This window comes from Macrotis lagotis, chromosome 7, assembly GCF_037893015.1.
Source record: "Macrotis lagotis isolate mMagLag1 chromosome 7, bilby.v1.9.chrom.fasta, whole genome shotgun sequence".
Lineage (NCBI taxonomy): Eukaryota > Metazoa > Chordata > Mammalia > Peramelemorphia > Peramelidae > Macrotis > Macrotis lagotis.
Window position 1 is genome coordinate 216,002,354 of NC_133664.1, and position 576,716 is coordinate 216,579,069.

The following is a 576,716-nucleotide window of genomic DNA, read 5'->3' on the forward strand; positions in this document are numbered from 1 at the left end:
GCCCCTCCTCCTGGGCCCGGCCCGGCCCCTCCTCCTGGGCCCGGCCCGCCCCCTCCTCCTGGGCCCGGCCCGCGGCCTCCCGGCGGGCGTGCCGCAGGCTCCGCCTGCTCCCAGGTTCCCGGCGCCGCAGTGCGTCAGTGGCTGCGGCCGCCCCGGCCCGCCTTTCTTTCCCACGCCCTGCTATGCGGGCTCCCAGAGAGCGGCGGGGAACCTTCAAATGGACGCGCTCGCCTCTTCCCACGCCTGCAGCAAGGGCTTGAAACTAGGCAGCCGGCGCCCGCGCAGTCCGGCCTTTGTTTTCATCCCTAGCTTGTACACTGGTCTCCCCATACTAGGCTTTATCAAAACAAGCCACCTCCTGGGCTCTCCAACACCGCCCCCCTGCTCATTTCTCCACACCCAGCATCCTCCTGGCCACAACTCTCTCCTGGCAGGCCGGCGTTTTCAGGTACCTTAGCACTATGCTCCCCGACTTTACCAATCAGTTACAGTGTGTAGCAGTGGAGGTAAAAAGGGAAATCATCTATTCTGAGAAACTTTATTAGATTACACTTTCAAATCCCTGCATCTTTGGATATCTGGAATTCTCAGAACTCTAATATGAATTAATGAAGTAAATTCTTCATCGAGTAATAGTAACTCCAGGGATCTGTCAATCACCCAATCTCTTTGCCTTTTGTGATAATACTATTATTTTGCTTCCATGAACCGTTTTTTGTTCTTCAGTTGTATTAGACGCTTCCCGACCCTTTTTGAGGGTTTTCTTGGCAAAGATGTTGGACTGGCTTCCCATTTCTTTCTCCAGCTCATTTTACAGATGAGGAAACTGAAGCAAATCAGGTTAAGTGGTCTTGTCTAAGGTCACATAGCTAATCCCAGGGCAAATTTGAACTCAGGAAGATGAGTCTTTCTGACTCCAGGCCTGGTTGTCCACCCACTGGAAATCTTCAATTTCTTTATCTTTAGCTATATCACAGTCTATTTTTTCTGAAACACCTTATACATCACTACAAATAAACGAATTTATATAACAAAGTCTAGCAGCATTAATTGCACTGGCAATATTCAAATAAATGCAGTATTCAAAGTCCAGACTGTAATAATAAAAAAAGTATAAAACAACAGATAGACTAGGTAAATAGAAAAAACAGTAACACCCTATAGCCTTTCTGCCCATCTATCTGCTCTTTTTTTAGTTTTGCTTTTCTAATTTATGAAATAAAGCATTTCCATAACATAATTTTTAAAAAGATGATTGCACATGTTACTCTGTTACATACAACCTGCTATTCTTTTAAATATATAATAAAGTTATATAAATTTCTTTTTTTCTTTTTCTCTTCTCTCCCCCAAATGGCTACCATTAGACTCAAATAGCTATATATATGTAAAATCATTCTATATACACATTTATTTATCTATTAACAATACTTTCACATTCACCCTCCTAAGCACATTCTGATGTCACTGATCTGCTCAAGAGTCTTCAGTGAATGACTATTCTCCTCAACCTGAAATATAAGTAGTTCAAAATATAACCCAAACTCTCTGTTCAGTCATTTTGATGAAGAGAATTAGGAATCCAGGAAATTTGTAATTATAAATAAATTTTGTAATCTTTTATACTATTAAACTTTGTTAAGGTATGGAATGCTGCCTGCTCCTGAGATGTAAATCGACTTTTATTGTTCCATTGTTAAATGTTAAATTTGTACCCTGTCTCCTCATTCCCAAAATGTCATCCATGAGATTTAGGATGGAAGATTGAGAGTTTCTTTGAATAGTAAATGAATTCATGTGCCCCTGGGATTTTAAAAACTGCTCAGTATTTATTATAAAATATTACAAAATATACAGGCTAAAACTTTTTTCCTCCTGGAGAAGGGACATCTTGAGAACAGACTGAATAGCAAAAGGATAGGCAAGGTTGCTTGGGAGACAGAGGGGAGAGAGAGAGAGACAGAGAGAGACAGACAGACAGACAGACAGAGGGGACCAGGCCCAAGCAAGCGTCCAGCTCAAGTTTTTATAGCCATGGTCATTATCTGGGCACTGAGGGCAAAGGGGAAATCCCTCCCCCTTACATGATTGAAACCAAGTAGAAGGTTGGAAGCTAGGGGTAGGGAATGAGGAGAAGGTACAAATTTTACATTTTACAATGGAACAATAGGAGTCGATTTACATCTCAGGAGCAGACGGCATTCTAACCCTTAACAAACTTTAACGGCATAAAAGATTACAAAATTTGTTTCTAATTAAAAATTTCCTACATTCATTATTCTCAGCATCAATTTCAGGGGTTGCCAACGTTTTACGACCCCATTTGGGGTTTTCTTGGAAAAGATACTGGATTGGCATGCCATTTCCTTCTTTACTTAATTAATCAAGCCCCGGTAATAATAACCAAGTACATAAGGGCGCAGCATAGCACAAAGTAATGAACTGGCCTTAAAGCCAGGAACAGATATCTTTGTTCAAATCCCATATTGACTGTGTGGACCTATCAAAATCCTACTTAGAAATCTCAACTTCATAAATTTTATGTTCTGATGGATTCACCAGAATGTGATCTCTTCCTTTACTAGTTATTAATATTATTAATTTTGCCACATTTCCCTTATTTTATAAATAGTCACATACCTTTTCTTCTTCACTAAACTACAGTTTGAGGAATTGTTCCTTTTTGTAACCCCTCCACTACCTCTATATAGTACAGAAAAGAGAGAAAATAAATGAAAGAATGTATAATAAACAATGCAAAATGCAGAAGCTTTCCCATTGAGAGCAAGGTGATTCAGTTCAACCAAGAGACAGAGTCCCAGATTTTACACAAAGAGAAGCTACCCAAAACCTCTACTGCAGCAAACTGAGGTTAGGGACATGACCACCAGTTCTTCTACTGTCAGTTTTTTCCCATTCTTTTCCTTTAGCAGTTGGGGTTGAATGGGGTAGACATTTTCTTCCTTCTTTCTTAAAGCTGGAAGCCAGAAAACATCCAAGCCAACTGCAGTGTCTGAAGAGACTTGAAAAGACTCTTAAGCTCAAGACTCTTAAAGAAGGTCTGAAGTGACTGGTCCTCTCCTTTCTCACTCTCATCAACTTTTCCCCCACGACTCACACAGTCAGAGGACATAAATCTTCACAAAATAGGAAAGAGTCCCAGACAATGAATGGGTTTTGGGAATAGGGTACATAATAATTATACCCAAATTATATATTCACATTTAAATACAGAAACTCTTTCCAGAAATCCTTAGCAAATTTATAGAAATTTGTAGAAAGTAAACATACTACTTGAAGGAAATAGAGAATTATTAAAATTTTAGGAAAACTTACAAACTAAGGATCCTACAGTTTCCATTCATCTTGGAATCTTGTTCCATGGAAATGAATTAGATCATATCTCATGTTTCTTTAACCTCAATTATACAATTCTTTAACTTAAAATTTATCTCACAGTTTAGGATAAACATGTAAATGTCCTATAGCTTAGGATTTGGGGATATGTTAAATTATATAAGAAATCTGCCAAAAAGCAAATCTCAAAAGAAAAAACTTTAGGGGGCAAAGCCAAGGTGACAAAGAAAGGACTTTTTCCTGAGAAAGACACTGAACTGAGTTCTTCCATAAACCTCTCCAAATAACTTTAAATATTGCCTAAAATAGAATTGTCTAAAATAGCTGCTTTAACTGATCACAGTCCTGGGTCTCAGTCCCAGGGCAAGGAGGAGCACAGGGATTCTGGTTACAGTTCCAGGAGAGAAAAGAGTTCTTGTGGTTACTCACAGACCAGAGTTGAGGCCCAGAGAGTAATAAACACTGCTTTTTAGACCATACTTAGACCATCTCTGAAAATAGCTAAACAAAATCCCAAATGTTTGAGAGAGTATATAATATATAAATAATATGTATTAAATTAACTCTGCACTCTCAATAGCAAAGCCCCTTTTAGCAGAGTTCAAAAATCAAGAAACAAGTTGAAAAAATGAGCAAGCAAGAAAAAATATTCTATGGACAGTTACTATGGTGACAAGGAAGATCAAAACATCAACTCAGAAGAAGATACCAGTGACAACCAACATCTCCAAGAAAAATATGATTTGGTCTCAGGCCATGGAAGAGCTCAAAAAGGATTTTGAAAATCAAATAAGAGGGGCGGCTAGGTGGAGCAGTGGATAAGAGCACTGACCTTGGAGTCAGGAGTACCTGAGTTCAACTGCGGCCTCAGACACTTAATAATTACCTAGCCATGTGGCCTTGGACAAGCCACTTAATCCCATTGCCTTGAAAAATCTAAAAAAAAAAAAAATCAAATAAGAGACTTAGAGGGAAAATTGGGAAAATAAATGACAGTGATGCAAGGGAATCATGGGGAAAAAATCAATGGCTTGGTAAAGGAGACACAAAAAATGTTAAAGAAAATAATACCTTAAAAAACAAAATAGGTCAAAGGGTAAAAGAGGTGCAAAAATCTACTGAGGAGAAATTCCTTAAAAAGAAGAATTAGTCAAATAGAACAAAAGGTACAAAAGTCCACTGAAGAAAAGCAGAAAAGACCGATTGGGGGCACCTAGGTGGTATAGTGAATAGAGCACCAGCTCTGGAGCCAGGAGAACCTGAATTCAAAGCCTCAGATACTTAATAATTACCTTGTGAGACCTTGGGCAAGTCTCTTAATGCCATTGCCTTAAATGAAAAAAAAATTGACCAATTGGAAAAGAAGATACAAAAGTTCACTGAAGAAAATAAATTTTTAAAAATTCAAATTGAGCAAATGGAAATTAATGATTCTGTGAGACATCAAAAAAACCAATAAAAGAAAAATCAAAAGAAAAATATAGAAGAAAATGTGAAATATCTCATTGAAAAAACAATGTAAACTAGCTTCAGGAAAGATAATTTAAAAATTATTGGATTGGGGGCAGGTAGGTGGCACAATGGATAGAACACTAGTCCTGGAGTCAAGAGCACCTGACTACAAATCTGGCCTACTAACAGGAATATTATTGCCTAATTTCCAGAACTCCCAATTCAAGGAGTAAAAAATATGCTTTATGCAGTTAAAAAGAAACAATTCAAATATCATGAAATCACAAACAGGATAATGCAAGATCTATAAGTTAAGGATCAGAGGGTTTGAAATATGATATTCTGAAGGACAAAGGCAAAAATTACAACCAACAATTGCCTACCCAATAAAATAATGTAATCCCTAAAGGGAAAAAATAGTAAAATAAAGGACATTTTAGCATTTCTAATACAAAGATTTGAGCTGAATAGAAAATTTGACTTTCAAATATAAGACTCAAGAGAAGGAAAAAAGGTAAATAAAAGACATATAAAGGATTCAAAAAGGTTAAACTGTTTACATTCCTATGTGAAAAAAATGATACTTGTAACTCTGAAAATCTTTCTCAGTATAAGAGCAGCTAGAAGAAGTCTATACAGACAGCGACCATGGGTGTGAGACAAATATGATGGGATAAGTTATCTAGAAAAAAATAAAACTAAAAGATGATAAAAAGGAATGCACTGGGAGCAAGGAAAAGGGAAAGATAGAATGGGACAACTTATCTCAAGTAAAAGTGGGATGAAGGAGCTTCTACAGTGGATGGGGAAATAGTTGGAGAAAACACATGAACCTTACTCTCATCAGAATAGATTCAAAAAGAGAATGGTATATACACTGTAATCTATGTTATTACACAGGAAAGTAAGAAAGTAAGGGGATAAGAGAAGGGGTGAGGAGAAGATAAAAAGGAAGGCATATTAGTAGAGATAAAAGTCAGAAACAAAGCATTTTGAGAGTGAACAAGGTGAAAAGAGAGATATAATAGGATAAACAGAGGGAAAACAGGATGGAGGGAAATACAAAGTTTGTAATCATTACTATGAAAAATTTTTACAGTAAATTTCCCTGGTACAGATCTCATTCCTTAAATTTATAGAAAACTGAGTGAAATTTTAAAAAAAGTCATTCCTCAATTGATAAATGGTCAAAGAATATAAGTAGGCAATGTTTAATTGAAGTATACAAAACTATCTGTAGTTATATGAAAAAAGTATTTTGCATCACTATTGACTAGAGTAATGCAAATTAAAACAAATCTGAGCTACCACCTCATACCTAATAGTTGGGATAATAAGTCATAAAAGGAAAATGACAAATGTTTTAGTGAATGTGGTAAAACTGAGACATTAATGTTACTGAGTGGTCAATTTGTTGGTAAAATGTAATACTGATTCAACAATTTTATAGAACAATTTGGAACTATGTCCAAAGTACTATAAAATCATACATACCTTTTGACCAAGCAATATCACTGCTAGGTCTATATCTCAAAGATACAAAAAAAGCAAAAAGGAAAAGGACTATATTACAAAAATATTTATAAAAAACTTTAGTGGTAGTAAATAAATAGAAAAATTAATTGGAAATATGGAAGAGCTCAAAAAAAGATTTTGAAAATCAAGTGGGAGAGGTAGAGGAAAAATTGGGGAGAGAAATGAGAGTGATGTGGAAGAATCATGAAAACAAAGTCAGCAGCTTGGTGATACTAAAAAATCCTGAAGAAAACAACATCTTGGGGCGACTAGGTGGCATAATGGATAAAGCACTGGCCTTGGAGTTAGGAGTACCTGGGCTCAAATCCAGTCTCAGACACTTAATAATTACCTAGCTGTGTGGCCTTAGGCAAGCCACTTAACCCCATTTGCCTTGCAAAAAACTAAAGAAAAAATCTTAAGAACCAGTTTAGGTCCAATGGAAAAAGCAGTCCAAAGGCCAATGAGGAGAAGAATGCCTTAAAAAGCAGAACTGGTCAGATGAAAAAGGAGATACAAAAGCTCTCAGAAGAAAATAATTCCTTAAAATGTAGATTAGAGCTAAGGTTAGCTGATGACTGTGGGAAATCAAGGAACAATAATTTTAAAAAGTCTGAAAAACTAGAAGAAAATATGAAATATTTCATTGGAAAAATAACTGACTAGGAAAACAGATCCAGGAGAGATAATTTAAAAATTATTGAACTTTCTGAAAGTCATGACCAAAAAAAAAATTCCTAGATTTATTTTTCAAGTAATAATCTAGGAAAATATCCCTGATATCCTAGAAGCAGAAGGCAAAATAGAAATTGAGAGAATCTACCACTGATCACCTACTGAAAGAGATCCCAAAATGAAAACTGCCAAGAATATTATAGCGAAATTCCAGACTCCAAAGTCAAGAAGAAAATATTACAAGCAGTCAGAAAGAAACAATTCAAATATCATGGAAATACAGTCTGGATAACACAAGATTTAGCAGCTTCTACATTAAGGCTTCATAGGTCTTGGAATATGATATTCCAGAAGGCAAAAGAGCTTAGATTACAACTGAGGATCAAATACCCAGCAAAACTGAATATCCTCTTTCAGAAAAAAAAGATGGGAGAAAGGGGAGGTAAGAAGGAAGATTGTGAGAGAAGGTAGTTAGATACAATATACTTATAATGAGGGACAGGGTAAAAGGAGAGAGAATAAAATAAATGGGAATGGGGGAATAGGATGGAGGGAAATACAGCTAGCAATAGCAACTGTGGGAAAAAATATTGAAGCAATTTTTCTGATGAATTTATGATAAAGAATGCTATCCACCCCCCAAAAAAAGAGTTGATAGTGTCTGAATACAGATTGAAGGACACTTTATTTTTCTTAACATTTCTCTCTTTTTTTGGTTGGGGGGAAGGGGAATTATGTTTACTTTTATAACATGACTATTGTAGTAAAAAATGTAACTGGGAAATATTTAACAAAATTAATAAAAATATATTACAAAAACTAGAATTGTATTATTAATTCTTATTCAAGAGAAATAAATAGCAAAATTAAAATCAAATTTTAATGACTGCATTGACCTGAATCAGAACTTAGAATCTTAAAAATATACTGAATATCTTGTCTCTGAGTTCTAGAGCAAGAAGAATGTCAAAAGACAAAATATTTTTTTCTTGGCATATGAAGTTTGAGAGATTTTAGGTTATAGTTGATACATTTGATCTATAGAATTTAATGTTCCCAATAACCCAGTCTACTCCCCTAAGACCTAGACTATTTGATTATTCAAATATAAATTATTCTTAATAAATAATTTTAGTAACTTGAGTCAAGTTAATAATAGGAATGCTTTTTTCTAACTATACAATACTGAAGTTGATAGTTCTGGGGATAGAAGCTAGAAGTCAATCATTAGAACTTCATTTTAATTGTATTCTTATATTTAAATATTATAGGAGCAGCTAGGTGGCATAGTGGATAGAGCACTGGCCCTGGAGTCAGGAGTCCCTGAGTTCAAATCCAGGCTCAGACACTTAATAATTACCTAGCTGTGTGGCCTTGGGCAAGCCACTTAACCCCATTGCCTTGCAAAAAAATAAAATAAACCTAAATATTATAGAATGTTAATTAGCATTCATTCTGAATAGACTTTTCATTCTCTTATTCCTATCTTAGTTTCCTTATTTGTACTGTGAAAAAGCTGGACTAGTTTTCCTCCTGACTCCAGGGCCAGTGCTCTATCCCCTGTGCTACCTAGTTGCCCCTAGACTAGATTTCCAAGTTCCCTTTCTGCTACATAATTTTATAATAACTAAACCTTCCCTTTCTATTTCTACTTTACCTTTTTCCTTACTTTATTCCTCATCTATTGTGTTAAAATCCCTGATCTTTACTCTTGATTCTCATGTAAAGAAGGCATAAGGAAGTGTAAAGAAATTTTTAGTTATTTCTTTAGGAAGTATAAAGAAAATCTTCAATCAGACTTGATAGAATTATAGAGTAGTAATCCATTGTCTATTCATGTTTCTGGTGGCATTTAAAAAGTTAACTTGTAGACTCATGGGTCTTGTAAGCAATACAAAGGGATGACTAGACATTTTCTATGATCCTCAATAATTTCTCAGGCCTTTCCAAAAATAGATATTATGCACCAAAAATAAAGCAACTTCACCTGTCGATGTGGTTTGGATCACCTGAAATACAAATGAAGCTAATTAGAACAAAAAAAAACCTATGGACTCACTGACCCTGAACTCAATACCTGCCAGTCTTCCCTCTCCACAGCAATGAGACTGAATCAGCAAAGATTGACACAGACTTACAAGAAATCCCTGAATCTCCCTCTCTCTAACTATTACAGTGAAGACCCAGCTTCAGGTTACCAGCACAGCATATCAAGGGGGGTTCATTCCATCAAGCCTGAAGAAAAAAGCACAGCAACCAATTGAGGTCAGTTCTGAACACTTAAAAGTCACTTGGGAAAGATGAGATTTAAGCTGGTGAACAGTGAATTGTCCAGTCTTAAAGGAGTCTGACACACTTTTAAGATGCAACACCTAGGAAAATCATACTCAGAAGAGAGGGAGTTAAAAGGAGAGTAATAGAGGAAAATGGGGGGTGGGAGGTTGAAATTAGCAAAAATATCAGGAAGAAGAAAACTCAAAGACCCTATAAGTTGTCAACAGAAAAAGACAGTCTTATAGCAGATGGAAATATGATCTCCCAGATCTAGTCCACAGGCATCTATAAATAAAAACTTCAAAGCAGATGAAAATCATCCAACACTTGAGGCAGAGAATCCTGTAGAATTTGAAAGAGTAGAATCACAAATCTGATTGTTTTAAAAGAAAAATGAGGGGGTAGCTAGGTGGTGCAGTGGATAGAGAACTGGCCCTGGAGTCAGGAGTACCTGAGTTCAAATCCAGTCTCAGACATTTAATAATTACTTAGCTGTGTGGCCTTGGGCAAGCCACTTAACCCCATTGCCTAGCAGAAAAAAAATGAGAATCATGAGACTAGGATTTATGCACTACTCTGCAAAAATAAAAAGTAGAGCAGAAAAACTAGAGTCTGCAATGGAAATTTCTCCAAAGAAACAAAAGAGAATATGATATATTGGGAGTACAAATACAAAGAAGTAAACAATCTAAAAGAAGAAAACCAAAAAAAGAATATTAAAAAAGTAAAACATTTTGATCTCAAAATCAAAATGCATAGAGATAACCTAAAAATCATAAAAGACTACAACAAAACAAAAATCTTTACCAGCATAATGCAGGAAATAATAGAAGGAAACATCTAGAAACTCTGAGAATAGAAAATAAAAGTTCTATCAAAGAATTCACAAATCCCCTCCAGAAAAACACCCAAGGCTACAAACTCCATGAAATATGTGGTTAAGTGTAATAATTCAAATTAGATACAACACTCTAGAAGCCATCAGGAATACCTTCAAAATACAAAGAAAAGGACATTTGAATAATGTAAGATTATTCTGTGCCCACTAGGAAAAAGTAAAAAGAATGGGATAATGTGTTCTAAAGAGCAATAGAGCTCAGGATGCAATCCATTCTATCCTGCAAGTAGAAGTTTAACCACAAAGGACAAAAGATGGGTATTCAATAATAAAGAAGAGTTTGAAACAATTTTTAAACAAAAATCAAAATCAAAGAGATTATTTGCTTCTTAAATGTGTTAAACAACAGAAATTCAGAAGTAAAGAAATACAGCAGATAAAGACAGTCACAGCAAAGAGTAACATAAGAAAGATCAGTAATATTTCTTACTAAAATACCCAAGGAGGGTCCCTCTCTCCCACTATGAGAAAAGTGTGTCATTTTGTTAAGATATCTTAATAGAAACCATTTTAATAAAAAAAAAAATACCCAAGGAGATAGGGGTAGTGATGAAAACCTGGTACAGATAACAATGAAGAATGGATTAGGAATATACCTTGCCTACTAGTAAAATAATGGTTTTTCTGTGGAACTACTTTACAGTATAGGAGAGAACAAAAAGAGAGAGGGGAAGAGGAGGAGAAAATATGTGTGATGTTCCAGGGTCAAACAGGATTAGCAGTGGAGAAAAGGTGACTTTTTGGTCTCAAAAAGAAAAGAGCCTATAGAGGAATGGGTATGGAGAAGAGGGAAAGATTGAAAAACAAGGACGGGCAATAAGTAAGGAGGTGTTACATTGGAGGTAAGAGGAAATTCTACTTAAGAGTGTTCTTATGGGTAAAGAGAAATGGGTGGTGAAAGGAGTTGAAGATTTTACACTAGATTAGATCTGGTGGTTGCTGTTTAAAAAGTTTACTTGTCCCTCATTGGGTGTGAGGGGAATTACTCAGAAGATTTTTAGACAAATGTTAAAAAAAAGTAACTGGGGAAGGTATAGGGGTAGTGTCCAATCTAAATCATATAATTACTAACATTGATAGAAATCTGGAGGCAAACCCTACAAGGTAGTGGCAGAAAGTACCGAGAGGGTAAAACCTAGAATGGATACATGAAGCATATAGAGAAAGTAGAAAGATCAGATAATTATAGAGGTTATTAATCAGACTATGAGAACCTAGTGGAGACAGAAAGAGAAGACAATGAATAGAGTAAAACAAATCTTTTTTGAAAATGAGTACAAAAAAATGAAAAGTTAAACATTAATGAACAGAACTGGTTGAAGGGGAGGACAAGAGAGAATCTACTTGACTAACAGGGAGGAAAAAAGAAGGGGAAGAAATATTTAACAAGATAATAAAAAAAGAGAAAAAAGAATTCATAAACAAAGCCCTGAAGGGGTTTGGTCAACAAATGAAAAATGAGGATCAATAGTAAGAAAAAAGAGAATAGGTGGAAAAAAGATTATCTTCAAAATAAGATTAAAGTGGGGGCAGAGCCAAGATGGCAGAGATAAGCCAGGAAATTGCCTAAACTCTTTCCAGTTTTCCTCCAAATCAACAAAACCCACAAAAAAGAAAGAGTAAAACAACTTTCCAGTTTAAAATATTTTAAGATATTCTAGTTCTGACATTAAAACATCAGAGGGCCTGGACTTCAGGAAAGATTTGTCTCACTTGGGTAAAAAAGGAGCATAGCCAAGCATATGCTGTGTGAGAAAAAACCAGTAGGAGACTCTTAGCTTCAGCCCAGATCAGCAAACAAGGCCCCTTGGTCCTGGCTCAGTAGTCTAGTGGCACAGCAGGCTAACTGTGAGGCCTCAAATCCTAGTGCAGAAGGCAAATTGTGAACTCCATAAACCTCAGCACAAATACAACTAGGCAGTCATCTTAACACACTGAGCAAGCTGCCAGCACCTGAGGTTCCATCATGAAAGCCAGTGACCAGGTACCCAGCCTAAGAAGCTTGGGACAGTGCCCCCAGTATCCCAAGAGCAGGACTAACTTTAAAAAAAAATGAACAAAAAACCCCAAACAGTCTTAACTATAGAAAACTACTATGATGATAGGGAAGATCAAAACACAAACTCAAAAGATGAAAGCAGCAAAATGCCTACGTGTGAAGTCTCAAAAGGGAAGATGAATTGGACTCAAGCCAAAAAAATCCTATTGGGAAAAACTCAAAAAGGATTTTAAAAATCAGGTAAGAAAGGTAGAAGAAAAATTAAGAAAAGAAATGAGAGGGGTGGCTAGATGGCACAGTGGATAGAGTGTGGCTTTGTAGTCAGGAGTGCCTGAGTTCAGATCTGGCCTCAGACACTTAGTGGTTGCCTAGCTGTGTGGCTTTGGGCAAGTCACTTAACCCCATTGCCTTGCAAAAAGCCTAAAGAAAAGAAAAGAAAAGAAAAGAAAAGTAATGAGAACTAGGCAAGAGAATTATGAAAAAAAACAGAGAAAAAAGAAGTGCAAAAATTGACTGGAGATTAGCATTGGCCAAATTGGGGTGGGGGTAGGGAATCCACTGAAGAAAACAATTATTTTAAAAGTAGAATTGACCAAATGGAAAAGGAGATTCAAAAACTAAGTGAAGTAAATAATTCCTTAAAAAATAGTATTGAGAAAGTGGAAGCTAATGACTCCATGAAACATCAAGTTTCAGTCAAACAAAATCAAAAGAATGAAAAAATAGCAAGGAAATGTAAATACTTCATTGGAAAAGCAATTGACTTGGAAAATAGATCCATGAGAAATAATAATCTTTCAAGAAATCATCAAGGAAAAACTGCCTTGATGTCCTAGAACTAGAAGGCAAAATAGTCATTGAAAGAATCCACCAATCACCTCCTGAAAGAGATTACAAAATAAAAACTAATTAGAATATTGCCAAATTCCAAATTGTCACAATACAAGGAGCCAAAAGAAAAACAATTCAAATCCCAAGGCACAACAGTAAGGAGACTTGGCAGCTCTGACATTAAAGAATCAGAGAGTCTGGCATATGATATTCAGGAAGGCAAAGGTGTTTGGATTGAAACCAAATATCATCTACTCAACAAAACTGAGCATAATATTCCAGGAGAAAAGATGAACATTCAATAAAATAGGGGACTTTCAAACTTCCCAGATGAAAAGAGAAGAACTGGATACAAGACTAAAAAAATACATAAAAAAACAAATAAGGAAGATAAATGAACATGTTATTCAATGAGAATAAACTATTTCCATCCCCACACAGGAAGATAATACTTGTAATTCTTGGGTACTGGATCTCAATTAGGGTAGAAAAGTTTACTTAGAGGATGTGGTTATAAGTTGATTTTGATGAGATAATATAAAAAATTTGAGGAATGAAAAAATGATTGTACTGGGAGAAGAGGAAAGGGAGAGACAGGATAGGGTAAATTACATCATATGAAGAGGGCTAAGGGACCTATTACAGTAGTGGGAAAGAAAGGAGGGAGTGAGTATCACTTGAATCTTACTCTAATCAGATTTAACTCAAAGAAACAATATGGGTTTGGAAATTTATCTTGCCCTATATAAAAGTATGAAGAGAAAAAGAAAAAATAGACAGGCAAATTGAGGGAAGTGTCAAAATAGAGAAAGAAAAATATGGAACATTTTTTCTAATGATTATTGATGTCAAATTTAAAAAAGTATTCACAAAGATATTATGGCAATTTTCCATCAGGGAATACATTATGACCAGGTGGGATATATACCAAGAATGCAGGTTGGTTCAATATTAGGAACTCAACCAGAATAATTGACCAATTAAAAATAAAGCTAAATCATGTGACTATCTCAATTGATACTGAAAACGTTTTTTACAAAATACAGCACGCACTCCTGTTAAAAACCATAAGTGACCATTAGAATAAATGAATTTTTCCTTAAAATGATATGCAGTATCTATCTAAAACCATCATCAAGCATAATATATTATGGGGATAAGCTAGTACATTTTGAACAAGATAAGAGGTGAAACAAGAATGCCCGTTATCATCACTAGTATTTAATATTATAGCCATAGTAATAAGGGAAGAAAAGATTGAAGAAATTACAATAGGTAATGAGTAAAAAAACCCTTTTAACTCTTTGCAGATGATATGATGCTATATTTACAGAATCCTAGAGAATTAACATTGCCCATGACAACTCAGGTGTACATCTGGGCATTTACTTGAGAGTCAGGTTGAAGGAGATGTTCTATGAACACTTAGGTGTCAAGAAAGCACCAACACTTAAGGTCATGAAAACAATCTCTCTTAACTTTATTGTTGAATACTCAGCTTTTATAACAAAACTCATCTCAGACATGACAAGTCAGATGAAACCCAGCTGCATAGCTTCCTTGATTAAATTTACGATATTTACCCTTTGAAGTCTGTAGACTTCCTTATCAGAAAGTTTCCCACACACCTCTAGCATCACAGATATTTTAGGTCAGGGTTTACTGATGAGCCAACAAATCCATTTAATGAGCAAGAATACATGCATATCTCTGGTGACAAAAGTCACCAAAAACATGTGCAAATCACTCCTAGAGGCTGGTCCTTGACCCTAACTAAAAACTTACTTGAAACAATTGACAACTTAAGCAAAGTTGCAGGATATAAAATAAACTCACATAAATCATTTAGCATTCTATATATTATCAACAAAGTCTGTCAGCAAGAGGCAGAAAGAGAAATTTTGTTTAAAATAACTATAGAGGGGCAGCTAGGTGGTGCAATAGATAGAGCACAAGCACTTGAGTCAGAGGCCCTGAGTTCAAATCCAGCCTCAGAAACTTAATTACTTAGCTAGGTGACCTTGGCCAAGTATCTTAACCCCATTAACTTGCAATCCCCCCCCCAAAAAAACCAAGAAACTATTTGATACTGGCTAAGAAATAGAGTGGAGGATCAGCAGAATAGATTAGGAACTAACTATAGTAATCTACTGTTTTATAACCCAAATACTCCAGTTTCTGAGATAAGAATTCACTATTTGGCAAAAGCTGCTGAGAAAACTAGAAAAAATATGGCAGAAAGTAGATATGGATCAACATTTCTCACTCTTTACCATGATAAGGTTGAAATGGGTACATGATTTATATGTAAAGGGTAATATCATAAGTCAGTTAGGAGAACAAGGAATAGTTTATCTGTTATATCTATGGAGAGAGGAAGAATTTATAACCTAACAAGAAATAGAAAAAATTATGAAATGCAAAATGGATAATTTTCTTTACATAAAATTAAAAACTATTTGCACAAACAAAACTAATACACACAAAATCTTCCCCAATTGATAAATGGTCAAAGGCTATGAACAGATAATTTTCAAATGAATAATTTCAAACTATATACATATATATATATATATATATAAAATCATGAAAAAATATTCCAAGTCATTATTGATTAGAGAAATGCAAATTAAAACAATAATGAGGTATCACCTCACACCTATTAGATTGACCAAGATGAGAAAAGGGGGAAATGATCAATGTTGGAGAGGTGGGGGAGGATTGGAACATTAATACATTGTTGGTGGAGTTGTGAACAGATCCAACCTTTCTGGAGAGAAATATGGAACTATGCCCAAAGAGCAACAAAACTGTTCATAGCCTTTGACCCACTGATTCCAATTCTAGGTTTATAGCCAGAAGAAATTATAAAAAAAAAAAAGGGAAAAGTCCTACATGTTTCAAAATATTCATTAGCAACTCTTTTTGTAGTGGCAAAGAATTGGAAATTGAGGGGATGCCCATCAATTGGAGGGATGGCTAAACAAGTTATGGTACAATGAATACTATGGAATATTATTGTTCCATAAGAAACTATAAATGGTCAGACTCTAGAGAAGCAAGGAATGACTTACGGGATCTGATGTTCATTGAAGGGAGTAGAACCAAGAGAACCATGTATACATCAACAACAACATTGTGAGATGATCAACCTTGATGGGAGAAGCTTCTCTCAGCAGTTCAGAGAGATAGGACAACTATTAGACTGGCTATGGACTATATTATCCCCATCCAGAGAAAGAAAAAACAGAACAAAATGAAACAAACACACACACACACAAAACAACAACCCTTCTGAATCTGAGGAATACTTTATTAAAATTATTTCTTATGTATCTCTTTCCCTTAATCCTAATTCCTCATATTGAAAATTACTAATTTGTAAACATGTTTATCAAAATATATATGTACAATACTACCCTGACTGTTGCCACTGAGAGGAAGGGAGTGGGAAGGAAGGGTGGAAGGAAATTTTGTAACTTAAAAATATACATGTGCATATGGATGAAAATAAAGAAATAAATTTAATAAAAAATTAAATTAAATTAAAAAGGGAAAAAACTAATACAATCAAGATTAGAAGGAAAAAGAAAGCTCAGAAACAATTTTTAATTGTCAATGTTTCTTTTAATAGCCAGTGATTCTGATAAAGGCCTCATTTATCAAATAGAAAGAAAATTGAGTTAAATTTATAAGAATACAAATCATTCCCCAACTGATAAATGATCAAAGGATATCAATAGGCAGTTTTTCAGATGAAGAAAGTTAAGTCATCTATAGTCATATAAAAATGTTCTAAATCACTATTTATTAGAGATAGTCTATTAGTAAGGCTAATATGATAGAAAAGGAAAATGATAAATGTTGCAGAGGCTATGGAAAAACTAGAACACCAATGTCCTATTGGTGGAGTTGTGAACTCATCCAATCATTCTGGAGAGCAAATGATAATAAAACTGCATACTCTTTGATCCAGTACTATCAGAAAAAAAAGGTCCTAAAGTAAGTCCAAAGAAATCATCAACTGAGGAATGATTGAACAAATCATGGTATATGAATGCAATGGAATACTATTATATTCCATGAGTAGGTGAATTTTAGAAAAACCTGGGAAGACTTATGTGAATTGATGCTGAATGAAGTGAGCAGAGAACCAGGAAAACATTATATACAGTGACAGTGACACTGTGTGATTATCAACTCTGGTAGACTTAGCTCTTCTCAGAAAAACAATAATCAAAGATAATTCTAAAAAGACATGCAATTAAAATACATTCAACAGTGTCAGAGAAAGAATATTATGGAATCTGAATTCATATCAAAGCATATATTATTTTTACTTTTTTAAATTTGTTTTTTGTTTTTTCTTTCTCTTGGTTTTTCCCTTTTATTCTGATTCTTCTTTCACAACATAACTAATATGGAAATAAGGGCAGCTAGGTGGTACAGTGGATAGAGCACTGACCTTGGAGTCAGGAGAATGGGAGTTCAAGTCCAGCCTCAGACACTTTACTCTGAAAAGTCATGTGACCTTGGACAAGTCACTTAATCCTGATTGCCTCCCATCCAGTGCCATCTCCAGCCTTCCTGATTCATATCTGACCAGTAGACCCAGATGACTCTGGAGGAGAAAGTGAGGCTGGTGATTGCTAGCACAGAATTCCCTCACTCAAATACAATTCATGTGCTTATCATGGCACCACCTCCCTAATGTTGTGGTCTTCTTTGAAAATGAAGGACAAACATTACTAATGGGGAAATATGTTTACCATGATTGTGCATATATAGCCTACATCAGGTTGGTTGCTGTCTTGGGGCAGGTGGAAAGAAAGGAAGCAAGGGAGGGAGGGACTGATCAGACTAATATGATCTCAGAAGGTTCTACAACAAGTTGAGCACAGATAGTACATAGGAACATTTTGAGTGAAAATGGCTCTAAATTTGCCTATTTCACATTTATTTGGTTTTTAGCATACCACACCTTTTGATGTGGGCATGATATGCTGACAGTTTGTGAATTCATCCAATCATTCTAGAAAGCAAAGGATAATAAAGCTGCATACTCTTTGATCCAGTACTATCAGCAAAAAAGACAGTGTCTTCCATGTCTCATAATTGATTCCAAAGTTCTTCAAAAAGAGATCTTGAGAATGTCTTTGTATCATTTCCTCTGATCTCCATGTGAATGTTCACTTTAAGTTCTCCATAAAAATAGGTTTTTAGGCAAACATATTGTTGACATTTGAACAACATGGCTAGCTCATTGGAGTTGCACTGTCTGAATAGAGTTTGAATGCTGGACAGTTCAACTTGAGAAAGGATCTCAGTGTTCTGTACCTTATCTTGACAGGTGGTCTTCAGTGTCTTCCTAAGACAATTCAAATGGAAGCAATTCTGTTTCCTGGCATGGTGCTGATAGACTATCCAGGTTTTGTAGGCATACAGCAATGAGGTCAGCACAATGGCTCTGCAGACCTTCAGTTTAGTAGTCAGTCTTTTTTCTCCCATACTTTCCTCTGGAGTTTCCCAAACACTTAATTAGCAATGGCAATGCATTGTATAGAAGTCATCATCATCTCCATTTGCTGTAACAGATGTTTCCAAATATGGATTGTATGGTGCTGGCTCTAGAAGAACCTCTTTTTTTGGTATCAATTATACAGTTAAAATTAGCACAAACAGTAGTCAATTGATCCATACTTTGTTACATCTCAGCCTCAGAAGCTGCATTGAGAACACAATCATTTCCACACAAAGAGTCTCTTACCAACTGTCCTTTCTCTTTAATCTTTTCAAATTAAAAAATTTACCACCATTGCTGTTACTGACCTTGATGCCTTTTTCATCCTCATTGAAAACATCTGACAGCATAACTTAAAGCATAATGCTAAGAGGTATAGGAGCAAACACACACTCCATTGGTAACTGGGAAAGCACAAAAGCATCATTCATTTACAGTACCCATGTAAATATGACATCTTAAAACTGACATATATTAATGAACTTCTCCAGGCAACCAAATTTTGTCATTATCTCTCACAAACCATCATGAATAATGATATCAAAGGCCTTGGTCAGATCAGTGAATATTGTATATAGACTTCTATTAAGCTCCTGGAATTTCTCCTGGAGTTATTGGGGAGCAAACACCCATTGACTATTCCTTGGTCTTTTCTGAAGCCCCACTGACTCTTCAGTAGATGACCATTATCCAACTGAAGGATCAATCTATAAAGGAAGACTATGGGAAGCATCTTACTAGCAATGACTAAGCAAGAGACCCACCAGCAAGTGTCACAGGACAATTTATTTCCCTTTCATTTATAAAAATGGACAGTGGGAGAATATTTGAACTCCTAGGGCACAACTACTGAGGCTAACCCAGAATATTTTAGTCACTTTTGGTATGAGTAGTAGACTCTCTACCTTATTAATCTCAATTGAACTAGAATCAGTACCAGGTGCTTTGCCAGAGAAGAGGAACCTAATGATATTCAAAATATCTTCTTCAGTTGGTATTTTGGCTAGAGAGGAACTGACTTCAACCTGAGGTCAATAGCTATGTCATTGATTGATGACAGTCTGTTGAGAATACTATGGAAGTGTTTAGCCCATCTCTCTTAACCATATCTATTCAATATGGTTGTCCACAATGAATAGTTGAGATGTACACTACATCTTTCACTCACAAATTGCCTTTAAGAATCATAAAAGCAGAGGGGTGGAGCCAAGATGGTGACAAGAAGGGATCCAGTCTTAGGTGCTGTCTGATAAAACTTGAAACTAAGGACTCTAAGTAAACTTTCAAGAGAGGGAACCTACAAAGGGACCCAGTGAAGCAGTTCTCCTACTCAAGGTAACCTGGAAAAGAGCAGAAAGGCTCTGCATCTGGGGTCGGAGGGGCAGCCCACCAGAGGGGTGGCCCACCAGAGCAAAAGAACTTCAGCCTCCTGGAGGCAGCCCCAGGGCGCTGGGAGACGGCTCACAGCAGCGGGGGAGTCTCCTGAGCTGCACCCTGGGGAGCACCAGGCACAAAGTGGGGGAACAGCGGGGGACCTCTGCCAGAGCGAGCACGTGGAGACCAGCCCTCAGGGCACACAGCAAGCAGCTTGGTCTTTCTGCAGCCCAAATCCAGAAACAGAAGCAGGCAGAGCCAGTAAGCAGGAGCCCCCAGGGCATGAGCCCATTGAGCTCAGGGAGGGGAGTGAAGAGAGACTGCTGAGCTCTGTCCTCTGCCTCTGGAACAGGACTCTAGGGCTCTGACCACATTCAGATCCTGATCGCAGTCTAGGCCCCCCAGTAGAACAGCATGGCCCCCCCACCTCAGCCCCGTGGCATTCACAGACCAGGAGGGAGGACAGAGCCTCACACACTGAGACCCTTGTGGGAGTGTCCCAAAAGCTCAGGAAGCACCCCAAAACTGGGCCCAGGCTGGGAAAATGAGCAAGCAGAGAAACAAGAGGAAGACCATTGAGAAATATTTTGCATATGAGCCCAAGAAGGATCAAAACACTCAGTCTGAAGATGAGGAAGCACAAGCTCCTACATCTAAAGACTCCAAGAAAAAACAGAAATTGGGCTCAGGCTATGACAGAGCTCAAAAAAGACTTTGAAAATCAAATGAGGGAGTTGGAAGAAAAACTGGGAAAAGAAAGGAGAGAGATGCAGGAAAAACATGAAAATGAAGTCAGCAGCTTAGTCAAGGAAATCCAAAAAAATGCTGAAGAAAATAGCATGCTAAAAACCAGCTTAGGTCAAATGGATAAAATAGTTCAAAAAGTTATTGAGGAGAAGAATGCTTTAAAAAGCAAAATTGGCCAGATGGACGAAGAGATAAGAAAACTCTCTGAGGAAAACAAATCCTTTAGACAAAGAATAGAATTCAGGGAGATTGAAGAATTGACCAGAAATCAGGAATCAATACTTTAAAACCAAAAAAAAATGAAAAATTAGAAGAAAATGTGAAATATCTCATTGAAAAAACAACTGATATGGAAAACAGACTTAGGAAAGATAATTTAAAAATTGTTGGAATACCTGAAAGTCATGATCAGGAAAAGAACCTTGACATCATTTTCAAAGAATTACTACAGGAAAATTGCCCTGATATTCTAGAAGCAGAGGGCAAAATAGAAATGGAAAGAATCCACCGATCCCCCTGAGAAAGAGATCCCAAAAAACTCACCCCTAGGAATATTATAGCCAACTTCCAGAACTCACAAGTCAAAGAGAAAATATTACAAGCAGCCAGAAGGACACAGTTCAAATATCATGGAGCTGCAGTCAGGATCACACAGGACTTAGAAGCAACTACACTGGAAGCTCGTAGGGCTTTGAATATAATATACCAGAAGGCAAAAGAGCTTAGAATGCAGCCAAGAATCAACTACCCAGCAAGGCTGAATGTCCTCTTCTAGGGAAAAAGATGGACTTTCAATGAACCAGGGGAATTTCAAATGTTCCTTTTGGAATGGCCAGAGCTGAACAGAAGGTTTGATCTTCAGATACAGGATTCAGGTGAAGCATGGAGATTGGAGGAGAGGGGGAAAATATGAGGGACTTAATGATGATGAACTCCATGTATTCCTGCATAGCAAAAATGACACTGATAATACTCATATGAACCTTCTCAGTTAATAGAGCAAGTAGAGGGAGCTTTTATAGTTGAAGCACAGGAGAAAGATGAATTCGAAGATAAATTATGGTGTAAAAATGGAGTCAATAGAAAAAAGGGAAATGTAATGGGAGGAAAAAAAAGGAGAGGGTGAATAGGACAAGATATTTCATATAAGTTTTTTCTTTATTACAATGAGCTATTGCAATGATATGGAAGTGGGGAGGCAAGGGGGAATGAGGGAACCTTTGATCTCATCAGAAGTGACTAGGAGAGGAAACAGTATATATACTCAATGGGATATAGACATCTGGAGTAAGAAGGAGGGTGGAGCAGGGGGAAGGGGGTGGGGATGTGAATAAAGGAAGAGAGGATGGACCATGGCGGGGAGAGTGGTCAGATATAGCACATTTTCTTTTTTACTTCTTGCAAGGGGCTGGGATTGGAAGGCCTGCCCAGGACCATAGGGCCAGGCGGATTCTGGACCTAAGGGGTGGTATGGGGGCTCAGGGCCTCTTGCCCCCAGAGCCGGGGTTCTGTCTGCTGCACCACTCAGCTACCCTACAGCAGAGTCAGAGTGAAAGGAGAGAGAAAATATAGTACACAGTAGTGGAGAAATAAGAAAGGAGGGAGTTGCGATCAGCAATGGCAACGTTGGAAAAATATGGAAGCAACTTTTGCAATGGACTTACCATAAAGAATGCGATCCACCCATGACAGAGTTGTTGGTGTTGGAACAAAGACTGAAGCACATTTTTTATTATTATTATTATTTGGGGGAGGGTGCAGGGCAAATGGGGCTGGGTGGCCTGCCTGGGGCCACATAGCAGGGTGATCTTTGGGTGTCTGAGGCCAGATTTGGACCCGGGTGCTCCTGGTTCAAGGGCCAATGCTCTGTCTGCCACCCAGCCACCCCTACTATCATTACTATTTTATTTTATTTTGGGTCTTTTTTTTCCTTCTTTTTGGCTTTTGCAGGGCAGTGGGGAGCAGGTGTCTTGCATGTCACATGGCAGGGTGATTGTTGGGTCTACCGGGCTGGATGTGAGCTCGGGTGCCCGTGGCTCCAGGGCTGGTGCTTCGTCCATTGTGCCACCTGGCCATACCTACAATTATTGCTATTATTTTTTTTATTTTAATTTTTTTTCTCTCCCCTTTACTTTATCGCCCAAGCAAGTCTATATTCATGGGGGGGGGGAGTATTTTGTTTACTCTTAAACAAGAATATTTTATTAATGTAAAAAAATATTTGTACAAAATGAGAATTAAAAAAATAAAAGAAAAAGAAAAAGAATCATAAATGCACTTTGAATTGTTACTCAGTGTAGAACTGAATTTCCTCTGCCTTCCTCCTGAGCCAGTAAACCTGTGTCTCTCTAAGCTTTATTTACACTTTACTTTTGATGTATTAAATGCTGCCTTCTTAGAGATGGATGAACTATCCTGTTGGTAAACATTGTGAAATTCTTGCTTTTTCTTTAGCAGTTTCTAAATTTCTCCATCATTTTTGTCCTATCAATCATGATGTTTGTGAGGGTGCTGGCCCAGATAAGTAAAAGTTCAAAGGATCAAAATATTCTATAGTGCTAGAAAAAAGTAACAAAGTTCATCTGGAAGAACAAAAAGTCAAGAATATCAAGAAAATCGGGGCGCCTAGGTGGCGTAGTGGATAAAGCACGGGCCCTGGAGTCAGGAGTACCGGGGTTCAAATCCGGTCTCAGACACTTAATAATTACCTAGCTGTGTGGCCTTGGACAAACCACTTAACTCCATTTGCCTTGCAAAAACCTTAAAAAAAAGAATATCAAGAAAATCAATGAAAAAATGTGAAGTAAGGCAATCTACCATTATCAGATTACAAACTATATATAATCACCAAGATAATCTGGTTTTGGCCAAAAAAAAAAAAAATGGTGAAACAGTGGTAGTACACAAGTAAATAACCATAGTAATGTAATATTTGATAAACTCAAAGACCTGAGTTTCTAGATTAAAAAATGGACATAGAAAGGATCCAAAGAAATGAAAACTCCCAAATGAAAATTCCCAGGAAAATTATAGCCAAAATCCAGCATTTTCAGGTCAAAGAAAAAATGCTAAAAGAAGTCAAAAAGATAGAACTCAAATAATAAGGAGCTGCAATCAGGACCATACATCATTTATCAATCATCATTCTAAAGAAATAGAAAACTTAGAATGTAATATTCCAAAATGTAAAGGATAGAAGACAATATCCAAAAATAACTTATCCAGGAACTCTGAATAAGATTTTACAGGGGTGGGGGATGGGGGAGGGACTAGACTTCTAATTTTCATTAATAGATGAATTCCAGTTATTCCTAATGAAAAGGCTAGAACTGTGCAGAAACTTTGAAGTTCAAACATAGGAGTTGACAGAAACATGAAAAAGTTAAATTGAATAAGCATCTTAAGCTAAAAATGGATTAACTATTTACATTTAAATGAGTAGAGGTGATACACATGTCCCCTCTGATCCCTATCTTGGGTCATAGAAATATTCTACTTAGACAAAGCCTCAGAGTAGTTCTGTAATATTTAGATATTCTTAAGAGAAGAATGTAATGAGAAGGAAAAGAAAATGCACTAAATGAGGAGGAAAAAGAAGGTTAGGGAAATTTATTCTACACAATTATGGTTATGCACAGTAGATAGAGCATTGGCCCTGGGATCAGGAGGACCTGAGTTCAAATACAGCCTCAGATACTTAATAATTACCTAGTTATGTGACCTTGGGCAAGTCACTTGACCCCCCATTGCCTTACAAAAACAAACCAAAAACATAATCATGGTTAGCAAGTAGACATCTATACTTATTTGTAGGGAGGAAATGACTGACACTGTCATGATGATGATGAATTTCATTCTCTAAGAAGACCATGCCATTAGGGAGGTAATGCCATGACATGCATACCAGTTGAGTTTGAGTGAGGGGGTACTATGCAAAGTCACCAGTCACACCTTCTTCTCCAGAACCATCTGAGTCCAGTGGCCAGATATAGATCAAGATAACTGAGATGGCATTGGATAAAGTGGGAGACATCAGTCAGGAAAAGCCCATTCAATGATTTAAGGCTAGATAAGAGAGAGCTGAGGCAAAGAGGTCAAGAATGGCCAGAGTAAGATTCTTATAAAGGCTTCACAGTAATTAAGGCAGGTAAATAAGAAATGAAAGAAAGAATAGCCTCTTTTTCATAATTTAAAGAAAAAAAGTCCTGTTTTGGAAGGGAGGTTCTCTGGGTTTCTGGGCAAAACAGAAACAGTTGCTATTTACATTCACTAAGAACCATTCAAGACTCAAACAATGAGCAAGTGAACTTTGCCTGAAATTTTACACTATTCCTGAGACTGAAAGTAGACTCCTCTTTTATTGCTGGAGATGGCCTGGGGCAGCATCATGATTCATAGAAGTTCTAGCAAGTTCAAGAGTCTTGAGAAGTGAGGAGTGATGAAACATTTTTTTTTCTTGGTTATGAAGCCAATGAGTATTGAGGTACTTCTAAATTTGGTTAGTTTATTTATCATTATAACATTTCCTGAAAATAACAACCCCTCCTCATTTTTCTGTTTCTACTAGCTACTTTACCCTTCTCTTTCTTAATTAATCAGCCCTCCCTTCGAAGCCTCCTTTCCTCACTGATCTACACACCCTTTTATCCTATTCCCTTACCCTCTAACTCAATATTCTTCTATATATATAAAACTGATCTGATATATTTACATACACATGACATAGTTTAATTTTTTTTTTCTTGTTCCCCTTTACCTGATGGTTTCAGAATTTGGCTATGATATTCCTGTTAGTTTTTCTCTTAGTATCTCTTTCCTGTAGTGATCAGTGAAATTCTTCTATTTCTTCTTTCCCCTCTTGTTCTAACACTTCAGGACAATTTTCTTTAATTATTTCTTGTATTCTTGTATCAAGATTATATTTTTGATGATAACTTTCAGATAGTCCTATCATTTTTATGTTTTCTCTTCACAATCTATTCTCCAGATATGTTCTTATTAGGAAAGCTATCACCTTCTCTTCTATTTTTTCATTCTTTATATCTTGCTTTATTTTTTCTCTTACAACTTGTTTCCTTTTGCGCAATTCTAATTTTCAAATTGTCCTTTTCTTCCCTAAGATTCTGGATCTCCTTTTCCAGTTGGTTTATTTTCCATTATAATTTCTTGTTTTTTCTTGGGTTCTTATTTTAGTTTTTAGTTTTTCCTCAATCTCATTTTTTGATTTTTAAGGTGTTTTTTAAGTCTTCTATGAATTCTTTTTGGGCAAGTAGCCATTTAACGTTACTCTTTGAGAAATTTTTTTTTTGCTTTTAGTATCTTCCTCTGAAGATATTCCAATCTTCTCTATTTCCATAGTAACTGTCTCCCTACTCATTTAAAAAACTTGATTAAATTTTAGTAGCTTATTATTATATTCACTTCTAGCCCTGGGGTGTGGAGGATGGTATATCTGACCTCAGGAGTTTTGTCCTGGGTGGAACCTCTGCACTACTTCGCCATTCCAAGTCACAGCTGGGATCCTTGGTACATTGTGCTGGAAATGATCTTACTCCCTGAGTGTCTATAGCATTCAGTTTTTCTCTCTGTTCTAGAACCAATACCAAGAACTCAGTTCTCTTGATTGTATCTACAGCCAGCAGCATTCTCACACCACTGCTGTTCTGAGTCCTTCTTGCCCAGGAACATGCCTACCTATTCCTTTATCAGCAAAGATTCACTCACTTTCTCACTCAGACATGACTCCCCACACTGAGGCTACCTCCTAAAGTGGCTGCCCTGAGGGCTCACTTCTTGCTGTTTCAGGGAGCTAGCCTGGAGGTGTTTACATTTCTCTCAGCCTGTCTTTCTTTGGATCTTCTCTGGTGTTCCAGAAGGAACACTGTTCTACTCAATTTTTGTTTGTTTTTGCTGCTCTATTTTGACCTTGAGATGTTTTTTTGACTTGTTAGTGAAAGAAATCTGGAGAACTTGGAATTTTCTGACCTACTCCACTATCTTCTTAGCATCCTTTCTAAGTTATTTTCATTTTAAATGCTCCTAGATAGTTAAGCAATCTTCCATGATTCTTGAAATCATTAAGGTTCTGGAGAGAAACATTTTTTTTCTATTAGAATGAATATGTCTTTCATAATAAAGGCCTTTAAATATTTTCTTAGCCAATATAAGGAAGCAGGGGGCTTAGAATTTAATATTTGGGAAGGCAAAGTAGCTAGGATTACAACCAAGAATAGCCTAACCAGAAAAACTTGAGTCTGAACCTACAGAGGGGAAAATGGACATTTATAAAATGGAGGATTCTTAAGTATTCCTGATGAAAAGACCAGAGTTGAACAGAAAATCTGACATTTGACTAAAAACTCAAGAGGAGCATAAAAAGATAAACATGATTGAGGAATCACAGGGGAATTAATAAGATTAAACTACTTTTATTCCCATTTGGAAAGATGATATGCAACTATATGAACATTATTATCATTAAGACATTTAGGATTCTACTTAGAGGTTACTTGTCTGAGTATATTATATTGAGATAATCCCAAAAGAAGAATGGAAGAAGGAAAAAGAGGGATGCTGTGGGAGAAGGGAGAAGAGAGTGGAAGAATGTAAAAAATTATTTCATATTAAAGAAGCATGTAAAGAGTTTTTACAAGGTGGGAAAATGGGGGAGACAAGACTTGAACCTCATTCTCATTTGAACTGGTTCAAGGAGGAAAGGAGATCACACACACACACACACACACACACACACACACACACACAAACACACAGACACTAAATTTAATTCTATTCCACAAACAGAGTTGAGTGTGAAAATTTATCCTGCCCCAAATGGGAAGGGTTTCTAGAAGGGAAGGGCAATTAAACAGAAGGTAGATTAAGGGAGGCAATGGTCAGAAGCAAAACAGACTTTTGTGTAAGAAAAAAGAATAGAATAGAGAAAATATGCAGTTAGTAATTATATCTATAAATGTGCATGGGATGACCTCACAAAATGGAAGAGTATTTTCAATTTATTTAATAAATATTTATTAAGTATCTTCTATATGCCAGGCACTGTGTGAAGTGCTGGGAATACAAAAAATGATGCTATGAAAGAGCTCAAAATCTAATGCGGAGACAACACCAAAGCTAACATATGCTAAGTGAGATACATATAGGATAAATAAGAAAGAATTAAGAGAGGGAAGGCACTGTAAATTGAAGAGGGATTAGGGAAAACTTCCTGTATAAATTAGAATTTTAGTTGGAATGTAAAGGAAGTCAGGGAGGTCGGAAGTCAGAAAAGAGGAGGGATAGAAGGCATAGAGGATGGACAGAAAAAAATGCCCAGCAATAAGAGATGAAGTATCTTGTATGAGGAATAGCCAGGAGACCAGTGTCACTGGACTGAAGAGTATATGTAAAGAAGTAAGGCATAAGGACACTGGAAAAGTGAAAGGAAGCTAGATTAGGAAGAATATTTTGTATTTGCTTTTGGAGGCCATAAGGAATCACTGAAATTTATTGAGTAGGGAGTGGCAGGCAGTTAAGTGGCATAGTTCATAGAGGACCAGGTCTGATGGCAGAAAGACCTGAGTAACCCCATCAGCACAAGACACTAGGGAAAGGACCCAAAATGAAGAAAGGCCAGCATAAAGGGTGGTCCATTGATTGTCACCTTGAAGACAAGAGGAATCATTACCTTGAAGAGGTTCAGAGAAGAATATGAATTGGTCTCCAGCCGAGAAAGATTGCCTAGAAGACATTAGAAAGGAATTTGAAAATCAAATAGAAAAATTGGGGAAAGAAATGCAAGAGAAAATTAACATCTTACAACAACAAAACAAATCCTTTGAAAATACAATTGTACAAAAAGAAAATAATTCTCGTCATTGTATACCCTAACAGCAACCTGGGGGTGATGATCAACCTTAATGGACTTGCTCATTCCATCAGTGCAATAATCAGGCACATTAGGGTATCTGAGACAGAGGATACCATTTATATCTAGAGAAGAACTGTGAAGTTAAAACAAAAATCAACAACTACTACCTTCGATTTTAAAAAAATGCTGTCTTATGTTCTACATAATTTTGTTATCTCTAATATTTTATTTCTTCCTCAAGGGTATGTTCTTTCTCTCAACACATTCAATTTTGATCAATGTATAGCATAGATACAATGTAAAGATTAACAGATGGCCTTCTGTGTGGGGATGGGGGAGTGAAGAGCAAGTGGGAGGAAAATTGTAAAATTCAAAACCTTACAAAAATTTTAAGTAGAAACTACTATTGTATATAATTGGAAAACAAATAAAATATTTAAAAAAGAAAATAATTCTCACAAAAACACAAATGGGCAAATGGAAAATCCTTTAAAAATGGAACTGACCATTTGGAAAAGGAGATGTAAAAAGTAAATGAAGAAAACTCTTCTCTAAAAAATGATTGGAATCTGTGGAAACTAATGACTTCAGAGATACCAATAATCTTTAAAAAAAAATCCCAAAAATAAAAAATAGAAGAAAATGTAAAATATCTTATTGGCAAAACAACAGACTTGGAAAATATATCCAGGAGAGACAATTTAAGAATCATAGTACTTTTTTTTAGGTTTTTGCAAGGCAAATGGGGTTAAGTGGCTTGCCCAAGACCACACAGCTAGCTAATTATTAAGTGTCTGAGAGCAGATTTGAACCCAGGTACTCCTGACTCCAAGGCCGGTGCTTTATCCACTATGCCACCTAGCCGCCCCAAATCATAGTACTTCTTGAACAACTTGAATAGAAAAAAATCTGTACTCTATTCTTCACAATATAGAGGGCAAAATAGTCATTGAAAGAATACATGAATCCCCTCCTGAATGGGACCCCAAAATGAAAATACTAAAGAATACTGTGACCAAACTCCAGAACTATCAGATCAAAGAGAAAAATCCTGCAAGTGGCCAGAAAAAAATAATTCAAACACCAAGAAACAAAAGTCAGAATTACACAAGACCTGTTTACATCAGCAATAAGGGATCAAAGGGTCTAGAATATAATATTTTTTTAGGTTTTTGCAAGGCAAATGGGGTTAAGTGGCTTGCCCAAGGCCACACAGGTAGGTAATTATTAAGTGTCTGAGACCGGATTTGAACCCAGGTACTCCTGACTCCAGGGCCAGTGCTTTATCCACTGCACCACCTAGCTGCCCCTGGAATATAATATTTTGGAGAACAAGGAAGCTTGGAATTCAGCCAAGAATTCACTATTCCCCTGAACCTTCTTTTCCAGGGGAAAAGATGAACATTTAACAAAATAGAAGACTTTCAAGTTTTCCTGATGAAAAGACCAGAGTTCAACAGAAAATTTAGTCTTGAAACAGGAGACTCAAGAGATACATTAAAAAGGTTAAAAGGGGAAAGGGAGAAAATTGCAATCCAATATGATGAAACTGGCTATGTCCCCACCTGAGAGAAAGTCTCATAACTCTTTTTTTAGGTGTATTTTTTTGCAAGGCAATGGGGTTAAGTGCCTTGCCCAAGGCCACACATAATTATTAAGTGTCTGAGGCCGGATTTGAACTCAGGGACTCCTGATTTCAAGGCCAGTGCTATATCCACCGTGCCACGTCGCCACCCCCAAGTCTCATAATTCTTGAGAACTGTAACTCTATTTGAGGGAATATACTTAGCCAGAAGTAATGGACACTCGTGTGCTGTCCATAACTCTGATGGAATGATTTAAAAATAATATCTCCTTAAAGGAGGGAGAGGAGGACAGTAAAGAGGCGGAAGGAAGGAGGAGATTGAATGGGGCAAATTACATCATATGAAAAGGTACAAAGGACTTATTGCAATAGAGGGGGGAAAGGAAGGAAGGAAGTGAGAACCAACTGAATCATACTCTCATCAGATTTGGCTCAAAAAAGGAATACACACACACACACACACACACACACACACTCAGTTGAGTTTAGAAACTTATCTTACTTCTCAAGTTTTAAGAGGGGAAATGGGAGAGGGGAGGAAAAGGAACTGACAGATGGAAGGAAAGGAAGAAGGGGCAAAGGGAAAGGGGAAAGAATGGGAAGGGGGAACAGAGAAGCCGAGCTCCAGAGCTAGAGGGAGAGGAGGAGTCGCTGCTGCCGGCGCCCAGTCCCCTCCAAGAGTCCGCGGTCACACAGCCGGTCCCGAAAAGCCGGCCGGCCGCCACCCACAGGCCCCGCGGGAGGCGGTGGCAGTCGTGTGCCTGTGTGCTTGCGGCTGGAGTGGCGGGCAGGCGCTGGGAGGACCCTGAGGCGGCGGCGGTGGCATCATGGATGAGAAGGTGTTCACCAAGGAGCTGGACCAGTGGATCGAGCAGCTCAACGAGTGCAAGCAGCTCTCTGAGTCCCAAGTGAACAGTCTCTGTGAGACGGCTAAAGAAATCCTTACAAAGGAGTCCAATGTACAAGAGGTGCGATGTCCAGTCACTGTCTGTGGAGATGTTCATGGGCAATTTCATGATCTCATGGAACTTTTTAGAATTGGTGGCAAATCACCAGACACAAATTACTTGTTTATGGGAGATTATGTTGACAGAGGATATTATTCAGTTGAAACAGTAACACTGCTTGTAGCTCTTAAGGTTCGTTATCGTGAACGTATCACTATTCTTGAGGGAATCATGAGAGTAGACAAATCACACAAGTATATGGTTTCTATGATGAGTGTTTAAGGAAATATAGAAATGCAAATGTTTAGAAATATTTTACAGACCTTTTTGATTATCTTCCTCTAACTGCCTTAGTGGATGGTCAGATTTTCTGTCTGCATGGTGGTCTCTCACCATCTATAGATACACTGGATCATATCAGAGCACTTGACCGCCTACAAAAAGTTCCCCATGAGGGTCCAATGCGCGACTTGCTGTGGTCAGATCCAGATGACCGTGGTGGTTGGGGTATTTCTCATCGAGGTGCTGGATATACATTTGGGCAAGATATTTCAGAGACATTTAATCATGCCAATGGCCTCACATTGGTGTCCAGAGCTCACCAGCTGGTGATGGAAGGATATAACTGGTGCCATGACAGGAATGTAGTAACAATATTCAGTGCTCCAAACTATTGTTACCGTTGTGGTAACCAAGCTGCAATCATGGAACTTGATGATACTCTAAAGTACTCCTTCTTGCAGTTTGACCCAGCACCGCGTAGAGGTGAACCACATGTTACTTGTCGTACCCCAGACTACTTCCTGTAATGAGATTTTAAACTTGTACAGTATTGCCATGAACCACACGTTGACCTAAAGAAAATGAAAAGAGCAACAGTAACTCCAAAGTGTCAGAAAATAGTTAACATTCAAAAAAATTGTTTTCATACGGACCAAAAGATGTGCCATATAAAATACAAAGCCTCTTGTCATCAACAGCCGTGACCACTTTAGAATGAACCAGTTCATTGCATGCTGAAGCAACATTTTTGGTCAAGAAGCCAGTTTCTGGCATAGGCTATCTGTAGTTACTTTTGCTTTCTCTGAGAGACTGCAAATATTAAGATGTAAACATTAACACCCCGTGAATACAATTTAACTTTCCATTTAGCTATAGCTTTACTCAGCATGACTGTAGATAAGGATAGCAGCAAACAATCATTGGAGCTTAATGAACGTTTTGAAAAATAAGTACCAAGGCCTCCCCTCTATTTGTGAGTTTTGAAATTGTTTTGTTTATTTTTCAGGGAATACTGTTTAATTTAATTGTATGATTTGTCTGCACTCAGTTTATTTCCCTTCCCAGCCTCAGCCCTACATTGTTCTTTGTTATTATCAGATACTGGTGAGTTGTTTTGAACTGAACTGTTTTTTTTTTCCTGTAAGATGTTACTACTGCACAAGAGCACTGCAGTGTTTTTCATAATAAACTTGTGAACTAAGTACTGAAAAAAAAAAGAATGGGAAGGGGGGATTGGACAGAAGGGGACAAACTCACTGAAGGAAGTGGTATTCTGAAAGAAAATACTGGGGAATGGGGATAGGAGGAAAAAGGGGGAAAATACAAAGGGAGGGAAGATAGCTTGGAGGGCAATAAAGAGTTACCAATTATAACTTTGAATGTGGATGGGATGAACTCTCCCATAAAACGGAAGAGGTTAGCAGAGTGGATTAAAAACCAGAATCCTATAATATGCTGCTTACAAAAAACACATTTGAAACAGAGAAATACATACAGAGTAAAGGTAGAAGGCTGGAGCAGAATATATTATGCTTTAGCTGAAGTGAAAAAGGAAGAGATAACAATCCTTATCTCAGATAAAGTAGTTGCAAAAATAGATCTCATTAAAAGAGATAAGGAAAGAAACTATATCCTCCTAAAAAGTATCATAGATAATGAAATAATTTAAATAATAAATATGTATGCACCAAGCAGTACAGCATTCAAATTCTTAGAGGAGAAGTTGAATGAGTTACAGGAAGACATAGACAGCAAAACTCCCTCTTTCAGAATTAGATAAATCTGACAAAATAAACAAGACAGAAATTAAAGAATTAAATAGAATGCTAGAAAACTTAGGTATGATAGACTTCTGGAAAAAATTGAATGGGGATAGAAGGGAATATACTTTTTTTTCTTCAGTACATGTTACCTACACAAAAATTGACCATGTACTAGAACATAAAAACTTCATAATCAAAATCAGAAAGGCAGAAATTTCAAATGCATCTTTTCAGACCACGAAGCAATAAAAATCACTTGTAATAATGGGCCATGGAGAGATAAACCTAAAACTAATTGGAAACTAAATAACCTCATTTTAAATAATGAATAGATCAAGCATCAACTTATAGAAAGAATTAGTGATTTTATTCAAGACAATTATAATAATGAGACAGCATAACAAAGCTTAAGTAATACATCCAAAGCAGTTATGAGGGGATATGTTATATCTATAAATAACTTGCATGAATAAAAACAGAGAAAAAGGAAGTCAATGAACTGAGCATGCAACTAGAAAAGTTAGAGAAAGAACAAATTAAAAACCCCTAATTAAATACCAAATTAGTAATTCTAAAAATTAAATGAGAAATTAATAAAATCAAAAGCAAGAAAACTATTGATTGAATAAATAAAATCAAGAATTGGTTTCATGAAAAAACCAATAAAATAGATAAATCTTTGGTTAATTTGATTTTAAAAAAGAAAGAAGAAAACCAAATTGAAAAGGTGAACTTACCACCAATGAGGAAGAAATTAACGTAATAATTCAGAACTATTTTGCCCAACTGTATGCCAATAAATTTGATAATCTAAGTGAAATAGATAAATATTTACATAAAATATAAATTGCTCGTGTTAATTGAAGAGAAAATTAAATACCTAAATAACCCTATCTCAGAAAAACAAATTCAACAAGCCATCAATGAACTCCTTAAGAAAAAATCTCCAGGGCCAGATGGATTCACAAGTGAATTCTATCAAACATTCGAAGAACAATTGATTCCAAATCTATAAACTATTTGGAAAACTAGGGGAAGATTGAACTCTGTCTAATTCCTTCTATGACACCAATATGGTGTTAATACCTAAGCTAGGAAGAGTCAAAACAGAGAAAGAAAATTATAGACCAATTTCCCCAATGAATATGTATACAAAAATCTTAAATACTAGCAAAGTGATTACAGAAAGTTCTCACTAGGATAATACACTACGACCAAGCAGATTTTATTCTAGGAATGCAGGGTTGGTTCAATATTAGCAAAACTGGTAGTATAATTGACTAAATCAATAAAAGACCTAACAGAAATCATATGATTACCTCAATAGATGCTGAAAAAACCTCTGACAAAATACAACCCTCATTCCTACTAAAAACACTAGAGCATAAAGGAATGAATGAATTGTTCCTTAAAATGATAAGCAGTATCTATTTGAAACCATTAACAAGTATTATATGCAAATGGAGATGAACTAGAAGCATTCCCAGTAAGATGAAGGGTGAAACAAGGATGCCTGTTATCACCATTACTATTCATTATTGTACTCGAAATGTTAGTTTTAGCAATAAGAGAAGAAAAGAAATGGAAGGAATTTGAATTGGAAAGAAAGAAACAAAGCTCCCTCTTTTTGCAGATGACATGATGGTCTTCCTAGAGAACCCTAAATAATCATGTAAAGAACTACTGGAAACAATTAACTTTATCAAAGTCACAAGATTTAAAATAAATACACATGAATCCTCAGCATTTCAAGATATTACCAACAAGATACAGCAGCAAGAGTTAGAAAGAGAAGTTCCATTTAAAATAACATCAGACAATATAAAATACTTGGGAGTCTACCTGCCAAGATAAACCAGAAATTCTGTGAAAACAACAATAAGACACTTCACAAAAATAAAATCAGATCTAAATATCTGGGCAAATACCAACTGCTCATAGATAGACTAGGCTAATATAATAAAAGTGACAATTCTACCTAAACTATAATACTTACTTAGTGCCATACCAATCACACTTTCAAAAAATTACTTTAGTGAACAAGAAAAAATTATAGCTAAATTCGTATGGAGAACCAAAAAGTCAAGAAGATCAAGGGATTTAATGAAAAAGATGCAAAAGGAGGAAGCTTAGTCTTATCAGATCTAAAATTATATTATAAAGCATTGGTTATCAAAGCTGTCTGGTACTGGCTAAGAAACAGAATGGTGGATCAGTGGAAAGAAAAAGAAACAAAGGAAACAACAACAAGTGATTATAGTAATCTGCTATTTGATAAATCCAAACAGTTCAGTTTCTGAGATAAGAACTCACTCTGATAAAAAACTGCTGGGAGAACTGGAAGATAGTTTGGCAGAAACTAGGTTTTGACCAGCATCTCAATACTATATCAAGATAAGATCAAAATGGATGCAGGACTTAGACATAAAAGACAATATTATAAGCAAATTAGGAGAACAAGGACCAGTTTACCTGTCAGATATATGGAAAGAGGAGCAGTTTATGAACAAGGAAGAAATAGTTGACAGTATAAAAAACAAATGATAAATTTGAATACATTAAATTAAAAAGCTTTTACACAAACACAACTACTCTAACCAAAATCAAAAGAAATGTAGCAAATTGGGAAACAATTTTTACAGCTAATATTTCTGTCAAAGGATTCACATCTAAAATATATAGAGAACTGAGTCAAATGTGTAAAAAAATAAACCATTTTCCAATTGACAAATGGTCAAGGGATATGCAAAGACAATTTTTCAGATGAGGAACTCAAAGCTATCTATAGTCATATGAAAAATTGCTCTAAATCATTCCTGATTAGAGAAATGCAAATTAAAGCATCTCTGAGGTACCACCTCACACCTCTCAGACTAGTCAATATGAACAGAAAGGACAGTGATCAATGTTGAAAGGGATGTGGGAAATCTGGGACACTAATACATTGCTGGTGGAACTGTGAACTCATCCAGCCTTTCTGGGGAGCAATTTAGAATTATGCCCAAAGGTCAATAAAATATGCATACCCTTTGATCCAGCATTGCCACTGCTGGATCTGTACCTTGAAGAGATCATGGAATTGGGGGAGGGGGGGTGCAGCCAAGATGGCAACAGGAGAAGAGCCTCTCTTAGGTGAGCTCTCCAAAATATTTCAAAAACCTTAAAATTATGACTCTAACTAAATTTTCAAGACACAGAAACCACAGAAAGATCTAGCCCACGGTAACCTGAAAAAATAGTGGGAAAAACTATGTTCCACAGTGTTGGAAGGGTGGCCCCGACCCAGAGCAAAGGAACTTCAGCCTCCCAGGAACAGCACCAGGGCTACTGGGAGCTCTGGCTCCCAGCAGCAGAAGCAGTTTCCTGATCTTCACCTCAGGGAGCATCAAGCACAATTTGGAAAATCTGCCAGAGTGAGTGTGAAGTCCAGGCCCTCAGTGTGACCACAGCACTCAGCACAGCCCAGATCCAGGAAACAGAGGCAGGCCTGTGGGGTAGCAAAGCAGGAGCTTCCAGGCAGCTGCACCTTGAGAGATCTATCCACCAAAAGTATCGGTGTGGAGAGAGACTGCGGAGGTCTGTCCTCTGTCCCTGGAACAAGACTCTGGGGCTTTGACCACATTCAGACTCTGGTCTCAGTCTAGGCCCCCAGTGCAGGAGGGGACCCCCCCCACACACACACAGCTTGTGGTCATTCACAGACAGAAGAGCAATCAGAGCCTCACACACTGAGGTCCTTGTGGGGGTGTCCCAATAATACTGAAAAACTCAGGAAGCACCCCAAAACTAGGAACAGGTTGGGGAAATGAGTAAACAGCTAAAAAAAAGCAACTTGACCATAGACAATTACTTTGATCCCATGGAAGACCAAAATACTCAATCTGAAAATGAGGAAGTCCAAGCTCCTGCATCTAAAGACTCCAAGAAAAACAGAAATTGGGCTCAGGCTATGATAGAGTTCAAAAAAGACTTTGAAAATAAAGTGAGGGAGATAGAAGAAAAATTGGGAAAAGAAATGGGATGCAGGAAAAACATGAAAAAGAAGTCGGCAGCTTAGTCAAGGAGATCCAAAAAAAAAATGCTGAAGAAAATAACATGTAAAAAAACCAGCATAGGTCAAATGGATAAAACAGTTCAAAAAGTTACTGAGGAGAAGAATGCTTTAAAAAGCAGAACTGGCTAGATCAAAAAGGAGATAAGAAAGCTCTCTGAGGTAAACAAATCTTTCAGATGTAGAATGGAACTAAAGGAAGCTGATGACTTTGTAAGAAATCAAGATACAATAGTTCAACACCAAAAGAATGAAAAATTAGAAGAAAATGTTATCTCATTGAAAAAACATCTGATCTGGAAACAGATTCAGAAAAGATAATTCAAAAATTTTTAGAATACCTGAAAGTCATGATCAGTAAAAGAGCCTTGACCTTATTTTTAAAAAATTCCTACAGGAAAATGCCCTGATATCCTAGAAGCAGAGGGTAAAATAGAAATTGAGAGAATCCACCTATCTCCCCCAGAAAGAGATCCAAAAAAAAAACAACTCCCAGGAGAATTATAGCCAAGTTCCAGAACTCCCAAGTCAAAGAGAAAATATTACAAGTAGCCAGGACACAATTCAAATATCATGGAGTTGCAGTTAGGATCACCTAGGATTTAACAGCATCTGCATTAAGTGCTTAAGTAGGGCTTGGATTATAATATTCTGTAAGGCACAAGAGCTTGGAATGCTACCAAGAATCAAATACCCAGCAAAACTGAATGTCCTCTTCCAGGGGAAAAGCTGAACTTTCAGTGAAACAGGGTAATTTCAAATGTTCCTATTGAAATGACCAAAGCTGAACAGAACGTTTGACCTTCAAGTACACAACTCAGGTGAAAATAGCAAAGGAGAAGGGTAAATTATGAGGGAATTAAAGATGTTGAACTGCATGTATTCCTGAAAGGGAAGATGATACTGATAAAACCTTATATGAACCTTCTTATTTAATAGAATAGGTAGAAGGAGTTTTTATAGATGAAGCATGGAAAGAGTTGAATTTGAAGATATAATATATTGTAAAAATGAAGTCTGGGTGAAAGGGAAATGTACTGGGAGTAAGAGAAAAGAGAGGCAGAATAGGCTAAGATATTTCATATAAAAGATATTTCATGTGACTTTTGCAATGGTATGGAAGAGGGGAAGGTGAAGGGGAATGAGAGAACCTTCATTCTCCTCAGAAATGACTCAAAGGGGAAACAGCATGCACATTCAATAGGGTATAGACATCTAAAAGAAAAAAGAGAGAAAGGAGGATAGGGGAAGAGGGGGATGTGGGTGATATAGGAGAGGATAGATCATAGGAGAAGACAGTCAGATATAACGCATTTTCTTTTTTTTTTTTGCAAAGTGCTGGGATTGGGTGGCCTGTCTGGGACCACGGGGCTGGGTGGTTGCTAGGTCTCTGGGGTGGGATGTGGGCATAGGGCTTCCTAGCTCCAGGGCTGGTGCTCTGTCCACTGTGCCACTTGGCTGCCCCACAGCACATTTTTGAAGAGGGAAAGAGTGAAAGGAGAGAGAAAATATAATAGATGGTAGTGGAGCAGAATGGATGGAGGGAATTAAAATCAGCAACAGCAACTGTGGAAAAATACGGAAGTAACTTCGGTGATGGATTTATGATAAAGAAAGTGATCCACCTGAGACAGAGCTGATGGTATCAGGACACAGACTGAAACACATTTTTTTCTTTTTCTTTTACTTTATTTCTCATGAAGTATTATATTGGGGGGGAGGGGGGATTATGTTTACTCTTAAGACTAGTAATGTGTAAATAAAAAATAAATAAAATCTTTCTTGTAAAAAAAAAGATCATGAAAAAGAGTAAAATCATCACTTGTACAAAAATATTCATTGCTGCTGTGTTGGTGGTGGCAAAGAATTGGAAATTGAGTGAATGGCCATCAATTGGGGAATGGCTGAACAAATTGTGGTATATGTATGTCATGGAACACTATTGTTCTATTAGAAACCAGGAGGGATTGGAATTCAGAGAAGTCTGGAAGGATTTACATGAACTGATGCTGAGCAAGATGAGCAGAACCAGAAAAACATTGTACACCCTAACAGCAACATGGGGTTGATAATCAATCTTAATGGACTTGCTCATTTCATCAGTGCAACAATCAGGGACAATTTTAGAGTACCTGCACCAGAGAATACCATCTATATCCAAAGAAAGAATTGTGGAGTTTAAACAATGCTTAAAGACTATTACCTTTAATTTTAAAAAATTATCTTATTATGTAATTTTGCTTTCTCTTATATTTTACTTTTTTCTTTAAGATATGATTTTTCTCACAGCATTCAATTTTGTTCAATGTCTAGCATGGAAACAATGTAAAGACTATTAGACTGCTTTCTGTGGGGGATGGGGAAGAAAGTGAGATTAGGGGAAAAACTGTAAAGTTCAATAAAAATAAAAATAGTTTTAAAAATTAAAAATAAAAAAACATACATGTACAAAAGTATTTATAGCAGCTGTATGTAGTGGAAAAGAATTAGAAATCAAGAGGATGTTCATCAATTGGAAAATGGCTGAAAAATTTGTGATATATATATATATATATATATATATATATATATATACATATATATGATGGAACACTATTGTTCTATTAGAAATCAGGAGGGATAGGATTTCAGAGAAAACTGGAAGAACTTTCATGAATAATGCTGAGTGAGATGAGCAGAACAACATGGTATGATGAGCAAACTTGATGGACTTGCCTACTCCATCACTGCAATAATCAGGGACAATTTTAGGGGACATGTGATGGAGAATACCATGTGTCTAGAAGAACCAAAGATTATTATTTTCAATTTTTAAAAAAAGTTGTCTTAATATTGTATTATATAATTTTGCTATCTCTAATATTTTCTTTCTTCCTTAAGGATATGTTTTTTTCTCTCAACACATTCAATTTTGATATATGCAGATTATGGAAACAAATGAGGGGAGGGGGAGAGAAGGGAGGAAGAGGGAAAATTGTAAAATTCAAAACCTTGCAAAAATGATTGGTAGAAACTACTATTGTTTATAATTGGAAAACAAATAAAATATTTATAATTAAAAAATATATTTATAATCCATTTAGTTTTTACAACAACCCTGGCTTATCCCCATTTTACAGATGAGGAAACCAATGCCAAGAGATACTAAGTGACTTGCCAGTATCTGAAGCAGGATTTGGATTTATGCCTGCCTCAACACTGTAAGGAAGTATTCATCCTCAGTTTCTCCCCATCCCCAACCCCCACAAAGAAAAATATTTAAAGTATATGAAGAGGCAGTTTTCAGGCTATCAACAACTATATGAAAATAATGTTCCAAATCACTAATAATTTTTAAAATGAAGATTAAAACAGCTTTAAAACTTAAAATGTAGAAAGAAGTATATATTTGAGCATAAGACCAATGTAGGAATGTATTTTGTCCAATTATGCACATATATATATATAATTTAATTTTTCATGTTTTAAACAACTTGCATTCAATTAATAAATAAAAGTGGGAACAAGAGATATCAAATAATATGCCCTCTTTTTTCTATAATTGTTTTACATAATTTGGCATTGTTAAGAAATTTTAAAACATGTTTTAATTCTTCATCATCAAGCCACACTTTTCTCTATTGGAAATTAAGAAAAACTTTTGGCTTTTATTAATTTCTCTGTCTTTTTCTAGCTCCTCTTTTAGGGTTTTCTTGCATATATAAACATATTATATATATCCAATAAAATATATATATACATATATATATGTATATAGGAATTCTGATGACTTATGTGGCTTTATTTTATATTCTGTATCTGCTGCTTATAATCTTTTGGAAAAAAGTGAAAATTTTTATTTCTCTTTCCTATACTTAATTCCCTTAATTTCTTTTTTCTTACCTTATGGATGTATTTACCATTTCCATGACTATTTTAAATGGCAATGTTAATAATGGGCATTTTTGCTTTATCCTAGATCTCAATGAAAAGGTCTCTAACTTTTCCCCAATTCATATGTTTGATATTTCATTTAGATGTGTTATTTATTATGTTAAGGAAAAATTCATTTTTCTAACAAATTTTATGTAGACACCAGCCCTGGTGTCAGGAGGACCTGATTCAAATCCAACCTCAGACAGTAATTACCTAGCTATGTGACCTTGGGCAAGTCATCCTTAACGCCATTGCCTTAAATTAAAAAAAAATTAATTTGTATGGAGACATGTGTTACTTGCAGTCAAGGGGAGGGGGGAGGGAAGGAAATAGAAAAAAATGTGTAAAGTATTAAGAAAATGGAAACAGGTGTTAGATTTCATCGAAAGCCCTTTCAATAGGGGCGGCTAGGTGGTGTAGTGGATAAAGCACTGGCCTTGGAGTCAGGAGTACCTGGGTTCAAATCTGGTCTCAGATACTTAATAATTACCTAGCTGTGTGGCCTTGGGCAAGCTACTTAACCCTGTTTGCCTTGCAAACACCCCCCCCCAAAAAAGCCCTTTCAATTGTTATCAACATATTATTTTAAATACTTATGTTAGTATCATGGCATAATCTCCCTTGTAGTAAACTACAGCTGCATTCCTGATATAGAATAATCTTCTTAATATGCTGCTTCAGTTTACTTGCTAATATTTTTTGTAAAATTTTTTGTCAACATTTATTGAGGATATTGTTCTATACTCTTCTTTGTCTGCATTATCCCTCCTTCATTTAGGTTTCAAAAACATATTTGTATTATGAAAAGAAATTGAAAGATTGACATCTTTTTGTATTGCAGTTTGTACAGTTTTGGAACTATTTTTTTTTTAATGTCTGATAGAATTCATTTACATTTCTTTTTGGTCCGGGAAATTTTTTCTTTTGAAAGTTCAATTAAAACTTGTTTAATTTGGTTCTTATTTAAAGAATCTCTCTCTTTTGTCACAGGTTATTGGAGCAACTTTTTTGCAAAAGTTCATGCACAAACTTTTAAATTTTATGTAATCAAAATTGTTCATTTTACTTTTTTTTGAAATCTCTGTGTCTTGTTGGGTCATGAACACTTTTCCCTCTGCAGAGGTCTGATACTTGTTTCTCTAATTTGTTTATGATTACTTTAGATATAACTAAATCATATATCTATTTGGAACTTGTCTTTCTATACAAAAAGATGTTGGTCTATACACACTTTCTACCAGACTTTTCCAGTTTTCTCAACAATGGTTGTTGAATGGTGAGTTCTAATCCTAGAAACTGGAATATTTGGTTATCAACTGTAGCATACAATAGCTGTCCATTACACTCACATATTTTCCTATTTCTTAACCAGCACCATTTTTTTTGATAATTATAGCTTTGTAGCCATAATTTGAAATCGGGTTTGAAAGCAAACTCTGTGTGAAACAATCTGATTCTCCTGAGTTTGGCTTTCCAGTCATGTAAACAATCAGAGTAAAGACCATCCTGAGAATTTAGATTTGAAATCTGGTACTCCTAAGTCTCCATCTTTCCACTTTTTCCCCATCTTAATTTTCTTGATATTCTTGATCTTTTGTTCTTATAGATTATTTTTGTCATTATTATATCCTAATTTTATAAAATAATACTTTGTCATTTTGGTTATTATAGTACTAAATAAGTAAAGTTAAATTAAGTAGCACACATAATTAATATTCTTCCAGTTACTTAGATCTGTATTTGTGTGAAGATTGTCTTCTAATTGTCTTCATATAGTTCCTATATCTATTTTGGCAGGTAGATATCCAAACATTTTATACCACCTGTAGTTATTTTGAATAAAATTTCTCCTTCTATCTCTTCCTGTTGGATTTTCTTGTTGACATACAAAACTTTTGATGATTTTTATGTGTTTATTTTATATCCAACAACTTTTCTGAATTGTTTAGTTAATCTTTGTTAACATTATTTTAGATTAAAAATTAAATAACAAAAAGTTATTTTATCCATGAATTTTTATTCTCCAAGATCTTATCTAAGTGGATGACTTCATATACGATTTCAAACAAGAACTTAATGAGGAAAAAGTATTTATAGAAATCTCACAAAGAATCATAAAATGTTGGCAGACAACCAATCAATGAGTACAAAAAGGTGTCATTGATTATTTTATGATTCTCTAACCCATACATAAGGTCTATCCTATGTCAGAACTGACAAGGATCCAATTAGCAGCAGTTCTATTATCTCCTGGTCTGAGTTGATATTTTATGTTGTTCTCTAATAAGATGCAGACATATAAAACATTGAGATTTCTTCCCTTTCCAAAATGTAATAAAAAATAAGAATTTATTTAGTCATTTATAGAGATAATCAGACCAGTTTCTTGATTTCTCAGGATGGCCTTTACTCTGACTGTTTACATAGCTGGAAAGCATTGTAGATGAAATTAGAGATGAACCAGGTTGCTTCACACAGACAGAGTCTGCTTTCAGATCTATAACTGGAGAGACACAGATCTTGAGGAGGACAGGAGGTTAACATTCAGAATTACAAACCCCAATTTGAGGCTGAGAAACCAATTTTTGATCACAAATATATGATTAAAGACATTAAACTTTTTTTTTAGATTTTTCAAGGTAATGGGGTTAAGTGGCTTGCCCAAGGCCAAACGGCTAGGTAATTATTAAGTGTCTGAGGTCAGATTTGACATTAAACTTTTAAATTTTCTAGGGCTCTATAAATAAATTATTATTCTATTTTCAAAAACTGATCATTATTTTTTCTTTGCTTATTCCCTTCAATTTCTTCCCCCCCCCCTTATTTTTATAGCTAGCATTGGACAGCTAGGTGGTACAGTTGTCTACTGTACTTGGTCTTAGAGTCAGGATAGGAGTTCAAATATGACATTATTACACTTGATACTTGCTAGCTGTGTGAACTTGGGCAAGTCACTTAGCCCCGATGGCTTTGAATCCAAGGCCATCTCCGGGCATCATGATTCAAATATGACCACTGAATTCAGATGGCACTGGAGGAAAGTGAAATTGTTGACTTAGCTCATCACCTCCTCATTCAAATCCACTTTATGTCCTTGTCATGGCATCACCTCCTTGATGTTGTGGTCTTTTTCAAGAATAAAAGACAAACCTTCCTCATTAGTATACAAGTCAGTATCCCTGCCTGTCACACAGGAGGAGGGATTTGATTCTCCAATGGGGAGACATGAAGCTATGGGGCAATTAGGGGGTGCAATGGATAGAGCACTGGCCCTGGATTCAGGAGTACCTGAGTTCAAATCCAGCCTCAGACACTTAATAATTACTTAGTCGTGTGGCCTTGGGCAAGTCACTTAACTCCATTTGCCTTGCAAAAGTCTAAAAAAAAATAAAAGAGTAAAAGACAAAACATTAGCATTTTTAGAAACACATTGAATTGTTATTATTTATCCCTCATCTCATTGGAAAGATCTCTAGTTTTATTCTCAGTGTAGAACATTGAGCTCTTTATTTTCGATAGATACTATTTATTTTATTAATAAAAGTTCCATCTATTCATATGCTTTCTGGTTTTTTAAAATGAATCTGTACGGTATCTCATAAAAAAACTTTTATTGGATTTATGTATATATTCATAAGATCTTTATTTTTTGTTGTTAATATGGTCAATTATGTTAATAGTTTTCCTAATATTGGCTCATTCTCATGCATTTCTGGTGAAGAAATTAATTTTTTTACCTGTATTTTATATTTGATTTTATAACAAAGCCTCTTTTCTGAGGTTTGAGTAGAGAAGCTTAGCAGTGCCAAAGGTCAAATCTCCCCTCCCTCAGATATTAGATACCAAGGAAACAATTGTTGTGAAAGAAAAGCTTTGTTCTCAATACACTCATAAACATTGTCTCAGCATTTCCTGCAGGGTTTGTGAGGCATTTCTGAGAAATCAGGATCTGGTTAGAATAACCTGTCCTTGTCCCATTTTTAACAATTAAGGTAGTCTTATTATATTCCCTAGTTGCCAGCTCTGCCTTTAATAAGGAACTCAGTAAGAAACTCCAACCATAAATTTACAAAAGCATACCTTAGAGATAATGAAAGTTGTCCCTCATGACTATACCCACTTTCATTGATAACAATCAGTCTCTATGATTCTGGCCATTAGTTGCTTTCTGTTCTGTTCTTTGTTCTATTTTTATAAAAATGTGCTCTCAATTCAGTGGTTTCTTGGCCAGAGATAGGGCCATTTGAACAATTCTTTATTATCAGATCACGTTCCACTCATAATAAATGATGCCTTATCCAGAGATTTGCCCCAGATTATCTCTTTGCTAAATTTCAAATGAAATGCTAAAATAGATCTGGTTATAACACATAATCTTTGGGATATTGCAATAATCTTCTTGATAACATTTTATTTGAATTTTTGCTGGATATTCATTAGAGATAGTGGTCTCTGGTTTTCTTTCTCCATTTTGACTAACCTTGTGGATGAAATTATGAACTGATCAAACCATTCTGGAGAGTAATTAGGAATTATGCCCAAAGGACAATCAAACTGTGTATACCCTTTGATGTAGCAATACTACTATTAGGATTGTACCCAAAAAAGATAATAAAAAAAGGAAAAAGGACCTACATTCCTCAAAAATATTTGTAGCAGCACTTTTTGTGGTGTCAAAGAATTGTAAATTGAGTGGATGCTCATCAATTAAGAAATGGTTGAATAAGTTAGGATAAATGAATTGGAAATGGAGTACTATTGTACACTATAGAGAATGACAAGGCAAATTTCAGAAAAACCTAGAAAGATAAACATGAACTGATGCAATGTAAGGTGAAGTGAACCCAAACAAGGGAACTTTGTATATATTATCAGCAACATTGTGCAATGATCAACTTTGATACATTTAATTTTTCTCAGCTATATAATAATCCAAGACAATTACAGAAGATTCATGATGAAAAATGCTAACCACAACAAGAGAAATAACTGCTGGAATCTGAATGCAGATCAAAGTATACTATTTTCACTTTATTTTTTGTGGCTTTTTTTCCTTTTTGCAAACTCTCTCTCATTCTCCCTACACACACACACACACACACACACACACACACACACACACATATATATATATATATATATATACATATATATGCTAACTGTTTCATCTTTCACAACATGACTAATACAGAAATATGATACAGATAATACAGAATAATGAATACATGATTGCTGACATATAACCTGTGTCAAATTCTTTATCATCTAAAGGGAGGGTGTAGGAAAGAAGAGAGAAAATTTATAACTCAAAATTTCATAAAAAAAGATTGTTTAAAATTGTTTTACATGAATGTGTGATAAAATACACTAAAGAAAATTTTCAGAGTTTGGTTCTGAGCAAAAGAAAGTCTTTATTTACTCTCTCTCTTGAGAGGGTGAACTCAAATCAGAAAGCCACCATGAAGCCTGGATTCGGCAAGTTTTTATAGACCCTAACTGCAATCTTCCCTCCCTATCCCCTTCCCTTTCAACCCATTGGCTGGGTTTCAGGGGGTACAGTCTATTCAAGGAAAATCTACCACAGCAACAGATAAAAAGAAAAAAAAATGAAAGATTTTCATAATATTTTTCTCACCAGATGATGAGGTAACTTAAAAGTCCCTCACAACTTTTTGTAATTTTTTATTGTTTTTTATTAAAGATATTATTTGAATTTTACAATATTCCCCCCAATCGTACTTCCCTCCCCCACCCCCCCACAGAAAGCAATATGTCAGTCTTTACTTTGTTTCCATGTTGTACATTGATTCAAACTGAGTATGATGAGAGAGAAATCATATCCTTAAGGCAAAGACAGGAAGTCTAAGAGGTAACAAGTTCAGAAAATAAGATATCTGGTTTTTTTTTCTAAATTAAAGGAAATAGTCCTTGAACTTTGTTCAAACTCCATGGTTCTTTATCTGGATAAAGATGGCACTCTCCTTTGCAGACAGCCCAAAATTGTTCCTGATTGTTGCACTGATGGAATGAGCAAGTCCTTCAAAGTTGAACATCACTCCTATGTTGCTGTTAGGGTGTACAGTGTTTTTCTGGTTCTGCTCATCTCACTCAGCATCAGTTCATGCAAATCCCTCCAGGATTCCCTGAAATCCCAGCCCTCCTTGTTTGTAATATAACAATAGTGTTCCATGACATACATATACCACAGTTTGCTAAGCCATTCCCCAATTGAAGGACATTTACTTGATTTCCAATTCTTTGCCACCACAAGCAAAGCTGCTATAAATATTTTTGCACAAGTGATGTTTTTACCCTTTTTCATCATCTCTTCAGGGTATAGACCCAGTAGTAGTATTGCTGGGTCAAAGGGTATGCAAATTTTTGTTGTCCTTTGTGCATAGTTCCAAATAGCTCTCCAGAAAGGTTGGATGAGTTTACAACTCCACCAACAGTGTAATAGTGTCCCAGATTTCCCACAACCCTTCCAACAATGATCATTATCCTTTCTGGTCCTATTGGCCAGTCTGAGAGGAGTGAGGTGGTACCTCAGAGAAGCTTTAATTTTCACTTCTCTATTAAGTAATGATTTAGAGCAATTTTTCATATGGCTATGGATTGCTTTGATCTCCTCATCTGTAAATTGCCTTTGCATATCCTTTGACCATTTGTCAATTGGGGAATGGCTTTTTGTTTTAAAAATATGACTCAGTTCTCTGTATATTTTAAAAATTAGTCCTTTGTCAGAATCATTAGTTGTAATGATTGTTTCCCAATTTACTGCATTTCTTTTTGATCTTGGTTACAGTGGTTTTATCTGTGCAAATTTTTAATTTAATGTAATCGAAATCATCTAGTTGGTTTTTGGTGATGTTCTCCAACTCTTCCTTAGTCATAAACTGCTTCCCATTCCATAGATCAGACAGATAAACTAGTCCTTGATCTTCTAATTTGCTTATAGTATTGTTTCTTATGTCTAAGTCCTGTAACCATTTGGATCTTATCTTGGTAAAGGGAGTCAGGTGTTGGTTTAATCTAAGTTTCTTCCATAATAACTTCTAATTATCCCAGCAGTTTTTATCAAAGAGGAAGTTTTTATCCCAATAGCTGGACTCTTTGGGTTTATCAAACAGCAGATTACTATAATCGTCTCCGACTTTTGCACCTAGTCTATTCCACTGGTCCACCACTCTATTTCTTAGCCAATAACAAACAGTTTTGATGACTGATGCTTTATAATATAATTTTAGATCAGGTAGGGCTAAGCCACCTTCTTTTGCAATTTTTTTCATTAAATCCCTGGCAATTCTTGACTTTTTATTTATCTATATGAATTTACTTACAATTTTTTCCAACTCATTAAAGTAATTTTTTGGAATTTTGATTGGTAGGGCACTAAACAGATAGTTTAGTTTGGGTAGAATTGTCATTTTTATTATAATAGCTCTAGGTATCCATGAGCAGTTGATATTTGCCCAGTTATTTAAATCTGATTTAATTTATGTGAGTAGTGTTTTATACTTGTTTTCAAGAAGTTTTGGAGTCTGTCTTGGCAAATAGACTCCCAGGTATTTTATATTGTCTGAGGTTATTTTGAATAGGATTTCTCTTTCTAGCTCTTCTTGCTGTATCTTGCTAGACATATATAGAAAAGTTGAGGATTTATGAGGGTTTATTTTATAACCTGCAACTTTGCTAAAATTGCTAATTGTTTCCAGTAGTTTTTTGGATGATTTCTTGGGATTTTCTAGGTAGACCATCATGTCATCTGCAGAGTGAGAGTTTTGTCTCTTCCTTCCCAATTCTAATTCCTTCAATTTCTTTTTCTTCTCTAATTGCTGAAGCTAACATTTTTAATGTGATATTGAATAGTAGTGGTGATATTGAATACTAGTGGTGATAATGGGCACCCTTGTTTCACCCCTGATCTTATTGGGAATGCTTCTAGCCTCTCCCCATTGAATATAATGCTTGTTGATGGTTTCAGATAGATACTGTTAATTATTCTAAGGAGCAATCCATTTATTCCAAAGCTCTGTAGTGTTTTTAGTCGGAATGGATGCTGTATTTTGTCAAAAGCTTTTTCAGCATCTATTGATATGATCATATAATTTCTGATAGGTTTGTTGTTGATATAATTGATTATACTAACTGTTTCCCTAATATTGAACCAACCCTGCATTCCTGGGATAAATCCTACTTGATAATAATATATTATCCTTTTGATAACTTGTTGTAATCATTTTGCTAAGATTTTACTTAAGATTTTTGCATCTATATTCATCAGGGAGATAGGTCTATAATTTTCTTTCTCTGTTGTAACTCTTCCTGTTTTAGGTAACAGCACCATATTGGTTTCATAGAAAGAGTTAGGCAGCGTTCAATCTTTCCCTGTTTTTCCAAAGAATTTATATAGAATTGGAACCCATTTTTTCTTAAATGTTTGGTAGAATTCACTTATGAATCCATCAATCCCTGGAGATTTTTTCTTGGGGAGTTCAATGATGGCTTGTTGAATTTATTTTTCTGATATAGGGTTGTTTAGGTATTTAATCTCCTCTTCATTTAACCTGGGCAACTTATATTTTTGTAAATATTTATACATTTCACTTAGATTATCAAATTTATTGACATAGAGTTGGGCAAAATAATTTCAAACTATTCCTTTAATTTCTTCCTCATTTGTCTTGAGTTCACCTTTTTCATTCATGATACTAGCAATTTGATTTTCTTCTTTCTTTTTTTCTAATCAAATTGACCAGAGGTTTATCAATTTTATTGGTTTTTTCATAATACCAACTTTAGACTTTATTTATTAATTCAATAGTTTTTTTGCTTTCAATTTTATTAATTTCTCCTTTAATTTTTAGAATTTCTAATTTGGTATTTAATTGAGGATTTTTGATTTGTTCTTTCTCTAATTTTTTTAGTTGCATGTTTAGTTCATTGATTTCCTCTTTCTTCAATTTATTCACATAAGCATTTAAAGCTATAATATATCCTCTGAGAGCCACTTTGAGTGAATCCCATAGGTTTTGATATGTTGTTTCATTATTATCATTATCTAGGATAAAATGGTTAATTCTTTCTATAATTTGTTTTTTGGTCCACTCATTTTTTAAAATGAGGTTATTCAGTTTCCAATTGGTTCTGGGTCTATATCTCCTTGGCCCAATATTGCATATGACTTTTATTGTATTGTGATCTCAGAAAGATGTATTCACTATTTCTGTGTTTCTGCAGTTGATCATTAGGTTTTTATGTCCTAGTACATGGTCAATTTTTGTATAAGTTCCAGGTACTCCAGAGAAGATATATTCTTTTGTATTCCTATTCAATTTCCTCCATAAGTCTACCATATCTAGTTTTTCTAACAATTTATTTACCTCCTCAACTTCTTTCTTTTATGATTCAATTTATGTAGATCTGAGAGCAGGAGGTTGAGGTCTCCCACTAGTAGAGTTTTGCAGTCTATGTCTCCCTGTAGTTCTTTCAGCTTCTCCTCTCAGAATTTGGATGCTATCCGATTGGGTGTATATATATTCAGTATTGAAATAGCTTTATTGTCTATGGTACCTTTTAGGAGGATATAGTTTCCTTCCTTATCTCTTTTAATGCTATCTATTTTTGCTGCTGCTTTGTCTGAGATAAGGATTGCTACCCCTGTGTTTTTTACTTGAGCTGAAGCAAAATATATTTTGATCCAACCTTTTACCTTTACTCTATATGTATCTCTCTGCTTCAAATGAGTTTCTTCTAAGCAGAATATTGTAGGATTCTGGTTTTTAATCCACTCTGCTATTCACTTACATTTTAAGGGAGAGTTCATCCCATTCACATTCAAACGTATGATTACTAATTCTTTATTGTCCTCCATGCTTTCTTCCCTCTGTTTGTATTTTTCCCCCTTCCACCCCCCTTTATCCGTATTCCCCAGGATGTTGTTTCTGAATACCACCCCCTTCAGTGTGTTTGCCCTCCTCTATCACCCCTTCCCCTTTCTATCCCCTTTCCCTTTTCCCTTCCCTTGCTTTTGTTAGTTCCCCTTTTTTCCCCACTCCCCCTCCCTTTTTCCCCTTTTAAAACTCGAAAGGCTAGATGTTTTTTAAGTTAACTAAGTATGTGTAAATTGACTTCAAGTCAAGTCTGATGAAAAGAAGATTCAGGTGTTTCTCATCTCTTCCCTTCTTCCCCTCTAATACTGTAGGTATTTTGTACCTCTTAGTTTAATGAGATTTACCCCATTCAATCCCCTCCCTCCTCCCCATCTCCTTCCTGTCCTCCTTTTTAAGGAGGTAGTGTTTTTTAGATCATTCTTACTGAGTCATAGATAATTCTGAGTATCTGTCACTTCTAGCTAAGTACATTCTATCTAATAGAGTTAAAATTCTTGAGAGTTATTAGAGTCTTTCTCCCAAGTGGGGTTAAAGCCAGTTACATATCATTGGAGAGCAGTCTCATGGACAGGTCATGAATGTCCATGACTTCTGGCTAGGTATATTCTCGCTGTTAGAGTTACAATTCTCAATATTTATGAAAATCTTTTCCCATGCTGGAATATAGCCAGTTTCAACTTATTGGATAGCAGGTTTTTTTCTTTTTTCTTTTTTTTTTTTACCTTTTCATGTGGTCTCTTGAACCTCCTGTTTGATGTCCAAAATTTCTATTTAGCTCTGGTCTTTTCATCAGGAATTTTTGGAATTCTTCCATTTCATTAAATGTTCATCTTTTTCCCTGGAATGGAAGGCTCAGCTTTGCAGGATAGTGGATTCTTGGCTGTATTCCAAGCTCCCTTGTTCTTTGAAATATCTCATTCCAGGCACTTTGATCCCTTAATGTTGCTGCAGCCAGGTCCTGCATGATCCTTACTGTGGCTCCTTCATATTTCAATTGTTTCTTTCTGGCTGCTTGCAGGATTTTCTCTTTTATCTGATAGTTCTGGAATTTGGCTGCAACATTCCTTGGTGTTTTCATTTTAGGATCTTTTTCTGGAGGGGATCGATGTATTCTTTGAATAACTACTTTGCCCTCTGGTTCCATGATATCAGGGCAGTTTTCCATCACTAAATCCTGTAATATTAAGTCCAGGCTTTTTTTCTCTTCCATGTTTTCAGGAAGTCCAGTAATTTTCAGGTTGCCCCTCCTCAACCTATTCTAGAGGTCAGTGGTTTTGCTGATAAGGTATTTTAAATTTTCTTCTATTTTTTTTCTATTTTTTTTTTGGTTTTGTTTAACTTGCTCTTGCTGTCTCATGGAGTCATTCGTTTCTGCAGATTCCATTCTTTTTTTTTTTAGAGAGGAGTTTTCTTCGTTAACCTTTTGCAACTCAGGAATTTAGTGTTCTGAGTTTTATGAACAAGCTATATAAACTGGGATTTTCCTATCTCTCTGAATTCCATTTTGTAAAGGCTTGGTTACTCTTTTCTGGTAAATTATGGCAACATTGGTGCAAAACTGTGATTTGCCAAGGACCTAATTTTGATCCTATCCCTATAAATTGGTTTAACACTTTGGAAAAGGAAGTACATTAAATGAATCAAAGAGGTAGGTAGGTAGCCCAAAGATTTGAGAACTGGAACTCCAGTTTGGAAGACCTGTTAAAAAACAGCCTTAAGCAAATTTCTTAACATTTTCAATTTTTTCCCAACTTGATTTTTTTTATTTGACTGTGCAAAAGAGGCCATTCTTTGTTTCATTTCTTTTTTTTAACTATCTATATCACTGAGAAATCCTGATGGTTTTGCCATCCTAGTTCATTTTTTTTTTATTTAGTATAAGTGGTCACTCTTGCCTCTTAGCCTCTCTTACCTAGCCTTAATAACTGAATTGGCATTGTCTCACTCAAATTGTGACCTGGAAAACCTTTAACCTTAAAAGGCATTTTATTGTACTGAATTCCATTTCCTGTCCTCCTGATCAATATCTGGCTTCTGGACCCAGATGGCTCCAGAGGAGCTTTGCACAACCCACACTGAAATCGAATTCACTTGTTTGTCATGGTATCACTTCCCTGATGTCATGGTCTTCTTCAACAATAAAAGATAAACAACAACAACAATAATAATATCTATAAAATGGAGATGATAATAATAATAACAATACCTTTCTCTCAATTATCGTAAGAACAAAATGAATTAATATTTGTGAAACATTTTTCAAACTTTGAAGTGCTATATTAATGTTAGCTTCTACTATTACTATGATTATTATCAAAACTTTGCACAGTGGGGATCTGGCATATGTTCAGACCTTATCAGCTTATCCCACATAGAGGACCTTCCAGTAGAATAATGATGATGTGGGACACACAGAAAAGTTTCTTAGGTCCTCTGTTAGAGCATATGGTCCCTGAGAAGCTGGGTTTCCTTAACTTTTTAGTTCATTCTAGATGTTAGAAACTTAGAGTTTTCAGCCATGGGAAAGTGAAATACAAGAATTCAGAAATCAGAATCCAGGTAGCCAGTCAGCAAAGGACAATCTTTGGGGCCCCAGACCAGTAGAGGGATTCATCTGGTAGTCTTACTGCATCAGAATGTAGATTTGATAGAACAAATGATACATAGGAATTGAGTTAAATTGTGAGTCAAATTTTTCTCCCTGCCCCAAGTGGTATGGGCTAGGCTATGCTCCCAATGTACTAGGGAAAATAAACTAAATAATCTTTTGTAAAGAATAGCTGGAGTTAAGTCATATAAATAGAACTGCTAGTCTCAACCTTCTCATCAAGGACGTGTCTGTGAGGTAGCTATGTTCAACAGTCTGATGGAAGCTAATGTAAAGCATGTTGGAGAGTCAACACTGAAATTCTTTTTTTTTAGGTTTTTTTTTGCAAGGCAAATGGGATTAAGTGGCTTGCCCAAGGGCCACACAGCTAGGTAATTATTAAGTGTCTGAGACTGGATTTGAACCCAGGTACTCCTGACTCCAAGGCCGGTGCTTTATCCACTGCACCACCTAGCCACCCCAACACTGAAGTTCTAACCCAGAAAATGAATATGATCTTAGGCTTCCCCAAGGTCCAAGGATCCTAGTTGGGATCAGCTCCTGATTAATCTAGCCTAGTCACCACCATGAGCTCTTTTGTTGCCTGAAACTCAGTTTCTCCAAGTCTTAGGGGATAGCCACTAGATCCACACTGATCCTATTTTCTTGGCCAGTGTGCAAGGCTTCTGTCCTAACAGTTCTTTTTATTCCTTTCCCAACTCAGAGAACCTAAGAACCAACCTAACCTGAAAGACTAGTCAGTTTTTTTTTCATTTAAAGGCATTGAAACTGTCCTTAAGACCACTGATAAAGATTCCTGGTCACTTGGGTAAAAAAGTAGCCAGATTGTGAGGGAGTAGAGTAGAACTTCTTTCTTAGGCTTCTGTCTACAGACTGGCAAAGTTATATATATATATATATATATATATATATATATATATATATATATATATATATATATATATAGTGGATAAATGATAGATGTCCTTTTGTTGTCAACTATTCAAAGAACTACATTTGTCTTATTTCATTCTAATTTTATGCCTAAATTATTTAGTTAAGCAATCCAAATCAGGTCTGAATACTAAGCTTTTACAAGCTTCCAGGATTTATAATTATCTAAGTGCTATTGATTTATGTAAATTAACACTGAGGTCTTCATTACAGGATGCATATGTGTGTGTGTGTGTGTGTGTGTGTGTGTGTCCTATCTTTCTATAAGAAATCCTAGCTTCCCCCAGTGCTCACTCAGGCTTCCGTTTTCCATGTTGCTTTATGTATTTGCTTAATATGTAATTTCCATAAATAATCAACATGATAGGGCATGCACTGTGCAAACGCCACTGTTTGGCAGTGTGAGAAAAATGTCTAAACATTTCCATGCCTCTGGGCGGAATGTTTTATTTTTAAATTATTCATTAACAAGTAATTTAGGGAAAGAAATGTACATGTACACAGCTATAGGGCTGAAGAATCTAAAAAATTTGCCTTGATCCAGAAGTAAGTTTCTCTGAAAACATCAGTAGGAATTTTGATTGGCCAAGATAATGAGATTTTGTATGATTGGGTGTAGGCTCCAGTTCAGAATATTTTTTTTAATTAAGAACAACAAAAAACACAATTGTCCAACATAATTAATATCTTAGGAAATCAAAACTTTCTTCAACTGGGATCCAAGTAAAGATATCATTATAGGTCATATTTCTGCCAAATCTGAAGTATATCAAAAAGTGTGACACTTATTAGTTGTGTAACTTTGGGAAAGTTACTTAACCTTGATTGTCTCATATCAGGTCCATCTCCAATCATCCTGATTCATATCTGGCAACTGGACCCAGATGACTCTAGAGGCCCTCACTCAAATCCAATTCATGTGTTTGTCATGGCATCACCTCCCTGATATCATGGTCGAAAATAAAGGTGGATAGAGTATTGGCCCTGGAGTCAGGAGGACCTGTCAAATCCAGCCTCAGACACTTAATTACTTAACTGTGTGACCTTGGGCAAGTCACTTGACCTCTTTGCAAAAAAAAAGGCCTTGCAAAAAAAAGTCTTGTGTCTCTAAGTGCAGTTTTCCAATAGTTAAAAAAGAGTTCTAGAAGTTCTGACTTCAGTGTCTCAACCATGGCACAGGCTCTTCAGAAAAATAAAGGTTTATTTTATATCAAACAGTGTACCTTCAGGAATCATGAGTTCACAGATATTTCCAAGTATAATACTTCTCCAAATATTTCTACTGTTATGAAAGAAGAAAGCAGTCAACTTCCTGAAGCTAATGAGAGTCCCCAAAATTTCTATTTATGGCTTTACTTAGTCTATCAGCTCTTTGGAACCAGCTAGGTTCTTGATACTCCTGTCTGTAAAGATGATAGGCAAAGGAAAGGATTTTAACTCTATCCTTCTCTAAAGGATGCCTCTTCATGGGACATCAATGAAGAGTAAACATTCTATCATTTAACCTCTCATTCTATAATCATCTCCTTCCCCTCCTAGACTGGGCTGATTTTGTGTTTTTAAATTTTAAATTAAAATTAGCTATATTTTGAGAATTTTTGCAAACATTATCCTTATGATAACAAAGGAGTTTGGGGTGTCACAGAACTGGGACTGGGAATCATTACCATAACGTGTCTGACCCTCCAGTATTCCTTTAATAGAGCTATGCTTTCATAAATGAAACAATTTGAACAATATAGATTGAAACTCAATCCTGCTAATTTTGATTACATTAAATTAAAAAGCTTTTGCACACACAAAACCACTGTAACCAAGATCAAAAGAAATGTAGTAAATTGTAAAACAATTTTTACAACTAGTATTTCTAACAAAGGACTCATTTCTACAATATACAGAGAACTGAGTCAAATTTTCAAAAAAAAAGCCATTCCCCAATTGACAAGTGGTCAAAGAATATGCAAAGGCAAATTACAGATGAGGAACTCAAAGCAATCCATAGTTATATGAAAAATTGCTCTAAATCATTACTTTTTAGAGAAATGCAAATTAAAGCATCTCTGAGGTATCACCTCATACTTCTCAGACTGGCTAATATGACAAGGAAGGACAATGATCAATGTTGGAAGTGTTGTGGGAAATCTGGGACACTAATATATTGTTGGTAGAACTGTGAACTCATCCAACCTATCTGGAGAGCAATTTGGAATTGCGCCTAAAGGACAACAAAAATGTCCATACCCTTTGATCCAGAAATACCACTACTGGATCTCTACCCTGAAGAGATGATGAAAAAGGGTAAAAACATCACTTGTATAAAATATTCATAGCGGCCCTGTTTGTGGTGGAAGAGAATTGGAAATCAAGTAAATGTCCTTCACTTGGGGAATGGCTTAGCAAACTGTGATATATGTATGTTGTGGAACACTATTGTTCTATTAGAAACCAAGAGGGATGGGAATTCAGAGGAAACCTGAAAGGATTTGCATGAACTGTTGCTGAATGAGCTGAGCAGAACCAGAAAAACATTGTACACCCTAATAGCAGCATGGGGGTGATGATCAACCTTGATGGACTTGCTCATTCCATCAGTGCAACAATCAGGCACAGTTTTGGGCTATCTGCAATAGAGAATACCATCTGTAATAGAGAATACCATCTGTATCTAGAGAAAGAATTGTGGAATTTGAACAAAAACCGAAGACTATTACTTTTAATTTAAAAAAAAACACATTATCTTGTTATGTAATTTTACTATCTCTTATATTTTATTTTTTCCTTAAGGATATGATTTCTCTCTCATCATATTCAACTTAGATCAATGTATACCATGGAACAATGTAAAGACTAACAGACTGCCTTCTGTGGGGGTGGGGGAAGGAAGCAAGATTTGGGGAAAAATTCTAAAATTCAAAATACATAAAATCTTTAAAAAAAGAAACTCAATTCTGCCTTTTCCTGCTTTATTACACCATAAAGTATTGTTCCTTAAATATAATAAAAATATGTTTGCCAAGGTTTTTTCCCCCCATATCTGGCATAAAATAATGCTTACTGATACTGATACTGGATTATCTTTAATATCTACACATATATTAGTTGTATTTTCCTACAATTTATCTCTCATGCCTTTGAGTATTATGCCTATTTAGTGTTTCTAAACAGAAAGGAGATCTTCACCAAAAAAAGGTGAATCCAAACCTCTCAGAAAAAAAAATTACCTGGAATAATTGTCATTGAGTTGCCTGCTATTTATACCACAAACTCAGTTGGTCTAAGATGATTTTAGAAAAGTTTGTGGGAACCAAGAACTTCCCTCATTCCTTTCTGTAGATTTTATCCAAGTTTTTCTTTTTTTTATTTACTTTTTTGTCAGACAAGTGACAACCTAGTTTCCCTTATTCTTGATTCCTCTCCCTGTAAAAGAAGTATACTATTTATATGCAAAAGAATAGTAGGTCAAATGAATTAATAATAACAGCTAATAATTGTTATTTATATAGTGCTTAAAGGTTTGCAAAGATCTTTGCACATATTATCTCATTTTATCCTCACAACAATCCTGGGGGACTACTTTTAGCCTTATTTTACAGATGAGGAAATGGAGGCAGAATGAGGTTAAAGTGGCTTATTCAGGGTTTCACAATTAGTAAGAGTCTAAGACTGGATTTGAACTTAGGTCTTCTTGACTTTAGGTACTATATACTGTGCCATCTACAAAATCTTTTTAGGTAAGAATAGTAAATTTCGATTTTTGTGTCTGTACAAGATGATTGATGTGTCTTTGGATTCTCAATAAAAATTCAGTGATTTATTTTTTGAGTAAAAACATTAAGATATTTAAAAAAACTTTTAGAACCTTAGTCTCTACATTGCAGTAAATACTATGGGTATTACATAATGAGAGTTATGTTAACTCTCATTCAGGCTAGCCCCCTCTGCAACCATTTTGATTAACACTACCATCTCATCTTTGAATAAGGATAATTAAAGTAATATAATAGGTATTTTATATATGTCTTATCTGAGGAACTAAATGCCCCATCTCTCAAGTCAGCTAATATTCAAACAGATTTGACTCATAAGTTCTGTCCTAAACAATAGGGGCAGGGGGCAGTTAATAAGTGGTGTAGAGGATAGAGCACCAGACTTGGAGTCAGGTGGACCTGAGTTCAGAATTAACTTCAGACCTAGCTATGTGACCTTGGACAAGTCACTTAACCCCATTGCCTTGCAAAATATCAAAAAAACATCCAATAGGGGTTGAAAAACTTTAAGATGTGGGTCAATGAATACAGTTATGAAAAGGGAAGAATATTAGTTAAATGATTCTTTCTCTCTATGTCTTCCTTTCCTTTGATTTAATTCCAATATTCCACTAGTAATGAACTAATAAAGAAGCAAAGATCTAGCATAGTATTATAAAACTCAGTCAGTAAGTTAGCCTACCTGAAAAACAATGAGAAGAAAAATAGCCACTAGAGGCAGAACTGTGATGGTAAAAGCAGAAACATTAGGAGTGGACCCTGGTAACTTTTCTAAGTGGACTTGATTTTGACACTTTGGAAGGTCATGAATAGAAAAGTAGATGGGGGGAACACTTTCATTTCCTGGTGAAATTGATTAAGTATGAATACCTAAAGAAAGTCTGGAATTCTAAGTCTGGGGTATGCCTCAGGTTCATATCTAAACTTATGGAACAGGAGAGGTTGAGGACACATAGCCTATACAGTAATTACTTTTTTTTTTACATTTACATTTACACAAAAATAAATACATTTTTATTTCATTTTCTGTGTCTATGGTAATGAGTAAGATATTACCTACAATCAAATCTGTTTATAATAGTATTCTCCATTATGCCAAGTCTACTTTATATAGTATAAAGCATATAAAGTATAAAAGACTTCTTTTATGCTGGACTAAGAGAATACTGGATAAATTCATATAGACTATTCCACTGGACTAACAAGATAAATGTGTCCACCTTCAAATCTGAGATAGGACACAGTGGTTGCCAGCAATACACAAGCAGAGGTAGACTTTTGACTGTAAAAGATATTTGTAATGTATTGTATAGTTTTCTGAAACTATTTCATAGAATCTGACTAATACTACCCAATGAGGTAGATAGTATAAATTTTATAATACCTCTTTTAAGGATGAGGAAACAGAGACTTACAGAGAGATTATACCCAAGAACATACAGTGACTCAATGACAGAGGCAAGATTAAAACATGGGCCTTCTGACTCTAATCTTTCCACTTTAACATATCTGCCTTCCTCAAGTTATGAGAGTCAAGACTGGAGGAAAAGGGAAAGGCGTAAACTCCTGTCATTGTACTGAAAAGAAAATATGAAGCTGGCAGGACACCATAATCACATCATCACAATATCATGAACATCAAATATTAGGAACATTTCCTATATACTGAAAAAGACATGGGGTAAAAAAGGTTGTTCATAAAACCAAAATTATCCACTATATATAGATTATACTTTTAAAATATATGCATATTAATTCAACTTCCTAATTTTGCAGTTATCCTGCTCATCTGTTTCCTCTTTTCTTTATTTATTTTTGTAGTTGTTTTTGAAATTGTAATAACCAGTCTCTTTCAATCAAAAACACAGTGCCTACCAATAACCATACTCCTAACCCCACACAAATCATTAGTCTATGAGTCTCCAATTAAATATATCCATAGGTGAATGAATTGTTAGATATTGTTTCCTGATCATTGATGAACATTTTTATATTGCCTTTTGAAAAATATTATTTGCAGTCTCCAAGACAAAAGCTGTAAAGAATGATATTCAAGCAAGGGTAGAGTGGAACATATCAGGAAATGAACTTGATATAAAAAGAAAACATTTAAATTAAAAATCAAAGAGTTTCAGGTTTAGGGTAGAAGGAAAGAGAAACACCAAAAATTTTTATCTTAATTAAAAATACTCAAATAAAAGTGAATTTATTTCTAGGGGGAAAAAATGACAATTTGCAAGGCAAATGGGTGTTAAGTGGCTTGCCAAAGGCCACATAGCTAGGTAATTATTAAGTGTCTGAGGTCAGATTTGAACTCAGATACTTCTGACTCCAGGGCTGGTGCTCTATCCACTGTGCCACCTAGCCACCCCTAAAAAAAATGGCAATTTTGTTCAAAGTAATTAGTCTATATTGCAGAAAAAAGAATTACAACTTGAATAGAGTTTAACATCAGTCATCAGTCATCCTTTCCCATAGGAACACATTTCCCCATAGTTTCTTCACATTAACAATATCTAGATTACCCATACACCTTTGAAATAATGGCAAGCTCTTCAAACAATGTAATTAGATAGGAGTAGGGCTCTGAATCCACACATTGTGGTACTATAATTTATTTATAGGTATTTATTTAATATTTATAATAATTATATTTATTTATAGATATTCAGTAAATATCTATTTTTCCCACTTAACTCACTACTACAAAAAGTCATTACTATTATTAATAATAAAAATGACTAACAAGGTTTTAGATAATTTTCAAACATTTATTATTGTTTGCTGTGTGCTGGGAAGGGAATGTAAAGCCAAAAGAAATAGAGCTTGCTCTCTAAAAGTTTACTATCTAGTAAAATACATATGTACATATATATATATATATATATTACATATCATCATGCATAAATATACTCATACATTCAAAGCTGATACAACATAATTTGGGGGAAGGAAGGCAACAAATGCTGCAGGATTAAGGGAATCAAGTGAAAAGTGGTTCTTAATCTAAGGCTAAACCCTGAAGAAACCCAGGAATTCCAAGAGATAGACATGAAGAGGAAGTATATTACAGCATGGGGGACATCCATTTCAAAGACACAGTAACAGGAGGTGTCCTGTGTAAAAACTCAATTTGACTCTGTTGTTCAAAGACTATAATTAAGTATATTTTACTCAGTCCTCATTTATATAGACTTTTACTATGTTTGATGTGTTTTGCTAAGCAAGCTAGCCTGCAGAAAAGGACATTTTTTTTATTTGACCCTCTGGGCAGAATATTTATCTCCTTGGAAGTATATATACAGGGCAGTTAGTTGGAGCAATGGATAGAGTACTGGTCCTGGAGTCAAGAGGAACTGAGTTCAAATTTGACCTCAGACACTTAACAATTACCTAGCTGTATGATTTTAGGCAGGTCACTTAATCCCATTGCCTTGCAAAAAAAAAAAAAGGAAGTATATATAAAAATATGCATCTAATACACACTATATTGATATGCATACAAGCAAACAAGTATGCATATAAGTTCCATTATATCGTTTTTTTTTTCTGTGTGAGATGCCTTTCTACTTTTATCTTTCCCATTAGTAAATCTTTTTTCCAATAATAGAACAAGGGTTCTCAAGCTAGCAACTTGGATTAACCAAGTATTTTTGCATTAAGGTCATTCCTACTTCCAATCAATCTGGATATATAAGATTATAGTTCACATGATAATCAAAAAGAAATTACATTTAATATTAAAATTAAAATGTTATGTATTGCTACAGTCTCTTTGTAGAGGTCATTAAATAATATCCGAAATCAGTAAAATAATTAAATAATAAATTAACATGAAAATTCAATAAAGTGTTATTGAAATTTACTACTTACAGATTAGAGAAGAAAAAATAAGCTAATTGTGTATTGTACAATTTGTAAATTGTGTTAAATATATGCAATTTTGGTTATGCACTGGTTAGTTATACATTTGGGGCTTTTCAGAGCATAGTTATTCTTTTATTTCCTTAAAGTTTTATCAATATACATAGTCCTCACTTTAAGTAAATCTGAAGTTACAGAATTGAAAAAGAAGGAAACCAGGTAATTTCATATGATTTGATGTTTTAAACTTAATGAATATTCAGGGAACATCCTGCAAACATAATGTAAAAGTAGATAGAGCACAGGTTCTGTAGTCAGAAAGACCTGAATTCAAGTCATTTAACCTCTGTTGCCTCAGCTTCTTCCACTGTAAAATGGGGTAACAATAGAACCTACCTTGAAGGGTTGTTATGAAGATTAAATGAGATAATATTTGCAAAAACATTAAGCAAAGTACCTGGCACACAGTAGGCACTGTATAAATGTTTATTCTCTTCTCTTCCCTATTAGTACTAGCAATTATTGAAGTATTAGTCTTATCTATTTCAAATTGTAACTATTCTGATCAACAGAATAAGGGAACAAAATTATGGAAGCTATGCAAGCATAGGATTTCTAGTTTTGGGGGAAAATGCTGATAGTTGAATGGTTCCCAGTAGATTATCCTTAAGCAGAGAAAATCTTGCAGAAAAAAAATCATTGTTTATTAGAATTTAAAATCCTAATGGTCAAGTTGATTCTCAATATTTGTACTACACTGTGCAACAAGCCAAAGACATTAACCCACCAGCAATTTTTCATTAAAATAATTTCAACTTTAGGAGAAAAAAAAGAGTTTAATGTTTATCCTTCATTTTTGAAGATCATTACATGCCATGACAAGCATGTGAATTGGATTTGAGTGAGAGGAAGCTGTGCTAAGTCATCAGCTTCACTTTCTCCTCTAGAGTCATCTGGGTCCAGTGGCCAGATATGAATCAGGATGACTTGGAGACAGCCCTGGATGTGAGGCAATCATGGTTAAGTGACTTGTCCAAGGTCACATAGTTAGTGTCAAGTGTCTGAGATTGGATTCAAACTCCCATCCTTCTGATTCTAAGGCCAATGCTCTGTCCACTGTGCCACTTAGCTGCCCTAGGAAAAAAAAGATTAAGAAACATCAAAGGAATTAATGGAAAAAAATGCAAAGGTTGCCTAGTCATACCAGATCTAAAACAATATTATAAAGCAGCAATCCTCGAAACTATTCGGCACTAAGAAATAGAATGGTGGGTCAGTAGAATAGGTTAGTTACACAGTAAATGACTATAGAATTGTAGTATTTGATAAACCTTCAATTTCTGGGATAAGAACTCAATATTTGACAAAAATGCTGGGAAAACTAGAAAATGGTATGACAGAAACTATGCATAGACCAAAATCTCACACCCTATATCAATATAAGGTCAAAATGGGTATAGGATTCAAACATAAGCCAATGAGGAGAGCAAGGAATAGGTTACTGTCAGATCTTTGCAGAGGAGAAAAATTTAAGACCAAAGAAGAGATTGAGAACATTATGAAATACAAATGGATAATTCTGACTACATTAAATTAATAGATTTTGCACAAGCAAAACAAATGCAGTCAAGATTAGAAAGAAAGCAGAAAGCTAAGAAACAATTTTTACAATCAGTATTTTTTTGATGAAGGCTCATTTCTCAAATATATATAGAGAACTCAGTCAAATTTATAAGAATACAAGTCACTCCTCAATAGATAAATGGTCAAAAGATAAAAATTCTTTATTAGAATTGAAATTTCCAATTTTCAAATTTCAGTTTTCATAAGAAATTAAAGCTGCCAATAGTCTAAATCACTATTAATTAGAGAAATGCAATTTGAAACAACTCTGAAGTACCAACTCACATCATCTAATGTGACAAAACAGGAAAATGATAAATGTTGGAGGAGATATGGGAAAACTGGAACACTGACACATTGTTGAGGGAATTGTATATTAAAACAGACATTCTACAGAACAATATATCCAAAGGTCTATAAAACTGTGCATATGCTTTGATCCAGCAATACCACTACTAGATCTGTATCCCAAAGAAACCATAAAAAAAAAAAGGAAAAAGGATCTCTATTTACAAAAATATTTGTGGCAGTTCTTTTTTTGGTTTTCAATGAATTGTAAATTGAGGGGATGTCCAACACTATTGTGTTCTAAGAAATGATAAGCAAGGAAATTTCAGAAAGTGAGCAAAGTCAGGAGAACATTGTATACAGTTTTAGCAACATTGTGTGATTCTCAACTATGATGGACTTAACTCTTCTGAGCAATACAATGATCCAAAACAATTCTAAAGCTTTTTTTTTGGGGGGGGGGTTATGCAAGGAGATGGGGTTAAGTGACTTATCCAAGATAACACAGCTACAGAATTAAGAAATCTGAGGCCAGCTTTGAACTCAAGTCCTCCTGACTCCAGGACTCTACCCAGGGCACCACCTAGCTACTCCAAATCTATAAAATTTTTGATGAGAAAATGTTATTTATATCCAGAGAAAGAACTATGGAGTATAAAAGCATATTTTTAAAAATTTGTTTTGTACTTATCCTTTCTCATGGTTTTTCCCTTTTTTCTGATTTTTCTTTTACAACATGATTATTATAGCAATAAGTTTAACTTGTGTATGTATATCCAATATCAGATTGTTTACTGTCTTGGATGGTACAGAGAAGGAAGAAGGAAGAAAATTTTACAAAAAAAAAATGAATGTATCAGGGAAACCTGGAGGGATTTGCATGAACTGATGCTGAGTGAGATGAGCAGAACCAGAAAAACACTGTACACTCTAACAGCAACATGGGAGTGAGGTTCAACCTTGAAGGACTTGCTCATTCCATCAGTACAACAATGAGAAACAATTTTGGGCTGTCTGTAAAGGAGAGTGCCATCTGTATCCAGCTAAGGAGCTGTGGAGTTTGAACAAAGTGCAAGGACTATTCCCTTTAATTTAGAAAAAAACAGATAGCTTATTGTCTGATCTTGTTACCTCTTAGACTTCTCTTCTCTTTAAGGATATGATTTCTCTCTCATCACACCCAATTTGGATCAAGGTACAACATGGAAACAAAGTAAAGACTGACAGGGTGCTTTCTGTGGGGGGAGGGGGAGGGAAGCAAGATTGGGGGAAAATTGTAAAACTCAATATCTTTAATAAAAACAAATTTAAATTTAAAAAATGAATGTAGAAAATTATCTTTACAAGTAATTGGAAAAAATAAGCTGTTAAGATAAAAATTTCAATTCTAATGAAGAATTTTTCTACATGATCACATCTAAAATTTAAGATACTGGAAAATCAAAAGGAAAGTATACTTTATATAAATATACTTTTCATACATCTTTATCAGAAAGTAATTATTTCATAAAGCAAATATCTGTACATCTGATTTCTTAAAATTTAGTGTCTCTAGTTTAAAAACATGATGAGCAAATAAGTCAGTAAAATTTAGAAGATTTAAAAACGCCTATGAATTAATAATATAAGAAAGACAAGTTAATCAAAGGAAATATGAAGGACCATTTGTTTAGTGTCTGTGAACAGCCTTAGATGTCAATGGTCATGTGTTGTATAATCTGTTAATAAAATTCTGTGTCAGTATAGCTAAACAGTCATATAACTCAACTAGAGAATTTACTATTTTCTGATGACTAAATGCTTAAATTCCAATCAAATATCTTTTATTTATCCTCAAACTACTAAAAAAGTATAGAAAGATGTGAGCTTAAATCACTACATCCACACAGAATCACCATCTAATTTAATGACACAAATGAAATTTATCTCCCATTAATTTTTACTCATATAAGATCAATTTCTATTTCAAGAAATGAGTGACATTTTCCTAGGTTAATGGATCAGAAAAATATTTTAAAATCATATTTAAAAATTGTTTATGTTTCTTTATGGAAGTTTTCTTTACTTAAGAGACATTTGGGTAATGTGAAGGGAGCAGTTTGAGCATTAAAGTATTTACCTGTGTCTTCCTTCATCTGTCCAAAGAAGGTTGTTTGGTTTATTGGTCTTTTTCTCATTTTCCATTGAATATGATAATGGGAACACAAAAATATGATACCTGATCATTCTGGAATCAACTTGAATGTTTTTTGAAAATAAAATTTTTAATGAGACATTCCCACTATTAAGAAACAACTTTGAAAATAATAAGGTATAAAGAATGTTTCTCACAGGAGGTAAAAATTTAAATGACAAATATGGTGACTTTCAAATGGCAACAATGATTTTTAAGTGAACCATGAAAATGTTAATAAAATCTTATCCAACTTTACATGTGGCAAATAATGTATAGAGTTTCATTTTATTATATGGATGCCATATACATGAAATGAGAGATAACATGTATCTCTAAGAGCGGTATCAATGCCACCCTTAGAGTTAAGAAAATGTGGATTCCCATATCTGAAATATTTTGATGAGACATTGGACAAATCACTTAACCTGTCAGTGCTCTAGGAAAAACTATAAAATGCAGAGAAAGTACTGGCTTGCATTGATATAGGAAACTTACTTATCTAGGAGTTCCCATGTCACAAGTCTATTTTTTATCCCCCAGGATAGGCATGATGCTAAACATACATGCTAAGTCATATATATGCAATCTGAATGTTTTATGTCATACAAAGGGCTTAGAAATTACTGGATCTTTTAAAAATCAGAAGATAATGAAGACATAACAATTAGACATCATAGTCCAAATGAAGCCATTTTATTTTCTTTATTTTCCCCAGTGTCTTCCTTTTTCATTCAAGAAACTTGAGTTATAATTTAGCAACAAAGAAGGCAAAGATGGTGTCACTGTGTCATGTGTCATGTGTCACTGGAACCTGAGGGAGCCAAAAGTTAAGAATGATTGCTCTAATTTTTTTCTGGTCTGTTATCATGTTTTCATAATCAACAGAAACCTCAAATACTATTCTTTTAATTTGTGGAGTATCACTGAGCTATAGGAAAAAAAAAATTGAAAGTTTTACTTATATCATTAGAGGAGACATATGTAATATGCTTTGCAAAGCTTAAAGTATGCTTATTCTGTTAGTTATCATTATTTTAATCTATGTCACCTAGATAGTCTATATAGTACAGGATCACTGTGATTAAAAAATATTAAGTTCATTGCATAGGGGTATTTATTCCTATTTGTTAAGGTTCAATAAGACCATTATTACTTTTATGTAATAGTCAACAAGCATTCAAATGCTATTCTGTGCCAATATCTATGTTAAGTATTAGGGATACAAAGAAAAGCACAAAACAATTCCTGCTCTCAAACTGCTCATAGTCTAACGTGGAAGACAATATCCAAATAACTGTGTATAAACAGCCTTCTTGCTGAAGGTGGGATTTATTTGAAGACCAGGAGGTGAAAATGAGGATGAGAATTTTCTTTCCTTGTCCTTCACTGAACAAATTCTGTCACCGCCATTTTTTTATTTTATCATTGCTACTTTGTAATCATAGTAATAACATGTTTGGGGAAAAATAACTTTCTATTTTTTCCATTTCAATGTTTTTGGAATGTCTGTTTTTGTTATAACATAAAAAAATCATTTGGTACTTCTTCCATTAGAAAGCCTTGAGTGGCTAGGTGGTGCAGTGGATAGAGCACTGGCTCTGGTGTCAGGAGTACCTGGGTTCAAATCCGGCCTCAGACACTTAATAATTACCTATCTGTGTGGCCTTAGAAAAGCCACTTAACCCCATTTGCCTTGCCAAAAAAACCCTAAAAAAAAGCCTCATAAATTTTGCATTTCTGGCCTATGATTATATGTAGCAACAAAACAAATAATAAAGTGGAAGCAAACATTTTTTGGATTGTCTTTTTTTTGTTTTGACTATTCGCTATTTGAAATTAAGAGGGTTTACACAGATGTGAAATTCCCAAAAAAGTGAATTGATGCTACATGCCTGCATCATGTTTTTTAAAAAATCTAAAATTATACAGGAATAATTGAAGCCATTTATCATTACTTTGACAATATTTTTTGATTTTCAAGTGGCAGTTTTTAACCACTCATTAATAAACCACTTTCTTTTATTAAACTTCCGCAGCTACTAGGAATAATGAACAAAAATAAAACTTACAATGAAATGTAAATGGACTGGAATACTATATAAACTTATTGTCTTATTTGTATATACAATTCAAACCCTATGTGGTTTCAAGTATGCAATAAATTTCATTTAATACAGTATGAAGAGTCTGGAATCTTGCCTAAATTCACTCTGATAAAGTCTCCTTTTGCTCATGAATTGGACTTTCATTAGGAATTAGAATAAGTCAAATTTTCAAATGCAGTTGTTCATTTTCTTCTCAAAGTTCAAAACATATTCTGTTCCATGCTCCTATCTCATATATCCTTTTTGGTTGATTTTTCCCTCCGTGTTTAAGTTAGCACAATTCATGCACTGGAATAGTGTCTCAGAGCCCATTAAAGTCTTAAATAAGAAAGACAAAAATGTTCAAAACACCTCAGAACAAATTAATATGTTTCATCTTTTTGGGGTGTTTTCAGCACTGAATCTTCTCCTAAAATTTCACAAAGTTCATTGAGTCTCTGCTGCATCTTGGGAATACCAGCTAGTTGAGATTCCAACTTCTGCTTTTCTTCACTCAGTGATAAACGAATAGCTGTATCCAATTGTTTAAAGCACCAACCTCCTTCTCCATCAAACTGTAATAAATGAGTATGATATTTCCTGCATAAACAAAATAAATACCATTAGCAAATTATTGCAATTAAATGCTAAGGCAGATCTTTAAAGAAGATACCCATTTTGGGGCCGGCTAGGTGGCGTAGTGGATAAAGCACAGGCCCTGAAGTCAGGAGTACCTGGGTTCAAATCTGGTCTCAGACACTTAATAATTACCTAGCTGTGTGGCCTTGGGCAAGCCACTTAACCCTGTTTGCCTTGCAAAAACCTAAAAAAAAAGATACCCATTTTGTAGACAAAAGAGACATAGGTAGAGGCTAATCACTTCGGTAATTTAAAATCCTTGTTTCTTTAAAATGCTTAGTATTAAAAATGTTTAGTATTTCTATCCTTTTTTAAAATTATGGAATGTAAAACAAGTCATGCTAATACATTTGATCATGTTCTAAGTTCTCTCAAATAACCCTAGATTTATGCACACCTGAGAGGAATAAAATATACACCCTGTTAAGTAATCTGAGGGTTCCAAATAAGTGTCAAAACATTTTTTTAATTAAGAACTTTTTACAGAAATCTTCCTAAAAGATACTATACATTTTATGGCCACTTTTAAAAAGTATTTTCAAATTATCCCCCCTCAAACTTTTGATTTCATGACTATAAAGAACTAGTATGAAAATATCCTGGACTTGCAACTTATCTATAATTTTGTACAGAGAGTTGTCAGGAACAATGAGGGGTTTAGTAACTTTCTGTTCATCCAACCTGTATGTGTCAGAGCTAAAACTTGAATCCAGGTTTTCCTAAATATAAGGTTGACTTTCTGTCTGCTGTTCCATGATGCCATATTTTGAGGATTTATAGATATTATGAGTAATATCAATTACTGAAATACTAGTAACTGTTCTTTACAAATTGTCATATAAGTATAAAGAACTTTGACACATTTGATCCTTAAAATTCCATGATTTAATTGAAATGTTATCATCATTATCATTACTGTTTTCCCCATTTTACAAATGTTACAATTTAAGCTTAGAGATTAAATAGCTTGAACAAGTTAATATAGCAAATGTCAGGTCAAATGCAAGTTTCTTGACTCCATGTTTATTTCTTCTTTTCATTATACTAGTAATGTATTATTATTATGTTAAATAATCCCATTCTATTGTATTTTACTAATTTTTATATCTTGACCATCAGACTAGCTATGACAAATGTTCATGCTCTGAGTAGCCCTCAACTATGATATGCTGCTTTTAACTTTCTACAAGTTTGTTATAATTTTATCTGAAATAATAGTAAGTGCTCTCTGAATGAAGGTCTGACAGATGCAAGTGCTTAATAATAGTTTTTATTTTTTTATTATGTAGAAATCTGTCTCTAACTTTTAGGTATTTAGTTATTTGAAAAAACATACAAAATGCCAGGCCACTTTCCTCCCTTTTATGTTTAAGTAAATAATAAAAGCTAGTATTTATATAATGCTTTATCTGTTTGCACAATGATGATGGTTTTTGTCCCTCATTCTCGAAGAAGACCATGACATCAGGAAGATGATTTCATGACAAGCACATGAAATGGATTCGAGTGAGGGGGCTATGCTAAGTCACCAGCCTCACTTTCTCCTCCAGAGTCATCTGGGTCCAAAGACCAAATATGAATCAGGATGACTGGAGATGGCCCTGGATGCGAGGCATCAGGATTATGAGACTTGTTCAAGGCCACACAGTTAGTAACTGTCAGGTGTCTGAAGTCAGATTCAAACTCCCATCCTCCTGACTCCAAGGTTAGTGCTCTATCCACTGCACCATCTAGATGCCCTATCTGCTTGCAAAGCACTTTTGGAATGTAGATGCTGTTATTATGTGCACTTTATAAATGACAAAACTGAGACAGAATAACGTGTCCAGAGTCACATATGTCTGAAGTTGAATTTGAACTCATATCTTCTTGACTCCAGCCCAGCAGAATACCCACTGTGGTATCTAGTAGTCACTCATAACTCAATGTGTGCATTATAACACTATTGGAAAGTTGTTTTCTAAAAGTCTAAGGGCACATTGCCTTTGACTGTAGCATAAGCTATCCAGCAGTTTTAAAAAAGTGAAACTGAAATATCCCTTTAAAAAAGGAGGAAAGAAAACAAAATGAGAAAAATAGAAAATGAAATGGAAATGAAAGAATAAAAGAATGAATAGGTTCCCTTTTAGTATTCTGTCTATTGAACTTTCAACTTCTATGCTTACTTAGATGAATATTAGCATCCTACACTGAGTAGCATTTTAAAGACACTTTAGCTAGTAGAATATTGTTTTAAAATGACATACTCCATTCCTGACCAAGCTCTTGCTTTTACTTTCCTATTTAGGTCAGGTCCATCACTCTGTTCCTACAGTATGAATCGATTTTTGAACAGAACAAGAAATATGTGTAGGTATCTCTTGTTCAGAGTTTCAAAAGAATGTTCTAGGGGCAACTAGGTCTGCAGTGGATAGAGAGCACTGGCCCTGGGGTCATGAGGATCTGAGTTCAAATCCAGCCTCAAACACTTAATAATTACCTAGCTGTGTGTCCTTGGGCAAGTCACTTAACTCCATTAACTTGCAAAAAAAGTCTCAAGGCATCCTTTTGTTAGCAGAAAGAAAATACTGCTGTGACTAAGGTTTATTGCAATTAATCTTTTTTGTAATTAACTTCCATCACAAAGAGAAAAAGCATAGCAAAGTGAAATGAAATCTACAATGAAATAATGAAATGAAAACTATAATTTTATTAAGTGATATAATAATTTAACAAACTTATGTGTCTATGACATTCACAGATATTAGCATTGATTTTTACCATGAAATTCATAATTATTCATCTATTACATATTCAACATAATTTGCTCTGTTCTGGTACTCTGAAACCCTATTAATGCAATTTGTAAACCTTTCAGAGACCAAGGAGGCAAAACTTCTGACTTTTTTTTTTTTACAAAATGACCTAATAAATTTCTTTCTAAAACTATTTCAGATGTTAGGGTTTATTCTTACAACTAATGTCGGAGCTAGCATATCTAAAAGGCAATATGTAATTCAAATTTCTTAATAGCAGGATAAAAAATTATTTCACAGTTTAATATTCAATGAAAGATTTTAAGTGAACATGAGAAACAAGTTCCCTCCTTTTCCATTTAACATAACTCAAATTGATTGGGTTTTGCTCTGGATATATAGCTCAATAATAGGCAGGCAGGTAAAACATAAATTGATTATTATTTCCTTGGTCATTATTCAACCCAAGTTCAAAGGACCTCAGAATTCCAGTGTAAAGGCATACTTATCTTAAGGTTTTACTCATTTATCCAATGCCAAACATTCATTAAACTAAACATGTGGAAATACTGTGCTAGATACTGAAAATATTTAGATAAAGGTGTATAATATATATATATATATATATATATATATATATATATATATGCATGGATGTATGTGTGTATGAATGTATATACCTATATACCATAGATTTACTTAAAGGCATTTATAAGATTTAGAATCAGGACATGAGCTCAAAATTTTACTCAGCCAGTCACTATCTGTGTGATCTAAAGCAAGTCAATCTTTCTGGATTTCATATCAATCTTTCAAATGAGGGATGGAAGGTGATTTCTAAGATCTCTTACAAATCAAATGCTATTATGCTATAATGGGAGGGAGGAAGAAAGGAAAAGAATGAAAAAATTACAAAAATAACTATGTCTAATGGATAGATTTATTTCTCCATCCAGTGGCTTTTTCCTGGTCCTTATCTTTCTTGTCTTCTTTTCACCATTTGACACAGTTGACCACCACTTCTTCTTGGGAACTCAATTCTTTCTGATTTTCATGATACTGAACTCTCCTGTTCCCTTTCTTTCCCTCTGATTTTCTTAGTTCATCTTTGTCCCACTCCCACATGTGGGTGCACCCCAGTACACTGTTCTGGAACCACTCCTAATTTCACTCTCTCATGTCTTTTGGCAATCTCATTAGGTCTCACATATACATTTATCTAAATCTACACATTTAGGTCTCACCTCTCCTGCACTCCAATCCCACCTTTCCAAATGCTGACTGGACATTTCTACCTTAATTTACTATAAATATCTCATATGCAAAAAGTTCTTTTCTTTCCTTTCCCCGAATCCAATTTGCTTCCTAATTTCTTTATTTCTGTTGATAATATCATCATTCTTCTATTAACTATGATTCACAACCTTGCAATCATTCTAGATTCTTCTATGTCCCTCATCCCTAATATACAAATATTTGTTCATTCTTAATTTTGCTTCTGATTTATCTTTCATGTCCATATTCAAGCCCCTCATAACTCCTTACTTCAACTATTGCAATTATTCTCCTTGTCTCCATCATTTTCCTTCTCCAATTCATCTTTCCCACTACTGCCAAAGTGATAGTCTTAATGTCTGACCATGTCAATATCCTGTACAAGAAGGTCCACCACAACTGTATTTCCTCTAAGATAAAGTAAAAACTCATCTGTTTGCTTCTTAAAGTCATTCACAATCTGTCTCCAGATTACCCTTCCGGGATAATAAAACATTACTCCCCCCCACCCCCAAACACTCTCAGTTGTAGCTAAAGAGGCCCACTTGTATGTGATATTCTATCACTCTCATCTCTGACCTCTATGATTAGAAAGCTTTCTCTCCTTACCTCCAGCATTTTTAAACTCTTGCTCTGTTCTAGACTCAGAGCTGCTCGCTACCTTTCCTGATTTTTCCTTTTAGTGACACCCATCACTTTGCATTTATCTTGTATATTTATTCTATATTTTCTTATCTGTGATCACGTAATATATCCTCACACCAAGCTGAAAAATGTTAGGTTTTGGCTGGCAGAGACAAGTTTGTTTTTACCTTTATATCTTTAGTATCTAGTAGCCTAGAGGTGGTACTTAACGAATGCTTGTTGACTGATGTGCAGGCAAGGTGTTTGGAAAAGTCTGAACAGGAAGAGATCACTATAACCTGAGGACAGCTTTATGGAAGAGGGTTAAGGAACACTTTCTAGAGGAACATATTGAAGGAGGGGGAAGGAGAAGAAGAGAATAAGCTACAAGGGGGCCAGACGGTATTTCATCTGATCGCCCTAACAAGCCTGGGAGGCAGGTGCTACTATTATTCTCATTTTGGGGGTTGAGGAAATTAAGGTTTATAGAGGTTATGTGACTTCCCACCCCAGTTAGGGGATGTCTAAAGTCAGATTTTAACTCAGGCCCTTTTAACTCCAGGCTCTGCTTTATTCATTGCATCACCTAGCAGTTAAAGGGGAGGCACTTAAACTGATGGGAGATGGGGTAAAATAGGGAGAAGAATCCAGAATGTGATTTGAACAAAAGACATGTGGGTATAATAAGTCAAATTATGACTAGGGGACAGAGACTAGACCAGTCTAGCAATAATATAGAATATGTAAGAAAAAGAAGTGGTATTGGATAATTTTGGAAAGATAGGCTGGAGTCAGATTGTGAAGTACCCTTAATGCCAAGATCAGAAGTTTAATATTATTAAGTTCTCATTTGGGAATAGGAACAATAATTGACTGAGAAATATATTTTGAACCACCTATTTTGCATTCACCAGCAGGGGAATATCACCCAAAGAGGCAAAAACTCTCTGAATGAACAATGCAAAAGGTTCATATAGGTTTCAAAGAATAAGGAACAGAGTGGGGAATGGGGTAAAAGTTGACTGGTCAAGGTTCCTATTTCTGGGACTTGAGGCTGATTTGATGCAATAACCCTTTTATCCAGTTTCAAGGTTAGGGGTTTCTGGATAACAGGATGTCTGAGGCTAGGCTGTATCACAGAACAGGCTGTACAACTTGGCATGTCCTATTTTGTAAGTATTAAGAGAAGAGTATAGACATTTATGTGTGAAAGGAATGATTCTCAAAATCATGTAGCACTGGATCTCTACAGCAGGCAATCTGGAGCCACTGAAGGTTTTCAAATAATGAAGACTTTTTGAGTTATTTTTAAACCTACATCTTCTTATTTCACCCAAAGTGGAAATGCAGGGATCACACATGGACCCAATTCCACTGCTAACTGGCACAGAAGTTTTGATCTCCTTTTCCAGTCCAGCTCATGTTGCCCCTTCTCAAGTAGTATGCTGACTCCCTAGTCTTGAGGCTCAAAATACTGGAACTAGACTTAGGCAGATACTGGTTTACTGCTCCACTGACTGGTTCAAAACCCCAAAGCTCAAGCTCCCTACAGTTCAAAACTCTAAAGCTCAAGCTCCCTGCATTACTCAGTGTCCTCTAATAGCAAGGACATAGGCATGTATAACCACACTGAGTTTAGTGAAGATTTTTAAGTCATGGAGTAATGTGTGAAGATGTAGCAAACAGGGAATACACTAATGGTAGGAATATAAACTAACTATTTAAAAAAAATCTTCCCCAGGGGAGTTTCAGAGAGTCCATGCTGAAACTAAATATTGCTTTATTATGGACTATATCTAAAGCAGTCTCATATGGGATGTGGGATAGCAGGGAGGCATTTTAAAGCAAAGTTGTCAGAACCACTTTATACCAGTCTTCATATAGTAATTTAAACCAAATGGCTACATTTCAAATTCTATAAATATTTTTGCCTTCAGATGGACTCTGAAAGATGGATATTTAGGAAAGATTGCTTGGAAGAGATATGATCTCAACCACAAAAATCTTTAGAGTTTTAACCTCAACTGATGTCCTCTGTATATCCAACACTTTACAAAAGTTAACTTACTTTTTCTATAAGATCCTGGAAGTTTTTCAAACTCAAATGTATCTTATCAAGGCTGTACAATTAATTTTAAGATTGTTCTAGTTGAATGTTTGATCCATGAAATTCAATCACTTGTCATAATTAATTGAAGCTAAATTAGTTATGAGAAGTACAGTATTTCTGGAAAATAGGGGACTCCAGCAAATTATTATTATTAGTATTAGTATTCCTTAGAATTGTGTAAGAAAATAAACACTTTCAAATTATGAACTGAATGAGTAAGCAGAGAAATCATGATCTTCAGCATGTAAATATTAAACAACAAAGTGCTTTCTATAGGCTTTGTCTATGAAATACATTTTAAGCTTTTTATTAGTAAATCTTTCTACTTTATGACAAATGAGTAGAAACAAGCAAAAGAATTATAAGAATACTATCACTATATAATAAAGGAAAAACTAAAAAATTCTGAGAATTCTAGAATGCTTTTTTATAGTTAAACATTTTGAACAAGTTTCTATTTTTCTTATTTTTTTTCAGTTACATGTTTTGGGGAAAGAACATCAGCTGTTTCTTTTGTATATTGCCCTAGAAATTTAGGAGATGATACTAAAACTAATTTTAGGGAATTATTATGCCAATTATACTTTCTTAAAAAAAAGAATATATCACTTTTTACATATTTTTCCAAATCTAATGTATAGCATCTCCAAATTGTATCATATTTTATTTCTTTTCAGATCAATATATGGTAATTTTAAGAACAATACATAGGTATCTCAAAAACTGTTTGACATTGTAATAGGTGAAATTTGAATTACATTTTGGTTATCAGTGTACATCTTAACAGAAACTTTGAAATTAAGTAACAGAAATGCTCTAGTGTACAAGACTATAGCAATACAATTCTTTAATCAACAATTTGTAAATAAAATGAATAATTAAAGATTTCAAATTTGGAACCTTTATAAGAACTCACCAAAGAGAAGGCCTGTGTGTAATTGATAGCAAGGATATTCCAGCACCTTTTGCAGCCTGAAATATCTTCCCTTCAACATCAATGCTGACTGCACTAGTACATTCGTCCAGCAGTGCATATTTTGGTCTTTAAAAACAAACAATAACATGTTAATAATTTTATTTGGATTACAGAATTTTATAGATATAGCATGCATTCAAACTTAAAAGTTTCACTTTTTTTCCTAATAATGGCAGTTTGTAGAGATTATTTCTTTCTCAATTTTTTGAGATTAATTTGTGTAGTAGATATATTTAAAAGTTCTTTGATTGTATTCTCCTGAAAATCCATCCATTTGATATTTATTTTAAAGCCAATTTAATTTTCTTTTTTGAAATTATATTAAGAACCCTTTATGATGTTCTAATAATTCTGGAATTTCTTATTTTACATATCCCATTTCTTTTAAATTTTAAGTTTTTCTGGCATATGACTATATAGTAGGTTCTGATTATTCCTCTTTATTTTTCTCCATTTTCATGATTATTTTTAAAAAATATTTGTTAATTTGCTTTTCCTTCCTTGTTTTAATCAATTTGGTTAAACCTTTATTTTTGATAGCCTTTTTCAAAGAACCAACTTTGGATTTTGTTCAGTTCTATGGTCTTTTTTTTAAATTCTCTAGAGTGGGAAGAACATAGAAGTAATATTTTGCATATCAAGATTTTCAAAGAGAAAAATTCAATCAAAGCCATAGCAAAACTATGAAGGAAATAAAGGCTCTTACCCTTCTTTTATTTTCTGAATTTTTGCTACCATGTTACTACCATAGTTGTGATTTGGGAAGCAAAACAGAGCAAGTGACAACTGTAGCTTCTAAAGAAAGAGTGAGGTGCAGTGAAAAGTCCTGAATTTAGAGTCAAAGGACATAGGTTGAAATCTCAGTTGAGTGACTTTCTGAATTTGAGCACATGAGAATATGTAGCAGACAATACAGAGTATAGGAACTATCTCACTGGAACAAGATAACAGCTAAACTAAAAGAGTACCATATTTCACCCAAATGAAAGTTCCCTAAAGTTTTTTTCTTCAGCAATCTGAAGTGGGTTTAGCTTTGCTATCTTCCTTCTTCAGGCTGGATATAGCTGCTATGAGTAGCAACAGAGTGATAGCAGAGAGACCAGTCGGGAACTTCTTTTTAAATATTCACACAGTGTAAAGCAAGAGTGAACAGGTGGGCCTGAGACCTTATGGACAGAATATGGAAATACCCTTCTACCAGCTTAAATAGTTTTTTATGGGACTACAATACAAAATGGGAGGATGAACAAAAGGGGAGTAGAGAGATAGAGTAGAGCATGTACTATGCATGGGTCAAGTTGAGGGCTAGCAATGAGACAAAGGTAACTGTCATGCTCTCTCATTGAGTAAAGTCTGCAGTGGAGTGGGTGAGGAGTGAACAAAAACTGAAAAAAAGGGGAATGGTAAAGACAGTATGAAACAAACTACATACTTACAAAGTAAGAAAAACATGAGAATGTTAGTAAAATTTTAGAAAAAAGGACCTGGGGACAGATAGGGAGGTATGGGGAGACAGAAAAGACCCATTGCAATAAGTGGTATTTGAGCTGAATTTTGAAGGAGGGAAAGTAAGCTAGAAGCTAGAAATAACAAGGAAAAGCTAGGTAGAGGGGACTTGCAAGTGCAAAAGCACAGAGAGGGGAATTAGTGCAAGAAACAGTAATAAGGGCAATGTAGCTGAATTGTAGAGTATATTAATTATATGTGTTCTATTATGGGGGTATAATTAAAATTTGGGAAAGGTAGTAATAGGTCAGGTTATGAAACACTTTATTTTTTAAAATAAAATTTCAGTGATATCTTTGATTTTTTACAAGATCAAAATTTCTCCTAGTCTTTCTTTTCCCCCTTCAAGAGAGTTTATTTTATATAACAAGTAATATTTTTATAGAAAAAAGTAAGAAAAATCAATCAACTCAATTAATACATTAAAAAGTATGAAAATATATGCATTATAAAACATATATGTGTGTGTTTGGAAATAAGCATTGCTGTATGGCTGTGTGATTCTTTTGTTGCTTTGTAAGATTCCATTTTATGACCTCGTTTCCATCTTGTAACTAACATGATGCAATTTTAATTTGTTGAAGAAATTTGCTATCTGGCTTTCTGGATACCCCCAACTCACCCAGCCACAGAGATATCTTGGTCCTTCATACTGTACATACTGATAAGTGACCATCTTTTGCTGGATTTTTGGAATAAAGTCATCATCATTGAGCTGTCCAAAATCAGAATAGTGGATGAGATTTTGCTTCTCTTACTCTTAAAGACAGACTCCTTCCCCACCAGCTGGAGATAACATCTTTAAAGAACACTAGAAAAAAGTTCACTCTAATCCCTACTCAGCAGTGCAATCACTGCCAGTGGTTATGTCCTACCTCAACTGATTCCTGATGATTAGTTTTTCTTTCCCACACCCTGGACCTATCCCACCCTACTTCAGATAGTCCTTCACTTTCCTCTTTTCTATTCCTTTGATGCTTGTGTTGCTGACCTTGTTTACATCCAACAAAGACCTCAGATAGTGGTAAATGTCAATGTGCCACTAAAAAAATCTGAACCAGATGGAGAGGTAATTAAGCCTAATCTGGATCAGCAGTATTTCCTTTTAGTTCATAAACCACTATTAAAGTTGAAACTAACTTTCCTTGAAGCTGCACTTTCACAAATGGAGTGGGACAGTCAGTTCCTCTATCACTCTGTCTTCTATAGAGAAAGCAAGGTCCAGGTCACTAAACTTCCTGCTTCAGTTGTGGAGCCCTTTCCCTTTAAAGTTTATGAGTCACTTGCAAGGACTAGGACCCTCAGCAACTGTATCTTCATGGCCAATTATCTTCTGTATTTACCAAAGAAATCAAGGGCAAAGAATTTAAACCCCATGCCTCAGTGATTAGAGTTCCCCTCCTATTGCGTTCCTCAGATCCAGGAGTCACTGACCAGGGTTAACAATAAGATTCAGATTTGATACCTGTACCCCAGTAGAAAAGTGTTCCTTCTCTATCATGATTAAGGAGAATATTGAACTCCAATCAATACATACACATTCATACTAGAAATACATATATTTATATGTATATTTATATGTGTAGGGGTATCATTGGTGATGAATATACACATACACGCATACATTATATATATATATATATATATATATATATATATATATTGCAAAGCATATATATGTATATGGATATGACATATTCATATAGGGTCTTCCAAAAGTCTTAGTGTATATATATATATATATATATATATATATATATATATATGTGTGTGTGTGTGTGTGTGTGTGTTTGTGTATATGTATGTAAGTGTGCCAAACCCTTCTTTGAGAAATACAAAGGATTTTTCCCATTCAATTGCTTCCCCTCTCTCTTAGATGCAATATTTTTATTTGTGAAGAAGCTTTTAAGTTTAATATAATCAAAATTATCTTTCATCCTTTCTAATTGCTTTTGTCCCTTATTTGGTTAAGAGTAAATCTCCTACTCATACCTGCTTCTCTTCTATTTAAAAAAAATAGATGTCACTTTTAAAATTAAAGTCATGAATTTGTTGTGAATTGTGGGATATGATTTTGACCTTAGTTTAATTTCTGTCAGATTGCTTTCCAAATTTTTCAGCAGTTTTTTTTGTCTAATAAAGAATTTTTTCCTAAGTAACTTATGTTCTCAGGTTTATCACACTGTACTACTAAGTTCCATTTTTCTTATTCTCCTTTACCTTTCTATTTTAAAATCAAAATTACATGGTTTTGAATTATCTTTCTATTATTTTAACCAAAAAGTTAAGATGACTGTACTTTATAATAAAGTTTGAAGATTAGAAATGCTCCTTTATTCCTTCTTTTTTCCTTATTTCCGTGGATACTCTAAATCTTGTATTTCCAAATGAATTTTGCTGTAGAACTGAGTTCTATAAAGTATCCCCTTGATCATTTGATTTTTTTTAAAATTGCAAATTGAGATTTATCTTTCATTCTCAAAGAAGAGCACAATATCAGGAAGGTGATGACATGACAAGCAAGTGAATTAGATTTGAGTGAGTGGGTGCTGTATCAGTATCACTTTATCCTCCTGAATCATCTGGTTTCAGGGGAGAGATATAAATCACGATGACTACAGATGGTCCTGGATAGAAGGCGATTTAAGTGACATGTCCAAGATCCCATAGCTAGTAAGTGTCAAGTGTCTGAAGTCAGAATAGAATTCAGGTCCAGTTTCCGGCCAAGATGGCAGAGAGAAGACAGGCACAGTTCTAAAGTCTCCTGATCTCTTCCCCATCTATCACATGAAACAAACCTCTTAAAAGAAATCCGACCCACAAAACCCACAAAGAAAAGCCAGGAGAAAGGACATCTACCTCAGGATTTGTCTCTGGCAGCAGCTTTGGCTGAATTTGGGCGGGTGAGTCTGGGCTCAGAGGGAGGATCAGCCCTAGATCAGCCAGATTAACAGCTGAATTGGAACCAGGAGTTGGAGGGCCCGAGAGCCAGACCTGCTGGATCAGCGGTGGGGCTGGATGACAGGGGCTTGGGTCCACGGGGAAGCAGAGGCACTGGTGTTGGTGCTGTCCCCCTGGAGCTTGGGGACCAGGCTGCGGGGTAGAGTTCTGATGCAGGAGAGCTGCAGACACCATCCTGGGCTCCTCTGGTCCCATTGCAGCTCAGACCTCCTCCCAAACAAACAAATGCAAACTACTTCTGCCTCAGGCCCAGGTGTGTGAGCAGAAGAACCAGCCCAGTGAGGAATGACCTTAGGCCAGGGTAAAGCCCACCATTGATTGAAGGCAAAAAATTCAATAGTTCCAACTCCTCCCTTCAAGCAAAGGTAGAAGGCCTCAACCAAGGTCAGACACTCCAGAGAAAGCAACCAACACCTCCTACTGGCCAGCCAGAGAAACTGCACCCAGTGAGTAAAGCCTTTAGCAATCCCAAGCCCAGGTGAACCAGCCCCCCACAACTCAAGGTCTTAGCAAAATGAAGAAGGGTCAGTGGAAAGGTGGAGCCATAGAAAAATTCCTGGAAGGGAAAGACCCTAACTCAGAGAGACCTGGAACCTCTGAGGAGAATACAATCTGGTCTCCAGCACAGAAAGACTTCCTTGAAGAAATAAGGAAGGAGCTTATAAATTTGGGAGAGACAATTAATACCTTGGCAACAAGAAAACAAAACCTTAGAAAGTAAATTGGACAAACACAAAAGGAGAATAAATCTCTCAGATCATCAACTGGACAACTACAAAATGAGAATAAATCTCTCAGATCCTAAAATGAGCAAATGCAGAAAGAAATTAATTCTCTCAAAACCTCAATTGGTCAAATGGAAAGCTCTTTCAAAAGTGGAATTGACCAGTTGGAAAAGGAGTTGCAAAAGGTTAATGAAGAAAACTCCTCCCCCCAAAAAATAATGGAGTCTACAGAAACTAATGACTCCATGAGACAGCAAGAGTCAGTTAAACAAAATCAAAAAATAGAAAAAATAGAAGCAAATGTAAAATACCTCATCAACAAAACCACTGACCTCGAGAACAGATTGAAGAGGGGCAACCTGAAAATTATAGGACTTCCTAAAAACATTGAAGAGAAAAATAGCCTGGACTTAATATTATAGGATCTAGTGACGAAAAACTGCCCTGATATCATGGAATCGGAGGGCACAGTAGTTATTGAAAGAGTACATCAATCCCCACCAGAAAAAGATCCTAAAATGAAAACACCAAGGAATGTTGTGTCCAAACTCCAGAATTATCAGATAAAAGAGAAAATCCTGCAAAGAAACAATTGAAATATCAAGGAGCCACAGTAAGGATCATGTAGGACCTGGCTGCATCAACATTAAGGGATCGAAGGGCCTGGAATGAGATATTTCAAAGAGCAAGGGAGCTTGGAATGCAGCCAAGAATCTACTTTCCTGCAAAGCTGAGCCTTCTCTTCCAGGGAAAAAGATGTATATTTAATGAAATGGAAGAATTTCAAAAATTTCTGATGAAAAGACCAGAGCTAAACAGAAAATTTGGACATCAAACAGGAGGTTCAAGAGACACATGAAAAGGTAAAAAAAAGGGGGGGGAGGCAGTAAAAGGAAAAAAAATGCAATCCAGTAACTTGAAACTGCCTATATCCCAGCATGGGGGGGAAAAAGATCCTCATAAATCTTGAGAATTGTAACTCTAACAGAGAAAATACACCTAGCCAGAAATGATGGACATTCATGACCTAACGATGAGACTGCTATCTAATGGGATGTAACTGGCTTTAACCCCACTTGGGAGAAAGACTCTAATAACTCTCAGGAATTTTGACTCTATTCGATAAAATATACTAAACTAGAAGGGACAGACACTCAGGATTTTCTATGACTTAGATAGAATGATCTAAAAAAACACTACCTCCTTAAAAAGGGGGACAGAAAGAGACGGGAGGAGGGAGGGGATTGAATGGGGTAAATCCCATTACACTAAGAGGCACAAAAAAACCTACGGTAATGGTGGGGAAGAAGGGAGCAGAGGAGAAACACCTGAATCTTCTTATCAGACTTGGCTTAAAGTCAACCTACACATACTCAGTAATCTTATAAAACATCTAACCTTTCAAGTATTAAAAGGGGAAAAGGGGAGGGAGGGGATTGAGAAAGGGAAGGGGAGTGGGGGGATAAAGGGGAAATAACAAAATGAAAGGAAGGGAAAAGGGAAAAAGGGAAAGGGGAAAGAAAGGGAAGGGTGTGATATAGAAGGGCAAACACACTGAAGGGGGTGGTATTCAGAAAAAAAATACTGGGGAATATGAATAAAGGGGGGGAAGGGGGAAAAATACAAACAGAGGGAAGATAGCACAGGGGACAATAAAGAATTAGTAATCATAACCTGGAATGTGAATGGGGTGAACTCTCCCTTAAAACATAAGCAAATAGCAGAGTGGATTAAAAACCAGAATCCTACAATATGCTGCTTAAAAGAAACTCATTTGAAGCAAAGAGATACATAGACATTAAGGTAAAAGGTTGGAGCAAAATATATTTTGCTTCAGCTGAAGTTAAAAAAGCAGGGGTAGCAATCCTTCTCTCAGACAAAGCAGTAGCAAAAATACATAGCGTTAAAAAAAATAAGGAAGGAAAATTTATCCTCCTGAAAGGTACCATAGACAATAAAGTTATTTCAATACTGAATATATATGCACGCAGTGGGACAGCACCCAAATTCTTAGAGGAGAAGCTGAAAGAACTACAGGAAGACATAGACAGCAAAACTTTACTAGTGGGAGACCTCAACCTCCTGCTCTCAGATCTAGATAAATCGAATCACAAAATAAACAAGAAAGAAGTTAAGGAGGTAAACAGATTGCTAGAAAAATTAGATATGGTAGACTTATGGAGGAAACTGAATGGGGATAGAAAGTAATAAACCTTTTTCTCTGCAGTACATGGCACTTATACAAAAATTGACCATGTACTAGGACATAAAAACCTAATGATCAACTGCAGAAAGGCAGAAATAGTGAATACATCTTTCTCAGATCACAATGCAATAAAAGTCATATGCAATACTTGGCCAAGGAGATGTAGACCCAGAACAAATTGGAAACTGAATAACCTCATTTTAAAAAATGAGTGGACCAAAAAACAAATTATAGAAAGAATTAACCATTTTATCCTAGATAATGATAATAATGAAACAACATACCAAAACCTATGGGATTCATTCAAATCAACTGTCAGGGGATATATTACAGCTCTAAATGCTAAATCAAAAGCAAAAAAAAACTATTGAATTAATAAATAAAACCAAAAGTTGGTATTATGGAAAAACCAATAAAATTGATAAACCTCTGGTCAGTTTAATTAAAAAAGAAGAAAGAAGAAAAACAAATTGCTAATATCATAAGTGAAAAAGGTGAACTCACCACCAATGAGGAGGAAATTAAAGTAATAATTTGAAATTATTTTGCCCAACTCTATGCCAATAAATTTGATAATCTAAATGAAATGGATGAATATTCACAAAAATATAACTTGCCCAGGTTAAATGAAGAAGATCTTAAATACCTAAACAACCCGATCTCAGAAAGAGAAATTCAGCAAACCATTACTGAACTCCCTAAAAAAAATATCCAGGGCCTGACGGATTCACAAATGCATTCTAACAAACATTTAAGGAACAATTGGTTCCAATCCTATATAAAGTCTTTGGAAAAATAGGGAAAGATGGAATTCTGCCTAACTCTTTCTATGAAACCAATATGGTAGTGTTACCTAAACCAGGAAGAGTTAAAACAGAGAAAGAAAATTATAGACCTATTTCCCTGTTCCCTGATGAATATAGATGCAAAAATCCTAAATAAAATCTTAGCAAAACAATTACAACAAGTCATCACTAGGATAATACATTATGATCAAGTAGGATTTACTCCAGGAATGCAGGGTTGGTTCAATATTAGGAAAACTGTTAGTATACTCAATTATATAAAGAACAAACCTATCAGAAATCATATAATCATATCAATAGATGCTGAAAAAGCTTTTGACAAAATACAGCATCCATTCCTATTAAAAAGAATAGAGAGTGTAGGAATAAATGGACTGTTCCTTAAAATAATTAGCAGTATCTATTTGAAACCATCAACAAGCATTGTATTCAATGGGGAGAGGCTAGAGGAATTCCCAATAAGATCAGGGGTAAAACAAGGGTGCCCATTATCACCACTAGTTTTCAATATTGTATTAGAAATGTTAACATCAGCAATTAGAGAAGAAAAAGAAATTGAAGGAATTATAACTGGGAAGCAAGAGACAAAACTCTCACTCTTTGCAGATGACATGATGGCCTACCTAGAGAATCCCAAGAAATCATCCAAAAACTACTGGAAACAATTAGCAATTTTAGCAAAGTTGCAGGTTATAAAATAAACCCTCATAAATCTTCAACTTTTCTATATATGCCTAGCAAGAAACAGCAGGAAGAGGTAGAAAGAGAAATCCCATTCAAAGTAACCTCAGACAATATAAAATATTTGGGAGTCTATTTGCCAAGACAGACTCAGAATCTTTTTGAAAACAATTATAAAAGACTTCTCACACAAATTAAATAACTGGGCAAATATCAACTGCTCATGGATAGCTAGAGCTAATATAATAAAAATGACAATTCTACCAAAACTAAACTATCTGTTTAGTGCCCTACCAATCAAAATTCCAAAAAATTACTTTAATGAGCTAGAAAAAATTGCAAGTAAATTCATATGGAGAAATAAAAAGTCAAGAATTGCCAGGAGCTTAATGAAAAAAAGAGCAAAGAAAGGTGGCTTAGCACTACCCGATCTAAAATTATATTATAAAGCATCAGTCATCAAAACTATTTGGTATTGGCTAAGAAATAGAGTGGTGGACCAGTGGAATAGACTAGGTGTAAAAGCAGGAGAGGATTATAGTAATCTGCTGTTTGATAAACCCAAAGAGTCAGGCCACCTGGATAAAAACTCCCTCTTTGATAAAAACTGCTGGGATAATTGGAAGTTAGTATGGAAGAAACTTAGATTAGACCAACACCTCACTCCCTTTACCAAGATAAGATCCAAATGGTTACAGGACATAGACATAAAAAACAATACTATAAGCAAATTAGAAGATCAAGGACTAGTCTACCTGTCAGATCTATGGAAAGGGGAACAGTTTATGACTAAGGAAGAGTTGGAGAACACCACTAAAAACCAATTAGATGATTTCGATTACATTAAATTAAAAATCTTTTGCAAGATAAAACCAATGTAACCAAGATCAAAAGAAATGTAGCAAATTGGGAAACAATCTTTACAACTAATCATTCTGACAAAGGACTCATTTCTAAATTATACAGAGAACTGAGTCATATTTTTAAAACAAAAAGCCATTCCCCAATTGACAAATGGTCAAAGGATATGCAAAGGCAATTTACAGATGAGGAGATCAAAGCAATCCATAGCCATATGAAAAAATGCTCTAAATCATTAATTATTAGAGAAATGCAAATTAAAGCTTCTCAGAGATACCACCTCACACCTCTCAGATTGGCCAATATGACCAGGCAGGATAATGATCATTGTTGGAAGGGTTGTGGGAAATCTGGGACACTATTACACTGTTGCTGGAGCTGTGAACTCATCAAACCCTTCTGGAGAGCTATTTGGAACTATGCCCAAAGGGCAACAAAAATGTGCATACCCTTTGACCCAGCAATACCACTACTGGGTCTATACCCTGAAGAGATGAGGAAAAAGGGTAAAAACGTTACTTGTACAAAAATATTTATAGCAGCCCTGTTTGTGGTGGCAAAGAATTGGAAATCAAGTAAATGTCCTTCAATTGGGGAATGGCTTAGCAAACTGTGGTATATGTATGTCATGGAACACTATTGTTCTATTAGAAACCAGGAGGGATGGGATTTCAGGGAAGCCTGGAGGGATTTGCATGAACTGATGCTGAGTGAGATGAGCAGAACCAGAAAAACACTGTATACCCTAACAGCAACATGGGAGTGATGTTCAACCTTGAAGGACTTGCTCATTCCATCAATGCAACAATCGGAAACAATTTTTGGCAGTCTGTAAAGGAGAGTGCCATCTGTATCCAGCTAAGGAGCTGTGGAGTTTGAGCAAAGTGCAAGGACTATTCCTTTTAATTTAGAAAAAAAACAGATATCTTATTGTCTGATCTTGTTACCTCTTAGACTTCTCTTCTCTTCTTTAAGGATATGATTTTTCTCTCACCACACCCAATTTGGATCAATGCACAACATGGAAACAAAGTAAAAACTGACAGAGTGCTTTCCATGGGGTTGGGGGGAGGGAAGCAAGATTGGGGGGAACACTGTAAAACTCAAATAATATCTTTAATAAAAATAAATTTAAAAATAAAAAATAAAAAATAAAAAAAATAAAAAATAAAAAGAATTTGGGTCCTCCTGACCCAGCATTGGCACCATCTTGCTCCAGGTAAATTTACTTTGTGGGGAGAGAAAAGAGGGATATAGAAATATGTAAGACTCAAAAACTTACAAAAATATGAATGTTGAAAACTATCTTTGCATATAATTGGAAAAAATAAAATAAAATTGCATTCAAATAGAAAAATATCACAATGTTACAAGATGTCTTATGATCAGATAATAATTAACCTTTTGAGCATTTTTTAAAAATTATATTGACATGGTCCAGTCATAAGCATTGACTATTATTCCTGCTATTTAAGTTCTTTGGTTCTTTAAAGAGGATTTTGTGATTGAATCTGTACAAGTATTTTGTCTGTTTTAGTAGACTGATGTTCAAATATTTCATTCATTTCTTTTTATTTTGAATGGGGCTTTCCCTTCTATTAGATTTTGTTTTATGATTGTCTCTTGGATCGTTATTATTATTATTACTATTATTATTATCATTATTCAAACATTTTTTAAAACTTTGGGGCCAAAGTAGATCATTTTGTAATCTCCAAAGATGCTGAAGCTATTTTCTTTGTTAATTACCTAAGGTTTTCTAAGTAAACCATAATCAACAAATAGTGACAGTTTTATCTTCACTCTGTTCATCTTTATAATTTTAATTTCCTTCTCTTATAGCTATTGGTAATATTGCTATAATTATGTCAAATAGATAGTATGATAATTGGACATTCTTACTTTATTTCTATATTTACCAGTTGGGGAGGGGAAGGGAAGGGAAGGAAGTAGAAAAAAGTGGAGTACAAAACCTACAAATAAAGATAAATATTGAAAACTATCTTTGTATGTAATTAGAAAAAATAAAATAAAATAACATTGCATATGATATTTGTATTTCATTTTAGACAGATGTTTGTATAATATTTAAAAAAATGGTTCCTCTATGCTAATACATATGAAGTATTTTTAAAAGCCAAAATTAGTATAATAATTACTGATGGTAATGTACCTATTGATATAATTTTCTCGTTATGGATGTCTTTATTTTTGATATGATTAATTACATGATTGGTTTCCTAATGTTGAGTTAGCCACATCCCTAGTAGACAAGTCAAATAGATGATCTCTTGGTGAATTGCTATAGACTACTTAACAGTAGTTTTATTTTTTTAGGTTTTTTTTTTTGCAAGGATTTTGCAAGGGTTAAGTGGCTTGTCCAAGGCCACACAGTTAGGTAATTATTAACTGTCTGAAGCCGGATTTGAACTCAGGTACTCCTGACTCCAGGGACGGTACTCTATCCACTGGGCCACCTAGCAGCCGCCTAGTAGTTTTATTTTTTAAAAAATTAAAATTTATATTAATTCTACTGGTCTACAATTCTCTCCTTCTGCTTTAACCTTTCCTAGCATTAGAACTATATTTGACAGATAAAAAAGGACTTGGAGAAGGCAGTTCAAATCTGACTTCATTTACTTAATAATTACCTAGCTGTGTGACCTTGGGTAAGTCACTTAACCCTATTACCTTGCAAAAACCAAATAAATAAATTAAATAAATAAATAAAAAGGCTTGGAGAATGCTTTCTTTCTGAGTTTTAAGAATCACTTGCTTAGTATAGTTACTAGTTATGTTTTAAAAATTTAACAGAATTCTCCTGTGAAATCATAAGGACTAGGAGGTTTTTTTTTCTCCTATTGGTATTTTCTTTAAGCTTTTTTTTTTTCTGGGATTGGGTTAGATAAGATCTCTATTTAATCTTCTCTTAGTTTGAGTATTTTATATTTTTGACTGTATTTCTCTCTTTTGAGGTCTCAGTTTTATGTGTATGTAATATATTTTATTAAAAGATAAGAGGCTATAATTATTCTTTTTATTTCTGATTTTGTTATGATTTTACCTTGTTCATTTGCTATTTTGTTAGATTGATTTTTAAAAAATAAATATCAAAAATTGTTTTTACATGTAACTGAGGAAAAATAAATACTAAATAAATTTTAATTAAGTAAATTTTCTGAGTCTTGTAGCTCTCACCCCCACCCTAGTTTTCTTTTGTGCATCACTCTGTTTCCTTGATCATTGCTATTCTTGCCTTCCCCATGACCAATTTTTCCTATTTGCCATAAAAATTTCCTCTTTATGTCCATACCTTAATACTGCTCTGGATGTTAGTTTTCCCCAGGGATTCCACTTTTCCTGAGATGGAATGTTCTTTCACTGAGACATAATATTCTCTTAGAGGGAGATGTCCCTATAATCCCCCTCCCCTAAATCCCTGAAGATTATATCTCAGAAGTACCCTAAGTACTTCCTCACCCAGTGAATTGAAATTTTCACCTTTCCAGAATCCTATAATATGCTGCTTACAAGAAACTCATTTGAAGCAGAGAGATACATTTAGAGTAAAAGATAAAAGGTTGGAGCAAAATATATTTTGCTTCAGCTGAAGTGAAAAAAGCAGGGGTAGCAATCCTTTTCTCAGACAAAGCAGCTGCAAAAATAAATAGCTTTAAAAGAGATAAGGAAGGTAATTATATACTCTTAAAAGGTACCATAGACAATAAAGTGATTTCAATACTGAATAGATATGCATCCAATGGGATGGCATCCAAATTCTTTGAGGAGAGGCTGAAAGAACTACAGGAAGACATAGACAGCAAAATTCTACTAGTGGGAGACCTCAACCTCCTGCTCTCAGATCTAGATATATTGAATCATAAAATAAACAAGAAAGAAGTTAAGGAGGTAAATAGATTGTTAGAAAAATTAGATATGATAGACTTATGGAGGAAACTGAATGGGGATAGAAAGGAATATACCTTTTTCTCTGCAGTACATGGCACTTATACAAAAATTGACCATGTACTAGGGCATAAAAACGTAATGATCAACTGCAGAAAGGCAGAAATAGTGAATGCATCTTTCTCAGATCACAATGCAATAAAAGTCATATGTAATATTGGGCCAGGGAGATATAGACGCTGAACCAATTAGAAACTAAATAACCTCATTTTAAAGAATGAATGTGGAGCCGCTAGGTAGCGTACTGGATAAAGCACCGGCCTTGGAGTCAGGAGTACCTGGGTTCACATCCGGTCTCAGACACTTAATAATTACCTAGCTGTGTGGCCTTGGGCAAGCCACTTAACCCTATTTGCCTTGCAAAAAAAAACCTAAAAAAAAAAAGAATGAATGGACCAAAAAACAAATTATAGAAAGAATTAACCATTTTATCCTAGATAATGACAATAACGAAACGACACACCAAAACCTATGGGATTCACTCAAAGTGGCATCAGGGGATATATTATATCTTTAAATGCATACATGAATAAATTAGAGAAAGAGGAAATCAATGAACTAAATATGCAACTAAAAAATTAGAAATTAGAAATTAGAAAAATCCCCAATTAAATACCAAATTAGAAATTCTAAAAATTAAAGGAGAAATTAATAAAATAGAAAGCAAAAAAATATTGAATTAATAAATAAAACCGAAAGTTGGTTTTATGAAAAAATCAATAAAATTGATAAACTTCTGGTCAATTTGATTTTAAAAAAAAGAAGAAAACCAAATTGCTAGTATAATAAATGAAAAAAGTGAATTCACCACCAATGTGGACAAAATTAAAGTAATAATTTGAAATTAATTTGCCCAACTCTATGCCAATAAATTAGATAATCTAAGTGAAATGGATGAATATTTACAAAAATATAAGTTGCCCAGGTTAAATGAAGAGGAGATTAAATACCTAAACAACTATATCTCAGAAAAAGAAATTCAGAAATCCATCATTGAACAGAGTAAGAAAAAATCTCCAGGGCCTGATGGATTCACAAGTGAATTCTACCAAACATTTAAGGAATGATTGATTCAATTCTATATAAACTCTTTGGGAAAATAAGGGAAGATGGAATTCTGCCTAACTCTTCCTATAAAACCAATATGGTGCTGACACCTAAACCAGGAAGAGTTAAAACAGAGAAAGAAAATTATAGACCTATCTCCCTGATGAATATAGATGCAAAAAATCTTAAATAAAATCTTAACAAAACGATTACAACAAATTATCGCTGGGATAATACATTTTGACTAAGTAGGATTCATCCCAGGAATGCAGGGTTGGTTCAATATTAGGAAAACTGTTAGTATACTCAACTATATCAACAACAAACCTATCAGAAATCATATGATCATATCAATAGATGCTGAAAAAGCTTTTGACAAAATACAGCATTCATTCCTACTAAAAACACTAGAGAGCTTTGGAATAAATGGACTACTCCTTAGAATAATTAACAGTATCTATCTGAAACTATCAACAAGCATTATATTCAATGGGGAGAGGCTAGAGGCATTCCCAGTAAGATCAGAGGTGAAACAAGGGTGCCCATTATCACAACTACTATTCAATATTGTATTAGAAATGTTAGCTTCAGCAATTAGAGAAGAAAAAGAAATCGAAGGAATTATAATTGGGAAGGAAGAGACAAAACTCTCACTCTTTGCAGATGACATGACGGTATACCTAGAGAATCCCAAGAAATTACCCAAAAAACTACTGGAAACAATTAGCAATTTTAGTAAAGTTGCAGGATATAAAATAAACCCTCATAAATCCTCAACTTTTCTATATATGACTAGCAAGATATAGCAGAAAGAACTAGAAAGAGAAATCCCATTCAAAATAACCTCAGACAATATAAAATACCTGGGAGTCTATCTGCCAAGGCAGACTCAAAAACTTTTTGAAAACAATTATAAAACACTTCTCACACAAATTAAATCCGATTTAAATAACTGGGCAAATATCAACTGCTCATGGATAGGTAGAGCTAATATAATAAAAAAGACAATTCTACCAAAACTAAACTACCTGTTTAGTACCCTACCAATCAAAATTCCAAAAAAATTACTTTAATGAGTTAAAAAAAAGTTGTAAGTAAATTCATATGGAGAAACAAAAAAGTCATGAATTTCCATGGATTTAATGAAAAAAAGTGCAAAAGAAGGGGGCTTATCTAAAATGCCCTATCTAAAATTATATTATAAAGTATCAGTCATCAAAACTGTCTGGTATAGGCTAAGAAATAGAGTGGTGGACCAGTGGAATAGACTAGGTACAACAGCAAGAAATGATTGTAGTAATCTGCTGTTTGATTAAACCCAAATAGTCCAGCTATTGAGATAAAAACTCTCTCTTTGATAAAAACTGCTGGGAAAATTGGAAGTTAGTATGGAAGAAACTTAGATTAAACCAACACCTCACACCCTATACCAAGATAAGATGCAAATGGATACAGGATTTAGACATAAAAAAAATACTACAAGCAAATTAGAAGATCAAGGACTGGTTTACCTGTCAGAAAGGGAAGTGTTTATGACTAAGGAAGAGATGGAGAGCTTCACTAAAAACAAAGTAGATGATTTCAATTACATTAAATTAAAAGGTTTTTTGCACAGACAAATCCACTGTAACCAAGATCAAAAGAAATGTAATAAACTGGGAAACAATCTTTACAACTAATGTTTCTGACAAAGGACTCATTTCTAAAATATACAGAGAACTGAGTCTTATTTTTTTTTAAAAAAGCCATTCCCCAATTGACAAATGGTCAAAGGATATGTAAAGGCAATTTATAGATGAGGAGATCAAAGCAATCCATAGTCATATGAAAAATTGCTCTACATCATTGCTTATTAGAGAAATGCAAATTAAAGTTTCTCTGAGGTACCACCTCACTCCTCTCAGACTGGCCAATATGACCAGAAAGGATAATGATCATTGTGGGAAGGGTTGTGGGAAATTTGGGACACTATTACATTGTTGGTGGAACTGTGAACTCATCCAACCTTTCTGAAGAGAAATTTGGACTATGCCCAAAGGGCAACAAAAATGTGCATACCCTTTGACCCAGCAATACCACTACTGGGTCTATACCCTGAAGAGATGATGAAAAAGGGTAAAAACATCACTTGTATAAAAATATTCATAGTAGCCTTGTTTGTGGTGGCAAAGAATTGGAAATCAAGTAAATGTCCTTCAATTGGGGAATGGCTTAGCAAACTGTGGTTGTGTCATGGAATACTATTGTTCTATTAGAAACCAGGAGGGATGGGAATTCAGGGAAGCCTGGAGGGATTTGCATGAACTGATGCTGAGTGAGATGAGCAGAACCAGGAAAACACTGTACACCCTAACAGCAAAATGGGGGCGATGATCAACCTTGATGGACTCACTCATTTCATCAGTGGAACAATCAGGGACAATTTGGGGCTCTCTGCAATGGAGAATACCATCTCTAACCAGATAAAAAATCATTGAGTTTGAACAAAGTGCAAGTACTATTTCCTTTAATTTAGGAAAAAAATCGGATATCTTATTGTCTGATCTTGTTATCTCTTATACTTTATGTTTCTTCCTGAAGTATATGATTTCTCTCTCATCACACTCAATTTGGATCAATGTACAACATGGAAACCATGTAAAGTCTGACAAATTGCTTTCTGTGGGGAGTGGGGGGAGGGCAGTAAGATTAGAGGAAAAATTATAAAACTCAAAATAAAATCTTTTTTTAGGCTTTTTTTTTTTGCAAGGCAAATGGGGTTAAGTGGCTTGACCAAGGCTACACAGTTAGGTAATTATTAAGTGTCTGAGGTCACATTTGAACTCAGGTACTCCTGACTCCACTCTTATCCACTGTATCACCTAGACACCCCCATAAATAAAATCTTTAATAAAAAAGAAAAAAATTTAAAAAAGAAAGCAAAAAAAAAGAAATTTTCCCCTTTCCACCCATTTCAATTTCCATTTTTGCCACTTCACCAATTTACCCATAGCCCCTTTTATTTGTAAGAGGTAATTGTGATTTTTTTCCTTCAGTACTTAACATTGACTTTGTTAAGGTATATCACACCTTCCTCTCTCCCATTCTTCCTTTCTCTCCTTCTATGAGCCATTCTATTCAAGTTTAATTCCAAAAAAAAATTCTTTCATATTGTAGGAAGGGTTTTATGAAATTTAACTTATGGAGTTTCAGGTCTGTTCCTTCACCATCACTGCTATTGAAGTTGTGCTTTCACTTTCTTTATGTACTTTTAGGAAGAAAATCTCTGAATGATCCTTCTGCAGCTCCTGCTACTGCTGCTGTTGCATGTGTTTAAATACTATTAAGAGTATTACTGTTTTTAGGCAATTTTCCCCTCCTGTTTCTGAGATAATTTATTTTATCACTTGTAGTTTCCTTGGATGCAGCATTTTATCTTTCTTGTACTTTTGCTTTCTGAAGTGTTTTCAAAATAAATAATCTGTCTATGTCTGGGATTTTTTTTAAGTGATACCTTAAATCCCAGTCTTTTATTGATGCATCTTTTTTGTTGTTGTTGATTAGGCTCTAAAGGTCTAAAAGGAATTAGGTCTAAAAGGAATAGATTAAGTCTAAAAGGAATACCTCTATGGTTTGCATCTTAAGTTCCTCTGCTCTTCAGACCACATTATTTCATCCCCTTTTACAGTTTATGGTAGGTACAGAATAGTTGAATAATTCAAAATATTTTCCTTTCCATTTTAAGACTTTGTTTTCCCACTCTTGCAGAATTTGCAATTTGTCATCAGAATTATTATATTTAAATACCATATTTTTAGACTTTAAAAAGTGCTTGAAATAATAATTGCTTAGAGACATGATTTAAATGTTTGTTGATACAGTCTTGGAGTTTGGAGTATAGACTTTTTTTTCTTCAGGAAGCAATTTGTGGATTCTTTTGATTTGCATGTTGCTTTTTGTGTTCACAAGTTTTAAGCAGTTTTCTTGGATTAATCACATATTATTTCTTTATATCATATCAATAATATGAAATGTTATTAATATACTTGTATTATTTATATAATATTCAAGTTTCTTGATTTGTCATTGCTTTCTGTGATTCCTATGATCTATGTCATAGCCATATATGCTATCTTAAAGATTAATGTTATACTAACATTGAGATCAAAAGTTCTTTTAACATTATTGCTTTTTCCTATATATTCAAATTCCCAATTATTTGTTGTTTTTTTTCTTTACAGAAACCTACACCATGAATTCAAATTTTTCCCAACTATTTCAGGCTATGAATTCTGCTTTCATGATCCTTATTTCTCTCAAAAAATTCATAAATATAGAATTATAATTTCATATTTTCTGGGATAGCCACAGAATCTTCTTCTTATGAGGTATTAAGTTATTTTCCTTTATCTCAAAATTTTACCAGATTTTTAGATTCATTTAGAGGTAGGTCTTAGATGGGAAAATGAGATGACCTCAGAGAAAAGGGGCTTGTTCTAAATGAAAAACTCACAGATAGACAACCTGACCCCAGAGTTAAAAAAAAAAAAAGTTAAATAATTCACAGGTTACTACAATTTCACATACTTTTACAGAAAGTTCACAAGTTACTACATAAAGTTCAAAGGTAACTACAAACAGCTCACATGTGAAGCTCTCTGGAGAGGTAGCAAGATAGTGAGCTACTTAAAGGACAGGCTTATTAACAAAAGTTGAGACTAAATGGTTTAAAGGAAAGAGGAAAGAAAATGGAAACAGTGACAGAAATTAGTGGGCTTAGACCCATGCAAATCCAGCATGGAGCTGGAGCCATGTTGGTAATAAGCTAGAAAGAAAGTACTCAAGCTAAAAAAGAGAAAAGAGAAGAAAAACTGAGAGAGAGAACAGAGATAAGCTTAGATCAAGAAAGATCCAGTCTCCTGGAGCTGGTGTCATATTGTTCTAGACACATGGGGAGCTGAGAGAAAGAAAGAGCAAGAGAGAGATAGTTTGCTTCTAGTTGAAGGGAAAATCAAAGAAGGAAAAGGAAGAAGGAACTCATGGGAATACCCTTAAACACCTTTTTGGTGGACAAGAAAAGGGTTGTGCTTGAGGAGTGGTTTTACACCTGGTTCAGGATATTCTCCAATGTGTATGCCACAGGGATGATCTCTTTGGAGTGGTTGAGACAGTACTCTTTGCATTTAGGTGGCATACTACATCTATCCTGCCCAAAAGGACATGACCTTTGAGTACAGTGGTTTAGTAAATATAGGGAATGAAGAACATCCTCCACAATAGAGAAAAGCTTCAAAAGATTACACATTGTCTCTGTGTACTGCTTCAATAGAGGCCTCCTGTTTATAATAAGTTTCCTGTTGATTTATTGTTTATCCTAATAGGTTTTAGTTGAGTTGTCTTCATCCTGGTATCTTTGGTATATTCAGTATTTTTTTCCTTATGTTCCTTTATTGTTCACTCTCTGATTTCTTATCATTTGATAGTAGATTCTTAGAGGGCTGAACCTAAAAGTTGTCTCATCATCTTCCATGCTGGAGAGTTCAATCAGTTCCCATCTAAGTGATTTCTGAAGGGACAGAAATGGCTCCATCAGGTTTGGTGCAGCCTTACATATACCAGGTTCCAACTGTTTTTAAGATCTCTGGATTAATAGCACCGGACACTGTCAACCTAGACTGAGCACATTTCTGCTTTTCTATCCTTACATTTCCACACATATTAAATAACCTTTTTAAAATTTCTTCGGGGATGGCTAAGTGGTGCAGTGGATAGAGCACCGGCCCTGGAGTCAGGAGTCCCTGAGTTCAAATCTGGCCTCAGACACTTACTAATAACTTAGCTGTGTGGCCTTGGGCAAGCCACTTAACCCCATTTGCCTTGCAAAAAAAAAACTAAAAAACTAAAAAACTAAAAAAACCCTAAAATTTCTTCAAATGAAGTGTGAATTCAAAAAGTAGATATTATCATATTAAATATTCATAATCTCCAAACTATGAGGGATGAAAAATTTTCAAAATGTAGAGACTTAATAGAGGAGATCAAAATCTTATGTGAAGAGAATGAGTTGCATATCATTCCATTCATCCCACCCACTATTTGAGAGATGCAGGGAGTTATGGATATAGATTTGTACTTGGAAACAGATTTATACTGTTAAACTTTGAAAAATGATATCTGCTCCTATGATGTAAATTGACTTCCACTGTTAAATGTAAAATTTGTAGTGTCTCCTCATTCCTAGTCCATAAGCTTCCAACCTTTTGCCTAGTTTCAGTCATGTAAGGGAAGAGGGAGCTTTACTTTGTCTTCAGTCTTCAGATTCTTCAGTACCCAGAAAATGGGCAAGACTATAAAAACCTGGCCTAAACTCCTATCATGGCATTCAGACTACAAAGTCTCAACCCAGCTGGCTCTTCCTGTCTCTCTCTCTCTCTCTCTCTCTCTCTCTCTCTCTCTCTCTCTCTCTGTCTGTCTGTCTCCCAAACAAACCTCAGTTAGTCTTTTTGTTATTCACTTCTGTCCTCAAAGTGCTTGTTGCTTCTCCAGGAGAGAAAAAGGTTTTAATCTGTGTACTTTGTAGGCTTCTATAACAAATCCTGAGCAGTTTTAAATCCCAGGGACGTGCATGAATTCTTTCACCATTCAAAACTCTTAATCTTAAATTTGGTGACATCAATCATCCAGAAACATTTTGGCAAACCACAAATGGACACTGAATCTCCCTGGAGCTGTTCAGACATCTAAGAGGTGAGAGAAACTCTGAACCAAGTTACCTTTCCTAGATCAGGCCAAATTGGTTTCTTAGGACACATTCTCCTGGCTCCTCTCTTACTCCCAGGAGTTTGTGAGGGAGTACAGCTGATCCAGCCATTTGAGTGAGACTGCAAGCTTGGGTTTGACTAGCCAATAATTGGGACTCCAGTATTGGGGTCACCTTCTGTTAGGCATGGCCTATAAGGGGTCTGTTGTGTTGGATAGGGTCCAGTAAGGTGCCTGCTGTGTATATGGGGCACAGTCAGTGAAGACATGCTCTGAAGATTAAGTTTGTGGCCTTTGAGGCTTTGAGTAGCATAACTAGTCTTGAGAGTTTGGCATTTCTGAGACGTATATTGGCTAGTTCTCTCTCCACTCCTGAAGGACAACCTCTCGTTTATGGCTCAGTCTGTGTTTCGCTTCTCCCTCTCATTCTCTCTCTCTCTCTCTCTCTCTCTCTCTCTCTCTCTCTCTCTCTCTCTCGCTTTCTCACTCTCTGCAATCCTCTCTCGAAATGGCTGCGGGGTCTGGAGAGGGGTGAGTTCTTACTCCAAGGACCCAGCAACTTAATCCATGTCCCAACTGCAATGTAATCTGCACAACTAATCAGGTAAAATTCCCAAATCTTGGTCTAGCCCCATAGCTAGTTTAGGGAACCCCCATACTTTCTCCCTGGGTTGGGGAGGAGGGGGCAGGGATGAACGGCCTCCTCCCTTCATGTGGGTTAATCAATCCCATTCCCTTAAAGCTTTGACTTTAAGAATTTGAGTTGGGGGTGGGGGGAGAAGGGGAAGATTGACCTGGCTGTTCTTACTACTGGAATAAAAAAACACATGTTGGAAATTTAAAGTCACCTAATATTCTAAAGGTTTTAAAAATTCTAAGAGCAATGATATATATGTATCTGTTCTAAACATGGTTAATATCTAAATGAGTTCATTATAAAAAGTTGCTTTTATAAAAATCCAGTTTCACCCTAGGTGGGCAGCAGCGGCTGGCGGCAGGCGGGAGCAGCCAGCCCTGGTCGTGTGGCACTCCCGGACCAGCTCTCTGCGGGAAGGCGGCTCAAGCAGCTCCTGGTGGTGGCAGCGAGCCATGGCCCCAGCCCTGGAGGAGCTACGGAAAGACCTGGAAGAAGTGAAGGAGTTTCTGGGGAAAGGCCAGTAGGAAAAGAATCCGTGATGTCCTAAAGACCAAGTTAGAGACAGAAATCAAGCACAAGACAAAGCAGAAAGGACATGAGAAAGGAGAAACCATTGATAATGAGAAACCAGCTGCTGTGGTTGCCCCCATTTCAACTGGGTACACGGTGAAAATCGACAATTATGGATGGGATCAATCAGATAAATATGTGAAAATCTATATCACTTTAAATGGTGTTCATCAAGTCCCCACTGAAAATGTACAGGTGCAGTTCGAAGAGAGGTCATTTGAAGTGCTTGTAAAGAATCTCAATGGGAAAAATTACTCTATGACAGTCAACAACCTTTTGAAGCCCATCTCTGCAGAAGCTAGTTCAAGAAAGATCAAGACTGATACAGTTCTTGTATTATGCAAAAAGAAGCAGGAACAGAAATGGGATTACCTGACCCAGGTGGAGAAAGTATGCAAAGAAAAGGAAAAATCTTCCTTTGATAATGACACAGATCCTAGTGAGGGGTTGATGAATGTTTTGAAGAAAATTTATGAAGATGGAGATGATGAAATGACGAGAACTATTAATAAAGCCTGGGGAGAGTCAAGGGAGAAACAAGCTAAAGGAGAGAATGAATTTTAAGACAAAAATGTCCTTTCAGCCACCAATATGGAAAAATCCTTTCCAATAAGGAACTATTGCTGAGCTGCACGGATGCATTTCACAAGTATATTGTTTACACAGCATTCTTCCAAGCAAAGACCATGAACTCTTTCCATTTCATGCTGGAGGATTTATTTAAAATAAAATATGCTTATTTTAAAACATTTCTTTCAAGGAAGGTTGCCTTAGTGCCCTGGTTTTTGTGTGCAAGGAGAGAGGGTCATTGTTTCCTCACTTAAATGTCAAAAAAAAAGTCTTGCTAATTAAAAAGTTATATATTCATTATCTCTAGTGTTCATCTGCACAATTAAAGGGTTGAACCTACAATCACAGTAAACTTGCTTTTCCTTCAAGGTTGGCATGGATCTTTAGTCTTTCAACTTGATATTTTAGGAAGAGCAGTTATAAAACTTGAGGTGTGAGCCTGTATAGGTTGTGGTTATAAATTGACCCTTGCTGCTCAAGGAACAGGGAAAGGGGAAATTGAATTTTCAGTTACTGCTATTTTGATTGTTATAAAAGACTTGATTGAAGTTTTAAAAGATGAACTTAATTACTATCTATAAATATTAGGGAATTACTTGAAAAACTAAAACTTCAAACAATTCAAAATTGAGTGAGCAAATAAGCCTCTAGTGGCGAGAACTAATCTCAAATTCTTCCTGAATTAAACAGTTGATAACAATAAAATAAAGAAAAAATAAAAAAAAATTTAAAAAATCCAGTTTCAAATGTGAACTAGGATTATTATATTTTTATATCCCAAGTTTTGCTTAACATATTTTATTTACAGCTCTGTTTTTAGGTACAGGAGCAATGATTGATAAAATTAATTATATTTTTTCTCTGAATCTCTTTGCTGATACCCAATCCTAATCATAGTCTGGCATAGTCTGATTCCTTTAGTGATCAAGTCACCCAAAGCTCTGGTAATTGTTATATCACAATATCAAGTATGTTAAAACAGAATGAGAACAGTATATCAATGAAGCCTAATAAATAGAAGGGGCCTTTGAGAGAATGACTCTCAGCCTCAGCTGAGGTAGGATCCTTACCTGGAACCTGGCTCATTGAAAAAATTTTCTGTATGATGTCAGCCTGTAATGGACATCTAATATATGTTTAAGAGAACATATCCTTGTGTCTCTGTGTGTTCTTTAATAGTAAACTGCCACAATCATGCCAGGGGCTCCATAATTAAGCATAAGAGTGAGCCATTGGAATTCTATACAATTGGCAAATATTTAGTCTCCTATTGGCCTATTTTTAACCACTTTAAAGGAGATATCAATCATTCTTCAGCTACAATTTTTGTTCATTCTAAACAAGGCTAAAGTTAAATAAGAAAATTTTATTTCAAGTAACCACTTTTGGACAAGTGCAATTCTAAAATGATTATTCAATGCATTTGTTTTATACCATTCTTGAAGTTTAGGTTACAACTCAATCTGGCAACCATTAATGAATCTGTGTTATATTGGAACTCATGTTCTTATGAAAAATATTCTGATACTGGCTTAGGATCATAAGTATAATTCTTGTTCTTTGTAGACCTTCTGGGATTTAAAAAAAAATAGTATTCTTGGTGGCTTAGCCCTACCTGATCTAAAATTATATTATAAGGCATCAGTCATCAAAACTGTCTGGTACTGGCTAAGAAATAGAGTGGTGGACCAGTGGAATAGACTAGGTGTAAAAGCAGGAGAGGATTATAGTAATCTGCCGTTTGATAAACCCAAAGAGTCAGGCCACCTGGATAAAAACTCCCTCTTTGATAAAAACTGCTGGGATAATTGGAAGTTAGTATGGAAGAAACTTAGATTAGACCAACACCTCACACCCTATACCAAGATAAGATCCAAATGGATACAGGATTTAGATATAAAAAAAATACTATAAGCAAACTAGAAGATCATTGACTAGTTTACCTGTCAGATCTATGGAAAGGGAAGCAGTTTATGACTAAAGAAGAGATAGAGAATTTCACTAAAAACAAACTAGATGATTTCAATTACATTAAATTAAAAGGTTTTTTCACAGACAAAACCACTGTAACCAAGATCAAAATAAATGTAATAAACTGGAAAACAATCTTTACAACTAATGTTTCTGACAAAAGACTCATTTCTAAAATATATAGAGAACTGAGTCTTATTTTTTTAAAAAAAGCCATTCCCCAATTGACAAATGGTCAAAGGATATGTAAAGGCAATTTATAGATGAGGAGATCAAAGCAATCCATAGTCATATGAAAAACTGCTCTAAATCATTACTTATTAGAGAAATGCAAATTAAAGCTTTTCTGAGGTACCACCTCACTCCTCTCAGACTGGCCAATATGACCAGAAAGGATAATGATCATTGTTGGAAGGGTTGTGGGAAATCTGGGACACTATTACACTGTTGGTGGAACTGTGAACTCATTCAACCTTTCTGGAGAGAAATTTGGACTATGCCCAAAGGGCAACAAAAATATGCATACCCTTTGACCCAGCAATGCCACTACTGGGTCTATACCCTGAAGAGATGATGAAAAAGGGTAAAAACATCACTTGTACAAAAATATTCATAGCAGCCTTGTTTGTGGTGGCAAAGAATTGGAAATCAAGTAAACGCCCTTCAATTGGGGAATGGCTTAGACAAACTGTGGTATATGTATGTGGTAGAACACTATTGTTCTATTAGAAACCAGGAGGGATGGGAATTCAGGAAAACCTGGAGGGATTTGCATGAACTGAAGCTGAGTGAGATAAGCAGAGCCAAAAAAACACTGTATACCCTAACAGCAACATGGGGGCAATGATTAACCTTGATGGACTTACTCATTCCATCAGTGCAACAATCAGGGACAATTTGGGGCTCTCTGCAATGGAGAATACCATCTGTATCCAGAGAAAGAACTGTGGAGTTTGAACAAAGCCCAAGGACTATTACCTTAAATTTAGGGAAAAAAAACTGATATCATTGTCTGATCTTGCTATCTCTTATACTTTATGTTTCTTCCTTAAGGATATGATTTCTCTCTCATCACATTCAATTTGGATCAATGTATACCATGGAAAACAATGTAAAGTCCAAGAAATTGCCTTCTGGGGGGGGGGGGAAGTAAGTGTAGGGGAAAAATTGTAAAACCCCAAATAAATAAAATCTTTAAAAAATAAAAATAAATAAATAAAAATAGCCTTCCCTGATATTGCTTGCTCAATCTTTTTTCCTAAGGTTTGTTTCTCTAGGTTACCAGCTGTACATCTCCAATAGTGGCCTCTTCAGGATGCCAACCAGTTTACCAGTCTGAATAGCCACCATCCTGTGGACTTTACCTCAGTTGAGTTTACAATGCAATGCATTCACCTTCAAATGAACCCTGAAAGGTCCAGGTAAATCTGGGTCTCAATAATTTGAGGAAGAAATGATGCAGGGAGATCTAAATGAAGGAGATTTGTAATTGGAAACAGATTTTGTAATCCTTTATACAGTTAAACTTTGTAAAAATATTATCTGCTCCTGTGATGTAAATTGACTCCTATTGTTCCTTTATTAAATGTAAAACTTGTCTCCTCATTCCCATGCCCCAGCTTCCAACTTTTTGCCTAATTTTGGTCATATAAGAGGGGGGAAGGATTTCCCCTTTGCACACAGTCTCCACACCCTTCAGTACCCAGAAAATGGACAAGACTATAATAAATTGGCCTAAACTCCCCTCATGGCATGTAGTCTCCAAAGTCTCTGCCCAGCTAGTTTTAACTGACTGTTTCTCTTTGTCTTTCTCTGTCTTCCTCTGTCTCTCTCAAACAAACCTCACTTAGCCTTTTGCTATTCACTTCTACTTTCAAAGTGTTTGTTGCTTCTCCAAGAGAGAAAAGAATCTGTACACTTTGCAAGCTTCTATAATAAATCTTGAGAAGTTTTAAATCCCAGGGATGTACGTGAATTCTTTTACCATTCAAAACTCTGAATCTTAAATTTGAAGAATCATTTGGAAACATGAGGATACTTGCAATGATATCATAGAAAATGAGCTTCATTTCACTCCACAGAGATTTTTATCTACCTATGTAATGGTTCTTATTAAATATCAACCAGTTAACTTCAGAATAGTGACTTGTCCCAAGATCATTTCTGTCTGATTCCCATCAAAAAGATAGGAATACAATAATAGCAACAACAATAACAAAATAGTGATTAGGTATTCTTGACAAAGACAATAAGAAACAAAATGTACTCAACAGTCTAAAAGTGGAAAATTCTGTGAATTAATATGGTTAATTAAATTTAATAACCAGGTTCTGCTTTGCATTGTGATTTTAGAATTGACCTAAAGATGACCCATATATTAGCCAATTTGTTGGACAAGAATACAGTACTCTATACACTATAATAAATCAAATAATTCCATCCATTTAGATTGCTTCATAACATTTGTCAAGAAAAATAATAGAATTATTTTGTGATTTAGGAAAAGGGGGGATGGAGTAGGAAACATGGGTATTCTCTACTATAGGAAAAAAAACAGAAGAGGAAATGACAAAGATTATTAAAGGGAAAGTCTATAAATAGATTCAATTAATTCTATTCAGAAAATTCCCAGATATATACATATGTCCCTTCCCTTTCTTCTGAGCTTTGTTTGCTAGATATTTCCATCTGAATGTGTCCTTAGGTATTTTAAATTCAAGTTGTTCAAGTCAGAACCCATTGTCTTTCCCCTCAAACTTACTCATCCTGCTAATTTCCTATGAATTACAGTCTCCTAGGCCCTCAGGTTCAAGCCTTGGAATTATTCTTAACTTTTCTGTCTCACTCATTCACTACATATCCTTTTTCAATTTCCCTAAAAAATCTACATTCAAGGTTCAGCTTAAGAGTCATCTTATTCAGAAAGTATTTTCTTGATTCTTTTCCTAATTGTTAACCTGATGGTAAACCATCTTGTATTTATTCTGAATTTGTTTATTATTCCCCCAATTTATAATTCCCCCCACACTCACAAGAGAATAAAATTTCCTTGAAGACAGGGGTTACTTACTTTTTAAAGTAAGAAATGTATAATGTAATATATAAAATGTATATAGATACATTTTATGTATATATAATGCAATATATTTATAAATATAATATAAATATAACCTCAGTGATAGAATGCTTTATAAAAACAATTTTATAGCATTTAAATATTATTTTAAATAACTACTGTTGCTTGATTAAGGGATGTATATCCTACTAATCTTCCTTCCCCAAAAGTTTTGTTTTTGATTTTTGCAATAATGCTTTAATGAGCAAAATAGTATATGTACTTACTTATGATAGAACATCCGAGCCATGCCCATTCTCTGCTTCTCTCCTCCTGAGAGGACATCCTTCCAATCCATGATAGCATCCCACCCTTTCAAAAACACATGTTAAAAAAATATATTTTATTGATTTTTTAACCTATCATTAGCAATAGTTTCCTTCCTTGAGTTATTTGTAGGGCTTAGTTATTATCAAATTAAATATAAAATAGTTCCATATGGGTTACATGCACAGAATATTATCAATGCAAAATGAAATCTCATTTTTCTTTATGATTTATTTTACTAAGAATTCTAAGCATTAACCCAATTAATTTTATTATTACTTTAAAATTCTTAAAATATTCTTATCAGATAGTAAGTACAAATATTATTCTGGAGGACAGATATAAGAGTGACACTGAAAGGTTAGCTTATTTGAACATTAGATCAAACAATCTTTTTATACTTCTTGAAATTCAAAAATATTCTAATGCTAAGGCCTTAAAATTCATTTAAAATATAACTTAAAAAGAAAAAATATATGTAGAGTACAATGAAAAAAGTGCTGGCCTAAAAATCAGAGGACATGGGTCCTTGTGACCATTACTATATGACTATGTGGTCATAGTTTTGCCTCAAGGAACCTGGGGGTGGAAAGAAAAGAGAAAAAAAGAAACTTAGCAGGTATGTTTATTGACTATCAGAAAAAGGTCTAATTAAAAATAATTTCAAATCTCTAAAATGAGAACATTAAAAAACTGAAGAAGGAAACCAATAGTTTTAAACAAGAAAATAAACATTACAATAGCTAAAATTTCACTGCAAGAAATTTAGACCCTTAGCCCTCTTTTTAATTCCTTGTCTTGTATGCATTTTTGCTATCACTTTCTTTGGTTTCATATTCATACAACTAACATAATTCCTGACAATAGTAGGCACTTAATAAATGATTGTTGCTTGATTATTAGTGATTTAAATTATTTTAATATAGTTGTTTTTACATCACTTATATTTCCCAAAATAACTCTCCCTTCTTAGCAAATCATCCCTTATAACAAAGGATAAAATAGAAAAAAAAAGTTTTACAAAACTAATTAACAAATAAGCCTAGTCCACTATTAAATTCAATATTCCATATACATAGTACATCTCTATAAAGAAAATGCATTTTCATATCTCTTCAATAGGACATCAGTCACTATAATTTTATAGTAGTGTTTTGTTGTTATCATTTTATTATCAGTCTGCCATACTGTATATAGATCTATATTTTTCTATATTAATATTTATCATTTCTTAGAATATAACAGTATTCCATTCCATTAATATACTACAGCTGTCTCAAGAAATAGGTATTTATTTAATTTCCAAAAGAATTCCTATAAATATGTTGATATATGGATTCTTTCTTTTTTACTAATCCTTTTGGGGTATAGGTCTGGAATGTGGGATCTTTGCAATGATGTGCTGGTAAAATGTTTAATAATTGGCATCCCCTTGTCCCCCCCAAAGTTATGCATATATATGTATGCATGTATATATAAGTTTAGTATAAATTTTATTGATATTAAGGATATATAGAACACAGTTTACAAATAGTAATAATAAAATATACAATGCTCTTTACTGTAAATACTATAATAGCTAATTAATTCTCTCAGAATGCTTTTATTGATTTTTGCTGAAAGCTTGTATTCATGAGCAACTTTCAACCTATATAATTTGACCTGTGGAGTTAAAGCCTACTCCATTCTTTTCTCATTATCTAATATAATTCTCATAATCAAATGTCTTTAACTTTAATAATATATGATCAACTGTCAAACTATTTCTCACCCTCATACAAATGCTTCAGGATTAGAGATTGCAATATTATATAACCATCTTTTTAGGTTTTTTTAAAATAATTTCAGGGAATGGAACATTGATTCTATAATATTCTATAAAATCTCAAAAAATCATTCAAAGGAATTTCATGGTTTAAAATTTCAGTCAGTATGATTTTTTTGCACCAGCTATCCATGGGGAAGTTAATTTTTCAAAAGACCAAAGTAGAATCAAGATAAGGGACTGAGAGTCAATACTTTTGTCTAGCTCTTCCATCATATCTCTTCCACAACAACCTAAAAAAAAAGCACCAAACTGAATTCTGATAGGGAATGTCAAGAAAACATCACAGTGAGTCATTTTCTAACCCAGGACAGCTTAAGAAAAATGGACTCTGATTTCTGGGGAGGGACACAGCATAGAGGCAGCAGCAATAGCAGTTGACTGGGAGCATTCTAGAGATCAGTATTGGAAAAGGAACCAACAGTGCTCCAGGACAGAAAGAGATCTCAGGGGATTTGTTCAAGTAGGGACAAATTATTGGTAACTTAGATTTCTCCTCTGAAACTTCCCTACTCATATCCATTATCAATTGAGAACTGGTTATTATAATAAGTTGGAATAAATTTGATGAAACTCTTATCAGAGAAAATTACTACCTTTCTACTATTATCTTCTATTTCTTAAATGCTGCAATAACTATCTTTATTTTTCTTTTTAGCACTCCAACAATATCTTCACTTCAGTCAAGAAGGAAAAAGAACACTCTTACAGAAAGTAAGAAAAGTCAAGTGAAACAAATTACCACATCAGTTATACCATTGGTGTACCTTTATTTCATCACTTCTAAATCAAGAGGCATAGTTTATCACCAGTATTTGGAATCAAGGTTGGTCATTTCATTGAATACAGTTCTTAATTCTCTCAAAGTTGCTATTTCTTTACACTGCTTTTATTGTATAAAATTGTTCACCAGGTTCTACTCAATTCATTCTGCTACAATTCAAAAAAATCTTTCCAGTTTTTTAATGAAATAATCCTTTGCATTTTATTGTGATGTTTTTACATTCTTTTACTTTCACATGCCTCAATGTGATCAAACAACTCTCAGTTTTCCTAACTTTAAGTTAATTTCATTGAATCTAGAGTTTTCTAAAGAGATCATCTCTGGAAAAAAAGTTTTATTTCTGCTTGCCAGTGCTTACTCCATCAATTTCTTTTTTCTTCTTAATTCTAAAAGCTACCTAAAACCTATCAAATATTAGTGCTTCACTTTAATCTTATTGGAAATCTCTATAGCTTTATAGCATATTGGCTATTGGTTTGAAATGAGATACTATTTAACATATGAAGGAAAGTTTCATTTTTTCTTATTTTTTGCAAATAGTTCATACAATATTGAAAATGCACTGTCAGGAGATAGAGTAACAGCAAGGAAACCAGTGTTACAGAATATGTGAAGGAGAGTAAAGTATAAGAAGTCTGAAAAGGAAGAAAAGGGCCAGGTTATGAAGGGCTTAAAAAGAGATGATTTTAGGGTTAATCCTGGATGTAATGGAGAGCCACTGGAATTTATTGAGTGGGAAGTGACAAGGTCAGAGTTGTAATTTAAAAGATCAATTTGATAGCTCAGTGGAGGATGGAATGGAGTTGTGGAAGACCTGAAGCAGAGAGACCAACTAGGAGTTATGGAAGTAATTTAGATATGAAATGATGAGGATCTACTACAGTAGGGTGGTAACTTATGAGAGTTGTTTTGAAGATAAAACCTATAGAAGTTGACTTCATATTGGCTAAGAGGAAGGGTGATAAAAGAGAGTAAGAAGTTGACAATAACACTTAAGTTGTGGTGATGTCTCTAACAGTAATATGGAACTTAGCAAGGGGAAAGGGTTTGGGGAGAAAAGGTAATGGGTTAAGTTTTGAACATGTTGAGTTTATGATGTCTATAGAAACCAGTTCTTGATGTTCAATAAGTAGTTGGAGGTAGAAGACTAGAGGAAGGAGAGAGCTGAATAAATCTGAAAATCAAATGCATAGAGATAATAATTGATTCCATGGGAGCTAATGACATCACCAAGAAAAATAGCATGGAAGGAGAAAAGAAGTCCCACTACAGAACCTTGAGGGACATACAAGTTTGCAGCTAGGGACAAGATAATATACAGAAAAGAGAAAGAGAACAATCAGATAATAAGACAGCAATCAGGAAAGAGTAAAATCAGAAAAACCTAGAGAAAAGAATTTCAAGAAGAATAGCAACAGCAAAAGCTGCAGAGAGGTCAAAAAGGATGAGGTCTGAGAAAAGGTCATCAGATTTGGCACTTAAATCACTGTTAACTTTGGAAATAATAGTTTCAGTTGAATGAAGCAAGATGGCAGAGAATTAAGGAGAAAATATGAGGAAACAAAGTAGAAGATGGTTTTCTTAGATTTGTTTATGAAAATGAAGAGAGATTAGTCAAATGAGGATGGGTTAAGTGGAATTTTTTGAGATATGAGTATGTTTGCAGGGAGCAAGAAAAAAAGCAATAGACAGGGAGAGGTCAAAGATTGATGATGATAGATAGAGCAATATGCTAGTGAACAAGGGATGGAATGGGATCAAAGATACATGCAGGTGTGTTTGCTTTGATGAGGAGATCCAGTTTACATATGACAGGGATCAAAGGAAGATATTCAGGGAGGGAAGACATCTGAGAAAAGAGGAGCTCTCAGTGAACTATGAAGCAATATTTCACCTGATAAAGTGAAAAGATGAAGAGTTGTATATGTTTGAGAAGGAATGGGAAGATTTGGAAAAGTTGCTGTGCTAAGTAGGATAGTGAGTCAATTAGGGAAGTGTAATAGCCCAATTGAGATTATGTAACATAAATTTATAGTGGACCCAATCAGTATGAATTCATGATTTTCTCTAGTAAAGGTTATTTCTTTTTCTGAATTTATAAGGCTTTAATTTCCTAATACAATTTTGTAAAGGTGTCATGACCAAACTGTATAATATATTTACTCCTGTCTGTTGCCATTCAAAATTTGCCAGATTTCTAGCATGTAAGAAACTTTGTAAGACTCTTAACTTCTTGTTTATTTATCTTTTTTAAACTTGTTTAAGTCTGAAAGAAGTACACTGAAGAACTCACTATTTTATTTTTACTGTATATTTCTCCCTGTGATTCACTTAACTTTTATTTCAATGCTTTTCAGTGAAGGAGTCAATGTCAAATATTAACATTGATTCATTACCTATATTTTACACCAGTATTATCTTGATCATACTACATAACTTCAAATGATTGAATAGAATAAAAATTGCAGGTGACTCAAGGAATATTTGAAAGATGTATCATGTCTTTAAGTAGGCTGCAGCAACAATGATGAATTTGACAAAAAGCAATGGGAATTAAGGAAGGAGGAAGTAAGGAAGGAAAGATTTTAAGTTTTCAGTATTTGCCAAATACTGTTCTTATTTGGTTCCATTGCAATTTCCTCCTATATAATAGCTGAGGCTCTAGATAATCTATCAGCTCACTTCTATCTCTAAATCAATGATCTAAAAGTTGACATAATTGACTAAAAATAAACGTATGGGCTTTTTGTGCATTTTAATTGCCTATATTTTCTACTATAGAAGTAGTTTATTTAGTCTCAAAGAATGGATGTTTGATAATCATGAGTTTCACAGAGTGCATTTAAAAAACACATTACATTTGAAAATTCATCATTGTATAAGCACAGAAGTAAACTATCCAAGATGATTCTTTGGTACTTTTCTTAACTATTGATAAAAGGCAAAAAAAAAATAAGACTTTTGTTTGGGCAGGTATAAAAATTTGCCTTGAGTGAAACATTTTGCAAAACTAAAGTGATATATAATGTGAGCTACTTATTTTTGAAGGAAAATTATATACTAATGTTGAAATATAATCTCCACATTTATAAACAGGGGTACAATTCATTCTGAATCCAGATCACTGAGCAACTATACTATATACCGACCTATACTGATGGACTGACTCAGCATAATATACAGTTACAATCTGGGTTATATGCCCTTTTCATTTATTTAGATTTTTTTTTTAGTCCCCTCCCTTGGCAAAATTAGGAAAACCTAAAAAAGAGGACCCTAGCATAGTGTCTAGTACATAGTACATAAATAATACCTGTTTGATGATCTCTTGATTTGTAGAGAGTTAAAAATAACAAAGAAGCGGGGCGGCTAGGTGGCACAGTGGATAAAGCACCAGCCTTGGAGTCAGGAGTACCTGGGTTCAAATCCGGTCTCAGACACTTAATAATTACCTAGCCATGTGGCCTTGGGCAAGCCACTTAACCCTGTTTGCCTTGCAAAAACCTAAAAAAAAAATAAAAATAAAATAAAATAACAAAGAATCTGACTAGTCCACAAAGGCCCAGAAGACTTGTAGTACATCATCTAAATCTTCTCTGAAGGATTTAAAGAGACACATGTATAGTCAGGCATGGTGACAAATGCTTGAAATCCTTGCAACTAGGGAAGTTAAAGTTTATGGATCTCTTGAGTTCAAGAGTTCTTGGTTACAGTGGACTAAAACAGTCAATAAGTAACCAAGGGTCTTACTCCCCTTAGTATTTATAAGGAAAACTGCCATGGTCCAGGACAGAAATGAAGCAGATCAAAGTTTTCATACAGATCAGAGTGGAACTTGGTTTTTGAATAGCCTCTGTACTTTCAACCTTGGCAAGAGGGAGACTCAGTCTAAAAAGCAAAACAAAAAAGGCACATTTATAAACACCACACCAGTTCAGAAGGCATGGTTTTCATCTGAACATGCATAAGATCACAGATTTATCAAAGTATCAAAATAAGAATGATACCCGTGTCTTAAAAATGGTAGACCTTAGATAAAATATTGCTTAGCCAATCAGACTTTTTCCCAGAATTCACCAATTTTGGTGACAAAGAATTTTAAAAAAAAAAGAATTCTGGGGAGCATTCTGACCACAGAGGCAATTTTCTCTATTCCAGATTCTGTATCACAGGCGGGACAACCCTCCAACTTTCTGTTGTAGTTGATGTTGTTCTATATATAAGATGTAACAGTAACTCTTCCAGGTAAGAACTATGAGGTATGCTGCTGAGGCAGTCAAGATGGGTGGAACTTTGCTATTTCCTGGGACAGACAAGCAAGGACCTTTTTGAGTTGAACCATTCTTTGCAGAAGTACTACATTTGTTCATCAAAGTTAGTACTTGCCATATTTTGGGTAACTGTGGCCTCACTTCATGTAACTGATTTTGTGTCTCAGGAACAATCATCACCAGTAACCTATTCAGATAAAGCTCTGGGTTATATATCACACCTCTGAATGTGTATGTGTATGTGTGTGTGTGTGTGTGTGTGTGTGTGTGTGTGTTTTAATTCAATCAGAACTTGTCTGTTTTCTTAGCACTGTATCTCTTTGAAACCAGGTATTCACTTAGATTGTGCCAAGTAATGTGTTAAATCTTAGAGACATAAAGAAAGGCAAAAACATGTTCTCTTCTTTCAAGAAGTTCATATTCTAATAGAAAAGACAATATGCAAGTAACAAGATATATTCAGTGTAACTGGAAGGTGATCTCAGAAGGAAAATGGAGTTAATAAGTACAAGACAAAAATCTTTTAGAAGAAAACATAATTTAAGTTGTTTCTTGAGGGAAAGCCAGAAAAGGTAGGACTCATAGGCAAGAATATTCCAGGCAAAGAGATCCAATATAAAGTCATAGAGAAAGAAGGAATAGAAGCAGGGCTTTGGAGATGATTTGTAGCTTAAATGGACTGATGGGAAGCATAAGAAGACTACAAAAGAAATAGGGGTCAAAGTTGTGAAGAGATTTGAATGTGAAAGCATTTTACATTTTGTATTAGAGGTAATATAGAACCAGTGGTTTTATTAAGTAGAGGAGTGGCATATTCAAGATTTAGGAAAATCATTTGGCAGTAGGGTGGAGAATGGTTTGGAGTGTGAAAATCTTGGGGCAGGGAGATCAATTAGAAGGCTATTATAAAGATCCAGGTAAGAAGTAATCAGAGAGTGCTGGCTGTATGAGATTGTATGAGAAATATTATGAAGATAGAAACAAGATTAGGTAACTTAATATGTGTGTGTCTGTCTGTGTGTGTGTGTGTGTGTGTGTGTGTGTGTGTGTATGTGTGTGTACTCAAAGACTGCAAGGTTGCAGACCTTTTCAATAGTAAGAGGAAAGTTGGGAAGAGAGAAGGGTTTTGAGGGAGAAGATAATGAATTCTATTTGAGGCATATATAGCATAAGATTCTTACAGGCCTTCCAGTTTAAGATATATAAAAGGCAGTTGTAATGCATGATTGAGTTTTGAAAAAAGTTTAAGATCCTTCATTATATCCTGCCAACTATGCCAAACGTTGAAGGTCACTCTAATGTCATGGCTCTCCAAGTTCTAGTTCAAAGATAGGGCAAAATGAGGTATTCACAAGTAACTGAACAGTTAACAAAGGAAGTTTAATTTTCAGGTAGTTGGCACACTGGAGTGCTGTGCCTGGTGTCAAGAAGACTCATTATGCTTTCAAAACTGGTCTCATACACTTATCAACTTTGTGACTATGAGCAAGTCACCTACTCCTGTTTGCCTCATTTTTATCATCTATAAAAATAAGCTTGAGAAGGAATGGCAAACCACTTCAGCATCTTTGCCAAGAAAAAACCCAAATAGGGTCATAAAGAGTTGGATATGATTGAAACAACCCAACAACAATAACACAGCAAGGATATGCAACAAGAATCACAAAAATGATAAGCATATGAGGTCAAATTTGAACTCAGGTTTTCCTGATTCTAGGCCCAGCATCTTCCTGCCTCTAAAAAGAGGTCAAGAATGATAAGGACTTGGAAAAACACCATATGGAAATTGAGGGGATGCCCATCAATTGGGGAATGGCTAAACAAGATATGGTGCATGAATACTATGGAATATTATTGTTCTGTAAGAAATCATAAATGGTAAGACTCTAAAGAAGCATGGAATGACTTATGGGATCTGATGCTCAGCAAAGAGGACAATGTATTGTGAGATGAACAACCTTGATGGAAGCAGCTCCCCTCAGCAGTTCAGAGAACTAGGACAAGTAGGACAACTGTATTAGACCAGCTATGGACAATGTTATACCCATCCAGGAAGAAAAAAACAAAGCAAAACACACACACACACACACACACACACACACACACACACACACAATTAACCCTTCAGAATCTGATGAACACTTTGTAAAAATTATATCTTATGTGTCTCTTTCCCTTAATCCTAATTCCTCATACTGTAAATAACTAATCTGTAAACATGTTTATCAAAAATATGTATGTACAATGCTAACCTGACTGTTCACCACTGAAGGAAGGGGGTGGGAAGGGAGAGTGGAAGAAAATTTTGCATCTTAAAAATATATATGTGCATATGAATGAAAATAAATAAATGAAAGAATGAAAAATGAAGAAAGAAAGAAAGAAAGAAAGAAGCAAGAAAGAAAGAAAGAAAGAAAGAAAGAAAAAAGAAAAACACTATAAGATTTAGCAATTAAGAAACTGCCAGTAGCTGGAATAGTTTTAGTTGAGTGGTATAATCTAAAGTCAGAAAAAAATAGTTTTGGAAGATGCTGAGAAAACATGTGAAGATATCCAGTATAGATTGTTTTCTTAGAGTTCAGCTAAGGAAGAACCATCTGGGTTGACAAGTGGAGATAGTAGGAAGAAGTAAGAGGTTTTAAGGGTAAGACCAAACATGGCAGCAGAGTTTAGCTAGAGCAAGAAATGGAAAGGAATAAAAGAGAGAGTTAGGATAATAAGTGGGAACAATCTTTTGGTGAATATAGAATGAAGACTACATATAGAAACAGTGGCCTTGGCAAAAAGAAGGTTCACTTTTTACCTGTGATCACAATGAAGAAGGAGATAGTATGCAAAGATAACTGAATGATAGGAAAGGAAAAGTACTTAGTACTTAGTGAAGGGACTCTTTTTTGTTTGATTTTTAATGAAGCTGCAGGGTGAAGGGTTAAATTGAGATCTTCCCTATCAGCTGTCATGGTCCAAGGAGAAGGAACTTCCCAGGCACACTGAGCCAAAGCATCAAAGCCATGTTCCAGGGCAGTGAGTGCTGGGGAACATTCCTAGTGAACATGTTTTGCGATCCACACCTGGAGACTTTACCCATCCCTAAGTGTTTACCTCAAGACACCTGGAAAAGTGGTTGTACTTAGGATCTGGGGATGTTTTGACTGAAATTCATGGATCATTGAGTTTGGTCAAGAGTTCATTGATCCCTGAGTTCAGTCTGGCAAGTCCTTGGATATGTGTCACTTTTATATGAACAATATAAAGATCTTGCTTGGGAAAGTGGACACTGGAAGTCCACCCCTTTAAAGAGGATACTCTGCCAAAGAGATTTTCCCAACTGAGACCCTGGAAGCTATGTTGTGACATCTAAGGACTTCCTCAGTCAGATTTCCAGGTTTATTGGAGCCTCCTCAGTTGGGTAACTATTCTTTCTCTTTTATCTCTCCTTTGCTCTTTATCTATGTTGATATATATATATATATATGGAAGGGGCGGCGGCTAGGTGGCGTAGTGGATAAAGCACCGGCCTTGGATTCAGTAGTACCTGGGTTCAAATCCAGCCTCAGACACTTAATAATTACCTAGCTGTGTGGCCTTGGGCAAGCCACTTAATCCTGTTTGTCTTGCAAAAAAACTTAAAAAAGAAAAGAAAAAAGAAAAAAAGAATAAAAGTAAGTGAAAAATAACAAGCTGCATCATGAGATTTTTGGAGTTGTCTTGGATCATTGTTTATTGAAAATAGCTAAGGCATTCACAATTCTTCATGATGGAGAAATAAGACTGACACATTACAGATTCAAAGTCTTATGGACCCTTAGTCTAAAGATAAATCAATGTTATCGCAGGTCTAAATTACATAATGAAAAACAATATAAACAGAGAAAGAAGATAGAGGGAAATATATCATGCACCCTAATCAATTCCAAGTCTAACATTGATGGGATAATAAATCCTTTAGTCTCTCAGGGAAAAAAAAAGAGAGCCTATAGGAAAATAAATAGAGAGGGAAAATGAAGGTTTGAACTGTAGCAGATTGTTTCTATGAGAGGAGAGATGTAATATAAATGGAAGTGATGACCTTAAAATGAGTACTTTCTTTCAAGGAACTGGGCTTTTGAGGGACCAATTATTCCGCATCAGGAGATAAGGAATTAGAGCCCTTGAGGACAATAGATACCAGTAAGAACAGGATATAATGGATCTTGGGAGGACATTTCAAGGCAAATGAGAAAAAAAAATGACAAAGAGGAGGACAAAAGTAAATAATAAATCTCACAATCAGGAACATAGAAAGAAACAGGGCAAAATCCTCTTTGACCCATGCAAGAATTGGTATTTCTAAGAGTAAGGCAAAACAGAAAAAGGGAGGTAAAGGGCTAAAATCTAAAAGACAATAACAGAAATTTCTTTAAAATAACTCAAAATAGGTAACTCCAGAAGCGTTAATTACATGAAAAATAGACTAAAACAAGATTAAATAAGTAAGAACTATGAATTAAAGAGTAATGCTGAAAAATTCTTAAAGATCAATAATAAAGGCAACAAGGGAAAAATCCTTTTTGGGAAAAATGGATGAAAATAAAAATTTTACACAATAAAATAAGGTAAGGGGAATCCTATTTGACTGAGTAAATGAAAGGAGGGAAAAAAAGAATAATTAAATTACCAGATAAATGGAAAGAAGAAAAAGAACTAATTAGCCAACTCCAAACCTGCATGTATGTGGGAATTTCTGGGAGGGTAGGGGGTGAGTTTGTGGATGAAAGGAAGAGAGATGGTGTGAATAAGTTGCCAAAAAAGCAGCATAAACTAAAAGACTGAAAAATACAGTACTATGTTTAAGAGGGGCAAAGAGGGGAAATTCTATTGGGGGGGAAGACAGATAAATAGAGGAAAATATAAACTCATAACTTTAAATGTGCATAGATTAAGCAATCCAATAAAGTATAAAAAACTGTCAGACTCCCCCACTTCCATCCCCCATAGATTGCTTACAAAGAGAAACATTTTATAAAACAGTCAATTACAGAGTAAAAATGAGAATTAGAGAAAAATGTAACATCCATCAAGAAATACCTGCTGAAAGAAACCATTGACAAATAAGCCATATCAATCTATTATCATCTAAATTAAAAGGAAAAAATTAGTTGAACTAAATGAAGATATGGGCAGTAACATAATAGTGAAAAGACATTTTGGAAAAGTTAACAAAGATAAACAAAATAGAAAAGACTGAACTGAACAAATTGCTGGAGAAACTAGAGCTAAAAGTCTTATGACATCTTTTTAATGATATTGCTGAAGAATATATTTATATATATATATATATATATATATATATGTATTCTTTCAGTATCATGGAAAACTTTACAAAATTTGACCACATATTAAGACACAGAGATACTGCAAACAAATGTAATAAGGCAGGAATCAATATAGTATTTAACAAAAGGTATGGACCTGAATGGAAACTTTACAATGAAATGGTAAATAATGAGTAAGACAAAGAATAAAATATAGAAGTCATTGATAATTGTGTTGAACAAAATGATAATGTTGAAACAACATACCAAAATTTCTGGGATGTAGCTAAAGCAGTCCTCAGGGGAAAATCATATCCCTAAAAACATACATTAACAAAATAAAAAAGAAAGGATTAATGAACTGGACGTGTATTTAAAAATTTCAGAAGCCAACAAATAAGAACTAGAGAAGATATTAAAAATTAGAGCAGAAATAAACTGGAAATAAAAAATTTAGAATGTTTAAATTCTTTAAAGTTCTTTAAAGACTAAATAAATTTAAGCCTTTTTTGCCCAGCTCATATTGAGAAGGAGGGCAAAAAAAAAATCAAAGCAACAAAATAGCAAAGCAACAAGGTTAAATCACAACCAAACCAGAAGAAATAAAAATGATTATGTAAAACCTATGATAAACAGTTTTATACTAAAAAAATAGAGAACATAAGAGAAATATAAAAATGCCTTCAAAAATTTAAAATATTCAAGCCAAGAAAAGATTAAATAAAGATCTTATTAAATGAATAATCAATTTCAAAAGAGGAAAAATAAAATTAGTTAAAAAAGAAACTATCAAAGAAAAAAAAACCTATTGGTGCTGATGGATTTACAAGTCATATTAATCTTTTAAAGAATAAGTAGAACCTATACTACTTAATTAATCTGAAAAATTGAGAAATAAAGTAGCCGACCAAATTCCTTTTATGAGATAGGGACAATAAACAAGCTAGGGAATAATTAAACATAAAAAATACATAATTAATGAATATCAATTCAAAAATTTTAAATAAAATCCTACAAAAATAATATATTCCTTATAAATCCAAGTTAGATTTATTTCCACAATTCAAGAATGGCTCAACATTATAAAAACACTTGTTTATATTTAAAATAAAATCAGTCAACAATTATCTCCATAAATAAAAATTTTTTGACTAATCACAGCACAAATTTATGCCAAAAACATAGGTAATAGAGGGACTTTTTCAATATAATAAAACTAGTTACAAAAAAAGTAAAAAAGCATCTTATGGAGTGGCAATATAATTAACTAGAAGTTAGCATACTTCTGGAAAGTCAAATCTGGCTTATGCCTGAGCATAAAATAACATATACAAATAATAAACATAATATATAATAACATAATATAATAATATAATATAATATAAAAATAACATTTTAAAAAACTGTTTATTTTTATGCATCAGTTTGAAATGTAAAAAAACTAGTCCATGGATATTACAAAAACATCAATTTTTCTTAAAGATTTGGTTAATAAGTGATTTTTCTCTGATCCTTGCACTAGAAACTTTTCTAATATTGTATTTATTGTTAAAGGAAAGAGTAAAGCAAAGATGCTCACTCTCTCCACTATTATTTGATATAGTTCTAGAAACGATAATAATAACAAAAAGGACAAGGGGAAGAAAATTAAAGATTTAAGGATAGGTAAAAAGAAAATAAACCCATCCTCTATCAGTGATATGATGGCTAATTGAAAAATTCTAAGGAATTGGCAAAGAATACTAAGACTATTGTTTCAAGAAAGTTGTAGGTTACAAAATAAACTTGCAAAAATCAACAGAATTTCTATATTATAGGAGTGGAAAAGCAGATGGTTTGTCAGCATAGTCCAAAAGGTCTGTTTCACTGCGATATTGGAGAGGAGATTGATCCAAAAGTAACACTTACAGGCCACACAACATGAGGCCTGTAGCAAGGCTCCAAGTCCTGGGACAATCCACTAGTGAGTCTCAGACATCAGGAAACCCAAGTAGACCAAAGGCAACTCAGCAGTTTTGGTAGAATAGCAAAGCCCCTCCCCAGCAACCCCATCTCCCAGCTCTCCCAAACAGAGGCCACCAGCAAGATCTCACTCCCAATGTTGACAGTAATAGCCCTACCTTCAGGGTTGCTCAGCAGTGAGACCCTATCTCCATAGGCTAGCCAGAAATTAGACCCCAGTGAAGTCTAGCAGCAATGCCCAACCTACTGTATTTGGTACAGTACAGAAGCAAAGTTACCTAGTATACAGAGCAAAAAAAAATGTGACTATAGAAAATGGGACAAATTAAAAAGGAGGTATAAAAGCTCAATGAAGAAAATAATTCATTTAAAATTAGAATTAGACAAAAGGAAGCTAATGACTTTATGAGACACAAGATATGATAAAAAACAAAATTAAAGAAGAAAACAAAATAGAAGAAAATGCAAAATTTCTCTTTCAAAAAACAAATGGAAGGGGTGGCGTAGTGGCGTAGTGGCATAGTGGATAAAACACGGGCCTTGGAGTCAGGAGTACCTGGGTTCAAATCCAGTCTCAGACACTTAATAATTACCTAGCCATGTGGCCTTGGGCAAGCCACTTAACCCCATTTACCTTGCAAAAGCCTAAAAAAAAAGAAAGAAAGAAAGAAAGAAAGAAAGAAAGAAAGAAAGAAAGAAAGAAAGAAAGATTCAACCTGGAAAATATATCCAGAAGAGATAATTTAAGACTTTGGAACTACATGAAAGGAACAATAAAAAAAAAAAGTCTCAGCAACATATTTCAAGAAATTCTAAAGGAAATTTGTCTTGATTGCCTAGAAACTGAGAATAGAGTTTTCAAAAGAATGAAAAGAATCTACCCATCACCAACTGAAAAATATCCCCAAATGAAAATGCCCAGAATTCCAGAAGTCCCAGAAAATACTACAAATAGTCAAAAAGAAAGAATTAAATTATTAGAGAGTCACAGTCAGGATTATACAAGATTTAGCAACTTCCCACTTTAAAGAACCAGAGGACTTGGAATATGTTAGTCAAAAGGACAAAGAAATTAGGATTACAAGTAATAATCACCTGTCCAGCAAAACTGAGTATAATCCCTTGGCTAAATATAAACCTGCAGGAGGAAAAAAATGGATATTCAATGAAATAGAGGACTTTCAAGCATTCCTAATTTCAAAAAATAAAATAATAAATAAATTCAAATTGGAAAAAAATGATCTTCAAATACATGACTCAAGGAAAACATAAAAAAGTAAGAAAGAAACAGAAAAGAGAAAACATGGTAGATTCACTGAGATTAAACTGTTTATATGTCTATGAGGCAAGATAATATTTGTAACTCTTAAGAACTTTACTATAAGTGCAATGAGACAGAAGTGACTGACACTGATCAGATCATACCAAAAATAAAAATAAATAAATAAAAGGGCTAGAAAGAAGATTGCATTAGAGGAATGGGGGGGGGGGGGGGTACAGTTAGGTGGTGCAGTGGATAGAGCACTGGCCCTGGAGTCAGGAGTACCTGAGTTCAAATCTGGCCTCAGACACTTACTAATTACCTAGCTGTGTGGCCTTGGGCAAGCCATTTAATCCCATTTGTCTTTCAAAAACCTAAAGAAAAGGAAAAAGAATAGGGAAGGGAGGGAAGGAAGGTGTAAATTATCTCACATAAAACGGGTTTGAAAAAAGTTATCACAGTTGAGCAAAAAATGGAAGGATGGTAGGCAAAGCTTGTACCTAACTCTCATCAGAATTGGTTCAAAGAAGGAATAACATATAGACTCAGGTATATACAGAAATCTATTTCACCCCATAGAGAATTAAAAAGAAAGGGGGATAAGAGAACTTGGGGGAGTGTTGAAAGGGAGAATGAGGAGGGACAGGGTGAAAGTTAGGGAGAAGGAGACTTCCAGCCAAGATGGCAGAGAGAAGACAGGCACTGTGTTAATTACCTGATCTTCTCTCATAAATAATATGAAACAAACATCTTAACAGAAATCCAATCAACAAAACCCAGAAAGAGAAGTTAGGAGTAGAACACCTACCTCAAGGTTTGCCTTTTGGAATCATGGGTGAGTGCAGAGAGCAGACTCTGCTGGGAGCACAGGACAGGGTGAGAGCCTGAGCACAAGACTGGACTGATTTGCTGTAGGGGCAGGGGCCAACTGGGAAGCAGAGGTATTGGTGGTGGAAGTGACTATCTGGAGTTTGCTGGCAGGGCTGGAGGGTGAGTTCCAGTGTGGGAGAGTTGCAAACATTGATCCTGGGGCATCTCTGTTCCAGAGGAACTCCATACCTTCACTTCAGCAGAGGCCTTTTCCCAGAAAAAACACAATCACAGCCCACCTCTACCCCAGGCTCAAGTATGAGCACCAAGGGTCCCTCAGCTGTAAATAGGGAGAGCAATTACCTTGCCCATTCTTCAAAGATAAAAGTATTCAGCAGCTTCAACCAGGCCAAGGGAGAGGGCCTCAAATTAAGATCACAGACACTACAGAGAAAGCAACTAACACAGCATACTTGCTGGCCCACTTATAGTTAGTAAACCCTGTGAGTAAAGCCTCTATGGATCTCAACACCAAACCTCTGTGAAACAGCTCCTCCCCAAAACAAGGTCTTAGTTAAATCAAGAAAGGATAGCAGAAAGGAGGGTCCATAGAAAAATTCCTAGAAGGAAAACAGCCCAACTCAGAGAAACCTAGAACCTCTGAGGAGAATACAATCTGGTATCCAGCACAGACTTCCTTGAAGAAATTAGGAAGGAGTTTAAAAATCAATTGGAAAATTTGGGAGAGAAAATTAACACTTTGCAACAAAAGAACAAATCCTTGTTAAATACATTTGACAAATATAAAATGAGAATAATTCTCTCAGATCCTCAACGGGGCAAATGGGCAACTTTTACAAAAATAGAATTGACCAATCGGGAAAGGAGTTGCAAAAAGGTAAATGAAGAAAATTCTTTTCTTAAAAAAAAGAATGGAGTCTGTTGAAACTAATGACTCTATGAGACAGTAAGAGACTGTTAAACAAAGCCAAAAAATTGAAAAAATAGAAGAAAATGTAAAATACATCATCAGTAAAACTACTGAACTCGAGAACAGATTGAGAAGGGGCAACCTGAGAATTATTGGTCTTCCTGAAAACATTGAAGAGAAAAAGAGCCTGAACTTAGTATTAAAGGATTTAGTGATGGAAAACTGCCCTGATATCATGGAACCAGAGGGCAAAATAGTTATTGAAAGAACACATCAATCCCCTCCTGATGCAAAAGAAAGCAGATGCAAGAAGATTAGAAAAATAACCCCCGAGGATCATACACCATGACTAGGAGAGATTTATGCAAGTAATGGAGGTCTGGTTCAATATTAGGAAAACTATCAGCATAATTAACCATATCAAGAATAAAACCAACAGAAATCATATGATTATCTCAATACAAGCAGAAAATGACTTTGACAAAATACAACATCCATCTTGTTAAAAACACTAATGATCATACAAATAAATGAAGTTTATCTTAAAATGATAAATATATATATATATCTGAAATCATCAGCAAGTATTATTTGTAATGGAAATAAGCTGGAAGCCTTCCTAATACAATCAGGAGTGAAGCAAGGGTATTTATTATCAGAACAATTTTTAATATTGTATTGAAAATGTTAGCTATAGCAAGGAGAGAAGAAAAAAAAGAAATTGAAGGAATTAAAATAGGCATTGAGGAAAAAAATACTCTCTCTTTCCAGATGATACTCTATAGAATTCTAGAGAATCTACTGAAAAACTACTTGATCTTTAGCTACTTGATATAAATATACATATATATATATATATATATATATAATAAGATATAAAATAAATTCTCACAATTAGATAATTCTAGAGAATCTACTGAAAAACGACTTGAACTTTAGCTACTTGATATAAATATAAATTATATATGATATAAAATAAATTCTCACAAATCATTAGCATTTCTATATAAGACCAATAAAGTCCACCAGCAAGAAATAGCAAGAGAAATTTCATTAAAGATAATTATAATATTTGGTTTTTTAAATTTTATTTATTTAAGTGGGATTAAGTGACTTGCCCAAGGTCACACAGCTATGCAATTATTAAGTGTCTCAGGTCATATTTGAACTCAGCTAACTGACTCCAGGGCCGGTACTCTATCCACTACGCCACCTAGCTGCCCGATAATTATAGATAATATAAAATACTTGAGAGTCTACCTGCTAAGACAAACCTAGGACCTATATGAACACAATAATAAAATACTTTTCACACAAATAAAGTCAAATCCAAACAATGAGAAAAACATTAATTGTTCATGATTAGGTCAATCCAATATCATAACAATGAAAAAGTCTCCCTAAAATAATCTACTAAATCAGAAATCATGCCAAACTACCAAAAATTATTTCATAAAGCACAAAAAATAATTTAAAAATTCACCTAGTAGAACAAAATATCAAGATTATCAAGGCAATCAATAAAAATAAAAAGTGAAGAAGGGTGGTCTAGCTATACCAGATTGAAAACTGGTTTAAAAAAGTGATGATTTACACTATATAACAAAATAAGTTCAATATGGGCACATAATTTAGATATAAAGGGATATTCCATAAGCAATTCAGGAGAGCAAGGAATAGTTTTACTGTCACATCTATAAATCACGGAAGAATTCAGGACCAACAAGATATAGAAAACATTATGAATTGTAAAATGGATAATTTTAATCATATTAAATTAAAGAGGATTTGTACAAACCAATACCATCAAAATTAGAAGGGAAGCAGAAAACTGGGGGGGGGGGATTTTGCAGTTTTTCTGATAAAGTCATTCTCCATTTGATAACTGGCAAATGTATATGAAAAGAAAGTTTTTAGATGAAAAAATCAAAGCTAAAAAATGTTCTAAATCACTATTGATTAGAGAAATGCAGATAATAAAAAACCTCTGAGATCCTATCTTACACCCAGATGAGACTGGATAAAGAAAAATGACAAATGTTGGAGTGGATTTGGGAAAACTGGGATGTTGATTCACTGAGTTGTGAAATGATCCAATAATTCTGGAGATCAATTTAGAATTATGCCCAAAGGGGTATGCCCTTTGATCCAGCAGTATTACTAAAATTGCAAAGACATCAACGAAAAGAAAAATGACTTACTTGTACAAAAATATAGGATTTAGAACTCAAAATAAACAAAATAACAAGCAAAAATTAGAAATTGTTGTAGGGGGCAGCTAGGTGGCGCAGTGGATAGAGCACTGACCCTGGAGCCAGGAGTACCTGAGTTCAAATTTGACCTCAGACACTTAATAATTACCTAGCTGTGTGGCCTTGGGCAAGCCACTTAACCCCATTACCTTGCAAAAAAAACTAAAAAAAAATCTAAAAAAATTGTTTTAACATATATTTGGGGGGAATATTTTTGGAAAAAAAAAGAAATTAAAACACCTAAAATACTTGAAGGAATATTCAGTGTTCCTGGCTGGATCACACTAATATAATAACAATAACAATACTATAAAATTTAACTTACAATGAAATTACACCAATGAAATTATTAATGAAATACTTTATAGAATTTGATAAAGTAATAAAAATTATTTGGAAAAATGAAAGATCTGGAATATCAAGGGAAATTATAAAAAGAAGTAGGAATGAAGGGGAAATAGAAGTTCAAATTATATACTAGCAGTCATCAAAAATCATCTAGAACTGTTTAAAAATAGAGAGGAAGATCAATGGAACAAAGTAAACAAGGGAGAATAAAAAACATTGGAAGGCAACGATCCCACACTCAAGAAACTAGATACTGTAAAAGAACTTGTTTGATAAAAACAGCTTGTCAAAACTGGAATGCAGTAAGACAGAAGATCATACATATTCCACACACACACACACACACAAACTTTAAATAGATGTGACCTTAATATTAAAGAACATTTTATTTAAAAATTAGAAGAGAAGCAGAGCATATATCTCTTTCAACTATTGCTAGAGATGTGCTCTTAACCAAAAAGGGATAGAGCCATTTAGAAAAGAAAAAATTTGACAACTTATAATATGAATCTGACAACCTTCTACAGAGATAAAATTAATGCTACTAGAATAAGAATGCATCAGTCAAAAGGGAAGAAATTTTTTATTAAAATTCTTTATTAAGGGTCTGATATTGTTACAAGTGAAATGGATAAAGATAGAGGAAATAAAACTCAAGCATACTGATTTATTAGCAAGGCATGTTAATTGTATGACAAATCAGATCCAAGGCCCCAGTTAGACACAAGGTCACTGAATGATAGATAACAAAGCTTTCTCATAGTCAAAAAGAAGAACAAATCAAGTTATATAATCTTGAACAGCATGAGCATTTCTTCTTTCTGATTGGCCACAGCATGAGAGTCAGAAGTGACCAATCAGAAATTATACAGAACATTTTATGATTTTTCCCGTAATTCATATGAACACACCTATGGCAGGGACATAGAATTTTATTGCACAATATAGATGCTGTTCACAAAATTGAGTTGTTTATGAATATATTGAGGAATGAAAAACCCAAGAGACAGAGTTTTGGGTTAATTTGTAATTTATTAATTAGGCTAACTAATAATCAATAAATTGATGGTCAATGATTTCTTTAGATTCTCTAGTGATTTCTCTAACCAGAGAGAAAACTACAGACCCTGACAAGTGAAAATCAACCCTGACTGGTGGACATTGAATGAGGAAGTAATTTAAAAGTCTTCAGTTCTGGGGTGACTAGGTGGCACAGTGGATAGAGCACCAGCCCTGGAGTACCTGAGTTCAAATCCGGGTCTCAAACACTTAATAATTACATAGTTGTGTGACCTTGGGCAAGCCACTTGACCCATTGCCTTGCAAAAAAAAAAGTCTTCAGTTCTTCCAACTAAAAATGTGACTTGATCAAGAGTCTCAGCCCCCCCTCTAGCAATCTGGATGCTGGATCCCTATCTGCCCAGATCATTCTTTTGGTTTTCTCTTTCTTGAGCTGGGCCATCCTAAATTCTAATGTAGAGATACAAATATAGGGGGCTCATTTCCTCCAGGCAAGAACTCATCTAGATTAGATTCTATTTACACTTTAAACAGAAGAACAGATTCCTAGTTGGGTGGGGTCTAACCCAATATCTTGGACATATTCCTTAAAGATTAGAGACATCAATCAGTCAGGTCTTTCAGAGACTACCTACTAAAGTAGCTGTACTCCAAATGGTGAAATGAAAAACTGGATTCTAATTAATAATGAGTCACTAAAATAATCAAAAATAACAAACTATCTACTTACCCCTCTCTACACACACACACACACACACACACACACACACACACACACAATACATACATACACACATATATTTATACATCATATATTAAAGCATTTATGTATATGTGCTAATTAGCTATTTATCAAAGTTCACATAATCTTTATTAAAGATATATGTGTATATATATATATATATATATACATATATATATATATATGGAGAGAGAGAGAGAGAGAGAGAATTCACACCCACATGGACATGTATTATATCCAAATTTCTTTCCTCAATAAATAAGTGATCAAAGGATATGAAAAAATTCTCAAAAGAAGAAACACAAACAAAAACTATAAGAGAAAAATGTTCCAAATCACTAATAAGAGAAATAAAACTACTATGATTCATTTTATACCATAAAAGATGGCAAAGATGACAAAAGATGAAATAGTTAATGGATTGAGGGAAAATATTTCTTATTTGAGAAAGATTATACCTGTCAGACTAAGAATAACACATTGTTGACATAACTGTGAATAAGAACAACCATTTCAAAAGGTAATATAGAAAGATGTAAATAAAGTGATCAAAATGTCCATTCCTTTTGTTCAAGAATAGTCCCATATACACCAAAATTTATAAGCAACAATAGTTATAGGTTTTTTTCATCTCAAAAAATGAAAACAAAGTAAATACCCACGAAGTAGGAAATGACTAAACACACTGAGGAAAGTATTATTACTTTACTGTAAATAATAACATGATGAATAGAGAAAAACATGGCAAAATCCTCATGAACTTATACAGAAATAAGCACAGCTAAGAAAATGATGTATACAGTGTTTATAACATTATTATTAGAAAGAAAAATTACATATAGACATAAAATCAAAAGAAAATGTTGCAAGGTTCTAAAGAAAAGATTTGACTCACAAGAAATTATAAATTTGGTGTTTGACAAGTGTACACTGAACATATTTTCAAACTTCTTAACTATATTCATGAGTCTTGCTGATTCTTCCCTCTCATTTTCTTTTTTGTCTTAAAAAGACTATTATAATAGAATATGCCTTTCTGAGAGAAATAATAAGAAGGATAGTGGAGAAACTCTAGTGATTTGAAAAAAAAACAAAAGACATCAACAAACTATATTTTAAAAGATTCAGAAAATCAATAAAGTCAGTTTAAGAAGCAAACATGAAGGTGTTATTATTGCAACAGAAATAACAATATCATGATTAAATCCTTAACTTTAAAATTATACAAATAAGTTACAAATAGTTATATAAACAGAATGCAGAAAGATCAAAACACTTGTTCATACCTATACCCTCATCAATAAAATGCATCAATTAATATCCTTGAGAAATAACTGATATTTGAGAAAGAATTATACCTATCAGACTAACACCAAAATAAAATTGGAAAAAGCAGGACTTTTCTGGGATCAAAGTGGTATAAACAGAAAGTATAAAAAAGAAATGCTTTTTAATTTCTTTTAAATTTTAAGCCAAAATAGAAAATGCATTCAAAAGTAACTGGATTTTTCTACACTAGTAGAGAAAAGATAAAATTGAATAAAATTTTTTGAAATCAGCGGGAAATCCCATTGGACACAAAAATAAAAACACAAGACAAAATTTAAAACAATATTTTAAATATTTAAATAAAAAGTGAATAAGCAAAAAATATTAAAACCGAACATCTAAAACAATGCTAAAAGAAGTAAATGTGACAAAATTTCTTATAGCCAACAGGACTAGGAATTGACTCAAAGATGGCTTAAGTCATCTCTTAAAAACCCCAATAACTAGAAAGAAAATCAAGTCAAATAATAATCCAAGGACAAACTCTCCTAAATTAATATATATATAATATCTCTTCCTCTACCTTCTCTAGTACCACCAAGTGTTTGGACAAGGTACACTTAAGTCCAGAAAGCAAGATCTGAGCAAAATGAGTGCATAAGATTTCTGTAATCTTTTTTTTTTGTGTGTGTAGAATAAATGAATTCACTTGGTGAAATAAAGTGCTACTCTTCCTCATGTAAGGCATATGGGGCACTCACCATTTGTGAAAGAGAAATTTTGAGATTGATTCTATCAAGTGTTTGTTGTTCAGTCATTTCAGTAGTATCTGATACTACAAGACCACATGCATAGCTTTCCTAACAACAATACTGGTTTGACATTTCCTTCTCAAACTCATTTTGCAGATGAAGAAACTGAGGCAAACAGGAGGTAAGAGATGGACTTAGGGTCACACAGGTAGTATCTGAGGCCAGACTTGAATTCAGTTTTCCTGACTCCAGGCCTGATGTTCTATTTACTGCAGCTGCAGATGCCCCAGTTCTATCAGATATCAACTGCAATATTACCACACAGGTATATGGGAGGCAATATGAAACACATTTTAAAATTTTTTTTTTAATTTAAGGATTCTTAAATGCTAATTAATAGCCTCTTGCCATTTTACATAAATAATTCTAATGACAGACTTTCAAAACATCTGGTATTTGCTAACATCATATTCAATTTTTAAAGTTTTAGTGTTCTAAAAAGCAGAGAAATATTTAAACTTGAGAAATTATTCTTGCTTTTCTCTAGGAATATGCACTTGGACTGGGATGCTATTTAGCTTAAAGGAAACTTGAACCTAGTACTTAAGAAAAAACATGCCAATTATTTACTAAAAGCTAATGAGGTATAAGTTGCATAAGATGAATGTGAGTCTTATGAAACTATAATTTTGTCACTAATTTAATCAGACATTCTACCAAGAAAAAGAAAAAATTTTTTTTAGACATGTATGAACTTTTTGAGTTTTTTGCAGTCAGTTTTTAACCCTATAGACTGAAATTTTTTAGGTTTTTTGAATTGGTAGGATATCAATTTTATTTAGCTCTACTCTTCTTTGCACAAAACTTTAACTAAGTATCTAAAAAGAATTTACTGCAGTTCCCTCCTTGAGTTATGCTGTGAAGAAATAGGTTCATTTATTGTTCATTATTGTTCTTATGTTGTCAAAACTATCTTTATTACTACTGAGAAATAATATGTTATTATTCTTGCAAGGCAATTGTGATTTGGTGACTTGCCTAGGATCACACAGCTAATAAGTGCCAAATATCTGAGGTCTAATTTGACCTTGGGTCCTCCTGACTTGAGGACTGGTGCCATCTAGCTGCCCCATATAGTACATTATTTAAAGTGCTTTAGAACTATATTAAGCTTCAGTTCTGCCACTGACTAGATAATATATGACCTCAGAAAAAGTATAATAAAATACTGCTTAAAATCTCCAGGATCAGATGGATTTGAAAGTTAGACAAAACCCTTGAGTAAGAATTATGGGGGAGGAGAGAAAAAAAGGGGAAGGGGAGGAGAGCCCTGCCCCCACTCTTCCCCACAACATTGACCAAGCTATCAGAGAGATTATGCTGAAGGAAAATGTGGCTGCCTAGAGGTTACAGGGGTTCAAGCAAACATTAAAGAATTCACTTAATAAATCAACTCTGACCCAGAAGAAATTAGGAATGAAAAAGGTTTATTAGGTTTTTAAAAATTTTTTATTTATTTTATGCAATGGGGTTGGATGTCTTGCCCAAGGTCACACAGCTAGGCAATTATTAAGTGTCTGAGGCCAAATTTGAACTCAAGTACTCCTGACTGCAGGGTTGGTGCTTTATCCAGGGCACAACCTAGCTGCCCCCCCCCCCAAGTTTATTTAGGCATTGCTGTAGTTAGCAGAAGCTAAGAAAAAGATATCTATGAGAGGATAAGTAGGAAGGAAAGGTATAGAGGCAAGAGAGTTTGAGGTTTACAAAGGAAGATAAGCAATGCAACTGGGGAGTGAAGAGCTTGTAAAAGAGCAGGAAGATGAGATAATTAGTTATCTGTTGATGTGAACAGTAATTCAGAGAGCAGAGATGAGATCAGTAGGGATATTTGGATAAGGGGTAATAGATCAAAAGTTTGATCCTTTCAGGCTAAGGCAGGGATCCATTGTTTTGCTGATAGGGACTTGGCTTGTGCCTGGGAGCAAGAATTTACCTGGGAAGGGCAAGGCACTTTATTAAAAGTTCATTGATCTTGCCTGGATAATTTGGACTGTTGGATGGAGAGGGGGTGGTCAGTATTAATGTAAAGTACCTGGTCAGTACAGAGGGAACAGATTAATTATAGAATATAATTCTCTTAATATTTTCTCTACTTCAATTAGACTAATCACTTATTGTGCATCTGACCCAGACTCTACAAAGTCACTGACACTCAAAAATAGAGTTATACTTAAGGACTTGGATAAGGGCTCCACAAAGGGAAAAAGGAATTTCCATTAAATAGGAATTGTGACCTGGCCCTCTGTGTGCCTCAGTAACTTGGTATTTTATGTTTGTATCCATTCTCTTTCCCTATATACATTTGTATGAGCATACTCCCCCCACCCAGGCTTCTGGGGGAATTATTTATTTAATATTTAATTATTTAATATTTAATCTTCTTAATTTAAATCAATATTTAATATTTAATATTGACTACAATAACTATCTGTGATCAAAAGATAATTAAGTCTAACTGATTTTTAAAATGAATAACAATAGTGTAAACTTGTGACTAACTAGTAGAAACCTAGTTCTTTAGAGTTACCCCTAGAATACAGAGAATAGTAAAAGTAATAGTAGCCACCCTCTGAGAATCTCAGCCTTTTAGTAAGAGTACAAGTTGGAAGAAAAAAGATATGCTGATAAATATTTAATACCTCATTTCTGAAAAATGCAACACACTTTTAATCTGCATTATTATCATTTTCTTTCACTTTTTAAGCCTAGAAAACAATACATCAAGCCCTGATTTGTAATGTTGCCAACCTATAAATGATTGATTCTCATCCATGTGTGTGTGTGTGTGTGTGTGTGTGTGTGATAAAGCAAATTTTAGGGAAGGGATCAAAGGAAGAATTAGCATTAGAGGAATAAGGAAAAACTGTCTATAAGAGGTATTGTTTGAGCTGAACTTTGAAGAAGGCTATGACTTCTAAAAATAGAGAATTTGGACTACAATTGTTTTGAGGGTAGGTTGGGGGGGGTGGTAATATAAAAATGAGAAAAAAGCCCATATGGTTGGAATACATAGTACACAAAGGGAAGTGTTGTGTATGTAATACATCTGGAAAAGTAGTAAGGATCCTAGAGATAATAGAAATCTATTGGAACTTTTAAAATAGAGGAGAGATTTTATCCAACTTATGCCTTAAGAAAATTAATTTGCTAGTTGTGTGGAAGATAGATTGGAGAAGTGAGAAACTGGATGCAAGGAAATCAGTTAAGAGGCTATATCCAAGAATTATGCAAGAGATGAAGAAGAGGTTTGAACTAAATTCATTTCCATGTGAATGGAAAGAAGGGGATTCATTTAGTAAATATTATAGAGGTAGAATCCAGACGATATAACAATTGATTGGATGGAAGGGGTGATTAAGAGTGAAAAATAAGAATGTCCCTGCTAGGGAAATTCAGAGAAGGGATGGGCATGGGGGGGAAAGATCTGTTTGGATATTCTGATTTTGAGATGTTTTTGAGATATCCAGTTCAAAACATCCAATAACCATTTGTCTACATGAGACTGGAGCTCAGGAAAGATATGGGATAATACTAATTAATAAAGATGCTGATGATAATGATAATATTTTCATAGTTCCCCAAAGTTTGTAAAACACTTTACAAATATTATTTTATTTTATCTTCACAACAACTTTGGGAGACAGGTGAAACTGTGCCTGAAAAAGGTTAAACAACTTACTCAGGATTACATGTCTAGTAAATGTCTAAGGCTAGATTTGAACTAAGGTCATTTTAGATCCAAGTCCAGTGTGCTCTATACTCTATATAATCTAACTGCCTCCATATGTAAATATACTAATATATAATATATAAACCTGAGTCTTTTCCATAAAAATTTTAACTTAAAACATAGGATCACCAAAAGCTAGTATAGAGATGAAAAGAAAGTTCTAAGAGAGAGCTTTGGGTACCTTCATGAGTCATGGATGATGACTGAGAAGAAAAAGTAGGTACCTGGAGATAAAATCAGGAGAGAGCAGTGAGAGCTAAGAGAGGAAAGAAGATCCAGGAAGAAAGGATGGCTTGGTGTAGAGCCAAGATAGCGGCATGAGGACAGGCTTTCCTAGGAACTCTCTCAAAAATATTTCAAAACCCTTAAAATTATGCCTCTAAATTTTCGAGAGACAGAACCTACAGAAAAGACCCAGGCAGTTCTCTAGCCCAAGGTAAACTGGAAGATTGTGGGAAGGCTTTGTTCCATGGGGTTGGAGGGGGTAGCAGCACAGCCAGGATACCTGGGTCTGAGTGAAAGCTTCAGTGGCCTGGAAACAGCCTGCAGGGTACTTGGGATTCTGGGAGCTCCTAACAGCAGAAGCGGTTTCCAGACTTCCCAACCCAGGGAACACCAAGCACAGCTTGGAAGATCAGCAGGGAAACCTCTACCAGAGCAACCACAAAGTCCAGGCCAGTGTGACTCTCAGCTCAGTCACAGCCCTCAGTACAGGACAGATCCCAGGAAATGGAAGCAGGTCCGTGGAGCCACCCAGCAAGAAGCTGCTCAGCAGCTGCTCCCAGAGCACTCAGCCCACGGAAGGCAAGGGGGTGGGGGGAGATTGTTGAAGTCTCTCCTCTGTCCCTGGGACAGGACTCTGGTGCTTTGTCCAGATTCAAACCCTGGTCACACTCTGGGGCCCCCATACCACCATCGTGGAGTGGGGACCCCCTCATAGCTCCAGTGCAGAGGGGTATGCTTGTGGTCATTCACAGGCCAGGAGAGCAGTCAGTCTCTCATAAGACCTTGAAGGAACTGAGGTCCTTGCAGGGATATCCCAATAATACTCAAAAGCTCAGGAATCATCCCAAAACCAGGGCACAGTCTGGAGTAAACAGAAAAAAAAGGAATCTGATAATACACAATTACTTTGGTCCCATGGAGGATCAAAATACCCTCTCATCTATCACCTCCATCCCTCAGAAAGAAACAATTCAAACATCATGGAGCTATAGTCAGGATTATTCAGGATTTAACAGCAACTACATTAAGGGTTTGTAGGACTTGGAATATGATATTCCTCAAGGCAAAAGAGTTTGGAAAGCAATCAAGAATCAACTACCCAGCAAAACTGAACATCCTCTCACAGGGGAAAAGATGGATGTTCAATGAAACAGGGGACTTTCAAATGTTCTTGTTGATATGACCAGAGCTGAACAGAAAGTTTGATCTTCAAGTACAGGACTCAGGTGAAGCATAGAGAATGTGGACAAGAAGGGGAAATTATGAAGGATTTAAAGATGATGAACTATGTATATCCCTGCATGGGAAAATGATACTGATAATGCTCATATGAACCTTCTCATTTATTAGAGCAGTTAGAAGGAGTATATATAGACGAGGCACAGGAGGGAACTAAATTTGAAGGTATAATATATTGAAAAATGGAGTCAATGGGTGAAAAGTAAATATACTGGGAGAAAGAGAAAGGAAAGATAGAATGGGCTAAGATATTTCATGTAAAAGAATAAAGAAATAGCTTTTGCAATAGAGTGGAAGGGGGTAAGATGAGGGGGAATGAGGGAGTCTTCATTCTCATTGGAAATAACTCAGAAAGGAAACAACATACATACTTAAGAGGGTATAGAAATCTAGAGGAAAAAGGAGAGAAAGGGGAGATGGGAGAAGGGACAATGGGAGGGGAGGGGGGATATAGGTGATAGAGAAGAGGGTAGATCATAGGAGAGGGTAGTCAGACACAACACATTTTCTTTTCATTCTTTGCAAGGTGGAAGGATTGGGTGGCCTGTCCTGGACCATGAAACTGGGTGTTTGCTGGGTCTCTCAGGTGGGATATAGACTTGGGGCCTCCTGACCCCCGGACCAGTGCTCTGTCTGCTGTGCTACTCAGCTGCCTCACAGCACACTTTTGAAGAGGGACAGAGTTAAAGGAGAGAGAAAATATAATAAATGGCAATGGATGGAGGGAATTACAATCAGCAAAAGCAACTGTGGAAAAATATGGAAGTAATTTCTCTGATGGACTTAGGATAAAGAATGTGATCCACCCCAGAGACAGAGCTGATGGTATCTGAACACAGACTGAAGCACATTTTTTTCTCTTTCTTTCACTTTATTTCTTTTGGGTTTTTTATTTTTGTGGGAGGGAGGGGAGGGATTATGTTTATTCTTACAACAAGATTACTTTAGCAATGTGTAAATAAATAAAAATGTAAATTAAAATAAAAAATAATAAATCCAAGAAAGGGTGGCTTACAGTGCCAAATACTTTAGAGAGGGCAACAAGGGTGAGTACTAAGAAAAGGCTTTAGTTTATCAAATATCAGACTGCTATAATCATCTCCTGCTATGGTACCTAGTCTATTCCACTGGTCTACCACTCTATTTCTTAGCCAATACCAGACAATCTTGATGACTGGTGCTTTATAATGTAATTTAAGGTCTGGTAGGGCAGATTCTTTTGCACTTACTAATTGTTTCTGGTAGTTTTTTAAATGTTTGATAAACTCAAAGAGTCCAACTATTAGAATAAAAATTCTCTCTTCGATAAAAACTGCTGGGAAAATTGGAAGTTAGTATGGAAGAAACTTAGATTAGACTAATACTTCATACCCTATACCAAGATAAGATCCAAATGGATACAGGATTTAGACATAAAAAACAATATTATAAGCAAACTAGAAGATCAAGGAGTAGTTTGCCTGTCAGATCTATGGAGAGGGAATCAGTTTATGACCAAAGAAGAAATGGAGAACATCACTAAAAACAAACTAGATGATTTCAATTACATTAAATTAAAAGGCTTTTGCACAGTCAAAACCACTGTAAAGATTAAAAGAAAAGTAGTAAACTGGGAAACAATCTTTACAACTAGTATTTCTGACAAAGGACTCATTTCTAAAATAACTAGAGAACTGAGTCAAATTTTTAAAAAAAGAAGCCATTCCCCAATTGACAAATGGTCAAAGGATATGCAAAAGTAATTTACTGATGAAGAAATCAAAGCAATCCATAGTCATATGACAAATTGCTTTAAATCATTACTTATTTGAGAAATGAAAATTAAAGCTTCTCTGAGGTACCACCTCACACCTCTCAGACTGGCCAATATGACCAGAAGGGACAATGATCAATGTTGGAAGGGATGTGGGAAATCTGGGATAGTAATACATTGTTGGTGGAACTGTGAACCCATTCAACCTTTCTGGAGAGCAGTTTGGAACTATGCCCAAAGGGCAACAAAACTCTGAAGAGATTATGAAAAGGGGTAAAAACATTACTTGTACAAAAATAGCAGCCCTGTTTGTGGTGGCAAAGAATTGGAAATCAAGTAAATGTCCTTCAGTTGGGGAATGGCTTAGCAAACTGTGGTACATGTATGTCATGGAACACTATTGTTCTATTAGAAACCAGGAGGGATGAGAATTCAGGAAAGCCTGGAGAGATTTGCATGAACTGATGCTGAGTGAGATGAGCAGAACCAGAAAAACATTGTACACCCCTAACAGCAACATAGGGGTGATGATCAACCTTGATGGACTTGCTAATTCCATCAGTGCAACAATCAAGGACAATTTGGGGCTATCTTTAATGGAGAATACCATCTGTATTCAGAGAAATAATTGTGGAATTTGAACAAAAACCAAGAACTATTACCTTTATAGGAAAAAAATATCTTATTATGTAATCTTGCTATCTCTTATACTTTATTCTTCTTCCTTAAGGATATGATTTCTCTTTCATCACATTCAATTTGGATCAATGTATGGAAACAATATAAAGACTGGCAAATTGCCTTCTGTGGGGGGGAGAGGGAAGTAAATTTAGGGGAAAAATTATAAAACTCAAAATAAATAAAATCTTTAAAATGAAAAAAAAAAGAAAAGACTTTAGGATTCAGCAATGGAGATCTCTGGAGGCCTTGAAGAGAGCAATTGCAGTTAAGTGATGAAGTCAGAAGCCAGATTGCAAATGAGAAATGAATGATAAAGGAATTGGAGACAATGAATTTAGACAATTTTTTCTACGATTATGACTTCAAAAGGAAGAGAGGTATAATATGATAACTTGAAGGATTTTTTGATTATTATTTTTCAGAATGTGGGATACCTGGTAGTGCTTTTTAGTAATAAATGAAGCAGCTAGTAGATTTGGAAACTGGTGACTAAACAGAGAGATAAAATGATTTGAGGGAGGGAAAGAATCTACTGAAAAAGACAGGAGGATATGAAATTGAAGTATAGAAAATATTGGACAGAAAAAATGTTTTATAATCTATTCCCTCTGCATTGACTCTATACCTTACATTAACTGATCATTTCCCTTCCCGCCCCCATCCCATTGTTCAAGTTATGAGATGAGGTCAATGAACTTTTAGCAAAGTACTTTGCCCCTCCCTGGCAAGGACTTTGAGCCCAAAGGCTCAAAACAAGCCCCTATCAGCAAAACAGGATCTCTGCTTTAGTCTGAGAAGATTTAGTCTTTGACCTCTCATCTACCAATCTCTCTATCTGTTTCTACTCTCTGAGTTCCCATCCTCATTTACGTCTCCCTATATCTCCTTCAAAGCTCACTTTCTATTCATCTTCCTTTGGGTTGGGAAGTTAACCTATTCTTGGGGAGTGTCCTTCTCAAAATAGTCTCTCATCCTGCTACACCCTTCTTTACTCTTTATTCCCTGATTGTTTGCCTTCCTTTGGTGGAGTAGCACACTCTGAGGGAGTTTCAAAATAACCTCATATATCATAAATGTCCTTCTTTACTACCTGTCCTGATTGCTCTTCTTCCTTTGGGAAGGCAGCCTGAATATCTTATCTTTCCCATAGCTTCTGCTACAATACATATATTTTATAAATATTTATATACCACATCAATACTTAAATATGTCTTTTTGTTCCTAAAATTTCTTTTGGATCAGAATTGATCTCTTATATGAATTTTTCCCTGGCAACAAGATCAAGAATACAGCTACTGAAAGTCATTCCATCTCTAAATCTCTGATTCTGACTCTGATGAGCAGAAGAGTCTCTTCATCAGGGACTTGAGCAAAAGAGCACAATTTTCTTTAAGGAAAATAAGAAGACAATAGTATCTGAAGTCCTCATATTATGAGGATATTGTAAGCATAATAGTAATGGAACATGCTAGTGGAAAAAAAAATTACCTCCTTCTCTCTGAACAATGTGATAGAGATGGACATTGTGGAGAATGCATTCCAAGTCTTGATCATTATATCCTTTGTCATGCATATCATCTACAGAGTCAGGATAAATAACTTGATCCCGAAGAGTTCCAAGAGACATGTAGGGTCTATTAAAATAAAAAAAAAAGCACAGATTAAGCAATGCAAGTATCAAATCAAACAAACAGCTTAATCAGTATATTAACTTATTTGGGCTATCTAGAGCAAAAATATGAAGATACTTTTTTAAAAACCAAAAGTAACTGCAGAGTAAGAAATAATTAGGACATAGTTCCAGTAAAAGCATATTCTATTTTGACACTTTTAGTGTTTATGTTTAATTTCATTTAACAAGTAAAGTGAGGTTGGTTACTTTGCACAGCCCTTCTTCATTTATTTCAATTCACTTGCATGTTATGACCACCTCCCTCCTTGAGAATGAAGGACAAATAACAAGTTTGATAACATAGCTTCTGATATTCATCTAATAACTGGGTTTGTTTGTTACAATATTTTACAATTTTGTGATTCAACACAAAGGACAAGACAAAAGAAAATAAAACAAAACTCTAAACAACATTGTGTGAAATTTAGGTTATACCAAAACTCAAAACAATATTGTGGGAAATTCACTCATCTGTTAAAGGTCAGCTGCAAAGTTCTATTGGTTCATAGTTACAAAACTACAAGCTTCTCTCTACTTTGAAATTCCTTCTCTATTTATTACTTTACAGGCTTCAGATTAGGTTAGAGACTGGAACTGAGATCACAATGATCCTTCTTGTTTCTGAACTCGCTCCTTGCTCAGCTTATAGTAGGGCTCATATCTATCTACTCCTCCTTATTGGAATGCTACTTCTGAACACAGGTTTCTTCTTCAGTCTGCCCTGGACCTATGTAGGAAAATTGGGTAGTGGTATCCATTCCTGTATCAGGTACAATATCTTTGTTGAATCTAGGACCTCTTCTTACACAGCTACATAGCCTGGAATGCTTCATGTATCCAGGTTCTGTTCCCAATATCTACAGATCTCTTTATGTCAACTTGAGCTAGAAAAATGACTCATTGAGACTACTTTTTCTTGGATTTCCCAATCAATACTCATATTGGTGCATTTTCTACATCTGTGTAAAAAATATTATGTAGGAGAGTTTGCCTATGCTCATTCCTGTTATACCACCAACTTGGTTCCATTCCCTTTCTCATTCCACTATTAGTTTCAGCTACCAACTATCATGTTGAATTGAAATTTCTAAATAAGGAACAAAGCTCTCATGATATATCTTATGATATATAACTACTATAACTATATATAACTACTCTTACCATAAGATCATAGATTTAGAGCTATAAAAGGAACCTTTTAAGTTATATATTAGAAATTACTCATTTGATCAAATGGGGATGTTTTTGCTTTTTTTTTTTTGTTTGTTTGTTATCTTTCTTTCTTGAAGAAGACCAAGACATCAGGGGAGGTGATGCCAAGACAAGCATGTGAACTACGTTTGAGTGAGGGAATGCTGGGCTAATAAGTCACCAGTCTCATTTTTCCCTCTAGAATCACCTGAGTCCAGTGGCCAGATAGGAATTAGGACAATTGGAGATGGTCCTGGATGTGAGGCAAGCACAGGTAAGTGACTTGCCCAAGGTCACATAGCTAGTAAGTGGCAAATGTATAAGAATGGATTCCTCCTGACTCCAAGGCCAGAGCTCTGTCCTTTGTATCACCTAGCTATCCCTGGGGCACTGAGAAGTATTGAAAGGCTAAGTGGTTAAGAGGGTGAGGGATAGATTCTGGGAAGATGGTGGAATAAGTCAGGAAACCATCTGACTCCCCCAAACCCCTTCACAAACAATTTAAAATAAAACCTGAATAGCATAAATAATTAAAAGTCAGGGTAAAGTAGTTAGCAGTCTGAGATAATTTGGGAGGACTTCAGGAAAGACCTGACTTGTGAGGAGTGATGGTTTAACCTGTCTATAGTACAAATAGCAAATAGGCAGCAGCCTCAGGCCAAACTCCATTTCAGGAGACAGATGATCAAGGGAAGATTGTAGGGTCTTCTGATGGCAATGGAAATGGGACCCCAGTGGCTGAGCCAGTCTCCCAGGCTGTGACTGTGGGTGAAGTAGAGTAAGCACATACTTGCATGTGTGTGTGCTCTGGTCCACAGAAGGTTGAGGATTCTGCTGGTTGTGGGACTCACAGGAGAGTAAATCCCTTGGTCTTAGTGCTGGGGAAGAGGGGTAAGCTTGCAAGAATTGGAAGGAAATAAGAGTATTTGTAGTGACAATGAGAGCCTTAGTCATGACTTAGGAAAAGAAGGTCCTATCTAGAACTCAGAAAACATAGCATAAAAACCCTAAAACCCTGAGACATAATTCCCTATTCCTTAGGATTAGAGCAGACTTTAACACAAAATTAACAGACAAGAAATAAGCACACAAATATGAATAAGCAAAAGAGAAAGATAACTATTACAGTGAAAGAGAAGATCTGGATTCAATCTCAGAAGATTGTTAAATTAACTACTTCAACTTCAAAGAAAAAAGTGAAGTGATCAAAAGACTAAAAAGAGTTCTTGGAAAAATTTTTTTTTTAGGTTTTTGCTAGGCATTGGGTTTAAGTGGCTTGCCCAAGGCCACACAGCTAGGTAATTATTAAATGTCTGAGACCGGATTTGAATCCAGGTACTCCTGACTCCAGGGCCGCTGCTTTATCCACTGCGCCACCTAGCTGCCCCCTTGGAAAATTTTTTAAAGGACTTTGAAAATTAAATTAGAGGTTGAGAAAAAATTAGGAAAAAATAAAAATTATGCAAGAAAATGAAAAGGATAAAAAGGAAGTCAACCAATTGTAAAGAGAACCAAAAAACAAAGAAAACAATTTCTTAAAAATTAGAATTGAGCAAGGCAAAGGGAATAATTTAACAAGACACCAAGAAATAATAAAACAAAATCAAGGACAGCTAGGTGGCGCAGTGGAAAGAGCACCAACCCTGGAGTCAGGAGTACTTGAGTTCAAATTCGACCTCAGACACTTAATAATTGCCAGGCTGTGTGACCTTGGGCAAGTCACTTAACCCATTGCCTTAAATTTAAAAAATTTTAAAAATAAAAAGAATGAAAAAATAAAAAAGAATGTGAAACCACTAAAAAACATTTGACCTGAAAAACAGAATGAGGAGAGACAAAATAAGAAGTGTTGGACTACTTGAAAATTATGATCATTAAAGAAAGTCTAGAAATTATATTTCAATAAATTGTTTTTAGAAACTGCCCTGATATTTTAGAACTAGAGGGTAAAATAAAAATTGAAAGAAAATTCACCAATTCCAAGAATGAAAATTCACAGGAACATTAAAAAATTTCAGAGCAGGGGCGGCTAGGTGGTGTAGTGGGTAAAGCACCGGCCCTGGAGTCAGGAGTACCTGGGTTCAAATCTGGTCTCAGACACTTAATAATTACCTAGCTTTGTGGCCTTGGGCAAGTCACTTAACCCCGTTTGCCTTGCAAAAAAAACTAAAAAAAAATTTCAGACCAGAATAAATGGAAAAATTGACCCACAAGTATCAAGAAAAACATAAGGAAATTAAACATTAAAGACGAATAATAAAAGATATAATAAGGTGAGATTATTTACTTCCTATTTGGGAAAAAAAAGATATCTATAACTCTTAAGAATGTTATTTCTAGGATAGTTTGAAAGAGCATACATAAATAGAAGGCTTGGGGGCTGAGTCAAGAATGATAGGATAATTCTAAAAAATAAAAATCCAGAGGGAGAGGTAAAATGAAAGCACAGTTACTGTAGAGGCAGGAGGGGCTTGAAGGGCTGGTGGTGCCAGAATTTTATTCTCATTAGAACTGGATTAAAGGGAAACAGAAAGGTAAGGGAAAAGGATAAGAGAGAAACTCTTAGAAGATTAAGGAATAAGAGGATAAGAGGAAAGGAGAAGGGAGGGATTCTTAGATGGGATAGGGATTAGGGAAGTAGTAGTTAGAAGTAAATCAAATGTTTAAGGAGGGATAGGGTAAATAGAAGATAATAGAAAAAATGTGATGAAGGGAAACATATAACTAGTGAGTATAACTTTGAATGAGAATGGGATGAACTCATCCATAAAAGAGAAATGGATAGCACAATGTATTGTGCTTATGAGAAAAACAATTAAAATTGTGAAAAACACAAAAGACTTAAACAGTTGCAGTGAAATGTATTATTCTTCAGCTGACACACAAAAAAACAAGAATAGCAGTTAATCTCAAACGTAAAGCTAAAATATATATAATTAAAAGAGACAAACTACATTATGATAAAAGGTTACTTGGGAAATGAAGTGATATCAATATTAAACTTATAAGCACCAAATATTATATAGTATCCAAATTTTTCAAGGAATAACTGAATGAATTCTAGGTAGAAAGAGATAGAAAAACAAAAATAGTTGTAGACTCCAACTTTCCTCTCTTAGAACTAGATAAATTTGACCAAAAAATCCCCAACAAGGAAATCAAAGAGAAGAATAGAATCTTAGATAAGGAAAATGTGATAGATATCTGAAGAGAACTGGAGAGAATGGGAAAAAAAAAAACCTCTTTCTGCCACGGTACATGGCACATTACAAAAACTGACCATATATTAGGGAAAATACAGAAAAGTAAATTATTAGATGCATCCTTTTCATATTGCAATAAAGAGAACATGGGAATAGTTTAAAATTAAAGGTTAAACAATCTAATCTTAAGAATGAGTTAAAAAATGGATCATAGACATAATCAATGCCAAAACCTATGAAATGAAGCAAAAGAAGTAATGAGAAAATTTATATTTCTAAATGCTTACTTCAATAAAACAGAAAAAACAGAACAATGCAATTGTTCTATGCAATTAAAAATAGAAAAAAACAAATAAAAAATCCACAACTAAACACAAAATTGCAGATCTTAAAAACTGAAGATGAGATTAATAAAATTGAAGTAAGAAAATCAATGAATTAATAAATAAAATCAGAAGTTGGTTTAATAAAAAATATACTAGGTAAACCATTGGTTAAAATAATTTTAAAAAGAGAAAAAAACAAAATTACTACTACCAAAAATGAAAAGGGTGAAATTACCTTTAATTAATATAAATTCCCAACAATTATCAGGAGCTATTTGGCCCAATTACATGCCAATCAGTTTTACAATTAAAGTGAAATGGAAAATCTTCCTGGATAACAGAAAATAAAATATCTAAAGAAATTAAATAGACAATAAATGAGCTTTCTAAGAAAAGAGCACGTATATCATCTTATTTTTTTTTAGGTTTTTTCAAGGCAAATGGGGTTAGGTGGCTTGTCCAAGGCCACACAGCTAGGTAATTATTAAGTGTTTGAGACTGGATTTGAATTCAGGTACTCCTCACTCCCAGGCCAGTGTTCTATCCTCTGCACCACCTAGACGCCCCAAGAGCATATATATCAGATGGATTTACAAAGGAATTATGCCAAGCATTTAAAGGTCAACTAATTCCACTATTAAATAAATTATATGGAATGATAGGCAAAGGATGAATCCTACCAAATTCCTTTTATGAACTATCTGTTGCTGATACATAAATCAGGAAGAGTAAAAACAGAGAAAGAAAATTATAGACTAGGTTTGTTAATGAATATGGACACAAAAATACTAAATAAAATACCAGCCAGGAGACTACAATATATCTTAAATATTACAACACAGAGATTAAGTGAAATTTTTAACATAAGAAAAGCTATTAGCATAATTGACAGTATCAACAACAAAAGTAACAAAATCATATGATTATTTCAACATGAGACAAAGCTTTTTGACAAAATACAACATTCTTATTAAAAACACTTACAAACAAAAGTATAAATGAATTTTTCCCCTTAAAATGACAAGAAGCTTCTTCTTAAAACCATCAGCAAGCATTATTTGTAATGAGATTAAGCCAGAAGTATTCCCAATAAGATTAGAAATGAAAAAATACTATTATATTTGATATGCTAGCAATAGCAATAAGAGAAGAAAAAGAAATGGAAGGAATTAGAATAGACACTGAGGTAATGAAATTATCTCTTCTTGCAGATGATATGAAAATAGACTTGAAAAATTCTAGAGATTCAATTAAAAAGTTAGTGGAAAATATAATTTTAGCAAATTAGCAGGACACAAGTAAAATAAAATAAATAAAACAATTACATAAATACAAAAAATTTGATCATCAGCATTTATGTATATTAACAACAAAACCATACAGGAAGAGCTAATAAGAAATATTCCTTTTAAAATAACTAGACTACAAAATCACTGGGAGTTCACCAGACTATAAAATCACTGGTAATTTTCCAGCCAAGCCAAATTTGGAACTACATGAATGTCATTATAAAACCACACAAACATAATTATAAAACATAATTATAAAAATTAAAACAAATAAAGATTTGAATAATTTGGAGAAATATTAACTGTCCATGGATGGCATAACTAAAATACTAAACATGAAAATTTTACCTAAACTAACCTATTTATTCAATGCTATCCCAATCAAATTATTAAAAATCTATTTTGAGCTAGAAAAATATTAGCAAAATTCATTTGAAAGAACACAAAAAGTCAAGAATATCAAAAGAATTAATTTTTAAAATGCAAAGAAAAAAGTTTATCAGCAACAGATCTTAAATTATAAGGCAGTAATTATCAGAACTCTGGTATTTGCTAAAAAATAAGAAAGTGGATCAGTGGAACAGAACAATATAGAATAGTAAATGATTAGTATAACTTGGTATTTGACAAAAGAAAAGACTTAAACTTGTGAGAAATGAATTCACTATTTGTTAAGTATTGTTGGAAAAACTGGAAAGTAGTTTGGTAGAAATTGGGTATAGACAATAACACTGCATAAAAACAACAATATTATTCCAAAAACTACTGTGAATGACCAAGTTATTTATTTTGAAAATTATTAATACTCAAATCAACTACAAATGATCTAGGAAGGAAGATGCCATTTACCACCAAAGAAAGAACTGATTAATAGAACTTTGAATAGTATAGTTTTACATGTGTGTCAGAGGGTGACCTTCCCTAATATAGGGTAAGGGAGGAGGAAGGGGAAACAATTTGAAACTTAAAATGAAGGAAAAACAAATTAAATTTAAAAAATAAAAAGGTAATATAGGTAGTTAAGTGGCAAAGCTAAGATTTGAACCCAGGCTCTCTGATTCCAAAATAAATATTCCTCTACACCATCCAGTGACTTTCCTCTTCTAACTACCTCCAATTTATCCTATATATAGCTTACAAATATGTTTGCAGATTGTCTCCCCTATTAGACGACAAGATCCTGAGGATAGAGACTATTTCTCATCTCTTTTTATATCTCCAGCAATTAGTACAGTGTCTGGTACATGGGAAGCACTCAATAAATATTTATAACTTGATTACTTAATATAATAATGAAAGTATGAAGTAGAAGTAAAAACTGAGTGACTTTCAGGTCATTATATTCCTAAAGTAATACTTTATATGGCTAATTATCTTACTAAACATGAAATATTTAATCTGAAGTACTCAAATTAATATTGCCAAAATATAAACAAATTAGGGCAATTTGTACACTAGAGTATCATCATAAAACTGATTTGTAATCTAAGTTGGGGAATACATTATAGATGGTAAATGTTAGAGTGAAGACAAGTCCTCTCCTAAACTACCTTACATATATTATTCTTTCTCCCTGACACTTTGATATACTTCATCAGTGCTCTCAATTTATAAAATAACAGGCTCTAGCAAAATAAGATAATGGTCTCAGTTCTCTTCTTCAACAAATTTTACATTATAGTTATACACCTTAACATTATCTCAGGACTAAAAAATAATGTTTAGAAGTTTTAATTAACAAAAGCAATAGCAAGTCAATTTTTTAGACTATTAAAATTGTTGAACCACCAAATAAAAGTTAATAAAAAATCTGAAATCATATAAAACATTTACATACTATTTACTTATTATGTTCTCCTTTGAGTTGTGGAGGCTTGAAATTTTTATCTTGTAGGTAGAATGAATTCTTAGTTGCAAGGAAAAAAGTATTTAATTTATAGTCTGTTTATTGTTTAATCTCTTATTGAGTCCTTGGAAGATGGAAACTTTTTTTTTTATTTTTGCAAGGCAATGGGGTTAAGTGGCTTGCCCAAGGCCACACAGCTAGGCAATCATTAAGTGTCTGAGGTCGGATTTGAACTCAGGTACTCCTGACTCCAGGGCCACCGTTCTATCCACTATACCACCTAGCCGCACCAGATGGAAACTTTTTAAAGAAGGAAATCTTTTAAAAGCAAACATGAATTTTACTGAGCTTTTTTTCATTTGAATCAAACTTTATAAAGTTTGCAAACAGAAAGTGCTTTTCTCCCTCTGAAATTATTTTGGCTTTTTTAATTTATATTTTATATTTATTTATGCAACCTGTTTACCTCCAAAATTATCTAAAATTCTGTATATAATAAATAAAAAATTTTTAAATGTTCATTGTGAAAAATTTTCTGAATAAAAATCTTCTTAAGTGTGTACAAATAATATAGAATAAAATATCAGATAAGGACTTATCAAATATATTTACTATGAAATTTTATCTTACTTCATTATGATTTTATTATCTTGAAGCCAAAAAGTTACATTATGTCAAATAGTTTTGGCATCCATCAAATAGCAATTGTAGCTATTATACAAAGCCAAATGACATAGTAATATAGTATGGATTTCCAGACAAATCTGGACGATTTTTGTTCCAATTGGTGTTGAGAGTACTAATGCAACACTACTTAACTTTGTGAGGGAGTAGGCACAAAAGTTTTGTAGGATAGAGAATCTTCATTCTTGGGCAGCCAAATGGCATTGTGGATAGAGTACTGGCCCTGAAGTCAGGAGGATCTGAGTTCAAATCCGACCTCAGACACTTAATGATTGCCTAGCTGTGTGATCTTGGGCAAATCACTTAATTCCATTGCCTTATATAAATAAAATTTAAAAAAATAAAAAAGAGAGTTTTCATTCTTTCTTTTAAGAGAAATTGACTTGTGTTCCAGACTCTCTTTTTGACATATTAAAGGCAGGAGAAAGAAAAAGAGAAAGGCTCTCTTGCAGATTATCATGCCTGCCTATCCAGAAACTTCAGGTAATTCCTCCTTGGTGAAATAATGGCATCTTTCTTTGTAAAGGTGAGATTTCTTCTTTCCAGAGAGAAAGAGCTCATTCACATTCCAATCTATATAATTTCTCTGATTAATGCTTTATTGGTTGGTTGATATTTGCTTGTATCTCTAAGCATCACTTGTGTGTAATCTATATTTGATGGGAATGTCCAAGCCTATGAGTATAAGTGAAAAGCTACTCGTTGAGGCATAGAGACCAACAAAATTAGTGGCATTTTTGTTCTGCACCAATCACCTGATATTTAGAGATCAACAAATATAATTCTCCTCTCTGAGAGAGGATAGTAGCCAGTCTCATGACCTATTCTCTTATTCCACCAAGACAGAAATCACAATCTGTTTAAAAAAAAAAAAAGAGTAAGTTCCTGAAATAGCCATCAATACTTTCCCATTGAGTCTTCTGTCTATATGATTAGACATCCCATGTGGATATACATAACTTACCTAGGCAGCACACACCTTATAACTTCAATATTAGCATGGAAACAAGCAAAGTTTCATCATCCCCTATGCTCTTCAAAAAATATTTATTAAGAGCATAAGAAGACTGTCAATTTGAACATTTCTCTCAACTAAATTAATTCTTGATTTTGAAGCAATAAATCATTTTTAAAATTATGGTTGGTTTATGCCTAAAATGCAGAGTATAGTCATGCTAGATCTTTTTCCTCCAAAAGTTAAATGCCATCTTTGGATGCAAATTACAATGCCTAATAGAAACTATTATGGGCTATTCCTTTTATAAAGAATTCCAAAGTCAATTAAATAAAGGTAAGGGACCTTTTAAATGATTATAGGAAAGTTTCATTTGTTTTTAATCAACATGTCCCAGTCTTACTGACTCATTTAGACTCATGCAATCTGATTGTTTAAAAGGATTGCCAAATTTGCAAAACAAAACAAGAAGTATTTGTGCATGCTTCAGTTTGTGTCTGGATTTATATGTGTTATATATGTAAACATTATACTTTAACAGTTTATCTGTCTGATCTATGGAAAGGCAAGTATGGAGATGGAAAACATCATCAAAAACAAACTGGATAATTTTGACTATATTAAATAAAAAAGCTTTTGCAAAAACAAAACCACTGTAACCAAGATCAAAAGAAATATAGTAAATTGGGAAATAATTTTTACAACTAGTGTTTCTGACAAAGGATTAATTTCTAAAATATATAGAAAACTGAGTCAAATTTATAAAAAAAAAACCAAGTCATTCTCCAATTGATAAATGGTCAAGGATATGCAAAGGCAATTTGCAGATAAGGAAATCAAAGCTATCCATATTCATATGAAAAATTGCTCTAAATCATTACTAATTAGAGAAATGCAAATTAAAGCATCTCTGAGGTACCACCTCACACCTCTCAGAATGCCAATATGACCAGAAAGGGCAATGATCAATGTTGGAGGGGATACAGGAAATTTGGGACACTAATGCACTGTTAGTGGAGCTGTGAACTTAATTTGGAATTATGCCCAAAGAGCAAGAAAAATGTGTATAACCTTTGACCCAGCAAAACCACTACTGGGTCTCCAACCTGAAGAGATTATGGGAAAGGGTAAAAACATCTCTTGTACTAAAATATTCATAGCAGCTTTGTTTGTGGTGCCAAAAAATTGGAAATCAAGGGGATGTCCATCAATTGGGGAATGGCTGAACAAATTATGGTATATGTATGTGATGGAACACTATTGTTCTATTAGAAACCAGGAAGGTTGGTAATTCAGGCAAGCCTGGAAAGATTTGCATGAACTGATGTTGAGAAAGATGAATAGAACCAGAAGAACATTATACAGCTTAACAGCAACATGGGGGACTTGCTCATTCCATAAGTGCAATAATCGGGGATAATTTTAGGGTATATCTGTGATGGAGAATACCATCTCTAGAGAAAGAACTGTGGAGTTTAAACAAAGACCAAAGATTCAAAAAAAGATAAGAAATTTTAAGAATAGTGAGAGGAAAAAAGTGTACTTCAGTCTCTGTTCAGATTCCAATGGCTATTTCTGTGGGATGAGTTGCCTTCCCCATCATAGCCACCAGAGAAGTTGCTTCAATATTTTTCCCACAGTTGCTATTACTAGCTGTATTACCCTTCATTCTATTCCTTCCCACTCTCATTTATTCTATTCTCTCTCCTTTCACCCTGCCCCGTTCAAAACTGTGTTGTATCTGAGTACCCTCTCCCACAATCTTCCCTCTCTTTTATCACCTATTCCCCCCTTCCCTCTCCCCATTCCTCCTTATCCCATCTCTTTCTTCTCATTTTTCTCTAGGGTAAGTTAGATTTCTATACCCTATTAAATGTGTAAGTTAGTTCCTCTCTGAGCCATTCCTAATGAGAATGAAGGCTCACTCATTCCCCCTTGCCCTCACCCATTCCACTCCATTGAAAAGTTTTTTTCTTGATTCTTATGTGAGATATCTTAGCCCCTTCTTCCTCTCCTTTCTCTTCCTCCCTCCCAGTACTTTTCCTTTATCACCCACTGACTCCCTCTTTTTACTATATTATACTATTATATTCATCTCCTTCTTGTGCCTTGTCTATATATGCTCCTTCTAACTGCTCTTATAAATGAGAAGGTTCATATGAGTTATCAGTGTCTTCTTCCCATGCAAGAATACAAACAGTTCAACACCATTAAGTTCCTCATGGTTAGTCCCTTTTGTCCACCCCCTCTATGGTTCACCTGAGTCCTGTACTTGGAGATCAGACTTTCTGTTCAGCTCTGACTGCTTCAATAGGAAAGTTTGAAAGTCCCATGTTTCATTGAAATTTCATCTTTTCCCCTGAAAGAGGATGTTCAATTTTGCTGGGTAGTTGATTCTCAGTTGTAAACCAAGATCTTTTGCCTTCCAGAATATCATATTCCAAGCCCTACAAGTCCTTAATGTAGATGTTGCCAGATCCTGTGTAATTCTGACTATGGAGTCACAGTAGTTGAATTGCTTATTTCTGGCAGCTTTTAGTATTTTCTCTTTGACTTGGGAGTTTTGGAGTTTGGCTAAAATATTCCTGGAAGTTTTTCTTTTAGGGTTCTCTTTCAGGAGGTGATTGGTGAATTCCCTCAATTTGTATTTTATCCTGTGCTTCTAGAATATCAGGACAATTTTCCTATATTATTTCTTGAAAAATGAAGTCTAGGCTCTTTTCCTGGTCGTGACTTTCAGGTAGTCCAATAATTTTTAAATTATCTCTTCTGGATGTGTTTCCAAGGTCAGTTTTTTTTTTCCAATGAGATATTTCACATTTTATTTTAATTTTTTTGGGGGGGGTAGTTTTATTTCTTCCTGATTTCTTGCAAAGTCATCAGCTTCTTTTAGTTTCATTCTGCATTTGAAGGAGTTATTTTCTTCAGAGAGCTTTTTTATCTCCTTTTCCAGCTGGCCAGTTCTGTTTTTTAAAGCATTCTTCTCCTCATTTGCCTTTTGTATTGCTTTTTCCATTTGGCCTAAACTGGTTTCTAATGTATTATTTTCTTCAGTATTTTTTTGTATTTCTTTCACCAAGATGCTGATTTGGTTTTCCTGATTCATCTGTATCACTCTTATTTCTCCTCTCATTTTTTCCCCTACCTCCATTAATTGCTTTTCAAAGTCTTTTTTTTTTTTATCTTATACATAGCCTGAGCCCATTTTCTATTTCTCTTGGAGGTTTTAGATACAGAAGATTCAATTTTTGTCATCTTCTGCATATGTATTTTGATTCTCCATGGAACAAAAGCAATTTTCTGTGGTCAGATTCTTTTTCTGTTGCTCATTTCCTCAGCCTACGACTGATTTACTGCACTTCCAAGGCTTTGGGGATTTTTGGGACACTCCACAGGGACTTTAATTCCTCCAAGGTCTTATGAGAGGCTCTGACTGCTCTCTTGCCTGTGTTCAGGCTCTCCTCTCTGCCCTGGAGCTGTGAGGATGGTTCCTGCTCAGCTAGGCTGGTGTTGTGGGGGCCCAGACTGCAACTTGGATCTGAGTGTGGGCAAACAGCTGAGTCCTACTCCAGGGAGAGCAGAGAGACCTCTACTGTCTCCGCTGATCCCCTTAGTGTCTGTGGGCTGCACTCTGCACATGCTGGGTGTCTCTGCCAACTCCTGCTGCAGGTTCTCACCTCAGGGCTGCTTTGAGGCTGTTGCTCCACTCCACACTCACTGTGGTATGGCAGAGTTCTCTCACCATCCCTTCCCACTCTCCCCAGTGATCCCCGGGCCAAGAGCTCTGGAAACTGCCCCCTCTGCAATGGACCCAAGTGGCCCCAGGGACCCAGGCACCCGGCCCAGCTACACTATGGCTGTAGCTCTCCTGTAGCTCTTTTCAACCCCTGGTCCTGGTGAAACAGACCTTTCTTGTGGAACTTCTGAGTTGTCTTGGACTTGGAAATTGTATCACTTAGTCTTTCTGTGGGTTCTACCCCTCTAAATTTTGACTAGAGTCATAACTTGACAACTTTTGGAGTTTTGGGGGAAATGAGTTTCCAGGAATTCCTGCCTTCATGCCACCATCTTAGCTCCACCCCAACCTATATATTTTTAAAAAGTTGGATTATGTACTACATAATTTTATTATCTCTAATATTTTATTTTCTCCTCAAGGATATGGTTTTTTCCCAACACATTCAATTTTAATCAATGTGCAGCATGGAAACAATGTAAATATTATCAGATTGCCTTCTGTTGGTGGAAGGGGGAGGGAAGGCATGGTGATGGAAATATTGTAAAACTCAAAATCTTACAAAAAAGGCTTTATAAGGTTTTGTTATGTTGTTTTGTTGTCCAATTTGAAACTTCTATTATAAATAATTGGAAAATAAATAAAATATATAATTTAAAAAACCACAACAATATAGCTCTTTCATTTAACAGTTATTTTGTACCCCTAGTAAAGAAATAAGTCAATTTTAGCCACATAAACTATCTATAATTCTGAAAGTGATCAAGTGTACCCTGAAATCAAGGAAGATTCAGTCAAATCAGTAATATAGTGACAAGGACACTTTCTTTACATATCCCCTATACATTGGTTAACAATCCTAGACTGGTTGTTGTCCTTCATTTTCCATGAGAACCAAAATAATATCTCAATGTTGAAGTCAAGGTATAGTGTGTACAACTGCAACTGATTAGAATAATATGAGTTTGGAAGGTTCTACCCCAAATTGGGCACAAATAGGTCATGTCTGATAACTAACCAGGAGCTTAATTGTTCTTAGATCCCTTAGGAATCCCAAGAACCTGGACCAGGAATTCCCAATTGATAGAAAATGATCAATTTGGCATTTTTTTTCAGTTTGATATTGACATTTTTAATGTAAATGGATTTGTTCTGTGTTTAGACATCTAAAGGAATGATTTCTGAAGTATTATGGGTTTGTGACCACAAGGTCACAAGGACCTCCCCAGATATAAATGATAATGATAAATATATAAAGATGCTTTTGAGAGGAAAATAAGTTAAAATGCAATTCATAAAGGAGGACAAATTGAGATGGTAGAGCAACAGGACATTAAGTTCTGCTCTTCTGCATCCTTCCCTACTCCAAAAAAATCTTCCTCTGAACAGACCTAGAAAGGGCACCAGGCTGAATACTCATAGAAAATTCTGAAAAAAAAAGTCATAATAAGCCACTTTTTCAGTCCAAGGTGGCAAAAGAAAAAAGATAGTGAGATCTGGGGGATATAGCCAGGATCCAGGGGACACAGGGAAAAAGAACTCATAATGTGGCAACAGTGTGGCAAAAATGGCAACTGACAATTTTGTCCCCCTCAATTCAATTCCAAGTCAAGACTGAGGTGGACTTGGAAGGAAAATTGCAGAGGTGGTAAGTGAAAGCAGACAGTGGTTCCAAGTCTTAAGCCATTTTCCTGAGTAAGAAAACAAATTCAGGAGTAAGCAATAGCTTCAGTGTCTACTTCTCACTGTCTGAAACCTACAGAGGAATAGCTAGGTTGGATATTCCAGATCAAAAGCGAAAATGAAACCTATCTTTACTAATTATGGTTTCCAGATGATTGAGAGAAGATAAACCCAGAATTATTAAATGACAGGCTTCAGACCAAAATCCAAGTTAGGAGCTCATAGAGAATAGACAAGGAGGAGTAGAGCAGAAAAATCAGATTTGGCCCTGAATCAGATCAGAGCACCAAATATTGACTTTCAGTCTGAGTTAATCCTGATATCCTGGAATAACACAATATTCAAATACCTAGAGAAAGCAGAAATAGGATCAACCCAGAACTTTCCTACAGAAATATTCAGAGTTCGGTCATAACACCAAGACTAAAGTCAGGAAACAGACTAATCAAATAGAATGAGCAAAACAAAAGAGGAATTCAAATGAAACCTCAGAAAAATCCAAGCTTGTTCATAAATCCCATTAGAATTACGGAAAGAAATGAAATCAAATTTTTTTTAAGAAATTATAAATGAAATGAGAGTGCTACAAGAAAAAATGAAAAGAAATGAGTCATGGAAGAAAGAATTGCAAAGAGAATTAACTATAATATGAAAAGTATAAAAATTTAAGGCATGGAAAAAACTCCTTGAAAAATGTAAATGGTAGCCAATAACTGTAAGAGACAAGAAATACAGTGATACTCCAATATTCATTGGCTTCAGAAATCATAAACTCCTTACTAATCACATTTTGATGAGAAAAAAAATTTTCAGCACTCAGAATTTGCTTGGGATTCTTCACACTTGCTAGAACTTGTGTGAGTCACAATGACCACCCCCCTCCTGCCAAGAGAAAGGAAAATTCATCACTTGTTTGCCACTTAGTGCCCCAAAACTCTGAAGGCTTTCCCTTCCAGATATTTTTCCCCACTATGAAAAAGAGGCTATTTTTTGCTTCATTTTTTACTTACCTGCTTTAATTACTGAGAAGCCCTGATTGTCTTACCCTCCTGGTTTAATTTTTTCTTTTTTGGGGACTAAGCAAAAGTGACCACTCTAGGCCTTTTGGACCCATCTCTCTCTTAGTTAATCTTAATCAATGAATAGGGTTTGCCTCAGTCAAACTGACCTGGGAAAGACCTTGGGTTTAAAAGGTCAAGGTCTCCCTCTGCATCCAAGGCCATCTCCAGTTGTCCTGATCCATAACTGGCCACTGGATCCAGATGACTCTAGTGGAGAAAGTGAGGCTAGTGACTTTGTATAGCATCCCCTTACTTAAATCCATTTCAATTGCACATCATGGCATCACCTCCCTCCATGTCATGGTCCTCCTGAAGATTAAAGGACAAACCAAAACTCATTATGCCACAGGAACTACTTTCAATATAAGTAAAGTGAAGTTAAATTTTATTTAATTTTTATGTGATTAATTGCTTTTTTTATCCACATCTATCTTTAAAGTGTTGTATTACAAAACAACCTCATAACTTAACATTAACACAGTAAAATGTGAAATTTCTAGGGAATTTCATAATTTATTTCTCTTTTTTTTTGGCAAGGCAGTGGGGTTAAGTGACTTGCCCAAGGTCACACAGCTAGGTAATTATTAAGTGTCTGAGAATGGATTTGAACTCAGATCCTCCTGACTCCAAGGCCCATGCTCTCTATCCACTGTGCCACCCAGCTGCCCCTAATTATTTCTAATTATATTCTTTCTTATGTGAAAAATTATTTCCCTTACTCATTGATTTCATCATTCTTCAAGAGTTCTGGAATGGGGGGGCAGAGCCAAGATGGCCGCAAGAGCAAATCATGTCTTAGGTGCTCTCTCATAAATCTTCGAAACTAAGGACTCTAACTTAATTTTTGAGAGACAGAACCCACAGAGGGACCCAGTGAGGCAGTTTTCCTACTCAAAGTAACCTGGAAAAGAGCAGAAAGGCTCTGCTTCCCGGGATTGGAGGGGCAGCCTGCCTGGGGGTAGCCCGCCAGAGTGAAAGAACTTCAGCCTCCCAGGGGCAGCCTCAGGGTGCTGGGAGCCAGCTCACAGCAGCAGGGGAGTTTCCTGACCTACACCCCTGGGAGCACTGGCCACAAATTGGGGGAACAGCTAGGGGACCTCTGCCAGAGCGAGCATGTGAAGCCTAGCCCTCAGGGCACACAGCAAGCAGCATGGCCAGATCCAGAAAACAGAAGCAGGAGGAGCCCCCAGGGCATGAACCCATTGAACCTAGGGAGGGGAGTGAAAAGAGAGAAAGACTGCAGAGCTCTGTCCTCTGCCCCTGGAACAAGACTCTGGGGCTGTGACCACATTCATATCCTGATCGCAGTCTAGGGCCCCCCCCCACCTCAGCCCTGTGGCAGAGGGGGAAGCATATGGTCATTCACAGACTAGGAGGGAGGACAGAGTCTCACACACTGAGATCCTTGTGGGAGTGTCCCAAAAGCTCAGGAAACACCAAAAACAAGCTTAGCCTGGCAAAATGAGCAAGCAGAGAAAAAAGAACACCATTGAGAAATATTTTGCCTATAAGCCCAAGAAGGATCAAAAAACTCAGTCTGAAGATGAGGAAGCATAAGCTCCTGCATCTAAAGACTCCAAGAAAAACAGAAATTGGGCTCAGGCTATGATAGAGCTCAAAAAAGACTTTGAAAATCAAATGAGTGGGGCAGCTAGGTGGCGTAGTGGATAAAGCACCGGCCCTGGAGTCAGTAGTACCTGGGTTCAAATCCGGTCTCAGAAACTTAATAATTACCTAGCTGTGTGGCCTTGGGCAAGCCACTTAACCCCATTTGCCTTGCAAAAAAAGAAAATCAAATGAGGGAGTTAGAAGAAAAGCTGGGAAAAGAAATGAGAGAGATGCAGGAAAAACATGAAAATGAAGTCAACAGCTTAGTCAAGGAAATCCAAAAAAAAAAATGCTGAAGGAAATAGCATGCTAAAAAACAGCTTAGGTAAAAATTATTGAGGAGAAGAATGCTTTAAAAAGCAAAACTGGTCAGATGGAAAAAGAGATAGAAACTCTCTGAGGAAAACAAATCCTTCAGACAACGAATAGAGCTCAGGGAGATTGATGAATTTATGAGAAATCAGGAATCAATACTTCAAAACAAAAAAAAATGAAAAATTAGAAGAAAATGTGAAACATCTCATTGAAAAAACAACTGATATGGAAAACATATTTAGGAAAGATAATTTAAAAATTATTGGAATACCTGAAAGTCATGATCAAGAAAAGAGCCTTGACATTATTTTCAAAGAATTACTACAGGAAAATTGCCCTGATATCCTAGAAGCAGAGGGCAAAATAGAAATGGAAAGAATCCACAGATCCCCCTGAGAAAGAGATCCCCAAAAACCAATTCCTAGGAATATTATATCCAAGTTCCAGAACTCCCAAGTCAAAGAGAAAATATTACAAGCAGCCAGAAGGACACAATTCAAATATCATGGAGCTGCAGTCAGGATCAAACAGGACTTAGCAGTAACTACATTAAAAGCTTGTACAGCTTGGAATATAATATACCAGAAGGCATGGCCTCTTCCAGGAAAAGAGATGAACTTCCAATGAAGCAGGGGAATTTCAAATGTTCCTGTTGGAATGGCCAGAGCTGAACAGAAGGTTTGATTTTCAAAAACAGGACTCAGGTGAAGCATAGAGATTGGAGGAGAAGGGGAAAATATGAGGGACTTAATGATGATGAACTGCATGTATTCCTGCATAGAAAAATGACACTGATAATACTCATATGAACCTTCTCAGCTAATAGAGCAGGTAGAAGGAGCTTTTATAGTTGAAGCACAGGAGAAAGCTGAATTTGAAGATAAAATATGGTGTAAAAATGGAGTCAATAGAAAAAAGGGAAATGTAATGGGAGAAAGAAAAAGGAGAGGGGGAACAAGCCAAGATATTTCAAATAAGATTTATATTTATATTTATATATTTATATTTATTCATATATATTTATATTATATTTATGTTTATATATATTTATATAGATTTATATTCATACAAGATTTATATTTATATGTATATTTCACATAAGATTTTTCTTTATTACAATGAGCTATTGCAATGATATGGAAGGGGGGAAGGCAAGGGGGAAATGAGGGAATCTTTGCTCTCATCAGAGGTGTATAGGAGAGGAAACAGCATATATACTAAATGGGGTATAGGCATCTGGAGTAAGAAGGGGGGGGATGGGGGCAGGGGGGCATGTGAGTGATGGAGGAGAAGATGGACCATGGGAGGAGAGTGGTCAGATATAACACATTTTCTATTTTACTTCTTGCAAGGGGCTGGAATTGGATGGCTTGTCCGGGACCATAGGACCAGGTGGATGCTGGGCCTAAGGGGTGGTATGGGGGCTGGGGGCCTTGTGGCCTCAAGGCAAGGGATCTGTCTGCTGGGCCATTCAGCTACCCTAGAGCAGAGTCAGAGTGAAAGGAGAGAGAAAATATAATACATGGTAGTGAAGAAATACAAAAGGAAGGAGTTGCAATCAGCAATGGCAAAGGTAGAAAAATATGGAAGTAACTTTTGCGATGGACTTATCATAAAGAATGTGATCCACCCATGACAGAGTTGTAATTTTATATATATATGTTTATATATGTGTATATATTTATATATGTATGTATGTATACACACATATATTTATATATAAACACATATTTTATTTCAGTCAGCAAAATTGGTCTTTTTGCCATTCCCACCTCAACAGAGAATGAAATCCCTGTTTCAAACATGTATAGTCAAGCAAAGCAAATTTCCACTTTAGACATGTGCAGAAAAATAGATATAATTACCTTTCTATCAAGAGATGCCTAACATGTTTCATCATTAGTCCTCTGGAATCATGATTGATCATTATGTTAATCAAGAATCCTTATTTATTTTAAAATTTTTTGTCTTAATCATATTGTCATCATTTTATAAATTATTCTAGTTCTGCTCCTTTTATTATTTATCAGATTATACAAGTTCTCTCATTTTTCTCTGAGACTATCTCTTTCATGATTTCTTATAATACAATAGTATTCCACAACCTTTATACATCATAACTTGTTCAGTCATTCCTCAATTTATTGACAACCCCTCAGATTTCCATTTTTGACACTTCAAAAAGAGCTATAAATATTTCTTTTTTGGCTTTTTGCAAGGTTGCAAGGTAATGGGGTTAAGTGACTTGCCCAAGTCACATAATTATGTAATTATTAAGCATCTGAGGTCACATTTGAACTCAGGTTCTCCTGACTCCAGGGAGGGTGCTCTATTCACTTTACCACCTGGCTGCTGAGAGCTATAAATATTCTGATGAATGCTTAGTTTGTTTTTCTTAGAATTAATCACTCCCTTTATCCTCTAATTTCCCTTCTCTCATCTCCTCTTTCCTTATTTTCCTGTTGAGTGATGTATTTCTGTACCTGACTCTATGTATGTATTTCTTCTTTCCTTGACTTATTCAGATAAGAGTGAGGATCAAGTGTCTGACACTCTCCACTCTTCTCAAATTAGGTTCTCTCTGTTATCCCTGATGATTGGGTCAAGAGAAATATGTGTGTGTGTGTGTGTGTGTGTGTGTGTGTGTGTGTGTGTGTGTTCTGGTCTTATTTTTTTAATCAAAAATGCTTAGAAGTATTATCATTAAAGATTTGATTTTTTCCTCCTATAGGCTTATACTCAGTTTTTATGTGCAAATTGTAAGCCTATATACTTTGCCTTTTGAAATATCATATTTTAAGCTCTTTTTTATAGTTGCTAAATCATGTCATACTACTTCTTCAGGACTTGATTTTTCTTTTTGGCTTGTCGCAGTGGGATTTAAATTTAATATTTTATTTTCCCCCAATAAAATGTAAAAACAATTTCAACATTCTGTTTTCAAACGTTGAGTTCTAACTTGTCTCTTTTCTTCTCTCTCTTATTGAGAAGGCAAGCAATTTGACATCAGTTATACATGTAAAAATATTTCCAATGTTAAGTCATGCTGTGAAATAAAACAAAGATAAAAATTAAAAGGAGCTTTCCTTAAAATGAATAATATTTCTCTAATACCATCATTAAGCATTATCTGTAATGGAGATAAACTAGAAAATGGTTTATCAAAAATTATTTTCATTATACTGTGAAAAGACATGGAAATATTTCTGAAAGTTTTTTCAACAATACTGAAACATATATCCAATTCCCTGAGTTCTACAGATAAATGAGGTTTCAGTGTATAAGGAACATTCTTACAAGACAAAAAAGTTCCATCTTCAATGACCCAAAGACATCCCTCCAAAACAAAAACAATATAGTCAATTCACAATAAATAGGAGTCATACAGAATGCAAATCCTTATGAAAAATCAATATAAAACTTAGGATGGACTTGTCTACATTAATAAAAAAGAAAAACCAAAACACACTCTATCATCTATTTTCTTTTCCGCCTTGCCTTTCCTCAATGAAATTATGAACATGGAAAAAAATTAAAATTAGAGAATCATTACTCTGTATGGCAAACATGAATATTTCAGTCAATTGCCTTAGATATCTCTACAGTATGTTAGAAATTTTTGATGTACATTATTCTCAATTGATGAGGTAGGCAGGAAAGGCATTCTCTTCCTTTTCTCATTCCCATGTCATTTAAAAATAGAAGAAAGAAATCAAAAGTTCTGTTACACATGAACATGTGATGGCAAAAACTGAGAATATGCATTGTGCTGCTGCTGCTGCAAGGGCTACTGGGCCTGCTGCTGTTGCAGGTGCACTTGTTAATAAAAGCTGCTGAGAAAAGTGAAAAAACAGTATGGCAGAAACTAGGTATAGACCAACACCTCACACCCTATATCGAGATAAGGTCTAAATGGGTACAGGAGTGATACTATAAGCCTGTTAGGAGAACAAGAATCTATGTCAGGTCTATGGAAAGGAGAGGAGTTTAAGACCAAAGAAAATACAGAAAACATTATAAAATTCAAAATGGGTAACTATTACATTAAATTAAAAAGGTTTTGCACAAATTAAACCAATGCAACCAAGATTAGAAAGAACACAGAAAGCTGGGAAAGAATTTTCACAGCTAGTGTTTCTGATAAAGGACTAATTTATAAAATCTATAGAGAACTGAGTCAAATTCATAAGAATATAAGTTATCCCCCAATTGATAAACAGTCAAAGATATGAACAGGCAATTTTCAGATGAAGAATTTGGGGGCAGCTAGGTGGTACAATGAATAGAGCACTGGCTCTGGAGTCTGGAGGACCTGAATTCAAATCCAGTCTCAGCTACTTAATATCTTGGGTAAGTCACTTAACCTTAATGCATTGCAAAAAGAAGAAGAAGAAGAAAAAGAAGAAGAAGAAGAAGAAGAAGAAGAAGAAGAAGAAATGGAAGCTATCTAAATTTATATGAAAAATGTTCTAAATTGTTATTGATTAGAGAATTGCAAACCTCACACTATTAGAGAAATGTACCACCTCACACCAATCAGATTGATTAAAATGTTAAAAAAGGAAAATGATCAATGTTGAAGAAGATATGGCGAAACTGGGACATTAATGCATTGTTGGTGGAGTTGTGAGCTGATGTAATCATTCTGGAGAGCAATTTGGAACTATGCCCAAAGGGCAATAAAATTGTGCATACCCTTGATCCAGCAAAAATGCTACTAGATTTTTCCCCCAAAGAGATCATAGAAAAGAGGAAAATCCACATGTATAAAAATATTTATAACAGGTCTCTTTGTAGTGGCAAAGAATTGGAAATTGAAGGGATGCCCAACAACAGCAGAATGACTGAACAAATTGTGGCAGAATGTTCTGTATAAAAGCAAGAGCAGGTCAACTTCAGAGAAGTCTGGAAAAAAATTGCACTGAGTGATGTGACCAAAACCAGGAGAGCACTGTACACATTAACAACAACATTGTGTAATGATTAACTAAGTGATAAATCTCCCCTCAGCAGTTCAGTTATCAAGGACAATTTTAAAAGATTTGCAATGGAAATTGCCATCCTCATCCAGAGAAAAACTATGGAGTCTGAATATAGATCAAAACATGCTATTTTTTATTTTTTCACTTAAAAAAAACTTGTTTTATGCTTTTTCTTTATTTCTTTGTGATTTTTTCTCTTTAGTTCTGATTCTTCTTTTTACCACATGACTAATATGGAAATATGCTAAACATGATGGTACATGTATAATCTATTATTTGCTGTCATGAGAAGGGGAGGAAAGGAGGTGGTAGAAAAAATGTGGAACTCGAAAAGATAAATGTTGTAAACTATCTTTGCATATAATTGAAAAAATAAAATGAAATAATATTAAAAAAAGATCTCTATGAACTAATGCAAAGTGAAACGAAAAGACATGGGATCTCATTTTGCACAGTAAGAGCAATGGCATACTGATAATAAACTGTGAAAGATTTGACAATTGTTTGGTAACAATATAATGACCCAAGACAATTCCAAATGACTCAAGATGAAAAAATGCTAGATCTACTTACAGAGACAGAATTGATGAAGTCTGAGTGCAAATTAAAGTATAATTTTCTCCCTTTTCTGATCTTCTATTTTTAAACATATGAACAATATAAAAATATTTTACATTATTTCACATGTAGAACTGATATTATATTGCTTACCTTCTAAGGAGGTAGGAGAGAAGATTGGAGCAAAGAAGAGAATTTGGAATTCAAAATGTAAAAAGAAAAGAATATTAAATAAATAAGCAATAAATTAAAATACTAAAAAAATAAGATAATACTTCTCTCAAGATAACTTGGAAAGTTTTAGTTGGGAAAGTAAGAACTGCCTCTACTTCAGAATAGCTAGTTGTCCACTCTGCTATGTATAGTACTACCTGCCACTTCCTACTTTAGTTGTCACAAAGATTAGGCAAATGTGGATATTAGTAAACAGAATACCTATAATGACTGATGTGTAGATTATTAATATTGTTGACCATATCAGTACTAATTTAAAATCTCTAGTCAAATTACTAAGGTAATTGCTTTATTCATAGTTCTTGGTATAGGTTGTCTGAGTGAAATGGAACTTATTTCTTATTATCCTATTATTGTTGTTTTTGTTTAGTCCTTTAGTTTTGTCCAACTCTATGGGAACTCATGGACAGAGATCTTGGCAAAAATCCTATAGTGGTTTGCCATTTCCTTCTTTTAGCATGCCCTTATTTTATGAATTTGGAACTGGGGGAAATGGGGGCTAAATGACTTTGCCCAGGGCCACACAGCTAGCAAGTTTCTAGGGTCAAATTTGAACTCAAATCTCCCTGATTCCAGTTCTGGTGCTCTATCTACTGCACCACCTAGCTTCCCCTTCTGTTACAGAACTTAAAACTGCAGAAAAAAAAGAAATTGTTGTATATGCTATGCTAAGGATTTTTAAAATGACCCTTTCTTTAAAAGCTTCCAATTTTCACATTGCTCTAAGGACAACTAATTTATTGATACAATTTAGAAACCTAACTGAGCACCTAAGTGTCTTTACTGTCTGAGAAGTGAAGAAGAAAAAATTAGCACAGCACCCAGCACATAGAGGCACTTAATAAATGGGGTCAGTAAATGTTTATTGAATTGAATTGAATTGAATACTTTGATTGGAATTGCCATTTCCACCCCAAAAATATGTTAGGATATTAATTTATGGAGTTTGAGTTTGAGTGATGTTATATACATATTATTTTTGTACCTGACAAAGACTTAAGAATTCTCTTCTCAATAAGTAAGGTTGTCTTTTTAGGCCGATGTACTATTGAACATGCCCTAGGCAAAAAGAGTAAAATGTCATATTTCACTGAAACTGATGTATTAAATTAAAAATGCAGAGAATTCCATATTTTGGGCAAAGTATAGCAAGAATTATTAACCCGTTTTTTGTGCCAAGGATGGTTCTGGCAGTATAATGAATAAAAATTTCTTTCCCTCTCCCCTGAGTTATCCATGGAAAACTTTGGGTTAGATACCAAGTTAAGAGTCTTTGACCTAGGACTCATTTCTAAAATATACAGAGAACTGAGTCATATTTTTAAAACAAAAAGCCATTCCCCAATTGACAAATGGTCAAAGGATATGCAAAAGCAATTTACAGATGAGGAGATCAAAGCAATCCATAGCCATATGAAAAAATGCTCTAAATCATTAATTATTAGAGAAATGCAAATTAAAGCTTCTCTGAGGTACCACCTCATACCTCTCAGATTGGCCAGTATGACCAGGAAGGATAATGATCATTGTTGGAAGGGTTGTGGGAAATCTGGGACACTATTACACTGTTGGTGGAGCTGTGAACTCATTCAACCCTTCTGGAGAGCTATTTGGAACTATGCCCAAAGGGCAACAAAAATGTGCATACCCTTTGACTCAGCAATACCACTACTGGGTCTATACCCTGAAGAGATGATGAAAAAGGGTAAAAACATTACTTGTACAAAAATATTTATAGCAGCCCTGTTTGTGGTGGCAAAGAATTGGAAATCAAGTAAATGTCCTTCAATTGGGGAATGGCTTAGCAAACTGTGGTATATGTATGTCATGGAACACTATTGTTCTATTAGAAACCAGGAGGGACAGGATTTCAGGGAAGCCTGGAGGGATTTGCATGAACTGATGCTGAGTGAGATGAGCAGAACCAGAAAAACACTGTACACCCTAACAGCAACATGGGAGTGATGTTCAACCCTGAAGGACTCACTCATTCCATCAGTGCAACAATCAGGGACAATTTTGGGCTCTCTGCAATGGAGAATACCATCTCTAACCAGATAAAAAATCATTGAGTTTGAACAAAGTGCAAGTACTATTTCCTTTAATTTAGAAAAAAACAGATATCTTATTGTCTGATCTTGTCACCTCTTAGACTTCTCTTCTCTTTTTTAAGGATGTGATTTCTCTCTCATCACACCCAATTTGGATCAAGGTACAACATGGAAACAGAGTGCTTTTTGTGGGGGGGGGGGGAGGGAAGCAAGATGGGGGGAAAATTGTAAAACTCAAATAATATCTTTCATAAAAATTAATTTTAAAAAAAGAGTCTTTGACCTAGAATAATATATCCTGTGACTGATTAGTAAATACAAAAATGAGATTCTAAAAATTAATGGAGAGATGATTTTTATAATTGTGCTCAGCACAAAAAGCAAAGAATGTACACCAGACAAAATGTCCCCTCCTACCCATTCATTCTCCATTGCCATTTTTTTGCAAGGCAGTGGGGTTAAGTGGCTTGCCCAAGGCCACACAGCTAGGTAATTATTAAGTGTCTGAGGCTGGATTTGAACTCAGGTCCTCCTGACTCCAGGGCTAGTGCTCTATCCGCTGTGCCAACTAGCTGCCCTCCATTGCCTTTTAAAAATATTGAAAAGGCATTTTTAAAGTGCCCTAGTCTGAAGCCTTTGTATGAAAGAGGCCCAAATCAGTCTTTTTCTAATTATCAATTCTGAAACATTATTTTATTTCCCTCTCTCTGATCAGTGTAAGAATGACTTTTCACTTTGGGTGATGACCAAACAAGGACAAGGAAAGGCAAGGTGATCTTGATTGACTCACCTAAGAGCAGTGACCTTTTCCTAATTTCTTGAAGAGATTACTGTATTAATCAAAGGGAGGTGATCTCTTTGATTACTTCAGATGGTCTGTGACAAGAAGTAAAGCTCCTTAGGAAGATTAAATGGTTTTAGGGAAATGATTCTCCAAGCTTAAGTTATCTGACTGATGAAGCAAAATGCTACTTTTTACCTTACCTTGTTATATGTAACTATTTTATTTTATTTTTTTTTCAAGGCAATGGGGTTAAGTGGCTTGCCCAAGGCCACACAGCTAGGTAATTGTTAAGTGTCTGAGGCCAGATTTGAACTCAGGTACTCTTGACTCCAGGGCCAGTGCTCTATCCATTGCACCACCTAGCCACCCTGTGTAACTATTTTAAAAAGAATCCCATAAATGCTAATTCAAAAAGTCTTAGATGAGAGAGAGTGAAGTCTGAGGGCATAAAGGGACATTTCTGTCAGGCAGAATGAGTTAATAAAAACTGCTCCTAGAAAACAGTGCTTACAACAAAGAGTACATTATTTAAAAGTTTATTTGATACAAGGTAGATTGTGGTAAGTGCAAAGAAGTATGGGCAATGCACAAAGAGGAATCTGAGAAGGGAGAGATCATTTTCAGTTAGGTGGAGTAATATTTCATGAAGGATGAAGCACTTGAATTGGATATTAAAGGAATAGAGGGATTTTAGGATTTTCATTTTCAATATCCTTTTAGTGATCTTTTCCATTTATACTGCTTTAAATTGTTTTCTTGTTTCCATTTATTTCCCTCTGAATTATACATTTTATATGTATATAAATATATATATATATATAATACATATCTTTTATTGTTTTCCTGAATTCTTTATATTTAACTTTCTATTACATTTACATACTATAATCTTTTTGGTGATAACTTTTAGCATTCTGGCTTATGACTTCATCACTCCAGTGAAATTGCACTTTCCAAAATGACCAATTATCTCCAAATTGTCAAACCTGCTTTTATGTTCTTCAGTCCTCATTCTTTTTGATCTTTGCTTCATTTGATCACACTCTCCTCCCAGACACTCCCCTTTCTGTTTACATTACACTACTCTCTCTGCTGGTCTATCTGATGGCTCCTTCTCAGTCTTCTTTGCTGTATCTACCCACTAGCTAATCTTTGCAGATCAGCCTGAGTCCATCCTTTGAACTTCAATATCATATGACTAGCTGTCTACTGAACATTTCAAACTGGATGCTCTCCACACATCTAATACTCATCATGTTCTAAAACAAAACTCATTGTCTTTAACCACAAACTACCCCTCTCCCAAACTTCATTCTTTCTGTTGAAGACATCATTACTCCTCTAATCTCCCAGGTTTACAACCCCAATGCTATGCTTGGTTCCTCACCTTCATTTCATATACCCAAGTAATTTGTCAAATATGGATATCTTTATCTCCACAACATCCCCTTCATCTGACCCCTTCCCTATAATGACACAGTTCTACTTTAGTTCAAGGTCTTATTACATCTCATCTATACATGACAGTAACTATTCTGGATCACTACTGTCTAAAAGACCATATGTATTACATTTAATACTTTTCTGGGGGAAGGGTGAAAGAGAAGGAAGAAGGATTGGAAAGTATCTAGTCTTTCTGCCATTGACATGTACCTCCAACTATGGTGATCCCCTATATTCAAGGGTTCCTTGCACCCCAGTTCCATTTAACAATTTTACAGTCAATTTAGCCTATATGAAGGAATATTTACTTCAAAAGTATAGTAATAAACATTAGGGGAATAATCCCCTTTTAGAACTCCTTAGTTTCTGAGGAAAGGAGGATCAGGTTCACAACTCAGCTAAATTTCTATATAACAACTCCAAAGTTACCTAGACTTTGAGTACCCTGGTTTCTTTTGCTTCCCTAATGAGTTGACAATAATAAGCAACCTAGAATCCTGCTTCCAAGCTTGTCATGGCTACAACATGAGCAGAAAACTGCTCAACCAGAGTCTGAGAACTCTACAATTGCTTCTAGAACTCAAAAGGACAAATAAAACAGAACAACTCCAAGTCCAATTCTCAGGACAATAAAGCCTAAAAGGACAGGGGAAGGTAGGCTTTTCTGACTCATTCCCATCACATCCAATGATTATTTTCCTCTCTGGTGATAGGGGGACACAGAATGTCTTCTCCCAGAAGCAGGTCCCTGGTATCTTCCATATCAAGTGCCTTATCTGAGGTGATCTGGCCATACTTCCTAGTCCTATTATATATAATATTAAAGTAGCTTTGACAGCACAGCTGTCAAAATGATTTCCCTTAATCATAGATGAGGCCAATACATTGCTTACTCAATAAACTCCTGTACCTTCCCATTGCTTCTAGACCAAAATAGGCAATTTGGCTTTTAACACCTTTCAAGGGAGGAGCCAAGATGGCAACATGAAGGCAGGAATTCCCAGAAACTTGCTACTCCCAAAAAACTCCAAAAGCTGTCAAATTACAAATTACAAAGAACCCACCAAAAGACTGAGTGATCAAATTTCCCAGTCCAAGACAATTTAGAAGATCCATAGGAAAGGTTTGTTTCACTGGGACTGGGGGTTGGAAAAAGCCACTCAGGCCAAGTGCATAGATCCCTGGGGGCACCTCAGTCTGTGGCAGAGAGGGCAGTTTATCCCTGGGGATCACTGGGAACAGCTTGAAGGGATGGTGAGAGAACTCTGCCACACCAGGGTGAATGCAGAGGAGCACTGGCCTCAGAGCAGCCCTAAGAAGCTACAACAGGAATCAGGGAAGCCAGCCTGCACCTCCAGAGAGCAGCCCACAGACAGTAAGGGGGTAGGGGAAGACTGCAGAGATCTTTCTGCTCTCCCTGGGGCAGGACTCAGCTATTGGCCCATACTCAAATCCAGGTTGCAATTTGGGCCCAGAGCCTCTCATAAAACTTTGGAGGAATTAAAGTTCCTTTGGGTTGTCCAAAAAAAAAAAAAACAAAACCCCAAAACCTTGGAAGTGCAATAAATCAGTCATAGGCTGAAGAAGTGAGCAGACAAAAGAAAAAGAAGAATCTACCATAGAAAATTACTTTGGTCTCATGGAAAGTTCAGAAGATTACAGAATCGAAGCTTCTTTATCTAAAACCTTCAAGAGAAATAGAAAATGGCTCAGGATATAGATGAGCTCAAAAAAGACTTTGAAAAGTAATTAAGGGAAGTAGAGGAAAAATTGGGAGTAGAAATGAGAGTGATGCAGATAAATCATGCAAACCAAATAAGCAGCTTGGTGAAAGAAATACAAAAGAAAAAAATCCTGAGGAAAATAATATGTTGGGGTGGCTAGGTGCCGTAGTAGATAAAGCACCGGCCTTGGAGTCAGGAGTACCTGGGTTCAAATCTGGTCTCAGACACTAAATAATTACCTAGCTGTGTGGCCTTGGGCAAGCCACTTAACCCCATTTGCCTTGCAAAAAACCCTAAAAAACAAATAATATGTTAAAAACCAATTTAGAGGACAGCTAGGTGACACAGTGGATAGAGCATTGGCCCTGGAGTCAGGAGTACCTGAGTTCAAATCTGACCTCAGATACTTAATAATTACCTAGCTCTGTGGCCTTAGGCAAGCCACTTAACCCCATTTGCCTTGCAAACAAACAAACAAGTAGGTTTCCAGAACTACCAGTTCTCCTTCCCCATCTAATTCCTCTGTGTCAATTTTACTTCTCACACTTCATTTATATAAAATAGTAACTCTTTTTTTAAAAAATATTTTCTAAAACCATTTTATTTTTAAGAGTCTCATCCGGGGCAGCTAGGTGACCCAGTGGATAGAGCAAGTACCCTGAGTCAGGAGTAGCTGAGTTCAAGTCTGGCCTCAGATGGATTTTGTCTAGTTTTGTCCTTGGGGAAGTCATTCAACCCCATTGCCTTAAATAAAAAAAAAAAAGAATCCCATCCTACTCAACTCTTACTCCCATCTTTCCTTCTAAGTGCCCAATTACTAATAAACAGTCTTGGACATATGGCTTACATTTCCACATTTAGATAGTAAACAATTTGGCTTTATTGAGTCCTTTGTAATTAGTCTTTGATGTTTACTTTATATTTTTTTGGTTCTTGTATATCAAATTTTCTATTAAGTTCAGGTTTTTAGCAACAAAATCCTGAAAGTCAGGCAATAACTGTCCTTTTATTTTGTTCAGGATTATGCTTAATTTTGATGGGCATGATATTTTCAGACACAACTCTCTAAATGTCAAGCTCTCTAAATTTCTCCCATGAACAAGACTCAACTCAAAGTGAACTTTAAGTGGCAGAAATAAATAAATGACTGGGTAAAACAGTTGCCTTCCTAAGACAATGGGGAAGGAACAGGAAAAACCCTCTGGGGAAAAGATAAGGTCCAGTAAAGTGCAAGCACCTCCACTGAATCAATAAACAACAAAGGCCTGGGGACAAATGTGGTGAGTAGCAGCCTTGGCTTCAGGAACTGCTTCAGGGACAACATGGAGATCAGACATCTGAAAAAGGAAATACTGAAGGACCTTCTCCAGTCCTGGAACATCACACCAAGTTGCACTGATTAGATGTGGCTATGAACCAGACTTTGAAGGGCAGGTTAACCTTTTGGCTATAGGAACTTGCAGGAGAGCAGAGTCCCTGGTTTTGGTTAAAGGGTAGGGGTTGAAGGTAAGAGAATTGAGGTTTAATGTCACAGGAGGAAGGACATTTGCAGTGACAGTGTAGCTGGGGGTCCTAGCTATGGCTAAGGAATGCCTCAAAGAGGAGTGTCCAAAGTCTAGATGATGCTTATTAAGCATTTCAATAGCATGAAAAATTTGAAGCCTGGAGCTACCTCCCCCCACCCCCACAGACATACACACCTCAGTACTAGAACCTATGACAATAAGTCATTAAAAATAATAGCAAAAAACAAGCAAGCAAAAGAGAAAGAGTCTGATCATAGATAACTTATGGAGATAGAGAAGATTTGGATTCATACAGAGAAGAAAACAGTGAAGTTTAAAAAGCCATTTGTACTTCAAAGAAAAGTGTCAAATGATAATAAATTCAATAAGAGCCCTTGAAAGAGCTTTAAAATAACTTTTAAAATCAAATGAGAGGTTGAAGAAAAAAATGTTTAAATGAAAACAATCCAAGAAAGTCAAGAAAATTATGAAATTCTTTCAACCAATTGGAAGAGATTTAAAAACTTAAAGAAGAAATTAACTCTGTAAAAACTAGGATCATACAAGAAGAAGCTAATGAATTCATAAGACACCAAGAAATAATGCTGTTTGTCTTTCATTCTTGAAGAAGACCATGACATCTAGGATCTGCCATGACATGAACATGTATTGGATTTGAGTGAGAGGGGGCTGTGTAAACCAGTCTCACTTTCTCCTCTAGAGCCATCTGGGTCCAGTGGTCAGATATGAATCAGGATGATTGCAGATGGCTCTAGATGTGAGGCAATCAGGATCCAATGACTTGCCCAAGGTCATACATCTAGTAACTGTCAAGTGTCTAAGAATGGATTTGAACTCAGGTTTTCCTGACTCCAAGAGAATAATAATAAAAGAAATAATAAAACAAAATCAAAAGAATGAAAAGATAGAAGAGAATGTGAAACATCTCATTAGAAAAACAATTGATCTTCAGAACAGATTGAGAAGAGACAATATAAGAATTGTTGGACTACCTGAAAGTTATGATTTAAAAAAACAAGTCAAGATATGATATTGCAAGAAATCGTTAAGGAAAATTGCTCTGATGTTCCAGAAGAGAGTAAAAGGGGGAAAAAATCTATTAATCATCACCTAAAAAAGATTCCAAGAATGAAAACTCACAGGAACCTCATAGCCAGATTTCAAAGTGTCCAGAGAAAATACTATAATCACCAAGAAAAAAAATATACAGCTACTGGAGCTACAGTCAAGATAACTCAAAATCTAGCAATCTTTATATTAAAATAGTGAAGGGACTAAAACATTGTACTTCAAAGAGCAAAGGAGCTGAGTTACTAATCAAGAATAACTTATAGGGGTGGCAGTGGATAGAGCACTGGCCCTGGAGTCAGGAGTACCTGAGTTCAAATTTGACATCAGACACTTAATAATTACCTAGCTGTGTGGTCATGGGCAAGCCACTTAACCCCATTGCCTTGCAAAAAATAAAAAAGAATAACTTATACATTAAGACTGAGTATAATCCTGAATGAAAAAAATGGACATTTAATGAACTGAAAGACTTTATTAAAGAGATGATTAAATAGTAGGGGAATTTAACTTTCCCTTTTCAGAATTAAATAAATCTAACCAAAAAATAAATTAAAAAGTTAAGGAGTTAAATAGAATCTTAGATAAGTTAAATATAATCGATATCTGGAGAGAATTGAAGGGGAATAGAAAAGAATATATTTTATTGTAGTACAAAAATTGACCATTCATTAGGGAATAAAAACTTTATGCATTCTGTTAAATGTTGAAAAGCAGGAATATGAAATGAATTCCTGTCAGATCACAATAAGAGATCATACATCATATCTGAGCCCAAACAACAATGACAACCAGAATTCATAGGAAAATATGATGAAAGATCCAGGAGAAAAACAAGGTAAGCATTAAAGATTAAATTTTAAGGAACTCAGTAAGATCAAACTATTTACTTTTTATATGGGAATGCTATCTGTAACTCTAAATAATGTTATCATTACTTTGGTAGTTTGAAAGAAACTATAAGATAGAAGATTTGGGGGCTGAGTCAAGTATGATGGGATGATTGTAAAAAAATAGAATTGTGTTAGGAAGAGGTAAAACAGAGCTATTCTTTCATACAACTGAAGCATGAATGAAAGAATTGCTACAGTAAAAAGAGGAGGGAATGGAGGGTTGGTAGTACCAGAATTTTATTCTCATTAAAACTAAGTTAAGTAGGGATTAATATACATCTAGAAAAGTATAAAAATCTTCTAAATTTATAGAAAAATAGGAGGGCTGGGGGTGATGGACTTGCTCATTCCATCAGTGCAACAACCAGGGACAATTTTGGGCTATCTGCAATAGAGAATACCATCTGTATCCAGAGAAAGAAGTATGGACAAAGACAAAAGACTATTACCTTCAATTTAGAGGGGGAAAAACCCTGTAATCTTATTATGTAATTTTTGCTATCTCTTATGCTTTATTTTTCTTCCTTAAGGATATGATTTCCCTCTCATCACATTCAATATATACCATGGAAACAATGTAAAGACTAACAGAATGCCTTCTGTGGGGGGTGGGGAGAGGGAAGCAAGAATAGGGGGAAATTGTAAAACTCAAAATAAATAAAATCTTTCTTAAAAAAAAGAAAAATAGGAGGGCTAAGGGACAGGATAAGTGAGGAACTTTTTGAAGGTGGATTAAGGAACAGGAGGGGGTGGATAGATTAAGATATAGGAAGGCTAGAGAGAGAAAACAAGAGGGATTCTTAAAAAGTGTGCAAATATTATTGTGTTTGTCCTCAAAGAAGACCATGACTGCAGGGGGAAATGATGCCACGACATGCAAGTGAGTTGGATTTAAGTGAGAGGACACTGTGCAAAGTTACCAGCCTCACTTACTCCTCTAGAGTCATCGGGGTCAGTGGTCAGATATGGATCAGGATGACCAGAGGAGGCCCTGGATGCAATGTAAGACCTTGGTCTTTTAAAGTTAGGTCTTTTCCAGGTCACAGATTGACTGGGGCAACACTCATTCTCTTATTAAGGTTGGATAAGAGAGAGATGAGGCAAAGAGTTCAAAAATGATCACTTCCAAAAAAGAAGAAAAATAATTATTGGGCAGATAAGGCAATTCAGTGATTAAGGCAGGTGAGAAAGAAAAGAAGTAAGTAGTCTCTTTTGCATAGTTCAAGAAAAAAAAGATCAGTTTGGGAGGAAAAGACACTCAGGGTTTCTGGTCAAAACAGAAACAATAGCAGCTTGACTTCAATCTGAATCAATAAAGGCACAAATAATGGTGAAGTAGACTTAGCCTGAGACTCACTGTTGGCCAATCAAGGAGAACCATAGTGATTTGGAACCTGTAAACCCCACGAAAGCTTACTAGGCCTTTGGGCAGAGTATCCACAAGTACAAGAAGAAAAGGAGAAAGTAAAAGCAAGAAAGGAAAGATGGAAGAAAGGAAGGAATGAAAGAATGAGAAAAGGAAGGAAGGTAGTGGTAGAAGTAAATCAGACATATAAGGAGGGATTAGGATAAAAAGAGGAGAGAAGGATAATAAACAGGAAAAATAGGACAGAAGGAAATAAATAACTAGTAACTGTAACTCTGTATGAGAATGAAAGGAGCATAATGAAATAAAAGTCAGAATCCAACAAAATGATGTTTATAAGAAACATTTAAAAATGAGAGAAACACAAAGAGTTAAAATAAAAGGTTGAAGTACAATTTATTATGTTACAACTGATGCAAAAAAAAAGCAGGGATAGTAATCATGATAGAAAAAACATTAAAAGTAGATTTAATTAAAAGACATAAACAGGGAAACTATATTATGATAAATGGTGCCATAGAAAATGAAGTAATAGGGGCAAGCTAGTTTGCTCAGTGGATAGAGCACTGGTTCTGGAGTCAGGAGGACCTGAGTTCAAATCTAACCTCAGACACTTAATAATTACCTAGCTGTGTGACTTTGGGCAAGTCACTTAACCCCATTGTCTTGCAAAAACAAAAACAAAAAAAAGAAAATGAAGCAATATCAATACTAAAACTAGATGCACCAAATGCAATAACATCTACATTTTTAAAGAAAAAATTAAATGAATAACAGGTAGAAAGAGATGATAAAGTATAATGGTAGGGGACTTTAACTTTCCCTTTTCAGAATTAAATAAATCTAACCAAAAAATAAATTAAAAAGTTAAGGAGTTGAATAGAATCTTAGATAAGTTAGATATAATAGATATCTGGAGAGAATTGAAGGGGAATAGAAAAGAATATATTTTTATTGTAGTACAAAAATTGACCATTAGTTAGGGTATAAAATCTTTCTGCATTCTGTTAAATGCTGAAAAGCAGGAATATTAAATGCATCCTTTTCAGATTCACCCAAGTGAATCATACAAACACAGATTAAAAACTAATTGGATATGAAACAACCTAATCTTAAAAATAAATGGATTAAAGAATAAATTATAGAAACAATCACTGATTTCATTAAACCTATGAGATGCAGAAAAAGCAATAATCAGAGGAAAATTTATATCTCTAAAATGCTTAAATCAATAAAAAAGAGACAGCAGACCAATGAATTAGGTATTCAATTTTTAAAATCTAGAAAAAGAACAAATTAAAAATCCCCAACTAAACATCAAATTGAAAGATCTTTAAAATGATTAACAATATTGAATATAAGAAAACTATTGAATTAATAAATAAATATAAATTACATATAGATTTTCATGTTACCAGAGAATAAAACTTCATGCCTAATCTCTATTTTTCTGTTATGTTATTTTAACCCTATATTCTTATGGTTACAGATTTTAGGGTTCAGCAGTTTTTGGAAAGAAACAGATTTTTCCTCTTGACAACACCACAAGAAGGGATCCCTAGGAAACTATGACAGATTTTGAGCCTGAGAAAGTGATTTTGTCTGAAGGTGAGTTTTTTACTTTTCAACTCATTTGCTCAAGTTTTGAACTGTTCTATTTTTTTTTAATTGAAGTTCCTCTGTGAGTTTACCTCTGGTTTTGGGAATTCTCACAAGTTGGTGAGAATTGCCTGGTAGCCAGGTGGGTACAATTGGTGCAAAAATTATTTTCTGATCAGTCTTAATTAGCATGATTAAAAAATATTTTAAACCAGAGGTCTCTCCATGTTGTTTTCCTCAGTGTCCCTTCTCTCCTCTTCACTGTCCTAGAGAACTGAGAAGAGGTCACTGGGCTTTTCTGGGGGTTTGGGGAGCCAGGCCAGAATCCCTAAATCTCCACACACAGTCTTTGTTCTATTGAGAATTTTCTCTCTTTCTCTCTCTCTCTTTCTCTCTCTCTCTCTCTCTCTCTCTCTCTGTATATATATATATATATATATATATATATATGTATACAAGTCTATATATGTGTATGTGTATATGTATGCCTCTGTGTGTGTGTATATATATATATATATGTCTGTGTATAGAAGTATATGTTTGAGGCCTATAAATCAAAATAAAAAAATAAGTAACAAGGCCTTTCTGGGAATATGTGTGACCTAGATTGAAATGTGTTTATGCTTGAGGTAGATTGAATACTAGCATCATGAAACAGTGCTGGTTTGGTGAGTTCTCATAAAATAATCAAGTGTTTGGTTTCAGAATAAAGAATGGAAGCTGAAAATCCAATTCTGATATTAACTGTTTTTCAGTAGAAACTGCAGAAAGAAAAGTTTTATGTTTTGTTTTGTAGAGGAAAAAAATGAGAGGAATATATGCATCAAGAGATAAGGACCTAGAAGTCCAGATTTAACTTGATTTAATATTAGCTTAAAGTTTTTAAATTAGATAATTGCATAAGGATTGATTTTCTGTGCATTACTAATATATATATATATATATGTATCTATGTATATATTATTAACTTAAGAGGTTTCAAAGTTTTAAAGTGCTCTAGTATATTGTGATATTCCTAAATGTACTTATATTAAGAAATATTGGATACATTGTTGGTGGAGCTGTGAACTCATCCAGCCTTTCTGGAGAGCAGTTTGCAATTATGCCCAAAAGGCAACAAAAATGTGCATACCCTTTGATCCAGCAGTACCACTACTGGGTTTATACCCTGAAGAGATTATGAAAAAGGGTAAAAACATAACCTGTTCAAAAATGTTCATAGCAGCACTCTTTGTGGTGGCAAAGAAATGGAAACTGAGGAAATGTCCATCAATTGGGGAATGGCTTAACAAACCATGGTATATGTATGTCATGGAACACTATAGTTCTATTAGAAGCCATGAGGGATGGGAATTCAGGGAAGCCTGGAGGGATTTCTCTCTCCTTTCATGCTGTCCCTACTTAAAAGTGTGTTGTATTGATTAACCTCTCCCACACTCTACCCTCTCTTCTATCACCTATACCCCCCATCCCCTTTTCCCCATCCCTTTCTTTTCCTATTTTCCTCTAGGATAAGATGGATTTCTACACCCAAGTGAATGTGTATGTTATTTCCTCTCTGATTCACTTCCAATGAGAGTGAGGTTCACTCAATCACCCTCACCTTCCCCCCTTCTACACCACTGCAAAAGCTTTTTCTTACCTCCTTTATGTGAAATAATTTACCCCATTCTATCTCTCCTTTCCCTTTCTCCCAGTATATTCCTTTCTATCCCATTAACTCTATCATTTAAATATATTACACCTTCAAATTCAATTCTCTCATATGCTTTGTCTATATATGCTTCATCTAATTACCCTAATAAGAAAGTTCTTATGAGTTATCAGTATCATCTTTCCATGCAGGAATACAAGCAGTTCAACATCATTAAATTCCTCATGATTTGCCCTTCTTGTCTACCCTCTCTATGCTTCACCTGAGTCCCATACTTTGAAAGTCCCCTATTTCTTTGAATGTCTATCTTTTCCCCTGAAAAAGTATGTTCAGTTTTGCTGAGTAGTTGATTCTCAGTTGTAATCCAAACTCTTTTGCCTTCCAGACTATCATATTCCAAGCCCTATGAGCCCTCAATGTAGAAGGTGCTAAATTTTGTGTTATCCTGACTGTAGTTCTACAATATTTGAATTGTTTCTTTCCAGTTGCTTGTAATATTTTTTTTCCTTGACTTAGGAGTTCTGAAATTTGGCTATAATATTTCTGGCAGTTTTATTTTGGGATCTCTTTCAGGAGGGAATCAGTGGATTCTTTGAATTTCTATTTTACCCACTGCTTCTAGGATATCAAGGCAGTTTTCCTAGATAATTTCATGAAAAAAATGAAGTAACATGGATCTTTTCACATAGTTCAATAATTTTTAAATTATCTATCCTAGATCAGGTCAGTTGATTTTCCCATGAGATATTTCACTTTCCTCTAGTTTTTCATTCTTTTGGTATTGTTTTATTGTTTCTTGATTTCTCACAAAGTCATCCCTTAGTGCCATTCTACATTTAAAGGAATTAGCTTTTGTATCCACTTTTCCATCTGGCCAATTCTGCTTTTTAAGGCATTCTTCTCCGCATTGACTTTTTGGATTGCTTTTTTCATTTGACCCAAAATGATTTTTAAGATGTTATTTTCTTCAGGATTTTTTTATTTCCTTCACCAAGCTGCTGACTTGATTTTCATGCATCATTCTCATTTCTCTTTCCAGTTTTTTCTCTATCTCCCTTGCTTAATTTTCAAAATCTTTTTTGAGCTCTCCCATAGCCTGAGACTAATTCATATGTTTCTTGGAAGTTTTGGATTCAGAAGCTTTGATTTTGTTATCTTCTGAGTGTGTATTTTGATCCTCCATAGGACCAAAGTAATTGTCTAATGGATGGATTTTTTCTTTTGTTGTTTGCTCATTTCCCCAGCCTATGACTTGATTTTTAACTCTTTGTTAAGGTAGGGTTCTGCTAGGATGGAGAGCGTACTGTCCAAAACTTTTAAGAGTTTTTACAACTGTTTTTAGGGATACCCCCCAGGGACCTGTAAATTCTCAATTCCTCCAAGGTCTTATGAAAGGCTATGACCTCTCTCCTGGCCTATGGTCTGGTCTGTGGATAACCACAAGCATTCCTATCTGTCCTGGAGCCATGAGGAGAGGCCTTGCTCCACTGTAGGCCATAAATTCTGTTGTACTTCTGCTCCTTTTCCTGAAATTGGGGCCCCAGACTGCAAACTAGATCTGAGAATGAGAAAAACCAATGGAGACTTGCCTCAGGGATAGCAGACACCTCTGCAATCTCCTTGACACCATTACCACCCATGGGTTGAGTGCTCTAGAAGAAGTCTCTGGGTGGCTCCCTGCCAAATGGCTCCCCAGACCTGTTCCTGGTCCCCTGGGCTGGGTCTGCATTGAGGCCTGTGCTTGTCTGCTCCACTTTCACTCTGGTGCAACAGAGTTTTCCTGTTGAGCTTCCAAGTTGTCCTTGTCAGTCCTTGTACTGAGAGGTCTGGAAACTGCCACTCCTGCCACAGACTCATGCACCTCTCAGTCTGTTCCTAAATGGCCAAAGCCAGTTTGCTCCAGAATGGCCTGGGTTGCATGGAGGATCCTTTCTAACCCCCCATGTAATAAATCCTTTCCATGGATCTTCCAAATTGTTTTGGGCTGGAAAATTGTTTCACTCAGTTTTTTTTTTTTGTGGATTCTTCCTCTTGAGAATTTGGTTAGAGTCATTATTTAAAGGTATTTAGAGTGGTTTGGAGAAGAGCTCCTTACCAATACTCCACCATCTTGGTTTTGTCCCTTAACTCTATATTTTTAAGGTTAAAGATTTTAGGGCTCAGCAACAGGATGGTTTAACACAAGGAAAACTATCATATAATTGAAAAGAATGTTAGAAGAGTAACAAAAATAACATGATTAAATCATAAGATGCAGTTTTTGATAAAATACAACATTTATTCCTACAAAATAAAATCTGGAAACATTTGTATAAAGGGATTTTTCCTTAAAATGATAGGAAACATTTACTAAAAACCACCTGCAAGCAATATTTGTAAAGAGGATAAGCCAGAAATCATTGCAAAAATTGGAAAACATTGTCACCAATATTATTTAATATTATATTATAAATGCTATCAATAGGGCCTGCAGAGGCCTGGGCGGGAGCCAGCAGTGCGGACCAGAGGACATCCTAGAAGATTACCTTCAGGCCAGTGAATGGGTTGTCAAATATATTAGAAATCGAATTATTCAATTTGGTCCAGGACCCAACAAGTATTTCATTTTGGGACTTCCTACAGGTAGTACTCCTCTTGAGTGCTACAAGAAGCTGATCCAGTATTATAAGAATGGGGACTTCTCCTTCAAGTATGTGAAGACATTTAACATGGATGAGTATGTGAGCCTCCCACATGATCATCCTGAGAGCTACCATTCTTTCATGTGGAACAATTTCTTCAAGCACATTGACATTTGCCCTACAAACACCCATATCCTCGATGGAGATACAGCTGATATGCAGGCAGAATATGATGCTTTTGAAAAGAAGATTGAGGAAGCTGGAGGGATTGAGCTTTTTCTTGGAGGTATTGGTCCTGATGGGCACATCACATTCAACGAACCTGGCTCAAGTCTGGTGTCTAGAACTTGAGTGAAGACTCTGGCCATGGATACCATCCTAGCCAATTCTTCGATGGGGATCTTTCAAAAGTCCCTACAATGTCTCTGACTGTGGGTGTGGGTACAGTCATGGATGCCAGAGAGGTTGTAGTCCTAATTACGGGAGCCCACAAGGCATTTGCACTGCACAAGGCCATTGAGGAGTGGATTAGTCATATGTGGACTGTATCTGCCTTCCAGCAGCATCCCCATGCAGTATTTGTGTGTGATGAAGATGTTATACTGGAGCTTAAAGTGAAAACTGTTAAGTATTTCAAAGGGTTGATGCTTGTTCATAACAAACTAGTGGAACCATTGTACAGTATAAAAGAAAGTGAGAAAAGTCAATTTTCAAAGAAACCATATAGTGACTAACTTGCCCTTGGAACCAGATGTCTAGTCCTCCAAAGACATATAGACTTTGAGGGAACAGGTTTTTAGGGAAAAAAATTTATTTCATTGATCTGTCCACTCCAATGTTTTATCTGCCTTTGATAAAAATGAGTGTACATGAGTATTCCGTATTCAGCTGTAAGGGTCAAAGCTTACAGAAATGGGTGTTTTATACTGTAATTTGATTTTCTCTGAAGTATGTTTTCCTTATTTTCTACCTGCTAAATAAGGGGAAATATCTAATACAAGTACCCCCAAGGCACAGGGAGAGAGAAAAAAAGCTCTTTTAGTAGCATATGAAAGAGTAGACCTGGAGAAAGTGGGCATTTTGTACCTCAACAGGATTACAAGTATAGGTAGGATGGGTAGTCTTACTTCTGTCTCTTTCCCAGCATATCTTCTTAGGGTTGAGTTTAATAGAACAACAACAATGTTTCAGTCTTAAGATTTGTGAGTACAAGGCTAAACCTTTCACTTTGTGGTCATGTAATATTCAATCACTATACACAATGTATAGGGCACTATGGGAGATATGACAATAAATCAGGTAGACTGTCCTCTGCTCCCTAGGATCTTTCTCCATTAGGTGTGACTAGTCATATACCCTAGTGTTATTTCTCTTTTTCACTGTTGCTCTTTCTCACTCTTATGTACCTATGACAAGTTACTACTGGCTCCTTTTCTGGGGAAAAAAATTTTGTGAGTCTGATTCAGGTGCCTCTGACAGAACTTTTTGAATACTATACTTTCTACTTGTATTTCAATTTTAGCTAATATGAGATTAGAAAAATTCTGTTTTAAGCTGATAAATAAATGGATTTGTTTATAATGTGATATTTTCTATTAAATTGAATATTTTCAAATAAAAAAAGAAATGCTATAAATAGTAATAGAAGAAAAAGAAATTGAAGGAATCAGAATAGGCAATGAGATAATACAATTTTATCTCTTTTTTCAGTTGAAATGATAATGTACTTGGAAAATCCTAAAGATCCAACTTTTAAGTTTTAAGTTAGCAGAAATAATTTTAACAAAGTATTAGGAAATAAAATAAACCCATATAAATCATAAGCATTACTATATAACATCAAAAAATTCAGCAAAATGAATTAAAAAGAGATACTCTAATTTAATAAGTGTAGACAGTATAAAATAATGGGAGGATACCTACCAACACAATTCCAGGAACCATATGAACATAATTATAAAGTACTTTTTCTACAAAGAGTCATATTTAAATAATTGGATAGGCAGAACCACTATAAAAGGACAAGTTTACATAAAATAATCTAGTATTCAATGCCATCCCAATTCAATTATCAAAAGACAATTTTATTGAGCTAGAAAAAAATAACAAAATGCATTTGGGAGAAAAAAGTCAAGAATATCAAAGAAATTATTGGGGGGGAATGCAGAGGAAGGAAATTTAATAGTACCATATTTTTAAGTACATTATTAGTCATTAAATATCAAAATTATCTTTGCTCAACATAACAGTCCAGTTGTGTGGTAAATACTGTGAGGTGAGTGCTATTAATATACCTATTTTGCAGAGGAAATGGAGGGTGATGTTAAATTTATATCACATATTCACCAATAAATGTAAAAATATTGAAAAAATATGAGCCAAGAGACTAGAACAATTTATTCAAAAGATTAGTTACCATGATTATGTTGGATCTATGCCCATAAAACCCAGGCAAACAGAATTAAGTGACTTGCTCAGAGACACTTAGCTAGGAAGCATCTGAGGCCAGACTCTACTCAGGAAAATAAATCTTCCTATATATTGCACCATATAATTACCCATCAAAATAACAGATAATATTAACAAAAATGAAAATAACATGATTTTATAACAGATGAAAGAATATAAAATCTTTATGTGTGTGAAACCAAAAAGGATAGAAATAAATGGAATTTTCCGAAGTGACTATAAAAAGTTAGTAAACAAGAGTTAGTAATAATTTTAATGAAAGTATCTATCAGTTAACAAGTATTTATTAAGTAGATACAATATGCTAAACCATGCAACCTACACCATGTAAATCAGGGGATAAAAGTACAAAGATCCATACTTACAAGAAGAGCTTCTAATAGCAACAATTTATAGTACTATCAAGGATAAAGCAAGGAAATCCGTTGCCACTAACATTATTTTATGCAGTTCTAGTGATTTTGGTTGTATGGTTGCCCCCTCCATCAAGGCAGATTAGTAATTTTCTAGGAGCTTATATGATCAGAAATAATTAATATTAAATGGACAGTGATTTTCTTCAGTTATCTGAGACTAATTTAAATCAATGATAGTGAAATAAACTATCTTTTTCTTTAGATAGTCTAACTATTTTGGAATAAACTGTCCTGATTTGCGATTAATAATTTAAATTTTTGGATATTTCTCTATAATGTAGAGATACATGAAAATGAAAAAGTCATGTGATTGAATTAGATACAATTTTAATCAAAATAGCCATTGAGTTTAAATTATTGGGCAGCTAGGTGGTGCAGTGGATAGAGTACTAGCCCTGGAGTCAGGACAACCTGTGTTCAAATCCAGCCTCAGAAACTTAATAATTACCTAGCTGTGTGACCTTGGGCAAGTCACTTAACCCCATTGCCTTGCAAAAAACAAACAAAAAAAAGAGTTTAAATTATGTTTATTTCCTCCCCATTTGCTCAAGAAAGCTGTCATGTAAAAGTGCTTACTTACTTAAAAGTACCTTGGGAAAAATTTTAAGGAAATTAGAAAATTGTTCCTCATTCATTTTAAGAGGAAATTTTAAAACTCTCTGTGGACTAAGGAGAAGCACATACCTTTGTGGAATATAGAACATATTCTGAGGTGGGGGTTTATAGAGAACTCCTTCATACACAGGCCATAGCCCACTTAAAATTCTGAAGAGAGAGCTTTTCCCACAACCATTGGGACCCGTTATCAGAAGATGCATTCCTTCTTGTACCTAAAAGAATTGAAAATGATAAACTGTAATTTTCAAACCTATGAGTTTATTAGGAGATTTCTAAATAAATATTTCTTTCAAAACCTTTAGTGTTGATCAAACATATTATTCTTTCAAAAATATTTAAAACCATGTGGTCTGGAAATCATGGGTGGAAGTTGCAAAGACAAAAATTTAGGTTTGATAAAAAGGCAAAAAACTTGAACAATTAGAATTATACAAAAGTGGAATGGACTGCCTAGGGAAGTAGTGAGTCCCTTATAAGCAAAGGCTTGATGGTGACTTTGTCAGGTATGTTAGAGAGAGCAAACCACTCTATTTCAGATATATGTTAAATTAATTGTCCTTTAAGGTTCCTTCCAATTCCATGCAAGGCATTATGCTAGACATTCTATATATAATAACCTTGGAAAGCCATGATAAAATAATCAAGAAACATTTATTAAATGCATACTATTAAATGTATGTGTCAGACACTGTGCTAAGTGCTGGAACACAAAATATGTTCCATGAAACAAAGGAAAGCATTTCTCATGGCTGGCAATATTAAATTAGATCTACTAGACTAGGGGAATTCAAGAAATCTGAAAAAACATTCCAATGAAAATGATAAGAATAATATAAGCCCTGATTCTGTCTCAACAAAATTAAAAGTAAGTAATTACTGTGAACTATATTCCTTTCAAATTTGAGATATATTGAATATATGGAGAGATAATTACTTGGAAAATAATTTTGAAATATTAAAAATAAGTTACTACTTTTTACTAGATTTATGATTTCATTATTATATATCCTGGTGAGGATATTCTATATTAAAATGAAGATCAGAAAATTAAGGTATTTTGGAATACCTAGAAGTTAAATTACCAGTTCAGAATAAAAAAGTCAGCATTTGAGACAGATAGAGACAGGACTTTAACATAGGTCTTCCTGATTCAAAGATTGGCTCTCTAATTCACAGTCTGGTCTGGTTAAAAGCATTTAAAAAATACTTATGGTAATTTAAAATTTGATATATATTTGTATTTTTATACTATATAAACATAATTACATATATTAAATATATAAATATAAAAATCATATGTTAGATATATAACAAAAAAGTTACATTTTAAAACATATTGATTGGCACCTTTCATTTGAAAGTAAAAGAAAGTTATTTTCATTTTCTCAGTGTAAGGCAAAGAAACTGGGAGTTGGGAAATCTCCCATCTCCTTGCCTTTGCAGAATATGGTCTCCATTCCTAGGACTGTCTCCTCTTTACCTATACTTGTTAGTTTCCTTGCCTTCCTTCAAGACATTTAAAATCCAAACATCTGCAGAAGACCTTTCCAATTCCCAGTGGTTAATATGTTTCCCTTTCAGATTATCAGCTACCTACTCTCTATATGCAAGGCAGCTAGGTAGCATAATGGATAGAGGGCCAGGGCTGGAATCAGGAAAATTTATGTTTCAGAGTTCAAATGTGGTTTTGATATTTACTAACTGTGTGATCCAGGGCAAGTTACTTACCCTGTTTCCTTATCGGTAAAATGAGCTGGAGAAGAAAATGGCAAACCACTCTTATCTTTGCCCAAAAACTCTCAAATGGGATCACAAGAATTGGAAACTCTTGAACAGCATTCTCTACATATCTTATGTGTATCTATCTATTAACATATTGTCTCCCTCATTAGAATATATATATTCATTGAGGGCAGGGGCTTTGTCTTTCTTTTTATCCCCATCACTTAGCACAGTGTTTGGTACATTGTACATGTTTAATAAGTGTTGCTTGACTTATCTAATTTCATGAATATAGGGAACTCCCCGCAAAGGAAATTCCTTCTATACAAGTAGGTCAGTACTATCTCTACAACTTAAAGTATAAAAGAGTTGCCTAAAATACTGATGACTCTGAAGATATATCTCCATTTTTCTAATTTTTAAGAAATTTTTTTTCTTTAATCAAATCTGAATCTCCATATATCTCCATGTTTCCTATAGTTTCAACCACATATTAATGATTTGTCCTTGTATTCCAGAATAGAGATATCTTGAACTTGAAAGACTCATCTATCTTCTCTATCTAATTGAAAGATATATACTTTCTTGCACTTAAAATAATATAAAATTATAAATTTCAATACTTTAATATTATGAATTATATGCATATCTTTACATGCTCAATAAGAAATCCCATACTGTTCAAATCATATTTATTAGATACCTATACCTGCTTGTTTTCAAACTCAGGTCCTGGAAACTCATATCCCACAGTCCTTTCATTAGTAAATGAGATATCATGTGTACATACATATTTGCATACAAATTTTAAATGCAAACATTAGCTATTATTAGGAGAAAGAATGAAGTCTGATTATCTTTGGAGGTGTTAATATTTCTTAAATAGTCCCTGCCCTGGAAGAGGGCTCTCACTGAAAGCTGCAATGAATACAATCAGTCAACTAGAAGTATATACTATAATTTATTCAGTACCTATTCTGTTTAGGAGTTACTGTGCAAAGGGCTGAGGATGCAAAAAAAAGGACAAAAAAAAGTCTCTGCTCTCAAGGAGCTCAAGGTCTATTGTCAATACAGAAACATCTAAGACATTTTATTTTTGTTTAAATTTCTCCTGCCAATTCTAATCATTTTTTTTCTATTTGCATTAAATTCATCTCTCTGTACTGAAGCAATTAATATTTAACAGGTTATTATAACACTAGACTTTCACACATTTTTACTTTTACAATATTTCAAAGCTGTCTATGAAATACCTTTAAATGCTTTTACAATGAAGCTCTAAGATCTTAAATTAAGAATGTTTCGATATAAGTTATACAAGATTATAAGAACTATACAGCAAATTCAATTTTGTCATTGGTTGATTAGTCTTTCCTAATATTCATCTGTATTATAATAATAAAGTAGTAATAATGGCTATATTAGGATAAAACTTGCAAATGAAAATCACTAGCATATTTTAGCCAGGATGATATTACAATATAGACTTATGTTTTAGAGCAATTCACACAGGAAAACTAGAATAAATGACATTTTACTTTCAAATATTCATTTTATGGAAATGTCCTATTGATTTGACATTCAATCTAAAAATATTTTTAGATATGTAACTGGAAATCAAATATCTCTTTTCAGAAGGAGAAATTACATTTATCTGTTCCTATCTATAACTAAGTCACTACCTTTCTTCATGTTCCCTCCTTTCCATATGCTTCATCAAACAATTAACAGAAAATACATGAATTCTAAGATGGCATTTACTGGTATGATTACAAATTAGAAGACTCTTGAATATCATCTTACTTTGAAATTTAGCCTGGAAACCACCACTTCTCCAGCTGGTGTTATAATAGGAACATTTTCACAAATAATTCCATGATCAACATCAATAACTTTTCCTATAAGTTAAAGAAAATAAAAAAGTTTGAAAAGAATTACCTTGATCAACTAACTTAATATATAAAATAATAATATATAGTATATTTATAAAAAATCAATTAATTACAAAAGCAATTCCTGAAGTCACAAAAGCAAATTTCGAAGGTCAATTACTTAGAACCAGGTCAAATATGGATTTGGATTTTGGCAAATATAGTCATATGGATTATTCAAGTAAGTTGTTTATCACTTTAAAAATATAATAGTATTGATTTTTTTTAAAAGAAGACTTTATTAGATCTATTATTTTACTTAAATTTTTTTCTTCTACTGTTTTTTTCTGAACACCAATATTACATAAAAGGGTAATATTAAAGTCTTTTAAAAGTCATACAACAAGTCATAGTAATAAGAAAAATGAACAATTGAAATGAAGAATTATTATGTGAAAATATACATTCAAACTATGGGCTTTAGAAAAAATGCACTTTGGGAACAGTCATGATATAGTTCATTATATAGTGCTTATGCAACAACATGCCTCTAGGTGGCAGAGTGAGATAGTGCTGGGCCCAGGTCCAGTGAAAAGACTCATCTTCCTGAGTCCAAATCTGGTCTTAGACACTTAGTAGCTGTATGACCTTGAGAAAGTCACTTAAATCCTATTTGTCTCATATGTAAAATAAGCTAGAGAAGGAAATGGCAAACCATTCCAGTATCTTTGCCAAGAAACCCCCAAACGGGATCAAAAAGAATCAGACATGACTAAAATGACTAAACAACAACCAAGCAACAACATAATATATGTCTTTAACTTAAATGTCATGCTATCAAAGCTAAGCCAACAGGAAATTTGAATTTAAATTTAAATAATTCTTTCTGCCACTTTTATAGTTCACAAAGATATTCTTGATAGTTTTGCAACAGGTAAATAATACAGATATTTCACTGGGCACAGTTCCTGAAATTTTAAGATTAGATTAAACAACAGCTGATTAAAGATCAGTTATTTCAACAGCTATTAATTTTGGCAAGGCGCATTTATTAGATATGGTTAAAGGTCCTGACATAGGTCTAATAAGAATAAGGTAAATAATGAGATATTTTAATATAGGTAATTTTTTTTTTGTAGTTCAATTTTATAAATTTATTAGGGGAAAAAAGACTGAGCAAGTCAGATGCTATTGCATTTTCTTCAGTTATTTTTGTACTCTTTTATCAAACTGTTGACTTTTTTCATGATTTTCTGGCATCACTCTCATTTCTCTTCTTTCCTCTACCATTCTTACTAGATTTTTCTGGTTTTTTAGTTTTTGCAAGGCAATGGGATTAAGTGACTTGCTGAAGGTCACACAGCTAGGTAATTATGAAGTGTCTGAGGCCAGATCTGAACTCAGGTCCTCCTGACTCCAGGGCCTGTGCTCTATCCACTGCGCCACCTAGCTGTCCCTCTTTTTTTTTTAATTTTGAGCTTTACAATTTGCCCCCCAATCTCGCTTCTCTCCCCCCACCCCCTCATAGAAGGCAGTTTGCTATCTTTACCTCAACCCCATAGCATGAATTAATCTAAGTTGAATGTGATGAGAGAGAAATCATATTCTTAAGGAAGAAATATATAGTATGAGATATAGCAGAATTACATAATAAGATAACTTTTTTTAAATTAAAGGTAGTAGTCCTTGGTCTTTATTCAAACTCCACAGTTCTTTTTCAGGATACAGATGGCATTCTCTGTCACAGACACCCTAATATAGGGAAATATTTTAAAATTTAATTGAGTACCTTTGATTTCTAAGGTGTCACTGTAAGATAATTCCATTTTATCTCCAATCATGGTAGGATTTTCAGTCTCTTGAATGGTGGTTCTCTTATAAATTCCTTTGTTTACTTCATCAAAGACCCAAAACATATTGTACACTCGAGCAGTATAGCCTGCCAATTCAGTGATCTAGGAAATAAAACATTTGTTAACATTATACTTTAAAGGGGAAGCTAGGTGGCGCAGTGGATAAAGCACTGGCCTTGGAGTCAGGAGTACCTGGGTTCAAATCCGGTCTCAGACAGTTAATAATTACCTAGCTGTGTGGCCTTGGGCAAGCCACTTGACCCCATTTACCTTGCAAAAACCTAAAAAAACAAAACAAAAAAACCCCAAACATTACACTTTAAAGAAATATTAAATAAAATTACTAAATAACTTTTCCATTCAGTATCGAACTTTTAAAAACTTATTTAATGCTAATTAAACATACACATTGCGATTACAATTCTTATAATTAAAGAGGACATACAAGTACGCAAAAAAGACATGATATAAAAATAAGCTTATTCAAAATAATAAAATATTATTTTATAAGTAAGAATTTTAAATTAAACAAAAAAGTTTTCAGAATATTGACAAAAATACCTTTCTTTGGGGTTGGTTCTTTCTAAGCATCTAACTGACCTTTATAAGAAGAAATTCCTTTGGCTACAACATTCTGTTAATTTGAAACTACTATAAAGCAGAAACATTGGTTAATGAGTCTTTCCTTTCTTCATTTTTTTTTATTTTCAGGAAGACATTTGTTTATATTATGGAATGAATACCAATGTCAGATTGCTCTGGTTGGGAGTATGAGAATTGTTCACTTCTGAAAGGACAAAAGCAACCAGAGGAAAGGATCCCCTTACATATGATACTGATAAAGGTCCAGTAAGAAATCAATACAAGCATTTATATCCACTTGTATTAAGATCAATCTGTGCCTCTAAGACCCCGAGTTCCAGAGAAATTTGTTGTGTTAATCTAATCATTCTAGCCTAAAAACGTGAAGTTTTATATTTGTATCTTGGGCATAGGACTAAAAATTTCATTCTTACCAGCTATTATACCTTGCCCAAGTTGGCATACAGAGGTATATAGATAGGTCAGCAGACTTTGGGTAACAGAGTTTGAACAAGAATGACCATATGAAGCATAACATCACACAGACTGAGATAAATCCAAGGCTATGTCACTAGATAAAAGGTCCCAGATCCAGTATAGACCTCCTTGTGCTTGATAAAGGAATGAATAGTACTTTGGTGTTCCCAGATACAAGGTAGAGTGAGGAGACCTCTGCTCAGGGGTAGTATTCGAGTGTTGAGAAGTGGTCATGAGCCTTATCAAGGCTATGTACTGCGTAAGGAGCAAATTCAGAAGCAAGCAGCATCAATATGGTCTTGTTCTAGCCTTTAGCCCAGTGAAGCCTGCAGAGTAATAAATAAGGAAGGGATTTCATACCAAAGGGAAGTTTTCAGTTCTGTACTCCTGAACCAATAAAGATTTCCACCTTGTTCATAATGGCTGAGACCTACAACAGTCCATTGGAACTCCAACTCAGGCAAACCCAAAGGTATGTTGATCAAACCAAGGTTAGGAATTTGTAGAGCTCACACTAAGAAGGCAATAGTTTGACTTTTCCCTGGATCAAACCCTTTGAAAGCATTGTTAGCTTGTAGGTCCATAGCCCGTCCTTTCCTTGACATCTTGGAATAACATAATACTGAATACCTCAGGAAAGCAGTGGCCAGCTCAACCATTTCCTCCAAAAGCCTAGCCTTAAAAATAAAGTCTGAATTCAGAAAGTATGTTGGAATAATTGGGGTGGGGGGAAGACTTCCATGACAAAAAAGCTACTATGGTAGTAGGAATACTCAAAACACAAACCCTGAAAAAAATGACCCCAAAATATTTACAAGCAAAGCTTGAAAGAAAAATACAGCTTGAGTAGAAGTTCAAGTAGTATTCCTAGATTAAGCTATAATTTTTTAAAGTTAATATATGTGTGTTATAAATAATAACCATAAAAAGAAGAATGAAAAGGGAAAAATAAATACACTGGGAGTGGGATGAGAAGAAACAAGAGGAAGGATGAAGAAAATTATTTCATATGATCAGGGTGATACAAATGAAGTTTTGATACTTAAACTAGAGATAGTCAAAACTGAGAATGAAAATTCTAGTCCATAGCATCTAATAGATATTGGTGAAAAAATTATAAATAAAATATTAGCAAGGAAACTGCAGCAACATAATACAAAGATTATCTACTACAATCAGGATGAATTTAAGGTTGTTTCAATATTAGCAAAAATATAGAAACAAAAGACTATATTAATAGGAACAAAATCAAATTACATGAAGATACAGAAAGCTTTTGACAAAATAAAATACCCATTTCTATTAAAATACCAAAATGCATCAGAATAAACAGATTTCTTTAACATTATCTGTGATAATGTTATTAGCACTATCTGTGATGTGAATAAAATAGAGGTCTTTCAAATAAGATCATGGGTAAACAAGTATGTGTATTAATATTGATATAATTCAACATAAATAGGAATGCTATTTATAGAAATTAAGACAAGAAACTGTATTGTATTTTTCAGATCATACTTTGGGTTATTTGGCCCAGTGAACAGAATACTGGGCCCAGAGTCAGGAAAATTTGAGTTCAAATCTGTCTTCAGATACCTACTACCTATGTGACCCTGTACAAACTACTTAACCTTTATCTGCTTCAGTTTCCTCACCTGCAAAAAGAGGAAAATAAGCACAACCTCAGAGAGCTGTTGTAAGGATCAAATGAGAAAACATTTGAAAATTTCTTAGCAAAATGCCTGTACATAGGAGGCACTTAGCAATTGCTTATTTTTTGCTTTCTTTCCTTCAGTAGATTTACAGAATATAAAACAAACCCACATAAATCATAAACATTTCTGTCTATTACCAAGAAAATTCAACAGAAAGAGATATAGTTCATTTAAAAAAGGAAGCAAAGTATAAAGTATCTGTAAAAACATACATAGGAACTCAATGCTACAAAATACTCTTTGCACAAATAATGACAGATTTAAATATTTGGAGAAATAGTCATTATTCATGGGTAGGCTGAGTTAATATAATAAAAATGATAATACTTCCTAAATTAATTTACATAAGGTACACCATAACAACTAAATCACCAAAGGATTATTCTATAGAGCAAGAAAAAATAAAACAATAAAATTCATCTGGAGAAACAAGAGATTAATAAACTCAAAATAAATATTTAAATAAGTGGAAAGGAAGGATGCTAAACCAAAATAAAAAATCTCAAACTATACACACAAAACAAAAATCATCAGAACAGTTTGGTTCTAAGTAAGAAATGGATTGATCAGTGGAACAAATTAAGTAACAATGAACAGAAGCAAATAAGAAGCCTAATTAATCCAAAGATACTAGTTATTGGGGCTAAAATGAACTATTTAACAAAAATTATTGGGAAAACAAGAAAGCAATTTGGCAGAAACTAAGTACAAACTAATAGTTCACATTGTATACCAAGGTAGGCTCAAAAAAAGGTACCTAAAGGGGGACATCCTAAACAAATTAAAGGAGCAAGGAAGAAATGAGTAGGAAAAGAATTCATGACTAAGCAAGGAGAGAGAAATGGAAAATGTTGATTATGTAAATTTTTTAAGATTTTGTTCCCATATATTTATTTATTTACTCTTATATTGTACAAATAATGTTCTTTTATACATTACTAAAATATTCTTGCTTAAGAGTAAACATAATACCCCCCCCAAAAAATATAGACCTGTATGAGCAATAAAGCAAAGAGGAGAGAAAAAATAAAAATAAAAATAATAACAATAATAATAATAACAACAACAACAATAATAATAATTGTAGGTGTGGCCAGGTGGTGCAGTGGATGGAGCACCAGCCCTGCATCCAGGAGCAACTGAGCCCAAAACTGGCCCCAGACATCAAACAATCACCCAGCTATGTGACCCCGTGCAAGCCACCCCAACCCCATTGCCCTGCAAAAACCAAAAAAAAAGACCCAAAACAAAATAAAATAGTAATAATAATAGTAGGGACAGCTGGGTGGTGGACAGAGCACTCAGAGCACCAGCCCTTGAGCTGGGAGCACCAGGGTCCAAATCCAGCCTCAGACACCCAACAATCACCCGGCTATATGGCCCCAGGCAGGCCACCCACCCCATTTGCCCTGCAACCCCCCCCAAAAAATAATAATAATAAAAAATGTGCTTCAGTCTGTGTTCCAATACCACCAGCTCTGTCGCAGGTGGATCACATTCTTCATGTTAAGTCCATCACAAAAGTTACTTCCGTATTTTTCCACCATTGCCATTGCCAATTGCAACTCCCTCCATTCATATTTCTCCACTACCATGTACTATATTTTCTCTCTCCTTGCACTCTCTCTCTGCTGTAGGGTAGCTGAGTGGCACAGCAGACAGATCCCAGGCCCTGGGTCCAAGAGACCCCGAGTCCACATACCACCCCTTAGGCTCAGCATCTAACCGGCCCTATGGTCCCAGACAGGCCATCCAATTCCAGCCCCTTGCAAGAAGTAAAAAAGAAAATGTGTTATAACTGACCACTCTACCCCCATGGTCCATCCTCTCCTCCATCACTCACATCCCCCCCCTTTCCCCTATCCCCCTTCTCTCCTTCTTACTCCAGATGTCTATATCCCATTGAGTACATATGCTGTTTCCTCTCCTAGCCAACTCTGATGAGAGCAAAGATTCCCTCATTCCCCCTTGCCTTCCCCACTTCCATATCATTGCAATAGCTCATTGTAATAAAGAAAAATCTTATTATATGAAATATCTTAGCTTATTCCTCCTCTCCTTTTTCTTTCTCCCAATACATTTCCCTTTTATCTATTGACTCTATTTTTAGACCACATTGTATCTTCAAATTCAGCTTTCTCCTATGCTTCAGCTATAAAAGCTCCTTCTAACTGCTCTATTAAATGAGAAGGTTCATATGAGTATTATCAGTATCATTTTTCTATGCAGGAATACATGCAGTTCATCATCATCATTAAGTCCTTCATATTTTCTCCCTCTCCTCCACTCTCTATGCTTCACCTGAGTCCTGTATTTGAAGATTAAACCTTCTGATCAGCTCTGGCCATTCCAACAGGAACATTTGACATTCCCCTGGTTCATTGGAAGTTCATCTTTTTCCCTGGAAGAGGATGTTCAGTTTTGCTGGGTAGTTGATTCTCAGTTGCATTCTAAACTCTTTTGCCTTCTGGAATATTATATTCTAAGCCCTATGAGCTTTTAATGTAGTTGTTGCTAAATCCTGTGTGATCCTGCCTGCAGCTCCACGATATTTGAATTGTGTCCTTCTGGATGCTTGTAATATTTTCTCTGTGACTTGGGAGTTCTGGAACTTGGATATAATATTCCTGGGGGTTGGGGGTTTTTTGGGTCTCTTTCTCGGGAAGATCAGTGGATTCTCTCCATTTCTATTTTGTCCTCTGCTTCTAGGATATCAGGGCAATTTTCCTGTGGTAATTCTTTGAAAATGATGTCAAGACTCTTTTCTTGATCATGACTTTCAGGTATTCCAATAATTTTTAAAATATCTTTCCTAAATCTGTTTTCCATATCAGTTGTTTTTTCAAAGAGATGTTTCACATTTTCCTTCTAATTTTTCATTCTTTTGGTTTTGAAGTATTGTGTCCTGATTTCTCATAAAATCAGCAACCTCCCTGAGTTTGATTCTTTGTCTGAAGGATTTGTTTTCCTCAGAGAGCTTTCTTATCTTTTTTCCATCTGGCCAATGCTGCTTTTTAAAGCATTCTTCTCCTCAATAACTTTTTTGAATTGTTTTATCCATTTGACCTATGCTGGTTTGTAACATGTTATTTTCTTCAGCATTTTTTTGGATTTCCTTAATTAAGCTGCTGACTTCTTTTTTCATGTTTTTCCTGCATCTCTCTCATTTCTTTTCCCAATTTTTCTTGTCTCCCTCACTTGATTTTTCAGTCTTTTTTGAGCCCTATCATAGCCTGAGCCCAATTTCTGGTTTTTCTTAGAGTCTTTAGATGCAGGAGCTTAGACTTCCTCATCTTCAGAATGAGTGTTTTGATTCTTCTTGGCATTACAGGCAAAGTATCTCTCAATGGTGTTCCTCTTTTTTCTCTGTTTACTTATTTCTCCAGCCTGTGCCTGGTATTGGAGTGCTTCCTGAACTTTTGAGTGTGTGAGGCTCTGTCTTCCTTCCTGGTCTGTGAATTACCATAAGCACACCCCTCTGCCTTGGGGCTAAGGTAGGGGGGCCCTGCTGTCCTATGGGGGGCCTAGACTGTGATCAGGATCTGAATGTGATCAGAAACCCAGAGTCCTGTTCCAGGGATAGAAGACAGAGCTTGGCAGTTTCTCTCCACTCCTTTTCCTAGGCTCAGCACTCATGCCGTGGGGGCTCCTGTTTAGCAGCTCCTGCTTCGGGTTCCTGGATCTGGGCTTCCTCGGCCAGGCTGCTCGCTCTGTGCTCCGAGGGCTGGGCTTCACGTGCTTGCTCTGGCAGAGGTCCCCTGCTGATGCCCCAAGCTGTGCCCGGTGCTCCCCAAGTGTAGGTCAGGAAACTGCCGCCGCTCCTGTGAGCTGCAGCTCCCAGCCTCCTGGAGGCTGAAGTTCCTTTGCTCTGGTGGGCCACCCCTCCAATCCCGGGGAGCAGAGCCTTTCTGCTCTTTTTCAGGTTACCTTGGCCTGGAGAACTGCCTCACTGGATCCCTCTGTGGGTTCTGTCTTTCGAAAATTCAGTTAGTCCTTAGCTTATAAGTTTTGAGTGAGAGCACCTAAGAGATGATCCTCTCTAGTCACCATCTTGGCCCTACCCCCTAAATTTTTAAAGTTTTGATAAATTTGTAGGTAGGTAAATGAAAACCAATCTTTGCAGCAAATTTTTTTGAAAAAGTTGTCAGACTTTTTCAGATTACATGTAAAATTGATTTAAATTTTTAAGAATAAAAATCATTCTCCAGTTGATAAATTATATAGTACAATGATATAAATAAATAATTCAAAAAGAAAGAAAAAACAATCATGAAAAGTATTATAACTCATTAATAATTAGAGAAATGCAAATTTAAGATACATTCACTTCTCATTAGTTTGACAAAACAAAAAGAAAAATATCAAATACTAGAAGGGGTGTGAAAAAACATTAATTCAATGTTAGTAGAATTGTGAACTGAAAAGTAATTTAGAACTATGATACAAAACCAATTAAATTGTGCATTCTCTGATCCATAAATGCCACTACTAGGTTAAAACTGCAAAGAAATTAAAGAAAGAGGAAAAGAACCTTTTTGTACAAAAAATGTTTATAACACTTTTTTTTGTATTGTCCAAAAAATGGTAAACTAAATGGATACTCATCACTGGAGAGAATGGCTAAGGTGATGTAATATTTTGTCCTTTTACTGTGCTATAAGAAATGATGAAGGTGGTGAGAAACCCAAGAAGGCTATATAAACTTATGCAAGGTGAAATAAAGAGAATCAGGAGAGAAGTTTATGCCAACAATAATATAAAAATAAACAACTTTGAAAGGCTTGGAAACTCTGATCCCACTTATTGGAGCTCTTTACATAAAAGCTCGATTATAACTTGCTTATGTATTAGAGAAGATTTTTTTCTTATCTATGGGTTACATTAGACAGTTGTTGAGTTTCCTTTCAACTCTAGAAAATTCTTTGTGATATTCTGGATGCTATTGTTAGTAGACAATATGCTATGACAATTGCAACCAGTCCCAGAACATTCAAATGATCCATTATTATTTGAAAATAGTCTAATATGTCACATAGGAAAAATTAAATGATTATCATCCAGATTATGATTATGCAGTAGAATGAATTGAGTTAATACATTAATACATATGTTTGGGACAAATGCTAGGTATATTGTTTAAAGACAATGAGTTGAACCTAGAATTAAATAAAAGGACAATGAGTTGAACCTAGAATTGAATAGAAAAAAAGAGAGAGAATGTATTGCATTTTATAAATTGCGTGGGACTTTAAAAGATCTCAAGGTTCTCTTTAGTGCAAAGATCCATCATTTCAGTATGAATCTTTCCCTAATGATTCTCCATAGATGGAGATTTTAGAAAACCACAATTTTTGTGAAATTATAAAAGTGAATGACTAAAAAGATAATGCAGAGGTATATGGTGGCCACAAGTAAATTGTTGCATATTTTTATTGGTGATGAACATTCAAAAAGTGACTTAAAGGATATCACTGAGGAAAAATATAATTGGAAAAGGAGGTCAGTCATTTCTTTTTAAATTAGTTAAAGTAAACAGAGTGAAAGCCACAAAATGATATTGATTTACTCAATATGTAAAATTCATGAAGACCTTCAGTAGGGAATCATCTGCAGAGGATTCATAGAAGGAAAAAGATTTCCATCTATACTAAAAGACAGAGTAGCAATATTCATGAGATCACAGACCCATAGATGTGTTAAAATCCAAAAACAATAGGAGCACAGATTGGAATTAAAGTCCATGGGGAGATAATGTTTGATTTTAGTGTAACAGTTTCTATAATTGACTCTAATATTTCCACATCTCAATAATTTCAAGGTAACTATGTCATAAAATTTTCAAAAATTAATCAAAATAAATTAATTACAATTCTCTTTAATTTAGAAAGCAAAATCCATGTATCACACCAAAAACAAAAAGTAAAGAGTAATACGATGCATATGTTGAAGAATCTAGCAAATAATCAGTTACAACACTAAAAAGTCTATGGCTACTAATGTGATTTTGTTTTTCCTGAAATTTCTGTACTAGGATTCCCAAGTGAATAGTGCATTTATTTGATTTTCAAATACCCCTCTTTTAGTGTAGGCAGTAAGCAGTATACATTACCTCTTTGTATGAAGACATGATCCTTTCAATGGCATCTGCTCCAGAGGCCAATAAATTTCTTGCAGTGGTAAAGGCTTCTGTACGTTCACTAACCATAGCTTGTTTCTGGTCATCCTCTAAATCTTAAAGAAAAATTAAGAACTGTTATAATTGTCAAGTAGCCTTTATCCTCATTTCCACACACATATTTTTAGTCAATTAAATTCTAACTAAAACATCTATGTGAATTAATTAATGATGTATAAGTATTAAGAAAGTTTTAAATTAAGGTAAATTTTTTTGCTGAACAGGGAGGGGAAAGGTCCAGACCTGTGATTTTGTTTGATAGAAGAACTTCCTCTACTATATTTCCTCTCTGTAATTTATACTCTCAGAAATGTATAGGAACTGAGAGTTTAGTTTGTCCCAATTACACATTCAGATAGTATCAGAGACAAGATTTGAACCAAGTCTTCCTGACATCAAGAATGCCACATTATATATTACTCCATGATGCCTCTCAAAAGTGGTCAATACATCCTTGAAATTTCAATATCATTGAATATTTATTTGATATTGTCTTGTCTTTTATTTTCCTCCAAGAAATATAAAAACATTAAATAAAAAGATCTTGTTGACCAAGTATTATTATATAGCTTAAATTTATTTTTTTTGCTTAATTTAATTTTGAAGAAATTTCAATTGGCCTATATTTAGGAAAGAAAAATATTTACAAACTTTTAAATGCCCTTTTATTGTGTGGGGGAAGGACTAACAGAAATCTCAGGAGCAGACTATCTTTAGTTAAAAGATCTTGAATACCAAATTGTGATAATCACCTTTTATTGCTCAAAGTAGAAGTATTGGAAATCCTTTATATAGAGTACAAAAGATTCTGTCTTAGGATGTTCTCCCAACACTTAATTATTAAAATGTACTACACTTGGTCTTAACTTTTTTGTCTTTTGGAAACAAGGCTCAACTCAAGATTCTCCATAAGAACTTTCCAGAGTCCACTCCCCCTACTGTTAGTGCTTCTTCCTAAATGACTATGTATTTACTCTGCATATATTTCTCATTTACTTTTCAGTGTATTTTGTTTCTCTCCAATTAATTCTAAGTTACTTGAAGAAAGGGATTATTTTATTTTCCTCTTTGTATCCCACACCTAACACAGTACCTGGCATAAAGTAAATACTTATAATTGCTCATTGAATTGTTTAGTTGAATCTAATATCATCTTTCCAGATTCTTTCTCTATCAGAAAAGGTCCATGTTGTTTCTTGAAAGAAAATAATTGAGATCTACATAATGTGTATTATGTAATACAATTTATTCTTTCAAGAATAATAGCATTTATTTATGCAGTATACAAGAATATGATCTATATGAGAGTGTTAATAGTAGCACAGAGGAAGTAAGATCATTTCAGTTTAAGTGTGATCAGAGAAGAATTCATTAAGTGACATTTTATCTGAGTTTGAATATGGAGATCAGGGGAAAAAAAGCATTTTAGTGGAAGGAACTTTTTGCTTTGTAAAGGTACAGAGGTGAAGAGGCATGAGGTATATTTATCTGGAAACATGTAGTAGTTTACTTTGTGACACAGGGTTTGTGTAAGAGATAAGGACAAAAAAAGAACTTGTACCCAGAAGCAATTGGATGTAATAGAATAGTGTTTGACAAACCCAAAGACACTAAAGGTCTTCTTAATCAACAAAAGCAGAAAAAGAGTATGACAGAAATCAAGATCTTAAACAATATATAACACCCTGTTGCAAAAAAAAAAAAAATGTTTTAAGCCTGGGACAATATAATGGCATTTAAGGTCCATATCATTCCCTCCTTTATTTTTGACAAAAAAGTTTGAATGCAATAATAATTGCTCTAAGCCTCCAGTTAGGAACATTCCTAACATTTAGACAAAGTTGGAATCTTTGTTTAAGTTTACGTTTAAATATAATTCTAGTTAAAATCCCTGGTCTCATTGTAGTTAAAGAAGAAATTAGATCATTAGAAACATTTAGGTAATGAGGCAGTATATTATATTTTAGTGTCTGAAGATAGGTAGGCACTGGGAGGAGGAATTGGGGAAAATACACGTAATATTAATATTCTGCTTTGAGATATCTGTATAGCTGATGGCCCTCCTCAAGATTTCCCTTTTCTACTAATAGCTCAATGTTACCCTCTCTTTCTCCTTTCTCTGGGCTTTCAGTACATATCTTAGCTCTTTTCTTTCTCTTCTACTTCCAGACCTTCATAACCTCTATCCTGGATTCTTCAAGGTATAACTAAGTGTCTCATAAAGCTTTGATTGATTGATTCAGGGAGGTAGAGAGGCACCATCCAGACTCAGGAATGATTAATTCAACCAATAATTGTTCCTTTGTTACAAAATATTCTGATCTGTGCCTAATTCAGGCCAGTTCTCGGGTAGGACAGTGGAACAAAATGAGATATTCAAAGGTCATTCTACAATTTTTTAAAAAAGGATTTATTTAGCGATAGCAGGAGAAGAATAGTTATTGAGGCCACTTAAAGTTGATTTAGCTGAGGAAAGCTCTCTTGCCTGAATTATTCATTTTCAAGCATCAGAACACCTTTGGAGCACTTGGTTGCTTTGACTTGTGTGATGGAGTAGCAGTATCAACAGTATGAGCCCTTACTCCAAGAAGGTCATATCTTTTAAGGAAAAATAGTTTAAAACAGGGAAGAATTAGAATATTGCTCATACCACAAGTAATTTTAAGTATTAAGGTAAATCAATAGAATCCCATCCTTTCATTTATATTACAATAAAATCCAAATGGATACTTAACCACATATAAAAAATTATAGCCAAATTAAAGGGATCATAAACTTAAAAGTCTAGAGTTGATAGTCTTCAGAAATAAACATAATTATAGGAGATAAAATGGACAATTTTGATTAACTAAAACTGAAAATATTTTTCACAAGCAAAGTCAATGCAGTTAGAATTAGAAGGGAAGAATTTAACTGGGAAAAATTTTAAACAGCAAATTTCTCATAAAGGTCACATACACAAAATAATTTAGAGAATTGATTCAAATAAGAAAGCATCATTTCTCAATAGATAAAAGGTCAGAGAATATGAGAGGAGAACATTCAAATAAAAAATATAACTTAGTAACAACCATGTGAAAAAACGTTCCAAGTTGTTGATAATTTAAAATATGCCAATTAAAATAGCTCTAGGATTCTATTTCATAGTTAACATATTAGCAAAGATGAAAAATGCTATTGCTGGGGAAGAGCAAAGTTTTCCATTCTGAAAAGCCACTTGGAACAATATATCATAAATTCCTAAACTGCATACTTTGAAGCACCAAGGTCATTTACATTTACATTTTATAGTTGGAGTTATTATAGCAAAGAACTAGAAACAAAGGTGGTAACAAAGTTATGAACTGAACAAATGGTGGTATAGCTTTGTTATGGATTATATATTGTGCTGTGAATTTATATAGGTCAAAATAAAGTTTACCAGATGACCATTACAAGATGACTACCATAATGTAAACAACTTTAAAGACTTTAAAACTATGATCAAAGCAGTGACCAATTGTGACTTTAAAAGACTGATTGTGACTCATCTCTTGACCTAGAGGTGCTAGACTAGAAATTGTAACAGGGAAAAATGATATCAAGATACAATTTTACTCCAAAGCAAGACCATTTTTAATTTTAATTCTAATTCATATCAAATGAGCATTTCACTTTAATAACAGTGACTTGTATAGTTAGTAAAGCAGGTCCTACTGGCGCCCAGGTAGTAAGTCAGTAACTAATAAATGATTAATTTATTAGCTGGCCAAGTAATAATTGGTGGGGGTAGCTAGGTTGTGCAGTGGATAGAGTTCTGGGTCTAGAGTCAGAAAAACTCATTTTTCTGATTTCAAATCTGACCAAACACTTCTTAACTGTGTTACCTTGAGCAAGTCATTTAACCCTATTTGCCTCACTTTCCTCATCTGTCAAATAAACTGGAGAAGGAAATCACAAATCACTCCAATATCTTTGCCAAGAAAACCCAAAATGAGATCATGAAGAATATGACAAGACTAAACAAAAGACTGAACAACAAAAGCAATAACTAACAAATCATTCACCAAAATTCTAAGAACAGAGTAAGAGCAAGCAGGATGTTTTAAACCTAGATTACTGATCTTCTGATTGACCTGATCATCATTTAGACCTCCCTGAGCAAAGGTAAGGCAATCCCAATTGGGAGATATTACCTCAGTTCCTCCCAATTACTTCAGAGTAGGGAGCAAGAGCAATTGTCAAATAATTAGATTAGTCTGCTGAAAAGGGAAAGTAGACTGGCCTTCAGATATGGCAGATTATACCCCTCTCTGATACTTTAGCAATCTTGGCTAGAAAAACAAAAATTGTTTCTATCAGGTTCCTCTCCTTTTTAGTTCCCTCCTTGGAGACCAAATAACCCCTAAGTTTGAAAAGGAAAAGCTAGGAGAGGGGAGTTGCCCCGTGATCACATTCAACTGGGAGAAATCTTCTTTTGAACTGAGCTAAGAGATAGGATTTTGACAAAATAGGAAAAGGATGGATTACAAAATAATACTTATTAGTGACTAATTTTCCTCAAGGTACAGAATGATACATTTTTAAACATAGTGAGGACCTCTGTAAGTATGGTCTTAAAAATAAGTTAGATTAAACATATATTAACTTTCAGAAATTGTCCTAGTAAGGGACAAACTTTAACTGCCCGGGGCCTAAGGGAAAAGCACAACTGAATTAGGTTACATGTTTGTTACATTTTACTCCACGTTTATGAATATTTCTCTAAGTTTGCTGATTATACAGGAATGTAAGAAGGCTCCAGCTGGAGAGTCAGACCTCCAATATGGAGTCCTGAAACTGGGTCCTTTTAAATTCTATTATCAGATGGTAAGATCTGAAAAACTACTTCTCCATCAAGGGAGTGGCTTTCAATTTAGGATAGGGCTAGATATTAGACCTCCTAGGAGATATGTCCCCGGAGGACATGCCAGGAGGAGTGGCTCCTCCCAAACCCAGGATCTTAGTGCCTTATCAGTTATGCTTAAATCCTCCACAAATGTGAATCTTCCCCTTCCAGGATGTTGACACACCCAGTGATCATTAAGGGTATTACAAATTGTCCTAAGATATTTTGCTGATTTGTTTTAATTAATCATGCATATTTTTTTAAGAGAAGGATTTTTTAAATGCTTACTATATGCCAAGTACAATTCTAGACTAGGTTCCAGGGATTCAAAGACAAAAATGAAACAACTGCTCTCTGATTTTAAAGAATCTACATGTGTATATATATATATAGATATATAATCTCATATATTAAGATTTAATATATAAGATTTTTACATCATGCTTATATATGTAAAAGTAATGTGGCTCCATATTTATAGAGATATTACACAAAAATATTTGTGAATATATGTTAATATATTACATGCATATTTTAGGTTTGAATATTAAACATATTTAATATTAATTTTTAATAAAAATTAATATATTACATATTGCAAGAGTAGCCCAATTGCAAGCCACCCCATTTTAGCTTTGATTCTTTAATTGGGGTCATAGATTTTAGATTGTTTAAATAATTCTTTAAATATATGAACTGTACTTGAATAGGCAGAGGAAATTTGGACATGCCAGGAACATCTATAAATTATCAAGTGCATTGAAATACATTCATTTGAGAAATTGGTGCAACCATCACCACTCCCACACATCCCATCTCCAAATTGAGAAGGAATTTCCTAGAGAGAAGAGGATTCACCTTTAGCCTTGGCTTGGTCCCTTTTTCCTGACCCCTCTTTTGGCTACAGGAGGAATTTTAAAGCTTCAAAGGGTCCAGGAGATATTAGATTACTCATTTTTCCATTAGTCTCCTAAACAGCACCTCCAGATCAGATGGTAGACGGTGTCTACCTCAAGAACCAAGGGCCATATTAAAGAAAACACCCCATAAATGGGAGAAATGAATGTCAAAAAACTAAGAGCTCTTAATCTATTTGCCCCCAGTTTAGAGGAGGAGTTACTGATTCCTTAGGTGCTTCAGTTTGTGTTTAGGCCAACAAGAAGCTGTCCCCTGGGGTCAATTAAGGATAGTTTCAATACCTTTTAAAGAAAAATAAACCTAGTTTGCTTAAGGTAAGCTTAGATTCAAAAGAACATCACCTATTGTGATAAGGTCCTAGACAGGCATTTACCACAACCTCTGAACATTGTGAGGCAACATGGAATAGTAGGAGTACATAATTGTGAGTCCATGGGATCTAAATTATAATCATAGTTCTTCCAATAATTAGCTGTACAGTTTTGTGATATTAGGCAATCTCCTTAAACATCTACAGGGCTCAGTACCTCATATGCAAAATGAATTGAACTATAATGCATTCCATTCTAGAATCTATCACACTTTTAAAATGTTACACATTTTGTAACCCTTTTAGGAAATGAACAAACAAAAAACTCTCTTTACTACTTTTCTCTGGTCTTCCCGCTCCTTTTCCTATTTGTCTATCCATCCTTAAACTCTGTCTTCTTTATCTCTTTTTTTTTTAAATTTTGATTGGTTTAAACATTTCAGAGATCTCTAAGAATGGTACAAGTGTTGAAAAAGCAATATGAATAGTAACGAACATAAGTTTCATCACTTGAGACAAAATCAGAATTTATTCTTAAATAACAAATCATACTTATAACCTTGTGAAAAAGAGAAAACTTTGAGAACAAGTACTTTAAGAAAATGGCTTGGGAAAGCCCATTTTATCATATTACTTTCTCATTGGTTAGGTTGTCAAAAGTCTCTGGAAAATTGCTAGAAAATATCATAATTAAACTTTATTTCCACTTAATTGTTTTGAGATAAAGTTTTATTTTGTTTAATGAATGTCTAATTCTGGTATTCTTAAGTTTATATAATAAGCAATTTTTAATGTCTTTTCTATTCCTTGAATTTGGAATCAAACAATCAGTATCTCAATAGTTAAAAATGTTTTCATATCCTTAAATCTTCACATATCTTGTTTACTTCTTACTTATCTCAGTGGGGTTAATTTGTCATTATTAATAATTGCATTTTCTCTACTCTATGTTGCATGCCCCAGGGTTCTATAATAAGGCCAGTGCTTCTAAATATTTATTATTGTTAACTATGCTATAGTAGGGTCATTAGGTCTTCTTCTGACAAATACTAACTAGAAAAAAAATATTAGTATTATTTTCTTCTGATAATTGTCATGTCTGTTAAAAGTTCAATCAGAACCAATCAGATCATTTATCTTTTATTATCTTTAAATGTATTTAAAATTTTTTCTCTATATGCCATCTCTTTTTATGTCCAAATTATCTCTTTTCATATTTATATGTGTGTCTGTTATTTCCTCTTCCCATCCCTCAATTCTCAAGTAAAGAATAAAGGGAGGGATTAGATTATTTTTTATCTTTGTATTCCTATAAAGGCATGGAGCTTTGCAAATAATAAATTATTATTATTATTATTATTATTATTATTATTATATAAAAGAAAAAAGGATTCAAAAGATCTTGACAAAATGAAATATTAGATCAAATTGAATTAAAATAAATTTAATTAAGGATAAATATTTTAGCCTTAGTTTTAAAGAATCAAGTCCATAAATATCAAATGAAGTTAGAAAAGGTGTAGGTTTTTAAAAGACTACAAACTCATTATGAATCATTAGCTTTATGCAAAAGTCAAAACTAGTACAACATGAAGCTGTATCATTTTTTTGGGGGGGTAGGTAAGTGATTGTCTCACTGGATATACTTGATACTATATATATATATACATATATATATATATATATATACTAATAAGGATACATATGTAAAAATTCTTCTTTTTTTTTTTAAGGTTTTTGCAAGGCAATGGGGTTAAGTGGCTTGCCCAAGACCACACAGCTAGGTAATTATTAAGTGTCTGAGGTCAGATTTGAACTCAGGTACTCCTGACTCCAGGGCCGGTGCTCTATCCACTGCCACCTAGCTGACCCTGTAAAATTATTCTATAAATGCATATTACATATATGTATATATATATATATACATATATATATATATATATACACACACACATATATTTGCTGTCTTTAATATATACTCTTTAATATAAAATTAATATTTTGACCTGTATTTCTGATCAAAAATCAGTCTCTGAGCCTCTAACTAGTAGTTATAAATCTGAAAGTTATCTCAGTGTATAAAAGTGTCATTCTCTACATCTAAAATGTCAACTTGGCCTGTGTCACTACCACCTGGTCAGCTCTGTGATGGTACCAATAAATTCTTTCACCTGGATCAACAAACCACAAGATAAAAGACATCTTGGGTGAAAAAAGAGCAATCTATGTTTATTTGTAAAATCCCTTCTCCAGCCTAAGTGAAATTCTTATCAATAGGAATTTGAAGCAAATGTTATTTGGATCACATTATAGAACTATGTCATCTATTTGAAATCTCACTGGTGACCTAAATCAGTTTTATGATTCTTTGTTCTTTCTGTATAAAATGCCCCCAAATTTTGTATCAGTGTTGGCATCTGAAAGGATGCCATCCACCCATGGGTTCTTGGTGAAATCCTAGAGAATAAAACTTCATTTATAAAACTGTGTTATTTCATTTTTAGCCTAAGAAAATTATCATTAACAGTAAATATATATGTATGTATATATGTGTACATATATAAATATATATACATAAGCATCTATTTGTGTCTAATGGTAGTCATGGGGGAGTGGAGGTAAAAAGAAATGCATATGATCTTTTTGTTTGTTTTTGTTGTTTTTTGCAAGGCAATGAGGTAAAATGACTTGTCCAAGGTCACAGAGCTAGGTAATTAAGTGTCTGATGTCACATTTGAACTCAGGTCCTCCTAACATCAGGGCCAGTGCTCTAACTGCACCACCTATTTTCCCTGATCATTTTGTTTTATATTTAAAAGGAATAAAATAGTAGATCTGCAGTTTCCTGTGTAATCATCTTTTTTATTGTGTTACAATCTAGAAATGCTTGTTTTATTCCACAATTTAAAAATATTTTTTTAAAAAAAAGAGAGTTCTACAATGGTGAGACACACATATAGGGAATATTTGTGGAGAAGACAACTCATAATTCTAGACCTTTGAGGTCTTTTCTTTCTCTGGAGAGTATTCACAAAGTTTATTATGATAATGGAATAGTGAGGAGATCTGTAGCTAAAATAGACTCCCCACAGGGCATAGTATCTCTGCTGTACAAGTGGACTCCTTAGGCTTTGAATGGATGGTATTTCTAAATGTCAGATATATTTTATTAGGCAATAGTAGTCACTAACACTTGCAAACTCATACTCACTTGAATGCAACACTGCTATTTCAAAATAAGCAGAGACCTTTGGCCTAGTTCTGGCAGAAACCTTCCCATTTCTACTCCCACAGAACACTTTCTTAGCTTCTGAGCTTGCCACTTCTCAGGCAGAAGTGAGAGTAGGGATTTAGCTTTTTACCTTTGGAAACTCTTCTTGTTTCAAAGACAGGTTGTCTTGCGAGACAACTCACCTTTACAATGGCTGTTTTAGTATATTTTCCAAATCTTCATCTCTGTTGCCTAGGCCATAGTTAGGCAATGACTAATTATTCACTAATATTCTCCAAAACATTTCTGAGGTTCATGGTTAATCCAGTTTTTTTTAAAGTTTTATTGGTCTTCAGTAGGTTTATACAAATGAAAGACTCAGGAAACATTATAAAAGGTATCTATGCCATAGGAGAAAATTCAATATCTCAGGCTTTTCATTTGCAAGTGAACTCTAGCAAAGTAAAGAATTATCCACTAACTTTTGAAATAGATTCACACTACCAGATGTAAATGTAATTTGAATGGGACTTGTGCTTAGATGTCATAACCTCTGCATTTTGCTCTAAATTTCTGAAGTCTGAAGGAACAGAAAGGAAATGATAGCTGTCTTCAAGTACTTAAAGGTCTGTCACATGGACCCTTAACCCGAAAAGGCAGAATTAGTAGACATCAGTGGAAGTTGCAAAAAAAAGTTGTAAATTTAGACTTGAGGCATGAAAAAAACCTCAAAAAACCCCAAACCACTTAGCAATTAGAGCTATTAAAAGTGTATTGGACTGTCTCAGGAAGTTTGGGGGTTCAATAAAATATTTTCACTCAAATAGTGAGCAACCATTTGTGGGATATGACATAGAGAAGACACTCACTTTAAGGTTATATTATTATATATGCACATTATAGTCTTATGTATATTATTTCATTTATGTTAGTCAATAATTCTGTGAGTTAGAACCTCACTCTGTAAATGAGGAAGCTGAAACTTATAGTGGTGACTATAAAGAAGTGACTTGCCAAAGGTGATAATAACTTGTCAGTGCCAATAACTAGTAGCAGAGGGAAGACTTAAATTTAGCACATCTGACACAGGTCTAGTCCCTATCCTTAATAATTAGAGTAAAATGACTATAATCACAGTATTACTAAAATGAAAAGTAGCAAAAACTCTTTTAAAATTTTTCCACTTAAAACACATATTTGAAATAAAGTAGAAATGTCATTACCACCATCTGCAAAGCCAGTTGCAGTGATAATAGGTATAGCTACCATAATCAGTCCACTGCTGCTCCAGACATACTTCATCAAGAATTGCTCTATCATAATGTACCATAAACGTTTAGATAAAATGAGATTCATTTGCTCTGCTAAAGCCTTGTAACTTTTCTGCAGTTGTTTCATTTCTACCTATAGGGGAAAAAAAGACAGGTATTTACATCGCATACATCTCATTTTACCTTTCCCCATTCTACTAAGCTAAATAGTCATAATAAATACCAACTTAGAAGCCTGTATATAAAATTGTGATATAATTTTTTCATCTTAAAAGTTACATTTGATAAAAGTAGCTTTGAGTCTAGCAACTAATAAATTAAAGCTGCTTTAAGTAGAATCCTTGTTATAAATGACTAGTTTAGTAGGAAATGAAAAGTTAAATATAAAATTCCTAACCATTAATTCCATTTGAATAGTTTGATCATTTGAAAATCATGTACACACAACATCTGTCGTAGAGTTGCATTTTTCTCAGAAGAAATACTAAAATAGCAATCAGCATCTTCCTTTTTTATAATGAAAATGTATTTGAATTTCCCAATTGTACATTTTTTTATTTGAATAGGGGCTTAAGTTTTAAGAAAATAAATTGTGACAATAAAAATGGCAATTCTTCCTAAATTAATCTATTTACTCAGTGCCACACCAATCAAATTGTTAAAACATTATTCAATAAAGCCAGAGAAAAGAACAAAATTCATCTGGAAGAACCTAAGGTCAAAAATATCAAGGGAATCAAAGAAAAAACACAAAAGAAAGTTGTCTAACCATACTGGATCTCAAACTATATTATAAAGTAGCAATTATCAAAACAATCTGGTATTAGCTAAGAAATAGTGGTGGATCAGTGGAATAGATTAGGTACAAATTACATTATAGAAAATGATCAGTAATCTGGTATAATTTTAAACGCAAAGATCCAAGTTTTTGGAAAATAATCTCATTATTTAACAAAAACTGCTTGGGAAAAATGAAAAATAATATGGCAGAAATTAAGTACAGACTAAAATCTCATACCATATACCAAGATAAGGTCAAAATGGGTACATGAGTTACATACACATAAAGGGTGATACCATAAGCAAACTTTAAAAGTATGAGATAGTTTATCTGTCAGATTTTATGATAGGGAAGAATTTAGGACCAAAGAAGAGAGTATTACAAAATGTAAAAAATAATAATTTTGATTATATTGAATTTAAAAGGCTTTACACAAACAAAATAAAGACAACCCAAATTATAAGAAAAGCAGAAAACTGGGGAAATTTTTTTGCAACAAGTATCTGAAAAACACCTCATTTTTCAATTATATAGAGAACTGAGTCTATTTTATAATAAAAACACATCATTCCTCAAGTGATAAATGGTTAAAGGATATAAACAGACAATTTTCATATAAAGAACTCAAAACTATTAGCTATATGAAAAAATATTCTAAATCATTATTGATTAGAGAGATAGAAATTAAACAATTCTCACACCTCATACCTATCAGATTGGCTAATATGACAGAAAAGGCAAATGATAAATGTTGGAGAAAATTAGGGAAAACTGAAACACTGATGCACAGTTAGTGGAGCTGTGAACTGATCCACCCATTCTGGAAAGTAATTTCGAACTATACCCAAAGAACCATCTGTTTGGTCTACATTGCAAAGACATCCCCCAAAAAGGGAAAATGCTCTATTTGTTCAAAAGTATTTGCAGCAGCTCCTTTTGTGGTGGCTAAGAACTGGAAATGCAAGGGATGTCTATCAACTGGGAAATGGTTAAACAAACTGTGGTATATGATTGTAATGGAAAATGATTGTGCTATAAGATATGACTAACAGGATGATTTAAAAAAAACCTAGAAAGACTTATGTGAACTGATGCCTAATGAAATGAAAAGAACCAGGAGAACATTGTACACAGTAACAGTAATATTTTATAATGAAGAATTGTGAATGACTTGTTTATTCTCAGCAATACAATGATCCAAAAGAATTAGAATCCCAAAAGACTAATGATGAAGCACACTAAATAATTCCAGAGAAAGAATGGATATTTTTTGAATGCAAACTGAAGCGTGCTATTTTTTACTTTCTTTTTTCTTTAATTCACATTTTCTTGTAGAAAATATCTTCTTGAATCATATGGAAATGCTTTACATAATTTCATATGTATAATCTATATGTGATTGTTCACTGATTTAGGGAAGGGGAAGGACAGCAAGCAAAAGAGGGATAGAAGTTAGAACTCAAAACTTCAAATTAAAATAGACACACAAAAAAAGAAAACAAATTGTGGAACATGAATAATGTATTTGTCAAATTAAGCATACTTTCTTTTAGAATTACATTATTCTAACTCCAGATATTTAACAAAAATGAAACTTTTGAAAATATATTCCTCAAGAGTATATATTTTCATTGAAATTTAGAAGTCAGAGGAATATAAACCATTGAAGAAGTGAGACAACAGACTATCTTTTTTCTGCGGTAGCAGCATTGAGCCATCTCACATTTCAACTATTGCCTTAATTTTTGCCTTACCTTATGTCCTCTGTAAAAGGCAATTTCTTCCACATTGGCTATAATTCGGGAGTGCACATACCGCAAATGCCCCTTCCTGTGAGCTTCTTCAGCCACCAATTTACCAAATTTGGGAGAGCAAGTTTTTAATACTTTGGCAGTAGCATACACTACAAGCCCTGCCAGCAACGTAGGCCCAGTCGGACTTGCTCCTCTGGATGTAGCAGTCTGGATGAGAGTATAGGAAGTCAGCATTACATCCAAAATGGGTTTGGTCAAATTAGAATATAAGTGAGCTACAGACTGGGAGAACATCATAATATCCTCAGTAAGAGACTGATCAGGGTTTGCAAGTCTCCCATCCATATTGATCACTTTATAATAAGTCTGATTAGTGAAATAGGTCTCATAGGCATGGTCTACCAAACGAGTTCTGAAAGCCAGAGCCAGCTTGCACTCCAGATACCTTATTGCACTGTTGACAAATGTTGCAGGAATTGCAATCATAAGCCATTTGATTAATTTAATGATGAAAGTTCTAGGCTTTTTTTCCACGATGCTCTTCACAATCTTTCCATCTAGACCAGCCACATAGATGGAGAGAAAAGTTCTTGAGATCAAAGCCACGGAATGGAGGCAGAGCCAACCTGTTTCGGTGGTGAGAAGTTTGGGGAAGAGGATTTTGCGAAGCTGCAGAAGCTGTTTGAAAAAATCTGCATTCACGGCCGGAGCCCTCCTCCCAGCGCGCTCCGGGCAGTGCGGCGGCTCGGGCTTGTCCGCCGCCGCCCCGGGCTGGTCCGCGGCCCCGGGCTGGTCCGCGGCCCCGGGCTGGTCCGCGGCCCCGGGCTGGTCCGCGGCCCCGGGCTGGTCCGCCGCCCCGGGCTCGTCCGCAGCCCGGCCCCTTCCCTCAGGCTTCTCCTCGCCGCGGGGCTGCTTTAAACGCCTGCTCACCGCGGGATAAAGGGCTTTCAGAGCGTAGGCTGCAGCCACCAGACCCGCGGCCCTTCTCGCGGTCCTACACCGGCTCCATCGCGCTGGGTCCGCCGCTGCGTTTAACATGTGGGTCATTTTCTCCGAGACCCCGATCCGGCTTTCCGAAAAGCAAAGCAAAACAAAGGAAAAAAAAATCCTTCGGGTGTGTTGTTAAAGACTCATGATCCTCAGAAAACCCGAACCCTGCAGAAAATCGGGCATCCGGCGATCTTGCAGCATCGCTCGTTGTGACAGCTGCATCGGAGGTCAGAATGGACCGCCGCTACGGGGACGATTCTGTAGGAACTCGGACAAAGCGAGTCACAGTTGCAAACTCCTCCCCTCCTCATCCACTTACCGGCTTCAAAGGGACACGGGGGAGCTGTGTATCCGGGTAGCTTCTCCTGAAGACTTGAACTTGGGAGGGGAAGGGAGGATGCGGGGCTCGCTCACTAAACTTGAGTGTAGAGAGAGTTAAACAGCTCTGAAGGGGTCGAACAAGGGCAGTTGATTGGGAGCGAAACCTGACCTAACTACTGAGCATGCTCTGCATCGTCACTTGGAAACAAGTTTTAAGATAGTCGTCCTTGTCATCGTCATCGTCACCGTCATCGTCATCACCATCACCTTCATCTTCATCACCATCATCGCTTCTCCAAGATTTTACAGGCTGTTGTGGGAAATAGGCAGCAAGCCAGGGGGGATGTGCAAGGGATAAAATCTATGCTGGAATGACATTAAACTAAAATAGACCGGGGATGATACATACCAAGCAGAGAACGAAAAGTGGGAGGGGGGATTTAAGAAAGCATTGCCCCCCCCCCCCCAATGATGCTTTCTAATCCTCAAATGGATGTATTGTAGGTTTACTCTCACCTCTGGAACACAGATCTAATTTTTGTTGTTTCTGTCTCTTCCCGCATTTGGCATTTCTTTTCCCAGCTCATCTGAGAAAAGGAAGCTGAGACAAACAGGGTTTAAGTGACTTGTCTAAGGTCACACAGCCAGGAAGTGTCTGAAGTCAGCTCTGAACTCAGACAGATGAGGCTTCCTGACTCCAGGCTGAACACTTCATCCATTGTGCCATCTAGTTGCCCTAGATAGATCTTATTAGTGCATAACTGAGAATTGGATCTATCATTTACTATATCTCCCAAACTGCTTGTGTGTTCCTGGAATCCTAATATGGAATCTCTAATATGGAATCCTAAAACTCAGACAGTGGTGCTGTGTCAAATAACTTGGACTAAAATCTGTTTGACTGACTCAACATTACTTTCACCCTTTACTGTAACTCAGGGTAGATTCTGGATAAATAACATTTCCCTCTGGGCTTGGTAGGTTGAGCATGTGTCTAGAAATCTGTCCAGTTAATGGACAGTCAGTAAATATTAGGTATGATCTGCTTCAGAACTCTGTGTTTTTCTCCAAAGATTCTTTTAAAATTTTAGGTTCTTTTTAATTTAAAATTTCTTTTTAAAATTGGAGATAGACATCTCATTCTTTCTTGATCAATTGTTTAAGATTTAAGAATTTCTCTAGCCAGGTTAAGATTGTGTTCATTTGTAAAACTATGATATTTAATTGTTCTCCATCTTGGGGGGAAACTCACAATACATTTGTAACAGTGTTAGTATTTTTCAGTTCTCATTCTACTTTTCCAAAAAAGTTAAATTCTGAAAATTATGGCTTTCCTGCCTCAATGTCTACTTATGTTATGCTATAAATTGAAAATGACACCATAACTATGCTTGGGGAGGACATATAAGGGGTATTTCAGTTGATCACCAAATGAAATGATCTTCAATACTTCATGTTTTGATTGCCCTTCTTTGGCTATATGACAGTTTACTTAGTCATAAAGTGGAGGTTTTAAAGTTATGGTATATGAATGCTATGGAATACTATTTTCCTATAAGAAACCATGGATGGTAGGACTCTAGAGAAGTATGAAGGAACTTATGCTGAGTGAAGGGAACTGAACCATGACAACATTGTACATATTAACAACAACATTGTGAGTTGATCAGCCTTGATGGATGCAGCGCCTCTCAACAGTTCAGAGAGTTGGGACAACCCTAAAAGACTCGCTATGGACAGTACTATCCCCATCTAGAGGAGGAAAAAACAAAACATAAGAAAAACCCTTCAGAATCTGAATGAATGCTATATTCACTTTTTAAAAACCTCTTATGTATTTTTCTAGCTCAAGGTTTTCTTTCTTTTTCCCTTAATCCTAATTCCTCATACCAAAAATGACTAATCTGATATTCACCTGACTGTTCACCACTGAGGGGAGGGGTGGGGTGGGAAGGGAATGGTGGAAGGAAATTTTATAAGTTAAAAATATGCATAAGCATGTGAATGAATGTTGAAAAACTTTCATAACATATAATTGGAAAAATAAAATAAAATATCAATTAAAAAAAGTGGAGGTTTTAAACAAAAAAGGAGTAGTTCATTTTACATTAATACATTTATTGCCCCTAGACCTGCTCAGAATGTGATAGCAGTGCACAACAGAGTAGCGCTCTCTTCGACAAATGACCTCAGATAAAAACTGTAACTAATTCTATATTAAAAATAAATACTTAGCAGCAGCTAGGTGGCACAATGAGATAGACCACAGACCCTAAATCGGGAGGACCTGAGCTCAAATCCTAATTCAAACACTCATTAATTCCCTAGCTGTGTGCCCTTGAGCAAGTCATTTAACCCCATTGCCTTGCCAAAAAACAAACAATCAATCATTAGGGACAGCTAGATGGCACAGTGGGTAGAGCACTGGCCTGGAATCAGGAGGACCTGAGTTCAAATTTGACCTCACAGCTGTATAACCTTGGGCAAGTTACTTAAACCCATTGCCTTGCAAAAAAAACCCAAAGAACAAACAAGATAAATAAGTCATTATCATACTACATACAGATGTCTTGAGATAGAAGATAGAATTTTTAGGAGCACATATCAGGTTAAGTATAAATACAACTAAAAATGCTAATTTAAACGAGCTTCATTGAGAGGCATAATATTCAGGATAACACAGTTATCTTACTTCATTATGCCCTTATCATAAAACATCCAGAATATAGCTTACAATTTTGGGAATCACATTCTTGAGTAGAAGAGTAGTGCTGATGAACAGAGACTTGCCAGAGGATATGCTTCCTTTGACCGACCAGAGAGTGAGACTTGATGTGAACACCAATATGCAACAAGCTTCTCCGGAAGGAATCAGCTTGGTGATTTGTACCTAGAAGGACAGATACTTGTTTTGCTTGCATGTGTTTGATTGCATGCACTTAGAAGTGCAAGTCTAATTGGGAATTCTATCTATATATATATCTATCTACATCTATCTATCTATCTATCTATCTATCTATCTATCTATCTATCTATCTATCTAAACTGGTTTGAAGTGCACACTATTCATTATGGCAAGCTTCTTCTGGCTTTTGTATTTCTGAAATACTGGAGGTGAAATATACGGAATTAATTTCTGATGCAAGTTGGTGGGTCAAGTTGTGCAGATGTGCTATAGGAGTATGTGGTGTTAAGGGCTAGCAAGTTGATTTCTCTACTGTTGGAATTATGTTTGTTTGCATTCTTGGTGTCTTGGACTATGAAAACAGTTGAAATTGTTTCTTTGGGCATAATTCCTATTTTATAAAGATTAGAGAGGTCATTAAGATCATAAAAAATATCTAGTTGTCCATCTTGTTGGGCATGTGATCTAAAAGACTGCTTTAAAATAAATTTTTTTATTGCTAGCTTCTGCTTCTTACATCATCATCATCATCATCATCTCTCTCTCTCTCTCTCTCTCTCTCTCTCTCTCTCTCTCTCTCTCTCTCTCTCCCTCATTTTTGTATCAGAGGCCGGATTTGAACTCAGGTACTCCTGATTCCAGGGACGGTGCTCTATCCATTGCACCACCTTGCTGCCCCCATCAGGGTTATCTAAAGTATCTCTCCCCTTCCTCATTCAGAGAGTAATACCATATAACAAATACTATTGTTTTAGCAGGGAAAAATTCAGCATAACAAATTAATTCATTGGAAAGTTACAAAAACACAGTCACCTTTCTTATTATGATTTGAAGTAATCTTTCATGTAATTAATACTCTGCAAGTCTTCTTTTGAGAACTATTTTGCATATCCTTTGACCACTAGCAAATAGCTACTAGTTATATATGTATATATGCATATATTACATATATATATGAATATTGATAAATTTTGGATACTAAACCTTTTTCAGAGAAAACTTCCAGAAAACTTTCAGAGACAACTTCCCTTCTTGTCCTAGATGCATTTATTTTGTATATATAGAAACTTTTTGATATGAATTAATCAAAATTATCTATTTTATCTTCTGTAATTCTTTTATCTTTTATTTGGTTATAAGTGCTTTTCCTATCCAGATATTTATTTTCTGAATTTTTAAAAGTATGAGCTTTAATATGAAGAATATATTGTAGAATGTGATGTAATAGGTCTAAGCCTCAGTTCTGCTAGGCTGCTTTCAAGATTTCGCAGTAGTTTAAAAAAAATAAAATAAGGAGTTTTTCTCCAGTTAATTTATGTTTCTGAATACCCTTGTCTAGCCTGTTCCACTGATCTAAATACAACATGATTTTCATGTCTGCTATTTTAGAGTTTGAAGTGTAGATGTACAATTTCCCCCTCATTACTCTTTTCATAATTCCCAATATTCTAGATATTTAGCTTTTTCCAAATGAATTTTGTTATTCTCTTATCAAGTTTTTAATACATCTTAGTAATTTGACAGTAAATATTAAAAGTATACATTAAAAGTATTAAAATTGGTATACTGGCATAGCCTAACCATGAGCACTGAATAATCTTCCAACTATTTAAGCTATTCTTTATATCTTTAAGGAGTCCTTTGTAATTGATTCTATACAAATCTTTTGTGTGTTCTGGTAGGTTGATTCTCAGATATTTTATGGATTTTGTATTTTTGTGTTTATTTGGAGTGGAATTACTCTTTCTATTATGGTTCCATTTTTTGGTTATTTATATATAGAAATGTTAGTTTATTTTTTGAGGATTTACTTTGTAGCCTGCAATTTTGTTGAAGATATTATCTCAGTATCTTTGCTGATTCTCTAAGGGTTTTTCTCAAGAAAAATATCATATTATCAGCAAATATGGATAGTTTTATTCCCTTTTTCCCTGTCTCTATATTTTAAAATTTCTTTCTCATTGTTGTTGCCAACATTTCCACCCCCAAGCCTACACTTTGTAGATTGGGGTTTTGTTTGTGTTGTTTTCTTTTGTTTAGAATATAGAATTGTTGTACTTTGTCAAAGGCTTTTTTCTAAATCTATTCATAAGAATTTTGGATGTTTTGGTTTTTCATATGATTAGTTATATTGTTTGTTTTCTTAATGTTGAACCATTTTTGCATCCTTGTCATAAATCCCACTTTGTCATAATTAATGATTTCTTAAATAAATGATTGTAGGCTGACAGGCTTTTATTTAAAATTATTTGTCAATGTTCATTAATGATGTTGGTTTGGTTTTTTTCTGTATTTTTATTTTCCTTTGTTTTATATGTTAGGAGTATGTTTGTGTTATAAGATAATTTCTCAGTTTTTAAATTTTTGAAGCCTGGTTACTAAGGGAGGTAGAGAAAAAAATTGGGAAGAGAAATGTGAACAATACAAGAAAAACATGAAAACCAAGTCAGTAGCTTAGTCAAGGAGATACAAAAAATGCCAAAGAAAACATGTTAAAAACTAGTTTAGGTCAAATGGAAAAAGCACTCCAAAAAGTTAATGAGGAGAAGAATACCTTAAAAAGCAAAATTGGCCAAATGGAAAAGAAGAAAGCTCTCTGAAGAAAACAATTCCTTCAAATGTAGAATGGAACTAAAGGAAGTTAATGACTTTGCAAAGAATCAAGAAACAATAAAACAATAGCAAAAGAATGAAAAACTAGAAGAAAATGTTTAATATCTTCATTGGCAAAACAACTGATCTGGAGAACAGATCCAGTAGAGATAATTTCAAAATTATTGTGCTAACTGAAAGTCATGATCAGGAAAAGAACCTTGACTTCATTTTTAAAGAATTTGTACCAGAAAATTGCCCCATTATCCTAGAAGCAGAAGGTAATGTAGAAATTGAGAGAATCCAGTAATCTCCTCCTGAACGAGATCCAAAAGAAATAACCCACAGGAATATTATAGCCAAATTCCAGAACTCCCAAGTCAAAGAGAAAATATTACAAGCAGCCAGAAAGAAACAATTTAAATATTATGGAAGTACAATCAGGATTACACAGGACTTAGCAGCATCCACATTAAGGACTTGTAGGACTTGGAATATAATATTCCAGAGGGCAAAAGAGTTTGAATGCAATTGAGAATCAACTACTCAGAAAAACTGAACATCCTCTTCCAGGGGAAAAGATGGACTTTCAATGAAATAGGGGAATTTCAACATTCCTGTTGAAACAGCCATGGCTGAATAGAAAGTTTGATCTCCAAGTATAGGACTCAGGTGAAACTTAGAGAGGGTGGACAGGAAGGGCAAATTATGAGGGATTCAATGATGTTGAACTGCGTGTATTCCTCCTGAATGGGAAGATAATACTGATAATAGTCATATGAACCTTCTCATTTAAAATGCACATTCGATTCATGAACTCTGTTTTGTTAATGTATGTTTGTAAGGATATCATTATCCCCTAAGGACTGTTAACTTCATCACAGAATTTTGTTTGTTGTTTCATTATCATAACTTCATTTTACATAATTATTCATTTCATCAATGATTTGTTCTTTGACTTACTCATTATTTAGAATTGTATTGTAAACTCTTCATTTGGGTCTGTATCATTTGTGATTCCTAAAATAATTATTATTTGCATTATGATTTATAAATGATGTATTAACTATTTCTGCCTTTTTCTATTTATTAGCACTATCTTTTGTGCCTTTGGACATGGTAAACTTTTGAGGAAGTTTAATGGAGGGTGTTAAATATGTATATTATTATGTAGAAGTGTTGTAAAATGCCATAAATTTCATAATTATTTTCTTCTGTAATTTATTGTTTCATATTTGTCTTTTTATTTATCTATTAGACCTATTCAAGACTGAGAAAAGCATATTGAAGTCACCTGTCATTATGATGCCACTGTTTAAATTTTCTTATATCTCAGTTAATATTTCCTTTATGAATCTGGATGCTAAGGCCTTTACAACACATAAGTCACTTATTGATGTTGATTTCTTGTATCCATTTCAGTATAATGTAAGGTTTTATTTATGATATTATTTTTTGAATGTTTGTTTTTGGATTTTTTCAGATAGCATGACCACAAATTGCTTTTTTAAGATTCATTTGATACCTGGGAAAACTTTTATTCCCTCAATTTTATTTTTTGTGTATCTTTATTAAATATTTTTAAAATAAGAGATTGTAGGGTCTTTTCTTATCCAATCTATCCCCTTTTCAAAGTCTTAGATTGTTTAATTCATTTGTATTTTTCTCCTTTTATAATGTATTGATTTTCCCTTTCTTTCTTCTGCAATAAACACAGCACTATGGCCCTTAAGGTACCTTGTCTTAATCTTTTTTTTTTTTTTAGAGTGCCCCAGTTTCCATTGACTCTTCCCTCACCCTTGATCCCCTCCTCTCATTTATTACCATTTTCTTTTTTGCATATTTTTTCCTTTCTTGCTCTCATCTGTTTATAGAATACTCCCCTTTCTCTTCTCAATTAGTCAAGTAGATTTCCCTTTCCTTTTCTACCCTTCAACTAGTCTTGTTTTACTTCATTTTCATACCCCTTTTGTAAAAGGTTTTCTCTCTTCATTATCCACTTTCTCTTTGTATTCTAGACCATCATCTCTTGATTCATGATTGTTATAATTATCTGTTCTATTACTTTTCTCTCTATTTCTCATATAATCAAACTTCCATATATATATATATATATATATATATATATATATATATATATATATATATATATATATATATCCATTCTACCTCTAGGCATCTTCTACAATGGTAGAACTTACCATGGATTATCCATTTCCATGATGTCTAACTCCCAAGACAATGCCAAATATTGCAGGTGTCAAAGAAGGCACTATAAGTGTAAAAGGGCACTCCCCTTTTACATTTCTGATTATGCAGGCCACCACTTATCTTTATCCTACCCTGGTACCTTCCTTTCTCCATTTGCCTCAAAAATCTCCTTTCTGGGTCTGCTTTCCCATTCTCCAGGTGTCAGTTTTCTCCAAGCGTCTTGACTTCCCTTATTCAAGATAGGATAGGAAGACTTTTCAGGCATCATATCCCTCAGACCATACCCAGTGCTAAGTCCTCATCTCCCTTCACAGAACATCTCTCATTAGTTATAGGAGCCTTTGCAACTCCCTTTTCAATCATTTCCCTCTCCTCATTTACCCCTTGGAGGCTTTCTGAGACCACAGGGGTCACTTTTTCTCTCATTGCTAGCCCATGATTTAGCCCTAGAGCAGAGCATCCAACCTTAGTTTATTTTAGGGCTGCATTAAAATAAAATTATTCAAGAACTGCACCCAGAATAAAAAATACAGTCTGCATTTAGCAGATGTAGCACTCTCCTCATAACTTCTTAGAAAGTGGGTGAATGTGTCATCAATACAACAGGCAACAGTGAGAAGCAAAAGCAAACACAAAAACAACAAAGCAATGACACAACAGTATAAAGGCAGGTTCATACTGACTAGTCTGCATCATACAGACTGACAACATCCCACAGATCGACTGAAAATTCCATGGAATAAGTCCTTCAGTAATATTGCTTAAAAACACCAAAGAAAATTAACAACAATGAAATATTTATTAGTGATGGAATTTAAAAAATCTAAGAATTTCATGCAAATTATTATTTTACTTTTTTGTTTGTGAAAATTAAAACCCACAAGGGGACTGCATAAAAATCACACTGAAGTCTGCAGGCTGTATTTTGAACAGCCCTGCCCTAGAGTATCACTAACTTCTTTTTTCCATCTCCTCTCCCCCCTTAGCTTCAAAAAATCTTTTAATGTACTATTATATTATTTTATATTATTATTTCATAATATAATTTCACAAAAGCATTCACCTGTAGGCAGGATATCCATAATGACCCATACCCACCCTTGTCTTCACCACTCTCTTTTTTACATGTTTAGAAAGACATTTCTTACTAGTTTCTCTGCTTTCACTTTGTTGCTGTGGTCAGCTATGATTGTTGCATTTATTCACTTCTCTACTTGTTGAGCTGTTTGAGAAGCAAATAATTCTTTTCCTTTTTTTTCTTTTTTGGGTGTTAAGTGACTTGCCTAAGGCTGGATTTGAACTCAGGTTCTCCAGACTCCAGGCCAATGCTCTACCCACTGTACCACACCTAGCTGCCCTAATCCCTTTTCTTTCTAAAAATGTTTAACAGGCTATTATTGAATGTCTATTATTTTTTCATGTATGACTGAGTTCAAAATTGCAGGGCAGATCACCTGGTACAGAATTCTTGGTTGAGGGAGGGAGGGAAGGTGGGGCCAAGATGGCAGAGTAGAGGTAGGAATTCCCAGAATTAAAATTATGTCTGCAACCAAATTCTAGAGTGTCAGAACCAACAGAAAGACTGAATGAAATAATTTTCCAGTCCAAGGTAACTTGGAAGATCCGTGAGAAGGGTCTATTCCACTCAGTTGAGATGGCTGCCAGAGCAAGTCGACTCCAGCTATCTAAGAACAACCCTGGTCCTCAGGGTGCTTGGATTTGTGGCAGTGGGGAGTAATTTCCAGATCTCTCTCTCTCTCTCTCTCTCTTTTTAAAATTTATTTTCATCCATATGTACATCTATATTTTTAAATTACAAAAATTCCTTCCACCCTCCCTTCCCACACACCTCCCTTCACCAGCAAAGTTAGATTAGCATTGTACATACATATTTTGATAAACATGTTTATGGATTAATAATTTTTGGTATGAGCTATCAGAATTAAGGGTAAGAGATAATTTTTGTAACATGTTCATCAGATTCTGAAGGGTTGTTTTGTGTGTGTGTGTCTGTGTTTCTGTGTGTGTATGTTTTGCTTTGCTTTGTTTTTCTTATTCTGGATGGGGAATAATATAGTACATAGCCAGTCTAATACAGTTGTCCTAGCTCTCTGGATGCTAAGGAGCTGCTTCCATCAAGGTTGTTCATCTCATGTTGTTGTTGATGTGTACATTGTTCTCTTGGTTCTACTCCTTTCATTTAGCATCAGATCCTTTAAGTCATCCCATGCTTCTCTAGAGTCCAACCATTTATCATTTCCAGACCTCTCAGTCCAATTGCCAAAGACAACTTGGAAGGTCAGCAGGAAAACTCTTGTCACACCAGAGTGAGCTTGGAGCCCAAGCCAGTGCAGGCTTTGGAACAGCTTCAGTCCGGGAACCCATGGAGCCACCCAGAAGCTGCTTCTAGACTGCTCAGTCCATGGAAGGTAACAGGTCTCTCTCTGCTCTCTCTGGGGAAGAACTTTGTTTTCTGCCCATATTCAGATCCAGGTGAAAATTACTTTGGTCCCATGGAGGATCAAAATACCCACTCAGAAGATGACAAAGTTATAGGAATATAATACAACATATTTATAGCCTAAGAAATGATGAAATGGACAATTTCAGAGGAAACTAGAATGAGCTTTATGAAGTAATGCAGAGAAAAGTAAGCAATTCTGAGAAAAGGGAGTTGAACTGGGAAAACAATTTATACAATGAACTTTACAAAACAAGAACTAGGAGAATAATTTATATGCTATAGAAAAAAATTCAATGATACACTATGCATCCAAAAAAATGAAGATGAAGCATGCCACATTTCTCTTGACAAAGAGCCATCAAGGTCATTACAAACTTAAGACGCAGAAAGAGAAACACTCTTTTGGAGATGGTTATGGGGATTTATTGTGCATACTATGTAGGCATACATTAAGGGATTTGTTTTTGCTTGAGAAGGAGTTATTTGAGGAATAGGTTCACTGAAAAAAATACTGAAGATTTTTAATTCATAAAAAAGAATCCAACCAAAAAAGGATTTATTATCTCTTTTCAAAAATGGTTTATAAATATGTGATTTATCTCACTATGGACATTTGCATATTATAGTAATGTCATCCATAAAGCAAATCCATAAGAAAAATTTCATAGTAGGCAAAATTTGTTTTTGCAATCTTCTACTTAGAGGCAGAACTAGGGTTAAGCTGCAAAGTAGGGAACTACATAGAAAACAACATGCAGAGAAACACACTAAAGAGACATTAATATTACTTTTAAAAAAATGTAAATGTTTACTAACAGAAAATTTTTCTCTTCATAACATAGAAAATTTTTCTGAGGCATCAAGTAGAATGCACTTGATTTCTTCAGCAAAGTTGTAAACTAAAAAAATTAACTCCTACCTGCCCCCCCCCAAAACCCTCTCTAAAAAAATTCTATATAACAATAAAATCCAAAAGGCAACAATAGAGGGGGGAAAGTTCGTTCAAAATACTACTATAACCAGGCTTTGTACATGTCCAAATCACCTAAGATGAAGGGACTTGCTTCTATGAAAAGATATTCCTGTGTTCCTCCAATGAGGGTTGGGGAGACAGAAGGTCCTTTCCATTTACTTCTTAGGAGGATGAGGTTGTGTTTTTTAAACTACCAAACTGGGACAGTCTCTTTTCCTTTCCTTTTCCTTTCCAGTGAAGAAGGCGATTGTCTTGTGCAACCACAGCATAGGCACCATGAACTGAACTAAGTGAGGGGATGTCCTCCTGCCCCTTTTAGATCCTGAAAAATGGCCTTTGGTTTTTTTGTTCTGGTCTATTTTGGTTGTCCTTTTCATTTTCAATTGAAGGGGTAGCAGATAAAATCCTCATTGACCATGGTTACCTTGGAACCAGTTACTACTAGCCCAGCAGAGAAATCCTCACAAGTCAAGGTACCTGGTACTTGATGCCTGCTCCTTTCCCTTCCCCCCACAAGGGATGATTCTTGATTTTGAAATTTAATGGGAAACAAGCTAAGCTGTGAATCTAATTTCCCTCTCTTCCAGAGCCTGAAGAGATATGTTTATAATATCTGTTCTTATGCTTTTGAAGTAAATATTCCTGTGTAGAAGCTAATGTGACTATTAAGAGGTTAAATGGAATTGAGGTACATGGGACCACCTAAAATTGGAGAAACATCATTGCTTGGGGCTACACCAATGACAGGGTCTAGCCACATCCCTTACCCCATAAAGGTACTCCAGAATACTGGGGATGGGTGAAATGGTATTCAATCATGGTATTCAGACAAGGAGGCCAGGGTAAGCACTGTTATATGTGAGGTCTTATCTGGATAAATTGAAGCCTGGAGAGATTCGTTGCCCAATGCTAATTTTAATAGCTTAGATTTTTATTTGTTGATACCTTTATATATTAATACTTTCTATATTACTGAGTTCTACAGAAAGGATCATTTTTTCCAGATCTCAGTTGGATGGTCTTATGTACTGAGGAAATCATGGAAAAATCTCCATTCCCTAAGTCCCAAATTCTTGTGGAGAAAGTTCTCTATAGTTTGAAAAGATCTGTGTGGGCTAGGTTTCCATCAGAATGAGAAGCCAGTTTTGTTGCTTTTGCCCTTTCTTTTGCTTGTGAGTTAAGGCTAAGAAAGCAGAGCTATTTGGTAAATTTTTGTGAAATATACCTTGTATTGTCAAATCTGCAAATCTTTGTATTTGAGGATAAGTGTGATTTTTACCTGAAAATGCAGAATTGTATATAATCATACAACATGGCCTCTTTTGAGACTTATGATTGCATGGAACTATGGAAGCAAGGAAAAAGATATTGCTATAATTCAATACTATAGCTCCCTTGAGATCTTCTGTCTTTTGCCAAGAACAGAAAATATTTCAGGGTGGTGTGGAAAAGAATATAACCAGGTTTTGCAAATGCCTAGATCATTTTTTTTTGCAAGGCAATGGGGTTAAGTGACTTGTCCAAGGTCACACAGCTAGTTCATTATTAAGTGTCTGAGGCTGGATGGTGAACTCAAGTCCTCCTCACACCAGGGCTGGGGCTCTATCCACTGCAACTACCTAGCTATCCCTCACATGCATAGATCATTTAATATAGAGGAAACTGCTTTTAGCAGAAAACATTTCATGTTCCCTACCATATAAGTAGAAGCAGCTTCTTTCCATTGGCTTTGGACGTAGAGCATGGCTGCATCTTCAAAACTACCAAATTGAGAGAGTATCTTTAGAGTACTGCTGGGTAGGTAGTTCAGTGAACAAAGAGTTGGACCTAGAGTCAGAAAGAAGGGTTCAAATATGGCATCATATTTGTGGGACCCTTGGCAAGTCATTTACCCTCTGTTTGCTTTAATCCACTAGAGAAGAAAATGGTAAATCTCTCTATTATCTTTGGCAGCAACCCTGGGCAGTATGGCCAACAGGGTCACAGAGTCTAAACAACTGAACAACAACTCTAGAGTACAAGTACAGTTAGTTCAGAAGAACAACACTGGATTAAGAAAACTAGACTCATGTGATCAAAAACTATGCTTCCCATCAACACCATACTAACTAAAACTTTTTTCTTTTAGGTATCTTATTTCTGTTACAGGTGTCTCATTTCACCAACATTCTCAAATTGAACTACTAGACTGTCCTGGTCATCTTGGGAGTATGAGGCAGAACTGAAGCAGAAAGACTATCTGAGATGGGAGATAGATGATGGAGAAGATGAATTCCAGGTGGCATCTGTTCTTGTTTTGGTATATTTGGTAAAGCCCTCTGGAGATAGTGACCACTTCCTTATCCCTGGGGATAAGAGAGTAAACTGGCTATTCAGCAACTAGTCAGATGTGAATATATTCTGTATTTTTCAAAACTCTCCCCTGAAGATAAATGAAGAAAACTATCCTTTGCTTAATTTGCATATTTTTTTATATTTGGGATGCTAGTGATCTCTACCAGCCCTAAGTTTGTGTAAGCACCAAAGACTGTAATTTGAGAATAGTATTTTATATAAAAAAAAGTGCTAAAGAAATTGATTGGGACTTTTTATGTGTCATTTGGGAAGCTACTTGGGGCTGCAGGGATTCTTTGATATAAGGCAATTGAAAGAACTAAATATGATATCCCCAGAAACTTAGAAACCTTTCTAAAATTGGGAATGTGCACAAATACATCAGTTATCAGAATGGGAATGGGGGTTCTCATTAATTTGAAAAAGGTCATATAAGTAAAAAATCAAAGCAGAAGTCAAAAGACAGCCAATGAGATGAAAAGGGAAACATTTCCTATTCCAGAAAGGATGGCAGACATGAATATTGAATGTGAAGAGCCAAGACAGGGAACTTGCCTCTACTAATTGTCCTAAATGACTAAATAACCAAGGCTTTTGGGTCAGGAAGATTTTGTCAATAGGAGAGACAGGAATATTTCCCATCTCCTGCCTGAAGGTAACAAACCACAATAGAACTAAATTTCTGAAAGAATTATAGGAGAAAAGCTGCAGGCTGCTCTATGAGTTACTGCCCTAATTGGAAGAGTTCTATAATACTCCAGCGGAAGAGTATAGTTTCATTTAGCCAAACAAGGGGCTAAATGTGGGAAGACTATAGCTATAGCTGTCCATCAGAAAAGGTCTCCAAAGTCCAAGAGACTAATGGATTGATCAGTTCAACCTTGAGGAAACAGTCTATTGGTAAAGTGGTCTGCTAGCCCCATCTAGCAGCCACTGCTCAGTGAACATTTAGTCTAGCCCATAAGTATACAACAGATAGTATAACCCAGAAGAAGCAAGAAGCAAGTTGAGAGAAATTAATATTATACTATTATGTTAATAACCAGGTACTATTTTGTGAACTATTCTTTTTCCAACATTTTAGCTAAGATCCTACTCCTGAAAGGGTCAGTTGTTCTCTGAAGGGTATTACTGAGAAGGTAATTCCTCAGCCCCAAGGCATCTATCTATCAGCTTAGGGAATCATTACTTCTGTAAACTAAAAGAAGGATAAAGAACAAAATGTTTTATTTACTATGCAAACAAAAGCTAGGACATGTCTCCTAGTTCTTGATCCCCTCCATTATGATCCAAATACCTGAAGGCTTCTGAGTCTCATGGTCATGTGATTTTCTTAGCTGGAGGAGCTAAAGATGTTACCCTCATTAAAAGTCCACCAAATAAGATTTTGTTTCACTTGTCAGAGAATTCCCTGACAAGAAAGTACACACCTGATTTAAGGTGTTTCAGAATTTCCCTTGGTATCTTTGCTTGCCAAGAGAAACTACTGACCATCAATTTATTGATTACTGAAAACTGATATGGTTTGAATACAGATTGAAATATGCTATTTTTCATTTTCTTTCATTCATTTTTTTTAATTTGAGTTTTCCCATAAATAATAACTCATTTGAAAATACTTATCTGATTGCACATATAAAACCTATTTTTGATTGCTTACCATCTTAGAGAGGGGAAAGCAGGGGGAAGAAGGAATAGAATTTGGAATTCAAAACTTTTAAGAAATGTTAAAAATTTATTTCAACATGTAATTGGGGGAAAATAAAATATATAAAAAGTAGAGAACATCAGTTAAACATTAAAAAATCTGATTGGTTTGACTAAATAATAAAATTTTAATTGCCTGAAAACCCTATTTTTCAGGGGATTTATTCATGACAAAGTCTAGATGAGCTGTTGGTCTTTTGGAAATACTATGCCCAGTGAAAAGTTAAGTCAAATGAAAAACAAAGCAACTCACAGAAAATGGTATAAGGGAGGCAAAGCCAAGATGACAAAGTAACAGCCCTTTCCTCTCACCCCACCAAAAAAATAAGAATAAATTTTTTTTCCCTTCAAACAGATCTGGTAAATGAAACAGATGGAATCCTAACAGAGAACTCCAAGAAAAATGTCACAATGAGTCATTTTTCCAGGTCAAGTCAGGCCAGCATAGGAAATGAGATCTGTGGACAGTGGGATGGGATTGATCAGGAATGTGCTAAGAGAATAGTCCAGTAGTGCACTAGGTCAAGAAAAGTTCCCAGAACTAATGTATTGTTGGTGGAGTTGTGAACTGATCCGACCACTCTGAGAACAATTTATAGATATGCCCAAAGGGCAATAAAAATGTGTATAATACCTTTTGGTCCAGCAATATCACTACTAAGTCTGTATCCTAAAGATCATAAAAAGGGGCAAGATATTCACATGTACAAAAATATTTATAGCAGCTGTCTGTATAGTATCAAATAAATGGAAATTGAGGGTATGCCCATAAATTGGGGAATGGCTAAACAAATTGTGGTATATGGATGTGATGGAGTACTACTGTTTTATAAGAAATCATGAACTGGTAGACTTCAACAAAGTCCAGAAAAGACTTACATAAATTAATGCTGAATGAAATGAGCAGAACCAAGAGAACATTGTATACATTAATAGCAACAATGTGTGATAATCAAATATGATGGACTTAGCTCTCTTCAACAGTACAATAATCAAAGACAATTCTAAAAGATTTGTGATAGAAAATATTAACGACATCAGAGAAAGGACTGAATGCAGACCAAAGTAAATTATTTTCTTTTTTAAAACTGTTTTATGCTTTATGGTTTTTTGCTCCCTTTCATTCTGATTCATCTTTCACAAACATGACTAATATGGAAAGGGGAGAGGGGGTAGAAAAGAACAGAGGGAGAAAAATGTGGAACTCAAAATATTGCCAAAAGTTGAATATTGAAAATTATCTTTGCATGTGGTTGGAATAATAAATAAATAAATAAATTTAAAGTTAAAAAAAAAAGGAGAAGTTCCAAACCTTTATAGAGTATCCTCTAAAAAGGTAAGGGGCAGGTACTAATTCTGGATTGTAGATTTAAGGTAGATAAAGAAAAGAAATTGCAACCTAGGCTAGTGTTCTGGAATAAGAAATTGTTAGGTTGTGTACCAAGCAAGGAATAAGCTCAGAAGTTAGAGTAGAGTGGATTGGCCCTTAGAAGCAGAACAGGGTCTCAGTTCGAACTTTAAGACCAGTCTATTCTGTACTCTGAAGAAAAATAACCAGGACCAGAAAGAGTCCTGTAGTACTGTCAATCTGAATCATGAGAACCTTTCAGCTAGTTGGTGAGAGTCGAGTCTAGCAACAGTTTACTGTTCTTCCTACTCAAATTCAGGTCAGAAACTTGAAGAATTCAGATCAGGGGGCCAGTGTTAAGAACAGATACTTGGAGAGTAACAAAAGCTTTATGTACCTAACTCTGAATTTGAGAGACTGGAGTGAACACAACACTCAGTACCTTCAAGAACACAAGCCCTTCCCTTCAGTAGTACATAGAGCTTGAGCCTACATAAAATCTAAAGTCAGAAAGTAATGTGAGAATAAATGACAACAAAAAGAATCCCCTCCACCCATAAAATGCTAATATGGTGGCACATATGCTTTGCACATATGCTCAAGGAAAAATCACTCCAAAATATCTACAAGCTAAGTTTTAAAGAAAAACATAGCTTAAGCATATAAATTCAACTAGAATTGCTATGAGATAAAACTTATTTTAAAAAAAGTTAAATTTTCTTTTAATGAAATAAGAATTAGAGACTTGATACTTACTAGGTACTTGAGCAAATCACTTAACCCCCATCACCCCACAAAAATTAAAATAAAATTAAATAAGAGAACTAGAACAAAAAAATTTGAAAAGAAATAAGAACTATAGAAGGAAGAGTTGGCATAAGAGGAACAAAACTTTGCTCAAGCAACAAACTCCTTAAAACTTTGAACAAATAAAAGGTAATGCCTTCATGAGATGAGAAATAATAAAATTAAGTCAAGTTTGAAAAACAGAAGAAAATATAAGATATTTATTTCACTGTCAAAACATCTGACTTTGAAAATAGCAAGGAGAAAAGAAAAAAAATCTTGAACTACCTAAACAAAAAATAGCCAAGACATAATATTCAAGAAATTGTAAAAGAAAACTGCCCAGATCTCTTGGATCCAGAGAGCAATATGGAAATAAAAAGGATCTACTGGACACCTCCTAAAGGAAATCCCAAATGAAAAATTAAAAGGAAAAATATAGACAAAATTCAGAGCTTCCAGATTAGAGACAAACATACCATAAGCAGTTAGAAAGAAAGAATTCAAAATCAACGAGTCACAGTTAGAATTATACGTGAGTTAGCAGCTCTGACTATAAAGGAATTTGGAATATAATATTTCAGAAGACAAAGACAGACTTGACCTAAGCAATACTGGATGCTACAGGAGGGGTCTTAAATGAAATAAAGGCCTTCCAAGCATTGTTGATGGAAAGACTACAACTGTATGAAACTCTAAAGTTCAAATGAAGGAGTTAAGATAAACATAAAAAAGATAAACAAGAAGGAACAATGATAAAGGATTAAAAAGGATAATTTATTTATATTCCAATATAAGATGATACATGTGTCTCTTCTGAGTTGTATCATCATTAGGGTCAAAGAATAAGATAGTATATCTTATATACTATAGCCAGAAAATGTTTCCATTAAAATTATCCTTATAATCTTAAAAAAGAATGAAAAAAAAAAGAAAGAAGACTATATTATGAAGGAAAGAATGTTAGGAGAGAAAGAATAGAAAAATCTAATCTGGGGGAAGAGGGGATGGGAATTACTCTACCAGATCACAAACTATTACTATAATGCTGTAATCACATAAACAATTCAAAACTGGGTTTAAAAAGAGAAAGAAAAAGGTAGATCATTGGAACAGATTAGATACCCAAAATACAGAAGTTAACACATATAGAGTGGTGTTCCATTAACCAAAAGACTCCAGCTACTGTAGTAAGGATTCACTATTTGACACAAACTACTGGGAAAACAAGAAAATAATCAGGCAGAAATTAAGTACAGACCAACACCTCAAAATACATATCAACAATAGCTCCAAAATGGTTAGTGAAAAAATATAAAAGGGGACACTGCAAACAAAGCAATGAAGAATTTACTTTTCAATGATTATAGAAGATCATGACCAAACTAAGGACTGGCAGAATTATTGATGATATAAATGGGCTATTCTGACTATATGAAATTTAAAAAATAGTTTTTGCATAAATTTAACCAAATGCAACTAAAATTATGAGAAGCAGGTAATGATGGTATAAAAATTAATACCCAAAATAGAAACTAAAAAATCTCATGTATATCCTGAGTATGATTTAATTTTTTATTTAATTATTAAGATTATTATATTTGATTATTGTTAATCAAACTAGGTCATCTGACTCCTCAGAGATCAGACACAATGAATGATTTACAGAGTTTATTTTTATAAAAAAAGGAATTAACAATTACAGCCATCTTAAGAAATTTGCTTTGAACACAATTTAATTGGATATGGCAGGTCATCCGATTATTTTAATCCTTCCAGACTTCCTTTTTTTTTTTTTTTTTGGGCAAGGCAATGAGGTTAAGTGGCTTGCCCAAGGCCACACAGCTAGGTAATTATTAAGTGTCTGAGGCCGGATTTGAATTCAGGGACTCCTGACTCCAGGGCTGGTGCTCTATCCACTGTGCCACCTAGCCGCCCCTCCTTCCAGACTTTCTTAAGGCAAATTCATATTGCTCCCAACATTTGGACTGTGGGAGCAAGGAGTTAAATTTTAAATTCTATTGAATTAGGATATGTCTATCAAAATGATATTGCCTCAGAAACCTTTGCCTGCAGCTGTTAGGAAAAGGGGATTTAAAATTAGGAAAGAGGAACCTAACCTTAGTTAACTTATTCCCTAAGACTGTAAGGGGGAACTTGTGGTTTGTGGTTGGTAAGCTAGCAGTTATTCCCAATTCTTCAGACAATTAAATTATTTAATTTATAATTATTCCACATCACCCATACCAATTTAATATTTTTACCTATCTCAAAATCCTGTGACTTGATAGGCAAGTGATGATACAGCAGGTAAGTATACATTAGGAGCTGTAGTCACAACCCTGTAAAAAGGCTGCTTCCAATAAGATTTGGCAGTCTGCTGGGTGTCTGACTGTTCATCTCCTAGCCTGATTATTATAGCAGATGGGGATTTCACCCTGTGGTCACAACATTAAAAAAAAGTACAAAAATTTCTTCAAAGATGATTCCACTCACACTGATACATGGAATGTGCACACACTTATGAACACCACAAAATCTAGAAGATCTGAAAGACAAACAATTCTTGTTGCAAAAGAACTGAGCAGGTATTGCATCCAAACAGCAATCTTGAGTGGCTGGCAAATGAAGACCAGTTGACCAAAGTCAAAGTTAGATATACATTTTTCTGGAGTAGCTGCAGTCAAAGTGAGCACCGTGAAGCTTCCATAGGTTTTTGCAATCAAAACTAATCTAGGCAGCAAGTTTGTGTGCCACCAAATGGAGTGAATAATAAGCTTGTGACAATGCAATTGTCACTTGCAGGAAAATGTCATGGCATCATGATCAGTGTCTATATTTCCATGACAATCCATGATAAAATCAAAAAAAATTTTATGGAGTCCTGGAGACCCTTATCAATATTTCTAGGTGACTTTAATGCTAGAATAGGCACAGCCTACCATAATTGGCAGGGAGTCCTTGGGAAACTGAATAGAGCTGATAGGTGTGCTGGGCCTAGCAAAATCTAATATCAGATATTTACTAGCTGAGTGACCCTGGGAAAGTCACTTAATCTGTTTGCCTCAGTTTCCTCATTGGTAAAATGAGGATAATAGCCTCTATATACCAGAGTTGTTGTGAGGACCAAATGAGTTAATTGTAAAACATTCAAGTATAGTCTCTGGCACATAATAAGCACTAGATAAATGTTAGCTATTATTATTCTTCAGTAGAGCTAAACTTCCCTGCTATAATAACCCACCAAGCAAATCTTAAAAATCAAGACAAAACCTTCTTGACTATGTTTAGTCAAGTGACCAAGAAATGACATCAACAGGCTCTTAGTTCCCTGTGCAAATCCATTTAAAAAATCACCTAAATACCTTTAAAGGATTTGATTATTCCCACCACAAACAATTGTCTCCCCATGTGAAATAGTTTCTTTTGCCTTCATAATCTCTACCCTTGGCTCAGTCCTACTGATTATAAACCCTTATGCTATTTTAATGCCCTAGAACAAAATCTGGGTATTAACATCCCAGAACTCTTAATTTTTCCTGGAATAAAAATTATCCATTCTATTTTTTTCCATTAAATTCCAATATGGAAGAATAAGTCCTGTATAGGTTTGCAGTAAGAAATACAGAATACTTTTCAAATCTAATTGTTAAGTATAAGAGGAACCAAAAAGAACTAAATCACCTTTTGAAGCCAAATCAGAATAATAGCTCCTGAATCCAATTTTTAGTCAGAAGAGAAAAACAAAAGATTTCATCACAAATTCCCTATTTTTAAAATTTAACTTTTGAGGAGTTAATGTCATATGGTAAATCTGTGATAAAAAAGATAATCTTTTAAGACTTCTTTTAATGAGATTTTTTTCTCCATACAACAGAAAACCTTGAAATATGCTATATACTTTGAACTAATATATGGAACTAGACTCTATGAAAATAATTCCACTATTCTAGTTAATGAAAACTCAAGTTTTTTTATTTAAAAATAATAATAATAAATTTGCAGTTAACAAATACAGAATGCCTTTTGAACTCAGTAACTAAAAAGGGAAGTGAAAATAATCTCTCTTAGGAAAGTAATACAAGTTATATAAAAATACAATTATTTCTCCATGCATCAAAATTCACAATCAGTTTGGAAAATGTGAAAATGATTTTAAAATAATACTGCAAAAAGATTTAGACATTGTATCAAAAAACTCACAAGAAACTAAATTAATCAGTAGTTAAAATTGGGCTTTATAAATTCCTACTACATAATTACCAGGTGAAAAGGATCTCAAAAAATCATGTTGTCTACATCTGTCTTCACATAGGGGAGCTGCAATTAAATGATTCAAGAAAGGAAACAGTTGTACTTTTAAAAATCATATAGAGGTTGATTTTAAGACTTCTTCGGTAATGCATCTCAATGATTCCAGTCCCTTTTAAATAAGTATTATCATCAGTGCAATTTAGCTTTAGTCATAACATTTATTTTCAAAATGAAAAGATGTGAAAGGTCTGTACTATCCATATATATTAAATTTTAAGTAATAATGTAATTCCCAAACCTCCCTAAATTTATGGAAAAATACTAACCATATACTGAAATATTTGAAGTTTTTGAAGCTATCCACAGTCTAATTGCTTTCAAATAGCTGGTTTCTTTTTTTTTTGCTATTTCAATGGATATAAAATTAAAATAATTTTTAGGACCACTGTGGTATCCTTCCTAAGCATATACATGAGAAGAATCTAAGTCTTTTTAATGGTTAAATAAAAGTGTTTTTTTGAAGATATGTCAGAGTAAATGAAAATAATTCTCATTTTTCATTCTTTTTCATAATTTTTGGCCATCCTCAATTCATTCATGAAAATAAAATGGCTTTAAACAAATTAAACACATTAATACAATTAAAACATAATTTAATATTTTAACACATGGAACAAATTAAATTTCACAATTTATTCTATCTACATAAACACTGACTTGCTATTAAATAAAGTTTTGTTTTTGTGGAGGAAAAGTTCCAAATATCAATTTGCTCATAAAAGGAAGATATTCATTTGGTCACCACATAAACCTTTGAATACTATCATTATTTGGCCATTGAAATGTCTTGTTCAGGAAGAGATAAAATGTTACAAAGTTAATAATCATATAAAAACCTAATTCACAAAGGAGCTTGGGCAGGGGTGGCATAGGAAGGTTAAGCCTATAGATAATATAGGGTAATATGAAGTAACGAAACTCAAGAAGTTTTTGAGGAACTGTGACTGCAAATAAGCATATAAAAAACATTATGTTCCAGAAAATGGATTTGGATTTCAATGAATCAGCAATACTCCAACCAGCAAACAAATAGCATGGAACTAGCAAGTATTTAACAAATTCATGTCTCTGAAAGATTCTTTTCCATATATAGAATGTATAATGTCTATTGTCTGCTAGCAAATACTTATGAACATAAGTGAATTTCCAGACTAAAAATAAGGAAACAATCATAAATACAACAAATTGTCCCCAGTGTCTCCATGCTAAGTGAAGAAAAGTTTTAATTTTTGCAGGGGACAGCAGGTAAGGAAAGGAAAAAAAGAAAGTAAATGCAAAAAAATAAAATAGCTGAGGAAAATTCACACAGGCTTCATGGTTACTCTTATCACCAACAACTATTCCACCATTTAAAACTACAAAAGCAATAAATACAATTATTAAAAGAATATAGGGCCATGTTAAAACAATAAGCATACTCAAGTTCCTAAAGGATGTGACATAATCAAAAAGAAAGCACAGTATTTTCTTATATGCTGAAAGTGGTCCTTTGATGGATGAAAGTTTCTCTTCCTTTTTTTGTAGCTCAATCTTCCAAGCCTCTGTTAACTTTTGTGAAATTATATTTCCTGCACAGAACACAGTCCAAACAATATTTGTTTGGCGAAACATGAAGCCACAAAATCCAAGTAAGGCTGAAGTTTTATAATTACCATAAAGACACATCAAATAGGCAAAAAGAACAAAAAACATGGATCCTGTTTCTGTATAATAGAGGAAATTAAAAAAATAGAGTGTAGGAAAAATTGCCATTGTTAAGGCTGACAAAATTCTCTGGATACCTGAGACAGCCTGAAGGGTAAAAAAATATAGTTAGTGTTTTGTATATAATAGGTACTTAATAAATGTTTATTTCTGAATTAATAATCAAATGTGAGCATTTGTAGGGTAATGAAAAGGCATCTATATGGTTTTTAAAAAAAATTGATATTTTTAAATACTCAGCTTAAGACCTAAAAAACCCCACAATTATATATCTGGAATTTAAAATTCTTCTTAATTTACCCTCCAACCTACCTTTCCAAACTTCCACATGAACTCTAGAAAATAGGTATACTGGTCTCTTTGCTGTTCCTTTTATAAATATTACTTTTTTCTATGCCTTTGAATAAACTTTTGTCTCCTTACAAGGAATGTACTCCCTCCTGAACTCCAGTAAAATGCCTCTTGCTTTCCTCATTCCACAAGATGTTAATGCTAACTCATAGTCCCATTCCCAAATTACCTTGCATTTATTTTGTATACACTTTTATGTCTTACTCAGGGGAATATTAACATCATTTAAAGAAATGGACTACTTCATGTTTGTCCTAGCAACCTCAGAACCTATGTCTGATTTTAGAACTCAATGTAAAGAAAAAAATAACAAAATTAACAAACTTCAGTTTTACAATCATTTGTTTGGCAGCACAAAAAAAGCAACAGTAACATTTTAAATTATGGGTCTTTTATACACTGCAAACGTTTGATTGATGTTTCTCTTAGAAGAAACTCTTTGTTTCAAAGTCTTAGTACAGTATGAATTTAAAATGACCACAACCTCTTAAAAGTCTTTTTGAGCTCTTGAGGCTATTACAATTTTTTATAAGCTTATGTTATCATTCTATTCCAAATAACAAAATAATTTTTAAAAGTAAATTATATTGGCAATTTCTACAAATAGCTATAGCATATGTATATATACTAGGAGGCTCATTCAACAACTATTTATGAAAGATCTATCAAGTACCTTTGAATATCATAATAGTTACTGAGGGGAAATTTAAAAATTCCTTGGGCTCTAAGAATGGAGATGCTTAAGCAAGATAGGTAAATTACTTGGAACCATCAATAGTTTTGGTACATAAATTGGATTGATCTGGCCAGTTTCCATACTTTTATCAGATGGATTCTGTGCCATACATGTACATTTCATTTTTCTCTTTTACTGTGTTTTGTTATTTTTAAAAAGAATGGTTATTACTCTAAGAACAGGTAAAATTTATAGCTATTAGGTAGCATATTTCAGTGAAAAGCAATGATTGCTGGTTTGGGAGAGTCAAACATTTTAAGGATATTTCAAGCTCACAATTAAAAAACTGTCAATCACAATGATGTGTAAACTGCAGTCAAAAATGAAAAACAAAGCAGCAAAATGACAAACTATTACTGCAAAATAGACATCCCTCAAAGGTAGCTCAGAGGTGGAGTGGACAAATATCAGGCACAAGGTCAGGAAATAAACTACTTGTGTAACCTTGGGTAAGTTACTAAACACTTTTGCCTCAGTTTCCTCATTTGTAAAGTGAGTTAGAGAGGAAAATGACAAAACACTCCAGGATCTTTGGCAAGAGAATCTCAAATTGTTACATGAAAAAAATGGCCAAAAATGAAATGAATGAACAACAATCCTTAAAAATCAAAGATCTTCAGATAGATATGATTGCTTTCCATACTTGAGTTGTCCATAGTTTCATATAGGTTTCCTGAAGTTGGAAGAACAAGACCAGTCCTAAAAAAATAGGTGCTAAACAAGCTTATGAAAAAAAAAATACTTGTCAAAGGCAAGATAATGCACTCACTTTTTTAAAAAAGTTAAACTAAAACACTCTCAGTCACAAGAAATCCAATGAGTTTTAAGATGCAGGAATCTTTGTAAGAGTAAAAGAATAATAATCTAAAAACAATTTAAATTATTTCATACTTTTAATATGCCTGGGAGTCTTGTTCCCACTTAGGAAATGGTGAACTCTCAAAAAATATTGAGAAGCAGAATTGTTCCATTATTACAAAGACTCTTACATAGATATGAAATACCAGAACATGACTTTATGATCTGCTATATAAAAGTTAAAAAAGAAATTACTCATAATATCATATTCCACGAAATCAAGAATAAAACTGCCCAGATCACTTAGAATCAGAACTAAAAGTAAAAAAAAAATGATCACCTATGGGAAGAAACTTCCAAATGAAAACCCCCCAGGAATGTCACAGCTAAAATCCAGAACTTCAAATCAAACCAAAACAAAATTTAAATCATGTACCAAGAATCCATAGTGAGTATCATACAAGACTTAGTCTCTACTAGCATAAATATAAAGAACAGATCAACAAAACTGAAAGGAAAAATACAATGAAATTGATAAATAAAACTAATTTCTTTTAAAAAATAAAACTAATAAACCATACAGCTAGCTAATCTGATTATTTTTTTTAAAGGTGAAGGACAAAAATACATTATTTGTATCAAAAAATGAGGAGGGAGAGAATCCGAGTCAAAATTTTTTTAAAAAATGAATGTTAAAATGTTTTTATATGAAATTGGAAAAAATAAAAATATTAGTTTTAAAATTTTTAAAAAGCATTTCAGAACTGAAGAGAAAATAAGAACACATTTTGCCCAAGTATATTAATAGAGTCAAAAGTTTAAAGGAATGGATGACTACATTAAATATATATGTATACATTTATATGTGTGTATAAATCAGATTAATAAAAACAAATTATCTAAATATCCTAATATATGAAAAAGAAATTGAATAATCTGAAACTGAATTTACTAGTTAAAAAATTTTTTGGTAGTAGATAGATTTATAAGTTAATTACATGAAATATCAAAAGAATATTGAATTCTAATACTTCATAAACTGCAAAAAACAGCAAAAGGAACCTTTTCAAATTTTTTTCTATATTATAAATATGAACCTGATCCTAAAATGAAAAGGAAGGGAAGAATAATCTTAAAAAGGAAACAGATAAGTGGGGAAAAGTTTCATATATTGTCAGTAAGTTAATGAATATACATATAATGCTTACTGGTGGCAAGCATTATGCCAAACTTTTTTGCAAATATTATCCTATTTGATACCCACAACTCTAAAAGGTAGATATTATTATTATGCTCAGATTACAGTTTAGAAAACTAAGGCAAAAAAAAATTTAAATGACTTTGCCAGGGTCACACAGCAATTAAGTATCTGAGGTCAGGTTTGAACACAAGTTCATCTAATTCCAGATCCAGTATTCTATCCATTGTGCCCCCAGATGCCTCAAAAAACAGGGAAGAACAAAACAAAGAAAACTATAGACCAACATTTCTAATGAACATTGAAGCAAAAATATTAAATAGCAAATAGGCTACAATACTATATAATAAAGACTAAAAACTAGAATCAGGCTGAATTCATACCTTAAAAAAACAGGACTCATAAAATGAGGTAAACTATAAACATCATAAATCATGCAAATCACATAATAAAAGTCATAACATGTTGAAAAGGTGTTTTTTTTTTAATAAAATCCCAAACCCATCTCTGTTAAAGACACTAGGAAAGTACAGGAGTAAATAGAATTTTCTTTAAAAAAATGAGTCTAAACCAAAAGTTGCATATGAAATGGAGAATAGTTAGAGGCTTTTCCAGTAAGATCAGTGGTAAAACAAATATACCTGTTAAAATTATATTTAACAGAATGCTAGAAATGCTTGCTATGGATGAGAATGACATAAAATTATTGTTTTGTATATGATATGATGATTTATTGAGAAAATACTGAAGCCAACTAAAAAATTAAATTGGGGTATGGTCAGTACAGAAGTTTATTTTGCTGTACCATGCATATCTGTTATGAACATTTTTTTTTTATGGTTCAACTTGAGGTGAAGGAACATTCCCTCTGAGAAGATCACCAATTTACAGTTAACATAACTTGATTATTTGCATGCTGTCTCCCCAGACTGAATGTCTGGGGAGGTCTTTTATTTTCTCTTCAGTTGTTCTGAAATGCCTTTTTAAAATTTTAAAAATAATATTTTTATTTTTTCCAATTTCATATAAAAACATTTTTAACATTCATTTAAAAAAATTGAGTCTCAAATTCTCTCCCTCTCAGTCTATCCTTTTTCATTTTCTTTTTGATACAAATAATGTATTTTTGCTCTCCTCTTTAAAAAATGAAGGTAGGGACTGTTTTTCTGGCCTTTTTTTAAAATTTCCATTACTTAGTTCAGTCCCTTAAGAAGTCAAATAAATATTTGTTGTTAATGATGATTTTCTTAATATACTTAAATATTTTGCTTTTTTCCCAGTAAGTTTGCATAGCACTGTAGTACCAGTGTTATCTTTACATAATCATTAACCTCCCTTACAAAAAACACAGTCTCTCAACCCCTTTCATACCTGGAAAGTTTACAAAGTTTGGGCACATATAGTGCTAAATATAGCAATCATTTCTAGCCACTAGCTTGTCAGATAGTATATACTAGAACTTAGGCAGGGGATTTGGCTGCATGATAGTTTTTCCAGCATTTTCTTCTGGACTTTCTTGAAAACAGACCCAGATACAAGTGTTTGATGTCATTAATCAGCAATTGCTTGTTTATATTTAATTCTAAAAATCAATAAAAGTCCTTAAATTATACAACTATAAATTTAATAATAGAATTAATGAATACTTCCACTTTATTTTTTATTTATTTATTTACTTGAGGTTTCTGCAAGGCAAATGGGATTAAGTGGCTTGCCCAAGGCCACACAGTCAGGTAATTATTAAGTGTCTGAAGCCATTTGAACTCAGGTACTTCTGACTCCAGGGCTGGTGCTCTATCCACTGCGCCACCTAGCTGTCCCTGCTTTATTTTTAAAAGAAATATGCCATATATTAAATGCTAGAGAAATGTTTCATATAATTGAGAATGAATCAACCAAAATAAATGTGTGTGTGTATATATATATATATATATATATATATATATATATATATATATATATATATAGAGAGAGAGAGAGAGAGAGAGAGAGAGTGTTATTCTAGTGAATTAGTCAGAAAACTTACCTTGTTCCTCTGTTGTAACTTGCAAAAAAGTAAATAGAGTAAATAGAAGTTGCCAACACTGAAGAGCAGATTAACAAATCTGAGCATTCCTATGGAGCAGACTACATGTTGAGACCATCCAATGATCCATGTTGCAGGTTTTACAAGTCCAACAGATACTAGATATAAACCAGGTAATGTTGTGATCATGGGATCCCACTTAAAAATGAAAAAAAGGATGGTGATAAAGATGCTACAAAATATAATATCAATAACGAAAGACAGGAACAATTTTCATCTTATTTTCTTCATTATTCTATCATGTACGTGTAGGAAAGAGAGCTTATTAGGCCTCAGACCTGAGTTCCAATTTTGACATTGCAACTAACTAGTTGAGCAATTTTATACTTCCCTAGAACCTAAAATGAAAATTGAAAAAAAGTGAACTAAATAATCTACTTTCTCTTTCAAAGACCTGTGACCCTATGTATACCATGCATATGTAGATTACATAAAGGTACTTAGATGATTCAAGATTTCTTCCTTCAATAGATATTGGGGAGAATTTATATCTACTTGGTGAATATGTCCAACTACTTGGTATCCATGTCCAACTAGTGGACATCATTTTCTTTTTTTTTAATGTTTTTTTTTTCTTTTTTGCAAGGCAATGGGGTTAGGTGGCTTGCGCAAGGCCACACAGCTAGGCGTCTGAGGCAGGATTTGAATTCAGGTACTCCTGACTCCAGGGCCAATGCTCTATCCATTGCGCCACCTAGCCGCCCCGACACCATTTTCATTAAGTTTTGGGGTAAAATTCAATAGAGAGAAAAATTGCTATAGAGCTTTGGTGACTGACTTGTATTGCATATGGATATCAGGAGTGGGTGGCTGGGGGAGAAAGGGATTTAATATGTGCCTCTTAAGCTAGTATTTAGTGAAGCACACTCAGCAGATGAGTCAGAACTTTTTTTTTGTTTGTTTTTTTGCTAGTCAGTGGGGTGAAATGTCTTGCCCAAGGCCACACAGCTAGGTAATTATTAAGTGTCTGAGGCCGGATTTGAACCCAGGTACTCCTGACTCCAGGGCCGGTGCTCTATCCACTGCACCACCTAGCCGGCCCTGGGCGGGTCAGATCATTAAGAGAAATCAGTATGATTGTAACCTCAATGGCTTACTTCTTCAGTTTTAAACTTAAATGTACCTGGGGAAGCCTTCGAATGTTTTGCCTTTTTGCCGGAGGGCCATTATTTCGGGGGGGGGGGCAGGGGCTGCCGCAGATTCCCCTTTACAATTGCGGGAAGATGCCCCAGAGCTTGAAGGTGACTCTTGGGCCGCTACAGACTAATGCAATGGGCGGAGTGGGCGATCCTCACCTGGAAGGAGCCCCAGCAGAAGCGCTGGGCCTGCGGCAAATGGAAAATCTCGTCCATGTAGGGCTCCCGGAGCGCCCGGTTTATGAGGGAGAACAGGAAACAAGAGACTAGGAAAGTGCAGCTTAAGACGGCCGAAAAATAAACACCTTCAAGCTCGTTCATCTTCAACCAAACATCAAACCCTTCCGAGCCAATTCAGTTTCCAGTGCCTTGGGCTGACAGACCAGAAGGCAGACCTAGGCAGGCGCAGGCAGGCGGGAAGCCTGCAGCGCGAAAGCAACGGATCCTTTGGTGTGGAGACCAGATTCCAGGAGAGAGCGGAATTCAGTGAGTGGAGAGCGGGCAAGCGTTTCCGGCGGAAGCGTTTCCGGCGGAAGCGTTTGAATGACGGACCAGGGCACAGTTTTGGTCCTCCGCAGCTTTGGTAGCTGGAAGGGGTCTTGCGGTGGGTGCGTGGATTCGGAATTAGCATCCCGGGCAGGTGAGAGAGAAAAGTGAGTGGTCCCTAGGGCTCCTCTGGAAGCTCCACGTGCCTCAGGCCGCGCGAAAAGCCTTGCTGCGGTGGAGAAGAAAGCAGCTCCCCAGTTCTGAAGGGAGCTCAACATCCCGTGCTCCGGGCTATTCCAGGTCACTCTAAGCCCTACACTCTCCAGAACTCTTCCAGTTCTCACACTCATGGAGAGGAAGCAAAGAGAAAGAAGGAGGGATTCCGCTGGGGTGGAAAAAAGTAATCTTCTCAGACCCTTCTTTGTGAGTACTGCCTCCATTTCTTCCTTCTTCCTTGGTACACTTACAGTATTCAAAGATTTGCCCTATCAATTAACAAGCACTGAAACAGGAGAGAGATCAAGTGCATATCAGCCACCTCATTATCGGAATATGTAGAAAAAGCAGCCCATAGAGCAGACGGAGGTCAAAGGTAAGAGCTTCAGTTTTCTCAGCATCAGGGCCCTCCCCCTTTTTTCCTCATCTACATATGACTTGATAAACATTACAAAATATATCATGCAAGATGTAAGTTAAAAGGAAAAATAGGAATGTTGGTAAATATCTGAAGGAGAATTGAAATTAGAACATAATAAAAGAATAATTCCATAATTAAGAAGGTAAAATAGTTTTATAATAAAGCAATCTGGCAATTAATAATATTAACAATAAAAAGAAGATATACATTAAAGTACTACAATTTATTACAAGAACTAATGGAAGAAGCTGGGTTACATGAATTCTTTTCATGCAGAAACAAAACACTCCCAAAATTGATCATATGATAGATTACAGAGAAGTCCTATATAAATACAAAAAGGCAGAAATTATAAATGCTGTATTTTCAGACCTAATTAGATAAAATTGGAATTAAATAACATCAAGAACAGAAACTACAAAAACTACTTGGAAATTGAAAAGGAAATAAAATTTATTAGTTTAAAGAAAAAATAAAATTGGAGAGCTTAAAATTATGTCAAAATATATGACGGAGACAAAGGAGTTCTTTCAGGCAAATTTATATTACTGAATTGTCACATGTCACTGAGAAAAGGTAAAAATAAAAGAATTAAGTTTGTACTACAAGGAAATAGAGAAAAAAGAAGCAAAAAAAGAATTCTAAAAGCAACAGCGATAGATAGAATGGAAAGCAAAAAAATTGAATTGTAAAACGCTAATTTTTAAAAGCATGAGTAAAAGTGATTAATGACAAACTCGATTTTACTTAAAATACAAATTAATAAAATTACAAAGTAAGAAAAATTGGCAATCAAAAAAGTTAAGGATCTATTAGGGATCACATGGGTAGCTTGGTGACACCAGTCATTTAATCCTATTTTCTCACCTGTAAAATAAACTGGAGAAGGAAACAGCAAACCAAAAAAATTCTAAACAGGGTCATATAAAATCAGACACAACTCAACAACAGCTATAGGGAATAACAGACAGGGAATATAATCTAACAAAGTAATGTATATTAAATTGAAGTTACTAAAATTAATACAGTAATTTTGTAGCTGAAAAATAGTAGGCAGAGGAATTGGATAGGATGCAGAACATGGAGAAAAGAGAATAATCATATACGTATATATGACCATGGACAAAATCACTTAACTTCACTGTGGTTCAGTTTCTGTATTAGTAAAATAAGTGGGTTGGGATTCAGTTACCTCTAAGGTGCCTTTGTTTTTTAGAAAGATTTTATTTGAGTTTTACAATTTTCCCCCATTCTTGCTTCCCTCTCCTACTCCCCACAGAAGGCATTCTGTTAGTGTTTACATTGTTCTATGGTATACTTTGATCTCAGTTGAATGTGAAGAAAAGTGTAAGAGATAGCAAAACTACACAATAAGATAACTTTTTTTTCCCCCTAAATTGAAGGTCTTTGGTCTTTGTTCAAAGTCCACAACTCCCTCTCAGGATACAGATAGCATTCGCAGGTGACCAAAAATTGTCGTGGTTGTTGCACTTTTGGAATGACGAAGTCCATCAAGGTTGATCATTGCCCCCATGTTGCTGTTAGGGTATACAGTGTTTTTCTGGCTCTGCATCAGTTCATGCAGATCCCTCCAGGCTTCCCTAAATTCCCATCCCTCCTGGTTTCTAATAGAACAAGTGTTCTGTGACATACGTATACCACAGTTTATTAAGCCATTTCCCAATTGAAGAACATTGATTTAATTTCCAATTCTCTAAGGTGCCTTTCAATTCTTAAGTCTATGATCTTATGACTTTAATTTATTAGCCTTTAATTTATTATCTTTAGATAAAAGCTAACTTGGTTTTGGTTTTATCAGTTTCTCACCCTAAGAGCCATTGTTTACAAGAATAAGTTCCAAAATATGAAATGGTTTAAGAAAGAAATGTATTAGGTCTTTAAGTAGGAAGGAAGACTAAATCGTGAGGATCCCTCCAAGAATCTTTTCGAAGCTATGTTATATAGAGTTTAGACAAAGGTGTAAGGACATTTGCCTCAATAGCCTCATAGGCAGTAGACAGTCTCTAAAAAATACCAGTTTGAGGTGCATATCAGCAGATAAGTTAGTTGAATTTGAGGATCACAAAATACAAGTTTTGGATGTATCCAAAACAAGCACTGGTGAGATCTAAGCATTTATAACTATTTGATTTCCCTGGAGTGCCTCTGAAGTTAGCCCTAACCTCTACCAAAATCTTTTGGGTTAGGTAATTTTATAGCCACATAAAAGTAGGCTCAACAATGCTAATAAAGGATAAATAATGAATCATACACTTATGAATTTGACAAAGTTCTCTACACATTTGAGGTATGAGGCTTTTATCCAAGAAACTATATATTAAAATTTTCTTGTAATCATATATCCATAGGTACTGTTTTTGATGTCCTTTTGATTTTCTTATGCTGTCTCCGTCACAGACCAGAGTATAGGCCAGGTGAGGAGTAACCATATTTCTCCATAGATAATTCTACCTTGGAAAAAATGAAAATTTATAGATCTCCAGTATAAACTCTGAAAATAACCACATGAAAATCCTGAAGCTTGGGACAGTGCCACTTCCCTTCTCAGATCAGGAACTAACAGAAATAGGCTAGAAAAGGTCCAAACAACAACAACAACAACAACAACAACAAAAGAACTTGATCATAGGAAGTTATGATGGTGTAACAGGGAAGATCAAATAATCTCAGAAGACCACAAAGTCAAAACTTCTTTATTCAAAGCCTCAAAGAAATGTATGAATTGGTCTCAGGTCCAAAAAAGAACTTGAAAATTAGTCAAAAAAGGAATTAAAATCAAATAAGAGAAGTAGAGGAAAAATTAGGGGGAAAAAAATGACAGTGATATAAGAAAAATCATGCGAAAAAGTCAACTGCTTGGTAAAGGAGGCATTAAAAAATTGAAAACTTTAAAAACCAGAGCAGTCCAAAAGATTAAAGAGGAACAAAAATCCACTGATAAGAATGACTTAAAAACAAAATTGGACAATAGCAAAGGAAGAACAAAAGCTTAGTGAAGATAATAATTCCTTAAAAATTTAGAATTTGGCAAATGGAAGCTAATTACTACATGAGACATCAAGAAACAAAATCCAAAACATGGAAAAAAAATAGAAAATATGTGATACTCATTGGAAAAATATCTATCCTGGAAAATAGATGAAGAGAGATAATTTAAGAATTATTGAACTACTTGAAAACCATGTTAAAAAGAGAGCCCAGATATCTCATAAGAAATTAAGGAAAACTACTCTGATAATCCAGACCAAAGAGTAAAATAGAATTTGAAAGAATCCACTGATCACTTCCTAAAAGAGATTCCCATAAGAAAATTCACAGAAATATTACAGCCAGGTTAAAATATTGCAAGCAGACAGAAAGAACCAATTCACATATTGTGGAACTACAGTCAAGGTAGTACAAGATTAATCAGCTTCTACATTAATGGATCAGAGGACTTAGAATATAATATTCCAGAGGGCAAAGAAGCTAACATTGCAACTAAGAATCTCCTACCCAACAAAACTGAGTTTAATCCTTCAGGGCAAAAACATATTTAATGAAATAGAAGATTTTCAAGCATTTCTTTTTTTAAAATTAAAAAAAATTATGTAAGGCTACAGGCTAAGTGAGTTGCCCAAGGTCACACAGCCAGTGTCTGAGGCTGAATTTGAACTCAGGTCTTCCTGACTCCAGGGCCTGTGCTCTATCCACTGTGCCACCTAGCTGCCCCAAGCATTTCTGATGAACAGAACAGAGATGAATAGAAAATTTAACTTTCAAATACAAGACTCAAGAGAAGCATAAAAAGGTAAACAGGAAAGAGAAATCATAAGGGATTCAATAAAGTTAAACCATTTACATTCCTATATGGGAAGATGACACATAGAAATACTAAGAACTTTTTCATTGTTAGGGTAGTTAGTTTATATAGACAAGAGGGCATGAATGTGAATTGACTGACAGAATGCTATCTAGAAAAGTTAAAGAGAAAGAGGTTCACTAGAAGAGAAGGGAGAGATAGAATGGGGGCAAATTATCTCAAAAAAGCGATGAGAAGAGCCTTTTGTAGAGTAAAGAAAGATGGGGATGGCGTTGCAGACAGTTCTTGAATCTAAATATCATCAGAAAAGGCTCAAAAGGAAAAAAAGCATAGCAGTTGGGTATAGAAATCTCTCTTATCCAAAGGGAAGTAGAAAGAGAGGGGGATTAGAGAAGGGGAGCACTGATAGAAGAGAAGGTGGATTGGGGGAGGCAGTGGTCAGAAGAAATAACTTTCAAGGAGGAACAGGCTTAAAGGAGAGAGCCAGAAGATAAATGGGAATAAGAAGATGGAGGGAAAAACAATAATCAACTGAAAAAAATTTTATAGCAAGCTTCTCTAATAAAGATCTCATTTCTCAGGGAATCAAGTCAAATTTATAAAAAGACAAGTTATTATCAATTGATAAATGATCAAAACAAAAAGAATGGGTAGTTTTCAGAAGAAGAAATCAAAACTATTGATAGTCATTTTTATTCATATTCAATTTTATAGTTGTTTTAGGCACAGTCCCAATTATTGTTCAGTTCTTTCAGTTTCTGACTCTTAGTGACCCCGTTTGCAGTTTTCTTGACAAAGATACTAGATTCCTATTTCCTTCTTTGGGTTATTTTACAGATGAAGAAACTGAGGCAAACAGGGTTAATTGACTTGTCCAGGGTTTCAGAGCTAGTTTCTAAGACCAGATTTGAGATTAGTCTTCCTGACTCCAGGCAAAAGAATGTTTGGACCAGTTCAGAGCTTTACCACAGTAGTACATTAGTGTACATATTTTCCTACATTTCCTCTAGCATTTATCATTTTCCTTTTCTATCATCTTAGCCATTCTGATGAATGTGAGATTGTACCTCAGAATTGTTTTCTCTAATAATTAGTAATTTAGAGCATTTTTTATAAGAGTACTGTTAGCTTTGATTTCTTCTTCTGAAAACTGCCTGTTATATCCATCCCTTGAGCATTTATAAATTAGGAAGTGACTTTTATTATAAATTTGACTCAGTTTTCTTTATATATTTGAGTGAAAAGAGAATCTATTGGTAAAAAAAATTTTTTCCAGTTTCCTACTCTTCTTCTCATTTTGGCTGCATTTGTTTTGTTGTGTACAAAATTTTAAATTTTACATAATCAAAATTTCTTTCATGTTCTCCTAATTTGCTTAGGATATCACACTGTTCAAATCGTGTGCCCATTTTGAGTTTATCCTAGTATATGGTCTGTGTTCAATTTCTGTCAGCTTATTTTTCAGTTTTCTCAGCAGTTTTTGTCAAATAATGAGTTCTTGTCCCAATAACTGGGATTTTTTTGTTTACCAAACTCTAGATTTTTGTGTTTTTACTTCTATATATTATGTACCTAATCTAGTCCATGGATCAATATTAGCATCACTGATGTTAATCACTGAGGAATGAGTACCTATAGTTCAATTCCTGCCCTCAAATAGGGGATTTCAACATAGAGACTGATACTTCCTCAAACACATCTTAACTAGGTCTCCCAATTCCCCTAAAGTTCCACACAAAGAGATGGTCATATCCTTTATTAGAATTATAAAATATTTAAAAATTTTTAAAAAATTATTTTATTGATATTTTGGTTATTATATCAACATAGTATACATATCCAATTCCTTACTACCACCCCACCCCCCAAGAGCTATCCCATGATGAATAGCAGTTTTTTAGAGAAGGGAAAAAAAGTCAACATAACTGATTGAAAAAGTCCCAACATATACAGTGTTTAATACCCATGAGCCTCCCACCTCCACCAACAGTTAGGTTGGGGGTGTCTTCTCAGATCTTTTAATTTGACCCTCACTTGATGTTTATAATTTTGTTACATTTGGTTTCCATTTATATTGTTATATTTACTGTGTATAGTTTCTTAGTTCTGCTTACTTCATTATGCATTACTTTAACTACATCCTTCCATGCTTCTCTGTATTTACTACATGCATAATTTCTTATACTACAATTGTATTCCATTTCTTTTATATGCTACATTTTGGTTAGTCATTTCCCAATTGGTGGGCACCTATTTTGTTTTCAATTCTTAGCTGTCTCAAAAAAGTGATGCTAAAAAAAAAGTGATGCTATAAATATTTTGGAGTATATGAGTATGTTTTTCTTATTAATAGCTTTCTTGGGATACAAGCCCAATAATGGAGGGTATGGACATTTTAATTACTTTATTTGCATAATTCCAAACTTTTCCAAAAGAATTATACCATTTCACCATGCCATCAAGCTTTTTCTCTTTTAAATATTGTTGATACTTTGGCTGATAGCATAGGGAGACAGAGACAATGCTGTAAGGGGAGAGGCATGAGACCCTTCTCATCCAAGACCAACATAAATAATAAATAATCTTTGCCTTGTTTATTCTGTCATTTTGATAAAGATTAGAATTATGATCTTGTGAGCTTTGGGAGTTCCGGGGAAAGATCTAATTTCTTCTGGAGGATAATTTGTACCAGAATTTGCAGCCAGAAAATCCAACTATGAGGCCTAATGGGAGGGTGAGAAGTGATCTTTTAGACCCAACAATTCATCCAGCAGTGATACCACATTGGGATGAGAACTTGACCGGAGCAATGGTATATGGACTCTCTATAAATCTGAGTCAACTTAAAGTGGAATGTATCTAGTTTTTTTTTTTCTTGCTAAATCTTTGATGTAACTGTCCCTTTGAAAAAATTAATATTAATTGCATAAATAGAATTGAAATGCTAGTTATTAACAGCTAAAGTGGGAGGAATACCCTGGAATAGGACTTTGGCCATTTGAGAAAGTATATCCTAGTTCTTTAAAGGTACCACTATAAGACTGGGGCACAAAGAAGAAGAAGATATTAATGAAAGTTATGTTGTCTCAGTGACCATATTGTTACTGCCTGTCAATCCTACTTGTCAGTCAGTCAGTGATGGGGGAGGCTTGGTAGAGGGAAGCATAACCCAGTCTCCAGGTCTTGTATTACCTGCTGTTTCTCATGTACCAGGTCATTCCCTATAAGCCATCATGTATCATGTATAGGCATTTGAGGAAGGAGGAGGTGAGATGTACTCCCTTTTGCTGATGTTTGCCTGTCTGAATTTTTTTTTATCTCATTACAAAACCTATCAATAAAAGCTGACTTCTGGGTGATGGTTGGGTGTCTGAGGCTGGATTTGGACCCGGGTGCTCCTGGGGCCAGTGCTCTGTCTGCCACCTGGCCGCCCCTACTATTATTATTACTACTACTATTTTATTTTGGGTCTTTTTTTTGGGGGGGGGGTTTGCAGGGCAATGGGGTTGGGGTGGCTTGCATGGGGTCACACAGTTGAGTGATTGTCGGGTGTATGGAACTGGATTTGGGCTCCAGTGCTCCTGGCTCCAGGGCTGGTGCTCCATCTACTGCGCCACCTGGCCATACCTAAAATTATTACTATAATTTTATTTTTTTTTTAGTTTTAATTTTAATTTTCTCTCCCCTTTATCACTCATGCAGGTCTTTATTTTTTGGGGGGGGGGAGGGGGTATTCTGTTTACTCTTAAACAGGAATATTTTATTAATGTATAAAAAACATTATTTGTACAAAATAAGAATAAATAAATACATAGAAAAAATAAAAGCTGACTTCATCTTAAATCCTTTGCTAATCTTTAGTGATCAACCCATCAACATGTTGCTTCCTGGAAATATTTTTTAATAATCTATTTTAAATTCTCATTTTCCTGTTTTGCCTCATTAATTAGAACAAAAATCTAAACAAAGAATTTTCCTTTCAGCAATATATACTTGGTCTTGCTCTAGAAGGATCCAAGGGGACTTATTTCCATTATAACCAAATATTTATTTTTTACACTAATCCTTTTCCTTACTGAAGCTTATCAAAATGATTTAAAACACAAATTGTTATATATATATATATATATATATATATATATATAATTGTTCTGATATTTGTCAGACCATTACACCCCTAAAAATAGTATACCAAGTTCCTAATATTATTTACCTGTGTTTTTCTCCTTTAAATAAGTTAAATCCTTTAATTTCAAAAAGAAAAAAAATTGTTTGAATAATTTCTCTAACTAACTGACATGTTTGTAGCAGTAGTAGGGTGCCCTTGAAAGCTTGATAAGAGTACTGAAGAAAGTATACATGATTTTGTTTTCTAAATATAAAAAAGTGCTCCAGCACTGTTATGCTTTAAATGTTCTTACCAAGCCTTCAAAGGATCTACACATTACAGAAATAATTATTTAAATTACAGATGCAAGTTCCCTGAGTCCTTATATTCATATGACAACAACTGTAGCAATTTTCTTGGAAAATTATATGTTCCACCTTGCATTTGATCAGCAAAATATCTTAAAAGGGGGGAAATTATAACTAATAATGGCATTAGATATTTACATCTATGGCCTGAATCATTTCTGTAGTAATCATTTTTAAACATTAGATACCAGAAACAGTGCAGTTCTTTCTGCAAACTACCTGTGCTTTCAAAACAAAAAATGAATGAATACAAACTTGCATGTTTATTCACCAAATATTTTAACATCTGTGTAATATACTATAAAAGGTAAAATACTGCAGAAGACATGGTCTCTGTCTTTGAGAAACTTAACTAAAGATATTACACTTAAATGGGTTGAGTATAAATAATGCTAATAATGATTTTGTGTTCCTTCTTGAAGACTATGACATCAGGGACAGAAGCAATGGTATATGGTATCTCAATAAATCTGAGTCAACTTAAAGTGGATGACAAGCTATGTGACAAGCATGTGAATTGGATTTGAGTGAGGAGATGCTGTACGACATCACCAGCCTTTCTCCTCCAGAGTCATCTGGATCCAGTGGCCAGATGTGAATCAGGACTGGAGATGGCCTGGATGTGAGGAAATCAGGATTAAGGGACTTGCCCTAGTTACACAGCTAAGTGTCAAGTGTCTGAGACTACATTAGAACTCCTGTCCTCCTGACTCCAAGGTCATGTCCTCACCAAGCTAATTACATTAGTAATAATAAAATAGGGTGCTAAAGGAGTTCAAAGCAAATCACAATTCCAGAAGACCAAATATGGTATTTTTGTCTGCTAATCCCTTCCTGTTAGAGAGGCAATAGATTTAAAATGTAGACTGAGACCTACATTTTTGTAAATGGCTAATTTCAGAATTTGTTTAACTTTATTATCCGGGTTTTGTTTTTATTTACTTTATTGTTAAATTTGAGGAATGCTAGAGAAAATAAATTATTATAATTAATATTAGTGTAATAATAGTGTAAAATTAATAAAATCCTAAGTAAAGCAGTCCAAAGAGGGTCTTTGTGGATATCCAGGAAGAAGTGTCTCGTCAGCAATTAGAATTGTGAAGCTCAAGACTGAGAAATAGGAAGAATATATAAGCACATTAAACAGGAGAGGAAAGGATCTTCATTAGGCACTAAAGGCACACAGGGTTACTAATGGAAAAGAAGAAAAAGGAATATAGAGGAAAAGTTAGTGCGGGCTGGAGGGCCATGGGAGGATCTAGTGAGCAATCAGTGTTTAAAAAACTTTGTATCAAATCAGTCTGAGGCCTGGCATCCAGTTGCCACCAACATAAACACACACAATTTACGTGAACATCCCAGAGCCCGTTTCCGATGTGTAAAAGGAAGTGTATCGGCACTAAGGAACTCTGCAAGTTGCTCTTGGGAGAGGAGTATGTTACGCGAACAGCCCTCCCCACGTGTGTGCCAGTCCACCCTCCCCACGGGGCCAGCTAACCGCTGTCACGCGGGAGTCATCCTTAAAATCCAACTTCCAATTCCCCCCGATTTCTAAATCCTTCTCTCCACCCTCCTCAAGCTCGTGCTCCTCTTTATGGTCGGGCTGAAAAGCATTCCCTCGAGTACGGCCTTAAGGAGAACGACGCTTTGGGATTCGGATCCGAGCGGTCCTCCAACCTCGCTGCCCAGCCCCAGCCTCCCTGGCCCCAAAGCCGCGGCAGGCGGAGCGCGAAGGAAGCCCGTACCTTCCCGGTGCGCCTGCGTGGTTGGCTCCCAGAGCCTGCGTCGGTCTGACGCGGAGACCTTTGCCGATTGGTGCGCGTTAAAGGCTCCTCCCCCCGGGGGCGAGGCCGGCCCGCCCCGCGTCTACTTCCCACTGTTCCGGAGGCAGCCAGGAAGCGGAAGGGCGGCTCCCGCGGCGCGCTCGCGGCTCCTGGCCCCCCGTGCTCGCCTTCTCCTTCGGCTCCTGCCGGCGGCCGCGCGGACGGAGCTCAGGTAACGAGACCCTGCGGTCTCCGGCGCCGCTGCCGCTGCTCTAGCCGGAGTTGACACCAAGTTCCAATTGCCTAAATAATTGAGATTTGGAGTTAGAAAATACTTGAGTTAAAGGTAATCCTGGATATCCACTAGATTGACCTTGCCCCTATAAGGAACCTATAATCTAGAGAGTGATTTGTTAGATTGTTCAATGAGGTAAAGGGCTGGGAAAATTTTTTTGTCCTTATAATAAATATCCCCAGTGCTTTAACAGGAAGAATTTGAATGTTTGTCGATTTGTCCATAGAAACACAACCACTTAGTAAGCAAAAATCGCCAGAACCTATGTCTTCATATTCCTGGTCCATGGTAATTTCATTTATTAAGGGGTTGACAATAAGGACAGAAGGGCCAACCTGGCCCATTCCACTGCTCTAAATTTTTGTAGGCCCTAGAGCTAAGAATGACTTTTATAATTTGTGTTTTTTTTAAATAATCTGTTATTTTCTCCATTTGCACTTAAAGCAAGTTTTATATTCCTTTTTTTAAAGTTTTGAGTTCTAAATTCTATTCTTCCCCCTACTTGAAGATGTAGGTAATCTGATGTGGATTATTCATGGACGTTCATGTAAAATATTTCCATATTAGTCATCTGTACAGGAAGACAAAAGAGTTACAAAGAAAAGAAGAAAGGAAAAATAGTATGTTTCAGTTTATATTCACACATTTCTTTCTTGGAGATAGGATGACACTTTTCATCATGATTTTAGATTATTGTATTGCTGAGAATAGTTGTCATTCACAGTTCTTCCTCATAAAATATTACTGTGACTGTTCTAACTAATTCTGCTCACTTCATTCTGTATCAGTTCATGTTAAGTCCAGGTTTTCTGAAATCATCTGCTAGTCATTTCTTATAGCACAATAGTATTCTATCACAATCTTAAGCCACACTTTGTTCAGCCATTCCCCAATTCATGGGCATTATCTTAATTTTAAAGAAACTGCTATAAACAATTTCTTGTACAGTTTCCTTTTGCTCATTTTTAAAAATTCTCTTTGAGATATAGATCTAATGGTATTACTGGATCAAAAGGTATGCACTGGCTTATAGCCTTTGGATATTGCTCTTCAGTTCACAACTCCCAACAGTGCATTAGTGTCCCAGCTTTCCTCACATCTCCTCTAACATTAATCCTCTACTATTTAGTTATATTAACTAATCTGATAGGTGTGATTATGGTACCTCAAATTTATTTTAGTTTACATTTCTCTGATTAGTAGTGCTTTAGAGAAATTTTTCATATGACTATGTGAATAGCCTTGATTTCTTTGTCTGAATACTGTCCATATCCTTTGACTGTTTTTCATTTGAGGAATATGGTTTGTATTCTTATAAACTTGACTCAGTTCTCTATATATATTTGAGAAATAAAGTCTTTATCAGAGATACTTGTATAAAAAGTCACCCTCCCCCAGTTTTCTGCTTTTCTGATTTTGGTTGCAGTGATTTTGTTTCTGTAAAAACTTTTTAATTTTATATAAGCAAAATTATCCATTTTGTATTTTGTAATTCTCTCTATAAATTCTTTGGTTCTAAATTCTTCCCTTATCCATAAATCTGACAGGTAAACTATTCATTGTTTGTTTATGATATCACTCTTTAGGTGTTCTTATACCTATTTCACCTATCTTGATATGTACTGATATATTAGCCCATATCAGTTTATGCCATTCTGTTTTTCTGTTTTCCTGGCAGATTTTAGATTTATCAAACACTAGATTACTATGGTCATTTACTACAGTGTATTGTACACCTAAACTATTCTACTGATCCATCACTCTTTTTAAAAGTTAATTTATTTTTTCCAATTATACATAAAGGTGATTTGTAACATTCATTTTTGTGAAGTTTTCTCTATCCCATCCTTTCCTCTTCCCAACTGAGGCTAGCAGGTAATCTGATATGGGTTATACATGTTAGAATCATGTTACACATATTTCTATATTAGTCACACTGTGAAAAAAGAATCAGAACAAAAGAAAAAAAACACAAGGAAAAAACAGAAAATAAATTTAAAAAAGGTAAAATAATATGCTTTGATCTGCATTCAGATTCCTTAGTTCTTTTTCTGGATATGGAGGGTATTTTATATCACAGGTCTCTCTTATTGATGAGAAGAGCCAAGTCATCACATGATTTTTCTGTCAAGGTGTTCTCTTGGTTCTGCTCACTTCATTCAGTCTCAGTTCTTACATCAATGTGATCTAAAACTTCCTTACACTTTTCAGTAATATTCTGAAACTTGGAATTTTCTTTTGGCCTATACTAGATGTTTTGCTAGATAGATATAAGGACTTTGTTTTGTAATAAGTTGGTTGTAAATCATTAGTTCTATATTCCTGCTATTTTAGGAAGTAAAAAGAAAACATTGTCGTCTTCATATTTATTTATTTATTTTGAATTTTACAGTTTTTTCCCTAATCTCGCTTACCTTCTCCCACCCCCCCACAGAAGGCAGTCTGTTAGTCGTTACATTGATCCAAGTTGAATGTGATGAGAGAGAGATCATATCCTTAAGGAAGAAAAATAAAGTATTAGAGATAGCAAAATTACATAAGATAACGGTTTTTAAAAAAATTAAAGGTTATAGTCTTTGGTCTTTGTTCACACTCCACAATTCTTTCTCTGGATACAGATGGTATTCTCCATCGCAGATACCCCCAAAGTGTGCCTGATTGTTATACTGATGGAATGAGCAAATCCATTAAGGTTTATCATCACCCCCATGCTGCTGTTAGGGTATACAATATTCTTCTGGTTCTGCTCATCTGACTCAGCATCAGTTCATGCAAATCCTTCCAGGTTTCCCTGAATTCTCATCCCTCCTGGTTTCTAATAGAACAATAGTGTTCCATGACATACATACACCACAGTTTGTTCAGCCATTCCCCAACTGATGGACATTCACTCAATTTCCAATTCTTTGCCACCACAGATGAGCTATGAATATTTTTGTAAAAGTGATGTTTTTACCCTTTTTCATGAGCTCTTAAAGGGTACCATCCAGTAGTGGTATTGCTGGATCAAAGGGTATGTACATTTTTATTGCCCTTTGGGCATTAGTCCAAATTCCTCTCCAGAAAGGTTGGATGAGTTCACAGCTCACCAACAATGCATTAGTGTCCCAGATTTCCCACAACCCTTCGAACACTGATCATTGTCCTTTCTGGTCATATTGGCCAATCTGAGAGGTGTGAAGTGGTACCTCATTTGATGCTTTAATTTTCATTTCTCTAATAAGTAGTGATTTAGAACAATTTTTCATATTATTATGGATCACTTTGATTTCCTAATCTGTAAATTGGCTTTGCATGTTCTTTGACCATTTGTCAATTGGGGAATGACTTGTTTTTTTTAAAAATTTGACTCAGTTCTCTGTATATTTTAGAAATGAGTCCTTTGTCAGAAATACTAGCTGTAAAAATTGTTTCCCAATTTACTACATTTCTTTTGATCTTGGTTACAGTTGTTTTGTCTGTACAAAAGCTTTTTAATTTAATGTAATAAAAATTGTATAGTTTGTTTTTAATGATGTTCTCCATTTCTAAAAACATTATCTTCTAATTGAACATCATGTTCACTCTCTGCCAGTGCAGACTCCAAGTTCCTTTTAACTTTCCCTTTTTGTGGGCTTTGCATGCTTTCTTTGTACTATGGTTCATCTTTTCACTTTCCTTCACTATTGCTTTCTTAATTCCTCAATCTTTATTTCCTAGTCTTATCCCAAAGCCATTTTCACAACTAGTTTTCTTTTGCAACTTGAATTCTTTGCAACAACTTTTACTGTTTCCTTCATCAAAATTGAAACATCCAAGTGTACAGTTTCTCAGTTTGTCAGTGAAACTTCACCAGCTGGGTTCTTAGGAGCTGGCAAATGCATGTCCTATTTCAATTCCTTTTAGATAACTTTGCTTTGAATTCATCTATATAATTAAGTTCTTTAAATCACTCACAAAAGCAACACAATAGTAAGGTAAAACATTCTTCTAAGATTAAATTTCATATATATATTCCCATTTATTTGCTTCCTGTTTAAAACCAGCCTCTTTCCAAACTAGAGAGAAGTATTAACTTCATTTGTTGATTCTCAGGAATAAGATAAGGCTTAAAAACTGCAAAATACAAAGTTTTTAAAATTATTATTTGGTATTTCTGCTAAATTCAATTCAGTTCTGTTTAAGGACTGAGTATTTTTTAGTTGGTGATCCTCTATTATATTGAAACAATAATTTTTTTCATTCTTCAGGGATGAAATGACATTCTGTTAGTATAAATTTCATAAAGTTTCTATTTTTAAAAGTTCTAAGGAGGGCGGTTAGGTGGCGTAGTGGATAAAGCACCGGCCCTGGAGTCAGGAGTACCTGGGTTCAAATCCAGTCTCAGCCACTTAATAATTACCTAGCTGTGTGGCCTTGGGCAAGCCACTTAACCCCATTTGCCTTGCAAAAACCTTAAAAAAAAGTTCTAAGGAGTTGAAATCCCCTAAACCCACTAGAATATTTCATCATTTAAAGCACCCTTTAGAAATCATAATTTGGAAATGCATAATTTAAAAAAATTGCACTTTAGTTAGAATATTAGGTCCTAGTTTTGCAAATTGGGAAAGGATCTCCTCTCCCAACTAACTCACTCTCTCATTGCAAGTAGGAGGTATGGGATCTTAGGAGAAGAAATACAAGAAGATTTCTAACATTGCCTGTGACTTGTAGTCAAATAAATCTCTAAGAAAATCATAAAAGGAACTCATCGGGTATTAAGAAGTTTCTGAAATACGTTTTAAGCAGTTTCCTTTAAAATGAGTCTGAAAGCTACATGTGTGTATTACTTTTGATTTTTCTTTATCTTTTTAAAATTTTGATTATCAGATATATCCCTCCATGCTCCTGGAGAGTCATCTTTGTAACAAAAAAGAGAGAGAAAAGAGAAAAAGAAACATAAGGAAGAAGGAATTGTATTTATATCCTTAATATCTAGCATAGCACCTGATACCTTAGAGGAATGTAATAAAGGCTTATTAATAGATTGATCAAATTGAGTATCTCTTACCTATTTTAATTACTTTATTTGATGGAAAATGCTTCCTTTTCTAAAGGACTGAAGGAAAAGAACCTATACACAAAATATGTTTCCAAATAAAAATGTTCTATACTACCAACAGATGAGTTCTTTTCTTTTTAAAAAAAAGGAAAAACTGATAATTCATTGTTCTCATTTTTGCTGCTGCTGTTCCCAACCCTCATTTGAAGCTGTTCTCAACAACTGGGTCTCTCTGGGAATTAAGGAAGCTCATTTAAAGACCAAGAGCCCAAGAACTTACAGCATTTTCTATCTCTGGCTCTTCTGATCTCTAAATTGGTAGTATAGAATTAATTAATCTGATTCCCAAATGTACTTACAAGAAGTTTTAAGAGATTATAGCTTCCATATATGTTATAGTTCTTGAAAAACTAGATTTTTTTTCCTTTACTCAAAAGAATTAAGACTAATAAAACTGTTTACTTTTGATTAAACATAGTAAATCTTGAGAGACTGGTAGAAATTTAATTATTCATATAATGATTTTTTTGGATGTCTTTTTTGGTGGTACATCAAAAAATAGGCAGGTAGCATTTTAATTTCCTTTAAAATAAACTTGCAAGCTCTAGGTGTATATTACTTGTATTTTAATATTTTATTGGCATCATTTTAAATTACTTTTATTACTTAGTAGGTCCCTCTTCTTCTGTTATCCCTCCTCCCAGAAAATATCTTTGTAAACAATTTTTTAAAAAGAAGAAAACACAGGGGCAGCTAGGTGGCACAGTGTATAGAGCAGTGGCCCAGGAGTCAGGAGTACCTGAGTTCAAATCCAACCTCAGACACTTAATAATTACCTAGTTGTGTGGCCTTTGGCAAGCCCACTTAACTCCATTGCCTTGCAAAAAAAACTTAAAAAAAAAAAGAAAAGCACTTTAAATCCCCTACATCTTTAAAGAGAGAAGTGTGCATTTTCTCCTCTGTTTTTCAGGATCATTATTTTGATATAGAGTTTAATTTCGTTATTTTCCTCTAAGTCTCTTAAATTTTAATAAATACTGTTGGTAAATGTATATCTTCATATTTTTTGTATTTATACAGGATTTTAGGTTGCCTTTCGCCTTTTCTGTGAACTAGAAAAGAATGGATCTATGGACTTTTAAATATAAACTATAAATAACAATATTTGATGTGAAAATTCCTTATCTTATGAAGAGAAGATGAACAAAACCATAACTTCATCGACATATGTAAGGTGCCTAAATGTTGGCCTGATTAGACAGTTGGCAGATTTTATTGATCCTCAGGAAGGATGGAAAAAGTTAGTAGTTGATATTAAAAAACCTTCTGGAGATAATAGATATAACCAATTTCATATAAGGTAAGGTATAAAGTCCTTTCCTTTGGAAAATGGTAATACCAGAAATCTTATATCAAAAGGTGTACATTAGTACATTCATTCAACAAGAATTTAATATGTGTCTGCTCTATGCCGGGTACTGTGTAGGTACCAGGGATATCCTTACCTTCAAGGAAGGGGCTATGAGGTGGTGCAGTAGATAGAGCTCTGACCTGGGATCAGAAAGACCTGTGTTCAAATGTGGCCTCAGGTTTGACCTCTGTGTGGTCCTGGGCAAATCTCTTAATCCTGTTTACTTCAGTTTCCTCATCTGTAAAATGTGCTGGAGAATTGGGGAAGCTAGGTGGCGCAGTGGATAGAGCACTGACCCTGGTGTATGCTTTTTTTCCTTTCATATTCAAAATTGTCTTTTTAATACTTTGCCATTATTTTTATTTCTTGGTCAAACTTGTTTCAGTTCCTCAGTACATATATCAGTCACCTATAAAACAAAAATATCACCAAATCACAGATCCAGTAATTAGAAGAAACTTCAATCATTTGGTCTGGCCTTTATCAGATTAAAAAAAAATACCTGAAGCCCAGAAGATGAAATAACTTTTCCAAGGTCACAAAACTTTTTTAGCTAAAGTATTCATCTGTAACATGAACTGCAATCTCTTGGTTCCTTGTCTCCCAAGCCATCTCCCCTGCTCTAGCCATTCTTCTATTCATCCCCATTGTGACTCCTTGTTGAATCTGTACCATTTTCTCTTTAATTCCTATTCCCCTTATCATATCTCCAATTATGCCCAGTCAATTCTTGAATCACTCTAATGCATCCAACATATCTTACTGGGTCCAATTCAAATTTACACTATATAACCTTAACTGGGCCCTCACTACTTGTAGGCACTCTTGCTATACATCTTCCTGATCCCACTTTCCACATTAGCTCTTACAAATGTTTTCCATTTCTTCTCAAAACCTTCCCCCCCCCCACTTTCTGAGATGAGAATCTTGTCTCACTTTTTTTCACTTTTAATAGTATTTTTCCAATTAAATGTGAAGATAATTTTCTTTTTTTTTTTAGGTGTTTTTTTTTAAGGTTTTTTGCAAGGCAAACGGGGTTAAGTAGCTTGCCCAAGGCCACACAACTAGGTAATTATTAAGTGTCTGACACTGGATTTGAACCCAGTTACTCCTGACTCCAGGGCCAGTGCTTTATCCACTACGCCACTAGCCACCCCAAAGATAATTTTCAGTGTTCATTTTTGTAAAATTTTGAGTTCCAAATTTTCCCCCTTCTGTCTCTCTTCCCTCCCCTCTCCCCAAAATAGCAAGTAATCTCTTATAGATTATACAAGTATAATCATGTTCAGCAAATTTCCATATTAGTCATATTGTGAAAGAAGAATCAGAACAAAATGGAAAAACTACAAAAAACAAAAAGCAAAAAAAAGTTAAAATATTAGACTTTGATTTGCATTTAGATTTCATGTTCTTTTTTCTGGATGTGGGTGGCATTTTCCATCACAAGTCTTTTAGAATTATATTTGATCACTGTATTCTTGCATCATATTTTACAGGGGAAAAATTTAAGTCATTCTCTGCGAATTCCATTTTCCCTTCTCTTTTTTATTTCTCATCTCTCAGATGCCTTTTGTCACTATCCTTCACCCCTCACATGCTGTAAAGGTCTATGTTTTTTAGGTTTTCTTTTTTTTCCACAAGGCAATGGGATTAAGTGGTTTGCCCAAGGCCACACAGCTAGGTAATTATTAAGTGTCTGAGGCCGGATTTGAACCCAGGTATTCCTGACTCCAGGGCTGGTGCTCTATCTACTGTGCCACCTAGCCGCCCCAAGGTCTACTTCTTACCAAGAGTAACATCTCTATTCTAGTGTTTCCAGTCTATGCCATCTCTTCCAGTGGATTACCTAAACTGTCATCTCTACTCTTTTATTTATTTTCAATCTCTTTGTCTCTATCGGTTCACATCCTATTGCCTACAAATATGCCCATGTTTCTCCTATCCTGAAGAAGTCCTCATTTGATCCTTCTATCCCCACTGTCATCCTATATCTCTTCTTCCCTGTGTAGCTAAAAGTCCATCTATAATTTGTACTTCCAATTTCTTTTTTTACTCCTTTCTTAAGCCCTTACAAACTTTATCTTTTCACCAAAACTGTTTTCCTCAAAATTATTGATGATCTCTTACCTGCCAAATCAAATGACCTTTTCTCAAACCTCATTTAGCAGCCTTTGTCAGTGAGGATCATTCTCTTCTTTGTTTTCAGGATATCACTCTCTTCTAGTTTTCCTTCTGTCTTCTTCTCACTCCTTTAATTTCTTTGGTGGATCTTACCTCAGATCATATTCTATATCCATTCTCAAATCAACCCCTTCTTCCCCAATCTCTCTGCTGATGTCCAGTCTGGAAGAGATTGCTTGCTATCTTGGGGAGAGGGGAGGGAAGAGAAGGAAGGGAAAAAATTTGGAACTCAAAATTTTACAAAAATGAACATTGAAAATTATCTTCACATTTAATTGGAAAAAATAGTATTAAAAGTGAAAAAAATGAGATAAGATTCTCATCTCAGAAAGTGGTGGGGAAGGTTTTGAGAAGAAATGGAAAACATTCGTAAGCGCTAATGTGGAAAATGGAATCAGGAAGATATATAGCAAGACTGCCTACCAGTAGTGAAGGCCCATTTGAGGTTATGTAGTGTAAATTTGAATTGGACCCAGTAAGATATGTTGCATTATTTTCACTGGAGTGAGTCAAGACTTGACTGGGATAATTGGAGAGATGATAAGGGAATAAGAATTATAGGAATTAAAGAGAAGACAGTATAGAGTTGAACTGATTCATCAAAGAGTCACAATGGAGGTGAATAGAATGGCTAGTGCAGGGGAAATGGCTTGGGAGAGAATAAAGGAATCAAGAGATTGCAGTTCATGATGAAGAATAGGATTATTCAGAGAAAGCAAAGGGAGAGATGGAAAACCTAAAAACAAAAGAACTTGAAATCTGAACTATCTGAATAGGAGACTGTCTTGATTCCTGATTACCACATTCAGAAAATAAGATTAAAACTAAAAGAATGAAATTCTTAATAAGAATGAATCTTGAATTAAAATTTATAAGACAAAATTGAAGGTAGTAGACATAAATAACTAGCAATGCTTATGATTGAAATTTTTAAAAATTACCATTCTCAAGAAAATAATCTCTTTAGAATAGGAAAAATTTTTAACTTTGATGCTTCCGTTTTTAATGGAAATAAAATAGTGAAGATCAAAAGAAAGGTACCTAGCATGCTATTTATGTTTTTCATCATATATCATAAATTGAATTTGCACTGCTTCATAAGTCTCAAAGGGAATATAAGCTATGTAAACATATTTTGCTTCTATACAAGAATACACTTAACTAAATTCATTTAATTTAAAATCTCGGGACAATGAAATTTTCCAATTTATGTTCATAGTATATTCATATTGCTCCTAAAACTTCTCAGTATTATTTAGAGATTAATTTTACTTTTTCTGTTTCACTTTTTTTTTTCAAGGAGGTTTGAAGGATTAATTCAAGCTGGGAAGAGTCCCACTAGTGAACTACTCTTTGACTGGGGAACCACAAATTGTACAGTTGGAGACCTTGTAGATCTTTTAATCAGAAATGAATTTCTAGCTCCAGCACGTCTGTTGTTGCCAGGTACAGTTTTTCAAGATTTGATAAGGAAAGATGCGGAAGTGGGAACATTTCTTTTTTCCCTTGCTTTTTTCATAGTAAAGAAATGAAAAGAGTTTTTGTTTTTAGCTTTCTTCCAATCTTTTGGTTGACAAAGAACAATTAATTATAAATTGCTGGGTCCATGATTCTAATTTAGAATTCCTGGATAAATGTCACTATCTCTAGACCCTGAAAGTGAAAGCATATGATCTTGCACTAAAAAGGGGTTCAACAAGATACAGCTTTTTTAAAAGTCCCATAAATTTGTATGCACCAGGAAATTAAATATCTTTCTGGCATTGTAATTTTCATCTCCCAGCTTTCAGCCCCTATGACATTAGAAATTGAATACTTTTCACCTTTCTTTTATATCTTAACCCTTATCAGCTGTTTTGCTATGCCTGTTGTTTTATGTTAAAATTGGAATAATGTTAAGTGAGACAAGATGGTGTTGGGCCATATCATTTTCTTTAAGGGGAAGATAAAATATCTTAGTTACCTTTTCAGAGAGTGTTCCAGAAATTGTTCATAGACTCCCACAAGAAGAAATATCCCCTCAAGAGAAATTGCTGCCTCTTTATGAAAAAGACAAGACGCATGGGAATCCTGTATTTATTCACAATCATGAACAAATCTCTTCATCTCTGGATTTCTCAAGCTCAGACGTGAAAAGTTTAGAAGACAGTGATACACGTAAGTAATTTAAAAAACCAAAACCTAATCCAAATAATTTAATGAAGAACTCTAATGGATTCTAGTATTGAACTTGAAATAGAAATAGCCATACCTATGTAGAATTTTGAATTATTTTGTTGACTTTTAAAGATATATTGGGAGGCCTCTAGATGATGCAGTAGAGAGCCCTGACCCTGGAATCGGGAGGACTTGAGTTCAAATTTGACCTTAGATACTTAATAATTAACTAGCTGTGTGACCTTGGGCAAGTCATTTAACTCCAATGCCTTACCAAAACCAAAAAGAAAAAAAAAGAGATTGGAATCAAGCAATTGGGGTAGGTGTTTTCATTCTGATATATTTACTAAGTACTCAAATACCATCCTCGGAGGTTCTTAGCTTAGAAATTGAACTTTTAAAAATAGATATTTTACACCTTCATTGTAATATACTTGGTTTTCTTTGTAATGCTATGTATTTGATACATTTAATAATGATATTCTGATACTTTTGTTCTACCTGTCTAATCATTCTTTTTTTGAAATTGTTAGGCAGTTCATGATCTTCCCACTTCTTAAGTGTGGATATCATCTGATATAAAGTTCAGTTGTCACCCTCTATTAATAACTCCTAATTAATTATATTCAACTCAAATATTTTCTGAGTTCCAGTCTTAGCTCTTTCTCTTAGCTGTTGCTACCTAGATGCACCATTAGCAACTCAAATTTAGTATGTCTAAAACTAAATTTATTACCTTTGTAAATTAATCCTGACTCTTTTTACAGCTTTTAAATTTCTGTTAATGGCAACTTGCTTCTCCCAGGTATTTAGGTCTGAGAGTTCATTGTAATCTCTGACACTTTTCTTTTGAATTCCACACATCTAAACATCTACCAGTTCTTTTCAGTTCTAATATTATACTATCCTTTGTTTCTATCCCTTTTTTTCTATTTCCACCTCTACTAAGTTCCTTATCACTGCTTCTCTGCTATTACTTAATAGATATCTTTTCCTATAATTTCTTTTTTTTCCACTCATGCCTACATAAAGCTGCTAAAATAATATTTTAAATTTAGAGGATCTGATGCCCAGAAACTTTAGTGACTTTCTACTTGTAAGATAAATAGTAAAATTTCTAAACCTAATTTTTAAGATTGTCCATAGTGCGGCTGCAGCTTACCTTTCTAGTCTTTTTTATACTACTCCCCAAACTAAGATTATGTTATTAGCTTTCTTTTTTTCAAAATACTCCTGTTGTCCTTTTACCTCCAAGTATTCAGATAAGCTACATGTCCCATCTCTTATATTCACTACTTGTGTAACCCTGAGTAATTCACCTAAACATCATCAGCTTTAGTTTTCTCATTTGTAAAACAGAAATCAGGGGCATTGACAAAGACGGTTTTTGAGGTCCCATACAATTTTAGAACTTAGATTCTTCATGCTTTGAATATACTTCCATCTCTGTTTTTTGAAATCTTATCTTTAAGAGGATAAATAAGAGGATAGTAAGAAAACACTTAGCTGCCTCAAAATAAGTTAAAGTACCTAGTCTGAGGCAAAATGTATTTCAGGCTACTGAAAGAACTAATGGGATGTGATTGAGGAACCATTGACCCAGAAACAGTATTTGAGAATTGTAAGGGAGCACAGTAATCATCTAGTTCATGAAAATAATTCTCATTATAAATAATATAAATTTTCTTTGAAGTTTAGAGGAAAATGAAGAAGTTTCAATAGAACTAGAAAGGTATTTTGTTTTAAAATTTTTAAAAAGAGGGCAGCTAGGTGGCACAGTGGATAGAGCACTGGCCCTAGAGTCAGGAGGACCTGAATTCAAATCCATCCTCTGACAGACACTTAATAATTATCTAGCTGTGTGACCTTGGGCAAGTCACTTAACCCCACTGCCTTGCAAAAAACTCCCCCCCAACCCCCCAAAAAATTTCAAAAAGAAAAAATAACAAGAGAATAGCATCTTTAATCTATAGATAGACTAGTGATTTTGACTTGAATTTCTGGTCAAAGTCTAGAATGTATATGTTCAAGGGACTGAGTAGTAAATATCTAGAAAGGGAAGTAGTCATCAGCAAGAGATGGCACTGCTTTCCCAATGAAAAAAATAATACCAAATTTTTTTCAGATCTTCAAAACCTCTTAAGTCTTTTTAAAAATAGAAAAATATTGCACTAGAGATAAAGTAGTTACAGCTGTCTCCATGGTTTAGGACACCCAGAAACCAAACAAGGTGAAAACTCTACTACTTAACATACTTTAGAAGTAGGGCTGCAACACTGGGCTTTCAATGAAATTCAGCTCCATACCTTGACCTCCTTTCCCTCCTTCAAGTGTCATGAAGAGAGAGAAGGGAGCAGGACATGAATCTGGACTGTGATAAAGCTCAACTATGCGCCTTCCCCTTACCTAATGGTGCCTTTTTCCTGGTACAGTGGAGATCTAGATCCCAAAATAGAAGATATTTTCTCAGGTTGCAATAGCATTATAGCATTTCTCTGTACCACTAGACCGGAGATCTGAAGAAAAAAAAGAAATGGGGCAGGACATGTGTGTAGAGGGCCATGTGGCACTCCCACAGGAAGAGCCCAGCATCTAGCTGGAACCGGTTCTATTTCTTGAGAAGTCACATGGAAGCAACAAACCTGAGCTTGGATACACTTTAGGAGATAATAGAGGATAGACGAGCCTGGCATGCTGTGGCCCTTGGGTTCACAAAGAGTTCATATATCTGATCAACTGAACAACAAATATAAACTGTTTTAAAAATTGATAAGTCCTATCAAATTCTTTCAAAGGCACAAATATATTTTAGTTTCAGATGAAAAATTTCACCCAAATTAATTCTTGATTTATATTCACTTATGATAGTGTTTAAATCTCATTTTCCCCCCAAGATTTCAGGTAGCTCATATTTAAGAATTCATGGTGGCATTTTCAATTCCCCATAACTGTTTCTTTATTTCTTTAAATAACTCAAAGAGCCAAATAAATAAGTTAAACCTAACTTAATCCCACCAGTGTACTAAAGGGCAGATAAAGGGCATATTTCTTCTTACCCCCTGGAATTTTATTTATCAGGCAGGCAGGAAAAGCTACTTACTTTTTTTTTTTTACAAAGATCTTTAGCATAACTATTTAAACCAGAACAAAGAAACAATATTTTCTCTATCAATCAGTCGGTCAGTTTACGTGTGTGTGTGTGTGTGTGTGTGTGTGTTTGTAGTTTATATATATATATATATATATATATATATATATATATATATACACACACACACACTAATTTCTTACTTAACTCTTCAGAAATTTCTTTTGTAATCATATTGTTTGTGTAAGGAAGTAAACTGATTGGGAAAAATATATAGCATTTCTCTAAAAATTCCTCAAATCTTATCAAAACCTTTCCTCAGATCTCCTTTTCTCCAAAATTCTAAAATCCTTTAGTTTTTTTTTTTTTTTTAAGATTTTTCAAGGCAATGGGGTTAAGTGGCTTGCCCATGGCTAGGTAATTATTAAGTGTCTGAGGCTGGATTTGAACCCAGGTACTCCTGACTCCAAGGCTGGTGCTATATCCACTGTGCCACCTAGCCGCCCTAAAATCCTTTACTTTCAAACCCTCCATTCACACTGTCAATGCAAACAGACTTCAACTTTCCTTTAGGTTTATTCTTGTCTCTTCACTATGTGCTTAAATTTTCTTTCTGTTTATGGCACTTCAGTAGATTTTGATTAAAGCTCTTCTATATTATATATATATATAATCTCCTTCTATATTATGATCTGACTCTTCTCTTGCTTTCTTCTCTATGCTTAATTCCTACAGCCTTTATTTACCAATCATATCCAAGACTGTCTACAGACTTAATCATCATTATTTAGTAGTGTCATTATTCAATGCAATTATTGAATACTGAACCAGGAATCAGAAAGATTCATCTTCCTGAGTTCAAATCTGATCTCATAAACCTAATAACTTGGTGACTCTGGGCAAGTCATTTAACTCTGTTTGCTTCAGTTCTTCATCTATAAAATGAATTGGAAAAGGAAATGGCAAACCATTCTAGTATTTATGGTAAGAAAATTCCAAATGGGATCATGAAGAGTTGAACATGACTAAATCAGTTGAATGACAATAACAAAGTGAATTTTCTTTTATACTTTAGTTCAAGTTTTTGTTACACAATACCAATTAATTGCAATAATATAATTTTGGGGGGTTCTTTGAGGCTTTTAAGTTACATTGATGGTGACTTTGGTCATAACCAAGTCAATTGTAAATTGTTGTGTTTATATATATATATATATATATATATATATATATATATATATATACATACACACACACACACATATATATATTTGTTTTTAATTGCTCTTGTTAAATTATATATTCAGTAATATTAATATTTAAGTATAGGTAAGTAATTACTAATGGAAAGAAATTTTATGTAGGCCATTGAATAATATTAATAAATTAAAGTGGGAGATCAAGTTTAGTTAATTATGGACAAGAAACTTCAAGTTTTGGGGCATTGAAGTGACCCTCGAGACAGGAAGATCTGGGTTTAAATCCAGCCTCTGATACTTACTCAACTGTGTGACCCTGAACAAGTTACTTAACCCTGCTTGTTTTCTCACCTGTAAAATGAACTGAGAGAAAGAAATGGCAAACGACTCTGGAATCTTTGCCAAGAAAACCCTAAATGAGTTCAGAGAGAGTCAGACAAAACTTATGGCTAAAAAAAAACAACAACAAAGTTGCAAGTCTTTTAATGAGTAATAAATTATCCAAATATTATTCTGGATCACTATGATGCTGATGGTTGTCCTTTATTCTCAAAGAAGACTATGACATCAAGGGAGATGTGATGTCATAACAAGCACATAAATTGGATTTGAGTGAGGGGATGCTGTGCTGAGTCACCAGCCTCTAGATCTTCTGGATCCAGTGTCCAGATGTGAATCATGGCCGTGGATCACTATAGACATCAAGAAGCCAAGTGAAATTGGTCAAACTTGAAAGTACCTAAATACATATGTGTGTGTGTGAGGGACTTATACATGCTCTTTATTAAGTCTGTTAGACATACTAACTTATAAGTTTAGATAGGGAAAGTAATTTTAATCTTTTTTTTCCTTGTATAATGTCAATAAAGGTCACTTCCTGTAATGTTAGTATTTAAATTGGAACAAATCATTGATTATCTGAAAACTCTGAATTTTTCTTTTATCTGATTAACTTTTTTTTCTCATATTGATGTTTGCAGGTTTTCAAAATTTTTCATTTTATGAATTAAAGAATATTACAAATAACTTTGATGAGCACCCCATGTCAGCTGGCGGAAATAAAATGGGAGAGGGAGGCTTTGGAGTTGTGTATAGAGGTTTTATCAATGACAGAACTGTGGCAGTGAAGAAACTTTCAACTGTAAGTTACCTTTTCCTAGAGGAAAAATTAGATGGTTATTTTGTTTTATTTTTGATGGGTTTTTTTACAAGACAGTGGGGTTAAGTGACTTGCCCAAGGTCACACAGCTGGGTACTAATTATTGTGTCTGGGCTGAATTTGAACTCAGATCCTCCTGACTCCGGGGCCAGTACTTTATCCACTGTGCCACCTAGCCACCTCCTAGATGGCTATTTTGTAATGAGATAATCTTTTTTTATTTTTTTGTTTAGATTGGGTCTCCATTTTTTTTTTTGCGTAGACTGACATATTGCATCCAAGTCACAGGCTAATTCTGTTGCTAATTGATATGGAAATTCTCTCCATAATGGTGTCAGACATACAATTGGCTTTATCCTTACTGTAACTCAGAAATTCTAAACTTAAGCAATCCATCAACCTTAGACTACTCCAGTAGTAGAAATTACAGACCCCCATCATGCCCAGAAAAATAACAATTTTAGACAATTATTTTATTGCATTGGAATAAATTGAAATAAAAATTTACTTTTACTCACTTGAATTAGCATTAACCAAAATTTTTTTTATATGTTGGATAGTGTGATATAGTGGAAAGAGTGCTGGACTTGAAGAAAGACAGAATTCACATGTAACTCTAACATTTTTTTTCTAAGAGCAATTACTTAACTCTATTGTTATGAGGAAAGTGCTTTGTAACCTTAAAGCACAATATAGAAATGAGTTGTCACTGTAATTAAAATGATAAAAGAGAAATAGCTAGTCTGACATCAGTAGACATCTAAGATTGGAAAAAAAACACTTCATAAATTTAAATAGGTAGTTGTTCATATCTGTGCAGAATTTTATAGTTCCTTATTTTTACATCAACTTAATGATTTGTGATTTCATCAGTATGGATGTTTCCCCAACCAAAACAAATTACAGTTCCCCTAAAACTTAATAGTTAATATTGTAACCAGCTCCTGTGTCCCTCACCCCTTCCCCCACTGCCCCTGGCAAAATCATTCTCCACCACTCTGCTGATAAGTTTCTTCAATTTTAAATAGGTAATTTTTCAGACATCAGACATGTAGTCCATCTACAAATCCATCCTTAAAAACCTTCCTAACTTAGTAGAACCTGCAAAACTTATGCTTTTTCAGTCACAACTTTTAAGAATTCATCATGCCCCCCCATCTTTATGAGAAATTAGAACATTATTTTTGTGGAAGATTAAACAGTTTTTATATACAAACAATTTTAAGCAGACTAATTTTTCTTATTAAGTTGTACTGTCACAACCTAGAAAAAACAGACAAAATGCATTAAGGAAGCTAAAAAATTAGTTGTCTTTGTTGTGAATAAACCTAATTCACTGCCTAATGATCTTTATCCATAGACCACATTATTAAAGTAAAAAGAATAATTCATTCTTGGCTGTACAACTGTAAATTCTTTGCTTTATCCTTGGTTCATTAAATGGCTCACTATGTACACTCTACTTTATTATCAAACATTTATAAAACCACAACATTTTCATAACAGAAAACTGTAAGTAAAAATTCTGGGTTTCTATTTCTGTTTTCTGCTTTCCAGCTGGATCTTCAAAAACATAAGCATCTGAGAGTGATCTAGTCCCTGATTTCAAACTCTCTGAGAAAAAGTTGCTCCATAAAATATGCTTTCATGTAATTTCCTTTATTGATATTTTATATTTTCCCCCACTCCTACCTCATACTTTAGCTGAAAAGTTTTGTGACCTTGGAAAAGTTATTTCATCTTCTGGGCTTCAGGTATTTTTTTTTATCTGATAAGGGCCAGACTTGAAGTTTCTTTTAATTATTGGGTCTGTGATTTGGTGATATTTTTGGTTTATAGATGGCTGATATGTGTACTGAGGAACTGAAACAGCAGTTTGACCAAGAAATAAAAATAATGGCAAAGTAAGTATTAAAAAGACAATTTTGTATATTAAAAGAAAAAAAAGCATACACCAGAAAAAAAAGCAAGCACCAGAATGGGAGTCAGAAGATGTAGGTTCTATTCCTGTCTTTGATATAATCTGTGTAACATTGTTTAAGGCACATAATTTCCATATGTAAAATGAAAATACAAGTAAACCAACTTTAAGGTCCCTTCTAACTTTAAAATTATTACTCTCATATCAGTATAACTATGGATAGGTAAATCAGCAAAATATATAAACAATCATGTGTTGCAAAATATTACCATGAGAAATCAAATAGAATTTCATTATTTTAAAATACAGAAGGTCCTCAGAATTCCTAAGGCCAGATGCCTATAAGTAAGGAGATTTCCAAATATCCCTAGCTATGAGAATACATTTTGAAACTAGCTATGACTCTGTCAAGCCACTTAAACCTCTCTATGCCTCAGTCTCCTCTTCTATAAAATGGGGATGATAATAATAATACCTACTTCACAGGGTGGTTCTGAGGATCAAATGAGATAACATGTATTGTGCTTTATAAATCTTAAAGAACTGTAGAAATGCTAGTTATTATTATCTTTACTGTTGTTTCTACCCCTTCTAAAAGCACTTTAGATTCCAGGATGTTAGGGAACAAATATGATAGTTTCACTCTCCTTGATGATAAAAAAAAAATTGAGTTTTTTGTTTTCCACTTTCCATTTTCCATTTTTCTTATGTTTCATCATCATTATCCTTGGGAAGACTTAGTTTATTTTTAGACTGGTTTTATTTCTTCTTACTTCTCTCAGCTTTATGAAATGTTATTGCTCATGATAGACCATCATCATCCTCTATTAGATTTTACAGATGAATTTATATGTAAAATCAGTGTTGCCTCTAATGTCATCTCTCTTCATTGGGGAATTAAGTCAAATATATATTTTCTCAGGTGCATTATAGGTTTTTGATCTCTTTATCATTGCAGGTAATATTTGTTTAACTTGTGGATAAAATTGTTTTAATTGGTGTCTTTGAAATTTCTGTTGTCCATTTGCCCTGTATTAATTTTCCATAACTTATTTAAATCTAGATCAGATCTTCCTTTTTTTGTGTTATAAATTTTTATCTTAACAGATTGATGGTCTGGTTATTATACAGCCTTAGGATAGCTCATATTAATGATGAATCTTTTCTTATGTACTAAAATTTAGTCATTTTTATTTGTGATGTTATTTGATATTTACCACAAAATCAATAGAGAAAATTAATTTTAGGTGACATTTAAGGGATTTTTAAAAAAGAGACATGATTCATGGAGTTATAAAATATAACAACTTACCCAAGAATGAAATCTAAATGCCCTCAGAGCTGTGTTGGTCAGAAAGGTCATCAGTATTGTTAGTGATTGTGAATTGTGAAGGACTGTGCCTAATTAGTGGGGGAATATGTTAAGGGTTTTGTGTGTGTGTGTGTGTGAGAGAGAGAGAGAGAGAGAGAGAGAGATAAAAATATGAATCAGAAGAGATTATAAAAGATAGTTTTGTTGCTGACAAATGTTCGTAATGAAAAACAGTTCTTACAAAGTGAAAAAAGACTGAATTTGTAGATAAAGAATCTGGTTTTTATTACTTAAAAGTGCTAATAAGATGACCTAAGGCAAGTCAATTTCTTTTAACCTGTGTACTCATTTGTAAAATAATAGGGGGTTGTTCTAAATGATTTTCAAGGTTTAAGTATAACTTGAAATCCTCTGATCTTTCAGCAACTTATATTAAACAAAAAAAGTATATCATTCAAATTTTTGTCTAGTAGATCTTAGAAGATTTGTTTTAATTGATAGAAAAGATTTATTTATAATAATATTTTATTTCCCCAATGACAAAAAATAATTTTTTAATAATATTTTTTTTTGTAATTTTTGAGTTCCAAATTCTCTTCCTTCACGCCCTTCCTTCCCCTGCTTTGAAAAGGTGAATAATTTGATGTAGGTTATATATGTAGTCACACAAAACATATTTCCATGTTATGTTATGAAAGAAAAACACACAAAAAAACAAGAAAAATAAGAAAGTAAAGAAAAAATATGTTTTGATCTGCATTCAGATTCCATTACTTCTTTTTCTGGATAGCATTTTTCATCATAAGTCCTTCAGAATTGTCTTGGATTGGGGGCTGAGCCAAGATGGCAGAGTAAAGGCAGGGGACTCACCTGAGCTCTCCCCAAAACCATTTCAAATACCTTTAAATAGTGATTCTAACCAAATTCTAGAGTGACAGAATCCACAAAAAAAACCTGAATGAAATAATTTTCCAGCCCAAGATAACTTGGAAGATCCATGGGAAGGCTCTGTTGCACTGGAGTTAGAAAGGGCCTGCAGTGCGACCTGGGTCAAGTGAGAGCAAACTGACTCCAGCTATCCAGAAAAAAAGGGTGGATCTCCTGGATCCCTGGAGACACCTAGGTCTGTGGCTGTGGGGTGGTTTCCAGACCTCTCAGCCAGGGGATTACCAAGTACAACTTGGAAAGTCAACAAGAAAACTGCTGTACCAATGTGAGCAAAGCCCAGTCAAGTGTAGGGCTCAGCACAGACCTGGCCCTAGAGGACCGGTCACAATATAAGGCCTCAGTTCCAGAAAAAGGAGCAGAAGCACAACAAAGCTTATGGCCTGCAGCAGAGCAAGGACCTTCCTCATGGTTCCAGGGTAAAGGGGAGTGTTTGTGGACATCCACCGACTAGAGCATATGTCTGGAGAGCAGTGAGAGCCTCTCTTAAGACTTTGGAGAAATTGAGAACTTGCAGGTCCCTGGGGGCTATCACTGAAAATAGTTATTAAAACCCCCTCAAAGACTTGGGACAGTATACCCTTTACCCTAGAAGCAGAACTTCACCTTATCAAAGAGTTAAAATCAAGTCATAGACCGGAAAAATGAATGAACAACAGAAGAAAAGAAATCTGACCATAGATGATTATTTTGTTTCTCTGGAGGATCAAAATGCACATCAGAAGATAGCATAATCAAAGCTTCTGAATCCAGAGCTTCCCAAGAAAAATAAAGTGGTCAGAGGCTAGTTCAAAAGAGTTCAAAAAAGATTTTGAAAATCAAGTTAGAGAGGTAGAGGAAAAACTGGGAAGAGAATGAGAGCAATGTGGAAAAATCATGAAAATTAAATTAAGTAGCTTGGTGAAGGAAACATAAAAAAAAAATCCTGAGGAAAATAACATCTTAAAAACCAGTTTGGAGAGTGGCTAGGTGGCATAGTGGATAAAGCACCGGCCCTGGAGTCAGGAGTACCTGAGTTCAAATCAGGTCTCATACATTTAATAATTACCTAGCTGTGTGGCCTTGGGCAAGTCACTTAACCCCGTTTGCCTTGCAAAAAAAAAAAAAAAAACAAGGAAAAAACCCAACCAGTTTGGGTCAAATGAAAAAAGCAGTCCAAAAAGACCAATGAGGAGAAAAATGCTTTAAAAACAGAATTGGCCAGACAGAAGATGCAAAAGCTCTCTGAAGAAAATAATTCCTTAAAATATAGAATAAGAAAATAATTCCTTAAAATATAGAATGGAAATGGGGAAATTGATGATTTTGTCTAAAAGAATGAAAACTAGAAGAAAATATGAAATGCTCATTGGAAAAACAATTGAAAGATAATTTAGAAATTATTGGACTACCTGAAATCCATGACCAAAAAAGGGGCCTCAACTTCATTTTTCAAGAAATTATCCTGGAGAACTGCTCTGATGTCCTAGAAGTAGAGGGTAAAATAGAAATTGAAAGAATCCATATATCTCCTTCCAAAAGAGATCTTAGAATGGAAATTGTCAGGAATATTATAGCCAAATTTCAGAATTCCCAAGACAAGGAGAAAATATTATAATCAGCCTTAAATAAACCATTAAAATAGTGTGGAACTACAGTCAGGATAACACAAGATTTAGCACCTTCTACATTGAGGGCTTGTAGGGTTTGGAATATGATATTCCAGAATGCAAAACTGAACATACTCTTTCAGTGGAAAAGATGGACATTCAAAGAAATAGGGAACTTCCAAACTTTCCTTTTGAAACAACCAGAGCTGAACAGAAAGTTTGATCTTCAAGTACAGGCTTCAGGTGATACATAGAGAGGGTGGATGGCAAGGGCAAATTCTTAGGAATTTAGTGATAATAAAACTGCTTCTATTCCTAGGAATTTAATGATATTAAATTATATTCCTGCAAGGAAAGATGATACTAACAATTCATATGAACCTTCTTATTTATTAGGGGAGTTAGAAGGAGCATATATAGACAAGGGATAGGAAGGAGTTGAATTTGAAGGTATATTTTTTTTAAATGGAGTTAATGGGGGAGAAAGGAATTATTAAGAGAAAGGGAAAGGAGAGCTAGAATGAATAAGTTATTTCACCTAGAAGAGGCAAGAAAAAGTTTTTTTTTTAATATTTTATTAGTTTTCCTATTATATACAATAATAGTTTCTACCTATCATTTTTTTGTGTGGTTTTGAATTTTACAATTTTCCCCTCACAGTCCCTTCCCTCTTCCCTCCCCCCACAGAAGGCAGTCTGATGATCTTTACATTGTTTCCATGCTGTACATTGAAATTGATGTGTTGAGAGAGAAATTGTATCCAGGAGGAAAAAAATAAAATATTAGAGATAGCAAAATTATGGTGTACATAAGACACTAAAAAAATTGAAGTAATAGACTTTGGTTTTTGTTTAAACTCCACAGTTCTTTCTCTGGATACATTTCTCTTTTGCAGTTACTTTAAAATTGTCCCTTATTATTGAATTGATGGAATGAGCAAGTCCATTAAGGTTGCCCATGTTGCTGTTAGGGTGTACAATGTTCTTCTGGCCAAGAAAGAATTTTTGCAGTGCAGTGAAAGGGGGGAAAGTAAGGGGAAATGAGTGAGCCTTCCACTTTAATTGGAAGTGGCTCAGAGAGGGTATAACATACACACTCCATTGGGGAATTGGATAGAGGGAAACACAGCCAGCATTAGTAGTAGCTATGGGAAAAAATATTGAAGCAATTTCTCTGATGGACTTAAATGTTATCCAGGGGCAGCTAGGTCGCACAGTGGATAGAGCACCAGCCCTGGAGTCAGGAGGACCGGAGTTTAAATCTGGCCTCAGACATTTAATAATTACTTAACTGTGTGGCCTTTGGCAAGTCATTTAACCCCATTGCCTTGAAACCCCCCCCCAAAAAAAATGCTACCCATCCCCAAAACTGATGGTTTCTAAATAGAGATTGAAGCATATTTTTTTCTCACTTTATTTTTCCTGAGGTTTCCTTTTCTGTGTGTGTGTGTGTGTGTATGTAGTTATGTTTACTTTTACAACATGACTGTTGTAGTAATGTTTTTTGAGGCTACACATATTTAACTTACACCCTACACCAAGTAATTTACTTTCTCAAAGCAGGGAGTTGGGTGGGAGGAAGGAAGAGAATTTGGAACTCAAGGTTTTGGAATTAAATATTGAAACTTGCTTTAGCATGTTGCTAGGGAGGGAAATTTAAAACTAAAATAAATTTAAAAGAAAAAACTGTCTTATATGATTGTATTGCTCAGAATAGTTAAGTCATTCACAGTTGACCATCACGCAGGATTGTTATTAATCTGTACAATGTCCTTTGTATCATTTCATCTGTCTTTTCATATTTTCTGAGAGTATCCTGCTCATAGTATTGTCCGGCACAATAGTATTGTCACAATTCTATACAACAAACTTGTTCAGCCATTCCCTATTTAATGAACATTCCCTAAGTTTTCAATTCTTTGCCCCCATCATAGAGAGCTGCTACAAATATTTTCCCTTCTTTTTTTTTTTAATTTCTTTGGGAGATAGACCTTGTAGCAGTATCCCTTGGTCAAAGGATATGCATGACCGTATAGCCCTTTGGGCATAATTCCAAATTGTTCTACAGATTGGTAGAATCAGTATATAACTTCACTAACAATGCATTAGTATTTCTAATTTACCACTTTCACTTTAACATTAATCAATTTCCTTTTCTATCATATTAGCCAATCTATTAGGGGTGGAGTGGTAGCTCAGATTTGGTTTAATCGTCTTTTCTCTATAATCACTGGTGATTTAGAGCATTTTAGAGCATTTTTCCCCCCTGTAACTCTAGAGAGCTTTGATTTCTTTCTCTGAAAACTGCTTATTTCTATCTTTTGACAATTTATAAATTGAGAAATGGCTTTTAGAGACCTGAGTCAAATTTATAAACCAAAGAGCCATTTCTCAATTGATAAATGTTTGAAAAATAAGTTATTTTTCAGAAAAACTTTGAAATTTCTATAGTTTTTTCCATAGTTATGATTAGCTATGTAGTTTCCTTCATCCTACTTCTCCTGTTTATCCTGCACTCTTTCTCTTTTCTCCCTTTCCATTCTCAAAAGAATTTTGCTTCTGACTTTTACCTTCCTGAATCCAGCCTCCCTTCTATCATTCCCCTGGATCCTCATTCCTTTTTTTATTCCCCTGCTACTTTCTTGTTAGTTTTGAATTGTTGGGGTTTTTTTTTTTAGCATGATGCTTTAAGCCATATTATCAAGTACCTTCATTGAGGATGAGTATGGCCTCAATGTCATCTTACTACATTGATGGCAAATTCTTCAACTTGAAAAAGCTATAAGCCAAGACCAAAGTGGAGGGAGTTTTAGTGTGTGATCTTCTGTTTGCAGATGACTATGCACTCAATGCAGCCTCTGAAGCTGAGATGCAACAAAGTATGGATTGATTCTCTGTTGCTTATGCTAATTTTAATCTAACAATTAACACCAAGAAAACCCAGGTGGCTCTATCAGCTAGCACCACAGCATCCATATGTACAACCATCGATAACAGCAAATGGAGAAGTTTTGAATACTGTGGACAAGTTCACTTATCTTGGCAGTGTTCTTTCCAGGGAAGTACATATTGACAATGAGGTTTACACATGCTTTGCCAGAGCTAGCTCAGCATTTGGGAGACTCTGAAAGAAAGTGTGGGAGAGAAGAGGTATTAGACTGATTACCAAACTAAAGGTCTACAGAGCCGTTGTGCTGACCTCATTGTCATATGCTTGTGAAACCTGGACAGTCTACCAGTGCCATGTTAGGAAACTGCATTGCTTCCATTTAAATTATCTTAGGAAGGGGCGGCTAGGTGGCACAGTGGATAGAGCACCAGCCCTGGAGTCAGGAGTACCTGAGTTCAAATCTGGCCTCAGACATTTAATAATTACCTAGTTGTGTGGCCTTGGGTAAGCCACTTAACCCCATTTAATGCCTTGCAAAAACCTAAAAAAATAAAATAAAATAAAAAATAAAAATAAATTATCTTAGGAAGATTCTGAAGATCTTGGCAGGAGAAGATACCAGACAACGAAGTCCTTTTTCAAGCAAACTTCCTAGCATTCCAACATTACTACAGAGAGTGCAACTATGATGGACTGGACACATTAGAATGACAAATAAACTATTTTATGGAGAACTCACACATGGCAAGTGCTCACAAGGGGGACAGAAGAAGCGATACTGAAACATCCTAAAGGTCTCATTGAAGAGGTTTACAATTGATTCTATAACTGGTAGACACATTGGCACTGGCATCAGCGAGAGTGCTGCATTCTATGAGGAAGTCAAAATTGAAGCAGCTCTAAGGAAATGTGACATCCATAAGTTTAGAATAAGCATTCCAGGTGTTCACATGGACTATTTGTGCCTGACCTGTAGTAGATTATTCTGAGCTCATGTTGATCTGATCAGCCACAGTCAGCCATACTGTAATTTGTCTCAAACAAACATAGTGAGGATCTTTTGAATTAAGGACAAGAACCAACCAACCTACCCCTGACCCTCATCCCTTCTCTCATTTTTTGCTACTTTCTTGTTAGATAAATTTCTATACTCAGCTGGACTGTGTACATTTTTCCTTCTTTGAATCAATTCAAATGAGAATAAAGTTCATGAGCTTCTTCCATCTCCCCCATTTTCCTGTTCACTGTAAAAAATCTTTCTTGCCACTTTTATGTCAGATAATTTACCCCAGTTTACCTCTCTCTTCTTTTCCTTTTCTTGAGTCCATTCCTCTTTCTCATCCTTAATTTTTTTGATTTAGGAGTTTTTTTTTTCCTTTCAAAGATAAAGAAGTAGTTTGCCATTTACTTCTCCAGTGTGTTCCCGTTTTGTGGACGAGAAATTGAGGCATATAGGGATTAAGTGACTTTCCCTAGGTCACACAGCTAGCAAATTTCTGAGACCAGATTTGAACTCAGATTTTCCTGACTTCAGGCTTAGTACTCTTTCTACTATACCAAATAACTATCCTCTGTTTTATGGCTAACCTTAAAAAGTTTTCAGCTTTGAATTGAACTTAATTAAGATTTGAAACACTCAATTCCTTTAAAAATTTATTTACCACAGGTGTCAGCATGAAAACTTAGTACAGCTTCTTGGTTTCTCAAGTGACTGTGATAACTTCTGTTTGGTATATGTCTACATGCCTAATGGCTCATTGCTTGACAGGCTATCTTGTCTGGTAAGTTTCTTAGTAAGTTTTGTTAAAAAAAATAGACATTTAAATTTTCTGAATTGTGCAGATATTATACTTTGTTCCATTCTGCTCACATTTTTAATCCATACCCTTATAGCTCAGTGAATCTATATCTGAATTTCTCACATTGCAGTGTATACCCCATCCACATCTTATCCTATGCTATTTTTGCCTATGTATGGTCATAAATGCATCAGAGAGCTCTTTAATATTTTGCTGGACTCACTTGAGAACTTTTAGCATTTTGTATGTGGTAAATATAGCACCTTCGTTGTTCATTTTGATCCCTAGCTGTATTACACGACAAGCCTAACTCCATTATTAATGATCAAAGATTTTGATTATATGCCTTTATGCTGAGAAGCAGTGTGATAGTGCCTACTTTGAAGCACTTGGGTCAAGCTACCACTTACTAGCTCTGTGAATCTGATCAAACCTCTCAGTATCCTAGGAATTCACCCAACAAAAATGTCTGCATGAGGAACATTATGAAGCAATTAGAAGATGACATGGAAGAGGGAAATATAAGTTGCCTTGGCTACATGTTATCCTTGTATAACCTCTGCTAATCAATTCTAAGGCATTTTCTTTTTGCAATTAATCTTTGTGTTTTTGTTCTAAAATGTACCCCAGGTTTCTGGGAGAGATGCTGAATTTGTTCTTACTGTACCATTTCAAATGTCTTTGCCTTGAGTTAATTATATCCCCTACTGACTAAAGTAAATTTAACTTGACCAGTTGAAAACTTGTGAACTCTTAATCATTCACCAAGCATTTATTGTTTGTAATGTATCAGATACAATGCTAGGAAACAATCTCTAATCATAAGGTGCTTTTGTTCTAATGGGGGAATGCAAAAAAATATATAGTAGCATATACAGAGAATGGTTAAGTATGCAAGGAAGTTTGAGACAGAGTGCCTGAGCAGCTGAGGGTCTAAAGAAAGGCTTGAGGTAAGAGATGGTGATTGAGCAACTATGCCTTGAAAAGAGGGATTCTTTAAGATGGAGGTGAAAAGGGAATGGATTCTAGATACAGTGAATAAACAATACAAAGACATAAACATAAGACATGAAGTGCCAAGTATGAAGGATAGAGAGCCAATTTGGGTGGATTGCCAAGTTTGGAAAGGGAAGTAATGAGGCTGGAAAAACATGTTTGAATAAAATTATAACATACTTTAAAAGTTAAATTGAGGAGTTTACATTTTATTCTTGAGGTAATAAGATCTATACTTAAGGAAAATGACTTTGGCAGTTGTGTGGAAGATAGATTGAATTGCAGACAAATGTGCAGTAAGAATAATAATTGGAGGACAAGCTAGGTGGCACAGTAGATAGAGCACCTCAGGTCAGGAGGACCCGAGTTCAAATCTGATCCCAGACACATAATAATTGCCAAGCTGTGTGACCTTGGGCAAGTCACTTAACCCCATTGTTCTGCCAACCCCACCCCAAGTAATAATTTGAAAACTGCCAAAATAATTTAGACAAGAGGTAATAGTTGTGGGAGTAGAGAGAAGGAGGTAGGATGCTAATGAAGGTAAAAACAGGAAAATTTAGCAACTGATGTGTTATATGGAGTGAGAGGGAAAAAGAATCGAGGATGATATCAAGGTTATGAACAAGAGTGATGCATTCACTGGAAATACGTTTAGAAGAGAGATATGGGGGAAAATAGTTTTGTTGTGGTCTTGACATTTAGATGTTAATGGGACATCCAATTTGAAATATACAGTAATTTTTAAAAATACTTGTTTTCCATCATGTTGATTATTTTCTTAATTTTGAACCATTCTGGAAACAAACTAGGACTCTGAAACTAGGAGCTTTGGGAATAGTTAGGCTTTCAGCCCAGTGCTATCAGATATTGTCTTGGGAAGAAATCTCTGGGGACATACAGTCTGTCAGTTGATAGTTGCTCCAGCAGGTGTTAACAACTGCAACTACTGAAGAAATAGAAAATTAAGTCCTTGTCACCAATATCCTTGTCATTTTTGTTCCTTTGGCCATTATCAGAAACTGACATGATTTTATTTGTGGAAATTACATTAAAGAATAGGCATTTTCACCTGATTTTCTGAGATATATTCCAAAGATTTTTGGGACCTTGTCATCTAACTTAAAGTCAGAACCATATGTATGGTCTATATCTTAGAATGTAGGTTTTTTAGAATAGGGAACTCTCTGACTTTTCCATTTGCATTTCCAGCATTCAGCATGGCGATTTGCTAGTAAGGTATTAACAAATGCTTCATTAAATCATTCATTCAATCAGTGATGAAGGATTGACATTAACATGATTACTCTGTACTCTCTTCCTGACTAGCCACTATACTCTGACAGGATTGTACTAGCCAACCCAAAGGTTTGCAACTTTGCCTCCATCTAACCAGCCTCTGCTGTGGGAAGCAGTAGGTGTGTTCTGCTTGGAACAATTATATGGCAATAGCACATGTTGGGCTGCAACAGTGGGAATTAGGGCATGGTACCCACATATATGTGGACCTCTGCCAGGCTTGAAGAAAAGGAGAAATATTCATCTGAGAAGAGTTATATATACCTCTGACACTTCCTTGGGACAGAAATGGAAGATATTGAAAAATAAATAACTCCAGCATGGGAAGAAACAGACAACTTTTAGACCCAGCTCTCAGGAAACCACTTTCAAAGAAGAAAGCATCAGAAAGTGAACAAAAATGAAAAAATGAAATTGTCAGAGTTTTCAGTAGGAAAAAGAAAACTCTGTCAGGGAACTTGAGCACAAGCAGATACACTAACAGGATACTGTAGATTCCCAAGAGAACATGGAATCACAGAGAGATGTTTGCAAATAGTTCAAGAGAAATAAGGATCATAAAATATATGACCTATACAGCAGAAATAATTAGAAGTATAGGAAAATGGAGTCTATAATGATAAATCTTACTAAAGAAGCAAAAGAGAGAACAATTGATTAGAAATGAAAATAGACAGAAGTAAAGGAGAAATACATAAATTGGAGACCAAATTGTTATTTCTCCATTTTTTTTTTTAGGTTTTTTGCAAGGCAAATGGGGTTAAGTGGCTTGCTCAAGGCCACACAGCTAGGTAATTATTAAGTGTCTGAGGCCGGATTTGAACCCAGGTACTCCTGACTCCAGGGCCGGTGCTTTATCCACTGTGCCACTTAGCTGCCCCTCTCCTTCATTTTTAAAGAACACCAGTGACATCGTAGGTGAAGAAGAGATGCACAGAATCATGGAATTCTAATGGTAAGGGAAAAATCAAGACAACTCTCAATGGTCTAGGATGAAGTGGATGACCATGTGGTCTTTGATTTAGAAAAATTTAACTCTCATTTATGCCAAAAAACAAAACAAAACAGAAACAAACTACAAAATAGGCAAAGAGGGACTTTATTTTTTTTAGTAACAAAAAAGTAAGCATAACATATACAATGAGAACTTTAAGAAACTTTACCAGTAAATATTGATAAAAGCAAGGATACCCACTCTTCATGCTATTATTTGATATAATGCTGGAATTTTATTTTTTGGAAGGGTCTAAGCAGTTTTATTTTCATCATTCTGTGGTGGTGTACAAAAACACTAGGAGAGCAAGCAAATAAAAGTGGGTGAGGAACATAATTGATATTTATGTCTGCCAGTATTTTAGCTGACTTTCCCATGATAGCTTCTAGATGTTCTAGGTCCACATGGTCTTTCTGCCTCAGCCTCCCTACTGACACTTGACAAAGCCTTTCAGATCTTCCAGGAAGTTGATGCATGCCTGGTGTTTGAGGGCTGTGCTGAGCTCAATGAGTTTATCTGCAAATGTGTTGTCCACCCCTCGGTCAGCCAGGATGTCCATCAGGTGGTTAATACAGGGCCCAGTCCAAGGAATCTGTGTTCAATGTGTAATTGGTATCCTTCCAGTCAGATTCACTGGTGGGTTGAAAACTCACTTCCCGGATGGAGAAAATGTCATTCTCATCCTCTTCTTCCTGTCCGACCTCATCCTCTGGATAGTAGCAGTCCAAGACAAGGGCCTTCTTGGTATTGTCCTTCTCAACTTTCACCACAAAGTTTGGGGGTTGACGTAAGTTCAGGGTCTTGCTGTTCTTGGGCTTTCTGTCCCTCTGGTGGCTCATCATCAAAGGTCAGCGGGATACTGTTGTTAATATTGAATGTGACTGTGATCCTCTCCCCAGCTAATCTCTGGAATAGCTTGGCTTCTTTCTGTTCCTTGTATGTTCAGTTCCCAATCTCCGGACATCTTGGGGAGAGATTTGTGTTTCTGGATTTTCCTCTCCTCTTTAATTTCATCTGTCAGAAATTCAGCAAAGGCCTTGTCTCCCTCCGTGTGGAGGCCCCTGCAAGTGCACGAACAGAGCCCGGGCCCACTTGGGGTGGCTGCAGCAGGCAGGGATGTGCAGGGCCTGGTCCGGTGGCCACTCCTCCCAGGAGGCTTCGGAAGGCACGTGGTGCGGGCCACAAGGGCGGTGGGCACAGGGCCCGGGCCGGGGCGCAGCAGCCCGGGTAGCAGCAGTGGGGCCATGACCGACACACGCGCAGGGGGCAGGGAGCGGAAGCTGGAATTTTTATCAGTAGTAATAAGACAAGAAAAAGAAATTAAAGTCACAAAGAAAATACTATCCATTTTTTTGCCGAAAATTTTAGAGAAACAGCAAATATTAACAGTTGCTTCACCAGTTTCAGGTAACAAAATAAATTAAAAAATAAATAGCATTTCTATATATTAACAACAAAAATTGGTATTGGAAATGGAAGCCCCATGCCAAATAACCATAAAAATGTATATTTAAGGATCAGTCTACCAAAACTCAAAAGTAAAAGATTTGTTTAGATTCAATTACGAAATGTCTCCTTAACGAAATAAAGAATAACGTAAATAGGTGGAAGAATATTTAGTTCTTATGGCTGGGCCATGCCTGCCATAATGAAAATTACAATATTATCAAAGTTAAATTATAATTTTAATACTATACTGATTTTATTACCAAAGAGATAATTTTATTAAATTTTGTAAGAATAAATTTATTTTGAAAGTTAAAGATCTAGAATATTAAAAAAATGATGAGAAGAGGTAGGGACAAAAGTAGAATAGCACTTCCACACCTCAAACAATATTATTAAGCAGCAGTCTTCAAAACCATGTGGTAATGATTAACAAATAGAGGTGTAGATCAATGGAATAGACTAGAAAAGGGAAATATTAAATAACTGGAAAAATTTACTTGGGTAAGAACTTCTATTGATTATAAAGTGCTGGGAAATTGGAAATCAATTTGGCAGAATTTAAGCTTAAGATTATGTGGTGCTGTGAATAGAGTGCAGAATCTAGAGTCAGGAAGACCCAAGTTCAAATGTTCTCTGATATTTACTGGCTGTGTGACTCTGGGTAAATTCCTCATCTATAAAATGAACTGGAGAAGGAAATGGCAAACCACTTTAGTATTTCTCCCAAGAAAACCTTCAGAAGTCATAAAGAGTCACACACTACTGAAATGATTGAACAGTAGCATAATCCAATAACATTTATAGGCATCTAAGTAGTGCAGTGGATAGAGTGCCAGCACTGGAATGAGAATGACCTTATTCAGCCTTAGACAACCAGTTATGTGACCTTGGACAAGTCATTTAATCTTGTCTGCCTCATTTTCCTCATTGTAAAAATGACCTGGAGAAGGAAATGTATCTTCACCCCACCCCCTCAAAAAAAAAAAAGATAAAAGCCCAAATGAAGTCCCAAAAGTTGGGACACATCTAATTGACTAAACAACAGAAAATTTTAGAACAACTAGATAGTACAGTGGATAGAATGTCTGGGCTGGACTATCAGGAAGATTCTTTTTTGAATTCAAATCTGGCCACAGATACTTGTATGATGTCACTAGTTATGTGACTCTGGGCAAGTCACTTAAACCTATTTGCCTCAGTTTCTTCATCTGTAAAATGGACTGAGAAGGAAATAGCAAACCTCTCCAGGATCTTTGCCAAGAAAACCTCAAAAGGGATCATGAAGAGACATGAATGAAATGGCTGAAAACTAAAACAATATCTTACATAATGTTTTACAATATATTCTAATGCAAATACATACAATATTTCTAATGGAAAACACGACTATGTTATTAAACTATTCATAACTATTAGCAGATATTATTAATCAAAAGATATCATTTACAAAAGATGAAATATATGACTTATGAAACTGAAAAGTTTCTGTAGAAACAATAAAACAGTTACAACAAAAATGGAAGTATTCAGCAAGTAATCAAATAGAGGGAAATCTTTGTATAAATTCCTCTGATGAATGTTTGGTATGCAAACAAACATTTAATAGGTATTAAGACAAAATTCCATTCCCCTTAGTTAAATGAAATTAATAAATAGTTCTCAAAAGAATTACAGATTATGAGGCATGTAGGTGGTGTAGTAGATAAAGCACCGGCCTTGGAGTCAGAAGTACCTGGGTTCAAATTGGTCTCAGATACTTAATAATTACCTAGCTGTGTGGCCTTGGGCAAGCCACTTAACCCCATTTGCCTTGCAAAAACCTAAAAAAAAATTACAGATTATGAACAGTCATTTAAAGGAATACTTTAGGGGCAGCTTGGTGGCACAGTGAATAGAGCACTGACCCTGGAATCAGGCAGACCTGAGTTCAAATCCAGCCTCAGACACTTACCTGTGTGACCTTGGGCAAGTCATATAACATCATTGCCTTGCAAAAAAAGAATTCTCCAAATCACTAATAATAGTCTTTCCTTTTACACCCTAAAAGTTGACAAAGATAAGAAATGGGATGTAGGAGTGGTTGCGAGATGATAGGAACATAGGCATTTTTGGCAAAGCTGGTAGTCAGTATAACTATATTGAAAGCAATTTGGAGTCATGCAAATAAAGTGGTCCATGTGCTTAAACCTAAAAATTTCATCATTGGATAGAGCACTGGCCTTGGAGTCAGTAGAATGGGAGTTTGAATGTGGCCTCAGAGACTTGACTCTTGTGATCTTGGGCAAGTCACTTAAACAGATTACCTCCCATCCGGAGCCATCTGCTAGATATCCTAATTTATATCTGGTCACTGGACCCAAATGGCTCTGGAGGAGAAAGTGAGGCTGATGATTTAGCAGAGCACTCTCCTCACTCAGATTCAATTCACATGCTTGTCATGGCATTACCTCCCTGATGTAGTGACTTTCTTCAAAAATGAAGGACAAATATTATTCTCCAAAGAAGCCATTGGAAAAAAGTCCTTCAAATGTAGAATGGAACTAAAGGAAGCTGATGACTTTGTGAGAAATCAAGAAGCAATAAAACAAAATCAAAAGAATGAAAAATGAAGAAAATGTGAAATTGCTCATTGGAAAAACAACTTGATCTGGAAAACAGATCCAGGAGAGATAATTTTTTATTAGTATTTTATTTGTTTTCCAATTATATACAATAGTAGTTTCTACCTATCATTTTTTGTAACATCATTTTTTGTAACATTTTGAATGTTAGTTTTACTCCCACCCTCCCTTTCCTCCCCTTATCCCCCCAAAGAAGGCAGTCTGATAATCTTTACATTGTTTCTATGCTACATGTTGATCGAAATTCAATGTGTTGAAAGAGAAATCATATCCTTGAGGAGAAAATAAAATATTAGATACAGCAAAATTATGTAGTACATAAGAGACTTTTTTTTAAAAATTGAAGGTAATAGACTTTGGACTCTGTTTAAACTGCACAGTTCTTTCTCTGGATACGGATGGTATTCTCCATTGCAGGTATTCTAAAATTGTTCCTGATTATTGCATTGCTGGAATGAACAAATCCATTAGGGTTGATCATCAACCCCAAGTTGCTGTTATGATGTACATTATTCTTTTGGTTTTGCTCATCTTGCTCAGCATCAGTCCATGGAAATCTTTCCAGGCTTCTCTGAATTCCCATCCCTCTTGGTTTCTAATAGAACAATAATGTTCCATAGCATACATATTCCACAATTTTTTCAGCCATTCCCCAATTGATGGACATTCACTCAAAAATCTCTGACTTTCTTAAACTATTTCTGCAATACTTGTTTTATTTCCTCAACTTGATAGAAACCAAGTATTCCCCCTGAGGACACTATATTTCTTACAACCTTCTTCACTGGAATCCACTTCTTATCCTACTTCCCATCTCAGTCCCATTTCTTTTTTTTTCTCACAATTTTTTGGTCTATTTGTTTTATATTAATACAATAATTTTGGTTTTTTAGAAAGATTTTATTTATTTTGAGTTTTACAATTTTCCCCCATTCTTGCTTCCCTCCCCCCACCCCCTCAGAAGGCATCCTGTTACTTTTTACATACAGTAATCTTGTTATAAGAAAATGAGAAACTTCAAGAATAGTGAGAGAAAAAAATGTTCTTCAGTCTGTGTTCAGATTCCAATGGCTCTGTCTCTGGGGTGACTTGCCTTCTTTATCATAAGTCCATCAGAGAAGTTGCTTGAATGTTTTTTGCATAGTTGATATCACAAGCTGTATTTCCCTCCACTCTATTCCTCCCCACTCTCATTTATTCTGTTCTCTCTCCTTTCATCCTGTTCCTGTCCAAAATTGTGTTGTATCTGAGTACCCTTTCCCACAATCTTCCCTCTCTTCTATCACCTATTTCCCCCTTCCCTCCCCCAATTCTCCTTTATTCCCTTCTCATTTTTTCTCTAGGGTAAGATAGATTTCTATACCCTATTAAGTGTGTATGTTAATTTCCTCTCTGAGCCATTTCTGATGAGAATGAAGGCTCACTCATTCCCCCTTGCCTTCCCCTGTTCCACTCCATTGAAAAAGCCTTTTCTTGACTCTTATGTGAAATATCTAAGCCCTTTCTTCCTCTCCTTTCTCTTCCTCCCAGTACTATCCTTTATCACCTATTGACTCCAACTTTTTACCATATTATATCATTATATCCCATGCCTTCCTGTGCCTTGTCTATATATGCTCCTTCTAACAGCTCTTATAAATGAGAAAGTTCATATGAGTTATCAATATCTTCTTCCAGTGCAAGAATACAAACAGCTCAACATCATTAAATTCCTCATAGTTAGTCCTTCCAGAAAAGATAATTTAAAAATTATTGGACTACTTGAAAGTCATGACCAAAAAACCTCGACTTCATTTTTCAAGAAATTATCTTGGAAAACTGCTCTGATATCCTAGAAGTAGAGGGTAAAATAGAAATTGAAAGAATCTATTTATCTCTTTCCAAAAGAGATCTTAGAATGAAAATTGTCAGGAATATTATAGCCAAATTTCAGAACTTCCAAGACGAGAAAATATTATAACCAGCCTGAAAGAAGGTATCCAAATATCATGGACCTACAGTTAGGAAAAATCAAGATTTAGTAGCTTCTACATTAAGGGATCGTAGGGCTTAGGGTATGATGAAAAAGAGCTTACATTATAACCAAGAATCAACTACCAAACAAAACTGAAGATCTTCTTTCAGGGGAAAAGATGGACTTTCAATGAAATAGGGGACTTTTAAACTTTCCCGTTGAGACAACCAGAGCTGTTCAAGTACAGGACTCAGGTGAAACATAGAAGAGGGTGGATGGGAAGTGCAAATTATGATGGGATTAATGATGTTGAACTGTTTGTATTCCTGCATGGGGAGATAAAACTGATAACCCCTATAAACCTTACCATTTATTAAAGTAGTTAGAAGGAGCAAATATAGAAAAGGCAAAGGAGGGAGCTGAATATGAAGGTATAATATTTTTAAAAATTGGAAATAATGGATGAGAAAGGAATGTACTGGGAGAAAGGAAAAGTAGAGGTAGAATGGGCTAAGTTATTTCACCTAGAAGAGGTAAGAAAGTTTTTGCAATGGAGTAGAAGGAGCAGGGGAAGGTGAAGGAGAATAAGTGAGCCTTCATTCTCATCGGAAGTGGCTCAGAGAGGAAATAACATACATACTCAATTGGGTATAGAAATCTATTTTTGCCCTAGAAGAAAATAGGAGAGGTAAGAGATGGGAGAAAGGGGACAGAGGGAAGGGATGAGTAAGTGATAGAAGACAGGGAAGATCCTGGGAGAGGGTGCTCAGATACAACACACTTTTGAGGAGGGACAGGGGAAAAGGAGAGAGAATAGAATAAATGGGGGTGGGGAGGAATAGGAGGGAGGGGAAATATAACCAGCAATAGCAACTGTGGGGGAAAAAAATACTGAAGCAGTTTCTCTGATGGACTTTTGGTAAAGAATGCTATTCATCCCAAAGACAGAGCTTGATGGTATCTGAATAAAGACTGAAGTCCACTCTTTTTTCCCTCCCATTTTATTTTTCTTAAGTTTCTCTTTCTTTGGGGGGGAGGGGGGATTATGATTACTTTTATATCCTGACTATTATAGCTACTGTAGCAATGTGAAAAAAATTAAATTAAAATATAATCAGAAAAAAGAAAGCCTGATGATTTGACTTGTCCAATTGAATTATGTTGAAAATGTATTTTTTTAATTTCTCTTTTCTGTTCTAAAAATAAGCTCTATAAATCATTCCTTTCTCACTAATTACTGAGGGATTAATTAACCTGACTTAATGGTAACTTATTGATTGTTAATATTAAATCAATATTTACTCAGAAACTTAGTATCTCAGAATTATTTTCTATTTCAGGTAATTTAATTAAATTTAATTAAATTTGACAGTATCAAAAATATGCAACTTCTTTTATACCTGCCATAGTTGGACCCACTGCTCATTTTTCTATTCGCCTTTGAATTTTTCTGAAAAGGATATAAAAATATTATATTGTTATAGAAGGTTTCAGGATCATATTCAAATTAGACTAAAATGGAAGAAAATATGTTTGTATGCAATTTGATCTTAGATAAAATTTCAGTTTTCATTAGTTTCATCATAGTTGCTTAAACAAAATTTTAACTTTAAGAATTAGACTTTTAATTAGCACTTTACTGGTGAATAGAAATCGCTTATTTCATATACAGTTCTTTTTTTAGCAACCAAAAGTAAATTAAATATTTCTGCTATTTCTTTTCTCCCCCCACCCCGCCACCCCCATTTTAAGGATGGTTCTGCACCACTTTCTTGGCATAAAAGATGCAGAATTGCTCAAGGAACAGCTAATGGCATCCACTATTTACATGCCAACCATCATGTTCATAGAGATATTAAAAGGTAAATGTTTCCATTAAACTTTTTATTAATAAAGTTTTTAAATTTTACTTTTACCCATTATTCTTAAAACATTTTATGTTCCAAGAAAAAAATGATAGTGAAGATATTGGCTAGGATGTTGAAATTATTTTTTTTGAATGTTTGCTCATGATATAAATTATCAAAGAAACTGAGAGGATTTTAGAAGAGGCATTTTAAATACTAGTTTAAAAGCAATCTAGGCCTGTGGTAAAGTTTATATAGAATAACCAGCATGAAATACTTGATTTTTATTTCACTAAGTAAAAATGAAAAGATGGCAACTATTCTAGTTCAACTGTTTTAAATTCTTGGCTTTTAATATACTTTGGATAAGATGAAGGGACGAGATGGTTTCTAAATTCTCTTTTCACGCTAAATACATATTCTTATACTTTGTGAAGTTCAAAATATTACTTAACAGTTATGTAGCCAGTGGTTTTACTTGGTTGGGAGAATTTTATTTGCAACATTTCAATTTTTTCCAGTGCAAATATTTTACTTGATGAGGACTTCATACCCAAGATTTCTGACTTCGGACTTGCACGAACTTCTGCAAAACTTAACCAAACAGTCATGACTAGCAGAATTGTGGGAACGACAGCCTATATGGCACCTGAAGCTTTGCGAGGAGAGATAACACCAAAATCTGACATTTATAGCTTTGGTGTGGTAAGTTTTATGTTGAATTGTTACTAATGCTATTCTTTTTGTTTTGCAAGGCAGATGGGGTTAAGTGGCTTGCCCAAGGCCACACAGCTAGGTAATTATTAAGTGTCTGAGACCGGATTTGAACCCAGGTACTCCTGACTCCAGGGCCGTATTCTTTCTGATTTAAAAAAAAAAATTATTTTGTCCAGATGTGTATGACTAGAAAAAGATCATTTTAACTCTACTTTAACAATGATATGATCATAACTTGTAAAGTACACAAAAGTCTCTTTGTCTTGAATACTTTATAGAGAAAAGAATTAGACCCTGGATATGGCAAGCACTGAAATTGATCAAAAAAAATGAAGATTATATTATAACATAGTTATGACATGAGTCATTCTTGGATTAATGATCTATGTGCAGTCTTACACTGACTTGTTAGAAGCAAGATTAGTTGGTTTAGAGCTAGAAAAAAAGATGAATGATAAAATGTTATGGAGTGTAATTGAAACAATTCAATCTTCATCTGTTTAAGTAATTTCAATTACATATATATAGGGAAAAATGAGAAATAGTAAAAATTACATTGACACTAATTATAATGATTTTATACAGCTTTTTAACTTCTATAAATCAGTTGCCATAAAAAAGAAGACCAAAAGAACCTGGAAAGTGTAAATACTTTTTAAGTGGAGATTAAAGTCAAAGTTACAGCCATTTAGAATATAAATTTGTTTGTAAAATTTACAAAGAAAGATGTTGAAAAATTTTATAAAATCATAAAACAAAATATAAAACAGAAGTAGGGAAGGTAAAAACAAGTTTAGGAAAGCATGGTAAAAGACAGATATGTCAAATCATTCTGAAGTCATTAAAGAATGAAAAAGGAAGGAGGACCACAAACAAGAGAAAAATAGAAAAACTCTGCAAAGACTCTTATAATAAACTATTTTCACCACCAAGGATAGTACCCTTATTATGTATAGACTCATAACATCACACATCATGGTCTCAAATGTAGTCCTCTATAGAGATAGTACAGACTAAAGAAAATAGATCAAGAAAAGTGAGTAAATTAGAATACATACATATATGTGTGTGTGTGTGTGTGTGTGTGTGTGTGTGTGTGTGTGTGTATTAAAATTGTATATGCGGATTTTCATAAAACTAATTAGTAATAACTTTTAATTGTCTTTTGTAAGTTTATAGTATTTTTACTTTTAAATTATTAAAGTTTAGGGGCTGGCTAGGTGGCGTAGTGGATAAAAGCACCGACCTTGGAGTCAGGAGTACCTGGGTTCAAATCCGGTCTCAGACACTTAATAATTACCTAGCTGTGTGGCCTTGGGCAAGCCACTTAACCCCATTTGCCTTGCAAAAAAACCTAAAAAAAATTATTAAAGTTTAAAAACTGACCTTTGGGACATCCTACAATAAGATTTTCATATGGAAAAAATAGTTCAAATCAAAATTTAAAAACCCATATTTAGGGTTCTATTTCACAGCCGTCAGATCAGGTGAATAGGATGGTCAAAGAAGAAAACCTCTGAAAAAAGGTGGAAAAAAAATCTAAGATACTAGATTTTATGCTTTATTTCAGTAATCTTCAAAATTATTTGATTAAAAAATTAGAAGCATTGATCACTGGAATAGATTAGGTAACTAAAATAGAAGCAATCAAACACAGTAGCATAGTATTGGATAAATTATAAAAATCTGAGCTACTTTACAGTAAGACTTCCATATTTGATTAAAATAGCTTTTTTGGGAAATCAGAAAGCACTTTGACCAATATCTCACAACATATATGATAATAAGCTTCAAATGGATGTAATGATCTAAATATAAAACATTTTTACATCAAATTAGTGGTTGCCTATTCTATCTCAAAGAGATAGAATTCTTTTTAGGAGAAGTGGGTTGTTTCTTTTTTTAACTAAGCAAGGATTAGAGGTGATCATGAAAGATGAAATGAACAATTTTGACCAGATAAAACAGAAAGCTTTTGCACAAATAGAATCAATGCAGTTGAAATTAAAATGGAAGGGGCGGCTAGGTGGCGTAGTGGATAAAGCACTGGCCCTGGAGTCAGGAGTACCTGGGTTCAAATTCGGTCTCAGACACTTAATAATTACCTAGCTGTGTGGCCTTGGGCAAGCCACTTAACCCCGTTTGCCTTACAAAAAAAAAAAAATCTAAAAAAAAAGAGAGGAAAAAAAAGAAATTAAAATGGAAGTCATTACCAAGAGAAAAATCTTAACAGAATTATTTCCAGTGAAATCCTGGTATATACAAGACATATAGGAATTGATATGAATATATATGGTATACCAAAAAGTCTTATTGACATTTTAAGCTTTAATAACTTAGAAGTTTAAAGCCTACAAACCTCTTTAAATTGTGAGGTTATTTAAAATTTTTAAATGTTGTTATTACTTATTAAAATTCAACAAAACCAGTATCTTGTGTTATATTTTGTATTGATTTTCAGACTTTGTAAATACTTTCATTAGTTGATGCTCAATGATTGAAAGGATTGCATTTATAATCTTAGTTCTGTGACCATACAAAGAATGAGTTTTTCATAGATAAATGACAGTTTAGATGTGATTCTACAAAAAAAAAAGTCAAGATCAGGCAATCAGGGTGGTCTATGAAGATTCACCAGTCTGAGAAAGGGTCCTTCAGAAACTATCATACATGAAAAAGAATGCCCAATCTTATTAAATTAAAATTGTATATGCAGATTTTCATAAAACTAATTAAAAATAATTTTCAATTTTTATTTTTGTAAGTTTATAGTATTTTTACTTTTAAATTATTAAAGTTTAAAACTATCCTTTGGGACATCCTATAATAAGATTTTCATTTGGGAAAAAATAGTTCAAATCAGATTTTAAAAATCCATATTTAAGGTTCTATTTCATAACCATCAGATCAGCAATAACAAAAGAGAAAAATAGCAATTCCTAGAGGGTCTTTGGTAGGACAGGACACATTAATTACTAGTGTTATTATGAATTGGTTCAGTTGCCTTGGAAAATATTTTGCAACCATATCTAAAAGGTAACTATGACACAGTAATACCACTACTTGGCATAAATCTTCTTTCTATATGTATAAAATTTTAGTTGTTTTCTGATATGACCATCATTGTAAATATGTGACAAAGCAACTATATATACTTTGTGACCCTAATAGTCATAGTAAACAATCCACCACCCTTCTGTGTGACTTACCCAAATGGGGCTCAGATTAACCTGTTGTGCAGAAGAGCCAATTCTAAGGTGATTTTAAGACAGTCCTTGGTCAGAATCTCCCAACTTTAGCATTCTTAGACCTTTGACTTTGTGCTTCTGTCCTCAATTGTGACTCTTCCTGTTTGTGCCATATAGCTCTACTTTCCCTTCTCCTCTCTTCTACTAACTCAATATCACTTCTGTACTTTTTCTTGTGTTATGTTCTGGGATGTAATAAATTGAAAGACAATTGAATCTTAAGTACAAATTCATTCTGAACTCTGAAACTCCAGATATCTTGACCAAGGTCTCACTCCCTATCCCCAGAATTCTCTGACTTATTTTAATGTAATCACCAGTCATATTTTTTCCTAGCACTGTCATTAATAAATAAAAACATAAATATGTCAAACTGAAAAATATGTAATTTTAGGAATATTAATTTTATGAAATTAAATTAAAATTTAAAAATAATATTTAGAAAGGAAATTAACTTTGACTTAATATAATCTCCTATTTTGTTATGGCTAAGAGGAATTTGTTTAATTTTTAACATATTCAACATTATGCTTTTGTGTTGTCAGCCCATTAAGTTAAAATATAGGATTGTAAGATCTCTGAGATCTTGGAAAATATACTGAGGTGTAATTATTTCTGGGAACACAATTGGAGAAGCAAAAATTCCTAAAAACCTAAATAGCAAATTGATATCCTCTCGCTCCACCCATTTAGAAAAAGTACAGAGAATGCTGAATTGATAATTACTTATTAAATGTTTGGGAAGGAGAAAACTAGAGCTGGCTAGGATCAATTTCATTTGACTGGGCAGTATTGTGGGTTATAGAGGTGGCAATCTCTGGATAACATTATTGTTTTAGTATAGTAGAGAAAAAGTTATGTATGAACAAAATCATATTTTATTCTCATTAAACCTTATTGAGTGTTTTCCTAAATATTTTATTTGTGTTTTTTTGTTTTTTTTTCCATAGGTTTTACTAGAAATAATAACTGGACTTCCAGCAGTAGATGAGCAACGGGAACCTCAGTTATTGGTAGATTTCAAAGTTTTAAAAATATATTTCCTTTGTCTTTTAATTGCTAAAATAGACTTCACATAAATATCTTTAATATTTTGCATTGGCATTTGACTCATTTTTTGCAATCCTTTCCTAAACAGTGGGAAAAAAGATTGGTTTAAGAGTCAGTAGTCTAGCCTTCTAATCCTGGCTTTACCAAAAAAAATTTGTCTAACCTTTTGCAATTATTTGGCCTTTCTTTGCTTTATTTCCCTCATCCAATTCAGTTTCCCATTGTCATTTCATTATTTACCTCTAATATTTATAGAACAGAGGGAAAAAATGATTGTTTTTCTGTTTTATGTCCAAGTGGACACTACTGTTTTCACTTTCACAGAACCTAATACTAGAAGCTTTGTCCAACCTGTATGCCTGCAGGAACCTAATAGGTAGACATCTAGATTTTTCTTGAAACTATAGTAAGGAGGAATCTATTACTTACCAAGGCAAGCTCTAATTGTTAGGAAATTTTTCTTTCATTGAACTTAAATCTGCCTCTCTTCAGCTCCTACTTAATTTCTTGAATTTGCCTTTTTATTTTTAACATTTCCCTATACAAAGAAGAGAAAGGGATGACATGAAATCATGAATCTCTATCATGTAGATTTTCTTCTTTAAAATATATATTAAATTTAGAAGTATAAATAACTTGTTCTCTAACTGTATCCCTGTCTGAGCATGTTTCAGCTTCCTTTTGTGTCTTATTAAAGGTTCCACCAGGGGAAACTAGGTGGCACAATGAATAGAACACTGACCCTGGAGTCAGGAGCACCCGAGTTCAAATCTGGCCTCAAGACACTTACCTGCTATGTGACCTTGGCAAGTCACTTAACCCCATTGCCTTGCCAAAAAAAACCCCAAAGTTTTCACTGACACCCATTTTGTCCCCTTTTTAAAATTTCTATCACCATGTTCACACACAAATCCAATTCCCCATCTTCTAAATCCTTTGCTTCTAAAAATTAAATTTAGTCAAGAAAATAGTTAATAATAGTTTTATATATATATATATTTAAAAAATAGGTTTCTGTGTATACAATCTAAAGATTTTTGCCAAGAAGGAGGAAGTGTACTTCTAGTCATCAGTCTTGAAAGTGATTAATCATTTGATCAGAATCCATAAGTCTTCAAAATTATTTTCCTTTATGGTTGTAATCACCATATAAAATTTTCTGTTCCTACTCATTTAACTGTCCATCACATCATACAAGTCTTTCCATCTTTCTCTGGATCACTCATATTCATTTCATCATTTATAATTATTTATGTTATATCAATAGCTTGATAATATTAATTTAAATTCATGTACTATCTACTTTACTTTTTCCCCATCTATTTATTTATTTATTTATTTTTGCAGGGCAATGGGGTTAAGTACTTACCCAAGGTCACACAGCTAGCTAATTATTAAATGTCTGAGGGCAGATTTGAACTCAGGTCCTCCTGACTTCAGGGTCAGTGCTATCCATTATACCCCAAGCTGCCCCTTCACTATCTAATTTGTTCAGTCATTTCTCAGTTGGTAGGCACCCATTTTGATTCCAGTTCTTTGCTACTAAAAAAAAAAGTGCTGCTTTAATTACTTTTGTGCCACCCTTTTAATTTTGATCTTTGGCAGACAGAGAACTACCTCATAGCAACTCCTTTACTTCCCACTTTTTTCTTTTTTTTCTTGAGATTCATGTCTTTTTGTTCCTTCAATGAATTTTGCTGTGATTCTTGTCTAGTTTTATAACTGGACTAATATATAGATTGTTTTAAAACTAGGCTGTTTGGTAGTTGTTCAGTTGTTTCAGTTATGTCTGACTCTTTGTGACCCTATTTGGAGTTTTCTTGGCAAAAATACTGGAGTGGTTTGCTATTTCCTTCTCCATCTCATTTTATGGATGGGGTCTCACTCAAAAATAAGAGGATTGTTCCACAGATATCTCCATAAAGTGATTTTTTTTTACCAAAATGAATTTGATCAGGATGGTAAAAGGAGGAAGGAAAAGAAAAAAGAGCTCTGGGGAAAAAGAGAGCCAGCACTGGTTCAAGGACAGCAGGGTGTCGGAGACAGAGAAGCCAAAGTAGGAGAAGAAATATGCAGGGTCCTTGGGGTGGAATGAGACCCAGAGAAAACTTAAGTAGGGCAGACAGGTGGGCCTGGACACAAACTTAGGCACAGACAGGAGAGGACAATTTGGGCACAAGAAGTCCATGTGAATACTTGAATGGGTATTCTGAACTTACATATGTCACGTTTCCTTTAGCTACTTCAATTGTGCCTTCCTCATAGAGTGCAGCAACCTCACTGACAAGGGCATGCCATGCTGGACAGTCCTGTATCAATGTCTCCTATGCTGGACAATCAATTCTGAAGTTCTTCAATGAGAAGTTCTTCAGGGTGTCTTAGTATAACTTCTTCTGACTCCCTTATGAGCGCTTCCCATGTGTGAGTCCTCTATAATTTTTTGGACAAGCACACAGCTGATATTTTAATGTGTCCAACCTATCTTAGTTTCACTTTCTGTAGTAATGTTGGAATGCTAGGCAGGAGAGGATGGGAATATACTGGATGAGGACAATGGTGTTAGTTTTATATTTTCATTTGGAGATTTTTTTTTTAAGGTCCTGAGTTTTTGCTTTTATTTGTTTCTTTTAGTGCAGTGGGGAGTGCCCAGATCACACTGGGCGGGGGGGGGGGATGCATAGAGAACAAATTCTTTTTTTTAAGGTTTGTTTTTTTTTCTTTTTGCAAGGCAGTGGGGTTAAGTGGCTTGCCCAGCTAGGTAATTATTAAGTGTCTGAGACCGGATTTGAACCCAGGTACTCCTGACTCCAGGGCTGGTGCTTTATCCACTGCGCCACCTAGCCACCCCACAAATTCTTTACTGTAAAGTCGAATTTGGTAATTTATTTAAAGCTATAACTGTCCTACTGTTTACCATATTAAGGAGAAGTTCACTTATTTCATATATTTTCTAATTTTTTTAGGGAATATTGATTTGTGAGGAAAGAACTCCTTTCTATTGATAACCATGATTTTTATGGTTTTTATTATTAATATTGTGTCTGTTATGTTTATAGTTTATATTGAACCAACTTTGCATTTTTGATATGAATAGATCTGGTTATAGTGAATACTCTTTCTAATATATTGTTACTTAGCCTCTTTGCTGATATTTTAGTCAATATTTTTATATCAAGTACCCTTGCTTGAAGATAATTTTTATGGCATTGCTGTCAGTAAAGGAGTATTTAATTCTTATGCTTTTCTGCATTTATTCTGGCATTATTTTTGCTTTACCTAGCACATTTTTGTAAAGGGATTGCAAAATATATATATATAAGATTTCTATTCTTATTCAGCCAGGAAGATATATCATTTATCTTTTTTATTGGATTTACTTGGGTATGAAAGAAACACATCTGTCTAAAATTCACTCCCGGGCCCTATTTTCTTAGATACCTTTATGACTTTCCAAGTTCTGAAGAGACATTTTACTCTCTATTAAAATGTAAACACTTCACTGTTTAGCCCCTTCCAATTGTGCAAGTGTTTTATCTTTCTAGATTTCTCTTGTATCCTTTGTTTATATTCCTAGATCTGATATTTTCATCAGAAAAGGTCCAATTTTCTCCCTTGTAGATTTATACTGAGCTCAACTGTCCAAGTTATTTTTGGTTGTAAGCCTTTATTTTTTGCCATTTGGAAATATATTTTGCCATATCCTGAGATTTTCTCTTCTTTAAAGGAGTTATGGGGGGGCGGAGCCAAGATGGTGACAAGAGAGGATCATCTCTTAGGTGCTCTCTCTTATAACTTATAAACTAAGGACTCTACATTTTTGAGAGACAGAACCCACAGAGGGACCCAGTGAGGCAGTTCTCCAACCCAAGATAGCCTGGAAAAGGGGGAAAGGCTCCGCTCCACAGGGTTGGAGGGGTGGCCCGCCAGAGTGAAGGAACCTCAGCCTCCTGGAGGCAGCCCCAGGGCACTGGGAGCCCCAGCTCACAGCAGTGGGGGCAGTTTCCTGACCTACAACCCGGGAAGCACCAGGCACAATTTGGGGGATCAGCAGGGGACCTCTGCCAAAGTGAGCACGTGAAGCCTAGCCCTCAGGGCACATAGCGGGCAGAGTGGCCGGGCAGCCCAGATCCAGGACTAGAAGCAGGCAGAGCCTGTAAGCAGGAGCCCCCAGGGCATGAGTGCTGAGCCTAGGGAAGGGAGTGGAGAGAGACTGCCGAGCTCTGTCCTCTGTCCCTGGAACAGGACTTTGGGGTTCTGACCGCATTCAGATCCTGATCACAGTTTAAGCCCCCCAGAGAACAGCAGGGCCCCCCTCCCCACCTCAGCCCCGTGGCAGAGGGGGGTGCTTATGGTCATTCATAGACCAGGAGGGAAGATAAAGTCTCACACACTCAAAAGCTCAGGAAGCACCCCAAAACCAGGCACAGGCTAGAGAAATGAGTAAGCAGAGAAAAAAGAGGAACACCATTGAGAAATACTTTGCCTGTGATCCCAAGAAGGATCAAAACACTCAATCTGAAGATGAGGAAGAAAATATATCTCTTTGAAATTTTTTTCAAAATTATTTTAAGTTTGAAATCATTATCTTTTCCATAAAATCCACTTCTTTTCCTAACATCTCAAGGGTACAGTGATCCTCCCAGTCACACTGAGGTAACATCCTCAACTTCTCATTGTCTTTCATCTACCATGTCTAGCCACTTTCCATAGTCTGTAATTTCTACCTACGTAACATGCTTTTTTAATGATCCCATGTGTCCTTACACTGACTGCCCTAACCTATGTAGATCCTTATTATCTCAAACCTGGATTATCCTGCTGGTTGGTTTTCTTGCTTCTCAAGTCTCTCCTCACTATAGTTCATACTCCAGTTCTATTAAATTGGTCTTGCTAAAGCTTCAGAGTCTGGCCTCATGTCCCTATTCATTAAATTCCAGTGGTTACCTATCGATTCCAGGATCCACATATTTATATGAATTCTCTGGCTTCTAATCTTTATAATTTGACCCCTTCAATCTTTTTTACTCTCTCCTATTTCTACCCATACTTTGGATTCTACTGATCTTACTGTTTCTCAAACATTGCTCATTATGACCTGTCTATAAACATTTTTGCTGAATGTTCCTCATTCTTGGAATTCTTTCTCACCTCTCTGCCTTCTGACTTCTCTAAGTTCCTTCAAATTTCACCAAAACTTCCATCTTCAGAAAGAAGTCTTTCCCAGTCACCCTTAATCTTGGTAGCTTGCCCTCTATTGATGATATCCATTTTATCCCATGTACATCCTCTTTATACAAAGTTGTCTGCATGTTGCTTCCCATTAGACTGTAAACTTCTTCAGAGTAGGTTTTTTTGTGGGGTTTTTTTTTTTGCCCTTTTTCGTATCCTAATAAGGATACAATCTGGCAAATGGCAGGTGCTTAATTTATCATCATCTTGATTTGTCTTATTTGTAAATAAGTTATCTGTCTTTTTTTTTACATCATTATAGTATCTTCAGAATTCCACTTATTCCTCTCCCAAAGAGCCATTCTACATAACAATATTCTTTTTAAGTCCAAAAAATTAAAAAAAAGAAGAGGGGGAAAATCTGCACAAGTGAAAAATACATCCTAAAAGTTTGAAAACTTGTAAAATCTCTTCATTTGAGTCATGCTTGATCTATATGGCTTCCTTACATTTCTTTCCATTTCTATATAGAAATCTTTTATGTGCTTTGGAAGGGCAATCCCTGGGTATTTTAAACATTTTTGTAGTTATTTAGAAATTAGTTTCCCTTTCTATGATTGCTTCTTTTATTTTCTTATTATATAGAAATGCTATTGATTTTTGAGTATTTATTTTTGTAGTGTGCAGCTTTACCAAGTCAGGTTATTGCCAATTTTCAGAGATTTAGAGATTGAAGACAGAAAATTTAAGGCCACTGAAACAGAGAAGGAATTTGCAGTTCTCTGGGATGTTAAAACTGCTCAGGATTTTATTATGGGAAAATACAGTTACAAAGTATATTGGCCAGAATTAAAAAGGAAAGCAGTAAGCACCCTGAGGACAGACTAGGTGAACCAGAGAGAGAGAGGGAGAGAGAGAGAGGGATGGAGAGGAGGGGAGGGTGGGAGAGAGGCAGGCAAGCAACTAGCCATGGGGCTTGGCTAACTAGTCCACATGTTGCCGCCCATGGTGCTCCACGTGGATTGAGGAAAAGCCAGAGAAACCCCCATCCTTCTGAATGGGAAACTGGAAGAAGCAAGAGGGTCAAAGGGGTAGCATTTCCTATTAAATACCCTTCTGGGGTAGGTTGGACAGAGCGTGGTACTTGGAGAGTAGTCCTATACTTTGTTTTTATTTTTTTAATTTATTTTTTTATTTTCATCTATTTGTACACGCATTTTTTTTTAGGTTTTTTTTTACAAGGCAAATGGGGTTAAGTGGCTTGCCCAAGGCCACACAGCTAGGTAATTATTAAGTTTCTGAGACTGGATTTGAACCCAGGTACTCCTGACTCCAGGGCCTGTGCTTTATCCACTATGCCACCTAGCCACCCCAGTACATGCATATTTCCAAGTTACAAAATTTCCCTCCACCCTTCCTTCCCAACCCCTTCCCCTCAGTGGGGAACAGTCAAGTTAGCATTTTACATACATATTTTGTTAAGCATATCTACAAATTAGTAATTTTTGGCATGAGGAGTTAGGACTAAGGGAAAGGGATACATAAGAGATAATTTTTATAAAGTGTTCCTCAGATTCGGGAGGGGTGTTTTTTTTATCTGTGTTTTGTTTTGTTTTTCTTCCTCTGGTTGAGAATAATATAGACCATTACCACTCTAATACAGTTGTCCTAGCTCTCTGGATTCTCAAGAGGAGTTGCTTCCATCAAGGTTGTTCATCTCATAATGTTGTTGATGTGTATGTCGTTCTCTTGCCTCTACTCCCTTCACTCAGCATCAGATTCTGTAAGTCATTCATGTTTCTCTAGAGTCTGACCATTTATGGTTTCTTATAGAACAATAATATTCCATAGTTTTCATGTACTATAACTTGTTTAGCCATTCCCCCAATTGTTGGACATCCCCTCAATTTCCAATTCTTTGCTATTACAAAAAGAACTGCTATGAATATTTTGGAAAATGTAGGACTTTAACCACTTTTTACAATTTCTTCTGGATATAGTCCTAGAATTGGAATTGCTGGATCAAAGGGTATGAACAGTTTTATTGCTCTTTGGGCACAGTTCCATATTGCTCTCCAGAAAGGTTGGATCCATTCACGACTTCACCAGCAATGCATCAATGTCCTAATCCTCCCACAACCTCCCCAACATTGATCATCTTCCCTTTTTCTCATCTGGGCTAAATTAATAGGTGTGAGATGGTACCTCATTGGTCTTTTAATTTGCATTTATCTAGTCAATAGTGATTTGGAGCATTTTAAAATATGATTATATATAGCTTTAATTTCTTCATTTAAAAACTGTTCATATCCTTTGACTATTTATCAATTGAGAAATGACTTGTGACCTTATAAATTTGATGCAGTTCTCTATATATTTTAGAGGTGAGACCTTTTTAGAACTCCTGGTTGTGAAGATTATTTCCCAACTTTCTGCTTTTCTTCTAATTTTGGCAGCATTTATTTTATTAGTGCAAAAACTTTTTAATTTAATATAGTCAAAATCATTCATTTTGCAGTTTATTATCTGCTCTAAGTCTTGTTTGGTCATAAATTTAACCCTTTTCCATAGATGAGATAGAGTAGTTTTTTTTGGTCTATTTATCTATGGTATTGCTATTTATGTCTTAATCTTGTATCCACTTTGATCTTATTTTGGTAATAGGTGTGAGATGTGTATCTATGCCTAGTTTCTGCCATACTATTTTACAGTTTTCCCAACAGTTTTTGTCAAATAGTGAGGTTTGGTTTTTTTTTTTTTTTTGTTTGCAAGGCAAGTGGGGTTAAGTGGCTTGCCTAAGACCACACAGCTAGGTAATTACTAAGTGTCTGAGGCTGGATTTGAACTCAGGTACTCCTGACTCCAGGACCGGTGCTCTAGCCACTGTACCACCTAGCTGCCCCAAAATAGTGAGTTTTTATCCCAGAGACTGATGTCTTTGGGTTTGTTGAATAGTAGATTGCTGTAGTCATTTATTGCAGTTTCTTTTGAACCTATCCTAATCCACTGATCCATTATTCTATTTCTTAACCAGTACCAGGTAATTTTGTTGACTGAAGCTTTATGGTATAGTTTTAGATCTGGTAGAGCTAGGCCACCTTCCTTTCCTTTTTTTCCCCCTATCATTTCCCTTGCCTTTTTGTTGCTTCAGATGAATTTTGTTACTATTTTTTCTAGCTCGGTAAAGTATTTGGTAGTTTAATTGGTATGGCACTGAATAATTTAATTTGGGTAGCATTGTAATTTTTATTATATTAGCTCAATTTAACCATGAGCATTTGACATTTTCCCAATATTTAAATGGGACTTTATTTGGGTGAGGAGAGCTTTATAATTGTGTTTATACAGTTTGTCTTGGGAGGTAGATTTCCAAGTAATTAATGCTGTCTACAGTTATTCTAAATGGAATTTTTCTTGTTCTTGGGCTTTGTTGTTCATATATGGAAATGCTGATGATTTATGTGGGTTTATTTTATATCATGCTATTTTGCTGAATTTATTAATTGTTTCAAGGAGTTTTTTTAGATGATTTTCTCAAGTTCTCTAGGTATACCATCTATATCTCTAGATATACCATCATATCATCTGCAAATAGTGAAAGTTTTGCTTCCCCATTGCCAGATGTTTCCTTTATATATTGGATGCTAAGGTATTTGGAGCTCACTCCACTTTGCACCTGCTCCCTTTTTTTTGAGGGGAAACTTTTTATCTCTAAAATGCCTATATGAATGAAATAGAGAAAGAGATCAGTGAATTGGATATGCAACAAAAAAAAAAGCTGGAGAAAGAACAAATTAAACAACCCCATTCTGAAAATCCTGTTTCCTTAAATTTCTTTTTCTTACTGCTACTGCTAGCATGAATAGCTTATAGCTACTGCTATAATGAATAGTAATGGTGATAATGGGCATCCTTGTTTCACCCCTGATTTTATTGGAAATGCTCCAAGTTTATTCCCATTACATATAATATTTGTTGATAGACACTATTTATTAGTTTAAGGAAAACTCCATTTATACCTAAATTTTCTGGTGTTTTTAATAGGAATGGATGTTGTATTTTATCAAAGGCTTTTTCAGCATCTATTAAAATAATCATATGATTTCTGTTGGTTTTATTATTGATATGTTTAATTATGTTGAGTGTTTTCCTAATATTGAACCATCCCTGCCTGCCTGGTATAAATCCAACCTGATCATGGTGTATTATCCTGGTAATAACTTGTTTTAAGATTTTTGCATCAATATTCATTAGGGAGATTGGTCTATAATTTTGTCTGTTGTGCTTCTTCCTGGGCTTTCCTGTATTGTGTAGTCCCACAAAAGGAGCATTCACCTATAGGCGATATATTGCCAGATTCTGTCCACAATACCCTTTGTTCACTTTTTGACTGATGCATCTCCTAAATAGTGCTTTCATCCCTCTCTTCCTGACTCCTTGTGAACATTTAGAAAACATGTTTCTTACTAGTCCTTCTGTTGACATTCTGTTGCTGTATGCATTTTATTCATATTCATTTCTGTTGTTTGGGGTGTTCAATATGCATATAATCTTTTTATTTGTGGTTTTCTTTCAAAAATGAGTCAAACTTTTCTTTATTGTTGACTTGACTGGTTAGGCTCATATTTGCAGGGTAGATCACTCCTGGGTTAGAGTTAGGGAACTCTAGTGCTCTTCCGAACACATTATTCCATTCCATCCTTGTTTTTTCTTGCATTATTCAAATATCTTTTCCTTTATATTTGAAGGTCCTTCTCCTGATGGCTTTCAGCACTTGTTTCTGAAGTGAATTGTAAACAACCATTATATGTCTTGTTATCATGTTTTTTATTATTATTATGATCTGTGGATTCTTTCAATTAAATTTCTTTTTCTATGTTCAAAGTTCCCTATTTTTTTCATTATGGTATTAAGATTTTTTTTGTCTTGTCATGTTCTTCTGAGAGTCCTGTAATCTTTAGGTTATTTCTATGCATTGTCTCTGAGATCTGTATAAGCATATTTTCTTTTAATGTTCATATTTTTTGCTTCACTTCTCTGTATTTACATTTGTTCTTTTTTTTTTGGTGAGACTTGCTGTTGCATATTGCTTATTGTTTTTACTATTTAGGTTATAAATTCTACTCTTCTCATCTTCATTTTTCATTTTAAATCACTCAGAAGCAATATGTTGTGGTGCCATGTTCTCCTAAATTTCCATAGGATCTCATGAAGCATTGGATCAGTTTTATTGTTTGGCAATATCTATTCATAGCGGGGCAACTTTAGGTGGCAAAGTACTGATCACTGAGCCCAAAGTTATATTTGTCTTCCTGAGTTCAGATTTAATTTCAGATACTTGCTTGCTATGTGACCCTGGACAAATAAATTAACCCTACTTGTCTGAGTCTTTCTTCATCTGTAAAATGAGCTTGATGGGGCGGCTAGATGGTACAGTGGATAAAGCACCGGCCCTGGAGTCAGGAGTACCTGGGTTCAAATCCCGTCTCAGACACTTAATAATGACCTAGCTGTGTGGCCTTGGGCAAGCCACTTAACCCATTTGCCTTGCCAAAAAATCCTAAAGAAAAATGAGCTTGAGAAGGAAATGGCAAATCACTCCAGGATTTTTGCTAAGAAAAGCCCAAATGGTATCATGACAAGCATTAGATACAACTGAAAAATGAACAACAAAAATATTTATTGATAGATAATTGAATACATTTTCTAGATTTGTAGGCCATATTTCTGTCTGTGGTCTTTCTGACCCCACTTTCCTGAGCATCTAGTGATCTAGCCTATTCCTTAGTTCTTTGGCCAGGTACCAGCAGTTCAGAGCCTGGTGTTCCTCATACCAACAGTTCACATCTACCTACAAATTGGAGCTTTACAGCATAGATATTTCCAGGTTGAAAGCCTCTTTGCTCCTAAAGGATTGTACTTGATGTAAGCCTGTGTCATTTTCTTGGATGTACTTGGATGGCCTTACCATCATTAAGTGTGGGTGATTGGGAAGGGAAGCTAAGTATCAGTTCTAGATTTTTTTTTTAATGTTGTTTTGAGTTCATGGGTTTCCTAGACCTTAGAAATAGCTGAAGTGATTTTATCTTGGCTGCATAATTTCTCCTTTGAAAAAGTTCAAGAGGTATGGGGATTGGGGAAAATGCCTACTTTTGTTGCTTACTTGATCCAAGAGTCAGGATTTCATTTTTTCATTTTTAATCATTCATCACATCCCTTCACTGTGTCAAAAAATATCAAAGCTTTAACTTCAATGAAAACCAATTATCTAGATGTGCCTCATTGAGTTTGATGTTGTCTACAAGGTCAGTCATTATCAGAGCATTGCTTTTATTAGCCAATTTTAAATATTTTTAAGGTTCTTAAATAGATTGTAAAGTAATAGGATTGATCCATGTTATTTAACAAATATTTGAATACTTGTACATCCTACTCTAGTTGACATTTGACCTAGGCCTTTAATATAAAGCAAGAATTTAATTTGAATAGCATATTTAGAGAATTCCCTCTAGAAGGAGGGAAGAGCCTGAATAAAAACATGTAAATAGGAAATTTTAGGACATATTACATTCATCAGAAGACCTGGTTTTGAGTTCTGACTCTACCAACTAAAGGAACCATTATCCTGAACAGCTTTAAATGGGACCTATCTATTTCATAGCAGTTCTGGGAGGATCAGATGAGAAACTTAAGTGTTTGTAACCATAAAAGCACTGTAAAATGAAAACTTATTATTATAATGTTCACACTTATTAGATGGGTGCAAAGTTTCAGAAACTTAAGAAAAAATAATTTTTTTTTGGTCATAGAATGGCAGATGGGAACATACTTCTCTCCTCCCTTTACCACTGCTCCCTTTTCAACCAGATTATCCGTTCCTTTCCTCTTCTGTAGTTTGTGCTAATGGCTTGTAGAAAGTATAATACAAATGAAAACTGGTGCCAAACAAAAAGATTTATTACTTCTCCATTTCTCCCCTCTCTTCTGTCAGAGGGTCTGTGTGGGGAAAGGAATCAAGAACACAGCTGTAATGCTAGAGTTCTCTAAAATCAGATTTATTTTGGAATAAAATGAGGCACTTATAAGTCATTGAACATTTAAGGAAAAGAATTTTACTTTGCCCTAATGCAGCAAGGGTAAGCACCAAGATTAGAATGACTGACTTCCAACTCATTAGGAATGGCACCTCAATGGAAGGCCTAGATTCTATGCGGCAAGGACTTTTTAATGCCCCCAGTATTCTACTTTCTACAAGCCATTAGCACAAACTACAGATTAGGAAACTATCAGAAAAGCCAGGACCAATCATGTCTATAAGCAGTGTCTTCTTTAAGATAAAGCCACCCATATTTTGGGTGGGAGAAAAGCCGTACCAGGGAATAATAATAACAACAATAATAAAATAATAATAATAATGTTGTCCTTCATTTTCAAAGACCTTGACATCAGGGAGGGGATGCCATGAATTGGGTTTTAGTGAAGGAGTACTGTGCTGAGTCACCAACCTCATTTTCTCCTTCAGAGCCATCTGGCTCCAGTGGCCAGATATGAATCAGGAGATGGCCCTGTATGTGAAGCAACCAGGGTAAAGTGACTTTCCCACAGTCACATAGCTAGTAGGTGTCTGAGACCAGATTTGAACTCAGGTCCTCCTGGTTTGAGAGCCAGTGCTCTACCCATTGTACCATCTTGCACAGTCCGTCAAAGGGAGCCAAATTCAGAACTTTATCAGGTAGCAGATTTCACTGTCTTAAGTTCCTATCTGTGCTTACAGCTCTGTTTGTGATGCACTGATAATATGGGCATAACTGTTTGTCATAAATGTAAATTCCTAAAATTACATTCCCTATAATATAGGAAAGATATATTTTATGAAATTGTATTCATGTTTTTTAAGTATAATATTAATTATAAAAATATAATTAAAAGAAAAAATGCATTTTACTTGAATTCCATTTATTTTTGAGGGCTTTTGAAGCCTACAGGATTTCTATTCCTATAGAGGCTACATTAATTATTCACTTAACTTCAAAACCTTAAAAAAATCCTGTTAAAAAATTATAGGCAATATGAAATTTATGTATTTTTAAAAAATGATTTACAAAACTTAAATGGTCTTTTAAGACCATGTGAAGATATGGCCTATCTTATTACCAAGGCTTACTCATGCATATACTAGTGATTCTATTCCATCCCATTCTTTCTGCCACCCTTACTCTCATTAATTTTCAGTTTTTCCCTAGCTGATTATTTCCTTAAGAGCTATAAACATGTCCATATCTCCTGCATCTTCAAAAAACTTTGTGATTCATTCATCCATCTCTGCTAGCTATAGCTCTCGTGTCCTATTTTAGCCATGTATAACTTCCTCTTTTCTTATGCTCCCTCTGCTTCTGACCACTTCATTCAACTAAAACTGCTGAGTTACCAGTGGTAATTACCAAATCTCAATTATTTTTTCCTCAGCCCTCTTCCTTCTGAATGGACACTGTCCATCACTCCATTTTGGTAACACTCTTTTTTTCTAAATTTTTGTGATTATTCTCTTCTGTTTCTTCCACCTGACCACTTTTGCGCAGTCTTCATCTAGGACACACTCACTTTCTGTGTGCACAAGTTTCTCTCCAGGAATCTCTTCTCTTATTCTTCTTCGTTTGGTGTTCTTTTCAGCTGCTGTGGACTCAGTAAGCATTTATGCTGATGATTCTCACATCTACATAATCCATCCCTAACTTTTCTGCTAAGTTCCAATTTTGCACCTCAACTTGCACATATTGAACTGAATTTCACAGAAACATAATTCAATGTGTCTGAATCTGAATTCATCTTCTCCCCCCAATTCCTCCCATTTTTCTGACTTTCCTATCAATATAGAGGTATCATCCTTCCAGTCATCACATTATTACCCCTTGTCTGGAGTACAGCCAGACTTTCTATACTCATCTGTCATATTAATCTTTTTTTTTTTCAAGGCAAACGGGGTTAAGTGGCTTGCCCAAGGCCACACAGCTAGGTAATTATTAAGTGTCCAAGGCCGGATTTGAACTCAGGTACTCCTGACTCCAGGGCCGGTGCTCTTATCCACTGTACTACCTAGCCACCCTTGTCATATTAATCTTCCCAAGACTCCCTATTCAGTAAATCCAGAGGCTAACACTTCTGAAATCAAAGTGAAATATTTGTCTTTTAACACCTTTCATAACCTGGACCCTCTAATATTCCCCCTTCCTTCTCTTCACTTTGCTATCCATCTATGCCTGGAATTCTCTCCATTCTCACCTCTGCCTCTTGGCTTCCCTGGTTTCCTTCGGTTATCCCATTAAAAATCTTACTTTCCTACAGGAATCCTTTCCCTAGACTCCTTAATAAAAATGCCTTCTTGCTTTTAATTTTCTTCAATTTATCCTGGTTAGCATGTAGATGTTGTTTGCATTCTGTCTCACATTAGACTATGAGATCCTTGAGAGCAGGAACTGTTTTTGCTTTTCTTTATAGCCCTTACACTTAAGAGTACAATGCCTTATACATAGCAGATCCTTAACAAATGACTGTTGACTTAATTAACTCTGCATTTTAGTAACTCTTTACCTCTTTATTGGATATTTTAAACTAAATTTTATTATTAATTTCAAAGCTAGATATCAAAGAGGAAATTGAAGATGAAGAAAAACATATTGAAGATTATATTGATGCAAAAATGAATGATGTGGATTTCACTTCTGTTGAAAATATGTATTCTATTGCTAGCCTTTGTCTTCATGAAAAGAAAAATAAGAGACCTGACATTGAGATGGTATTTTGATATTTTTTATTTAAATATAAAAATGTGTGTATTAAGTATATATTATACATATGCACACACATTGTGAATTTAACTACTTAACTTCATTTTATTTTTGCAGGTAAAACAGAACCTCCAAGAGATGACATCATCCTGATTTCCTAAGTTTTTATTAAGATACCATCTAAATTAGTCATAGAGATTGGTTTTCTGGTTTGTCAGCTGAGAAAAAAAAATTTTTAACCTTTAAAGTTTGGAATGTCATCCTCTGCATAGAACCTGTATTTTTGAATTTAAACTTATTAAAAAATTTCCCTTGCTTCATAATCTAGCTAAGTTGTAGTCAGATTGTGAGGCTGCACCAATTTGCATAGCTCTCTTTTAGGAACAATTTTATTATCCTAATGTGACTGAATATTTATAAGATAACTTTTGTTTTACCAGTATATTCACTAGTATATCAAAAAGACCCTTGATATTATAGTATTTTTTCTTCTGCCATATAGTATAAATCTTTTTTTTAGTAAATATGCTTCAAGAAATAATTTTAATAATTTTCTTCTGTAATTAGAATAGAATGTTACTTTTTAAATCAATTTTTTTACATTTTTCTCCCTCCCTCCCTTCCCTCTCCCCACCCCAACAGAAAGCAATATAATAAAGAGTCTACATCTATAACCATGCTAAACATAGATCCATATTATTCATGTTATGAAAGAAAAATCACATCCAGACAGAAAAGAAAAAAAGTGAAGAGAAAAAAGTGACATAATTCATAGAAACTTTTTCAAAAAATAATTGAAGATAGTAAACTTCGGTCTACATTTAAACTCCACAGTTCCTTCTCTGGATATGGATAGTATTCTCCATCACAAATCTTTTAATACTGTTTTGATTATTGTATTACAGAAATGATCAAGTCCATCATAGTTCATTTCCCTCAGCATCAGTTCATGAAAGTCTTTCATGCTATTCTAAAGTCTGGTCCCTCATGGTTTCTTATAGATCAACAGTGTTCCATCACATTCATATACCACAGTTTGTTCAGCTGTTTCCCAGTTGATGGGTGTCCTTTCAATTTCCAATTCTTTGCCCTTACAAAAACAGTTGTTAGAAATATTTTTGTACATGTGGGTTTTTTAATTCTTTCTTATGATCTCTTTTGGGATCAAAGGGTATGTATAGTGTTATTGCTCTCTGGGCATAAGAATGGTTACTTTTTAAAATTGTTGTTGTTGTGATAGAAATTAAGATAGAAGCCCATAGTTCCAAGAATATTCAATTTATTGGTAAAGCTAGCAATTATCAATAAAAGAGATGTAGACTCCTTATTCAAAAGACCATGACATAGGGCTTAGAAGCCTTAATATGGTTTGGGGAAATAATAGACAACACAAAACAAGAATCATAAAACTGGTTACAGAATCTTAAGTATCACAGATTATGAAAAACAGTATAATTGGATGGATGGTAGGAATGAAGGACTAGCAACAGTCCCTTCCACTCTGTTGCTCATTATTGCAAGGATAACAGTACAGACTTTCCTGAAGGACAGTCCATATTGTAAAGATAATAAACTTCCTGGTGTCTACCTTGTAAGTGAGATAGCATCTCCCTTAATTGTACATAGGCAGTAAGATATGATATATTTCTTTGAATTGAGGTATATTATGGGACAATTTAATTAAGAGAGAAAAGCTGAACTTCTGAACTTAATTCAGAGAAAAAGAAACAGGGGAATTTTATAACATTGGGGATAATGCAGAATAAAATCAATTACAAAATGGAGTCAGAATCAATTTGATTTTCTCACTATGAATTGATTCAACCCATTCTGGAAAGCAGTTTTGAATTAACTATGCTAAGAAAGTAACCCTCCCAAGATATATAACCTAGGGAGATTAAAAGACAGAATGTGAAATTTCATATATACCAGAATAAGTATGGTTGCCCTTTTTGAGGGAGCAAAAAACTATCATTCACTGAGGAACAACTAAACAAATTTTGATCTTAAATGTAGTTATATTGCGTAGAAAGAAGCAAATATAAAGAAATAAGAAAAGTATGGGAAGATATGAGAAATAATTTAGTGAAAACAAGAACTAAGAAAACAATACACAAAATGACTACAACAAAACTAAAAGGACAATGGGAACAAAAATGAATACTTGATAATTACAATGAACAAACTTGCCTCCAAAGAAGATATGAGAAAATTCAACTCCCTTTTTTGCAGAAGAAAAAACTGAGATACTCTGGGTGGACAGCATTGCTACAATATTGATGTTTCAGTTTGTTTTGGTGAAATGCTGCATATATATATATATATATACATATATATTTGGTTACAAGAGATGGATGGTTATCAGTAGGGTTATATTTGTAAATGAAAGTGATTAAAATATATATTATCAGTAAAAATCCATTTAAAATCATTTGTTGATATTTTAATCATTTAAAAGGTACTTAAAGCATCTATGAAACAGGATTTAAAGATCAGCATCTAAACAGGTTTAGAAATATGTTTACAAAGGAATGCTGAAGTTCTGGCATAGCCATTCAGTAGCATATTCAGAACCAAGACTATATCCAGGCATAGCTTAGAAAGCAGGATGTACTGACATTCTGTTTTGTACATGCCTTGAGTTGAGGCACTGTTAAAATAACCATACCTAGAAACTAAAATATAGTCATTCAAATTATCTTTTTAATATCAAGTACTCAAGGAGAAAAACAATTTTAATTAAAATGGGAAAATGAAAAGTCATAGTCATAAATATTAATTTATCCTAGAATTAGGATCAATAGGAACCCAGTTATTTTGAAATATTAGGTGATATTAAGGTGATAGCAACTTTAAAATAAAATACAATATAAATTTTATTCCCTAAAATAAGCTTAATACTCAATCTTATCTATGGTTCTGTTTAGCTTCTATAAGTAGAAATCAAACCTTCTTGGAATTCATAACAGACAACTTATTTTAGCAATATTGTATATTTTTGTGAATATTCCCTTAACATTTAAATTACACTGTACTATATTTTTATATTAGACTGTTCTCTACCTAATTTTACTAAATATTTACCTATAAACAACATATTAAAAATAAGACAAAAATATAATTCCAAAATGTACATTATACATATATTGTACTAAAACTATTATATACATTATAAAATATACAAATAAATTCAAGGAAAAGATATAGATAAAAATACTTAAAATAGTTTTTATTTTATACTTTATATACTTACAGCACAAGAAACTCCTGAGTAATGTTGATGGTGGTAGACTTCTAAATATAAGTATTAGTAATTAATAGTTTAGTTGATCATTGGAATTCTAGTCAAACAGAGGAGTGTTTTTAGATACCTGTTTCTCTGTGTGGATATTCCCTATATACAAGGAAGATTTTTGATTTTTTAAATATTTGATTTTAATTAAACAGAAAATTGATGATATAAATACATTCCTCTTTCTTCATATGGTATTGTTTTCATGTGATATTACATATCCATTGTCAGTGTTTGGATATTCATTTTTTTTTTTAATGAGAATTTGAAAAACAGCAAGGTAGTTTGGATAAACCACGGGGTACAGATTTGAAAAACAGAATAGAACCAGATTAAACTCTTTATAAGAAGAGATTTATCACCAGAATACAGTTCTGTTTAGCACAAAGTAGGTACTTAATACCTACAATAAATGCTTAATGATTGATCTTAGGACTAAAGAGGGAGCTACTGGAGTTTACTGAGTAGGGGAGTGACTGGCCAGACATGTGCTTTAGGCACATCATTTTGGTAGATATATGGAGGCTGGATTAGAGTGAAGAATGTTTTGAGGTATAAACATTCTAATTAGAAATTATAATTATAAATCATAATTCTAATTAGCATTTATATAGCACCTACAAGCATTTATATAGCCCTGTGCTAAGTTTTTTTACAGTTAGGATCTAAGGCCAGCTTTGAGTCAGATCTTCCCTGTTTCTAGGTCCAGCACCTTTTCCACTGGGCTATGTAGCTATAGCCGTAATTACAATAGTCTAGGCACAAAGAAGGTAAGGGTCAGAACTAGGGACCTGGCTATGTGAATGGAAAGGTGACATAAAGATAGCCCAAATAAGACAGTAATTGCTTGGTTATATGAGTTGGTTGAAAGTGAAGATAGAAATAGGGTAAATTTTAAATAGGATTTGGACAATAATATAATGTAATGAGACAGATACAGATTGCAGCATTAATATATATCAAGAAAAGGTCATAAAATCATGAAAAGGGGGACAGTCAGACTAATTTATGTGACAGGATCTAAAATACACAGCCTGTCCTGCAGGATGGTGATGTTTTTCCAACAGAATCTGTGCAACTGATGCCAAGTGGCCAGGGAGGGACTGTGTTATAATTTCCCTAAGTAGCCAATGCTAGATACAGGGAGTGAGTGTTAGGTGGGTTTAGAGTTTACGTAGCAATGAGAGTGATAATAAGTAAACCTGAGAGAAATTATTCTTGTATTGGAGATAAGGCCCATGATTGGTCAACTAGGCTACCACAGGAAGAACCAGGTATTTCATTCCTGATTGGTTAATCACAGAGCCCTTTTTTCATGTTATGGTCTCCCAAGAGGTAATAGTCCTCATTTTGTAGAACACTGACAACAGAGGTCCAGGATTGATCTATCAGAATCTTCTAAATGATTATTATGCTATGGCATGATAAAGTCTATTTGAGGAACCACACCATAATCTGATAGTAAATTGGTTTTGAATTTTTTAAACTTATCCCTAGAATATTTCATAAGGATACTAAAGGGCAAGTAGCAATCTTGAAGACTATTCAGGTTATGCTTATAAATAAAACTTAGTTTAACTTTAATAAATGTTGTTTGTTTACTTGTTTAACCTGTTCATTCTGAAGGTACTCATAGAGATTTGAAATGGACAAAACCAGAAGAAAAGTACTTTTTTAAGCTTCCAATTTTGAAAGTTCTTTCTATTCCTATTAATAAAACAAGCATGCTTTGCAACATTTTAGAGATGAGAAAATATTTGTTCCATATTTTAAAATTATTTAAAGAAAATTTCTTTTACAAAATGACAAATCTCTTCAATAAAATTATTAAAATGAAAATGTTTTACATGTTTACACATGTATAACCCATATCAGATTGGTCATCTCAGAGAGAAGGAAAAGAATTTTTTTTTAGGTTTTTGCAAGGCAATGGGGTTAAGTGGCTTGCCCAATGCCACACAGTTTAGGTAATTATTAAGTGTCTGAGGCCGGATTTGAACTCAGGTAGTCCTGACTCCAGGGTCGGTGCTTTATCCATTGTGCTACCTAGTTGCCCCGAGAGGGAAAAGAATTTTTAAAAATGAATGTTAAAAATTATTTTTACATGTAAGTGGGGAAAAAATAAACTTTATATGAATGTGTATGTAAATGTATTATTCTAGAATCTTGTCTGGCTTGCTACATATTATGCTATGTATTATTATATTATTTATTATATAGAGCAGGTCCATTTTGGAGCTTATCCTACCTACTAAACTAGGGGGAATATTAGTTATGTTAGTACTTTGAAGAACCTGTCATTTCATTCATGAAGTAACTCCTTTTAACAACTCAGATACAATCCCCTTGCCCTATAAGACTCATTAGATTGTCTTCAAGAACACTGTAGTTGAAAAATTCACCACCCTGTGTCCAAATTTAATCAATGCTGGTCCACAGGATAGAAGACACACAATTAATTGCTCAGTTCTCAAAATCTTTGAACTTGGTGCTTGTATTCTGTTTCCAAGAACCAGGTTCAGTTTCGTATCATTAGGAAGAATTAGAACAGAACCTCAGGAAGATTAGGGGATGGGTTTTTTAAGATCTGTTGTCAAGTGTTCTGCAATGCATAGTCTTAGGGAGTTTCCTCAGGTAATTAAGAGTGTTGATTTTTGGAGGCCACACAGCGTACAAGACTCAAACCTAGGTTAACCATATCATTAATAAAATTAACAGAAATCATATGATTATCTTAATAGATGCAGAAGCCTGTGACAAAATACAGTACCTGTTACTATTACAACACTAGAAGGTATAGGAATAAAATGATAAGCAGTATCAATCTAAAAACATCAGCAAGTATTCTATGTAATGGGGATAAAAATAGCATTTCTGATAAGATCAGGGGTGAAACAAAGATGTCCATTATAACTGCTACCATTTAATATTGTATTAGAAATGTTAGGTTTAGGCGGACCAGTGGAATAGACTAGGTGCAATAGCAGGAAACGATTATAGTAATCTGCTGTTTGATAAACCCAACGAGTTCAGCTATTGGGATAAAAACTCTCTCTGGTAAAAACTGCTGGGAAAATTGGAAGTTAGTATGGAAGAAACTTAGACCAACACCTCACACCCTATACCAAGATTAGATCCAAATGGATTCAGGATTTAGACATGGAAAACAATATTATAAGCAAATTAGAAGATCAAGGACTAGTTTACCTGTCAGATCTATGGAAAGGGAAGCAGTTTATAACTAAGGAAGAGATGGAGAACATCACTAAAAACAAACTAGATGATTTTGATTACATTAAAAAGCTTTTGCACAGATAAAACCACTTTAACCAAGATCAAATGAAATGCAGTAAACTGGGAAACAATCTTTACAACTAATGTTTCTGACAAAGGACTCATTTCTAAAATATACAGAGAACTGAGTCATAGTTTTTTTTTTAAAAAAAGGCCATTTCCCAATTGACAAATGGTAAAAGGATATGCAAAGACAATTTACAGATGAGGGGATCAAAGCAATCCATAGTGATATGAAAAACTGTTCTAAATCATTACTTATTAGAGAAATGCAAATTAAAGCTTATCTGAGGTACCACCTCACACCTCTTAAGACTGGCCAATATGACCAAGAAAGGATAATGATCATTGTTGGGAGGGTTGTGGGAAATCTGGGACACTAATACATTGTTGGTGGAGCTGGAACTCATCCAACTTTCTGGAGAATAATTTGGGATTGTGCCCAAAGGGCAACAAAAATGTGCATACCCTTTGATCCAGCAATATTACTGGGTCTATACCCTGAAGAGATGATGAAAAAGAGTAAAAACATCACTTGTACAAAAATATTCATAGCAGCCCTGTTTGTGATGGCAAATAATTGGAAATTAAGTAAATGTCCTTCAATTGGGGAATGGCTTAGCAAACTGGTATATGTATGTCATGGAACACTACTGTTTTATTAGAAACTAGGAGGGATGGGAATTCAGGGAAGCCTAGAGAGATTTGCATGAACTGATGATGTTGAGTGAGATGAGCAGAACCAGAAAAACACTGTACACCCTAACAACACAGGGGCAATGATCAACCTTGATGGACTCCTTCATTCCATCAGTGCAACAATCAGGGACAATTTGGGACACTCTGCAATGGAGAGTACCATCTGTATCCAGAGAATAACTGCGGAGTTTGAACAAAGACCAAGGACTATTACCTTAAATTTAGAAAAAAAAAACCTGATATCTTATTGTCTGATCTTGCTATCTCTTATACTTTATGTTTCTTCCTTAAGAATATGATTTCTCTCTCATCACACTCAATTTGGATCAATGCATACCATGGAAACAATGTAAAGACTGACTGACAAATTACCTTCTGTGGGGGGTGGTGGGAGGGAAGTAATATTAGAGGAAATATTGTAAAACTCAAAATAAATAAAATCTTTAATAAAAAAAGTTAGGTTTAGCAATAAGAGAAGAAAAGTGAAGGAAGTAGAATGGGTAATGAGGAAACAAAACTTTCACTCTGCAGATGATACAATGGTATACTTAGAATTTTAGAAAATCAACTAAAAACTACTTGAAATAAGTAACTTTGGCAAATTAACAAGATATAAAGCCCAAGAGCAAGACATTGTGAAATTTCATTTAAAGTAGCTGTAGACAATATAAAATTCTTGGGAATATGTCACAATTACAAAATAATTTTCACACAAAGTCATATCTAAACAAATGTCATTTGCTCATGGTTAGGCCAAGCTAATACGATAAAAATGGCAATTCTGCTCAAATTAAATTACTTTGCCAGTGCCACAACAATGAAAGTCAAAAAACTATTTTGAAGAGCTAGAAAAAATAGTAACTAAATTCATCTGTAGCATCTGGTCAAGAAAATCAAGAGAATGAAAAAAAAAAAGGAAGGTTGGCCTAGCTGTACCATATCTAGAATTCTAAAGTGGCAGTCATCAGAACTGATACTTAGAAATGGAGAAGTGGATCAGTGGATTAGATTACATATAAAAGAAATAGTAAATGACTATCTACTGTTTGATAAAACCAAAGATACTAACTTCACAATTTTGCCAAAACTGCTGGGAAAACTGGAAAATAGTATGGCAAAAATTAGGCACAGACCCACATATCTCACACCATATACTAAAATAAGGTCAAAATTGGTACAGGGTTTAGACATAAAGGATGATACTGTAGACCAAATAAGAAAACAAGAATATCAGAGAAAATCTAAATTGCAAAATTAATTATTTTGACTGTATTAAATTTAAGTTTTTGCACAAAACCAATATAACCAAGATTAGAAAGAGTGCAGAAATGCAAATTTAAATAATTATGAGATACCATCTCACCCCTATCAGATTGGTTAAGAGCTAGTTTGTCCTTCATTTTTGAAGATCAGGACAACAGGGAGGTGTTGCTATGACAAGCACATAAATTGGATTTAAGTAAGGGAGTGCCATGCTAAGTCACCAGCCCCACTTTCTTCTCCAGAGCCATCTGGGTCCAGTGTTCACATATGAATCAGAACAATTAAAGATGGCCCTGGATATGAGACAAGCAGGGTTAAGTGACTTGCCCAAGGTCACACAACTAGTAAGAGTCGTGTCTGAGGCCAGATTCAAACTCCTGTCCTTCTGACTCCAAGGCTAGTGCCCTATCCACTGCACCATCTAGCTGTCCTATCAGACTGGGTAAGATAACAAAAAAGGAAAATGATCAATACTGGACAGGATTTGGGAAAATTGCCACACTAAGGCACTATTTATTGGTGGAGTTGTGAACTGATTCAACCTTTCTGGAGAGCAATCTGGAATTATATCCAAAGGCAGTAAAACTGTATACCTTTTGACCCAGTAATACCACTACTAGGACTATATCCTAAAGATCAGAAAAAATGGGAAAAGTTGCATTGTTCAAAAATATTTATAGCAGCTCTTTTTGTTGTGGTAAAGACCTGGAAATTAAGGGGATGCCCATCAATTGGGGGAAGGTTGAACAAGTCATGGTATATGAATGCACAATGGCAAGATGAATACCAAGTATGGACTTTAGAGAAGCATGAAAAGACTTGTACCTACTAATGCTGAGCAAAGTGACCAGAACCAAGTCCTCTTTCATAATATGACTAATTTGGAACTATGTTAAGCACACTTGTATTTAACACACCATGGGGAGTGGGGAGGGAAGATAGTAGAAAAATGTGGAACTCATAAATTTGCAAATGGATGAATGTTGAAAACTATCTTTGCATGTAATTGGAAAAATAAAAAAAGAAAGAAAAAAAAAGACATATAGGACCAGTATATCATGTTCCATAATACTTCTGAGAGGGGTTAGTTCCTGTACTAAAATTGTGCCTTTTGCCTAAACCTATTTACACTAAAGATAACGAATATAAAATAAAGCCATATTCCTGAAGGTACTTTAGAAAGGAAGGACAAAAGAAAATAAGTACCAGAGTGATATAGGGCCAAGTTACTTTGTTTGATTCTTATGAGCTGCTTTTATCACAAACTTTCTTCAAGTTGCAAGTATTCCATACATCCTGGATCCCTAAGACAAATAACAAATTTGGGACAATCCACCATTGTTGAGAAAGTGGGTAGGCCCTAGATCAAATGGGATGACAGTCATGAGGCACTAAACTGTAACAGTTTCAGGGGCCAGGTGAGAGAGCAGGCCAGTTCAAAAAGCATTCACCTTACTGCCACAGAATATCAGTTCCTTTGGTAAATATCCACCTTTCCCAAAGGCTAGAAAACTGATTAGTATCCTGCCCATTCCCACATAGTAGCAAATGCATTTTAATTTTGAAAGTAAAAGCAAAATCTCATGATAAACTCATATTCCAACAGGTGTATTGAAGACTAAAAATAAGAATAATACCAAGTACAGAAAAACAGCAATCCAAACATCTGTGATTCCAAAATTCAAACATACTCCATCTGGTCTTTATGACTTGATTTCCACAACCTTCTCTATACTGATATAATCAATCAACAAGCATTTATTTTGTCCCTAAGCAGTGGTAGGCCTCTGAAATGTATATGCTAATATGAAAATTGAACTTCAAAGACTTTACATTTCAAATAGGTAAACAAGTGCAAATACAAAAAGCAGCATGCAAATTATAACTGAAAATAACTTTAACAGTACATCTTGTTTTTAAAAAGTTTTTCAACATTCATCTATTTGTATATTTATAAGTTACATATTTTTCTACCACTCTCTCATCTCACTCCCTTTCCTTTGGCAGCATAGTCTGGTAAAAGTTGTACTTGTACTTTTGTGTTTAACATATTTACATATTAAGGGACAGCTAGGTGGTGCAGTGGATAGAGCACTGGCCCTGGAGTCAGGAGTACCTGAATTCAAATCTGGCCTCAGACACTTAATAATTACCTAGCTGTGTGGCCTTGGGCAAGTCACTTAACCCCATTGCCTTGCAAAAACAAAAAAAAAAACCCATATTTACATATTAGTCATTTTGTGTAAGGAATTAGGACTAAGGGAAAAGAAAGAAAACCATGGAAAGGAAAGGAAAAACATAAGAGAAGTTTTAAAAAGTGAACTTGGTATCCATTCATATTCTTTGGGGCTTTTTTTTTTGTGCATTCTTTAATTCTTCATGGCAAAGTACACTTTTCCAAGACTAGGCTTTATTATAGTCCACAAGTTTTTAATGGAATTTAAATCAGGTTAACTCCCAGGCAACTTGTTTTTTGACATCTCTTGAGGAAATTCTTTAATCTTTCATGATAATTTGTCATGGTATAAGGCTGTTATTGCCATATCCATCTCTATGTGGGAATTTCTCTAATTACGGAACAATTATGCTTCTCAGCTTATTTATCAGAGTTCAACTTGTCCTTGCGAAGACAAGGCTTCCAGGACCACTGTCAGTCAATGATCCATTTACTGCATTACAAAAGCACTAAGGATATAAACAGGCAAGACAGTCTGTCTAAGAACTAGATGTGTACAAAGAAATTAGACGAGATAAAAAGGAAATAAGGGAAGGTGTTAGTATAAAGGATTGGGAAAGGTTTTCTATAGATTTTAGTTGGGATGTAAAAGCAAGCAGGAGATAAAGATGAGGATGGACAGCATTCCTGGGATGATGATGATGATATTTGTCCTGCATTCTTGAAGACCATATCATGTGCCATGACAAGCACATGAACTGGATTTGGAGTGAGGGGGTGGTGTGCAGTGCTGAGTCACGAATCTCACTTTCTCCTCCAGAGCCATCTGAATCCAGTGGCCAGATATGAATCAGGGCTAGAGATGGCCTTGGATGTGAGGCAAACAGCTTTAAAGTGACTTGGCCAAGCTAGTGTCAATGTCTGAGGCTGGATTCAAACTCATATCCTCCTGACTCCAAGGCTAGTGCCATCTAGCTGCCCCTCCTGGTAAAAGGGTCAGCAGAGATATGCCCAGAATTAAGAAACAGAATGAGTATTTTGTTTGTGGAACAGTTGGTTGAGCTTAAGATATGTGTGAGAAATTTGAAAGGCAGCTGGAAATTCATGACTGGAGGTCAGTGATTCTTAAATCTACCTATCCTGCTGTAAGGATAGGTAGATTTAAGAATCACTGGAAGTGAAAAAATCCCCAAACCATTTTTTGAGGGAAGATGTTTTAAAGTCTGAGAAAATGCCAGATATGGGCTCACCAGATCTTCTGTCAACTATGATATAACCTTGAATGAAAAAGTGAGTTTGATCATTAAAAATTACTTTTGGGGGGGGTAATCTCCAATGTTCCATTCTTTGTATTATCTTGCTAATAATTTTTATTCATAGCAATGATCAACAGATATAATTTTCAAAAGTTCTTTTTGCTGTTCTTCTGATTTTAGAAGTTTATACTCCATTGTAAAGAAACTAACTTTCAGGGGCAGCTAGGTGGCACAGTGAATAGAGCACCGACCTTGGAGTCAGGAGTACCTGGGTTCAAATCTGACCTCAGACACTTAATAATTACCTAGCCATGTGACCTTGGGCAAGCCCCTTAACCCCATTGCCTTGAAAAATCTAAAAAAAAAAACAAAAACAAAAAACTAACTTTCAGCTGCTAGGTCTCTTTGAAGGTTTTTCCCCCCTGGGGCTGTTTTGAAATAATTATTGTTTACTGGCATTGTTTTATTAACCTCACTTTGGTCTGCAATAATACTATTTTGTTGTTAGTTTGAATTATCCTTGATCCACTTAATTTCTTTTTTTGTAACTTTTGTTTTACTACTTTATAAAAAATATTTTATTTATTTTCTCAACTACTTGCAAGGGAAGTTTTCAAAAAATCATTTTTCTGCAAGGTTTTGAGTTTCACATTTTTCCCCTCTCTTCCTCCCTCCATTTTCTCTCCTCTCCCCCGACAGAAAGCAATCTAATATAGGCTTATACATGTATAACCATACGAAACATAAATCATATTGTGAAGAAAGAATCAAATTGAAATGGGAAAATAACATAATATCTAAGATAACTTAAAAATTGAAGAGTGTAATTTTGGTCTGCATTTAAACACCATAGTTCTTTCTCTGGATGTGGATTGTATTTTAGAATTGTCTTTGATTATGGTATTGTTGAAAAGAACAAGTCCATCATAGTTGATCATCACCTAATGTTGTTATTAGTGTGTGCAGTGTTCTCCTGGTTCTGCTCACTTTACTCAGCATCAGTTCATGAAAGTCTTTCCAAAATATTCTGAAATCCTGTCCCTCATAATTTCTTATATAACAGGTGTTCCATCACATTCATGTACCCACAGTTTTGTTCAGTCATTCCCCACTATATGGGAAAAGAGCTGCTATAAATTTGTACATGTGGGTTTTTCCCCCTTTTTTGTGATCTCTTTGGGATACAGACCTAATTGTGATATTGCTGAATCAAAGGGTATGCAATTTTATTTCTCTGACCCCTTACCTTTTTAACACTCCTTAAATATCTAGTCCAGTCTCTAGGAGTAGCTCCTGAAGAGCTATAATCACAATAACAAAAAACAAACTTCTACCATTTACAGTTTGGGGCTACTATGTTTGCTTCTGTTATATATTTATTTAATCTGTTCAACTGATCAAATCCCTTACATACATCTACTTTTTGCTATTATATAAAGAATTTTGAATTCCAAAAATACTTTGAAAATTCTTTATGCAAAGCATAATGATATAAGACACAGCATAACATGGGCAGTGTAAATGATGGTGGAAAGCTAAGAAGGATCTCTAAGTTCTAGCATATTTGCAGACAGTGAATATTGTTAAAGGAACACCCCAGACACCAAAAAAGAACCCTAAGTAAAACAGTCTGATTCCAGATTACAACCATTTTTATTGTTTGAGAACTAGCAAGGGAGAGAAATTTATAAGGGAGCAGAGAAGGAGCAAGAGTTCTCAGCTGTTCAAGAAAGGTGTGGAAAGGTTAAAATATTAATAGTTCCTAAATGCTTGGACAGGGAGTGGGGAGATTAAGGGAGAAGACTGCTATAGACATAATAAGCCAGGCAGCAGGCTGTTTAAAAAGTTTAGCAAGATCTTGGAGCTGCAATTTCTGCTCAAGTTTGCCCTTAAGCTGATCAAGCCTGGTTCTGTGTACCCTGAAGCACAGGTATTTACAGTAAGCAATGGCTGGTTGCACAATTTTAAAATTGTGTAGGATTTTATATTGTGAAAATGTCAGGAGAAGCTGCAAGTGCTCATACTGAAACAGTAAAGAGTTTACCAGAGTTCCTACAAAAAATAATAGATGAAGGTCCTTACTTGCTGAAACAAATCTTTAGGTGAAACCACCTTATTTTAATCAAAGAATGCCATCTCAAAACTATATCTCAGTGGAGGGAAAAACTATGCTAGGGCATAAAACTTTGAAAAAGAGTTGCTGTTCAGTTTGGAAGGAATTCATCTGGGATTTGTAAATTAAAACCTATTCTTGTGCACCAATCAGAAAATTCCAGAGCATTGAAAGCAATCAGCAAGGCTACATTACTTATGCATTATTTCACTAATAGTAAAGCATAGATAACCCTAACCAAATAGATTAATGATTTATGCACAGCTTTTATTCCTGAAGTTAGCTCTTTTATAATGACATTCCTTTCAAAATTCAGGATTCAAGATTATTTTGGAAAATCCCCCTGGTCATTATTACAAACTATGGATTAGGGATAATAAATTTCAAGGGATAATATTTATGCACTATTGTCTAAGCAGTGCAGCTTTGGATACAGATAAGGACTTAAAATTGAGAGATTTCTCAAGTCCTATAATATTTATCATGAAATATGAAATATTGTTAAAGATATGAGAAGATATAAAAGAAACATGTACAATGAGTTAGAAAAAAGCGTACCTGCAGCTTGTTACCAACATTCATAGATTTGATGAAACATTCAAATAAGTGAATAAAATTTGGAGCTAGACATGGATGAGAATGATTTGGAGGAATTGATTGAGTCTCATGGTGAACTGTTGAAAGAGGATCTGACTGAACTACAAAGCTACAAAAATTGCAGAAGAAAGGGAAACTTCAGAACCCAAGTTCAAAGCAAAAAGGTTCATCATTTAAGTGATTTTTTCCCTTGTGCTGAAAAGATGAATTCAAATATCTCAAGATTTTTGAAAATTCAAAGATTAGTTGAGGATAATTATCACTTGCTATTTTCAGATATATGAGGAAAAAAGATAAAAGTTACTTCTTATAGTAAGTGGGAAGGATCAACATACTGCACACTATGTTAACTTTATAGTACTGTACACATCATTAACTTTACCTTTCATTTCCTAATTGTTTATAATAGTATAGTATTTTAATAAGCCTGCATTTCAGTATATTTTATTACTTGCATAAAGCTATTATTTTGTATATGCCTTTGTTATACAGTATAAATTAACTAGTAAATTCCCATTACATAAAACTCACTTTATGGAACTATAGAACAATCTATTTACATAAAGAACTAGCTGTAGTTCTTTGTATGTTTTCTCCCTATGAGATGACATCTTGATTAGAGACTTTTACTTTTTTTTTTTTTTTTTTTTTGCAAAATGGGCTTGCCTAAGGCCACACAGCTAGGTAATTATTAAGTGTCTGAGGCCGGATTTGAACTCAGGTACTCCTGAGTCCAGGGCCGGTGCTCTATTCACTGTGCCACTTAGTTGCCCAAGACTTTTACTTTTGAATATCCAAAGCTTAGCACAATACCTGGCACATAGCAGCCATTAAAATAAATGTTTATTGACTGGCTGATCCCACGTGGTTTTTTAACCAGCTAAGATCTGATACTTCTAGGGCCCCTTCATTCTCATTTTTTTTTTATCATTTTCCCAAAAATACTGACTTTATTTCTATAAAGTAATCTTTTGATAGTTTGAATGGTGGTATACCTTTAAAAATTAATTTAGGTAATTTTATTATAATTACTCAACCAACTCATGAGTAATTAACATTTCTCCAATTATTTAGGTGTGCCTTCTATAAAGTGTCTTGTAGTCACATTTACATATAGTTAATGGATTTCTTAAAAGGCAAAACTCTAATATCATATATTCTGAAGTTATTTTAAATGGCAATTTCTTTTTCTTTCTGATGATTTTTGTTGGTAACACAAAAATGCTAATGATTTATTTGGATATTTTTTTGTTGAAGTTACTGTTCTCTAAATAAGGCACCCAGCCATTTGCAAGAAATACTTTTTCCTGTCTATACTTATTTCTTCCATTTCTTTTTTTTGTCGTGTTGCTATGCTGTAGCATTTCTAGCACTTTGTCAAATAATAATAGTGATAACGGATCTCTGATCTTACTGAAATGGCTTCTAGTTTATTCCCAATGTATCTAACAGTAGGGACTCTTAGTTTTAGGCATAGTACAAAGAATATTCTCTATATTTGACAAGTGGTACTTTTTTTTGGTTGACTATATTTTGCCCTAATTACATGAACCACAAGTTTCCTAACATAACAAACCAAACTAATACTATCTGTTATAGGGCAAATTTCTCTTTAAAATAGGCTACTCTCTTCAAGAAGGCTAATTAGACTTATAATGGAACTGAATTATTTGATTATTAAATTACAATCTGAGTCTAAGTTGTATTAAAGCTGTTTCCTTTTTTCTTATTTTTCTTATCATATTACAGTCAGAAAGCATTTACTAAGCGATACTACGTCAAAAGCAGGTACCTTTGTTAATGTACAAAATGTACAAAGAATAAAGTAGCTTTACTCAGAAACTTTCTTTAGTGTTAAGGGAAAACTGCCAAATATTGCCTAGTAACGACAATTCAACTATGACCTGATTCAAATTTTATCAAAAGCAGTCAATCAATAGGTCATTAAGAAGTACAAAAAAGATACTATAAAAGGTCTTAACTAAATTGCTGAAAAAATGTAACCAATCAATACAAACTCTACATATTTAGGACTGAAGCTATACTTTATCATATTACAGCCATAAAAACTTATTGTTATAGGCCAATCAGAAAAGATGTTTTTAAAAGACTAGTTAAAAACTGTCTTTATGGGGCAGCTAGGTGGCACAGTGGATAAAGCACCTGCCATGGAGTCAGGAGTACCTGGGTTCAACTCTGGTCTCAGACACTTAATAATTACCTAGCTGTGTGGTCTTGGGCAAGTCACTTAACCCCATTTGCCTTGCAAAAACCTAAAAACTGTCTTTATTGGAAACATTCAAATAGACCTTCTTTTCATATTAGGAAGCTAAAAAAAGCATTTTGTGAAATGGGAGGATGAAAGCAAGTCTACTGATTTTGCTTGTAGGTAAATTGTACAACATGACACATGTAATATGATTCTTTCCCATAACAGATGAGGAACCAAAGTGGCTATAAAAAATATTTTTTGGACATAATAACTACTACCTTTCTGTTATTGTCATGATCCTGATACTACCATTTAATTATTATTCTTATATCATGTACTTTTAAATACCCTATTCTTCAAAGGGTATAACTTCGTTATTTTTTACTTAATATAAAACAATTTGGATGAATAGGGAAAATCATTATTTCCCCTAAAGCAAAAGATAATAAAAAGATATAAATCTGCATAAACCCTGGCAGCAAAAACAAAACTGAGCAGTTAATAAAATGGCCAAAGGAACAAAAAAAAAATTCTGGCACCAGAATAACCATGTGAGGATTCATATTAAGATAGAAAATGGTCCATGGTGGCTATCCTTGGATAATTAAGAGTTCACCATATTCAAAGCAGAATATGTATTACTAAATAATAGTTTGAAATTTAATAAGCCAAAACTACAAATAGGCATAAATTTATCAGTTAAACTTTCCCCCCACAAATAACTGCTAACATACTTTCTTACTTAAGTAAATTAAGATTTGAGGCAAATTTTGTAAAAATCACAACCTAATAATAGACACAAACTTTCAACAAGTCCAAAAATCGAATATGCAATGAACCAAATGAAAAAAATAGGGGATTTTTCAAAATTATACCATAGAAAATGGTCTTAAAAAATATAATAATGAAACATAGAGAGAAAATATTTTTATTGAGATACAAAAAGTACTTAATATAATTCTCTGCTGTATAAATTTATTTTTTAAAAAATCTGTATTTTTTGTAAAATACTACCTTGAATATAAGTCATATGATTGAATATGATCTCAAATATACACATTTTAAAATTTTCAACAATCACAATTAGAAAAAATTATTTTTTAAGACAAATTTATAAGACATTCAAAAATATTCATTTAGTTTCATGTAGGATAAATGGAGTTTCTCTTATTAATGGAAAATTCATCTTTGCTGTGCATAAACTAGTGTAGTGTGAATGTAAATTACTTAGCATATTTAAGTATTACAAACTGAATTATTATTTGTAAACAAACAAAAAACCTCTTACAGACTGCTCTTTTAGTTTTCAAGAATTCAACCGATCAGTTAATAATTGGCTCAAAATGTCTCTATTGGGTCTCACTGCTAAAAGAAATGTGTGCAAAAAGGGATAATTGTGCAAAAAATTTAAAACTCTAGAAAAAATGCTTTGCATTGTAATAGGTCTGCAGTTTACAAATCTTGGCCAAAACTAACTGAAAATTATGACTCACCATTTTTTTAAACAGATGAAAGGCAGCAAAATTTTAACTCCTGTCAAATTAGGCCCAAAATTTCTGCAGAAATTTAAACTGTAAAATTAGCTAATTAGCTTGTCAGTCTTAATCAAGAGAGCCAAATATGTTCAAACCAAACTTCAAAAGCTAATTTACTTATTATGTGCAAGTGCTGTGATAATAAATTAGAAAATAATTTGTTTAATAATTTTTAAATCATCAAATACTACATAAAATTTAGTTTTTATGCAGAAAAACCATCAGTATTAATTGTTTTTTCAAAATTTCATCTGATCTTATCATTTGTGTCTTCTTTGATTTAATGACATTAATTCTAAACAATATATATTTTAACTATCTAGTTCCTTTCTGTAGCACAGAATAACTTGTCAAGTATAAATCACAAACTTAGAAATTTCAAAAGATTACAAATTTATCCTAGATTTCTTTAAGAGCTAATACTGCTCCCCAAAATGAATAAATACATTTCCATCTATCAGGCACAAACCAATGTTTTTAGAAAAGAAAATAAATTTTTACTTAACAAATTCATTAAGTAACAAACATATTTCCTATCCTTTTCTCCCTAAGTGGACATCCATTTGATTCATCTTTAATCCTTAAAAGAAAAGGAAAGTATAACCTTTGATTTGTGGGAATGTGTGGAGAAGAGTAGGAATAAAATGGTATTTTTTAATGTCACTAAGAATACCTAAATTTAGTCTAATTTTATGCAATTTTAAGCATTATAGGAAATTCAAAGACTAACTAGATGTTCTAAAACTGAAATACTATATAAGTGTTTTTAGCTTCAAATTGAAAAAAAAGAAATAGTTTTAGAGTTTATCTTTTTTTGGAAATTAACAGGTAAGAGGTACTGTTATTTTTTAAGTAAATTTTTTTTTCTGAACATTCTACATTCATATATGATTAACATTTTCTGATACTAAAACTATGCTTTTAAAAAAGCTGGTCTTATAATATGTAGTATTACCAGTGCATGTAATAGATTTTACTCAGTAGTCGATTCAGTTTCAGCTGGTCCTCTAATTAGTCTTCTAATTCCTCTTTTTCCTGCAGGACCTTTTGGTTTAGCAAAAATTTGCTTATGTGCATGTTGCTTTGGATGTACTTCTTCATAAAGGAAGTCTGAAGTTAATTCATCTCCATTATCTATTTCAATCTTTAAAGTAGAAGAGGGTTAGTAATACTGAAAAATTAGGATCAAATAGCACACAAACCTAAGATATTTAAACTTGAACTCCTCCCCACCATAGAGCCAGTATATCTACTATCATGTCAGTCTGAAATGAATTTTTGTAATACAAAAATGCCTGATAACAAAATTATGTACATTTAAAAAAAAGCAGCTAATAGTAGCTGAGTGTGTATGAATAAGTATTCCATTTGGAAAATGATTTTATACTTTTCTTTTCCTATGTCTCAAGTAATCAAGAAATTATTTGAATTTAATACTCTGAAAACTATAAAAAAATTAACTTATAGGTTCAGAAACTAGGAATTTTCAATATTCAGGAAGTCAACAAGCATTTATCAAGTATTTACTATATGCCTGGCAATGTGCTACGAGATGGAGATATAAGAAAAAGCAAAAACAGAATCTCCCTCAAGTTTCTCCCATACTAATGGGGAAGACAATATATAATTAGGCATGTAAAAAATATAAACAGAGTTTGGTCTTAAACAAAGCCAAAGACAGAGCTAAGGAGGGAAAGCAATCCAAAAATGAAGAATAGCCAGAGCTAAGGTACAGAGACAGAAGAAAATAAGTTCCAGGAATAATAAGTAGGTCAGTGTCACAGGACCATAGAGTACATGGAAAAAAATAAAGTATAAATAGACTTGAAAAGATAGAAATGGGCCAAGTAATGAATAGCTTTAACTACTAAACATAGGATCTTATATTTGATCCCAGAGGCAACAGGAAGCCATTGATATTTACTTAGGCTGATTAGGTGATAAAATCACTTCATAGCTGAGAAGAATTGGAGTGGTGAATAGACCTGAGGCAAGAAGAACCAGAAGACTAATTCCACTCCATGGTGGCTCTTGTGCGTATAGGGGGATAGATTTGGAAATTACTGTGGAGAGGAAAATGATCTGATAACAGATCAGTTATATGGAACAAGTACAAATAAAGAGTCAAGGATGACAGTGAAACTGAGAGACTGAGTGACTGGGAATATAGTTTTATCTCAAAAAAGGAAGGTTTGTAAAGACAAAGGGTATGAAGGGAAAGATGAGTTCTATTTGGACAAACTGAGTTTTTGATGTCTATGTGATTACACAAGTTAAGTGAGTATGACATGGATCAAAAACTAGCAATGGAGACTAAGGATAGAGAGTATAAGAACTGGAAGCAGTGGCATGAAAACAGAAAGGACAGTATTCAGGAGGATAAGGTAATTAACAGTGTTAGATGCTTGCATTTAGCTTCACCTAAGATTTAGCACTTAAAGTAAACTGTGAAGAGTTTTTAAGAGGAAGTTCATTTCAGGCATGGGAGGACAAACTGTGCAAGGACAGAGAGATTGGAGATGAAATATCATGTCTGAAAATCAGGAAAAAGACCAGGCTGGACTGTAGAATATAGAAAGGGGAGTATTATATACTGTAATGTAAACTTGCCTAGGTACTGCAAGTGACCATGCTCAAAGCTGTGCTTTAGAAATAGCACTCTGGCAGTTCTGCATAGCACAAATGTTAAACTAATGTGATTAGGCAATGTTTAATAAAATTTAATTTAATAAAAAGTTGATTTGTGGTTTTCTGAGTCAATATATGGCCAATGAGGAAACATTTCTATTTGAGGTTGATACCACTGTTGTAGAGGATTAAATGAAGATGGAAAAGACTTAAAACAGGAAAACAATGAAGAAGGTAATTGTAAGAGTCCAGGTGAGAGGTGATTAGGGCCTGAATTAGGATGCTAACTCTGAGTGGAGTGAAGGGGAACCATATGAGATATTGTGAAGGCAAAAGCAAGATTTATGTAAATGAGTATGTGGGGTAAGGAAGAGTTTAAGGTGACAAGTCATGAATCGAGAAGTTTGGTGGTATTCAAAAGAGAAATAGTAAAATTCAGAATATAGGTGGGTATTTTGGGAAAGATAATGAATTCTGTTGTGGATATGCTGAGTTTGAAATGATTGTGGGATATCCAGTTGGAAATATCCAATACTTGGCAACAGGAGTACAGGAAAAAGAATAAGCTTGGTTTATACATCTAGAAGTCATCTTCATAGTGTAATCTTACTTTTGTGAGCAAATGAAGTCACCCAAAGATTATCAAGGCTGAGGGTAGAACCCTATGGTATATTCAACAGGAGGTGGAATGATGAGTAATGTTGATGAACCAGCAAGGAGTAGGATTAGTCAGATACGTAGAAAGATATCCCACAGAGCAGTGTCATAAAAGCCTCAGAAGAGTATCCAGGAATCCAGGAAGAAAGGGTGATCACCAGTGTCAAATATGGTAGACATTTAAAGAAAGATGAGACTTCATAAAACTACACTAGATTTAGGAATTAAGAAAAACTTTGAAAGGAGCAGTTTCAGTTGAGTGAAAAGATAAAAAAGTCAAATTGAAAGGGATACAGAAAATAGAAGCAATATCTACAGATGGTTTTCTCAAGAAGCTAAGCCATAAGAAAGAAGACAGGATAGATTGTATGAGAAGATGGTAGGGTTAGATTTTTATTAAAAAATATTTTTAGGGGCGGCTAAGTAGCGCAGTGGATAAAGCACTGGCCCTGGAGTCAGGAGTACCTAAGGTTCAAATCCAGTCTCAGACACTTAATAATTAACTAGCTGTGTGGCCTTGGGCAAGCCACTTAACCCCATTTGCCTTGCAAAAACATATATATATATGTATATATTATTAAAGAAGAAGCCTTGAGTATGTTTTTAAGCAGTGGGGTATTTAAGAAACTGCCTTTAAAAAAAATCTTAGGGGCGGCTAGGTGGCATAGTGGATAGAGCACCGGCCTTGGAGTCAAGAGTACCTGAGTTCCAATGCAGCCTCAGACACTTAATAATTATCTAGCTGTGTGGCCTTGGGCAAGCCACTTAACCCCATTGCCTTGCAAAAACCTAAAAAAAAAAATCTTACCAAGAATTGGGACTGTAAAAATGACTTCACTTAAAATTTCTGTTAAAGTCTACCCTTCTGGAAGTCATTTTGGGAGTCTTGAGTTCCTTATTAATACTACCAGAGTCAAGTTACATGTTTGAAAAACAAATGCCTACAATGTACTAAGGCATCTTAAACAGGCCTCTGATTTGTTTCTGTGTATCATAGTTTTTTCCAGGATCTTTGAGGTCTATGAGAAATTATAAGAAAAATGTCATTTCTCAAATTAACATCATGAAGAATTTTACATCATGAAGAAATTAGAAGAAAATAGAAAGTTGTGCAGAATGTGAAATCTATGGGAAAAAATGAGCATGTTTACCTTTCTAATAACATCCATCTGTAATTTTCTTGCTACAATTTCTAGCAGAGGACTCTTGCAGCTGGAATAAAGCATCCGTTCTCTTATACTGCATGTGTACCCAGGCATTGAGTAAATAAAAACTGAAAGATAAAATAATTATATGAAAATTAACAAAAGCAAAACTATTCCACAGTAACTAGTATACAATACTCCCCTTTCTATATTCTACAGTCCAGCCTAACTGGTCTTTTTCCTGATTTTCAGACATGATATTTCATCTCATCTCTCTGCCCTTGCACAGTGTTGTCCCATACCTGAAATGAACTTCCTTTTAAAAACTCTTCAGTTTACTTTAAGTGCTAAATCTTATACTGAAGCTAAATGCAAGCATCTAACACTGTTAATTACCTTATCTTCCTGAATACTGTCTCCTTTCTGTTTTCATGCCACTAGTTTCCAGTTCTCATCCTATCTGTGTCCTTAGTCCCCTTTGCTACTTTTTGATCTGTCATACTCACTTAATTGTGCAATCACATAGACATCAAAAACTCAATTTGTCCAAAATAGAACTTATCTTTCCCTTCACACCCTTTGCCTTTACAAACCTTCCTTTTTGAGATAAAAACCATATTCCCAACAAAACTCAGGGAACAAGAAAATAGTAAGAATACCTTACTGAAACATGACTAGGCAGATAAATTCTAAGGCAAATTCCAAGAGAAGAGATAGAGCAAATATACCTATAGACTCCAAATAGTCTCCTTCATGAGAATGTTTATATAGAAAGAAGTGATAACGTGCGGAATCCTTTGGAATCCTTTTTGGCAAGTCTCTTAGCTCGGTATTTGTTGTGTTGGCCAAAATTATAACTTCATTTTTTGTATCTATTTCCTGTCAATAAAAGACAGCACATGCTTGTTAAAATACACAAACAGAGCTTTCAGTCCCAAAACTTATTATACACTTTACAGATAAAATTTAAACATAAGCTTCTAAGGGGAAACAAGTATGTTACAGTAGATAGTGTTAAACTATGGACAAATTATTTAACTTCTCTAAGTCTTAGCTGCCTCCCTTATAAAATGGAATATAGTTTTTACAGACCTCATAGAGTCATCATGAATTTAAGAGAATTAATGTATGTGAAGCACCATGAAATTGTCAGCCATTATTATTTATCAATGGTAATAACTTAATAAATTTTGGTTTCTTTTATTATAATTTTGATTTTTATTTAGAAATAATTGGTACAATTTCTCTCACCAATTGTACATAGTTGAGCTGTCTATTATTCAATTTTTCCAAAGCTTGAAGAGCTTCTCCAGCAATCGGGAATGCTATTCCTTGTAGTGTTTGATGCTTAGTGTCCACACCAACATCAGTTTGGACCTGAAACATGAAATAATGATCCATTATAAATTATAAGTGAAATTTCTAGCATCTTGTATTCAAATTGTATAAATGTTGAAGAATTCTAACTTTATACATTAAGTAAGTAGCACTATCTTTTTCCCCTGGAACAAATGGATCTTGAAATTAATCTTATGAGCCTACTGAATTAAATTCACCTTTATATATATATTTTTGTAAATCGTACTACTTTGTCATCATGCAAAAAGACATCTTTATGAAAAATAAGTGAGGGCAAAGGATTTGACTTTTTGATTCAGATACTGTAGAGTACAAGGACTAACAACTTAAAGAGTTTCAGCAGTATAACATTATGTAATACACTAAATATAAAGATTCACTTTGTTCTGGTAGAAACAAAATATAATACAAACACCATGCACTCAAGGAAATTCAACACAGCATATACAAATACCCACAACAGCTGAACAGTTATCACCAGTGCGGAAGTTCCAAACTTAGTGTTTTCATTTCTAATAAAAAGAAGTGAGTAGTTCAGGTATTTTAAGGAAAAGAAATTTCAGAAAATTTAAATTCTTTGCTAAAGCTATAAACACTCATTTTAACATTTTCTACATACAACAACTACCATTCTCATTTGTACAAAAAAAATTAAAATTTTAATTTAAGAAATGTAGATTCTACATGACATGAATATATTATAGAATATGCAAGTGTATACTTTGGTATATGTTAGATTCTGAATGCAAAAAAATAAATCACATACTTGAACAAGTTAATGTAACAATAGAAACACTATACAAAGAACTAGAGTTTAATATAAATATAATTCATGAACACTATGGATAAATAGCATGAATCAACCACCTTTCTAGGTTGATTTCTCTAGTTTTTATTCCATCAACAGACTAAATAAAGAGAATGGCAGTTCAACTAATGGATCTTGAAGCTATTCATTAACTTATTAATTAGGATTGTTAACGCAATTGGTAAAAAGTAAAATTTTCAAAAGTTTTAACTTTTAGCAATGTCCCAAAATTTACAGATTAAATTAAATTAACTTCCATTTTATTCCCATTAATACATTATTATTAGCTGAAATTCTTAAAAAGAAGCATTAAGTACCTATGATGTGCCAGATACTGTTAGAGATAACAAATTCATTGAGTAAAATAATCCCCATTCATAAGGTACTTACATTCTAAAAGAAGGAAACAAGAAGACACAAATATGTGTGTGAGTAGAATAAGGATAATTAAATTCTGACCATTTTTTTTGGCTCTCAAAGAAAATTGTTAAAAATAAATTACAAAAGTAGTTCAAGAACATTACATTAAGTTGAGATTTCATAATCGTCTTCAATTTTCTTCTCAATGCCCAATAAATGACAACTATAATAATGAAACCAAAACATAGTGAGTAGACAACAAGGGAATATCAGATCTATCAATTTCCACTGAAAAGAAAAGAAAATTTCTAAACATTAACACTTTCAAAGTGGCTATCATACCTCATTAATTTTAATTTGCCGTAATTCTTCTTCAGCTGCAGTCAATGGGGCTGGGGAGGACTGAGATATCAAATATTTTCTATATCCGTTCAATGAAACATCTTCCTGCAAACAGAAACCAGATAGTGGTACCAACAGTACTTAAGAAATAAAATTTATTCTAAAATATTTTATATGACTCCTAAAGAAAACCTACCCCAAAGATACACTAGAAAACACAAAGATTCAATTTACTTTATTATAAATTTAAAAGATAACTGTAAAATAAGGAGATAGGAGGTAGAGTGATTTCTGAATTTCCTTCTAGTTCCAGATCTATTATTCTAAGACAAAAGTCTTCCTATGAAAATAATTTCAAGGATTCTTTATTCTATTAATAATTAAAATTACATCTTTTTGATCCCCTGTTCTATCAAACTATATACAAGTGTGCCTTCCCAGTAAGATGAGTCCATTTTAACATTTTACATTTTGATAATTTCATTTGTCTACTGATTTGGGCTGTTACAGTCAAATTAATTAAGTATTATGTAATTAATTAGGAAGATGGAAAAATTTTCTTTCTACTAAGTTTTCCATTTACTGTTACAACTCAACAACCTTTAAATAATGAAAATGTAATTAAAGCTAAATCCGTAAGATAAAATAGAAATACTACACAAGTAAAAGTTTAATGAAATTAATTTAAATTAATTAAAACATAAAGAGTTCTACTCAGTGTCTCCATATTCCAAGCCTGCCAGGCACAAGCTCAAACAACCTTCAAGTGTTGTGTTTGCCTGGTTCTACCATAATAGTAATTCATTCTGAATCACACCTATCATTCAACAGGCATTGCTTCTACCCAAACATGGGAGATGTGAGGAGCAAAGGATGTCAAAGATAGTAGCATAGAGCAGCAAAAGGATTATATGCTTAAGGGAAAGAGGTTTAGAAATCCAGCTAAGAATAGTCCTCTATCTCTCTTCTTAAATGTGCTGTAGGGTAGCTGAGTGGCACAGCAGACTAATCACCGGTCCTAGGGCCAAGAAGCCCCAAGCTTTACATGCTCACTCTGGCAGAGGTCCCCCCGCTGATTCCCCAAGTTGTGCCTGTGCTCCCCGGGGTGTAGATCAGGCAACTGCCCCTGCTTCCATGAGCCACGGCTCCTGGCACCCTAGGGCTGCTTCCAGGAGGCTGAAGTTCCTTTACTCTGGTGGGTCACCCCTCCAACCCCATGGAGCTGAGCCTTTCTGCTCTTTTTTCAGGCTACCTTGGGCTGGAGAACTGCCTCACTGGATCCCTCTGTGGGTTCTGTCTCTTGAAAATTTAGTTAGAGTCCTTAGTTTATAAGTTTGGAAATATTGGAGAGACAGCAGAGCACCTAAGAGACGATCCTCTCTTGTCCCCATCTTGGCCCCCACCCCCTTGAGGATCAATGTTAATGGACTTGCTCATTCCAACAATCAGGGACAAGTTTGGGGTATCTGCAATGGAGAATGCCATCCATATCCAGAGAAAAAAATTGTGGAGTTTGAACAAAAACCAAGGAATATTAACTTCAATTTAGAAGAAAAACTGACATCTTATTGTCTGATCTTGCTATCTCTTATACATTATGTTTCTTCCTTAAGCATCTGATTTCTCTCTCATCACATTCAATTTGGATCAATGCATACCATGAAAACAACGTAAAGATTGGCAAATTGCCTTCTGTGGGGGGTGGGGGGAGGGAAGTAAGATTGGGGTAAAATTGCAAAACTCAAAATAAATAAAATCTTCAAGAAAAGGAAAAAAAATAGTGGCCAATTACAACTCCAAAAGATAATAATGATTCATTCTTCCCCCTCTCAGGAGAGATTGACTAGAGGTACATAATCAGACATACATGGATTTGTTTATGTGACAATATTATTTATTACAAAGGAAGACTTTCTTTTTCTTTGGAAATTTAATGTGGGAATGGAAGGTAGTGAAAGTTATATTAAAAGAGGATAAAAATGTCAACAAATCATCAAAAAAATAAACAGAGGAGAACAAAAGAAAAGTTTAGGAGGGGACACTGACAAGCAGGATGAAATTACCATGATATGATGAGGGGGGAAAAAAAACTTCTTAACAAAAGTTCAGTTTTACTCGCAATTCCATTCTTTGTATACTGAAATATCATAGTTGTTGAAATTTGCTAAGTTTATTTAGATTTAATAATCTTTATGAAGTGCCTACAATGTGTCCAGCACTGAGAAAGAGCAAATATGATTTAAACTACAACCCTCGGCAGTAGGTGTTATTATTATCCTCACTTTACAAATGAGGAAACGGGGGCTGACAGAGGTTAAGTGACTTACCCAGGAAAAAGTTGTCTCTGAGACCACATATAAATTAAGTTCTTCAAGATTCCAAGCTCAGGACTTTAATCATTTTATCACTTAGCTGCCAGTTTTAAAAACCCAAATAACTAGAGAAATAGTGATTATAATGACTGTTTTCAAAATAAGTAGGAAAGAGGAAAGAGAACTTTTAGATATGTGAAATTTTAAATGCCTGTGAAATATGCTCATGCAGATTCTCATGCAATTGAAGATGTAGGTCTGGAGTTTGAGAGGAGTTTAAAGACAGATTTGAGAGTTTCCTGCAGAACTGATGGCTGAAGCTGAAGTAATAGATGAAAATTATCAAAAGTGATGATAGAAAAGAAAGAACTTTGTGCCAGTGAAGGAGCCATAATAGAAAAATCAGAACAGTGTTGTTTTACTAAAACAAAGAATAGTCAAGAGTATACAAGTAGGGAGGAAACAGAGGGAATAATGAACATTATCAAAAGTTGAAGGGAGGTCAAAAAGGCTGAAAAAAGAGATTATTAGAAATGGCAAGTTGCCTTTGAGAAAATAATTTCAGTAGAGTGATGGAGTCAAAAGCCAGATTACAAAAGAACAGGGTTGATGGTAAGAAAGTAGAGGCAACATCTGACTTACAGAATTAGATTCCAAGTCAACCATGTATTTTCTATACTAGATCATGTTGCTTCTTGAAATTAACTAAGAGTTCTAAAATAAAGAGAACATTAGGAAACTCCAAAACACAATCCCCTATAACACAGAGAAATTAGTGTCTCTTCTTTAATATGCCATGAACATTTCTCAAAACTGCATTTACGAATAAGAGATATGCAAATTAAAATATCTAAAGATCTACTTTATACCACTCAGATTTTCAAAAAAGGTAAAACAAGAATATGGTAATCTACAAATCTATTTGAATATAAAACCATATAATCAAAAATAACTTTGAGAGACTTAAGAAGTATGTTCAATAATGATTTAAGAAGACTAAGGAAGTCTATTTTCTCCTTTTTAGTAAAGAGATGATGGACTAGAGGTATAGAATTTGATATATATTTTCAGACATATCCAACATGCTGACTTTCTTTGCTTGACTTTCCTTCTAGAAGGAAAGGCTTGGGGCAAGAGAGAAAAGAAGGGGAATATTAAGAGAGAAGGAAAAGGATAAGGATAAAAAAGTCACAACAAAGCATTTGAAATGGGGAGTTTAGAATTGTACATCATCAGGAAATATTTTCTAATTCTCATGTTAAATTTAATATACACTTTAAAAATCCTCTTTTCTGTCCTTTGTATACTGAAATATTCATGTTTGTTGATGTCAAAGTTCAAAGTAATTTTATCTTATTTTTGTGATAATGGAAATTCTCCATTTTCAGTTATTGGTAAAAAAAATAGCTTAGCTTCTAAAGGAAAACTGTAAGCAATAAAGACCACTTTTTTACCTTTCAGCATTTTACACTTACTGTAGCTTTCCCTCATCTACAAAGCAAGAAAAGAAGAAAATTTCAATAGATCCTTAAGAGAATAATCCAACTGTTATAGTTTCACCTGATTTTAAGAAACAACCAAACATCTATCTGTGGACACTTAGACATGTTAGAAATTAATTTTATATATCTAAAATAGATATAAAGCAAAAAATTCATTTTCTCCTTATTCAAATTATTATTTCAAACTCAATTGACCATGAAAGGAAATACCATTTTTAAAAAAAATCCTACTTTACATTTGTGATCTCATTTTAGAATGTAGGGAAGTCAAGATTTAGGAATCTAGATTCATGCAATTACTTACTATAACTTAAGAATATATCTATAGTTCTTAAAAATTACAAAAGACCATAGTCAATTTAAAATAAATTTTGTACCTTCATTGTTCCAAATAATTCATCTTTAATATGACCACCTCCAAACTCCTTTTTCAGAGTTGCTCTGGTTGCTGCATACAACATTTTTTGACGAACCTGTTAAGATTTTGAGGATTTATTTAGAAGCCTATAGATGACATCAAAATTACAAAGTTATTAAAATCTTCATTTTAAAATTATAAATTAACATGACTAAAGTTCACAGGCTACTGTAACTGTTTCTTGTGTATAAATTATTATTGTGTACAAATAAGCACAGCCCCCAATAATAAAAAGTTAATTTCAATTTGAAACAGAAACATTTTAAAATTGATAATCATATTAAAAATATAATTCTGAATATTATGAAATTCTCAATCTCAATTCTCTTAATTTATGGACTAAGATGATGAATTCAAAATGAAAAAAGTATTTTTAAGTGGTATGGGTAGACTGTTGAAATAGCATTCATCTTTTAATTATTTTAAATAAACAAAAACTCTATTACAGGCTACCCTATATTGCTACACTTAACATCCTGCCAGGGGGTAGAAACAACTTTAAAATCTGCAACTTCAAATCAATTCTATTTTTTTTTCTGATTTTAATGTTGAGGAGTTAGAGAATAATGATCCTTTGAAAAGGTCGCCTGTCTGAATCACACAAACTACTACTCTGTTCTCCTTATGAAAGAATGGATCTAAAAAATTTTGCATAGCATAGCGGAATTACTTTAAATTCTCTTTGGGTAATCAAGAAATCAGTTTTTTCAAAGAGAAATCTAACATCAGCAAAAAGTACATTTATACCATATTCAAACTGTACAATTATTACAGTTAAATGTTCTTCACATCATCAAAATATTAAAAATATTTTTCTCTTTCATAACAGGTTCTGTGAATTTATTCCTAAGTCCCACAAACTTTAAATTTCTGAATCAATAATCATTCTGATTCCAAAGACTGGATTATGTTTCTAAATAAAAATTCTTAATTCAAGCACTGAACAGTCATAAGTTTTATTTCTCTTTTTCTACTTAGAGGCATCAACATTTCTTTCCAGCTTTTCTAAACACAGAGTAAAAGCACCAAAGAATACCTAGGAGGTATTTATTTTCAGTATTAATAAAAAAATCACTTACATGAGAATAGTCTGGAGACCATGCAATGAAGATCCACTCAAATCCTTGGGCATTCTGAGAATCTAACCTGTATAATATATAGCATGGTTGCTTCTCTTCTAACAGTGGTAGAATGAAAGAATCATAATCTTTATCCCAAGTCTCAACTGGCTGACTAGAAGATCCAACTACAAGTTGCTCTGTGAAGAAAAATAAATGTATTTGATGAGTGTGATGTTCTACATAACACAAGAATTGCATATTACATACTTACTAATGTAAGTTTCTAAGATCTAAATTCTTTATGTTAAAAAAAGGACAAAAAAGAAAATTGTAGACATTCCATTTTTTAAAAATTATTTTTTATTTATTTAAGGCAATGAGGTGACTGGCCCAAGGCAAGCTAGGCAATTAATAAGTGTCTGAGGGGCGGCTAGGTGGCGCAGTGGATAGAGCACCAGCCTTGGAGTCAGGAGTACCTGGGTTCAAATCCAACCTCAGATACTTAATAATTACCTAGCTGGGTGGCTTTGGGCAAGCCACTTAACCCTATTGCCTTGAAAAATCTTAAAAAAAAAAAAAAGTGTTTGGGGGCAGCTAGGTGGCATAGTGGATAAAGCACTGGCCTTGGAGTCAGGAGTACCTGGGTTCAAATCCGGTCTCAGACACTTAATAATTACCTAGCTGTGTGGCCTTGGGCAAGCCACTTAACCCCATTTGCCTTGCAAAAACCTAAAAAAGAAAAAAAGTGTCTGAGGTTAAATTTGAACTCAGGCCCTCCTGACTCCAGGGCCAGTGATCTATCCACTGCACCACTTAGCTACCCAAAATTGTAGACATTCTAATTAGAAATGCGTTGTCAATTTCCTAAAATGATCTTTTATGGAATCATACAATAAGAAGTCAAAAATGTTACTTTATAAATTAAAAAGCTTATCATTCATTCACAATGTCACACAAGTGATGAAAAAATATAAACATGGAATTCATGAAATACTGTTTTAGTCTTTAATCAAACTGCTATTTTTTAATACAGCTTATTAAAACCTTTAAAACTGCAAATATTCTTAGTTTAAATTTCCAAATGGGTAGTCATTGTCATTTAACACAATGATGACTGTAAATATTCTTCTAAACTGATATTTTCTAAATGGAATCAATAAACACCAAATCTTTTGCTAATGGGTACTACATAAAATTTTTAAAATATTTTAACAAAGGTTAAGAAATTGGACTGATAAAATTTGTGTTAATAAATCATGTTAATTTAGAAACTAGGGCCAACAATCCTACTTACACTATAAAATTAGGTAGTCTGGTTCCCTTTCCCAGGGAAATTGACAAAGAATATGTACAAATAATCCTTTGAGTAGTCACACAGAACACAAATAAGATGTAAATGAATTAGAAATAATTTTTTTATCAAAAATGTTTTTTAAAAAGTACACAGTAAAACAAAAATCTAGTGGCATTGCATTTGCACTCAGAATATCTGATAATTTCCCCAAATTCTCAAATTTCATATAATTACCTGATAAATGGGAATATCCTTCTAACTTAACCTAATTAGCATGTTTTACTTTGAAAGTTCCTAGAAAAATGATCTACACAGAAAAAAAAAAGTAGTATTAAGGCAGAATCAATTAATGTGTCCTAAAAAGGGAAAACAGTGACAGACAAAATCCCAAATAGTAAATTATCCAAATATTTTCTTTTCTTTTGGGATAATCAGATTATTTTCTGAAATAATTTTTTTAATTAAGCTCTTCTTTGTCCAAGGTCAAGTAGAAAGACAGCCTCAAACCTTGGAAAATTAACTAGTCAGTATTCTAGACAACTCTCTAAGACTAGTAATTTGCAAAGAAGGGGACAGTTGGTTGAGTTTCCTGATCAGAAAGTTCTACAGGCTACTGAAAACAGAGGTCCTGGAGCATCTAGGTGGCACAGTGGATGGAGCACCAGCTCTGGAGTCAGGAAGACCTGAGTTCAAACCTGATCTCAGACACGTAATAATTGCCCAGATATGTGACCTGTGGGCAAGTCACTTAACCCCATTGCCTTAAAAAAATAAAAGGAAAAAAAAAGAAAGAGCTCCTATCTCTATTTCCAATTTCAAAATTAATTTAATAGCTACTACTCACAAAACAGTTGGATAATGAAGGGTGGTAGCCAAGATTATATTAAGGGGAACAAGAAGCTATTCCTGAATCAAAAATTAAGATAGTTCAATGTAGTTGATTCTGATTTAGACAATTAAATATGATTCCATGATTCCTAGCTAGCAACAGTAGAATTTAAAAGATGGAATTTGAATTCTGAGAGAAGCATGGGGTCATTAAAAGAGCTCTACAATTTCATTAAGGTAGGTGTTTAGTCCACTTTTCTCCCCTGTTTAATTCTGGAGCCTTATTATTTATTTGTATTATTTGTTCCAGACAGTTTTGTATACACATTGATGGACTGATTTATGTTGCCCATTCTACTATATGTCATAATCTTGGCACATGATGTTCTTTATCCACTTAGCTTTTTCTACATCATGCTATATAAATTGCTATAGAAATTGCTATAGAAATCTGAGCCAGGGAATTCTGTAATGTTCCAAGGCTTGATGCAAATAGCATAACATATGCAAATAGGATAACACCATTCAGAGGGAACCTCTTTAACTTGCAATCTGTCCCAGATCTCTTCTATCACAGTGAGTATAGGTCTCTTTGTTTCACACCTTACCTAATGTTTATAAGGCTTATATAGGATGTTCAATAGCACATCTGGTGTGAGGGTTTGCTAAACCATTTTCAGGACTGCTCATCCACCTTTCATGTCAATCTGTCACTCAAATCTCACCTGTGGCTCCAAGAACCTGGAGCACGCCAGTAAAACAATCTCAGCAGATGGGCTAAATCAATATACCTCAAACTGTGAGTTAGGGCAATGTCTACTCCAAGCACTAGAAGATTTACCCTGGCAGAATGGGAAGATGAGAATAATTTGTTCCAGGCCACAAAGATGGCTGAAGGAGGCACTGTAGAACACTTACAGAGTTTGATCAAACATCAAAGCTACCAAGATCATCCACAGCTTCCCAGGCATCTTGACTTTGTCTTGCCATTGGACTTTGAGGAATGTGGGAGGGTGAGGCTGTCAACTTTGTGCAACTCTGCCTTACTAAATCCATTTCACACATGAATCAAGATATCAGCCTGTGACGTCATTGGTCCTCTTCAAAATGAAGAATGAACAATGACTTTTATAATCAATCTACTCCTGTGATGAGCAAGATTTATCTGTTATACTTTTCAAGGGATCCTCAATTATTTTAATGTATGGATGGAAACATCTTTTCATATAAGAGCAGAGGACATTTAAGGATTAAAACTAAATGAACAAGAAAGATGGAAAAGATCTGAAATATTTATTAGTATTCCTTCATTCTAAAAGAAGACTATGACATCAAGAGAGGTAGGTATTGTCATGACAATCACATGAATTGGATTTGAGTTAGGGAGTACTGTACTGGACACACGTAGATCCAGTGGCCAGTTATGAATCTGGATGACTGGAGATGGTCCTGGATGCAAGGCAATCAGGGTTAAGTGACCGTCCAAGGTTTTGGACATTAACATCACAGTCCTGGATATGCTAACAGAGGAGGTAGAAATGACACAGAAGAAAATAAAGAAACTAGATCAAACCAAATATATATAGAAGAAATTTATGCCAGAATCAATATATTGTAGAGCCCTTAGGATAGATTCACAAGATAGCTGAAGGAAAGAAAAATGCCAATGGGAGGAAGGGGAGAGAAAGAATTTGGCAACCAAGAGGAAAATAATCAACAACAAGTACACTGTCTTCCTTATGTATGTATAACTTTTATGAAAACTATTATCATGTACATGAAAGGAATTTCCAATTAGATAATAATAGGGAACAAGAAGGCTTTATCAAGAGATTGCACAGTAAATTTTGCTTTTATATTCACATAACTAATTTGAAAATGTGGAAAACACAAGGTCATTCTGTATTTGACTCAATAAAGCAAAACATTGTAAAAAAGATGGAGCATTTAAGTTACACCCAAAACCTAAAAAAAGAGCTCAGAATGGGTTGCATTTGGGAAATAGCATCATGCTAAATTTCCCATCACTATAAAAGTTGATTTCTTTAGCATCTTTAATATAAAAATTATCCCAGTGATGCTATGTAGAGGCATATTTTAAAGAAACCACCTCTACAACAACCAAAGGTTCCCCCCCCCCTGCCCCCAGCCCCTTTTCCATTTCTCTATATAGAAATAATATGTTTCTGGTCTAAATGCCCTTTCTAGACTTCCAATAAAACATCTTTTTTTTTTCCTTAAGAACCTAAAATGAGTGGAAACTCAACTATCAAAGAGTATCTGTTATCTGGTAAAAATATTGCCTTCTGGATGTCCATCAGTTGAGGAATGGCTGAACAAATTTTGTGGTTTACGAATGTGATAGAACACTATTATTCTATAAGAAATCATGAGGGACAGGACTTCAGAATTGCATGGAAAGACTTGCAAACTGATGTTGAGGGAAGTGTGCCAGAAAAACATTATATACACTAAGAGCAAGAAGAGGTGATGATCAACTATGATGGACTTGATCATTTCTGCAGTACAATAATCAAAGACAAGACTAAAAGACTTGTGACAGAGAATATCATCCATATACAGAGAAAAAACTGGAGTTTAAATGTAGACCAAAATTTACTATCTTTAATTGTTTTTAAAAGTTCTCTTATGAATTATGTCGCTTTTTTCTCTTCCATTTGGATGTGATTCTTCTTTCACAATGAATATTATTCAGTGAATAATATGGATCTACGTTTAGCATAGTTATAGATGTAGTGCCTATATTATTGCTTTCTGATAGGTGGGGGGAAGGAAGAAATATAAAAAAAAGTGTTGAAAACTACCATTACATGGAACTGGAAATATAAAGGAAAAAATGAAAAATAAACACATACACACAGAATATTGCCTTCTCCACCTCCTGAAGTGATTAGATACTGAACCATCTAAGTATAATATCCCTTAAATGTTTCTGTCAATTCACAAATTATGATATTGATTACAGAAAGAAAATAATCCTTTTCAATCCATAAAGAAAGGAATCAAGTAGTGGCTATTGCTTTGGATTGTTAATCCAAACTGTTTCTTTTCCTTAGTCAAGATTCCAATTAATATTACCTCCAATCATCTTGAGATAGAGATATGTAAGAGGATATTTCTTACACTAGACTAGAAATAGCTTGAACTGAAAAGTAATGTTAAAATAAATTTAAAATACCTCTTAGGCTTCTTGTCTCTTTCTTTAAGGATATGATTTCTCTCTCATCACACCCAATTTGGATCAAGGTACAACATGGGAAACAAAGTAAAGACTGACAGATTGCTTTCTGTGGGGGGGAGGGAAATAAGATTGGGGGGAAAATTGTAAAACTCAAATAATATATTTAATAAAAATAAATTAAAAAATAAATTTAAAAACGTGTTTCTGGAAGATTTGTGACTAAAATTTTAGACTATCAATTTTTTTCTTCAACTACCAAAAATCCTGGAACATGATAACCTCATGTACCCTGGATTTTCTCCTCTGATAGAGTGACCCCACAATTATCCCCTTTACAATAAAAAAAACTTCCAACTCTGTCATATCCTCAAATTATCTCCCAAGCTCTTTGATATGCAAACTCTTAGAAAAAGTTATCTACTATTTCTGCTTCCACTTGCTTATGCTTACTTCTCAACGCTTTGCAATCTAGCTTCTGGAAGTTGTCTCTTATTAACATTGTTAATAATCACTTAATTGGAAAATCTGAAGCTTTTTTCTCAATCTTTATCTTTCTGCTCTGGAAATGCATCTTAATAACCATAAGGCCTTTCCATATAATTTACAACTGAAGCTTCCTATATATGTCCGATCTCCCAATACAATGTGAGCACCTTGAGAGCAGGCAACTGCTTCTGCTTTTCCATTTGATGACAAATGTGTGTGTGTGTGTGTGTGTGTGTGTGTGTGTGTGTGTGTATGTATGTATATAGTTTTAAAGTTTGCAAAGTGCTTGACAATTATTATTTCCTTTGACCCTTATAACAACCCTAATAATCAGACGCTATTTTTCAGATGAAGAAACTAAGAGAGTCAGAATAAATGACCTAACAAAGATCATAGCCATTAAGTATTCTGAAGATGAATTTGTAGTTAGGTCCTCCTGATTCCAGGTCTAATGCTCTATCCACTGTACTAGCACTGCATAATACCTTATACTTATACTAAGCCTCTCCATAAAATCTGCCTTTTATTTTATTTTATATCAATTTATATGTGTACAAGTTGTTTCCCCTATTTTCATACATACTTGGTGACAGGTGACCACATCCCTACACTGTAGGACCTACCCCAGAGAAAGTCCTTCCTCGTCACCAGCAAGCTTGTGGGTGGCCAAGTTGAATGATGCTTCCCAGGGCTCCTGACAGATCCTGAGACGCTGCCCCTCCTTGCCTTAGTGGCTAGTGGGTCAGGAGGTGGGCCTGCCCAATGGTGTTCCAGCACATGGAGCCCCTCGGGTTGAGTACCAAGACCTTTAATCTTTTTGTGTTTTATTTTTCCAAACATCTGCTGGGAAAAATCCCTATGAAATCCTGGTGTGGGGTTGAGGGGGTGGGTTGGGTGGGAGGAAATGGGGTAATATGAATTGGGCTTGGTGCAAAAAAATTGCTGACTCCCCTCTTTCTGTAGCCCTTGGTTGGTTGAAGGCTGGGTGTGGGTTGCTATAGGGAAAAGGGACTGAAGATGGAAGGATCAGTCCAATTCCACAGAAAAATACCTTATGGGCTGGGATTGGTGCCGGGTGATTTAGTGCCAGGTAAATGGAGCTGTCCATCCAGACCAAATGCTGCAAAGGCAGCTCCCTTGCCTCTATAAAACCGGCTGGGAAACTTAATTCTATTTATACCTAACTTTTTTTGAGGATTGCTAGCCCTTTAAAGCAGAGCTTCTGTGGGAACTGGGGCTGTAAGTTTGGGAAGGCATCAATGTGTGGGAGCCCTAAAGAGCCTAGGGAACTTTTTCAATATTTGAACTAATAAAAAAAAGACCCACAAACTCCCCCCCACCCCCACTGCCCCCAGCAAAAAAAAAGTCAAACAGAGAGATTATTAGTCTATCTTATGTGTAAAAAGGTGTCAGCAGAGTTAAAGTAGGGAAGCAATAAGATCAGACTTGTGCTTTAGCATAATAAAAATGTTTATCCTTCAGTTTTGAAAAAACCATGAAATCAGGGAGATGATGCCATGACAAGTACGTGAATTGGATTTAAGCGAGGGGATGCTATGTTAAGTCACCAATCTCACTATCTCCTCCAGTCATCTGGGTCCAGTGGCCAGATATGAATCAGGACAACTGGAGATGGCCTGGATGCAGGGCAATCGGTCTTAAGTGACTTGCTCAAGGTTACACAGCTAGTAAGTGGCAAGTGTCTGGGGGCCGCATTCGAACTCCTGTCTTCCTGAATAGACCAGTGTTCTATCCACTTCACCATCTAGCTGCCCCTAACCTCTTTGGCAACTGTATCGAGGATTAGAGGGGAAAGATTTGGAATAAGGAGAAAATTACAAGACAACTGCAAAAATTCCCATGACAGAAAGTTCATGAGTATATAGTTTACATAGTGAGAAGGGGACAAAGGAGAGATGTTAAAGAGTTAAAAATGGTAAAATTTAGCAAGTACCTCACTGAGTTAAAGAAAAGGAGTAGAAAATGCCTTAGCTGCAAACCTGGATCTCTGTAAGGGCTTCCAAGATCTCAAAAGAGGGAAGTTGAAAGAAAAGTAGATTTATTTGAATGATGAGTTATGTTTAGAATGCGTTATCATAAGATACGCATGCGCACATGCACACACACACACACACACACAAACACACAACTTCAGAGGTCATCTATTCCAACTCCTCCATTTATTTAAGATGGAACTAAAGCTATTTTATGTGGCTTAGGATCACAAATATCAGAGATAGAACTTAAACAACAGATTCTCTGACACCATAGCCAATGCTCTTTTTGAACATCCATTCTGATATGCCCAGCATGCAGTTGGAGATGCACAACAGGAATCCAGGAGAGACTTGTTCAGTAATTTCAATTGTTTCTGACTCTGTGATCTATTTGAGGTTTACTTGGTAAAGATAATAGTGCAAGTTGCCATTTCCCTCTCCAGCTCATTTTAAAGATAAGGAAATTGAGACAAGAAGGGTTAAGTGACTTGCCCAAGGTCACAAAGTTAGTAAGTCCCTGAGGTAGAATTTGAAGTCAGGTGCTCTGGTCTCCAGTGCCCCAACTCTATCCACTGTGGCATTTAACTCCTTTTCGGGAGTGACTTGAGCTGAATATATACCCCTGGCAATCATAAAAAGAAAATTAAGCCTGTGGAATGTTGTTCCATGTGTGTAAACTTATCAGTTTCTTATCAATTCCCAGTGATAAGATAAGAGAGCCTACAATACAATGCTTAGGTCTAAGCCATCCTGGCAGCATGGACCTGAAGATCATTGAGGGCATGGGCCTGCCATCCATATCAATTACTGATTTCCTGAGTGTGAAAGCCTCAAGCTCCCTGTCATCAAGAACTCCTAGCTGGCTGACCTGATGGGGTGTCAGTTGTTCATTTTCAAGTATCAAGTTCCAACCCAAGTGAGCAGCCCCTTGGGGGTTAAGGGACCACCTGTCCTATACTTGTACTTTATGGTCAGTAGTAAAGAATGCTATTTTTATTACAACAGAGGAAATGAATTTCCAATCAGATTTTTGTATTTATATTATGCTTTTATGATTCAAAGCAACAATATGATTAATTTGATAGACTATACCCATAAATGTGTGTATTACACACACACACACACACACACACACACACACACACACATATGTATACCTATCACACATATTGCTTATTTTGGTGTTTTTTTTAAATGCTGTGGTATTTGTGATGGAAAGATTTGACTTTTTTAATTGTGAGACATTCATATTGAAATATATTTAAATGTTAGAGACTTTTGGCAATTAAGAGATTTTTAGTAATTTTGGAGAGAGTATTCACAACTGAATGAAAAGTCAGAAGCCAGACTACAGAGGGCAAAGAGGCAAATGAAAGAAAAGGACAGGAGGCAAATGGTCTTGGCAACTTCTTGTTGGAGCATGGTTTTGAAAGGGAATAGAGTCATAGGAAGATAGCTTGAAATAGCAGAGATTAATGATGGTTTTTTTAATCCCCTTTAAAGATAGGAAACATGTTTCTGTTTGTAGGTACTAGGGAAGGAGCCAAGAGCTAGGAAGAAACCAAAGATTTAAAGGGGGTGGAAGACTATGGGGACAATCTGTTGGACATGATAGGAATAGAGGCTAGACAAATGATAAAGAGTTTCATGTAGAGGGGGTTGGCCTTAGTGACAACAGTCACCAAAATGTTAGAGATTAGAGTAAGGGAGGAGAGAATAGGGGATGGTATCAATGGATTATAAAATATAGATAGTGGGAGAAATGGAACCTTTGGCATAAGGTCTCAATTTTTTTTTAGTCAAGTATGTTCTCATAGTAGAAGGAGGCTTGAAGGGAAAAATGCATATATTAAAAAGGTCACATCCAAACATACCTTTTATTTCAATTTATGAAAGAATTGTCTTAACTTGTATGCACATCTTTCACCCCCACCTGAAGTAAATTAGAATACTGACAATGTTAATCTGGCCCCCTATTTTGAGATGTGGAAACTATCATCCATATTCAGAACCCAAATTTCTCAAACTCTCTTACTGTGTCCCCTCCCTCCATATTAAATCAGCTGCCAACTCTGTTTTTAAGCTTTATATTATCTCTCCTGTACTGACACTTCCAACATTCTGCTCTAGGCCCTCATTACCTAATGGCTAGACTATGACAATAATCTTCTGGAGGTCTTTCAGCCATAAGCCTCTCCCTACTTCAGTCCTTCTTCCATTAAGCTATCAAACTGACTTTTCCAAAGCATAGCTCTGACCATGTTACCTACTTTATGCAACTCCAGTGGTTTTCTTATTGCCTCTAGAATCAAATACAAAATCTTCTGATTAGTTTTTAAACTAACCTCTTCCTAGCTTTTCAGTCCTTCTTATACCATAATACCATACACATGCTGTGATTACTGAAAATGTGTATACCAACTCAGCATACTTACTGGTTGTGCCCTCTACCTTGATCTCAAGTTCAAATCTCAACTATAGTTCAATCTCCTGCAAGAATCCTTTCTAATTCTCCCTTTAGTGCCATCCCTCTGAGATTAACTAAAATTTATACTGTAAATATCAAATTTGCTTCACTCATTAGACTATAAGGTCCTTGAGAGAAGGGCCTGTTTTTGCCTTTCTGGAAATCCCCAAGGTTTAGCACAGTGTCTGGCATAAGGTAGGTGCTTAATAAATGAATTCCAACTTGACTTATTGAAATCCAGAGAGAGGCAGGGCCAGGACTCAAACCTAGGTGCTCTAACTCCAAATTCAGCACATAAAATGCTACCAACAAACTGAATATTTAACAGTTGAAAAGCGAAAACAAACTGCAGTTCAAATTGGAAAGAACTGGCTTCCCCCCTTTAACAAAACACTTCAAATTATTTAATCACCACTTTGAAATCAATTAAACCAATGAAATTATTTTAATACAGTCAAAATTAAGTGGCTGAAATTAAATTTTATTTAAACCTAATGACCTTAAAAACAACTCTCAAGCATCCAATTCTCTTAGCTATTTGATTATTTTGTATCATTCAACCAACTCAATAGCTTATTGTATATTTCATCCTTAAAAAAAAATCAAATTTAGTAATAATTGCTACATTCTACTATCCATGGTTCTTCCTTCTGCTTAAAAACTGACTTACTGAATAAACCTTGACAGAAAGTCCTAGGATAAAGTTTAAAATACTGTGCTGCTGTGTTTTTGAACCTTCTCTCATTTAGTAAGCTTAAACTATTGAGGTTCTCCCACCTCAAAACTAATTGTATTTAACTGATTTGCACTGATTCTCTTCACATTTATGTTTATATTTATTTACTTGTACTTATTATGCTTATTGTCTCCTCCAATAAAACATAAGCTCTTTTCAAGTAGGGATTGTTTCATTCACTGTATTCTTATCCTCTGTATCTGTACTTGGCAAGCAATTAATAAATACCTGTTGGTTAATGGATTTGACTTCAACTAAAAGAAGGGATTATAATTTTCAGGCATTAAAAAAATGCATGCAGAGAAAACAATATATTTTTTTAAAAGATTCTCATAAAGGGTCCTTCGGGCTTTCCCTAGTAGTCTATACTATTTTACTTATTTATGTTAGTCTGGGTTCTGCTGAATAATATTTCATATAACCATTTACAATGGGTAGCTAGATGGCTGAATGAATAGAGAACTGGGCCTAGAAATAAGAAAAATCTAAGTTCAAATACAGTCTCAGATACTTCCTAGTTCTGTGACCCAACCTTTAATCCAAGTGTCTCACATATTGTTGTAGTTCAGTCATGTCCAACTCTTCATGACCCCATTTTGGGATTTTCCTTGGGAAAAATACAACAATGGTCTGCCATTTCCTTTTCCAGCTCATTTTACAGATAAGAAAACTGAGGAAAACAGGATGGAGTGCTTTGCCCAGGATCACAACTAGCAAGTGTCTACAGTCAAATTCAAACTCAAGTCTTCCAGACTCCAAACCCAGTGGTCTATGGACTTCACCAGCCAACCCTCCTGATACATAAGAAGTAAATCTATAAATGTTATTATTTTTTTACCTGTCTTTATTTGAGAAAAAAAATTTATATATATATATATATATATATATATATATACACACATATATATGTATATGTATGTATATATATATATATATATAATATATATCTTTCACAGATAGGTAGAAGACAGGATTTGTACCTATTTTGTATTCTGCTCAAAACCTATAATGATCAAAAATAATTAAGAATGAATTATATCTAGTATGATTAAAAACTAGGCATGGACCCACATCTCACACCCTAGAAAAAGTCCAAATGGGTACAGGATTTAGACATAAAGAATGATACCATGTATGTCATGGAACACTACTGTTCTATTAGAAACCAGGAGGGATGGGAATTCAGGGAAGCCTGGAGGGATTTGCATGAACTGATGCTGAGTGAGATGAGCAGAACCAGAAAAACACTGTACACCCTAACAGCAACATGGGGGTGATGTTCAACCTTGATGGAATCACTCATTCTATCAGTGCAACAATCAGGGACAATTTGGGGCTGTTTGCAATGGAGAATCCCATCTGTATCAAGAAAGAACTATGGTGTTTGAACAAAGACCAAGGACTATTAACTTTAATTTAGGGAAAAAACTGATATCTTATTGTCTGATCTTACTATCTCTTATACTTTACATTTCTTCCTTTAAGTATATGATTTCTCTCTTACATTCAATTTGGATCAATGTATACCATTGAAACAATGTAAAGACTGACAAACTGCCTTCTGTTGGGGGTGGGGGCAGGGAGTAAGATTAGGGGAAAAATTGTAAAACTCAAAATTATTTTTAAAAAATGATACCATAGACCAATTAAGAGAACAAGAAACATTCTATCTCTGGGATCTATGGAGAAGGGAGAAATTTATGACCAAACAAGAAATAGAGAACGTTATAAATTGCAAAATGGATGATTTTTGACTATATTAAACAGTTTTTGCCAAATAAACCCAATGAAGCCAAGATTAGAAGGACAACAGGAAGCTGGGAAACAATTTTCATAGTTACTGTTTCTGATAAAGGACTCATTTCTAAAATATATAGAGAGAACTGAATCAGATTATAAGATTACAAGTCATTTCCCCAATTGATAAATAGTCAAAAGGATATGAACAGGCAGTTTTCAGATGAATAAGATAATGCTATTTAGAGTCATATGAAAAAATGCTCCAAATAATTATTTATTAGAGAAATGCAAATTAAAACAACCATGAGGTACCACCTCACACCTATCAGATTGGCTAAAATAACAATAAAGGAAAACAATCAATGTTGGAGAGGATGTAGGAATAATGGAACACTTAGGGCACTGTTGGTAGAGTTATGAACTGATCCAACTATTCTGGAGAGCAATTTGGAACTATGATACCCAAAGGGCAATAAAACTGCATACCCTTTGATCTAGCAATTCCATTACTAGGTCTATATCCCAAAGAGATCATAAAAAAGATAATCAAAAATATTTATAGTAATTTTTTCTGTAGTGGCAAAGAATTGGAAATTGAGGGGATATCCATTAATTGGGGAATAGCTGAACAAGTTATGGTACTTGAATGTTATAGAGTATTATTGTTCTGTAAGAAATCATGAGTGGTCAGACTTTAGAGAAGCATGGAAAGACTTGCACAAACTGGTGCTGAATGAAGTAAGCAGAACTAAGAGAACATTGAACACATTAACAACACTGTGAGATGATCAAATATGCTGGGTGCAGCTCCTCTCAGTAATTCTGAGAGCAAAGACAAGCCTCACAACTGCTATAAGAGTAATGTCATACATATCCAGAGACAAAACTATGGAGTCTGAATTCAGCAGAGCAAAGTATACAATGATCAAAATTTAAAAAATGTCTTTTATGTTTATCCTTTCTTTCTCATAGTTTTTTCTTTCCCCATAATTCAAATTCCTCTTCCACAACAAGATTAATATGGAAATAAGTATATATACACAACGTTTACCAGACTGTTCACCATCATGGGGAGGGGGAAGAGAAGGAAGGGTGGTAGAAAAATGTGAAATTCATAAATTTGCAAATGGATAAGTGTTGAAAAACTAGCACTACATTTAAATGGAATAAAATAAAATTTTAATTAAAAAACCAGAATGAATTATATGATATCTAAGTAAGTGCTTCAATGGGAAAAAGTCTACAAACTTAATAATCTACCTTAGAAAGGCCCTCTGAGGGACTTTCTGATTTTAAATTTATATGTTTATTTAAATCCTTTTGCACAGAAGCAAAAAATGGGTATAGCAAAATACAGAAGTATAAATACGAAGAAGAAAAAAATATAGATTTTTGAATTATTGTAGTAAAAATACTAGGGTCTTAAGAACAAAAAATGAGTTGTTCAAAGGTAGGAACCTTTAAAGAATCTGCAGGAACTAAATTATTTTGAACACTGCAAAGATACAAATAAAAAAAAAGTGGGAATTTTCTCAGTTTTACAGTATTATCTCAAATCACTAGTATGAAAGCCCCCCCACCCCAAGTTCTATTTCTTACCAAACAAGGTTAAAAAATGTTTTTAACTAACCATCCTCAATTGAAATCTTTAGAATCCTGTATTTCCCATTTCTTGCCCTCGCAAAGATATCTTTAACTTCTTCACTTGCTGAAAGAAAAAAAATGGAAAAAGTTAGTATGCTTTGCATACTTGCACATTAATCTTACTCTTTACTTTTTACTTATGGCCAAATATTAAAACATTTCAGAAACGATATTACATTTAACAGTTTCTATTTCACTTTAATCATGATACCAAGCATTAATAAAAAAAAAATATGGACTCATTAATGCTATATTTGGTCTTTTGAAATAACCAAAAAGAAATAAGGGAAAAACCATCAAGTAAGTTATTTGTTTGTTGATTTTGATGAGTTAGGCTGAAATATTTGGTTAAAGAAACTTAATGACAATTTTCTGTTCTAAAAAGAATCTTGATGTGCGATTTTCATTTTGGAATGAACGTGAAATAAATTAGAAGATCAAGAGTTGAGTTTTCTCTTGCATCCTTGCAAACTTACTCAATGTATTTTAGAGCAAGTCATATAACTTCAGAGAACCTTAGTTTCCTCATTTATAAAAACAGAGATAATAACAACATTTATACTATACAGGGTCTGTATTAAAGATATATATAATATTAGTTATTAAATATTATTATTTTTCCTTCATTAAGAATGACAGAAGGGACAGCTAGGTGGTGCACTGGATAGAGCACCTGGAGTCAGGACGACCTGAGTTCAAATCCAGCCTCAAACATTTAATGGTTACTAGTTATGTGACCTTGGGCAAGTCACTTTACCATTGCCTTGCCAAAAAAAGAACAGTAGACATACTGTCTTACTTAAATTAAAAATAAATTCAACAAAATTAAGATAGTGTGATGCAGAACACTGGCTTTGGAAATCAGAATATTCAGAGAACATGAATTCTAATACAGAACAAAGGCAAGATATTTAACCTCTCTGGACCTCAGTCTCATCATCTGTAAAATGAAGGAGAATTCTCTAAGGTACTCTTATATATTTACCAGATTTGATAAATCAAAGCACACTTCTGGAATAAGTCTAATTTTAAAAAATATATTTAGCAGTGTTACTGTTATTATGAACAAATAGTCAAGGGAGAGGTATAACATGAGCTGCGTATAAATTTCAAGTATTAGCAGAGAAAATGAGTGGGGAAAAAACAGGTTTAGCTTTGGGTGTTTTGGGTGTCTTGGAAGAATTACACAAAGATGAGAGTGGAAGTTGACAGATATAACTTTCTAAAATGTTTGTTCATTGGGTGTTGAAGGGGAAAAACAGAAAACAATTTCAATTAGAAAGACAATTCGTTTCCTTGTAACCTGGCAAATTTCGACTTTCATTTGAAATTATAAAAGAAATCACTACTCAAATGAGTGCTTCCGGCCTATCAGTTATTCAAACTAGGAATTACTAAAGCTAGATAAGATTACCAGCACCCAGTAACCATTAGAGAGAAGAAACACAAGCTCACAGAGCGGATTCTCAGTTTCCCTGGGAAACTTGGGAGAGGAGGACAATTCAAGTACTCAGCGAGCAAGGAAACATCATAATTTAGTTACTGTAGAAGGAAAAGAGTGAGTACAGAAGCAGGGAGGGCCCAGGCACATATAACTGGTGGCCTTAAAGGACCCCTTAAAAGGAATGAATTGCTTTGGAACAGTCTTGAGGATTTATTCCACCCTCCCCGGGGGAGCAGTCACGCAGCCTCCAGATCGGACCATCAGGGCTGCGCCGGGGTACGGGGAGCTGAGCGCGGACTGAAAGGCCCGGCTTCCTTAAGGCCCGGCCACCCCACCGTGGCTGGTCTCCGCGCTTGGAGTGCCCAGGGACCCTTTTCCTTTCCTCCCCAAAAGCCACGTGTGTCTTTACCTTGGATGCCGGTCTGATGGGACATGGTGGAGAGGTCAGCACCCGGCTCCCACCCTCCGGCTCCCACCCTCCGGCTGTCACCCTCCGGCGCAGAGTCGAGGACAACTAGCGGCCTCGGCTGGCGGCTCCAGGAAGTGGCTGCGCCTTCCTCGACCCGGTGCGTCACCACGTCGCGCCCGGCCTAGAGACCGCAGATTGGCCAGCCGGCCCGGCGCAGGCATGCGCACCGTGGCTCCCGGCCCAGGCATGCGCACCGTGGCGCCCGGCCCAGGCATGCGCACCGTGGCGCCCGGCCCAAGCGGCTGGGGGCCCCTGGCGCGGTAGTTGCTCATTGTCAGCTCAGTTTTGACAAAGAAATATTGACTTCAGTGGCTCAGTGAAAAGCCTACCAACAGTACAGAGACACGGTCCTAACTCCCTTGGGCTTGAGGCCGGGCACCGTAGCTTATCAGAGCTTCCCGGTTAAGCTTGCTGACTGCAAGTCTCTAGCTCACTTTCTCCATCCAGGGAGAATCATCACCTTCACTTCAAACTAAGAAAGAAGCAGAAAAAGGCACCACCCCAGCCACGAGGTCTAAAGGAGAGGGGGAGGGATCGCAGGTTTATGAGTTTATTTACCCCGGTTCTGATTTCTCCTGGTTCTGATTACTTTGCATTAGTTCTCGTCTTTACAAATTTTTATTAAATATGCTTGTCATTTTTTTATACCACGATAATATTCGATTACAACCATAAACAACAACTTAGTCAAGCTGTTCTCCATTTGATGGACATCCCCTCAATTTCCAATTCTGTCTCCACCAAAAGAGCTGCTGTAAATATTTTTCATTATAAAGGTCCTTTTCCTTTTTGTTTTTAATCTCTTTGGGAATACAGATCTAGTGGTAGTATTGCTGGGTTAAAGGGTTTGGCATTATTTTATGGCTCTTTGGGCTTAGTTCCAAATTGACTCTCCAGAATAGTTGAATAGCAATTCACAGCTCTTATCATTATTAGTGTCTCAGTTTCCCCACATCCCCTCTAACATTTCTTATTTTCCTTTAATGTCATATTAGACAATCTGATCCTCAGAGTTGTTTTAAGTTGTATTTCTCTAATAATTAGTAATTTTAGAGCATTTTTCATAGCTTTAATTTTTTCATCTGATTACTACCCAGTTATATCCTTTGATCATTTATCAATTTGGAAGCAGCCTTTATTTTTATAAATTTAACTCAATCCTATATATAATTTGAGAAATGGGACCTTTAGCAAAGATACTTGATGTAAACTTTTTTTTTCATAATTATGATTACTAACTGCATTTTCCTCTATCCTGTTTTCCTGTTTATCCTATTTTCCTTTCCCTATCCATCCTCAAAACTATTTGCTTCTGATTATTGCCTCCCTCAATCTGCCCTCCCTTCTAATCTCCTCTCTCTCTCTTTCATTTATTCTCTGCCTATCCAATTTTTCTGTAGGGGTAAAATAGATTTGCATACACAAATAAGTGTTATTTCCTCTTTGAGCCATTTTTTTTAGGTTTTTGCAAGGCAAATGGGGTTAAGTGACTTGCCCAAGGTCACACAGCTAGGTAATTATTATGTGTCAGAGGCCAGATTTGAACTCAGGTACTCCTGACTCCAGGGCTGGTGCTCTATCCACTGGGCCACCTAGCCACCCACTTTGAGCCATTTTCAACGAGATTAAAGTTCACACTCTCCCCACAATCATTTCCCCCCTCCACTGTAAAATGTCTTTTGCATCTTTTATATGGGACAAACCTTTCTGTTCCAACTCCCCCTGCCCCCATGCACTCTTCTTTCTCACTCCTTAATTTTATTTTGTACAGAATATTCAACTCACATTCATGTCCTCTGCCTACCTGCCCTAATATTGAGAAAGTTCTTAGCAATGAAAAGTATCACCTTCCCATGTGGGAATGTAAACAGTTTAAACTTACTGAATTCTTATGATTTCTCTTTCCTTTTTTAATGCTTTTCTTGAGTTTTGTATTTAAAAGTCAAATTTTCAGCTTTGGGTTTTTCATCAGGAAAACTTGAATCCTCTGTTCATTCAAAGCACAATTTCCCCCACCTCCACACCTCCAGAAGTATTATATTCAGTTTTTCTGATTTCTTGGTTGTAATCCTATCTCCATTGCAATCCAGAATATCATGTTATATTCCCTGTAGTCCTTTAATGTGCTTGTGTTAATCTGACAATTGCTCCACAATATTTGAATTGTTTCTTTTTGTATGATTGCAATATTTTCTCCCTGATCTTGGAGCTCTATAATTTGACCATAGTATTCCTGAGAATTTTCATTTTGGGATCTCTTTCAGAAGTAAAAAGGAGAATTCTTTCAATTTCTATTTTACCCTATGGTTCTAGAATATCAGGACTAGAATATCTTGATAATTTCTAGGAAGATAATGTTTAGGGTCTTTTTCTTTCTTTTCTTTTTAAATCATGACTTTTAAGCAGTTTATTAATTCTAAATAATTATCCTGAATCCATTTTCTAGAACATTTATTTCTCCAATGAGATACTTCATATTTTCTTCTAATTTTCATTCTTTTGATTTTCTTTATTGCTTCTTGATGTCTTATGAAGTCATTTGCCTCCACTTGCTCAGTTCTAATTTTTAAAGAATTATTTTCTTACACAGACATTAAAACTGTAGATCCCAACAAAAAAAAGAAGGAAAAAAAGGGAAATAAGTTCTCAATTGTAGACATCATGGAGGATCTTCAATTAAGATCTGTGTTTTTTGGGGGGAAAGGGGAAGTAAAGTCAACTAGGAGGAAGAGTGGGAAAACCAGCCGGAGGCTTCTAGCCACAATGCAGTTCAGGTCCTGGCACCTAGACAGCAGCCCAGGTCCTGGAAGGTAGACAACAACCCAGGTACCTGAAGTAGGCCATCAGGGAGGGTCCCATCCCCAGAGTGTGAACATAAATGAGGAAATAAGCCTCTGCATAGGCATTGCCTGGATTGCATAAGCAACATCTTTGCAAGTGATAAACCAGGAATCAGACCCTAGTCCCAGAACAAAAAGCTCAGGCCTATACTCCTTATATCCAGAGGTAGAGCTCAACTGCCAAAATGAATCAAAAACCAAAAAAGAACATTAACCAGAGAAAGTTATTATTCAGATAAGAGATGATAAAAATTTCATCTCAGAAGAAGGAAGAAGTGGCAAATTAGCTACCTGGGAAGTCTCAAGGGAGTTTTTGAATTGCACTCAAATCCAAAACCTCATGGAAGAGCTTACAAAAGATTTTAAAAACCAAAGAAGAGAGGAAAAAGAAAGATGGAAAAAAGAAATGAGAACCATGCAGGAAAAATATGAAAAATTTAATGAAGACATCAACTCCTTTAAAAGTAAAAATTACCAAATGGAAAAAGAGGATAACTCATCAAAAAATAAAACTGATCAACTGGAAAAGGAACACAACTCATCTACAAGTCAAATTGACCAATCGGAAAGGTAATGCAGCTCAGGAAAAAGCAAAATTAATCAATTGGAAAAGGAAAACAATTCACTGAAAATTAAAATTAATCAATTGGAAAAGGAAATACAAAAACTAACTAAAGTAAATAAAACCCTAAAAATTAGAATTGAACAAAGAGAAACTAAAGGGAGAGTTAAAGGCATGGAGGGATAGAGTATACTTGATACTTTGGATAGGGAGGGTTGTAGGTCTACTTAGAATCTATGAGACACCAACATTCTATCAAACAAAATAAAAAGACTGGAAAAAATGAAGAAAACAAAGTACCTTTTAGGAAAAACAAGCGACCTGGAAAATAGAACCAGGAGAGATAATTTATGAATTATTGATCTCCCTAAAAGTCTATATTAAAAAAGACCCTGGAATTTTTCCTGGTCTTCCAGGAAATTGTCATGGAAAAATGTTCTAATATACTAGATCAGAACTGCCCAAAATGCAGCCTGTGGACCACATGCAGCTCACAGTGCAATTTTATGTGGCCACTGTTGGTTTACTAAATGCTTTAGTAAATGAAGCCAAGCTACTGCAGAACTTATCTATTGTTTCAAAAAACCTTTTAAAAGTAATGTTAAACAGCCCCATACTGGATCAAGAAGACAAAATAGTCCTTGAAAGAATGTGTAAAATGCTTACAGAAAGAGAAACCATGATAAAAACTTCAAGGACTAACATAACCAATTTTCAGAATTCTCAACTAAAGGAGAAAATACTACAAGCAGTCTAAAGAAGAAGCAATTTAAATACAAAGAAAGCACAATCAGAATTGCACTGGACTTAATCAGCTTCAACATTAAAGGATTGGAAGACCTGGAATATGATATTTTGGAGGGCAAAGGATCTTGGAATACAACCAAGAATTTTCTACCCTACAAAATTCAACATATATTCAACTATTCAACTGAATAGTCAGGGAAAAAGATGGATTTTCAATGAAATAGACTTCCAAAATATTCTGATAAAAAGATAAAAACTGAATAGGAAATTTGACCTTTGAATACAAGACTCAAGAGATGCATAAAAAGATAAACAGAAAGGGGGAAAAACTCCAGTCAAGAACATTATATTAAAAAAAAAAGAACACTATATTGTATACACCCTACAAAGGAAAATAATACCTGTAACTTGAGAATTGTGTTTCCAAAGGATAGTTAAAAGGTTGAATTTACTTGAAGGGATTGTACTTAGAAGATATGGATATAAATAAGATATGAATGCAATGTTGGTTATGAAGGTGATATTTCTTATAGAGCCAGAGGAAGAGTACTTAGAGGCTCTGTACATAACACAATAACTTTACTAGATACTTTAATTAAGGAGGGTTGTAGTGCAATGGGATTGTACTTAGAAGAATTGGACATAAATATATTAGGAAGTGATCTTGTCTTAATACATGCTTTAGTAAACAAGGGTTATACAGTGCTATGATTGGAGAGCTAAAGGCATGGAGGGATAGAATGTACTGGATACTTTGGGTAGAGAGGATTATAGGTCTAGTTAGAGAGACTGGACAATAAGAGAAGAAAAAGACATTGTAGTAATTAGAGTTGCCAATGAGGAAGCAAAACTTTCACTCTTTGCAGATGATATGATGGGATACTAATAGAACCCCAGAAAATCAACTGGAAAACTACTTGAAACAACTAACAACTTCTGTAGAGTATTAGGATATAAAATAGACACATATAAATCATCAGCATTTCTATATATGAACAATAAAGCTCAAGGGCATGAGATAGAAAGAGAAAATCCATTTAAAGTAATTGCTGAGAACATAAAATTCTTGGGAATCTCCCTCCCTAAACAAACCCAGAAACTGCATGAATACAATTACAAAGTACTTTTCACATAAAGTTAAATTTAAACAATTGGAAAATATCAATTGCTCTAGGCTGATCTAATATGATAAAAATGACAATGCTATCCAAATTACATTATTTATTCAGTGCCGCACTACTCAAACTACTAAATAACTATTTTACAGAACTGGAAAAACTAACAAATAAGAACAAAATTCATCTAGAGCAATAAAGGTCAGAGTATCAAGGGAATTATGAAAAAAATTTAAAGGAAGGTGGCCTAGCTCTACCAGATCTAAAACTATACATAAAGTAACAGTCATCTAAACTGCCTAGTACTGATTAAAAAATAAGAGTTATGAAGCATTGGATTAGAATAGGAAAAAAGAAATGGTAGTAAATGACTGCAGTAATTTGTTTGACAAACCCAAAGACATTAAGCTTCTGGGATAAGAACTCACTATTTGACAGAAGTTTCTGGGAAAACTGGAAAATAGTATGACAAAAACTAGGCATAGACTCATATCTCATACCATATACCAAATTAAAGTCAAAATGGGAACAAGACTTAGCATAAAGGGCAGTACCATAGACAAATGAACAGATCAAGAAATATGTCAGATCTATGGAAAGGGATGAAATTTATGACCCAACTAAAAAATGGAATACATTATAAATTGCAAAATGGATGATTTTTTTTACTATATTAAATGAAAAAAAGTTATTTTTTACTAACAAAATCAATGCAGCCAAGATTAGAAGGAAAACAGAAAGTTGGGAAACACTTTTCACAGCTAGGGGTTCTGATGAAAGTTTTATTTCTAAAATATATAGAAAATTGAATCAAATTTATAAGTCATTCCCCAATTGATTAATGGTCAAAGGATATGAAAGGCAGTTTTTAAACAAAGAAAGTAAAGTTATGAACAACACCATCCACATCCAGATGGAAAAAAAAACCCCCATGGGATCTGAATGAACACTATATTCACTTTTTCAAAATTTCTTTTATGTTTTCCTTCCTATTCAATGGTTTTATTCTTTTCCCTTAGTTATAATTCCTTATACATAAAATGAATAATATGTAACCACATTAAACACAAATGTACATGTATAACATTCACTAGACTGTTAGGTAGATGGGAAGGGAGGGTGGAAGAAAATTGTGCAACTTAATAAATATGCAAATGGATGAATGAAAATTTTCATAATATGTAACTGAAAAATAAAATATCAATCAGGAAAAAAATTATTTTCTTCATTGAGCTTTTGTATCTCTTTTTCTATTTGGTCAGTTCTATGTTTTTAATTCTCTTCAGTCAATTTGTGTGTGTGTGTGTATATATATATATATATATATATGCATATATATATATATATTTCCATTTGACTGATTGTACTTTTTAAAGGAATTCTTTTCAGTGAATTTTTGTATGTCTTTTTCAAATTTGCTGATTCTGTTTTTTTAAGGCATTCTCTTCCCCTGGATTTTTGTGCTTTTTACCATTTGTCCTATTCTGTTGTTTTAAAGTGTTATTTTCTTTAGTATGTTTAACGTTTCCTTTATCAAGCTATTGACTCTTTTTTCATGATTTTCATGCATTATAGTAATTTCTGTTCTTAATTTTTCTTCTACCACTTTTATTTGATTTTTTACAATCTTTTTGAAGCTGACAATTCGGGGTTTATGTATATATGTGTATACACACATACACACACACATATATAACATATGACTTTGTTGTGTTTTGATATTCACAGTCACTTTATGTCATCAGGTATTTGGAAGGGAGGTTATTTTTATCTAATTTTTTTCTACTCATTTCTTAATTTTCAGCTTTATGTTAAAGTTGGACTCTGCTCCTGGGATGGAGGTGCACTGTCCCAAGTGTCAAGCTCTGTGTGTGTGTGTATATGTGTGTGTGCGTGTGTGTGCGTGCGCGTGTGTGCGCACGGGCAGCTGTTTTCAGAATTAGTTTTTTTTGGGGGGGGAGGCCTGCAATTTTTCAATTCTTCCAAGGTAGTATGCTTTAAGGAGCAAATTTAGGAGTTTACTACTCTCCTGGCCTATGTTCTGGTCTGTGAATGACCATAATCATTCTTTTTTACCCTCAAACCATGAGCATGGGTCCTGCTTTCCTTTGGCTGCATGCTATGATGCAGCTGCTCTTTTTCTATGATGCTACTGCTCTTTTTCACCCTGCAACTGTCACCTAAGACTGTGACCTGGATTTGTGTATGGGTAATACAACAGAGTCCTGCACCAGTCCCAACAAAGGGACCCCTGTAATCTTCTGATCAATTTGTTCAACAATCTGTGAACTTAAGAGTTTTGGAAACTACTGATACTATCAATTCTGTTTCCCTCAAGGCCTGCTGCTAACTTGGCATGGTGTTGCCTCAACCTGGTCTGCTTCCACTCTCACCCCATTGGTATACAATTTTCTTGCCAACCTTCTTAATGGACTGGAAAAAAATGGTTTTGTTCCTTTTTTTGATGGGTTCTGCAGCTCCAGAATTCATTTTGAGGTGTTATTTCAAGTTATTTGGAGGGGAATTTGAGAGTGGTCCTATGAGTCCCTGACTTTTTTTAATATCAAAGTTCTATTCCCCAGACCATTTTGTGATTTGTAAAAAATCTTGTGGTAAGAATGGGGAGCCCTTTGGAGTGAGCTAAGTATTAGGGAGTATGTGGCAGGAGCATTAAGCATTTGTCATCAATGCAACCTAAAAACTGGTATTGAAGGTCCTTTATAATGTGGTCTCAATCTACCATTCTAGTTTTATCCCCTTCTATATTACCATTATGCTATAAGCCGTATCAGAGTATTTCAACATTTCTAGAATGTGTCTCCTGTGTTTTCTTGACTAATCATCTTTGTTCATACTGTTGACTCTGAAATTCCTTCCTTTGTTCATTTCCCCTCCTTTGAGGCCCACTCAGCTCAAGTGCCATCTCTTTTTGTCAAATGCTCCTTGAAATCCAACTCTATAATTTCTTTCTCCTCGAATAGCAATTTATATTTCTCATAGATTTTTATCATTTTTTTGCCTGATTTTATGGTTATGGTTTTTTACTTGTCATAATCAAAATTATAATAAGCACACCAAGGGAAGGGACAGCTCTTCCTTCTTTTATCTCTTACATCACCTCGTACAGTGCTTTGTGGTTGTCCTGAGAATTTTTTTTTTTAATGAATGAATGACCTTTGTCTTCCTAAATTAAGACTTAAGGGATGGGAGAAATTCCCTTTCAAAATTCGAACAACATCATCTGCATGAATACCACTGAACTGGTAACTGAGACTAAGTCAGACTGTTGATCAATAAACATTTGTTAATCACCTACTATTTTCTAGGCTTTGTACTAAGTACAGGGATACAAAGAGGCAAAAGACATTCCCTACCTTCAAGAAGTCTTCACAGTCTAATGAAGAAATGACCTTTATTTGTGCTTGACTTTGAAGATAAACTTAAAAGGTGGGAGAATTTGAATCCCAGAAGTCTTTGGTAATTTTTAGGTGATTAATCATCTACTTTTATAAACTTTAGAGATTTAAAATATGGGAAATAAATGGGATGCCTACTGATGATTTCTAATAACAAATATGAATCTCAGTTGCATCAATAGTCCCTGAGTGGTTTTGACATCTTGGTGGGGGAAGATTCACTTTTGTAGAAGTCTTAATATAATTGATAAGGCACAAAGATCCTGGGTTGGGAGGATCATTGCTCCTGGCATGCCCTCCTGAACATACCTTTTGGAGGTGAGTCTGATCTCCATCTGAGTTGAGAGTCACTTCCCTTCTAACAGTAAAATTCTAATAATTCTAAAATTATTCTAAATTATTCCAATAATTCTAAAAATTCTAAAAAAATTCTAATAGTAAAATTTTCCAAAATTCTATTTTGAGAATGTTTTCTTTTTTGATATTTTATTTCTTCAATTATATGTTATGAAAGTTTTTCAACATTCATCCACATGCATATGCATATTTTTAAGTTAAATAATTTCTTTTCATCCTCCCTTCCCACTCCTCAGTGGTGAACAATTGGGTGAATGTTGCAGATACACATTGGTGTTTTACATGTTTACAGATTAGTCATTTTCATTATGAGGAATTAGGATTAAGGGAAAAGAAAGAAAACCCTGAGATAGGAAAGAAATACATAAAAGAATATTTTAAAAAGTGAATGTAATATTCATTCAGATTCTGTAGGGTTTTTTTTGGTTTGTTTTTCTTCCTCTGGATAGAGATAGCATTGTCCATAGCAGGTCTCCCAGGGTTGTTCTAGCTCTCTGAACTGCTGAGAGAAGCTGCATCCAATCAAGGTTGATCAACTCACAATGTGTTTGTTAATGTGTACAATTGTTCTCTTGGTTTTGCTCCTTTTGCTTAGCATCAGTTCCTGTAATTCAGTCCATGCTTCTCTACAGTCTGGCCATTCATGGTTTCTTATAGAACAATAGTGTTTCAAAATACTTATATACCATAACTTGTTCAGCTATTCCCCAACTGATGAGCATTCCCTCAATTTCCAATTCTTTGCCACTACAAAAAAAAAAGCAGCTATGAATAGTTTGGAGCATGTAGTACTTTTCCCATTTTTTTTATGATTTCTTCTGGATATAGACCTAGTATTAGAATTACTGAGTCAAATAGAATGCCTTCTGTAGGGGGTGGGGGTGGGGGTAGGGTAGCAAGAATGGGGGAAAATTGTAAAACTCAAAATAAATAAAATCTTTCTAAAAAAAAGAATTGCTGAGTCAAAGGGTATGATCAATTTTATTGCTCTTTGGGCATTGTCCCATGTTGCTCTCCAGAATGGTTGGATCAGTTCAGAACTCCACCACAATGCATTAATGTCTCAATCCTCCCACAACCTCTCCAACATTGATGGTTTTCCCTTTTTGTCATTTTAGCTAATCTGATAGGTGTGATAGTTGTTTTAATTTGCATTTTTCTAATCAGTAATGATTTGGAGGATTATATATAGCTTTAATTTCTTCTTTTGAAAATTGTCTGTTCATATCCTTTGACCATTTATTAATTAGGGAATGACTTGTAACCTTATAAATCTGATGAAATTCTCTATATATTTTAGAAATGATACCTTTATCAGAACCCCTACTTGTGAAAATTGTTTCCCAGCTTTCTGTTTTCCTTCTAATTTTGGAGCATTGATTTTATTAGTGCAAAACCTTTTTAATTTAATATAGTCAAAATCATTCATTTTGCAATTTATAATGTAGAGAGCTATTTTCCAACCAGGTTCTCTACAGGCGGGTGTAATCAACAAGCTTAGAGCTATATTAAAAATATGTTTGTTAAGCTAGTTCTGTTTATTCTTTCTTGAGATGTCTGCCCCTTATTAGGACAACTCTGGAGATAATACATTTAATTACATTTTTTGAAAGACCAAGCTTACAGAGGTCATCACTCCTAAAATCCAGAAAGACTCTAAAAGATAAAACCTAAAAGATAAAGACGTAATTAGTCAGAATGACCTTGCTCTCTGTTCTAAAGAGTTTGATTCTTGCGGTTGAGAATTTCCTTCTGTAGAGATATGAGGTTTCTGTGGCCAAGGCTCTAAGGAAACTCAGCCTTTTGTTGTTCCCTGGCAAACATTTTTCCCTTTTTCTAACAGAGCAGGAAAAAGTAGGGTTGAAGCTAAGGAAATAAGTCATCACATTTTTTTTTCCCCTGGGGAAGAAGTAGTTTAGAATTTCTGAGTAGTTAGACATAGCCAGGATTACAGTGGAGGAGTATCCATTAGAACTATGTCTAGAGTCTAGTGGCACCAGACAGCCTCAATCTGAGCAATTTTTAGAGATTATAAGAATGATTCTATAAGGGAATTACATCACTCATACTCAATTCTAAAAAAGTATAAGGGATAATGCTGAGAATCATTTTGGGCAACATATTCTCCAACTGGAACTTGAAATCTTTGGCAACTGAAAGACCAGGAACTTACTATTGTCTACATATGTAATACAAATAGGAAATTGAAGAAAAGATTGTTGCTGTTGTTGCTTGTCTTTCATTTTCAAAGATCAATTATCTTGACTCATGCATCAATTGGATTTAGGTGAGAGCTGCACAAAGTCATCAGCTTTATTCTCTCTGCCAGAGTCATTGAAATCCAGTGTTAAGACAGAAGTCAAGATAACTGGCAATGGCCTGAAATGCAGTGGATGATACTGGCATGTGGGATAGCAGTGCAAAAGGTACAGAAATGGGAGATGAAATTGCTATGTGAGAAAAAGGGCAACTAAGTAGTTGAGTAGATAGAGCACTGGGCTTGAAATCATGAAGACCCAACATCCTGAGTGCAAATCTGGCTTCAGACATTTACTTGCTGTGACCCTGGGCCAGTCACTTAACCTACTTTGCCTGTTTCCTCATCAGTAAACTGAGCTGCAGAAGGAAATGGCAAATCATTCCAGTGTTTTTGCCAAGAAAACCCCAAATGGGCTCACGAAGAGTCATACATGACTGAACTACAAACAAAAACATGCTATGTATACAAATAAGATAAGGACTGTCATTTTGCCCTCTAGAAAGCTTACAATCTAAAGGGTGGTGGTGGAATGTTAACTCCAAAGTTGAGATCCCTGCCCTCTATAAAGGAAAAAATTTGGGAGGAGTTTAGTGCTCCTCTCTCCAGCCCTCCAATCAGAGGGGAGAAGAGGCTGAGAAAATTGGTAAAATGGTAAGAGAATGCAAACAATTATAGCCATGATGACAAAATCATATCTTTGCTGCAGGCATCAGGAGATTGGGGACAGAAGCTGTCTCCTCTTTTCAAAGGTGCCCTGAGTCATCAGCTCTTTGGGTTCAGTAGCCAATTGGAGCTTCTCAATAATGATAAATACATTCTCAAAAGCTTTCCACCTCCACTCCCCAGTTCTCACAGGAAGTAGGCAGAGAATATCCTTCATTGCATTGTACAGTTCATATTACAAATGGATAATGGGTGTTCTATGGCTTTAAAAATCGCTGATTGTTAACATGTGTGCATCTACAGGAGCTGGAAGAAAATAAAAGGAAACCCCATGCCCCCCCCAAAAAAACTGTTCAGCAAGTCTGCTAAGATATTTTCTGTACTCATTAAAATATTAAATGTGTGTGCAAGAACATAGCCCAAAGTCAATTTTTTTGAGGGGAAGTGTATTAAAAAACCTTAGAGAAAAAGGACATTGTTGTCAGAGTGCTCATATCCTTACCGAAAGAGTTCTAAACTTAAGAAACGGTTTTTAAAAAAAAGAATTCTTTATGGAAGAGGCGGTTGGGAGGAAGGGCACACGCAGGCTTTGTCTGAATCTGAATGAGAAGACAAAAATACTTTAAAACAATTGCTCCTCTCTGCTTAGCACAGTAGCGAACACCAACCCAAACCCCATCAAATTCTTAGAGTCTCTGAGGCCGGAAATAATCGGGAAGATCCTTATCTGCCGGATCGTTGCGGTCCTGCTGCCTGCGTGGGCTCCGAAGCCCCGGGACAAGATTCAAATGGAGCCGGCAGCACTTTTGATCCCTCCTAAAAGCTAAGGTTACTGCTGACGGCATGTCCTCCGAAGTCGCTCTCCCCGGGTCCTAAGGCCTTTCCCGGCCGCTTTCTCCGTTTGTTACGTAGAGACGGTGCTGGCAGAGCCCGGCGGGCTGGGGAGCCCGGGCAGTGCCCCGGGGCCCGAGACAGAGAGTGGGGGCGCGGGGGGAGGGGCCGGGAGGAGGAAGAGGCGCGTTCCCAGCCGCGATGCACCGGGCAGAATTGGAGGGAGCCCGGGTGACCCAAGCCGCAGCGGTGCCCTTGTCGTAGCCTTCCCCCGCCTCCCTCCCCTTTGCCGGAAAGCAAGCGGTGCCAAGATCGCCGAGGAACAGAGGTTTTTCAGGTCGGCCCTTATTCCCTAGGAGGCCTGGGACCGTGGAAGGGAGGGGTAGGCAGAGGTGGCGCGGAGTGGGCCCGGCAGTAATAGCCCTGTTCCCGCGGGCTCTGCTGCAGCCACAGCAGCGCGAGCCTCCGGGGCCCCTCTTTAATCCTCCCGCTAGCGAGCTAGTCCGCCCCGTTCCCCGGAGGGGTTGTGGTTTTAGTTTTTCCAGTCTTTTTCTGTCTTTGTTTCTGTCTCTTTGCGTCTCTGTCTCTGTCTCTGTCTCTGTCTCTGTCTCTGTCTCTGTCTCTGTCTCTCTCTCTCTCTCTCTCTCTCTCACACACACACACACACACACACACACACACACACACACACACACACACACACACACTCTCTCTCTCTCTCTCTCTCTCTCTCTCTCTCTCTCTCTCTCTCTCTCTCAACCCTCTCTCTCTTTCACGAACGTGTGTTTTGGAACCGGAACGGGTAAGTACCGTCTCCCCAGCCCTCCCTGTCTGTCCACTCATAAGCTTCTCCTTATGTTCAACTGTTGTCAAACTGCAGTGTGATTTGTCTGTGTTTCTGTCTCTTGCTCTTCCTCTTTCTCCTTCTGGTGAATGTGGATGCAGTTGTATAACCTTTAACTCCAAATTCAGATTCTTTTTCCTTCAGCCTCTGTAGGGTGCTGAAGCAAGGCAGGGTCTCCAAAATCCTTTTGATCTGTAGTTGGTCAGGGAGCTTGCATCATCACTAGATGGGCTCCTGCCTCTGCTTAATAAAACTTAAGTGTGCTCCAAGGACCTTGAGCTTTGCTGAAAAATTGAGGCAAGGAAAGAAAAAATAAACAACTTGAGCAAAGAGGTGATCGTTTAGCAAGTTCTCATGTATCTTTTGAAAATCCTTTTTAACGTTCTACTAATATATAAAACTGCTAGAACTTGAGTTCCTTAACTTCATTATGACTCATCTAAAACCATTTTTATTTCTATTTTTTTTAAAAGAACTGAACTTAACAGGCAGTAGCATTTTAAGGACTGTGGCAAAATAACTTCCTTGCATGTGTTTAGGTTTGAAAACACCTAAGTATCAAGATCATTCTATAAGTTTCTTTGTTACTTAAAAATATTAACTTAAAGTGAATCATGTTGTGTTGCCCCAAACCTAGAAAGGACTATGAAAGCTATAGGATGTTTAGGAAGTTCTTTTTATAAAAAAGCCTGTCAATTACCACCAATTTTAAAATTATAAACAATCATCAACTGTTTCTGTAACTTAATTTTTATTCTCAAATACTGATCTTTAGTCACAAAATATTTATTTTATTTTAGCTTCTTCCCTCTTAATAGTTTCTAATTATAAAGTTTGATGTTTTACCTCTAATGGCTGTTTTTTACATTGTGGTACAACCATGATTTCAGGCAAACTAAAATTTCAAGTAACCTAAAGCACAATTGAAGATCCATAAACAGGCTGCAGCACTTTAACAATGCTGACTTGTACTTGAAAATACTGTAAAAGAATTAGGATAAGTATGACTGGAAGAGGGCTTGCTTGACCTGGACATTCATTAATGAGAGATACCAGATACAGCCAGAATGGTTCATTGGTATCACAAAGATATTAAAAGAAGAGGAAGACCTCCAGAACATTGAGTGAATCTTTTTTTGGAGAATTTATAGAAAGACATGAACAAGAATCCTAGAGGATAGGTATGCACTGTGGATTTCAATTTGCATCCTTGGAAAGTGTTTCCATAGCTCCATCAATTGATAAGAGTCAAATTATAGCTCTATCAATTTATAAAGGCATTTCTGCATAGCCAGTATATATGCTCAGAAACTAAGTTTTGTTTACTTCAATTTAAATTGTTGGTTTTCTAAAGTTTTTAATGTCAGATAAAAGCTAGCTTTAGGAAACCTTATTTTACTCATACATTGTCATTTTTCTTTGGCAATTTTAGTATATTTGATACATGAGGAAACATTAAAAAAGGTTAACCTATTTATCATTGGTCATAGATAGTGAGTCTCATTTGAATTTGAAACCACATCTTTCTGTGTTCAATACTATTTAGTGCTATAATGCTTCTTAATAACATTTTGAAAATCACTCAAGGAAAACTAAATACTTTTAAAATGATGTCAACTTTTGATTTCATTTTCTCTGTATCACACCCTCTGAAAGTATTCATAAATATAACTACAAAAGATTTATTAATTATGCTATTTGGAGAATCTTCAGTACTGCTTTGTTTTGTTGTTTCTGTGACTTATAAAGACAATATAAACAAAGAAAAAACATTTTAGAATATGAGTAATGCCCAGGGAAAACACTAAAGATAGAAACCATGTAATTCTGTAAATGATATTGAATTATGGTATTTGTTTGAAAACTGCTTATATTTGGCTGTCATTAATTTCATAGACTGTGTAGCCTTTCAAACTAGGCTAAAACTAAGGCACAATTCTGTTGTGCCATTATTTAATCTTAGTTAAGCATCCAGTATTTAAGATGCTACATAGAACATAGGCATAGCATATCTATTTCCTCAACTATAGGATGAAAATGATGTGCTAAAACCAACCTTCCATCATGAAGGCCTATCTTAAACAAATTATTTTCTTTTTTTTTTTCTTTTGCACGCTACTCCCATTTCAAAACCTACTTATACTCCATAGATGGTTGCCTAAGTATCATATAATTTGCTTCTTACCTTTTGTGTCCTGGCATCTTCAGGCAGGTACCTTTACTATTTCTCCCAGATATCACCTAGGATTTTCCATTAACATGTCATAGAATCATAGAGATAATGATTATAGATCATCCCTCTTATTTTGCAGCTGTGGAATGAGTTTCTCATGTTATGTTATGAGCCCCAAATTATAGAATAAGTGGTGCAGTAAGAATTTTAATCCAGGTGTTATGACTCTGCCTTTTCTTTTACCTCTTGCTTCTTTGAAACTTTTATCCATTCTTTCTCATTTCCCACAAAGAATACATTTATGCTGTGGATCAAAGGTCTTCCTTTTCATATACCCCTATAATGCATATTGTTTGTATGAGATTCGGAGAGCTACTGAAAATTGAGGAGGTTGGATTTAACAGCCTCTGATTTTTCTTTTAGTCCTAGATTCATAATCCTATCTATGTATACATTTCTATTTGAATGTGCTTTTCACTGTCTCATACTCTCTCCTGGTCAGAATTTCAGATCAAGTAGTAGGTATGGTATGTGTAATCTCAAGGGATAAGAATTCTGAGGTAGTGAATGAAATCATAACATAGTTTGATTTTGCTCATTTTACTTGGCATTTGAGAATATATATCTATATATCTATATCTATATCTATATCTATATCTATATCTATCTATCTATCTATCTATCTATCTATCTATCTATCTCTCTATCTATTTTAAAATACTCTTAAGAAGCAAGATATTGGGGCAGCTAGGTGGCACAGTGGATAAAGCACCGGCGCTGGAGTCAGGAGTACCTGGGTTCAAATCCGGTCTCAGACACTTAATAATTACCTAGCTGTGTGGCCTTGGGCAATTTGCCTTGCAAAAACCTAAAAAAAAAAAAGAAGAAGCAAGATATCATATAAATACATTTTCTTATTTTTTTCTCTTTAAGAATGGGAATAATTTTAAGGTCTATCTTTATAATATCACAATAGTAATACTTTTAAGTAGTATTGTATAAAATTTTCCAGTTTAAGGACCTTTATTTTGCTTATACTAACTAAATTAGGGACATCCAAAACATATCATCCATTTGTTCATTAAAAAATACTTTTAGGGACACATTAAACTAAAATAAATACTTGAGAGTCTACAACCAGAATAAAAAATATAGTCAGTGTTTAGTGGATATAGCACTATGCAAGAACTCTGGGGTTTAGATCAAGGTTCTTAGATATAAAAGGATGCCTTATAACTTCTTAGAAAGTGGATGAAAGGTTCTTAGATATAAAAGGTTGCCTCATAACATCTTAGAAAATGGGGAACCAGCATCATCAATATAAACAAAGCGACAACACAGTATAATGGTAGGTGCATACTGACTAGTCTGCATCATTCAGACAAAATGCATCCCACAGATCGATTGAAGATACCATGTGGTATGTTACCTCCCTAATACTGCTTAAAAAGACCGAAGAAGGGGCAGCTAGGTGGCACAGCGGATAGAGCATCAGGCCTGGAGTCAGGAGAATCTGAGTTCAAATTTGATTTCAGACAATAATTACCTAGCTGTGTGATCGTGGGCAAGACACTTAACCCTATTGCTTTGCAAAAACTAAGAAAAAAAAAAACAAAAACAAAACACCAAAGAAAATTAGCATCAATGAGATTATTTATTAGTAATGGAATTAAAAAAATCTAATATGTATTCCATGCAAATTATTTTGTTTTTTCACTTGTGAAAACTAAAATCCATAGATAAGCAGCAAAAAATCTTACTGCGGACATCAGCATGCTGTATTTTGGACAGCCCTGCTCCAAGATGAAATATGAAGTTAAGAGAATCTTAGAAAAGTTGGAGTGATATCTTCTACAGTCTACATTTCTAGCACACAGAAAGTGCTTAGAAAATTTTTTTTGTATTGTTTTATGTGTGTTTGTGTGTGTGTGTTTGTGTGTGTGTGTGTGTGTGTATGCTATCAAGACTAAAGACATTAGCAAAATAATTATGGTCTTTTTTGCTGTTCCTATAATAACAATGTGTTTTTTATGGGAGGCAACATCAGCCTAGTGGATAGAGAGCTAGCATCAGAGGTAAGAAAATCTGTGTTCAAGTTCTTGCCACATATTGCTTCTGTGACTTTAGACAGGTCACTTAATTTTTTCAAGATTCTAGGGAACTCTCTTAAGACTATGTTATAGAGAAAATCGCCTTAGTGTTTTTCGCACCTGGAATGAATGGAATCACACGTCCAGTTTCTTAATACTACACATTTTATTTAGTCCTTTGGAGTTAAAAAAAAAGTTTCATGTACATTATCTCAGCAATTCTTTTAAAAAGCACACCCCCAAATTTAAATGCTACAAAATGGTTTTTAGAAAGGGCATTATTGTATATGTGAGGAGCATGGGATTTGGACTAGGATTACAGGGTTAAAATCCTGATTCTGTTTATTGCTTGTGTAATTTTGGGTTAATCTATAATAGGAGATTTGTAAGGTCTCTTCCTTCCCAGCTCTCATTCTTATAGGAAATATAGCTTTTCTTCTGAGAAATGGAAAGTGTACTTGATATTTGAACTTGATATTTGAAAATTGATAAATTTTAATGTCTCCAATAAAGGAAGGGAATTTTAGTTCAACCAAGCAAATTATTTTGTTGTTCACCTGCTTCAATTGTGTCTGACTCTTTGTGATCCTATTTGGGGCTTTCTGAAGTGGTTTGTCATTTCTTCCTCCAGCTCATTTTAAAGATGAGGAAACTGAGGTTAAAAAGGCTTGTCCAGGATCATATAGTAAGTGTCTGAGGTTGGATTTGGAATTCAGGTCTTCCTGTTTTGACTTGGTGTTCTATTTACTATGCCATGTAGCTTCCCCAAGCAGATTATTTAATCAATATAGAATTATAAGCAAAATGAATGAATTTACCATTTCATTATTGCTTCAAATATGTCACAACACATATCTTGTAAAGTCTTATTCTGTGGTCTTTCATTCCACTGGACATAAGTAATTAAGCCTACAAAATTGGAAAATACTGACAAAGAACTCAAACTGAATAATATTTATATCGCACTTCTTGGCTTGGGAAGTTCTTTATGCACATTATCTCAAATGATGCTCACAACAATCTTGTGAGTATGAGCTCTGCCACTTATTTTATTTTGAGCAAGTCAAGTTTTCTGATCACCAGTTCCCTCATGGTTAAAATACTCCTAACACTTACCTTAGGTTGAGAAGATCGAATGACATAATATACTAACAACACTTTGTAATTACAAAAGATTATTTTAATACAAGAAGTTGCAGCTTGAACAGTGAGCCAAAATGAAGCAATTTCAAGCAAGTGACTGGAATAATCACTACTCAAAGCTGGAAAACAACAATAGCATTACACAAACTTTCATGAATAATCCCATTCAATTTAAATGAAACTTGTGTTTTTCATACAACAAAAAGTAAATGATTAATAACCAGATCAATCAAAGCCATTAACCAAAAAGATGGGGGCCTGCAGCTATTCAGTCTATAGGATTGGGAGTAAGGGTAGACAACAACTTAGGAACAAGAAAGGAAGGAGGATGTATTGAGAGGAATTTTATTTTATTTTATATAAATGTCTAATTTAAAATGCTCACTCTCCTTTGCATGTAGGCAAAGCTACAAGCAGGACAGAACAATTATGACTTTTCATAGACCACGATAATCTAACACTTGTAATATTTCATTGTTCAACTGAATCTGTCTTTTTAAAAAAATAATTATTTATTTGAGGTAGTGGGGTTGAGAAAGACTTGCCCAAGGTCATACATCTAGGCAGTTATTAAGTATCTGAATCTGGATTTGAACTCAGGTCTTCTCTGTTCATGTCTCAAGGATCCATGTTCTTATTCACTGTGCCACCTAGCTGCCCCCCGAATCTGTCTTAATAATTTTTTAACATTGAGAATTACAAAGTTGATTTCAAGACATATTTTATGCCATTTGATCCAGACTCCCAAATTACTGTTTTTATAAATATTATAGTATTTGATTATGGGAACTTTTTTTGGCATTAATCAAATTTCATGAAATGCTCAAAACCACTGGAGAATAGTATGTAGAGGGTAACATGTTAGATGGTAGGGATGAAGGGTAAAGCAAGTGTATTTTCAATTTAATTTATGATTTGTAAAAATCTTCACTCTCTATCTATGACCACAGAATATTAGCAGTTTTATTATTTGCTGATAATTCTTGACCTCAAGTAACCCTCATGATGAAGAGACAGGTATTAGAGAGGGAAATTGAGTTCTCTTGATGGTAAGACCATAAATTAAGAGTTGAAAGAAACCTTTGAGTTCATCTGGTCCAACCCTGACATAAGATTTGAATTGATCTTTGAGGTAAAATGACCTTTTGTTTTTTTCCTAACCATATATATCTTTTCTCACACAGGAAAACTACTAAATTGAGATTCTGAAGAATGGGTAAAGACTTCCGGTATTATTTCCAGCATCCATGGTCTCGATTGATTGTGGCTTATCTGGTGATCTTCTTTAACTTCTTAATATTTGCGGAGGACCCTGTCTCTCACAGTCAAACAGAGGCCAATGTTATTGTTGTTGGAAACTGTTTTTCATTTGTAACCAATAAATACCCTAGAGGAGCAGGCTGGAAGCTCTTGAAAGTGTTTCTGTGGCTACTTGCAATTCTCATAGGATTAATAGCTGGCAAATTTCTGTTCCATCAGCGTTTGTTTGGTAAGTACAATAATAATTAACTTACCAAATATACTTAAATGAAAAGTGCTAATTTCTTACTTCTAAAACATAGTATTGTTAAATCTAAGTACATTGTAGTTGTATAGAATGCATTGTCTTTTATTTTCAATTGTTCTACATTGTTTCTATAAGGTTCTTTTAATGTTTTCTATTTTGTAATATAATTTATCTGACTCTTAATTCCTTAGCTTCTAAAAGTGATCACAGAACTCAAAATTTCTCTATTTGGTTTTGCTTGGTAATTTTAATTTTAGAAAAAAATTAATTGTTTTTCCTTTTGAGCTACCATCAGTTATGGGAAAGTTTAAAGAGCAGTGCTTCTTAACTGTTGACCAAATTTTTACTGACCAGTCTCTAACCTGAGTGTGAGAGAGCAGACTGGAGACAGTGCCAATAATCAGATAGCAGTTTGTTCATTTCTTTCTTTGCAAGGAAATTACTGGCAAATAATGGGATTACTCCTCCTTCCTTGAAGTTCCACCTCCCTGTTGTGGAAACAGATATTATATACAAGAAATGGTGGGAGGGAAGGTGTATAACTGAACAACCATTTTGGGGAGCTTGAGCGATCTTCCCAGGACAAGTCCACAATGCAGGACATTACAACAGTTACATCATTTGTGACTATACAATACAGATGTCCTGTGGGAATGGCTAGGTTGGTTAAATAGACTTGGGAGTAATATTACAGTACAGTTTATCAGTATCCACTTCATTTAACAAAGGTACAGTTCAGAAAAAGAATGCTCTGACTACTTTGTTTTCACTCTTTTCCCAGGCCCAGAGTCTGCCTGTGAAAAAGATCTCTAGAAACAAAATTATTATTAAATTCATGACCCATATCATATTAATCAGTAAAAAATTCATAACTCTTGACATTATCAAGCCATATTCTCCTTCAAGAACTCACTGGTTAGTTGTCTTCCATGTCAACCAAGCATATGATTAGTACTGAGGATTCTGAAATTAGAAACTCTGCTTATTTTTAGGGTTTATTTAGGATTTTTATGTTGTACCATCATCAGAATGAAATAGGTTTGGCAGTCATCCAGTTAATAAATTCAGAGAATAAGGATCATAGATTTTAGCTTGAAAAGGTTATATGATCCTTATTTTACTTATAAGTAAACAAGCCTAGAGATATTAATTAATATGTCTTAAGTTCACACCATGGCAGTCAGAATTCAGTTCCAAGTCCTCTGTTTTCAAAGAATAAAACTAAAAACTTTTTGACATGAATTAGTTTTTCTGTTTAAAGTTTTCTGTTTAAAGGTGGTTCCATTAATCTTAGGTTTAACTTTCAATCACAATGATGAATCTTTTGCTTAGTGAGTCTATTTTGTTAAAGTCATATTTCAATAATTGTTTTCATTTTAACTCAACTGGTGCAACTACTTCAGCTCTTAGAAATTTACTCTAGGCTTCAATTAAAAAGTATTTAAGAAGTCACTTTAAAGGACTAAAGCAAGCTATTTTTTTTTTTACAAGATACTGCTTTGAATTGTTTTATTTTTTTTTAGCTGATGTTTCTTAACTCTCTTCCTATTCCTATCCACTAAATTTTATACTCCAAAGGGAAAACATTATTGTTTTCGGTAACTGGTTTCTAACATGCTCAGAAAAAAACCTAGGAAAAGAAAAAAGCAATCAGGAACTTCTAGCCACTTGGGTAGACACATACAGTTCATCTTGGGCTTCTCCTGCAAGTCATTATTTTCTGCTTCTTACTTGTGAATCTGGGGAAATAGTAGAGAAATCACCAAACTTCTCCTCCCCTATTATGTTGAGCTCTGGTCTACAAGTTGGAGGGAGGGAAACTGATGGAGAACACAAAAAGGGAAAGGGGTCAGAAATAATTCATGGCTTACAAAGAGGAGGGATTACTTTTTTGTTCTTAGGATCTTGCATGCAGCTTCAGTTGCTAAGTATTCTGAGTTATAGAGGAGTACTTTGTATCCTCTCAGCAAGATATAAATCAAGACTATTGCTGTGACAAAAATCTATGCTTTATAAGTTGCTTTGGGTAACACAGACTGATGAGGAGCTTTCCTCATCAATACCCCTTATATAATTGAAAAAAATTTTCCCTTTATACATTTAATTCAATGGTCAGTTCTTGCTAGAATTATCATATGCAATGTCAATAATAAGATAAAATAATTAACATTTATATAGTGCTTGGTATGTGCCTTATAGGTATTGTGATAAAAGATTTATAAATATTACTTCACATGATCTTCATGATAGTGTTGAGAGGTAGGTGCACTTATTATTTCCATTTTACAGTTGAGAAAATCAAAGCAGACAGTTTAAGTGACTTGCTCAGGGTTAAATAACTAGTAAGTGTCTAAGGTTAGAGTTAAATTCAGGCCTTCCTGACATCAGACTCAGAACCCTATCCACTGTATTATCTAACTGCATTTTTAAATCTTAAAATCAGCATAGCTAAAAGAGAACATAATATTTTCCCTCCTAAACCTTCCCATCTTCCATACTTTCCTATTACTATTGAAGGGCACCATCATCTTTCTATTCAATTAGACTTGCAACCTCCCTGTTATCTTTGACTCCTCAATCTCATTCATGCCAAATTTTGTCCTGCAGTGCTAACACTTCTAAAACACATCCTCTTTACTCACAGTCACCAACCTGGTGCAGGCCCTCATTGCTTCTTGTTTGAACTATTGCAGCAGCTTTCTGGTTGTTTTTTCTGCTTCAAGTCTTTCCCTGCTGCCATCCATTTTCCATTCAACTGTCAAAGTGATTTTTCTAAAGTCCAAGAAACTCCATTTCCTTTCCTAGTCAGTGAACTCTAGTGATACCCTATTACCTCTTGAATATCTTTTCTTTAGTATTTAAGAGTCTTTATAACATGACCTCTTCCACTTTATTGTGCTTCATGTACTTTGTGATCTAGCATTTCTTACACACAATATCCTGTCTAGATTCTATTCCTCTCTTCACTAACTGTCCCAATGCCTATAAATACTCTCTTTCCTCCAATTCCATAACAAAATAGAGAAAAGTAGAACTATTAGATGCATCCTATTCAGATCACAATAAAATAAAATTACATTGCATAAAGGACTATGACAGTATAGATTAAAAGATAATTGGAGGGGCAGCTAGGTGGCACAGATAGAGCACTGGTCCTGGGAATCAGGAGGATTGGAGTTCAAATCTGGTCTCACACACATAATAATTACCTAGCTGTGTGACCTGGGGCAAGTCACTTAACCCCATTGCCTTGTAAAAAAAAAAAGAAAAGTTAATTGGAAACTAAACAATCTAATCCTGAAGAATGAGTCAAAGAACAAACCAAAAAGAATCAGTTATTTTGGTAAAGAGAATGACAACAGCAAGACAACATTCCACAATCTGGGCAATTCGGTCATATTTTTCTAAATGTTAAATGAAAGAAAGTGTGAGTCAGTGGATTGATTACAACTGGGGAAACAAAAGTACAAAGTAAAAATCCCAATTAAACACCAGAAAGAAAAATCCTGAAAATCTAAGGAAATATTAATAGAATTGTAAGTAAGAAAATCATTAAATTGATAAATAAAACTAGGAGCTGGTTTTATGAAAAACAAAACAAAACAATAAAATAAGCAAATCATCATTTAATTTGATTAAAAACGAAAGAAAACCTAATTATATCTTAGTTTCACAAGTCTTTGAATCATTTGTTTAATTATCCCCTATACCATTAAGAGAAATTAAAGGACCTTAACTTATATCTGAATATATAGCTAGTAACAGGTGTCAAGGTTAAATTCTTAGTTACCTTGTAAAAGACTAAATTTCTAGATCAAATAACTCAAACCTCATACCTGTATTTCAATATAATAGCTCAGTTATGTTTCAGTATTAACCTAAAAGATGTAATATTGCATTCATACTGATCCCATGACATTATTATAGATATTTGCTGTAAAAGAAGAATCAGGAAGGGGAAGCTAGGTGGTGCAGTAGATGGAGCACTGGCCCTGGAGGACCTGAGTTTAAGTTCGGTTTCAGACACTGAATGATTGCCTAGTTGTGTGACCTTGGGCAAGTCACTTAACCCCATTGCCTTAAATAAATAAAAAAAGAAAAGAAAAAAGAGAAGAATCAGATAGGTTAAGGAATAATGCTTCATCAACTTCATGTCAATTTCAGGCAAAAATGATATAGATAGCCAATTGCATTGAGCCAGCCTTCCATTCAAGTAGAAATGTCTTACTGGAGAAAATGAATCAGTCTCCCAACCTTTCCCGTGAGAATTCCACTTGTAAAAAACCCCATTGTGTTACTGGTATCATTGAGTCATTGGCCCAATAGCATTTCCTAATGGTCATAACTGGATTCAGACTTAGAATAACATCATTTAACAGTCCCATAAGGTCTTAAATAGAGATTTTCAATAATCAGAGCTTCAAGTGGATTAAGCTCTCAACTATCATATATCCTAGATAACAAACATTGACTGTCATCACACATTGGTAACAGTAAGAGATACATCACAGAAAAATCACATCTCATCTTGATATAACCAGTACTCGTGGAAGTAGATGCTTTTTATCCCTAAGTTCAACATTACACAAATGATTTTGCTTTAAGATACTAAACAAGCAACAAAAAGATGGGATGTCTAAATATAATAATCCAAAATTGAATGCAGAGAACAAATTATATGAAAAGTTGCTTATAGTAAAACATTTTCGGTTATTAACCATATTCAACTTTTCAACCAAATTCAATCAAAAGATAGACTACTGCTCTCAAGGAACATCTTTAAGACAACCCACAAGTAGTTTGTATGCATTTCAGGATATGTTTACACACAGGTTCTACCATTAAGGTATTTAATTCCCATTAAGGTAACTAACACAGGATACCTCATATCTTACTATTCTCCACTAAAATAATTATCTATTTTAAAAGCCTATTCCTTAAAAAAAACCCAAAAGAGGTTCCTGATTTTAACCTCAAATTTCTGTACTTTTGTCTAATTATACTCCTATCATTCTGAATGATGAAATACTTCAGGAACTGAATTTTATACATATGATAAGTTCAAGTACTAATTTAACTCTTGCTTAAGCCATAATATGATACAAATTCAGATCAAAATGGAAAGATCTTTAACAATGACAGTTTATTATTATATAATACAGATGCCTTAGATCTGTGTAATACATAATAGATTCAGGATTGCAATAACAAACTATCATTATTTGCTTATCCTGATAATAAAAATTTGCTCTGAGAATTATTAGCAGAGACATGGTTATAACAGCAAAGCTCAACGATTAAGTTCTTAATTGCAGTGTTTCAGAATATTACAGCTCATAGTCATCAGGGTTGATAAAAATGACCTAACAGCTTTCTAATTGCAACCATTTTTTTTTAATTAAAAAAGTACAATTCTTAATTTAACAACATCCAGATTATGAGAAGTTGCTTTTCTAACATCATAGCAGGAACAATAATTTACAAATTACACAATAAAAGTAAATATAATAAACATAGCAATACCATAAACAATATCACATATTTGAAACATGGAACAAAACTCATTATCAATCAGGTAGTCTCAATTTAGTTGAATGAACTTCCAGATTACTTTATACAGAAAATCATTCATCTCATCACCATTGGCAGTGTATAATGAGCACATCTATAACTTCATGTAAAGTTATCAAGTATAAAGCAATTGCATCTAGTCAATTTAAATAATAAAAATAGTTAACATCATAATTTCAAGGATTTGGTATTATATGGACTATTTATTCCAAGCATTTCATATTATGAAGTCACTATTTCCAGCTAATCCACTGCAAAAGATTTTTAAAATGGTAGTATCTAGTAGATTTTAATATGCCCCAATCATCACACTTCTCTTACCCCTGGCTCTCCTGGCTTATTTTTAATTCCCAACTAAAATCTTATCTTCTACAGAAAATTATTTCCAACTCCTCTTAATTCTAGTGCCTTTCTTCTGTTAATTATTTAAAATTTATTCTAAATGTAGATTATTTGTTTGATTTTTGTTTCGCCCATTAGATTGTGAGCTTCTTGAGAAAGGGATTTCCTTTTGCCTCCTTTTGGATCCCCCAGAGCTTAGCATAGTGCCTTACACATAGTAGGTACTTAATAAATGATTATTGATTACTTGATCATTTATCAATTGATACATGACTTCTAATAAATTTGTATTAGTTCCCTATATATCTAGATATGAAACCTTTGATTCTGATCAAAATAATGATTCAACATAATTCCAAAGGTCATGTTATGAAAAAAATGTTATTTATCTCCAGAGAGTGAACTGATGAACTTTGAGTACAAAGTGGAGAACATTTTCCTCATTTTCCTTATTTTTCTTGTTTTTTTCTTGTAAAATGAATAATATGGAAGTGTTATGCATTATTTCACCTATATAATTGATGTCATATTGTTTGTCTTCTCACTGAGTAGGGGATAAAGTGCAAGGGAAAGAGAATTTGGAACTCTACATGTAAAAGGAAAGTGTGAAAAAGAAATAATAGTTTGAAATGTAAAAAAAAGAGAATTTTTTTAAGAGAAACTTGCTGCAAAAATTTTTCCCTTATTAATTTCCCCCTACCCCAATTTTACAAGGATTAGTCTGTTTTGGGTAAAACTTTTTAGTTTTTTTTTTTTTAGTTTTATGTGTTCAAAATAATCTAACTTTCTATGATTCTCTCTAACTCATGTAATCAAGATCCTCTATTCATAGATCTGACCAGTAATTGTTCCATTGCTTCTCTAATATACTTATAATATTTGGTTATGATGATTTTAAATTTAAGTCATATACTCATGTGGAGCTTATCTTTGTATAAATTGTGTTAGTCTAACTCTAATATCTTCCAAAGTTCTATGTAATTTAATTTTCCTAGCAATTTTTAAAAATCAGATAGTGATTTAATCAGATCCAAGCAGCTGGGGTTTTTATGTTTTTTCAAATAATAAAAGTACAAAGATAAATTTGTTTCTCTATGCCTTATCAGGTCTGTGTACCTAATCAGTTCCACTGATCACTATTTTAAATCTAATATAGATTTGTCAAATAATAGTAAAGGAACTAGCACACTGCCTGGCAACATAGTAAGAACTATATAAATGTTACTCTGATGTTGATAATGATGTATTCTTCATGTCTGAGTTTTCTAGCTTGTCTTGGTATATTTGTATGAGTTTGTTGGTCTATTCCTAGTTTTTGTCACTCTACATTTACCATTCTCCAGCAGTTTGTTAAAGCAGTGAATACTTGTACAGGAGCTAGGATCTTTCGTTTTATAAAACAGGTTAGGCTACTTCCCTTCTGTATATGTTGTATTAATCTGTTTCACTAATCAACCTTTTTATTTCTTACCCAGTAAATAATTGTTTATTTATTATACTGTTGTATAATTTGAGATCTCAAATTCTAAATACTTCTTTTACTTTTTCCCCCGTTAATTGACATACTACTTTTTCTCCATTAATTTTCCTGATATTCTTGACCTTTTGTAGATGATGACAAATTTTGCTATTATTTTTTCTAACTCTATAATACTTTAGTAGTTTGATTAGTATGACACTGAAAAAGTTAATTAATGTTTTAAATTTATTTTTATTAAAATATTATTTGAGTTTTACAATTTCCCCCCCATCTTACTTCCCTCCCCCCACCCCCCCCCACCACGGAAAGCAATCTGTCAGTCTTTACTTTGTTTCCATATTGTACCTTGAAACAAATTGGGTGTGATGAGAGAGAAATCATATCCTTAAAGAAGAGAAGTCTAAGAGGTAACAAGATCAGACAATAAGATATTGGTTTTTTCCTAAATTAAAGGGAATAGTCCTTGAACTTTGTTCAAACTCCACAGCTCCTTATCTGGATACAGATGGCACTCTCCTTTGCAGACAGCCCAAAATTGTTCCCGATTGTTGCACTGATGGAATGAGTGAGTTCTTCAAGGTTGAGCATCACTCCCATGTTGCTGTTAGGGTGTACAGTACTTTTCTGGTTCTGCTCATCTCACTCCGCATCAGTTCATGCAAATCCCTCCAGGCTTCCCTGAAATCCTGTCCCTCCTGGTTTCTAATAGAACAATAGTGTTCCATGACATACATATATCACAGTTTGCTAAGCTATTCCCCAATTGAAGGACATTTATTTGATTTCCAATTCTTTGCCACCACAAACAGGGCTGCTATAAATATTTTTGTACAAGTAATGTTTTAACCCTTTTTCATCATCTCTTCAGGGTATAGACCCAGTAGTGGTATTGCTGGGTCAAAGGGTATGCACATTTTTGTTGCCCTTTGGGCATAGTTCCAAATAGCTCTCCAGAAGGGTTGGATGAGTTCACAGCTCCACCAACAGTGTAATAGTGTCCCAGATTTCCCACAACCCATCCAACAATGATCATTATCCTTTCTGGTCATATTGGCCAATCAGAGAAGCTTTAATTTGCATTTCTCTAATACTTAATGATTTAGAGCATTTTTTTCATATGGCTATGGATTACTTTGATCTCCTCATCTGTAAATTGCCTTTGCATAGCCTTTGGCCATTTGTCAATTGGGGAATGGCTTTTTCTTTTAAAAATATGTCTCAGTTCTCTGTATATTTTAGAAATGAGTTCTTTGTCAGAATCATTAGTTGTAAAGTTTGTTTCCCATTTTACTACATTTCTTTTGATCTTGGTTACATTGGTTTTATCTGTGCAAAAGCTTTTTAATTTAATGTAATCAAAATCATCTAATTGGTTTTTGGTGATGTTCTCCAACTCTTCCTTAGTCATAAACTGCTCCCCTTTCCATAGATCTGACAGGTAAACTAGTCCTTGATCTTCTAATTTGCTTATAGTATTGTTTTCTATGTCTAAATCCTGTAACCATTTGTATCTTATCTTGGTAAAGGGTGTGAGGTGTTGGTCTAATCTAAGTTTCTTCCATACTAACTTCCAATTATCCCAGCAATTTTTATCAAAGAGGGAGATTTTATCCCAATGGCTGTACTCTTTGGGTTTATCAAACAGCAGATTACTATAATCCTCTCCTGCTTTTATACCTAGTCTATTCCACTGGTCGACCACTCTATTTCTTAGCCAATACCAAACAGTTTTGATGACTGATGCTTTATAATATAATTTTAGATCGGGTAGTGCTAAGCCACCTTCGTTTGCATTTTTTTTCATTAAGCTCCTGGCAATTCTTGACTTTTTATTTCTCCATATGAATTTACTTACAATTTTTTCTAACCCATTAAAGTAATTTTTTGGAATTTTGATTGGTAGGGCACTAAACAGATAGTTTAGTTTTGGTAGAATTGTCAATTTTTTTTTATATTAGCTCTAGCTATCCATGAGCAGTTGATATTTGTCCAGTTATTTAAATCTGATTTAATTTGTGTGCGAAGTGTATTATAATTGTTTTCAAAAAGATTCTGAGTCTGTCTTGGCAAATAGACTCCCAAGTATTTTATATTGTCTGAAGTTACTTTAAATGAGATTTCTCTTTCTAGCTCTTCCTGCTGTATCTTGCTAGACATATATAGACAAGTTGAGGATTTATGAGGGTTTATTTTATAACCTGCAACTTTGCTAAAATTGCTAATTGTTTCCAGTAGTTTTTTGGATGATTTCTTGGGATTCTCTAAGTAGACCATCATGTCATCTGCAAAGAGTGAGAGTTTTGTCTCTTCCTTCCCAATTCTTATTCCTTCAATTTCTTTTTTCTTCTCTAATTGCTGATGCTAACATTTCTAATACAATATTGAATAGTAGTGGTGATAATGGGCACCGTTGTTTCACCCCTGATCTTATTGGGAATGCATCTAGCCTCTCCCCATTGAATATAATGCTTGTTGATGGTCTCAAATAGATACTGCTAATTATTTTAAGGAACAGTCCATTTATTCCTACACTCTCTAGTCTTTTTAATAGGAAGAATGCTGTATTTTGTCAAAAGCTTTTTCAGCATCTATTGATATGATCATATGATTTCTGATAGGTTTGTTGTTGATATAGTTGAGTATACTAACAGTTTTACTAATATTGAACCAACCCTGCATTCCTGGAATAAATCCTACTTGATCATAATGTATTATCCTAGTGATGACTTGTTGTAATCATTTTGCTAAGATTTTATTTAAGATTTTTGCATCTATATTCATCAAGGAAATAGGTCTATAATTTTCTTTCTCTGTTTTAACTCTTCCTGGTTTAGGTAACAGCACCATATTGGTTTCATAGAAAGAGTTAGGCAGAGTTCCATCTTTCCCTGTTTTTCCAAAGAGTTTATATAGAATTGGAACCAATTGTTCCTTAAATGTTTGGTAGAATTCACTTGTGAATCCATCAGGTCCTGGAGATTTTTTCTTAGGGAGTTCAATGATGGCTTGTTGAATTTCTTTTTCTGGGATAGGGTTGTTTAGGTATTTAATCTCTTCTTCATTTAACCTGGGCAACTTATATTTTTGTAAATATTCATCCATTTCACTTAGATTATCAAATTTATTAGCATAGAGTTGGGCAAAATAATTTCAAATTATTACTTTAATTTCCTCCTCATTGGTGATGAGTTCACCCTTTTCATTTATGTTACTAGCAATTTGGTTTTTTCTTTCTTTTTTTAATCAAATTGATCAGAGGCTTATTAATTATATTGGTTTTTTCATAATACCAACTTTTGCTTTTATTTATTAATTCAGTAGTTTTTTTTGCTTTCGATTTTATTAATTTCTCCTTTAATTTTTAGAATTTCTAATTTCGTATTTAATTGGGGATTTTTGATTTGTTCTTTCTCTAATTTTTTTGTTGCATGTTTAGTTCATTGATTTCCTCTTTCTCAAATTTATTCATGTAAGCATTTTGAGCTATAATATATCCCCTGAGAGTTGCTTTGAATGAATCCCATAGGTTTTGGTATGCTGTTTCATTATTATCATTATCTAGGATAAAATGGTTAATTCTTTCTATAATTTGTTTTTTGGTCCACTCATTTTTTAAAATGAGGTTATTCAGTTTCCAACTTGTTCTGGGTATATATCTCCTTGGCACAATATTGCATATGACTTTTATTGCACTGTGATCTGAGAAAGACATATTCACTATTTCTGCCTTTCTGCAGTTGATCATTAGGTTTTTATGTCCTAATACATGATCAGTTTTTGTATAAGTTCCATGTACTGCAGAGAAAAAGGTATATTCCTTTCTATCCCCAGTCAGTTTCCTCCATAAGTCTACCATATCTAATTTTTCTAACAATCTATTTACTTCCTTAACTTCTTTCTTGTTTATTTTATGATTCAATTTATCTAGATCTGAGAGCGGGAGGTTGAGGTAGAGTTTTGCTGTCTATGTCTTCCTGTAGTTCTTTCAGCTTCTCCTCTAAGAATTTGGGTGCTGTCCTACTGCGTGCATATATATTCAATATTGAAATGACTTTATTGTCTATGGTACCTTTTAGGAGGATAAAGTTTCCTTCCTTATCTTTTTTTTTTAAAGCTATCTATTTTTGCTGCTGCTTTGTTTGAGATAAGGATTACTACCCCTGCTTTTTTAACTTCAGCTAAAGCAAAATATATTTTGCTCCAACCTTTTACCTTTACTCTGTATGTATCTCTCTGCTTCAAATGAGTTTCTTGTAAGCAGCATATTGTCCGATTCTGGTTTTTAATCCACTCTATTTGCTTATGTTTTAAGGGAGAGTTCATCCCATTCACATTCAAAGTTATGATTACTAATTCTTTATTGCCTTCCATGCTATCTTCCCTCTGTCTGTATTTTCCCCCTTCCCCTCCTTTATCCATATTCCCCAGTATTTTGTTTCTGAATACCACCTCCTTCAGTGTGTTTGCCCTCCTATATCACCCCTCCCCTTTCTTTCCCCTTTCCCTTTTTCCCTTGTCCCTTCCCTTCCTTTTGTTATTTCCCCTTTTTCCCCCACTCCCCAAAAGTTAATTAATTTAGGTAGGATTGCCATTTTTATTATATCAACATACCCATGAACATCTCATAATTCTCTAAATACATAGAGCTATCTTTATTTGTTTAAAAAATGTTTTGAAATTGTGTTTATATGTTTCCTGAATGTGTTTTGGCACATAGACTACAAAGTATTTTATACTTTCTGTAGTTATTTTAAGTGGAATTTCTCTCTTTTTAATTCCTTTGTTCCTATTTGATTTATTGGATTAATATAAGGAAATGATGATAATTTTTACATGTAATTTTACTGTTTCTTTATTACATGTAAATAAATTTAAAAATATATTTTACTTTTTCTCAGGTCCATATAAACTTTTAAATATTCATTTAAAAAATTTTGAGTTCATATTCTTTTCCTTCTTCCCTTTCTCTAACCCTTTCTCTCCCTCCTTGAGAAGGCAAGCAATTTGATATAGATTATACCTGTGCAGTTATTTAAGCATTTCCATATTGGCCATCTTGCAAATGAATGCAAATAAAAAAAGAATAATATATTAAAAGTATCCTTCTATATTCATATGCCATCAATAGCATTTTTCATCATATTTTACAATATTGTTATTACCGTATACTATGTTCTCTCAGTTCAGCTCATTTTACTTTGTTAAAATGTAAAATGTAAATCTTCCCAGGTTTTTTTGAAAACATCCTGCTCATCATTTGTTATAGCACAAAATTATTCCATAACTATCAAATTCTATAACTTGTTCAACCATCCCTGATAGATGGGCATTCTTTTAATTTCCAATCTATGCCACCACAAAAAGAGCTGCTCTAAATATGTTTGTGTCCATATAGCTTCTTTTCCTTTCTCTTTGATCTCTTTTGGGTACATACCATAATGGTCTTGCTAGATTTAAAGTTATGTACAGTTTTAGAGCCTTTGGGCCTATTTCAAAAATTGATATTTAGAATGTTTGTGTCAGTTCACAACTCCATCAACAATACTAAGTGTCCTAATTTTTATAAATTTACTCCAATATTTGTCATTTTGCCTTTGTGTCATATTAGTCAATCCGATAAGTTTAAGGTGGCACTTCAAAGTTGTTTCAATCTGTATTTCTCTAATCATTAGTGATTTAGAGCAAGAAATGAAAATTTCTTGGGTGGGGGAGAGGGTTGTTTTCTTATCTACAAGTTTTTTGAAGTTGTTTGTTGTTTGTTGTTTTTTAGTTGATTCCTTAAAGTTCTCTAAGTAAACCATTACATTAGCTGCAAAACTGATAATTTGTTTCCACTTTCTCCTCTGCCTATTCCTTCAATTTTTTCCTTGTCTGATTGCAATAGTTAGCATTTCTAGTACTATATTGAATAAAAAGGGGCATTTTTTTCTTTTACCATTGATCTTATTGGAAAGGTCTCTTGTTTATTACCATTTCAAATAATGCTGGCTCTTGGTTTACTTATTCTTAGGGAATTTTCTAGTTATTCCTAGACTTTCTAGTGTTTTTCTTATACTTTATACTATTTTATTTTTCTTCAGTTACATGTTAAAGCAAGTTTTAATATGCATATTTTTACACTTTGTGTCCAAATTCTCTCCCTCCTTCCCACTCCACTACCTGTCATTGAGAAAAATATCACCATAATAGTCTTATTGTGAAATTAAGCATACCTTTCCCCCAAAGAGAGAGAAATCTCAAGAAAAATAAAGCAAAAAAAAAGTATACTTCAATCTTTATTCAGACATCATCAGTTCTGTCTTTGAGGGTGGATAATATTCTTTATCATAAGTCCTTCAGAGTTCTCTTGGGTCCCAACATTACTGAAAAAAAGTTATTCATTTATAACTAATCATTTTGCAATATTGCTGCTACTTTGTATATAGTACATTTCCCATTGCATCTGCTCATGTAAATCTTTATAGGTTTCACTGAGAGCATCCTCTTCATCATTTCTTATAGCAGAATAATATTGTCATAATCTCATACCATAATTTGTTCAGTCATTCTGCAACTGATGGACATCCCCTCAATTTCCATTTCCTTACCACCAGAAAATAGTTGCTATGCATATCCTTTTCCCTTCTTGTTTTTCATTTCTTCTGGAATATAGTTCTGATAGTGGCATTATTGCATCAAAGGGTAGGCAAGATTTTAGAGTGCTTTGGACATAGTTTCAATTTTGCTCTACAGAATTGTTGAATTGTTTCACATCTCCTCCAACAGTGTATTAATGTCTCATTTTCCCTACATTCCCTCCAACATTTGTCATTTTCTCTTTCTGTCCCATGAGACAATCCAATAGGAATGAGGTAATACCTCAGAATTATTTTAATTTGCATTGCTACAATCAATAGTGAGTTAGAACATTTTTAATAGCTTTATGAAATAAGCATTAATAACCTCATCTGAAAACTGTTCATATCTTTTGATCATTTATCAATTGGGGAATGGCTCTTATATTGTTTAAATTTGACTTAATTTTTTGAGAAATGAGGTCTTTCTCAGAAAAACTTGTTTTGGTGTTTTTTCCCATGATTATTATTGCTATTTCACTCCAACCTTTCCCTCCCACCCCCATTTATTCTATCCTCTCTCTCTCTCCTTTCATCCTATCCCTCCTCAAAAGTGTTTTGCATCTGATTATCCCTTCCCACAGTCTTTCCTCCCTTTTATCACTCCCCCTCCCCTTTTCTCCTGTTCCTGTTCCTGTCCCCTCTTTTCTTCTAGGGTAAAATAGATTTCTATACCCTTTTGATTGTGCACGTTACTCCTTCCTTGAGCCAATTCTAATGAGTGTAAAGCTCACTCACTGTCAACCCCCTTCCCCCTCCACTCTCTTCCCCTTCATTCCATTGTAAAAGCTTTTTCTTACTTCTTTTATGACAAATAACAACCTATTTTACCTCACCCTTTCCCTTTCTCTCAGTGCATTTCTCTCTCACTACTTAACTGCATCTCTTTAATATATTATCCCTTCAAATTGAACTCCCACCTGTGCCTTGTCTATATTTGCTCCTTCTAACTGCCATAATAAATGAGAAAGTTCATTTGAGTTGTTGGTGTCATATTTCCATACAGGAATATAAAAAATTCAACATCATTAAGTCCCTTATGATTTGCCTTTCCTGTTTACCCTTTTTACGCTTCATTTGAATCTTATATTTGAAGATCAAATTTTCTGTTCAGCCCTGATCTATCTTCATGAAAGTTTGAAAGTTCCTTATTTCATTGAATGTCCATCTTTTCTTTTTTCTTTTTTTTCTTTAAATTTATTTTTATTAAAGATATTATTTGAGTTTTACAATTTCCCCCCCCCCAATCTTGTTCCCCCCACCCCATGGAAAGCACTCTGTCAGTCTTTACTTTGTTTCCATGTTGTACCTTGATCCAAATTGGGTGTGAGAGAGAAATCATATCCTTAAAGAAGAGAAGAGAAGTCTAAGAGGTGACAAGATCAGACAATAAGATAATCTGTTTTTTTCCTAAATTAAAGGGAATAGTCCTTGAACTTTGTTCAAACTCCACAGCTCCTTATCTGGATACAGATGGCACTCTCCTTTGCAGACAGCCCCAAATTGTTCCTGATTGTTGCACTGATGGAATGAGTGAGTCCTTCAAGGTTGAACATCACTCCCATGTTGCTGTTAGGGTGTACAGTATTTTTCTGGTTCTGCTCATCTCACTCAGCATCAATTCATGCAAATCCCTCCAGGCTTCCCTGAAATCCCATCCCTCCTGGTTTCTAATAGAACAATAGTGTTCCATGACATACATATACCACAGTTTGCTAAGCCATTCCCCAATTGAAGGACATTTACTTGATTTCCAATTCTTTGCCACCACAAACAGCGCTGCTATAAATATTTTTGTACAAGTAATGTTTTTACCCTTTTTCATCATCTCTTCAGGGTATAGACCCAGTAGTGGTATTGCTGGGTCAAAGGGTATGCACATTTTTGTTGCCCTTTGGGCATAGTTCCAAATAGCTCTCCAGAAGGGTTGGATGAGTTCACAGCTCCACCAATAGTGTAATAGTGTCCCAGATTTCCCACAACCCTTCCAACAATGATCATTATCTGTCCTGGTCATATTGACCAATCTGAGAGGTGTGAGGTGGTACCTCAGAGAAGCTTCAATTTGAATTTCTCTAATGATTAATGATTTAGAGCATTTTTTCATATGGCTATGGATTACTTTGATCTCCTCATCTGTACATTGCCTTTGCATATCCTTTGACCATTTGTCAATTTGGGGAATGGCTTTTTCTTTTAAAAATATGACTCAGTTCTCTGTATATTTTAGAAATGAGTCCTTTGTCAGAATCATTAGTTGTAAAGATTGTTTCCCAATTTACTACATTTCTTTTGATCTTGGTTACAATGGTTTTATCTGTGCAAAAGCTTTTTAATTTAATGTAATCAAAATCATCTAATTGGTTTTTGGTGATGTTCTCCAACTCTTCCTTAGTCATAAACTGCTCCCCTTTCCATAGATCTGACAGGTAGACTAGTCCTTGATCTTCTAATTTGCTTATAGTATTGTTTTTTATGTCTATGTCCTGTAACCATTTGGATCTTATCTTGGTAAAGGGTGTGAGGTGTTGGTCTAATCTAAGTTTCTTCCATACTAACTTCCAATTATCCCAGCAATTTTTATCAAAGAGGGAGTTTTTATCCCAATGGCCGGACTCTTTGGGTTTATCAAACAGCAGATTACTATAATCATCTCCTGCTTTTACACCTGGTCTATTCCACTGGTCCACCACTCTATTTCTTAGCCAATTCCAAACAGTTTTGATGACTGATGCTTTATAATATAATTTTAGAACAGGTAGGGCTAAGCCACCTTCTTATGCACTTTTTTTTTCATTAAGCTCCTGGCAATTCTTGACTGTTTATTTCTCCATATGAATTTACTTACAATTTTTTCTAACTCATTAAAGTAATTTTTTGGAATTTTGATTGGTAGGGCACTAAACACATAGTTTAGTTTTGGTAGAATTGTCATTTTTATTATATTAGCTCTAGCTATCCATGAGCAGTTGATATTTGCCCAGTTATTTAAATCTGATTTAATTTGTGTGAGAAGTGTTTTATAATTGTTTTCAAAAAGATTCTGAGTCTGTCTTGGCAAATATACTCCCAAATATTTTATATTGTCTGAGGTTACTTTAAATGGGATTCCTCTTTCTAGCTCTTCCTGCTGTGCCTTGCTAGACATATATAGACAAGTTGAGGATTTATGAGGGTTTATTTTATAACCTGCAACTTTGCTAAAATTGCTAATTGTTTCCAAGTAGTTTTTTGGATGATCCATCTTTTCCCATGAAAGAGTATTTTCAATTTTACAAAGTGATTCTTGACTGTCATCCAAGCTCTTTTGCCTTCTGGAATATCATATTCCAAGCCCCATGATCCCTTAATGTAGAAGCTGCTAAATCTTGTGTTATCTTGACTGTGGCTCCATCATAAATGAATTGTCTCTTTCTGGCTGCTTGCAATATTTTCTCCTGGACCTGGGAGCTGTGAAATTTGGTTGTAATATTCCTGGGAATTTTTGTTTTGAGAATTCTTTCAGGAGGGGATCAGGTCTGCTTTTAGAATTTCAGGGCAGTTATCCTTGATAATTTCTTGGAAAATGATATGTAGGCTTTTTTTAATCTCAGCTTTCAAGCAGTCCAATTATTTAAAAATTATCTTTCCTGGATCTAATTTCCAAATATGTTGTTTTTCTAATGAGATATTTCATATTTTCTTCTGTTTTTTTTCATTCTTTTGGTATTTTATTCTTTCTTGATTTCTTAAAAAGTCATCAGCTGGGGCAGCTAGGTGGCATAGTGGATAAAACACTGGCCTTGGAGTCAGGAGTACCTGGGTTCAGATCTGGTCTCAGACACTTAATAATTACCTAGCTGTGTGGCCTTGGGCAAGCCAGTTAACCCCATTTGCCTTGCAAAAACCTGAAAAAAAAAGTCATCAGCTTCCCTTTGCTCCATTCAATATTTTAAGGAATTATTTTCTTTAGTGAGCTTTTGTATCTCCTTTTCCATTTGGCCAATTCTACTTTTTTAAAGTATTTTTTTTTTGTCCTCATTTACTTTTTGGACCTCATTTTCCATTTGACCCAGTCTAGTTTTTTAGATGTTATTTTCTTCAGTGTTTTTTTTGTGTCTTCTCCTTCACTACTCCTACTGACTCAGTTTTCATGATTTTCCTGCATCACTCTCAATTCTCTTCCCAATTTTTCCTCCACCTACTTTACTTAATTTTCAAAATCCTTTGTGAGCTGCCCTATAGCTTGAGACCAATTCATATTTTTCTTGGAGGATTTGTAGAACCTAGAAGTAGAAGACTTGGTTGTCTTCTTCTGAGTGTGTATTTTGATCTTCCTTATCACCATAGTAACTTTCTATTTTGCTTCTATTGTTTGCTCATTTCCCCAAATTGACTTGATTTTAACTCTTTTTTAAGGTGGGGCTGTTTTCAGAGAGGAGTATACCCTATTCCAAGCTTTTGGGTTATCTATCTATCTATCTATCTATCTATCTATCTATCTATCTATCTTGCAGCTGTTATCAGAGATTCTTATAGGAATCTGTAAGTTTTCAATTCTTCCAAGGTCTTATGATCTAAGAAGAGGTTTGTGCCACACTCCTGGCCTTTTCTTTGGTCAGTGAGTGACTTCAGACATTCCTTTCTGCCTTGGAACTATGAAGAAGGTCCTTGTGTTCTTCTTGTGCTTCTTTTCATGGGACTGTGAGTTAAGACTGCAACCTAGATCTGAGTGTGCACAAAACAATTGAGTCCAAGTTCAGTGATAGCAAAGAGACCCCTGTAATTTCCTTCTGATTCCCTTGCCATCTGTGGCCTGAGAGCTCCAGAAGAAGCAACTGGTTCTGATTACATTGACTCCCAAGGACTGTTTCTGTTTTGCTGAGGACTGTTCTGTGCTGCTGAGGCCTGCACTGTATTGTGCTCCTCTTACCCACTTGCAGGAAACCCTTCCCTGAATCTTCCAAATTGTCTTGAGCTAGAAAATTGTTTCACTCAGTCTTTTCTTCCTCCCTAGAATCTGGAGTGGTTTGAGGGAGAACTTGGGTGCGTCCCTACCTTTTCTTTGCCATCTTGGCTCTGCCCTGTCTAGTGTTTTTAATAGAAATGGTAACTTGTCAAAAACTTTTTCTGCATTGATTTATATAATTGTATGATTTTTTTTTCGGTTCTGTGAGTGGGGTCAATTTTGTTTATAATTTTCCAAAATTGAATCACTCTGCTTTCCTGATAGAAATCTAAATGGATCATAGCATATAATTTTTATGCTATGCTTTTCTAATCTCCTTGCTAATATTTTATTTACATTTTTTTGCCATCATCTAAAATTTTTCTGTTAAGAATTTTGGTCATTAGTTTTCTTTCTCCATTTTTACTCTCCAAGACCAGATTTATGTCATAGGAGAAATTTGATAGGACTACTTTTTCAAATTATTTATTTATTTAGGTTTTTGCAAGGCAAATGGGGTTAAGTGGCTTGCCCAAGGCCACACAGCTAGGTAATTATTAAATGTCTGAGATGGGACTTGAACCCAGGTACTCCTGACTCCAGAGTCAGTGCTTTTTGTCCACTATGCCACCTAGCCACCCCATGGACTACTTCTTTTCTTATTTTTTCAGATACCTCCTGTAATTAGGAATTAATAGTTCTTTAAATGTTTGATAGGCTTGACTTAGTAAATTTATCAGTTCTCAGTACTTTTCTTGGGGAGTTAATTTATGGATTATTTAATTTTCCCCCCTGAGATTGGTTGTTAATTTGGATGTTATATAATTTTGTAAATTTTCATCTATTTCATCAAGATTATTAGTTTTTTCTTTTGGCAAAATGGTTTCTAATAATTTTCTCTTCTTTATTGGTTGTGAATTCACCTTTTTCAATTTTGATGTTGGTAATGTTAACCAAGGGTTTATTTTTTAAATCTTAGGTTTTACATATTGATTCTTTGTTGTTGTTGTTGTTTGTGTATGTTTTCTATTTTGTATCCTTTTAGATTTTCAGTACTCCTTGTTTGATGTTCAAATGGAGTATTTTAAATTGTTGGTTTTCTGATTAAAAAAAAATTCCTTCCCAGTTTGTTTTGCTTTTCTCTCTCCTTTAATGATGAAAGTATTTAAAGATAAACATTTTCCATTTTGGATTAAATTAGCTGAATCTCAAAACTTTTGATAGTTGTCTCATTTTTATTATATTTAATAAAATTAATGATTCTGGAGTTTTATTCCCTACTATATTGCATTTTGCAACCTCTAATTATTTTTAATTGTTTTCTCAATGAACTTTTATTAAATGTAATTTTATTGCTTTATAATTTATAGATGTTGTATTTAGTATTTCTTCTTTTTTGCATTATTTGTGTGACTTTCAATCTCTAATATGTGGTTAATTTAGTGTTATGCACAACTAAGAAATATGTGTGTGTTTTCATTTCCATAAAAATAATATCCAGACTTTTATTATATTTAACTTTTCTAAAATTCGTTTTAGGTCTTCAATTTTTTTAGTTTGTTTAGATTTATTGAAGTCTGCAAGGGGTACATAAACGTTACCTACTATTATTGTTTTACTATCTATTTCTTCTTATAATTTATGTAATGTTCCCTTTATGTATTTACATGATATGTCATGTGGTTAATATTTGCTTAGTATTGATATTGTCATTTAGTGGTATTGGAGAAAAAAATTTGAAATGGAACCCTATGAGGTGGTATGTTGACTTAGAAAATCATTAATTATGTTGTACTATATTTTAATTTAGTTTGTTAAACATTTCCCAATTATAGTTTTTTTTAAAAAAGGTTTTTATATTGCTGTTTCCTCTTTCTTCTGTAACCATGGTTATCCAAATATCCCTTCAAAGAGATCCATTCCATATGACAATTAGTCAGCACAATTGATCAAAACAATGAAAAAAGTAAACAATATGTGCAATGTATAATCCTTGTGGACCTATCACTTTCAAGAAGGGGTTTACTGGGAGATCTAATTAAATCACATTCTGGATTGAGTCACACTCAGAAGTTTTTGTGAATTTGAAATCTCTGGTCTTTGGTACATTTCAGCAAAATGTGGTTTTCTTGTTTATCTCTTGTAATTAAGTCCATTTTTACTGTTGCTTTGTTTTTGTTGATAACAGCTACCCCGATCTTTTTTATTTCAGCTGAAAACATAATAGATTTTTCTCCAATTCTTTATTTTTAACCATGTGCTTTTTGTTTTGCATATTTCTTATAAATAACATATTTGGCAAAGAACTGGAAACTGAGGGGATGACCATCAGTTGTGGAATGACTAAGCAGTTGCAGTATGACTGTGATGGAATACTACTGTGCTGTAATACTACTTGTGTTGAGGTGGTTGAAGAGTAAATGAGCTGAACCAAGAGAATATTGTATTCAAAAGTAGCAATATTGTTCAAAGAGTAAATGTGATTGACTGTTAATTTAAACATTATAAATACTCAATTAAACTCTAAAGGACCTATGAAGGAAAATGGTATCTACCTCCATATGTGAAAACTATCTATCTATCTATCTATCTACATGTAAATCTATATATCTATATCTATATATATATCTATGCCAGATGGTGACCTTTTTCAGTAGTGGGGTGGAAAAGGGAGGGAGGGAGACAGTTCAGAACTAACATGCAACAAAATAATTAATTAAAAATAAAAATAAAAATAAAACAAAGTTAACTAAAAATAAATTTTTAGATTCTTTGAACCTCTTTAATTTTATAGGTGAGTTTATCTGATTCACAACATTATTATTAATGTGTTTCCTGTTGTCTTATAATTTTCCTTCTTTTTGTTTCCCATCTCCCCTTTATAAAAGAAAAAGAGTGATGAGAGAGAATAAGTTTTTTAAGTAGTATAGTTTTGCTTTTCTGCTTCTGTTTTACCTCTCTTCTTTTTTCCTCACTTAAGATACCAAAACCAGATTCTTATCCTTTCCTATTTTTTTTGACCCTCTTCAGATTCCAGCCTCCTTAGTTAGAGTTTATTTTGCTTTAGACTAATCTTTCTCTTAATCTGCCTTCTTTCTTATTTTCTCCTTTCCCTATTGAGTGAAATGCATTTCTATGTCTCTGTGTGTGTGTGTTTTCTTCCCAAATTTCAGATTAGAGTGAGGTTCAAGTGTTGCTCAACCCCTTCTTCCTTTTTTGTATAGATATTTATTTTCATATTCCATTGTGAAATATAAGATGGACAGATTATTTTCAGCTATCAAGTGAAGCTTCATGGATAAAATGACACTTATGTTGAAGGCAGGGGAGTTAATTTAACAAACAGGGCTTATGGGGGAGCATTAGAACAAACATGTGGAGAAGCTGTGCTACACATAACAAATGAGCATGGGTTTGTGAACTTGTTTTTAAAAATACTTAAATAATAATTTTATTATAATATAATAAGTTTTCTTTGTTATTCCCTGTATTTTTGTTTTATGCATTTAAAATATTATTCTGAGAAGCTCTTCACTAGACTGCCAAAGTGATCCATGACACACAAAAAGGTTAAGAACTACTAATGAAAATTAAGGCCTAAGAGAAAGCAGAGTGAGAAGAGGGATGGAAAATTTTTCAGTTTGTCTAAAACAGAGTACTCATATGAAATAGTGTAAGATAAATCTGGGAAGTAGAGCTAATGGACATTACTATGTACCACAAGCCTTTTCCCCTCAGCATGTAAAATGAGGGTGTGACTAGGTGGTTTGAAGAAAGGCAGAATAGACAACTATAGTCTTTTCTATTCCTGGCCCCCGCCACTCTTCTCCAATGGAGACTTTAGTTTTTGCCAGAAAGGAAAACAGAAAGGTAGGGCTGGAAGTCACTCTGTTCTCTTTAAACAGAGGGGTATACTATCATAAATGCATGTCTGGGGGCATGATCAAGTTCAAGATAACTTCTGATTGCTGCTTCATTATTGGGAGGAAAGGAGAATCCCAAGCTTTATGTTCAAGGTTTTAACTCTCTCCCATCAAATATCAGTTTCACAATAAACGTCAATAAACATTTTTTGACCTAGGTACTGTCCTGTGCAAAAGGAGGCAAAAGAAAGTTCCTAAGTCAAGGAAGTTACAATCTAATGGAGGAAGAGAACATAAAGGCAAATATATACAAAGCAAGCTATATATAGAATATAGGTCCCATTTGGGGTTTTCATTTCAAAGATACTGGAATGGTTTGACATTTCCTTCTCAAGCTCATTTTACATATGAGAAAACTATGGCAAATTGCAAACAGGATGAGTAGCTTGCCCAGGATCATAGAATTAGTGTTTGAAGCTGAATTTAAGCTCAGGAAAATGAGTCTTCCTGACTTCAGGCCCAACACTCTACCTACCACGCTATTAATTTCCTGCATTATATATATATATATACATATACACACATATATGTATATTTATATTTGCATGTGCATATATACACAGACACAAAATATACATGCATAAACACATGTTTCATACATATATGTTAATTAGCAGAAGGAAGGCATTAGAATTAAGAGGACATGGAGAAAGTTTCACATAGAAGGTGAAACTTTAGTTGAAACTTGAAGTCAGAGAGATCAGTACATAGAGTAGAGGAGGGAAAGCTTTCTAGGTATGGGGGACAGCAAGAGAAAATGCTTGAAGCTGAAAAATTGAGTGTCTTTTTTTGTGGAATTCCTAGGAGTCCAGAGTCACAGAATCAAGAATATATGTTGGGTGTAAGGTGTAAGAAGACTGGAAAGAAAAGTAGGAGGGAGTTAGATTATGAAGGACTTTGCCAAACAGAATATTGTATTTGATTCTTGAGGCAATGGGGAGCCTCTGAAGTTTATTGAGTGGGGGTGGGGTGGAATAGTGACATGACTGGAACTGAAATTTGGGAAAATCACTTTAGTTGCTGAATGTAAGATGAATTAGAGAGATCTGAGGTTGTCTGACTCAACAGCAGACAGGGTTATGAGAGCTTGTACTAGAACAGTGGCAGTGTCAAAGCAGACAGGGGATATATTTGAGAGAAATTGACAAGGGTGCCATTGACAGGCCTTGGCATTGAATTGGTTATGGGTGGTGATAGATTATTTTAGTTTCAAAAAGCTTTTATTGGTGGCTCCCCTAAAGGCAAAATATCAGAAAACAGAAAATTATCCACTGCAGAGACATCATTTTGTAATAAAGAAATAGTATCTAACTATGTTTAGAACACTCAACAATTGAGGGGAAAAAACCCCACTATCTGAAATAGTTAAATGATTACAAATTGATGGTCATAAACTTAGGGAGGTGAAACTCAAAATCAGACAACCAGACATGTTAAACTGCCTCCTCCCTCAAGTAGATAATTAGAAAAAGAAATGATTTGTCTACTAGGCCAGTTAAAGAAATTCTGCTCCTGCAATGCTCTGAGGTAACCCCCTTTCCCAAATACCAATGATACTATGGCTGATGATGGAGCTTGCAACAGACCTCACAGTTTAAGTCCCAAACAGAGAAAGTCAGCAGAACGACAAAGGAGTTCAGTGACCCAAGTGAAGTGCTGGTAAAGGCACAAGGAGAGGAATCACAGGTAACTTTTAGTGCCCTTTTCATTTAACAAGCCACACGTTAGTAGAGAAGCCCAATGACTCTTGACTTTCCATCACTCTAAGATGTTTAAATCAATTACTGTAGAAGACTTGATTGGCAGGCTGGCATCCCCTCTGGGAGAGATCTTCAAGGGAGCCCCAGCAGGTCCTGCTGGAGTGAGCTACAGCTGAGGGGTGTACGGTAGGTATTTCTTGCCCGAAGGGAGCTCCTTGGTGAAGACCCCCTTTAGGAAACAGTTGTTTAGCCTCCTCTTCAGAGATAGTTGGAATAACCATTACACTATCTCCACATTTCCAGTCAACAGGAGTAGCAACCTTCTTGTATGCTGTCAATTGAAGGGAATCAACCACTCTGAGGATCTCATCAAAGTTCCTGCCAGTAGTTGCAGGGTAGAGGATAGATAGCTTCAACTTCTTATCTGGGCGAAAAATAAATACCACTCGAGCTGTCACTGGCATGCCCTGCGCATCCCGCTCATCTGGGTCTAACATGCCCAACTTAATGGCAAGGTCCTGTTTGTGATCATCAATGATGGGGAAAGGCAGCTTCTCCAAGGGCTCATCACCATAGTATGCATTGATATCCTTACTCCAGGCAAGATGGTCTTGAACAGAGTCAATAGAAAGAGCGATCATCTTAACATTCCGCTTGGCAAATTCTGGGGCCAGTTTGGCAGCTCGGCCCAGCTCTGTTGTGCACACCGGAGTGAAGTCCCGAGGGTGGGAGAAGAGAATGCCCCATGAGTCCCCGAGGAAGTCGTGGAAGCAGATGCGGCCGGTGGTGTTGTCGGCCTCAAAGTTGGTGATAGATTACTTGAAGTTGAGAATGACTCTTATTTTGTGAGCCTGAGAGGTTGGGAAGAGCACGAGGAAAGGTAGGAGGGGGAAGGTTTAGAGAGAATAATTATTTCTCATCTCCTCCCTTCTTCCCCTCTATTACCATAGGTATTTTGTACCTCTTAGTGTAATGAGATTTACCTCATTTGAGAGAATAATTATTAGTTCCATTTTGGACATACTGAGTTTAAGATGCCTACTGGGCGGCATCCAATTTGAGATGTTGGAGAGATAGCTGGAGACTCTAGTTTGAAGGTCAATAGAGAGTTTGGAGGAGGATAAGAAGATTTGAGAATTGTCAGCATTAATTTATTAAATCTAGGACCTGATGAGGTCATCAAGTAAAGTGTGTGTATACACATACACACACACACACACACACACACACACAGACACACACACATATATATTTAAAGAAGAGGACCCAGGACAGAAAGCTGAGGGACACCTACAATTGGAGAGTGTGATCTAGCAGAGGATCCAGTAAAGGAGACAGAGGAGTGGTCAGATAGGAGAAACCAGGAGAGAGTGGCATCTAAAAACCTAGGAAAAAGATAGCATCAGGTAAGAGAGATTGATCAACAGGGTGTTTAGAACAGTAAGTCAACTAACTGGAAATAGAAAATCAAAAACATAAGGAAGAAAATGATTACTTGTAATCTAGAATCTGACTAGTAAGAAGTAATATAATAAAATCCAAAGAATGAAAAATAAAATATATGAAATATCAGAAAAAACATGATCTGGAGAACAGACTGAGGAGAAATAATATAGGAGAATATGAAGTTATAGAACAAGAAGGCAAAGTAGAAAGAGAAAAAAAAATCCACTGATCATTAGAGATCCCAGAATGAAAACTTACAGGAATATTGCAGCCAAGTTTCAGACTCCCAGGTTAAGGAGAAAATATTGCAAGTAACAAGAAAAGAATAATTTAAATATGATTTCACAAAACCTAGCAGCTACTGTGTTGAAGAACTGTAGTGCTTGGAATACTATATTTCACAAGGCAAAAGAGCTGAAGTTATTGTAATTTATCCTGCAAAGTCAAGTATAATCCTGAATTTAAAAATATATAATTTAACAAATTGAAAAACTTTCAGGTATTTGTGATAACAACAACAGAACTTAAAGGAAATCTGACATATAAAATCCAGGAGAAATATAAGGTAATATAAAGGAATTCAGTATAAGGAAATATGATGGGACTTAATACAGTCAGATTGTTTACTTTCAAGTAAAAATGTTATCAGTACTCTTACACTGTTGTCATTATTTGGGTAGTTTTAAAGGAAGCTTGTGTTGAGCATTGTATGATGGGCTGATTCTAAAACAAATAAAACTGTAGGGAGAGGTAAAAAAAAGTAATTATGGCATACAAATGAGGCAATAAAAGGGAAAGATTGATACAGAAGTTATCGGGGAAGGGCAAGTAGTCCTGGATCCTTACTCATCAGAAATGAGTGAAAGAGAGAACAATATATAGCTAGAAGAATATAAAAAGCTTCTAAATTTAGAAAGAAATAGGATGGCAACAGGATGTGGTGGGGGGAAAGAACAGAGGAAGGGACTCTTAGAGGTGCATAGGTCAAGGAATAAGAGGGCAAGGTAAAAGGTAGAAGTAAAGCAGAGAAATGAACAAAGATAGGGTAAATATGGGTGAGAAGAATGGTAAAGAAAAATAGGAGGGAAGAAAATGCACAAAAAACAATATGTTGCTTTCAGAAAACACTATCAAGATGAGATACACACAAAGGTAAAATAAAAGGCAAGAGTAGAACTTATTGTGTAAAAAAAAGCAAATCTAGTAATCATGATCTCAGACAAATTTAAAGCTAAAGTAGACATAATAGAAAAATAGGAAAACTATCCTATGTGTTCACAATATCATTCAGTATTTTTTAGGTCATTTAAAATAAGTAGTCAATATAAAATACCTGAGTGTTTACTTGCCAAAATAGACACAGGAACATGTGTTTATATGAACATAAATATAAAACACTTTTTACACAAATAAAGTTTGATTTAAATAATTGAAGCAATATTTCTTATTCATGGGTAGGTAAAACCAATATAATGACAATTTTACCTAACCTATTTATTCAATGCCATCCCAATTAAATTACTAAAAAAAAAATCTTACCGAGTTAGAAAAAATAGTAAGAGTTAATTTGGAAGAATAAAGCCAGGAATTTCAAAGAAACCAGGGGGAAAAGTTGTAAGCAGGGAAGTCAAACCTTTTAGCTCTTCTGGGCCCTGCAGGATCCAACAAAAACCCCTCAAGGGCTGCATACAGCACAGCCATCAATAAGCACAACAGACTTGTAGTGGGTTCACCTGTGAATGGGTCCCCAAGGGCTGTTGTAGATTGGACACACCTGTTGTAAAGGAAGGAGATTCAGCAGTATCATACCTTCAACTATATTATAAAGTAATAGAATTATTTAAGTGTAAAATGAATATTTTCTATTATTTCAAATTAAAAATTTCTGGCATAAATAAAACCAATATAACCAACAATAGAAGTAATTTAAAAATTTGGAAAAAAATTTAGACATTCTCTCAGATAAGATGTGATTGGGTTGGAATATTGCTGTGTTGTAGGAAATGATGAGATGGTTGATTTAGAAAAACATGAAGAGCCTTGGACTTATGAAGGAAGATGCTATCTAACTCTAGAAAAAGAAACAGGTGAAAATATGTATAATATGGCCCTATGTATGTGTGTAGTAGTGTTAAGTATGGGCATATTTAGTTATAGCTCTAAAAATATCGTTTCCATCTATCTACCTCAATCTCTCTCGGTCTCTCTGTCTCTCTGTCTCTCTGTCTCTCTGTCTCTCTGTCTCTCTCTCATTCTTTCTCTCTCTCATTCTTTCTCTCTCTCATTCTTTCTCTCTCTCATTCTTTCTCTCTCTCCCCTCTCCCCTCTCTCCCCTCTCCCCTCTCTCCCCTCTCCCCTCTCCCCTCTCTCCCCTCTCCCCTCTCTCCCCTCTCCCCTCTCCCCTCTCCCCTCTCCCCTCTCTCCTCTCTCCTCTCTCCCTCTCCATATATCTGTGTTTAATTGTAAGCTTCTTTAGGGTGGATGAAAGGGAGGAGAAAAAATAAATTCACAGCAGAGAACAAAAGAAAAACTATAAGAAGCAAAGAAAAGCTGAGTAATATTTGAAAACAATGTATGGTATTTTTATATAGGTTTTTGTTTTATGTTGAATCCTCTCATATTCTACGGTGTACATAGCAACATCCCCCCCCCCCCTCCGCCTTTTCTTATTTTGTGTTTAAGCTTAAAATGTACTTTAAAATTTTTTTTTTAAGTCCTGAATAAGGTCTCAAGTCTGCAGCCCAGGTTGTTTCTGAGCTTGTCAAAGCTGGTTCTGTGGTTTCTGGCAGCTACCACCATCTCCAAATTTGGCTAGCATTCTTTTGCAAGGGATCACTGGTATGTCAAGCAGTTCTGAGGCTCAGAAGTTCTTCTGATTGGTTGGTTGTTGTATAATCCCATTGTCCTGCCCACCCTGTAAAGACAAATCTAACAGGCTAGTATAGTCATTATAATGGTGATTTTCACACTTCCCTCCTTTGGGTTAAAGGGATCACTAGATACCCTGAAGACCAATAGGAGAAATACATATTTTTTGACTTATCAGTGGTTGGTGTCCAAAAAAAAGGGAATATATAACAAAAAGTTCATGGAAAGAAGGTGACTATTTCACTGTTGAAGGAAATGTTTGTCTGTACCCAACTGTTGAATGATTTCTTCTCTTCTTTGACCAGCTGAGTTGAGAGTAAGGTTCAAGAGTCAATTACTCCAACTACATCTTATTCTTTGTTTGTATAGACTTTTATGTGCACATAACAATTTTGTAGGATAATTTCCCATAACCATCTTCTCCCTCTCCCCAACACCTCATCATTCTGCTATGTATTCCTCTTCTTCTTCACTTTCTATTCCTTTAATATCCTCAAGCTATAACAGAACCACTTCCCAGGCCCTCTGTCTAATTAGATTCCTTCTGTACCCCCTAAAATAATAGATTTCAGAGGAGATACATTTAATACATTTATTTTAATATTAGAATTAAGCAGTTTTTACTTGTTTAGTCTCATGATCATTCCCTTTTACCTTATTTTTGTATTTCTCTTGACTTGTATTTTTATTTCAAGGTTTCTACACTGCTCTGATCTTACTACCAGGAATGTTATTGCTTTGCTGGGTATGTTATTCTTGTTTGTAAGCCTATACCTTTTGTTTTCTGTAATATTGTATTACAAGCTTTTGGTTTCTTTATGGTAGTAGTTGCCAAATCATATATCAATTTTGCTGAGTATCTTTGTTACTTGAATTCTTTCTTTCTGACTACTTGCAATGTGTTTTGCTTGACACAGAAATTTTGGATTTTGGCTTTAATGATCCTTGGAGTTTTCCTTTGGGGAATTTCTTTCAGGAAGCAACTAACTGGTGGAGACTTTCAATTTTCATTTTGACCTCTACTTCTAATAATTCTGAGCAGTTTTTTCTTTCATGATTTATTAAATATGGAATCTAGGCTTTTTTGTTTTGTTTTTGGGCATAGTTTTTAAATAGTCCAGCAACCTTTATAATTTCTCTCCTTGATCTCTTTTCCAGATCAGTTGTTTTTGCTATATCTTAATTTTTTCCTTTTGACATTTTCTTAATATTTCTTGTTTCATGAAGTCATCAACTTCTAATCAGTTGATTCTAATTTTCAGAGAGTTTGTTGCAAGGTTTATAATCTATATGTCAAGCTATTAATGACCTTGGCATATAGGGTATAAAACCTTGCAAAGCTTCCATCAGGCAGCTAGATGGTTTGGTGGATAGAATTCTGGGACTTAAAAGACTTCATTTTGGCCTTAGACACTTATTAGCTGTGCCTTCTTGGTCAAATCACTTAAACTTGGTCTGCCTGGGGGCAGCAAAGTAGCTTTAATGCATACAGCACCAGGTCTGGCATTAGTAAAGCCCAAGTTCAAAACTGGCTTACCTGGCTCTTTGACTCTGGGCAAGTCACTTAACTTCTGTTTGCCTTAACCAATTGGAGAAGGTAATGGCAAACCTCTCCGGTATTTTTATCAAGCAATTGGGGACAGAATGGTTCACAGAGTCATAAAAAAATTGAATGCACCTGAACAACAACAAAGTATTTCTTCCACTGTACACGTTTCTTTTTTATTTTTCCTCCCATATACTCTTATTAAATATATAAAATATTTTAAACTCTTTTAAAAATATCTTGTTTCTGTTTCAGGGATTTTATTTTTTATTTTTTTTAAATTTATTTATTCTTATTTTATACAAATAATTTTTTATACATTCATAAAATATTCTTGTTTAAGAGTAAACAAAATACCCCCTCCCTCCCAAAAATAGACTCTCTTGAGCAATAAAGTAAAGGGGAGAGAAAAAAAATTAAAATTAAAATAAAAAATAATAGTAATAATTGTAGGTATGGCCAGGTGACGCAGTAGACGGAGCACCAGCCCTGGAGCCAGGAGCACCTGAGCCCAAATCCAGCCTCATACACCCAACAATCACACAGCAGTGTGACCCCATGCAAGTCACCCCAACCCCATTGCCCTGCAACAAACCAAAAAACAAAAAAGAAAAAAGAAGACCTAAAATAAAATAAAATATTAATAATAGGGGGTGGCTGGGTGGTGGACAGAGCACTGACCCTTGAGCCAGGAGCACCCAGGTCCAAATCTGGCCTCAGACACCCAAGAATCACCCAGCTATGTGGCCCCAGGCAGGCTACCCAGTCCCATTTGCCCTGCACCCCCCCCCCCCAAAATAATAATAATAATAAAAAATGTGCTTCAGTCTGTGTTCCAGCACCACCAACTCTATCACGGGTGGATCATATTCTTTATGATAAGTCCATCACAAAAGTTTCTTCCACATTTTTCCACTGTTGCCATTGCTGATCGCAACTCCCTCCTTTCCTAATTCTCGAGTACCATGTACTATATTTTCTCTCTCCTTGAACTCTGTCTCTGCAGTAGGGTAGCTGAGTGGTACAGCAGGCAGATCCCTGGTCCTGGGACCAAGAGGCCCAGAGCCCCTATACCACCCCTTGGGCCCAGCATCCAGCCAGCCCTATGGTCCAGGACAGGCCATCCAATCCCAGCCTCTTCTGGAACTTGGCTATAATATTCCTGGGAGTCATTTTTCTGGATCTCTTTCCTCGGGGAGATCGGTGGATTCTCTCCATTTCTATTTTGCCCTCTGCTTCTAGGATATCAGAGCAATTTTCCTGTAGTAATTCTTTGAAAAATGATGCAATGCTCTTTTCCTGATCATGGCTTTCAGATATTCCAATAATTTTTAATTATCTTTCCTAAATCTGTTTTCCATTTCAGTTTTTTTTCAGTGAGATGTTTCACATTTTCTTTTAATTTTTCATTCATTTGGTTTTGAAGTATTGAGTCCTGATTTCTTGTAAAATCAGCAACCTCCCTGAGTTCCATTCTTTGTCTGAAGGATTTGTTTTCCTCAGAGAGCTTTCTTATCTCTTTTTCCATCTGGCCAATTCTGCTTTTTAAAGCATTCTTCTCCTCAATAACTTTTTGAACTGGTTTTTAGCATGCTATTTTCTTCAGCATTTTTTTGGCTTTCCTTGACTAATCTGCTGACTTCTTTTTCATGTTTTTCCTGCATCTCTCTCATTTCTTTTCCCAATTTTTCCTCTATCTCCCTCACTTGATTTTCAAAGTCTTTGAGTTCTGTCATAGCCTGAGCCCAATTTCTGTTTTTCTTGGAGTCTTTAGATGCAGGAGCTTGGACTTCCTCACCATCAGATTGAGTGTTTTGATCCTTCTTGGGATCACAGGCAAATTGTTTCTTAATGGTGTTCCTCTTTTTTCTCTGCTTACTCATTTTCCCAAGCTGAGCCTGGTTTTGGGGTGCTTCCTGAGCTTTTGGGACACTCCCACAAGGATCTAAGTGTGTGAGGCTTTGTCCTCCCTCCTGGTCTGTGAAGGACCACAAGTGCACCCCTCTGCCATGGGGCTGAGGTGGGGAGGCCCTGCTGTTCTGTGGTGTTCTAGACTGGGATCAGGATCTGAATGTGGTCAGAACCCCAGAGTCCTATTCCAGGGACAGAGGACAGAGCTCAGAAGTCTCTCACCTTTCCCTCCCTAGGCTCTGCACTCATGCCCTGGGGGCTCCTGCTTGCTGGCTTCTACTTCCTGTTCCTGAATCTGGGCTGCTGTGGCCACACTGCTTGCTGTGTGCCCTGAGAGCTGGGCTTCATGTGCTGGCTCTGGCAGAGGTCCCCTCTGCTGTTTCCCCAAGTTGTGCTCAGTGCTCCTCTGGGTGTAGATCACGAAACTCCCCCTCTGCTGTGAGGTGTGAGCTCCAGCATCCTGGGTTTTCCTCTGGGAGGCTAAAATTCTTTCTCCTTGACTGGCCACCCCTCTGGCAGGGCACCCCTCTGGTGGGCTGCCCCTCCAACCCCAGGGAGCAGAGCCTTTCCGCTCTTTCCCAGGTTACCTTGAGTTGGAGAACTGCTTCACTTGGTCCCTCTGTGGGTTCTGTCCCTCAAAGATTTAGTTACAGTCCTTAGTTTATAAGTTTTAAGAGGGAGCACCTAAGAGACATCCTCTCTTGTTCCCATCTTGATTCCCTGTTTCAGGGATTTTAGTTGAATTTGTGCTCAATGTATGTTTTTCTTTGAGGCTTTGCTTTTAGATATTTTGAAGTCATTCTCTTTTGGGTTTGTGGCACTGTAATAGCTTTTTATGGTAGTATTCTTTTTTTTCCTTTTTTTCTTTTTAGTTTTTGCAAGGCCATGGGGTTAAGTGGCTTGCCCAAGGCCACACGGCTAGGTAATTATTAAGTATTTGAGGTTGGATTTGAACTCAGGTACTCCTGACTCCAAGGCCAGTGCTCTATCCACTGTACCACCTAGCCACCCCGATAGTATTCTTTTTTTTATTTGCTCATTCTTCCATTCTTCTTCTTGACATCAGATTTAATATTATGCCATTCTCTGGGAATTTCAGAAGGGAAGGTCTCTGGAGTGTTCTCAGGAACAGTTCGGGCTGGGTACCTTCAGTTTTCAGTACTTTCAGTTGTTTGATTTTGGGAAAAACCTTCAGTTTTGGGCAAACTTGATTGTTGCCCCTCTGAGCTGAATTCTACTAGTTCCTGATCTGGGTTGAATATAATAATATGCCTTTTTTTGCTTGCCTCCTTTGGAATTTCAGTAGATTTTTGCTGCAGTCAGTAATTGTCAAACAACTGAAATACTCTACTGATTCAGAGTGAAAGAATTGTAGTCTTTCTTTTATCTGGAATTCTTGTTCTGGTTATTTTTCTGCAAGCTTCAGTCTGTGATAGAGGTTGGAACTGAGACTCTACTTTGCTCCTGCTTTACTGCTGCTTGCTTGTCACATTTTGTTTAGTTATTTCAATCATATCTGCCTTTTTATGACCTTATTTGGGGTCTTCTTGGCAAAGATACTGGAGTGGTTCACCATTTCCTTCTCCAGCTTATTTTAGAGTTGAAAATCTGAGTTAAATGACTTGCTTAGAGTCTCATAGCTAGTGAGTTCCAGAGGCCAGATTTGAACTCAGGAAAATCAATCTTCCTAACTTTAGGGCTAGCATTCTATGCACTGGGCCACTTTTTAAAACACATATAAAAGATTTTGTTCAGTCATTTAATCATGACTGACTCTTCATATTTCCATGGGTTATAACATTTTATAGGATTTTCTTGACAAAGCTGTTTCCGTCTCTATTTCCTTCTCCAAAGGATCTTTTTGTCAATCAATCTGAAGTTAAGTGACTTGCCTTGGTCACAGCTAAGAACTGAGGCTGATTTTGAACTCTGGTCTTCCTGATTCCAGGTCCAGTCTACCAGCTACCTCATATTACAGATGATTAGAACTTCATTCAGTAATTTAATTTATTCTTATCAAGTTAGTCAGGAAAGGTTAGAATAATTAGGGAAGACTTCATTCAGGAGTTGCGTCTTATGTAGATTTTGAATAGGCATATATGAATTCCTTGAACTCAATATTCTGTCTCCCAACTTTTTGCTTTTGTTCTGCTTGTGTGTCTCTTTCTGAAGATTTTACTGATCCCTTTAGTTTTTCTTTCTCTTCAAATTATCTTGTGAGCATTTATTGTTGTGTATGCACTATCTTTCCAAAGAAAGTAAGCCCAGGAATACATATATACATATGTATACATAGCCAGTCCCATAGGTATAAGGTAATACCTCAAAATTGTTCTAATTTGCAGTTTTTCAAATCAATAGTATTAGGACTTTAAAAAAAAATATGACCTTAAATAGCACTAACAACCCTATCTGAAAGCTGTTCATTTCCTTTGATCATATATATCAATTGGGGAATTTTTTTTAATAAATTTGATTCAATTCTTTATGTTTGAGAAATGAGGTCTTTATCAGAGAAACTTGTTTTGATATTTTTCCGCCACAGCTATTACTATTGCTAACTGTATTTCCTTCCATCCTTTTACCTGGAGGTAATTTTTTTCTCTCTCTCTCCTTTCACTCTGTTCCTCCTCAAAAATGTTTTTCATCTGACTACCCCCTCCCACAATCTTCCCTCCCTAAAACTCCCCTCTCCTTTTTCCTATCTTTTCCCCCTCCTTTCCTCTAGGGTAAGATAGATTTCTAAATCCAATTGAGTGTATATGCTATTCCCTCTCTGAGTCAATTTCAATGAGAATAAGGCTCCTTTACTCCTTCTCAATTCCTCCCCCTCACTCTGCTGCAAAAGCATTTTCTTGCACCTTGTATGAAAATAACTTATCCCATTCTACCTTTTCCTTTCCCTTTCTTCCAGTACATTTCTCTCTCAATCCTTATCTCCATCCTTCATGACTTTCAGGTAGTCCAGTAATTTTAAAGTTATCTTTCTGGATCTATTTTCCTGGCTACTTTCTTCTAGTTTTTTCATTCTTTTGGTTTTATTTAATTGTTTCTTGATTTCTTGCAAAGTCATCAGCTTTCCTCCACTGCATTCCATATTTTAAAGTATTATTTTCTTCATTGACCTTTTGTATCTCCTTTTCCATTTGTCCAATTCTGCTTTTTTAAAGTATTCTTCTCTTCATTGGCTTTTTGGACCTCTTTTTCTATTTGGCCCAGTCTGGTTTTTAACATGTTATTTTCTTCAGTATTTTTGGAGGTCTTCTTCACTAAGCTACTGTGACTCAGTTTTCATGATTTTTCTGCGTCACTTTCATTTCTCTTCCTGATTTTTCCTCTAGTTCCCTTACTTAATTTTCAAAATCTTTGTGATGGCACACTAGCCTGAGAGTTGGAAGATGCTCTAGCAAAGAGGGAGCCGACATTCTCATTTATGTAGGATGAGAAGAAGGAAGAAGAGAGTAAAGGGATCTCGGATAAATAATTGTCTATTTTAAGATGGTCTGGATATCAGAAGTTGGAGCTATTAAGGGACAGTTAGAAGGGCCAGAACTTATAATTAAGTTATACTTCTTAAGAAGGGGTTTTGGATTTTTAAGAAGATCCCAGGTGCTGATAATAAGTGATTAGAAAGTCTCTAGGCAGATTAGAATCTAATCTTCTCATAAAAAGTACAAGATGACCCTAAGCAGTGGAACACTGATAATGGGCAATCATAAGACAAAAAGATCTTAGGCAAAAGCAGAAATAGGGATTGCAGAGCCAGTAATCAAGTCATAGATAGGATTCCTAGTTTTAGCAAAGACCCAGGAAGACACTCAGAACAGATCTAAATATTAGGGAGGAGGCTCATTGAGTACCCTCTTATAATCCCCCCCTATAGAGACATGGGACTGAAATGCTTTCATGGGAAAAAGGACCAAAGATCCATCTTCTATAACTTCTTCAAGTTGATACAAGGATGAAGGTGGGGAAGGGGAAGCATTTCAAGCCTGATCTCTAGGAACAGATCTTGAATTGGCAGCTTGCAGAGTCCAAGGAAGAGGTTGGAATTTGCTGATATTCATAATGATTGACCATCTGCAAATAGAACACTTGAAGTTTGGAAGAAGCAAACAACCAAAAAGTTAAAGAGGCTACTCATTAGGGTGCAAGTAAAATGATTTCCATTGGGTACCCCATTCAAAGTGCTAAAAGTGGTTTCTTGATGGACTGACTTACCTTCTTGGGATAAATCAGGCAGGAAAAGAACTAGAGAGCCTCAGAGGATCAGGGTTTCAGACTAGTAAAACAGTCCAATTCAGTCATAAAAATGGAGTTTCATCAGAATTAAGTAACTCACAGAGGTGTGGCCAAATTAAATGGGGACAAATAGGCATGATGCACTCAACAGTTTTGGTGGCCTATATTTGCCAGAGCTGTACCTAAACCAACTATGGAGTTCTTACTCTAAGAAGGGGTGTTAAGAAGGCCTTTGGCTAGCAAGAGGAAGGTAGCAAGGAAGACAAACAATAATGTGAAGAGAAAATGTGTGGTGGCAGAATGACTAGCAGAAGTAAGGGACCTTAAGAAGGGGGAGGAAAAGAAATGGCAAATCTTGGGAACCTAGGGTTGCTAAGAGTTTTAAGCAGTCAATGTAAAATTTATACTAGCATACAAAGATCATGAAACATTTACAGTGTCAAAAGGGGCAGTCCCCTTTTGGTTATATAGACCACAGAGATAAGAAGTGCAAGCAACAAAGTAAAATTAATACCTTTTGATATATCTATAGCTTTGGATATTTCACAGATCCTCCAGAGTAGAGTTACTTGTAGAGATCTTTAACTCTGGTAAAAATCTCAACACAAATTTTTAAATATATAATTGTCATTATAAGAAACCACGGAAACTATTTTGAAACCATGGACATTGCAATTTGATTTGTCAATTATCTTGTTGATATACATAGAAACTTTAATTACAATGTACAAAATTAAATCTTAGATTTAAATTTAAGAACAGTTTTATATTTGATATTATTCACTTTTCTTATTTGGAGGGTGAGATTACACTAAAATATCAATAATATAAGAATATGGTTTCTAGTATAAAAATGAATTCATTAGAAGTTGCCACACTATCGTGAGTTTATATAATTATTTTAGAGCAGTGTAAAGCAAGTAAAATATTTATAACTTTCTCCAATGTTTAAAATAATTTGAAATACTTAACTGAAAATGGATTTAATTTTAAGATATATTTAAGATAGACCTCAGGCTATTCTTCTTCTGATTTAACTAGTTGATCTTATATTCATTTCTTTTTTTCTTCTTTTTTTTTTAGGGGTTAAGTGGCTTGCCCAAGGCCACACAGCCAGGTAATTATTAAGTGTCTGAGGCCAGATTTGAACTCAGGTACTCCTGACTCCAGGGCCAGTGCTCTATCCACTGTGCCACCTAGTCACCCCATATTCATTTCTTAAAGCAAAAACTGATCCTATTATGATAAAAAAATCATAACTTGATGTCTCAAGATCTTTATAGTTTCACTTAAAAATCTCCTTAGCATTGTGAGAAATCAAATGATTTCAATTATCACAGGAACTGTAGCCAATAGAAGATGTCACTCACTAGCTTAGTTAACTGCTATATTTTAGATATCTGTAGACCAAAATGGTTTAACTTTCATCCCTGACCATCTGACAATGATTGCAGCAATTTACCACAAAGGCTTAGTACTTGTGGGAGAAGTTCCCCCTATTTATTTGAATATCAGCTTCCAGATAAGGTTATATAGATAGCAAAATGCATTGTACTAGGCTTAAGGTCTGCCATGTGATACACTGAAAATGTCACATTGGGGAAATTTAGTCAGAAGAAATTTTCCTTGGAGCTTGTCTAACAGCTGTTCCACCCAGTGCATGTTTTAAAACCCCATAAGGTTGCTGGTATCATTGATCATTGACTCAAATAGCACTTCTTCACAACCATACTTGGAGCCAGACTCAGATAGAAGATTGATTTACAATCTCTTAAGTTCTTTTCTTTCCTTCTTTTTGCAAAGCAATGGGAGTTAGATGACTTGCCCAAGGTCACACAGCTAAATAATTATTAAGTGTCTGAGGTCGGATTTGAACCCAAGTACTCCTGACTCCAGGGCTGGTGCTTTATCCACTACACCATCTAGCCACCCCTCCTTATTGTATTTTAGAAAGAAGAGAGTCAACACAAGAATGAGGGAAGTGGGGTGGGGTAAGAAAAGGGGAAACCTTATTCCTTTAAGTGGGGAGGGGGCATCACCGATGAATACTTCTGAGGCTGAGGAGAGATATTCTTATAAAGAGAGATGGTGGGCACATAGAGAGAGTGACAAACCTGGAGTCAGGAGGACCTGAATTCAAATTTGACCTCAAATACTTCATGCTAACTGTTTGACTTTGGGCAAGTCACTTAATCTTGCAAAAACAACAACAAAAGAGAAGTGTCAACCTTATGGTAGTTATCTTATCATCTGAAGATATTTGGTAATTAGATCACTCTTCCTATTTAGGGAAAAGGGAAATCAGAACTTTTGAGAACAACTAACTCTCAGAAGAATGAAAAGACATGAGTCAAATAAGACACTCTAAAGTAAATGAAGGAAAAAAAAGGACTGCAAATATATAATATGAACCACATTATCAGGGTTATAGAAAGAATCCTATCATGAGATAATTGCTATTCTATGTTTTAAGTTAAACCAAAAAAAAAAAAAGGAATTGCAATTATGCTGAAAATACAAAAAAAATATTCAAACATTCAAAACATCAAAGAAACTAATATTAAATTGAATGAAACCATAGATAATGAATATAAGTATTAAACTTGTATTCTTTAAGTACTTTGTCATTCAAATTCATACAGGAAACATTGAGTTATAAGAATATATAGATAATTGTGTAATAGTGAGAGGAGATTTCAGTGTCCTCTTTGTTTTGTATAAATCTAATAAAAAGATGAATTAAAAGAAGAAATCAGAGCTTCTAAATGCAACTGCAAAAGAATCTGCATATTTCTCAATAGCACATAGAGTTTTTACAAAAATTGACTATAAGTTAGGGCACAGAGATATTGTAAACAGATTTAAGAATAGTAAATGCATTATTTGAAAACTAAAATGCAATAAAAATAGTAGAGACCACAAACAAGATACAGACTCCGAGACCTAATGATGAAAACTTACTGAGTAGGTGAAAGTACAAATCATAAAAATAATGAATAATTATCAGATCTAAGTATTTCCCTGTTTAGCAAACTTTGGTGTTTTCTTATTTCTTGTAGGATAAAATATGGAGGCCTCTTCTTGATATACGAACTTCATATTCTCAGTCCAGGCTACCTCACTAGTTTCATTCAGGAAGTATATAATTCAACCAATATAATATTTGTGAGATAAATGAAGCTCACAAGAATGAAGAGTTCAGAGTCTGAGTCAGGGAACAGGAAAGGTCTTTATTTCCTCAAGGAAGGTCACATGCTGTTGCAAAATAGGACCAACTAGAAAATAAAAACATAAAGGTTATTTTTATAGTAACAATAATCCTACCTCTAAATTCTGTTGACTGGTCATAATCTTTTTTCTAATATTATTCAACTGGTGCAAAGCAAATTCAATCCTTATTATCCTAATTATTCATAACTAATCTCTATCCTAATAGAAAGTTATAATTTTAATCCCTTATTACCATAATTATTCATAGCTTATTCTATACACTATTAAAAGTGATGTTCTACAAAACTTCATGATGTATTTCCTTAGATCAAAATTGGAGATATCCAATCAGAAAAAAGGAGTCAATTTAATTCTCCTTAAAATTATATCATTTCCTAGAAGATGAAAACCACAGTTTTTGCTTCTAAATAAAGAATAAAGATAAGGTGAAACAGAAGTGTATTCGTGAAAAGGCTGTACTGAAGGTCATTCTCACCACCTGTGCATAAGAATGTTTTCTTTCTATATATGAAAAACAAAACCCAGGAGCAAGAGATAGAAAAAGAAATTCCATTTAAAATAATTGTAGATATCATTAAAACCTTGGGAATTTGCCTCCCAAGACAAGACCAAGAAACTGTATAAGAAAGTTTTTCATGAGGAAACTTCATGGGAGACCGTCTCTCACATTTTTGTTCCTTTAAACCTATCACATCAGCTTTAAGCTGCCACCTCCTAGAGGAGATCTCTCCTGATTTCCCTAGTTGTTAATTCTCTCTGCTTCTGAAATTATTATTTATTATTTATTATTCCTGAAATTATTTTTAACTCCTTGATTTCTGTCTACACTTCCCTGTCCTTCCATGAAGCAAACTTAAACACACTTGGAATTGATTCTATTAGGCTCCCATTATAAGGACAACAGTCTTTCTAATTGTGCTAATTTGTTGGACTGTAGGCATCCCTTTAAATCTTACTTTCCCATGCTCACAACAATGATTGAAAAGCAATAGATTATTAAAGAAGGGTCATTTAAAAATAATACCTAGCATAGCATTTATACCTGTCTAGTTCTCTCTTTCCCAATTTTAAATTCTGTATTGAAATATACTATCACCCTCCTTTTCATATCAACAGTATTAAGAATAATAACAATCTCTATTATCCTATAAAATACATTAATATCATAAAGAGCAGCATAATTATCAATAATATCAATCTGAATGTTAATTATTATAAATATTTTGCATGACACTTATCAAATATTTATATTTAAACAATGCAAATGTGGCTAATGTTTACCAAAGTAAACATTATAAACTCTAGAGAACTTTATAAACAATATATCATATATATTAACAATAATAATTCTTTCTCTTCAAATAACACTTTATTAATTCAGAACATTTTCATCTTTTAAAAATGTGTTTATCACTTCATTTCAATGTGAATTATGATTATTTTGCAATTACAGCATGCTTTTACTCTAAAAATCAAGAACCTCTGAGTGTTCATATAGTTTATTTCCTTTAGTCTATTTCTATTCCTTACCTCTTTCCCACTGCCTTATTTACATACTCTCTGAGACTTTTTTTGTCTTTCTCTCTCTGTCTCTTAGTCTCTCTGTGTCTCTGCCTCTGACATACATTGACTCTTGGCAAGTCACTTAATTTCTCAGTGACCCAGGAAATTCTTAAAAGATTGCATGTTGTAGGGCAGCTAGGTGGTGCACTGGGCCCAGGAGTCAGGAGGATCTGAGTTCAAATCCAGATCAGACAATTAAGAATCACCTAGCTGTATGACCTTGGGCAAGTCACTTAACCCTACTGCCTTGCAAAAAACAAAAAACAAAAAGATTGCATATTGCAGAATAGATGGTAACCTATTATGAAGTTGCTTCTTTGGGGAGTTTCCTCTTCATTGAAAGCAAAGGTTGTTTTTATTCCTTTATATTGTTTTCTTATTTGACCTTCAGAAGTTCAAGGTACTCACATCATATAATTTAGGTATTGGAAAGAAATTCAGAAGCCTTAATCTAAGCCTCAAAAAGAATCTCTTCTACTCTATCCCTAGTAGGAGAGTTCTGCATGAAGACCCTGTGTTCTTTGGAAAAAAGTTCATTGAACTTTTGGATAGCTAATTCTCTATAAGATGTTTCTTTAGTGAATACTAAATCTACCTCTCTAACTTTTATTTATTGAAGCCAGACATAATGAAAAAACAATATGAAGCCAAAAATAACAAAGCCAAACCCTCTTTCTTGTGGTAATGGCTCTTTGAATATTTGATGTCTTTTCTTCACTGGTTAAACATCTTCAGTTTCTTCAACTGATTTTTAGGTAGCATAGGATCTAGACTCTTGCCAATTCTTGTCTGCTACTAGAATCTATCTGGGTTGTCATTTTAAAGTTTTGCATTTAATAGATGAAGAAACTGAAGCTCAGGGATAAAAGTGACTTCCCCAAAGTCACACAGGCCTGCAAATAGCAGAGCTGAGAACTCTCTTCACTGGGCCCTGCTTCCTTTCTTGTTTTATTTACTGTAATAGGTTTATAATAGAAAACTGAAGATCTTCATTAGTTTTTACTTCTCTAAAATTTTGGAAAGTAAACAGGGGAGGAGTCCCTTTTTCTCTTTTTCTTCTTTTTAAAATAAAATTTAGCATAAGTTAGCCTATAAACCCTTTAAATTCCCATGATTCAAATTTTCTTGATCATCATATACTTTATATTTTTTTACATTCATGCACTGCTACAACTTTTTCTATCCAATCTCTCTTCATTTTTAATAGTTCACAATAGCTTTTAAAATTGTACCTTGCTTTTGTAACCTTCTAGCTATAAAATTTCATTTTTAACTCCTTAAAATCCTCATCTCTTGAAGGAAAGCAATGATTTCAAATTGAATTTCTTTCTCTTTTTTTTTTAAGATTTTTTTCAAGGTAATGGGGTTAAGTGTCTTGCCTAAGGCCACATGGCTAGGTAATTATTAAGTGTCTGAGGTCGGATTTGAACCCAGGTACTCCTGACTCCAAGGCCAGTGCCACTGTGCCACCTAGCTGCCCTCAAATTGAATTTCACTGGAGGTATTGTGTTATAGTGTGAAACATATTGATCTTAAAATCAGAAGCAAGTATCCAAGTAATCTTGAACAAATCACTTCAAATCTTGTAGTTCTCTGTAAAATGAGAACTTTGAACAATTTGATCTATCAATCTTCTAACTTTACTAATAGTACAGTACAAATATGGTTGGAATATGGTTCAAATCTCTACTCTGTCACAAATTAGCTGTAATTAGTCACTGAAAGTAGGAAGAAGGTATCAGGTTCATACCTTTTCTCAATCCTTATATTCTATAATCCCCCCCAAATTCCAAGGCTAGAAGCTACCCTTAAGCTCAAGTCTCAGACATCCTGGCTTCTCAGAACTCCCTGGCTGAACTGGCAGTAATATCCACTTTGAAATCCTGATGCCAAAGTATCCATGGTTCAGCATCCAGGTCTGATGGGAATTCTAATGTCTGTACTTAGAACTAGGACATCTATTCTTGAAAAGACAAACGAAACAGACCAAAAACAAAACTCCAGGCCCAATCACCCAAGGAAATGCTAGTTAATATTAGAGTTCAATATCTGAATACTCAGGGCAGTGACAAAATATTTTGAAAGGGTGTGCATTTGTTTATGCATAATTTTAATGTTGTATGGCAGAACTTCTCAATTAAGTCTCAATCTTTGGATTTCACACTATGGACACAGATGATGACTTTATAAATGGAATGGTGAGGTAGAAAAAAATTTTTGAATAGTAGTACTGTTTTGCTTAAGCCTTTACTCTGTATCAAAGCATGTAAATTTGTCTGTGCTTTTCTGGATTCAGCATATTCATTTTTTCACAGCTTATTAATATTCATTACATTCATGTACCACAATTTGTTTAACTATTCCCCATTCAAGGAACATATATTGTTTCCAATTTGTTATTATGACAATGTGGCTATAATTATTTTGGTGTATGTGGGCACTTTAAATAACTTCCCTGGGGAATATATCTATTGGTAGAATCACTGAGACAACGGGAATGGACGTTTAAGTCACTTTATTTGGATAATTTCAAATTGCTATCACAAAATGTTTTATTGAGTGACAGCTCCATCAAGAAGGTCATAACCCCTTAAATTTCATCTCTTCTTATCTTGACTGATTCATTTCTTATTCTAGTTATATTAATATTTTTAGTGCAGAAACTTTTTAGTTCCAGGGGCAGCTAGGTGGTGCAGTGAATAGAACACCAGTTCTGAAGTCAGAAGGACCTGAATTTCATATGACCTCAGACACATATTAATTACCTAACTGTGTGACCTTAGGCAAGCCACTTACCCCCATTGCCTTGCAAAAAATAACAAAAGAAAAACAGCTTTTTAGTTTTATGTAATAAAAGTATATATTATGTCTTTTTTAATTGCTTCAGTCCTTTGTTGGTCAAAAATTGATTTCCTAGAGCTAAAAAGAATGGTAGTCAACATTTAACTTAGTCCTTCATCTGATCTGAAGTTGAATCCCCCCCACAGGTGAAAAGTTTTTATGGTTTGTCAAATGTTGGTTTAAGCCTAATGGCTCTACATACTGCTTTCTAATTTTCTCAGAAGTTTTTTGTATTTTTTTTAGTCAAATAAGGAGTTTTCTTTTATGTTTTTCAGTTTATTGAACACTGGATTATTGAATTCCATTATTTCTAATTCGCCCTTGTCTAGTTTGTTCAATTGATCTACTTCTCCATTTGATTATTTCCCTTGATAGTTTATCTTTCATTCCTCCCAGTGAATTTTACTATTATTTTATCAAGTATTGTAAAAAATTACTTTTATAATTCAATATTCTTTAAAGCTATGGATTAACTTTGGTATTCTCATCATCATCTTTATTATCATTAATATCTCACAATTTTATAGGATGTTTTGTATGCTGTGTGCTTTAAGTGCTTTAAAAATATTATTCATTTGATTCTTATAACATCCCTCAGTTATTATTATCTTTTATTTTATTATTATATGAATATTTATTATATATTCTAATTTATTAATCTTCATTTTGCAATTAAGGAAACTGAGATAAAGAGGCTAAGTCCTTTGTCCAGCATTACAAAGCTAGCAAATATTTGAGACTGGATTGGGTTTTCCTCACTCTAGGTTCAGTACTCTAACTACTATGTCACTTAGCTGCCTATTTTATTCAAAGCACTGAACAGTCCTCTAACTATTTAAATTTTTTTAAAATTTAAGGACCATTTTTCTAAGTGAATCTAAACAAATATTTTATTCTCTTTAGAGTGGTCCCCTAAATTTTATGCTGTTTGCTTAAAGATATATTTTTCTTTTTATAAATATTTTATTTATTTGGTTTCCTAACTGCATGTAACAATAGGATTTCTTTTTTGCAAGGTTTTTAGTTTTACATTTTTTTTCCTTCCCTACCTTTCCTCCCCCTCCTCCTGACAGAAAGCAATCTAATATAGGCTCTACCATATCGATCATGTTGTGAAATAAGAATTAGATCCAGATGGAAGAAAGAAACTATTAGAGAGAAAAGAAAATGACATAATACATAAGACAACTTTTAAAAATTGAAGATAATAAGCTTTGATCTTACCATTTAAACCCACAACTTCTTCTCTGGATATGGATGGTATTTTCCATCACAAGTCTTTTAAAATTGTCTTTGATTATTGTACTACCGAAATGAACAAATCCATCATGGTTGATTATCATCCCATGTTGTTTTAGTGTGTATAATGTTCTTCTGGTTCTTCTCATTTTATGCAGTGTCAATTCATGTAAGTCTTTCTAGGCTTTTCTGAGATCCTGTCCTTTATGATTTTTAATAGGAGAGTTCCAGCACACACACACACACACACACACACACACACACACACATGTATAATCACAATTTGTTCAACCATTTCCCAGTTGATGGACATCCCCTCAATTTCTAATTCTTTGCCAGTTCAAAAAAGTGCTGCTATGAATATTTTTGAACTTGTGGAATTTTTTTACCAATTTTCATGATCTCTTCAAGATATGGACCCAGTGGTAGTATTGCTGGATCAAAGGATATGTATGTTTTTATTGCCTTTGGGCATAATTCTAAATTCCTCTCCAGAAAGTTTGGATCAGTTCATAGCTTAAAGATATTTTCAAGTCATTGTCTTTTTCCATGTTTATGTCTTGAGTTTCTCTTTTGCCATAGTAGTTTTTTATGATTAGATTCTTTTTTTTTTGTTTGCTGATTTTTCTAGTCTTCTTAATTGACTTTGGACTTTAGTCACTTTTGGGAGAGATGTCTGACCTAAGTGTCTTTTATATCCTTCTTCTATTTTCAGGGCTGTGTTCAGAGCTTTGTGTAAGGTTTTGGTATTTTTTTTTTAGTTTTGTTTTTTTTTGCAAGGCAATGGGGTTAAGTGGCTTGCCCAAGGCCACACAACTAGGTAATTATTAAGTGTCTGAGGTCAGATTTGAACTTAGGTACTCCTGACTCCAGGACTGGTGCTCTATCCACTGCAGCACCTAGCCACCCCTGTTTTGGTACTTCTTAAACGAGTATGATTTAGGAGAGGTCTTTTTACTGCCCAGAAGGGCAGTTTATCCTCTCCAAATTTTTGGCCTGGTTTGGATCTGTTGACTTGTGAGTGATTGAGTTTCAGTTGACTGCATTAGCCTACTGGGAGGTTCTGAAAATTCAGGGTAACTCAATTACTGACACCCTCTTAGTTTTGGTCTCTCCTGGTTATTCCATTTCATGCTTTTTTGAGACTAAAAGTTGGAATTAAGTCCCTATTCTATTTTTAGGCTCAGAGCCACACAATTTATGTTTCTAGATTTTGTTCTTTGCTCCTTACTGAGGCAGGGGGAGGAACACTCTTCTTTGCCCTGGAGCTGTGACCCAGAACTGGAACCCATTCCTGCTACAAGGATGGTTTTCCCTTGAGATCCCCTTTTTCTCAGGTATTCAATCATCTTAGATTCCTCTGTGTGCTGGGCTCCTCCGTGAGTACCTATCACAGTCATTCTTCCCTTCTGTCTTCTACTATACTGTGGTCCTGGCCAGCACTCACCTTAGTACCCAAATATATCTCTTTCCATCCTCCTAAGTTCCCCTAGGCTGGGAAAATGACTCACAGTGACTTTTTCTTGGCATTCCCAAACAGAAATCAATCTGGCACATTTAATAGGCAATTGTGGAGAAGTTGTAAAGAAGCTTAGACAAAAATTGTCCCAGGTTGTAAATCTTTTGAAAAGATTTGTCATCCTATTATTGTTTCTTGGATCTTGTTATCATCATCATCATCATTGTTAGTATTTAGAAATGCTTTTGATTTTGTACCTTCACTTTTGTTGAAGTTTTTATCTCAATGAGACTGTATCTCTTGAGCCTGAAAACCTTAAAAATAGCAGTACCCTCACAAACCAAACTTGTTTGCATCCTAGCCATCACAACTATCATTGAATGGAGAAATCTTTGTGGAGAAGGGACCCACCTTCCTCATCATTATCAACAGTAATGTGTGGGATACTGAAGACCCCTACTGAAATTGACTACTCAGAGGCTTCTCAAAGTTCGGAGCAGAATGTCATTTATTAGAATCTTGCAAGAAGTGGGCGGTCCTCCCAGGGTGCAAAGGGGACACCCAGGGGTGGAGACCTCCTGACAAGCATTAGCAGCCAAGTTTTATAGGCAAAAACTACAACCTTCCTAATTTCTGTTGACCTTTCAAATGATTGGCTCAAGCCTTGCAATAGCATGGGGGATTTTTGTGGTTATGACAGCTGCAGTGATACCTGACATCTGCTCTCAGGGGATAGTCCTTGGAAACTCTCCCCCACCCTTGACCTATTTTGAAGAGACTGATAGTTCTTTTCTTCAGACTGAGAGACCTCCACACATCCACTCAGTAACTACTGACCAATACCTCCTAAACAAATAAACAATATAATCTCTTTGCTAAAATTTTATTTTAAGATTTTTGCATCAATGTTCATTAGGGAGATTGGTCTATAATTTTCTTTGTTTTGGTTCTCCCTGGTTTAAGTGTCAGTATCCTATTGGTGTTATAAAAGGAATTAGTAATCTTATTACTTCTCCTATTTTTTTTTAAATAGTTTGTGTAGGGTTGGAATTAATTGTTCCTTAAAAGTTTGGTAGAATTCGCTTCTTTGTTTTTTTTGTTTTTTGTTTTTTTTGTTTTTTGCAAGGCAGATGCGGTTAAGTGGCTTGCCTAAGGTCACACAGCTAGGTAATTAAGTGTCTAAGGCTGGATTTGAACTCAGGTTCTCCTGACTCCAAAGTGTCTAAGGCTGGATTTGAACTCAGGTTCTCCTGACTCCAGGGCCAGTGCTCTATCCACTGTGCCACCTAGCTGCCCCTAGAATTCATTTCTAAATCCATCTAGACCTGGAAACTTTTTCTTAGGGAGTTTATTGATGGTTTCTTCAATTTCTTTTTCTGAATTGGGGTTATTTAAGTATTTTATTTCCTCTTCTGTTAATCTTGGCAGTTTGTATTTTTGTAAATATACGTCAGTTTCACTCAGTTTATCAAATTTATTGGCATACAATTCAGTAAAGTAACTGAATTATCTCTTTAATTTCTTCCTAATTGGTGATTAATTTACCCTTTTCATCTTTGATACTAGTAATTTGGTTTTCTTCTGTCTTTTTTTAGATCAGATTAACCAAAGGTTTATCTATTTTATTGAGTTTTTTCCCCATAAAACCAACTCAAAACCAATAGTTTTATTTATTAGGTCCATGATTTTCAAGTTTTTAATTTTATTAATCACTCCTTTGATTTACAGGATTTCTAATTTGGTATTTAATTGGGGGGTCTTTAATTTGTTCTTTAGAAAAAGAACTAGAAAGTTCTGGAAACTAGAAAGTTTTTTTTTAGTTGCATACCCAATTCATTGATCTCTTCTTTCTCTGCTTTTTTTATATGAGCATTTAGAGATATAGCTAATATTTCTTCTAAAAACTACTTTAACAGCATCCCATAAATTTTAGTATGATGTCTCATTCTTATCATTTTCTTGGATATAATTATTATTTCTATGATTCACTATTTGATCTACTTATTATTTAAAATTAAGTTATTTAATTTCCAATTAACTTTTGGTTTATCTTTCCATGGTCCTTTATTACATGTTATTTTAGTTGCATGATGATCTGAAAACTATGCATTATTATTTCTACCTTTCAGCACTTGATTGTAAGGTTTTTATGCTCTTGTATATGGTCAGTTTTGGTATATATGCCATGTACTACAGAGAAAAAGGTATAATCTTTTCTTTCCCCATTAAGTTTTCTCCAGGAGTTTATCATATCTAAGTTTTCTAAGATTTTATTCACCTTCTTAACTTATTTCTTGTTTATTTTGTGATTAGATTTATCTAGTTCTGAGAGAAGTAAAGTTTTGCTGTCTATATCTGCTTGTAATTCATTCAGATACTCCTCTAAGAATTTGGAAGCCATACCACTAGTTACATATATGTATAATAATGATATAGCTTTTTTGCCTATATACCTTTTAAGAACACATAGTTTCTGCTTTGAAGGGGAACACTGTGAAGCTGGGTTAGGTTTTACAATCAAAACTAATCTAGTAAGCATTTTTGAATGCCTACCAAAAGGAGTGAATGACAGGGTCATGACAGTGAGATTGCCACTTTCAGGAAAACCCCATGCACCATCATCAGTGCCTATGCTCCCTCCATGATGAGCACTAATGAAAATAAAGAAAAATTTTTATGAAGACTTGGAGACTTTTTTCATCAATGTTCCAAAAGAAGCCTGGGTGACTTTAATACTGGAGTAGAGTCAGATACCAGACATGGCAAGGAATCCTTGGGAGGAATGGAGTTGGAAACAGAAACAGCAATAGTCATCTTCTACTGAAGACTTGTGCATCTCATAACCTACTCATCACAAATACTGTCTTTCATTTACCTAAAAGCAATAAAACTTCTTGGATGCATCCTCATAGCAAATACTGGCATCTATTAGACCATGTGATTGTAAGGAAAAGAGATAAACAGGACAATATGTAGTGCAGAGTGCTGGACTGATCACAGACTCATCCTCTCTAAGTTTAGCTCATTCACATTCAACCAGAGTGGCAGCCTTAAGGCAAAATGAATATTAGAAGAATTAATGTCAAGAGATTAGAGTGTCCCTCTAAACAGGAACAGTTTGTTGCTAATTTGGAGGGAAAACTGAGCCAATACACAGTTGGCAAGAGTGGAGCAGAAAAAGAGCTGGCTCCTTTCAGTGATCTAGTGTACAGCACTGCATTTGCTTATCTTCGCCAGAACACTCACAAACACCAAGACTGGTTTGATGAAAATGCTTTATGAAAAATGAGTACTCCACAGGGTTTATCAGGAGAATAGTTAATCAATTTCTAAGAAGGTAGCATTTAATTCCATCAAAAGTAAAGTACAAGCAAAGCTTAGAGCGATGCAGGACTCTTGGCTCAGTAGGAAGGCATATGACATTCAATTTTATGTGGACAAGTACCAAAACAAAATGCTTTTATAATGCCCTGAAGGCTATTTATAGGCCAAAGACATATGGTGCAACTCAACTATTCAGTACTGATGGATCCACATTGATTGATAACAGGAACATGATCCTAGAGAAATGGGCTGAACACTTCCATAGTGTTCTTAAATAGACCATCATCAATCAATGCTGAAGCCATTGACCTTTTACCTCAAGTTGCAGTCAATCAGTCCCTAGATGAAGGTCCAATTGAAGAAGAGATTTTGAATTCCATTAGGCTTTTTCATATGGCAAAGCATCAGGTACTGATTCTATTCCAGTTGAGATTGACCAGGTTGGGGGTCCATTGCTTATCCATAAGCTGAATGAAATTTTTCAGGTTATATGGTATGAAGAAGTTATCTTCCAAAAATTAAAGGACAGTTCCATTATCCATCTCTAAAAAGGTAAAGGGAATAGATCAACTGTGACAATCATAGGGATATTTAGTCATTGCTGGTAAGATTCTTGCCAGAGTCCTTCTCAATATGCTGATCCTTCACCTGGATCACCTTCCTGAGGGCCAATATGGCTTTAGAAAGGGTTGAGGAGTGGTTGATATGGTGTTTGCTGCCTGACAATTCCAAGAAAAATAACAGGAACAGAACATATGTCTGTATATAACATTTGAAGATCTGAGCAAGGCCTTTGATATGGTCAGTCATGAGGATTTATGAAAAATAATATCCAAATTTGTGCACGGAGAAATTCATCAGTATTGTCTATCAGTCTCATGAAGGCATGCATGCCCGGGTTCTGGATAATGGATGATGCTCTTGAGATTTTCCAGTCACCAATGGAGTAAAAAAGAATGTGTCCTTGCTCTCATACTTTTTAGCATGTTGTTTTCAGCCATGTTATCAAATGTCTTCAATGAAGAGGCCTTTAAGGTCAGCTAGCACACTGATGGCCATCTTCAACTTGAAAAGGCTATAAGCCAAGACCAAAGTGGAGGGTGTGTTGGTGCATGATCTTCTGTTTGCAGATGATTGTGCACTCAGTGCAGCTTCTGAAGTGAGATGCAGCAAAATATGGATTGATTCTCTGTTGCTTGTGCTAATTTTGGTCTAACAACACCAAGAAAATACAGGTGCTCTATCAGCCAGCACTACACCATCCATATGTAGAACCATGAGTTAAAGCAAATGGAAAAGTTTTGAGTCCTATAGACAAGTTCACTTACCTTGCATTGTCCTTTCCAAGGAGGTATAACATTGACAATGAGGTTGACACTTGCATTGCCAGAGTTAGCTCAGTATTTGGAAGGCTCTGAAAGAAAGTATGGTAGAGAAGAGCTATTATTAGATTAACTACCAAACTGAAGGTCTACAAAGCCGTTGTGTTGACTTCATTGCTATATGCCTGTGAAACCTGGATAGTATACCATTGCTATGTCAGAAAATTGAATCGCTTCCACTTAAATTGTCTTAGGAAGATTCTGAAGTTCACCTGGCAGGAGAAGGTACCAGACACTAAGATCCTTTCTCAAGCCATGCTGTCTAGTATTCGCACATTATCATAGAGAGTGCAACTATGATAGACTGGACACATTGTTAGAATGTCAGACATATGTTTGCCAAAAAAGCTATTTTATGGAGAACTCATACTGGACAAGTGCTTACAGCAGGGGTCAGAGGAAATGATATTGAGATCCCCTAGAGGTCTCATTGAAGAACTTTAGAACTGATTATAAAGCATGGGAGACACTGACACAGGACACCCACTATGGTGTGTACTCTATGAGGAAGGCTGAATTGAAGCAGATTAAAGGAAATGTGACATCTGTAGGTTTAGCATACCCACCCCAGGTGTTCACATGGACTATTTGTGCCCAACCTGTGATAGAACATTCTGAGCTCATATTGTCTGAGCAACCCCAGTAGGACACATTGTAATTTGTCTCATAGTTCTTTTTGGTCTTCGATAATGAAGGACAATAACCAACCATTTATTAGGATTACTTAGTGTTCACACACTCTTTCCCTCTACTATAATAGTTCTTTGTGCTCTTCACCTGGTGTTATTTTTTCACTAATGCCTAGTGTTCTTTTTATGTTTTTATTGTTTTAACTGTGTTTTGTACTTACTTCTCTTTTATCAAATTATATTCCTTTTATCTGACCTGATAGAAGTACAATAGAAGTACTATTAATCAAAGTGCCATAAATCAGAGGCTGATTAATTGATTGCTTGATAGCTTGATAAGCTCAAAGTATAATCACAGGTTGATTGATTGATTGCTTGATTGATTGACATTGAGCACTGCCTCATGTCATTAAGTACCTTCCTGTCTTCTTTCTCATTAGAAATATACTTCTCAGGAGTCATGAATTACTTTGAATTATAACCACATTATACCTTACCTCATTTTTCAAGTACCCTTCATGGACAAGTAAACAATATACAAGCAACAGTTATACTAGGATCACTGTCCCTATTACCTGGCCTACTTAAAGCCTTACTCTTTCAACAATTGTCTGGGTGAAGGATCCTATGGAGTATGGACTGGCTATCCCCATCAACTGCCATATGCAGAGCAGATAAGCCAACCTAGCTGAAGCAACAAGAGACCTTGAGGGGACAAGAAACATTACTATGCAAATCAGACCATTATCACTATATTGATTATCATCTCCTCTCAGATTCTGATGGAGAAAGCCCAAGACTTTTGGGAATAGTATTGTTTTTAGCCCAATGCTTTCAACTATCATCCTGGGAAGGTTATGTATTCTGACAAAAACAAGTACTGACATCCAAGCTATTTAAGATCCGAAAAAGAAAGTTCTTTTTATCAAAGTCCTTGCCACTGTTAAATCATTCAACATCAGAATGGATATGATTTTATTAGTGTAAATGGCATTCAAGAAGAGTTATTAAGAGTTATTATCTTTTGTGTCCCTAAAGACCATAGGACCTTTCTATCTGATTTGCTCCTGAAACTTTCCATGTTATCCCTCCCAGTAGAATATGAATTCCTTGATAGCAGGGATTATCTTTTCTATCTTTATCATCAGAATTTAACACTGTTCTTTACACCTAGAAAGTGCTTAATGAAGAGATCATTCATTCATTGAATATAGTAATTAGGATCTTTGCTGTTTCCCTAGAATTTTCCAATTAAACTATTATGTCATATTTATAGGTTTATTATCTTTTGCCTGTCTTTATGTCTTTAATTTCATTCTCTTGTTTTACATTTTATATTGTATTTGTCATTATTAGTATTTCTAGAAATGTACAAAATAAAAATAGGAAGAATGAGTATCATTGTCTTTAATACTGTATTTATTGGGAAAGCCTCTAATGTATTCTGATATATTGCCGGTTTTTAAATTTTAGATAGATACATGTATGATATTAAAAAAAAGATACATTTGTACTATACTTTGCAGGATTTTTAGCAGAAATGAATTTATGCTTTATCATTGCCTTTTTTAACCCTCTTTTCCTTTCCTTCTTTTCCCCTCCGGGATGGGAAAGGGAAATCCCATTGGGGAAGGAGTGGTGTGAGCACTTCTCTCTCAGTTTGGTTCCTGTAGCTCTCTCCCCACCTTCTTCTCAGGTCCCACGTTGTATGTCTTAGTTTGGGAGTGCTTTGCTGGGCTCCCTTACCTCCCCTGTCTCAGTCAGTTGTGAGAGATGTTCCCCCCCAACCCCCAGCAGTCTGCCAGAATACAGTGGTTGGCACACCTGGGCATGTGTTGTTCCAGGATCTCCACCTCGAGCTCTTGGAGTTTTGGTGGTGGGATCTGCTCATTGAGGGGAGGACAGTGGCTTTCCCTGTGAGAGAGAAGAGAGAGAGAGAGAGAGAGAGAGAGAGAGAGAGAGAGAGAGAGAGAGAGAGAGAGAGAGCGCTTGACAGACAAGGTGGGGAAGAACCAACATGGGAAGGTGGTTTTTGGTGGACCTGTGTTCTTCTTCCACACCCTGCTTGCTTTTTTTGCTTTCTTGCAGTCATCTCCTCTCTACTTTCCATATCAGTGAGGCTCCAGCACCAGGCAAAACTCCAGTATTTTATTTTCTTGTTTTTTCTTTTTCTTTTTGTTTTTGCAAGGCAATGGGGTTAAGTGACTTGCCCAAGGTCACACAGCTGGGTAAAAAAAATCTGAGGTCAGATTTGAACTCAGGTCATCCTGACTCCAGGGTCAGTGCTCTATCCACTGCACTACCTAGCCACCCCTAGTATTTGATTTTTCTGACAATAAACTGATGAAAACACAGTATATTCAAAACTGTCTCTCTGTGATCAAATTTGCAGTGCAATGATTTTTAAAGTGATATGCTTTCACCAATAAGGCAAAAGTTAATCTGTCTCAGCATGGGAGGGACCCATGGCCATAAAGCCAAGGGCTCCCACAGCATCCAGGCTTTCACCAGATGTCCCATTTCCTATTAAATTAGACCTGTGAGGGTATTATTGATTCTGGAAAAGACAATGGGAAGGATGTCTTTGGGCAACATTCTTCTCACTATAATAAACATAATGTGCAAGTCATGCCATTATGTGCATGATGACATTGTCCTCTGCTATTATGAAGGACAACTTACTTGTTTTTTTAATTAAAATTTTTTCAATCAGAAAAAAACCTTCCATCTCCCTCCTGTTTAATTTGATTGTTTAATTTATTTGAATTTAAAGTTATAATTGCTAAACTCCCATTTTCCTTTATTTCTTTCTTATTGATTTTTATCTTTACTACTTTTAAGTCATTATTTTGTCCCTAATATTTAATTTAAGTCACCAAGCTAGACTTTATTTCATCAGCCAACATGTAGAAAGCATAATTCTGTGCTCTTGCTTTCAATGACTTGGGTTTCCTAACAGACTCCCTGAGATGAGTCCATTAAATAAGTTCATCTAGATGCCAAATGCAATGTCAACCAAGGCAGTCTCCAAGGCTTACCTTTCCTTTCCTGTTTCTCTGGTGTTATTCTTCTTGAAATAAGTTAATTCTGGGTGCTGCCATCCAGACTCCTGCTCAGAGACAGCCAGCACCCTACCAGGTAGCACCACTTTAATTTCTAAATCATGGTTAGACCCCTAGGCCTCTTCATCAAAACCACTATCTTCCCTAGGGAGGTTCTCCTCACTGCCATTGGAGTAATTGTCTGAAGCAGTGGTGATCCCTGCAGTGCTGAAAGGCTTTTAGTCAGGGTCAGCCTTCCACAGAGTCACATCCTCCCACATACAGTAGGAACTTATAGTGCCATAGGGAAAGTATAGATAAATGCATGTTTCACAGCAATGATCCATGTTCCTTAGGCAAGGGGATGGACAGCAGCAGATTTGCTCACAGCAATGGTTTTTGTTCCTTAAGCAGAGAGATGAACCAGCAGGCTGAGTCACTTTTTTCCAGCTCTGTCTCTTTGCTTCCTCTCTTTTCTGATAATTCCAGGCTCTTCACCACAGTTTCTGATTAGTTTTTCAAATTAAAAAAGTTATATTTTATTTTTCCAATCAGTATCTTCTTCTCTCCCTCTCAGCCATTCTTGTTGCAGAGATATATAAGCAAGTAAAAAAAATGTCTTTATAAAAAAATCAATCCATACTGAGTCCATTGTCTCTTTATTAGAAGATGATTAAGATGTTTCATCATGAGTTCGTCATTTTCCTTCTCTTCACTGTATTTTTATTCCTAATAAATTGTTCTCTCTCTTTTTCTTCTCCTTTGGAGAGACTCACCATTGTGGAGTCATTTTTCTATTCTGTCAATTATTTCTTCTCTGCAGGCTTTATATTTTACTTTTGTGATTTTTATTTCTCTTTTGAATCATCAGGAGCATTCTGTTTGGTTTCATGCTCTCTTTGCAATTCATAGAATTTTCTGTTTCTCTGGGTATTGATTCATTTTCCTTTTGTCTTATAATATTCATCCAGAGATGTATAAATTAATTTCTATGAATTGAAGGTGATCTTCCCTTCTTTTGCTGATTTTGTTAATTTACTAGTTTGTACTCCATGTATTTGAGTTTTCTTCCTTGTGAAGTAATTGCAAGATTTTTCTCCCCCTCTTGCTCACTTTTTACACATTCCTGAGGTTTGAACCCTCAATGATTTGTTTTACAGTTGAGGAAACTGAGATAGACAGCTGTTAAGTGACTTGCCTTGAGTTATTAGTAAGTGTCTGAGAATGGAGTTGAACTCAGGTCTTCCAGGTCCCTGGTCTAGTGCTTAGTCTATTGTACCACCTAGATGTTAACATGAGACTAAAGCTCTGATGAGCTTTCTCAGCAAAAGAAAAAAGTCAAGTTATATTGATAACAGAAAAATTTAAAAAAAAGTAAGTCAAAATCATTTAAATTTTGCAAGCTATACCTATTTAATTATAGCATTCCCTAGTTTCCTCTAGAGAATTGTTAAGATATATAAAGTCAAGATTATGTCTAATTTTGATACATTGTTTTATTCAAAGTAGCATCTATATTATTGGGATTACTCCAGGTATTGATATTCTGGGGGATAAGTGCTTTTTGGACAGTCTTCAGAAACTATAGCTAGCTAACATTCTGAACTGATTCTCATCTAATTGATAAACTTTCAGTAGAGCTAACTGAGGATCAACATGTTGATCGAAAATATTCTATTTAAAAATAATACAAAATCTTCTTTAGATAAAAGGAAGGAAAGCTTTTTTTAATAGCAGCTAAAAGGACACAAAGAAATAGCATGAAAACAATAGGATATGGATGATTGTGTTGTTTTATAATTCATGAACTTACTATTTTTGAAGTTTAGATTTGGAAATGCCTCTTATTTATTTCTAAATATATGCCATCCTGTTCAGTGATACATTTCTTGTCAGAAAAAATAAAAATGGAGGGGAGCAGAAGGGAGAAGACAGTTTTCTGAAATACAGGAGAAAAGTACCTTTTATTTATTTTCTCATGGATCAAACTGGAACATTAGCATTACAAAGCATTGTTTCCTTGTTCTTGTGCACATTAAAATATGTGTGTTTTGTTATTTCTATATACAATATAGATTTATTGGTGCAGCAAGGTACCTCAGTGGATGGGAGGATGGGAGTGTGAATCCAGCCTCAGACACTTGACACTTACTGTGTGACCTTGGGGAAGTCACTTAACCCTGCTTGCCTCCCATTCAAGCCACTTCCAGTTGTCCTGATTCATATCTGTCCATTGGACTCAAATGACTCTGGAGGAAAAACTGAGGTTGATGACTTAGCACAGCACCCTCTCACTCAAATCCAAATCATGTGCTTGTCATGGCATTACCTCCCTGAGATCATGATATTCTTTGGCAATGAAGGACAAACATTACTAAAAAAAAAAAAAAAGAAAGAAATCACATATTTATTATGTATATTATTTTTTCTGGTTCTGCTTTCTTGAATCTGCATTAATTTATATTTGTACCATCATTTCCCTAAGTTCTGCATATTTAGCATTTCTTATAGTGCATTACTCCATTACATTCATGTGCCAGATTTTTTTCTGTTTATTTGCCATTCCATAATTTAAAGACCGACATTGTTTCCAAGTCTTTTGTTCTGTGGAATTAGGATTCTCAACCTAATTATAAACTTTCTATTTTGTTATGCTTTTAGAAAACTGGAATCTGTGCAAGGTTTATGAGTTAATTGGATGACCATGATTATCCTGAAGGACCATTGGAGTAGACCTTTCTTTCTTTAGGATATTGGAAATACTTGTACTACTTACTATAATTAGTTATTCATTACATTTTGCTTCTTTCTCAGAACATCTTAATACCTTCTACCCTGAAGGGGCCCATAACTGTTGAGATGAAACATTTCTATACTGCTTACTTTTTAATGCTTCATCAGTCTCATCTCCGATCTTTCATTTTTTTGTTTTCAAAGTATATAAGATTATTTTATTATGAGCAGTTGCATAGGACCTTTTCTGGAATCATGATTGCTCATTGTCTTGATCAAAGTTCTTAAATCTTTCAAGACTGTTTGTCTTTACAATGTAGTTATTATTGTATGATTTGTTTTCTTTATGCTCTCCTCACTTTGTATTGGTTCATATAAGTCTCAGATTTCTCTGAATCTGTCCCCTTTGAAAAAATCTACATGTACAAAATTATTTAGAGCAGCTCTTTTAGTAGTGGCAAAGAACTGGAAATTGAGGGAATGTTATTAATTTGGCATCGGCTGAACTAGTTGTGGTTTATGAATATAACAGAATTCTCTTGTTATGGTGAGTAGGAGGATTTTAGAAAAACCTGAACTTATATGAACTAAGTGCAACTAAGTGCACTAAGATACTAAGTGCAAGTGAGCAGAACTAGAAGAACATTGTGCATAATAATAGCAATATTATGCTATGATCAATAATTGAATTAGCTTTTCTCAGCAATACAATGATCCAAGATAATTCTAAAAGGCTCATTTTGGATAGTACTTTCCAAATCCAGAGAAAGAACTAGTGGAGTCTAACTGCCAATCAAAGCATCCTATTTTCATTTTATTTTTTTCTTCTTTTTTCTGTTTGTTTCTTCACAACATGACTGATATGGAAATGTTTCACAATCCTGATGAGGAGAGAAGGAAAAGGGGCAGGGAGAAAAATATGGAAATCAAAATCTTATAAAAAATGAATGTTGAAAATTTCTTTTAAATGTAATTGGAAAAAATAAAATATTTGGTATATGTAAAGAAACTGTCACTTCATCATCTACTATTCATAATATCTTTGCACATTAATATCTTTAGTCATTCCTCAATTGAAGGGCATCTTCTTAATTTCCAAATCTTTGCCACTGCAAAAACAAAAACACCAATAATAAAATTGTCATAAATATTTTTGTACATTTGGATCCATTTTTCTCCTTCTTTGATCTTTTTGGGGTTTAGACAGACTGAGTACTGCTATCACTTGATTGCAGTTAAAATAGCTTTTTGGCAACAGATTACCAATGGTTGGAATATTAAATCTGGAATTAGGAAGACTTGAGTTGCAACCCCACCTCAAAAACCCCAGACAAGTCAGTTAATCTCAGTTTGCCTCAGTTTTCCTCATCTATAAAATAGGGATAATAGTTTTTCAGCATTCAGGGTTATAAGTATATAATGAAATTATATTTTAAAAGCTTAAAGTACTATTACTAATGCTAGAGTTATTATTAGCTCTTCTAAATTGTTTCAGAGTGGAGATGAAAATTGCCTTCCCCAATGGCTTGGACCAGTTCACAACTCCACTAGCAGTGCATTAATAACTTCTGTTCCCAAACTTGTCCAGTCTTTGTAATTTTCATTTTTTTTGTGACCTTGGTCAATATGATGGGTAAAACCTCAGGATTATTTAAATTTTAATTTCTCTATTATTGATTTAGAGCATTCAAAATATTATTGTTGATAACCTGGATTTCTTCTTTTGAGAATGGTCTTAATAAACTGACCACATTTGAGGAATGGTTCTTATTCTTAAAAATTTGAATCATTTCACCATTTATTTTACAAATTAGAGAAACAGGAATCCAAAGAAACATAGCAAAGTGATCATAAAGTAAAATTAAGGAACCAAATAAGAATAAACCATTTATTGTTTCTCTTGTAATTTAATCTGCTTTGGTGTTGTTTGTACATAGTTATCAGTTGTCTGTTTCCTCCAAGGTTTTCATCTTTGTTTTCCCTCCTTTCTTTATAAGGAAGAAGAGAAAGAATGAATGTTTTGGGCATCAGTTTTCTGGTGCAATTTATACAATTGTGAATTGTGTCTGCTTCCAAGCCACCTTTAGTTCGCCTAAATTCTTAACGTTTCTTTTTTTTTAAGCTCCCTTTCAAAATCTACCCTTTATTCCCAGCTTTCTTCCCCACCCCCCCCATATTGTTTCTCTATTGAATAATATTTTTTTTTTGTTCCTGATTTTGGATGTGTATGTGTATGTAAGTAATTTTGTCCTTTACTCAGTTCAGATAAGATCATGGTTTTAAGTGTCACTTACTGCCACTCCCTATTTGTAATGTCTTCCACTTTAACATCTTCTTTATGTAAGATATATTTCCCCAATCTTTCCTCTTCCTTCTTTCCCTACCAGTATATTCATGCCCCTTCTTTTTCCATTCTTATTTTAAAATTATCAAAACATAAAATAACCACTGTCAGGCCTTCTGTCTTATCAGATTTCCCATAGGACTACTGATGATGATAAGAATCACATGTATCATCTCCCCAAGTAGAATAAAAAAAATAAGTTTATTTGTTCTTTTGATTGTTTCCTTAGTAGCTTTTCATTTCTCTTAATTTCTGTGTTGTATTTTAAAGTTTCTATACCACGCTGGACTTTTCATCAAAGGTCCATTTCATTAAAAGTCTATTTCCCCCCCTATTTTTTTCTCATTTCTTTCTGAGCAAGCTATTCTTGGCTGCAAATAAATGTATTTTGCCTTTTGGAATAACATGTTCCAAACTTTGCACTCATTCATAATGGTGACTGTTAAATTTCACATGATTCTGACTATTGCTCCTTGATACTTGAATTCTTCATTTTTGGATGCTTCCAATACATTTTATTGACCTGAAATCTCTGAATTTTAGCTATACTATTCCTGGGACCTTTTATTTTTTGGGCTTTCAGGATTCTTTCTATTTCTACATTGTCATCTGATTCTAAGAGTTCAGGTAATTTTCTTTTAATATTTCTAGAAAAAATGTCTAGAACCTCTTCTGGTATTAAGGTATATAAAAGTAGTACAATGATTTTTAATTTTTTCTCCTCAATTTGTTTTGTATTTAACTTTTTTCTTTCTATAATAGTTTCTTTCTTCTATATTTTCAATCTTTTGAATTTGTTTTAATATTTCTAGTCATCTCCTAGAATCATTGATTTTTATTTGGTTCTGATTTTCAGAATATTTATTGATTGGATGAGGTGTGCCAAATTCCAATTCTTTCTTTCATAGCTCTCATTTCTTTCCCATATTTTCCTCTAACTCAACTTATAAAAACATTTTAAACTCTTAACAAACACAAAAATCTCTGCTTTATCTCTTCCAGGAATTCTAGTGGAATTTGTGCACAAGCTGTGCTTTCATTTGACACTTTCCTTGCAGGTATTTTATTTTTTTATTTTATCATTATTATTTATTTTTGCAAGGCAATGGGTTAAATTACTTGTCCAAGGTCACACAGCTAGGTAATTATTAAGAGTCTGAGTTCAGATTTGAACTCATGCCCTCCTGACTCCAGGACCTGTGCTCCATCCACTGCCACCAGCTGCCCATTCCTTGCCCCTTGAAGCCATTCTCTTCTTTTGCGTTTGTGCCTTGATCATCTACTTTTGTTATGAAAGAGTTGTGTTCTTTTTCTTTTTTTCTTTTTGATTTATTTAAGGCAATGGGGTTAAGTGACTTTCCCAAGGTCACACAGCTGAGGTCAGATTTGAACTCACATACTCCTGACTCCAGGGCCAGTGTTTTATCCACTGTGCCACCTAGCTGCCCCAAGAGTTGTGTTCTTAAATGAGATTGGGATAATTTGAAAACAGAATTAGACAGCCATTTTTATAATATCTAACAGTGAAGTGACTGCAAAGTGATAAAACCCCATAATATGAAATATTTGACATGAGAGCAATTGCTATGTAAACGTTATTTGTTTTATTTATTATTGTTTCCTCAATTAGATAACTTTATGGACTGATCTATATACAGTAATCTGAAAAAATATAAAACTGAATTAAGGGGTTTGTAAAAATGTACAATTTTGATTATGATGTTGTGATATTCCTAAGTGTTCTAATATTAAGAAATTTTAGTCAGTGAGGATAAAAGCTCTTGTAAGCTAGAGCATTAGGAAATTAGACTTGCACTGGTAAACATAAGAACTTGCAAATTTTTAGGTTTTGAAAGAAAAGTAATTTAAGATTATTTTGAATATCTTTTGGGATAAGATTGTTAAAGAAAATCTTGTAATTATTAAAAGGTCTTAAGAATTTTCCATGTTGCAAAATTCTAGGGAATAAACAGAATATATATGAAATTGAAATATGTTATGTATAATTAGTAAACTTTGTATAAGAACAGATTCAAACTAAAATTTTGAGAATTTTAAATTGTCTTATAATAACCAACAGTGAATGAATTGAGGTTTCATCTAATGTTATAATCCTTTACTATCATAATTGTACAACCTTGCTATGTGAAAACCAGATAACGCATTGTCAACAGTCTCTCTCTCAAGGTCTTTTTGGCCCAGAGTGTTTGTGAAAAGATTTGTTTTCCAACTTGTGTCTATGGATATCTATCTATCTATCTATCTATCTATCTATCTATCTATCTATCTATCTATCTATCTATATCAATCTATATTTATGAATATATATGAAAGATCAAAGTAGCTTACTTAACATCTGTCATTTGAAAAGAAGAAAATGTCTATTTGAGATCTTGTTCTATGTAAATGTAACACAGCCTGGCATATGAAAAGCTTACATGGGATTTTGAAATTATCATATATATAAGATTAAATTCTTGGAGGATCTCATTTTATTTTTGAAAATAGAGTGCAAATAGGGGTGGCTAGGTGGCATAGTGGATGGAGCACCAGCCATGGAGTCAGGATTACCTGAGTTCAAATCCAGCCTTAGACACTTAATAATTACCTATCTTTGTGGCCTTGGGCAAGCTGCTTACCCTATTTGCCTTGCAAAAACCAAAAACCAAAATAAAGTGTATTTGGGATAAGAGGTAAATAAGCTTATGAAATAAAAATAAAAAAGATATTATATTATAAGTTTAATCTTGATTAAGAGAACTTGTTTTGTTTTGCTTTAAGAGAATGAGATGTCAGCATCGAAACCTGATGTTTCATGTAAGTTAAGAATTGAATGTTCAATTATTAAAGAAGTCAAAATTGCAGATTTCTCTCCCCCCCACATTAATTGCAAACTTAGGAGAATAGTGGATTAGAGATTTGAAAGTATATCCTAACTGCAAGATACCATCCCGATAATATTGAGTAACTGTGAGGGTCTCTGAAGAATGATTGGGAAATTAAAAATTATGTAACCCTTAACTTACTGATGAGTCAGATGTTGAAAAGTCAATATCAGTTATGTGACCTACTTTTGTAAATATAAGCTATGAAGTCAGAGCCTGGACTTAATAATTAATTACTTTGTAGGGATAATGAGGGAAAAAATCAAAAGTCATGACCCTCTAGGATCCCTGAAATTTTTAAACATTTTGTTGGAACTTGTTCTAGATCTGTAGGTTCATGTATAAATGCAATAATGGAAAGATTGTTGTGTAAAATCTACTAATTAATGTGTTGTCCTCTTACTTTTTTTGTTACATTTGGAATTAATAACACATGTTGAAGATTTTAAAGTCCCCTAAAGTGTTCTAATGGATTGAAGCAAAAGGAGGTGTCTGTTATATAATACAACAGGCTAGAAGGAGGGGTCTCTAACCAAGAGGCATCTGACATGCCATCTCTATATAGGAATAGAGAAGATATGATTTTGGACAAAGGGATATAGGTCTGGAGATCAGAAGTTAGTACCACCAGAGGGCTAGACTTTCTAGTTGAGTTATGGAACATACTTATTATGGAATTTTTGTGTGTCAGGGAATACTTCAGATGCTGGGGAAATTTGATTGTTTTTTGCAGAGGTTTGGAAGATAACCCTGTTTAGTGTATTCTGATGAGAGGGACCCAGGAAGGAGGCTCAAAATAGATATGTGTGCTGGGGAAGGGGCTCATTGATTGGGACCCTATCAAGATTATAATTGGTATTTAGTTCTTGTGAACTGTATTCACTTGGAAGTCTAATTAGAAAGAATTACTATTTTAGATCATGGAACTTTTAATTAGTTTCTATTCTGTCTGACATGATCAACAAAGGGAGTGCTGTTAGGTCAATGCTCTCCTGAATCCAGGAATCCCAGTTGGAGGTTTGGAAACTACAGATGACAGTGCATTGGGATTAAAAGTTGAAGGGGTGGCTTTGCAGTGCTGTTTGAGGTTAGGCCCTTTCTGACTTGATTTCCCAAATGTAACATTTGAATAATTTCTCACTGGATGGATCTAAAATTTGGCTTAAAGCATTTGATTACCCACATGTACTCTGCCTGGAAAATGACAATCAAAATTTTATCTATAAAGGAATTTTCCTTTGATGTCCTGGATCTTTATAGTAAACTGTTATAGGCAAATCTGACATAGAAATTTTATGCTAATTAGAGTTTAATAGCTAGATAGGCTAGTGTATGGCTTTCACATCTGTTGCTAGCTATATGTTCTGACAAGAATTAAGATGCCTTGATTTTTATGTTAGAAGGGATATTCAGGTAAGAAAAATAAAATGATTTTTTGTAATAAGATATAATTCTGTGCAATAGCAGCTTCAAGTTCTACTTTAAGGAAGGGAATGTAAGTCAGTTGAGTATATCAGGAGAAGAATCACCTATAGTATATTTAGAGATATTTTGGGAAGAGAAATTCATTTTAGTTAAGAATGCTTGAGTTATTATTTTAATAAGAGTGAAAGGTTAAGACTGTTTGTATATCACTTGCTGGATACCCTTTGTACTAAGATGATCGTCTAATGTGTATGTTACAATTTCAAATTAATCCGGAAATCTTCAATGAATTCACTCACGCAATAAAGCAATTATGTAAGTTATATTGTTAGAGTAAAGTATGTATCTCAACATGACAGTAAGTCAAAATTTAAATTGTAATAGCTCCAGAATTTTATTGTCTAATGATGAAAATTGGAGTCTTAGTCTGATAAGATGTGGTGTTAAGAAGTTTCTTTACCAGAAGAGAAGCTCTCAATAAGTTACCTGAACTGGAGAGAACTTTTTGGAATAGATTCTGAAGATACAGAAAAATATTAGATGTCTCCAGGGGAATAGAGAGAGACTGGACCAGTTTATCATCTCCATCTTGTATCTATGTGTATGGCTCTTGGTCAGGGGAATCAGCTCTTTTGATATTCATAATGTTCTCCTAAATTCTGTACGTGTGCCACCCTCATGTCCTTTCCTTGTAGATAAATCTTATGTTTATTGTCTCTCCATTGCCAAGAAGGAGGAAAAGGAAAGACAGGACCATCAAACTTCAGCTCTACTCCCAATAGACTCATAAGAGAGTATAGGCAGTGATCAAGAGATAAAGATTTTGATAGGATTATGGTAATGAAAACACAGGGATGCCCCTCTTGGAAATATAAAGTTGAATGTGGAGGGAATATTGAGAAGAATCTGATAAATGAAGTTTATCAGGAAAAGAATGGGGGGGGGGGGGATTGTAAGGGATGACCTTTAGTGAAGTTTCCTCATAAAAACACTCTTATACACAATGGTGGAATGACATTCAGTAAAGCTTCCTCATGAATACATTATTATAGCCCCTTATCATTGTTGTTCACTGGGAAAGTAAAAGTGTCTGATTTCCAGTGTAACTGTGATTCTTGGAAAATGAAGTAATATTAAGAAAAATTGCACTGACTCCCTTTCTGATTGGACATCTCCAAATTTGATCAGTGGAAATGCATAATGAGGTTTTGTAAAACATCACTTTGAAGAGGGTATAGATTAACCATGAGTAATTATGGTAATACGTGATTAAAAACTGTAACTTTCCTATAGGATAATGATTAGTTATGAATAATTAGGATAATGAAGATTGAATTTGTTTTGTGCTGGTTGGATAGTATTAGTAAAAAGATTGTGAGCTTGTCTTACCAGCCAAAAGTGGGATAATACAGAATTTAGAGGTAAGGTTATTATTACTATTGAAAAAAGAGGCCTGTGAGCTTCTATCTTTGACACTCCCTGGCTGATGCTACTTTGCAACAAAGGGGCTGGTGTCCTTTATCTTTGAAGAAAAAATAAAAGACTCTTTCCTGCTCTCTGACTCAGACTCCAGACTCTTGATCCTTGTAGTTGTTATCATTCACAATCAAGATTTTAATTTCTTTCTTTTTAAAAATTTTTTTAGTGTTTTATTTTCCCTCAATTACATGCAAAAACAATATTCAACAATCATTTTTAAAACTCTGAGTTCAAAATTCTTTCCTTTCCTCCCTCCCACTGCCTCATTGATAAAACAAGTAATTCAAAATAGATTATACATATTTAATCATGCAAAACACTTCTGTATTAGTCATGTTGTGAAAGAAATCAGACAAAAATCTTCAAGAAAAACAATGCATAAAAAAGTATGCTTCAAGAAATCAGACACCATTAGTTCTTTCTCTGTGAAAGCATTTTTTATAAGTACTTCATAGTTGTCTTGGATCATTGTATTGCCCACAATAGCTAAGTCATTCACAACTGATTATCTTGTTATATTACAGTTACTTTGTACATAGTACATTTCACTTTGTATTAGCTCATATTTTTCTATGTTTTGTATTTGAACTCTTTCTGGCTGCTTGCAGTATTTTCTCCTTGACCTAGAATCTCTGGAATTTGGCTATAGTATTCTTGGAAATTTTCATTTGGGGATCTTTTTCAGGAGGTGATCAATGGATTCTTTCAATTTCCATTTTTCCTCTGGTTTTAAAATATGGGGGCAGTATTCCTTGCTAATTTCTTGAAAGTTGATGTCTAGACTCTTTATGATTTTGGCTTTCAGGTATTCCACTAATTTTTAATTTTTCCCCCTAGATCCATTTTTCAGGTCAGTTGTTTTTCCAATGAGATATTTCACATTCTTTTCTATTTTTTCATTCCTTTGGTTTGATTTTGATTTCTCAAAAAAAGTCATTGGCATCCATTTGTTTGATTTTGATTTTTAAGGAATTTTTTTCTTCAGTAAACTTTTCTACTTCCTTTTCCAGTTGACCAATTCTATTTTTTAAGCATTTTTTTCCTTCATTGAATTTTTATGCCTCTTTTTCCATTTTTCCAATTGGACTTTTTTCAAGGTATTCTTACTCTCATTGGCGTTTTGTATGTCTTTCACCATTTGGCTTAGTTATTATTTTCTTCTGATCATGGTTTATAGTCATATCATTCTAAGATCATCTTTCTTTGATATATCCTACATAGTTGTTTTTGATGTAATGTTCCTTAGGTTTTCTTGTTTCTATTTTAATCTTTTGCTTTGTCTTAAAATATTTCTTGTTGTCAAACTGAGTCACATTGTCTGATCCATTCTAATTTTAAAAGATAGATTTTCCATTCTATTTCTTATTGAATTTCTTCTAAGTACTCCTGTAGCACTTATAACAGAATAATTTTTTTCTGTGAGGCTTTACATTCATATCCTAGGCTTCCCTTAAACCAAGGTAACTTTCTCATGGTATTTACAGTTTCCCTTGGCTTAATTTTTCATCCACTTCAGTATCTAATTTAAGGGTGAAGACAATTGAATGACATGAGAAGATTTTGAATTGACACCTGTTAGGCCCCCTTTTTTTCCACAGGGTCCCCAGACCTCTCTCATAGGCTCTGTCTGGAGCCTTTCCCCTTTGTTGTTGAACTTTGAGGTATTCACATATTGGGATTCAAACACAGGCTTTAGAAACTATTGTGGACTGAATTTTGCAAGGAACTCTGTTCCACAACTGATCTCAGGCCATTTAGTGTCTCCCTGGATCTACTTGGAATGACCCAAGACTGCTTTCTTTTTAGCTATACAGGCTTTGAGGAAGGAAAGATCTAAACTGAACTGTTATGTTCTTCAGGAAGTCTTGTTCTTGCCCCAGACTTGTAGGGGCTATCTGGATTGTGCTTTCTGGGTGCCTCTATGGATTACCATGGCTCACATATTTCAGTGTCTTTACAGGATTCTCAGGATCTCTCAATGGATTCCTGCATTGGATAGGAAATTCCAGAGATGATTCTTTTTATTTCTTTCCAGAACAGTACTCTGCTATTGGAGGGTTTGTGGGGAATCTGGGCTCCTTTAGGTCCTTGCAAGTAGCCCTCTTCCCACTTGCTACTGCTTTTGGTTTTCCTGCTCTGGACACAATTCTGTCAATAGTTAATCATTTATTAAACTTAGTTTATACCTGACACATAACAAATATAATGAATTCTTTTTTGAGCAACCAAGAGTTGTGCTTGACATACCTATGGGACATTCAATTCAGGATGTCCAGAAGATAGTTTTTGATACATGTTGTATGGGAGGTAGACTAGGACTTGAAATATAACGTGGGAATTAGAGTTATAGAGATGATGTGATCACTAAGTAAGATAGTATAAAATAAAAAAAGCAGACCTAGAATAAAGCTTTAGGGTGTTATACATAGTGAGTATGGCCTGTCTGAAAATACATCAAACAACACTGAAAGGGATTAGTTAGACATGTAGGAGAGATTAATGCCATGAAACTTAGAGGAGAGAGTATTTAGTGGAAGAAAGTGATCAAGAAGGTCAAATTCTGGAAGGCAAAAAATGAGGATTGAGAAACGGACATTAGAATTATCAATGAATGGGGCAGTTAGGTGGCATAGTGGATAGAGCACTGGCCCTAAAGCCAGGAGTACCTGAGTTCAAATCTGGCCTCAGACATCTAATAATTACCTAGCTGTGTGGCCTTGGGCAAGCCACTTAACCCCATTGCCTTGAAAAAACTTAAAAAAAGAATGATCAATGAAGATATCAAAATGTTAGATACCAATTGTCTGTCAAAACTACAACATGATTATCTTTAGGATGAAATATTCTCCAAAACTAATGTCTTTGATTCCTTTCACATGAATGTGTTTTTTAATCAATAGAAGGAATTAATTGATGGCATTATACATTTCATTCATTTAAGGCAGTGGGATTAAGTGACTCGCCCAGGGTCACACAACTAGGTAATTATTAAATGACTGACACTGGATTTGAACTCAGATCCTCCTGACTCCTGGGCACCATCTAGCTGCCCTAATTTATGGCATTATAAAGTAGTTTCAAGAATAAGAGTCCTTATAAAATAGTAAGGGTCAAATTTGACTTCCAGCAAAGCAAGCATGTTCATTTTCAATATACTTTTTATAAGGTAATTTTTAAAGTAATATTTATATATTTCAGGTCAATTACTTCGTTTAAAAATGTTTCGAGAAGATCATGGTTCGTGGATGACAATGTTCTTCAGCACCATTCTCTTCCTCTTCATATTTTCCCATATATATAATATGATTCTAATCATGGAAGGAAATATGGGGTGAGTAATTTCTCTTTTTATTTTATTGATCATTGTTCTTCTGAAATTTCTTTATATGCTTAAGTAATTATACAGTGTTTGAGAATAAAAGTTTTTATGTGAAGTTTTTTTTTTTTAGATTTTTGCAAAGCAAATGGGGTTAAGTGGCTTGACCAAGGCCACACAGCTAGGTAATTATTAGATGTCTGAGGCCGGATTTGAACTCAGAGACTCCTGACTCCAGGGCTGGTTCTCTATCCATTGCACCACCTAGCTGCCCCCATGTGAAGATTTTTAAATAAAAGTAATCTGTTCTTTATAATTAGCACTCTCTGCCCCTGTCTCTTCATCCTGTGGAGCTGGGCTTCCCTCTGAGGTAGATTAGGAGTAGCTAGAAGCCTGAGACCCAAAGAGCTTGATTAATATGACTCAGTAATATCTATTATTAGAAATGTAGAGTTTACATGAAAATTTCATGTTTTACCTGCAGCTCAATACCCTATCTGATTGTAGGTGTTTAGAACTGGTATTCTTTTTTTCTTTCCCTTTTTATTCAATATATAAGTATCTTTGTTTTAAATGGATCATTTTAAAGTGGACCACTTAATACTACTAGTGGTTGTACTATTATCGGAACAATAAACCACTACAGAAAAAGATGCACCAAGTAAATATGAGTTATTTTTGATTTTCCACATTTATTTCATTGTACAATGAACAAGCTACTGTTTTTTAAGTATATTTTTTTCTTGTTTTCCCAATATATTGTAAGGGTGGAATTGAAATAAATAGACTTCACTAATGTCATTAAGAATTTAGGTTAGTTAAAAATAAAGGGAGACTTCCAGGGTGGAACCAAGATGGTGACATGAAGCTAACATACTTCTGGAGCTTTTCCCTATGAAAGTTAAATGAAACCTCTGCAAAGACATTAAAGCTACAGATCTCTACCAAGATAGAAAGAAGTTCCAAAGAAGTTTCAATGGTAGACATAGTGGAGGTTCTGTGAACATCTGTCTCTTTGAGGGAAAAAGGGAAGTAAAACCCAGTGAGGAAGGAAAATGGGAAAGCCAGTGAGAGGCTTTTAGCTACAGTGCAGTCCAGGTCCTGACAGCTTGACAACAGCAGAGGTCCTGGTCACTAAATAGCAAACCAGCAAGGAGGGTCCCAACCCCAAACAAAGTTTGAACACTGGGAAGATCAGGGAAAAAGACAGGACTGGGTTGCAAACTAACCACCACATAGCCAGAACCTGGTCATAAAGGAGGAAATAAAATTATGCATAGGCAAGGCCTGGATTGCACAGGCAACATCTTGGCCAACAAAAAACCAGAAAGCAGATCCCAGCCTCAGCATAAAAGCTTGGGCTATATTCCCTATACCCCAGGAAGAGTATAAATAATAATAAAGTTGAGCATAAAAGGTGAAAGAGTGCTCACTATAGAAAGCTGCTTTGCAGATAAAGATGATAACAATGCCATGTTGTAAGAAGAAAACAGTGAAAAATTACCCACGGGGTAGTCTCAAAAGATTCTATGAATTGGACTCAAATCCAAAAGCTCATTGAAAAAAAGAGTTTAAAAAAAAACCAAATAAGAGTGGAAGAAGGAAAATGCAAAAAAATAAAAAAAGAAATGAGACTCATGCAAGAAAATTATGAACAATTATTCAGAGAAATCAACTCCTTTAAAAGTAAAAATAACCAACTGGAAAAAATGTAACTCTTCAAATAATAAAACTAACCAATTGGGGGTGGCTAGGTGGCGCAGTGAATAGAGCACCGGCCTTGGAGTCAGGAGTATCTGGGTTCAAATCTGACCTCAGACACTTAATAATTACCTAGCCATGTGGCCTTGGGCAAGCTATTTAACCCCATTGCCTTGAGAAATATAAAAAAACAAAACAAAACACTGAAAAACTGGAAAAGGAAACAAAAATTAATTAAAGAAAATAAAACCCTTAGAATTGGACAAAAAGAAACCATTGAATCTATGAGACTACAAGATTCCATCAAAGTAAAAAGGCTGAAAAAATTAAAGAAAACATAAAGTACCTTTTAGAAAAAACAGAAGACCTAGAAAATAGATCCAGCAGAGATAATTTACAAATCATCAGATTACTAGAAAGCCTAATCAAAAAAAGAACCTGGAAAACATCTTGCAGGAAATTATCAGGGAAAACTGTCCAAATGTGCTAGAACAGGAAGACAGTATAACCTTTGAAAGAATTCACAGAACTCCTCCAGAAAGAGACCCCAGAATAAAAATTCCAAGGGCTATTATAGCCAAATTACAGAATTCTCAAAGGAGAAAATATTGCAAGCAGCAAGAAGGAAACAATTTAAATACAAAGGAAACACAATCAGACTTATTCAGGACTTATAAGCCTCAACATTGAAGGACCAGAGAGGACCTGGAATACCATATATCTGATGGCAAAGAACCTGGGATTACAACGAAGAATTTATTACCCTGAAAAATTCAGCATATGCTGTCAGGGGAAAAGATGGATGGTCAAGGAAATAGGGCACATCCAGAATTCCCTGACATGAAGATTAGAACTGAACAGAGAATTCAGTTGGCAATACACAACTCAAGAGATCCATAAAAAGATAATTGAAAATGGGAAAGAATAAACAAAAAAATCCCAAAGCCAACTGTTAGTCAAGACCATCAAATTACACAACCCTATAAAGGAAGATATAATACTTGTGCCACTTGAGAATTGTATTTGTCTTAGGATACTTAAAGGCTTGAATATAATTGAAGAGATTGAATTTACAGGATATGGATATGATTGGGTCTTGTCTCTCCATTGAAGAGGACCAAGATGAATTCACTATGTCTGAGACAAAAAGCTCTGATAAAAAGCAGAACGCTAAATTCAAGTTTCTCAATTTCCTTTGACCTACTTTAATTCTGCTTTGCTCACAAGGCTTAGCACTTCTCTGATGAGAACATCATATTCTGGGTAATTCTGAGACAGCATCTCCCATACCTTACAATCAATTGCAAAGTTCTTAAGCTAGAACTTTAGAGGGTCCCAGTACTTAGAGCACTTTGAGTAGAAACTCAAAGATAATTAAATCAGAGTTGTACTTAATCCATTCTTTATTTAAATATTATAAGCAGCCAGAAGGACACAATTCAAATATCATGGACCTGAAGTTGGGACCACACAGGACTTAGCAACAACTACACTAAGAGCTTGTAGGGCTTGGAATATAATATTCTGGGAGGTACAAGAGTTTGTAATGCAACCGAGAATCAACTACCCAGCAAAACTGAACATCTTTCAGGGGAAAAGATGGACTTTCAATGAAACAGAAATTTCAAATGTTCCTGTTGAAATGACCAGAGCTGAACAGAAAGTTTGACCTTCAAGTACAGGACTCAGGTGAAGCATAGAGAGGAACTTAATGATGATGAACTACATGTATTCCTGCACAGAAAATAAATAATACTCATGTGAACCTTCTCATTTAATAGAGCAGGTAGAAGAAGCTTTTATAGATGAAGAACAGAGGAGAGCTGAATTTGAAGATATATTGTAAAAATGGAGTCAATGGCTAAAAAGGAAATGTACAGGGAGTAAGAGAAAGGAGAGGTGGAAGGCTAAGATATTTGATATAAAAGATTTTTTTTTTGCAATGAGCTTTTGCATTGATATGGAAGGGGGCAGGTGAGGGGAAATGAGGGAACCTTCACTCTCATCAGAAATTACTCAGAGAGGAAACAGCCTACCCACTCAATAGCGTATAGACATCTAGAGTAAAAAGGAGAGAAGGGGGACAGGGAAGGGGGAATGTGGGTGATAGAGGAGAGGGTAGATCATAGGAGAGAATAGTCAGAAATAACATAATTTTATTTTTTTTACTTTTTTCAAGGTGCTGGGATTGGGTGGCCTGTCTGGGACTACAGGGCCGGGTGGTTGCTGGGTCTCTGGGGTGGTATTGTAGGCTTGGGGTCTCTTGGCCCCAAGGCTGGTGCTCTGTCTGCTGCGCCACTCAGCTACCCTACAGCACATTTGAGAAGAGGGACAGAGTGAAAGGAAAGAGAAAATATAATACATGGTAGTGGGGAGGAATGGATGGAGGGAATTATGATCAGCAACAGCAACTGTGGAAAAATTTGGAAGTAACTTCTGCGATGGACTTATGATAAAGAATGTGATCCACCCGAGACAGAGCTGATGGTATCAGAACACAGATTGAAACACATTCTTTTCTCTTTCTTCTGCTTTATTTTTCACGAGGTTCTATATTTTTGTGGAGGATTATGTTTACTCTTAAACCAGAATATTTTAGTAATGTATAAATAAAGTCATCTTAACAAAAAAAAAAAAGAAAAAAGAAACCAGGAAGGATGGGAATTCAGGGAAGCATGGAGGGATTTGCATGAACTGGTGCTGAGCAGGATGAGTGGAACCAGGAAAATGTTGTGCACCATAACAGCAATATGGGGGTGACCATCATCCTTGATGGACTTGCTCATTCCATCAGTGCAACAATTGGACAATTTTGCAATGGAGAATACCAGTATCCAGAGAAAGCATCCAGAGAAAGAATTGTAGAGTTTGTACAAAGACCAAAGACTATTACCTTCAATTTAGGAAAAAAACTATATTATTATGTAATTTTGCTGTCTCATACTTTATTTTTCTTCCTTAAGGATATGATTTCTCTTTCATCATATTCAACTAAGATCAATGCATACCATGGAAACAATGTATAGACTAGCAGACTGCCTTCTGTGGGGGTGGGAGAGGGAAGCAAGAATAGGGGTAAATTTGTAAAACTCAAAATAAATAAAATCTTTCAGAAGGAAACAAAACAAGGAGTTAGGTATTCTAAGTGGGAAACTAAAGGGGGAGTGTAGGAGAAAGTAAACTTGGGGGGAAGGGTACAAATGGTTCATGAAATGATTTGGCTTTGGATGATACTTTGGCTCATGAGGGTTGTATTTATAGCCCCCTTGGAGGGGATTTGAAAAGTGGGTAAGGTAAAAAAAATGATTATAATTTGATATAATTCAAGACTCTTAAGTATATTTCTAAGGAGACAGAAGGGAGGATGCTTAGTGACTTTGAGACAATTTATTGCTTATTTTTTCTAATTACATATAAAGACAATTTAAAAAATTTTAATAAGATTTTTGAGTTCTAAATTTTTTTCCACTCTCCCTTCTCTTTTCCTTAAGACAGTAAGCAATTTAATGGGTTATACTTGTATAATCATGTTAAATATATTTCCATATCAGTCATATTATGAAAGAAGAGACAGAACAAAAGGGGAAAAACTGGGGGGGGGGGAAAGGAAGTGGAAATAGTATGCTTTGATCAGCATTCAGAAAACATCAGTTTTCTCTCTGAATGTGGACAGCATTTTTCATCATGAGTCTTTTGAAATTGTCCTGGATTATTGTATTGCTGAAAAAAGCTAAATAAATCATAGTTTATCATTGTTCAATGTATTATCTACAATGATCCCGTCTTTCTTCATACTTCACATTGCATCAGTTCCTATAAGTCTTTCTTGGTTTTTCTGAAATCTTCCTGATCTTCAGTTTTTGCAGTACAATATAATATTCCATTACCATTCGTATACCACATTTTGTTTAACCATTCCGCTGTTGATGGACATCCTTTCAATTTCCTATCTTTTGCCACCACAAAAAGAGATGCTGATATGTACATATGTGTCCTTTGGGACAGAGAACTAGTAGTGGTATGCCTGGATCAAAGTATATGCCCATATTGCCCTTTGAACATAGTTCCAAATTGCTTTTCAGAATGGTTGGATGAATTCACAGCTCCACAAACAGTGGTTAGTACTAATCCAATTTTCCTACATTTCTCCAACATTTATAATTTTCCTTTTCTGTCATGTTTAGACAATTTGATGTGGGTATGAGCTGGTACATCAAAGTGTTCTATTTTAATTTCTAAAATAGTTATTTATAGCATTTTTGGGTTTTTTTTTGCAAGACCTCTGGGTTTAAGTGACATGCCCAAGGTCACAAGTTAAATAATTATTTAGTGTTTGAGGTCACATTTGAACTCAGGTCCTCCTGACTTCGAGACCAGTGCTCTATCCACTACATCACCCAACTGCCCCTAGAGCTTTTTTCTTTTCCATTTGAGTGTACATAGCTTTGATTTCATCTGAAAACTGCCTGGTCAAATCCTTTGACCATTTATTAATTGGGGAATGACTTGTATTTTCATAAATTTAACTCAATTCTCTATATATTTGAGAAATGAGATCTTTAGACAATAGATTATAAAAATGGTTTCTTATCTAATTTCCTTCTACTCTTGGTTCCATTGGTTTTATTTGTGCAAAACTTTTAAAATTTAATATAATCAAATTTATCTTTTTATGTCTCATAATGCTCTGTATATCTTGTTTGATCATAAATTCTTCTTTTCATAGCTCTTCCTTTCCTAATTTGCTTGCAGTAATAACCCTGTATGGCTAAATCATGTGTACCCATTTTGACCTTGTCTTGGTATATGGTATAAGATATTGGTCTTTGCCTAGTTTTTACCATACCATTTTCCAGTTTTCCCAGCAGGTTTTTCAAGTGGTGAGTTCTTAGCTCAGAAACTGGGGATCTTTGGATTTATCAAACGGTAGATTACTATATGGTCATTTACTACTGTGTCTTATGTACCTAATCTAATCCATTGATCCACCACTCTTAGTCCATGCCAGACAGTTTTTCATGCCAGATGGTTTTAATGACTGCTGCTTTATAATACAATTTTGGATCTACTTTTGCTAGACCATCTTCCTTTGCAGTTTTTTTCATTAATTCCCTTGATATTCCTGGTCTTTGTTCTTCCAATTGATTTTTGTTATTATTTTTCCTACCTTTTTTTAGAATGATTTTTTGGTAGTTTGATTGATATGACATTGAATAAATAAATAATTTAGATAGAATTATCATTTTTAAAAAAATTGCCCCAGCCTACCAATGAGCAGTTGATATTTTTTCTAATTGTTTAGATCTGACTTTATTTAGTTCCTGGGTTTGTCTTGGCAGTTAGACTTCCAAGTGTTTTATATTGCCTACAATTATTTTAAATGGAATTTCTCTTGATTCCATGCTTTGTGGATAATATTTAGAAATGTTGATGAATTAATTATGTGGTTTTATTTTATATCATCCAACTTTGCTAAAGTTATTATTTCAAGTTTTTTAGTTGATTCTCCACAATTCTCTAAGTATACCATTATATCATCTTCAAAGAGTGAGTTTTATTTCCTTGCTGTCTATTTTAGTTCCTTCATTTTCTTTTTCTTTTATTGCTAAAGCTAACATTTCTAGTACAATATTTAATAATGGTACTGATATTGAACATTCTTATTTCACCCTTGATCTAATTGAGAAGTTTATCTCCATTACAGAAAATGCTTGCTGTTTTAGCTAAGTACTATTTATCATTTTAAGTAAAGTTTATTTATTATTCCTGTAGTCTTTAGTGTTTTTAAAAGGAATGGATGCTGTATTTTGTCAAAAGCTTTTTCTGCAACTTCTGGGATAATCATATGATTTCTGTTAGTTTTATTATTGATATAGTCAATTATGCTGATAATTTTCCTAATATTGAATTGGCTCTGCATTCCTGGTGCAAATTCTCCTGGTTATAATGTATGATTCTGGTGATATAATGCTATAATCTCCTTGCTGGTTATTAAAAATTTTGCATCAGTATTCATTAGGAAACTTGATGTATAGTTTTCTTTCTCTGTTTTAGCTTTTCCTTCAGAATATGATACCAGAATATGGTATCCACATATATTTGTTTCATAGAAGGAATTTGATAGAGCTCCTTCCACTACTTTTTTTAAAGTGGTTTATGCAGTATTGGAATTAATTGTTCTTTAACTCTTTGGGAGAATTCATTTATAAATACATCTAGCCTTGGGGACTTTTAATTTGGGAGCTCAATGATGGCTTATTCAGTTTCTTTTTTTTTTTTGTTTTGTTTTGTTTTGTTTTTAGTTTTTGCAAGGCAGTGGGGTTAAGTGGCTTGCCTAAGGCCACACAGTTAGGTAATTATTAAGTGCCTGAGGTCAGATTTGAACTCAGGTACTCCTGACTCCAGGGCCAGTGTTCTATCCACTGGGCCAACTAGCTGCCCCCCACTGAGCCACCTAGCTACCCCCAATTTCTTTTTCTAAATGTTGTTTTTAACTATTCTATTTTCTCTTCATCTGTGAAATTTATATTTTTTGTTAATGTTCATTCATTTCACTTAGATCATCAGATTTAGTAGCAAATCATTGGGCAAAATAACACCTAATGATTGTTTTAGTTTCCTCCTCATTGGTGGTGAATTCACCTTTTTTTATTTTTGATACTTGTAACTTGATTTTCTTCCTTCTTATTTTTTAATCAAACTAACCAAAAGTTTATCTATTTTTTAAAGTAGCTCTCAGTTTTATTTATTAGTTCAATACTTTTCTAACTTTTACTTTTCTAACTCCTTTGATTTTCAGGATTTCCAATTTAGTGTTTAATTAGGGATTTCTAATTCATTCTTAGGAGCATGTCCAATTCATTGATATGCTTTTTCTCTGTTTTATTGATGTAAGCATTTAGCCGAATCACATGCATTTTGGTATGTTGTTTCATTATTATTATTCTTTTTGATGAAATTATTGATGATTTCTCTGATTTGCTGTTTGACCAATTCACTCTTTGGGATTAGATTATTTATTTTCCAAATAATTTTAATCTATCTTTTCATGACCTTTTGTTAAATGTGTTTTTTATTGCATCATGATCTGAAAAGAATGTTTTTTATGTTTTTAATGCTCTGCTTCTTATTGTGAAGTTTTTATGCTCTAATACATGCTTAGTTTATATGTAAATTCTATCCTGAGATAATGCATATTACTTTCTATACCCATTCAGTTTTCTCTTCTCTTCAGAGGTCTATTAAATGTAACTTTTTGAAAATTCTATTCATCTCCTTAATTTATTTTTTGTTTATTTTGTTGTTAAATTTATCAAGTTCTGAGAGTAAAGGAGTCCTACACAAGTATAGTTTTATTGTCTATTTATTCCTGTAACTCATTTAACTTTTCCTTTAGAAATTTGAATGTCTTACTGTTTGATACATATTTCTTTAGTATTAATATTACTTCATTGTCTATGGTACCTTTTAACAAGATGTAGTTTCCCTGCTTAACTTTAGATCTATTAGAGCTATTTTTGCTTTTGGTTTTTTTGAGATCAGGATTGCTACTCCTGCTTTTTTTCTTTCCTTTTTTTACTTCACCTGAAGCACACTAGATTCTGATTTATTCTTTTAACTCTTTTTTGTATTTTTCTGTTTCAACTGTGTTTTTTGTAAATGACATATTGTAGGATTCCTCTTTACAAAATCTACTCTATTACCTGCTTCTATTTTATGAGTAAGCTTATCTCTTTCCCATTCACACTGTGTATTTCCCTCCATCTTGCTTTTTTCCTGTTTATCTGCCTCCTTGACTCTCTGTCTTTCAGTCTCTCTGCATCTCTGTCTGTCTACTTCTATATCTATCTCTCTCTACCTCTGTCTCTGTCATTTATTGGTCTGCTTCACCTCTGTTGTTTGGGTATCAGGCAATATAAGGACATCTCAGATTGTGAAGAAGATCTGAGCTCCACTTCACCAGAGGGAATCATGAATTCTTTTAATAAAGTATGATTGACTTAGAATTCTGCCTCAGTGGGTTTTTGTTTTCCCTTGCAGAATGGACAATTTTGAAACTCCCTCCCTCCCCTCAACTCTGTATCTGTCTTTCATTTAATCCTGTCTCTTTTCAAAAGTGTTTTGCTTCTGATCACCACCTTCCCAGTTTGCCCTCCCTTCTCTTATCCCCCTCCCTTCCTACTTTCCTATAGAGCAAGATGGATTTTTATGCCCAGTTAAGTTTGTATGTTATTCCTTCTTTCAGCCAATTCTGTTGAGAGTAAACTTCATGTGCTACCTTCCATCTCACTCCTAAAGTGCAAAAGCTCTTTTGTGCCTCTTTTATATAAGATAATTTGCTGCCTTCTACTTCTCTTTTCTCTCTCCTCTCATTAGCATTTCCTTTTCTTACTCATCAATTTTGGGATTTTTTTGGATATCATTCCATGATACATGTGCCCTCTATGTATACTTTAACTGCCTTAAAAATTATAGAGTTCTTAGGAGTTGAAATTCTTATCATCCCATGTGGGAAAGTTAAGAATTTGACCTTATTGAATCCCTTATCATTTTGTTTGAGTCTCATATTTACAAGTTCAAATTTCTATTCAGCTCTGGTCTTTTTATCAGAAATATTTAAAAGTTCTCTATTTCATTTATTTTTTTCCCCTTAAGGATTATACTTAGTTTACCTGGGTAGGTGATTCTTGGATTGTAATCTTAGCTCCTTTGCCCTCAGCATGTCATTCACATTTCAAGCTCTTTAATTCTTTAACCAGGTAGTTGTTAAATCTTGTGTAATCCTGACTATGGCTCCATAATATTTGAATTTTTCATTTTGACTGCTTGTAATATTTTCTCCTTGACCTGGGAGTTCTGGAATTTGGAATAATATTCTTGGGAGTTTTCATTTTGGAATATCTTTCAGGAGGTGATATGTAGATTCTTTCAATTTCTATTTTCCCTCTTCTTCTCTTCTTCTAGGATATCAGGGCAATTTTCACTGCTAATCCTGAAACATGATTTCTCAACTGGTTTTCTGATTATACCTTTAAGGAAGTTCAATAATTCTTATATTATCTTTCTTGGATCTGTTTTCCAGGTTATTTTTTCCCAATAAGATTTTTCATATTTTCTTCTACTTTTTCATCCTTTTGATTTTTTAAAAAAATTTTCTTTTGGGTTTTTTCAAGGCAATGGGGTTAAGTGGCTTGCTCAAGGCCACACAACTAAGTAGTTATTAAATGTCTGAGGCCAGATTTGATCTCAGGTATTCCTGACTCCAGGGCTGGTGCTTTATCCACTGTACCACCTAGCCACCCTCTTTTCCTTTTGATTTTGTTTTATTGTCTCTTTTGTCTTGTGGAGTCACTATCTTCCAATTATCATATTCTAATTTTTAAGGAATTATTTTCTTCTTTCTTGCACTTGTATACCTCCTTTTCCATTTGACCAATTCTCTTTTAAATTTTTGTACATCTTTTTCTATGTGGTGAATTCTGCTTTTTAAGTAATTCTTTTCATCAATGGATTTTTGTGCCTTTTTTTTTTTTTTACCATTTTGTCTGTTCTGTTTTTTAAGGTTTCCTTTTTACTTTTGTAGACTCATTTTAAATGATTTTCTCACATCATTCTCATTTCTTTTTCCACTTTTCCCTCTATCTCTTATTTGATTTTTAAAATCCTTTTTGGGTTCTCTAAGGAATTCTTTTTGGATCTGAGACCAATTCACAATTTTTCTTTGAGGCTTTGGATGTAGCTATTTTGCTATCATCATCTTCTCCTGAGTTTTGTGTATTGATTTTCTCTGTCACCATCATAACTTTATGTAGTTGGGTTATTTTTTTGTTTGTTCATTTTTCTAGCCTCATTCTTGACTTTTAACCTTATGTTAAAAATTGACTCTTCTCTTGGGGTGAAGGAGGACTGTTCCTATATTTAGGTTTTTTGTGTTTCTATTTTTAGAACTAGTTTTATTTCACACTATTTTTTGTTTGTTCTGCCATTTGAGAATTTATTTTTATTTTTTATTTTGCAAGGCAAATGGGGTTAAATGGCTTGCCCAAGGCTACACAGCTAGATAATTATTAAGTGTCCGAGACCAGATTTGAACCCAGGTACTCCTGACTCCAAGACCGGTGCTTTATCCATTATGCCACCTAGCCACCCCATTTGAAAATTTATTTTGAGTAATAATTTTAATGCAATCATTAGGGAACTTTTATACATCTCAGGCAAATTCCTGCCTTTACTCTGTCATCTTGGCTCTGCTTCTTGACAACTGGTATTATCTTTTTTACATTCTTTGGTTTCTAATGCTATAGCAGTTACCTCACCTGGAATGGTGTCTCCTCCTTTTTTTTGAGCTCCCCACTACTGACTGTTTGACTGTCTGATATAACTCTAAGACAGAATTCCCTAGGGATGATGATAATTTATTTGAATTTATTCATATAATTAATAATTAATATACTCCCAACCTACTATATATTATCCATCTCAGTGATCCTAAACCCATGTGCTCAAACCCTATCCTTAATCTTCCTCTTCTACTCCTTTATTTCCTATCCCCTAGGATGACTGGAATCATGGCAGATGAAATATAAATCCATGGAACTGATGAGATCACTAAACAGACTTGTACAGAGGGTTGAAAGAGAGGATTAGTTAGTGCAACTTGAATGGAGATCCAGAAAAAGGCTACTTGGCCTTCTTAGCTTCCACTAAAAGAGAAACCTTTCCTGATCTCCTTTAATACCTTTTCTCTGGTGGTTATCCTGAATTTAACCTATGTATATCTTGTTGATAAGGAGTTATTCCTTCATTCCTGCCCTGACTTGGTTAATATGATTAATCATTTTGATTATTTTTTGGATGTTGACCCAACCTTGCTACCCTGTTACAAATCCAACTTGGTCTTAATGAAAAATGTTGTGGATGAATTGATGTTTTATAGAATTTTACTTTTAGTTTTTGAATCAATATTGTTTGTTCTTAGATTCTCTGTCTCTGTCTCTGTCTCTCTCTGTCTCTCTGTCTCTCTGTCTCTCTGTCTCTCTCTCTCTCTGTCTCTCTCTCTCTCTCTCTCTCTCCATTATGTTCCCTTGGTTTAAGTATTAGGTCTAATTATGTCCAATAAAATTAATATGATACAGTACTTTCTAATACTGTGCAGTATTAGTTCTAATTGTTTAAAAATTTGATAGAATTCTCATATAATCCTTTAGAACCAAGAGATTTTTTTTCCTTCACCTTGTTTTCTTTCCTTTTTTGAGATTTGGTTTAAGATTTATGTTTGGTCTTCATTTTGGATATTTTGTATTTTTGAAGGTATTCCTCTTTTTTGTTTGTGTCTACAGTCATTAGAATATAAGTATGTATAGTTAGCACTAGTAAATACATTTCTTCTGGTTTTCTTATGATTCATCCTTGCAAATCTTCTATTTTCTGTTCTTTTCTTTTTAATAAGATTTACTAAGTAATTTTCAATTTTATTAGTCTTTCCACAGAACCAACTTTTATTTTTGGTCATCATTTCTAAAGTCTTTTGGGGCTCCAAGTTATCTACGTTTTTCCAATTTTCAACATCACTTTCTTTGTGTTTGTTGGGTTTTATGTATATTGCATTTTATACAATCATATATATATATACACACATTAATACATACATGCATGCATGCATGTATATATAAGTTTGTATCCTTCCTTCCTTCCTTCCTTCCTTCCTTCCTTCCTTCCTTCCTTCCTTCCTTCCTTCCTTCCTTCCTTCCTTCCTTCCTTCCTTCCTTCTCTCTCTCTCTTCTCTCTCTCTCTCTCTCTCTCTCTCTCTCTCTCTCTCTCTCTCTCTCTCATCTTCTTTGCAGTCCTCGTAGTTCTTCTAGCTCTTGTTTCTTTATTTTAGTTTTTTTTTTCCCAAGGCAAATGGGGTTAAGTGGCTTGCCCAAGGCCACACAGCTAGGTAATTATTAAGTGTCTGAGGCCAGATTTGAACTCAGGTACTCCTGACTCCAGGACTTACCTATCCTCCCTGTTAACTCTTGTTTCTTTATTACTTTGTTAATTCTATTTTTCTTTTTAAAAATCTCTCTGTTGTATTTGCACAAATCTAAGAGAAACATTAAAATTTTTCTCTCTTTAGCTCTAAAATAGATTTTTTACAAATTAGAATTTTTCTGTATCTCTTTTTAAGTATAATGCTTAATCTCTAAAGGTTTTTAATGTTATTGTTCAAACTACTTTGTCAACCCTATTCCAACAGGAATTCTTATCCTTATCTCCAAACACTTTCCTTCTATTTGTCACTTCATTCCTTAGTTTTGTTTTACTTAATTTATAAAATGCTTTTTCTTTCATCTGGTTGGTGAATTATTCCTTACTTTTTTCCATTTAAGTAGTTAATTAAAATTTTCCTTTTCCTCTTCTTTAATTTCGTATTTTTTATTTTCTGTCCTGTTCTCTAAAATTTATTGCTTTACTTTGTTCTCTTCTTGATTCCCTTGTCATTCACTATATCTTCATAAATTTTAATTCTTTGATTTATAGTACTTATAATTATTCATTACTTTTTTATTCTTTCTTAAGAAATTAAAGTTGGTAACATATTCCTTTTGAGTTCCTTCTTCTAAACAGTTTCTCCATTATTGCTTTGTAGATTGCCTTCTTGTAATTTTTTGTTGTTGTCTCTCACTTTTAGAAGTATCAATTTCTGTTAAATAGAAAGACAAAGGATGGTCCTGTCAATTCCTTTGGCAGATAGAAGCATGGCCATATGGTATAAATTTTATTTTGTTTCCAGTTATGAGATCTAATTCCCTCTCCTCTTCATAGTCATTTTCTTTCTAAAATGTCATGTAATCTCCTCTCTGAGCTCATGCCTTCCCATTCTTCTAAATATCAGCGGCCCCTACAAACTCTGAATCTCCTGTACTTGAGGGAAGATGTTTTCCATAGAAGCACAACACTCCCACTGAGCACAGATTATACCAGATTAATGTTTCTGTAACTCATTGTAGAATATTCTCTCCATGTTGTATAATTCTCAAGTGAGTCACACTTCCACCATTGTCTTGAGATTTTCTCCTTTGTGTTTTCTCTTGTTCCGTATTCTCTCTTTGCCAATATATTCAGTTTTCTATAGCTCCTAATTAGGATACATTATCCATTATTCTTATCTTCTACCTCCCCTTTTATTTTATGAAAATTCATATTCTGAAGTATAGTTGCACCAAAAAAATTGATTTAGTTTGTGGGGGTTGGGAGAATACTAGGTTTTTATCTGTGGTCTTTCAGACCTATTTCTCTACTGTCATGTGGCCTGTTTCTTTAGAATATATTTTCATTTTAATCCTCTTTTCTGATTATTTTAGAAAGAAAATCTTATTGTTCTGTTTCAATTCCTTTTTTTTAAACACCATAGGTGTTCTAAACCCCATTAGTGTCTTTTTTCCCTCTTTCATTTATTTCCAGTGATATTTTGTTCTCTTGCTTTCCTTGGAAGCTGTGTTTATTTATTTTTCTTGTGTTTCTGTGGTAAAAAGTACTTTCAAATCAATGTAATTTCAATTTTATTTTATTTTATTTTTTTAATTTTAAAAGAAGGAAACTATATTTTGCTGAAATTATCAGAGACAATAAAGTAACAAATATTAAAGATGTTGTCACCAAATGGCATAATGTATATTCAAAAAAATTTATGAGTTACAAGGAGAAATAGACAGTATGACTACCACTGGGAGACTTTGATTTGCTTATGTATTTTGAGTTTTACATTTTTTCCCCTAACCTTGCTTCCTCCCCCCCCCCCACTCCCCACAGAAGGCAGTCTGTTAGTCTTTAACATTGTTTCCATGGTATACATTGATCTAAGTTGAATGTGATGAGAGAGAAAAAATAATATCTTTAAGGAAAAAATAAAGTATAAGAGATAGCAAAATTACATAATAAGATAATGGATTTTTTTAAAAAAAATTAAAGGTAATAGTCTTTGGTCTTTGTTCAAAGTCCACAATTCTTTCTCTGGATACAGATGGTATTCTCCATTGCAGATAGCCCCAAATTGTACCTGATTGTTGCACTGATGAGATGAGCAAGTCCATCAAGGTTGAATATCACCCCCATGTTGCTGTTAAGGGTGTACAGTTTTTTTCTTGTTCTGCTCATCTCACTCAGCATCAGTTCATGCAGTTCCCTCCAGGCTTCCCTAAATTCCCATTCCTCCTGGTTTCTAATAGAATAATACTGTTCCATCACATACATATACCACAGTTTGTTACACCATTCCCCAGTTGAAAGATATTTACTTAATTTCCAATTCTTTGCCACCACAAACAGGGCTGCTATGAATATTTTTGTATAAGTGATGTTTTTACCCTTTTTCATAATCTCTTCAGGGTATAGACCCAGTATTGCTGGATCAAAGGGTATGCACATTTTTGTTGCTCTTTGGCAAAAACTTTTTTTAAAATTTATATTTATTTTATTTTTGTACAAATGATGTTTTTTAAATACATTACTAAAATATTCTTGTTTAAATGTAAACATAATACCCCCTCCTGCAAAAAAATAGACCCTCATAAACAATAAAGTAAAGGAAAGAGGAAAAAATTAAAATTAAATAATAATAATAATAATAATAATAATAATAATAATAATCGTAATAGTAATAGGGGCAGCTAAGTGGCACAGTGGATGGAGCACTGGTCCTGGAGTCAGGAGAATCCGAGCTCAAATCCGGCTCCAGACACCCAACACTCACCCAGGTGTGTGAAAACAGGCAAGCTACCCCAATCCCATTGCCATGCAATAATAATAATAATAATAATAATAATAACAATAATAACAACAACAACAATAATAATAATAATAAACAACAATAATGATAATGATAATGATAATGATAACAATAGAGGTGAGCAGGTGGCACAGTGGACAGAGCACTGGCCCTGGAGTCAGGAGCACCCAGGTTCAAATCCTGCTTCAGACACCTAATAATCACCCAGCTGTGTGGCCCTGTGCAAGCCACCCAGCCCCATTTGCCCCACCCCCCCAAATAATAATAATAATAATAATAATAATAATAATTAATAATAATAAAAATGTGCTTCAGTCTGTATTTCAACACCACCAGCTTTGTCACAGGTGGATCATATTCTTTAAGATAAGTCCAATACAAAAGCTATTTCCATATTTTTTCCATTGTTGCCATTGCTGATTGCAACTCCTTCCATTCCTACTTCTGCACTACCATAAACTATATTTTCTCTTTCCTTTCACTCAGTCTCTTTTCTTAAATATGTTGTAGGATAGCTGAGTGGCACAGTAGACTGATCACCAGGCCTGGGGCCAAGAGGCCCTGAGCCCATATACCACTCCTAAGGCCCAGCAACCACTCGGCCCTGTGCAAGGCCATCCAATCCCAGCCCCTTGCAAGAAGTAAAAAAGAAAATGTGTTATATCTGACCATTCTCCTCCATGGTCTACCCTCTCCTCCATTATTTAGATCCCTCCCCTTCCCTATGTCCCCATTCTCTCCTTCTTACTCTAGATGTCTATATCCCATTGAGTATATATGCTGTTTCCTCTCTGAGCCATCTGTGATGAGAGTGAAGGTTCTCTCATTCCCCCTTGCCTTCTCCCCTTCCATATCATTGCAATAGCTCATTGTAATAAAAAATCTTATTATATGAAATATTTTAGCCTATTCCACCTCTCCTTTCTCTTACTTCTTTTACGTTTCCCTTTTAGTCATTGATTCCATTTTTAAAATATATTATATCTTCAAATTCAGCTCTCCCCAATGCTTCATCTATAAAAGCTCCTTCTACCTGTTCTTTTGAATAAGAAGTTTCTTATGAGTATTATCAGTATCATTTTTCTATGCATGAATACATGTAGTTCATCATCATTAAGTCCTTCATATTTTCCCCTTCTCCTCCACTCTCTAAGCTTCTCCTGAGTCCTGTATTTGAAGATCAAACTTTCTGTTCAACTCTGGCCATTTTAACAGGAACATTTGAAATTCCCCTGGTTCTTTCAAAGTCCAGCTTTTTCCCTGGAAAATGATGTTCAGTTTTGCTGGGTAGCTAATTCTTGGTTGCATTCCAAGCTTTTTTGGCCTTCTGGAATATTATATTCCAAGCCCTATGGACCTTTAATGTAGTTGCTGCTAAGTCCTGTGTGATCCTGACTGCAGCATCATATATTTGAATTGTGTCCTTCTGTCTGCTTGTAATATTATCTCTTTGACTTAGGAGTTCTGGAACTTAGCTATAATTTCCCTGGTGGTAGTTTTTTTGGATCTTTCTTTGGGGGAGATTGGTAGATTCTCTCAATTTCCATTTTGCTCTCTGCTTCTAGAATATCCAGGCAATTTTGCTGTAGGAATTCTTCAAAAATGAGGTCAAGGCTCTTTTCCTGATCATGACTTTCAAGTATACCAATAATTTTTAAATTATGTTTCCTGAATCTGTTTTCCATATCAGTTGTTTTTTCAGTGTGATGTTTCACATTTTCTTCTATTTTTTCATTCTTTTGGTTTTGAAGTATTGTGTCTTGACTTCTTGTATAGTCATCAGCTTCCTTTTGTTCCATTGGATTTGTTTTCCTCAGAGAGCTTTCTTATCTCTTTTTCCATCTGGTCAATTCTGCTTTTTAAAGCATTCTTCTCCTCAATGACTTTTTGAACTGTTTTATTCATTTGATCTATGCTGGTTTTTAACATGTTATTTCCTTCAGCATTTTTTTTTGGATCTCCTTGACTAAGCTGCTTTCTTTTTTCATGTTTTTCCTGCATCTCATTTCTTTTCCTAATTTTTTCTTCTAGCTCCCTCACTTGATTTTCAAAATCTTTTTTGAGCTCTGTCATAGCCTGAACCCAATTTCCATTTTCCTTGCAGTCTTTAGATGCAGGAGCTTGTACTTCCTCATTTTCAGACTGAGTATTTTGATCCTTCTTGGGATCATAGACAATGTATTTCTCAATGGTGTTCCTCTTTTTTCTCTGTTTATGCATTTCCCCAGCCTGTGCCTGGTTTTGGGGTGCTTCTGGAGCTTTTGAGTATTATTGGGACACCCCCCCACAAGGATCTCTGTGTGTGAAGGTCTGTCTTCCCTCCTGGTTTGTGAATGACCACAAACATACCGCTTTGCCATGGGGCTGAGGTGGGGAGGCCCTGCTGTTCTATAGGGGTCCTAGACTGGTGATCAGGATCTGAATGTGGTCACAGCCCCAGAGTCCTGTTCCAGGTATAGAGGACAAATTGTGGAAGTCTCTCTCCAATCTCCTACCCTTGGTAGGCTGAGTACTCCAGATGCAATTACCTGAGGGCTCCTGCTTACTACGGACTCTGCCGGCTTCTAGTTCCTGGATCTGGTCTGCCACTGCCATGCTGCTTGCTGAGTGTCTTGAGGGCTGGGCTTCACATGCTTTCTCTGCCAGAGGTCTCCCCCTGGTGCTCCCCGGGGTGTAGGTCAGGAAACTGCCTCTGCTGTGGTGAATCATGGCTCATAGGTGCCCTTGGGCTGCCCCTGGAGGCTGAAGTTCCTTCACTCTGGTGGGCCACCCCTCCAACCCCATCGAGCAGAACCTTTCCACTATTTTCCTGGTTACCTTGGGCTGGAGAACTGTCTCACTAGATCCCTCTGTGGGTTCTGTCTCTCAAAAATTTAGAGTCCTTATTTTATGAGTTTTGAAATATTATAGAGAGAGTACCTAAGAGAGGCTCTTCTCCTGTCACCATCTTGGCTCCTGCCTGAAACTGATTTTCAAATCAAATGTAAACTATATGAGTGAATAGCATGATTCCTAATCAAAAGAGAAATGCAAATGAAAACAACCCATAAATGTTACAGAGACTACTGTAATCACTCACTCATGTAATCAGTTCCCTAGAGTTCCTTATATTCCTTCGCTTAGTGACCTTCTTCTATAATTTATTGTAAAAACTGGTGTGCCCCATTGATCTATTGAGATCACCCTATATAATAATAATTTGACTTAGATTTTGATGTGTGTGTGTGTGTGTGTGTGTGTGTGTGTGTGTGTATGTGTGTGTGTGTGAAGTAGGGACTTGAGGGAATATCTTGAGTTGGAATGGGACTAAAGGTTCCTTCTTGACATGATTTTGGATGTTGTGATATAGTTGTACTCTTTCTCCCAGGCTTATAATAGAGTTGTTTTTATTTTTATTTTTTATTCATTTAATTGTTTCTACCAATTCCACGTTTCAAATGTCAAACCAAAAGTTTCTTTTCTACCCACAACTCAGTACCTCTTTTCATCCACCACTACCTTGTACAGAGTGCCAATTATTGTGGAGAACTGTATCTGCCTGTATTTGCCACTGTGTCTCTCCCAGTCTCTCACTCAAATTTCACTAACTGATGATTTGAGGCCTTCTGATGATGAAGGGTAATTACTTTCTCCTTCCTTCCTGAGTATCTGCCAATTCATTTTTAAAATTAAATTTTATTTTGAAGTCCATCTTCTCTCTTTCCCTTGTCTTCACTCTTTATTTAAAAAGCAAGAAAAGCAAAATTTCTATTATAAAGATGTATAGGCAAGAAAAACAAATACCTGTACTAATTATGTTTCCCTTCTCTTTTTCCTCCTCTCAATAAAGTTCACTCAATAATCTGAGTCTAGCACCTATCTTTTAGACAAGTGTGTAACAGATATTATCTTGCTTCTTCTGAGTATAGTCTTGTTTTAATGAGAGTTTCTGTCTTTTAAAGTTGTTTGTATTTATAACAAGACTGTTATTGTATAAACTATTCTCCTGGTTCTTCCTGTTTCACTTTGTAGCAATTCAAAAAAGTCTCCCATGAGTCTCTGAAATCACTCCCTTCTTCATTTCCTATGGCACAATATTAATTCATCTAATACATTTGCCATAAATTGTTCAGTATTTCCTCAATTTATGTACCCTTTCTTAGTTTCCAATTTTTTTGCCACTGAAAGAAGAGTTGTTGCAAATATATTTATACAAAATAATTTCTCTTTTATTTTTATTTCTTTGAGGTATCAATATAATATCTATCACTAGGTGAAAAGTTCTGCACAGTTTTGGGGTATAGTTCTAAATTGCTTTCCAAAATGGTTGAACCAATTCACATCTTTACTAACAGTGTATTAATTAACCTATTTTCCCTCCATCTGCACCTTAAGCATTTATCATTTTCCTCTTTTTTTGGTCAACTTTGACAGTCTGTTGGTGAGGTGGTCCTTCAGACTTGTTTTAATTTCCATTTATTAGTGATTTAGAACATTTTATTTTTATTTATTTTATTTTATTTTTTATTGTATTTTTTAATTCTCATTTTTTACAATTTTTTTTACATTAATAAAATATTCTTGTTTAAGAGTAAACAAAATACCCCCCCCCCATGAACACAGACTCGCTTGGGCAATAAAGTAAAGGGGAGAGAAAAAATTAAAATTAAAAAAATAATAGTAATAATTGTAGGTATGGCCAGGTGGTGCAATGGACGAAGCACCAGCCCTGGAGTCAGGAGCACCTGAGCCCACATCCAGCCCCGTAGACCCAACAATCACCCAGCCGTGTGACATGCAAGCCACCCAGTCCCCACTGCCCTGCAAAAACCAAAAAGAAGGACAAAAAAGACCTAAAATAAAATAAAATAAAATAGTAATCATAGTAGGGGTGGCTGGGTGGCAGACAGAGCATTGGCCCTTGAGCCAGGAGGACCCGGGTCCAAATCTAGCCCCAGACACCCAAAGATCACCCTGCTATGTGGCCCCAGGCAGGCCACCCAGCCCCACTTGCCCTGCACCTTCCCCCAAACAATAACAATAAAAAATGTGCTTCAGTCTTTGCTCCAACACCAACAACTCTGTCATGGGTGGATCGCATTCTTTATGGTAAGTCCATCGCAAAAGTTGCTTCCATATTTTTCCAACGTTGCCATTGCTGATTGTAACTCCCTCCTTTCTTATTTTTCCACTACCATGAGCTATATTTTCTCTCTCCTTTCACTCTGACTCTGCTGCAGGGTTGCTGAGTGGTACAGCAGACAGATCCCTGGTCCTGGGACCAAGAAGCCCTGATCCCCCATACCACCCCTTAGGCCCAGAATCCACCTGGCCCTATGGTCCCGGACAGGCCTTCCAATCCCAGCCCCTTGCAAGAAGTAAAAAAGAAAATGTGTCATATCTGACCACTCTCCCCCCATGGCCCATCCTCTCCTCCTTTATTCACATCCCCACCCCTTCCCCCCTGCCCCCCCCTTTCTTACTCCAAATGCCTATACCCCATTGGGTATATATGCTGTTTCCTCTCCTAATCACCTCTGATCAGAGCAAAGGTTCCCTCATTCCCCCTTGCCTCCCCGCTTCCATATCATTGCAATAGCTTGTAATAAAAAAAATCTTATTATATGAAATATCTTGGCCTATTCCCCCTCTCCTTTTTCTTTCTCCCATTACATTTCCCTTTTTTTCTATCGACTCCATTTTTACACCATATTTTATCTTCGAATTCAGCTTTCTCCTGTGCTTCAACTATAAAAGCTCCCTCTACCTGCTCTATTAACTGAGAAGGTTCATATGAGTATTATCAGTGTCATTTTTCTATGCAGGAATACATGCAGTTCATCATCATTAAGTCCCTCATATTTTCCCCCTCTCCTCCAATCACCATGCTTCACCCGAGTCCTGTATCTGAAGATCAAACCTGCTGTTCAGCTCTGGCCATTCCAAAAGGAACATTTAAAATTCCCCTGTTTCATTGAAAGTCCATCTTTTTCCCTGGAAGAGGACATTCAGCCTTGCTGGGTAGTTCATTCTTGGCTGCATTAGAAGCTCTCTTGCCTTCCGGTATATTGTATTCCAAGCCCTACGAGCTTCCAATGTAGCTGCTGCTAAGTCCTGTGTGATCCTGACTACAGCTCCATGATATTTGAACTGTGTCCTTCTGGCTGCTTGTAATATTTTCTCCTCGACTTGGGATTTCTGGAACTTGGCTATAATATTCCTAGGGGTTGGTTTTTTGGGATCTCTTTCTCAGGGGGATCAGTGGATTCTCTCCATTTCTATTTTGCCCTCTGCTTCTAGAATATGAGGGCAATTTTCCTGTAGTAATTCTTTGAAAATGATGTCAAGGATCTTTTCCTGATCATGACTTTCAGGTATTCCAATAATTTTTAAATTATCTTTCCTAAGTCTGTTTTCTATATCAGTTGTTTTTTCAATGAGATATTTCACATTTTCTTCTAATTTTTCATTTTTTTGGTTTTGAAGTATTGATTCCTGATTTCTGGTAAATTCATCAATCTCCTTGAATTCTATTCTTTGTCTGAAGGATTTGTTCTCCTCAGAAAATTTTCTTATCTCTTTTTCCATCTTGGCCAATTTTGCTTTTTAAGGCATTCTTCTCCTCAATAACTTTTTGAACTGTTTTATCCATTTGACCTAAGCTGATTTTTAGCATGCTATTTTCTTCAGCATTTTTTTGGATTTCCTTGACTAGGCTGCTGACTTCATTTTCATGTTTTTTCCTGCATCTCTCTCCTTTCTTTTCCTAGTTTTTCTTCCAACTCCCTCATTTGATTTTCAAAGTCTTTTTTGAGCTCTGTCATAGCCTGCGCCCAATTTCTGTTTGTCTTGGAGTCTTTAGATGCAGGAGCTTGTGTTTCCTCATCTTCAGACTGAGTATTTTGATCCTTCTTGGGCACATATGCAAAATATTTCTCAATGATCTTCCTTTTGTTTCTCTGCTTGCTCATTTTCCCAGCCTGGGCCTGGTTTTGGGGTGCTTCCTGAGCTTTTGGGACACTCCCACAAGGGTCTCAGTGTGTGAGGCTCTGTCCTTCCTCCTGGTGAATGACCATAAGCGCCCCCCTCTGTCACGGGGCTGAGGTGGGGGAGGCCTGCTGTTCTATGGGGGGGGCCTAGACTGCGATCAGGATCTGAATGTGGTCAGAGCCCCAGAATCCTGTTCCAGGGGCAGAGGACAGAGCTCTGCAGTCTCTCTTCACTCCCCTCCCTCAGCTCAATGGGCTCATGCCCTGGGGGCTCCTGCTTACTGGCTCTGCCTGCTTCTGTTGCCAGCTCTGGGCCCCAGAAAGACCAAACTGCTCCCTGTGTGCCCTGAGGTCTGGGCTCCATGTGCTCTCTCTGGCAGAGGTCCCCCCGCTGTTCCTCCACTTTGTGCCCGGTGCTCCTCAGGGTGCAGCTCAGGAGACTCCCCAGCTGCTGTGAGCCGGGACTCCCAGTGCCCTGGGGCTGTCTCTGGGAGGCTGAAGTTTTTTCGCTCTGGAGGGCCACCCCTCCGACCATGGGGAGCAGAGCCTTTCTGCTCTTTTCCAAGTTACCTTGAGTAGGAGAACTGCCTCCCTGGGTCCCTCTGTGGGTTCTGTCTCTCGCAAATTTAGTTAGAGTCCTTAGTTTCAAGTTTTATCAGAGAGAGCCTAAGACTCTATCCCTTCTTGTCACCATCTTGGCTCCACCCCCCCCACCCCCAGAACATTTTATTTTATGAAATATGTCTATGAATTTCTTCCTTTAAAAACCACTTATTTGAATCTTTTGGCCTTTTTTAAATTTTAGAAATTGCTTTTGTTCTGATAAATTTAATTCTATTCTCTACCTACAAAATGAAAACTTTAAGAGAAATCTACAGGGGCGGAGCCAAGATGGTGACAGGAAAGGATCGCCTCTTAGGTGCTCTCTCTCAAAATGTATAAACTGAAGACTCTAACTAAAATTTTGAGAGATAGAATCCACAGAGGGATCCAGTGAGGCAGTTCTCTAACCCAAGGTAACCTGGAAAAGATTGGAAAGGTTCTGTTCCATGGGGTTGGAGGGGTAGTCCACCAGAGGGAAGGAACTTCAGCCTCTTCGAGGCAGCCATGGGGCGTTGGGAACCATGACTCATGGCAGTGGGGGAAGTTTCCTGACCTACACTCAGAGAGCACCAGGCACAATTTGGGGGATCAGTGGGGGACCTCTACCAGAGTGGGCATGTGAAGCCCAGCCCTCAGGGCACTCAATAAGCAGCATGCCCATAGCAGCCCAGATCCAGGAACTGGAAGCAGGAGCCCCCAGGGTGTGAGTGCTGAGCGTAGGGAGGAGAGTAGAGAGAGACTGTCAAGCTCTGTCCTCTGTCCCTGGAACAGGACTCTGGGGTGCTGACCACATTCAGATCCAGATCACAGTCTAGGCCCCCCATAGAACAGCAGCCCCCCAACCCCACCTCAGCCCTGTGGCAGAGGGGAGCACTTATGGTCATTCACAGACCAGGAGGGAAGACAGAGCCTCACACATGGAGATCCTTGTGGGGGGTGTCCCAATAATACTCAAAAGCTCAAAAACTAGGCACAGGCTGGAGAAATGAGTAAGCAGAGAAAAAAGAGGAACACCATTAAGAAATACTTTGCCTATGATCCTAAGAATGATCAAAATACTCAATCTGAAGATGAGGAAGTGCAAGCTCTTGCATCTAAAGACTCCAAGAAAAACAGAAATCGGGCTCAGGTTATGACAGAGCTCAAAAAAGACTTGGAAGATCAAGTGAGGGAGCTAGAAGAAAAATTGGGAAAAGAAATGAGAGATATGCAGGAAAATCATGAATATGAAATCAGCATCTTAGTCAAGGAGATCCAAAAAAATGCTGAAGAAAATAACATGTTAAAAACCAGCATAGGTCAAATGGATAAAAAAATTGTTGAGGAGAAGAATGCTTTCAAAGCCAGAATTGGGCAGATGGAAAAAGAGATAAGAAAGCTCTCTGAGGAAAACAAATCCTTCAGATATAGAATGGAACTGAGGGAGGCTGAAGTTCCTTCACTCTGGTGGGTCACGCCTCCAACCCCATCGAGCAGAGCCTTTCCACTATTTTCCTGGTTGCCTTGGGCTGGAGAATTGTCTCACTAGATCCCTCTGTGGAAATCAGGACACAATACTTCAAAACCAAAAGAATGAAAAATTAGAAGAAAATGTGAAACATCTCATTGTAAAAACAACTGATATGGAAAACAGATTCAGGAAAGATAATTTAAAAATTATTGGGATGCCTGAAAATCATGATAAGGAAAAGAACCTTGACCTCATTTTCAAAGAACTCCTACAGGAAAATTGCCCTGATATCCTAGAAGCAGAGGGCAAAATAGAAATTGGGAGAATCCACTGATCTCCCCAAGAAAGAGATCCAAAAGAACCAGCCCCCAGAAATATTGCAGCCAAGTTCCAGAAATCCCAGGTCAAAGAGAAAATATTACAAGCAGCCAGAAGGACACAATTCAAATATTGTGGAGCTGTAGTCAGGATCACACAGGACTTAGCAGCAACTACATTAGAAGCTAATAGGGCTTGGAATATAATGTTCTGGAAGGCAAAAGAGTCCAGAATGCAACCAAGAATCAACTTCCCAGCAAAACTGAAGTCCTCTTCCAGGGAAAAAAGATGGACTTTCAATGAACCAGGGGAATTTCAAATGTTCCTGTTGGAATGGCCAGAGCTGAACAGAAGGTTTGATCTTCAAATACAGGACTCAGGTGAAGCATAGAGTGGAGGAGAAGGGGAAAATATGAGGGACTTAATGAAGATGAACTACATGTATTCCTGCATAGAAGAATGATATTGATAATACTCAAATGAACCTTCTCATTTAATAGAGCAGGTAGAAGGAGCTTTTATTGATGAAGCACAGGAGAAAGCTGAATTTGAAGATATAATGTAGTGTAAAAATGGACTCAATAGCTAAAAGGGAAATGTAATGGGAGAAAGAAAAAGGAGAGGTGGAATAGGCTAAGACATTTCATATAATAAGATTTTTTTTATTACAATGAGCTATTTCAATGATATGGAAGGGTGGAAGGCAAGGAGGAATGAGGGAATCTTCGCTCTTAACAGAGGTGGCTAGGAGAGGAAACAGCATGTATATACTCAATGGGTTATAGACATCTGAAGTAAGAAGGAAAGAAGGGGGACAGGAGGAACGGGGGTTATGTAAGTGACGAAGGAGAGGATGGACCATGGAGGGAGAGTGGTCAGATATAACACATTTTCTTTTTTACTTCTTGCAAGGGGATGGGATTGGATGGCCTGTCTGGGACCATAGGGCTGGGTGGATGCTGGGCCTAAGGGGTGGTATTTGGACTTGGGGTCTCTTGGCCCCAGGGCCAGGGATCTGTCTGCTGGTACCACTCAGCTACCCTACAGCGAGACAGAATGAAAGAAGAGAGAAAATATAGTATTATATGGTAGTGGAGAAGTATGAATGGAAACAGTTGCGAGCAGCAATGGCAACAGTGAAAAAATATGGAAGTAACTTTTGTGATGGACTTAACATAAAGAATGTGATCTCCCTGTTACCGAGTTGGAGGTGTTGGAACACAGACTGAAGCACAATTTTTCTTCTTATTTTTTTTTGGGGGGGTTGTAGGGTAAATGGGGCTATGTGGCTTGCCTGGGGCTGCACAGCTGGGTGATTGTTGGGTGTTTGAGCCCAGATTTGTGCTCAGGTGCTCCTGGCTCCAGGGCTCGTTCTCCATCCACTGTGCCACCTGGTCACACCTACTATTATTATTATTATTATTATTAATGTTTTTAAATTTAAATTAAAATTTTTTTCTCTCTCCTTTACTTTATTGCTCATGTGGGTCTATATTTTTCTGGGGAGTGGTATTATGTTTACTCTTAAACAAGAATATTTTAGTAATGTATAAAAAACATTATTTGTATAAAATAAGAATAAAGACAGAAAGAACCAAAAAAAAGAGAGACTACAGATATTTTTTTCACTCATCCCTGATTTATTTCCAATTCTAGCTGGATTAGTTTTTATTTGTGCAAAACCTTTTTAATCTTATACAATAAAAATTATTGATTTTTATCATTGATTTAATCCTCATTATTTGGTGATGAAATCTTCATCTCATTATAAATTTGACATTTCTTCTCAAATTTGTTTATAATAACCCTTCATATCTAAGTCACATACCCTTTTTTAATTTTTTTTTGTTTTTTAGGTTTTTGCAAGGCAAACAGGGTTAAGTGGCTTGCCCAAGGCCACACAGCTAGGTAATTATTAAGTGTCTGAGACCAGATTTGAACCCAGGTACTCTTGACTCCAGGGCCGGTGCTTTATCCACTGCGCTACCTAGCCGCCCCCCACATACCCTTTTTAACCTTGTCTTCATATCCAGTGTGAGATGTGGGTCTATGCCTAGTGCCTGTCAAACCATTTTTCCAATTTCCCAGAAGTTTTTGTCAAGTAGTGAGTTCCTGCCTGAATAGCTGGAGTTTTTTAGTTTATCTTATATTGGGCTGCTGAGTTCATTTGCTTCCATATATTTTATATACCTAATATTGTTTTAGAGTAGTTTGAAATCTTCTTAAGTCAACTTTCTTCCCACTTTTTCCCCATGAATTCCCTGGATAGTTTTGATCTTTTGTATTTCTACATGAATTTTGCTATTTTTTTCTAATTCTTCAAAATAATCTTTTGGTAGTTTGATATGGCACTGAAAAAATTAAATTATTTACATTGTATTGCCATTTTTATTTTATTGATTCATCCTAACCATGATCAATTGATATTTCTTCAGTTATTTAGATATGCATTTATTTGTGTAAAGAATATTTTGTAATTGGGTTTGTGTGTATATTGTGTCAGTTATTTTAAATATAATTTTTTCTGGTTTATTCTTACTGGATTTTTTTTTGTAATGTACAAAATCCTGAGAATTTATATGAACTTATTTTATATCCTGCAACTTTGCTAATTATTATAATTAACTTTTTAGTTGATTCCTTAGAGTTCTCTAGTTAAACCATCATATCATCTGCAAAATGATATTTTTCCCTCCTCTTTGTCTATGCTTATTTCTTCAATTTATTATTCTTGTCATTGCTATAGCTAACATTCTAGCACTTTATTTATATTGAATAATGGTGAAAATTGACATATTTTTTCCTTTTTTTTTAAAGGAGCAAAAAGCATATATATATATATATATATATATATATATATATATATATATATGCAGCTTAGAAAGAAAAACTTTACTAACACTGTTACTGTCAAAACATAAAACTTTTGACCATAGTAAAATTGAAGACTTGGTCAGTTTTGAGGAAGTTGCATTAGTATTTCTGGCTCAGGTTTCCTTCTTTTCTTCTTTAGTTAATAATATATTTTCCAATTAGTTAATAAAATATTTTTTCCAATTAAATGGAAAGATAGTTTTCAATTATTTTTGTAAGATTTTGAGTACTAAATTTTCTCCCTTACTCTCTTCCCTTGACCCTCCCCAAGACTGCAAATCTGATAATAGGCTACAGTCCTGTCAAACATATTTCCATATTAGTCATGTTGTAAGAGAAGAATCAGAATAAAAGGGAAAAGCCATGAGAAAGAAAAAAACAAAAACTAATTTAGAAAAGTGAAGATTGTACATTTTGATCTGCTTTCAGACTCCATTGTTCTTTCTCTGGACAGGGATGGCATTTTCTATCACAAGTGTTTTGGAATTGTCTTTTATCACTGGGTTGTTGAGAAGAACTAAGAATATCATCACACAATGTTACTTGTTATTGTGTACATTGTGCTCTTGGTTCTGTTTACTTCACTCAATCAGTTTATCTAAGTCTGTAGATTTTTCTGAAATCTTGGTCAAGATTTTTTAGAGAACAGTAGAATTTCATTACATTCTTATACCACAACTTAATTCAGTCATTCCCCAATTGATGGGCAGGATTGCATATTCTTTATAATTTTTTTCGGTTTTAATTCTTGTGTTACTATTAAAATGTTCAAATATTCAGACGAAATGTATTCATGAGGTGGTTAAATAGAAGGGTATGGCTATTCAGGGAACACATAAAATTCAGATCACTAAAATAAGGCAATTGTAATGCTGCTTTAGACATCATTCAGGTAGAAGTGATATCAGCTTTTTTTGATTTATATTCAATTTACTTGTGCAGAAAGTGGCTAGATATAAATTACTAATCTGCTAGGCAAAGCTGAGATGCAGGAAAACAAAATTAATATACCTAGAATACAATATTCTTTTTTAAAGATATTTTTAAAAGTAGGTTATATTTAAATTTGGAACTTCTTAGAAGATAAAATGCTAAGCTTCAACTCAGTGTTGCAAATGACATTTTAAAAATCATGAAACCCCTTCAGCTAAATATAATTGTCAATTTCAAATAACATTAATTACCATACTCTATCACAAGATGTACTGGATGAGAAAAGGCTTATTGCATGCCTGTGTAAGATATGATCTTTATTTTCTTATAATACTGTCACATGTGAACCATGAAGTCTGAAAATATCAATTAACCATTCCAGGAGACACATATTTTCAGAAATAGATTGAAGCATTGTAGAGATGTAATAAACAGAATAAAATACTTGTATCTCAATTTATTTCTCATTAAAGCTTTTTAAAAGGCATTGAAAAAATAGTACTGTGTTTATGTAATAAATACAAGTTCAGAAAATGATTAAAGAAATCAGTTAAAATATTAAAATCAACCCTTGCATATTAGCCATTAAGGCCTTAGAAAGCTACAAAAGGACTCATTAATGAAGAATTTATTTTACCTTATAGTAAAAGAGCTAAACATTCCATTTTAAGGTCTTTAGTCTTGAAGGTGATGGATTTTATGAACTTTATTTGGTATATAGCACCCTTATTATCAGGATAAGTTTACCAAGTTTCTATTCTTCAACCCACTCTATTCATTTGTCCAAAGCAGTATCTGTGTAAATTTTCTTTGAGTTTTCTTTGCTTTGTGAATGAGATTAGCTTTTTCAATGAAGTGTAAATTTTGCAAAATTGATCTTGCTTCTTAGACAGGAATGCATAATTCAATTGCCTGGCAATTTCTGCAAACAGTGTATCCATCGTTGTTTTACTTTTTGCTGAAACTTCCATGAATGGGCATTCCTAATCCTGAGCCAAAAAACTCTGCCTTTATGACACTAGATTCACTTGATTCTCCACTAGGACGCGTGGAACTTTTTCATGTCTTTTGACTCTGACAATCTCATATGGAATCGTGGAAAAATTGTTGATTAATCAAATTAATTAAATTGTATATAATTTGGTCATTTTTTTATATAGAAATTTCTCATGGAAGCGAGCTGCTTGGTTCTTGTGGTAATCCAGGATTTCTGGATAGAGGGAGAAGGTTTAGTTTGATCTCTTTGAGGAAAAACATTCTCAATAGTGGGGTTATATTTCTCAGTGATGATTCCCATGACAAATAGCACAATCAGGGTTGACTGTTCCCTAATGCTACCATCTTGCACTTCCTCATAGTCTCTCTTCTTCATCTGCTCTGTCTTAGGAGGATAAGCTATGGTGGACAAAGAAGCATTAAGAAAATTGACAGAAGGGCAAACCTCATACTGAGAAGGCAACGATCAGTCCTCAGGTCATAGAACTCTGAAAGTTTGCAGAAAACTGATATGAATCACTTTTGATGTCCTTGAAGAACTCAGCACATTATACTTAAGAGTTTCATTTAAGCATTGAATCTGGCAACACTTTGCATCAGTTCATCATTGGAAGAAAGAACCAGTGGCAGGAATATTTTTCCATATCTATATATCCTAACGTGTTCAATCATTCCTTAATTACTAGTCACCCTCTCATTTTCCAGTTCTTTGCCACCACAAAAAAATGTTCTATAAAATATTTTTGTATATCCTTAGAATATGTTTCTTAGGACTAATATATGAACTTATTATTAACTTAGGATTTAAGCTACCTTTCCTCTAATTTCTCTTCTTTCTCAATCAAAAAACATTAAATGCCTGCTATTGTCAGTCCAAAGGGCTGGCAATAGAAAAAGACATGAGACAGTTTTTTTCCTCTTGAAACTTAGAATCCAATGAGGGAGACAACATGTAAAAATATACAAAACAAAATGAACAGGATACATAGAAAATAATTTACAGATAAGGTCACTGGAACTAAGATAGTTGGAGAAGGCTTCCCAAGAAAGTGAAATTTTAGTTGGAATTTAAAGGAAATCAGAGAGGTCAGTAGAGGGAGAGCATTCCAGGCAGAGAGGACAACCAGAGGGAAAACCTAAAGCTGACAGATGGAGTGTTTTGTTCATGGAACTGCTGGTAGGCCAGTGTCACTTGAAGAGTACATATCAGGGAGTAAGATGTGAAGACTGGAAAGGTGGAAGAAGTGGGGAACAGGGCATATATTATGTCAAATTAATTTTTTTTTATTTTTTAGGATTTTTCAAGGCAAATGGGGTTAAGTGGCTTGCCCAAGGCCACACAGCTAGGTAATTATTAAGTGTCCGAGGCTGGATTTGAACTCAGGTACTCCTGACTCCAAGGCCAGTGCTCTATCCACTGCGCCACCTAGCCACCCCCGAATTAATTTCAAAAAAAAGAAAATTTTATATTTTTTTCCTGGAGGCAATAGAAAACCCTAGAATTTCCTGAGCTGGGGATATGATATGATTGGACCTGCATTTTAGGAAAAATCACTTTGGTGGCTGGATGAAGTGAAGATGGAGCAAACTGAGGTGGGCCACTGTGTTTTAGTGAATGGTTTTAGTTGTAATTCACACTACAGTAAGAAACACTCCAAAAGATGAAAAGCAAGAAGTGATTTATTATTATTATTCTTACTATTACAAAGGTAGAGTTAAAGGGCACTTGCAACAACAACAACAAATGATTCATAATAGTATTATAAGTATAACATGTGCAACTAAAATAATGAAAGAGATAGGAAACATTATCAAAGGTAATCAAAAGAGATACAAGTTTTATCAAGGATAATAAATCAAGTTACCAATCAGAAAACCAAGCAAGCAGGATCTGGGAAGCACTAACTCAAGAAAGAACCTCAGGCAGGGGAAACTTGTTTTCAACAACCCCTTCCATAGTCTGAATGAGAAGGGTCCTATGCAGAGCATCATCTCCATGGGGGAGTCTGAGCAAGGCTTGTGTAATTATAAGATTCTAAACAAAGAAGGCATGGTGCCAAGTATCTACATGACTCTTAACTCAGAAGATCCATCCTGAAATTGGCCAAGTTTCAGGAGGATGTTTCTTCTCCAGATAATTGGGGAAGGGGGTACATTTACCTGCCAAGTTCCAAGTAAATGTTCCTCTCCTTATTGGGACTGGCTAGGTTCCCAATTATACATATGAGTGTCACCATGCCCCTGACTTGTTTTTCTATTTTTGTTCATGTTACACTAGGGATATGGAAGATCTTCACTGATTAATCATTTGGCCTTAAGATCTGACATGTTCCTAGTATATAGGCTGTGAACACTTTAGGGGTAAATTCATTTATATATCTTTATCATTTTGCAAAACATTTATCAGTTACATACACATAACAGAATTAAAATAATAGCAAAGATTAGCATAGGATTAGCTAATACTGAAAAATAATTTTGAGCAGAAGATCTAAATAGGAAATCATACCAATGATGATTAGTTTCAGATGTCACTAAGTGAGCTATGTTTGTTTGTATTTGATGGTTATTGAGAGCTCTCTGGTTATTTTTTAATAGTTGCCATATCTTATCATATGATTTAAGAATAGTAATTAAGGTTTTCAAAGACAGATACATATTAGATAGAAGTAGAAGCTTGGGTACCCAGGTTAAACTAACATCTACAAATGTCAGGGAAAAAGTAAAAATCATTACCATGCCAGTGTAAAAAAACTCACAATACTCAAAACAACTAGAAAAAAGGAGCCACTTGCCTCACAGATTTCAGATCAGTTTGATTACTTGATACTATATAAATATGCTGAACTGATACTTCATATAACAGAAAAATTTAGGTATAGGATGCAAAGTTAAGTCACACAGATTAGAGGAATGGTTCAATAAGCAGGGCTCCAACTGCCTTGTAGCTATTCTGCATGCAAGTCCATTGTTACAAGTCTTGCAATCAACTAGAACATGAGTAAAATTACTAACTTATCTATTGTCCTATAACATGGGGCAGAGCAAAATAAGAATACAAAACAAATAGTATAATATGGGAAATGACACATTACTTATCAGATTTTACTTTATAATGAATAACATGCCAGTACATTAATTCCCAGTACATATGAGGTTTTCTGCATGTACTGAGATTCAATGATCCTTTAGTATGTATGCTGAGAAGGTAGTTTGCCACAACTGCACACTTCCCCGTGACCATATTCTTTTCAGGTTTTCCTTTTGTACAAGGCTATAGATATTCCACAATGAAAATTGGGTCCAATTAAACAGTGTGGATATGTCAGTATTAATATATAAGCTGGCCAAGGTTGAAACATTAAGCAATTTAAAGAATTGCTTTTGGTAGTCTAAGATTCATTGGTGAGGTAGGATTGTCATAGGTAGCCTTTGAGCATTTATAGTCAAGCCCTGAGCAAAATCTTTGTAAGCACTGTGCAGTCTGCTACCCAAGGTCTCAAGATCTACTCAGTTAACTATACCCAAAATAATTCCTTCTCCATCAAGAAGAGTGTCATATAAAAGCTCTTTTCCTTCAGTGGGTGTTACATTGCTTAAGAAGTAGAAAACTAATGTTGTATAATGTAATATATTCTGATAATTTTGGGTCACATTAACACAACTCAGGTATTCTCACAATAGGTAACTGTACTGGTTGAGCTCAGTAGTGGCATAATTCTAAAGTATTCCCCCCCACCCATGTCCTATTTGTTATTACTATACCATTGGTGCAAAAAAATGGACAGAATATCTTTGGCACAAATCAACATGAAATTGGTTCCACTAGAGTAGTTGTACAAACCACAGGTGATATTAGCATTGATTTGTACAAAAAGGGTAAGATTTGGCCGGGCTCCCCAGAGAAAATTTCTCATAGTTACTAGCTGCTCTGCTCCAATACTCCATGTCAGATTATGGCTGCTGGGTACAATATTGTACTCCTACAGGGAAGGTGATATTCAGTATTAGACATAACATATTTACAGGCCAGATACAGTTGTCTTGTGTCTGTGGTCTAGGTGAACTCTTCTGGGATAGATAGATCTAACTTTTCTCTGTTAATTGACTACCTGGAGTCCATGTTTGAATCATTATTATCACCATTCATATCCCCCCAAACCACTTTATTCATGTAAAAAGATGTAAGTTAGTGGGATAACATACAAATCATCATCTCCTGTATAATAAACCAATGCTGTGATTTTTTTTCCCTTAGCCACAATTTTGGTGGCCATAAGTTTAACCCACACTTTAGATTCCATTTTCATATTAGTAGAACTAAATCCTCCTCCTCTGGTACTAGAGGATTTTGGTTTATCTGCTTTGACCCACTCTTAATTGAGACAGGGAATAATGATTAGTTGGGCAAATCGTTTCCCCTCGGTTGTATGATAGGGTTCAAAGCCCAAAATCTATAGAATCATTTTAATTTCACTCAACATAGTCAGTCAATTATATGTCTCAATATATATATTCCCCAGGCTGCTAAGCTGGAGTGAGGCAGAATGTGTCCATACTAACCAAGGGGAATCTTTATTCCTAATCCAGTGTTACAAATATTGATATGTTGGAGGTTGATCCACAGATTCTCTAATGTATGTAAATCATAGCTTGCTGATCTGGTGGTTCAGATAGGGCATCTGAGCATGGGGTTCTAAAACCCACCATTTTATGGTCTGAGTAGCAGTAATGTACTCAGATTTGCAGATTTGGGATCATCATTCTGGACAAAGGAATTCCTTTCCCCAGTGACCTGTTTAACTCTTGAAGAGCCTCAAATAAATTATTTTTCCATTTGCTATAAGCATTATTACCTTTTTCAATTTTTCCTTTAACATTCCATTCATTCTTTTTTTTTTAGGTTTTTGTAAGGCAAATGGGGTTAAGTGGCTTGCCCAAGGCCACACAGCTAGGTAATTATTAAGTATCTGAGGCCGGATTTGAACTCAGGTACTCCTGACTCCAGGGCTGGTGCTCTATCCACTGCACCACCTAGCTGTCCCTATCCATTCATTCTTTCAATCAATCCTGCAACTTGTGGATAAGGGATGTGATATATCCATTATGCTGTTTACAGTATAAATCTATTTCTTTACCTTTGAAATGTGGTTCATTATCACTTTGTATTTGCGAAGGATGTCCATAATATAAAGTAATGATGTTTAAGGTCCTACAACTTTCATATTGGGTGACTTGTTTGTATGGACAAGCTATCAAAACTCCTGAGTAGGTGTCTACACAAGTACTTATGTATTGACACCCCTTACTAATAGGGAGAGGCCCAATATAATCAATTTGTCAAATTTGGGCTGGCATTGTCCCTCTTCCCAGCTCTCCCACAATGGTCCTAGGGACCTGTTTTTCTTTAAAGACTGACATAATTCACAGTTTTAAGTAACTTGTCTTATTAAGGATATGGGCAATGTAACTCCTATATTCAGTAACCACCTTTATGTAACTTGGGGGCCTAAATGTCCAGCTGTGATGTGAATCCTTTGTGCTAAGACTATTTCATCATCACTTATTTGAATAGAATCTTCTTTATATGCATCAACAATTTTGACAAAACTGTCCATATGTGTATTGTACTCATGTTCCTTGGTGTTCATTGATGTATGGGCATCTACATGCAAAACTGAAACATTAGTACTTTGTACACTATCCCATATATCTATCCATATTTGTTTTCCTCAGATTTCCCTTCCATGAATTTCCCAATTTTTTGAAATGCCAAATTGGTATCCAAGTAGTTAGGCCATTAGCTATGGCCTAAGAGTCTGCCAAGATATGACACTAACCTTAGTCACTTCATTATATACTACAGCCTTCCAGTACCTGATTTGTCCTAAATATTTGGCAGAGCCATCCATGAACCAAGTGTGTTTCTTTTGTTTTGGACTCAAGGTATCAATCTTTAATTCCATGTGACTGAAGGGAGCAGTCAGTAGAGATTGCACTGAGGTTAATTCAGACATTTTCTTGTTCAGGGTAGTGATGCCAGATTTCCCTGGTTTGGCTCCATTTCTATTTAATTAAACTGGACTCCTGTGCATGTCCTATCTTATGAGAGGCCGGAGTCCCCATTATCTAGTTCTTAATAGGTATTTGGGGCCTTAGTATAACTTCATGATTTAAAGTGAGTTGTTCAGTTTCTACTAATGCCCAATAGGCAACCAGTAATTGTTGTTCAAAAGGAATATAGTTTTCTCCTACAGGTAGCAGTCTCATGTTAAGATTTTAAAATTACCCCAGTCACTTTGAAGGACACATCTCAATTTAGTACAATTTAGGTTGCACAATCCCAGAAGAAATTCCAGAGCTTACCAGTTGATTCATAGCTCTCTATATTCTTTTCCATTTTACATTGATTTTAAGTCAATTTTAAAAACTTCCAAAACCAATATTTTATTTATACAAAGTCAAACTTGCTCATACCTTTTCTACATGCTTTAACTTCTATAAATTTGATATACTTCAAAAAACCCAACCTTCTCTAAGCCTTCTCATTTTTCTTTGCAACACTTTTAAATCAAGAATTCAGATTGCACAACTTGTGTTTTCCTTAACATACTGTTTAAGTATATTTCAGACTTTATTCACCCCCTTTCTCCTTTTTTTCTTTTAGCACATACTGCTTGACCAGATTTAATGATTTATTTTCAACCTTACTTTTTTTTTTTAGAGTTTTTTTTTTGCAAGGCAAATGGGGTTAAGTGTCTTGCCCAAGGCTACACAGCTAGGTAATTATGAAGTGTCTGAGGTTGAATTTGAACTCAGGTACTCCTGATTCCAGGGTTGGTGCTCTATCCACTGTGCCATCTAGCTGCCCCAAAACCTTACTTTTATAACTAAATAGGCATGGTTCTATTTACAAGTTCTTGGGCAAGATTTTCCTATGTCCTGATTCCATTGTGTACCTAAAATTTTATAAATTGTGATGATCCTTGTACTTTAACAAGATTAATTTCTCATCAGATAAATTTAGAGTCATCCCCCTTAAAATGTCAACTCCTAATTAATATATACTCGGGGGAAGGGAACAATCACCACTGAGTACTCCTTTTTGGGAAACTGGCCTATCTTCATCATTATTTTAACTTATTTTACCTAATTCCCCCCCCTCCCCAAGCCTGTAATTGTAATGGGCATCCCATATCTAAATTTATTAGGATTGCTATATGTCAAGAAGGTCTTTGCTCCCATGTCAATAAGCACTTTGGTAACAGTTGTATATTCATTTTTCCAATATATAATTAATTAACTTTATGTGAGGCTGGTAATCCCACTGTCTGACCTCCATTACCAGGATTTGGCCCATATCTACTATTCTCCTTTAACACACTTCAGATATGAGTTTAGGGAGGGTGTTGATGGAATGGCCTTAATTTCCCTATTTCTACTTTCTTGTCTTCCTTTCTTCTCCTTAGTCATCCTGAACAAGTCAGGAGTAGGAAGTCCATAAATCTTATTCCTATCCACTCCTGCTAGTAGTAGGGCAATAAACAAATCTTTTTGGGACATCCTATTTTTGTACTTATCTTGAGACTGACTAACATGTTCACTATTCCTATATCGAGATTTATTGCCATCAGTTTAATTTCAGTTGCCTAAGTTCTTTAATTGGGACATTTTTTTCCAAAACGTTTTCCAGAGGCTTGCCTACTTCACTAAGCAGCAATGACATTATCAAATTTTTGTATCCAGGGGGCCCTCCAAATTGAGGTATTACAACATGCCACTCCAACCAAAGTCAAAGTGTTTGCATCCCCCATCATAGTATGAACTTTCTTTTTATCAATCTTCCCTTTTTTCTTCCTCCAGTTAAACTGTGCCACTCTAGCAACAGTTTTTTCAATTACACTCTGATAATTGCATACCTGATCTCCTAAAATAAAGTTCTGATACTGTAGAATAGACAATTTACTTGGTAATTCCTTTTCCAAATTCATCTTTTCTTCCACAGCCTTATCTCTCTGATTGTGCATTTTACCCTGGGCTGTTAATATAGCACCCACCCCCTTCTACTGACTTCCATTTCCTTGTCTTTTTCTACAGGAATGTTTTGTTCAGCTGTCTTAACCATGCCATCCCAATCTTCACAAACACCAGTCCCTTTGCTAAAGAAGAAAAAGGCAAATCTTTCCACCCTGGGATATCTTGTTCAAGGGGATTAATTCCTGAATTCCTCTTTAAGATTGGCAAACTGTACTATGAATCCTGTTCGTGATGTCAATTCGTGTAATTAATGGTTTTAGTTCTAATTTGACCTATAGTAAGACACACTCCAAAAGGGGAAAAGCAAAAAAGTGGTTTATTATTATTATTATAACAAAGGTAAAGTCAAAGTAAGCTTGAAACAACAACAGCTAATGATTCTTAATAGTATTATAAGTATAATAAATGCAATTAAGATAATGAAAGAGATAAGAAACATTATGAAAAGGGATAGAAAGTCTTATCAAAAATAATAAATCAAGTTACCAATCAGACAACCGAACAAGCAAGATCTGGGAAGCACTGACTCATGAAAGAACCTCAGGCTGGGGAACCTTGTCTTCAACAGTACCTTCCATAGTCTAGATCAGAAGGGTCCTAGGCAGAGCATCATTTCCATGGGGAAGATTCCAAAGGGGTCTGCGCAAAGCTTATGTAATTATAAGATTCTAAACAACGAAGGCACGATGCCAAGTATCTATATGACTCTGCACTCAGAAGATCCATCCTGAAACTGGCCAAATTTCAGGAGGGATGTTTCTTCTCTTAAAGATTTTATTTATTTTGAGTTTTACAGTTTTTTTCCCAAATCTTACATCCCTCCCCTCCACAGAAGGCAATTTGCCAATCTTTACATTGTTTCCTTACAAGGGAGTTTCTTCTCCAGATAATTGGGGAAGAGGGTGCATTTTACAGGACTTGCTCCCCTTTTTATCACAGACTGACTAGGTTCCCAATTATACAAGTATTTTACTACAAGATCACCATGCCCCTGATTTGTTTTACTATTTTTGTTTAGGTTATACTAAGGACATGGAAGAGTTTCATTGATTAATCATTAAACAGGGGGCGGCTAGGTGGTGCAGTGGATAAAGCACCAGCCCTGGAGTCAGTAGTACCTGACTAATCCAGTCTCAGACACTTAATAATTGCCTAGCTGTGTGGCCTTGGGCAAGCCCCTTAACCCCATTTGCCTTGCAACCCCCCCCCAAAAAAAATCATTAAACAACCCACCAGCAGACTATTGCAGTACTCAAGATGTGAGGTGATAGGGGTCTACACTAGAGTGGTGACAGTGTCAGAGAAGAGAAGGGGAGCATATTTGAGAGCTGCTGCAAAAGTGGAATTGATAATTTTTGCCAGTTTGTTTGCTGTCATGAGGAGAGAGCAAGGAAGGAAGAGTGATATATAAATGTAGAACCCATAAACTTGCAAATGAATGAGTGTTGAAAGCTACTTTTACATGTAATTGAAAATATCATATAAACAACAAAAGTGTGAAATTAATAGGCCTTGAGAACATATTGGAAGGTGGGGGGTGTGTTGTCTATGAAGTAGTGAGGAATCAAGTGACTCCCAGATTGTGATATTAAGGGACTGGTAGGATGGTGTTACCCTTTACAGAAATAGGGAAAATGGTTCATAGAATTTAGGTGGAAAGTGAGTTCTGTTTTGGACATATTGAGTTTACAATGTCTACTGTTGGAGATCCAAGATTAGAGGTCAGCAGAGAAATTGGGGTGCTTTAGAGAGGTCAAATGATTTACCCAGAAACTGTGTGAGGCTGGATTTAATCTTAGATTTTCCTAAATCTAAGGTCCACATTTCTGGTCACTGTGCCACCAAGTGGTGGATATTAAGGAAAAGTTCATTTGCTCCTATGACTTTTAATATTTTAAATAGAAATTGTTCCTGAATTTTGTCACAAACTTTGTCAGTACATATTGATATAATCATATAGTTTTTTAGATGTTTTTATTTCTAGTTTTTCTTGTGTTGAATCAAGCCTATAATCACAGTTTCAGTTGAACCTCATTTTTTGTAGTATAATCTTTTTCATATTTTATTATAACGTTATAATACTGTTTTGTTTATGTTTTACATTGATATTCATCACTATATTATCTTTAGGTTTTTCCCCTACAATTTCCCTTTTTCATTTAGACATCAAGGTCATAGTTTTATTATAGAAACAAATTGTTAGTATACTTTTTTCTCTCAATTTTTCCAAATGGCTTATATAAGATTGAATTTAATTTTAGTAGAATATACTTATAAAGCCTGTTTTATTTACTTGAGTTCATTTGTTGCTTATTCAATTTGTTTTCCTGAGATGGACTTATATGTATTTTCTTTTAACTTGCCTTGTTAATTTTGGAATTTTTTTGGTAAACATTTATGCATTTTACATGAATATATTTATACATCTTTCTATTCACTTTTAATAATCTACCAAGGTGTCAATTTTTATGATTCCATGATGTACAGAAAAATGTATTAGAAAAATGCTACCTGATTATGAAGTTATAAAATCATGCATATGAGACTTCTTCCTTCTGCAATAAGTAGTGAAAATTTGGTGAGGTGAATGACATAGACACAAAAAATAACTAATAATTTATGGAATTGTAAGTAGAAATGCATAACACAAAATAAGTGTTACAAAAGAGTAGAAGGGAAAGAGATAAATCTCATATTGAGTAGAATATATTTCAATAGAAATACTCCAGTAAATCTATTATCATGGTATATAACCCACAGTATGAATTCTCCCACTAAAGGATCTATTCAATACCATCTCTTCCTCTGAAATTTTTATTCTGGAGATTTTTCATAGAGGAGAGATTTAACATGCTAGAGACTTTCCTCTGGTACTTTTGATTCATTTCATACTATACCAATGCAACTCTTGTGCTGGCCATTTAATTCTTTAATTATTCCTCAATTTCACTATATTTTCCTGTTCTAATGTGTCCCTGATAATTTTTATTTTATTTATTATGTGTAAGTTATCATTAGTAGAGAAAACATATAGTTGAAGGAGAATGGAAAGAACGAGAAGAACAATATAATACAAAAATGAAAAGAATGAAAACTCCAAACTGAATATCACATAATTATAATGGTAAAATTTGGGCTTCAAGAAGTAGGAATAATACTTTTTCTTTCTTTGCTATCCCTGAGGCAGAACTCTGTTGCTTTTCCCATATTCAAGTCTAGATTGAAGCCTGGGACTCAAGTCTCAGAAAAAAGGAGCAGAAGCACAACAGAACTTACTGCCTGCAATAGAATAGGGATCCTCCTCACAGCTCCATGGCAGAGAGGAGTGCTTGTGGTCATTCACAGACCAGAGCACAGGCCAGGAGAGCAGTTAGAGCTTCTCATAAGACCTTGGAGGAATTGAGAACTTCCATGACCTGGGGGTAACTTTGAAAACAACTGCAAAAATCCTCAAAAGCTTGAGACAGTGCATGCTCCACCCTGGAAGCAGAATCTCACCTTAACAAAGAGTTAAAATCAAGTCATAGACTGGGGAAATAAGCAAACAACAGAAGAAAAAAAAATCTGACCATAGACAATTACTTTAGACATATGGAAGATCATCATACACACTCAGAAGGAAAAAGTCAAAGTTTCTGTAACCAAAGCCTCCAAGAAAAATATGCATTGCTCTCAGACCATGGAAGAACTCAAAAAAAAAATTAAAAATCAAGAAGTAAGGAAGATAGAGGAAAAAATGAGAAGAGAAATGAGAGGGACATGGGAAAACTGTGAAAACTGAATTAGCAACTTGGTGAGAGGGATACCAAAAAATACTAAAGAAAATAGCTTCTTAAAAACCAGTTTGTACCAAATTAAAAAAAGTGATCCAAAAGGCCAATGAGGAGAAGAATGTCTGAAAAAAAGCAGAATTGGCTAAATAAAAAAGGACATACAAAAAGCTCTGAAGAAAATAATTCCTTAAAATATAGAATGAACTTAAAGGACACTGATGACTTTGTGAGAAATCAAAAAACCAAAAAAAAAAAAAAAAACAAACCAAAACTAAAAGAATAAAAAGCTAGAAGAAATGTGAAATCTCACTGGACAAAGAACTGACCTGGAAAACAGATTTAGAAGAGACAATTTAAAAATTATTGGACTATCTGAAAGCCATCACCCCCAAAAAGAGCCTAGACATCATTTTCCAAGAAATTATCCAGGAAAACTGCCCTGAAATCCTAGAAAGCAGAAAGTAAAATAGAAATTAAAAGAATCCATTGATCACCTTCTGAAAGAGATCCCCAAATGAAAACTCCCAAGAATATTATAGCCACAAAACTTCCAAATCAAGAAGAAAACTATTTCAAGTAGCCAGAAGGAAACAATTCAAATATCATTGAGCCACAGTCAGAATTACATGAGATTTAGCAGCTTCTACATTGAAGGATTGTAGGGCCTGGAATATGATATTGTAGAAGACAGAGGAGCTTGGATTATATCCAAAAATCAACTTCCTGGCCAAACTGAGCACATACTTTCAGAGGAAAAGATGGATATTCAATGAAGAAGGGGATTTTCAAACTTTCCTGATGAAGTGACCAGAACTGAACAGAAAATTTGATCTTCAAATATAAGACGGTATACAGGAAAGGGAGACCATGAAGTACTCAACAATGTTGAGCTGCTTATATTCCTGCATGGGAAGATGATACCAACAACTCAAATGAATTTTCTCATTTTATTAGGGCAGTTAGAAGGAGTATATGTATATATATATATATATATATATATATATATATATATATATATATGGCACAAGTGGGTGTTGAATTTGAAGGGATAGTATATTAAAAAGATGGAGTTAAATAGTGAGAGAGGAATGTACTAGGAGAAAGGGAAAGGAGAGGTAGAATGGGTTAAGTTATTTCACATAAAAGAGACAATAATAACCATGCCTATCCTTTGGTCTAATAGTGCCACTTAGATCTATATTCCAGAAGTGATGAAATACAAGAAGAAAGAAATCTATCATCTATCTATCTATCTATCTATCTATCTATCTATCTATCTATCTATCTATCATCTATCTATCTATTGGGATATTAAAAACAACTCCTTTCTGGTGGTGGTAGCTGGAGATTGAGGGGATGCTCAGCAGTGGGGAATGTCTGAACAAATTGTGGTATGTGAATGAGATGAAATACTGTTCTCTTATGGGAAATGATGAACTGGATGCTTTCAGTAAAAAACTTGTGTGAACAAACAAATGCAGTGGGAAGTTTACCTTATACAAAGTAATTGCAATATTGCAGGATGTTCAGTTGTGAACGCCCTACTCAGCAATGCTGTGACCCAAGAGAACTCTGAAGTACTTATGATAAAAAGTACTGTACATCCTAAAGACAGAACTGATGGTGTCAATATAGACTAAAGCATGCCTTTTTTCCCCACTTTAGTTTTCTTGAGGTTTCTTTTTTTGGGGGGGGGATATGTTTACTTTTTACATAATGGCTATTGTGGTAATGTTTTTCATAACTATATGTTTTAAACCCATGCCAAGTAACTTGTATCCTCAATGAGGGGGAGTGGGTATAGGAGGAAAGGAGAGAAATTAGAAATCAAAGTTTTGAAGGTGAATTTTGAAACTTGTTTCTATATGTAAACGGGGGAAAAAATAAAATAAAATAACAGACATCTGAGTATCTATGGTATCCTGCCAACTAGAAACAACACCTATTACTGGAAAGATCTTATAAGGGAAATAGAAGCTAGAGCCCAACAAAGTATATCCCAATAACAAGCCATTGCCTCTTTTTTCCCCTGAAATGAATGTTTGTTACCTCTGAATATTCTGACATAATCCTTACACTTTGCTGATCCATCCCTATCCCTTACAAAGCAAATAGGCCATTCTGTTTCCCTATACATGCCCTGACTTTCCCCCTGGCTTATCCTCTAAGGATAGAGCCTGCATAGAATAATTTTGCACCTGCATAATAAACTTATACAGATAACTAATAATTCTGAGTCGTGAGTCTTCATGAAATTCTTTAATTATTCAAACCCTAGTTCACTACCTGAACCCTAGGTTACAACTTATGACCCATTCAGGGACAAACTTCGATTCTCTGAATCTCAGGTAAGTCACTTTTTGTAAGCCATCTTTTATAAGCCATCCTCTACCCAGGTTCAAATTCTGACTGAGTTTACCCTCTTCTGGAGTTCTGGTAAAGTTTCCCTATAGTAGCTGTTAGGTTTTTCTCTTTCCCTTCCCCCCATCCCCCCCCCCAATACCTGGGACAGGCCTTGAGGGGATGTTGTGTGGCAGGCATCCCAGAGATTTCATTCTTTTTTTTAAGAGACTCATAATTATATTACTTTAATGATTCAATTTTAAAAATAGGTTAGGAATAATGTAGGGATGTCAAATCATGTAATTTCAAAGTCTGGAGAAACCTCTGAGAACATTCAATTATATCTCTACTTATACTGAATTTCATCTGCAATGTCCCAAAGAGTGGGACAAGGATTTTAATCACAGATGAGAATCACATATCTAGTATCACTTTACATTTATCTCTGTTAAAGTGTGTGCTATTAGAGTTGCCCTTTCAAGATTATTTCAGATCCAGTTCTTTTTAAAAAAAATATTTTATTTGGGGCAGCTAGGTGCGCAGTGGTTAGAGCACCAGCGTTGGAGTCAGGAATACCTGAGTTCAAATCTGGCCTCAGACACTTAATAATTACCTAGCTGTGTGACCTTGGGCAAGCCACTTAACCCCATTGCCTTGCAAAAAAACCCTAAAAATTATTTTATTTTCCCCCAGTTACATGCAAAAACTATTTTCAGCATTCACTTCAGAGAATGTGTACCAGAATCCCAGGGACCTTCTCTCTGTGGTTGATTTTTCTACTGTTTGGGGGACACCCTGATTTGAAAGCATCTTCCTTATTTCCCTCTCTGTGATGCTAGTGGAGATGAGACTCATTTTGGTCTCTACCATGAGTGGTAAACCTGCACTGGCTATAATTTGAGGTTTTTATCACTATCTAAAATTACAGGTATATCTTTAGGGCTTATATTACCAAGGTTTGTAGCATTTTACTCTCATGGGACAATCTTCCTTTGTGCTGAGACTCCCATTGGGACTTATTCTTGCACAATTGGAACAAACTTAGTCTTCAGTACCTCAAGAAAAGTCTTATTTTTTTGTAACTCTGTATGGCTCAGTATGATATTGAGTGCCAAAGAAAAATGATCTGTTAGTGGGTCTCTTATTTACAATAAAATTTTACACCTTGATCTTTTTTGCTTCCACACAGGCAAGGCTACATTCAGGAGCCTCATTCAGGTATGGCTCTTGATCAAAAATAGTAATTGTGGCAAAATTTCAGTCTATGACTAAAATTGATAAAGGGAGTGGGGAACCATCACAGTTAGGCATTCTTGACAACCCTTTCCTCTGCTACTGGATAGCCCTGTTCCCTGGATTCCAGATCTGGAGACTCCCATTCTTTGGCACTTGAGACTGAAACGCCTGCTCTTCCTTTCTTGGCCTCTGAGCCAAAGAATCCTGCCTCTCCTACACCAGAACCAAGTAGTCTATTGGGAATCTCATGACCTTTTGGAGAACCATTCTCTCTACTCACTAGACCCCTCTAGTATTTGACCCTGGATCCTGCTAAACAGGAGCAGAGAACTGCAAAACATAGCCCAGATTTAACATCTTCTGCTCCATAGAAGTGGGTCCCTTTTATTCCTCCTCCCCAGATTCCTCTATACCTCCTGAAAACCCTGACTCTAACACTCCAGTTGGGGACTCTACTAGTTCTGTTAGAATATGCTCCTTGAGGGAAATACCTGATCTCCAAGGGGAACAATTAGGGTCCATGCCTTGGACCTTGTCCAGGTCAAAGAAAAACTTGACTGTTACTCTGAGGATGCCACTGTGTTTATTGAGAGCTTTAGGAACCCTGTAATTTGGACTTCTTAGGGGAACTGTTAGGGAGAAACAGAGAATTTGGAACCTAGACTAAAAATTTGATGACATTATGGCTGTTGGTGGATAGATATTCCCCTGGAATAATTGCTCTTTCCCCCAGTCAATCCCTGATAGGAGTATCAGGATGACAGGGATAGGGAAAGAAGGGACCTGTCTATTATAAGACAAAAGATGAGGAATCAAAAATCAGGTGAATTCTGAGAAGTTTAAAGAGTGGTACACCATCTTTTTACCCTTCCTCTACTAGATAGATACCATTCTTGACATGTATTTTATTAGTCACTCCACCTCAAACATTTGGTGCTGGAAGTTTAAGAAATTAAATTTGGAAGCATTAGCCCAACCATTGGAGATAGTTTGTTCTCTGACTCTTTTTATGATTATTTAAATTCTTTTTGCCTGGCCTCAACAATGTCTAGAGGACCATGAGAGATGACCTGTTTTTGAGCCCCTCAATTATCAGACCTACAGGTGTTTATGTGATTGGCTAGATCTAGAATCTAGGCCAGCATAATTTTTTTCAGTGCTATTGGACTGTCTCTATGTTTCTTGTATCTGTGTTATATCTGACTGTGTCTTGGTTGACCCATCTAACTCTACATCCTCCTTCCCTTCATGCTAGGGGAGCACCTTCTTCTCACTGCCTTCTCTATACTATTTTATAGTTACAGAATGGGAGAATCAGACTTCCCTGGACAACAAGTGGTAGGCACCAATAGGTTAAGGTTACCTGGAAACTGCTATCTTGAAAGGGAAAAAGTCTGTTTTCCTACTTCTTGCTCTAATTTGGGTTTGTTCTTCTCTGAACCTGTATTCTGGTACTGGGGATTTTCCTCCATTCCTCTTTCCTTTTCAAAGCTTTTTCTCACAGAAAAAGTTATTATCACAATGCAGTTCAGCTTCTATGTAATCTAAAACCTGTACTAGCCTGGGAAACATGCCAGCCCAAAACTTTCAAGGCCTTTTCTGTCTCATGAAAAATGGGGAGAAAAGAAATTTAAGAGGTAATTGAGTTTGGTATTTAAAGGTCATAACAATTTAAAATTAAGCATTGATAGGATAATACTCAGAGAGGATAAATACTCTGTGTAACCTAGGTTTAAAAAGAAAGGGGAATATAATAGCTCAACAAAACAAAACAAAACAAAACTGACAATATAAACAGTATAAGCTACCACCTTTACAGTGAAAAGAAAGGATATTATATTTTCCCATTATTTCATGCTCAAGCTTGATCATTATAGTTTATATAGCATTCAATACAGAGTTTTGGTTCTTTTCATTTATGTGTGTATATGTATTTTTTATAGGTGTATATGCATATATATATATGTATATATATATGTATATATATAAATGTGAATGTGTATGTGTCTGCATTTTTCTGATCTTATTTATTCTGCATGAGAATTTGTGACCATTTTCCCTTGATCTCCTTCTGTGTCTCACAATCCTTTGTTTTATTCTTCAATTCTCTTCTCCTTTACTGCAGTATCTGTTGAGGAGATGGTTCTTCTATATGTAGCTAACTTTTGATCTCATAATTATATTTTTTTCCTAGCAGACTGACCTCCCCCATCTTCAAACTTTTCTATTACTTCCTTTATGCTCTTTATAGAATGTCTAATATTTATAAAATCCTCACTATCTCTTCCACCCCTTTAAAAGTATTGCTCTATAAATATCCTTTCTCAGCCAAACTCTTAGAAAAAAGCTATTTATTCTTATCTTTCTCCACTTCCTATTTTCTCAGTCCTTTCCAATTTCATTTCTGACCTCATCATTAAACTGAAACAGCTCATTTCAATGATTTTTAAAATCATTGTCTTTCCTGATTTCTTTCTTGAAGTTGAACCTACATATACACCTCTTGTGAGGTGATTTCCCCTCTGCTCTCTCTCTATGTTTTATAAATATCTAGTTATTTTTGTATTGTATCTTTATTAGAATATGAACTTCCTTAGTGGTTTTTTTGCTTTTCTTTATGTTCATAATGTATAATGCTTGGAACATAGTAAGTGCTTGATTAAGGCTTGTTGATCCACTATCCTTCCTTGTAACCCAAGCCCCGTTCTTCCTCACCTTGACCTCCATCTCTCACAAGTTCTTTCCTACATCATCTACTCTAGCTACACTTTTCCTTTCTTCTATCTTCACTGCTTGGTGATCCAGTTCAACTCTTCATGGCTATTTTGTGAAAAATTTTGTCATCAGGGAAGCTAGAGGCACAGAAGTCAGGAAGACCTGAGTTCAAATTTGACCTCACTTAATGCTTGCTAGCTGTGTGACCTTGGACATGCCACTTAACCCCATTGCTTTGTAAAAACTAAAAAAAAGAAAAATGTTTTCATCACTACAAAGATTTAGAAACTAATACTGTAGATAAAATTGGGATCCAGCAAATGAGGTGTTAATTAAAGCTGGAGGAATTGCTGCCTAGGCATATTTATGCTGAACTAGCCAAAAGGGATACTATAAAAACTTAGAGAAAAGTTATAAGTCCTGCATATGCTAAAGAGAAATCTGACAAGACCTGGTCTAGTGTTAGAAGTGGAATAGCTGGTGGTCAATCCAGGTAATCCCCAGTCCAATAATTGCACAATGGCAGATTGTCTTTCTGTAGCCTTAAGAAAGATAGTAGTTAAGTCTCACATCCAGAGGACCTTCTTGCAAGACCATTGTCACATCTCAGTAAAAACTATATTAGTACATACTTACCCTTCTTTGCTTTTCTTATTATTTGAATATAATTCAAATATGAGAATTTTGTTGAAGATTAATAATAATTACATGACTTTTTAAAGCTTTTGAAAAAAACAAAACCAAAGCAATTAAAATTAGAGGAGTAATGTGAGGGGGAAAACCAACCTCTGCAGCAAGTTTCTCTTATGAAGATCTAATTTCTAAGGGAACAGAGTCAAATTTGTAAGGAAAAAGGCTATTTGCCAATTTATTAATGGACAAAGGATATAAATAGGCAGTTTTCAGAGGAAGAAATCCATATTAAAATGCTCAAATTTCCTAGTAATTAGAGAAATCAAATTAAAACAACACTGAACGGTCACCATCAATCAATAAACAAATATTTATAAGCACCTACTACTTGCCAAGTACTGAGCTAAGTAAGGATAGGCACCAAAAAAAAAAAAAACCAAGAAGAAAAAAGACAACCTTTGCCAAGGAGGGTTTAGCATTCTGGGCAAGATAATATGCAAACAAATATATACAAAACAAATCATAGAATAAATAGGAGATAATTAACAGAGGGAAGGCACTGGAATTAAGAGGGATTAGAGAAGGCTTCTTGAAGAAAGTGGGATTTTAGTTGAGACTTAAAGAAAGCCAGGAAAGTCAGTAATCAGAGTAGAGGATAGAGAGTATTTTAGGTTTGGGGGACAGCCAGAGAAAATACCTAGAGCAAGTAACTAAGATTGGCTAAGAAGATAAAAACAAAGTAACAAAACAAAAACCATGATAAATGCTTGTGGATTGTAGGAAAACAGTTATACTAATGCATTGTGAGTAGAGGTATATGCTAAGTCAGCCATTCTCGAAACCAATTGTAGTTATGCCCAAAAAGTTATTAAGCCTTTTAATCCAGTAATTACACTACTATGTCTATATCCTAAAAAGATAAAACAAAGAGGAAAAGGACCTATATGTACTAACATATTTATAAGAGATCTTTTTATGGTGGCATAAGAATTGGCAACTGGGGGAGTGTGCATTAATCGAGGAATGACTGAATAAGTTATAGTATATGTATGTTTTGGAATAATATTGTTCTATGGAAAATGATGAAGTGAATAGTTTCAGAGGAATATAGGAGGAAGTGTATGAATTGATTTAAAATGAAGTGAGCAGAACCAGGAGAATAATTTATACAATAAAAGCAATATTGTTAAGATATTCAACTTATTTATTTAGGTATATGTATTTACATATACATATATGCATATATATGTATGTATATATGAATGTGTGTGTGCATTTCCTGATCTTATTTACTCTGACTACTGACTTTTCTGGTTTCCTTCTAACCAATTAAAATCCCACCTTATTTAAGAAGCTTTCTTCAATCCCTCTTAATTCCAGTACTTTTTCTTTGTTAATTAACAACTATATATCCTGTCTATAGCTTGTTTTGTATATGCTTGTTTGTGAGTTGTCTCTCTGGTATCTATGTTATATTAAAAACCAAATGAAATTCTCTATACTGACAAGTGTAAAGTGTATACTGATATTCAATATAAGTGTATCTCATAGGATTTCTAAGCTTCCTTCCTTCCTTCCTTCCTTCCTTCCTTCCTTCCTTCCTTCCTTCCTTCCTTCCTTCCTTCCCTCCCTCCCTCCCTCCCTCCCTCCCTCCCTCCCTCCCTCCTTCCTTCCTTCCTTCCTTCCTTCTCTTTCCTTCCTTCCCTCCTTCTTTTCTAACTTTTTTCCTTCTTCCTTTCTTGCTGCATGACTAATTAAAAATTTTGTTTTATTTGACTACTAACATTTTAAAAGTAAATTATAATTATTGTAATTTTGTCAACAGGTCCTAATCTACACACAATTATTATTTTACCTTTGAAATGCCAATGAAAAGTTTTCACTTTTAAGGAACCCTGATTTAAGAAATGTTTGAGTTTTGCTTAATAGTTGAACATGAAATATAGGCTTTCCCAAGATTTTTTTTTCTGTTTTTAAAATATTTTTTAGTCTTGTCACTTAAGAAAAAGGTTTGGTTTAGAAACAGCCAGTCTTTGATTATAATTGGAACTGCCCCAAATACCCTCAGAGCCAAGTGTAGTTTTTGAGATTTTACAGGCTATATGATTATACAAAAGGAAGTGAACTTACTTAGAGGAAAATCCATTTGAACTGCTGCTGAATAAGATACCATTGACTCTGTATTTCACTAAATTTGTATATTTGCTCATGTGTTTTTTTCCTGTAGAGCATACATTATTACAGACTTCATGGGCATCAGAAATGAAAGTTTTATGAAGGTAGCTGCTGTAGGAACCTGGATGGGAGACTTCGTTACAGCTTGGATGGTAAGAAAATTTTAAAGTTTCTATCATGAGAAGAAATATTGCATGAAGTTGGAAAGATGTTCTTTATTGAAAATAAAACAGTAGCAATGTCTTCAGATTAATACTTAAGGGTACAAGATTATTGTAACCAGAGTACTGATAGTTTTCATGTACAGGGAGTTCTAGATAGGCATTGATGTCATTTCTAACGTTCCAATCCTATGATTCCATAATTTTTGTATTATAACTCTGTTATATTAGAAATGTCAAAGACAATGTGATTCTTTACAACATTAACAAGGGTAAATTGTGTTGTTATAAAAGTGTATCTCAGAGTTTGTTTTTCTTTCTTTTTTTGGGTGAAATTCTTTCTTTTTTAAAAATGTATTTATTCATTTATTTTTTCCAGTTATATGTAAAGATAGTTTTCAACATTAATTTTTGCAAAGTTTTTTCCCTTCCACTTTTCCCCTACCCCCATCCTAAGATAGCAAGTAATCTAATATAGGTTATACATGCAAAAAATACAAGTTATACATATTTCTATATTTTTTGGTTGGTTCTTGTCCTTTGTTATTGGAGAAGACCAAAATGACATCACTATGAGACAAATTACAACTGTCCTGCTGGGGCTGGTCAAACTAATACGAGCTCAGAATGTTCTACCACAGGTTGGGCACAAATAGTCCATGTGAACACCTGGGGTAGAAACTCTAAACTTATAGATGTCAGGTTTCCTTTGTTCTGCTTCAATTCTGCCTTCCTCATAGAGTGCAGTACCCTCACTGATGAGGGCATGTCATGCTGGGTAGTCCTGTGCTAGTGTCTCCTATGCTGTACAATCAGTTCTAAAGTTCTTGATTGAGACCTTCAGGGTTTCTCGATGTGACCCCCTTGTGAGCACTTGACTTCTGCGAGTTCTCCATAAAATGGCTTTTTTTTGGCAAGCATATGTCTGACATTCTAACAATGTGTCCAGTTGCATTCTCTGTAGTAATATAGGAACACTAGACAGTATAGCTTGAGAAAGGACCCCAGTGTCTGGTATCTTCTACCAGGTGATCTTCAGAATCTTCCTAAGACAGTTTAAATGGAAGTGATTCAGTTTCCTGACATGACATTGGCAGACTGTCCAGGTTTCACAGAAATGTGAAACAGCTCTCTGGACCTTCAGTTTGGTAGTCAGTCTAATACCTCTTCTCTCCCATACTTTCTTTTGGAGCCTCCCAAATACTGTGCTAGCTTTGGCAATGTGAGTATCAACTTCATTGTCAATATGTACCTCCTTGGAAAGGACACTGACAAGGTAAGTGAATTTGTCCACAGTATTCAAAAATTCTCCATTTGCTATAATTGATGGTTTTACATATGGATGGTGTGGTGCTGACTGATGGAGTATCTGTGTTTTCTTGGTGTTAATTGTTAGACCAAAATTAGCACAAGAAGTAGATCCATACTTTGTGGCATCTCAGCTTCAGAGGCTGCATTGAGTGCACAATCATTTGCAAACAGAAGATCATGTACCAACACTCCCTCCGATATGGTCTTAGCTTGTAGCTTTCTCAAGTTAAAGAATTTGCCATCAGTGTGGTAGCTGATCTTGAGACCATATTTATCCTCAGTGAAGGCATTTGATAACATAACTGGAAACATTATACTAAAAAGTATGGGAGTAAGGACACATCCTTGTTTTAACTCCATTGATGACTGGGAAATCTCAAGAGTATTATCCGATATTCCAGAACCCAGGCATGCATTCCATCATGGAAATGACATTCAGTACTGATGAATTGCTCTGGGCAATCAAATTTTGACATAATTTTCCATAAATCCTCATGACTGAACATATCAAAAGCCTTGGTCTGATCTACAAATGATGTATACAGACCTCTGTTCTGTTCCTGGCATTTTTCCTGGAGTTATTGGGCAGAAGACACCATATCAACTGTTCCTCTACCCTTTCTGAAGCCACACTGGTTTTCAGGTAGGTGACCAACTTCGAGATGAAGAATCAGTCTATTGAGAAGGACTCTGACAAGAATCTTTTCAGCAATAACTAAGAAAGAAATATCCCTGTGATTGTCACAGGACAATCTATTCCTTTTACCTTTACAGAGAAGGATGATAGAGGCATCCTTGAATTCTTAAAGAATAACTTCTTCATATCTTAAACCTGGAAAATTTCATTCAGTTTTTGGATGAGCAATGGACACCCAACCTTGTAGACCTTAACTGGAATAGAATCAACACCAGATACCTTGTCATATGAAAGGAGACTTATGACATTCAAAACTTCTTCTTCAATTGGAACTTCAGCTAGTTGATGTCAATTTGAGGTACACAATCAATGGCTTCTGCATTGATTGATGATGATCTGTTAAGAACACTATGGAAGTATTCAGTCCATTTCTCTAGGATCATGTCCCTATTTTTAATCAATGAGGATCCATCAGCACTGAGTAATTGAGATGTACCATATATCTTTGGCCCATAAATAGACTTCAGGGCATCATAAAAGCATTTTGATTTGTCACTATCTGAATAAAGTTGAATTTCATCTGCCTTAATGAGCCAAGAGTCCTGCATCTTTCTAAGCTTCTCTTAGATTTTACTTTTGATGGAATTAAATGCTGCCTTCTTAGAAAAGGATGAACTATCCTGCTGGTAAACCCTGTGGAGTTCTTGTTTTTTCCATTTAGCAGCTTTTGTATTTCCCCATCATTTTCTTCAAACCAATTTCTTCAAACTAATTTTGGTGTCTTCTAGTGTTGTGGCCCAAATGAGCAAATTCAGTGACGTACACCAGATCTCTGAAAGCTGCCTACTCCTTTTCTGCTCCACTGTTGCCAACTGTATGTTGGCTCAGTTTTCCCTCCAAGTTAGAAATGACATGCTGGGAAAGAAGAATTAGAAAAAAGGGAAAAGAGAAAAGAAAGAAAAAAAATTAAAATTTAAAAAGTGAAAATAGTATGTTTTGATCTACAGTCAGACTCCATAGCTATTTTTCTGGATTGGGATGGTATTTTCCATCACTAGTCTTTTGAATTGTTTTTGGTCTCTCTATTGGTGAGAAGAGCTAAGTTTATCATAGTTGATCATCACATGATGTTACTATTACTGTGTACAATGTTCTCCTGGTTCTGCTCACTTCACTCAGCATCAGTTCATCTAAATTTTTCCAGGTTTTTCTTATTTCTTCCTGCTCATAATCTCTTATAGAGCAACAATATTTCATTAAATTCATATGCCACAATTCCTATTCCCCAATTGATGGGCATCCCCTCAATTTCTAATTCTTTGCCACCTCACAAAGAACTGCTATAAACATTTTTTGTACATGTAGGTCTTTTCTCCTCTTTTTTAATAATCTCTTTGGGATATAGACAGTGTGTGATTGCTGGATCAAAAGGTATGCACAATTTTATTGTCCTTTGGGTGTACTTCCAGATTGTTCTTCAGAATGTTGGATTAATTCACAACTTCATAAATAGTGCCTTAGTATTCCATTTTCTCCACATTCCCTCCTATATCTTTCATTTTCCTTTTCTATCATAATAGCCAAGCTGATAGATATAAAGTGGCACCTCAGAGTTGTTTTAATTTACATTTTTCTGATAGTGATTTAGAGCATTTTTTTTCATGTGTCTATAGATATCTTTAATTTCTTCATCCGGAAATTGCCTGTTCATATCCTTTGACCATTGGAGAATGACTTTATTCTTATAAAATTGACTCAACTCTCTATATATTTAGAAATGAGGCCTTAATGAGAAATTCTGACTATAAAAATTGTTTCCCAGCTTTCTGCCTTCCTTTTAATCTTGGTGGCACTGGTTTTATTTGTGCAAAAACTTTTGAATTTAATGTAATCAAAATGATCCATTTTGCATTTCATTATATTTTCTATCTTTTCTTTAATCATAAATTCTCCATTTCATAGATATTACAGGTAAATGGTACATTGTAGCTTATGGCATCACCCTTTATTTCTAAATCATGTACCCATCTTTCTTGGCACAGGGTATGAGATATTGGTTTATGCCTAGTTCCTGCCATACTATTTCCTAACTTTTCCCAGAAGTTTTTATCAAATAGTGAGTCTTTATCCCAGAAGCTGGAGTCTTTGGAGTAGATTTTTACAGTTATTTACTGTTGGGTCTTGTGAATCTAACCTATTCCAATGATCCACCACTCTGGTGATTAATTGCTATATAATTTTATTTAAATAATTAATAATTTTGCTAATAATTTATTTAAATTATTTGCATGAATATTTATTAGGGAAATTTGTCTATAATTTTCTTTCTTGGTTTTTGACTCTTCCTGGTTTAGGAATCAGTAGCATATTTGTCTCAGAAAAGGAATTTTATAGGACACCTTTTTTCTCCTCTTTTTCCAAAGAGTTTTCTAGTTTTTGAAATTAATTGTTCTTTAAATTTTTCATAGAACTCACTTATAAAACTATCTGACCCTGGATAATTTTTCTTAGGGAGTTCATTGCTAGTTTGCTTTATTTCTTATTCTGAAATGGAAATTTAAAATATTTTTTCCTCTTTTGTTACTCTGGGCAATTTATAATTTTATAAATATTCATGTAGATTGCCAGTTATTGGCATTATAGTTAGGCAAAAATAGTCCTGAATTATTGCTTTAATTTGCTCTTCATTTTTGGTGAATTCACCCTTTCCATTTTTGATATTGGTAATTTGGTTTTTAAATTCCCAAATTAACCAGAGGTTTATCTATTTTTTCTTAAAAGCAAGTCTTAGTTTTATTTACTAGTTCAATAGTTTTCTTACTTTTAATTTTATTAATCTGTCCTTTAACTTTTAGAATTTATAACTTGGTATTTAATAAGGCATTTTTATTTGTTCTTTTTCTAATTTTTTAAATTGCATGTCCAATCTTCTCTTTCTCTATTTTATTCATGTATTTAGAGATATAAAATTTCCCTTACTGCTTTGACTACAATCACATATGTTTTGGTATGTTGTCTCATTATTGTCATTATCTTGGATGAAATTATTGATTGTTTCTATAATTGACCCATTCATTCTTTAAGATTGGTCCTTTATTTCATGTAAATGTTATTGCATCATGATCTGAAAGGGATACATTTAATTTTTCCTGCCTTTCTTTATTTAATTGTATTGTGAGCTTTCTTTATGCCCTAATACTTGTTCAGTTTTTGTGTATCAAGTACTGCTGAGAAAAATGTGTATTACTTTCTATACCCCAATCAGTTTTCTCCAGAGGTCTTTCATATCTAACTTTTCTAAGATTCTGTTCACTACCTTTACTTTTTTTCTTGTTTATTTTATGGCTATGTTTATCTAGTTCTGAGAGAGGAAGATGTTTCCAATTAGTTTTGCTAATCTATTTTTAAATCTATTTTAATCTATTTTTTAGAGTTTTGCTGTCTATTTATCCCTATAATTCATTGACCTTTGGGCAGTTAGGTGGCACAGTGGATAGATCACTGGCCCTGGAGTCAGGAGGACCTGACTAATAATTGCTTAGCTTTGTGACCTTGGGCTAGTCACTTAGCCCTATTGCCTTAAATAAATAATTTTTTTTAAAAAGACCTTCTCTGAGAATTTGGGTGCTATACCATTTGGTGCATGTATGTTTATTATTAATATTACTTCATTGTCTATGGTGCCTTTTATCATGATGTAATTTCCTTCCTTATCTATTTTAAGTAGGTCAATTTTTGCTTTTGTTTTGTCTGAGATCAAGATTGCTATCTATGCTATTTTTATTTCAGCTGAAGCATAATATATTCTTCTCTAGTCTTTTACCTTTATTCTTTTTTTCAGATTTGCCTCAAATGTGTTTCTTGTAAACAGCATATTGTAAAATTCTGGTTTTATGTTCTTCTGTTTTATGGAAATGTTTATCCCATTCACTATTTCTCTCCATCTTATTTTTCCTGTTTATATTTTTTGATTTCCTTTTAACTTATACCTCTGTACCCGCCTTTCCTTTTGATCACCCTCTCCCTCAATCTGCCCTTCCTTCTGTCAGCAACCCCTTCTATTTCTGCCCTTATCAGACCTGTTTTCACTTTTCTTTCCCAGTTTTCCTCCTACTTCCCTGTAGAATAAGATAAATTTCTAAACTCATTTGGGAGGGTATATTATTCCCTCTTTGAGCCAAATATGTTGAGAGTATGATTCAATCAATGCTCACCCCTTCCCTTCTTTCTCTCTACTGTCTTAGGTCCTTTGTAATGTGATTTATCCTATTCTGCTTCCTAATTCTTCTCTCATTACAATTCTTTTTTTTTCATAACTTAATTGATTTTTTAATATCATCACATCAAAATCAACTTATGCCCACCACAACCTCTCTCTTTTTTTTTTAGGATTTTTCAAGGCAAATGGGGTTAAGTGGCTTGCCCAAGGCCACACAGCTAGGTAATTATTAAGTGTCTGAGCCGGATTTGAACCCAGGTACTCCTGACTCCAGGGCTGGTGCTTTATCCACTGCGCCACCTCTACACAACCTCTCTTTAAGTATATTTCTGCTAACTGTCCTAAAAGAAATATATTTCTCAAGTGTTCTACTTTTCTCATTTGATTTTAAAAATCCTTTCTGAGCTCTTCCAAGAATTTTTGGATTTGAGACTAGTTCTTAATTCCCTTTGAGGCATCATATATAGGTATTTTGCCACTCTTTTGCTACTCTTCTGAGTTAGTGTTTTGATCTTCACTTTGTCAAAGTAGACTTCTGTGGTTACAACTCTTTTTATTTTTTTTTTCTCATTTTTTAAAAGTTGAACTCTGATCCTGGGGCACAGGGTGAGCAGTTCCAAGCTTCTTGTGTTGCTGGTCGGGGTGGGGGGGCGGGGGGGGGGGGGGTGTTGGCCAGGGGCCTGATCATTGACTGTCTGTACTAGTTCTTCAGGTGCTGGTTCCTTGCTCCCCATGTTGGAATCACTTGACTCAGGACACCTGTTACCCTAGTGTTCTTGGGCTCACAGTATGCCTTCTGCACTGGATCTGGGGCCCTCACTCCCCTCCTACTGTGCTTCTGACCTGTTGAGCCCAGGGACTAGGAGCCTTCTAATGGCTTCCCTGAAAGCTGCTTGTGCTAGGCTACAATCCTCTTTTTTACCCAAGTGAAAAAGACCATCCCTGAATTCCCTCCAAGATATATTGAACTGGAAAATTATTTCACTTTATCCTTTTTGAGGGTTTTGTAAGTCTCATACTGTTTCTCAATGTGCTCAATGGAAGGTATTTATAAATATGATCTAAAGTCCAGACTTTACGCGAAGAAAGAAGAGCTACAGTAGGAGAGAGTAGAAAGCCTTCCAGAGTACCATTAGATGCTCTTTTCTCCTACATCTTCTGATATATTTTATCCTGCATTCCCAATACTGTCAGTCTAGGAGGATGATAGGTTCAAAAACTATTATTTATTTCATTGCTCATAGGGATGGTTACCTCACATGCTTGATCTCTTCCTGCTAAATGCTGGTTCTGCAAAAGACTATTACAAATAGTAGACAGCTAGCAAATTTATTTATTGAAGCACTTAACAAATAGAAATTACAGAAGTTATACAGATTAAAATATATCAAGAAATATAAGAATGAATACTATCTCACTGGGAGTGAGATATTACAACTTAAAAAGTCCTTATATACACACAAGGAAAAATTACTTAATATTCTCTTGTAAGGCAAGAATAGTGAGAAACATGTTAAGGAGTTGGTTTTCCCTAGATGTCTGCAATTTACTAAGTTTCTTTCTCTCTATGTATATGGAGCCATTCCCAAAGAGAATCTGACACCACATATGTTTTTTTTTCTCAAATACAGAAAAAGAAGATTGTATCCTCTCTCCTATTCTCTATATATCAACACATTGCACTCCTTACACATCATTGTGTTTGATATTATTTCCAGGAATTCAGAGTCATTTATATTTGGCATTCAAAATGTCTTAGTTTTGACTTGAGGCCTGGGTGATATTTATTATTCCCTAGGGTAAAATTTTTATGGTCCCTTTTGAAATGTCTATGCCTAGCTTTTGCTAACAATTTTCCAGTTTTCCCAAAACTCAAACAGTTGAGTTCTAATCCCCAAAACTAATGTCTTTGAGTTTGTCAAACAGTAGATTACTGTAGTCATTTACCACTGTTTCTTTTGAATCTATCCTAATTCACTGATCCCTCTCTCTATTTCTCAACTAGTACCAGGCAATTTTGATGAGTTCCACATAGTTTGGTTTTAGATCTGGTACAACTAAGCCACCTTCCCTTCCTTTTTTTTATCAGTTCCCTTGATATTCTTGACCTTTTGTTGCTCCAGATGAATTTTGTTACTAATTTTTCTAACTCTGTAAAAAGTTATTTGATAGTTTCATTAGTATGGCACTGAATAAGTAATTTAATTTGAGTAGAATTGTCATTTTTATTGTATTAACTCGACCTAACCATGAGTAATTGACCTTTTTCCAATTATTTAGATCTGACTTTATTTGGGTGAGAAGTGTTTTGTAATTGCATTCTTCCATTTTCTAGGTTTGTCTTGGGAGATAGATTCCCAAGTATTTATGTTGTCCACAGTTACTTTAAATAGAATTTCTCTGTCTCCTGAATTTGGGCTTTGTTTACACACACACACACACACACACACACACACACACACAGAGACTGATGATTTATGTGGTTTTATTTTATATCCTTTTACTTTACTGAATTTGTGAATTCTGATTCCTTCAATTTCTTTTTTTTCTTCTTGCTAGACCTAACATTTCTTATTGGAAATGCTCCAAGTTTATCCCCATGACACATAACATTTGTTGATAGTTTTTAGACGGATGTCACTTATTATTTAAAGGAAAAATCCACTTGTTCATAGATTCTCTAGTGTTTTTAATGGGAATGGATGTTGTATTTTGTCAGAAGCTTTTTCTACAACAAATGAGATAATCATATGATTTCTGATGTTTTTGTTATGCTATGTTGAAGGTTATATTGAGTGTTTTCCTAATATTGAACTATCCTTGCCTATAAATCCTACCTGATCATAGTAGATTCTCATAGTAATGACTTTTTGTAATCTCTTTGCTAAGCTTTTGTTTAAGTTTTTTGCATCAATGTTCATCAGGAAGATTGGTCTAGGGATGGCTAGGTGAAGCAGTGGATAGCACACCAGCTCTGGACTCAGGAGGACCTGAACTCAAATGCAGTCTCAGACACTTAATAATTACTTAGTTGTGTGACCTTGGGCAAGTCACTTAATCCCATTGCCTTATATAAATAAAATTTTTTTAAAAAATAAAAAAGGAAGATTGGTCCATTATTTTCTTTGTATTTATTCTTTTTTTAATTTACTTTTATTAAAGATATTATTTGAGTTTTAAAATTCCCCCCATCTTGCTTTCCTTCCCCCCCCCAGAAAGCACTCTGTTAGTCTTTACTTTGTTTCCATGTTGTACCTTGATCCAAATTGGGTGTGATGAGAGAGAAATCATATCCTTAAAGAAGAGAAGAGAAGTCTAAGAGGTAACAAGATCAGACAATAAGATATTGTTTTTTTCCTAAATTAAAAGGAATAGTCCTTGCACTTTGTTCAAACTCCATAGCTCCTTATCTGGATACAGATGGCACTCTCCTTTGCATACAGCCCCAAATTGTTCCCGATTGTTGCACTGATAGAATGAGCAAGTCCTTCAAGGTTGAACATCACTCCCATGTTGCTGTAGGGTGTACAGTGTTTTTCTGGTTCTGCTCATCTCACTCAGCATCAGTTCATGCAAATCCCTCCAGGCTTCCCTGAAATCCCATCCCTCCTGGTTTCTAATAGAACAATAGTGTTCCATGACATACATATACCACAGTTTGCTAAGCCATTCCCCAATTGAAGGACATTTACTTGATTTCCAATTCTTTGCCACCACAAACAGGGCTGCTATAAATATTTTTGTACAAGTAATGTTTTTACCCTTTTTCATCATCTCTTCAGGGTATAGACCCAGTAGTGGTATTGCTGGGTCAAAGGGTATGTACATTTTTGTTGCCCTTTGGGCATAGTTCCAAATAGCTCTCCAGAAGAGATGGATGAGTTCACAGCTCCACCAACAGTGTAGTAGTGTCCCAGATATCCCACAACCCTTCCAACAATGATCATTATCCTTCCTGGTCATATTGGCCAATCTGAGAGGTGTGAGGTGGTACCTCAGAGAAGCTTTAATTTGCATTTCTCTAATAATTAATGATTTAGAGCATTTTTTCATATGGCTATGGATTGCTTTGATCTCTTTATCTGTAAATTGCCTTTGCATATCCTTTGACCATTTGTCAATTGGGGAATGGCTTTTTCTTTTAAAAATATGACTCAGTTCTCTGTATATATTAGAAATGAGTCCTTTGTCAGAATCATTAGTTGTAAAGATTATTTCCCAATTTACTACATTTCTTTTGATCTTGGTTACATCATTTTTATCTGTGCAAAAGCTTTTTAGTTTAATGTAATCGAAATCATCTAATTGGTTTTTGGTGACGTTCTCCAACTCTTCCTTAGTCATAAACTGCTCCCCTTTCCAAATATCTGACAGGTGGACTAGTCCTTGATCTTCTAATTTGCTTATAGTATTGTTTTTTATGTCTATGTCCAGTAACCATTTGGATCTTATCTTGGTATAGGGTGTGAGGTGTTGGTCTAATCTAAGTTTCTTCCATACTAACTTCCATTTATCCTAGCAATTTTTATCAAAGAGGGAGTTTTTATCCCAATGCCTGGACTCTTTGGGTTTATCAAACAGAAGATTACTATAATCATCTCCTGCTTTTACACCTAGTCTATTCCACTGGTCCACCACTCTATTTCTTATCCAATACCAAACAGTTTTGATGACTGATGCTTTATAATATAATTTTAGATCAGGTAGGGCTAAGCACCTTCTTTTGCATGATTTTCATTAAGCTCCTGGCAATTCTTGACTTTTTATTTCTCCATATGAATTTACTTACAATTTTTTCTAACTTGTTAAAATAATTTTTTGGGATTTTGATTGGTAGGGCACTAAACAGATAGTTTAGTTTTGGTAGAATTGTCATTTTTATTAAATTAGCTCTACCTATCCACGAGCAGTTGATATTTGCCCAGTTATTTAAATCTGATTTAATTTGTGTGAGAAGTGTTTTATAATTGTTTTCAAAAAGATTCTGAGTCTGTCTTGGCTAATAGACTCCCAAGTATTTTATATTGTCTGAAGTTACTTTGAATGGGATTTCTCTTCCTGCTGTATCTTGCTAGACATATATAGACAAGTTGAGGATTTATGAGGGTTTATTTTATAACCTGCAACTTTGCTAAAATTGCTAATTGTTTCCAGTAGTTTTTTTGGATGATTTCTTGGGATTCTCTAGGGAGACCGTCATGTCATCTACAAAGAGTGAAAGTTTTGTCTCTTCCTTCTCAGTTCTAATTCCTTCAATTTCTTTTTTCTTCTCTAATTGCTGATGCTGACATTTCTAATACAATATTGAATAGTAGTGGTGATAATGGGCACCCTTGTTTCACCCCTGATCTTATTGGGAATGCCTCTAGCCTCTCCCCATTGAATATAATGCTTGTTGATGGTTTCAGATAGCTACTGCTAATTATTTTAAGGGACAGTCCATTTATTGCTACACTCTCTAGTGTTTTTAATAGTAATGGTTGCTGTATTTTGTCAAAAGTTTTTTCAGCATCTATTGATATGATCATATAATTTCTGATAGGTTTGTTGTTGATATAATTGAGTATACTAACAGTTTTCCTAATAATGAACCAACCCTGCATTCCTGGAATAAATCCTACTTGATCATAATGTATTATCCTAGTGATGACTTGTAATCATTTTGCTAAGATTTTATTTAGGATTTTTGTATCTATATTCATCAGGGAAATAGGTCTATAATTTTCTTTCTCTGTTTTAATTCTTCCTGGTTTAGGGCACAGTACCATATTGGTTTCATAGAAAGAGTTAGGCAGAGTTCCATCTTTCCCTATTTTTTTGTAGGGGGAGTGGAAGAGGGGGTATGTGAGGGGGAGTGAGTGAGCTTTACACTTGTCGAATTGACTCAGATTGGGAATAACATTCACACTCAATTGGGCATAGTAATCTATCTTACCCTAGAGGAAAGTAAGAGGGAAAGGAAATGGTAGAAAGGGGATGGGGGGGTAGGTGATAGAAGGGATGGATGATTGTGGGAGGGGGTAGTCAGATGCAGAACCCTTTTGAGGAGGAAATGGGTAAGATGAGAGAGAGAATAAAATAAGTGGAAGTGGGGAGAATAGAATAGAAGGAAATAGCAACTGTGGTTAAAAAAACATTGAAACAATTTTCTTTGATAAAGACCTCATTTCTCAAACATAGATAACTGAGGCAAATTTATTAAAAAATAAGTACTACTCCCCAATTGATAAATGGTCATAAGATACAGTTTTCAGATGCTATTTATTTACACATTTTTTTTTAGGTTTTTGCCAGGCAGTGGGGTTAAGTCTCTTGCCCAAGGACACACAACTAGAAAATTATTAAGTGTCTGAGGCCAGATGTGAACTCAGATACTCCTGATTCCAGGGCCAGTGCTCTATCCACTGCGCCACCTAGCTACCCCCACATATATGATTTTTTTTAAATGAATGACTCCGTTGTTCATCTCCTGAAAGAGATCCCAAAATGAAAACTCCTAGGAATATCATAGCCAAATTTCAGAGCTTGTAAGTCTTATTACTCATAGAAGAATACCTCATTAAAGAAATGCAGGTTAGACAGTTCTGAGGTACTACTTTATACTTATTGGATTGGCTAATAGGAGAGAAGGAGAAAATGGCAAAAGTTGGAGAAGGAGGAAAAATGAGACATTAATGCACTGTTGGAGGAGTTGTGAAAACATTCAATAATTGTGTAGAGAAATTTGCAGCTATGCCCAAAGGGCTATAAAACTATGCCAGCTGTTTGACCTAGCAATGCCACTACCAGGTCTATATTTCAGATGAAATGAAAATCAGGAAGGAAAAAGACCAATATTTTTATTAAAATATTTATAGCTATTTTCTGGTGGCAAGGAACTGGAAATTGAGGGAATACCCTTCAGTTGGGGAATGACTCAACAAATTGTGGTATGTGCTTAAGTTGAAATGCTGTCCTAAGAAATGATAAACAGGATGCGCTCAGTAAAAAAAAAATCCAAAAAACAAAAAAAATTTTTTAAATTGCATGAGTAGATACAATGGGAAATGTACCACACACAATTTAACAGCAATGTTGTCGATGATCAGCTGTGAATGACTTTTCTCAGCAATGCTGTGAAGCAAGCTATGAAAAATTTATGATAAAGAATAGTGTCCATCTTGAAGACAGAATTGATGGAATCTAAATCTAGATTGAAGCATACTTTTATTTTACTTTATTTTTTTCAAAGTTTATTTGGGGAGGGGGTTATGCTTACTTTAATAACATGACTTGTAGTAATGTTTTCCATGACTATATATATATATATATATATATATATATATATATAACTTATATCAAAATTGCTTTCTCAATGAGGAGAATTGGGGTGGGAGGAAGGGAGAGAATTTGGAACTCAAGATTTTAAAAATGAATGTTGGAACTTGTTTTTATATGTAACTAGGTGAAATTAAAATAAAATAAAATTCAAAAAAGAAAAACGATTACTTTTGCAGCTTTATAAAGTATGGATTGGAGTATGGAGAGACTTGAGGAAGAAAAGTTAGGAAGCTATTGAAAAATATCACTTTATACCTATAGAGGAAAGGAAAAATATGAAAGGTTTTGTAAAGGTAGAAAGCAACAAGATTTGACATCAGATTACATGTACTTGATGAGAAAAATTAAGATGTAAATACAGAGAATCATAGTAATCATAGTAAAGTTGACTAGAAAAATAATGATGGTCTTGATAGAAATAAAAATTTGGAGGGGTGGAGCCAAGATAGCAGCATGGAGGTGAGAATTCCCTGAAACTTGTTCCCCTTAAAACTCCAAAAGCCATCAAATTATGACTGTAGCAAAAATTTGGAGAAGAACCAACAGAAAGATTGAGTGATACAATTTCCCAGTCCAAGACAACTTAGAAGTTCTGCAAGAAAGGTTTTTTCCACTGGGACTGGGGGTTGGCAAAAGGCCATATGCCTGGGTCTGTGGCAGAGGGAGCGGTTTCCAGACCTCTTGTCCCAGGGATCATTAGGGACAGCTGGAAGGGGTGGTGAGAGAACTCTGCTGAACCAGAGTGAGTGCCTCTACTCTGGCCTCAGAGCAACCTTGTGGTGGGAACCCGCAGCAGGAGTCAGCAGAGCCATCCAGCACATCCAGAGCTCTCAACTCATAGATGGCAAAGGGGTCAGGGGAGACTGCAGAGGTCTCCCTGCTTTCCCCAGGGCAGGACTCAGCTGTTTGCCCACATTCAGATCCAGGTTGCAGTCTGGGCCTCCATAACACCACCATAGCTGAGCAAGCACCATCCTTACAGCTCCAGGGCAGAGGGTCTGAACACAGGCAAGAGAGCACTAAGAGCCTCTCATAAGACCTGGGAGGAATTAAGGACCCTGTGGGGTGATTTGAAAACCCTCCAAAGCCTTGGAAGTGCAATAAATCAACCATAGGCTGAGGAAATGAGCAAACAACAGAAAAAGAAGAATCTGACCATGGAAAATTATTTTGGTCACATGGAGGATCAAAATACATATTCAGATGATGACAAAGTCAAAGCTTCTGTATCTAAAACCTCCAAGAGAAATAGAAAATGGGCTCAGGCTATTGGATGAGCTCAAAAGAGACTGAAAAGCTATTAAGGGAAGTGGAGGAAAAATTGGGAGGAGAAATGAGAGTGATGCAGATAAATCATGAAAACCAAGTTAGTAACTTGGTGAAAGAAATACAAAAAAAATTGAAGAAAATAACATTAAAAACCAATTTAGGCCAAATGGAAAAAAGCAACGCAAAAGGCAAATGAGGAGAAGAATGCCTTAAAAAGCAGAATTGGGGGTGACTAGGTGGTGCAGTGGATAGAGCACTGGGCCTGGAGTCAGGAGTACACAAGTTCAAATCTGGCCTCAGACACTTGATAGTTACCTAGCTGTGTGGCCTTGGGCAAGCCACTTAACACCATTTGCCTTGCAAAAACTTAAAAAATAAAAAAGCAAAATTGGTCAAAAAGAAAGGAGATAAAAAAGCTCTCTGAACAAAATAACTCCTTCAAAGCATAATGAAAGTAAAAGAAGCTAATGACTTTGTGAGAACTCAGGAAGAAATAAAACTATACCAGAAAAAAACAAAAATTAGAAGAAAATGTGAAATATCTCATTGGAAAAACAATTGACCTTGAAAACAGATCCAGGAGAGATAATTTAAAAATTATTGGACTGCCTGAAAGTCATGACCAGGAAAAGGGTCTAGACTTCATTTTTCAAGGAAATAATACAGCAAAATTGCTCTGAGATCCTAGAAGCAGAGGATAAAATAGAGATTGAGGGAATTCACCAATCACTTCATGAAAGAGATCCCAAAAGAAAAACTTCCAGGAATGTTATAGCCGAATTCCAAAATTCCCAAGTCAAAGAGAAAATACTAAAATTTCCAGAAACAAGCAATTCAACTACCATGGCTCTATAGTCAGAATTACACAGAATCTGGCAGCATCTACATTAAGGGTTCATAGGACTTGCAACATGATATTCTGGAAGGCAAAAAATTTTGGTTTACAGTCAAAAATCAACTACCCAGCAAAACTGAACATTTTTCATGGGAAAAGATGGACTTTCAATGAAACAAGGGACTTTCAAACTTTCCTATTGAAGCAACCAGAGTTGAACAGAAAGTTTGATCTCCAAGTACAGGACTTAGGGGAACCATTGAGGAAGTGGACAAGAAGGAATAATTCTGAGGAACTTAATGATGTTGAACTGTTTGTATTCATGCATGGGAAGAAGATGCTGATAACTCATTTATAAGAATAGTTAGGAGGAGCATATATAGACAAAGCACAGGAAGGAGCTGAATATAGTGGTATAATATAGTAAAAAGATGGAGTCAATGGGTGATAAAGGAAAGTACTGGGAGGAAGAGAAAAGAGAAGAAGAAGGGACTAAAATATTTCAGATAAGAGTCAAGAAAAAGCTTTTACAATGAGGTGGAGTGGGGGACATTGAGGGGGAATGAGTGAACCTTCATTCTCATCAGAAATGACTCAGAGAGGAAATAACATACACACTTAATAGGGTACAGAAATCTATCTTACCATAGAGAAAAAGGAGAGGAAAGGGATGGGATAAGGTCGGGAACAGGGGGAGGGAAGGAGAGAGTAGGTATTAGAAGAGAGGGAAGATAGTGGGAGAGGGTACTCAGATACAACACACTTCTTAATAGGGACAGGATAAAAGGAGAGAGAATGGAATAGATGAGAGTGGGGAGGAATAGAGTGGAGAGAAATACCATTAGTGATAGCAACTGTAGGAACAATATTGAAGCAACTTCTCTGGTGGTTGTCGTGGGGAAGGCAATTCATCCCAGAGACAGTCATTGGAATCTGAACATAGACTGAAGTATATTTTTTTCTTTCTCACTATTTTTGAAGTTTCTCATCTTTTTTCAGGGGAGGGGGTTTATGATCAATCCTACAACAAGATTATTTTAATAATATAAAATGAATAAACAAAAAAAGCCTAAAAAAGAAAGTTCTGTAAGAAGTGGTTTTAGGAGGAAAGACAATTATTTCTCTTTGGGGCATATCTAGTTTGAGATGCTTATGTGTCTATGTGACATCCCGTTTGAAATGGTTCAAGAGACAGACAAAAATGTGTGTGTGTGTGTGTGTGTGAATTCTTTGGACAGTGACCATAATTAAACTTACTGAATCTGATGCAATCACTGAGAGCTTGTTTATTAATCTGAAGGCCAGATTTCTTTCTGTTGTTACTATTTTTCCTGATGATTTAGAGATTTCTTCTTCCTTTATCTTTGGCACATTCAGTCTTTTACTCCCCCAGTCTCTCCTATTTTCCTTATTGTTTACTTCTGACTCTCTTCTCTTCTGATTATGGTCCTGGAAAGAGAGAGAGGGGATCAGGATATAGGGGGAGGTTTTTAATATAAGCCTTTAATATAAGTGTCATGTCCTTCGATCTGGTAATATGGCTTTTGGTGATGTGAGAGGTTGGGGAGAAGTGTAACTCAGGGGCAGTTAATGTCAGTTCCTGGATTAAAAAAATTTTTTGGGGGGGAAATCTTGATTTCCTAGACTATGGAAACACTGAAGGTGTTATGTCTTTGGTTCCTAATTTCTGTTATTTAGAATATACAGTGAATATATGCAAATATTAAATACAAGAATTTTTGAGAGAATACAATATTAGTTAAATCTTCATGAGTTGTTGTTCCTATCTCAATACAGGCAAGTTCCAGTTTTGCTCTTAAAGCACTCTTTCATAGGTCTTTGCACACAGTAGGAGTACATATTTCTATAGACCTAATGCTCCTGGGAAACCTGTTTTTTACTAGCTCTTGGATCTTTACCCTATATGTTCAAATTATCATGCAAAGTTTTCATGACAATAGATTGAAATATGCAGGCTGGGTAGTAATAACTGCTTCTTGTTGCCCTTTATGAGTCATAGTATAGTATTGTATTCTTTTGTACAAACTTAACTTCTGCCATCCTCTTAATTATAGAGTTCCATCAGAAGACTCAAGTGATTTGAATCCTTTGTCATCACCATCTCACTCCTTTACTTAGATGACTTGAGGCAGTCATTCTTCAACATCTGCTCACTTTGCCAGTGACAAAAGTTGGTTTGATGGAAGTCAGTTTCAGTTGAGCTTCTGACTGCTGATCATCCAATTCTTTATTTGTTAACCATAATTTTCATTCTTTAGGTATTATCAGATTTTCATTTTTCCTATGGTCCACGGTAAATTCTAAATCTGTTGTTGGTTCTGGTCCATATCTAGTAAACTGCATCTCACTTAACACTGATTTAACACTGATTAGAAGTCATTGTATGTAGCTGCTCCATATAAATGGCTTCTGAACCTCTCAGCTACAGTACACTTCAAGGCTAAGAACTCCAAATTGTTCATGAAGTAATAGATCTCACTGTTATATAGGATTCTGCTGGCAAATACAACTGATTTTTGGTGACTGTCACTCTCTTAGTAGGGAACTTTCCCCAAATCCTCCAAGTTGGCATCTATTTAAAGGCAAAAGATTTGATTGGCTCAGTGTTGTGGCTTACTTCACCTTGGGGCCCTATCAGTGATGACCTCCCTCCCAGAGGAGCTGAGAATAAGGAGTCAAGTCACAGTGCATTAAGCTTCTACACACACACACACACACACACACACACACACACACACACATTATATATATATATATATATATATACATATATATATATATGTATATATATATATATATATATATATATATATATATATATATTGGGGTAGAACAAAGAAAAGTAAGGGAATGGGAGATGTGCAAGCAGTCTACATGCAGCATTTGCTTTACAGGATAAGGGGGTATGTTAGGGGGGGAGATAGTAAAACACGGCTGTGTCCTGTGCCCTTGCTCTGTAGGGTGGAAAGACCAGCTCCCAAGGACTCCAGCATACCTTATCTCTCAGGGCGGCATGCCAGCTTCTGAGATTGTGTCCAAGTGGCAGGGCCATTAGAATAGCCTGTGTTCCCACATCTACCCCTTGTTTTTCTTTTAGGGCCGGGAGGACCTAGATAGTCATGGTGGAGCCGATAAGGGCTTTTGCGGCTCTGCACCAGTTAATCAAAGACCAGAGGAAGAGTAATAGACAAATAAGAATGAGAGCCAAGAATGAGAGAAGTCCAGCTAAAAAAATCGTGCAAGAGTGTGTCTATGGAATCACTATCTAGTCATGGTTGGATGACCCTATATATCTAATATATATCTAAGACCCTATATATCATGTTGGCAAGCAGGGATTGCAAGTGGGAGTCCCCTTGGGAGGAAAGCTGTCTATTGAGTGTTTGAGCATGGGAAATATTTTTCATGGGGAAGGGTGTTGCACAAAAGGCAGTAAATTTTGCATGGGGGGGGCTCTATATTTTAATGGGGGTACATTGATCTCATCTAAGTCATAATAAGCACTGAGTTGGGAACTGATGCAGTACACATAGGGGCTTCTACATGGGGTCCAGGGGATCTGTGGAGACCAGAAGTGGGGGGAGGGGAGTGTCCAATGTCAGGGAGAAAAGGGCAGGAAGCAGTGTGTGGGGTTTGAGGTCATTTGGTAATCTTAGGTCCAGGGTACAGTGTTCTGAAATCCTTGGGCCAGTACACACCAGTACAATTATATCCCCATAGAATTCAGGTGGGGAATCTTTTGTCAGAGTAGTCAAAGGCAAAAAGGTCCCCTTGGAATGAATGGGTTAGTGGGACACAGTACGGGTGTGCAAAGGACCAGTTAAAAGTGAAACTGACAGAATTGGAGATGTTAAGAGTCCTGGGGAAAGGTGTAGCTGCTTGTTCCTCTGATGAGAGTGCCGGGAGGCCCACAGTTCCACTACTGGCAAAGAGAGCAGGGAAGAGAGATGCATCATAATCTATGGGTAAAAGAATGGGGTGGGGAGGGAATAAGTGCCCATTGAGGGGTGGCCCGTGCTTCGGGGGTGTTCAGAAGGAACAGCATAGTAACAAGGAGTTGGGAAGAGACAAGTTTCCTCTGGGGTTAAAGTCCTTAGTTCTTTTTGCCAAGGTAAAGAGTTCATCCTGGAGCACTGTGGGAGGTTGGGGGGATTGTCTCCTCCTACTCCATTCTCTGCATCTCTTTGGTCAGGGCTGCTATGTGGGGTGTCATCTAGAGAGGCAGGTCGGATCAGACAGTTGGGAATCCACAGAGGGGGCAGTGCAATCTGTGGGAAAAACACAAGCAAACCCTCTCCCTTGCTTTAGGATGGGGTCAGGTCCCCTCCATTTGTTAGAAATAGGATCCTTCCCACATGCCCACCATGGGCAAAGGTGTGGCTGGGAAAAGGCCCCCCCAGTGTTTAAATGTGGGGGGGGGAACCCTTCAGAATAGAATGTCAGGAAGTTCATAGTAAACAAGGCCCTGTGTAGGGCAGTTTTCGGGCTATGCCAGTTGTCGGCATCGTCTTTTTGTTTTAGGAGGGTAGGGTTGATATTAAGTGGGAAATCTTGAGTGAAAGTTTTGGGCTTGGGGGAAAATGCACCCCCAGCAAAAATCTCTTACCTGGCAGGCATCCATGAAGTTGCTAGTTGCTGCTGAGGGGGCTGGGAGAGCAGTGTGGGAGGGGGTGAGAGGGAGAGTGTGCTAAGAGGGATTGCTCAAATCCCCTTGAGGAGAGGGGAGGGTGGATCCAGTCATCTTCCTGAGGCAAGTCAGGTTAGAGACAGGAGGCTTGGGGGGGGGCTTGTCAGGCAGGCATCCAGGGAGGGCTCAGGAGGAGAGGAGTAAGTGGATTTCTCATCAGTTTGGGTACTCTCATCTCAAACTTCAGTGAGATGTCATGGGCTTTCTACCCTTGATTTTTCTGCATTTTGGGCTGCCTGTAAGATATTTTGAGGTTCCTCCTCTCTCCCTGAAAGGCAGGCATGTACAGTGACAATAGCATAGAAGGGCAGCGGAGGAGAAAAGTCACCACGGACCTCAGCTCTGCAGACAAGTGTCAAAACATGTCCCCAAATGTCAGGGTCCATCATATGGCCAGCTTCAATCCAGGGGACCAAAGCCAAAACCACTTGGAGTGTTATCTTACATTCTCTTTTGGAGCATTTTAGGTGACAGGAACTTGGGAGGTGTTTAAGAACCCATACTTGGGTATCTTGGGAAGTATGGGGAAGATTCCCCATTATGTTAAGGGACTACAGGGGTTTCTATAAGCTGTGGGGTTGCTGGGGCGAGGGGACTATGGGAGACCCTTTGATGTGGGGCACTTACCTCATCCAGGGAGGAAGAGTGTGTTCTGAGGTGTCCCTCAGAGTGGGGGGGGGATCCCGGGTTTCAGCACCATTTGTTGTGGCTTGCTTCACCTTGGGGCCCTATCAGTGATGACCTCTTTCCTGGAGGGGAGCTGAGAATAAGGAGTCAAGCTACACTGCCTTATGCCTCCAGCTCAATTTTGTTACTGCTTAGCTTCTACATATATACTGTTAGGTCTTCTGGGGTAGAACAAAGAAAAGTAAGGGAATGGGGGATGTGCAAGCAGTCTAAGTGCAGCACTTGCATTACAGGATAAGGGGGTACGTTAGGGGTGAGGTGGTAAAACACAGCTGTGTCCTGTGCCCTTGGTCTGTGGGGCAGAAAGACCAGCTCCCAAGGACTCCAGCACACCTTATCTCTTAGGGCGGCATGCCAGCTCCTGAGATTGTGTCCAGGTGGTTGGGGCTATTAGAATAGCCTGTGTTCTCACAGCTCAGCAAATAAGCTAATAACAATAATAACAATATGTGCATATGTATGTGTGTGTATTTCTTTGTTCACAATTGTTCTGTTCACAAATGTTCACAATTGTCTGTCTAGTGGTCTCCAAAGGGCATTTTTTGTTTCAAAATATCTTTGTGAGTTTTTCTGCTTTTGTTTCTTCAATAACATTTACTTAAATTAGGTCATTTAGCAGCAATAACAATATAGTTTAAAAGACCAGATTTTTATAACAAATACACCTGAGAAAAACTTTTTATGCTCTCTTAGGTTCTTTGAATGTAACCAATTCACACACTTTATGATACATGGTGATCCATGTAATTGACAGAGGTTCTTTGCAAACTAGTCCTTATGAATGGAAAATTTTAAGCTAATTTTCTTCTAGCAACTAACATTTTCATCAATCTTTCTTTATTTTTCTATTTTCCAAATACAACAATGTCATCACTATACATACCAACACTAGCTGATATTTTGAATTTTTAAGTTCTTTTTTAAGGTGGCAAGTTCTCTTGTTCTGCATTGGCATATATGTTCAAATGGTAAAATGCAATTGATTCAATGAAATTAGTCTTTTATTTTATTTATTTATTTTGGTTTTTGCAAGGCAATGGGGTTAAGTGACTTGCCCAAGGTAGGTAATTATTAAGTAACTGAGGTCATATTCGAACTCAGGTTCTCCTGATTTCAGGGCCGGTATTCTATCCAAAGTGCCATCTAGCTGGCCCCAAAATTGGTCTTTTAAAAAAATCTTCCTCCATCATAGGAATGTGGTAAAAGTCATTGTATAAGTCCATTACAGAAAATCACTACCTGCCTAATCAATTAATGGATAGGGTCATCTCAGACTCTTAGAATGGTGTGTCAAACCACAATAAGACCAATAAGCTAACATTCATTCATTCTAAGAGTTTTTCTTTCTCATGGTTGTACTCCCAATTCTGTTATATTTTCCTTCAAAGCTTTTTTAATATCCTCATTCTGAACTGCTTCCTCTACCCTAAGTATTATTAATTCTTATGAAAATCAACACTCCTAATGAGACTAATTTCTAAACACTGCTTTATAGGTATCTCATTATTTGTCAATGAGAATATTTGACTATACAGTAAAAATCAATATACTGATTGATTGATCAAATAATTTGACATAAAATGCAAATATTTATATAATATTTGCATGCTTTATATGTACATTTATACATAATTGATGGTGTTCCCATTAGTGTTATCAAATAACAAGCATTGGATATTCATAAACAATTAGATAGCACTGAGGGTTCAGCTCAATGAAGTTAAGATAAAATTTGAAAGCAAGCCAATACTAAAAATCATAACCCAAAAGAAAAAACAAAACCAAAATAACTAGAATTCATGACAAAAGAAAACTTAAATTGGAATTTCAGTAAAAGAGAAGGAAATAAAATACAATTAGAAATGAAATTGCACATAAAAAGGAACTAATGTTAAAATAAAAGTCAAATGCAGTAAAATACAAAACTTTTATTATAATTTTTACATACAGTAATATTATTAAGAACCCATACTTGGGTATCTTGGGAAGATACTTATTTACATAAAGTAATAACATTTTTCAATATTAACCAATATTGGGTCAAATTTAATTCAGAATATACAAAGAAAAATATAAAATGAAAATTCAAGAAGAAAAATATTAAAGTTTAAAATAGAAAAGACTGAGCAGTGCAGCAAAACCCAAAATAATTATAATGATAAATAAAGGAATTATATTTATTAATAAAATTATAGGGGTTGAATTTTGTATCTTATAATAATGCAAAGGAAAAGGATGTATATGTGTTTGAATACATTTTTACATATTTAATATTTTAAAAATTGTCTCCAAATGAGATTCCTACCTGAAATTTTAAGTGTCCTGGTATATGTGGAAGATGATTAATATGTACTCTTCTTATTCTCTTCCCCCAACCATAAATTATGGGTCACAGTCAGAATTTTCACATACCATGTCTGGACTGGATGAATTTTTCTTTAATCCACCCTCTAATCAACTTTTTCCTCTAATCACCTTCTTTTCACTTTTCTAGTATCAAAAAAGTTCAGTATTTAATCTCACAAGACTTTGCTCCTAGTGAATTCTACCTACAATGAATCAATGACAAAAGTTATATTCTTTTTGTCTAAAGGAATAAAAGGTTCTGACTTCCCTTATAAATGTAAGGGGGTGGGGTGGAGGGATCTGGTGCATATAGAGACTCTTTCAACTTGCCTGGCAGTTGCAGCCTTTCTCCATAGAAGGTGCTAGGGAGTTGGCTTCTAAAAGAATCCTGATGATATGAGGAAAGTATCTTGAAAAAAATCTGGAACATGTAAACTATCTGTGTATTCATTACATGACTTTGACCTTCCTCTTTTTAAAATTGATTTAAGTCAGGTTCAGTTGTATCTTTACTATATTTTTGCCTGAGAAAGTTTGGTGAAGCTTTATCTTATGGTGACTAGTGAAAGACCATGTAATAAGGAAAAGGGTCTTAGGGTCTTCTTCTTCTTCTTTGAGGTCATATGACTTTAATGGGTTTTTTCCCCTTGGCCTTTTCATTTATTTTTTTTTCCATTATAGGTGCAGAGAGTTGGGTCTCTGATTTGGTTAGAAAAATAAATAAACAATCAAATAAACAAACCCCAGCAATTTGAGAATTGGAACCCAGACCAGATATTGCAGCCAGCCTAGCATCAATATCTTGAGAAGAAAAAGGGGATAATTGAGTAATCCAGTTAAATAGAAGCCATAATTTTACAGACATCTAGAAAAGGACTTGATGGGACCAATGCTATTAGGAATTAAACTCAGTTTTGAACTTGATCCCTTAGAGACCAAGGTGGTCTAGGGAAGGACATACCCTAGAGGACTGTGGAAAATTCATGTTTGGTATTTCTACATTTTTGATCTAAATATAACTGTCTAAAATCTACTCTATGTTAAGTAGTTAAATGGAACTGGGTCACTAGTCCTTTGCAATGAGGGAAACAAAGCTAGTGGAGTTTTGATTGCTTTGTAGCAGGAAAAAAGAATTGCTCTAAATTCTTTTGAACCCTGAGAATCTATATGATAATTACCATTCTATCACTAATACCTATGTGACATTGGGTAAGCCACTTAATCTATCTTGTTCTTAGGTCCTCATCTATAAAATGAGATACTTGAATTAAATTACTTCCAAGATCCCATCAAGCTTTTAATCTGTTTTCCTAAGATTCTATAATTCTTAAATGATATTCAAATATTAGGTATCATTGTTATTATGCTAGAACCTAATAGTTATTTCATTATTGATCTATATGTGGATTTCTGATAGCTATATCTGTTGATCTAGACTCCTGTCTAAGCTATGTGTAATATGAGAAATAGGAAAATTGTAATTGATTAATTAATGACTTAATTGATTAGATTAATTAAACTGATTAATGGTAAAAAATAATTTCCTTACATTGGAGATATATTAGACCAGGATAATTGCTTGTTCTATAGTTCTGTGCACTTAAATCTAACTGTAAATTAATATAAACTAAAATTGAAATATATTAATTTTATCCTTGAAAGTATACTAAATGTTTAAAATATATTTTATCTTGTTCACATTAGTAAACATTATTGAAAATTATTTTATCTTATTTACACCATTGTAAATTACATTTATGCAGTCTAATTTTAACAGTTTTTTTGCAATACAGAATAATTTTGTTTTTTTTTTCTTTAGGTCACCGATATGATGCTTCAGGACAAACCATATCCTGATTGGGGAAAATCAGCTAGAGCTTTCTGGAAAAAAGGAAATATCAGAATAATTTTATTCTGGTAGGAGATTATTATTCTGTCTATACATTTTGTGAGACCTGTAGACTTATATGCTATATGTTTTATTATTGGAAAGTATTTTAAGGGTAATGAAATACCCTAAAGTTCTGCCATATTAAAACAATTTAAATCATAACCCTGTTATATTAATAAGGAGCACTAATTTTCATCAGAATAAGTTCTATCCTGTCTCTGGGTCCTTTGGTTTTGATACATAACCTTTTGTCTTATTTTCTTAAGACCTAGCCTACCATACCAGCTCTCTCAGGCTATATTACCTCTATTCAAACTGTCATCTCCTTATTAGTAACTTGTATTCTGCCTCTGGATCCTTTAGCTTTGATAGGTCTTATCACATTTTAGGCCTCTAAACTACTTCCTGCTCATTGCATATTTTGCTCTTGTAGGATTACCTTCCCCTTACCCCTATTCCCTTCTAACTTTCTTTTCAGTATTGTCTTCCTTCACTAGAATGTAAGCTACTTGAGGGGAGAAAATAGCTTGCTTGCTTATATTATTAACATATTATTAACTATATTTCAGTGTCTGGAAAATAGTGTGAATTTAATAAATGCTTATCTATCTGTCTGTCTCTCTGTCTATCTGACTTTCTGGGTTTGTCTTTCTACAAATACTTACAATAATGTAGGTGAATAGGTTTTGGAAATTAAAAAAAAACAATTATGAGTGAATCCAAGATGGCAGAGTAAAGTTAACATTTTCATCAAGCTCTTCAATATAGCTTCCTAAACAATTTAGCTCAACAATCCCAATTCTAAGTAGGAAAATAGTCACAATGAGTTATTATTTTAGCCCCAGAACATCATAGGAAAAAGGTCTTTGGATACAGTTGTGGGAGTTGGGTGTGGGAAATGTTAGAAGAAATGCCAATTGTGGGTCTTGGATATGGCAGAAGCAGCAAGAGTAATAGTGGTGCCAGAAGTGCTCATCACAAAGAGACACTAGGAGAATTTAACACCTGGTCAGAAAGAAATGATGGATTATCCGTATGCAGGCACTTGTGTGTAACCAAGTACCATTTGGCAATTTCAATATCCAGTATTCTATTCTGGGGTAGTTTCAGGACAGAGAAGAATGCAATTGCAAGGGAACAGGGGACCTACTTGGGTATGGGTTATAGCCCCAAGGCAAAAAAGAGTTGAGATAGAGGGACCAGGGACCCTATCTGACTGAAGACCAAAGTAGAATCCAGGACGACAGTGACCACATCTCTCCCCAGATCACAGAACCTTAAAAGGACAGAAAAATTTTTAGACCTTCAGACCTAGCTAAGAAAGCAGTAGGACACAAAAATCAAAAGACCGGATCAAATATACCCATTCCCCTGATCCCAGTGAGCAGAGTGCAACTCTAACATAATGTCTAAAGTCAAGAAATAGGCTGGAAATATGAGCAAGCAACTATGAAAGAATTTGATATTAAAAAGCTTCTATGATGAGAGGAAAGCTTAAGAACTATTTAAAAAATATATGCAAACAAGATCTCAAAGAAAAAAAGTAAATTGGGCACAAACCTGAACAAGAATTCTTAGAAAAGCTAAAGAAAGATTTTTTTTTAAATAGCAAAAAATAAAAGATTGAAAAAATAAAATAAATTTGGTAGAAAACATTAGGAAAAGAAATGAAATAAATGGAAGAAAAATTTGAAAAGAGAATTAACAACATCTTGCCTAATAACAAGATACCAGCCCCAGCATAAAAATCTTCCGTATATACCAGGAGCAGAGCTAAAACAACAAAGATGAGCAAAAAAGCTAAAAGAGCACTCACTATAGAAAACTATTTTACAGACAAAGATAATAATGTTATGATGGAAGAAGAAATCAGTGAAAAAGCATTCATGGCGGGAAGTCTCAAAAGAGTCTATGAATTGGACTCAAATCCAAAAGGTCATCGAAGAGCTTAAAAAAGAATTTAAAAACCAAAGTAGTGAGGAAGAAGAAAAATGGAAAAATGAAATGACAGCCATGCAGGAAAATTATGAAAAATTGATCAGAAAATTCAACACTTTTAAAAAGGAAACACAGAAGATAATGAAGAAAATAAGACATTTTATTTTAACATTAGTCTTGAATAAATAGAAAACAATGAATCTATGAGACTATAAACAATAAAAAGGCTAAAATATTGAAGAAAATGTAAAGTACCTGTTAGGAAAAACAAACAACCTGGAAAATAGATCCAGTAGAGATAATTTATGAATTATTGGACTATCAGAAAGCCTAGATAAAAAAAAAGGACCTGAAAAACATCATGCAGGAAATTATTAGGGAAAATTGTCCAAATCTACTAGAACAAGAAGACATTATAACCGTTGAAAGAATACACAGAACCCCTCCAGAAAGACACCCCAGGATAAAACAAATCGCACTATAAACCACTTGTTTTTATTCATGATTTAAAAAATTCTAGGTTTATTATTTTTTTCTGGAACAAATAATAAAGCATTTAAGTTTTTGAAGGAAGTACAGGACTTAAATTTTCTTTAAGTATTAGCAAGAAAATCATTAAATATCATTAAAATATATGATGCATTAACTAAAATTTTCCTTTTCTTAATGTTTCATTTTTTCACAATTACATATAAAAGAGAATTAGCATTTATTTTTTTTTAAATTTTGAATTCTGTGCTCCTTTCTCTTCCCTTTCATTGAGAAGACAAGCAGTTTGATACAGGTTATGCATATAGGGTTGTGCAAAACATTTTGATATTAATCATATTATGAAAGAAAACATAGACTACAAAAACTCCATGACAATAAAGTTTAAAAAGTTTGATTTCATCTGAATTCAGATTTCATTTTTTTCTTTTTCTGGAGTTGAGAGCATTTTTTAGATTTTTCAAAGCAATAGGGTTAAGTGGCTTGCCTGAGGCCACACGGCTATGTAATTATTAAGTGTCTGAGGTTGGATTTGAACTCAGGTACTCCTGACTCCAGGGCTGGTGCTCTATCCACTGTACCACCTAGCTACCCTGAGAGCATTTTTTATCATAAAGCCTTTAAAATAGTCCTGGATCATTGCATTGCTGAGAATAGTGAAGTCATTCATCACTGATCATTGTATAACATTGTTGTTACTGTGTATACTCTTCTCCTGATTCTGTTCACTTCACTTTGCATCAATTCATTTAAGTCTTTCCAGATTTTTCTGAAGTCTGTCCACTCATCTTTTTTTATAGCACAATAGTATTCCATCACAATAGTATACCACAACTTGTTAAGCCATTTTCCAATTTGATGGGCATTTCCATTTTTATTTCTTTACCATAAAAAAAGAGCTGCTATAAATATTTTGTGCATTACAGGTATATTTCCTTTTTAAAAAAACACGTCATTTTGGTATGCGGACTCAATGATATTGCTGGGTCAAAGGTTATGTACAATTTTATAGCCCTTTGGACATAGTTCCAAATTGCTCTTCAGAATGGTTGAATCAGTTTGCAATTTTACCAACAGTGCTTTAATGTTGCATTTTTCCTACATCCATCCAACACTTGTCACTTTCCATTTTTTTGTCACATTAGCCAGTCAACTAAGTGTGAGATACTACCTCAGAGTTGTTCAGTTTGCATTTCTCTAATCAATAATGATTTAGAACCTGTTTTTGACTATATAGCTTTGATTTCTCCATCTGAAAACTACCTGTTCATAGCTTGACCATTCATCAAATGGGGAATGGCTTATTTTTCTTTATAAATTTGATTCAATTATCTATATATGTGGGAAATAAAACCTTATCAGAGGAATTTACTGTAAAAAATTTTCTGCAGTTGTGATTACTGTTTATTTTCCTCATTTATCTTTCTCTCTTTCCTCTCACCCTATTCCTCCTCAAAATTGTTTTGCTTCTGACCACCAACCACTTCCTCCAGTCTGCTCTCCCTTCTATCAGCACCTCTCTTTTCTTATTTCCTTCTCCTCCTTTTTCCTTATAGGGTAAGATAGATTTCTATACTCAACTGAGTTGTGTATTATTGTATATTATTCTCTCTTTGAGCCAATTCAAATGAAAGTAAAAATCAAGAATTTTCAGCTACCTTTCCCTTTTCTCCTTTTATTAAAAATGCTCTTTTATGTGAGATAATTTATACCATTCTACCTCTCTCTTCTTGTGGATCCCTCTTTCTCACCCCTTTTCTCTTTTTAGTTATCCCCCCAGCAATGTCATTTATCTTTCTCTCTTCTTTATTTTATTTATATCCAACTACCATCCATTACCTCTGTCTATATATATTTTTTTCTAACTGCCCTAATAATTGTAACATTATTAGGAGTTATAAGAAGTTCTTATAACTTATAACTTATAACTTTCTATGTAGGAAGTAACTTTCCACAGTCAGGTTCCTCTTTTGTTGTTTACTCATTTTTTCAATTGTATTTATTGATTCTTAACTTTATACTAAAGTTTGGCTCTGCTCCAGGGGAATAGGGGAAATTTTACAAAGCTTTAGGTTTTTTGGTACTTTTTTTCATAGCTAGGTCCAGGTCTATAAATTTTTGGTTCTTCCAAAGTGATATGATCTAGGATATGCTCACTGCTCTCTTTAGCAGTATTGTCTTTTCTGCTCTGAAACTATAAGCAGTGCCCTTTTACCTTGTGGCCCCATGTTTTAGTATACTAGTGTTCTTTCTCCTTGCCCCATGACTGCAACAGAGAAACAAAATGGGCAATGGCCCAGTACCAGAAAAAGGTGTCCTGAAATTTCTTTCCAACTGGTTGTCTGACTCCCTTATCATCTGTGGGTTGAGAGCTCTGGAAGCCCAACTATGGATTTAGGTTCCCTTCCCAATTTCCTCATAACCAAGGGCTGCTGCTGGCTTCTACTATGTGGTCTGTGGTGACACTGCCCACCCTGGACTATACTCCAGTGAGATAGATATTTTCTGTCAACTTTATAAGTTGTCTTAGTCAGAAAAATTGTTTTAACCCATCCTTTTGTTAGTTCTCTGACTCCACAATTCATTTTGAAGCTTTATTTTAAAGTTGTTTGGAGAGAAATTTGCAGTTGAGTACTTGTCTTTTTTCTGTCACCTTCTACTCTTATTACCTAAATTTTAGAAAACAAAGAAAAATAGATTTTGCAATTACATTGCTTAACTAAATATGCAGTTACAGTTCCATCTTTGTCATGTCTACATTAGGCAAGTGAATTCTGATCTGATATTCAAACTTCACCTTGTTATTAATAGTATAATACAACACATCAAGCAAAACATCATTTGGATTATTAGTCTGAGTGAAATGTATAGTGAAATCCTAGCCTTCTCCATTATGCTTTTACAAAATAGGGTTAAAAAGATGAAAAGTACTTGATTATACTCTTTCTGGATGATCATTTTATTGCTACATAGATGTAAGAAGATATGAGTTAAAATATTTAGTTGGTTCTTTTTTGTTTTGACAATAGTCAGTTTTATTCCTTTTTTGTATTTATTTTTTATTCAGAATTAAACACCCAAAAAGGTATTTCCAAACACATATATGATACTGTGAATTTCAATTTTTTGCAACTCACTGTTTTTCTAAAAATTTTTAATTTCTGTATTTTACTTTTAAAATTGTCCTATTTATCTTTGCTTCCTTCTGAACTTACAATTTCAATGACTTTCTTATTTCCCATCACTTTTGCTCAATTCACCATTCCTTAATTATAAACCCAGAAAAAGTTAGAAAAAACTGTAACAAATAAACAAATGGGGAAGGTGAGAGTATACATGATGGTCATTTCAAAATGAGAGTAAAAATCTCATTAGGTTTTTCAGTATTTTGTGTCCATCATCTCTGTCAGAAGCTGCATTGCATCGATCATAGTTTTTAAAATTTTTTGAATTTTTTTGATATAAAATTGCTATCTCTATGTAAATTTTTCTCTTGGTTCTGTTCTCATCACTCTTCACCAATTCATACTACCATAAATTTTCTGAAATAATTTTTTTGTCATTTTTTACAGTACTTTAAATTTACATTATATTTGTACACTACGATTTGTTTATTCATTCCCAATGTAAATTATTCATTCTCAATTTATCCAATAAGAATCTAAGACACCTCTTCTGATTCTTCTTAGTTTATTTTTCCTCTCCCTTTTGAGTCAACCCCCTGCATCCTACACACTCTTTTTCCTTGTACCCTGTCTAGTATGGGAAGAGACCTTCCCTCCTAATCTCTCTCCTTTACCATTTCCTTCATTTTCCCATTGACTTTGATGTATTTCAACACTAAACATTTGTGTTGGCACAGCCCTACAGATAAGAGTGAGGTTTGTCTGATGTCCACTTTTTTGTTTGTCTACTCTTTTGTATACTCTTCTAAATATATGCCAAAGTAATGGGAAATGAAAAGTTATCCCCTTCTTCCTTTCCACACTAGGGTATATCACGATTTGCTCTCTAGCCATTCTTCATTCTCCTCTCAGCTGTTTTTCTGAGTCTAAGGATTTTGCTACCATGACTCAATTGCTCTCTCTCTGTAGAACTTCCCTCATTGTCTAGGACATTCTCACCTTGAAATACCTTTCTTCATGTCAACCCCATTTCCTTTTTGTGAGTTCCTTTTGCACCTTCTCATTGGGGATACACACAGACCGACCATACTTCATTCCCCCTCCCAGCTATGGTTCCGACTCTAGGGAATTTGCCTCAGAGCCAAAGAAACCTCTCAAGTATCCCATTTATTCACCTGACTCTATTTTTATGTGTTATCTTCTTCCACCATATGAAGCCATAAGCCAGCATACAAGGTAAGGAAAGGAAATGGTGGCATATGGGGTAAATAGCTTTCTCAAGGTATTTAGACAAGAAGAAGAGGAAAGATATTAATGACAGTTCACAATGATGGTTGGAAAAGCAAAGTAACATTAGGTTTAGAATTTGCCTGGATTACCCAACAAGTAACTTATTCAAAGTTACTAGAAAGTTATTAAGAAACTTCAACCTCAGTCTTCTCACTCCAATACCAGTGTTCCTTCCACTAAAGAATACATAATCTCTTAATTAGCAGTTTATCTTACTCCTTTCTCAAAGCATTCTTTACCACATGGCCAAGTTAATTTTCCTTATGCATAGTCTATGACACTCTCCTACTGATGAGAAGAAGATTCAAGTGTTTCTCCTCTACTCCCTTCTTCCCCTCTATTACCATAGGTTTTTTTGTACCTCTTAGTGTAATGAGATTTGTCCCATTCAATCCCCTCCCTCCTCCCGTCTCTTTCCTGTCCCCCTTTTTAGGGAGGTAGTGTATTTTTTTTAGATCATTCTATCTAAATCATAGAAAATTCTGAGTGTCTGACCCTTCTAGTTCAGTATATTCTGTTGAATAGAATCCAAATTCCTGAGAGTTATTAGAGTCTTTCTCCCCGGTGGAGTTAAAGCCAGTTACATCCCATTAGATATCAGTCTCATGGATAGATCATGGATGTCCAGCATTTCTGGCTAGGTATATTCTCTCTGTTAGAGTTACATTTCTCAGGATTCTCAGGATTTATGAGAGTCTCTACCCCCCCCCCCCCCATGCTGGGATATAGCCAGTTTCAACTTGCTGGATTGCATTTTTTTCCTTTTACCGCCCCCCCTTTTTTTTACCTTTTCATGTGTCTCTTGAACCTCCTGTTTGATATCCAAATTTTCTGTTTAGCTCTGGTCTTTTCATCAGAAATTTTTGGAATTCTTCCATTTCGTTAAATGTCCATCTTTTTTTCCCTGGAAGAGAAGGCTCAGCTTTGCAGGAAAGTAGATTCTTGGCTGCATTCCAAGCTCCCATGCTCTTTGAAATATCTCGTTCCAGGCCCTTCAGTCCCTTAAAGTTGATGCAGCCAGGTCCTGCGTGATCCTTACTGTGGCTCCTTGATATTTAAATTGTTTTTTTCTGGCTGCTTGCAGGATTTTCTCTTTTATCTGATAGTTCTGGAGTTTGGCCACAACATTTCTTGGTGTTTTCCTTTTAGGATCTTTTTCTGGTGGGGATCGATGTACTCTTTCAGTAACTACTTTGCCCTCCGATTCCATGATGTCAGGGCAGTTTTCCATCACTAGATCCTGTAATATTAAGTCCAGGCTTTTTTTTCTCTTCAATGTTTTCAGGAAGTCCTATAATTTTCAGGTTTCCCCTTCTCGATCCATTCTCAAGGTCAGTGGTTTTGTTGATGAGGTATTTCATATTTGCTTCTATTTTTTCTATTTTTTGATTTTGTTTAACTGACTCTTGCTGTCTCGTGGAGTCATTAGTTTCTGTAGACTCCATTATTTTTTGGGGGGAGGAGTTTTCTTCATTAACCTTTTCCAATTGGTCGATTCTACTTTTGAAAGAGCTTTCCATTTGACCAATTGAGGTTTTGAGAGAATTAATTTCTTTTTGCATTTGCTCATTTGAGGATCTGAGAGAATTATTCTCATTTTGTAATTGTCCAATTGATTATCTGAGAGATTTATTCTCCTTTTGTGTTTGTCCAATTGTACTTTCTCAGGTTTTGTTTTCTTGTTGCAAGGTATTAATTGTCTCTCCCAAATTTTTAAGCTCCTTCCTTCTTTCCTGGAGGAAGTCTTTCTGTGCTGGAGACCAGATTGTATTCTCCTCAGGGGTTCCAGGTCTCTCTGAGTTGGGATCTTTCCCTTCCAGGAATTTTTCTATGGATCCACCTTTCCACTGACCTTTGTTCATTATGCTAAGACCTTGAGTTGGGTGGGGCTGGTTCACCTGGGCTTGGGATCTCTAAAGGCTTTACTGAGTGCAGTTTCTCTGGCTGGCCAGTAGGAGGTGCTGGTTGCCCTCTCTGGGGTGTCTGTGACCTTGATTGCAAGGCCTTCTCCCTTTGCTTGAGGGAGGGAATTGGAGCTATTGAATTCTTTTGCCTTCAATCAATGGTGGGCTTTACCCTGGCCTGAGGTCATTCCTCAGCTGGGCTGGTTCTTTTGCTCACACACCTGGGCCTGAGGCAGAAATAATTTGCATTTATTTGGGAGGAGGCTTCAGTGCAATGGAGGCTTGGGCTCAGAGTTTCTCAGACCAGAGGAGCCCAGGGATGGTGTCCACAGCTCTCCTGCACCAGACCTCTCCCTGCAGCCCCTTCCCCAAGCTCCAGGGGGACAGCCCCAACACCAGTGCCTCTGCTTCCCCGGCGACCCAAGCCCCCTTCGCCCAGCCCCACTGCTGATTCAGCAGGTCAGGTTCTCGGGCTCTCGGGCCCTCAGACTCCAGGTTCTGATTCAGCTTTGGTCTGTCTGATCTTCCCTGGGAGCTCAGACTCACCTGCGAGTACTCAGCCAAGGCTGCTGTGGGAGGCAAATGCTGAGGTAGATTTTCCTCTCCTGGCTTTTCTTTCTGGGTTTCCTGGTTCGGATTTCTTTTAAGAGGTTTGTTTCATGTGATAGATGGGGAAGAGATCAGGAGACTTTAGAATTGTGCCTGTCTTCTCTCTGCCATCTTGGCCCCTTTCAACACTCTCCTACTGAAAATGCTTAAAAGGTTCTTTATTGCCTTCCAAATGAAGTTCAAATTTCTTATCTTAGCATTGTAACAGGAATGATCAATAATCAATGCCTTAAGTGCTTGACTTTGTAATCATTTATCAGTCACAATCATTTTAATAGGATAAGAAGTAATTGTATGAGTTATATGGAGAATATAGAATGTGTAACTGAAACCATTATGTAGTTACTGTTTTAATTAACCCTAAGAGCATGACTATTGATGGAGTAGGGTTCAAGCTGAGGTGAAGTATTCACAGACTCAATGACTCAGAGCTATGAAGGACAGATTATTTAATACTTCTTCTAGTAGGCCTAGTTCCAGGAAAGAACAAGAAAAGGAAGGAGATAAGTGAAGACTTTTTTTAGGTTCTTGAAAGGCAATGGAGTCAAGTGACTTGCTCAAGGTCACACAGCTAGGTAATTATTAAGTGTCTGAGGCTGGATGTGAACTCAGGTTGTTCTGACTCCTATCCACTGCTCTATCCACTGTGCTACCTAGCTGACCCTTAAATGAAGACTTTTAAAAGAATGCCAAGCAAGAGTGAACTGAGAGAGATTGGGAAGGAGTTAGAGAAAGATGCCTTCTCTACAAGGATGGTTTAGGCAATCATGTCAGAAATAGTTAAGGATATTATTTAGGCAACACTATTATGTTATCTCAACAATGTGTTAGAAATGAGAAATTAGACCTTAGTCTCCCTTCCAGGTTGCCAGATGTTTCTGATCCCCATCTGAGGCATGATAGCTTTGACAAAATGTACAGGATACAGGGTACATGATTTGGGGAAGTTTCTGATCAGATATATCAGATAGTAAGATAATCTAACAATTCAAGGAGAGGTACAAAAAATAGAAATATAACATTCCTTTTAAGATACACAAAATGAAGAAAGTCAGCATAGAGACAGGTTAACTATTTGCTTTCTTCCAAGTATTGCTTCTTCTTCATTTTCCCCCCCAAACAGTTCAGACCCAAATTCATTTGCAGGTTGGGGAAGAGGTCTCATCTTCCATAACTGCTTCCTGCTGGAAGAGGGGATATAGAGCTGTACCTGACCAACAGATCCATTTGAGGAGGTCCATGTGTAGAGGGTGGTATCTAGGTCCAGCTACTAGTTGGAGATATATAACTGTAGCCAAATATATAGCAGGAGACAAATCTCACAAGAGGATTAAAGAGTTGGAAAAAGGATCAAGAGAAATATTATTAAGTGAGGGGGGGGGATATCAAGGAGAAAATCCAGGAGCCCCACTTAGAGCCAGAAATATTTATGGATCTCTTGCATCCATGCTGTCTTTTCCATGATACACTCAGTTCAGAGTTCATCCTTTGGGAGTTGTTAATACACACACACACACACACACACACACACACACATATATAAAAAACACAATAGCAAAAGGGAAGAACAGCAATATAGAGAAATATAGATAATAAAATAGTACTCCATGACAATGGCAAATGTCTGTTTTGAGTAGAAATGATGAAGAGGAAATACTAGGTTAAATGCAAATAGTTAACTTGTCTCTATGTGAATCTCTGCTTTTTGTATAATTGAGAGAAATGTTACGTTTTTGTCACATCTCTGGGAAAACTTGTTTTTCTGTGTTTCTCCTTGAGTTAATAGAGACTATTTCACTGTCCTGAATCTTATCAGAAACTTTCCCTTATCATGTACCCTGTAGCCTGTACATTTTGTCAAAGCTATTATGTCCCAGATAGAGAAAAGAACTATCTGAATTCTGGAAAGGAGATTAGGATATAAAAACAATGTTGAGATAACAGAATGTTGTTTCCTAAGTAAAGAGCAAACTATCATTTGACTATTTCTAATGTGATTCTCCAAGCTACACTTGTGCAGAAAGCATCCTTCCCTAAGCCATCCCCCATCTCTCTAAGCTTGCACTTTTTAATTATCTTTCCTTTTTCTTTAACATGCTGTTCAATCTTTTTTGGTTTAATTTTTGCAAGACAAACGTGACTCACCCTGGGTCACACAGATAGGTCATTATTAAGTGTCTGAGGCCAGATTGAACTCAGGTCCTCCTGACTCCAGAGCTGGTGCTCTATCCATTATGCCATCTAGCTGCCTGTTCAACCATTTTTAAGACTGTATTCATTTCATTCAGTATTTCCTTTTGTAATTTTATTACATATTAAACAGACTGAATGACTTATCAATTGCTTTTACAGTTATATAGTAATATTTATTTAGTATTTTGTTTTTTACCAGTTTCATTTAAAAACAATTTTTAACATTTATTTTTAAAACTGAATTTCAAATTCTTTTTTCTTCTTTTCTCCCACCCCTACAATTTGAAAGCAAGCAATTTAATATATATTATAGATGAAGAGTCATGAAAAATATTGCCATAATAATAATTTTGTGTAAGAACCTCTCCCCCAAAACAAACCTCAAGAAGAATAAAGTAAAAAAGTACAATTCAATTTGTATTTGGACACCATCACCTCTTTCTCTGGGACTGGATATATATAAATATAAATATAAATCCTTCAAAGTTGTCTTGAGTCTCTGTATTGCTGAAAACTCTAACATTTCACTTTGCTATAGCTCATGTAAATCTTTCCAAGTTTTTCTGAGAGCATCCTGCTCTTTTCTTATAGAAGAATAGCATTCCATCATAATCTCATACCATAATTTTGTTCAGGTATACCCCCCCCCTTAATTTCCAATTCCTTGTCACAAGAAAAGAGCTGCTATAAATATCCTTGTAAATATAGGGATTTTCCCGTTTTGGTTTTCATTTCTTTCAGAATATAGAACTAGTAGAAATGGTTTTATAGCCCTTTGGGCATAGTTCCAAATTGCTCTATGGTTGAATCAGTTCACAACTCCATCAAGAGTACATTAATGTTTTATTTTTTTCTACATCTTCCAACATTTGTCTTTCTTTTCTGTCCTGTTAGCCAATCTATTAGATGTAAAGTAGTACCTCAGAATTGTTTTTAATTTGCATTTATCCAATTAATAGTAAGGTTTTTTAAATATGGTTATAGGTAGCATTGATAATCTTAACTGAAAACTGTTCATGTCATTTGATCATTTATCACTTCTGGAATGGCTCTTATTTTTATAAATTTGACTTAGTACTCTATATGTTTGAGAAATGAGACCTTTTATATAATAATTTTTAGCTTACATGACCTTTTTACTCTTCACACCATATTTCTTTCTCTAGATTTGTCCTAATTCAGATATTCCTTAAAAGACAGAAGAACCAGAAATCCTTTAAAGATGTTTTTGAGGGGCAGCTAGATAGTGTAATGGATAGAGCACCTGACTCCAGGCTCAGGAGGACCTGAGTTCAAATAATAATTGCCTGTGACCTTGGGCAAGTCACTTAACCCCATTGTCTTAAATAAATAAAAAAAATTAAAAAAAATTTTTTTGACCCTTTTAGTAATCTTTAATGGCTTTCAAAACTTATTCACAAAAGTAGCAACAAAACATTTTCAAATTACTTAGGTGTCTCTTAATTTATAGCAAAATTTCCAATTTTCAAAGTACACATCCCAGTATCAAACAGTTACATTTATATGTTGATCAATGCTTAATTTTAATTTGCATGATCTTTAAATACCAAATAAGATATCCCTATTACCTCAATTGCCTTTTAACTTTTTCTTTTACTTAAGAGCCAAGGAAGGATTAAAAGCCAGAACAATTCTGAAGCCTTTGAAGTTTCACTGGTGGGGGGAAAAGTAAGGGCAGGTAGTTAATATAAAAACCTGATCTCTCTTCAAGACTTTAGATTGTAGTCTCTGCAATTTCCAACTCTTAAAACTGAGCCTTGGGACTATAGAAACAACTTTTTTTTTTCTGAGAAAAAGCAACAAGGGGAGAAAGGAGAAGTGGAATTCTCCTACACCAGAAATCCATAGGGGTCAGGGGGTGGAGAAAGGGTGCAACAGCTTAGCAGGGCAACCTGCATAGTGAGAGAAGGGAGAGAGAGGTTGTACAGTGAACTGCCAGAGCAAAGCTTAAGAGAAAGATAGTCCATGAGACCTGACCTAAATCTGTACAAAGAATTGGAAAACAGATTCACCTCTCTTGAAATAAACCTGGGTCATGCCTGGTAGCTCACATTGTCAGGGGAAATCTGACTCTACTATTCTCTAATTGTGAAACAGTAAATCAGCCAAGAAAGGCAATGGAAAGATAGAAATGGCTCTCCTAGCCAGGGAGGGAATGAGGAGGGGGAGCTGTATTGGCCAGTAGACACTGAGAGTCATAACTCAGATTCGGCAACTGTAGACAGAGATTTTTTTTTTTTTAGATTCAAGGCAATGGGGTTAAGTGGCTTGCCCAAGGCCACACAGCTAGGTAATTATTGAGTGTCTGAGGTCAGATTTGAACCCAGGTACTCCTGACTCCAAGGTCGGTGCTCTATCCATGGTGCCACCTAGCCGCCCCCAGGCAAAGACATTTTAACAGTGCTGAAAAATCCTGTGTCAGCCTAGGTTTTAGATTTTGCCAATCACATAAATACCTGCAGGTTAACAACCCCCAAACAGATCATTTTTCCATGGTCCTCTGTTGAGATAATGTTGAGGCCAGATAAAAAGAATTTAAGCAGTCAGGAAGACCCAGGCCTTTCCAGATTCACAAGAGATGGCCCCAAAAGGAATCTCTTTGTGTGATTGGTGTACCACATTGTAGCAGAGAGATGGTGCTTGCAAGGATAGGTGGTGATTTGTTTATCTCTGACTGAGGAGTAAAAAAAAAATCCATAAATTTTAATTCACAAACCCTGGCAAAACAAAATTACAAATTAATTCAAAGTTCTTTAAGGAGGCAGCAAGGTAAAGAAAGTCAGTCTTAACAGAAGTAGTGAACTTAAGTAACAAAGGAAATAGCTACAAGTATGAACATAAAAGATAGTTAAAAGAAGGGAAAGTGGAAAAGAGAAGAGGAATACAGTTGCAAGTTGCAGCTGGACTGGATAGCTAAGACCAGCTGTTTGGAGAGGGTGAGCAGAACTTTTAAAGGGAGTGTAGCCTGTCTCCTGTGTAGGAAGGAGTTAGGACTAGTGTGGCACCAGGAGGGACTAAGGAATGGTTTAATGCATGTCATAAAGTTGTGTTCCTGCACAGTTCTGGAGTTAAGAATTTTAGATTAATCTTAAGAATTTATAGTTTTGTGATCCTAACTAGAGATGTTAGTTTCAGAGTCTTTGTTAACTCAAGGCCTTGAGGAATAACTAGGAGAGCCTGATGAGATAAATTGGAGACACTAGTTTAGATAGGATTATACAGCCAATTAGAATTAATATAAATATAAAGAATAGAGAAGTTTAACATTTTAAAAAGATTAATAGGTATTTGCTAGGTACATTCCTTACTTATAGGGGTTTGCTTGTAAGAAAAAGAAAAGGATTTTTAGGATTTAGACATTTGTCTAACTTACAATTTTGTTTCTAATATAGAAAGAAAAGATTATAATATCTCTTTCTGTCCAGAGTTGTTTCATTACAGCCTAAATTAGTGGTGTAGAATTTCTTAAAATGCAGGCATATCAATGTGACTAGACCTTGTACCTGTAGAATCTCACCTCTACTGGTATCCTAGGGAGGGAGAGAAGTTGGCTACTGCTAGTACCCAGCAGAAGTTCCCAAATAGACAACCCTCATCCAAAGGACATCTTCCTAGGTGCAAGAGACAGAACCCCAAAATGCAGGTGCAGGCTTATCATGAATAAGGTTTTCTGTCAGAGTTGATGCTTACTTCCTGGCCAATGTACCAAAAGGATGACCTGTGTGTTTGATCAGAGGTGAAGAATTCACAGACTCAAATGACCCAAAGTTATGAGGGCCAGATAAATTTAATTCATTTATCCAAGTGGGCTGAGTTCCAGGAAAGAACTACATTTTGAGTGTACTTCAGTCTTCCTTCTAGGGGTCCTATGGCTTTCATCCCTGTCTGGGGCATGATAGGCTTGATGTAATGCACGGGGTACAGGGTATGTGATACAGGGAAGATTTTGATCAGATACAGTATAATGACATAGTCACTGTCAGGGCAAGGAGGGGCATAAAACACTTTCCCGGGGATGTGACAAAAAGAGCATTCCTTTAAGTCACACAAGATACAGAAAGTTAGCAGAGAATTGCGAGGCACGGCCAGTTGGGTTTGTGCTGTTCTGGCCTGAGGCAGGGGAGGGGACCCGAGCTGACTGGTGGGGGTCGGCGGCCGGGGCTCGGAGATGGCGTCTATGATCCCGGCGCTGCGGGAACTGGGCAGGTGGGGCGGAGAGACCCCCTACACCCACTACCCCGCGCTAGTCTCCATCCGACCGTGGCCTCTCTTCTGGCCCAGACCCTTTCGCTCCTCCACTCGCCCCTTCCTCCTTTCCTCGTCCCCGCCCCCTTTTTTAGCCTTCTCGACCACCTTTAACCCGAGTCCCGGGGACCGCAGGGGACCCCCTGCACCCACGCTGTCCCCTCTTTGCACCTCCTCTCAAAGTCGGGAAAAGGCTAGGCAGCACTCGGGTTTGTCTGACGAGGCGTTGGCACGTGGGTCCACACGTCTGCATGGGCGTCTGTCAGGCGTCTGTGTATCTGTGCTTCACTATGTCTCTGTCCATCTACAGCTATAGCTATATTTCTGTTTATCTGCTATATTCTATTTCTGGGTCGATATCCGTCTCTCTGGATGCCTAATTTATACGTTTGTATCCGTCCATCTCTATATTTATATATCTGTGTCTCAGTATATCTGCAGCTAAATCTAACTATATTAGTATCTGTTGATCCATTTCTAGGTCTGTGTCTGTCTGTCTATCCATCCCTCTATGTCTAGAAGTTTTTAACTGTCCATCTCTATGTATTTCTAACTATGTTTGTCTGTCAATCCATTTCTAGGTCTGCGTGTGTCTTTCAATTCTTTTATGCGTCTGTCTATCCATCTCCATATCTAGGTTTAGGGCAGCCAGATGGCACAGTGGATAGAGCACTGGCCTTGGAGTCAGGAGGACAGGAGTTCAAATGTGACCTCAGACATTTAACACTAACTAGCTGTGTGACCTTGGACAAGTCACTTAACCTTGGTTACCTCCAATGTCCAGATTCCTTTCAGGTCACTGAATCAAGATGGTTCTGGAGGAGAAAGTGAGGCTGGTGACTTAGCACAGCCCTCCCCCTCACTCAGATACAATTCACGTGCTTGTCATGGCATCACCTCCCTAATGTCATGGTCTTCTTCAAAATGAAGGACAAACATTATGTATCTTAAGTATGTGTCCATAATAATAATTTCTGTGTATTAATCTTTAAAATGATTATAAAAAGCCATGTAATTTGTAAAAAGGCACTTTTAAGGACATGGCCTTAAAAGAAGACTTATTGAGTTATGAACTATTTATTTTCCGATCTTGCTAAGTCATATATAAATCAAGTAATCTATCAAGGAATTGTGAATTTTGTATCTTGTGGACTCAGACCATATTGGGTGGACTGAAGATCACCACCTTTGCTTCTTTAATAAAGGTTCTTTCTTTGCCCAGAAATATTTTCCAGTTTATTTTTTCCTGCATTCAGTTTACTCCATATTTTCTCATTGTACATGTTATTATATTTCTAACTACATGTGATTTGACTTCTGTCATATTTAACCACTTACCTTCCATCATACATATCTTGCACATTCCCACCTATGTACCTATGATCTGTGATTATCTGCAATGTTATCTTTCTCTTGAAATCCTATCAAGCTTTAATATTGTAGGCTATATATTTCTTCTTCTTTGAAGTTTTCTTTTTCTTTTCTCCAAGTCAAGAGGAAACCTCTCACTTGTAACATTCTTTCTCCATTGCATCTATCTTCTATACTTACCTTGTATTATATTGTTATACATAATCCCTTGTATATATATATATATATATATATATATATATATATATATATATATGGCATTATCCCTTGACTGCTATACATAATGCCTTTACAATAAAAATATTAAATATGTAAGTTAGTTTGAAGAAGAAAATTTCATTACTAAATCTCAGAGACAGTGTAAAATAAATGTCTTTTTCAAAAAAGCCATCCTTATTTATTTTGCTCCAATATATTAGATTGTTTGCCATGCAAAAGAAAATCACAGCTTCAGAGGATTTGTAGTATACTTAAAATCATTACTCAGTTTAGGTTCAATCTTGGAAGAAAATGAATCACTCTCATGTCACTGAACAGTTTAAAAGTAATAAATGATAATATAAATGCATAAATATAAAAATAATATAAAATAGTCAATAAAAGAATGTTTAATTCTCTTGCAACAGTGGATAAAGTGTTATTTAGCTTTTCTGATTCCATGTAGATGCCATTTGGAAAGATCTCTGATCAGCAGTAGAGGGTTTGCTGACTTCTGGTCTTCAAAATTTCACCAAGATCAAGGAGTTCTAATTCCATCTAGAAGGGACATTTTACAGTCTCAGGTGATCATGAAGCTATGACAAGAGAGGCAGGGACCTATTAAGTTCCAGGAACAGTTTTGCTGGGGTTTTCTTTGAGAAAATTAAGGGAGGGAGAACTGAGCTCCTTCTCTAAGAAATAAGGAGCCTTCTGAGGGGTTAGGGACCTTGAGGCAAAAACAAATATGAATTGGAGAAAAAATAAGGAGTTTAGTGAAACTTATCTAGAACTATATCCTAAAAGTTCTTATCAATTCTTAGCAAGATGATTTCCTTGAGATTACAACCCAGAAGCCACAGAAAGGTGGAATCCTTTTCCTTCCTAGGATGACATTGATTATCACAGACATGACTTCTTAAAGGTTGAACACCTGACTTGGGCACTCAGGTGCATAATCATGCAACTATTGAAAAGTAGTGATAAGCTTTATGACTTGAGAAAGGAGAGTACCATTTTATTAGAGGCATTTTGGGTTAGATGGGTTCTTCAATTGGCACTGTCACAGGGAGTCCATTTGGGAAGAAATTGCCTCTTTATTCAGTTAGAGGATCAAGTGCCCAGTAGAGGATCCCAATATGTATATTGACACTGCATCAAATCTCTGTTGTTCCTGTAAAGTCTCCAAACTGGTCATTTAGCATATGATGTCTCTTGATGATCAATGGCATATCCTACAAACAATGGAATACAATGGAAATCAGCAAAAATCCTCCACTGGTCCTGACCCCAAAGGGGTCCTGTGCTTTTTAAGTCCTATGCTTTTGGAGCCTTGAGTATTTTGATAGTTGCTGGACTATAGCCCCCAAATTTATCAAACTGAAGATCTCTGCCCCATCCCTCAAAGGTTTTCTCACCCTGTTAAACACACCAGGTCTTGCCAAGTCCTTCCATTCCCTATGATAATAGTGTCAAAATCAGGGAGAGACTGATCTCTGCAGGCTATATACTGACTTAGTTAAAAAATGAGCAAAAGATTATATTTTTTTATTTATTTTTTAAAAATATTTTTCTATTATATTTTAATCTGGTTTGGAAGCATAGGAGCTTTGAAAGCTCACCTAGACAGCATATTTGACCTCTCTGCCCTAGGGTATATTCTGTTACATATCAGTAGATGCTGAAATCCAATTGTATATACATCTTCTGATAGCTGGAAACATTGGTCAGCCAGGCAAAATGGTATTCCTTAAGAACTATATTCTTATATGTGGTTACCCACTGGAGTAGTGCTGGAGGTTTCAGTCTCTTGCCTAGTCACTACTTGTCTATTATCCTATATTTCTCTTCCCTTTTGCAGTTAAGCTCCTTGAGGAAGCCATTTACAATAGATGCTTCTACATCATTCCCTCATATTCTCTTCTTATTTCTTTACTAATAATTGTCAAAATTGCCAAATCTAATGCTCAGTTTTTATTTTTTTATCTCTTCTGCTCTTTAACACTTGATCACCCTCATCTCCTTGATAATCTTTTTCTAAGTTTTTATGACACTACTCTTTTCTGCTTTCCTCCTACCTATGTGACCACTTCTCAGTTTCCTTTGCTTTATCTAGCCTACAGAGTTCCCTGGTTCTTTTTATCTTCTCCCATACGACTTCCTTGCTGATATCATCAGCTCCCATGTTTTAAATTATCATTTCTTTTTTAAAAATTTTATTTTTTGAAAGTAATAGGGTTAAGTAACATGCCCAGGTCACACAGCTAGATAATTATTAAGTGTCTGAGGCCAAATTTGAAACTCAAGTCCTCCTGATTACAGGGCCAATGCTCTATCCACTGCGCCACTAGCTTTCCCTAAATTATAATTTCTCTGCTGATTGATGATTCTTGATTCTACTTATCAAGATCTAATATCTCTGTTGACTTATAATTTTGCACCTCCAACTGCCAATTAGATATCTGAGATTGGATATCCCATAGATATCTAAACTTACCATATCTGAAACCGAATTCAAGATCTTTCTCCTCATACCCTCCCTTATTCCTAATATTCCTATTACCACCTTGCTTCTAGATATCTTGGCTTTTAAATCTATGTATTAGCCTTGATTCCTCATTATATTTCATTCTCTATATTCAAAGTATTGAAAAGGATTGACAGTTTTACTTTTATAATGTCTCTCACATGTCTTCTTCTCTCCTTCTGACACACTGCTACTACCCTGATATATAATTTCATCACTTCACATTTGAAGTACTGCAATAACCTACTGTTGGATCTCTTTACCTTATCTCTACCCACTTTATTCTGTCTTCTACTTTGATGTTGTAAGCCTTAATTTTCTTAAAGATCTAAATCTAAAGATGAAGTAACAAAAAGTTAGTTCATCCATGAAGCTGAGATTTTGCCAAAATCCATAGGTGGGTGACATCATTAAAGATTATCAAATCTGATAGAAAGTTTTGGGGACATATTTATACAAAAAGGACGGAGAGACATAAAATTTTGGCAGCCAATCAATCAGATTATATATTATTACATATAGGTGTAACTAATTTGACTTATAATTTTTCTAACTTGTTCACAAGAATTCTGTAGGAAGGTAAACTATTGTGTCTTCATTCTGGGATAATTAGACCAGTTCCTGTCTGTACAGTTATGAAAGCTAAATTTGCAAGCTAGCATATGCAATCAGGGGAAATAGTTTGTGTTAAACAGACAGAGCCTGCTTTCATGTTTATAGCTGTGGAGATACAGACCTTGAGTAGGTCACAGGTTATCATTCAGACTTATAAATCTAATAAAATGCTGAAGGAGCGGCTAGGTAGAGCAGTGGCTTTGGAGTCAGGAGGATGGGAGTTTGAATTCAGTCTTAGACACATGACACATACTAGAAGTGTGACCTTGGGCAAGTCATTTAACCCTGGTTACTTTGCATCCAGGGCTATCTCCAGTCATCTTTATTCATATCTGGCCACTGGACCCAGATAGCTCTGGAGGAGAAAGCGAGGCTGGTGACTTAGCACAGTATACCTCACTAAAATCCAATGCATCTGCTTGTCATGGAATTACCTCCTTGATGTTAAGGACTTCCTCAATAATGAAGGACAACTATCATCATCAATTAGAGACTGAGAAACTTAGAAAATGTCAAAATTATTTTCCTAAAGCATAGATCTGACTTTGTTGCTGTTCGGTCATTTCAGTCATTTCCTACTCTTCATGACTCCATTGGAGTTTTCTTGGCAAAGATACTGGAATGGTCCCTTCTCCAGCTCATTTTACATATGAGGAATGGAAGCAAACAGGGTTAAGAGACCTGTCCAGGATTACATAGCCAGTAAGTATTTTTTTTAGAAAGGTTTTATTTATTTTCAGTTTTACAATTTTTGTCCCAATCTTGCTTCCCTCCCCCCCCATCCCCCAGAGAAGGCAGTTTGTTAGGCTTTACATCATTCCCATAGCATGCATTGATCTAAGTTGAATGTGATGAGAGAGAAATCATATCCTTAAAGAAGAAACATAAAGTAGAATTACATAATAATAGAATTTTTAAAAAATTAAATTAAAGGTACATAGAAAGTCTTTGGTCTTTGTTCAAACTACAATTCTTTTTCAGGATATAGAGAGCATTCGCCATTTCACCATCACAGATATCCCCAAATTGTGTTTGATTGATGTCCTGTTGATATGAGCAAATCCATTAAGTTTGATTATCATTCCCATACTGCTGTTATGGTATACACTGTTCTTCTGGTTCTGCATCAGTTCATGCAAATCCCTGAATTTCCATCCCTCCTGATTTCTAATAGAATAATAGTGTTCCATTGCATACATTTACCACAGTTTGTTAAGCCACTCCCCAATTGATGATGGGCATTTCCTCAGTTTCCATTTCTTTGCCACCACAAACATTTTTGTAGAGGTGATGTTTTTACCCTTTTTCATAATCTCTTCAGGGTATAGACCCAGTAGTGGTATTGCTGGATCAAAGGGTATGCCCATTTTTGTTGCCTTTCGGGCATAATTCCAAATTGTTCTCCAGAAAGGTTGGATAAGTTCACAGCTCCACCAACAATGTATTAGTGTCCCAGATTTCCCAAATCCCTTCCAACATTGATCATTTTCCTTTCTGGTCATATTGGCCAGTCTGAGAGGTGTGAGGTGGTACCTCAGAAATGTTTTAATTTGCATTTCTCTAATTAGTGATTTAGAGCAATTTTTCATATGACTATGGATCGCTTTGATTTCCTCATCTGTAAATTGCCTTTGAGTATCCTTTGACCATTTTTCAATTGGGGGAATGGCTTGTCTTTTTTTTTTAATTTGACTCACTTCTCTGTATATTTTAGAAATGAGTTCTTTGTCAGAAATACTAGTCATAAAAATTGTTTCCTGATTTTCTATATTTCTTTTGATCATGGTTAGAGTGGTTTTGTCTGGGCAAAAGTTTTTTAATTTATTGTAATCAAAATTATCTAGTTTGTTTTTAATGATGTTCTCTGATGAGAGACAGACACACACACACACACACACACACACACAGAGAGAGAGAGAGAGAGAGAGAGAGAGAGAGAGAGAGAAACTGTGCCAGGAAAGTCCTTGAGAACTGGACTGAAGAAAGTTGTCTAGTGGTTATTTGTGGAGAGAAAAACACATATCCTATCACAATCTACATTTCAGTACATACAAAACTTTTTTTAAATAAAAAAGTCTCCATCTGAAGGTTCTAATAAATTTAATTGGCTCTATAAATGTAAATCCTCAGTGAGTTTAGCTGGGCCAAAGAGAACAACAGTGGAGAGCTTATCATCATTGACTCTGGCTCACAACATTTGTCCAAGCTCTCCATTGTTGTTCTCTTTGGCCCAGTTAAACTCACTGAGGATTTACACCTTCTAGGCCATTGGAACAAACTGTTGTCATCTGCCCATTCTGTGATGAAGACTTTGTGCTTTTCTGTGGCAACAATGTAGGATTTTGAGATTTTCTTCAAATGCAGTGTTGTCTTTGTTCTTAATAATTTTTCTCCAATATTGAAATGAAACTTAGGTAAGAAGGGTTAAAAAAAGACTTCTCCCCATAGAATGGATAGATGAGAACGGTTTGTTCCAGTGGTCATGAAGGTGGCTTAATCAGGAGCTTGGACAGAAAGTGAAAATGTCAAGGCCATCCACTGGATATTGCCTCTCATCTTGACCTTCACTGAACTTTGATGATTCTGGAGGAGAGAGTAAGGTTGCTGACTTTGTGCAATTCTGTCTCACTTAAATCCACTTTAACCCCTGATGTCATTGGTCCTTTTTGAAAACAAAAGATAAGAAACAACTTCCTAGGGTTGACACATAGTAGGAACTAAATAAGTATTTTTTCCTTTATTCCTAACTTCCCTATTACTGTAGGGCAGCTAGATGGCTCAGTGAATAGAGCACTGGTCTTGGAGTTAGGAGGACAGGAGATCAAATCCAGCATCAAATACCACTTACTAGCTGTGTGACCTTGGGCAAGGCACTTAACTCTGCTTGCCTCGCATCCAGGGCCATCTTCAGTCATCCGGATTCATATCTGTCCATTGGATCCAGATGTCTCTGGAGGAGAAAGTGAAGCAGGTGACTTAGCACAGCATGCCCTCACTCAAATCCAAATCATGTGCTTGTCATGACATCACTTCCCCATCTCAAGAAGACAGAGGTCTTCTTCAACAACAAAGGACAAGCATCATCATTACCGTAGAGAATTCCACCATCTATCTAGTCATCAAGTCATAGGCATTATACTCATTCTTACTCACTTAAATTCTGTCATCTCTAACTTTTCAGTATATTTTGTATATGCCAACTCTTCTCTGACCTTAACTCTAACCTGCTACAATTTAATCACCTCATGTTTAGATTAATGTTGGTTAGTTTCCCTGCTGTGTTGCTCCCCACAGATTTTAGAATATCCTCAGTAATATAAATTGATGCAGAGTGAAGTAAAAAGAACTGGAGCAATTCATTTATACAACTGCAAAGTAACTGCAAAGAAAAACAGCTTTGTATTTAAATGAAATGAACAACCATGTCTTCAGAGGAAATATGAGGGAGAATGCTACCTACCTCCTCTTGACAGAGAAGCAATGAGCATGAAGAACAAAGATACTCATTTTTGATTGTGTCTATCATGATCAAAACTTTTGCTTAACTCTATTTATTTGTTATAAGGGCATTTTTCCCGGTCCTCTTTCGCTTGGTTTTTAACTAAGGCAGGCAGAGAGGTAAGTGTCATTTAAAACGAACTGAGAAATATTGAAAACTTTTTTTCCTACAATTCAAAGAAAAGAGTAAAAAGATATTCTGAAGGAAGCATTAACATTCAGGACTGTTTTGAAATTAATATGGAGAATTCAGTATATACTTAAATAACAAGTGATATGAGATTTAAAATTAAGAAATTCATATAAAATACTTCGTGTTGCTCTTTGTTGATGTTTCTTTATGATTAAATTCAAATTTTTTAATTTTCAAAAGAAAAAGTGGTTTTATTTTTGTAGTACTAAATAATTACTTTTTCTTCCAATTGTTAAAGTTATATTTTATTTCTTTGAGTAGTGGTCTCTGTCACTTTATAAGTCCTAAATGTGTCTTGGTAGATTTATTTAAGCTATTTTATGAATTTTGAAGTTATTTTAAATGGGAATTACCTTTGTGTTATTTCCTCATGGATTTTCTTATAATCTTTAAAGATATAATTATCTATTTATTTATGATTTTCTATTTGACCTGCTCATTATTCCTCATTATTCAGGATGTCATTTTAAGTTTCCATGTAGTCTGTCTCTTGTATTTTTATTTCTTATAGAAATTATTTCTTTTGCATTATGGTCTATAAAAATAGTTTAATATTTTTGTTTTTCCTATGATTTTTGTGTCCTAGAACATGTTCTATTTTAATTAAAAGAACAGTATCATGCTAAGAAATATTTATATTCTCACTCAGAATATGGCAGAATGAATGGATGAATGAAAAATTATTTATTAACCACTTATTATATACAAAGTGCTATACATGTAGAAATTGCTCTAAGTGCTCAGCCTAGGTAGGGGAGTGGAGAGAGACATCCAAGGTCTGTCCTCTGTACCTGGAACAGGACTCTGGGGCTCTGACCTCATTCAGATCGTGATCACAGTCTAGGCCTCCCATAGAACAGCAGCCACCCCCACCTTAGCCCTGTGGCAGAGGGGTGCGCTTGTGGTCATTCACAGACCAAGAGGGAAGAGAGAGCTTCACACACTGAGATCCTTGTGGGGGGTGTCCCAATAATAATCAAAAGCTCAGGAAGTACCCCAAAATCAGATGCAGGCTGGGAAAATGAGTAAACAGAGAAAAAAGAGGAACACCATTGAAAAATACATTGTCTATGATCCGAAGAAGTATCAAAATACTCAATCTGAAGATGAGGAAGTACAAGCTCCTGCATTTAAAGACTCCAAGAAAAACAGAAAAACAGAGCTCAAAAAAGACTTTCAAAATCAAGTGAGGGAGATAGAAGAAAAATTGAGAAAGGAAATGAGAGAGATGCAGGAAAAACATGAAAATGAAGCCAGCAGCTTAATCAAGGAAATCCACAAAAATTGCTGAAGAAAATAACATGTTGAAAACCAGCATAGGTCAAATGGCCAAAAACAGTTCAAAAAGTTATTGAGGAGAAGAATGCTTTAAAAAGCAGAATTGGCCAGATGGAAAAAGAGATAAGAAAGCTCTCTAAGAAAAAAAAATCCTTCAGACAAAGAATGGAACTGAGGGAGGTTGCTGAATTTATGAGAAATCAGGACATAATACTTTAAAACCAAAAGAATGAAAAATTAGAAGAAAATGTGAAACATCTCATTGAAAAAACAACTGATATGAAAAACAGATTTAGGAAAGATAATTTAAAAAATTATTGGAATACCTGAAAGTCATGATCAAGAAAAGAGCCTTGACATCATTTTCAAAGAATTCCTACAGGAAAATTGCCCTGATATCCTAGAAGCAGAGGGCAAAATAGAAATTGAGAGAATTCACCAATCTCCCCTGGAAAGAGATCCAAAAATAAACAACCTCCAGGAATATGATAGCCAAGTCCCAGAACTCCCAAGTCAAAGAGAAACTATTAAAAGCAACCAGAAGGACACAATTCAAATATCATGGAGCTGCAAATGCAGTCAAGATCACACAGGACTTAGCAGCAACTACATTTAAAGCTCATAGGGCTTGGAATATAATATTCCAGAAGGCAAAAGCACTTAGAATGCAACCGAGAATCAACTACCCAGCAAAACTGAACATCCTCTTCCAGGGAAAAAGATGGATTTTCAATGAACTAGGGGAATTTCAAATGTTCCTGTTAGAATGGCCAGAGCTGAACAGAAAGCTTGATCTTCAAATACAGGACTCAGCTGAAGCATAGAGAGTGGAGAAGGGGAAAATATGAGGAACTTAATGAAGATGAACTATATGTATTCCTGTATAGAAAAATGATACTGATAATACTCATATGAACCTTTTTATTTAGTAGAGCAGATAGAAGGAGCTTTTATAGATGAAGCACAGGAGAAAGCTGAATTTGAGGGTAAAATGTGGTGTAAAAATGGAGTCAGTAGAAAAAAGGGAAATGTAATGGGAGAAAGAAAAAGGAGACAAAAGGAGGAATAGGCTAAGATATTTCACTTAATAAGATTTTTCTTTATTACAATGAGCTATTGCAATGATATGGAAGTGTAGTAGGCAAGGGGGAATGAGGGAATCTTTGCTGTCATCAGAGGTGGCTAGGAGAGGAAACAGCATGTATATACTCAATGGGGTATGGACATCTGGGGAAAGGAGGAGACAAGGAGGACAGGGGGAAGGGGGGATGTGAGTGATGGAGGAGAGGATGGACCATGGTGGGGAGAGTGTTCAGATATAGCATATTTTCTTTTTTACTTCTTGCAAGGGGCTGGGATTGGATTGCCTGTCCTGTACCATATAGCTGGGTGAAAGCTGGGCCTAAGGGGTGGTGTGTGGGCTCAGGGCCTCTTGGCCCCAGGGCTGGGCATCTGTCTGTTGTGCCACTCAGCTACCCTGCAGCAGAGACAGAGAGAAAGGAGAGAGAAAATATAGTACATGGTAGTAGAGAAGTACGAATGGAGGGAGTTGCGATCAGCAATGGCAACAGTGGAAAAATATGGAAGTAACTTTTGTGATGGACTTATAATAAAGAATGTGATCCAGCTGTGAAAGAGCTGGTGGTGTTGGAACAAAGACTAAAACACATTTTTTATTACTATTATTTTTGGGGGGGCGGGTTGCAGGGCAAATGGGGCTTGGTGGCCTGCCTGGGGCTGCACAGCTGGGTGATTGTTGGGTGTCTGAGGCCGGATTTGGACCTAGGTGCTCCTGGCTCCAGGGCTGGTGCTCCATCCACTGCACCACCTGGCTGTACCTACTACTACTACTACTATTATTATTATTATTTTAATTTTTTTCTCTCCCCTTTACTTTATTACTCATGCAGGTCTATATTTTTATGGGGGGAGGGGCATTATATTTACTCTTAAACAAGAATATTTTAGTAACCTATAAAAATTTATTTGTACAAAATAAGAATAATCAAATAAATGGGGGAAAAACAACAAACAAAAAAATAAAATAAAATGAAATGAAATTCTGAACTTAACAAGCTCCAAATAAAAATCAGCATTTCTAAATGCTAACTAGACCAAAAAAAAAAAAAGAAAATAATACATGGAACTGCTACTTTTTATTATTTTGTGTACAACTTACTTTTTTATAGGTATAAAAAATTCAACATGTAACAATCAAAAATGTCTTAATTGTATTTGTTTCTAATTTTTCTTCTGTTTCATTCTTTTTCAGTTTCAAGTTTGTTCTTTGTAGTTTTGAAGCATTCAACCTTGGGTGTTTTGTAGTTGTTATTTTTCCATTTATATTGCTTAGTCATCATGTATATCCTTTCCTTGGCTCTATTTCACTTTTCATGTAATTCTGTGTGTGTGTGTGTGTGTGTGTGTGTGTGTGCGCATGCATGCATGCAGATGATTTTGCTATACATATATCTGTTTATCAGTTCTTTCTTTGGAAGTGAAACTTCATTCATTGGTCCTTTATGGTTGATTTGAGTATTTCTCAAATTCAAGATGAATTAATCATTCAAAGTTGAACTTACAACAATATTTTTATTACTAGGTAGAGCATTCTCCTGGTACTTGCTCACTTCACTTTTTAATATATTATGCAAGTCTTTTCATGCTTTTCTAAAATCAGCCAGTTCATTGTTTTTTTATAAAACATATTCCCATCTTATTTACCTCAATTGAAGAATATCTATCATTTTAGTCAACCTGCTAGTTGTAAGATGATGTCTCAAAGTTGTTTTAATTTGCATTTTTTCTGATCAATAAGGATTCATAGCATTTTTTCATTTACCTTCATATATATACATATACACACACACACACATATATATATATATGTGTATATATATATACATATATATATATATATATATATATATATATATACTTGATTTCTTCATAAAAACTGCCTATACATATCCTTTGACAAATTATCAATTAGGGAATAACTCATGTTTTTATAAATTTGACAAAGTTCTCTACTATTTGAGAAATGAGACTTCTATTTGAGAATGACTTCTTCCTTTATATTTAGGTCATGTATTTATTTTAACCTTGTTTGTAATTGGTGTAAGATACTGGTCTATGTCTAATTTCTGACAGACTGCTTTCCAGCTTTCCCCCAATATACATACATACATATATATATATATATATATATATATATATATATATATATATATATATATGTATTTACCAAATAATGAATTCTTTACATTTATCAAACACAAATTATTTATATTCCTTACTGTGTCTACTCTGTTCCACTGATTTATCTATTACTCTCTTAGCCAGTACCAGATAGTTATAATAATTACTGCCTTATAAGATCTGGTACTACTGAACTTCCTTCCTTTACATTTTTTTTGTTTTTATTGAAAGCCAGTGGGGTTAAGTGACTTGCTCAAGCTCACACAGCTAGGTAATTATTAAGTGTCTGAGGCTGGATTTGAACTCAGGCCCTCCTGACTCCAGGGCCGGTGCTCACCCTTTTTCTGTTTCACTGTTGCCAACTGTATGTTGGCTCAGTTTTCCCTTCAGGTTAGCAGCAAACTGTTCTCACTCAGAAAGGCACTCTATCTCTTGACATTAATTCCTCTAGTATTCTTTTTTGCATTCGGGCCACCATTTTGGTTGAATATGAATATTTAGCTTAGAGAGGATGAGTTTGTGATCAGTTAGTTCAGCACTCTGTATCACACATTGCCTTTGTCACTCTCACATCCTGCCTGTCTCTTCTCCTTATAATCCCATAGTCTATTAGATGCAAATGTTTACTATGAGGGTGCATCCAGGAAGTTTTGTTGGCCTTTAGGTAAATGAAAGGCAATATTTGTAATGAGGTCATGAGATGCACAAGGCTTCAATGGTTAGTTGATCATTGCTGTTGCTGTTTCCAGCTTCATTCCTCCCAAGGACTCCCTGCCCTGTCTGGTAATCTGAGCCTACTCAAGCACCCAGAATTATAAACTTGAACTCTTTTGGTACATTGATGACAAGGGTCTCCAGGTCTTCATAAAATTTTTCTTTAACTTCAACAGTGTTCATCATTTCGGGAACATAGGTACTGGTGATAATGGCATGAAGCTTGCTTGGAAGTAGCAATCTCATTTGAATGAGCCTTGTCTTCTTTCCTTTTAGTAGGCATTCAAAAATGTTGACTGGGTTAGCTTTGATTGCAAAGCCTACCCCAGCTTCATGACATTCTACTACATTGCTGCCACTCCAGAAAAATGTGTATTCAGCTCCAAATTTCCTAAGCTGACCTTCATTTGCCAGTCTTGTTTCACTCAGGGCTGCTATTTGTATAAAAATACCTGCTGAGTTCTCTTATAACAAGAACTGTTTGTCTTTCAAGTCTATTAGTTCATGTACTGATGGTGATATTAGATAGATAAAAACTTATTTTCTAAAAGACTTCATTCCTATTTGCTCTAGTATTTGTGAAAAGAATGGGTGTCATATTTTTAAACATTGATTTTTTGTAGTATTTGCTATTGATATGGTCAATTATGCTATTTTTTTCCTATAACAGAATTAGTCATGCATTATTACAATTTATATCCAAACAAAGATTTGACAATATTTCACAAATTTTGGAATATTGTCTCATTTTTATCATTTTCATTAAGAAATTTTTATTGTTTCTATGATTTTTTGTAATTAATTATTGTTTCCAATTAATTTTAATCTATATTTCCATCACCTTTTATTAAAACAATTTTTATTGCATTATGGTCATAAAACCAAAATGCTTTTATGATGCCCTGAAGGCTATGATGGATTCCAGTTGATTAACGATAGGGACATAATCCTAGAGAGATGGGCTGAACACTTCCATAGTGTTCTTAACATACTATCATCAATCAGTGCAGAAGCCAATGAACATTTGCCTCAAGTTGAAGTCAATCAGTTCCTAGCTGAAGTTAAATTGAAAAAGAGGTTTTGAATGCCATTAGGCTTAGTTCAAGTGGCAAAGCACCTGGTACTGATTCTATTCCAGCTGAGATTTACAAGGTATGGAGTCCATTGCTCCAAAAACTGACTGAAATTTTCCAGGTTATATGACATGAAGAGGTAATCCTCAAGAATTCAAGGATACCTCCATTGTTCATTTCTATAAAGGTAAAGGGACTAGATTATCCTGTGACAATCATAGGGCTATTTCTCTTTTAGTCATTGCCAGTAAGATTCTTGCCAAAGTTCTTGTCATATAGGCTGATCTTTATCCTGGAAGATGGTCACCTCCCTGATGGTCAGTGCAGCTTTAGAGTGTCAAGTAACAGTTGCTATGGTATTTGCTGCCTGACAACTCCAGGAAAAATGCCCAGAACAGAAGTCTGTAAACATTATTTGTAGTTCTGATCAAGGCCTTTAATTCTGTAAGTCATGAGGCTTTATGGAAAATCATGTCAAAATTTGGTTGCCTGGAGAAGTTCATTAGTAGTATTTGTCAATTCCATGATGGCATGCATGCCTAGGTTCTGTATAGTGGGTGATGCTCTCCAGATTTCTCAGTCACCAATGGAGTGAAACAAAGATGTTCCTTGCTCCCATACTTTTTAGCATGATGTTTCAACCAAGTTGACATATGCCTTCACTAAGGATGAACACAACAACAAGGTCAACTACTGCTCTGAAGGCAACTTCTTCAATTGGAAAAGGGTACAAGACACAACTAAAGTGGAGGGAATGTTGGTGAATGATCTTGTTTGCAGACGTTTGTGCATTCAATCAATGCAACCTCTGAAGCTTAGAAGCAACAAAGTATGGATCGATTCTCTGCTGCTTATGCTAATTTTGGTCTAACAATCAATACCAAGAAAACACAGTTGCTTCATCATCCAGCACCACACCATCCTTAGGCAGAACCATCAATTACAGCAAATGGAGAAATTTTGGGTACTGTGGACAAGTTCACCTACCTTGGCAGTGTCCTTTCCAATGAGGTTGACACAGGCATTACTAGAGCTAGCTCAGTATTTGGGAGGCTCTGAAAGAAAGTGTGGGAGAGAAGAGGTATTAGATTGACTACCAAACTGAAGGTCTACAGAGCCCTTGTGCTGACCTCATTGCTATATGCCTGTGAAACCTGGGCAATCTACCAGTGCCATGTCAGGAAACTGAGTCACTTCCATTTAAATTGTTTTAAGATTCTAAAGATCACTTGGCAGAAGATACCAGACTTGGAGGTCCTTTCTCAAGCTAAACTGCCTAGCATTCCAACATTACTACAGAAAGTGCAACTACAATGGGCTGGACAACAGTTAGAATGCCAGATGTATGCTTGCCAAAGTAACTATTTTGTGGAGAACTCACACAGGGCAAGCACTCACAAGGGGGTCAGAAGAACCGATACTGAGACACCCTGAAGGTCTTATTGAAAAACTCTAAAATTAATTGAATAGCATGTGAAACACTGGCATAGTATTGTTCAGCATGGCCTTCCCTCATCACTGAGGATGCTGCACTCCATGAAGGAAGGCAGAATTGAAGCAACTTAAAGGAAACGTGACATACGTAAGTTTAGATTACTCACCCCAGGTTTTCACATGGACTATTTGTTCCCAACCTGTGATAGAGCATTCTGAGCTTGCATTGGTTTGATCAGCCACAGTTGGACACATTGTAATTTGTCTCAAACATAGTGATGTCTTCTTTTGGTCTTCTTCAATAATGAAGGACAAGAATCATAATCAATAGCAAATTGTTTGCCTTGTCAAGTGACGGGAAGGATTAGGAGGGAAAAGGAGAATTTGAACTCAAATTTTTTTAATTGTTAAAAGTTTTTTACATGTAACTGGAAAATATTTAATTAAATTAATAAAACTAAAAATCAAACTAAAAAAAAGAATTCAGTTTTTTTCATTTGGGATTTATACTAGGTAAAAGTGAAGGAAGAAAAGCATTTCTAGACCTCAGCCTATATTAAAAACAGCAGTGATCTGAACATTTTTGTCTTGGTTTAAGAATACAGAAATAACTCAAAGAAACCTACTAAACAAAAGAGTTTGGAAATAATATTACTCAATAACCTATTATTTGATAAAATGGAAAACATTATCTCTGGGAAAACTTACATAACAAACACTGTGAAGAAAACTGGAAAGCAGTTTGGCAGAAACTAGGCTTAGACCAATAACTTTACAATCCAATAATTTTACAAACTTTACAATCTATATCACAATATGTGGTCTTACTATTAAGTATCTTATTAGAAAGGGGGAGCTAGATGAAACAATGATTAGACTTTGAGGCCTGAAGTCAGGAAGACTCATCTTTCTGAATTCAAACCTAGGCCTCAGACACTTTCTGGCTGTGTGATCCTAGGCAAGTCATTGTTTCCTGTTTCCTTCAGTTCTTCATTTGTAAAATGAGCTGGAGAAAAAAAAATCTGACACAATCTAAATGAGCCATAATAAGAACACAATTCCCCATATACTCCCTAGATATTTATAGTAACATTCTTTTGTGATAACTGAGAAATGGAAACAAAATGGATACCCATCAATTGGTGCATTGCTAAATAAATTGTGATATATGAATGTTAATGGAAAATTGCTTTACTATAAGAAATGACAGAGAAGCATAGAAAGATCTACATAAACTAATGTAGAGTGAAGAAAGTCAACTAAATATACACAAAAACCACAATACAGTAAATGAAAAATTGACACACCAAAAAAACAAAAAGAAAATGATATATAATTATTAAGGTCAAATGGCACTCAAATGAAGAAATGTAAGAAGACACTCCCAATCTACCTCTTGGTGGAAGATATTGTAGGATATTGCACATGTTTTTGAACTTTCTAAATGTATCAATCAGTTATGCTGATTTTTCTTCTCAAAAAAACCCCAACACTCTTTGTCGTGGATTGCACTCTGGGGAGGATACCATCAGATACTATGGTGAAGTAAGAAATAGAATACATTAATGAAAGTTATTTAAGAAAAAAGAATTGAATTCACTATGTTTTTTTCCTCTACTTAGTTAACTCCAAAATTTTTTATAGAATAAAATATAAACTACCCTACTTAAATTTAGATTTCTATACGATCTTTTCCCAATCCACCTTTTCAACCTCATTAGACATTGCTTCCCTCTCCGACCTCCTACTTTTTATTCCAGTCAAACATGCTTTCTCTCTATTCTTCACTCATGCCACTACATCTCCAGTTTCTGTACCTCATTGTCCTCTCCACTCCTCATTCCTGTAATGCACTCCTACTTCATAGAAATGCCCTTTTTAAAATTTGTAGCCTGAACATCATCACATCATCTTCTTCATTATGACCTTTCTGATTCTCCTAACTGTTATTTCCCTTCCTAATAAACTACTTTCTCTCTCTCTCTCTCCATATATATATATATATATATATATATATATATATATGTGTGTGTGTGTGTGTAAATATATAAATATGTATATATATATTCACTTCTTATTTATGATTTAATATACTTACAGTAAGCCCTACTGAAAGCAAAGGGGCTTATATTTAATATGTCCCTCTTCAGGGTAAATGCTTCCTCCATGCATTTGCTGACTCTTATGTGCAACAACAATCACTGCAATAATTTAAAAATATTGTTGGGTTAGTTGTTTTTCAGTTATGTCCAACTACACACAACTCACTTTGGGTTTATTGGCAAATATACTAGAGTGGTTTGCCATTTTTTTCTTCGGCTTGTTTTTACAGATGAAGAAACTGAGACAAACAGATTGAAGTGACTTGCCCAGGGTCACATAACTAGTAAGTCTCTAAGGTCAGATTTGAACTCTGGAAGATAAATCTTCCTGCACACCCTTAGTTCCTGTATTACCTAGTTGCCCTGAAAAATATGTAAAACATAAGGTATTAAATTGGCATTTTTTTGAAGAGCTACCTATGCAGATTAATAATATTTATTCAAAATAATTTGTTGCATAGGATTTTGATAGTTTCATATTTTTAAGAGAAACTGTTACAGAGAATCTTATGTAGCATAACAAGCCTATTGAATACATTTCTACTTTTAAAATTAATTGTTACATTTAACTTTTGTATTTTCTGTTAAGGTTGTCATGCTTTGATATAGACAGAGGACCTGATAGAGGAGTTTATAAATGAATCATAGACCAAGTCACAAAAAAATTTACAGTGTTCTTAAAGAAGTGTTTTGTTTCTTACAGGTCAGTTCTTTTCACTTTGACCTCTATCGTTGTGCTTATCATCACCACTGATTGGATCAGCTGGGACAAGTTGAATCGTGGATTTCTGCCCAGTGATGAAGTCTCTAGAGCCTTCTTGGCTTCCTTCATTCTAGTCTTTGATCTTCTTATTGTCATGCAGGTACACTGGTCTCTATGATCTTTGACTCGATTCATTAAGGCAATAATATATTTTTTCCTTTTCTAATGACATAGCCATAGATTTCCTAAGATATCTTAAATGCTTCATAAAAAAATGGCTATTAGAAAAAAATCACAGATATAGTCCATAAACTTATTAGCAGAAAATTTTTCTGGAACTATATCTTGGAGTGGGGCAGGGGTTAAGATGGAAGTCACTTGACTTTTTTTTTATGAGAATAGTGTCCACTAAGTGTATTTTTTTAATTGCAAGGTAGTTATCTAGGAATTGACTTCTTGGAGCTTTGTTCCTGCCAGGACCTTGGTTGGGTAGAGGAAAAACCCAGGTATTTGCTAAAATGATACAGAAATAGGTGCAGCTAGGTGGCACAGTGGAGGGGTGGCACAGTGGATAGACCGCTGGCCCTGGAGTCAGGAGTACCTGAGTTCAAATCTGGCCTCAGACACTTAATAATTACCTAGCTGTGTGGCCTTGGGCATGCCACTTAATCCCATTTGTCTTGCAAAAAACCCCAAAATAAAAATAACTCAAGCATCCTTAATTAAAATTAATTTCTCTTCCCCAAATATTTCTTAATACATCATAGGTTTTTCTTCTGATATACTCAAATAATTCACATTCCTTTTCTTAGAGAACTCAAAGCTGCTATTGCTATATCTTGAGATTACAAAAAGACAGAGAGAGAGAGAGAGAGGAGAGAGACTGTTGACAATGTATTCTCTAGTTCTCACATAGTAAAAAACTGCACAGTTGTGATAGTAAAGGACTAGAACATTAGATGAGACTGCAATTCATTCATTCTATTTGCTTTCACAATACAATTTTAAATTCTCCAAAAGTTTAGTTTGAATCTATTCTTCTACAAAAGTTCATGGATTATACATAACACATTTCAATTTCACATATTCTCCCTTTATTCCCTAGAACTTTTGTAACACAGAAAATTCTTTATGACCAGATGTTTCTAAAAATCCCTTTTCATCTGCAATATTTTCTCTATACTTCATATAACAATCTTATGAATTCTGAAAGTCATATTTTAGCCTTCTATTATTTTCCTTTCAAAACTTAAAAATTTGCAAGTTCTTCTTATCTTCATATTCTTAATATTAGAACATTTAGAAGCATCACATCATAATCAAAAGTGTGCATTTTTACAAACATGTATTTTTAGATTACTTTATATAGGAGATCAATCCATATAAAGTAATCTAATTTAAGAAATAATAATAATAATTAATATTTACATAACAATTGTTTTCATGTCAAAAATTTCATATTGGGGGTTTATCATTTTCTACTCAATTCATTGCTTGATGTTGCAAAAGTGACAGTCTGATGCTGTTTTCAAATTATCCCAATCTCATTTAAGAACATATCTCAATTTAGTACAAATCTGGGTTATGCAATCCTAGAAGACATTCTATAGCTTATCATAACTCTTTTTTCTCTTTCTCTTCTTACATTGATTTTTTTTGCAAGGCAAATGGGGTTAAGTGGCTTGCCCAAGGCCACACAGCTAGGTAATTATTAAGTGTCTGAGCTTGGATTTGAACCCAGGTACTCCTGACTCCAGGGCCGGTGCTTTATCCACCGTGCCACCTAACCACCCCCTTACATTGATTTTTAAAATCACTTTTTAAAGCTCCCAAAATCAATATTTTTACTTATACAAAATTAAACCTGCTCATAACCTTCTTTCTTCATGCTTTAACTAATTTCCATAAATTTGATATACTTCAAAAATCCAACCTTCTTTATGCCTTTTAATTTTCCTTGCAACTCTTTTATTTTCTTTATACTTCTCTCAAACTCAATACTTAGACTGCACAGCTTGCATTTTCCCTTAATATACTGTTAAATAATATTTCAGACTGTAATCACTATTTTTTATTTTTCTTTTTGATTTTAGCACATACTATTCTTGACCAGACCCAATGACTTATTTAAAAATTTACTTTCATACTTATATAAACCATATTGCATTACATGATTCCACTTTTCACAATGCATCTTTCCATTCAAAGATCTTAATATTTAACACTTCTTGATTTTAACTGGTATAACCTTTGAAAAACAGCCACTGAAAAAATATCACAGCCTCATTGGAATATGCCCTGCTCTCCCCCATAATTTCTTTTATAAGGGGGATAGTCCTAAATCTTTTCTGAGGGCTCTTCTTAGTTCCCCAGTTGATCATTATTTTCTGTAACATTTTGGAAATGAAATGACTACAATTTTCAGAATCTATATTTTTCACTAATAAACTCCTGAACCTATAGGTTGGGATAAACTTTGACTTATCCTGTTAAATGATCAACTATTACCAGCACATACTTCAGTCTCCCCAATTTTGGTATTTCTATATAATCAACTTAAGGACTTTGGAATGGACAAAGACCCGACTCTCATTATCCTTGAATTTGCTTCCTCAAAGTGTTCTTAATGTTGAAAAACTTTTCTCTCATAATATGTTTATTTAATATGTCTTTTTCATCTGGACCCACTGTCCCTTTTTCTGTTTCTGTGACTCCTAATGTTGTTAGATTCCTCTTTTATTGTTCAGAGAATATTGGCACAACTTCGATTTTAGGAACCCAAGGAATCAGACATACATTTTGACTGACTGAGGATCTGTTTTATCAGCTAATCTGTTTCCTTTAGCTTCAGATGAATTCCCCTTTTTTTATCCCTTCCCATGAATCATCATAATTTTATTTGGTAACTGTTTTACCAATTCTTCATTAAACAATTCCTTTTCTCTACTATTAATCAGTACTCTTTCATATCACATTTTCCCAACACCCTGGACTGCCTCCTAGGCATATTTGGAATCAGTGTAAATGATTCCCTCCTGTCCATCAAACAACATCAAAGTCTGATTCAGAACAAATACAAGTCTGAGCTGACTGGTTGTCTGTCATTCTGTCAGACTCCCTTCAATGTATTTTTATTCCCATCAACTTTCATATAATAGTTATTGTTTTTTCCCTTCTATTACATTTAGACTCATCAATGAAAAAAGCAATGTCTCTCATGAGAAGGATGTTCTCCAAATCAGGGTGAACCCTTGTTTGATATTCAATAATGTCTAGACAATTATGTTCTAAGTCCTCATTCTTGGTTCCTCCTTTTTACTCCTCTTTCAAGGGGCAAGATAGGAGCAGAGATGAGCTGCAGAGGAAAAGCAGGTAGAGGGGAAGGGGAATTTGGCAGCAGAAAGTGTAGGAAGGAAGTGTGGGGGGAGACAAAGCAAGCAAGAGATCCTATGGAGTGAAAGGGTGTTCTTGAGTCTTATTTAGTTCTTAAAATTTAACTCACCCAATCTTCATCTGATCTAAATTTAGGCTGCAATATAAAGGAACTCTGATATAAGCTCTTTAGTCTATTCCTGACAGCATTGCTTTATCACTTTCCTTTTATTATTCTCTCTTGTCCTGGGAACTTTTTCCCAGTTTTCCAACATCCTCCCCAGAGGGCTACTCAAAGGAATATTTTTCCAGGGGAACTTTCCCTTTCCTAGACACCTAAGAACCTGGCTCACCCAGTTCTTGGAAGCTGACCATCCCTGTCCAAGACTATCACCTCCCCTTAGGCTCCTGGAATTTTCACTCAAATCCTAGAGCAACAAAGGTTTCTTTCTTATCTTTGCCCAGTACATTGACTACTGTGGTCATGGTCTCTTGTTCAGTATTGTCCTAGTCTCTGTTCAGGCACTAAATTGTCAGAAACATTCTTGATGCAGTTAAGCATCAGCAGTTTATTATAGCAAGAACTTGGAGAAATCTTATGATTCTGGCCAGAAGCAGGCTCTGCTATCAAAGAAGGTGAGAGCATTGGGTACAGAAGTGAGAAGACTTTTATGAGATTAGTATGATACAATTTCTTCAGTCCCTCCCTTCCAAGAGTTTGATTGGTCTAACTCTTCCAGTTTACAACCTTCCTCAGCCTTCCTTAATATATTCCTTTTTCCTCTTCATGCATCCCATATTATATAAATGAAGCTTAATTTTATGAGGGGCATGAAAAGTAATATGTATAAACCTTATTAATTAATCAGAGTTCTTTCTTAGGTCTTTGCTAAGTAAGAACCAGCCACCTTGTTGTTCCCTCCTACCCTTTTTGCTGTCTTTGTTCATTCTTTTCTAACTGCAAACTTAACTTCTTTATTTGACCTTGTCTGGTCCTGATTAAATGTTTCTCCAAGCAGTTATGAAAAGTTGACTTACATCACCCTGATCTTGTCTAGCTCCATGATTAGATGTGCAGGTGTGTAAACAACTTTTTATTGCTTGCAGTCCTTTCCAAACTGTCCCCTTATACTTCATTCTATGATCCAATGTTATAAATGGCTTGTGAATACTTAGTCTAGAGTGATTAAAATGGTATGGCACACTTCTTCCAAGATGGGAGAGAGCCCTGAAACCCTCAAATGCTAGATGCACTTTCAAAGGCTTGGTTCCTGACCCTTCACTCCAATCATAGGCTGGTGTCACAAATCTAATTAATACATTCACTCCCCCCACACACACATTTTACCCACCTTGCTTCTCTAGGTGTAAGGGACAATAGCACAGACTCACATTCATTTAACTCTGCAAAGTTATTTTGCCTTTTCCTTTTAGCTTAACTCTCTCCTTCCTGTAAACAGGTTGTCCATCTCTTGAGTTTCCACAAAGAGAAGACATCCTGGTTTTTATAATGTATTATCCTCGCAGACATTTGTGAGATTCTAGCAATACCCTTTCTCACCCCTGTGAAAGCAAAACACTTGATTCTTTCCCAAATCCAACTATATACCTCCTAACTCTGAGACTTTTTCATTGCATTGCCCTCCTGCCTGGAATGCTCTCTCTCTCTCTTCCCACCTCTACCTCTTACTTTCCTTGGTTTCCCTCCATGACCCACCTTTTTTGTTGCTGTTTACTTCCCTCTGTGATTTCTTTCTTCCTTTTTTGCATATGTCTTCTATACATATAGTCTATTTTCATGTTGTCTTCCCATTAGAATATGAGTTCCTCAAAACACACTATTTAATAAAACTGAAAACTAAAGACCAGAATTATGCCATGGGGCTATAATTAGACATATATACAATAAAGTCTGGGGTAAGGTAAGGCTGTTCAATATCACCACTATTATTTGAAATAATAATGGAAATGTTAGCTCTAGCAATAAGACAGGAAAAAGAAATAAAGGGAATTGACAGAGGCAGAAAAGAAACAGAATAATCATTTTTGTAGATGATACTATTATTTACTGAGAGAACACTATAGTGTCAACTAAAAATTAATTCAAACATTGTAGCAATGATGTGAGGTATAAAATAAATCTGCACAACTCATAAGCATTTCTGTTTATTATCACCAAATCCCACCAGGAAGGCTAGGATAAACTTTGAATAATTTCTTCTAGACTTCAGGTCCCATACCTGGGTCACTATATACTATTTACCTATTTTCTACTTTCTCTTTTCCAGACCATTCCAGAAACTAATTCCAATTACTTTCATACAACCTCCCAGAGTTTCTAATGAAAACATCTGATTCAATGAATTATGGAATTATTATGCCTTACAAGACAGTGTTACATATGGAATTTAGGAGATGAAGTTGGATGGGTGAAATATGATGAATTCAGGTTGGGAACCAGAAACTGGTTAAGAGATCAGGACAGGAGTTACAAACTTGAGTCATTTGCAAAGAGGTAATATTTGAAGACACAAGAAATAGCAGGTGGTTAATGGAAAATTACAGATAGAAGAAAAAACCTAAAGTTTAATGATAATATTGGAATTTAGGGAATATACAGTTAGGTGAAAGGAAGAAGAGAAGCTTTTCAAAAGCACAGAAGAAGCAAGAGGTTGTATATGTAAGAAAATTAAAAAAAGTGATATATTATTGAAACTAAGAAAGGAAAAGTGTTAGGGAAAAGCTTTACCAAGAACTGGAGAATGTGAATGAGTTATTTTGTTTTGGGTTTTCTTAATGAAATTTCATTTTATTTTTCCAATTACATGAAGTGGTAGTTTTTCAACATTCATCCATTTGCAAATTTATGAGCTCCACATTTTCTCCCTTCCCTCCCCTATTCGCATGGTGATGCACAGTCTAGCAAAAGTTGCACGTGTACAATGAATGAGTTATTTTGGGTCATTTAATATAGCATAATTTATCAGCAATTAAATACAGACATTAAAATCTGAATGAATTCAGTAATAAGTAATGAAGAGACTTTGGTATGATTGAAAGGTAGCAATACTTAAAGCATTGTACTATCCATTGTGGAAATGTTTTTGCTTGACTTTGTAATTTGTTCCAATTGAAAATATTTTAAAAAGAAAATTGAAATTGACTCCTCCAAATATTTTACTATGAAGTGAATATGAAATTTGTGTTTTAATTTATTTTTACTTTAATTTCAACTGTAAGGTGCTTAAAATAAGAAAAGAGGTTTATTACAAGATGATAGAGGGGGAATTGACTGCTGGATTTGTAGCCAGAATTACTTATTACCTGTGTGCTCTAACAAATCACAACCTTTCTCTCTAAGTTCTGTCATCAGGAAAAGTGAAGGGGATCTAAAGTTTAAGAACCATATAGTTTACACTTTACAAATGAAATAAAAAACTACCCAACAATTCAAAATGATTTAATAAGGCACTTATTCAGAGGTCACAGTTGTTTCAAATAGTAACAATCAATTTATGGTGTAAAACAAAGTCATAAAACTATATTACTTTAAAATAATTAAAAATTATTACTATTTAACTTGGAATTATATGCACAAATATAATGTGTAGTATATATATATGTATATACATTTATTTAGAGTACATATACATGTCACATATGAATATAGATATATACACATATATGCAAGTACATATTATAGTATAAATGGTTCAAAGTAACTTTATTTACTTGCTGCATGGGAAAAAAGTGTCCCTGGCCAGCTTTACCACATCCTTGTCCTCTTTGAGGGAGTAAATGAGAATTAAAATATTTTTCCTAATGTCCTAATACAACTCTAATTCTTCCCTTTCTACCAATTTTTCATAGTCTTAAACATAAATATTGGAAATACTAGCTTAAAAACATTGGGATAATGTTATATAACAGATTTCCAAAAAGATGCAATCAAAAAAAAAGGCTCCTGATATTTCTCACCTGATGGAAACAGGTATGTCTACTGTGTTCTATTTTTTAAGAATTTGAATCTTAAGATCATTTATTTTTTCCATTTTATTACTTTATCATTTGTCTGATGAGATTAGCAGTACATCTAGAACAGATGTTTTGCAGTAGGAAATATAAGGGAGAAAGAAAGAAGTTTTTAATTTAGATATTACTGATGTGAAAATAAGTTTAGACTCAGAAGGATATTTATGTTTTTTATATTTATATATTCTGTGAATAGTACATATAATATAATTAGGTTCATTCATAATTAATATTATTATATAGCCAACACTTGATAAAGGTATTTTTCTTGCAGTCTTTTTGGAAATGAAAAAGTACTTATATGCTTGATCCACCATCCTCTCTTCCTATTTTCCCATCTTTCCTTCTCCTACACATACACACACACACACACACACACACACACACACACACACACACACACACTTTTGAAAATTATATTAAAGTGCCTTAGTTTCAAAAAGACAAAATACTTTCTTCACAACTAAGGCACAGATTTTTGCATCCATATTCATTAGTGAAATTGTACTATAATTGCTCTTTCTCTGTTCTACACTTCCTAAATTAGATATGAGCATCATATTTATGTCATAAAAGGAGTTTAGTAGGATTCCTTCTTTATATTGCAAATAATTTATTTAACATTTAAATTAGTTGATCTTTAAATTTTTTATAGAATTTATGGCTGTTCAAATTTTAAAATAGGTTTCTTTGGGTATTTTATTTCCTCTTCTTTCAGTCTAGGTAATTTATATTTTTGTAAATTTTCTTAAATGTATTGGCATATAATTGGACAAAATAATTTCTTTAGTTCTTCATTAGTGGTATGTTCAAACAAAATCTTAAAAAAAGAGAGACTAATTAATCAATTTAAAATAACTCTAAACAGTATAAAATAATTGGGCATACACCTGACAAAAAAATTCCAGGAACTAAACAAAATTATTTAAAAAAACTTTTTATATAAATAAACCAGATTTTAAATAATAGGAGAAATACTAATTGTTCAGGGGAAGGAGAGTTATAATGATAATTTTACCTAAATAATTTATGTATTCAGTGCCATTACAATTAGATCTCCAAAAATTGTTACTTAATTAGAAAAAAATAATAAAATTCATTTGGAAGAACAAAATGTCAAGACTAACAAAAAAAGTTAATGTGAAAAATGTAAAGGAAGAAGGCTTACTTATACTAGATCTTAAACTATAATAAAAGGCAATAATCTAAACGATGTGGTACTGGCTAAGACACAGAAAGGTAGATCAATGGAACATAATAGACATACAATTTGCAAGGAAATAAATATATTAACCGTGTATTTGATAAGTTTAAAGACTTAATTTGGCATAAGAATTCATTATTTGCTAAAAATTGGAAAGCTGGAAAGCAGCATTGCAGAAATAGATCAAGATCTTACCCATTTACCAAGATAGGACAAAATGGTGGCTTAGATAAAAAGAAAAATATAATAAAATAATTAAAGAGCATTGCATGTCAGACTTATGGATAGGTGAACAATTTATAAATAAAGAAGATGGTGAGAAGAGTGAGGTGTAAAATGATTTTTACATTTAAATGTAAAATGTATTTTACAAAATGATTACATTAATTAAAAATAAATATAAATAATATATATAAATGTATAAAAATAAATTTAAACAAAAATAAATTAAAAATAAATAAAACAAATATAGTCAAGATCAGAAGGAAAACAGAAAAATAGGGGAACTATTTTAGAAAATTTCTCAGGTAAAGGTCTCAAATACATAAAGATCTTTGAAAAATCTATAAGAACATATCATTCCTCAATTGATAGTAAAAGGATAGAAATAAGCAGTTTTCCAAAGAAGAAATCAAAACAATTTATAATCATATTTAAAATGCCCTAAATCACTTTTACTTAGAGAAATGCAAATTAAAGCCATCTTGAGATAACATTTTATGATTGGCTAAAATAATTGAAGGATAAAGTGAGAAATGTTGAAGGGAATGTTGAAAAATTGAGACACTAATTCATTGTTGGTGAAATAATGAACTGATTCAACCATTTTGGAGTATAATCTAGAATTATGCCTAAAGAGTTATTATCCTTTGACCCAGCAAATACCACTCTGAGGTCTATTTCCAAAGATGAAAGAACCTATATTTTCTAAAATAGTTATGGCAGCTCTCTGTGGTGACAAAGAACAGAAAATTGCAGGAAGGCCTTTCAAGTGGACAAATTGCAGTTTGTGATTGTGATGGAATACTACTGTGATATAAGAAACAATGAGTTCATTAATTTTAGAAAAAGATGGGTAAAGGTGGCTAGGAGGCTCAGTGGATAAAGCACCGGCCTTGGAGTCAGGAGGACCTGAGTTCAAATGGGGCCTTAGACACTTAATTACCTAGCTGTTGTGGCCTTGGGCAAGCCCTTAACCCTTACAAAAACCAAAAAAGGAGCTAACATTCAATAAGAGATGACATGTACACATAAAAGTACTTACAAAATAAATAACTTAACCCCATTGCCTTTCAAAAATCTAAAGAAAGAAAGCAAAAACATGGATAGACTCGTACAAAACAATTAATAAAATGAACATAACCAAGAGAACATTGTATACAATAATAGAAGTACTGTTTTAAGAACAACTTTGAGGAAATTCACAAGTAGCTTGACAAGGAATTCATGAGTTCACCCAGCACAGTACTAGAGCTGAAAAGGGAAAGAAAAACAAAAAACAAAAACAATGGAAGCTGCAGCTGAGATGTGATGACTCCGCAATTGCCGAGGAGAAAGGGCTATTTTGCAAACTCTGACTGCACGTGTTTTTGCCTTCTCTATCTTGGTGCCAGTCTGAGAAACCTTAGGGCCACCTGCACACCATGAAGACTCTGGACCCCTGATCTGGGTACCTGTCTTGGCTGGGCAGCAAGGGAGCTGTGGGAGAGTGTGCCTGGACCAGTAGGTGACCCTTCCACATAGCAAGAGCAGGACTGCACCCATAGCAAGAGCAGGACTGTGCACATATCAGAAACCCACTGGATTAAACCATTTAAAGAACTCCTTTAAAGAACTCCCTCACAGAAGCCTGTTTTCTGGATTGTTGAAAGACTTCACAACAAGCAAAGTCAAACCAGAACACCGCCTACAAAAATATTTAGAAATGGCACAAAGAGTATCTTTTAGCTTCCAAGAATATCATATTCAGCATATGGAAGCTCTGGCTGCCCCAGCAGGACTCTTTGAGCAGCCACAGTAGAAAAGTGTTTATGGGTGAATGTTTCCTTAGGGTGGTGGCAGTTGTTGCATTGGAAGCCAGAGTTCTCTTGATCTTAAACTTTTGTGGATATTTTCACCATGTCAATGACTGTGAACAATTGGCAAGTGTAACATCATTGGAGAAATAAAAGTGCTTCTTACCAGGAATAAGCAAAGTACAAGACCTTGTCTTATTGTGCAATGGGAATATTAAGATGCAGCTTTTGTTGGGGCCTTAAAATTCAACAGCCTAGCCCTAATTCAGAGAGACCTAGAACCTCTGAGGAGAATATGATCTGGTCTCCAGCACAGAAAGACTTCCTTGAAGAAATAAGGAGTTTAAAAATAATTTGGAAAATCTGGAAAAAGAAACGCAAGAGAAGATTAACACCTTGCAACAAGAAAACAAATCATTGGAAAATACAATTGGACAAATACAAAATGAGAATAAATCTCTCAGATCCTCAATTGGGAAAATGCAAAAATAAAATAATTCTCTCAAAACCTCAATTGTTCAAATGGAAAGCTCATTCCAAAGTAGAATTGACCAAGTGGAAAAGGAGTTTCAAAAGGTAAATGAAGAAAACTCCTCTCTAAAAAAAAGAATGGAGTCTGCAGAAACTAATGACTCTATGAGACAGCAAGAGCCTATCAAACAAAATCAAAAAATAGAAAAAAATAGAAGAAAATGTAAAATACCTCTGCAGCAAAACCACTGACCTTGAAAATAGAACAAGGAGGGGCAACCTGAGAATTACTGGACTTCCTGAGAACATTGAAGAGAAAAAAAGCCTGGACTTAATATTACAGGATCTAGTAATGCAAAATTGCCCTGATATCATGGAACCAGAAGGCAAAGTAGTTATTCAAAGAATACATGGATCCCCTCCAGAAAGTGAACCTAAAATGAAAACACCAAGGAATGCTGTGGCCAAATTCCAGAACTATCAGATAAAAGAGAAAATCCTGCAAGCAGCCAGAAGGAAACAGTTTAAATACCAAGGAGCCACAGTAAGGATTACACAGGACCTGGCTGCAGGAACATTAAGGGACTGAAGGGCCTGGAACAAGATATTCCAAAGAGCAAGGGATCTTGGAATGCAGCCAAGGATCTACTATGCTGAAAAGCTGAGTCTTCTTTTCCAGGGAAAAAGATGTAAATTTAACAAAATGGAAGAATTCCCAAAATTCCTGATGATAAGACTAGAGCTAAATAGAAAATTTGGACATCAAAGAGGAGGTTCAAGAGACACATGAAAAGGTAAAAATAGGAGGGGGGGGTAAAGAAAAAAACCCTGCTATCCAATAAGTTGAAACTGGCTATATCCCAGCATGGGGGAAAAGATTCTCATAACTCTTCAGAATTGTAACTCTAACAGAGAGAATATACCTAGCCAGAAGTGATGTAAATTCATGACATATCCATGAGACTTCTAGCCAATGGGATGAAACTGGCTATAACACCACTTGAGAGAAAGATTCTAGTAACTCTCAAGAATTTTAACTCTATTAGAATGTACTTAGCTAGAATTTATAGATACTCGGAATATTCTATGACCCAGATAGAATGATTTTAAAAACACTACATCCTTAAAAGGGGGGGCAGGAAGGAGACAGGAGGAGGGAGGGGATTGAATGGGGTAAATATCATTACACTCATTGGTACAAAATGCCTATGGTGATAGAGGGGAAGAAGGGAGGAGATGAGAAACACATGAATCTTCTTCTCATCAGACTTGGCTTAAAGTCAACTTACACACACATACTCAGTTAACTTAAAATCTAACCTTTCAAGTACTAAAAGAGGGAAAGGGGAGGGGGTGGAGAAAGGGGGGAGGGGAAAAAGGGGAACTAACAAAAGGAAAGGAAGGGAAAAGGGAAAAAGGGAAAGGGGAAAGAAAGGGGATAGTGGATATAGGAGGGTAAACACACTGAAGGGGGTGGTATTCAGAAATAAAATACTGGGGAATACTTATAAAGGGGGGAAGGGGGAAAATACAAACAGAGGGAAGATAGCATGGAGGGCAATAAAGAAGTAGTAATCATAACTTTGAATGTGAATGGGATGTACTATCCATTAAAATGTAAACGAATAGCAGAGTGGATTAAAAACAAGAATCCTACAATATGCTGCTTACAAGAAACTCATTTGAAGCAGAGAGATGCATATAGAGTAAAGGTAAAAGGTTGGAGCAAAATATATTTTGTTTCATCTGAAGTGAAAAAAGCAGGGATAGCAATCCTTATCTCAGATAAAGCAGCTGCAAAAATAGATAGCATTAAAAGAGATAAGGAAGGAAATTTTATCCTCCTAAAAGTTGCCATAAATAATAAAGTTATTTCAATACTGAATATATTTGCACCCCACCGTATAGCATCCAAATTCTTAGAGGAGAAGCTGAAAGAACTACAGGAAGACATAGACCACAAAACTCTACTAGTGGGAGACCTCAACTTCCTGCTCTCAGTTCTAGATAAATCAAATCATAAAATAAACAATAAAGAATTTAAGGTGGTATGGAGGAAATTGAATGGGGATAGAAAAGTAATATACCTTTTTCTCAGCAGTACATGGAACTTGTACAAAAATTGACCATGTACTAGGACATAAAAACCCAATGATCAACTGCAGAAAGGCAGAAATAGTGAATACATCTTTCTCAGATCACAATGCAATAAAAGTCATATGCAATATTGGGACAAGGAGACATAGACCCAGAACCAATTGGAAACTTACTAACCTCATTTTAAAGAATGAGTGGAGCAAAAACAAATTATAGAAAGCATTAATCATTTTATCCTAGATAATGACAATAATGAAACACCATACCAAAACCTATGGGATTCACGCAAAGCAACAGTCAGGGGATAAATTTTATCTTTAAATGCTTACATGAATAAAGTAGAGAAAGAGGAAATCAATTAACTAAACATGCAACTAAAAAAATTAGAAAAAGAATAAATCAAAAACCCCCAATTAAATACCAAATTTCTAAAAATTAAAATTCTAAAAATTAAAGGAGAAATTAATAAAATCGAAAGCAAAAGAAACTATTGAATTAATAAATAAAACCAAAAGTTGGTTTTATGATAAAACAATAAAATTGATAAACCTCTGGTCAATTTGATTAAAAAAAGAAGAAAACCAAATTGCTAGTATCATAAATGAAAAAGGTGAACTCACCACCCATGAGGAGGAAATTAATCATTTGAAATTATTTTGCCCAACTCTATGCCAATAAATTTGATAATCTAAGTGAAATGGATGAATATTTACAAAATATAAGTCACCCAGGTTAAATGAAGAGGAGATTAAATACCTAAACAACCCTATCTCAGAAAAAGAAATTCAACAAGCCATCATTGAATTCCCCAAGAAAAAAATCTCCAGGGACTGATGGATTCACAAGGAAATTCTACCAAACATTTAAGGAAAAATTGGTTCTAATTTTATATAAACGCTTTGGAAAAATAAGGGAAGATGGAACTCTGCCTAACTCTTTCTATCAAACCAATATGGTGCTGATACCTAAACCAGGAAGAGTTAAAACAGAGAAAGAAAATTATAGACCTATCTCCCTGATGAATATAGATGCAAAAATCTTAAATATAATCTTAGCAAAACAATTACAACAAGTTATCAATAGGATAATACATTATGATCAAGTAGGATTTATCCCAGAAATGCAGGGTTGGTTCATTATTAGGAAAACCATTAGGAAAACTCAATTATATCAACAACAAACCTATCAGAAATTATATGATCATATCAATATATGCTGAAAAAACTTCACAAAATACAGCACCCATTCCTATTAAAAACACCAGAGAGAGAGAGTAGGAATAAATGGATTGTTCCTTAGAATAATTAGCAGTATCTATCTGAAACCATCAACAAGCATTATATTCAATGGGGAGAGGCTAGATGCATTCCCAATAACATCAGGGGTGAAACAAGGCTGCTCATTATCACCACTACTATTCAATATCGTATTAGAAATGTTAGCTTCAGCAATTAGAGAAGAAACAGAAATTGGAGGAATTAGAATTGGGAAGGAAGAGACAAAACTCTCTTTGCAGATGAGATGATGGTCTACCTAGAGAGACCCAAGAAATCATCCAAAAAACTGCTGGAAACAATTAGTAATTTTAGCACAGTTGCAGGATATAAAAGTAACCCTCACAAATCCTCAACTTTTCTATATATGTCTAGAAAGATACAGCAGAAAGAGCTAGAAAGAGAAATCCCATTCAAAGTAACCTCAGGCAGTATTAAATACCTGGGAGTCTATTTGCCAAGACAGACTCAGAAACTTTTTGAAAACAATTATTATACACTTCTCACACAAATTAAATCAGATTTAAATAACCGGGCAAACATTAACTGCTCATGGATAGGTAGAGCTAATATAATAAAAATGACAATTCTACCAAAACTAAACTACATTTTTAGTGCCCTACCAATCAAAATTCCAAAAAATTATTTTAATGAGTTAGAAAAAATTGTAAGTAAATTCATATGGAGAAATAAAAAAGTCAAGAATTGCCAGGAATTTAATGAGAAAAGGGGGCTGAGACCTACCTGATCTAAAATTATATTATAAGGCATCAGTCATCAAAACTGTTTGGTATTAGCTAAGAAATAGAGTGGTGGACCAGTGGAATAGACTAGGTGCAAAAGCAGGAAATGATTATCATAATCTGCTGTTAAAACTGAGTAGTCCAGCTATTGGGATAAAAACTCTGTCTTTGACAAAAACTGCTGGGAAAATTGGAAATTAGTATGGAAGAAACTTAGATTAGACCAGCACCTCACACCCTTTACTAAGATAAGATCCAAATGGATACAGGATTCAGGCATAAAACAAATAATATAAGCAAATTAAAAGATCAAAGACTAGTTTACCTGTCAGAGCTATGGAAAGGGGAGCAGTTTATGACTAAGAAAGAGATAGAGAACATCATCAAAAACAACCTAGATGATTTTGATTACATTAAATTAAAACGCTTTTGCACAGATAAAACCAGTGTAATTAAGATCAAAAGAAATGTAGTAAGTTGGGAAACAACTAATGATACTGACAAAAGACTCATTTCTAAAATATACAGAGAACTGAGTCATACTTTTTAAAAAGAAAGCCATTCCCCAATTTACAAATGGTCAAAGGATATGCAAAGGCAATTTACAGATGAGGAGATCAAAGCAATCCATATGAAAAATTGCTCTAAATCATTAATTATTAAAGACATACAAATTAAAGCTTCTCTGAGGTACCACATCATATCTCTCAGACTGGCCAATATGATCACAGAGGATAATGATAATTGTTGGAAGGGTTGTGGGAAATCTGGCACACTATTACACTGTTGGTGGACCTATGAATTCATCCAACCTTTCTGGAGAGAAATTTGGAACTACACCCAAAGGGCAACATGGAAACAAAGTAAAGACTGACAGATTGCTTTCTGTTGGGGGGGGGGCGGGGAGGGAAGTAAGATTGGGGGAAAAATTGTAAAACTTAAAATCTTTAATGAAAGACAAAAAAAATTAAGAGAAAAAAAATGATATTAACATTCCTCCTAATGATCTCTAAAATATTCTGGCCTCTCAGCTCCTCAATTTTCTCAGTTTTGATAAACTGCCTTCTCCTTCCAGTTCTGTTATAACTCATCAACCCTACCTCCATCACATCCATTTCCAAACTTTATGATATCTGTGGAATGCATTATTACCATTCTTCCAGTTCATTCTGGTTCACTACCTCATCCTTGCCTCTTTCACTCTCCTTTACCCTGTGAGTTCAGATATTTGCCAATATTTGTCATTTCCACTTTCACATCTCTTACATTCATCCCAACCTTTCTACTTACAGCCCCCATTCAAGTGTAGACCCATGTCATCTCTTACTTAGACTATTGCAGTAGCCTTTTAGTTGATTTCCCTACCTCAAATCTCTCTTCTCCAAACCATCTTCCATGCAGTAGCCAGAAAGATATTCTGAAATCACAAGTCTAACCATATTGTTTTCTTACTCTGTGATTTCCAGTTGCCTGGTGCCTCATCTGTTTGGCATTTAAAGTCCTTTACCACTTGGCTTAATTCTACCTTTCCAGCCTTATATTTTTCTCTCTTTAGTCCAATCAAACTGATCTTGTTAGTATTACAGTGACACTCATCTCCTTTTTTCTCTACCTTTTTGTATTGTGTTCCTTGTACACTTGTTCCCTAGCTCTGTCTCTGAGAATTCAGAACTCAGCTCAATCACCACCAGTTACATGATAACTTAAGTATCTTGTATTTATTTTCTAAGTACTTTTATTTGCACATGTCATCTCCTCTTATTGAATGTTAGTTCCTTTTTTGTTTTTTTTTAATAAGGGTTAAGTGACTTGCCCAAGATCACACAGCTAGGTAATTATTAAGTATCTGAGGCTGGATTTGAACTCAGTTCCTCCCGACTCCAGGGCAAGTGTTCTATCCTCTGAGTTACTTAGCTGCTCAGAATGTTAGCTACTTAAGGCAAGAACTATTGGTATTTTTGTCTTTGTATTCCCCCATAACACATTGCCTAACAATCTACTGGCATTTAATAAATGTTGTTCATTGAAAAGAAAAAAAAAGACAGAGTCAATAAATCATTTTGACTCTTATAAATACTTAACTGCAAATGACATATGATGATGACATATGATGATGTTATCTGCATCCAGAGAATGAACTCTCATAAATAGAAGTATGTATTGAATGATTTTTACATTTTTATATATGTATATATATATACACATATATTTGTATTTAATATGTATACATATATTTTTATTTAATGGTAGCCATCTCTAGGGTAGAATGGGGGATAGAAGGCAAAAAAATGAAAAAATTACATAATTCCATTGATATATATTTAAAAGGAATGACAAATTATCATAATAGATTTACAATTTCATGTGCAATCATTTTAAAAATTTACTATGTTATGGAAATGCATGTTTTATTTCATCAATTAAAAAATAGGTAAAATTTTTAAAAATGACTTTGATGGTGAGAATTGGGTCTTTAGTATCTGTGGCTTTTGAGGAGAGAGAGGCTAAAATACTTGCAGAGGGAGTCCTATCTCTACGATACTCTCCTGAGCAGGGATTATAGGATCTGGTAGCATGATCAGTGGTCTGGGGTGGAGGGTAGACAGGTATTGGTATTCCCATATCTTTTGGACTTACTACAGGAATGAACATTCCTAGTCAAAAATCTGGACAGAGGACTCTATACTCAAATAATAACAACCTTTCAATAACTTTAGGAAATTACTTTATCATCTCT

At 35.0% G+C, this 576,716-nt stretch overlaps 4 protein-coding genes, 1 long non-coding RNA gene and 5 pseudogenes across 27 annotated transcripts in view; 6 read left to right on the plus strand and 4 right to left on the minus strand.

Annotated features, from left to right (window-relative positions):
• Positions 1 to 30,922: 30,922 nt before the first annotated feature.
• Positions 30,923 to 32,090, plus strand: LOC141493454 (serine/threonine-protein phosphatase 2A catalytic subunit alpha isoform pseudogene; annotated as a pseudogene).
• Positions 32,091 to 63,867: 31,777 nt separating this feature from the next.
• On the minus strand, positions 63,868 to 240,979 carry ABCD2 (ATP binding cassette subfamily D member 2). Of its 9 annotated transcripts, none has more exons than XM_074194855.1 (11): positions 240,680 to 240,979; positions 239,325 to 239,522; positions 206,984 to 207,164; positions 196,389 to 196,510; positions 187,442 to 187,607; positions 185,585 to 185,679; positions 182,126 to 182,271; positions 137,973 to 138,118; positions 105,236 to 105,320; positions 76,589 to 76,714; positions 63,868 to 68,889 (listed from the first exon to the last, which is right to left on the minus strand). In XM_074194855.1, the coding sequence occupies exons 1-11, from the start codon at positions 240,839 to 240,841 to the stop codon at positions 68,673 to 68,675; spliced, it is 1,644 nt and encodes a 547-aa protein (XP_074050956.1). In that variant the 5' UTR covers positions 240,842 to 240,979; the 3' UTR covers positions 63,868 to 68,672. The 9 variants fall into 9 exon arrangements, with proteins under 9 accessions (XP_074050956.1, XP_074050964.1, XP_074050962.1 ...); XM_074194863.1 differs by lacking the exons at positions 239,325 to 239,522; positions 240,680 to 240,979 and adding exons at positions 209,567 to 210,337; positions 210,437 to 212,813; XM_074194861.1 differs by lacking the exons at positions 239,325 to 239,522; positions 240,680 to 240,979 and adding exons at positions 209,567 to 210,310; positions 210,422 to 210,677.
• On the plus strand, positions 99,220 to 100,359 carry LOC141493463 (calcyclin-binding protein-like; annotated as a pseudogene).
• On the plus strand, positions 166,692 to 224,555 carry LOC141493465 (uncharacterized). Its single transcript, XR_012470219.1, has 5 exons — positions 166,692 to 166,759; positions 171,141 to 171,261; positions 174,172 to 174,290; positions 220,849 to 221,014; positions 224,151 to 224,555. It is a non-coding gene; the product is annotated as an uncharacterized LOC141493465 (long non-coding RNA).
• Positions 178,545 to 179,476, plus strand: LOC141493464 (glucosamine-6-phosphate deaminase 1-like; annotated as a pseudogene).
• Positions 240,980 to 241,067: 88 nt separating the features above from the next.
• On the plus strand, positions 241,068 to 310,166 carry IRAK4 (interleukin 1 receptor associated kinase 4). 9 transcript variants are annotated; one of them, XM_074194867.1, is made up of 13 exons: positions 251,864 to 251,937; positions 252,509 to 252,620; positions 258,101 to 258,380; positions 261,913 to 262,058; positions 262,584 to 262,769; positions 268,037 to 268,197; positions 270,055 to 270,119; positions 278,538 to 278,652; positions 289,736 to 289,845; positions 290,352 to 290,535; positions 294,746 to 294,808; positions 309,649 to 309,807; positions 309,917 to 310,166. In XM_074194867.1, exons 3-13 carry the CDS (start codon positions 258,220 to 258,222, stop codon positions 309,950 to 309,952), a joined length of 1,386 nt encoding a protein of 461 aa, XP_074050968.1. In that variant the 5' UTR covers positions 251,864 to 251,937; positions 252,509 to 252,620; positions 258,101 to 258,219; the 3' UTR covers positions 309,953 to 310,166. The 9 variants fall into 9 exon arrangements, with proteins under 9 accessions (XP_074050969.1, XP_074050967.1, XP_074050968.1 ...); XM_074194865.1 differs by lacking the exon at positions 251,864 to 251,937 and adding an exon at positions 251,944 to 252,051; XM_074194868.1 differs by lacking the exons at positions 251,864 to 251,937; positions 252,509 to 252,620 and adding an exon at positions 241,068 to 241,429.
• On the minus strand, positions 281,819 to 283,205 carry LOC141493462 (complement component 1 Q subcomponent-binding protein, mitochondrial pseudogene; annotated as a pseudogene).
• A 17,471-nt stretch (positions 310,167 to 327,637) lies between the features above and the next one.
• TWF1 (twinfilin actin binding protein 1) lies at positions 327,638 to 357,200 on the minus strand. Its single transcript, XM_074194874.1, has 9 exons — positions 357,076 to 357,200; positions 355,209 to 355,286; positions 340,847 to 341,025; positions 339,727 to 339,822; positions 335,536 to 335,640; positions 333,918 to 334,043; positions 333,395 to 333,545; positions 332,673 to 332,794; positions 327,638 to 329,380 (listed from the first exon to the last, which is right to left on the minus strand). Exons 1-9 carry the CDS (start codon positions 357,098 to 357,100, stop codon positions 329,210 to 329,212), a joined length of 1,053 nt encoding a protein of 350 aa, XP_074050975.1. The 5' UTR covers positions 357,101 to 357,200; the 3' UTR covers positions 327,638 to 329,209.
• A 12,836-nt stretch (positions 357,201 to 370,036) lies between these two features.
• Positions 370,037 to 576,716, plus strand: part of TMEM117 (transmembrane protein 117) — a 240,273-nt gene continuing 33,593 nt past the window's right edge. The window contains exons 1-8 of one of the 7 annotated variants that reach the window (XR_012470220.1): positions 370,037 to 370,263; positions 377,361 to 377,665; positions 447,027 to 447,159; positions 498,722 to 498,821; positions 523,982 to 524,079; positions 558,772 to 558,931; positions 564,432 to 564,658; positions 566,014 to 566,134. Coding sequence is in view for 4 of the 7 variants with exons in the window: in XM_074194875.1 (XP_074050976.1) it covers positions 377,389 to 377,665; positions 447,027 to 447,159; positions 498,722 to 498,821; positions 523,982 to 524,079; positions 558,772 to 558,931 (768 nt within the window). In the remaining 3 variants the exon portion in view is untranslated. Of the gene's footprint in view, positions 370,264 to 370,432; positions 370,729 to 377,360; positions 377,666 to 439,041; positions 439,098 to 447,026; positions 447,160 to 493,099; positions 493,129 to 498,721; positions 498,822 to 523,981; positions 524,080 to 558,771; positions 558,932 to 564,431; positions 564,659 to 566,013; positions 566,135 to 576,716 lie in introns of those variants that run through there. The other 6 variants (XR_012470221.1, XR_012470222.1, XM_074194875.1 and 3 more) reach the window with 6 other exon arrangements.
• Positions 402,312 to 403,052, minus strand: LOC141493580 (peroxiredoxin-6 pseudogene; annotated as a pseudogene).

What these genes read in the sequence shown, in the direction of transcription:
- TWF1 (XM_074194874.1), bottom strand. Translation starts at nt 357,100, where the DNA reads ATGTCCCATCAGACCGGCATCCAAG. An exon ending in GGCAAATTAAAATTAATGAG is followed by an intron (nt 334,044 to 335,535) that starts GTATGATAGCCA and finishes TTCATGTTTCAG; the next exon opens with GTCCAAACTGATGTTGGTGT. An exon ending in AGATGGATGTTATTAGAAAG is followed by an intron (nt 329,381 to 332,672) that starts GTAAACATGCTC and finishes TCTACTTTAAAG; the next exon opens with ATTGAAATAGATAATGGAGA.
- IRAK4 (XM_074194868.1), top strand. Translation starts at nt 258,220, where the DNA reads ATGAACAAAACCATAACTTCATCGACATATGTAAGGTGCCTAAATGTT. An exon ending in AGCACGTCTGTTGTTGCCAG is followed by an intron (nt 262,059 to 262,583) that starts GTACAGTTTTTC and finishes TTACCTTTTCAG; the next exon opens with AGAGTGTTCCAGAAATTGTT. An exon ending in AGAGACCTGACATTGAGATG is followed by an intron (nt 309,808 to 309,916) that starts GTATTTTGATAT and finishes TTATTTTTGCAG; the next exon opens with GTAAAACAGAACCTCCAAGA.
- ABCD2 (XM_074194863.1), bottom strand. Translation starts at nt 210,613, where the DNA reads ATGACCCACATGTTAAACGCAGCGGCGGACCCAGCGCGATGGAGCCGG. An exon ending in CCTTTTACAGAGGACATAAG is followed by an intron (nt 207,165 to 209,566) that starts GTAAGGCAAAAA and finishes TTTCCCCTATAG; the next exon opens with GTAGAAATGAAACAACTGCA. An exon ending in ACACACAGGCCTTCTCTTTG is followed by an intron (nt 68,890 to 76,588) that starts GTGAGTTCTTAT and finishes TTGTTTATGCAG; the next exon opens with GAAATATCATACTCATTTAT.